General features: G+C 48.7%; 21 protein-coding genes and 3 long non-coding RNA genes across 55 annotated transcripts in view; 11 read left to right on the top strand and 13 right to left on the bottom strand.

Moving 5' to 3' along the window:
- Window positions 1-52,822, top strand: part of LOC125706193 (transcription factor 12-like) — a 66,021-nt gene extending 13,199 nt beyond the window's left edge. For 2 of the 4 annotated variants that reach the window (XM_048972770.1, XM_048972768.1), the window contains 18 exons: window positions 6,090-6,160; window positions 10,262-10,364; window positions 22,290-22,351; window positions 26,431-26,557; window positions 26,904-26,956; window positions 38,139-38,238; window positions 39,332-39,471; window positions 39,708-39,855; window positions 40,063-40,130; window positions 42,707-42,794; window positions 45,184-45,257; window positions 45,816-45,887; window positions 46,285-46,476; window positions 49,057-49,162; window positions 49,404-49,551; window positions 49,770-50,002; window positions 50,099-50,258; window positions 50,432-52,822. In XM_048972770.1, the coding sequence (XP_048828727.1) occupies window positions 6,090-6,160; window positions 10,262-10,364; window positions 22,290-22,351; window positions 26,431-26,557; window positions 26,904-26,956; window positions 38,139-38,238; window positions 39,332-39,471; window positions 39,708-39,855; window positions 40,063-40,130; window positions 42,707-42,794; window positions 45,184-45,257; window positions 45,816-45,887; window positions 46,285-46,476; window positions 49,057-49,162; window positions 49,404-49,551; window positions 49,770-50,002; window positions 50,099-50,250 (1,937 nt within the window). In that variant the 3' untranslated portion in view covers window positions 50,251-50,258; window positions 50,432-52,822. Of the gene's footprint in view, window positions 1-6,089; window positions 6,161-10,261; window positions 10,365-22,289; window positions 22,352-26,430; window positions 26,558-26,903; window positions 26,957-33,390; window positions 33,608-38,138; window positions 38,239-39,331; window positions 39,472-39,707; window positions 39,856-40,062; window positions 40,131-42,706; window positions 42,795-45,183; window positions 45,258-45,815; window positions 45,888-46,284; window positions 46,477-49,056; window positions 49,163-49,403; window positions 49,552-49,769; window positions 50,003-50,098; window positions 50,259-50,431 lie in introns of those variants that run through there. The other 2 variants (XM_048972769.1, XM_048972771.1) reach the window with 2 other exon arrangements.
- Window positions 40,142-41,651, top strand: LOC125706194 (uncharacterized). Its single transcript, XR_007381924.1, has 3 exons — window positions 40,142-40,266; window positions 40,313-40,496; window positions 40,543-41,651. It is a non-coding gene; the product is annotated as an uncharacterized LOC125706194 (long non-coding RNA).
- A 2,630-nt stretch (window positions 52,823-55,452) lies between the features above and the next one.
- On the bottom strand, window positions 55,453-57,228 carry trmt2b (tRNA methyltransferase 2 homolog B). Its single transcript, XM_048973696.1, has one exon. It carries the CDS (start codon window positions 57,003-57,005, stop codon window positions 55,572-55,574), a length of 1,434 nt encoding a protein of 477 aa, XP_048829653.1. The 5' UTR covers window positions 57,006-57,228; the 3' UTR covers window positions 55,453-55,571.
- Window positions 57,229-64,487: 7,259 nt separating this feature from the next.
- LOC125706503 (cingulin-like protein 1) lies at window positions 64,488-86,735 on the top strand. The gene is made up of 19 exons (XM_048973226.1): window positions 64,488-64,605; window positions 68,421-69,889; window positions 70,098-70,192; window positions 70,880-70,985; window positions 71,468-71,569; window positions 71,843-71,991; window positions 72,512-72,653; window positions 72,878-73,090; window positions 78,099-78,305; window positions 78,710-78,814; window positions 78,994-79,146; window positions 79,885-80,055; window positions 81,255-81,416; window positions 82,189-82,278; window positions 84,492-84,575; window positions 84,687-84,811; window positions 85,069-85,177; window positions 85,561-85,724; window positions 86,011-86,735. The coding sequence occupies exons 2-19, from the start codon at window positions 68,480-68,482 to the stop codon at window positions 86,144-86,146; spliced, it is 3,723 nt and encodes a 1,240-aa protein (XP_048829183.1). The 5' UTR covers window positions 64,488-64,605; window positions 68,421-68,479; the 3' UTR covers window positions 86,147-86,735.
- A 3,695-nt stretch (window positions 86,736-90,430) lies between these two features.
- LOC125706314 (myocardial zonula adherens protein-like) lies at window positions 90,431-101,433 on the top strand. The gene is made up of 13 exons (XM_048972961.1): window positions 90,431-90,872; window positions 92,695-92,778; window positions 94,454-94,540; window positions 95,416-95,580; window positions 96,772-96,864; window positions 97,021-97,062; window positions 97,382-97,534; window positions 98,068-98,193; window positions 98,559-98,687; window positions 98,829-98,923; window positions 99,357-99,462; window positions 99,908-99,991; window positions 100,560-101,433. Exons 1-13 carry the CDS (start codon window positions 90,801-90,803, stop codon window positions 100,755-100,757), a joined length of 1,434 nt encoding a protein of 477 aa, XP_048828918.1. The 5' UTR covers window positions 90,431-90,800; the 3' UTR covers window positions 100,758-101,433.
- An 11,321-nt stretch (window positions 101,434-112,754) lies between these two features.
- lipca (lipase, hepatic a) lies at window positions 112,755-160,437 on the top strand. 5 transcript variants are annotated; one of them, XM_048972953.1, is made up of 11 exons: window positions 152,097-152,244; window positions 152,498-152,617; window positions 152,722-152,956; window positions 153,414-153,601; window positions 153,834-154,013; window positions 154,169-154,286; window positions 155,056-155,289; window positions 157,516-157,761; window positions 157,866-157,980; window positions 158,445-158,663; window positions 160,013-160,437. In XM_048972953.1, the coding sequence occupies exons 4-11, from the start codon at window positions 153,479-153,481 to the stop codon at window positions 160,128-160,130; spliced, it is 1,353 nt and encodes a 450-aa protein (XP_048828910.1). In that variant the 5' UTR covers window positions 152,097-152,244; window positions 152,498-152,617; window positions 152,722-152,956; window positions 153,414-153,478; the 3' UTR covers window positions 160,131-160,437. The 5 variants fall into 5 exon arrangements, with proteins under 5 accessions (XP_048828907.1, XP_048828906.1, XP_048828910.1 ...); XM_048972950.1 differs by lacking the exons at window positions 152,498-152,617; window positions 152,722-152,956 and adding an exon at window positions 112,755-112,850 and having other exon boundaries at window positions 152,128-152,244; XM_048972949.1 differs by lacking the exons at window positions 152,498-152,617; window positions 152,722-152,956 and adding an exon at window positions 151,492-151,648 and having other exon boundaries at window positions 152,128-152,244.
- Window positions 122,626-141,638, bottom strand: LOC125706311 (retinal dehydrogenase 2-like). Of its 4 annotated transcripts, none has more exons than XM_048972956.1 (14): window positions 141,595-141,638; window positions 140,771-140,876; window positions 132,559-132,663; window positions 132,157-132,297; window positions 131,049-131,178; window positions 129,804-129,865; window positions 127,995-128,123; window positions 127,723-127,836; window positions 125,607-125,709; window positions 124,885-125,069; window positions 124,513-124,677; window positions 123,991-124,148; window positions 123,623-123,697; window positions 122,626-123,287 (listed from the first exon to the last, which is right to left on the bottom strand). In XM_048972956.1, the coding sequence occupies exons 2-14, from the start codon at window positions 140,828-140,830 to the stop codon at window positions 123,215-123,217; spliced, it is 1,500 nt and encodes a 499-aa protein (XP_048828913.1). In that variant the 5' UTR covers window positions 140,831-140,876; window positions 141,595-141,638; the 3' UTR covers window positions 122,626-123,214. The 4 variants fall into 4 exon arrangements, with proteins under 4 accessions (XP_048828913.1, XP_048828912.1, XP_048828911.1 ...); XM_048972955.1 differs by lacking the exon at window positions 141,595-141,638 and adding an exon at window positions 141,202-141,322; XM_048972954.1 differs by lacking the exon at window positions 141,595-141,638 and having other exon boundaries at window positions 140,771-141,081.
- Window positions 160,438-162,256: 1,819 nt separating the features above from the next.
- On the bottom strand, window positions 162,257-201,755 carry LOC125706307 (disintegrin and metalloproteinase domain-containing protein 10-like). The gene is made up of 16 exons (XM_048972945.1): window positions 201,569-201,755; window positions 193,791-193,941; window positions 179,784-179,902; window positions 174,247-174,405; window positions 170,380-170,480; window positions 169,379-169,540; window positions 168,270-168,362; window positions 167,654-167,837; window positions 167,025-167,188; window positions 166,495-166,678; window positions 166,223-166,373; window positions 165,828-166,011; window positions 165,511-165,619; window positions 165,054-165,274; window positions 164,780-164,906; window positions 162,257-164,697 (listed from the first exon to the last, which is right to left on the bottom strand). The coding sequence occupies exons 1-16, from the start codon at window positions 201,633-201,635 to the stop codon at window positions 164,591-164,593; spliced, it is 2,283 nt and encodes a 760-aa protein (XP_048828902.1). The 5' UTR covers window positions 201,636-201,755; the 3' UTR covers window positions 162,257-164,590.
- A 14,569-nt stretch (window positions 201,756-216,324) lies between these two features.
- On the top strand, window positions 216,325-236,411 carry LOC125706306 (E3 ubiquitin-protein ligase Arkadia-like). Its single transcript, XM_048972944.1, is given in 17 exon segments — window positions 216,325-216,552; window positions 216,659-216,750; window positions 222,780-223,534; window positions 223,536-223,755; window positions 226,619-226,745; window positions 230,380-230,537; window positions 230,643-230,843; window positions 230,949-231,283; window positions 232,536-232,655; window positions 232,657-232,786; window positions 233,270-233,552; window positions 234,072-234,197; window positions 234,350-234,467; window positions 234,587-234,667; window positions 234,754-234,849; window positions 235,140-235,243; window positions 235,724-236,411. Coding segments are annotated over 15 exon segments (2,859 nt in total). The 5' UTR covers window positions 216,325-216,552; window positions 216,659-216,750; window positions 222,780-222,892; the 3' UTR covers window positions 235,842-236,411.
- Window positions 236,412-237,305: 894 nt separating this feature from the next.
- LOC125706316 (G2/mitotic-specific cyclin-B2-like) lies at window positions 237,306-239,940 on the top strand. The gene is made up of 8 exons (XM_048972963.1): window positions 237,306-237,652; window positions 238,140-238,250; window positions 238,321-238,581; window positions 238,722-238,880; window positions 238,952-239,188; window positions 239,263-239,403; window positions 239,517-239,627; window positions 239,703-239,940. Exons 1-8 carry the CDS (start codon window positions 237,629-237,631, stop codon window positions 239,811-239,813), a joined length of 1,155 nt encoding a protein of 384 aa, XP_048828920.1. The 5' UTR covers window positions 237,306-237,628; the 3' UTR covers window positions 239,814-239,940.
- A 1,161-nt stretch (window positions 239,941-241,101) lies between these two features.
- On the bottom strand, window positions 241,102-276,432 carry LOC125706305 (unconventional myosin-Ie-like). 2 transcript variants are annotated; one of them, XM_048972943.1, is made up of 28 exons: window positions 275,702-276,415; window positions 267,179-267,322; window positions 266,790-266,879; window positions 265,950-266,044; window positions 264,641-264,728; window positions 263,935-264,024; window positions 263,522-263,653; window positions 263,192-263,326; window positions 262,046-262,178; window positions 261,041-261,237; window positions 260,826-260,906; window positions 259,946-260,032; window positions 259,770-259,856; window positions 257,782-257,949; window positions 257,584-257,669; window positions 256,693-256,774; window positions 256,425-256,531; window positions 256,082-256,180; window positions 255,822-255,966; window positions 254,949-255,063; window positions 253,810-253,979; window positions 253,350-253,495; window positions 252,787-252,933; window positions 252,550-252,707; window positions 245,484-245,573; window positions 245,053-245,266; window positions 243,153-243,322; window positions 241,102-241,499 (listed from the first exon to the last, which is right to left on the bottom strand). In XM_048972943.1, the coding sequence occupies exons 1-28, from the start codon at window positions 275,702-275,704 to the stop codon at window positions 241,423-241,425; spliced, it is 3,336 nt and encodes a 1,111-aa protein (XP_048828900.1). In that variant the 5' UTR covers window positions 275,705-276,415; the 3' UTR covers window positions 241,102-241,422. The 2 variants fall into 2 exon arrangements, 1 of the variants encoding a protein (XP_048828900.1); XR_007381974.1 differs by lacking the exons at window positions 241,102-241,499; window positions 243,153-243,322 and having other exon boundaries at window positions 245,133-245,266; window positions 252,584-252,707; window positions 275,702-276,432.
- A 4,061-nt stretch (window positions 276,433-280,493) lies between these two features.
- Window positions 280,494-294,051, bottom strand: LOC125706312 (CTD small phosphatase-like protein 2-A). 3 transcript variants are annotated; one of them, XM_048972960.1, is made up of 13 exons: window positions 293,843-294,051; window positions 287,382-287,590; window positions 286,419-286,557; window positions 286,029-286,178; window positions 285,453-285,686; window positions 285,112-285,205; window positions 284,864-284,975; window positions 283,153-283,239; window positions 282,877-282,939; window positions 282,648-282,727; window positions 282,322-282,448; window positions 282,109-282,204; window positions 280,494-281,672 (listed from the first exon to the last, which is right to left on the bottom strand). In XM_048972960.1, the coding sequence occupies exons 2-13, from the start codon at window positions 287,565-287,567 to the stop codon at window positions 281,607-281,609; spliced, it is 1,434 nt and encodes a 477-aa protein (XP_048828917.1). In that variant the 5' UTR covers window positions 287,568-287,590; window positions 293,843-294,051; the 3' UTR covers window positions 280,494-281,606. The 3 variants fall into 3 exon arrangements, with proteins under 3 accessions (XP_048828917.1, XP_048828915.1, XP_048828916.1); XM_048972958.1 differs by having other exon boundaries at window positions 293,854-294,051; XM_048972959.1 differs by having other exon boundaries at window positions 293,858-294,051.
- A 2,788-nt stretch (window positions 294,052-296,839) lies between these two features.
- On the bottom strand, window positions 296,840-304,874 carry LOC125706315 (protein GOLM2-like). The gene is made up of 10 exons (XM_048972962.1): window positions 303,731-304,874; window positions 302,309-302,363; window positions 301,447-301,549; window positions 301,230-301,320; window positions 300,484-300,598; window positions 300,240-300,320; window positions 299,917-300,153; window positions 299,044-299,178; window positions 298,270-298,351; window positions 296,840-297,964 (listed from the first exon to the last, which is right to left on the bottom strand). The coding sequence occupies exons 1-9, from the start codon at window positions 304,055-304,057 to the stop codon at window positions 298,296-298,298; spliced, it is 1,200 nt and encodes a 399-aa protein (XP_048828919.1). The 5' UTR covers window positions 304,058-304,874; the 3' UTR covers window positions 296,840-297,964; window positions 298,270-298,295.
- Window positions 304,875-306,784: 1,910 nt separating this feature from the next.
- On the bottom strand, window positions 306,785-381,672 carry LOC125706308 (protein FAM189A1-like). Of its 3 annotated transcripts, none has more exons than XM_048972946.1 (12): window positions 380,488-381,672; window positions 346,291-346,347; window positions 323,759-323,869; window positions 319,569-319,700; window positions 316,176-316,283; window positions 312,757-312,914; window positions 311,592-311,727; window positions 310,288-310,366; window positions 308,311-308,967; window positions 307,978-308,049; window positions 307,533-307,864; window positions 306,785-307,450 (listed from the first exon to the last, which is right to left on the bottom strand). In XM_048972946.1, exons 1-12 carry the CDS (start codon window positions 380,710-380,712, stop codon window positions 307,244-307,246), a joined length of 2,274 nt encoding a protein of 757 aa, XP_048828903.1. In that variant the 5' UTR covers window positions 380,713-381,672; the 3' UTR covers window positions 306,785-307,243. The 3 variants fall into 3 exon arrangements, with proteins under 3 accessions (XP_048828903.1, XP_048828904.1, XP_048828905.1); XM_048972947.1 differs by having other exon boundaries at window positions 307,533-307,861; XM_048972948.1 differs by lacking the exons at window positions 346,291-346,347; window positions 380,488-381,672 and adding an exon at window positions 319,857-320,438 and having other exon boundaries at window positions 323,759-323,866.
- Window positions 381,673-385,953: 4,281 nt separating this feature from the next.
- Window positions 385,954-462,839, bottom strand: LOC125706359 (tight junction protein ZO-1-like). 6 transcript variants are annotated; one of them, XM_048973031.1, is made up of 29 exons: window positions 462,490-462,839; window positions 456,819-456,957; window positions 410,806-410,862; window positions 409,312-409,436; window positions 409,047-409,149; window positions 407,891-408,206; window positions 407,616-407,719; window positions 407,023-407,191; window positions 406,225-406,369; window positions 402,084-402,223; window positions 400,996-401,101; window positions 400,626-400,776; window positions 399,767-399,875; window positions 399,358-399,577; window positions 398,516-398,700; window positions 398,312-398,407; window positions 397,903-397,985; window positions 397,476-397,686; window positions 394,773-394,873; window positions 393,899-394,225; window positions 393,025-393,246; window positions 391,312-392,118; window positions 391,026-391,120; window positions 390,209-390,415; window positions 389,949-390,085; window positions 389,350-389,800; window positions 388,051-388,268; window positions 387,278-387,382; window positions 385,954-386,084 (listed from the first exon to the last, which is right to left on the bottom strand). In XM_048973031.1, the coding sequence occupies exons 1-29, from the start codon at window positions 462,582-462,584 to the stop codon at window positions 385,990-385,992; spliced, it is 5,319 nt and encodes a 1,772-aa protein (XP_048828988.1). In that variant the 5' UTR covers window positions 462,585-462,839; the 3' UTR covers window positions 385,954-385,989. The 6 variants fall into 6 exon arrangements, with proteins under 6 accessions (XP_048828988.1, XP_048828987.1, XP_048828983.1 ...); XM_048973026.1 differs by having other exon boundaries at window positions 385,960-386,084; window positions 387,239-387,382; window positions 407,879-408,206; XM_048973027.1 differs by having other exon boundaries at window positions 385,960-386,084; window positions 387,239-387,382; window positions 407,616-407,722.
- A 12,223-nt stretch (window positions 462,840-475,062) lies between these two features.
- On the bottom strand, window positions 475,063-484,071 carry LOC125706872 (uncharacterized). Of its 2 annotated transcripts, XR_007382087.1 has the most exons (7): window positions 484,012-484,071; window positions 482,623-482,718; window positions 480,969-481,144; window positions 480,636-480,693; window positions 480,066-480,286; window positions 477,761-477,893; window positions 475,063-477,397 (listed from the first exon to the last, which is right to left on the bottom strand). It is a non-coding gene; the product is annotated as an uncharacterized LOC125706872 (long non-coding RNA). The 2 variants fall into 2 exon arrangements; XR_007382086.1 differs by having other exon boundaries at window positions 475,063-477,893.
- Window positions 484,072-487,047: 2,976 nt separating this feature from the next.
- Window positions 487,048-490,721, top strand: LOC125706871 (dual oxidase maturation factor 2-like). Its single transcript, XM_048973720.1, has 9 exons — window positions 487,048-487,078; window positions 487,366-487,502; window positions 487,709-487,766; window positions 488,399-488,533; window positions 488,921-489,128; window positions 489,407-489,621; window positions 489,879-490,069; window positions 490,400-490,454; window positions 490,555-490,721. Exons 2-8 carry the CDS (start codon window positions 487,371-487,373, stop codon window positions 490,439-490,441), a joined length of 981 nt encoding a protein of 326 aa, XP_048829677.1. The 5' UTR covers window positions 487,048-487,078; window positions 487,366-487,370; the 3' UTR covers window positions 490,442-490,454; window positions 490,555-490,721.
- A 37-nt stretch (window positions 490,722-490,758) lies between these two features.
- Window positions 490,759-528,795, bottom strand: LOC125706567 (amyloid-beta A4 precursor protein-binding family A member 2-like). Of its 2 annotated transcripts, none has more exons than XM_048973302.1 (12): window positions 528,661-528,795; window positions 508,072-509,147; window positions 501,328-501,414; window positions 500,338-500,377; window positions 499,093-499,238; window positions 496,120-496,209; window positions 495,474-495,647; window positions 494,848-495,027; window positions 494,090-494,302; window positions 493,543-493,662; window positions 492,905-493,045; window positions 490,759-492,474 (listed from the first exon to the last, which is right to left on the bottom strand). In XM_048973302.1, the coding sequence occupies exons 2-12, from the start codon at window positions 509,101-509,103 to the stop codon at window positions 492,403-492,405; spliced, it is 2,295 nt and encodes a 764-aa protein (XP_048829259.1). In that variant the 5' UTR covers window positions 509,104-509,147; window positions 528,661-528,795; the 3' UTR covers window positions 490,759-492,402. The 2 variants fall into 2 exon arrangements, with proteins under 2 accessions (XP_048829259.1, XP_048829258.1); XM_048973301.1 differs by lacking the exon at window positions 528,661-528,795 and adding an exon at window positions 528,066-528,244.
- A 3,293-nt stretch (window positions 528,796-532,088) lies between these two features.
- On the bottom strand, window positions 532,089-534,531 carry mcee (methylmalonyl CoA epimerase). Its single transcript, XM_048973037.1, has 3 exons — window positions 534,394-534,531; window positions 533,602-533,948; window positions 532,089-533,183 (listed from the first exon to the last, which is right to left on the bottom strand). Exons 1-3 carry the CDS (start codon window positions 534,419-534,421, stop codon window positions 533,031-533,033), a joined length of 528 nt encoding a protein of 175 aa, XP_048828994.1. The 5' UTR covers window positions 534,422-534,531; the 3' UTR covers window positions 532,089-533,030.
- Window positions 534,532-534,670: 139 nt separating this feature from the next.
- On the top strand, window positions 534,671-539,213 carry mphosph10 (M-phase phosphoprotein 10 (U3 small nucleolar ribonucleoprotein)). 2 transcript variants are annotated; one of them, XM_048973035.1, is made up of 12 exons: window positions 534,671-534,689; window positions 534,793-534,930; window positions 535,201-535,879; window positions 536,059-536,234; window positions 536,460-536,634; window positions 536,923-537,064; window positions 537,218-537,285; window positions 537,476-537,613; window positions 537,727-537,837; window positions 538,007-538,114; window positions 538,191-538,421; window positions 538,829-539,213. In XM_048973035.1, the coding sequence occupies exons 2-12, from the start codon at window positions 534,842-534,844 to the stop codon at window positions 538,976-538,978; spliced, it is 2,067 nt and encodes a 688-aa protein (XP_048828992.1). In that variant the 5' UTR covers window positions 534,671-534,689; window positions 534,793-534,841; the 3' UTR covers window positions 538,979-539,213. The 2 variants fall into 2 exon arrangements, with proteins under 2 accessions (XP_048828992.1, XP_048828993.1); XM_048973036.1 differs by lacking the exon at window positions 534,671-534,689 and having other exon boundaries at window positions 534,710-534,930; window positions 537,730-537,837.
- An 899-nt stretch (window positions 539,214-540,112) lies between these two features.
- fan1 (FANCD2 and FANCI associated nuclease 1) lies at window positions 540,113-547,260 on the top strand. The gene is made up of 13 exons (XM_048972864.1): window positions 540,113-541,738; window positions 542,125-542,265; window positions 542,620-542,830; window positions 542,998-543,231; window positions 544,078-544,209; window positions 544,302-544,410; window positions 544,569-544,688; window positions 545,108-545,272; window positions 545,527-545,704; window positions 545,904-546,007; window positions 546,100-546,294; window positions 546,547-546,675; window positions 546,850-547,260. The coding sequence occupies exons 1-13, from the start codon at window positions 540,541-540,543 to the stop codon at window positions 546,985-546,987; spliced, it is 3,054 nt and encodes a 1,017-aa protein (XP_048828821.1). The 5' UTR covers window positions 540,113-540,540; the 3' UTR covers window positions 546,988-547,260.
- Window positions 547,248-562,575, bottom strand: LOC125706268 (myotubularin-related protein 10-like). Its single transcript, XM_048972865.1, is given in 17 exon segments — window positions 547,248-549,180; window positions 549,272-549,403; window positions 549,405-549,452; window positions 549,553-549,723; window positions 549,868-550,040; window positions 550,144-550,214; window positions 550,484-550,553; window positions 550,943-551,073; window positions 551,164-551,252; window positions 551,366-551,453; window positions 551,544-551,673; window positions 551,878-551,971; window positions 554,788-554,930; window positions 555,515-555,587; window positions 556,813-556,949; window positions 561,330-561,390; window positions 561,729-562,575. Coding segments are annotated over 17 exon segments (2,274 nt in total). The 5' UTR covers window positions 561,786-562,575; the 3' UTR covers window positions 547,248-548,574.
- An 861-nt stretch (window positions 562,576-563,436) lies between these two features.
- Window positions 563,437-566,474, top strand: LOC125706141 (uncharacterized). Its single transcript, XR_007381909.1, has 3 exons — window positions 563,437-563,620; window positions 565,224-565,278; window positions 565,545-566,474. It is a non-coding gene; the product is annotated as an uncharacterized LOC125706141 (long non-coding RNA).
- The window catches only part of LOC125706137 (cartilage intermediate layer protein, nucleotide pyrophosphohydrolase), a 20,499-nt gene continuing 14,059 nt past the window's right edge, over window positions 566,381-572,820 (bottom strand). For 8 of the 9 annotated variants that reach the window (XM_048972687.1, XM_048972694.1, XM_048972688.1 and 5 more), the window contains 6 exons: window positions 571,690-571,959; window positions 571,235-571,423; window positions 570,745-571,071; window positions 569,463-569,571; window positions 569,133-569,290; window positions 566,381-569,016 (listed from right to left, as the gene is read on the bottom strand). In XM_048972687.1, the coding sequence (XP_048828644.1) occupies window positions 566,657-569,016; window positions 569,133-569,290; window positions 569,463-569,571; window positions 570,745-571,071; window positions 571,235-571,423; window positions 571,690-571,959 (3,413 nt within the window). In that variant the 3' untranslated portion in view covers window positions 566,381-566,656. Of the gene's footprint in view, window positions 569,017-569,132; window positions 569,291-569,462; window positions 569,572-570,744; window positions 571,072-571,234; window positions 571,424-571,689 lie in introns of all 9 variants that reach the window. The other variant, XM_048972686.1, reaches the window with a different exon arrangement.

The raw sequence follows: 572,820 nt of genomic DNA, 5'->3' as shown, positions 1-572,820 counted from the left end.
GCTGTCAAACAACTTGCCAGCTTATTTGCAGAATAAGGTTACGTTTTTTTTTTTTTTTTTTTTTTTTATTCTGTGAAAAATGAAAGATTGATCTGTTGGCCAGATTTAATAATAAAGTATAAATATTTTACAGGTTCAAGAAATAAAAAGTTGTGGTGTTTGAGTGGCGAAGAGATGATGAGGCGGACAGTGAAGTTCGGTTTTTAGCAGTTTTTAACGTTACTGCACAATCCTTAAAGAGAGAGTTTATTATTACTTGCAGCATTACCGCTAGCACACAGACGGGGGAGTGTATACGGACATAAAAAGTCATAAAATAGCTTAAAATATTATGGATTGTATTTGCTGAAAGATCGCTCTGCTGGCCAGATTTAATAATAAATCCAAAAAAACAAAATACAGATTAACCTTTACCTTACTTTCACTTCCAACTATGTAACATCTGTTCCGTTCTTATTTGAAACTGGTGGAAACGCAGGCTGGTTCTCAGAAAGCACCAAGTCGGAACTAACCCAGCATCGGCACCAGCACCAGCTCCATGTTGGTGGAAACGAGGCAAAAGTCATCTAATTTCAGAATCGGTTTAGAGATCAATTTTCATGTTCCGGGCACATTGCAAGGGTTCTGGTGCTCTAGTGACTGAGTTTGGGATGTGGCCTAAACAGGGAGCCCACACTTTTCTTCAGTTTTAAGCTGTGGCTTTTGTTTCCTACAGTGGAAGTGTGTCATGCAGTCATGGGTTTTCATTCAGGGGTGTTTGGTACATGGTTTTTGGCGTGCTGTTATCCAGTGGGAAAAGGGACTTGTGGATGGGTTCCCATGTATATTGGCCTGCTGTGTTAGCATGTGTCCTTAAGACATGTGCAGTTCGAGGTGGTCTGTTCACCTCCCCAGAGCTCAGCTGTTGTACCTTAGCTGAGGGCAAACAAACTGGCCCTGCTTTGGGGTGAATCCTTCTGGCAGGTGTTTGATCCTTCGTAATTTACTAGTGTCTTGACTGGCACTACCTGAACCCTAACCTCGATGATATTGTTATTCGCACGTCCCTATGTTACGGGTTCCGCTGTTTCCGGTACCTATAGTGGCCTATTCTGTGACTGGCATGTTGGTGTCCTATGGTATCCATGCTGCCAGAATCCCCAGTGGTGACTGCCTTGCCCTGATCTATAGGACTGTTTGAGTGGATGGAGCAGGCTCAGTGCCTCTTCTCTCCTTTCCTTATGACACACCTCCTTTTTAATGTTGTACCGGCCCAGGTGTCGCGTACTGGTCACTGTCCCGCACACCATCTTTCTGCCTTCTCTGACCCCGCCCCCGCATGCCACTCTGCTCGGCTGTGGTTGGTGGTTTTTTTTCTTTTTTCCCCTGTTCCTTTTTTGCAAACCAAGGGACCCTTAAAATATCCAGCATATGGTATGGGAGATGCGTTTCAGTTTCAGGGCTGCATTCCGGGTTGGGACTGTCTGTGTTGATCCTCTCTCTGCCCTTCCTTTTTATTTATACCTCTAAGGTGTTGCTTTCGCCTTCCTGGTGTTCACCAATTGTCCCGTAATGGCAGATTCTTTTTCTCCTTTCTTCTCCCCCTCTCTAAATAATTACACTGATGGAAGCTCCGATTTCCATGACGGCTGTAGTGTGTGGGGAACGCAGGCTGCCGTACCTGGGGTCAGTTGTGGAGCTTTATGTGGGGGCTGCTGGGCTCCTGGGGGGTGGCTGTCGGCCTCCTGCCAGCACAGGGCCCATTTCTTAGCAGTTTTGCATAGTGGAGGAGAAAAGAAATGCATTGAGTGACTTTGAACTTACTCCATGATGTCATGTCTGGAGCACTGTTTTCTCTGCCTCGACTGCAGTGGCTGTTAAATTGCATTAATTACTCAATTTTTTTCATTTGTTTTTGTTCCAAGCTGTCCACAGGAGAAATTTGAACTATTTTTATTTCTCGATGGCAATGAGGAAGCTGGCTGGGCATCTACTCCAGAATTAGACCCACTTGTTCAGCCAGGGAAAACGCTTGCCCTGTGGTATGCCCAGGTTCTGTCCATGTGCACTCCATCTATGGGCCGCAGGACATTACCTGCTTCTGTTCCACACGGGCCAGGTTGCCGACGAGGCATGTTGGAGGGGAGGTCTTCCTCGCTGGCCAGGCGCCTGCCGGCTTGTTCTGCCCATAGGCCTGTGGGCGTGGCCTCTCTGCAGACCCCGCCCCCATCTGTGTCCCCCTTTTCCTTTAGGAGCAATCTGCAGTCGTGATATGTGCCTTGTCTATGTCCAGATGTGTTCTGACACTGTTTTTTCCGTCCTGTTTTCCGTGTCCGTTCCTCTTTCCTTTCTGCTTAAGCGTTCATTCCAAATGCATTAACTAAGACCTTATGTCAACACGTTTTATAGGTGCAGAGCTTTAAGGAGTGCTGAGGTCACCCCTCCTGTTTGCGCCTTCCTGAGAGCTCTAAATCCTCTGCTTCCTTCATCTAACAGGGACTTTTTACGAGAGTTTAACTACCTATTTCATTTGGATAGATACTTCTGTGCTGCTCTCTTCACCCATATATTGAATAAGCTGGTTTGTGCTTGTATGGCAGACCACTGATGATCTCAAAACTGTTCCTTGTTTTGAAAGACTGGCCTCACCACCTTTCTCTCCTGGGGTTTTCCCACCCTATTTGTGAGCGAAACCACACCCTACCCCCCCCTCCCCTGATAGATGGCTGTTCCTAGTGTTACTATTGGATCTCTCACCCCCCACCCAACTATAAAATAAATATTGGTAATTTTTTTTTCTCTGAAATTACATTCGTGGTATATAAAATTTACACGATAAGAAAACGAGTAACTTTGATAAACTGATATGGAACATTGCTTAGAAGTGCACATCAGCATCGCCGAAATGCACGCAGTTCCTACCAGTCATACGATCTGGACAACCGACGCCCAGCAAGGCTGATTGAGTTAGTGAAGCCTGCCACATGCTATTGTTTGGGTGATATCAACGAAGAGAAGGGCTGCCTCAGAGAAGTATCGCTGGAAAAAAGGAACCACTCAACAGCCACAACATCTTTTAAAAAGTAGATGTTGTAGATAAACAAGGTAAAAAAAACACTGGTATGGCGGCTACCTTTTGTGGCTTAAAGTCTGACATGCAACAAACCGTGTACTGCAAACTCTGCTGAAAACCTGTACCAACTAAAACTGGAAATACTGTGACCTTATTTCATCACCTGAAGCATGGCCATCCAGCAGATCATACAGAATGCAGAGAGCACTTACAGTCACAGACACCAGCAATCAGGGTTTCCACTTTCAGTCTGAGGAAATGTGGGAGAAATCACATCCCGTATTGGACACGGCATTTTAATTACGAGATGTGTGGTGACTCCTCCATGTCGAACCCGTTCCCTGGAACAAGTTTGCAGGCCATTCAATTTGTCACATATTTCATGTTCTGAATCTGTTTAATGGCATTTCTAAATGTATTTTGAGCAAAAATGGAGCCTTGAAGTAAAGAAATAATGACTTTTATTATTATATTGAATTATATTGTGATTAATAATTGTTATGATAAAATATTTTGCCATACCGTTCAGCCCTAGTCTTATGTTTTCAAAAGCCAGTTCTGCCTTTTCATCCTGAGCTGCTGTGCCTGAGTGTGGGGGCGCGCCAACTCTTTTAATATGCTTTACGGCCAGTCTGTTTTGGTGAACATGATAGCACAGATGCAGTGACATAGACTGTCTGTCATTTGGTGAAATTGCACATTGGTGTTCTTTGTGATGGCTCTGTGCTTGCATATGTAGAGGATATGGCTGTATCTATATGTCCTGGGCCAATCGGTGCAGATCAGCTCTAGATAGGTCAGCAGCTCCATACTAGAGGGCCAAACGGCCATGAGCAAAAACAAGCACATGGCTCGCCACAGACATCTTGTGGATCTGCCGGAACCAGGAACAGAAATACTCGTGGTGGTTCCGATCGCTGCCATTGCTGCACTGGATTTGCTTTCCCTTGTCAGCTGCCACATGTTCACAACTCTGCAGTTCACACACTTAGAATTCATTTACCATCAAGTAAATAAAACACAAATGAAATGATTTTGGACTTCTGACATGTTAATTTCATGGTGAAACTAACAGATAATGAAACCTGAAGTGCTAAGTGTTGATGCGTAAGCGTAGAAAGGGGAAAGAACTGTGAGGGAGGAAAAGCAGTCGGCTAAACATCTGTCATGGCTGGTAGATGTGAAAACAGGAGAGAAGGAGGGGCTCGCAGAACAGGGCGCACGCCAAACGGAATCTGTTTTAAACCTGGCGCTCAAAAGCACTGCATATCAATGAGGCAGCTCCAGGTCTGTGAGTGTGATGTACTGATGATCATACTGTACTCTGTGAGACGATTGAATGATATATGGGATGTTTTATTGCACATTCACACACACACACACACGCATGTACACAAACGCACACACGGCCAGAGGTGAGCTGTAGTAATGTTAAGTTAAAGGCATGAGTGTGTGCCTGTTAGCCAGTCCCTCGTCCCCACTTTGACTGCCTCCGCTTGTGTTCCTGACTTCTTTTTTTTTTTTTTAAAGCAGACTTGGTTTGTGATTGTGATTTCCCCCCCCCCCCCCCCCGTTAAGGGAAATGAATGATTTAATAGCAAAGCTATGCTACACGCTAACTACTGTGTCCCCTGGCCTCGTCTGATTGGTGTGGTATGATCTCATTTCCCCACTCGAGTGAGGCCCACACGATGCCCTGACACGTTGCAGCTATGTTAATAACAGACCTGCATTTGGTCACCAAGCGGCGAGCCAGTTGCCGCAAGATATGATGCGTATGGCTGGTGGTGGGGTAAAACCCTTTGTACGTTTTCACTTTGGCTCACTGTGTCCGTGACGATATGGATGGTGACCTTTTAATGACAAGCGGCCTTGGCGTGATGATGGACTGCTGATGGCCATGCTGCTTTGACACTCGAGTGTGTCTGTTCTCAAGCTCATGACGCTGTGGAAGGACTTTGCTCTGCTCACAGTTTGCCCAAAGGGTTAGGGTGTCATTCCACTAAGAGGTATTAGTCCTTAGACCCCACTGGGGGGCACCGGAGGCCCGGATAACCGGGCTCGGATCCGCCCCAGGTGAAGCGTTTCTCCTCAAGCGGAGCAGAGCACCGCGGCCATTTATTTTTCTCTCTGCTTTCTGAAAAGATGCAAATGTGTGAGTGGTGCAGGTCGGCATGCGCTCAGCCATGCAGTCAAGCATAACTGTTTACGCTGTTTCCCAGAACCAGTGACACTTTTTTTTTAAATCACCAAAACAATTTGAAAGATGAAAAAGTTTTTGTTTTTCACTTGTATTTATGGGTGAATGGTGTTGTGGTTCAGAAGGTGGAGAAGAAGGTGGTCCATAATTTGTAGGCTGATCACAGTTGTAGTCCCACCCCCAATTATACGGAGTGCATGGAGGATGGGGGTGGAATGTCGTTACATGTGAGGTCGTATCGTCTGGAACAGCATGAGGGGCTGCAGCTCATATTTCTGTTCCACACAGTCTATAGAAATGCAATTTATGAGCCCTTGATATCATATTTGGTCACCGGCTAGCAGATGTTGAATCTATACAATAACGTCGGCCTATTAATATATTTATTTTCTGCACCCCCCCCCCTCCCCCCCAAGCACTCCCGACTTTCTGAAATATGAGTTTTATTTAGTTTGGGTGCTCAGCTGTTTTTGGAGGAGGCTACAGATGTATCACTGCCAGCCGGCTGTGTTCCACTTTGGTTTGGGCCCACTTAGGCGTGTGCATGTTTGTGTGTTAGCATGGGAGTGAGAGATGGGGCTGTGTATGCGTGTGGGTGCGTGAAACGGAGAGGGATTTATGTGGGTCAGAATAACTGACAAGCCTGAAACGGCCCTAAGTGATCGCCTCATAACAAATGGATTAGTGACTTGTCCCTTCATTAAGCAAGCCTGTCCCCCTGGCCCCATACTCACCCAAAAGATCAGACTCTGGATGGACTTCCCCACAGCATCAGCTCTGCTTCCCCCAGCTGCTCCAAGGCCTTCTAATGGAGCCGTGTCCTTTATTTTTTGGCAGGTATGGATGAGAGGACGGGTCAGGCATCCTGGGCTGCTGGTGGCCAGTCCAGTCCATCCTACGAGTCCAGGGTAAGGTCCACTCCATCGACCACGCGTAGATGGCGGACGTGTGTGTGTACGCATGTGGTCATGTTTCATAAAAATTTGTGACTGCAATAACACAAAATGTTAAGTCTTATATTTTGTTTGGTTACTTATGGTGAAGGTTAATACTGGGTAGTGGTTAAGATAGTCATTGTTGGGATTAGGGATTTTCCCATATAAATGAATGCATGATTGCCGTATAGACGTGAATAGAAATGCACGTGCATGTGTGCTCTCCGAAACCATGCTTAATCATGTCGGCTCGAGTGCAGCCTTCACCCTACAAATGAGATGATGCGAGTTGCCCATATCCTTCTCTGGGCCGTGATGCGGCTGTGACACTCTGCTTCTGCGACAAGCTTCCATTATTTTAAGTTCTGCGTTGCGAGCTGCAGGACTTGCTTCATTTGCTTTCCAGAACAAAACACAAGAGAGAGGAACTGATAGTAAATGTACAACCAACATGTGGCTTGAGTTTCCCCTGTAACAGAACCCAGTGCTATTTTTATTATTATTTTTTCCGTCCTTCTTGACGTACGCTGAACTGAAAGCGGGATGGGAGTTTTGTAGATGATTGATCGTCATGGGTTTGGTGCCCCCGACGGGCAGCTACTTCTGCCGCATGCCCCTGGTAATTGAAGCACACACCCCTCTTGGTCGCAATTTCCCTCATTTCCTTTCCTTGGGGCAGACATCCATGCTGAGCGTTCTTTGCCGTCAGTCTGCCGTCAGCCGCGGTTGGAGTTCAGCACAGAGGCGATCGTCGCCTTGTTTACACTCTGGCGCCCTTCCCCAAGCACCGTGCCACGCCGCAGGCCACGGCTCCAGCAGTGCGCCCGTTCTGCGCGTGCCTTGCAGGCAGACAGTATCCCAGCTCTAGGTGCATTAACAGGAGCCTCTCTGCAGCGAGGCGGACAGATGTTTCCCCAGCGCTACGGGGATGGTCATGCTGGGTAGCCTGCCACAGTCACTCTGCTCCGGGCAGGAGTGTTGATGAAAGAATCAACGTGTGATCTCTGGGTTTTAATTAAATCTGCTCTTGCATCAATTACAAAATTTCATTTTATTTATTTATTTTACAGCCTTCGTTTTTTTTCCCCCCCAAGTATCTTTTCATCTAACTTTTAAGCACGGTGCAGGGTGTTAAAATAAAATCCGGTTGCTAAGGTATCGTCTGTCTGACCTCCCCTACACACACACACACACACACACGTTTGTGTTCATGTCTTTGTGAGGACTCTCCATTCTTTCTGTGCAAAAAACCCTAATCCCAACAAAGACAACCTTAACTCCTACCTCGTTCTAACCTTAACCATAAGTAACCAAGCAGAAAGACTTTTGGCATTTTAGTTTTTTGATTGCAGTGACAGATTTTTATAAAATTGAGTTTCCCTCTGTGGGGACCAGAAAAATGGTCCCCACAACGTCAAAATAACAGGTTTTTGTCACACTGTGGGGAACAAATATCCCTGCGATGTAATACAACAATAACACACAAAAAGTAGAGTGACACAAATCTACGTCACACGCCACCAGTGTATCTGGCACCTCCATCTATTTCCTGTCAAATTACAATTTAACCAAACAAACGTTGACTGGTGACTTTGTGTCACGGTGTTTTCACTGTGACCACTTTTTGTAGCATAGCCACATGAAGGCCTGTCCTAAATCAGGCTGGAGTAGCAGCCCCCATATGCGTCATTTATTACCGTGCTGAGTCACAGGGGAGTTTTATGGCTTTTCAGTGAAGGTGTGCAGTTTTGCTCCCAGAGGTCCTTAAGGCCGCCCTGGGGTTTAAGCTGACCAGAATCTGCCCCGTTGGTGGGTTTGGGACCTTTGGCACCCCTGGCTTGTGCTGGCCTCTCTCTTCTTGCTGGTTGAGTCTCTGTTCCCTCTTATTCTGCTGCACCATTGTGGATTTTGGGTTTAGGCTTGAAGCCTGGGCCCCCGTGCAGGACCTAGCGGTTTCTGCAAAGGTCCAGCTGAATAAACAGGTGAATGTGGAGAGCGCATAAGCAGCATGAATTCACCTTCTTCACAAATAAATATTGCTGGAGTATGCTGGCCTGCATGCAGCTGTTCATTTCAGTTTTTTTTTTCCTTTTCTAAAAATGCCCCAGAGTAGGTAAAAGGCAGAGCTTTGTCAGGGTAACACAAATTTTCCTTCACATCAGAACATTCTTGATTTTTTTTTTTTTTTCCACCTGCGGCCATCACGCGGCTTGGTGGAATAGCATCCGCCCGCCACTGCCACTGCGATTTGAAACCTGGCCAGCGGATGGCGATGCTGCGCAGCATGCTGCGCCTGCTTCAGGGAGCCCATCTGCGGCTCGCATGGCGGCCCATGGTAGACGTGCTGTGTGGATGTGGGGGAAAGGGGGTCACATGCAGGTGTGTGACATACAGGTTGGGGGCTAAGGGTGTGGTCAAGGGCCCATAATGAGACCTGGGCTGCTAACCTTTCAGTTAAAATAGGTCGGGAGGCCGTGCCCCTCCAGCACCCCCCACCCAGCTGATGTGTGTGTGTTTATGCTATCATGTCTTTGCTTCACCTTGTAGCCAGTAAAACCATAAAGAAATGATCTCCATCACTCTGATTTAGCAGATGTTTCTGACCAAAGGAGGGTGAGCGAGTCTCTGGAGAGATTGGCCTTGTTCAGGGGCCCAACTGTGAAGGCACTCTGCCAACCCCGGGATTTGAACTGATGACCTTCTTATTGCCAGCGTAGCCCCCTAAACCGCTGAGCCGCACACTGCCATGCGCTGTTGCTCGTAAGTTTGCTCTGTGAGCGGTGGCTCATTAAGGAGCTGCGTCGCACCGGCCTCCACCGGGGGCCGTATCCATGCGTCCTGCTTGGCTGTGGCTGGCCACCCTCCCTCGTCCATCACTGGGCTGACCATCGATCGCCGCGTAGGTTCATCTGGGAAGCGGCGCGACGCGCCGGAGCGCTCAGGCGAGGCCACCGTTCACACTGCATGGCTCAGCAGCCGGCTGACAGCCACTTAGGCGGAGTGACGGTGCGCGGGCGACACCACGGCCGCTGGCTGGCGGGGGGCAGGCACCCCGTGATTGATGATCAGGCTGGGCCCGGGGGAGCATGCTGGAGCATTACTCCAGCGCCCGCCGCCTCCTGACATGTGTCTCTCTGTAGTAACTGGCGCCTGGAGAGGGGATGCCGGTGGCGGGCGCATCTCCCTTAGCTGTAGGTGTTTTGCAGTTGGTAGCAGACGCACGCCACTCACCATATGTAGGGGTCCAGCGGGGGTCTTTCTGGCAGTAACTGGATGCTTTGTCTTCTGCTTTTGAAAGTAAAAAGTCACGTAAATAATGTAAGAAAAAGAATTAAATCACATTTTTTAAATGGCCACAGGGTTGGTGTCCAATGGGGAATTCAGAACAAGAGGGGTTTGTGGTTGGAAAGCTTTATTTTTAAATGCATACTTCACTGTGAAGAGGGGAGCTGTTTGTTTGCATTGACGGGCCTGTGCATGATACCTGGTGGTTAATGTGTCCCGTTTGCCTGTGAAACTGAATGAGGGTTTTTCTTCACATTGCTACTTTGCCCCCTGGTGGTGAGCGCTGCGGTCACATGGGAAGGCATTGGGCTTTCTCTGTACAGCGAGGTGTGCTAGTGTTAACTGGAGCACTGACTCACTGGCGGGACTCTGACGCGCACTGACTCACCAGTCTGCCCTTGACTCGCTGCCTCCTACGCCTGAACTGAGTCAGACCGCCAGTGCTTGTCAAGGGCACTCTGAAATTATCAGTGCATTAAGGAGACATTTATGCTATCAATGAAGGAAGCTCACTGTCAGACTGCACCTTCCTTTCGGGCTGTTTCCGCTTTGCTGGCATTTGCCCTGGACCAGAAGGTGCATGTTTGTGTGCAGGCAGGAAGAATGATGAGATGCCCTTTCCCCTTAGCCGCATAATAAGCAGAGCTTCTCCGCGTAGGTTAGTGTGTAAGAGGTGCGGATATGAGGTTCAGCTCTCTCTCTGAGGAGGCTTGACCCTCAGCCACGTCCCCGGAGATCGGGGGGGCTGCTCTGTAGCACGTCTAACACTCAGATCTATCTCCCCTCCAGGCCTTCACAGGCAGTCCTCATTACGGTGACCATTTGAGTGACAGTCGATTAGGATCCCAGGAAGGATTGTCCTCGTCACCTTTTATGAACTCCGGCATGATGGGTAAGTAGGCGTTCCATTCTCTCAAAGAAACTTTTTTATAAATGGCTCCGTGTTGAAAGCCGTGTTGAATTGAGAGAGAGTTGTCACCCAGTTTTGTGCTGGGGGATTAAGCCCCCCCCCCCCCCCGTTTTTTTTCCAACATCCCCTCAATTTCTTAACCCCCCCCCCCCCCCCATCCCCGTAAGTTGTTTTTTTTTTTTTTTTTTTCCCTTCTCTTTCTTTCCTGTGGCAACACTGTGCAGAGGCTGTCCCTCCCCCAGGGAGGAAGTCGCACCATCACTACAGTTTTCCATCACAAAAGCCTGGCTCTCAGCCATCAGCGAAGCCATCAGCAATCAGTGAGCATTTACTGCAGAGACAGTGTGGGGGTGCGCTGGGGGCTGAACTGGAGCAGGCTGAGTTCATTTAAACCACCTTTGATAAACAGAGATCCGCAAGGTGGGGGGGGGCAGCTCCTATGATTTACATGCCCCTTTACGCACCCCGGCCACCGCATATCCAGACGGCACATCGGTGGCCGAGTCGTCCAGAGCCATCGCCGTCCTTCCCAAGAGACCGATTGCCATGCAAGGTGGCATGGATGCGAATGGATGCCGGTGCGGAGAGGAGACTGGGAGAGGACGTGTCGTCATGGAGCGCGTGCGCATTGCGCTGTCGCATCACGGTTGCTGGCAGTTGGCTCCCAACCAGGATCCCTCTGTAATTATGCCTACAGGTTGTGAAATGAGAGCCGGTGGAGCACAATGGAGAAGCGTGCAGTGGAGCGGCCCGATTGTGCGCCTGAATTGCCTGTGCTTATCTGGGCACGGGGTTGGGAAGCTTGCAGCCTTGCTTTCCGCCGCTCTGGGTTCCTAGCTGTAATATCTAGGATTTACATTATTATTACATGAATTATGCCTTTCTGCACAAACGTATTACATCAAGTCTGTGAGGTTATTACTAACCGATGGGAGGGGACTGGAGAGTGGGGGGTGTGCCCTGACGTTTTTGGGGGTGGGGGGGGCATCTAGTTCTTGCACCTGACCTATTTTTGCAGCCATTTTCACTGTACTGTCTTAATTAAGATGGCACCCGGTTAACTGACTGGATTACCCTGGCACAAATCGCATTCACATATGTATACCGGTGTTCCGTACGGATGCTGTAAACCTGTCTCCCATGTGACATTTATGTTCTGTATCACGGTGTGCAACATCAGCCGGCCAATAGACGTCACCTGGCGCTCGCATCCTGACCCGTCCGGTTCCTGAACTGCAGCTCACTGTGACCCTAGTCTCACTCTGGTCTCCTGTCCTCCTATGATCATTCCTGATGTCATAGCTCAGTGCTGCCCGGAGGCCCGGCTGTTGAGGACGCGTGTGGGGGGTCGCTTTTTGGTCCAGCCTCCCCCAGCCCGCGATCGCCGCTCTCGATCTGTCCTGCTGAGACTCGCTGTGCTTTCAGAGAGCTGGCCAGTGGGTCGTGACCCCAGCTTCTCCAGCTGGCCGACCCCTGATTAGGGCTCTGAATTGGGACGCTCAGGGTGGGTTTCAGGCTGCTTCTACCAGCTGAATGTTTGGTGCCTAGCGATGCTTCTTTACCAGTGTTGTCTGTGGTGGTTGGAATGTAATCCATTCCATGTGTGAGGACAGAGGAATGTCTTCCTGGTAGTCTACTCCTGGTCTTGACAACAGATGCCAGAGTTTCAAAAAAGAGCTTTAGTGCAGCTGTAGATTAATGATGAGTGTGCAGCTTGGTAAGGGTCCTGCTCTTCTCAGTGCCTGTTACTAACCGCTCAGTAAGTCTGTCAGAACGAGACCCCCCCTGCCCCTTTGGTTATTTGGATTTGAATGGGAAGCCCTCCCAATATTGGTGAGTCTTTCTCAGTGCACCCAGAGCTGTCAAAAAGCCCCCTTTTCCCCCTTATCTCAACTGCACTCTCACTCTGCTGTTAGCATCTGTCCTGTTGCTCTTGGCCTGTCCTGTTTTGGGTTGGTGACACGTAACGTCTGTGTCAGTTACAGTGCAATGTGGCTGTTTGGCTTTTGTGCGTACTCCTAATTTCCCAGAAAACATTGCATCCGGGGCACAATATCAGTCGTGATAGAGGGTCGACCTTTGTTTAAAATGCACAGTGCTTGTGTTTCAACTGGGATGAGTCGTGTTCCAGTCCACGTTCTCGTTTTTTTTCCCTCCAGCTACAAGCCGGATCCTACTAATCAGAAAGCGTTTGATTTCTTGGCTCAGGAATGCTGGTATTGGCTTGAACAGAAAGGGAGCCTGAGGATGGGGTGGAGACCCACTGCCTTAATTTAAACACCCCCCCCCCCCCACACACACACACACACACGTCGTTGGCCGCTAATGACGTTCCATGCTGTTACTTAATATGTTGGCTCACGTAACTGAAGTATAATGGCAGTGAGTGGCAGCCACATTGGGAAGGAAATCGCTGTGAGTTGTCGTTATCTGACCCAGCAGCACTTCTGCAGGTGTGAGGATGGGAGCGAGCGAGTGAGGTGAGTGAGTGAGTGAGTGAGCGAGTGCAGTTCAGAAGGGCTGTCCCACACTCCCTCCACTGCCTCTCTGTAACGGGCACCGTCGGGGGATAACGATCCCCGTATAATTCAAACAATTACTGCTGCAGATAAGCTAAGAATAGCAGCCCAGTGATGACTGCGGCGGCTGTCTGCTCAGATTTACACAAGTACCACGTCCCAAAGCCTTTGTCTGGGGCTGGCCAGGCTGCCGTGAGTGTCCCGAGGGGTGGGGGTTGTGTGGGAGGGAGGGAGTCTTAAGCCCCTTTCAGACATGCACTGTCCCCCTGAACTTGTCTAGACATTACCCGAAGGGGCCGTATGTATGAACGCAAATGTCCGAATGAGTCGTACCGGACATTAAACGGACTAACCTGCTAGCTCACTAGTACAAAGTCCGGGTAATTTCCGATTGACCCCCATGTGTGCATGGGGCAGGAAGTTGTCTGGAGAATTCACTGCGAGCGAGTAGTTGTGTTGATGACATGTCTATCGTGTGACTGGCGTAGAAATGAAAGAGTACAGATAACCAGAAAACTCTGTCAGAAAGGGCTGATGGCAAAATCATCCACCACATTCAAGGAATGATGAGAGACTCAGCTGTGTATGACGAATGACAGACCGGCTACATGACCGCGGTGTAATCCCACCTGAGGTGCGACTGAACAGCTAACACCTTCCCAGCCTTCTGTTTGCACCATGTCCAGCCTCCTGCATGCTCTACCCAAGCGACGTCCCTTATCTAAACCAACCGGAGTATTTCTGTTGGGTGTGAACGTGACTGATGGTCTCCAGGTATGTGTCACATGTCTGAAAAGGAAACTCAGGAAAATATCCAAACCTGATTCCCTGGACGATATCTGCAGTTCATATGTGAAAACGGCTTGCAACTTGCTATTAGCTTATCCTGTGACTTGCATGTTTATTGAGACCCTGTGACCATTATAGGAGTAATACACCCCCCCTCCCATCTGCATGTTCCCACCCCATGCCCACCCTCTACTGAGTGTGGGACAGGGCAGCAGCAGGTGGTAGGAGGAGGAAGGGGTTCTGTTCAGTGGGATCTTTCCTCCTTGTCTGCTGGTGCTGATCTCCTTACAAGTTGCTGCTATGTACGTTTGTGTGTCTGGGGGCTCCCGTATTCTTATGAAACCAGCCCGGTTCCTGGTGATGAACTTGCATGTCTGGATCTGTACTTTTATCTCTGCTGAGTTGCCCCCCACCCCCCACTCTCGTGTTCTCCAGTCCCCGCTTTACCTCGTCTTGGTGACTCATGCCACACCTGTCTGGGATCTTTTTTGATGAGTTCATGCCTCCCCAGAAGTGCCCCACACCCCTGTGAGCTGCACCCACTGGGGGCACCTCGTTCAGGCCCGGGGTGTGTTTTTTACAGTGTTGTTTTGCTGATTAGCCGCCTTTTAACTACAGCCGCAGCTGGAGGTTTGGGTTAAACACTCGAAGGCCTTCCCACTGCCCCCAGAGAGCTCGCAGGTCCCTCAGTCTGTGCCGGAGCCCCAGATGGAGAGGGTGGGGGTGGGCCTCAAAAGCAGCCCCAGGTGGGCAGAATCTTTTAACGCACTGTTAATGAGGCAGAGTCTGATCCCCAGTGCCACTGGTCCTGGCTCCTTGACACTCCATCACTGCTCCCCCTCCCCCCGCTGGCCTGTGTGACGTTGAGATTTCTATATCTAAGCTGGGACACCATAGCCTAGAATTATACACTGTGCCCCCCCACTCCCCTAGCTCCTGATTCTTCATGTGTGCCCTCCATCTTGGTTTGCTCTTGGTTCCTTAACCCTATAACTGCAGAGCCGGACTACTTTCCTGCTTGGTCATCCAGCATAGAAGCGCTCATATCTCTGAGGCTGGAGTAGGATGGAATGGAAGGAGTGGGTCTTCTGACCCTGCTGCACTCACTCGCTGACCGTGCTCGCTGTGTTCTCTGACTCCCTGGGCGAGGTGAATTGCGGATCCTGCTGACTCGCTGTGTGCTCTGACTGGCTGCCTGCACTGACCTGCTATGTACTCTGGATTGCTGGGTGCACTGCCACATTCGCCATTGTGACACTCGGGGTCCACTGACTCGGTATGTGCTCCGACTCGCTGGAGGCGCTTTATTGCAGGGCCCGCTGACTCTCTGTGCGCTGTGACTCAGTGGGCATTCCAACTGCCAAGTTGTGCTGACTGCCAGGGCCTGCTGACTCACTGGGTGCTCTGACTCGTGGGATCTGCTAACACGCTATGTACTCTGATGCGCCGGGTGTGCTGACTCACTGTGTTCTGACTCGCTGGAGCTGTTTATCTGATTCCCCCTCTTCCCTGGTCTCGCTCTGACATGGTGGCGTTTTGAATGTGCTGCCAGTGTGACTGACCCTGCGTCTCTCTGAAGGGGCTGGTCTGCTTTTTTCTTTCATGGCCGGCATCCTGGTAGATCTGCAGAGACGAGGGGGGCTGGGGGACCGTAAATTGCTGAGTGCTTTGCTTCTGCTCTCCTAAGCTGAGGTAAGGCTTCATGCTGTTCATGTCCCCAAAGCGACCTTGGCCGCCTCTGCTCTGACAGTTGTCATTATTATGGAGCTGTAGTTTGAGCGTAAGCATTTTAATGATGTAAACTGTTAGCAGCGCCGTGCTGTGTTGCTGTTGGCAGAGTCACCAGCGGCGCCCCTGCTGGCCGGCAGTCAGAACGCCCTTCCTGTAGAACATGCCTGTAATGCATCAACATGAGCTCCGAAGAAACCCCTCTTAGGTATCTGAGGCCGTGGTGGCTGCAGGGTGGCAAGGGGCAAATGGAGTCTTTGCCCACATCTACAGAGGCAAGGGGGGAGTGAGGAAGGGGCGTGTTGTGGTTGGGGGGGGGCAAAGGGATGGGTGTGTTGCGGCAAGGGGAGGGGTGAGGGAGTAGCATGTTGTGATCAGGGGCAAGGGGAGAGGCGTGCCGCGGCAAGGGGACGGGCGACGGAGTGGCGTGTCGTCGTTGGTTTCCCATATGTATTTCATCTCCTTCCGGTCAGCCGGGGTTGAGTGTACTGAGCCCCACAGCCTCAGGCTTCACACCGCCATAGCAGCACTGTCTCTCTCTCCGGCACACCCTAAGCCCCTCCCTCCCTCTGTCTCTCATGCCGATCGCTGATCCCTCCCTCTCTCTCTCCCCCACTTGCCGATCGCTGATCCCTCCCTCCCTCTCTCTCTCCCCCATGCCGATCGCTGATCCCTCCCTCCCTCCTGCTCTTTCTCCCACATGCCGATCGCTGATCCCTCCCTCCCTCTCTCTCTCTCCCCCATGCCGATCGCTGATCCCTCCCTCCCTCCTGCTCTTTCTCCCACATGCCGATCGCTGATCCCTCCCTCCCTCTCTCTCTCTCCCCCATGCCGATCGCTGATCCCTCCCTCCCTCTCTCTCTCTCCCCCATGCCGATCGCTGATCCCTCCCTCCCTCCTGCTCTTTCTCCCACATGCCGATCGCTGATCCCTCCCTCCCTCTCTCTCTCTCTCTCTCTCTCTCCCTCTCCCATTCCGATCGCTGATCCCTCCCCGAGGCATGTCGCACAGCTCTGGATTTCCCCATGTGGTACCCCCAACGGCAGCGCAGTAACGCCCGCCCCCTCCCCCCCCCCCCCCCCCGTGCATATTCAGCAGTGCAGTTGTCTGCTTACAGGCACTTTCATCTTCCTCAGCTTGCGCTCTCTGGAGAGGCGCATGCCAAGGCAGCTGCTCTGTCCGTGCTCTGCCCAGGTGTGTGTGCTGTTGGTCCGCCCTGACCACGGGGGTAGTGTTAGTCTGGGGGGGCCTGGCACCCAAGCACACTTGCCTCGGTGGAGCATGAAAAGCTGGAGATAAGCTAAGAGGGCACAGGTCCCTGATCCGCCCCCGAACCCCCCCCCCCCTTCCTGGCCCCCACTCCCAGGCTCGCTTCCGGCCCATGCAGCTCAGATTCTGCCGCACGCGAGCCCTCAGAGCCTCAGCTTGGAGAGCATCCTCAGGGCGCAGGCCGAGTGTGAGCCAGTATAGCACTGGCCTGAGTTTGCGGTGTGCCTGAGCGTGTCCTCCACACTGCCTCTGCCCCAGTTTCGGGGCAGCAGAAGGGCTTTGGACATCAACTGTTCTGTTCAGGGATTGAAACTGCCTTTGTGTTCATGGCTTTCATCACCCCTGTTTGCATGTGCTCTCGGGTTCCTCCAGAGGACTGAGACTCGCTGTGCGTCCAACCTGTGTCCGTGCTGGGCTGGCCTGCCCAGCCAGCATCCAGGGACCGGGCCTGCGAAGCTGCTAGCCTGGGCTGGGGGGTCGCCTCCTAGTCCGGGGAATGGCGTTAATATGGCTCTCCTGAGACCTGCGTCCCGTGGTGCATTTCAGTCCTGCTGCCCACCGAATGCAGAGTGTCGCCCTGTGTGAGAGCTGACAGCACTCTGGGTTCGATGTGAATATCGGGAGCAGGAGCTGGGGATGTCTGCAGTGCCGCGTGATTTATGGCGAGGGAGCGTCAGTGGTGTGTGAATTCCCTCCGCAGGAACTGCCGCCTGGACTGGAGAGTGTCAGTGGTCAAAATGATCACAGTGTGGGGTCCAAAGGTTCTCAGAGCCAGGACTATGGTTATGGCCATAGAAGAAATAAATGGAGAGTTCCCACAAAGATATGAATGTGTGTGTGCGTGTGCCCCCTCACCCTCTCACGACTTGCTGCTTTCCGGTGCCTGGGGCCCAGATGCTGTCATTGAGCTTCAGTCCTATCTTTTAGAAGCTGCTGTTTATGCATGTTACACTCGCGCCCCCCATCATCTGTGGCCATTCTGCCCCCCGCCTTCTACCCCCCGCCTTCTACCCCCCTTTCATCTGTGACTGTCCTGTCTCCCACCTCCCCTCGTCTGTGGCCATCCTGCCCCCTGCCTCTCGCCCCCCCCCACCCCCACCATCCGTGGCTGTCCTCCTCCCCCCTGCCATTGTTTGGGCCCCTCGCCGTGGGGGTCGAGCTGCCGGGCTCCTTTGAAAGGCAGTATGTCCAGAGAGCCTGGCCGCCGTGGGCTGGATCGGGAGCCTCGGCCGTCCTGCCTTCACCGCTCCCCATATGGACTCTCTGACGTCTTGCCGTTTCATGCCTATTGTTCAGCTTTTTGTAGGACACCAGACCCATACACAAACTTTGATGTTGCACAATGGATGCTATTGTTACCGGTCTGACTAATATGGTGTAATATCCTTCCTCAGATGAAAAGGAATGCCCTTTTTTGCCCTCTCTGCCTGGGTCGTTGTTTTGTTTTTTGGCCAATGGGTAACCCCTACCATCAGCGGCCCTGGGGCTCAACGGACTCGCGTGTGGCGCTCGTGCATGGGCTGGGGCCTTTCGGATAGCCGCTCCCAAACCCTCTGGTGAGGAGGATGATGTGTGATTATGAAGTCATCAGCCGTGGGCCGCTGGCCCCCGAGGGAACCCCACCCTCTCGCGGGGCCTCGGGTGCCATTGATTGGTGGCCGTGTGTTTGAGCCCGATAGACTGTGAAATGGTCCGCTGCTGCACGGCTGCGTGGCACCTGCGGCTCGCCGGGGTGATTGATTGGTTTGGTCATGTGGAATGTTCCCATCTGCTCCACATTCACCCCCCCCCCCCCCCCCCACATGTCCCTGAATAGCGGGCGCCGGCTGGGGATAGTCAGACTCGGAAGCTGTGAAGGCCAGATCTGATCGTCCCTAAAACAAATAATGTCCTGCCTCTATCGCTGCTGTTATATCTGATTGCAGGGATCGGCTGTCACAGTGATCGTCCGTGACACGACTCTACTGAACATGCTCACCTCCCAGCCTGCAGTCGGATATAGGGATCCATTTCCTTTTGTTTCCCGGCTGTTTTTAATCTGTCCGTCCCAATAAGAATACCCACCGACCCCGTGCCTGATAGCCTGTGATGGTGCCATCTCCGTGTAATTGATCGGTTTGTTTCACCTAATGCCTAATTACACGTTGCAGTTCATAATCGCAGGACGTGATAACCGGTGACGTTTCAACAATGGGTTGGCGGGGGGGGTAAATATGCAGATGAGGCCTCTAACATTTGCATGAGTCGTTTAAATGAGCGCACTGTTGACAGAGCCATTATTAACAGAAATGGATGCCGAGCTGGGAGGGTGAGCGGGAGTGAGCTAAACTTGGGTTTTGGCCTGAACACACGCGATTGGGGGGGGGGGGGGGATGTTTCCTCAGGCTCTGTGTGGCTCCCCCCTCAGCCCCCGAGACCTTCGTCACCCTCTCCTGCAAAACAGCTTTTATTTACTGCCAGGAAAAAACCTGTCACAACATCAAAAGGCTCCGGCGTGACCGGGAAGGGGGAGCAAACAAAAGGGGCTGGTTCAGAGCCCAGACACTGGCAGAGCCCCCCCCAAAACACACGCCAGAGACGCACCACTGGCCGCCCCCAGCCTTTGTTTCTCACATGTCACTGTTACTCTGCTCTCACTAGAGCTTTCCACACGCACATGCACAGTAACCCCCCCCCCCCCCCCCCCCCCAAATTTGTTGTCCGTTTCCTGCCGCCTTTCCTGTTTTTCATCTTGCATGTGAAGAGAACATGGTGCTGGGCCTGAGTTCGGCGAGCAGCAAGGGGATGGGCTTTGCTCTGCACTGCACGGTGCTCCAATGGTGGTAATGGGTGGCACTGGAGGGCCAGCGCTGTGAGCTGCTGGGAGGGGTGCAGGGGCCAGTCTGGGGCCAAGGGGGGCCACAAGAAGCTCCTTTGTGCAGCCCCTTAGGCTGGGGCCGCTGGGCTGCAGTAGGAAAGAAGGGCTTTCAGCGGCGGCTGACTGGGGGTGACGCGCGTCTGCCAGCCAGCACTGCAAGCAAACTAACTGCCTGTTTCTGTGCCTGTTTTATGTCGTCTTACTTAGTTACGCGACCTGCAGGCTCCCGTTATCGGCAGCCATTTTAACCCGCTGCTGCTTTTTCCTCTTTTAAAAGTAAAACCACAAAGCTTGTAAGCTCATGAGTCTTGAGATGATGCCAAGTGCCCCCAGCCAGCTGATCCCGGAAGGGGCAGGGCCACACCCATGCCCGTGCCAGGTGCCACGCGTATGCCTCTGCCACCCCACAGTCCCATTAAAACAGGCAGCATGATTGAAGCGTGCCATCTTGCTGGGCCGCAGTTTGGGTTGCCGAGAGACGCAGCGCCGATGGTGGGGCGCCAACCATGCATGAGTGCACCAGTGTGACTACTCAGGAGATGTGGCCAGTGGGGAGCGTTCGCCCCCTCCTCCTGTGTCCCGTGTCTCCCCACGAACATGGGGGACACAGGTGCTTGCACACATACACACGCACTGCCTATATGCCCCTTTAGTGATGGAGACCCTTCAGGCAGCCGGACTATGGGGGGGGGGGGTGAGGACGGGACGCCGCTAATCGAGGGACTGTGGATGGCGTGCCGGGGGCTAGGCCAAGAGCATGATGGGATTGAGAGGCACCATCTGAGGTCGCGGTGGCCGTGGCAGTTACAGAGCCTGTTAGTCAGTCATCTCTTTATGGGACCTGAGTGTCCGTCCCTCTGTGCTGACGACCCCCCCCCCCCCCCAGAACCACGGCATAAGTGAATGATTAATTGGGTGCCTGACATGTGTGTATGTGTGTGCGTGTGCATGTGCGGTGGGTGGGGGTTGGCGGAGGTTTCACAGCTGTGCTCGCTGGCACTGGCTTGCCCAACGGCGGCACGTTAGCCAGCAGCGGGCTTGGCACAGCCGCTTGCCAGTAACACTTAAACAAATTGCGGGAGCAATGGACGAGCGGGCGCTCTCTCTCTCTCCCCCTCTCGCGTTCTCGGTGCTGATTTCGGGCATTCTTCAGGACCTTCCCCTCACGGCTTCGTTCCTTATGCAGATCAGCCTCCTGTGAGCATTTCTGCTTCCTGTCATCATGCCTCTTCTTTCCCTGTCTGTCTCATTGAGTCGTGGCCCTTCCACAAATTACTTATTTCATTCTTTTTTTTTTTGTTTTTCCTTATTCTCTTTTGTGGCTTCCAGTTGTACAATGCAGCTAAGTGACACACACACTGAGGTGTTATTTCATTCAGACGTGTGTTGCGCGGTCAGGCCAGAGCTGCTGACACTCCGCACGTTGAAGCTCCACGCATGCCCATCAGTGTGTAGACGACAGAACGGTGGCGATGTGGGAACCGGAGCGGGCATCTTCTCTGGGACTCGATGCTTTTCTGCATGTGCATGGCCATGCGGGATGCATGTCTTTAGTCCAACATCGAGGAAGGGAGGGAGACAAAGTGAAGGAGAGTGGGATAAGGAAGCCGGATGTCCCTCCGCCTTTACCTGGATAGAAACAAACACTTCCCACTTGAATGTAGCTCCTGGCACGATGCGGTTTGAGAAGGGGGCCCATCCAAAAGCACAGCGATGACAATGGCTAAAATAAGCAGCGCCTTGCCTGTCCCGTGGTGAAAGGCAGGTGCCTTCGCTCTGCTTGTATACCCATAACGCTGCCCCCCTCTCCAAGGCAGGGAGGTCATGCCGGAATGTGACTGTAGACGCTCTGTCCCAGGGAGACGAGGGAAGCCGTCTTATTCTGGCCCCTTCCACTTTGTTTCAGCGTGTCTGAGCTGAGGGTGACCGACTGCACAAACCATTGTCAGATTTATTTTGGGCTGATTTGGACAGACGTAGAACTAAAATGTTCCACATTTTCTTACGGCTGCATTTTCATTTTTTTTCATGAACCATTTTTTCTTGGTTTTCGAAAACGGGAAAAAATCTGGATGCGACAAAATCCTGCCTTGCAAATCCACACTTCCAAAAATATTTCTTTCCTCTGAGTAAACAGTTTGTTCCTGTAATGTTTGAAAGTCAGACAGAAAATTGTGGCTGGTAGTTTCATCTGCCCGTCCGTCGTCTTAAGGGCGGATGGGAACTCTGCTGATTTTGTGGGATTGTCGTAACCAGCATGGCACCTGCCATCGTCATTCTCACCTCACCCAGGATGCACTCTGGCCATCTCCATGACGATCCTAAGAAGTGAACCATCGCACAGAGCTTTAACGAGATTGAAACCCTATTAGAACAAGATGTTTGAGAGTGCACAGATGGGGGAAGAGAACGTGAATGTTACCGCAAGCGATGCTGCGTGTCTCCATGGCGATTCAGCGTTCTCTCCCGGGACTCAGTCTGTCAAGTCTTCTCTGAGATGTGTGTGCACACGTGTGTGTGTGTGTGTGTGTGTGTGCGCGCGCACGCGTGTGTGTTTAAATCCTGGCACAGAGAGAGGTGTTTTAAAATGCGAAGCATTTCATGCATTTGTCATTCATGCTAATCTCCTCTGTTGTGAATATTTTCACATGCTTCTGGAAGCTTCTGTCTGGGTTGGGCTTTGTGGCGTGCATGCCACCGTGACAGACAGCACCTAAGCAGAATCTCCTCCCTCCTCCCCTACAGGTAAATCAGAGAGGCCTCCATTCTCTGTCTACGGCAGAGATCTGGGCGTGTCTGGGTGCCAGGTGAGTCATGGGCTCTACCCCCTGTTCTCCCTGCCTTCCGCCTCACCTCCCCTTCTCTCCCCTTCCTGCTTTTCTCCTACCCCCCCCAGCTGGTTGCATCTCTCTCTCTCACAGGAACTTTGCTATGTATTCCTTTTTCGTCTCTCTTGATCACTTGTTTTCCTTCTGCTGCCAGTTCAGCTTTTGCCGGAGTTTCTCAGGCTTTTTGCCGAAGTGTATTTAAAGGAGCCGTGAAAGCGGCTCGGTGTGTGTTTGCGTGCGCGTGTGTGTGCGTGGATTTCTTTTTGTGTGTGTCTATATGTACATGTGCACGTGTTTTTGTGTGCATGCATGTTTTCATATGTCTCTGTGCACAAGCATGCGTGTATCACCTGTGTGGATGCGGCGGTACTGGTGGCACTTGGAGTGGGGAAGTGGCACGCAATGCGAGTGAGCTTTGGTGTGGAGGAGTGCAGTATTCTTTTATCCAGTAGGGGCAGCATTGTCTATAAACGTGACTTGCAACCTGTCCGTCTTTTCGGAGCAGCCTGTCCAGCCCCCCCATCCCCATGCTTCTGCACAGATGGGAAGCACAAAGGCAGGATTGAATGACTCTGTCATTCCTCCCCAGCCCCCCATCCACACCCTAAATGTAATGTCAGCAAGTCACAGTGGACCCCCCCCCTTTGCCGCCCTGATCTTGTGCAGCAGACACCAACTTAGTGTCTGCATCAGGGTGGGTTGCGGCCCGTCTCAGGAACCCACAGCACCAAGGGCCCGGTTCAGGAAGCTGCCTCATCCTCATTAATGAATGCAGAGTCTCACTCACGCAGTCTGAGCACATGAGTCATTAACTTGAATACGGAGGCAGCTCGAATGTGTAACATGTTACTATTTTTCATTATAAGTAATATTTTTAAAGGCCACAAGAAAGTGAAAGGCAGACCTGCTGTTTTGCGTGGGAACAATGAAGTGTCACTGGTTCCCGGCGAGGACTCGCCGCCCCAAGCTTTAGGCTGCCTGGCTGTGATGTCATTCGGTTGCTGTTGGTGCTCCTGCATCCCACGGCAGCTGTGTCACTGTCTGCCCGTGATGGAAGTGGGGGCGTATCCAGCACATTTAACTGTCTCGAAACGGGGAGGCGTAAGTTGGGAAGCCTGCCGTAGCTGTGACCTTCCCCTGTTACCGTGGGCTGCTGGTCGGGCCACCATGCACCTCACCCACTGCATATCACCCGCACACATATGATGTAAGTGCGTTGGCTCACATGAACGCACATGTGAGGGGCCCCCTTCCCCCCGCTCCTCTGGCGAGCGGACGCAAGGACGGCCTGGGTCCCGCTGGCAGCACGCTACCCGGGCGCCCGGCGTGCCTCTTGTTTCTGCTTCCATCTCTGCACAGATGGAGCGCGTTTGGCTGCCGTGAGGCTGCCTTAGATCGGCTGCCAGTGGCTGGCAGGCGCCAAGTTCCCGTTCGGCAGGTAGCCCTCGTACCCTGTGAGACAGATTAGCCTGATTAGTGTGCAGGGATGCCATTAATAAAGAAGTGTCCCCTCGCTTTCCCTGTCCACTATGTTCAGACGCGAGGCCAATGTCGAGACCCTGTGTCGCAGGCCACACGCCGCATTATAAATCCGCATGTCCCGTCCCAGCATACACCAGGGCACTGGCATGTATGGCGGCAGCTTTCCCACTTTACTCTGCTCGTTTTGTGCAGGCTCAGTTCGCTGTAATATTTAAATAGGATCTCCAGATTAAAAGGAAAAAAAAAAAAAATCTCAACAGCAGGAAACCCAGCTCTATCTAAATCTGAGCTCCGTAATGCTGCACATTGAGGCTCTAATTATTCTCTAATGAGTCCTTCAAGTGACCCCGTCCTTTATTTTATTTAGGATATAATATTTGTAGGCGTTGGGCCCCACAGCTGCCTTCAGTGATTCCTGAGCAAGCGCCTACAGCATGAGCGGCCTGCCACCCTGGCCCCGCCCCCTGTGGCTGCCGCCCTAGTCTCTCGTTGGTCTCACTTTCCTGGTCTCTGTCCTGTGGGTGAAAGCCGCCAGGCCCCTCTTTGTGTGAGCTGACGCCATTCGCCACAGCCTGTTTAAATGAGCGTGAGCGTGCAGCCCGTGGCAGCTTTAGCTGATCCCTGACACTGATGCTTCCCTTTATTGTAGATAAACTGCTTTCTGGAAGGCGGTTGTTTGGCTTTCCTCAGCCGCCTTCCCAGGAGGTCTCTCGCTGGCAGTGGCTTTTAAATAGCCTGTGGCTCCCAGCGTGACCATGATGTGGTCAAAAAGGTCACAGTAGCAGCAGCGGCCACTGCCTCACTCACACTTATAACCAGCACAGAATACGCTAATTGGGACGGACCTTTTGCTGGCCTCCTAACCCAGTTTGCAGAGGGCAGGCAGGCGGGGTGCACTTGGGTCGAGCGTGCAGAGACTCCGTGGCCAGTGTGCTTCCTCACGTGGCTGCTTCGGTGGCGATCACACTCACTCTCTGGGAGCTTACAGTGCTGGGGTCTTCAGCTGCTGCGTGGCCTGCTTTTATTGTGTGGGGGGTTGTCGTTGACCATGGGGGTGGGGCAGGAGTGAGATCAGTAGGCCAGGTGAGCTGTGTCGCCGTTTTCTTGCAATTCCCTGTCCCCATCCCTGGCTCTGTCTCTGCCCTCATCCTACCCAGTTGCTAGGAGTAAATTTGAGGGAAAATCACCTGCATATGTATTTCTATTTGAGCTAAGAAGACCCCCTGTTTCTGGGGCCCCATGCACAGGCATGGAGATGCCCACAGAACGAGTGTGAATGTTAATCAGGGGAAGCTTCCGGGTTACAGAAAGCAGAGTCAGTGAGTCAGTTTTACTGCTGCCAGCTTCCTCTATGCGTATTGATGCACTTGGAGCTGAAAAAGGCAAGTAATACATGTGCAAATGAAATGATCCCGGAGAATGGTCGCTGTTCCTCTCCGGCTGTCCGTTCGGCCATACAGCTAACCCCTCTACGTGTTGATTAACCTTTGGTTCCAGAGAGGATTGAATGAATGGCCGATATTGTGCGTGCATGCGTGCCCGTGCGTGTGCTTACAATCCCTATTGTACCAGGAATGAGATTATTAATAATGGACTATGTAGCCAAACAGGCAGCCTACAAGTTTTCAGGGTGTTATATCAACACTTTGAGTGTGAATGACTATTGCTATTTAAAGCGTACTGTTGCCTAACTATGAATAGTTACGTCAATTCTTTGATGTCATTTTAGTGTTGACTTATTGGTCGATTAGAAATGTAATTTCTACCAACCTTGTTTTCTCGTTAGAGAACACAAACATTCTCCATGATTATTTTGTTTCACTGTCTGGATTCTCTGGTATATGAGCTGCTTTAAAGGTTTAAATGTGACATGAGGGGGAGGGGATGCTGAGACCTGATGGCAGATTTCTGCAGAAAAGGCTTTACTGACTGCTGATTTGATTGATTAACAGCATTGTGGTGAAGCGAGTCCTAATGAATCATTAGGGAGGCAGAGAGAGCGAGAGAGAGAGAGAGAGAGACAGTGAGCTGTAACGATGTAACAGCACTCCTGGTGTTTCTGATCGCGCATGCTGAATGAGACCCCCTAATTCACTACCGGGGGGCCCTCCCTTCCCTTCACAGATGAGGTGTGTGCAGTCTTTATTGCACGGCCGTGACCGTGTAAATATTTCAGGCTGTTGTATTGACCGGCTCAACGAGTAGTGAGCTGTAAACCGTGCACAAAAGAGGCTGGTTTTGGTTCTCTGTTACCCTTCTTTGTTCCTGCGTCTTTCCTGCATCTTGTCCTCCTGTATCCACAGAGTCTCCTGTTTATCGAGCCCTCAAGAATGTTCTTGTTTAAAGTCACGCAAGAGACTATCTATCTATCCATCCATCCATTATCCATCCATCCATCCATCCATTCCAGTGTTCATTTCAAACACTGTGATTCCTCAAGGCGTAATTACTTCAGTAGTAGCTACCTGTCTGCCCATGTATGTTTGTGCTCTGTGCCCGTCACCCTGTATTAATGTATACCCTGTGGAGTGCACCTTTTTGCCGCTGACCCCGTTCTCCTTGCTCCTGTCTTTTAGGTACTCCGCCCGGACCTCGGCCTGGCTGGCCCCGGACCAGCGACCACGCCTGGCAAGACGGCCAGCCCCCTGTTTGCCTTTTCCCCAAACCCGAGACGGCGGCCTCTGCCGGACTCCGCTCCTCTGGGTCAGTATTGCACCCGTGTGCCCCAGTTGGAGGCCGCCGCTTGATGCTTGGCCAGCTCCAACAAGCCCGAGCACAGCACGACCATCCCACCCCCCCACCCCCCAATCTCAGCACCCTCACATTTTCGCTTGTTTTTGTCTCGAATTTGAAACTTAAAGCTTGCTACTTAAACAGACATGTAAATGTGTAATGTAGCAGGCATACTGTGATATGTAGAGAGGTCAACCTGCTGTCTCTTGGTGGGTATTCTTACTGTTAGTGCTGCATAAATACCCTTGACGGATTGAGGGTTGTGCTGTAAGTTGGGTCGTCTGCCTGCATTGAATGCTGCTCCCTCTGTCCTCAGATTCCATACAGACGAAGAAGGTCCGCAAAGTACCACCCGGGCTGCCGTCCTCGGTGAGTGGGAGGCCTCCTGTGCTCGGTACCCATGCCTTGCTGGGTCCTGCTGTCTCTTCTGGCTTTAGTGAAGACGGTGCTGCTATTGGGGGGTGGGGCTGGCTTTATATGCGCATGTGCGTGTGCATGCATGTGTTTGGGGGGAAGTGATTTACAGACGTGGTCTCGCAGCGGGGCCCGAGCAGAGCGAGTGTGGCCCCAATGCTGGCCTTTTGATGTTTAATTAGTCGTCATGTGGCCGAACAGGAGGACGGCCAGGGACGGATGGCTGAGAGTGGCTGAAATTTCCATTTGTGATGATCCCTGTGGGGGATTCGGGGGGGGGTGGGTATGGGGCTGGGCTTCGCTTTCCAGGCCTTGGGCTTCGCTTTCCAGGCCCTGGGCTTAGGCCCTACACACCGCTAACTGGTGCCAAGGCCCGCGGTTCAGCCCTCTGCGCTTCTGGAAATGGCCGCCTGGCCCCCTGGCGGAGCTGCAGAAACCGAAGGGTTTGAGGCTAGAGCAGCGGTGGAATCTTCTAGAATACAGAAGGGAATTTCATTCATGGGTTTTATGGATTTATGGGATTTCATCTCAGTTTGGCCGCTTGTTTATAACTGCCGGGTCCCAGGGGCGGCTGTGGAAGTCGGCAGCGGAGAGATGACATTTGTTATGGAACAAGGACACAGCAGACGAGGAGGGCGGGGATGCAGACTGGCTGCGCAGGTCGGTTGCCTTGCAGGGCACAGCAGATGAGGAGGGCGGGGATGCAGACTGGCTGCGCAGGTCGGTTGCCTTGCAGGGCACAGCAGACGAGGAAGGCGGGGATGCAGACTGGCTGCGCAGGTCGGTTGCCTTGCAGGGCACAGCAGACGAGGAAGGCGGGGATGCAGACTGGCTGCGCAGTTTGGCTGTGTTGCGGGACACAGCAGATGAGGAGGGCGGGGATGCAGACTGGCTGCGCAGTTTGGCTGTGTTGCGGGACACAGCAGACGAGGAGGGCGGGGATGCAGACTGGCTGCGCAGTTTGGCTGTCTTGCGAAGCACTCCCCTTTTACCCCATGTAAGTAGAGGGATTTTGTTAGCTGGGCCTTTGCACGTGAAGCATGTCACCTCCACCAGAAAGGTGTCATTTCTCCCTTTCAGCTTGGGTAGCCCCCAAAGCCCCCCCCCCCCCGCCATCATTTCCCCCACATGTATCCAGAGAGCACAAACCACGCAAAGGGAGAGTAAAGCAGGCCAGGTGACATCCTATTTGGCTGCTTCTAACTTTCTCTTCACACGCAAACGTAGACCCGTGAAGCAGCGTTGTGGCGAATGTCAGTTTGTTACATAAATGGCACGGGAAGCCGACGTGCCCTTGGAGGGGGGTGTTGAGAGAGCAATAACTAGTACTTCTGTGGTTACACCTGCACCAGCATAGCAAGTAAGTGTGTGTGGGGGGGGAGTTGCAGAGCACTGCCTCTGGGATACCAGTGTGTAGAAGTTCCTCTTCTCTGCTTTTAATTAAAGGTGTTTTGCTCCTGGTTGATGGCAGGTTGGCTTGATGTAACATTTTGCTTTGTTACTGGCAGTTAGCAGACGAGCAGAATAAGAGAGACTGAGGGAAAGTCCCTCTATAGGGGCTCCGGCAGGCGGGCAAGAGCCCCGACTGAGACGGCAAGCCGACCTGCATCTGCTTCTCCCACCCACCCGCGCTCTCCATTCTGCGAGGGTTTCGCTTAGCGGAGAAACGGACAAGCGATAGGGGAAGTGGGCCTGTAGGAGAGGCTGATGGTGACCTTGATTCAGGCTCGAAACGGGGTTTCAAGTTTGACATCAGAAAGAAAAGGCCCGTAAGATGGTGTCTGACTGGTGTATGCCAGCCGGAATGGATTTCACTTCTGCCTGCAGCATCTTTGCCCCTTTTCATTCAGCCGGCTGTTGCTTAGAGTGCCCTCTACAGGTCATGTGTGCATCTGCAGAGAGGGGGAACTGAAACAGTTTAGTTTGTCTTTGAACTTCAGCATCTGAGGAGGGGTCAGTGGCTGGCTGGGGCTGAGTGAGGAGGCATGTCACCACGGAGCACATCCAATAGCGGCCCCGCGTCAGGCACATCGTTTGATGTGGCTCTTTCATGTATCGTATGCAAGTAGTGCCTACTATATAAATACCGGACATAGTGTAAATTAATTTGTGTTGGACTCATTTTAAAAATTAAGTTGCAATAAACAAAAAAATTACAAAAATATGAAGCGAGTTTATAAGTAACAAAAATGGACCCTCGGCAGTGGCAGTATAATGCTTTTCTTTTTTCTGCAACGCTGAGATTCTGTTTTTGGTTTTGGCATTTGATATTTTTAATTTTTGAGACATTTTAAATTTTGCAGCATGGACAGTTGAAACTATATGTCCACCAGAGGTCAGTGTATTGGGATTTGCTCAGACGTGTGTTTGGAGACTGGTCCAACTGGCCTCGAGAACATGCGAAGGCTAAGGAGAGAGATGCCCAGTGTCCCGGGCTGAAATTGATTTGACAGAAGTACATATATATTTATAATAATAATACTTTTTATTTATATCGCTTTTCAAGATCTCAAAGACACTAATATAGAATAAAGTAAACAGATAAGAAAACAACAAAACGTATTATGGATAGAGAAGTTTATGCAATTGAGCAAACAGGATTTTACCTTGATTTTGAAATGGGAGAGCAAGGTTGACTGATGAATGGCAGTAAGGAGGGGGTTCCAAAGCTAGGCAGCTAAACAAGAAAATGCAAGGGATCGATTGAAGAGGGTAGTAAGGAGGGAATCCAGCACCGGGTTAGAGGTGTAGTAAGAGGGTCAAGTGAGCAAGTGGCAGAATTAGCGGCAGTGATTATGTCACAATCCGCAGAAATTTTGAACGTTCAGTAGTGTATGAACTTTTAGAGGGTGGACAGCAGAGCAAACTGTGTGCTGGACAGGCTGATGTGAGAGTGCTTCAGGCATCGTCTCCTTTATGTATTTATATTGTTGCAAAGCAGCTCTGGGATGTGAACCAGAGCTTGAGTTTTTTGGGCTGCTGGGCTGCATGAAAGAGATGGAGCTGTCTGTGAGAATCCAGCAGGTTGGTCCATCCTGAGTCAGACCCAGGAGGTGCTTGCCCCCTCCCCGCCATGGGCACAGCAAACAGCTCTTCAGTCAGTGCTGCTGTTCACAAAAGCCGTCAAACATCCCCCGGGCTCCGGCGTGAGTCACGCGTCTATGGTTGTTTGTCGATCGTTAAAACAGACACGCTATTTTGGGCGAGACGGGGACCGGATATGTTTTGCGAGGTGAATTCCAGGATGCTTTATTGTGTTTGAACAAATCACTGACAGCTTTGCGAAGGGGTGGGGGTGGTGCAGAAAGCAAAGGGAGAAGCAGGCTGCCATGACACCTCATGTGGTGTGGCTCTGAAACAGGATTAAGTCTGGCAGGATCAACCGCGTGACGCGCGTGTTCACTGGACCAAGCACCCAGACTGGCCACTATATGAACGAGGTCCTCACGCCACTGGGGAGAACTTCCTGCAGAACATGTGCCGGGTCCTACAAACACCTCAGTGTGGAGAAAACGGACGGTGGGATCATGCTACAAAACATGTCCCGCCAAAGGTGACCCCCGACCCCATTATGCTCGGTGTTTGGGGTGATGTTGCCCAGGTCTGTGAAGGGTTAAGGTGCTGTGCTTAACACATGTCGGTATTTGGGGTACCGTCGCCCAAGGCTGCGGAGGGTTAAGGTACCATGCTTAACATGTTTCGGTGTTAAGGGTGCTGTCGCCCAGGCCCAGGATGGGTTGAGGCACTGCTTTTAACGCATGTCGGTGTTAGGGGTGCTACCGCCCAGGGCCGTGATGGGTTAAGGCCCTGCGCTTGCCGCGTTTAACTGTTTGACAGTTAGTCACCGGTGATTCACGCGCAGACTGTGAGGAGTTTAGACACGGAATGTGTCCGCCTTGCTGCACTCGAAACCTAGCCCGTGGGCCTCAATGATCGCCAGTATGCAAGTCTGCTGCTGAGGCATGCTATCAAAATTACAATTCATCAGAAGGTCTGTGTGTGTGTGTGTGTGTGTGTGTGTGTGTGTGTGTGTGTGTGTGTGTGTGTGTGTGTGTGTGTGTGTGTGTGTGTGTGTGTGTGTGTGTGTGTGTGTGTGTGTGTGTGTGTGTGTGTGTGTGTGTGTGTGTGTGTGTGTGTGTGTGTGTGTGTGTGTGTCATTTCCATAGCTCAGCTCAGCTCTGCTCCGGGTCAGATGATGAACAAGATGAACCCTTGTGTTAAGACTTTCAGCCGTCTTTGGGGAACTGGGAGGAAGTTATGGACAGAAACCAAATCAAATCACACAAATGAGACAGACTCCTGTTTGTGGGAGGAGAACAGTAGCAGACAGGCAGTGTGTCTGAAGCCCTGGGGTAACGAGGGACATGAAGGGATTGAATGCTGGGCCAGTCTCGCTGTGTGTCTATGTGTGTGTGTGCATACCCACATGCATACGTGTGTGTGTGTGTGTGTGTGTGTGTGTGTGTGTGTGTGCGCGCGCATGCGCATGTATCTGGATGCATGGAGACTTAAACAGGGTCAGTGTCAGGGAAGTCGGGGCCTGTAATGTGATTAGAGAACGTGCCAGATCGACAGGTGGGCGGCAGGGTAGAGCCGGGCGGCTTGGCATGCCCGCTGCCCGTCACGCGATGGGTCAGGCCCGGCTTCAGGCCGAGTGAGACACAGGCCTCTGATGAATCGTCTGCCCTTGGCGGATAAAACAGAGGGAGTGCTTACCCTCCTCGCGTGCCGGATATCTGATGCGTGTGGAGGCGGAGCAGAGAACGTACCACTGCTTGAGAGTGGAGAGGGGGTTCGGTCGCCACACCTGTGATAAGCCCCAGTCTTTGTAAAGATGATGATGATTAATAGCAGCTTTTTTTCTGGGAGAGGGAAATATTTCATTTGTGCCTTCGTGATTATAGCTGCGGGGCCTGGCAGTATGATAAACGTTAACCTGCTTTCCACACTGAAGTTGTGATTTAAGCTTTATTCACTTTAAATACCTCATTGCGTTTGTGGTTTGTTTCCACCCTGCTGCTTTCATACTCACCCCTTTTGTTGTTTTTTGTGTTTGTGTGTCTCTTATCAGTGCGACATTCTGTATTTGTACTCAGACTCTTCAAACAGGTTTTTTTTTTTTTTTTATCAGGCAATTGGGTCCAGATTTAAAAAGGTACCAGCACGCACACCAATGGTTTGGAAGACTTTAAAAGAGCCTTTGAGAACAGAAAGAAATAAATAATGTTAGCTGTGAAGGAAAGGCCTTAAAAAGTGTGCATTTTGCTGCTGAGGAGCTTTCATCTTCTGACGGGGTAGCGGGTGCCGTCTCTGAGAATGCCGGGCCGCACTCCATCCAGGAAACTCCCATTTTGAGCCATGAAAGGCGGCCGCCGAGCAGAGCGGCGTTTTACGGCCACCGCCGGCAGATCAAACGCAGCCCTGCCCAGCCGCACTGCCGGGGCCTTGGGATGAGCTCCCTGTCTGTGTGTCTGTGGCTCCAGTGCTGTCCCTGCTTGGGTTACACAGCTGTGTGTGTGTGTGTGTGTGTGTGTGTGTGTGTGTGTGTGTGTGTGTGTGTGTGTGTGTGTGTGTGTGTGTGTGTGTGTGTGTGTGTGTGTGTGTGTGTGTGTGTGTGTGTGTGTGTGTGTGTGTGTGTGTGTGTCTCTCTCTCCACCTCTGCCTCTTGCACCCAGCTGGGGAACTGGCAGAGTAAGCATGCAGAAATACTGTTTACCGTCACACGCAGTACTCAAACCAGTCAGACTGGCAAAATGTCAGCCGCTGAAAACCATATGACTTCATAAGAAAAACGTATATGCATAAATATATACACCCCCGTTCCGTAGCGTTTGATGTCCAGTGGCTAATTGGGAAAATATACTGAGCTCGAAAGCCTAACTCAGACACAGATGGCTTTTGTCACAAAAATGTAGCTCAGCTAAACACTGCCTGCATCCCCGACTCTAGCCAGCAGTCTAATTTAATTAAAACAAAAATAAGTTTCTCCAGCGCATTATTAAACCCTCTGTGCGGGAATCCGTTAAACAGTTGAAAGTATTTATTTTTTATATGTTAGTGTTAGTGTACTGCTTATTCATTGGTGGCTTTTATTTCAGAATTGGGGGTGCTCTGTGCAGAAAATGCCCAGTTTAACATTAGATTTGTGTTTGTCCTTCTCAAGCATAATGCATTCGCCTGTAACAGAGAACACTAACTGCCCCCCCCCTTACTGTTGCTTGCTTTTTTGTAATTCTTTCCATCAGCACATATGAAGCTTCTGAGGGGTGGGCAGGAAGCCCAGCAGATGAACCCCCCCCCCCCCACGCCCTTCCTCCTTCGGCCTCCCCTATCAGTGCTGCCTTGAATGGTTCAGTCCTCATTTGCATAAGTTCCCTCTGAGTAAGGCCATGTGTAGAGGCCAGGACTGGAGGAATTAGTCGCTTTTCAGCAGGGTGGATGCATGTCGTGTGAGAGAGCTTGTGGATCGTCACTGTGCCCTGAGACCTTAGACCAGTTCAAGACGCCACTGTCATAAATATCGCCTGCGAAGCTGCCATGTATTGCGCTTACCCTGTGCCGGGAATGGGCAATAATTCTTTGATGTATTACTGCAATGGGAAATCGGTAGGTGTGCCGCCTTCTGCGTGGAGTGTGTGTGTGTGTGTGTGTGTGTGTGTTGGTGTCTGCCCGCCCGCCTGCGCTGGGTTGGCCCCGGTTGGTGCTTTTGGAGTTGCCGGGCCAGTGTGGGGCTTTGCGGTTGGAACTCTCCGAGCCCCAGATGGAGCTCGCTGTTTTGTATCCCTCCCCAGGTTTGGGGTGCCTGTACATCTGCTGTGTCAGAACATTCAGTGCCCCGGCACGGCGCTCCGGCCAGCCTTCTGCCTTCTTTACAAACTTCTTAAAAGGAAGTGCCCTGTCCATCGCCTTGTGGGGGTAACTGAAAGGTGTGAATATAGCTGTTCTATATCAGTACCGCATTATCACCTAAAATATATGTAATCTGATCATATTCAAGATGTCTAACCTCAAGCCATTTATCCTTGTATAAGATATAGAAGGAATCTTAGCATTTTTACAAATTTTTGTTGATCAGCCCCAGCTTGTAGAAAAGCCACATTTTAAATTTTTGTGACTTTTCTTTTAAATATAATTTTATTACCCTGTTACCCCAACACTGAGACTGAGATGAAAATGTTTTTTTCCCCCCTTTCTGCGCGGCGTGGAAATAATAACAAGTCTGGGAGTGATTATGGGGAGAGGGGGCCGTTAAGGTTTGCGTTTCCTATGTGCACCATCGGTGTGGCTCCATCTGGATCCAATCACTCGGGCCTTTGTGTATCTCCAGGGAGCCTGACTCAGAAATGGCCTCTATTAAACACTGCTCCTCCACAAGCTTTTAACTGAGCTGTTCTGGTGCGTGCTTGCGTGTGTACGTGGGTGTGCGCAGCCCCGCCTGCCCGCTTGCATGTGAGACGCCAGGCGTGCTTCTTGTTGCACCTGCGGAGTGACTGACTGCAGCGGCCGGCTGGTTCCGACTGATCCAGAGCGGCGTTAATGACCCTGCCTAACTGTGGACCCCCACTAAATCGCTTGCGTACGGCAGCGAGAGCTCACAGATAATCAGAGCAGATCCACTCCCATTTTCGGAAAAATTCTTGTCATACTCTTTATATTTTGTTTAGAAAACCTTTTCCATGTGTTTTCAAGTCTTCATTGCCGATGTTGAAGTTGGTAGTCAGGCGGTTTACAATCCAATCGCCTGCGTGAGTCTTCCTCAGAACTAGCCTCTGTGATCTGAGCCGCAGTCGGAATGTTCCGGTGCGGGGCTGTCGCTCAGTAACAAGGCTCTGTTTCGGCCTGACGGGTGTCCTTGGTGCCCCATTCTCATTCCCCTTTGTTGCTGCACCACAGAAAGAATCACTTTGATCTTTTTAATATTAAGTATTTCCAGGCTTGTGTTGCAGATGAGAATGAGAGGGAAATTGATAGCATGTGCCTAGAGCAAGTCTACGTTTATGCTGTTATGATCCAGAGCCGCCGGTGAATACCCCATAAATTATCAACTATATGCTCTTACTTTTTCTTTTTTAGTGAACAGCTGAATAGAATTCAGATCAGATGGCTCCAGTAAAACCTGACGCTGGCTTGTTTGAATGTTTCGGCATGCAGATGTTTCATGTAGGCTCTAGTAAAGATTCCTGATTCCTGTTTGCCTTTCTGAAGCTGGTGATGTGTAAAGGACCTTGCCCACCATTGAGTTTTCCCATGCAGGTCGAAGAAATACAGTGAGCTGTGGGATATTTTCACATTTTCTGGAGGGATTTTGGAAGGGACGTGGTTTACTTAAGGTGTTGGCCTTCCTGTTTAATATCCCGCAAGTTAATTGAGGATTTGATGACTAAAGCCCTAAGAAATTAAAATGGCAGAAAGACAAATAATCAGAAAGAAAAGTGGAATAATGGAGCGACTGACTGCCAGCAGTCACAGAATTTAAGATTTCGGAAGCCTGATCTTTCTTTTAAGGGTTTTAAATGCCCTTTTCTTTCCATGTGATGTTGGAAGGCTCACGTTTGCTGCTGTAAAATATTGTTTCTTTTAAGACCTAAGCCTGTGGCTGTGGGGCATGGAACTCCGTGCTGCAGACTTTAGATTCCAGGAGTTGGGGTGGGGATCCAGGCCTCAGCATCTGACGCATCTTATCAGGAGGAGCAGAAGTGCAGCAGGAGGGGCTGTTGTTGGCGTTCTTGCGGTTACCTTTGGAAGTGCACGTGGCGGGAAGCCCTCCAGCGCTCAAGGTGGGGACTGGCCGACGGAGAGACGAGCTGTCTGCGGGGCTTGCTTTTTGGCTGAAACCCCCCCCAGGTTTCCAGACCTGTGTTTGGACCCCACTCGTAATGGGTGTGGAGCTGCACAATGAGAGGGGGGCATTGTGCCTTAAAGGGATGTTTGGTTGAAGCTGCCAAATGGGTTTAAGTTTACGGTGTCATTGTGCAATTCTCGGGCTGACCATGTACTGACACCTCGGTGCCTTTCAGACATCGATTGTTAGTCCTTTGTGTGACATTTGGGGGGGGGGGCATTTGAAGGGCCAGCAGCAAGAGGCTTCCGATTGGCGCTCCAGGGCACTGTGAGTGACAGCTCTTTAATCAAGGTTCTGGTTAGAGGAAGTTACACTGGCGGCCCCCAGTGCCGTGGAGGCTTTACAAATAGGTCTGCTGGTTAGCCTGGGGTAAGGGGGGCAATTATCTCTGTGCGGAGCCATATGCTGCCCACCGAGGCCCAGACGGGGGGACAAAACCCAGCCCAATATCCCTGGCTGGCCCGGATCGCCCCGGGAGCCTGGCCACCAGGGTCATCTGCAAGCCGAGCCAGCGTGACCGAGGACGGCCCCCGAGGCCTCGACTGGTTAAGCCCAGCGTGGCGGGGGGGGGGGGGGCATGTTCATCTCCACATCAAAGCAGCGTCTGGGGGAGCAGGTGCAGGCCAGGTGTGGTCACTGCACGTGTGTGAGCTCCAAGTGTGTGTTTGTCTGCTTGTTTATGGACGGGCTATTTTTAGTAAGAAATGGCAGAAAGCGGGAGTGCTGTAATGTCGAGTTGAAAGTGCCGTGTGCCGTGATTTCATGAATGAAGGCAACGAATGAGGCTGCTGATGTATACATTTTGGAAGGGCGAGGTTGGGGTCTCACCTTGCAGTCCTCAATTTGGTCATTAGCAAGGCACAGCTGAACTGCGGCCAGTCATGTGACAGCCAACGCCTGCATCTGATCTGTGCCAGTTAAACAATAGCGGGCCCCCTTCACTCTCAGCCTGGAGTGGGTCCGCCATTTTAGGTGGAACCCTTCATGGAGGAGATTAAAAATCAGTTAAGCGGCCAGTTTGTTGACCAACAGGAGAGAATCGGGATGTTGCTGGCTGATGCTTCCCTGTGCAAACAATGAATTTAGCAGCAAGGAAGTGCCCTGCACAATAGTGAATGGGCCACGCTTCTCAGCACGTTCTTATTGTTGAGAATAGTCGCTTCCCTCTTTTCTCCCATCGCTAAAGTTGCAGATCCACTACACGCAAAATAACTGGAAGTATTCTACATACATTTTACAGCAAGAGAGCAGCTGTGTGACCCTTGGTCATTAGTGAATATCATTTTTAATACTTATTTTTTCAGAATTATTATTTGTATGTATGTTTAAGGAGAAGATTATGTTCAGTGGTTATGTACTTGCCTGGGCACTTTTATTTATTGCAGACACCTAGTTTTTAATTTATCAGGCTTTTTTTCAGTCCCACTGGGAAGAAAATAAAGGGCAAACATTTGTCAGCCTTGCTACGCACATCCACACCTCTGTGCTGAACGGATTGCAGGTAGAACTCATTAAGAATTGTAGTATATGTCAAGTAGGGACAAGAGAGTTACTGCGGCTATGTAGAGAAGATGTGTGCGTTCTCCATGGCTTTGGGGCTGTCTGGTTGAAGAGAGGCACGTTCTCCATGGTGTTTCATATGATCTGGTTGAAGAGGGGCACGTTCTCTGTGGTGTTTCAGATGATCTGGTTGAATAGGGACACGTTCTCCATGGCTTTGCTGCTGTGTGGATATAGCTGGCAGCTGTCCTGGAATCCCTAATTGCCCCTAATGAGTGGAAAACCAGCTTACAGTCTGGAATATCCATGGCTCCAAATCACACCTTTTGTTCTTCGCACCTTTTGGGGTATGAAAATGTACAACCTGTGTAATACTGCAGCATGAACGGCTTTCAACAAATGTGTCAGTTTAGCAACTGAACAAGGCTGTGATCTTGCTGCACCCCCCCTCCTGCCCCCCCATGGCCTGGCACTGTTTGTTTTGACTGCTTGCCATAACAAGGCTTGTTGATTGCAAGCCAGTGCTGAATTCCACACACGCAGACTTTGTCTGGGCCGATCTGAGCCCGCAGGTCAGTGACACTGGCACTGCTGTGGTCCGAATGCTGCTGAAGATTTATTATTAGTGTTCAGTGCTAATAATACCCTTATAGCAACGTGGTGATTGTGTGGAACACAGTTATTTAAAAATTCTGTGCGGAGACCCTGCTTTCACACCATTGCTGACTGTATGTGTGAGACGTGCTTTTTATTTCTGCTGGCTTAATTGTGTCTCTGTTCATTGTCTTTTACCAGGTTTACGCTCCCTCTCCGAACTCAGACGACTTCAACAGAGATTCGCCCTCGTTTCCATCTCCGAAGCCTCCCAGCAGTATGTTCGCAAGTACTTTCTTCGGTGAGTCGGGCTCTCTAATGTGGGCCGAGCCGGTCGCCGGTGAGCATCGCGGGGGTGATTCTCCAGGGCTGTTTTCTCCAGTTTTTCTCTAGCATCCTGCGTTCATCGCATGGGTTGATTATCTTCTGTGAGCGTTGGGATCTCGCCATGTTCCTTAGCAGGCCCCAGGCTTTCTGAAGGTCTCATGGTCAATGTGGGGAGGCTGTCTCTGTGTGATAGAGCTCACTACATTCTGTCTGTAGACAGCCCAGTCTGTAAGGCTGCAGACGTTATGGAGCTCTGCTGTTGGAACTACAGTGTTCTTCATCAGAACCTGTTGTATCCTGCAAGAAATAAAAGGACTATTAAGAAGTGTTAGCTGGCAAAGTGTAGCAGTAGAAATGATCCCAGCCATGTTCTGTTTACATGTGGGTTGAAGGAGCACTTGCCCCCGCTCTCCTCCTCCTGCCCTGGTCCTCCCTTCCTTCCCCCGATCATTCTCCTGCTCCCCCCCCGACCCAGGTCCTTACACTCCTGCTTTCCCGTCTGACCCATCTCTTCCTCCTGTCCCGGTCCTCCCCTCCTGGCCCCAGTCTCCTCCTCCTGCCCCGGTCCTCACCTCCTGGCCCCAGTCTCCTCCTCCTGTCCCGGTCCTCCCCTCTTGGCCCCAGGCTCCTCCTCCTGTCCCGGTCCTCCCCTCCTGGCCCCAGTCTCCTCCTCCTGCCTCGGTCCTCCCCTCCTGGCCCCAGTCTTCTCCTCCTGTTCCGGTCCTCCCCTCCTGCTCCCAGTCTCCTACTAGCGGGGATGCTCAAGTATCTGGGTGTTATCATGGAACTGAAGTCGTCATGCCCGTCATGAAGCGGCCCGCCCTGCTGGCTGGGGGCAGAGCGGTGTTTTCTCAGCTGTTCCTGGGAAGGGGCTCATGTTTCACAGCAATAAAGGCTGGTTTTTAGCAGCTCCGAATGGGTGGGGGCGCTGCCTGGGGTGCAGGGTTCTTTGTCATTAATGCCACTGCAGTCAGTTTTACTTGGATCAAATGCTCTAAGGGACATTAAACAGGTGGCTTTAAACAGTTTGTTTGATTCGTGTTCCTTGATTTCTAATTGCCTTACAGATGGGACCCACAATTCCACCGACCCCTGGAATTCTACCAATGGGATCAGTCAGCCTGGCTACGGAGGGATGCTGGGCGGTCCTTCATCTCACATGTCACCGTCAGGAAACTATGGCAACCTGCACTCACATGAGCGCCTGGTAAGGCCATTGAGATGAGCCCACACTGCTAAGCCGACTGTTTTTACCTGACGCTGACCCAATTTGACGGGCTCTCTCTCCTATGCTGTATTAACCCGCCCCTTTTTCCATCAGGCTGCTGTCTCAGTCCCCGTCTGATTCCCCATCCAGTACAAGTGTCATTTTGTCAAATATAGGCAATCCTGGTTTCCCTGGTCTGCTGATCTAATGTCCTCCTGCTGCTGTCCCCCATGCAGAACTACCCTCCCCACTCGGTGTCGCCGACAGACATGACCGCCAGTCTTCCTCCCATGTCCAGCTTCCACCGGCCCACCGCCAGCAGTGGCACAGCCTTCGTCACCGCGTCCAACACCCCACCGGGCAACCCCTCGGAGAGCGTCATGGGTACCTGTCATCCTCTGTTCCTCCTGAGAGCTCACTGCTAGCTCAGCATTTTCCACTAAGCATTCGAGTGTACAGTTGCCTAAGAGACGGCTGTTTGAAGTCCTGAGGAATGACCTGGAGGTTGAACATCATTTTGACTCGCACCCACTGCTCCTCAGGGCTAGCTGTGTCTCATCTGATAAATACGTTTCTTTTTGTTCCTGGCAGCCGGGGGCCGGGCCAATGGGGGTGGGAGCTCGCAGACCGGAGACGCACTAGGGAAGGCCTTGGCTTCCGTGAGTATCGGCCCGGGGGGGTTGGGGGACCTGGCTGTGCTAGACAGTGTCGGCCGTTGGTACAGTGTGGTTGACTGAGAATGAGGAGGTGCAGCTTGCACAGGGGTTCTTAGGGGTTCTCGTTGGTTTTGGTGAGGTAGCCCATTATGAGACAGACAGGGCTCTTCATTGGTTTTGGTGAGGTAGCCCATTATGAGACAGACAGGGCTCTTCATTGGCTTTGGTGAAGTAGCCCATTATGAGACAGACAGGGCTCTTCATTGGCTTTGGTGAGGTAGCCCATTATGAGGCAGACAGGGCTCTTCATTGGCTTTGGTGAGGTAGCCCATTATGAGACAGACAGGGCTCTTCATTGGCTTTGGTGAAGTAGCCCATTATGAGACAGACAGGGCTCTTCATTGGCTTTGGTGAGGTAGCCCATTATGAGACAGACAGGGCTCTTCATTGGCTTTGGTGAAGTAGCCCATTATGAGACAGACAGGGCTCTTCATTGGCTTTGGTGAGGTAGCCCATTATGAGGCAGACAGGGCTCTTCATTGGCTTTGGTGAGGTAGCCCATTATGAGACAGATATATATTTGCCAGTCACGGCAATTCTGTCTTCTGCAGTATGACCCCTGACTGACCAAAGTGTTTATGTGCTGCCCCACTCCCCCCCCAGAGGGATAGTCCCAGACAAAACATCTGCAGGGGTTGATTTTCTCTAGGTTAATTCCGTGCTCAGGAAGGAGGGCTCACCTGAGACCTTGCAGGAAATGACCTTTGTTTTAGCTGCCGGCACAGACTCCTGCTGGTGATTAGACGCGTGCAGCCCAGGGGATGTGTCTGCAGACCTTTCTGGGGCTAAGCCTGGATCATTGTGGCTCTAATCTGGGAAGTACACAAGAGTAAGTGCTACACAAAAATGTTCCCCAAGCCCAGGGATTATGCATTAGTTTGGATAATCAACCCGTCAGAAACAGGACAGAAAGGGAGGGAAATCTGGGTATTTGTGTCCTTTTTCTAATAAATAACCTTTTTCCCCTGAATGTTTGCCAGACAATCACCCTGCAGATGCCCCTATAGGAGGTGGGGAAGGGCCATTGATTTGGGGCAAACGGCCAGAAGCTCCCGATTGGTGTAACAGCGGCTGGCTGTTTGGTGATGCACTCCTGCTGGATTAAATGCTTCTGTGGGGAAGTTGCCCTGCCCTACCCAGCCTTGCTCTGTCCTGCCATGCCCAGCCTAACCCGGCCCAGCCTTGCCCAGCCCTGACCTACCCTGACCTGTCCAGCCCAGCCCAGCCCTGCCCGTAGTCATCACGTCTGCTGGGCCCTAAAGCCGCAAGTTAACATTTTTTAAGAAAAGTAGAGGAAGGGCAGAGCGGCTAAGGGCAGAGCCCAGGCACACACCATCGCTAAGGGGGGCCTGGCTGGGCTGGGCTGGGCCGGGCCGGGGGCTTTTCAAGGGGCATAATAATCACAAATTAAGTCTTTTTGTATTCGTAGACTCAATTCCATTAGCATGACAAAGCTGCTGTGTAATGGACACAGTTGGGTGGGGTTGGGGGGTTCTAGGGGGGTGCAGGGTCCCAGGAGTGACAGTTCGGCTTGGTACGCCGCTCATTGTGTGCTCTTTGTGCTCTTATTGGCCCCCCGTTGCCTTGGAAGCGTGACCGATAGGGGGCGGGGCTTGTTACTGCCAGGAGGCCACGTATGGAGAGGGAGGGAGAGGGTGAGGGTGCGGGAGCCAAAAGGCAGGTCCTGCGCAGCTCCTGACACCTCCCCAGAATATCACGCTCATTAAGATGGTCTTTGGGCTTATAAAATCCTGGTGGGTGTTTTCGTTTTTTTGTTAACGAGAGCTCTTTAGATGGATTGAATCTTAATGCTCCTGGTTTACATAAAATATTTTCTTACTGGGTGACAAAATGTCTCTTTATGGAAGTATGAAACTAAGGAGATTAGCTTGTTCTAATCCAATTTATTTTGGAGCAGCGGCGGCTGTTTGCATGTGGAATTTTTAAAAACATCATCTGCAGGCTTCAAAAATCTGGCAGTCCCTCGCTTTACAGACAGCTGTCTGACAAACACACACAGCACATCTCCCGCTCTCATCCGCACATTCTTTCTACTGTCCTCCTGAAAAGTGTCCCTTTCAGAAGCACCTCGCCCCACTGTGATGGAGCGCCCCCTGCTGGCCCGTCTGTGTAGTGATGGGGGGTCTGTTAGATGTCATCACGCTCCTCTTGACTCCACTGGGGGGAGCAGCGCTGGCATCTGAAGCTACAGCCGGATTACAAATAATCTGTAAAATAAAAAGCTATAGTGAGGTGAGCCTGCTGGCTCGTGTTGCCGTGGGAGCGGCTCCGTTGCCCTGCACAGTTCTGATCTGGGCTGCAGTATGCAGCATGTGCCTGGGTGCAGCATGGCCCCAGACTGGGAGAGGTGTGAGCCCTGTGGACTTATCCTAGACAGTGAGTCTCTCTCACAGCAAAGGTGTGAGGCACCTTCTGCTACATCATTCTCTCTGTGCCAGTTGCTGTTTTTGTGTTGTGTTACTGATGAGCCTCTCTCTCTTTCTCTCTCTCTCTCTCAGATTTACTCACCTGACCATACCAGCAGTAGTTTTCCATCAAATTCCTCCACACCGGCGGGCTCTCCTTCACCACTCGCAGGCACAGCAGGTACGGTGGTGAACATCAGCGCGCCCTTGGGCTGAGGTGCTCCTTGAGTGACATGCTAGCCTTCTGCTTAAAAAAAGTAAAAAAAAAAAAATATATATATATATATAAAAACCAGCAAATAAATTTTACTATGCAACCATTGGAACATTTTGACTTTTCGCAGTATTTTTCCTCTAGTGATTCCCATTTTATGACATGTTATTTGTGTTTGTTGTTCTGGGTCACATACTTTATAAAGATGCTGTTTATTGGTTTCTGTTGGTCGTCAGTTACACACACAGACATGCATGGACACGGGGATACACAGGGAGGCACAGACACAGGGAGGCACAGACTCAGGGAGGCACAGACACAGCCCTCGTGTTGGCTTTGGCAGGTGAGCGTGGCCTGCCAGCTCGTGATGTAGTGCCGACAGCTGTTGGCCCCACGTCGTCCCCCAGCCCTGCCCTGCCCCCCACTCTCTCCTCTCTTCCCTTACTCCCCTCAGCTGTTGTCCCCACTTGCTCACAGCTGCTCCCCCCATGGATGGGTCTGCAAAGGCTCTCATTTATTTGGCTGGCCCTGAGGGGTGGGGGCCCCGTGAGGTGATGATACTGACGGGGGGGTCGGTGACTGAGCAGCGTCCCGCCTGCACACCATTTTCCGTTGAGGCCTCCACGATAGATGAGCACAGAATCTGTTTAATTATGTTTGCTAATTATAACCTTATATACTGCACTTACACATACTGTGCTTCCCTCGTGGTATCTGTGGTGCATTTAGGCTGATTTTTGCCCTGTTCTGTACTGCTCAGAAGAAGCAACTTAAAATGGTTTTACCCTCAGGAGTGACATCAGCCGGAATGGTTGAGTGCTACATGTTTACTCAGGGAATCGTGAATTGCTCTCCAGTGGAGACTGAGGTGTTACCTTTAACGTATTCCCAACATTGTTAGATGTGTGAATAGTTAATGTTTTTACTCTTACGCCTCATTTTATTTGTGCATTGAGTTTTAAATTAAATCAAATTGCAGGTCACGGTCAGCTGTATTTAATATTAGCACTGTGATTCAGAAGCATGGTTGTTGGTGCTTGTGTTTTATGTTCACTCTGCTCACACGGGTCTGGTCACATATCAGTGTGAGCACCTGAGCTCACCAAAGTACTGAGTCTCCTTAGAAAGCACATAGACTCGTAGGCATTTATTCCAGAAAATTTTCATGCTGATCATCACTGTTCCCACCAGGAGCCAATCACTGCCACTTTTATTCTTCCTCCCTGAAATTAAAGCAGTGTGTCAGGCTGTCATTGGTCGGGCCGATGTGAAGGACTACTGCCACCCAGTTTAGACAAACTAAATAAAAGGCAGAATATATAGTCAGTCCCCTTGTAGCTCCGTCCAGCCCTGTGATGAGGTGCAGTCCTTGCGGTGTGTCTTCCAGCCAGACCTGTGACTTTACATAAATAACCCAGGACGTTTATTTACTGTCAGACTGCATCAGCGACTGATGAGCTGCTTTGATACATACAGTACAGTGTGCCGTGGGTCCTGCCCGATTTCCTGTTGCACTATGCCTGCCAGTTGGAGGGCCGCAGCTATATTAGGGTAAAAGCAGGCATCGGTTTCATCACAGGAAGAATTCCACGCAGGAACGGCTGTGCGGCTTTCCTTTGTTTGGACCTGTTTTCCCTGGTGAGTCAGGGGGCACGGTCGCCTTGGCGCAGGGGCTGCCTGTGGCAGACCAGCGGGGCTGACAGCACGCTCCCGCAGGATGACGCATTATTCTTAACAACACTCTTTTTGTTATTTGAGGTTGGGTTCAGTTGATGTGTTTTGTCGGAGCTACCTATTTTATTCATATTTCATTGACTTGGGAGACTGCAGTGTTTGCACTGCTTTGGGGGTGTGTGTGTGTGTGTGTGCGTTTTTGTGCGTGTGCACACATTCTCTGCCCAGTTATGTTGGGTCCCCATCCACCGTTTCAATGGGCTTGGGGGAGGGGAGCAAGCGTCGCATGTCTCTCTCAGGCTCCCATGCAGGAGGGGGGTCGAGGAAGTCTGTGCCCTCCTTTGGGACTATTTTGGGAGCAGACCCTAAACAAGCGGCCACATTGTTCCGCGGGGCTTTGGCCCAGATTAGTTCATTAACGGCCGGATGCAGCACGCATCCTAACCGCCGAGCCTGCACTGCTGCTGGCCGGTCACAGGAAATGATTCAACCCGGCCGGGGAGATGAGGCCCAGGGGAAAGTAAGAGGCCGCACAGGATGCGGCGGCACGGGGCCCGAGGAAGCCAGTGATGTCCAGCACTGACCCCCATCGCGCTCTCTCTCTCTCTCTCTCTCTCTCTCTCTCTCTCTCTCTCTCTCTCTCTCTCTCTCTCTCTCTCTCTCTCTCGCTATCTGTCCGCAGGTGCTGGGCAGTGGCCCCGAGCTGCCACACAGACCCCTTCCTCCCCCAGCTATGAAAATTCCCTGCACTCCCTGGTAAGGCCCCGCCCCTCCATCTCTCTCTCTCTCTCTCTCTCTCTCCTACACACACACACACACGCACAAACACACACACACACAGAGCTACCCCTGAGCTTGGTTTTAAGGAAGGAGCTGATTGGTCATTGCCTGAGGCATGCTGGGAAACGAGGCAAGGATGGCGTTACAGCAACATTCCTGGCTGACAAATGTGGGGGATTTTGCACAAAGCCGGTCCCCGGGGCGTGTCGCCAGCCATCTGCTGCGCTGGCATTCCTGAGCCGGCGGTCCAGCGATGGGCCCAGGAGCACCGCAGATTACCGCTCATTTACACCCACGCTGCACCTAGCCGTTGCTGTAAATATTTACACAGCGGCCATGCACCGGGGTGACGTCAACACCTGGGGTATGCGAATGCAAGCAGGTGTATCTGTGCAGACGGTCAGCGCCAGGTGGGGGGGATGCGACGCAGAGACAGGCTGTCTCGCCTTTCTGATCAGGCTCCCGGTCCCACTCTCCTGCCTCTTACTAACCCTCTACTCTGCTGCTGCTCTCTCCCCATCTCAACTTTACCAGAAAAATCGAGTTCACCAGCAGCTTCACGAACATCTGCAGGACGCAATGTCCTTCTTAAAGGATGTCTGTGAGGTACTGCGCCTTCCTCCATGAACCCCGGCCCCTACACACGTCACACTCATACTTGCATCCCTGTACACGCCTGGTCAGGGTCCGCCTTTCGTCCCATTTGTCCCTCGGTTGCTATTCCAGCCTGCGGCGTAATGCAGAGGCTCTGATCTCCATGGCAACCAAAGCTTCCGTTGATCCCGACTCCAAGGCCAGCCGTAATGCGGCGGTTCCCATGGTGTCCGTGTGGATGGCCCTGGCGTGCCGCAGGCTGGAATGGTTCAGGCCGCTGTGTCTGTGGGTTTCATCTGGGAATGCTCATTGGCCATGATTACAGCGGCATGTCTGTCCGGACCCGTTCCATCCCTGTCACGCTGCACACTCCTCTGCATGCATCGTTAACCTGCCCCTCCCTCTGCAGTCCCGCATGGAGGATCGCCTGGACCGGCTCGACGACGCCATTCACGTCCTGAGAAACCACGCGGTGGGATCCACCACCAGCCTGCCCAGCGACTTGCATAGTCTCCTGGGACAGGTACACAGCGGGCCAATCGGAAGCATGGGGGCCAGCTTCCCCGCCTCGGGCCTGCCCACCAGCCGGACCGCGTCCATGGTAACGACCTCTCCGAGGGTGTCGCCTCAAAATCGCCTCATTCATTCATTTTCATATTCATATGTATCATTATATATATATATATATATATATATATATATATATAATACACACACACACACACACATATACTGGTTCAAGGACAAGTGCGGGTTTGTGTGTATGTCTTTGTGTATCTGTGGGTTTGTATTTACCAAAAATTCCTATAATGTGATGATAACCTGTTGTTTTGTCATCATGGGCACCAAATTTTTGACCCCCACAAGGGGAAACTCAGTTATAAACATCTCTGGCTGCAATAAAAAAAACTAAAAATGCCAGAAGTCTTTGTGTTTTGTTTGGTTACTTATGGTTAAGGTCAGGGCTGGGTGGGTGTTAAGGTCGTCATGTTGGGATTAGGGTTTTCCTCATCGAAATGAATGGAGAGTCCCCACAAAGATTTGAATATAAACGTGTGCGTGTGTGTGTGTCTGGGGGGACGGGACGGTCGTGGCTGTGAACAGGAAGGGAGCCCCTTCCTCAGGGCGGTTCAGTTACGCTCGCATATTTTCCACATGTGTAAGAACTGGCGAGGGGCTTTCTCTCCTACAAACCGTGCGTGCGGAGACTGGAGAAGCGGGCGGGACTCGCCGCACTCGCATATTCTCTGCTTTGGAAAAAGTCAGAGGAGGGGGTGCATGCTGCCTCTGCTCGCCAGTAAGATCATCCTGCTTCTCGCCAGAAAGCAGGGGCCGCGGTGTGAGGAGCACCAGAGATATCGGTCTCCACACTGGTCCCTGGCTGCTGCGTGGGGTCCTTGTGTTGCAGGAAGTGGCGGACGGCGAGCTCCAGGATCCGTCTCCGGGCGGGCTCGTCAAAACCGGCTGAAAACGGGCTTCCGTTGTCCTGCGTGATTTTTTTGAAAACCGCATTTCTGTGAGGGTGGGGAATCCTCAATAACGAGGCCTGGCTCTGAGCAGAGTGCCTCACCTCTCGCAGCACAGCCAGCCCCCAGTAGGGGGCTCTGAAGATGCAGAGGCTCCCTAGCAGCTCAGTTTGACTGGGGCCCTCTGGCTGTTGGAGTTAATGGGACTTGGAGCTCACAGAAGCTCTGGTCTGGCCCTGCAGGATGGCAGGAGGGTTAAAGCGGGCAGCTCGCTGCCAGCAGAGCTCCTCAGTGAAACGCCCTCTGCATTCCGGGGGATTGATCAGTATACAGCGTTTCCTGTTAATGGTGATATTTTTCTTTTCTTTCTTTTTTGTGGCCTAGCTTTAACAAGTTCTCTTGCACAGATGTTCCTTGCTGAATCTTCTTCAAAGAAAGCACATGGCGTTCCCAGGGCCAAAGCAAAAGGGGGGGAAAAAACAACAAAAACACACATGAAAACGCTCCAGTATTATGACAGTGAACAGTCGGCGGTGACTTTGAGGCATTGCCTGGCTGCCTCTCTCTGTTTTATGAGTGAGCTTTTTTTATTTGTATTTTTTTTGCTTCCCACTGCTGAGCCTCAAAGCCCTCCCCCACACCAGACGTGGTGAGAAAGCCTTTCACGTCTCCCCTCTGCAGCTCATCCCCCCTCCCCCGTCAAATCAGCCATTAGATCTGTGATTTGTGAGGACATGGTCCCAGCGGGCAGCCCCTTCTGCACCTGCAGAAGCCCGTCAGGTGTCTTCTTTGACGCTGACAGGTTGGGGAGGTACTTGAGGCGCTGGGGGGGTGGTGATGGCGGTGGGGGCGGTTGGGGGGGGCAGCTTGGCCTGGCTATTGCTGCCATCTCCGGCTGCTGGCCGGTATGTTTCTCCCATGAATCTGCCTTGTTTGATTTCTTGCTTGTCTGAATATCAGACTGCAGACTCCCCCCATTTAATGGAGCAGGTCCTGTCCTTATCTGCTTGTCCTAGAGCTCCCTCATCTAGTGCCTGTGAAAGACCCCCCTCCCATCAGTCCCCAGGGCCTAGAAGGTCCACCCACAAGACAGAACAAGTCTGTTTGGACACCTGTTGAGGGCAGAGTGGAGATTAGCTCTGCGGGGGCTTGTTCATGTGCATGATGGTGATTTCAGAGCCGTGTGCAGATAAGAAAAGAGTACCGACATTACCCCCACCCTGCCGTCCGCCCTCTTGGGGGAAGCCCCCTCGGTCCACTTTGCCGTTGCCTCTTTCCTGCATAGCTCTTCCCTAGGTGGGAGCAGAAGACACCATTTCTGTACACTGGAATGGAGACGGAAAGAGAATGCAGCTGAGGAGGGCGTGTAGGGCGTCGAGGCCTTACTGACTGCGCCTGAGCCTCCACTAGTGCTCTTTTCATACATGGTATATGAATTGAGAGCCTTCAGAATGTCTAAACATTGATCAGCAGTGGCATTTTAAACAATCCTACAGGACTATAGCGCCCCCTAGAGCCTCAGCACTGCCTACGGGTTGCAGAAACATTGCTTAAATAAACTGTGCATAATAGGGATTATAGCGTTCTTCACGCTCTCAAAGCTATTGAGAGCTGTTTTTTCTTCATCCAAGTGACCCAGAAAGGATCTGATATTTGTCATTATTCCCCCAAAAAAACCAACTGCTTTTAACTGGTTGGTCTCCTTGCTGTCCCAGGTTGGGGGGCACCGTGAAGAGCCTGCAGTTCTGGGCAGTAACCATGGCACACTGCCAGGCACAATGCCCGCCGCCGACGTCTCCCACCAGGCTGATGGCTTCAGAGGTCAGTCGACTGCTGTCCGACCTCCAGAATAAGACAGAAAAATATAGCCACCCAACACAATCTGTAGAACACATGGTGCGCCTTCCTTTACAAGTGAAATCAGCTTGTTTTTGTAGCTTAATTAGCACCGAATGCAGACATGCGCTTTGTACGGCTTGCCATGTTTCCTGTGCGCGGCTGTTTGCTCCCCTTTGATCTGCTGCTCTGTCTTACACCTCTGACCCATATGACTCTGATCCAGGAGCCAACCAGGGTGCTACTAGCCTGAAGCTCAAGGTGGAGAGCCAAGAGAAGGAAGACCAAGACCACCATTCTTCTGATGATCTCAAGTCTGACGACGAGAGCGAAAAGCGGGACGTCAAGATTCCCCGGGGAGGCACCCGGACAAGGTGAGGCCGCCTGTTAGTAAAGGCCGACCTGTTCTGGAAATACTATCAGCACCCGGATCGGTTCATTACAACAGGCACATGCCGTGAAATCTGGCGACAGGAAACCGCATACTTGCCTGGCAGCTTGCTGTAGCGTTTCGTGAGAAGTTTAGTGCCCTCCATGCCTCAGAAGTTGCGGACATGTGTGAAGCCAGTGATTTTTTTCCCCCCCCCTACAGCAGCATCAACGAGGATGAGGACCTGAACCCCGAGCAGAAAGCGGAACGCGAGCGGGAACGCAGGATGGCCAACAATGCACGGGAGCGTCTGCGCGTGCGCGACATCAACGAGGCCTTCAAGGAGCTGGGCCGCATGTGCCAGCTGCACCTGAAGAGCGAGAAGCCGCAGACCAAGCTGCTGATCCTGCACCAGGCCGTAGCCGTCATCCTCAGCCTGGAGCAGCAGGTTCGAGGTCAGTGTGGGGCGAAAGCGACCTGTAGGGGGCACCTGTGCGGTGGGAGGGGGGGGGGATTGAGCTCAGCTCAACAGGTTTGTGTGGGGCCCACAGAGCGCAACCTGAACCCCAAAGCCGCCTGCCTGAAGCGGAGGGAGGAGGAGAAGGTGTCGGCCGCCTCTGTCGTCTCCACAGACCCCCAGCAGGTCCAAAGCGTGGCCCACCCCGGCCTGGCTGAAGGTGTTAATCCCATGGGCCACCTCTGAGCAGCCAGGTACCTGCAGCCCTCCCTGACCAAACAGAAGGCCAGAATGCATGTTTTTACCTGCAGAGCATGAAGATGATGTCAGATTAGCGCTGCGGCCTGGAAGAGACCCTGTGAAGGTTTTCCTGGCTCAGCCCGCATGCCACTCGCTGATTGTCACACATTCTTCCTCCCACCTGCAGATCTAAACGACGGGATCGCTTGCGAGTAACGGAGAGACGGTCACCTGGCGTCTCAAGGACAGGCGGGATTCACAATTTGTGATGCAAATTCGAAAAGGCGAAGCACTTGAAGAAAAAAATCTGGGAAAACAAAGCGATCCTGCGATTAAGGGTGGGGGGTGGGAATAATGAAATCAAATAAAATCAACCCCAGCGAGTGAACGGCTCATCGCGAAGACATCCAGTGCCGGCCAGCGACTTTCAGCCCGTGAGTGGGAACCACAGTGGCATCGTGATGCCAGCAGGTGGCGCACCCCAACAATCGGAGGCTGTAGCGGGCGTCTCCACGCCACATGCGGACGTTGACTTGTGCCTAAGCTGACAAATGCATTGTATCCACAATTGCTTTGCTTTTCTGGTTTTTTTATTATTATTATTATTATTATTATTTATTATGTTACTGAGCTATACCTAAGTCTATCTTAAAGGGAAAGTGATACAATTTCTTTTTGTAAAGCTTATGTTAGATCAGCAGAGTTGCTGTTTGCCCTCCCACGGCTGGCCTGGCGTAGCTGAGGATCGTCATAGAAAATCACTATTTACCTGTTTGTTGTTGAGTACCAAGCTCAGCCCAGAATGGCACGATTGCAGCTGAAGATTCCAGGCATCTCGGTGACATGAGCTGTCCACGTTTAACCCGCCGCACACAGGACGGCGAGCTGAGCCGGCCTGCCTGCCTGCTCATTCACCTGTCTGGTTAGGATCCACGGTCCTCAGGCTTTAGCGATAGCAGGAGTGGACGAGCAGCCCTGCCCTGTGGGGGGGGTGGGGGGTGGGCAGAGAGAGGAACCGCCCATCGCAGCTTTCCTGGTATATTAACCCCTCGACTGACCAGTTTCCCATCTGTGTGCTGTTCACATGCGGAGAACAAACCCTTGTTAAATAGTTGGCATTCCCTGTGTACTTGATAGTGTCTTAAGTGGGGCGGAGGCACTTTTGGACACTTTCATTCCTTTGCCAGATAGTGTTCAGTGTAAAAGAATCGTCACCCGTTGGTCTCCGGGTGTCTAAGCGGCTTCAGCAATCCTGCGTTCACTTCACGCTTTGGAGTCCTGCAGTGGCCTTCCATGGCCATTTCCATACAACTGTGGAACGACTGGTCACGTGTAAACAATGACCATAACGTCATCTGGCCAGAATTTGGTTTTTTTTTCCTTCCGTCTTAAAAAAAAAATAAAAAATTTGAAAAAAAATCTGAAAAAGTATGAAAGTATGTTACTCAAAGTAATCACAAGTTAATTGCTTTATTTGTAATTGTATACAAATCATTTCACTAGGCTTCATAGTTAAGCTTGTAACGTCGAGTGTGAGTTAGTGGAAAGTAATTCTAAGTTATTTAGAATGGCTTTTGTTTCTTGTTTCTTGCGAGTGGCAGAGGAGCAGCTGCAGTTATCGGCGAGTGTGAAGGCTAACAGCTCCACGGATCTCTCGGGCAGGTAGTGAGCGGCTCAGTGCAATGGCCACAGACCAGGCTGTATCTCTATTCTTTATTTCTTTGTCTCATTCTGTAAATCTCTCATTTTGCTTATTTCATAACTTTATTTTGTATTTTCAATGGCCATTCTGTGTTATTGACTCTAAAGACAAGGCTGCAGCTTCCTGACCTACAACTGGTTACATTCAAAATTTAAAAAACACGAGGTAAATGTCCATCTGAAGATGTCTGCCTGCGACCTTGTCGTCTTTCGGTATTTCTGAGTGCACCATCGTTGCTGGGGAATGTGAGCAGTCGTCTTACTACCTGTCCCTCCTTTTTCTTTATTCTTTCTGTTACGTTACGTCGCGTCTCTTTCGGCTTCCTTAGGCCTGGCCTATGCTCAATTACGTTCCTTCTTAAAATACTGAAAAATATTAAATAAAAAACATTTGGCTTATTTTTCACTGTAGTTAGTCTTTTATACGATAATCTTGTAAGAAAGTTTATTGAATTCTAAATATTACTCTTTCTAGATTTTTGAAATCAAAAAAACTTTTCAGTAAAAAGTTTCTTACTTTATTTTACTATATTAGGTAGTAAAAATTTAGGGTTATTTACCATAACCTGTCAATTTCTATTAGAAATGTACAAACAGCATCTTAAGAGCAGAGTAGGATTGTAGCACGCAGTCTAGTGTGGGGTCGTGTATGAGCTCAGTGTTCCAGAAGGTGTGCTCCCTCTTCTCGGTCTTCATTGTTGGTTGATTAAAGAGTTGTACCTGTGTTAAAATTCAAGGTATTGTTGATGCACATCCGAAACCAGCAACAAGTAAAAAAAAAAAAAATTATGAAAAAAAAAGAAATTTGTCTCTGTAACAGGAAACACAATATGTACATAACATTAATGTAGCAATAAATGTGCCATCATTTTCTAAAGAGCTCCACTGTGCGTTTATTTCTCTGCCTGACTCTTGAAAGTGTTTTAAAATGGTGTTTCCCAAATTGGCCCCCGGGGACCTCAAGACGGTCTACAATCTAGTTCAGGCTGGGAGGGTGCAAAAACGTGGACTGTCTGGGGGTCCCTGAGGACCGGAAGCCTTTAAAATACACCACTGCACCTATGTAAGTAATAACCTCCTCTTTTGTGTGTAGCACCTTCTTGTTTCGAACACAACGTACCAGCTCTCTGATTTTTATTTTTTTTTTCCATTCCATGTATCCAGGCCGATTTTTGTTGGGTTTGGGGCGAAATTAGGGACCCCCCCCCCCCCCCCCCCCCCGGCTGGCCAGATAGGCACTCGGGACACGGCACCCTACACTGGCTTCACATCGAACATTATGGCACTTCCTTACATGAAATCAATTACTTCAACGTTCCATATGCGTTGACGATAGGAATCTGGCAGATGTTCATGCAGCAGACGGATCCTTAATCAAGGAATGACACGGATCGTTGTGCATGGCATGAGACTGGAGCACACAGACTTCCTTAGCGATGAAACATGCACGTCACTTGATATTTGGAAAATGCAGGAGAGGAGAATTTCTGCTATGGCGCTGCTGTGGTTGCGTGTCTGTCATCAACTTCCAGGCTGCCAGTGGTATTTGTGGGTGGATGTCAAAGCCATGGGTAGGTGTTACTTTGTGACACAACAGTACGACACACATACAAAATGCTCAGATCAGAATCGCTGCATGCATATAAATGAGTGAATGTAGACAATCGCTGGGCAGGGAGTGTACAAATTTACGAGGTCATAGAAGTATGCAAAGGAGTACTGCCAAGCAAACAAATGTCAGATGGAGGCAGGTAGAATGGGAGGTGTCAGCTTTGGGTCCCTGTAGGATCTAGCGAGTGTGATTTGTTCACAGCGGCTACAGTTTGGGCAAGGTAGTAGTTTGCCGCTACGGAGCCAGTGCGGCCGGTATAGATCGGCACTGAGTCTGGGCGATGCCGAACTTCCTCAGCTGTGTGCCAGAGTATAAATGATGCTGAGCTTGTTTGTAACGGAGGTAATGTTCAGATCCCACATGAGGTCCTATGAGACGCGATTCTGAGAAATTCAATTTTTATTGCCATATGTTGTGCCTAAATTAAGGAGCCTTCTCAGGGACCAGTCATATTACGAAGCTGAGGTTGTGCCTGTCACACACACACACTAGGGGTGGGTCAAAGTTATGATGCTTAGATTTCTGTTTCTGCAAGCAGTTAATTATATATTTTTGTATAACAATTGCTCAAAGGCATCTTGCGTCACTTTCTTGACCGCTATTCATAATTATTTGAATAGTTTTAAATGGAGTGATTTTTTTTATAGTATTGAAATGGCAAAATGTCATTTGGTAAAACAGTCCTCCCTTAGTAAATGAAGACAATTGTTTGTAAAATAATAAAACATAATTCAAAAATCATGAACTATTCTATCATTTTTTTTAAGTCTCCTGATAAGCATTTTACGTTAAGATAAACAGGGAACACCTTTAAATTCCTAACTGAATATCTGAAATACTCAATTTTCATGAATGTCACTCAAGAAAAGAAATATTAGAGGCAATTTTGAACTACAGAGACATTGACTTTAGTCAGAGTGGTGAAAGGTATCCAAGCTGCAGTTAAGTTTACAATTTTGACCCTAAATTTGGGAGAATTTCACCTTTTCCATGTGTGGTACCATTTGTCACAGATTTGCGTCATTCACTCCAGTGTCAAAAGACTTCACAAAGTTGTTGTAGATTTTAGAAACATTAAGTTTATAAATTTTATAGCTAAAGGACACAAGACATAGTAAGACATTGTTGTGAATTGTATTTTTCCAACTGATATGAGAAATAGATTTGTCTGCTCACTTGATACCAGCTGAAAAAAACCAACAGGTTGTTACTGTTCTGTAACTGAGTGTAGTGATGAAAATTAAACTAATCAGATGCTTAAGATGTTACTTAAGAACACATAAGCTGACTATAATCTTTATGGTATTAAGAGAATGTAGAACAATGTTCTGAGACTATCGATGAAAAGTCTGTTTTTAATGTCAATAAAACAGTTATAGTTCAATTAGGGGTCTTTGACATATTTTTATTTAGCATTACACCCAGTTAGGATTTATGTGCTTTGTGGTTGCAGTATGTCATAGATTTGAAAATCTGAAATGTCACTGACCCAAGTGTGGCCAAGGAGCAGAAACCTGTAAGGTCCTGTGGCTGCCACAGCATTCAGGAACTTCACAGCAGTTTGTTACTAATCACATGACTCGCTAAGCCAGTGTTTCCCAGTCTGGCCCTTTGGGGACCCCCCCACAGTCCACATTTCTGCTCCCTCCCAGCTCCGCCTGAGGACCAGATTGGAAAACACTACCCTAAATCTTTCCAGAAATGCAAAGTAGAGGATGGCTTCATTTCAATAATAAGGTGTTATGCTGCATGTGTGTGTTGTGAATTAGGATGCATCCAGGAGCACCTCCGTCTTGTATGGAGAGCAGCTGAAGTTATAACTGATAGTATGAAATGCATTATCAGTAAACATGACAGTGCCACATATCTCATAGCTCAATATTCCGTCACATAGGTTATAGATCACTGGTTTATTTTATTACAAAGACTTAATTCTTATCAGTTCTGTTTACCAATTTGCCCTGTTCATTTGTAAGCACATTTCTAACATCTTTACAGCATTTCCTTCCATCAACTATCTTTCAAAAACAAGCACGAGTTCACAGTGTGCAGTGTGAGGGAACATGTCCACTGGAATGGCAAGAACTGGCCTGAAGGGCTGTCCGTCCAATGGACAGCACAACTCCTTGAAGTTCCTCATGCCTTCCCCTTCAGGTTTACAGGAGATGTAGACGAGCTTGCGGATGGCAGGGTTGCTCCGGAGAGCCCGTATCACACGGTGGTGCACACCAGCGCGGGATGGATTTACAACTGTGATGATGGATGACCCAGTCCCTAGTGATGGGATAAGTTCGGGGAGAAGCACTTCTGCCTTCCCAGCCAGGAAGTCACAGTTCAGCTTGCCGTTCAGGGAAGCGTTGTGCCTCGCATCCTTGACAGCTTGCTCAATTATTTCAATGCCAATTACTCTTTTGACTTTGGATGCCAAAGAGATGCCAATGACTCCGGTGCCACAGCAAACATCCAGTAAGGTGTCTCCCACAGAAGAAAGACACATCTCTCCCACTGCGTGGTACAAGACCTCTGAGGCTTTTGTGTTCACCTGGAAGAAGGCGTCGGCAGAGATTCGGAATCGGCATCCGAGCACCTCCTCGTAGATGTGCGGGCTACCATGCAACAGTTGATAGGGGGAGACCTCGTTACTGCACCGTGTCATCGATGACTCTTGGAAATACAAAGCATCGAGTTTGCAGTCTGCTCCAGGTCCATAAATGAAATAATCAACTAAACATGCTTTATGAGCACAGATCTCTTCTGGAGTTAAACTCTGAGGATGGAAGAATACTATCGCCATGGTTTCACCTACTGAATTAGTCCTCACTGTAATCTCTCGCCAGTGGCCTCCTTTGTGAAAGAGGAGACATGGGTCTAGTGGGGAGGTACGAATGAAGTCTTCATAATGTCTTGCGACCATCTTGTGCTTTGCTGGTGTGTTGAGCAGGTGATTGTCATTAATACAGACAATGTTCTTACGCTTACCAGAACCCACATAAAATCCTACTGTTTTTGGATTGCCATCCACACCCTTATTGACTGAAAATGTTGACTTATTGCGGTATCCATATATCACAGGTGAAGGCTTTATCGGCAAAAGAGGAAAACTCAGATTATCGTTGTTTAAAGGCAGTGAGACCTCGGGCACTGCTGCCTTCACAAGGTGTGACAGTTCATGAAGGATCTTCTTTTGCTGCATTTGTTTCAGACGGAGCTGCTCGTCATAACTCAGCCGCCACAGGGGAGTAACGACATCCGCTAATCTTTCCTCCCAAGAGGAAGATGGGGAGTTTCCATGTGTATATTTTTTCCTTTTTTTCTTTGGCAGAGTTTTTAATGTGTTCTCAATACCAGTGTTAGGCGACTCATTCTTAGCAACGGTGCACAAATTACCACGCAGTAGTACACGCGAAATGAAATATTTACCATTTGGAAATATTTTCTTTATTTGCATAGTTGCAAATACGATAAATGATATATCTACTTTTATTCTATCGCTTAAATATTTTATCGTTTTAATATGCCGAATGAACTAATTTGAATCTCGGTTCGAATTCATATAATCGCAAGGTATAATAAAGAAATAACTAAATAAAGTCGGTACTCTGAACACTACCTTGTTCTCTCGTTTGCACTGGAAAGGTGGCGGCGCGTTATTGCGTCATCACAACGAGCCTCAAGAAGCGCGAGCCATTCCGTCGGAGGCGGGGCTGCTTTGCCGACTTTTTTTCGACGTTTCAGACCCGTTATCTACTATTTTTAAAAAGCTTGGGACACATTTAGCGAATTACTGACACCAGGGGCGTCAGACGCATTTTGAATATGGGGGGGCACACTGGTATAAAAGTAATATTTTATGTTAAATGTGGGGGGTCCAAACGAATAATTCTGAAATGTGAGGCGGACACGTCCCCCTCAGATTTAATGGTGGCGACGCCCATCACTGCTAAGTCACTGTCCTGCGCTCGCTACGGACCTCTAGCTGCTGGTTATACGAGTTAAGAATAAGAAAACCCGGCGTTGCCCGCTGACTCAAATAGAGAGTGAAACGCGGCCCGCAGTGTGTAAGATATGAATGGCGGAGACTCGTGCGAGCTTGTGTATGCAACGGCCAGTCACTGATTGCAATTGTTAGTCCGACCTACGTATGAATTCGTATGCTGTCTTGGCTGTTTTTAAATTAAAGTTAAAAGCCAACCATGGATGAATAGATAGAATGTATATAAAAGACCCATAACTACACAGGCTACATACTAAATAAGCTACATACAAATCGTAAACACTGATTTGTTTTCCAAAATATATTCATAAAAGTGCAGCAAAGAATTGGATTTGAACGTAAATTCAGCAACAGCTTGAAGGCTTACATGAATAATGATTCATGGTCACTGTCTGTCGTGTAAAATAGACTTCGATGCCAAGTCGTGACTCAATCGCCATGAAAAAATCAAAACAATATATCTGCAAAGTAATCAGTGTTACATTTTTTTATTTAAAAAGATTCCCCCCCCCCCCCCCCCCCCAGCAGGTGCCAGTGGTAATTCCTGAGCGCTGCTTAATACTTACACATGAGCACACTGATGAAGCATGATGGCTATCTTTGCAGATCCTGTAGTAGCTACACAGTTTTATTTGCACTGCACTCAGTGCAACAAAAATGTGTTCCCTGCGTTTCTCGGCCTGACTCAGTAGAGGGTGGTGATGGAAGGTGAATGACAAGAGCAGTTCTGGATTTCTATGACAGATGTGCCCTCAAGAAGGAAAATCTGTTTGACCTTGGCAGAGATAATGCATCTGTTATGACACGGGTGACAGTGGTATGTATGAAATCCTAAGGGAGGATTGTGGCTTAAACAGTCTAGCTCTTGTATTATGTGTGTCACTGTCAACATCTAGCAGTGGGTTCTGCCTGCAAAGATACAATTCAGCATGTACCAACAACCTGATCTCTATCTTTCCAAAGCACAGAGAGGCACCCAAGCCTTTCTGAGAAAATGAAATGTAGGGAGATGTTCTGCAGTCCATGTACTGTGAACCCCACATCTCAAAGTTCATATTAGTGAGATGTAGTGTTCCTTAGATGGGGAGAACCTCTCTCAAGCTGCTTGACAATTTAATTAATCTAACAAGGTCAGTCTGCAGCAGAATGATAAACCCAGTGGCTAAAATTGATGTGCTCAAAGAGCCTGTTGATGGACACATCAGAGCAAAGCTTAAACTTGTCTTCATGTTTGACACTGAATTAGCAAAGCTGAGCTTCTCCCCTGAGGAGGAGAGTGAGGTATGATGGAGACGTGCCAGCAGCACTGGCAGCATGCAAATACTTCAGCGTGTCTTTAGTTAGTGCACAAGAGACGTTGAAATACAACTAGAGTCTTGCAGAAATTTTACCAGAACTTACCAGACTTGTAAGACACTCCTGCCACGAAACTGTCGGAAAAAAGAGTGCCAGGTCGTACTTTTTATTGTCACTGAGTCTGCACCCTCAAGGGTAAATGGAGTTTTTAAGATAAAGAAATGGACTGAGGAGCATTTTTGTACCATTGGGGTACATTATTGTTGTTTGTACCTTGGAGATGTTCCTCGAAGTCCATTCCTGTACCTTAAATCAGTCTGAAAGGTACCTACAGCTAAGGGTACAACCTGACAAGTAAAGGTACAAATTGATACTTTTTTTCTGATAGTATGCTGACATAATTATTCAACAGAGGAGGACAGTCCATTACTTGGAATTGGAGGAAACACTGCCGCCATGGTATTGTAGTGTGAGGGAAGGCGACCCCTGAATGTGCTTAACTTAAACCCACTGACTGCTGCTGCAGTCTCTCAGCTGTCTTTGCCACATTCAAATACTAGAGAGAATTTTCAGTCTGATGTGTTTGGTGAAAATCAAGCTATGGAAGTAAATGTCCAGAGACTCTCAGGTTTGAAGCTGACATTTAAAGCATATCCCTCAATCCTAACCCAGCCACTGCACCCAAAGCCATGATTCCAGAAAGGATGCAATCACGTTACAGATCTTGAGGAAAATTATGATTTCTCTGAGCAAGAACTTTAGAACATCCATCCATCCATTTTCCAAACCGCTTATCCTTCTGGGTCGCGGGGGGTCCGGAACCTATCCCGGAGGCAATGAGCACGAGGCAGGGAACAACCCAGGATGGGGGCCAGCCCATCAACTTTAGAACATATACCCTGCAAATAGGCTCATACACACTGCCCATTAATACTGTCTGATGTTCTTGCAGTACGCCTTGTAAATAAACCACCCAAATAGTTTGACTTTCTCTTCCTCTATCTCTAAAATCTATCTGGTACATTAGTAAGTAGTTTCACTATTTTGTAAATATATGACTACTGTTAGTTTTAGTGATTAATCTAGGAATAGTGACTTGTATCTTTTATGAGCTGTATAAGATGCGGTACACATTAAACTCTGTGAATAGGCTGAAACTGAATTACACATATATACTGTACTATACTGATATTTAAGTAGCGATAACTGAGAGAACGTTACATAGGATTACACTGCATTACACTGCACTACACTGATCTTGACCACACAAAAAGCCTTCTAAAAATAACAGGCGCAATGATATATCCTAAAATACTCTCTCTTTCTCTCATTTAAATGTTGTATAGTTTTTATATTTTATATTATTTCTATATTATTATTATTGTAAATATAAAATAAATTAAAAAATACAGGTTATGCAAATTCGGCTGTGACGACACGTAGCGATTTTTTTGAGTATGCGTTTGCTGCTTCGCGTTGAATGGAGCTGAATACAGTGAGCGAGGCCGTCGCCTGAAATCAGTTTGAATTTACGACACTGTTAACACTTTGTTCCGTCATATTACCGCGGTTTATAATAAAATCTGTAAATTTTGTGCCCTGTACCAACCCTAATTGTAATCGTAGATCAATTACTTTCAGATTAAAGGCTAACATGTAAAATATATAACCTATGCAAACTTTAAATAATCAATCGTATTTGTAAGTTAAAAGTCAGTAAAATGCATCCAGTTCGTCACGGTTTATTATTAATCGCAGTCTGATGAATGGGTATTTGCTGTGCTTTTATACCCTGTATAATAGGATAATAAGTGATGCGTTATACAATGATGATAACAAACCTAGTCATATGTGATATAACGTTCCCATGAAGATAACAAAGCCTTATAGTTTAATATTATTTTTATTTCTAGAATAACTTGTGGTTTTGAGGAGGTTATTTAAACAGTAGCTTTGGTCTGCTTTCAAATATTTCTCTGTCTATCTATCTATCTATCTATCTATCTATCTATCTATGAATCAACATTTGATTTTTTTCATGTTATATAGCGTCCTTTTGTATATGTGTTTGTATTTTTTACCATGATGTTTCCTGCATTTTACAGTTGAATAGATTACATACATTACAAGCTTTACCCTGCAACAGTTTCTGAGAATTGTACAAAATGGCCGCTTTATAGATGAAATATTTTTGCGTGATAATTTTGTTTGTGTATTTGTTGGGATATGAACAAAACGATTATGAATTCTTTTCGTTTTCCATAATTTCAGGTTTTATTATAAAAAAATGGCATTGATAGAGATAGGCCTATTATAATGCAGCATTATATAAGTTTTAAAGCATATTTGTTCTAAAAGTGTGAGTATGTTCATGGTGTTTTATTCAGTGTAAGCTCCTTAATGCTGGGTTTTAGGCTTCTTTGTACACTTATACAGCCACCATATTAGTGGAGATAAATAGCTCACTGCAGATGTTTCTAATGCTGCGTAACACATATTTGAGTGAAAACACATATTGCTTTGAACAAACACTCCATTATGAAGGGCCTTAGGATAACAAATCTGCTCTACGTTGATTCCCTCTACAATGATTCCCATTTGGGAGGACAATTTAGGCGACCCGCCACTGTGAGTAACCACACTGCCCCTAGGGGTAAAATTGTGCATATATTTTCAGTGCATCAGTCGCACGAATAAATGTATTCATTTAACGGTATTTGCAATATGATCGACAAACATTTATACTCTCTAAATGGCCATAAAATCCACAGGGATATATTACTATTATTGGTTATATGATTTTGAATTAACTAAAATCTCATTTGCTGTTTTGTAATTAACGTTTGTTGGAATACACCGATGGGCCAAACCGATTCTTGAGAATTGTTTATTGGAACGAGATGCCGCTGCATTTATGCAATTTGTTATTTAAAATGAAGATGCGAAGCGATCATTGATGTGAATCATACCGTTCCCTTAGAGTGTTGTTAGTTTGTCATAAAGGGATGCTGCAGCTACATTGTAATTGTGCTGCTGCAAAAAACAATTTGAACGTATAACTACAATAAATTCTGGGGCTGTTTCACTTTGGTATAGCATAAGAAAAAAAGGATTTTTATGAATACGGCCCTGTCGTAAATGGCGCCGCTGAGGGACCACATTGGCGCTAGGTGGTGCTCTCTGTTCAAGACTTTCTAAACTTGGAAGCGTAGGCATGTGGGCTTGTCATTCACCCCGAGAGCGCCGGAGCTGCGCGGTATCATACGTTTTGCTCTGTATTGTTCAGTCTACTAAAATGTGATAGAAAGTGGCTTTGGGATATGTCATTTTAATTTTTGCTTGCATTTTTATGTACAGACATCACAGGTGTCAAGTCTCACGTATTACCCATGAGACTCACGTTTTTTTGTTGCTAACTCAAATCTAAATCTACATGTGTTGTTATCCGCTTAAACCAAACGAAAGGAAGCTGAATAGAGCAGCAAAAATGACCTGCTGCGAGTCCTTAACTGGGTACACATAAAAAATATGCCCCCCCTCCTTTAGCCTCCCTGAATTAATTTCCGGGTTATAAATGATTGAACCCGCCTACGGTCCGCCTCCAGTGTGAGATAGTGTGATGATGGAGTGTATAGAGCACGAAAATGTGATTAAGTGTTTAAATGAGTGCCCTTCTAGTGGAGAAAACATGACGCATGTTCTATCAGGTGCAATGGAAAATGGCGCAGTTATAAAGTGCCCTCCTTCCCACCCCTACATGTTTAAAGGTCCCAGAGGATGCAGTGCGATAAAAGGTACTCCTAAGTGGTGTGAAAACATGATGAAGTGCTCAAATTGGTGCCCCTCCAGTGGATAAAATGGGATTCAGTGCTGTATAGGTTGTCCGTCCATGTCTGAGAATGAGGGTAATTGTCCTAAAAGATGTCCATCCAGTGGAGAAAATGTGATGCCGTATCAGGTGTTTTTACAATTGAGTAAACTTGAGGGGTCCTGTGGGTGCCTTTGTGGTGGGAAGATGTCATGAAGTGCCATTGGTGTGCCCTTCAAAGTAAGGAAACATAATTAAGTTCCATTGGTGTGCCCTTCTAAGTAAGGAAACATAATTAAGTTCCATTGGTGTGCCCTTATAAGTAAGGAAACATAATTAAGTGCCATTGGTGTGCCCTTCAAAGTAAGGAAACATAATTAAGTGCCATTGGTGTGCCCTTCAAAGTAAGGAAACATAATTAAGTGCCATTGGTGTGCCCTTCTAAGTAAGGAAACATAATTAAGTGCCATTGGTGTGCCCTTCAAAGTAAGGAAACATAATTAAGTGCCATTGGTGTGCCCTTCAAAGTAAGGAAACATAATTAAGTGCCATTGGTGTGCCCTTCTAAGTAAGGAAACATAATTAAGTGCCATTGGTGTGCCCTTCTAAGTAAGGAAACATAATTAAGTGCCATTGGTGTGCCCTTCAAAGTAAGGAAACATAATTAAGTGCCATTGGTGTGCCCTTCAAAGTAAGGAAACATAATTAAGTGCCATTGGTGTGCCCTTCAAAGTAAGGAAACATAATTAAGTGCCATTGGTGTGCCCTTCTAAGTAAGGAAACATAATTAAGTGCCATTGGTGTGCCCTTCAAAGTAAGGAAACATAATTAAGTGCCATTGGTGTGCCCTTCAAAGTAAGGAAACATAATTAAGTGCCATTGGTGTGCCCTTCAAAGTAAGGAAACATAATTAAGTGCCATTGGTGTGCCCTTCTAAGTAAGGAAACATAATTAAGTGCCATTGGTGTGCCCTTCTAAGTAAGGAAACATAATTAAGTGCCATTGGTGTGCCCTTCAAAGTAAGGAAACATAATTAAGTGCCATTGGTGTGCCCTTCAAAGTAAGGAAACATAATTAAGTGCCATTGGTGTGCCCTTCAAAGTAAGGAAACATAATTAAGTGCCATTGATGTGCCCTTCTAAGTAAGGAAACATGATGAAGTGCCATTGATGTGCCCTTCTAAGTAAGGAAACATGATGAAGTGCCATTGGTGTGCCCTTCTAAGTAAGGAAACATAATTAAGTGCCATTGGTGTGCCCTTCTAAGTAAGGAAACATAATTAAGTGCCATTGGTGTGCCCTTCAAAGTAAGGAAACATAATTAAGTGCCATTGGTGTGCCCTTCAAAGTAAGGAAACATAATTAAGTGCCATTGGTGTGCCCTTCAAAGTAAGGAAACATAATTAAGTGCCATTGGTGTGCCCTTCAAAGTAAGGAAACATAATTAAGTGCCATTGGTGTGCCCTTCAAAGTAAGGAAACATAATTAAGTGCCATTGATGTGCCCTTATAAGTAAGGAAACATAATTAAGTGCCATTGATGTGCCCTTCAAAGTAAGGAAACGCGATGAAGTGCCATTGATGTGCCCTTCTAAGTAATAAAACATGACGAAGTCCCTTTTGTTGTGTCCTTCAAAGTAAGAAAACACGATCATCCAAAAATAGGTTACTTTTACATAAAGTAAGTTCGCGAACTTGTATGTGCCTTGTGCAGTTTGTTGCATTAGAGATCTACCTGTCCTGTTACATTGCGCTGAAAATGGGCGGTTAACGTTCAACGAGGGGCGGAGCGCCATGGCGCAACCAGCTCCAGCTGAACTGATCTGGCACAGCGAGTCTGCAACAAGTGATCTCAGTACTTTGGTGTGGGAGAGAATGGATGTTTGCGTGCACCCTCCAACTCTGAGATAACTCTGTCCAAGTTGTGCGCATGTGCCCGGAGTAAATCACCGGTGAGTGTGGCGCCGTTCCTCTGTAGTTAAACGTGCAGTGTCGGGCTGCGGGAATATCATTTTATTATAATCGTCCTCGCCTTTCCAGACTGTCAGTCTGCCATATCTCCGATCTGCTCCACTTTCCCGGGAAGCTGATACTATGACAACCTGTCGAATTAAGTTCGTTCTTTTAAAAATGTTTTGCCTCTATTTTAGCAAAACTCCGGTGGCTTTTTATATTTATTTTAAAATACAAATCATGTTATTTAAAAACATTTTTCCGTTTACCTATGTACCTATACCCATACAGAAAATATGTGTTTAAGAAATACACCACGACACAGGCCTCATCGTGTAGGTTAAGATAAGAAGTCGGTTCTGAGTATGCTGTTGCAAATTTAAAAAAATAAATAAATTATATTTTATATTTTTTATATTATTTAGATGTTAAAATAATAATGTGATATTATAATTAATATATATGTTGTAATTAATCCATCTATCCTTTTATACCTCAAGACTTTATTAAACCCGACATTTGACAGACTTTGAATTTTGTATCCGCGTTTCCAGGCTTTGAAGTTTTTACTTTTTTGCACGAGGTATATGCATTGTGAGTATTTTACTTATGTGTAAAATAAGTTACTGTCAGACTTCGGGATGATGTCATATTTCTATAGATAAAGCGGTGCATTCCGCGCCGGGTGCCCGTGCTGGTTAATGAAAGTTCGTCCCCAGACCAGTCTTGTAGGTATGATTTTGTCACCTGACTCGTTAGACCAGAAATCCTAAACCAGAATATGTGAAGTGTCGTTTCTAAGGCGCGCATGAGAAAGGGGGACTGTTAAAAAAACAACAAAACAGAAGGTGGCTTTAGTGTGAAGTGAGAGCGGTAGGAGTGGGATTGAGTAAACAGTGGGGGTGGGGGGCAATAGCGCTCTTTAAGATCTTCTCTATACTGAATACATGTGATACTTTAACTCAATGCGACCATTGTGCGATTTCTTTTTTTTCCCTTGAACTGAAACACTATTCCTCTGCAAGCAGGACTACGCATTTAACCAAGCGCATTGTCCCCCCCTGCGCTGCACGGTTATCTGTAACGTTAGAGGCTCCGTCCGGTACCTTCAGCGCCGGGATCGCGCGTCAGGCTCGCCGGAGAAGCTGGTCGCCGCGGCTGCAGCGCAGCTCACTCCGGCTGGCCTGGCGCCTGTTGCCTGCATTGGCGGCTTCTGTCGGTCTAGGAAAAAATGTTTGTCCGTGCAGCACATGTTACGGCGCTATACCCCTTAGCGGACTCTCAGTTTACACTGACGGCGCCTCAAACAATACGCTTTTACTCCCTGTGTCGGCGTATTCAAAGGAAAATTAGCGATTAAGTGAACGATCATGTTCCATGTGTTCCTCAGGAATCCTCCAGGGCTGTACTGGAATTAAAAATTGGTTCCCCACTGTGAATTTTGCCAACCTGGGGGTGGGGAGCTGGATCCCATATGAAAACTTTCTTCGACTGGAGGGGGTCCCCCGCGATAAATTTTGCCGGCCCATACATATCGGCCCGCCAGAAAAACGCATCGTTTGCCAGATGGCTAGTCCAGTCCTGCATCCATCTATCGACCACTTATCCTGTACAGGGTAGTGCCCATCCATCCATTTTCCAAACCGCTTATCCTACTGGGTCACGGGGGCTCCGGAGCGTATCCCAGAAGCAATGAGCACGAGGCAGGGAACAACCCAGGATGGGGGGCCAGCTCATCGCAGGGCACACTCACACACCAATTAGCCTCAGCATGTTTTTGGACTGTGGGGGGAAACTGGAGTACCCGGAGGAAACCCCACGATGACATGGGGAGAACATGCAAACTCCACACACATGTAACCCAGGCAGAGGTGTGAGGCAACAGTGCTAACCACTGCACCACCATGCCGCCCCTACAGGGTAGTGGAGGGTGAATAATCAATTTTACATGTTTTTTTTATGTTATTTGTGTTGTATGTAGTCTTATTATATAAAAATAGCTTTGCTGACATTTATAACTTACTGTCAGTAATAATGGGTGCCTGTGAGTGGAAGGTTGCCTGTTCAGGCCCCACATTGTCATGTACACGGGCCCCTGAGCTGGGACCTTATCCCTGAGCTCCATGTGATCCTTTACTGCTGCTGCGCTTGCTGTCACCTGCATCTGTGTCATGGGAAAGGAAATTAGAGAAGTTCCTCATGGGGATCCACAATGTGTTGTTATTTATTTATTTGTATTGTAAGTGCCTTGATATGACTGAATATTTGTTGACTGTAAGAAAACAGGGTGATACAGTAAGGCAGCTTTGGGACTCGAACCCCTGACCTTCTGGCCCTTGTCTTTAAGAGCTACATTAAAAACATTAATTGTTCTCTATTGTCGGAGATCGCAGTGGCCTTTTGGCGCTGTTGTCGCGGTTTCCCTTATCTCATCCAAACAGCAAGCAGGTATAAAGGGGTGAATCACTGGCGTGGTCTGCGGAGGATGCCTGCGCTCTGAGAGGTGACGTGTGACAAAGAGGTACCAGCAAGAGGAGCTGATAAAGACCTTTTGTCTCCACGCAGAACCTGGTTGTCTGTGTGGTCGGGCAGTAGGCCTGAACTTCTCAAGTACAGTGACGCCGTTGGCCATTGTTTAGAGGCCAGATTGGTGCTAATGAGACGGCTCTGAGCAGTCTGAGAGCACAGTCACGTTCTTTGGAATCTTTCAAAGAATTTTTGTACATGCATTTCACATCGATGAGCAGTCACTCATTTTTCCTTTCCCTTTGTGCATAACTGTGATGCTTTCAGCCTTTGGCAGTTATCTCCTCTTTTTTTGTTTCGTTCCAAGCAAACAAACCAGAATGCCTGGTTTTCACATAACCAGGTCAGCTTTTGAAAGAGTGTGGATGTGATTGTTTTAGACAGAATTTTGTCAGCAAAGACGTCTCAGTGTTATCAGCGGTGCCAAGCGACAGGGCGTTATCGAGGGCCTCTTCAGAAGGCTTATTGTGTTTGTGAGGCGGTGGTATGTCTCGCTCAGCGTGACATGTGTCGCGTGAAGGTGGGAGGTGTGACTGGTGTACGCAGGCATTGTCCTGCTTTTATTTGCTCCCCCCGACACCTTTTGAGCACCCAGATCACTGCCAGTGAGGCCGGTCGGGACGAATGCCTCTGATGATCGTGGCTTGTGTTGTTTCTGGATGCTTTCCAGTGGTGCACTGTAACAGCCGAGGGTCAGAAGTTATGGTCATTCTCTGGTCATTCTTTCATGGTCATTCTTGCATGAGGATAAATTTATGCATCCCTTAGTCTTGTAAATTGTCACTCGCTGTATTGTTGCTGCCTGCTGGACCTGTTGTTCATTTTTTTTCAAATGCCTACGAGTTTTTCCTCTTTGTGTGGCCTTTAGGAAATCCTGAGCAGTAACAACTGACCCACCGAGTTGTTATTAGTCTACAGGGGCGTGTCGTGTGCTGGAGGTGTGACTAAAGGGACATGCACAGCATAGCTGCACCAAAACATAACGTTCATTCATGTAAACTCGTATTTCAGATGAACTGTCTTTCGATGGCTCGATGTTGGCACTGCGAGCTGTTTTACGGGAATAACATCTTGTTGTGTGCTGCTATCTTCCTTTCCGTTCGCCTGGACTGATTTGTCCCTTGAATCTGCTGTAAGGAATGTGAATGGTTTGACAAGCAAACAAATCATTCAAAAACCGGAGTGGATAGCAGCACAAAAGTTTAACTCTGCGAAATCGCAGAACTGTTACAAAAAAGAATCTTTCCATCTTATTTCAGAATAATAATGAGACTCTCATTGTTTGCAGCTGGGAACCGTGTCCAAGAAGAGGAGTCTTGTGTAATTTTTTTCCCCCCCCGTTGCTCAATGGCGTCCCACAAAGTTGGCAGCATCCCAGGTCAGCGGCTGCAGTGTAGATACAGAGGAAACGGCCAATCTGACAGGGTTCAGGGCAACGGGAACAGCGTGTATGGGCTCAGTGTCCGAGTCCAGGGCATCGATGGACACCCCTTTGTCATACTGAATAAGCAAGACACGGAGTCCCAGGATCACAGGGCGACTGATAGAAATGGGGACACGGACGGCTCCTTCCTTGATAACTACCATGAATATGACTTCACTGGCAGGAATGCCGTGTCTCGCTCGCATGACCCGTTTGTGGAGTACCGCTCCCAAAAGCAGAAAGCCCTGCTGAACTTCCAGAGGCATCCAGAGCTGCTTAAGCCTTATGACCCAGAGAGCAATGCACTGGGGCTGGGGGATTATCAGAGCCGTTCATCCCGACCAGCCTCACTGGCGGAGCCCAGTGCCTCATGTTTGGTTGCCCTTCCCAGGGCCATCTCCCCTGTACCTTCGCACTCCCGGAATGTTAGCCCAAATCAGCGTAGCATACCTGAATCCGTTCTGTGTCCAGAGATCGGTTGGCCGCAGCCTCTGCCCCCTAATGACACCAGCGCACCTCAGCAGCCTACCAAGTCCTGGAGGTCCTCCAGCACAACCAGCAGTAGCGCCAGCTCCAGCCTGGAGCGAGGCCGACCCAGTCCCGACGTGCTTCCCCTACGCAGGCATGGCTCTAGCGGTCCAGTACTGGAACCATCTACCTCCAGCAGCACACACAGACCTCCCTCAAACGACCAGCTGGACACACTCTATGCCGATTCTATCAACCGGCATGAGAACCGGCGCTACATTCCCTTTCTGCCTGGAACGGGCCGTGACATCGACACTGGTTCCATCCCCGGTGTCGACGAGCTCATTAACAAGTTCGATGGGAAGGATGCCGTGCAGCGTAGAGGCCGAGCTGGGCATCGGAACCGCATTGGCCTAGAGGAGCGGAAGCGGTCCCGCAGTGTGGACAGTGCCTTGGCTTTCCGTCTAAGCCAAGATGGGAAACAGTCCCACAAGGACAGGTCCGTCGAGCACCAGCTACGACCCTCGCAGCTACAGCCTCAAGGGTGGACACATCACCGGGACCCCCAAGAGACAGAGTCCCCCTCTAGCCTTTCCTCTGTCCAAGGCAAACCCAACCTTGGAGGTTACCCACAAGACAGTAGTGGTTCTAGTTCCCCACAAGGCACTGTCCCAATAGCAACAACCTCTGTCCTGGGCTATAAAAGGGTGGTGAGCAGATCCTCCACAAAGCTAGCAGAGAGCCCTGGAGATGAAGCAGAGAAATCGCTAAGGTCTGTGAAAGTTCTGACAGGCCCGGCGATGACATCTTCATCCAAGCCTTCTGGTGAACCCAGCAAAAGAAGCAGTACAGAAAGCCGTGCTCAGGTAAACAGTTTATTTCCTCCAGTAGATGTCGTAGATACCCCGAGCCTTATTCCGGAAGTAACGCAGCTATGACATGAGAAGAACTGCTGGACATTCATCCAGTGAACAAACAGTTTAACAGACAGCAGATTTAAATATGCAAAGCGGAAAGATATAACTGTAAATATTTGCAATCTGATTGAATTTTTATCATTTATCTATCATCCAGGTAACTCCTGATCTTTTGAAAGGTCAGCAAGAGCTTTCACAACAAACACACGAAGAGACGGCTAAACAAATACTGTTTAATTACCTAAAGGACGGGCAAGTACATCTTCATTTATGTAGAAAGTGAACAGAGTCGGATAAAGGACTGCTTTGTGCTCCAGAGAATAGCAGCCAGATCAGTTTCATTATCATCATTTTAAGAAAGATAAAGGTTTCACTTGGTCAACATAAACATAGCTAATCATGGAGTGCCCATGTGCCATGTCATTTCCGTGACATCATCAGCCAGCACCCAGGTGGAACATATCGCATGTCGTGCAGTGTTTTTGGGAATCTGGCTACATGACATGGTCACATTTCCCTCTCAGTAAACAGTGTCACTGTCTGAGGCACTGCTAAGGAAGTATAAACATTTGTAAGTAGCTAATTAATAAGCTTTTGATATAAGTTGCTCCAGTTTTATCTGGGTTTGGCTGGTGATAGCAAAGGCTTCCAGTCAGCTCAGGGCTCTTCTTGGACAGCTGGATGCTTCAGCTTTCAGGCCTCTCTCCTTCTCAGTGACACAGCAGAATGTGTGAATTAAGCATAGCTTCTCTGCTGAAATGTGTCACCTAAGGACCGTAACTCTACTGTGTAGGAAACTAAACATATAATCTCACTGACCTCTGAATGTTTCTTCATCAGGGCTTTTGGTTTTGTGCTGAGTAAACATCAAAATCTGTGACAACCCTTGGACGTCTCAGGCTGCCTAACTTTGTGAGTTTGTGTCTGAAATCTTCATAGGAGCAGTGATAACGATGACGCCACCAAAAGAAAGGTGAACCTTGTCTTTGAGAAGATCCAGACCTTGAAATCCAGAGCTGCTGGGAACGTGCAGGACAGAAGCCAGGTGAGGCTCTACTGCGTCCATATTGGCTGGTCTGGCAAGCATATAGAGAGTGGCATTTTCAGTAAAAATAGATGAAGGTTAGGTCGGTGTGCTGTCACGTTACACTTCCCTGTTGTGGGTTAGAATCTCACCTGCCTCTGTGGATTCTGCAGTTTTATGACATATGTGGTACCCTGGTTTTGATTCATAGTGTGGAGAAAGATGAGTTGGTGACCGTTATTTGCTCTGTGTGTCAGATTTCCTGGAATGAACAAATGGATGAATAAATGGTGAAAACTCACATGCAGTTCTGCTTGTTTTGTTTGTGTTTATGGTTATGATGATCACCATCTTCTTAGAATTGCCTAGATACAAAGGGCAACATGGACAACCCAAACAGTGGGGCTTCAGACCTTTTATGTTAGATGTTGAGTTTGTGGCCCACTTAAGTGCATGAGACCTGGACGGTGATGAGTGAGAGTGCTGTGTTATGCCCGTCACAGTCTTCTGAAGTGGCCAGAGAGCTGAAGGAGCTGCAGACTCAGAAGGAGGAGCTGGAGAAGAACATTTCCGAGCAGAAGAAGCTGCTCAAGGAGAAGGCTGAGGTAACTTTGCTGTCCACAGGCAAGCTTCTGCCACATTCTCCTCGGTTTGTCACCAGGACACGATATGAGAGCTGTGGAGTGTAGATTTTGAGTATGGACAGTCATTTTTGGAAATTATGTGAATACAAAAATATCTGCTGCTGGAGAAGGTACTGGGATCAGTGAACTGGGAATTAGACTGGCAGTCGGAGCTGGTTAGTCTGGCTTTGATTGATCTGATGGTTTCGCATATACAGACCTATGCTTGACTGCTGGTTATGATGTTCTTTGCAGAGGCTCAACAGTCTGGCAGCTGTATTTGACAAGGAAGTGGCAGAACGGGAGAAGATGAAGGAGGAACTATCCAAGAAGCATCAAGAGAGCACGGTGCTTCAGGAGAAATTGTCTGAAGCTGTGACTGACCTTCGGAATACCACAGAAGAGTAAGGAGATCCATGATGCTTCACCCGGCATCATCCACTGAGGAGACTCTTAGGGGTGCAATGAGATGGAAATTTCTACAGCTCAATGAGCTCACTGTCTGCAGATGCTTTTATTTTACTTGTAACCTGGTATAGCTTCCAGAAGACAAAGTGTGTTTCTCAATACCAAGTACATAAAAATCGTACTTGTGGTCTTGGCAAGACCGATCTTGCTAACTTGCTTTCCAAGAATGAATTTGGGGTGCAATGAATCATGGGATTGGTCTCGTTTGGTGAGGATGCAACTGATGTGTCAGTGATATTTGGGGAGGAAAGAATGGCATCCGGGGATTTTTACCGTCTTCTGTACTTCTGTTCTTGAGTATTGGAACTGGTCTTTGGCAATGGAAGATGACGTAAAACGGGTACACAAGAACACAAGTATGGTCAAGTACACATATTGAGAAAGACCCAAAGAGTGATCTACTTTTTGGGTAGACTGGCTGTGTCATAAGTGATGGACTGGCCTGTGTTTCTTTAGGCTCCTCCAGGTGAAGCTGGAGAGGGAGCAGTGCCAGAAGGAGGTGAGGGACCTGCAGGAGGAGCTGTCAGAGATGCACGACGAGCTGGACGGTGCCAAGAGGGCCGTGATTGACCTTGGGGAAAAGGACGCCATCATTGAAGTAAATCAGTTCCCTGTTACTCTAAGAAAAGAAATTGACTGAATTGTGGGGACTTTGTTGTTGGTGATGGCTCAGGCTAAAAGAGTCATCTTTTTGCATGTTTGAAAATCGCCTGATCTGCTCAGCAAATAACCATATGATGTCAGCAACGGCTTCAGGAGGCATTTTGCATTATTATAGTGCAAAGCCAAAGTAACACCCAGCCCACCCTAATGATCCTATAGGACATGATGCAGATGAAACTGGACTTCCAGGACGTGCTGTTCCTGAAAGAAGAGCAGGAGGAGCTGCTACGGAGGCGAGAGCGGGAGCTCACAGCCCTCAAGGGGGCGCTGAAGGAGGAGGTGGCTACGCACGACAAAGAGGTGGACGCGATGAGGGCACAGTACGAGCAGGAAATCTGCAAGCTGCAGACTGTGCTTCAGGAGGCCAGACAGGTCAGAACAAAGTGACATTGAGTTGGTGGTGCAAGATCACAGCATTTGAGGTTAACATTATTCAAAGCAGACAAGTACTTACAAGAATGTTTGCTGATAAAGGGCCTCTGTCCTTATGGGTGATACGGTTATATTGTACTGACCTTCAGAGATCATCTTAACCTTCTTTGTTTTTCCAACATGTTCTGCCGTAAATGCTATAAGCTGTCCGCTTATTTTCAAGAACCACCTGGTAGAAGATAAATACATGTCACCTTGAACAACTGATAATTAGGAATGAAATTTGGCAGATTCTACAAAGCCTCCGGGGGAAGCAGGGGATGTCTTGTCAGGGGTTTAGCAAATGTAACAGCTTACACTTACTGAAACAATTTAGGATAACTGTCTTTCTCAAGGGTGTGACCCCGGTCCTGCCCAGACCCCTCATGCTGTGTGAATTTGGTCCAGTTTCATCCCACCAGACTACCAGCTGGGAATGTGAAATTCATACAAAGCACAGAGCAGATGACAGGCTGTGAACGTCAGCTGAGGGCTGTACGCAGCAAGCTGCTAAATGGCCACGATGCTGGTGAGATTTTTCTCGACCAGTTAAGACGACACTAGCAAGATGAGGTCTCTGACCTGGATCATTCTTCGTTACATCGCCTTAGAATTTATAATGACACCATTTTTTGACACAACCATTTGAAGCCATTTATTTCAAACATTCATACAACTCTTATAGAGCATGCTGAGTTTTGTCTGAGGGGAGACTTGGGCTTGGCAGGGGTGCAGTAATTTTGAGTGAGGGGCTGCTTGTAAGAATGAATGAATTCTGTTCTGCTTCTTTTACAGTAATTTCAAAATTATAATAACAATTTCTGCATATTATAAATCCAACCTCATACAAATAACATCCAGCAACAGCTGAGAACCAGAAAGGTGAGGCCTACCCTGTATTTTCAAACCAAATTTACAATTTAATCCTTCATTTTAAACACCAGTTCAAAGTACAATAGTCAAAATATAAAACAAGTACAAATACAAAGCGAAATGCAAAACCTAATTATAATATACGCAAAAAAACAATAAAAAAACCCCCATTCTCTAATCTCACACAAAACGCGTTCATATAATGTATTTGATACACAAATCCTAACCCTAACCCTTTCTTAAATTGTGCAAATGTTTTAGTCATTTTTAGATCATCTTCTAAATTGTTTCAAATTTTGACTCCTGTAACTAAAATGCATCAGAGCCTTTGAGGATTTCACCCGTAGCGGTGTCCTCCGCTGTGTCCTCCGCTGTGTCCGCTGGTCTTCCTCCCCCACTTAAGTTGGAAAATAAGTGCCCCTCCCCTTGCATGTGTAGTGCCTTTTGTTCTTAGCTCGTTGGCTTTGGATCAAGGCACCAAATCAGCAATGGTGTCACTTACATCATCCACCGCGTGTTCCTCCCATTTACGTGGAAAATGCATGTGAGAATGTTTCCATTACTGCTCCGTCTGGGGTAGACTCGTACCGAGACTGGTGACCTGCTGGACATGCATGGATATCATCTACAGACAGCAACAGGGGCCATGAGGCAGGTGTGTGTGTGTATTGTGAAAATATTCCATTTTATTTGTTGTTCATTTCTCCGAGCACAATGGCCTCTGTTTGTGCGCGTGAATGCCCATTGTTCGGACCTCGTGAGAGCTGTGTCTGCGCAGTACTGGCCTGAATACCCCTCTCTCCATTGTTCTCCCGGACTGTGACTTGGCAGCACTGGGAAACCAAGGTGCCAAGTTGCCCGCAAGCCCTTCTGGGGCACACAGTTACCCTCTTCTGGGCGGTGGTGCTCGGTGCTGGGGAGGGCGGCCTTCGCCTTTGTGTGTCTCGGACTATTTCTCACTGCAAGGTGAAAGCTGGGGGTTTACACAGCCTTTTCCGGGTATTAGCGAGGAGCCTGGATTTGTCAAGACGATTCACTACTGGCGACAGGAGCATTGTGGGAACGCTGGTCCCAGAGAGGCGGGGAGAGGATCAGCACCTCCGATAACTCCATCTGCCATCTGAGGCACTCGTGCCGAAATACTCTGCAGCCTGGCAAGACCCTGAGCCCTGGCCTACTTGTTAATTTGTCCAGGCATTTTGCAGGTGGCTCTGGGCTGTTGACTCGGTCGCATCCTGCCTCCTCCGCAGGAGAGTCTCAGGGTACTTCGGGGTCGGCTCTGCACCTTATCTCGCTATCTCGGCTTACTCTAGCATCAAGGGTCGAGATCTCCACTCATATTTTTAAACAACCAATGCTTCCTCTGGGCTTTTGAAGTGGCCCTCCTGTCTTCCGAACATCTGTGCAGAAGCAAACATCTGAGTCCGGTCAGAGCCCTGAGGATCTGAGGATCTCGACCGTGTGCTGTGTATTTCCGTGATCGGCATGCCTTTGGTCTCAGCGGTCAGGAAATCCATACGCCGCCTCCATTGTGATCCTCGAACAAAGTGAAATGCCCCGTGCTGTGGCAGAGACAGCAGGGACCGAGGGCTGCGAGTCATCTGCATTTTTCCCAACAAACACATCTTAAGCCTGTCTTAAGGGCTTGAATCCTCTGTTTTGTGGGCACCTTAAAATGAGAGTTCATTCATTTGCATCTCAGTAATAGAGCTCACTTGTATCTTGAATGAATGACCTAATTAGCGTTTATTAATAGTTGTATTGTTCTTTTAAAATGTCTCTCTCTCTTGGATAGCACCCTCATGAAGTATGCTTGGCACGCCTAAGACTCACCGCTGTCTGTGTCAGATTTCGGTAACTGTCAAAGGGTGCGCAGGGAAGACGTCCATCAGCAGAGCTGACGTGTGCTGTCGTTATGCTCTCTGACAGCTTTCTGTCTGCGTGACAGCCGTGACAAATGGAGAAGGCTTCGTTTGAGCTCCCGCTCTGCGAGTCACGCGGAACGGAGTGAGATCAGTCCGCAGTCATTTCAGAGAGGCTTGAATACCCGCGTGCCGTTTATGCTCTGTCCTGCTTAGCACAGCTCTTCTCGGTATTTGATATTGTAAGAGCTATAGCAATTAAAATAAAATGTTTGAATTTGATTTAATTGTACCATAATTCATGCATACAAATAATTTTAACTAGGTTATCGCCGTGACCATCGGCTCCCACCGTAACCAGTTAAGCACACGGCCTTGACTTTGACTTTGTGAGCAGGTTCACGGTCATTTTCGGCGAATGCGTGATGCAGTGGGAATGAGGTCACTGCATTGTGAGCGACGACACACAGGCGAAGGGACACAGCCTGACACGCGGGGGTGGGTGATGTGGGGCCTTGGGGGTCCCCACCACGGGCCCCCTTCAGCTCCACCCCCTTTGGAGTAGAAGTGATTAATGTTAAACTATAAATAAACAGTAAGAAAACACAAGTGGCCCTTGGACCTGACGACCAGGCAGGGTGGGGTCTGTGAAACTGTGATACATAGGACAGTCTTTCTTGTAATGCTGTAGCGGCTACGGAGGCTTCTGAGAGCATTGTGGTGGGGGGGGGTTCCACTGCTTCCTTGTCCCAGGCCCGGTGAGTCCCTGTACGGCTCCTGGGCTTGAGTTCTTGGGGGTGTGCCATCTATATAGACATTTCACGCTAATTAAGCCTAACGAAGGCCTGGGGTGAGGTGAAGAAGGCGGGTCAATGGCATTTAGGCCTAATGACAGATTGCGCTCGGAGCGGGCCGGCGTGTAGGATAACCTAGCAGCGTCATGTAACATCTGCACGTAACTTCAGGGTAGAACAGGGGAGTTCATCAGCTGGGAATGTCCTCATTAGGAAATCATCTGCATCTTCAGGTTAATTGAGTGCTTTATTGTTTGAGTTTGTATTCAGTCACCATCACAGAACACGACCTGACCATACGTTTCCTCCCAAACTATTCCAAGTTCCAGAAACCTCGCTGGCCAGGAATCAGGGGAGTCTCACTGTGGTTAATAATCTGTCTGCGGGTTGATAAATGACCTGACACTGTGTCCGGCTTGAACTGTGAGAGCTGAAGAGGCCTCGTGAAGGACTACCGGGCCTTACTACCGGCTGGTGGAGGTTCAAGCCTGGTCTGGACTATGGTCTCTCCAGAGATCAGAGAGCAGCCCATCTCCGAAAGGGCTAATGAGCAGCCAAGATGCTCAGTGCAGCTGTATGTCGGTACGCATCAGTGGTGTGCATAATGGCTGTAATTTTAGCACACGCATAATCGCCTACAAATAAGGCCAATCCTTTGACCTTTGGTAGCTCAGGCGTCATGGAAACTTACTGTTACAGCAGTGTCAGAATTCAGGACCAGTCACGCAGAATGTTTACTGTGAATTGCCACTTTTGTAAAAGTGAAGCACTGTGAGATTGGACTCGTATCCCTGCGTGGATTTTTAGCATCGATGTGGCTCTCTGGTCTGAACGACTCATTTGAAGTTTTTTAAACGCTGTAGACTTTATAAACAACTTTTTCCACATACATTTAATTTGTGTTTGTTGAGCAAGAAACTCTACAAAAGGAACTATACCGAAGAATTTATAAGCACATATAAAGATGACATAAAGGAATCTCTTCCAACCTCTTCCAGCAGATGGCTGGGGAATGTAGCCCTTTCATATATCTGAGCAGGGAAACATGCCAACATCAAACTGTATGATGTCAAATGGTTCATCATCAAAGCCAGTCACATGGTAGGTCACATGGTTGGTCACATGGTTGGTCACATGCGCTTCAGAGACATATGTTGGGGGTCTCTTGGGAGGCTCTGGCAGCAATGGTGCTCTTCCCTTAATATAAACGGTGATTTGAATCAGCAGTAGCTCTTCTGTGTGAAGCTAGTGTGTAGGTGTGTGGTCTCCTGTAATCTATAATATAAAGAATGTTGTTCGTTTGTCAGGGAAATTCCGCCTTGGGTCACGCAGATGGTTTAAATGTAGCCATCTTATGCCTCGCTGTGCACTTCCTTCCATACAAGCAGTATCAGTTGCCGTGTCCTGATATGAGACCTCATCTACCCCCACGCCCCCCAGGGCAGTGCTGCAGCGTGCCAGGAAAAGGCAGACCTGGAGGCAGCGCGGGGGGAGGCTGCGGACCGGGCGGAGCGCCTGGCACAGGACCTTGAGCGGCTGCGCAGGCGAGAGCACGAGCTGGAGAACACGGTGGCCGAACTCAACTACGTCATCGACGAGGCCAAGCTGAAGGAGAGCCTGCTGAGTGACCGTGTGGCCCGACTGGAGGTGAGCCAGGGTCAGCTCGGGAATCTGGGGCGGGTATTCCCAACCCATTAGGGCCCAAATAGACATCCTGCCTACAAGCCTTCAAGGAGGTCATCTACTGGGAGCAAAATGGCCACAATAGGCTGTGCTGTTCCGATCCTGCTTACTGTAAGCTAGGCCGTCCCGAGTGCAAACAGGCAGATTCCCTTTAAACAGTCTATAAATTAATGTGAATCGATTGTCCTAAACCGGATAGCTGGCTAACAACTTTGAGAGGTTTACCATATCAAGCACTGAAATCCATGCACTCTGATTAACCGGAGGAGTTCCTCTTTGTTCTCCATGCAGCTACGTTGTTTGCGCTTTAGTAGACTGGCACCAACATCACCGGCTTTGGCTGGTGTCCATGTCTTGTCTGTGTGCAGAGGGAGAAGGAGCAGCTGGACGAGTCCCTAAGGGAGATGAAAGCGAAGGAGGAGGAGATGTCTCAAGCCAACAGGGCTTTGGTCTCACGTCTGGAGGACAAGCAGGTTGGCTAGTTTTGCTGAGAGATTTGTTGGGGAAATGCTGTGGTAGATAGAAAGTGATTCATTATGTATATTTTTAATCTCAATTAGTTCTAAGTTCAAATTTTTGTCATTTCAAAATTTATGGCTTGTTCCAACATTGTGATGGGTCATTCAGGCTGATCTTTCAAAAATCACTGCAGAGGGACTTCACAAAACTGAGCCAGGACCACACGGAGCTCAGCAGCAGGCTGAAGGAAGAGCAGCTTCACAAGGAGCAGCTGAGGAAGTCCTCGAGTAAGGTCGAGGATGAGCGTAATCAGCTGGGAAGAGCCATGGACAAGCTGCAGAAGGAGGTTAGCCCCAGTTAGCCTCTGTCAGCTTGCTCACTCGGCAACGGGCTGCTTGGCGATGCTGTGAAATGCTCCCAGTGTATGTCGTCCTGCAGCAGTGACTGATGCCACATTCCATTTAGTTTGGAGGAGTTGGGAATGACCTCACACCTAAGTTAACCGCATTCTAGTACCACAAGCTGAAAAACCATTTAGCAATACCAGGGTCATGTTTGAAAAAGCAAGATTTATTGCTAAGGATTTATTGCTTTTATTGGATTTATTGCTTAGCCGGATAACTTGTTGGATTTCAGGTATCTTCGTCACTTACATTTAGCCCAGACTACCTTCAATCCAACAAGTTATCCTGCTAAGCAAGAAATCTGGCTTTCTGAAACAGACCCCAGTTCTAGCCTGGTTCATTGTTACCAATACCAGTTGATAATAACATATTATGCGGTATTTTACGCATAAAAGTCCACAGATTACGCTTGGACAATACTGTGTGTACGACCCATTTAATGAGCCACAAATAAGACGTAAGTGCTAATAAACAGGATATAATTACAGCTTTCACTTCTGTTGATAAAGGGCGCAGCCATCTTGAATTCTGAGGTTGATGTTATAGTGGCTCCTCTGACTTTCCGAGTCAGAATTCCAAATTCAGGGGGCGTTCCAGTTGAAATTTCCAACTTAGAACTCAGAAATTAAGTTTTGCCAGTACACACCCCAGAGTGACCTTCCTCATTGCCCCTCCCACAGCTAAGTGACAGAGTGAAGGCATCTCAGACGTCTGCCAAGGAGCTACAGGGACAGCTGGAGGAGATGAAGGAGAGGAGCCGCCGGGATCAGGCAGACCTACACAAGCAGCTCCGAGAGAAGGTCTCAGAGCTGGAGCAATCCCAGCAGGCCACCAGGAGGCTGCAGGAGAAGGTGCGGCCTCTGGGGGGCGCTGGTCTCACAGTATCGTGATGATGTCAGGTGTCCGTTCCATGGGAGAGGGCTGTGGAAGCTGTGGGTGAAAGGTGAAAGTCCAGAGTATCACGAAGAATGAAGACCCTAGAGCTAATGCCACTCATTAAGAAACTTGTATACTCATACCTAATTCTAACATGTAGGTCACTAACACGAAGTGATGTGGTTCAGAAAAGAGGCGGATCTTGAACTCAAACCACTCCCTCTGTGCCGAGAGCTGCCTCTCTGTGTTCTGATACGAGCATTGGGGCTGTCACAGAATGACCCGTAACCTGCTGATGTGAAGGCCTGCATTAATGTGTCAGGCCACTGCTGATGTGAAGGCCTGCATTAATGTGTCAGGTCACTGCTGAGGTGAAAGCCTGCATTAATGTGTCAGGCCACTGCTGATGTGAAGGCCTGCATTAATGTGTCAGGCCACTGCTGATGTGAAGGCCTGCATTAATGTGTCAGGTCACTGCTGAGGTGAAGGCCTGCATTAATGTGTCAGGCCACTGCTGATGTGAAGGCCTGCATTAATGTGTCAGGCCACTGCTGGGGTCCTAATGACAGTTCTGTCTTGCTTGGGTACAATTTTGCTTTTTGCATTAATTCCTTCACTTTCTGGCTTGGCTGTGAAGCTCCAGCAGCTGATGATATCGAGAATCCGTCTGGCTAAGGCCATGACATGGGTGTCCGAAGCCTTCCGGACACCAGACGCCCCCCTAATTTCCCCTGGCTGGGAGACCAGTAAGGACACATGCTGTTTATGTGTCACCTCAGGTCTTGCCCTGGTGAAATCATGTTCTTATTTTTGTCGCTTGTGTTGCCGGCCTTGAGTCATCGCAGATTCCCTCCCTGTGATAATCTCATCACAGCTCTGAAATGATAAATTATGAATAATAATCAATTATAAATTCTTAATATAAATAACTAAAAACAGGAAACAATGTTCCCACAAACATGCAGAATTACTTATTTATAACATTTCATAGTGATTAGCCACTGCGGCCAAACGTGAAACAGCAGCAGACCCAGTGATGTCACTCTCCCTGTAAATGGAAACATAAGTGTTTGCATAAATACAAGTTTGGTGATGAGAACAGAGGTAAGTGCCGCAGTGCACACGGCCTAATTTCGGCACTCAGAGTAGTTTCGGTGTGTTTGTTTGTGTGCAGCTGTCCAGCCTGGAGGAAGAGCTCAGGCTGAGCAGGGAGGAGCTGGAGGGGGCGGAGCAGAAGGGCCGGAGTCTGGGGCAGCGGGTGCAGGAGCTGGAGCTGGAGGTGGAGGCCAAAGCGCGCGCCAAAGATGAACGCTGGCGGCAGATTAAACTGCTAGAGGTACGCAGCCAGAAACATTAAGAACACGGCTGGCGGCTCCATCCTTCAGTCTGCTTATAAGCTGCCCGTTCAGCGTGAATCCAAGCGACTCATCTTGAGTTCTGTCCTTCACTGTTATTTTCCCTGTGTTCTTCAGTGTGAGTCCGTCTGTCCCATTTGTTTTTTTTACCCCCCCAGTCCAGACACGTGGCTCTTCGCGTCTGATGTCTTGCATGTATCCCCTTGGGCCCGTGTCCTTGAGGGAGCCTCTCTTCACCCTTTAGCATACAGGAAGTCCGTCGGACTTAAATGAGTTTCACGGAAGCTTTGACCATGGCAAACTGCACTCGTTGTCGGTTGGACGTCCCGCTGATGGCAAAACACTACAAATGGAAACCAAACATTTCCACAAACAGTACAGAGCGCTTTGATAGCCTGAAAGGTCAAAGCAGGAGCACAGCAGGCCAGGGGCTGGACAGCCCCCCTTCGCTTTCCCGGTGCGCTGGGTGGTGTCGAATGAGCAGAGCTCCCCGCTGACTCAGATTGGCAGGTGACAGGACGCATGCGGGAGGGTTTGTGTGCTCTCCGGCTCCCCCATGCTGGTGTGGAACCAGCCATCCTTCGTTGGGATAAAGGAAAAAGGTCAAAAAGGAAGGAATTCCTGCAGAGGGAAGCCGCACGGTTGCTTCCCTTCACAGTGAATCACCGAAGCATCTGCCTCAGGGGCGTGTGTTTGAGATACAAATGGTACTACTGGCCTCCTTGAACGACGTGGCTTCTCTGTCCCACCCAGGAGAAGATCTCACAGCTGGAGGTGGACCTGGAGGAGGAGCGTGGCAGCGGAGACCTGCTCATGGAAAGGCTTGAGCGAGGGAAGGAGCAGGTGAGTCCTACACAGTCACACACTGCCCCCTGCTGGTCAGGGTGGGAGCTGAGTGAATCACCCACCAGTCCTGGTCACTCCTCAGCCATGAGGTTCACTTAGCAGCCACGCTATGCTGAAGATTGGACACAGTGTCGCCCAGCTCCCATCCACACCAGCTCGCCGGCCGCTCTGACACACAACAGACCAGCTGCTATTGACCACCCAAAATATCCAGTCAAGCCGGAGCTGATCCTGAACCTGAGTTCCCAGTCAGCTGTGTTTCTTCATTAGGCACCGGCTCTGATGACCACAATAGCTCACCAAACCAGCATTACTCAGTACGACGTACTTACTTATTCCTATGCGGGACAGTATAAAAGGTTGTATCTGTTTACAATATACAGTCCAGCAAGTGCAAGCAGCTGTGTGTGGTGTGGGTCCCACCCTGTTCCCTAAGAAAACCTCTGAGGTTTCCCTTCAGCAAACCTGAGGCTGTACTAATAGGAAGCACGTTAACGCAATACGTGAGGGTCATCCCAGATGACAGGCGTCTGCTCGGCAAATAAGATACTCAACTTAGACAATGCGGGAGAGGGAGACTGCAGGATATAGGAAGGTCAATCAATCAATCAATCAACTAGACTTTTATTGTAAATTCCGTACATGTTCATAACATACAGGGGAATGGAAATGTTGTTCCTCTCTCGCCTTCGTAAGGTCCTGTTCACGAGGCCTTAATGCTTTGAACGTCCTTCTGTAGACGCTGCACTGGCCCAGTTTCAAAGACGTTGTCCCGTAGTCTAAATTCAAGAATAAAAATGATTCCTGGGAAAATGGGAGCCGGTCAGCAGAATGTGGCTGAATTCTGCCGAATCGGCTGGTTCTAACCGCATGGCGATGTTGATGCAGGCAGAGGGGCAGATGCAAGAGGTCAGGAACACACAGCTATCTGGAGGGAACTGCAGGTTTCCTGAGCTAATTAACCAGATAAAGTATCAGTGAGGCTCTTATAACCTGCATCCTGAGCCTTCGTCAGCCAGCCTGCCTGGGGGGGCGGGATGGGGGTCTCCGCACAGTCTCCCCCATCACTCTGAATCACGTGCATGAACTGAAAACGTGAAACGGGTCCCTTTAAAATTGGCCTGAGATCAGGTGAAACAAAATACCAGAGTTGGGGGGGGGGGCAGGGGGCAGGGTTGGGGGGCAGTCAGAAAAGGCCCAAGTGTGTAATCCCAGGGTGTGAAGGAAGGAATCCAGTTCCACAGAGCTGTGATTGGGGAGAGGGGTGCCAGGGTGAGTTACCACGGAAACAGCAAAGTGCAGCTTTCTGGGGGAGTCGAGCGATGGTGGGGAGGGTAGGGGGGCTCAGCAGCGCGATGAACACCTGCGTCTCCTTCTTGGTGCCAGGTGCTCACATCCCGTACAAATGAACCCCCCCCCCCGTCACTCGCCAGTGCTCCCAAAGCTGATTATTTTTACCGCGTGTTCCTGTCTGCCGTGTCTGCTGACTCAGATCCCCGACGCGCTGAGTTGTGTGTGCCCCTAATGGAGGCCATCGCTCTTCAGATGGGGCTGTGGCCGGCCCTTAATTGGCATAAAATATCGCCCATTCAGGTCCGGGTTGTGGGAAAAAAGCCATCTATTCTGTATGGGTAAGAGGCTCATTAAATAAAGGGCGCTTTCACATCATACGTGGCGGTTTCCAGGTCTAGCTTTTAGCTTCGATCGTGGAAGTTGTTTTTCAAACATCGTGTTATTACTAGTTAATCAGGATGTGATTAAACTTTGAACAGCCTGGGTTCTGTTTCCATGTCAAGGTCATGGTGCTCCGTCGTACTCGCAGCCTAAAATGATCTCGCTGTGTGTGTCACCCTCGCTTTGGAAAGGGCTGCTGCGAGAAGCCAGGCCCCGTCGCTAACGTTTAAATGCTAATTTCGCTCCGACCTTCAGTGGCTCCCAGGGAGCGCAGAGATGCCAGCACATTCCCGCTCAGGTGTTTAAAAAGCATTTCTTGGTACTGCAGATTCATTAACCTTAGAGCTGCACGCCATGGATGTGGAATGCAGCTGGCTTGGGTTTCTCCATAAGCACCCAGGTAACAGTGCTTCCCTGCCGCTGAGTGACGTCCCCTGAGCTCCTGGTCATTCCTGGTCACACTGCGCCCCTCCGTTCTCTTGAGCTCTCTTGTGTGGTTTTTTGCTTCTTTGACGCCTTTCATGCACTTTTGGCAGCTGGATCAGATCAGGAACGACCTCCTGCAAGAGAGAGCAGCCAAGCAGGACTTGGAGTGTGACAAGATCGCTCTGGAGAGGCAGGTGGGTGCCCCGCCATGTGGCACGACAGCAGCACGCTGCCGGGTGCCTGTAAACTCTGCTGTCATAGCGCTCAAATGATCTAAGTTCTACTTCACCTCCAAACCGATACAGAACAAGGACTTGAGGAGCAGAGTGGCTCATCTGGAAGCGTCTCAGAAATCCAGCAAGGGGGGCATGGTGCCTCAGCTGGAAGAGCGGATCCAGGAGCTGGAGCAAAGACTGGAGGTGGAGGAGCGGTAGGTGGCCGGGGTCCCATCCCAGCAGACACTCGGGCACCAGGGAGGGCACAGGATCAGCGCTTATATTAGCCCCCTGCCTCATCTACGCTTCCCTCTTCATAAATTAAGAGCTGATGATGGGTAGGGGCCCTGTAGACGGAATCAGGGCAGCCGCTTCTCTGTGAAATGACCCCTAGAGGCTGTGTGCCATTAAAATCTGGGCAGTTGGGCTCACTGGCAGGAGAGGGCTCACCCGGGGTGCCATCTGTTGCCAGGGACCGTGCCAACCTGCAACTGGCAAACCGTCGCCTGGAGAGGAAGGTGAAGGAGATGATGATGCAGGTGGATGACGAGCACCACTCTCTGCAGGACCAGAAGGATCAGGTGAGTGCAGAGGTCGCCATGGAAATCGTGCAGGAACAGACACGCCGAAGGTGGCCATCAACACCCCATAAACTCACCTTTCTGAGGGCGTTTGATTGGCTGGTTGGCACCTGAGCCAGAACATCAGCTCCTTAAATAAGACTCATTTGTCTAGACTTGTCGATGAGACACTATTCACGGACTGCTGGCTTTCAATTTCCTTCCTCACTAATTGGTTAATTACAGTCATTATTTGGGCAAAGTCACCTCACCTGGTGTTCCAAGGCTAAATGAGTCCCTTCCTCAAGTCGGTTTGAAAGCCACGCGGATGCCGTGCTGCCCCCGGTGGACAGAGTCCGGTCCGCTGCCTGCTGTGCCTTAACCCCTCGTAACCCGCGCCGCAGCTCAACCTGCGCCTGAAGACGCTGAAGAGGCAAATGGACGAGGCGGAGGAAGAGATCGAGCGGCTGGAGCATGGAAAGAAGAAGCTACAGCGGGAACTGGAGGAGCAGCTGGAAACCAATGAGGAGCTGCAGGCACAGATTAAGGCCCTGCGCAGCGAGATGAGGTAAGGGCTGGCCGGGGAGCAGAGGCTGACCAAGGACCAGAGGCTGACTGGGGAGCAGAGGCTGACCGGGGACCAGAGGCTGGCCATGCCCCCTGGCATGAGGGGCGGGCTCACACATCCTGGGCAATCCCACCTACATATGGGTGTGGGTATGGCCAGGTGACAGTGTGCAGCACTGCGTGTGTGTGTGTGTGTGTGTGTATGTGTGTTAAATCTGTGCTATAGAGCTGATGACCTTTAACACCCTAGCATCCATGTGGTAATTCTCACGCTGTTGTCCCTTAAGGCGCAAGAGCACCTCCGCCCCCATCCTGAATGATCTGGAGGATGATGAGGACGAGGATGACATCAGCACCGATGGGGAGACGTACTACTCTTCGGGTTCCGGTAGCAAGCGGTCCGTGTCGGCAGCCATCGTGTGACGGGAAGATGCCGAGCGTCATGGAGAAGATCGTTACGGAGAACGGGAAGTGTGACTACTGAGGCTCCCTTCGAACTCAGCGTACGCTTATGTTCCAGATACTTCCAGGAACACACGGCACCTCTGCAGAAACACCTTCTCAAATTCCGTCATCTCATTCTCATCTTGTCATTCCTTTTACGGCAAAATGGAGGAAAAAGCTTTATTAATAGTTTTTGAAGCTTTGTCAATTGAAGTCTGTGCATTTTTTATTTTAGAAGCTCAATTTTTTTTTCTCTGCTAAAATTGAAAATAAGATAAAACTTAAATCTTTTTCCTTATTTATTATTGAAAGATGAAGTGTAAATTTTTTAAGGGAACATGTTAGAAGGGAAAAACATCATTTTTTACGTATCAGACCCAAAATGCATATAAGAAATGTATTAAAATGTATTTTCTTGATGTACTTTTCAGTTTTCAGGTATATAAATCAAGGCTAAACATGTTACATACGTTTGCTGTGTATCAAAGAAAACAAAAAAAGATCAAATATTTATAACACATATTCTCATACTGTATTAGTAAACAATGATCAATGATGGAAATTTTCATTCTTCAGCTGTTGTGCTTTTTGTACGTCTGTTGCTTGTCGTAGATGTGAAATACATTATTTTAACTGTGATCCTTACAGACAGAGCTGTAAGGTAATCATTAACAGAATCTCAGCATGAGACTGGCTGCCAGCGGTATTCGAGTCAGTCTGAGGAGGTGGTCACTTCCCTCTGTGACATCACTGACATGCATTAACGATGACTGGCCGGTTGATCCACGATTGATCAGATGATCATGATCAGGCGATCTTCAATTTGACAGTTTTGGAATCTTCTGTCTGTTCCGGTCTCTTCTGTCTCTCTGTCATCTGAATGTCATCTTCCAGCTTTTTCTGGATGGGGGGAGTTCATACGCATGCAAATAAGGCAGTGAGCGCTCTGGGGGTGCGTGAGCCCCGCTTTACTCACAGAGCCCATCTATTTACGGGGAGGGAAGTCGAGACAACAGTGACACTGCCTGAGTATGCACACACATCCCATAATGTCCAGTTGTTACCCACAGAGACAGTGCTCCAAATGTTGTGAAGAAACTCCCACCCGTTACCCATAGTCCTTTTAGGGGCATCTCTGGTGACCCTCCACCCACCCCGGACACATGGGTGTTGGTTCCTCTTTTGTCTGAAGTCCCTGCTATGTTTCAGGCACTGGCCAGTGAAGGTGAGGGGGCAGCTGTGCACACTGCCCTCACATTGCTCTCATACTGTCCCCATACTGCTCACATACTGCCCTCATACTCCCTTCATACTGCCCTCAAACTGTCCTCATACTGCCCTCAAACTGTCCTTATTCTGCCCTCATACTGCCCTCACATTGCTCTCATACTGTCCCCATACTGCCCTCACACTGCCCTCACATTGCTCTCATACTGTCCCCATACTGCTCACATACTGCCTTCATACTCCCTTCATACTGCCCTCAAACTGTTTTAATACTGCCCTCAAACTGTCCTCATACTGCCCTCAAACTGCCCTCAAACTGTCCTCATACTGCCATCATATTCATATTTACTGACACACCAGATGCAAAGGTAATGCTTGTATCTTGGTGTGGTGGAAACTAAGGGACACTGCCGTTATGACCTTGAAAAAGATATTTAACATCGGTACTTGGACAAATGGAAACTGCCTAGCAAAGAAAACTTTTTACTGTATTTCGTTTTTGTCTCTTAAACAAGGAGAAACGGCTTGATACAAAAACAAAGGCGTCTATATACGCCTCGTTACTCATCGGAATGGTGCAGTTGTGTGTCGCTGAAAACGGAGCGTGCAAACTGGATCTGCACACAGCGCTCTGGGCGCTTCAGAGGGAAAGCTGTGTGTCCCGCATTTCCCATGTGTGCCGCAAACACGCCGGCTCGAGCAGCAGAAACAGGCAGGTCGGCCAAAGCATTGTACAATGTAGCTATTGTTCTATAATTTGTTTGCCTTTGATATTTTGGGGTCTTTCATAAATATTGTATGCCATATTCAATTACACTATTTCATTGAACTCTTGGTATTCTGCTGCCCTCTAGCGATAATCTGTCAAAATACGCGTAAATTATAGAAGGTTCCAGTTTCGCCGACAGCTTGCGTGCTGAACGCGGACGGTCGGTTTCCCGCAGTACATTAAAGCAGAGGTGCCGGGGCTGACCCTTCTGGTTTCTGCGACCTTTTTTAACGGTCATCGGCACTGCCACAGATATTCTGGTTTGAGATTCTGCTTCTGCACTAAAGCTGTGATTCATAAAAGCGGCAGGCAGATAAGGCGACTCTACTCTATTTTACCGTCAGGTGGTGGTAGCGCGTAACTAATGTACGTATTTCTGATTATGAGTATTTTTTCTTAAGCTGTGAATGCGTAGGAAAGACTCTTTGGGCCTTTTAGTAGGCAGGTGCCCCTTGTAGGTCCATGGGCGGAAAGGCAAGCAGCTTGTTCCCAGTCGCTTGTTACACACAGCGGCCCCGTCCCGCCCCGCCCCCCATTGAAGCGCAGGGCGGCATAGCGGAGCCGTGACTGTGTTTGTAAACAGGCTCACATTGTTGTTTCCGAAGCAGACGCGAGACGCCACGCCGTTGTTGGCGCAGTTTGGCAGACGTGCGTCCGCTGCTGGATTCATTATCACCGCGGGCTGTTTGTCTAGCTGGGCTGGGCCTCGGTGCTGCTGCGGGGAAGCTGAGCACCTTCTCTCACATTAGACTGCCTGGAAAGTCAAGGGATTGGCCGACTGATAACGACAGATTCCTTTTAGCCCTAGTAAAATGTCCGTAAAAATACTTTGTATGGGTGGCTCAGTGGGTTGGGTGGCTCGGTCTGTCTTCGAAAGGTCGCCAGTTCAAAGCGCGGGACTGACAGAGTGATGTACCAGGTGGACCTTTGAGCAAATCTCTTAACTCCAATTTCTCATGGGACTGGCTGCAAACCTTTATTATGGTCTCATGGTGGTCTTTGTTGGACCTTCTGTAATTTTGGTGTAGACATATAAATGTCCCCATCATTGAAGCAGTCATAATATTTACTGCCTATTAATGAATATTCTGCATGAGCAAAAATGTAAAAAAAAATCAACTAAGTGATACACTGATGCTGTACCAATGTTCCATGACAGACCTGCTCATACGTTCCGCTTTAGTCTAACATTGAGTTTGATATTGAGCAGATTTTGGGATGATAGTTGGTATACTATTTGTACTGCATCATATGTATGTCTGCCTGGCAGTATATCACAATGGTTCCTGCTGTCCTTACAGCAGGCTCACTTTCTGTCTTCCCACCTTCCTGCAGCCCTGTGTAGTGAAGCATGAACGCCTGGCAGACATGTGACCTTCAGTCCCTCTTGTCGTTGTGCGTTTGCATCTTGATGTTCTCTGGTAACATGGGCCTGTGTGTTTTGATGGCGGTTAATGACAAACGGCCCCTGCGGGTTCATGGTCCGTGTCGCTCGGTTCTGACTTGTTCAACCTGGGAGTTCTGGTAAGATTGACAGGTAAAGATGATTGTATGCAGTTCAGTAACATCCGTCCGATCAAAAGCAGCAGGTTGATGTTAGAATCTCATTTTATGATGGTCTCTTGGTGGTCGTTTGTTGGACCTAAGTTGGACCGCAGAACAATCTGGAAAATGTGCATGTCAGTCTGTGTACCCTGATAGTTTGCTGTCACCTTGGGCTGAGCTTCTCTCAGTCCCTTCAGCATTATCTCCATGCTCCACCGCCAGTGGTGAGGAATCGTGTCGTAAGAGAGACCGTGTCACGCCAGGAATTCTCTCACTCACCCTGTCTAATACGCTCCTCATTCACAGCTGCCTCCGGTCAAGCCTGCTCCCACCGACCGGCACAGTGAGGGCGCACCAAACGGGGCAGTCTGACTGGCTCATTAACCAGCTCACACATTCCCACCATCTCCACAAATAGCCCGACACCCTTTGGCTGTTTGGGGGTGGGGGGCTGACAAGCCTTATTAAGACATGCATTCTTGACAGCTCAGAACATGCCATAAGGTCGCCTTTGGGTTACCTGGTGACAGGCTGGCTATATCACTGCGGCACATCTGTATGCCTGAAGTTCTGCCAGAGGATTGGAGGCAGATACAGGTGAAGGTTCAGCAGAACCTTTCACTTGACAGATCATCCCCCCCCGGCTACCAGGGCCACCCAGAGAGCCCGGCACGACTGTACCCTTAGGCCCTCTGAGTGCTGGATACTTGCGTGCTGACAGCCAAAATGCAGCCCGACCTGTCTGGCGAGGCGACCCCGCCCGGTAATGCGTTGTGGTTGCTTGGCGACGGACGTCCCCTTTGGCCGGGTGTGGCCACCTGCGGCAGAGGTTGCGCTCGGCAGCACACAGAGCTGGGACTCAGACTCATACTCGGACTCGGACTAGGACTCGCAGCTGCGGGGTGCCAGAGGCTTATCAGGTGGGGGGGGAGTTCTACCGCTTAGCCGTTAGCGTGGAAAGTTCTGCCTGTCCCTCTCCCTATCTCTCTCTCCCTGCCGATCCCCCCACCCAGGGTGCCTGGGACAGGGTGAGGGCAGCTATCCTCTCAGGACCTGTGAGCAAGTAGGACAGTGACACATCTCGGAGACGACATGCTAAGCTACAGCTCCCAAGTGAGCACTGTCACCTCCACCGCGGCAGAAGCCCCGGAGCAACCAAACGAGGTAAGACCGAGGGGCGTGGAGAGAGCGACACCCCAGGCACTGTCCCACACGCCCCCACGGGCCCCCACACTCTCCCGCACCCTCATCTGTGACTCGCCGTCTCTTGCATCCAAATTGCAGTGTTTGCTCGCTGCTTCCTTCTGCCTGCCTCCCTACTGTCCCCCTTCCCATTTTCACATTTTGTGGCTCCTGGCTGGACTTTCCCAGCCTGTCCACCTCACTGCTAATCGTACATCTGCTTCCGTACCGCTGGGCTTCTTGCTTTCAGAGGTGCTCTCTACTAGCTTCACTCCGATAGGACCTTCTTGTCCTATCCATTGATGTGCCAGTTGTTCCTCGAGCCGCTTGGCTGACCTGCTATTTTAAGGTGCATACTCACCTCCTCGGCCCTGGCAATCCTGCGTCTGTGTGGCTTTGCTGTGTCCCTGCACTCTAATGTAGAGCCCTTTGCATTTGTGACACTCGACGTAACGAATTATTGCTTCTAAAACCCAGAGCTACACACTGCATTAGCAGACAACTCTGTGATTTAGAATTTAAGCAGACAAATTGTTCATTGAAATTTATCACTGAAACTCCCAAACCAGAAACATGAAGAAATTCCTCTGCTCTGTTTGTGTGTGTGTGTGTGTGTGTGTGTGTGTGGGGGGGGGGGGGCGGGGGGGAGTGATACTGTTTGGGCAGTAGCCAGCTGGAAGCGATGCCTACGAGATGAGTCCCCAGCCTCCAAAATCTGCATGTTCCCATCCATAAAAAAACCTTGGAGGGTATTACTGACACTATTCATATTTACTGAGATAAGTTTTCAGTAAATAACCAGCCATTCAAACACAATTCGTTTTTCCTTTCTAATAACTTGAGTAGGTTTTGTCCTGCAGCAACAGGCATTTGGTTTCTCTATATAAATATTTAAAGGTATATTTAATGACAAGATTAGATGAAGAAGATTCTTCAGTTGTACTTATTATGGCCTTTTAGTAAAATGGCTTTGATATTCAGATTTTGAAAGAGTGGAATGATATCTGCCATAGCTCTGGTCAACGCCTTGTAGTCAAACATACTTCTCATTCTGCATGTGCCGGTCAGTGTAATTTCAGGGTTTGTGTAAATTCACTTCACATGTGCGCATTAGACACAGGAAACAATGAGGCTTGACAGCAAGGACAAATGTCTTGGCATCTTAGAAATAACGAAACACAGTTGCCTAACTTCCTCTGAAAGGACTCTTGGGGTGGGATGTGAAGTTAAACATGGGGTGTTAGCTGTTTCAGGAATGTTTTCGTGCAGTGGGGCACATTGCATTCAGGATTTCAGCTGTGAATGTGTAAGTATTTAAACCAGGAGTCCCAGGTGTTAAGGTCTTTTTTGCCAAGTGGGTTCAATGGGGAAAATCCAGTGTAAATAAGGGTGAAGATGATTGTTGCACTGGGAGCAGTGTTCTCTCTCACTGCACGTCATCACTGGTGTGGCCCCATCATCTGCGGCCTACGAAGAAAGCTGCTCATTGTCAGATTTTCTAACTGCCTTGCCCCCCCGCCTGAGAAAGTGGGGGTTAAGCAAGATGATATGTGACCTCGGTAGTTCTACTGGATGACGGTCAAATCGGTAATGATATTTTTAGTATATCGAAATCTTTGGTTGCCAGGTTTCTCCTTGATGACATGGCAACCTGTTCAGCCACTAAGCTGATTCTGGAATCCATGGGGGGAATCCATTGTGTCCCCCCCATGAAAAAGCTTTTTCCTAGAAGAAGTGGGCCTGACACTGGGTACCATGTTGCAAAGCTTTGCCTGAGTCCGCCTGTCTCTCTGTTTGTGTCCAGAGGACCATCCGCCGGCTGCGACTCACCCTCCATCCCAGCGAAATCCACCGACCGGAGGAGGAATGCCGAGCTGCCGGCGATCCCGTGAGTCTGGGCACATGCGAAAAGCATCCTCCTCATGCTTGGACAACACCATCTCTCATTGTCTGTCACCATCTTATACACACACATACACACACACACACACACACACACACACACGGCCAGCATCTGTCTCCGTACCTCTATCTGTATCTGATCTCCTTTCCCGCGGTTTCGGCTGACGATGTTTTTCCAAGCGTTTCCCTCATTTCCGGCAGCATTCCAGAGACACTCGGTACAGAGGTCATGTGCCCATTAAACAACATAGCATCGCTGTGTATATACAGGTACCTCTTTACTGTGTGCAAGATGGATGATTAGTTAATAGATGAACCCAACCAGATTGTCCAGAAAGAAAGAATGCGACATGTACTTTGGCCTGAAAATATTTACCCCGTTTACCATCCCGTTTGACATCATAGGCTTAGAGTATATCATTTTCAGTGTCTTTAAACAGGGTGGTGTTGTACTGGGAGGTGTAGCAAACCAGCAGGAGGCCATAAGGGATGGCAGTGTGGGTTGGCTCCAGATCGCGGGTTTAGTGTGCTAGGAGACCCAGCTCTGTCAAGTGCAATGTGCCTGTATGTGTAACATCTCATCGTAAGCAGAAGTCCTGTACCCAGGGCTACTGCTGTGGTCTGGAATATGTGTCAGTAAATCTGGGGGGTGATCAGGGACATTTTCCCGAGGCCTCGACAAAGGTATCCTCGGTGCGGGTGTGGAAATGTTCATCGCGCCTTGAGTGCTCGGGTTTAGTGCAGCACGCTATTACGAGCCATTTCTCACAAAGCACTTTGCTAGGTTTTTCCCAGAGGGAATAAAAAAAAATTTAACTGGCAGTCAGTAAAAGCGGAGAATCATGCATCAAGCCCTTTTTGGAGAAGCTTCTAACAGAGGGGGCTTTCTTATCAGGGGGGCGCCTTTCAGCTACAGTGTGTGGGCGCTGCACCCCGGACAGTGTAGGGGGAGATGACTGAGATGAGGAGAGAGGGAGGGGGGCATGCAGGGGAGTCATGTGATGAAAATGACAGATCCTCTCCTGACAGTGACTGTATCTGCGGGCGTGTTGTCCCAGCCGGAAGGGCATACCTACGTACAACCGCATGACGCCAGCCGCCTGCCGGAATGTGGTGATGGAGAAATCTTCAGTTTACCTAATTCAGGAATGTGCACATGCCTCCTGCATCTCACCCGTCGAGGAATACGTGCTTTACAGACATGGCTAAGCCGTCGCCTTCAGGCACCAGAGCGAATGGCCGTGGAGGAGGGGCGCGACACTCCGACAGGCGACGATCGTGGGCGGTCGATGCGCGGTAAACACACGACAACGGCAGCATGACGCTGATGCACCCCCCGGCTGGGCTCGTTAATAATGCAGGCTGCCCCACACAGGAGGGCCTCATGACACACACCTTCGCCACTCCTGTTGCACTATGCTTGCTGCTATGCTGCTGTGTTGACCTTCTGTTAAGCGCTGGGGCGTTTTTTGGAAATTCTGACCTCAGGTGTATCACTCTGACCACTCTGCCGGCCAGACCATACACACAAAGGAAGGGGATTGCTGTGTTTGATCTTTGGGATCAAACACCTTTCTGTCTTTGAGAGCACTAGCCCAACCCCCCCCACCCCCACACACAATGAGCTCTAAGCGTGTTCCTGTGCATGTGTGCCTCTGCAGGCGGCGACAGAGGGCAGCCTCTCCAAGAGGAAGAGGAGTGGCTATGCACGGCGAGAGAGGCCAGTGGGCGCGGAGCTGCCTCTGAAGGTGGGGAACGTGCCTCGGAGTTCGAGGCTGCTTGCATAGAATCACACTCAGAACCGTTACCCTCTGTGTGGACAGTCAGTCGGGGCGGCTCTGATCTTTGCTCTGCAAAAACTCCGATTGCGCTGCAGAAGGAGATAAGTGCCAGAAATAAGGCTCTGTTGTGATCTGTCTTCAGGGCTTAAGCAATGAAAAAACAAAAGCTGTATTTCTGTGATCGAGTGTTTATTGTACCTTTCACACAGGAGAGCGGGGGGGGGGGGGGGGCAAGATAGCAACAGTTCAGATACAGTTCATGTCACACACCTGAGTAAGAACGATCAGCAGAGGATAAACGTCAAGACAACAGCACTGGCAGGAGGGCTGCAGGGCATGTGAGAAAAGATCTCAGAGGACAGGATGCATCGCACATGCCAGCGTTGCGAATAAGATCTAAATGGGTGTATTTTATCAGATAAGGACAAGAGGTTTTTCACGGGCATGTGGGAAAAAATCGTCGCAGTTCCTTTCAGGACTTTAGCCGTGCCCGAACTCAGGGGCTGCATCCTTCAAAGATTTTCGAAGGTCAAACGGTGAGCGGCGTATTCCCACCCTAACCATTCAGTCACTAAGCATTGCTCCTGTTGTCTAGCTGGGACACGCCCACTGCACGGTGCATCCTTTGCAAGAAGGATGCATTTCTAGGCGGCATGAAGGAGCCTTTGGAATGGGACGGTCTTGTGACAGTCTCGTCGCACCACTGTGATGCATTAGGTCTTCTGAATCACAGAAGTCGGCCATTGACATTTAGTGCTAGCTGCTAACGTCAGACACACACCTGCATAGATTCCTGCCCGTGTGACTCTGAGGCTTGACTCAGGTGACCCTCTGTCCCCCAGAGTCAGCCCAGGGTAGCCAATGGCGCAGAGCATCTCTCTCCACCGCCGGACAGGCCCAAGATCTACGCGGTGGTACAGAGGACTGGAGCTGATAGCAGCCAGGAAGTAAAGGCCTGCGAGTGGCCAGTCGATCAATTGAGAAATGAGGTGAACTACATCCGGGAGGTGAGCCTGTGGAGGGGGGGGCTTCACCACGCTGTGCTGGGGAACATATTGATTTTTTCCAAATTCAAGGTTTCCCTGGGTCAGCAAGGGAGGGGCTTGTGTTGCATTTCTTTAATCAATTGCAGTCTTTATTGTATGACATCACTTCATTGGTTCATCTTCAAACTCAAGGCTCCCAGCCATTTGGCCTGGGCTGGTGTGCGACCCAGTATGCCATGTCTCTGTGCTCATGATCAGAAGGTCACTGGTTTGAGACCTGCTCGGAATGTCGACGCGTCTGTGGGCCCTTTAGCATGGTCATTCGGCTTGTTGTTATTGTCATCGGTGTTATTTTACACACACACACACACACACAGTACTGTGAAAAAGTCTTAAACAGTCATAAGAAATGTTTAAATCATTTATTTGGGTAGTAAGGGTGTATTTTCTCCCAATGGAAAAACACCATTTAATAATAGAACATATACAAATTATAAGTAAAACAATAAACCCTAACAGGCTTCTTGTTCTCCAAAAGCTTTCTGATACTTAGGTGGACGGCTAGATGATCACCGCTTTGGTTCCCTCCTCAGGGGCACCTCAGCCAATCCACGTATTCACATCCAGCTCAATTAGCTCATAAATTTAATTTGCTTATGAAGTCAGTGAAGTATTGATTAACCATATGTTGTCTGCTAGTGGTCAGGTCAAAAAATTTGTGGATATATTGGGTAGTTGCTGCAAATGCTGGGGGGGGGGTCATATCATAGTTTTACATCTACATGATCATTTACTATTTTTTACGACTTTTGCACAGTACTGTGTGTAAGTAAATGTGTATACAATTATTATTTTTAGATCTATCATTAAATTGCCGTTACAGGTAGGAATATTCCTTTGTTTTGTATCTACGACATGTCCCTTAACAAAAACCATACCCAATAAAACAGATGATGTCACACAATGAAGGCTGTGATTGGTCAAAGAAGTGTAACACAAGCCCCTCCCTTGTTAACCCAGGGAAACGTTGAATCAGGATGTGCGTGTGCAGGGAGCTGACCAATCAGCCGTCAGGAGGTTCAGGAAGAACATGGAGAAGGAAATGTTTGTCAGTATATGGATGATAGAGAAGGTTCTGTTCAGATCAAAATATAGACAAATATAGTGCTATAATATCAAGCATTTACATGTTTCATTGCCAACATTGCACAGGTGCGGAAGTCCCTGGAAAAGGTGAAGGAGAGGATGTCTGGGCAGTTTAGCGGAACGCAGCAGATGATGCAGAAACTGTCGCAGGAAATGCGGGTAAGTCGAAACAAGCAGCAGGTGGCCGTAGATGTTTGTGTCACGATAAGATTCCAAAAACCAGGGGGAAGGATCGCACCCTCAGAAGAATGTGTGAGCTGAAAGGTATTTTCTCAGGAATGTAACTTCTTCACCTCTGTCTGCTCACATCCCTAGTCACAGATTGCCAGCAGCAACAAGAGGAACCAAAAGGCAGATGTAAGGATGAAGAATTCGGTGATCGATTGCTTTGACCTGATGAGCATCTCCTATCTGTAAACATTGATCTGCAAGTAGATTTTGATGCCAACATTGAAATGCCAAGAAACTGTGCCCCTGCCTCAGTCTGGCTGCCCCAGGAGGCCAATAAGACTGTAGTAGTGTCACCCAAACTGCTGTGGGTTCAGCAGAATGGCCCAGGGCACTTCTGTTGATGTACTTAAGCTTGAGCATTATGCACACTGTCATGCTTTGAAGGTGGCTGCTTCACAGGGTGTCTGGCCGTCTGACTAACCTCTCTGCGACTCGCGCAATGCAGAAACCTCTGCTGGATAGATGCGTCGGCTGCACAGAGGCACGCAGCGAGATGGGGGTCCTGCGCAGCTCCTGGGATCAGGCAGAGGAGAGGCTGCGGGAGATGGACAGGAAGCTGAGTGCAGCCCAGACCGAGAACCACACACTCAGGCTACAGGTACAGCTCGGGTCTCAGGGGATAGGCAGGTGCCTGCCACTGGCCGGTCATGTGACAGGAAGCTGCAGCATATCAAAATAAAACAGGGAAGGACCAGTGGGGTGTGAGCCAGTCAGTGCTGCAGGGCAACTGGGAGTTCATGTGTAATTTAGGAATAATGAAAGTTATGCAATTAATCCACTTGTAAATCTATAAATAAAACAGGGTGGAACCACTAATACATAGAGAACTATTCCTCGCCTTTTAACACAGAGAGAGCATACACTTTGACACCATCAGGCCATCGTTTGGTCCTGATTTAACGTCTGTTTTGCATCCATCTTCCACTTTCTTGTACTCAGCCATATATGAAACAGCATTTAGAATGTTGTACAAGTCTAATTTATTGATGCTTTAAATAAAGTTTTACATGTTTGTATGAGCTCAAATGCTTTTGTTGACCAGCATGGCAGCTGCATGCACACAGGGCAGGCCGACCCAAGGCCACACATGTTCACTTCTTACACGCTTTGTCACTGTTTCACTGTCGCTAGGTGGAATCCGCACAGGACGCAAACTCGCAAGCTCTCCTCGACTTGACCCAGAGACTGCAGAGCCAGTATGAGGTTCAGCTCCAGGAGCAGGAAGCAAAGTACAGGAAGGAGATCACAGCTCTCAAGGTAAATTGGCCTGGCTGGTGTCTCCGGGTCACGTCAACCATTGGGAGGCAACAGGTGGAATTTGTGACTTATCAAAAAAGTACATATCCGAGCAAAAAAAAAAAAAGCTTCTCTGGTCAGTGACCTGGACCAATCAGGTATAGGTGCAAGTGTCAATTTGGAAACCAGTATTGTATTAGTGTTTTTGTTGTTGGGTATGTGGCATGCTCAGCATGTAGAGTTCAGTCAGCACCATCTAGTGGTGACTTGTGGCATTGCAATTACAAAAGGTTTAATGGGAGCGAAGAGGTCAGATCCAGCATGGAGGAAGACCTACTTCAGTTGTCAGCTGTAGTTTGACGCTGTTGATTTTCTCTTCTTCCCAGACGCACTTGGATGAGTGCATTAGACGGGCCGAGGAAGCGGAGAGGAAGGTCAAGTTGGCAGAGGCTGAGATAGCAGAAAAGGACAGGAGGGTCCATGAAGTGGAGCGTCTCATGGGCTGCATGGGCCAGGTGAGGCAGCGGGGGAGTCACGCCGCTCCATGGGATCTCAGCATCGTGTCACATCGGCAGCGTTGGCCAGACTGTTGGGTGCCACGTCGGGAGGCTGTAATCGCGAAAGGATTCTTACCGTCTCGCCCGTCGTCCATGCAGGAGAGGAAGCAGCTGGAGGGAAAGCTGCGGGAATGTGAGGAGCGGCTTCAACGGCTGCAACAGGTGCAGCATGCGGACGCAGCGACCATCAGGAGGTAACGGGCGGAGACTCGGCCTCATCTCCACACTGTTTTACTTGATATCATTTTGATCTCTTCATCCAAAACATGGCTGGGTGTTTGGCTGAAGCAATTAGAGGCAAAAATCTTGCTCATGCAGGGGCGCCGCTAGCAATTTTGGGCCCTATGACAAAATATGAGGTTGGGCCCCCCTACCACACCCATTCAGATCTCTGGGGGCCCCTAAAGGGCGTGGGCCCTTAGAATTGTCCCAACTTTCCCCCCCTTAGCGGCGCCCCTGTGCTCATGTCACGGGAAATAGGACTCCTGCTCTCCAGTGTGACGTTTCAATGTGTCGCCTTTGGAGGCTGACTGTAATGACCTCACGCTGGCCCCTGACGATGAGCACCAGGGCCTCGTAGCTCCTTATTGGCAGCAGTGCTGCCCACTGATCACGGCTACCTTGCAGGTCCCGACAGCTGGAAGAGGAGGCGGCTGGGCTGAAGGAGAGGATCAAGCACTTGAATGACATGGTGTTCAGTCAGCAGAAGAAGGTGAAGAGCCTGATTCAGCAGGTGAGGAACACAAGTCCATGTGCAAACATGGGCCAGTGGTGATCAGCAGAGATGGATAGTTCAGGTTGAGAAAGTAAAAATCACATACTCAGCAGGCTGGACATCATGGTACTTTTCCAGTCAAGGTCTCATGAAACCCAGAGTCAGTGTGCAGTATCTGTCCATCTCTGTTCACTATCAGCCAATCCAGGAACAAGTTCAGTGATACCAAGCATACAAGAATACGAGACTGTAGTAATATCTGAAATATGAACTTCTATCGCTGCTGGCCAGGCAGCCTTAGGTATGACAGGTTACTTTGATCAGATGAGGATTTTCTGAAGAGATAAATGTTGACTGACATAGTGGCATTTCTTCTGTGATCTACAACCCTCGGTCCCCTGTCATCCATCTTCTACAGCTCTGCTCCATGCTGAGTTATGCTGTTTTATGTCTGAATTTTTAGATTGAGGCTCTGAAAGCTAAGGTGGAACAGAAGGAGCAATATATTACAGAGCTGCTGGACAGAATAGCCATTGTGGAGTGTGAGGTAAGGCTTCTTGGGGGACATTTACCAATCCAAAGGGCAGCTGCGTGCAGCGCATATATCGGACCGCAGCACAGCGCACCTTGGAGAATCCAAAGCTGGGTACCAAGTAGACGGCAAAACACAAGTGCCAACCAAAGCCAATGAATGATTGGCTCCCGTCGCCTTCTGTCCCTCCAGTCGGTTGTGACAGGCAACATACAGCCCAATCAGAGAGCTCAGTTTCACCAACTGGCTTGGATGGTGTTTCAACATGCTCGATCAGTGAACAGCCGTGTCCGGCCGTGTCACACACAGCTGCACGACAGTCACTGACTCTCACTGACAAACTGTTGGCTTTCAATGGCCGAAAATCAGTTCTGTGTGTTCCAGGCTTAAGTGACATAGTATCATTCATTACATTTCCACTACTAAAGCATTTTGAGCTATGCGTCAGCCTGTACATTACCAGTGGTGTCCAGGTAGTTAACACTAACCATTTACTCAGCATCAGACAAGCAGCACAGTTAATTTCAGTGCCAGGCGTCATCGTGTTTGCTGACAGTCCAGTTTGGTCTTTTTCCCTCCACAGAATAACGAGTTAGAAGACAAACTGAAATATTACACCTCGCTGGAATCTGAGAGGCAAAATCAAGCCGCAGTCTCACATGCAGACCAGTCTAACCCTCCCTCCTCACATCCAAGGTCCGTCCCATCGAGAATATACACGCCTTACATGAGGCTGATGGAAATCACAGCTGCAATTAAGATCAATAAAGAAGATGGATAAGATTAAAACTAATGTGCAGCTTTTTACTGTGAAGATCACCGGAACGTGCCGACGTTGCTCTTAAAAAGACACTTTTTGTTTGTGTCCCTCTTCATGTGTCTGGGGTGGGAGTTATTTTTCACTTTCCTCATGTGGTTCTGAGCAATCAAACTGATTTTCCTCATAAATAAGGTTTGGTGCTGCACTTTTGTGTTGTTTGTTTTAAGACCAGATGTATTTTATTTTGCAGATATTTAATATATATACACACACACACACAAATGTGTATTGTTGAATGCTTATATAGAATTTTTAATTTAACTCCATTGTTAATCTGTCCTGATGGGTGGTTTTTGATTGTTTCACACTTGCTCTGTAGAAGTTGTGTAAGTGTGTTTTATTTGGCTCCCTGTTATTTGCCTTATGCGTCCAGGCAGCACAGGGCACTTTTGCTTCCCACCTCCAGCACTGGGTGTTTAAATCCCACCCTCTCTAGACCCTGGACTTCATGGTTATATGTGCCTTCATAGTCTTTAAGTTATATTCTGTTTTCACCTTCCTGCAGAAATGTATATGCAACTGGACTGCAAGGCCTGTATTTTTCCATTGATTTTTAAAAAGCTCAAATAAATGTGCAATATTGTGCCAACAATATGTAATAAGTATGATAATAAAGCCCATGTTGCTTATTACCCCATTTCAGTGCTGAGAAATGAGTACAATGTGATTGGTTTTATTACTGTAATATGTTGAACTAAACTTGCAGAGAACATATAGCTTCAGTAGCCTTCCATCCCCCAACCACTTATCCAGTACAACATATACCAAGATCTCATTCAGGGGGTAGCTCTGCATTACAAGGCACATACCCAATATGGGCAATTTATGGCGCTTTTCTGCTGCAGGGTTATCCCATTATATTCCATTGGCATAGTATTTACAAGGCAATTTAACAATTTATACATGTAAATGTGTGTGCAGACTTCTCTCCAATTGAAAATCTCACGCCAGTCAGCTGACCAAAGTTGGCAAACCTGCCACTGCCACCGAGAACCAATAGAACCGAACTAGGAACTGACGGTTTTTCGTCGTAAATTATGCAAGCCGTGTCGGTACTGACATGCCCCCCCCCCCCCCCCCCGCTCGAGTACAGCCTGCGTAATTTACGTTGGAAAACCGTCAGCTCGCGGTCATGGCAGTGGAAAAACGCCAGAAAAGAAAGCTGGTTACGTCACCATTACCTGATTTGCCAGAATACCGGTGATCTGTGCCGATATGTACGGATTACGTGAACGGAAAAGGGGCATATTTTATATATTATTATCAGTAGTATCGCATATAATGGTGTATTGATGTATTCCCGATAGTTCCAAACCTCCTACTTAGTGAAGTACTGAAGAACATGTGAACGGAATGGATTCGTAATGCAAATTTTGGCAAGCTGGCGTCTGATGCTAATATAACAGCAGAAGTGCTAGCGGTTATTAGCGCGGGGTTATGATGTACCATGTGAACAGTAAATAAGCTTCTTTTCGGTTTTATGTCACTGTCGCTCTCCAAACCCCCTCTGTACTGACCCTTCTGCGAAAAAAGCGAAGCGAGCTGGAACCGCACCGTGACCATGCAGACTCTCTTCGGGGTACGGCTGAGGTACGGCTGGGTTCCGGTATGCCGGCGGAAAAGCGCCACAGGTCAGCACTGTCTAAAGTACTGGAGCCAGCAGTTTGTTTCCTAGTTAATCGAGGGTTCGGGACTTTTTGAAGCGCCCAGGAAGAGAATGAAACAGCAGATACTCAAATATAAGAAAGAAATTGAAATCAAATAAGACACTACTGGGCCCCTGCATTCGCACAGAACAGGAGTGACTCCTAACCAGCGAAAGGTGAGAGCCAAGCCCCCGTAGACCCCCTCACCTTGAGCCCGGTCCCCGTCCTCTGCACTGGGGGGTTCCCAACCATCCCGTTTCCGCCGTACAAAAATGCACTGACTGGTAAAGCGGTCGGGGGCGGACCGGACCAAAAATACAGAATTATTTTTGGAAATTAACTAACCCATCCGTAATCCCCCCTCTGAGTCATTCTAAGATGCGTAAACAAAAACGGCCCGGTGGAACACTGGGCAGGAAACGGGGGTTTGGGAACCCCTATTCTACAGATAGCGTTTATTAAATACTGTTTTGTACTTCTCCAGAAATGCAAAAATAATTAACACTCAGCCAGTACATTAATTGAATGAAGGGGGGTCAAGTTGACACCGTCAAATACACCATTTGGTTACCAATTATTTCTACTTGGAGCAGCAGCGTATTGCATAGATATTGTAGAGATATTGTGATGCATTGCCCGCTTGGACAAAATAGCTATATATTGCAAAATTAATGTTAGATATATTCTGTGAAATGTTTTATTAATCTTATCACGGCATGCTGTTAAAGTTCCAAATTAAGTTAATCATTACCATGTTAGATTTCCAAAAGTTTTTGTGAAAATTTTGGAAATTGCAGCGAATTTATACTCCTGCTCCGGCAGCCCTGACCGCATGAATTCAGCCGCGGCAATTTGCGCATCTGGAGCGGATTTTGATTCGGTTTCTCCTCTGGGCCGCTGTGCGCAATGTCATGGAGTCGGCGGAGATAAGAGGTTGTGAAAAGGGCGGTTAACTCTGCCTTCTGGGTAAGGGGAGCCAACGTCAACATTATATAAGCAAGTTTTCTTTCTCTCAGCTTATTTGAAGACAATTCTTTTATTACACGTCTGGAATTTTAATGATGAGAACTAGAGGGGAGAACTTCAAAGGAACATGGCTGGAGGATGTGCGGAGTCTGTGTTACTCAGCTGCTTGATGCTCTCTGATAACCCTAGTAATTGGTATTGGAGCATAGACGTTAGGGGGGGTTTAAACAAACACCGGGAGGACGCGCTCAGACTGACGGCCTGAGGAATTCCAGACAGCGCTGCTGAGCCCCCAATAATAAATATGTCATCATGAAGATCGTCTCTGTGCTGGTATTAATTAAGCCCACCTCACCTACATAACTATGGAAACCGTTACCAACTCAGCAGAGCATTTTTAACATCCCCTTGCCTACCGTGTCCAGCCTCGTGCTTGCAATCGCTGGAAAATATACTGACTTTGCTGGGCTGGAACCAAGTTAGCTTAATACGATTGTTTATACTAAGTGTGAATCCCACAATATACATTTCATATTAATAAATTACCCTTGAAGCCTGTAAGTTATTGTTTTAAATAGACTAGTGGTCCCTGCACAGCTCTGATCCCATGGGAACTGGAGCAGTTTTGGGAAAAGGGAGGGAAATAAAATATGATGAAAAATACATTTCATATGCTTGAGTGCAGTCTGGCGGTTCACGTGATACGGATATGTATATTTGGGTTCTTCTGCAGTGTGAATGTGTTGTTTGCCAGTTTGCGAGCTCACCTCCTTTGTTCACTTTCTTATTTTTTTCCCCTCAGTGCAGAGGATATTAATTTCCTTTTGTTAGACTTTTGACAAGCCTGAATTGGTAAAATTTATTTTTTGCGCAATGTTATATTTAGAGTTTGCTGCATAGTGTACTTTCCTTGCCTAACGATGTCAGCTAGATATTTGCAGTCATAATGCGGTCGGCTGTTTCTAACACTTTGCATTTTTGATGGTGGACTTTCTGTCTGAATTAGTAATTCAGCGTTTTGATAGGTATTGCATAATTAGTGGGCAGTGGTGGCTTAATGGTTAGGAAAGTGCACTCCTAATTGAAAGGTTGCAGGTTCGAATCCCCGACCAGCAAGGCACCTCTGAGCACTGCTTCCCGGGCGCTGAATTAGCTCCCCCCTGTTGTGTTACATTGTCACATATGGGTTAAATGCGTGTTTTTTCTTTTATTTAATATGTGTTATTTAGTATGTATTGCTAATATGATAAAAAAAACAGATATGCCAGTAATGTAAGATGTCTTGAATGGTATTAGGGAGTGGCGTAAATTCCACTTAGGTCAAATTTGGTTTAAGTAACGGTTTGCGGCGGATGTGCCAGTGCGGAACTTTGTGCAATGGCTATGACGAGACGCTAGATGGCAGCCTTGTGTGCGCTTTTTCATGCACGATGCACGTTTTCAACGCCTGAAACGTATCAAAAGTAACTGATGGAGGAAGTGGAATTTAGGAGCAACGAAATGTGCACCTGGAAATGTCAAAAGGCCAGTTCTGTAAGGGCGCTGTCCACGAGAACACGGTCAGCAGTGTGCCAGGACACTTCTGTGAACTGGTGGGAACAGCTTCCCTTTGGCGTTGTGCGGCATAACCTCAGCAGTCAAGGAGAAACACTGATTTAGAGATCGATAAACAGGAATGCAGATGCCGATGGTACATTTCTGACCTGCCCTCTGAATATGTTTCAGACGTGGGGTTTGTATGTTTTGTTCCCTGGTTTGTTACCAATTTCTGACTGAAATTTCTATTTAGAATCCTACTTTTTTATTCTTGCTCTACTGTCCATATATGTTTTTCTATCTTGGTTGAAAATTCACACTTTCTCTGCCAACAGTTAAAAGCTGTTCAGATGTATGTCTGGAAATACACCTTCAGTCACATTTCACGCAACGTTTCTTAATATTACTGCACTGCTCTTACCCACAAGACCCTGGTTCTGTGTTTTGCAGTGTAATAGCGGGTAAATACCCCCAACCATGCACTGGACAAGCAGCTGGAGGGATATCATCAGCAATTACCCAGAAGTCCCTGTTAATTCCGCACGCTTGTAAATTAGCCCTTTGTGTGTCTCCAACAAACAAATAAACAAGCAAACAGAGGCATTAAGAGAACCTGCCAGCAGGGGGCACACTGTGGTGGAGAACTTTAAAGCATCATCACCAGGTGGCTGGCTAGTTTGGAATCACTTCGTGCGTTCGTGTGAGCAGATGGTTTTTGTCAGTTTTTTTTTTTTTTTTTTTTTTTTAAGAATTGGCTTTGTGCTTTCTGCTTATATTTTATTTGAACTATCAGCTTAAGAAGTTGCTGCAGCGATTAAAAATCAATTAAAATATTGAACAAAAACTCACATTAAAGTTTGATAGAGTTTATAAACAATCCAACTTTATAAAATAATATTACGTTACTATTTACTGCTTTATAGAGGTTGGGTGATGAGTTTCCATGTATATTTTGAAACACTTTGTCCTAATAGGCTATCTGAGATGTTTAATATACTTTAAGATATCAGTTTTTGCTTTATTAATGCCGAACAGTGTGTATATACAGACCTTAGAGGATTAGGACATATTTCATTCATGTAATAAAGTTTTCAGAGATGTTTCCTACTGAAATACACAGGAGAATTAGTCCAAAACAGTTTGCCTTACCAACACTTTATGTCTTACTACTCTGTATGTGCAGATGTTTTGCTGTTAAGCCACAAAATTGCATTATAATTCCTAAGATGCATCGTGCATGAAGCTTGCTGTCGAACAAGTTTGTGACAAATCTTCGGTGGGCATAATGCAATGTTGGCTATGTGGTGCGTTTAACCATACATTCATGTAACTCTTCTCATTGTAGATTGTTTTCCCCATAAATTACCCAAACTGACGACAGTTGCTTAGCCGTGCCTAACAAATCAAATGCAGAGAGATCCTTTGTTTCGAACAGCATGCGATCTTCCCTCCAGAATCGTGGTTTTCTGTGCGGTGGCTAAGACTGCCTTTGTGTGGTTAGTCTGAGTTTCAGGCAGCAGCTAGTGTCCCACTTAGCGGCACACCGAGGAAGCCCACCGCTACAGTATTTACGCTGATTTTTTTCCCTCGAATGTGGACACCAAAGGTGCTTTGAAGACTCTGAGCCACGCGTGGGAAAAGCCATGCTGGCTGCCTGTAATAACGAAAGTGAAAGCTGGCTTTACAAGGTCCTCACATCTCTTTCCTGTTATTTTTCTATCACTTTTCTTTTTCAAAACATGAGAAATCTGTCAGCGTTGACAGTTACTGAAATACCTTCGGTACATAACCTGATATTGAGACCCTCTTAGATTAACAGTCCTACTGGGGGCAGTTCGTCCCAAACCTTCATCTGTTGGTGGCATAAATCTTGCAAATGAAAACCATGAGCTGGTTTTGTCCACCTCTGGGGGGGGGGTCTTCACATAGCAGCCTCTCTGAGGGCTGCTTAAGCTTTGGGGCAGGGATTTCACAAACTGCCCCTTTTCATTACAGAGACAGGCATGTCTTTAGTCCGCTATGGCAAACATCTAAAGGCGTGTGGTGTCAGATTCCTTGATAGTTTTGTACTTTTTGTAATAGTACAAAATTAATTTTTTTAAAAGTGCTTGGCATCTTGTGTTCTCAGTGCGTTTACTTGCTGCTTATTTTGTCTCAGACTAAAACTGCCATGGAATTGCAGCACTTATGCATGGTGTCCGGTGATACCGTGGCCTTTAGTGTGGGAAGATGGATTAGGCAGCCCTTACAATTGCTGAATGTTAAATGGATGCATTTAGAGTCCTTTATTTTTAATTGCACTTCAGCTCTTTCAACTTCCAGAGCTGAGTAAAAACAGGTGACTGAGTGAATTCAGTGTTTGAATTAAAAAGTCATTTAGGCTGTTGTGATTGTAACCTTGCCGATGTCAAATGTACAGCATGAAATGCTAAATGTCTTAATTTTTTTTCTCTGTGCATGTTGTGACTCAGGTCATATGTATGGCTAAAATGAAGAGATTGCGGTTTTTATAACATTGTAAGCATTATAAGAGAAGCACTAGCTGTTTGCCGTATGTACAGTCTTAGCAGTGCAGGTACAGTTGATAATGCTGCAGGAGCTGTTTAGCTCTGATCAGCTTACTGGAATGTGGAGTTATTCAGTTATTCAGACGGTCTTAGCTTGTAGGTTTGCCCCTTCGTACACACCTCTGCTCTATGGGTTAGCGTTGGCATCGGCCTGGGCATGAGCCAGCTCCGCTGCGCGTACAAGTTGACATCCTGGTGCCCCTGATGCTAACTTCAGACCGCTACAGCAGCCAAGGACGTGTGCGATCTGTGCTGTGGAGGTCACAGAGACTCCAAACGCTTGGAGTGTGGCACTGAGACCTGCTGACTCTCTCCTCTTCACACTCGGGCCCGGTCCTGGCCTAGTTCCTGCGCTGTTACTCTTAGAGAATTAAAAACAACAATAGCAACTGGAAACTAGGGGGGGGGGGAGGGGGGCCCAGCTGGAGCCGGGGCTTGGTGTCCTCTCTGAATATGTTTCCCTTTTTTTTAATTCTGACACCTGCAAGCTATTTCAACAAGATTTACAACACAGAGGATGCGGGCAGAGCAGAGAGGGGTTGGGGTGTCAAGGGCTTTAAGGCTGTTTTGTGGTGGCAGTTGCTTGGGTTGGGGGGGGGGTCACTATTTTCTTAACAAATCACAAGGAAAATACATTGGTCGAATGCTGCCTGACCGTTTTGATGTTGCGTGCTCCCTAACCCAGTGGACCCGCCATCGTTCATCAAGTTAGACACGGTGTGGGGGCAGGGGGAGGGAATGCTTTTTAACAAGGCTGGCTCTCTCAGAGAAGGCATAATTCCGCGATTTGGAGACAGGAAATGGAGTCCACACGGACAGTCATTAGCGGGATCTGAAAGAGCAGATCGCCGCAGCTCGGTTGCCGAGCACCACTCCGCCGATCAGCTCGCATGCATTGCTGCGGGGTTTCTCGCCTTACAGCCGGCAATGTCTTCCTGTTTTTCAGTTTGATATACATTGTCTCAGTTAAAGATTTTTGTCTTTAGCTGTTTGGTCTACGAGTGAGTCCTTCATTATTGCCCTAAGGAGGCTCCATCTCCGCTGTTCGTACGAACTCTCAGAAAAGCCTAATTAAAGAAATAGGTGGAAGAGTTTTTTATGGATTAAATTCTTGGGGCTCCCTCCCCCCGCGCCATGACCCCCCAACCCCGTTTCATTTTACAAATGGTCTCTTTCGCTCAACAGTTTAGTGATTCAGTGGGTAAATGTCTCTCATGAAATGTTTTCTGTTTGTAACAGGCAGGAAATGCCGTCTGTCGTGGTGAAGTCGCTCTGCTCTCAGTCTCGGTACTCCCGTGAGTGTGCTCGCGCAGTGTTCCAGACATTCACTTTCCCCTTCATTTCCACCATATGAACTGGGAGTCCTGACCAACACTGGACAGCGTCTAAAATGGTGATGGTGTACTAGGGCAGTTAACTCCGTACCCGCCGTGTATGCGGAGTGTATTTCTTTCTGCTGCGGCTGTGCTGGAGTTTCGCTGGGCTCACGATTCCACGAGAGAAGCTTGTGCTTCCTGGGAGGTGTCCTGGAAGATGTTCTCTTTCACTGACTGCAGTCAGAACCAATTTGTGACCGACAGCTTGTAATCTTATGTGATTTATTCAGAAGCTTTTACTAAACTCATTATCCTTGTGTGAATAGGTGACTGCCCATAGCTACTCGATAACTGGTCACACCATCAGTCCATCAATGACGGAATTAGAATGTGTGGCAGACATTCTGTACCAGCTGGCTTCAAAAACGCAAAGGTTTACAGACCCACTGGTCCGGACGTGGTGGGATGATGCATGCAGCAGCTGGCCAGCTCCTACACACCATAATGTCCGTCCTGAGAGCATCACGTCCTGAGGTCACAAACATATCCGTTTATTAGACTGGTGCCTGAAATGGATTATTCAAACATTTCATATTCATTGTCACCAAGTTGTCTACCAGTAAAAGTATATCAAGAGTTAAGGAGCGTTTCGGAGAGCCAGTGTCCGCAGTCATGAATGCTAACCCTAGCTGAGATGAATTCATGTATGATGCAGAATTTTGCTCTTTCTTTATGCAGTACGGAGCTGACTCTAGATTGGTGGATCCCCGTCGCCCTGGGGCTGCGTTTGTAACTGTTTGCTGATGGCCAACAACCTTTGTTTTCCTGATGGCCTTAGAGGTTTAGTTTTGATTTTGGCATTTGCTGCAGGAATGCATGTCCTGATGGCTTCATTTTTATGGATCTCTTGGTAGATGGTCATTCCTGATCGTTTAGCAAAGTTGTGAACCCTGGAAAAACTCATGTGTACCATGCATGACATACGAATGAAAGGCATCACAGAGCTTCATAGTTCTGTGAAAAATGCTGATAATCACAAAGGGCAGTAATGCATTCTCTACCAAACAGGCTGCCTGTGTAGCTCTGGAACATCATCCTGTGCGCCTGCAGTAACTGCACTTCCTGCAGGGGAGCTCCGAGGTGAGCTCAGGACTGCCTCACCTTGCAGTGCGCTCAGCTTTCTCCTGTCTTATAATTTGAAGCAGAACTTGCCATAGGAGTTGCTTCTCATCGCCCTTGGCTGAGTCTTGCTTTCCGCTCGGCCTTGGTGAGTCCTGCGTGTTACTGGAAGGGCAGGGCTTTGCGGTTCCCTGGTTTTTGGTGTGTGTCGACTTTGCGGTCGAGCTGAGAGGTCGGGACTGTTGATGGCCTCTTAACTGGATGCCAGGTCATAGAGCCTAGACATCCAAGGACATTTTAAGTGCCGACTGTGTGTCGCTGGTGCCTGAGTCTGCACAGGCACGCGGGTTACAGATACGCTTTGGGCACCTCTCTAATCCAGTTGTGCAGGTGACATAGGTTACAGATGCCATTATGTTTGTTAATGTGCTAAATATCCAGAAACAACGATGCAGTTTTCTGGTGGCAAGAGATTGCATGAGGCCACAGATGTCTGGTCACTGAGTTAACAGATAGTGTTTTATCTATGCTTTTTTGTCTTGTTCTGGCACTTAGTTGGGCCATATCACATGTCGGATTTTCTTCCTTTCTCTTTTTGGCTTTATTTTTCATCCTCCCCTTTGCTGTGGAGATGCATTTACCTGTGTTGGCATTCAGAGAGCTGTCCGCAGCGCCACATGTCTCTGAGAGATCGCCCTCACTCTCGGTCACCTGCCGCTGACGCTTTGCAAATCCTGGGCCGGAAGGTACCGGTCGCCTTCTGCCTTAGAGTTTTGTGACTGGCGTGGCAGCTATCTCGCGGGGTCGGCAGCGTTTATCGTGCAGGGGTTATATATTAATTGCTGTCAGCTGTGTTGGCCTTGCTTGCACAAAACACCTCGGGGCCACTGCAGCCTCTGCATGTGTACCGGAAAAGTCCTCTTTAATCCCGAAAGCCACAAATAAAACTGATTATGGGGCAGAAATCGGTGGTATTTTAACATTAGTTCTAGCGAAGCCGTGACCATCCTTCCCCCATCCTTCAGGCTGGTTTCCAGACTCATTATAACTTCAGATACTCTTCTTCAGTATTTTCTAGTTAAATCGTATAATCTGACTGTCTACAAGCCTATGAGACTAATTTTATAGCTATTTAATACAAACAATAAACCTGAGGGAATCGTCACAAGGCTTACATGTTCATTTTTAATTAGTGAAGCATAAGGAATAGCAAAACTCTAGGCTAATGGTTTCTTTAAATAATCCGATGCCATCACAACAATATCTGTCTTACTGGATACACCTTCGACCGTCTCTGGGCCATATTGTTCTATATTTTCCTGCATTTTCCACTAGAGGGAGTTAAAGAATAAGTTACAAAGATAGGTGTTTTGACGTGTGCGAATGAGCCTAATAACATTACTTTAAATGTATATACATCATTCGCTGCTATTTTATGACAAGTTTCCTTACAGCGAAGTACAGAGCCGTTTGCTGCAAGCAGCTGCGCATAAAGATTCGTGTGTAATTTGTGTGCAATCTCAGTAGATTGAGAGAAGTTTAAGTAACTAATTTCAAAGGTCATTAATACCTAGGGATTCAGGAAGTAGTTAGTCTTTAATGGATTCTCTGTGCTATTGGGAATGTGTTCATTATCAAGCAATTTCCTGAACATCGAAACAACAATTTGCATACTCTTTAAGCAGTTCCTTCTTCTTATACGAATTTAATTTCAGAGGTGTACAAAGTGACGATATTTCAAGATTTCTGTTTTTTCTGAACATGACCCCAAAAAAAAATAAAAAATCGACACCCAGCAATTTATGTATTTGTAGGTGCACTCCGTCAGTCTGTGTATTTGGATATTTAAGACCCGCCTAATAAGGCGGTGTTTACATGAGGACTGACCCTTAGTGTTTAAGAATCCTTCATTCTTTGTGTATTGAGGGGTTGAGCCGTCTACATGTCAAAACAGTCCTCTGTGAGTAATGTGACGCTACCTGTAACTGGGCAGGTTCACATGCCAGGAGGCCAAATATTAAATTGTATTACTTACAGAAATAGTGTTATTTGTGTCGATTCTCATGTCAGTAGATGGTGTAAGCATTGAATGTGCAGGATTAATAGGGTTTTGGTAGATTTTTATTTTCAGGAATTTGACCTCTGACCAGCTGCGAGTTTCGGTAATGATATCCTGCACTGTAAGTCCCGGATCTCAGCTTGCCTCTGTAAATCTTCTGCCTGTCGCTTGGTGTAAGAGTGTGAACTGCGATGTTGTTCTGTGTCCGGGTGTTTGCTGTTCCAGCTGTCCTCTGTCGCCGCCCCTGTGGTCGCCGTCCTGTTTCATCTCTCAGCCTTGCAACTCCCTTCTCCAATGTCCCAGTGTTTTCTTTCCCTACTCTAGAAATGACAGCATCAGATTGTGAACCCCGCCCTCCCGCCTCCCCTCCCTTTGTTTTGCTTTGTTGTGATACCCCTGCCTCCCCATTACCCCTCTGCGCGGAGAGGCCACACGGACAGGTGACGTGCGAGAGCTCGGCTCCTCTGGGTGGCCCTATTGGGGGGGGCACCTTTCCTCAGCACTCATGTGGCAGAGCAAAAGCAGCCCCTTCTCTTCAGGAACGACAGCTTGGGGTTGGGGGGGGGACCCTGGCAAAAATGAAGTGGAATTAGGGGGGGGAAGAAAAACAGGGATACCTTGGCATTCTGCTTAAATAAGTGTTCGCACACTAGGCCTCAAAGCCCAACCCCCAATGCACTGACACGCATCAGGCAGGGCCAGGGTTAAGATAAGTAAATATTTAAACTGCCTTTTTCTTATGAAATCTGCCCAGAGGGAGATTGTGGCGATATAATTGGTGGTTTCAGGACGCTGGTATAAGATGGAAAATGACCTGTTCTTGTAAATCAGGAAGAAGTTGTGAAGTAAGTGAAGTTTTGGAGACCTCTTTCTGAGTTATTGTGCTGAAAGTTTTATAGAGTGCTGTGCAATCTCAAGGACGTTTGGACCGCTTGTCCAAGGGAAGAAGTGTATGGTAGTGTATGTATGCAGTGCTAAAAGATGTCTGTTAGAGCGTAAGAAATCCAGTAATACTGCAAAGTGCACTGTATTCATATCTCTCATTTAGTTTGTATATGCATAATTACCCCCTTGGGTTGAAGTCTGTCTACCTGTCTGCCTGCCTACCTGCTTGTCTGTCTGCCTGTCTGTTTGCCTGTCTGTCTGTCTCTGCCTGCCTGCCTGTCTCTGCCTGCCTGCCTGTCTGTCTGCCTGCCTGTTTGTCTGCCTATCTGTTTGCCTGTCTGCCTGTTTGCCTGTCTGTCTGTCTCTGCCTGCTTTTCTGTTTGCCTGCGTTCCTGTCTGCCTGCCTGCCTGTCTGTCTTCTATTCCTGTGTTTCTGTATTTCTATTCACAATGCTGGAGTGTGCATGAAGATCATTACTTTCTGTTTTTTGATGATAATCGCATTATGCATGTGAGCAGGCCCTCGAATGTGGTGTGAATGTTTATGCCTGCTCTGTGGTTCCTCATACCCCTCTCATGCCTCAGTAATAATCTGGGAGCATCACTTCAGCAGGGGGACCGCTGAGCCCTGGGCATCGTGCCATTCACACACCCCCCCCGCCCCCCGCCCCGTGCACTCACACACCTGACTACGGACACACCACGGCCCCTTTCCTGTTTAGCTGTTTTTTTTACATGACCCCTCCTTCCGTGCCAAATATCCGTCTGGGTCTTTGTCTTCCTCCCCTCTTACCAGCTGCTAAACTGGGAGATGATGTTCGTTAGAGAACCGAAGAATGAGAATCGTTCCCAGCTCGACGTGGCTCCTGTGTTTTACGCTTCCCTAACAGCTTATAACTAGAAGCTACGAAGTTGTAAATCAGCAGGGCTGAAGACATAAACTCTGAGGTCACAAAAAAAGGATCCATAAAGTTGGTGAAATTTTAGCTATAAAATTCATATCACGTCAGGTTGCCTGCAGTTCCTTCTGGAACCTTCTCTGTTTCATAAGCTTGAGGCCCATCTCTTGTAATCGGTCATGATTAGATATGGAACAGGAGGCATATATTTATCCATCTGAATTATATTTCTATCTGTTGTAATAAATACACAGACATGTGCAGGAAATTGTCACTGGGAAGCCAAAATCATATCTTTTGGTTTTATGTATTATTACCAGATATATACAACTGTGCATTAAAGAGGGGCTATCCTTCATCCTACTTTAGAAGTGCAGCTGAAAATAAACCAGATGTACAGAGATATCATCACTTCAGGGCAGTCTTTGCAGCCATGAGTGGCTTCTGGGTAGACAGCAGACGACCAGGTGGTCTGTCACATCCAATCAAAGGCCACGGTGGTGTGCCCAGCTATTGGGCACTGAGTGCCTGCACAGTAAAGTTTGTTGAGGAATGGGCTGTTGATTGGAAAGACATGAGCTTCCCGTCCTGCGGACAGGGCAGGAAATGAGCTTAATCTTTTGTGTGTGTGGCTCTTTATTCACAGCCTGACTGTAGGACAAAGAACAACGAAAAAACAGCCAAGCGCTGGACGTATTTATGGGTAGAAAAATAATCTCTTTCGGTGGGAAAATTGATTCCTGCAAACTTCTGTTTGGGGAGAGTTTTTCAAAAACGTAATACCTTCCAATCCAAAACTGGTCAGTCACTGAGCAGATGTGTGTGTACCTATCTGTTCCTGACAGGTGCGTTTCAGGGCTCTGTCTCCACACACAAACACGCTACGGCCGCATTTGATCGAAAGCCATCAAAGCAGCTTTCAGCTTCCGGGGAGGAGGGGGGACGCCACGGCTCACTCCCCGCAGACGGTCCCTGTGCATTAGCACCCTAGAGAGCCCCACAAATGGCTGTCCGTGCATCTCCGGCGACAAGGCAGCCCAATTTGGCCTTTTGTCTGGGGCTCCTGTCTTCCCTTCTGAGAGGACCTGTTTGACACCTACATGTTTGGGGCCATCACCTGACCAACCCCCCCCCCCGGCACCCTGCGGAGGGAGAATGGGGAGCCCTGCTGGTGGACAGCTGGGTAATCTTGCAGCTTAATGCCTTCGTCAGCGTCTGAGCGAGAGCCGGAGCTGAGACCCCTCAGTGAGCGTCAGCTCTGTGGGCTGGAGGGTACAGACCACCAAATGGGAGCCAGAGTGAGGCTTACTGGGGGTGAGACTGGGAGCCATTTTACTCTGTATACCGTCAGAAATGTATGTTTCACCGAGCTTTGTGATCACAGGTTGTTACTAAGAAGTCTGGATTTAGTCATAAGTCTGGATTTAGTGATAAGACAGCGGTCCCCCTAACCTTTATTTCCGTATCCATGAACTCAGCTTCACAAACACAGACACAAAGCAGGGATGGCACATGTCTCCGTGTCAAGCCCTCTGTTGGGTCCCAGCTGGTTGACGTAACGCTCGTCCACATTGTTTTGTAAGTGGCCCCCCCACCAGAGGAGAATGCATCGACACAGACGCGGCAATCCTCTGCTCAACACTAACGCATGACAAAAAAAAAAAAGGTTTTTGGTTTGTTTTGCGTGGGAATGACCCAGAGCTCAAAACCTGGCCATTTGGTCCACAAGATTTACACAAAACTCGGAGCTGCAGCAGCTCAGGGCTCCTTTGAGGAGTTTTCATCATTGGGGGGGGGATATATTTATGACCCCAACAGAAAGATGAGAATCAGTTCAAGCTGTTGTCTGTCTGGGTGTGGTGCTATCAGAATGCTACCATCACCTGTTTCCGTGGCCCTTGCTCACATCTGGCTTACGTTACGTTATACACACACAAGGTACATGTCTTCTGAGGGCCTTAGCTTTCAGCTCATATTTCCAATATAGGCTGCAACAACAAATTAGGACTTGGAGAATAGCACTGGTTTCTTAGGGCAGTTTTGCTTTTCAAAACAAACTAGCAGACATTTTTTGTTAAAGGCTAATATCTGGACTGGAATTTTAATTCAGCTAGCTTTACTATTTTTTTTTTCCAGTTCTCTCCCCCCCCACCCCTCCCGTGCTAATTTTATAGCCCTGAGTCAAACATAATCACGGCCGTAATGATCTGTCCTTGTTAGTGTCATAACTGCACTTTCACGTCCTCGGTTGGTTTTACTTAATGACAGCATTCATTAAATCTGTTGAATAGCACTTTCACGAGAAAAAAAAACGTGTGATGCCATTTTGGTGGAAGCAAAAGCACTGCAACCAGCCAGGCAGGGCGCTGTGGAAGCAGTGCATGTCGCACACTGGCACCTCATTCCAGTGGAAATGTTTTTGCATTTAGCTGAGGGCTCTGCGATGGCTGGGGGTCCCTCTCTCCTTCCCTCCCGTGAGTAGAGCAGCTGTAAGGCTCATGCCGGCTGCCTCTAGTTGTGAGTGACCTCTCCCCAGAGCATTCATGGAAGCTATAATGTCATGCAATTGTGACTATATTATTTTTGTATGAATCCCTGAAAGTGATGTAACAGGAAAGAGGAAAGCGGCTCCCTCCCAGCTGAGGAACAGGGGTCAGATTCCAGCTGGCAGATTCCCAGACTGACTTAAGCTTTTCTCCACTGCTCTCTTCCCCTCTGCGCTCCTTTGGCGGTGAGTCACACCCGGCGCGGAAAAGGGCCGTGTTTCCCGCTTGCGTATCTCCCAGGTACTGACGTATCGGGGCAGAGCGTGTCCACGTGCTGCCTCATCTGCAGGGGTGTCCCGTGGAAATCTCTGTTGCTGACGGCTTCAAAGACGGGCGTGACCCCCTGGCTCATTTCTTTCTCATGTTTTGCTCTTTATATTTCTCGTACCCGAGACTGCAGTCCTTAATGGTCTGCCCATTTTGTTTTATACATGAGAAATGTCCGCAGTAGGAATGACCCCCCCCCCCTTTTCCGAGCAGCTTGCATGGTTAATTTTTTTTTATCAGTTTTAACAGCTGGATAAATGGCTCTAGGGAAGAGCCCAGTTTTGTCATGGATACGAGCACATGCTCCTTTTTAGGATCAGGGCCTGCAGAAATACCTTGGTAAAGATATGGGCTGAGAACGCTGTTCTTTTTAAATGTACAGATCATAAATTCACCCCATCCAGCCTGTAAAGGGACCTCACTCATGGATGATTTCCCCACCAGGCACTGTGGTGCCAGGTCAGACCAGGTGATCCAGGAGCATTAGCCAGCCTCTTGTACAGGCAACGTGCGGCTGAGCTTCACGGGATCAGCTTCAGACCACCTCACGTGCCTGTCCCGACCCCCTTCCTGTCCTGATCCCCCTGCCTGTCCTGATCCCCCTGCCTGCCCTGATCCCCCTGCCTGCCCTGATCCCCCTGCCTGTCCTGATCCCGCTGCCTGTCCTGATCCCCCTGCCTGTCCTGATCCCCCTGCCTGTCCTGATCCCCCTGCCTGTCCTGATCCCCCTTCCTGTCCTGATCCCCCTGCCTGTCCTGATCCCGCTGCCTGTCCTGATCCCCCTGCCTGTCCTGATCCCCCTGCCTGCCCTGATCCCCCTTCCTGTCCTGATCCCCCTGCCTGTCCTGATCCCGCTGCCTGTCCTGATCCCCCTGCCTGTCCTGATCCCCCTGCCTGCCCTGATCCCCCTTCCTGTCCTGATCCCCCTGCCTGCCCTGATCCCCCTTCCTGTCCTGATCCCCCTGCCTGTCCTGATCCCCCTGCCTGCCCTGATCCCCCTGCCTGCCCTGATCCCCCTGCCTGTCCTGACCCTCTTCCTGTCCTGATCCCCCTGCCTGTCCTGATCCCCCTGCCTGTCCTGACCGCCTGCCCTGATCCCCCTGCCTGCCCTGATCCCCCTGCCTGCCCTGATCCCCCTGCCTGTCCTGATCCCCCTTCCTGCCCTGATCCCCCTGCCTGTCCTGACCCTCTTCCTGTCCTGATCCCCCTGCCTGTCCTGATCCCCCTGCCTGTCCTGACCGCCTGCCCTGATCCCCCTGCCTGTCCTGATCCCCCTTCCTGTCCTGATCCCCCTGCCTGTCCTGATCCCCCTGCCTGCCCTGATCCCCCTGCCTGCCCTGATCCCCCTTCCTGCCCTGATTCCCCTGCATGTCCTGATCCCACTGCCTGTCCTGATTCCCCTGCCTGCCCTGATCCCCCTGCCTGTCCTGATCCCCCTTCCTGTTCTGACCCCCTGCCTGTCCTGATCCCCCTGCCTGTCCTGGCCCCCTGCCTGTCCTGACCCCCTGCCTGTCCTGACCCTCTTCCTATCCTGACCGCCTGCCTGTCCTGATCCCCTTCCTGTCCTGATCCCCTTCCTGTCCTGATCCCACTGCCTGTCCTGATCCCCTGCCTGTCCTGATCCCCTGCCTGTCCTGATCCCACTGCCTGTCCTGGCCCCCTGCCTGTCCTGACTCTCTTCCTGTCCTGACTCTCTTCCTGTCCTGGCCCCCTGCCTGTCCTGACCGCCTGCCTGTCCTGACCCTCTTCCTGTCCTGATCCCCCTGCCTGTCCTGATCCCCCTTCCTGTCCTGATCCCGCTGCCTGTCCTGATCCTCCTGCCTGTCCTGATCCCGCTGCCTGTCCTGGCCCCCTGCCTGTCCTGACCGCCTGCCTGTCCTGATCCCCTTCCTGTCCTTATCCCCCTGCCTGTCCTGATCCCACTGCCTGTCCTGACCCCCTGCCTGTCCTGATCCCCCTGCCTGTCCTGATCCCCCTTCCTATCCTGATCCCGCTGCCTGTCCTGATCCCCCTGCCTGTCCTGACCCCCTGCCTGTCCTGATCCCCCTGCCTGTCCTGATCCCCCTTCCTATCCTGATCCCCCTGCCTGCCCTGATCCCCCTTCCTGTCCTGATCCCCCTGCCTGCCCTGATCCCCCTGCCTGTCCTGATCCCCCTGCCTGTCCTGATCCCCCTTCCTGTCCTGATCCCCCTTCCTATCCTGATCCCGCTGCCTGTCCTGATCCCCCTTCCTGTCCTGATCCCCCTGCCTGTCCTGATCCCCCTGCCTGCCCTAATCCCCCTGCCTGTCCTGACCCCCTGCCTGTCCTGACCCCCTGCCTTATCCTGAAGCCCCTGCCTGAACGTCTATATTGATCACTATCAATGCCCCTTAAATATATCCATCAGGCGCTTCTCTGTGGTTTTATCCAAAAATACAGCAGGCTCCGGAGTTTCTGCTATAACACCAGGCACGACACGCATCTCCAACTCGCATCAGTCGATGTCTTATCTGACACGACGTAATAAAAAAAAGAATAAATTCCCCCCCACATGCGGTGAGACTCCTGTTTCCTGTCTTCGAGAGAAATCCCACTGGGCAGTTTGGGGCCCAACTTTGGGCAGAAGTGGGAGACGTAACATTGAAAGAATGAAGGGGACTCAGTTTACCATGTGACTGTCTTTGTTACATTGTTGTGCTCCTCCATCTGTCTTTTTTTCTGAGTATCTGAGTATTTTGTGTGTGTGTTTGTTGGGCGGTGTCATGTTTCCCGTTCTGTGTACACCCTCCTGTGTGATCCTGTGAAATCCATTTTATTCTCCATTTTTGCATTCACTTTTTCTTACCAGTCACCTTGATTTTACATTTGTAGTTTTAGGACTTATAATATGTGGTTGTGTAACCTGGTAACTGTCCAGGTATTGTTTGTTTGTACTACAGTGGTTCTGGCTGAGTGAGGGTTGATATAACCAAGTGCTGGCCGCTATTTCTCACTGTGTGCTGTCAGCAGGGTTTGGGAGGGGCAGATTCACAGGGCCCCAAAAATGTCTCGTCAGGGGCCCCCGCTTGGCAAAGGCTACCAAGGGGGCCATCTCTCCCACCAACTTGCCAAAATCTATTGAGAGGGACTCCTGCTAACCCACTTCCCCACTTGGCAAAATCTTCTACCGGGACCCAAAATCGGTAGCTACCCCCCGGCTGTCGATATTAAGCTTACTGTCAGTTTAGCCCAGCTGTCGGTATTAAGCTAGCTCTCAGTTTAGCCCAGCTGTCGGTATTAAGCTAGCTGTCAGTTTAGCCCGGCTGTCGGTATTAAGCTAACTGTCAGCTTAGCCCGGCTGTCGATATTAAGCTTACTGTCAGTTTAGCCCAGCTGTCGGTATTAAGCTAGCTCTCAGTTTAGCCCAGCTGTCGGTATTAAGCTAGCTGTCAGTTTAGCCCGGCTGTCGGTATTAAGCTAACTGTCAGCTTAGCCCGGCTGTCGGTATTAAGCTAACTGTCAGCTTAGCCCGGCTGTCGGTATTAAGCTAATTGTCAGCTTAGCCCGGCTGTCGGTATTAAGCTAACTGTCAGTTTAGCCTGGTTGTCGGTATTAAGATACTGTCAGTTTAGCCCGGCCGTCAGTATTAAGCTAACTGTCAGTTTAGCCCGGCTGTCGATATTAAGCTAGCTGTCAGTTTAGCCCGGCTGTCAGTATTAAGCTAACTGCCAGTTTAGCTGTGTGTGTGAGATTTGTCGTGCAGATGATGGATGGCAGCGGGAGGTGGGCACGCTTCCCAGGAGCGTGTCCTTCGCTTTAGCTAAGGTTCTGTGCTGTTTGCAGACATGTGACTTTAGTAATGAAAGTGATTCTTTCACGCTAAGTGAGTCTCTGGTTCATTCTCTTACTGAGCTCACTGACAAGGACTCTGTTTCAGACTCATATATAATTGTTTGTCTGCTCTTGTAGTTCTGGTTGTGTCCGTTGATGGCTGGGAGTCCCTCAGCACTGGAACATAGTTGGCCTCCTTCCACTGCAGGAAGGAAGTGGTAAGTCAGCCAGGCTGTCTGAGCCAGCCGCTGCAGCAGCTCCTCCTACAGGTCTGTCAGGCACCTGCGGGCTGATGATAGCCAGTGGTATGGAAGATACCACTCTACTATGGTGGTGGGGGGGATTGTATTGGCAGAGGCCACATGAATCTGGGCAGGTGTGTGTGGAGGTGAGGAGGTTTCAGCCTAATGCAGAATTCTAGACTGTTCTTTATTCCTTTGTTTGTTTTTCTTAATAACTGCCTGTAGCAAACATTTACTTGCATGGTTTTTATACAAAAAAGCGTAAGTTACACGTAAATATGAATTCTGAATTGAAGGGAAAGTGTGTCAAACTTTTTAAATTTAACTCCTGACTCTGTGCCAGAATCTCTTTTGCAATTTCTCTTTAATTGCACTCGTCTGTCTGTGCTCATTGTAAATGTGCTAATCAGGACATAGCGTGTCTCCTCGGGGTTAATCTGTGGGGATCCATTTCCGTGGGTGAATTAATGCAATTTTCCAGCCATTCGGAATCCTCCAACTTATCCTGTAGATAAATGGTTATGGATGAATGCTTGTCATGAATCATCTAAAATGGCATGGGGTAATGGTTAGTGTCTGATACACATCAGAAACCTTAAGTGCTCTACCCAATAAATCCGAAACTGGAATTCAAATCTTGCTGGGTATAGAATCTTCACTTAACCTTGGATGGGATCCAAGGCTGTTTAAATCAACTTGCCCATCATACTTAATGTGTCCAGTAAAAGCTTGACCAATGATGTGAGAAGATTTATCAGTGTGGCGGATTGATTAAAACTGCTGGTGTGTGTTAATGTACAAAGTTTCATAAATCAGGTTTTATGCATTATGAAGCTTCCCTTTACCTTTGCCGTTCTGTAGAGCAGGGGCTGCTCCCCAGAGGCCCTGGCAGCTGGGTAACCATGTGCTCCGCCTGCTTTTTGTCTGGCAGAACGTACCACATGGTTCTGCTTTGGTTACTGGGAACCCGGCCGGCTCCGAGCCTCCGGATGCTCTTTCAGTGCCCAGGGCAGCCCGGGCAGCCATGCTTGGAGAGTGGGGAGCACACAGACTCAGACCGGAGCCCTGGATAGCTGGGTATCTCCCCAGCATATGGAGAACCCCCCCCCCCACACACACACACACACACACACACACACACACACAGACTGTGGTACGCTTCCAAGCCCGTGTCCTCGTCCAGAGGTTATTCCTGAACTCCGTGTTCCCCGAACCGCCGTTATGGAACGTTGGCCCCCCTCCCCATTCGGCCCGGGATTCTGATGGGCAGGGCAGCTGCTGGGGGAGTGAGTTTCAGTGTTTTTGTGAAGCGAGCACCAGGGGACTCCAGCGCAGGCCGCACACAGCTGTTCTTCTTCAAGAACTTCTCCGTGGACGTTCTCACTCAGGCGAACAATAGCACCTACGGTAAAGCTTTCTGGTAAAGCCCACAGACTGTCAGTGTCTGGGACTGTCAGTCCCACGAGACTGTCAGTGTTTGGAGGCCAGGGCTGATCATGTCAGTTGTATTTCCTTATTCGTTTGACTATTTAGATTACTGTTTCCTCGCAGGCATCTTCATGGCCTTGGATCTCCACTGGTTATATATCGCACCATCAAACGCTTTCAAAGAGCAATAAAGTGAGGAACATTAAAAAGGAGGAATCTGTCTCACAGGCTTATATTGCACTTGGTTACGCCATCTAGGTTTTACTGCTGCAACGACACTGATACTTATTGGACTGTAATAGTTATAGGGGACTTTGGTCACCATTGAGAAATTACCTGTGAGCCCCAGAATCGCTCTGGCTGTCTGAGAGAAGGCAGCGAGAATGTGCTCAGCTTAGGGACCTGGCCAAAAATTGCTTCTCAGATCCGTGTCCAAACGGAACCACTGTGCAGCCTTACGGGCGATAACATGTTAAACACAGAAGGCCAAGATGCAGATTCAGAATCGAGGACTTTAAACATGGGATGGTCTCCGGTTATGGTCTCAGAAAATATACACAGTCTTTTTGTTTTTTGTTTTTAATGGAAACGATACTCCAGTAGTTTTCTATATCTTAATTACTATCCTTTCATCATTCATAAATGTATAAACATAGCAGAATGGACATCAGTATAATGTTGTCTGTCTGCATGAAACCCAATAAAGTGTTGGAGGTTCTGCTTGGTTTTCCTTACAGTGGCATGAAACGTCCTTCTTAAATATCAATAGAAGATGATGCACAGTGTTAAGTGTTTGAGGAAAAACATACGCAGGATTAGACTGGATAGAGTGATTACATCAGTTTTCCTTCGGAGGTTAACAAGGACAGTAGACTAGGTGCAGCCTAAACGTGGATTATTAAGCATTAATGTTCAGATAAGGCAGTTAGAACATGGAAGACCTTCGATGGTGTGCGTGCTTTGAAATGTCCGCTTCCTCCTACACGCTTCCTCCCCAGTGTGGACAGAAAGTGGCGGGCTTCAGCAGAGAGGCCTCCGCTCGCGGGAGCCGTCGGCACGCAGGCATCGTCCTTCGCGTCCCAGAAGCTTTGCTACGGCTGGTGGACACTCGAGCACCTCTCCGCGAGCCGCCTCCACCTCCAAGCGTGCAGCTTAGGAGTTCTTCTCTAGCAGCTTTACCGTGACCGTCTTGACCTCTGAGTACTCTCGCAGACTGTGCTTCCCCCTGCAGACACACACCGCGCTCTCACTGTCTGTTTCCACTTGCGGCCTGCTGTCTGATGTACGGCTCGGAACAACGTAAACCCAGGAAGGACTGTGTCATCCTGGGGACATCCTTCTGTTAAGCTAAGCACGTTAGTGGGGACACTGAGTCTGTGTCAGATAATAATAATGAACGATAATGGAATGTAAATGTGTTAGAAACATCAGGCTGCTCTTTTCAATAATTTAACATAAACTCCTTCGCTGCTGAGGTAGCAGTTCTCAGTCACCTTTGTAGGACACTGCACCCTGCTAATGTGTTAGTATCCTTAAATCCTTAGTATTCTTATAACTTACAGTTCTCTTCCATTGCCAGACATCTTAAATCCACCAAACGGACACTGGGTGCCAAGAGCGTTATAACAGTTGATCCTGCAAAAAAGAAAAGACGACTGTACATTTATTTAGTTCATTAGTCATAATTCAAGTAATTTCCTATCTTTGATATAGTGCTCTGGTCTCAATGCCAAAATGCTTTTTTTACTTTTTAAAATTTGCTTATATTGTAGGAAATTATAATGACTGACGGCATTATCCCCTTGCACAAATCTGAAAGGGCTGTGAATCAAAATTGCATTATAATTTCTTTTCAGTTAAAGCGCCAGCTTTATCAAGCACTGTGGCCATTTGCCAGTGGTGATGATGCAGGGTCTCGAAGCTCCTACCAGACAGTTCCGGCCTGTATGGCCGAGGACAGTGTCATGGCTCTGCTGATGTCCTTCGTGAACACGCCCGCAGTCAGCCCGTAGTCCGAGTTGTTGGCTCTCTCTATCACCTCCTCCATGGTTTTGAACTTCATGATCTGCTGCACTGGACCAAAGATCTGTAGCATGGAGTATGAAGCGGTTACAGGATCAAAGTACTTGAGAGTTGCTTCAATAATCGAGTTGCAATGCACTGAAGATAGAATAAAGGGGTTAGATGGATCAGGCTATCCGGTGTGATAGCAGTATAGTGGGATTAAAGGAAATTTGATGGGGGCGTTTTTATTGTGTGGGAGCGGGATTTCATTTGAGGAGGGGTTGGGATGCTTCATTCATGTTCTACATGGTTATGAGGGTAAATATCACATTTTGTGCAGTCCAAGTACTTTTTGAATTTGTGTACGACTTAGTATCATCTCAACCTCTCCGGTGCTGCTGAGCTGAAGCTCACAGACAGCATAATCTCCTACCCCTAACCCTTACCTCCTCCTTGGCGAAGCGCATGTCGTCGCAGACGTTGGAGAACACGGTCGGCTCGATGTAGAAGCCTTTCACCCCCAGGGCTTTCCCTCCACACTCCAGCTTGGCTCCCTCGCTGATGCCGCTCTGGATGAGCTCCAGGACGCGGCTCTGGTGCTCCAGACTGATCTGGAGATGGCGGGTAGCACAGTCCATGTTTAGAGAGTTAATATACAAGTCACTGCATGCTTCTCACAGGGGAAAAAATGAAAAAGGAACAAACGCAAACCAAATGGAGCGAAAAGGCTGGCGTGTATGTGTGTTCATTAGCATAAGCTGTTTAAATCAGAGTCTCCACGGTCGTCCAAAGATTTCCCCCTCGGCCTTGGCCAGTACCTGGGGGCCCTGCTCTGTGCTGGGGTCAAACGGACTCCCCACCACCCTCCTCTTGGCCCGCTCCACGCTCCGGCGTACGAACTCCTCGTAGATGGGCTCCTCCACGTAGATGCGGGAGCCGGCAGTGCAGCACTGACCGTTGTTGAAGAAGACGCCCTGGTGGGCCTGCTCCACGGCCACGTCCACTGAGGAGAGTGAGAAGGTGCAAACTGTAGCTCCCAAAGTTTGCCTGTGTTCTTCAGCAACTGAACAACTGCTCCTCACGAGAATCCGCATATTACATAATCACAAAATTTTTTGATATCATAACACTTTATTGATTAAGGACTCAAAGTACATGACTGTGTGATGGTGGATAGCAGAGCATGTGGCAGCTCACTACATTATGAGCTGGGTTTGTCACACCATTTGTCAAGGTGTGGATCAATGATTCTTTAATCCTTCTTTTTTATGGCTTTCTGAACCTTTTCTTGTCAATTTTATATCTAACATGAGATGTGGGCCCCATTATCAGCATGCAGTAGGATAAATGACCAGAGTCATTTATGGAGCTCAGTGTTAGAAACCAGCAGAAGTTAGAGGCTAGACCAGTTTAGAGGGTTAGGAGGCACCTGGACTTTACGTACAGTTGATACTGCCAGTTGACATGTTTGCAGCAGTGTACTTCTTAGCATTTTCTAAACCATATTTCCTTTGTTTTGTGCACAAACACTGGCACTTACAGTCTGCATCAGCAAAAATGATGTTGGGGTTCTTCCCTCCCAGTTCCAGCGTCACTCTCTTCAGATTACTTCTCCCAGCTGCCTCCTGGATCAGCTTCCCAACCTGGGGAGGAAGTATGACTTGTTTGGCCTGGATACTCAGGATACTTGTTTGCCTGGCAGCTGAGGGGGGTAATTTGGGACTATTCTGGATGGAACAGCTCAGCGGAATGGGCAGACAGCTGGCAGCCTGAGCAAACACTTCCAAAGGCCAGAAAGGACCAGATGTGCAAATGTGGAACATCCATTACGTGTTTAAAGGAGTAAAGAGGAAGTCATACTCCACATCACTACATAGCCTACATGAAGAGATGTTTGGGCTAAATGAAGCATAGCATGTAACATGGATGAATGGAGGCATTTTGCTTTCTAAAAGTCTGAATTGAGGAAAGGTAGAGTGGAAAAGCTGGGTCTTCCTTGTCGTAATCTCTACCTTCAGTGCCTTGACGCCGGAATAGCTGTCCTTCGTGATAATGAGAAATGGCACTAATGTCTCTTTGGGGATGAAAAGGAGAATGTGTCTTGGGTGGTGTTTCTCCACCATCTCCATCCTCTAGTGTCCAATAACAGTGAGAACGCATATACTTGCCATGTAAACCATTCTCTTCTGATTGAACCAGGATTTTCTGTCTTGCTCCATAAACAACAGAGGGCTACATATGACTCACTGTCTATGTATTTGCATGCGCTTGCTGGGTAGACTGTTCTGCACATAATTGGCTCCATATTACAGGGTGGCAGAATTAATGGTCGGGGCGCTTTCTAACCTGCTGATGGTTACCTTCAGAGGAGCAGGGCCTGCTGTGTGTTTGCATAATTTGGAACCTGGAGATTGACATGGTGACTCTATTTTATATCGAGCGGCTCAGTAGATGGAAGTATCACCAGAACTTTGTTCCAACCTGTTCTAATTGCATCCCTTAACCAGGGATCTCCAGATTCTTACCAGAATTCTTTGCCCTTCCTAACTGGAGTTGCACACTGCAGTTGCACTGGAAAACGACCATCAATTGTGGTGTGTTTTGTTTTATGTTTTGTTCCAAAAAAGAAGACAAGTCTGGGGGAAAAAGGACCCATGGTTGCCCTAGAGTAAAGTGTGAATGTTGCACTTCGTAGGTTGCACCAAATTTGCTACTGAAAAGAATGCTTGACAATACTGTGGAAGAACTTTGGAAGTAAATTAAACCAAAAAGCTGTGACGATAGGTTTGTGTTTACAGTGTTGTAGCTGTTGCCATTAATCTGCAATCTGTTATGTCTACAAATTCTTAAGTGTTGTAGAAAGCACATTCAGTATCAGTGAGCCTGCAGAAACTCTGCTCCTTGTCTGCCCAACAATGAACGTAAACATGTCCTCAGTTGCTGGAGTAAAGTCAGGAATGCTAGCCGCCCCAGGTTCACTGTAAACACCAGGGCACAGACACACGCGTGAAGGATTTCACAAGATGTGGAAAACATGCGTGTTATATAAGTATATGAAGCTTGTTTTATTGCATGGAATCTCTGTGACTAACTGCAGGATTTTGCCAGCTAGCGTAAATGCTCTAGCTATGCTGACATTTAATGCTTACCAGCTTTTTGACCTCAAGGCTAATAACATGGTCTCCCCTTAATTATGAGATTAAAAAAGAAATGCAAAGAGGTTGCCATTTTCCGGCAGGTGGAGTGACCGCCAGTTGTACAGAGTGTACCAGCAGAGCAGAGAAGGGGGGGGGTTTCTCTAACATGAGGTACTGGGGTGGGCCTGAATCTGATGTGATGTCTCTATGCTTGGGGGGGCACAGCAGCTTTAGGAAGCCTCATATTCACTTCAAAAAGACTCCTACAGGGCTTTCGGTCTAATTCCACTCGCTCCATTTTTTTTGTACCCTTTATTTGAAACAGTTTATCAAGTAAAGACGAGTTTGGGAAAATGTTCCAGAACCTTCTGTGGATAGAGCCTGCAAACCAAACATGTCACAACGAGAAGTACCAGAGTTATTATGTATTTCACTTATTTTGTAAGTGATGTATACACGTTCCTTTGCTTTTTCACTATTAGAAGAGCACCATGAGATCTTTTTGAGGCAAAATGTTACCTTTGTGGATCCTGTAAATGCTACTTTGTCTATGCCCATGTGGGAGGCAATGGAGGCGCCGACTGTTGGCCCAAATCCTGGCAAAATATTGACGACTCCTGGTGGAAACCCAGCCTGTCAAAACAATATGAGAGGAAACAAGCTTCAGAGGAGATCACAGTGCCAAGCTAAACGGCAGACAGAGAGCGGTTTCGGGGCCCAGCCCTTCATCCTCAAGATGAGGAGAGAGGAAGGGGAGGAGTAGCGGAGGACCAGCGGGGGGGTGGTGTTACCTCATGGACGAGAGCTCCCAAGTAGAGGCAGCTGAGCGGGGTTTGCTCAGCAGGCTTGATGACCACAGTGTTCCCACAGCAGAGCGCGGGGGCCAGCTTCCAGGCACTCATCAGCAAGGGGAAGTTCCACTGTTGATGGGGGGGGGAGGGGCATTGGTCACTGGCACAGCTCTCACATGCTTCTTCATATACGCCTGACACCTCACTCTCGTGTGCTCACACGCTCCCCTGAAACTGGCCCTCTCTTCCTCGCTCATGCCGGATGCCTCACTCTCGTGTGTCGCACGTTGCCCTCAAACTGGCCCTCTCTTCCTCGCTCATGCCGGATGCCTCACTCTCGTGTGTCGCACGTTGCCCTCAAACTGGCCCTCTCTTCCTCGCTCATGCCGGATGCCTCGCTCTCGTGTGTCTCATGTTGCCCTCAAACTGGCCCTCTCGTCCTCGCTCATGCCGGATGCCTCGCTCTCGTGTGTCTCATGTTGCCCTCAAACTGGCCCTGTCTTCCTCACTCATGCCGGATGCCTCGCTCTCGTGTGCTCGCACGTTGCCCTGAAACTGGCCCTCTCTTCCTCGCTCATGCCCGATGCCTCGCTCTCGTGTCCTCGTACGTTGCCCTCAAACTGGCCCAGTCTTCCTCGCTCATGCCGGATGCCTCGCTCTCGTGTGCTTGCACGTTGTCCTCAAACTGGCCCTCTCTTCCTCGCTCATGCCGGATGCCTCGCTCTCGTGTGCTTGCACGTTGTCCTCAAACTGGCCCTGTCTTCCTCGCTCATGCCGGATGCCTCGCTCTCGTGTGCTGGCACGTTGCCCTCAAACTGGCCCTGTCTTCCTCGCTCATGCCGGATGCCTCGCTCTCGTGTCCTCGTACGTTGCCCTCAAACTGGCCCTGTCTTCCTCGCTCATGCCGGATGCCTCGCTCTCGTGTGCTTGCACGTTGTCCTCAAACTGGCCCTCTCTTCCTCGCTCATGCCGGATGCCTCGCTCTCGTGTGCTTGCACGTTGCCCTCAAACTGGCCCTCTCTTCCTCGCTCATGCCGGATGCCTCACTCTCGTGTGCTTGCACGTTGCCCTCAAACTGGCCCTCTCTTCCTCGCTCATGCCGGATGCCTCGCTCTCGTGTGCTTGCACGTTGCCCTCAAACTGGCCCTCTCTTCCTCGCTCATGCCGGATGCCTCACTCTCGTGTGCTTGCACGTTGTCCTCAAACTGGCCCTGTCTTCCTCGCTCATGCCCGATGCCTCGCTCTCCTGTGCTCGCACGTTCCCCTCCAATCCACCTTCATTCTTCACTCTCGGTCTGAGATTCTCTCTGCTGGCTTAGCACAGAGGCATGGCCTTGCTGGTAAGGCTGCTCCATAGTTACCTTTAATTCCAGAGCGTAGTTACAATGGCGAACCACCTGAGGAGCCCATATCACTTCTGCTCTTAAACAGATGCCCAGCCTCCAGAGTGGCTTTGCCACTGAACACTCATTTAGCAAGTCTACCTCACTCAGCACTCCTTTCCCTCATGGTCTCTGTCACACTTCCGATCATACTCGCAGAGGCTCAGTCTGAGTTACACACTTACAAAGCACATATCCCATAGCACTCAGTCATGTTTAAAGAACCATTCTGCTTGCATGTCTTAAAGAGTCTAGTAGAGAAGTTCTGGCTCCCACAGAGCAGACCGAGGGCATAGAGCAGACCGAGGGCATAGTATACCTAACTCTTACACCTGGAGGTCCAGGTCCGCTGAGGAAATCTGAAGCCCCTGGGTTTGTTCCTCATGTTAGCCTGTATTTTGTGTGTGTGGGATCGAAGTTGACTTACTGGGATAATCTGTCCACAAACACCGATGGGCTCATTTCTGGTGAATGAAAAATAATCTCCATCTGTGGATGAACAAAGAGGAACACCATTGTTTTTGGTGGTCCGGTTGGGCTTGGCACCACATGAAAAGGAAATGGGGAGAATCCAAGTTAACAGCGGAACAGTGGCCCCGCAACACCAGCTCTGGGGGGCGTCTAAGCTCCTCCATACTGTTTGCTCAGACTTACTCTTCTCCCTTCTCTGTCTGCAATGAAGAAACAACTATAAAAACAGCCCGGGCCTTTGAAAGCTAATCCTAAGTCAAAAATATGAAAAGCAAGAATTTGCATTGATGGAAAACAAACACAGGTGACTGAGGAATAATTCAGTAAAAAGAGAATAAAGCAGGAACAGTCCCCTCCAAGTGGGCTGCTGCCAGGCCCATTCCTTATGCATGACGAAAGTAGCGGGAGAGGCGGACAGCACAGGCCCCAGCTGATTTAACAAATACTCAGTAAGGTGGAGCTCCGAGGCTGGGTCACATTCAAGGGCAGCACCACTCTGCATCTCCTCTGGTGGTCAGACAGAAACCCTGCTGACGTTCTCCCGTCCTTACTAAGTAACGTCTTTCTTTGTGCTGGGACTGTCACGGTACGTGTAGGAGACAAATCAAGCAAACAATCACAAGATGTAACATAGATGGTGAATGGGGGGGGGGGGGGCTGCTCCGCTAGGCACAATGCTTTCTGTTCACCACCCACCTACAGCATTTCAGCTCATTTTATGGACACGGAAGAGGAATAAATGGTCCCATCCTATAATATTCAATACATTCAGCTAAACACCCGTCTGTTCCGCAAGCACCGATCAAAGGCCGTGTTGTGACATCACAGATTACATCACTTCCGACTTGCTGGGAATTCCTTTAAACTAGCCAAGCTGCTCAGGACCTCCCCACCCCCATCCTCTTTGTCTGCACTTCTTTGGTGGGGGCCCCCAACAGGAGGGTAGCCATTCGCACTCAGATTTATTACCAGTTTGGGAGCACGTCTGTTTACTTACTCATCACATCTTCTGCATTCTTCCCTAAGAATGACCCCAAATTTCCCCCCCCCCCCCATACCCCTTTCTGATCTTAAAGGGCATCTCTGCTCCACTCTCACCATAAAGTAAAAGCATGGACTAACCTCGGATGACACCGACCATTGTTAGTTACCACCTAAATAATCGACTGATCCCGCGATGAGTGAACCGCGTTAAACGTACCCATGGGAATGGTTTGGCCGTGGATCTTGTCCGCCCATCCAGCGAAGTATCGTAGAGTTTTAATTGTGCCCTGAAGGTCCACATAGAAAGTAGAGAGAAAAGGCTTCCCACTGTCCAGCGACTCCAGTGTCTGTTAGGGGTGGGGGGTGTAAATGAGCAGCGGTTGAGAAATATGCAAGCTGTAAAAAGACTTGAAGGTTCTTGGTTACGCAGGGAAAGACGGATGCTTTGGAGGTATCAGAAACATCTGGATCTCTGCAGACTCTCACAGGTCTAATTCAACATTGCTGGAACACCGGTGTGTTTATACCTTGTCAAGACGGAAATATAATCCTCTGACAATGCTGTGGTGGACTGTCCACCTCAGATCTTAATCTATTCTTCAGAACTTTTCCTTATTACACTGTTTATTGGTCGCCTTGTTGCAGGTAAATTCACAAATTCCGGGTCAAGAAATTCATATCTCTCTCATCGGTCAAGAATATTTTCAGTTGGCTCTAAAATGCATTAGTCATCCTGCTTTTGTTTTTAATTGTCTCTCCTTAGCCCCAGATTGTATTAAACGCATGTGCATGTGTCTTCAGGAACGGAATGAAAGGTTTTCATGCAACACCAACCTTGCTACAATCTCCTTTTATATTTCCCGTACACCAGCTGTCATTAGCACTGGGAGCATGTGTGTTAAACTCAGCCTTTCCCATTAAAAAACCATTTACACTACAAACTGAGCCCAGCCACCTGGGCACACCGGTGTTTAGCACGTGGGAGAGAGGCAGCTTTACTGAGGATAGTAGGGCAGAGAAGTGTCACTTTTAGCTGCTAAATGCTCTAAAGATAGACAAATAGCACTTCTCAGTCTTTGCAAGGAGCTAAAGTGTCCGTGAAAGAACATGAAGAGATTATTGCGAGCTTTTAAGGCACATTGTAGGGCTGTGGAAATAACATTTAATAGTTTTTACACATTGATGAGTAATTGTATCTAAATGAACACACTGTTAAATGACTTTGACAGGCTGAGTAACTAAACAGACTGTAACAATGACCTTCTACTGCATCTTGACGCGATTAAGCAGGAAATGAGGATTCGTGAGTGTGTGGCAATGCTTACGGCGAGATAAGTGCTGTCCCTCTCGACGAGGTCCGCTAGTTTGGACAGCAGCCTCCCACGCTCCGAAGCATCCATTTTTCGCCACACAGAGCCCAGTGAGAACGCCAGGCGGGCGGCCTGGACCGCCTTGTCCACGTCGGCCTGTGGAGAGTCTCTGTTACGTTTCTTAACTTTGCTTTACTGGAAATCAGATGAGCTTCCATGCCCCTGCAGCTGTAGAGTTTTGCCAGAACATTCTCTGTTTATATCACCCACATCAGTGTTCTTATCTGCTATCGGCATGCTGGACTGTGAAGGTGAGGTGAGTCATTTTTTTTCGTGACTGATTTTAGGGGAGAGGCTGCAGAAAGTCATACACAGGATGGGCAGGTTAAAGGATGCTCACAGACATGAAGATGTTACCTTATCGGCCTCTTGAACTTCACAGATCATCTCTCCATTAGCAGGGTTGTATACAGGAAACACCTTTCCGCTTTCTGAGGCTTGCCACTCGTTATTTATGAATATCTGCAGAAAGAGTTTAAATAAAATACTTGTGGTATCCCTGAAATATAGCGCACACCAGTCAGAATGTCATGCCATGCGCTCTTGCGCCGTAAACTGATCTAATCCAGAGCTCAGAACTTTACACGTAATGTGTTTACCAGCTGCATGCTTACTGAAGCGATTCAGGCTAATTTTCCGGCACCAGAGTCCGACAGCAGCATCTCCTCTACCGCTTACAAGTGCAGCTTTAAGAAAAATCAGGGTATTTTGTAAGATATATGAATGAAAATAAAATGTGCTGCTTGGTTCTTCTGTTTGGTCACATTTACTGCCTTTATTCTTTAGCTTTTAATTATGGAGAACTGGCACCTTTGAGGGGAATGGAAGTGGGTGGGGGGGGGGGAATTCAGGAGGGAGAATGGAATTTGCTGTAGTGTCTTTGATGTTTTTTTTTTTAATTGGAAATTTCCCTCCCTCATACAAATTAGGTCCAGGCTGAAACATACTAGACAATGAGGCAACTGTGGGCGCCTGTAACAGAAAAATATGCAAAACATAAAAGCATAAATTATTGGCCAACACAATATTGCCCCCCCACCCAAGATAAATGGTTCGAAGATAGATGGATGGAGGGATGGATATACCCTTGCCCCCCCCCAAGCCAGAGTACATTTATAGCCATGGTGCCCACAGCCATAGATACCTCCTTATAGCCTCTCCAAAGGGCTTCATTCCCTTGTTTTAAAGTGATGTCAGATCAGAGCTTCCATACATTCCTCTAATAATATGCAAAACCAATACACTGCATTTATGTTTGCGGCCATTGGCCCACAAACTCCGAGGGACCTGGGACAGATTTCTGCAGCTTTCATTACAGTCTAAAGCAGCGTGTTCAGGCCGACTGATGCTGGACCTCGTTTCCCAGATAAGGACAATTAGCTTGCTGAAATGGATGGAGGCTCAGAGGAATCCGCCGCGGTGAAGGGGCTCAGCCTAACCGAGGGTGACGGGAGACTGAGCTTTGGAGTCTTAGCTCAAGCGCCCCAGTAACATCCGGGTGAAGGAGAAATCGCAGGGTGATCACCCGCCCCCCTCCCCCCAGCCGCTCAAACACACGTTTGACAACATCACAACTCGCTTTATGAGACTGTAAAACACGTGATATATCTGATCTCTGCAGTCCATCAGAGGCAGCCAAGCGTTTAACAGCTATGGCGGATTCTTAGGTTTACGGTTTTTATGTTTGGTAACAATGACGAAAGAAAGGAGAGAAAGGCCATGTTTTGGTCTTTGTGCGTATACATCGGATATCTGCGTGAGAAAGTTATCGTGCGGCATGACTGAGCCAGTCGTCCCTGCAGTAACTTCTGCTCCACAGCCCCCGTGTCTCTAGCTGACGTATCAGCTGTTTAAAACACCTCCCTTCGCTTTAGCTCCTCGCTTCACGCATTTTGAAGGTGTAGTGAAATCAGAAGCGCTCACTGATAGGCCGATAACAGATCCTTGCTCGCTACTGGCTAGTTTGGATTATTACTCATCTTGGTTTATGTTCACAGGAAACTGTAAGTACCATTTAATTGGTAGTAAACCTGGGGTGTTTTATTTGAAGTGGGTGTAAATTACCAGTGGCTGGGCTGGGATTTGAGGCAGCTCCTTTCCAGCAGTTGCTCTCCCAGCCAGTCTGCTTTGTCCTGAGCTGGTCAGCAACATATGAGAAGGTTTAGGGATGCAGTATCAGCCGGTACCACTCTGTAACACATTCCTACCATATTCATAGCCTGGCTTAGATTTATGGCTGGCTAATCAATGCTAGACCTTCTGCTTTTGCACTGACAACAAACAGACTCCGATGTTCCTCGCGGATGATCCAGCCATCAGCCCCGCGCCGCCTTTAATCTCGTTCTCATTACGGGCACTTTGTAAAAGTCTCGGTGGCTCCGGTGACCCCAGAAACCCACTCAGGAGTCAGAAAGCCCCAGAGAGTATAGAATTAGTTTTTTAATTTATAGGGTGCGCTGTTGTGGACCACCTTAAATCAGGGGCAGTCCCCCGAAGAGCTGGCAGCCGGGGAAGACTGGGAGCATGGGGAGCCGTGAGCCCGACGTAACCCTGCTCACATGTCTCCCCAAACAAGGGGCACAGTGGATGAGACCGCCACCTAAATCACGGCTGATGAAATACAATCATCAGCCGCGGCTTTGTGCAGCCAATGTGAACTTGAAGCTTTTGTTTTCCCCTATTGAGGAACTTGATTAAGGGGACAAGCTTGTGTAGTAAATCAATTCTTGAGATTTCTTTTAATATGTTTTTTTCTTAATAAAAAAGGAATGGAGCTAAAAGTGCAAAATACCAGAGGTCAAATCCCCCCTTTACCACCCACCCCCTGAAACTGCTCTAGTTCCGTCATTTAAACAGACATAACAGGCCTTTGGCACCATACACAGTAAAAACGCTCCAGTCCCACAAGTGTTGCTTTGACCTGCCTCGTACTTGTACACATTCAGGGTCCTTCCCTTTACTCTGTCCCTGCGAGTAAAACTCTGCAGCCTTCCCATCTCACTGCGCCGGGGTTATCAGACAAAGCCATGAAGCGCAACAAAGAACACAAGATATGGTCAGTCTGCTTTTGTTTATGGTGTAAAAAGGCTTTGAGGAATTCAGGCGTAGAGATTGATAAACACGCTGCTCTTTGGGAATTGCAGATGTGCCAGTCGTGGTTTCATACCCTCCTCTGACACAGACCTTAGCAGCTGCTGGCAGCAGAAGGCCCTGCAGATAACGGATCCCTCACATGCTACAAACACATACACTGCTGGGAGCAAGTTTCAGGTTCCTGGTAAATAAACCCCCTTAGAACTGCCAGACATCTATTTTTCAATGGCAAGAAAAAGCCCGAAGAAATGGACAAACATCAGTGTGTAGTGGAAACCTGTCTATCTGCTTATAACACAGGCAGATTTTCCTGCAATTTCTAGACAGTTGTCTGGGCTGGTCGTTACTTGACTGTTTCTTCTGTGTGGAACCTGCCTAAATCCAGCCTCAGACATGCACAGAGAGCCACTGACAGGTCACTGGTGGAAGGAGTAGTGTAGCCTCTGATAGTTTGGAGCTACAGAACAATAGTGGACACAGTTGTTTCCAGGAACAAATAAAAACCGTACCTACTTTTTCTCTCTCGGCTACCTAACTCCCTTGACATTCATACACTATGATGCCTCTCGTTTCAGGGGTAGGAGATGCTCATACTACTACATTTAAAAACAAGCGTTTTCTGGAATAAAGGACTTTCAGAAGTCTTCTCTTTCACATAGATCTGTAATCTTGAAGTACAATGTTTTTTAGTGCGGCAAGCAAAACTGGACTAGAGCACTACAGCGCCGCAGAACGGACCAGGCCGTATAGTGCAGCTGGAGGCCCGGTAGCCAAGTGCCTGTCTTCGCGCTCATGTCGTTCTTCAAAAGAAAAGCCCACTTTCAAATGTAGGCCGCAAACAGCTGCAAAAAGTCTGACACGAAGAGAAGCCAATCAGGCAGAAGTTCTCATACCTTCCATTTGGAATCGCTAAGACGCAGGGCACAGGACAGAAGTCTTACTCCCAGGGCATCACGCTAAACACGGACGGGGCAGAGGCAGCCCGACGTCATTCACTGCCAGACGGAGTCATCAGAAATGCTTGTTTACTCTGTTCCCCAATAATAAAGGGCAGCAGTTCTCCACTTGCGAGGGAGACTGTCTGCTTGGCGTGGGGGGAAACGTTTCTGGGGAAGAAGTCTATCCCAGGATTTGTTTTTGTTTGTATGTCCAAAGTAAATAGTTTGTGCAGTAAGGCAGCGAGCAAGACATCTAAAATGATAGTAAGGCTGAGTAAAGCAGAGTAATGTGCATGTTCCTGAATGTACTTGAACATGCCCAGGCTTCATCAACCCTTTACTGCATCACAGTATAGGTTGCCACAGCCCCATACTATATGTACATAAGGACAGTTCATTGTTTATATGTTAATAAAGGCTTTGGATGTTTCATTCAGAACTACAGTACAGGAAGCAAAATGTATAATTCAATCTGGGGCATTTTCCAAACATAAGGGAGATTAATAGTGCCATTTGCATGCTGAGTTATTCTGCAGTCCCTGTTTGTCTTGGTTCTGGGTGGTGTCGTAGGTCAGTGGTGAAAGGGTCTTACCCTGCATGCTGTTTGACCTGTTGCTGGAGAACCCTAGTTTGTAGCTGGGAAACTCTGGATAGGATCAGCAGCTTGCAAACCAGAGCAGTCATACTGGTGAAACTGGTAACAATAGCTGGTCTGGAGCGCAACGTTTGAGACTCTCAGTCTGAAGATTTCCTTCTGAATTGATATTTAAAATTTTAGATTCTGCGGTCACCCCTAGAGGTGCTGTTAGTAATGGCTGTAACACTGACTGATGTTAAATGGGAGACAGGGGTTTAATGGTGCACTGTCTGTGCTCTCCAGTTCCTCCATAACTCTGTCCTGCTGTTCCAGGCCAATCCTGAAGTTGAAATCCTATTGAATTGTCAGCTGCTTTCCACTGCCTGTTTGGATAGCTGAATATACCAGTAGTAGGTAGGGTATTGGAAACCACTGGCAGCGATTGAACATTACAGCCCCAACAGATGGCACAGATGAGACGTATCTTCAGGATGCCAGAATGAGCTAAACGGTCCGGTTCTCCCTCACTGCTCTTAGGATTTCTAACAATAGAACATCGCAGAAAAAACATGCATGCATATTATTTTGTCCCAAAAAACACTTGCTTTCCAACCATCTTACACCACACAGCTATCATAAAGTAACTTGTCAGGGCAAACTTGATCGCAGTGTCTGGAACTCAAAAGCCTAGAAGCTGATGGTTACGCTGATGGACATAAAAGTTTTGCACCACGTGGACAGATGGCTGTGAAGATCTCGGGAACTGTACCCTACAAACTATCAGGGTTTACGAATCTTATTTTTCTCTAACCTTTCTCATGTTCCTCAAGTTGAAAATTAAACCAATTTTGAGTCACAGCCCAAATTCCTTCCAGAATCGCTGGTCTGGATGACTTCATTCTGCTGTCCAGGCCAGCTTATCAGTTAACTCGGCGGGATCTGGCCCACAGCGCTTGGGTTGAACATTTACCTCAGACTTACTTGCCAGGGCAGCGGGGCAGGGAGGAACCGTGGGCGTGTGATGCGACCCTGGCAGGATTTTCACATGAACACGTATCAGTGAAAAAATATTGATCTAACATCTTTTTTGAACTGAATAGCAAAGCGTCATTGGCATATATCACCACGTACCAGCCCTTACGCTCCCACTCTCAGCACCCTCAAATGTAGACCGGGACTTATTTTCTTAGGCGTTTGGTGGAATCACAAACTGTCACTGAAGACCTCTAAAGTCCAGCCTGGACGAGATAATGCCCACCAGCGGCCTGAGAAAGGCTTGTATTAATTACCTTAAACGCGTGGAACTCAGTGACCCATAGTCGCTCCTCTTCTGTTCCTCTTCTCCACAAAAAGTGAAAAACATCAATAAATAGCCATCAGGGGCGGCTGATTTACGGCTTCCGCGGCAGAGCGATCGGCCCAGACCAGGATCCCCTTTAGCTACGGCCACTCTCTCCTGAGGCCAGTCAAAGAGATTGTTTTTATTCCAGGTTCAGCATCCCAGCTCTTCGCCCTGAGTGCCGTTTAAGACAAACAGCTGTCCACTTGCTCAAGTGGCGAGGAGAGTAGTTTGGGGCGCCCTGTGCAAAAGGAGATCTGCCCCCCCCCCCCCCCCCATGCTAATGTAAGCACGGCTTCGACTACAGATTTTATGGCCAGACTGGTACAGGTGACACTAGACACAGATACTTGTATATTTGCCCATGCAAACAATGATATTCAGATAGCAGCTAACTGGGGAAATCAGATATCAGTCTCAAAGTCGTTATAGAAAGAGTGCGACCCACATTTGGCCAAAACAAAATCTGTGTTTCTTAAAATTCTTTAATAAAGTCTTTCTTAAAAGTCTTTAATATTGTGTTGATAGATAATCCTGCTTATACAAGCTACCTGGTGGATAGGGCAGTCGTAGGTAATAATTTAATCATTTACATTTTCTTTCCCAAAAACTTTCCTTAATTATCGGGGATAAATCACATGTTTATGGAATCCTCAGCTTAAGCAACAGTGAAACTGATTATGTGTTTTCTTTCACACATCTGCCCTCTATTATCCAGTTGGAGGTCTTGGTCTTGGTCTTTGGTGATTGGTCTTGGTCCTCCTTAATTGATTTACGGTGCCCTGTACCATTGTTCCTGTTTATTCTGCCAGGTGCTAAAGTGCTGACAGTGGGAGCTGGGTGTAAAAAAAAAAAGGTTTAAGGAATAGTTAAGCCATCCATAAATTGTCCTCCTCCTGCCATACAGACGTAAATGCAGGCCGAGACCCTGGATTAGCCAGATGCCTAAATTCCAGGGGATTCATTCACAAAGTCATCACTGGTGCTTACTCTTGTCGTTCATTCTTTTGGAAAAATACCTTGGGTGTGAAGAGGATAGAAGCACGGATGGGAGCAGGAGAGCTAGTCGACAGTGCATGCAGAGCGAGCCTTAGGAAAACTTTAATTTTTTCATGCTTCAGAAACAGGTGTCGCATGTCTGCCCTGCGCGGAAGTGAGGGAAACCCCACAGCGGTGCCCTGTCTGCAGTGGGACGAGCACTAAGGCCTGTGTCGGCCTCACAGCACAGCACTGACATTCCCAAATGCTTCACTGACATTCCCAAATGCTTCTGGTCCCAAAAGCAGCCTGTGGAATTTAAACTGGAGAAGCTGCGTGTGTTGAAGGTCTGCCTGTGGTATCCCACTAAACGCGAGTCCAGTGCAGCTCGAAAGGTTCCCTTTTTCACTCTTGGACACCAAACTTTGCACCTGTCTGTGCATTATTGTTGAATCCCAAGCTTCCTTTTAAGTTAATTTTGAAGTTTTAGGAATTTTGCAGCTGAGGCGTGAGATTGAAAACCGAGGCTCACATGCAGCAACGCGGTTTGTACAGCTAGATTTTTGTGGCCTGATGTTATACTGTTTATTTTTTATGACTTTATTTATTCTAACACACATTAAACTAGAATAAATTACTGTTTTTATGACTGATCTGTTCTTGTGTTTTAGTCAGTGTCAAAATCTTTATATATCCTAAATAATACCGGAAAATAAATCTGAGGAACGCTTGCGGAGACACAGTCTTAACTCCAACGGGAAATACTTGCTTCTAACAAAATATACTCGTGTATAGCAGTAGGCAATCGTCAGTAGTGGTTGTAGTATGATTTGCAACTTCAAAATACCTCATTACGGTACTGGCGACCACCTAATTGAAGTTTATAAGTATGCATCCGGTTCCGCGATTGCAGCCTATGAACAATATTTTGCGGTGCGTCTGCAATTCCAGGTTTTAACCTGTGCAGGAGGCACCTGCAGTGCACGAGCGCGGGGACGCGCCGGCCGCCCCGGCAGCAGCATCACTGCGGGGACGCGCCGGCCGTCCCGGTAGCAGCATCACCGCGGGGACGCGCCGCCCAACTACGCCGCTGGGACTCTGACGCCGATTTTCTTTGGTGAAAGTCTGACACTTCATACAAAACCCCTCAACTGTGCGACAGACAGGTACTTACATTTAAAACGGGAGAAAAATAAATATATTTAATAACTGTCAAAGACCAACGTGATACCGCTGGTAATTCACGCAGATTAATCTTAAACCCCAATAAAGAAGAACTGTGTGACACAAGCTTTCGGTGTAAACCGGCCATTTGAAAGACACCTGGCTGCAGAATTACGTTTACATTTGTGTTATTTCTTTCTATGTGTTGTTTCTGTTTAATTGATACTGTTGAATGTGCAAGAGTCAATTCAACTACACAGCGCTGGCAACTTTGCTTAATATGCATCCCGGCGATGGTTATACTTTTTATTGTTTTAAAGTACTCTTCGTTAAATCACAAAAGTACTAATTTGCGCGTCACAACATATAAGACAAGTAACAGAATTGAATAGCATAACGACAGTGGATAAAAAAAAAACCACATGGAAAAACAACAAAAATATGAATTAAAATAGCCGACTGTAAAGTTAGAGCACAAACCTTGGTGTGTTTGATCTCCGGGTTGGTCACCGGCGAAGGCATCAGCTGCAGCGACGCCATCAGCGCCGTCGCGTCCGTCTTCACTTCACCGGGCAGCTCAATCTCACTGGAAGTCATAGCAGATGCGTCTTAGGCTTTTTCAGCAGATTTCTGATTAGGATTTTGGGAACCTTCCCGTGTTTATATCCAGGTGTCGCCGTCGGTTCTTTTTTATTGGGCGGCGAGCAGGGCCGTCCTCCACATACAATTAAGATCCAACATCTACATAAAGCTCTCCTGCCGACCGTTAGGATTAAGAGCATCCCCCCCTCCGCCGAAAAAGAAAGAGTGAAAATAACAATTGAACACGCCTTGACTATAGTGCAATAAATATTCTTTATAAAGAGAATGCTTTACATGCATTACTGCCTGGTTATGATACTTATCTTTACCTGTTACTTCACTTGTTTTTCACTTTACACTTGCAAAGACATGCCTTGTGTTGACGCATGGTAACCCTGCACTGGAACTTAAAGTAAGGATAATTCGTTACAATCTGTCCTATGCTTCATAAAGAAGCAGAAATGCAAAATGAAGAAAGAACGAGCAAGAAAGCTTCCAAGTCACTGCTATAAATTGCCGTTATTGAAGCGTTAATCGTTTGTGTTTTATGTTCTTTCATTTCGCCACATTTATTATTACTCATAATAACACAGAGACCCTTTGCTTTGGGAGAGTACGCTATGTTTTAAAAGCATGACTAAATCTTTTTAAACTTATAAATACTATTTTATAGGCCTTAATAATTGCACTATGGTAATTTATGGTAATATCTGAAACATTACTTTAATCCACGTTTTTGTTCTTCCTTCAGAAGTTTGTCTTTTGTTCGCCTTTCACGCGCTCCGCGTTTTCGGCATCAGAATTTCCTACCTTACATGCGGAGGAAAAGACACCCACTGTGGTTTTTGAGAAATTATAATGTAGGCTGATTTAAAGAAACACTTCGCGTATATTAAACAACTCTAATATTCCGGCGGTGTAGCCGGAACCAGTTATAAATGCAGTTAAATAAGTCAGTGAGCATGAATCCTGTAGTTTAGTGAGCGTTTAAATACAATAGTCTACGTTGTAGGGACAGTGAGAGTATATTTACGTATACTCAGCTTCGGGTTTGTATTTTCACAAAGCTCCATGTGTTCAGTGGCACTCGTCTTATTACTAAACTTGTTTATCTTCACGCGTTTTCACATATTATTAAAAAAAATATGTTTCTGGTTAATTTTCACACCAATTTCTTTGTTAGTTAAGTTGCATTTATTAATATACCCCAGTGCACATTTACATTACTTTTTAAAAAGTGGTGTAGATATAAAAGTAGTTGTATTTATATCAGATGGGGGACTTTAAATATAAGGCAAATCTGGGTCTTAATTGACTTCTAAGTAATATTTGCGTTTCCAGACAATATGATAGAAGTATGTGATTTTCCCATGTCCCATCTCTGGGTTTTTACTGAGAGAACCTGTTTCAAACGCAAAGCATGCGACCTGACGCAGGCGATCGAAGCGTCGCTCTTTGTTTCTCCTCCGCGCTCCAGGCTTTATTTTCTGTTCTCGGAGCGCCCTCTGTGGGAAGAGAGATGCACTGCATCGTAAAACCCATAAATCCCTGCGAATGCTGTAATAGCATGGAAGGGAGGGGTGACGCGTCACTCAGTTTATTTATTCATTTATTGCTTATTTGGAAGTAACAAAAGAAAAAAAGTGCTGATATCAGAAAGTGTAATAATAGTTTTTACGATTCGTGATGTTTGCACCAAAGTTGTTTAATTCCCCTAAAATACTGAGTAGGCCTGTCTCTTTGAGTTGAGTCCTGTTCTGGAAGGAACGAGCCGAACTATTTTTGGTAAAGTGGTTTTTAGATTTAACATTATTTCAGACGATATATAAAACGAGGATGAGTGACGAGGATTCCCATTTGGTTTGTATGGAAATTATGTTAACGGGTCTTCTTCTTCAATTGTGTTAAAAAGTGGGAAAATAGATACATCAGTTTATTACGTTATTGCGTAATGAGAGAATAAAGAAAAATATACCTTAATTCAATGCTGCCTTTCGTGTGCAATTCACCCAAAGCGTTGCTTTCTACGCCTGCTTTTTATAGTACAGGAGCAAGAACTCATGCTCTCATCAGCATGATAGAAGAACTCAAGGGACACGTTTTCTGAAAAAGCACAAGTATAGTAATAAGAGGCCAGCAAGCAAACAGATTTAGTGTCACACTTACAAAAACAAAATATAATATGTTTCAAATTTGATATTTAAATATCTAAAGAATATAAGCAAATATCTAAAGAAATATGCAAATCCATTGATTTTTCAATGGCTTAAACTGGTGATGCACTACTCTACAACAATTTTGGAATTTACCAGATCATTATTATATTTTATAAAGTCATTAATATGTATTCTTATTTTTTTTTTACATCTAATCCTTCTGTAAATGAATAATCTTCCTGTGAATTTCGGCTGTGCAGGTTAGGGCTGTGCCTGTCATCATGAGGCTGCCAGTCGACCCAGGATCCTTGAGCGAGGCCATAACAGGACGCTGCTCGATCCTGCTACCTGATCCTCATTTGTACATCACTGTCTGCTGCGTAAAAGTAAAACAAACGCGGAATAGTTCCATTATTTTCACATTAACATTACTAAGAAAATAAATACACTATCGCACCTCATTGTTATTTAAATGAAGGGCCCTGTGACACCCGCTCCGTCCGCTCCTCGTGTGTGCCACGCCCCCTAATTACCCACGTGTGATTTCCTGATCGTGCCCAGTCGTGTCTTGTTTCCTGCTGCCTTGTTCCATGTATTTAAGTTCCTGTTTTGTACTAACCCGTTGTCTGTCATTGATGTTAGTCGGCGTCTTCTGTTCCCTGTCCCGGATCCCCTGAATAAACCCCTGTTTGCCCTGATTACGCCCTGTCTGCCCGTTTCTGCCTGCTCGCCCGCACGATCGCCGCTCTGCCCGCGATCCAGTGTGACAGAATGACAGACCACAACAAGGCTGCTTACATCTCCGAGGAGGAGTACTTCCGCCTCGGAGAACAGGTAGCGTACTGGAGATCCCAACCCGGTATCACTGAGGATCGTCCAGCGTGGAGCCTTGTCCGCTGGTGTGAGAGGACCCTCGGGGAGCTAGCCCTCGACCTGGAAGCCCGCTTGGCCGAGGGGCTGCGCAAGGGTCTCCAGCGGATAGCTCAGCTCCGGACCCAGCGCTCAGTCGCTCCCTGCGAGCGGGGACCCGTCCTTCCGCCGTCCGCATTGGCGGACGTAGCTCCACCTCCCGCCGCTACCAAAAGCCGGAGGAGGAGACGGAAGGAACCGGCGATCGCCCCGACGATCGCCTTGAGGGCATGTGCCCTCATCCCGGCGGCCCTCCCGGAGGAGGATCGGGAGGTCTCCCCAATCGCCCGGAAGGTCCCTAGCTCTGCTAAGCTGTCTCCCCAGGCAGGTTTTCCTGTCCGGAGAGCACCGGTCCCGGCTACGCCGTCTGAACGGCCACCGTTGCCGGCGGACCCCGCTCCCGTGCAGCCGCCATTGCCGGCGGACCCCGCTCCCGTGCAGCCGCCATTGCCGGCGGACCCCGCTCCCGTGCAGCCGCCATTGCCGGCGGACCCCGCTCCCGTGCAGCCGCCATTGCCGGCGGACCCCGCTCCCGTGCAGCCGCCTGCGCAGCCGCCTTCGCTGCCTGCACAGCCCCCTTCGCCTGCTGCAGCTCCCGGGCAGGCGCCCCCTCTGCAGCCGCCTGCTGCAGCTCCCGGGCAGGCGCCCCCTCTGCAGCCGCCTGCTGCAGCTCCCGGGCAGGCGCCCCCTCTGCAGCCGCCTGCTGCAGCTCCCGGGCAGGCGCCCCCTCTGCAGCCACCAGCAGCTCCAGTCCCTGACCGCGCTCCAGTCCCTGACCGCGCTCCAGTTCCTGCAGAGGCGCCCCCTCTGCAGCCGCCTGCTGCAGCTCCCGGGCAGGCGCCCCCACTGCAGCAAGCTCCTGTTCCTGACCGCGCTCCTGTTCCTGTCCCGGCGCCCCCTTCGCCTGCTGCAGCTCCCGGGCAGGCGCCCCCACTGCAGCAACCTGCAGCTCCCGGGCAGGCGCCCCCACTGCAGCAAGCTCCTGTTCCTGACCGTGCTCCTGTTCCTGACCGTGCTCCTGTTCCTGACCGTGCTCCTGTTCCTGCAGAGGCGCCCCCTCTGCAGCCGCCTGCTGCAGCTCCCGGGCAGGCGCCCCCACTGCAGCAACCTGCAGCTCCCGGGCAGGCGCCCCCACTGCAGCAAGCTCCTGTTCCTGACCGCGCTCCTGTTCCTGACCGCGCTCCTGTTCCTGACCGCGCTCCTGTTCCTGTCCCGGCGCCCCCTTCGCCTGCTGCAGCTCCCGGGCAGGCGCCCCCACTGCAGCAACCTGCAGCTCCCGGGCAGGCGCCCCCACTGCAGCAAGCTCCTGTTCCTGACCGTGCTCCTGTTCCTGACCGTGCTCCTGTTCCTGCAGAGGCGCCCCCTCTGCAGCCGCCTGCTGCAGCTCCCGGGCAGGCGCCCCCACTGCAGCAACCTGCAGCTCCCGGGCAGGCGCCCCCACTGCAGCAAGCTCCTGTTCCTGACTGCGCTCCTGTTCCTGACTGCGCTCCTGTTCCTGACTGCGCTCCTGTTCCTGACTGCGCTCCTGTTCCTGACTGCGCTCCTGTTCCTGACTGCGCTCCTGTTCCTGACCGCGCTCCTGTTCCTGTCCCGGCGCCCCCTTCGCCTGCTGCAGCTCCCGGGCAGGCGCCCCCTCTGCAGCCGCCTGCTGCAGCTCCCGGGCAGGCGCCCCCTCTGCAGCCGCCTGCTGCAGCTCCCGGGCAGGCGCCCCCTCTGCAGCCGCCTGCTGCAGCTCCCGGGCAGGCGCCCCCTCTGCAGCCACCAGCAGCTCCAGTCCCTGACCGCGCTCCAGTCCCTGACCGCGCTCCAGTTCCTGCAGAGGCGCCCCCTCTGCAGCCGCCTGCTGCAGCTCCCGGGCAGGCGCCCCCACTGCAGCAAGCTCCTGTTCCTGACCGCGCTCCTGTTCCTGTCCCGGCGCCCCCTTCGCCTGCTGCAGCTCCCGGGCAGGCGCCCCCACTGCAGCAACCTGCAGCTCCCGGGCAGGCGCCCCCACTGCAGCAAGCTCCTGTTCCTGACCGTGCTCCTGTTCCTGACCGTGCTCCTGTTCCTGACCGTGCTCCTGTTCCTGCAGAGGCGCCCCCTCTGCAGCCGCCTGCTGCAGCTCCCGGGCAGGCGCCCCCACTGCAGCAACCTGCAGCTCCCGGGCAGGCGCCCCCACTGCAGCAAGCTCCTGTTCCTGACCGCGCTCCTGTTCCTGACCGCGCTCCTGTTCCTGTCCCGGCGCCCCCTTCGCCTGCTGCAGCTCCCGGGCAGGCGCCCCCACTGCAGCAACCTGCAGCTCCCGGGCAGGCGCCCCCACTGCAGCAACCTGCAGCTCCCGGGCAGGCGCCCCCACTGCAGCAAGCTCCTGTTCCTGACCGCGCTCCTGTTCCTGACCGCGCTCCTGTTCCTGCAGAGGCGCCCCCTCTGCAGCCGCCTGCTGCAGCTCCCGGGCAGGCGCCCCCACTGCAGCCGCCTGCTGCAGCTCCCGGGCAGGCGCCCCCACTGCAGCCGCCTGCTGCAGCTCCGGTCCCTGGCCCAGCTCCGGTCCCTGGCCCAGCTCCGGTCCCTGGCCCAGCTCCTGTCCCTGGCCCAGCTCCTGTCCCTGGCCCAGCTCCTGTGACCCCTGGTCCCTCGCCCCGGCAGCGTCGACCCCGACCTAGGGTCGGCCTGTCTGTGTCCCGCAGGGGAAGGGGACACAGACGTAGGGCTGGGGTCCCGCCCGCCCTGCCCCCTGGCTCGCCCTGCCTCGCCTGCGCTGGGGCTCGGTTGGCGCCTGCGGGTCCTGGCCCTCCGGGTCGGCTGTCGCCTGCAGGTCCCCCTCCGATGCCTCGTCGCCCTGCCTCGCTCCCCCCTCCGGTGCCTGGTCGGTCGCCTGGGGGTTCCCCGACGGCGGCTCCTCGGTCGCCTGCGGGGCCCCTACCTCCGGCCCTCCACCGGACGTCGCCGCCTGCTGCGGCTCCCCCCTCCTCCGGGCCTTCGCCCTGGCCCCTTCCAACTCCCTCGTCCCCTTCCCTGGTGCTCCCTCCTGCTCCCTCCCTGGCCCCTCCGCGGGTCCCTCGCCCTGTCTCCTCGGCCCCTCTGAGGTCCGCTCCGGCCTCCCGGCCGTCTGCGGCCCCTCCGGCTGCCGCCCGTCGCCCGCTGGGGCTCCCACGGGCTCCCTTTTGTTCCCCCGCCTTCTCTCCCTTCTCTCCTGCCCTGGTCCCTCCTTCGTTTGCTTCCCCTTTCTTTGTCCCGCCTGTCTCTGCTCCCCCTCGATTTGTTCCTCCCGTCTCTGCTCCTCGTCCTCCTCTGTTCCCTTCGTTCACTCCTGGTCCTTTTGTTCCTCCTGTTCCCGCTGTTTCTCCCTTCCTGGTCTGTCTGTCGGCCTTTCCTGTCTTGTGTAGTGTCCTGTCCTGGCTCCTGCCTCTGTGTCAGTTTTGCCTGTCTGTCTTGTTCCCGGTTCCCCATTGATTTTTGCTCTTGTCTTTCAGGTCCTGTTCTCCCTCGTCCCGTCCGTCGCCCCCTTCCTGGGCGCGCCCGGTGTAGCGCGCCTTTGGGGGGGGGTTCTGTGACACCCGCTCCGTCCGCTCCTCGTGTGTGCCACGCCCCCTAATTACCCACGTGTGATTTCCTGATCGTGCCCAGTCGTGTCTTGTTTCCTGCTGCCTTGTTCCATGTATTTAAGTTCCTGTTTTGTACTAACCCGTTGTCTGTCATTGATGTTAGTCGGCGTCTTCTGTTCCCTGTCCCGGATCCCCTGAATAAACCCCTGTTTGCCCTGATTACGCCCTGTCTGCCCGTTTCTGCCTGCTCGCCCGCACGATCGCCGCTCTGCCCGCGATCCAGTGTGACAGGCCCGGTAGCTGCATGGAATTTTGAATCACCATGGAGCATAAAAGGATGCGTAAAGAAATGCATCCAGGTATTAGAGGCGACCGGGATGGTTAAAATGCCACCACTTGGAGGGACAGTGTGGGTTTTTTTTGGCTTCCCTCCAGTAATAAGCAATACATCAGGAAACTTGCGCTTCAGGGCCACAGTCATTGCAGATGCATAATGCTGAGACACATTAGTCAATGTGGATCTATGAAAACCAAAAGTTGCAGTTAAATATGTTCTCCAAGTTGTGTTCCAACTGTTCGCAATCTGCCTTTTGAGGAAAAAAACCTGAGAATTTGTTACAGATCAAGTGAAATTACTATTACATTTAAATAAAAATGACTACACCGCCAGAGAGAATAATTCATTTCAGGTGCCTTTCCTTCAGCGCCTCCTTCTGGCGACTGTACAGCCGCGGTTCCGCAGAACATTCTGTCTCCTCTCTGTGCCTTTACACTTCCCACATACATGCTCTTTGTTGTGATGACTGGCCACATCCATCTCGTTGCTGATCACCTTCTTCCTCTTCTACCTTCAGCTTTTCCAGAGCACTGGGATGTATCATAATGTGCCCAAAGTCACGCAACTACCAGAGAGGAGACTGCCGGAGCTCCACAGCTGACTATACATGGAAAATGTATATATAGAATTTCTGATGAACTGCAAACGTCACTACATTTGAAACCGTTATCGAAAGTGGATTTTTTTTGTTTGTCTAAACCAGCAGCACTAGAGAACCTCTGTGCTCAGAAATGTTTCACCGCAAGGTGAATGTGTGTGATCTAACCTACTTTGCATTTCACTGTATTCGCCTTGTGTGCTAAGGAGTTCAACTTGCAATGTTGCGCACTGAGGAGCTTAAATGTAATGCACATCATTTCAATATACATGAGCCTAAGCGTGACACCAAAACTAATTGGTTAATAATTTAGTTCCAGGTTTAGTTTCCAACCAGTCAAATACTAACTTACAACATGGCCCTTACATGCCCCACTAGCTCTCACTGGCCATAGTGGAGGAGGGAAGCACCTTTTCTCAGGACAAGCGGAAGAAAGAAAAGAATCAATCTTTGCAGGGGAGTGAAAGGGACTCGTACCCCACGAACGAATCGTTTATGAAGGTCACACCATTAGAACAGGAGAGACAGCAAGGGATGCTGGGTAACCTGGGAACTCCTAGAGACAGAGGCAGAGCCATTGGCACAGCAAAGAGTTAAGAGACTTAGTATTATATTAGGTTTTATGTGCTACCAAGAGCACAGGAACAAGAGTGCTGGTAGGAATGATCATTATAGAACAAAAAACTACTGATTCGAGCCCAAGTACGAGGAAAATCTCATCTGTCTTCTGGAAATTCTGTAGGTTTCATTTTATAGCCTGACAAGCAGAAGCATCTGCGTTCCCCGAGGGAGATCATCATTATTTAACAAGCTTCCAAAGAGCATAACTCTACATTTCAGTTCTTTTAGCTGCTGTGGTGCTAAGATTTGTTTTTCTTTGTTTTTTATTACTTCTCCAGATTGTAAACCATTGTGCATACGTGTTAATTTTAGGACTGTCCTGTCCTTTTGTGCCAGCCATTGGTGATGCTTCACTCCTGTTACATTTTTCAACATAAGACAAGCTCATGTCGCTCACAGACAGACATATTCTACTCTGCAGTGCGACAGGGAAGAAGTGACTGCGACAGACAGGAGCCCAAGCTCATCAGGTATTTAATAAGGTGTTTAACTGCAAGCCCCTCCCATTTAGAAGGCTATTACAGATGAGAGGCGCCATTGGAGTGTGCAACATGCAATACCAAAGAGTACAGCGGACGAGGTACCAAGGCACCTTCCTCACCCTAAAGTTTAATTGTTACCCTTAGAGTTTAGGATTTTGAGCAGCTAAATAATCCTCAATCCAGCCAAGTTTAAATCGCAAAAGGAGTATTTTAAGATATCGGAACTGAGTGTAGTAGATTATGCTACATACCGCAGTGTCTATACATGAACTCATGCATCCGAGGGTTTGAGAAGTGCACAGCTAGTTGGACGTATGTAAGTAGGTGCTGAATTTGGATGGGCTCTGATGTTTGATTGGCTTGTACCTACATCCCGCCATACTGCAAACAAGGGCTGTTTTGTTTGAAGAGCCAAAGGTACATTATTCTGTTTGCTCTTTGCCGTTTGCCCTCAGCTCCGAGGTCATAAAAAGGGCCTCATTAAGTGCCTTTCCTCTCGTTGGTTTTGTGCACCGGCAGAATAATGTATCTCCTTCCTATGAAATTTGTGTTGCTGAACTATCTGACAAAAGTCTGTCAGCCGGAGTGTTTATAGTGTATGAAACGAACCAAAATATCATTCCCCTGAGAGAGCGAAATGTGAGTAAACTCTCTGAAAAACCCTGAAGTAACAGAGGATATAGAGATTTGTGTCTGCGAAGAGGATTTTATTCGGTACAGTGAAATATAGCATGTTTTGTATTTAGGAGATTCTTTCCTGCATTGTTTACCCGTTTCATCATCACAGTTAAACTGCTAATTTACATTTGTTTCTATGTTATTATCCATCCGTATCCCAGCTGTGTATCCAGGGTTGTTGGGGGGTGGGTGGGGGTGGGTGGTGGCATTTCCCATGGGACTGTGCGGATAATTTAAAATTTGCTTTCCTCACTAATCATTTTCCGTAGAATTATAGGAAGGCGTATTAATGCTTATTTAAAGTTTCACTTTTTAACACACTCACACACACAAATCCTGGGCATTCCAGAGCTGCTAGGACATTTCATCTGTTTGGACTGTGGTCGGAAATCACAGAGGAAAACCAAGCGCCTTATTCATCAGTTAGATGAATAACTAAAAGTTGTATTTGAATGGTATGGGAAATAAAAAATATATATTTACAATCTTACAGTGTTAAAATCAGACATTATTCTTTTCACAGAAACATCCCACACTGTGTCTTCAGGGCTGAAAATTTTTGTTGAATACTTTTTTTAGTGCATAATTCCATATGTGTTATTTTACAGGTCGAATGTCTTTATAAATATCCTAAAACGTAGAGAATAGAAAATAAACCTTCATATGGATAAGTGAGTCCAACCTGTTCACTGGCATTGCACATATTTTCAGTTTAAGAAGCACATATGGATGCTTATGCCAGATGTGGACGTGCCTCTCTGGGGGCACAGAGAACAGGGACACCCCCTTTCAGGGCCATTCAAAGACATGAACCATCTCTCGCTGTCACGGACAGAAGGCAGTCAGCAAAACTGTACATTTCATTATATGCTGCACAATTAGATTGTTAAAACTGAAGCTAAAATGTTAGAAAGTAATCACTATAGAGCCAGACAGTATTTCAAGTGATTAATATCTAGCTATTTATTGTATAGTGATCTTAATATAATATTTTAAATAATTTTAACCAGCTGTTGGCTTCATCGAAAGCCAGAGAATAAATTATACTATTTACGGATGTTTTTGAACTTGCATATTAAGGGTGTGTCTACTGAAGGAACGCTGACTTAGGATGGTTTATTTCTCAAAGATGTCACAATAAAATGCGTTTTTGATTTTCTGTTGCTTTTTGACATTTGCAGTGTGTTTTGTGACACTGGAATCCCAGCCCAGTGGACAGTACTGTTGTCTCACATGTCCCTGTTGGACGTTTGAATTGCACCTCCTTGAGTGTGGAGTTTGCATGTTCTTCCTGAGTTGTTGGCGTTTCATTGACCTGCAGTTAGGCTGATGGGTGACTCTGACTGCCCTGCAAAGGAAGGGCATTTCGTCCCAGGTGCCGGGCAGAGGGTGCACCTGACCCCCCAGCCAGGAAAAACAGTTTGGAGACGGAGAAGTTCTGCTTTGGTTGGGTGTTGGAGTATTGGCTCAGGTATAACTGTGAACTGTAAAACAGATGCTTCTCCGAAAACTGAGACAATTTCAAATTTAATGAACTCCATACGCAAAGGAAATAACGCAGCAAAAACGCTGACCTGATTTCCCAGTATACGGAGCACTGGGAATCCACTGATTGTTTTTTCTCAGGACTAAACACACTAAGTTTTGAAGGTCATTAGCCCAGAAACAAACATAAATATTGTCCGACTTTGCTGCCTCTTTTTTCCTATAATTCTTTCGCAAGGTGACCCAACAAGGGCTGTGGCCAATCAGGATGAGCTGCCCGGTGGCCAATCAGGATGAGCTGCCCGGTGGCCAATCAGGATTAGCTGCCCGTCCCAGTGGCCACCTCTGGGCAGCTCGCAGCCTTTCCCAGGGCGAGTTCAGCTTCAGCCAAACTAGCCTCCCCTGGGGGGTTATCAGCTCAGTAACAGCTCTCTGACATTTTCCCTCGGCTCCTTTCACTCCCAGAGGAATCTCAGGAGGGCGTCTTGGGAGGCGTCATGGCTGCTGTGAAAGTTTTGATCTTCCTCCTTATTCTCTTATATCACCTGTGTGACGCGAAGAGGACAAGGGGAGTAAAAAATGGTGAGTTATCCTGTTTAATTTTATTTTTCTTGGACTGGCAATTTTATTTTTCTTGGAGTTTGAATCTCTTCATAAATTTAACCACCCCCCCACCATAGATCTTGCTAAAGTGCTTAAAAAAATAATACTAATATTATGATGTGTATTATGTGGTGTCTTAGGGCCCGGTGTAATTCATAAAGGAAAGATAAAAAGATCATTTATTTATGTTAATTTATTTATATTTTCCTTGTGTGTGTGTGTGTGTGTGGAGAGTTTGTACGTTCTCCCCATGTGATGTGTGTGTGTGTGTGTGTCTGGGTATTTGCGGACCTTCCCTCAATGCAAAGACATTCACTCAGACTGCCGGGCATCTGTGAACATCCCTTGGAATGTGAGTCCTGTGATGGACTGGCATCTCATCCAGGCTGTACCCCTGCCTTGTGCCCTGTGCCCTGTGATGGACTGGCATCTCATCCAGGCTGTACCCCTGCCCAGTGCCCTGTGACGGACTGGCATCCCATCCAGGCTGTACCCCTGCCCTGTGCCCTGTGATGGACTGACATCCCAACCAGGCTGTACCCCAACCCAGTGCCCTGTGATGCACTGGCATCCCATCATGGCTGTACCCCAGCCCAGTGCCCTGTGATGGACTGGCATCCCATCCAGGCTGTACCCCAAGGCCTGCAAGGACAACATCAGTGACAGAGGGATACAGATCTGGAACTACGTGGTGCGCAGGAGAGCGAGACAGAAGAGTGAGACAGGAGAGTGGCACCCTGTGAGACAGGAGAGTGGCACCCTGTGAGACAGGAGAGTGAGACAGGAGAGTGGCACCCTGTGAGACAGGAGAGTGAGACAGGAGAGTGGCACCCTGTGAGATAGGAGAGTGAGACAGGAGAGTGGCACCCTGTGAGACAGGAGAGTGAGACAGGAGAGTGGCACCCTGTGAGACAGGAGAGTGAGACAGGAGAGTGGCACCCTGTGAGATAGGAGAGTGAGACAGGAGAGTGGCACCCTGTGAGACAGGAGAGTGGCACCCTATGAGATAGGAGAGTGAGACAGGAGAGTGGCACATCATCTCCTTTGCTTTGCGCTGTATGGCCAAATCTGAGCACCATTGTGTTTAGTGTTTTGTTATTTTTTATCCTTGATATTTTATTTTGCATGACTGTGGGTTTGTTCGGCAGAGTTCCCCGGGACCCACAGACCTGTCAAACCGCAAACCCCCTATGAGCCCGTGTCCAGGTTCTGGATGTTCCACGTAGGGGCCTCATTGGAAGATTTGTGCGCCATCCAGGCACTGCAGCCTCAAACTCTGGACTCCTGTGGTTTCAACTCCAGTCACCCACTGGTCATCATCATCCACGGGTGGTCGGTACGACTGCTTCCCAATTTCCTTTGGGCCTCTGTGCTATCAAAAGATGCCACTTTAATGGAAAGAACAAACTAACTTAATGAACCATAATCAACAACAGATGTAACTGCATGTATGTAAGGCTGTAGATTTTTTCTCTAGTATTAATGTAAACAAGCCCCTGGTGCTATACTTGCATGGCGCACGTCGGCCTTGGGTGGTCGGGGGCTGAATGTGACGATTCTTATTCCAGCTGGATGGGAAGTTAGAGAAATGGATGGCAAACCTGGCGACAGCCCTGAAGACCACACTGAGGGACGTGAACGTGATGATCGGGGACTGGCTCCCTCTGGCCCAGCAGCACTACCCGATCGCCGCCATGAACACGCGACAAGTGGGTCAGGAGATGGCGTACCTGCTGGAATGGCTGGAGGTAGTGGGCCGACCCGAGGAGAGCCACCCGTACCTCATCAGCAGTAATTAAAAAGTCAAACGACGTCGTGGTGATGACGTCACCCTGGAAGATCCATAACTGTGTCTCTCGTACAGAATTATACTGCAGCTCATGTGTCTGTCTTCGGTTTTAAGGAAAGTTCCAACTTCACCACGGATAAGGTGCACATGATCGGGTACAGCCTGGGGGCTCACGTTGCAGGATTCACAGGGAATTACTTAACGGGATTCAGAAAAGTCGGGCGGATTACAGGTGAGGGAGCTCTCATCCAGCCGAATCTATCAGAGTTTTTTGTGCAGACTGGTGTTTTAAACGTGCTGTTTTGAACTTTTTTGAAGAATGAATATGAAATGCGCGTCTTTTGTTTTCAAACTGTCCCTTAGAATGAATTTCCATGATTATAATAGATTTATCTTCCGTGCAAATCTTAAAAGTGAGCTCACTTTTGCCCCTCCCCCTCCTCGTGGTCATATTATCTGATGATGTATCCTAACCAATCAAACGCGAGGGGCAGGTCCAGCAGAAGCCTCAGGATTAAAAGCAGAGCATGTTCTTTGATCTTTTTGTGCAAGATAGCAGAGTGTGTTTTCCAGAAGATTATTTGTACAAAAGACAAAAAAAAAAAAAAAGTTGCAAGAAGCAGTAGTACAGCTGCCAAATAACATCTGATTGTTTCACCTTTCTGAGCATTTTAAAGTTCTGTTAAATGATATTTCCCATTTTAATTGTTTTATTGTGCAGCGGTTTTTGATCCCATAACTAAACTTTCAGACAATAAGTATATAAAATATTAGTGCCATCGTACAAGACGCAGACTATCATCTAGGTACCTGTCAATTTGTGGCATTTAGCTCGATAAAATTGTCTTGTATTCCCTTGACATTCCACATGTAGAAGCCAGCTCTGATTTTCAAAGCTATTCACTTGCGTCAGTATTTGCCCACCGTGCCCTGCCTTGCAGATGCCGTACTGATGTTGCAGGGCTGACTCATGCTCTCTCCGTTTCTCGCTGACCCCCCAGGCCTGGACCCCGCTGGTCCGCTCTTCGAGGGCATGTCCTACACAGACAGGCTGTCACCGGATGATGCCAACTTTGTGGACGCCATCCACACCTTCACCCAGGAGCACATGGGGCTCAGTGTGGGCATCAAGCAGCCTGTGGCTCACTTTGATTTCTACCCCAACGGTGGCACCTTCCAACCTGGCTGCCACATCCAGAACCTCTACGAGCATCTGACCCAGTACGGGCTGCTGGGTACGTACAGTGACGGCGGCCGGCTCACTGCATGTTCATTATCTGCTCCCTTTCCCATTCATTGTGAGATGTTCAGCGTTACTTTCTCAGCCTGTGTCTGCTTTCTTTGTAAACCACGCTAAGGAAGTTACACGCTAATATATTTAATGTGCCTGTGCTTGGAAGGTTGCTGGTTTGAGCCCGGCCTCGGTACATCTGCGGGCCCTTGAGCAAGGCCCTTAATCCCCAGCTCCCTGGTCGCTGCTGTGGCTGCCTTTCACGGCCAGCTTGCTCTCACCTACAGAATTTCCCCACAGGGATCACTAAAGCACCTCTTATTACATTTACTTGGTAGACACTTGTGTCCAAAGGGACATTCAGGTCAGACAGATTGTCAGACACCTTGTTGCTCATTGTCCTTCCACAGTGTCCAATCTTCTCCTAGTATGTCGAAAAATAATGTTTGATCTAGTCGGCCTCAGTCTAGTCGCTGGTGCTTCCAATGAAAGTTCAGGCTTGATTTGCAGAAGAATCCGTTTGTTTTTCCTGGGGGCCTCAGCATTCCCTGACGCCATCCACAGGCCTCCTCCTGCTCCGCGTCTTCGTTTTCGGCATCGCCCTGGTACACGTGTGCTGCAGATACAAGGACGAATAGTTGCCTGTGAAATGAGGCTGTGAGTAAGACTGTCAGTCAGATCTGGGGCTCTGGCAGTCAGGCAGAAGCACATTAATGCAGCTGTCATATGGCCATGCTAATTATCTGGATGTCTCAACTCTGCATTGTTGTGATCGTACCTCGGGGTACGGCCACATCTCAGTGAGACACAGCCCTGCGTCAACTGAGGCGTAGTGCAGGAAAAGAAAATGAAAAGCGTAGCTGAATGCAAACACATTATACCCCTGCTTGTATTACTCTCTGTCCCCTAAAGGGCGGCGCAGGCTGGTTTTGACGTTCCCGAATATCGTTATCAGCATTAAACACTGTCAGTTCGGTGCCCTGTTAAAGCAGCTACAGGCTGTCTGGCTACATGTCCAGTTTCAGAACAAGAATATTCGCCAAGTCCAAAGAATTTGTTTGGTGAAGGTGGTGGCATGACATAAACAATTAAACATACAATTAAACATAAAATGGAAACCAAAGTATAAAAATTAATAAATAGAATAAAAGTAATATACAGTTAGTAAAACACTAATAAAGATGTGCAAATAATAAACTCACATGTAGACAGATAAATGAAGTGTAGCGTCCACAGGTGTGGAGCTGACAGCTTCGGCAGTGTGCAGATGAGATCCTGAAGGCAATAAGAGTGTGAAACGTGTACAGATGCTGATTAGATGTGAACCACTGTGCTTGTCATGGCTCCTTATTTATCATTTATTATGCTCTCACTGCCACTATTTCAGTGTCACCTTTGCAGTGTTACCTTCGCAGTCAGTGTCACCTGCAGTGTCACCTTTGCAGTGACTGTTACTTTCACAGTGTCACCTTCGCAGTCAGTGTCACCTTTGCAGTCAGTCTCGCCTTTGCAGTGTCACCTTCGAAGTCAGTCTCACCTTCACAGTGTCACCTTTGCAGTTAGTGTCATCTTTGCAGTCAGTCTCGCCTTCACAGTGTCACCTTTGCAGTGTCACCTTTGCAGTCAGTGTCACCTTCGCAGTGTCACTATATTTATATTTGTACAACTTTGTATAAAAAATAATAATTCACCTCAAGTCATTTATATGCAATGGACTCTTGTTTTGAGTCATTTATGAATCTTGAAGTTTTTTAAACATACTTTTGAAGTACATGTCTACAGATTTATACAAAGTGTACACTGTGTATCAGGTCACATTTAAGTCTCGCCATTAATAGCTCACATTAGCCAGGGCTCTGGCTTTCTGAAGCCCCGAGTGTCCCCCAGGTCGAGAGTATTTGCTGCGAGTCACGCGCAGTGAGGCAGCACCGCTCCTTGGATCTGCGCATGGTACAGTGTGACAGACAGCTTGACTATTAGTCATTAGCAAACAGCGTATATTGGAGCAGAATATGTGATTAATGCTCGCTGACATTTACCAAGGGCACGGCAGCTAGTTAAGTGTAGCGGACAGTTAAAAAGAACTAAAATCCAGAATAAAATAGGCAAAGATGACGTTTCTAAAAGAGTCACTTCAGGCATCCGTTTCTGTAGCAATTTCTTTCCTGAGAACGACGTATTTCAGCTCGGAGGTGGATTTTGCGCCCCCATCTTTCCCTTTTCCGGATAGGTTTTCAGCAGACCATGAAGTGCGCCCACGAGCGGGCCGTCCATCTCTTTATCGACTCCCTGCTGAACGAGGACATGCAGAGCACAGCCTACCGCTGCCCTGACGACAGCTCCTTCAACAAGGGCATGTGCCTGGACTGCCGCAAGAACCGCTGCAACACGCTGGGCTACAACATCCGGAAGATGCGCACGGGCCGCGGCAGCCGGCGCCTCTATTTGAAGACGCGCTCGCGCATGCCCTACAAAGGTCAGCGCGCCCATGGAAGTGGCCTAGATCCTCAGCCGCACACTAACATATCTTACCGTGCTCGGATGGGTAGCGTAACTCAAATATCCTCTACCTTCCTGCAGTTTATCACTATCAATTCAAGATCCAATTCATCAACCAGATCGAGCGCATCGAGCCATCCCTCACCATCTCCCTCACTGGGACCAAGGAAGCGAGCGAGAATCTGCCCATCACGTTGTGAGCACTTGGCGGCTGTTTCGTAGCACTGGGCCGCTCTCAGCTGAGGAATGCGACGGAGGTCACTAATGCACAGTGCGCTCCCAAGGCCCAACTCCCATCCATTAATAACCAGACGATCGGAGCCTGTGGCGCAGAGGCGTGTTTTATCTCACGCAGAATACGTTATTCCCGCTCTGTACAGTTTCGGAATCCCTAATTCGCTGTGAATGGGCAGTATCGGGACACCAGTGTCCGTTTGTGTTATGTGCTAAGCGGGATCATTGCAAGTACTGAGCTTGTTAAAGTATAGCAAAGGGAGCAGGTGCTGTGCCTGGTCACAAACCGAGCACAGATCTCCACAGATCAAGGATCCTGCCCTTTTAAAACCTCGTACTAATTTAGGATATGGGGGGTCTTACCCTTCACACATGGCTAACAACTGTCAAGATGCTGAACTGGTCTGTGTCTCCCATGTCTCCCAGTATCGAGGAGATCTCAGGAAACAAGACGTACACATTCCTGATCACACTGGACAAGGACATCGGCGAGTTGATGATGCTCGGGTTCCGCTGGGAGGGCAGTGCCGTGTGGGCGAACATGTGGAACAAAATGCAGGCCATCATCCCTTGGCACCTGCGGCGCAAGGGGCCGGAGCTGACCGTGGGCAAGATCCGCGTCAAGGCGGGGGAGACGCAGACGAAGTAGGCAGCCACGCCGTACGCTTTAATCATAGCTGGCATGCTAGTGCAGGACTTCCGTTATGCTCAACATTTCATTCTTTTAGCTGTTTAAAGATACAGGTAGTACCGTGCTTAGTGGACTGAATGTCAGCCTGTTAGTCCGGGTTACTCCTTCAGTCATTTCCTTTGGGCTGAGCGATGCAGTGATTTAGACTGGGAGGCAGGCAGCCAAGCGTCTCAGGGACAAAAGCACACAGTTACACCATGTTCGGAACACGGCCTTCGGTCATTTGACGACGGTGACCCAGAATTCTGAAGCCCCAGGACCAGTCAGCTGAGTGATTACAAACTGCTTGGTCAGAAAACCGCAGTAAGAAAGGAAGCCAGGTGGCATTTAATGACAAAGGTCAGACGTCGGGGTCTGTCAGCCTGTGCTTTGGCACTGGGGGTTCTCACTCAACAAACACAACACGGCGATACGGGGGCCGGGCATACTGGGATCTATGGAGGCTCCTTCCGGACACAAGCATTGGCATTAGCTACACAACACAGTTAAATTATTATTAAAACAACACACTCCAGCACGTCATGCTTGGCACAAAATTCTTACTTGAAGTCTTTACATTTGTTTAGCTAATATTCTGTGCATTCCTACTGAAGTGTAATATCTCATAAATACCGTTAATGTGTCTTCATTTCTGATCCCAGTGTGGGATTACTATTGTCCTCTGCTTCTCTTTTTTCCGAGAGAATATCGCGAAGTGCAGGAGTGCACCTGTAACGTGTTCATTCATCGCCCCCTAGTGTTCACACCGACGAATATCAATGCGGAATTGCGGTGACAATGTTCAAAGAGCGATATAGTCAGAATAGCAGTTCGACTCCGCAAACCATGCGGAATTCAGATTGGCATCTCCCTGAAAACGTGTGTGTTCTGTAGGTAATTCTCCTGACAATCACGTCATGCAGGGAGATTACATCATGAAGATTATAGAAATTAACCTTGCAGTCATCCCCCACGTTCGACTCATGTGTGTATATAGGAGCCGTACGAATTACATAGGGATCATAAAGAATATTGAGTAATACTTTCAAAAATGGCTATGAAATTGTTTCGTTGAAGTTATACTGTGTTATGTTAGTAGATCGAACATACAATATTAAAATTTAGTATCTAAATGTACCCAGAATTCTACCACATAAGTTTGAGTACTTTGGGGAAAGTAATGTATGGTACATAAAAAGATAAAATGTAAAATCACATTTAAAAAATAATGATTGCAAAGTTACCCTTAATTGAATATCACGTTAAATGTTAGCCGCAATAAACTGCAAAAGCTGTCTGGCGCTGTTTAAAATCATTTTTTCAGGACATCATTCTGCGCTGAGACGAACGATGTGATTCACATCCCCCCGTCCCAGGAGAAAGTATTTGTGCGCTGTGAGCAAAGGGGGCAGAAGGCGCGCGCCAAGCGAACGCCCAGCTGACCGCAGCGGAGCCGCACGCGGAAGCAGCACGCGGGCCCAGCTGACCGCAGCGGAGCCGCACGCGGGACCAGCACGTGGGCCCAGCTGCTCCGCACTCTGACTCACGTACCAATGCAAAATTGCGGATGCAAAACGCACAAAACACCGGTAATGACAAGACGAGCCCTTGGGTGCGACGTCCTCGCAAAATCTGTGAGATCCTGTGCCTAAATTTAAGTCTTCTGGCGCCTATCCATGTTTTCAAATGCCACGTAACATGCCAGTGTTATAAATTAATAAATGTGCTTCTGGGATTTTGCATTTTAAACAGACTTGAATTATATATTACGCTTTGCAGAATTTGCCTAGGAAGGCTAAGAACCCACGGCTGAGAAACTTACAGGAGCTTCCATTTGTCCTGCAAAGCAGCTGCTGAATACTAACAGCCAAACTCCCCTTCCATCAAATTAATCTAGGGCCTCGTATTTGTATGAATTTAGTTTCGAGATTCAGACTAAGGATGCATGGCGTGTACTTTGACTCGAAGCATTCAGCATGCCGAGGAAGACAAAGGCACGGAACTTGCTGGATGGTTATCGCAAGCTGCGCGGCGTCGGCCGTCCTGCAGCGCAGCCTTCACTTAAGTTTCTCGGTTCATCACGTAACCTGTTACATAATTCAGGCTTAATACATATTAACCAGAAAGTTCCTGTTATATAGATATAGAGACAGACCATAAATTATTTAAAGGTGATTTGTCAAAAAATAAAAACTCAAGTTCTTGAATGTTTTGTCTAAAATCCCATCATAAGTAGGTTTCATATCTTATTTTCATTACGCTTTAGTTCACGCAGTACAAAGCCGCTGTTGCCCTGTGCCCTGTGACTCACGGGTACATGCCGGTGTTAACACCGGCTCTTTGCCGCGACCCCATTCCATTAAGGACGATATTAACCGCGTCCATCGTTACCCAACAGCCACGCCTGGATAAATGTTGCGTAGTTAGCGTCGGATATACTAACACCTAATTCCAGCTACACCAACTAGTCAGATTTATACCTCTGAAACGCCGATTGCCAGCGGCTGCACCCACACAGGGTTTACGTGACACTGCGGAGTGCATTTGGGAATAAATCATGGTTAAAATGACGTAGCAGAATCTGCATGTAGTATTGAAACAGCAACACAACTCTTAAGTGTAAAGAGTGTTGTTTTGTGTAGTAAACCGAGGTAAATGTCAGGACTCAGGACCATCTACAGCCGGCATGAAGACGCACCTGAACCGGGACGCGGAGCGGCTGCGTCAGGGAGGCGTGCAAATGCTATAAAACTAAATGGCCAAATAAAGGTAGGATCTTTACTGTTTTAAGACATTCATATCAGGAGTAGGAAAATCTCAGTGAAATATTTGTAATCCCAGATTCTAAAGGGCTGCATTTCTTTGAGGTGGACGCGTAGGATTGTGTTGGCCGGTTAACCCAAACCAGGTTTAATAGACTTTTGAAAATACTGCGATTTGAGGAACTTTAAGAATTTTCCAGTGTAAAATTGGGGGGAAAAAATACAGAAAATGCTGTTTGTGGTTAAAAGCGATGTGTTCAAACAATGAGTGGTCAGTGGGAGTTAAAAAACGGACAGCTTCCGTCTACGAAGAAGGTACAATGAAAACTAATGTTTGGCTTGGTACGCATCCGGAGAAATGTGGGATTCTAAGGATGTTTGTTGAAAATGTTACCCGGCTTACTTAGAAACAACGCATTAAGACAAACATTTAATACATGTTTTACATTCTCCAAAGAAAGATGTAATGATGTTGATTGTCGCGAATTGTTTAATATACAATCAATGCAAGCTATTCTACCTCCTATTCGTCGGGTAAATGGGAACTAATGAGATGGGGAATGCATGTCCTTTAATTTTGTGGTGTTATTCAGCGATTTTCAGTTTGTAGTGTATTTGTATGACGTACACAATGCCGGGCCAGTTCTTGTTAAAATACTGACAATTATTTATCAAGAGTTCAGATGAAAACCAGCCAATTCCTTTTTACCAGACTGAGGACACCTAATTCCAGCTATATCTCGTCCGCCAGAGGGCGCTGTAGACGGCAAACGCCTTCACATTGAATTAACGCCATTTCAGGGCAATTTAAGTTTGTCGGAATTCTTTGTCCATTTCTATTTTTATTAATGCATTTCAAGTACTTCAAAAAAATTACATCTTTGCACAATACCTTTTGCAATTTTTAGTAAAAATTTTCCAAGTGAACAAAACAGAAAATTACAGATACTGTATAAAACACAGCGGACATTAAAATCAGACAGTAGTACTGGACCTTGTCTTAATGTCATTTTCAGCTTAGCAGATACCATACTTCAGCTAACATGGGACATTTCAGTGCACTTTTTTCCAAAGACTTACTGAGACTTGGGAGAAAACAGGTCATTTCCACTGGCCCAGATCATACCACAGATTAACAAATACATTAATGAGGAAAAAAAAATTTGAAGGCTATCACATCTCGATAAAGGTGAAGAGGAAAAAATATATATTTTCCAGCAACAAACCACCATGCCAACTTGCACAATAAAATAATTCCATTTTGAACTATGGGAGCATGTGTTACATTATCTTTGTTGACCACAGAAGGATGTAATGAAGTTCTCTCTGGAATATTCCAGTAAGCCCCGAGTGTATGACCTGTGTGTTAGAACACGTGTCTGAATGTCATCGAGAGAAAGGTACATTCTCCAGCTATCATACATGAATACAGTGAAGCTGATTGGGTGGTTCAGGCAGGAGGGATGCTGGCTATAGGCGCACCACCCTTCTCACGGACTCCGCAGCCAATCACAGCTGAGTCCGGTACCGCCTACCTGCTCTATCTCCATATGGAGAGGGGAATTAAAAGCTCAAAAAGGAAGTGTTAGAAATGTCTCTGGTTTTTTGCTCTTTATGTATGTCTTTAAAAAAAAAAAAAAACCTAAATACTCTGTTTGTTCTCGGTAACTAAGCAGCAAGCTGTGTGACACACAGCATGGGGGGGGGGGGGGGGTCACAGAGATTAAACTGTGTCCAGTTTTCATTTGAAGCAGGAAATTGGTCAGTCTTGGTTTGTACAGAGGGAAGACAATACTGACATTTTCTGACTCTCAGCGAAATGTTTGCCCATCATCGCTGATGCAACACCCCCTGGCCCCCCCTCCCCCCGCTATCCTTCTTGCATTCACCCATTAGCAACATACTTAGTCAGGTCCCAGAAGATTACTTCACATGATCTGAATCCTCCCCCCCCCCAACCCCCAATGCAGTCAGACTGATTAAGAGATGATGTCATCATCACGCAGCTGTATATAGTGGCTATTTATTTACTGACAAGACTTTCGTGTTGTGTTAAGAGTAAAAGTAATATTCAAGGTGCAAAACAAACACATCAATTATGGTAAAAACCACTGTCTGCCAGAGAACGGCTGGCTTACAATGAGCTTCTCCAGAAACCACATCAATCTACACGCAAAGTTATACGTTTTAAAGGTGAAAGTCGCAAAAAACCTTCAAAACTGAACCTTTCCACTTGGCCAAAGAAAGGCTCCTATCTGTTACTAACATTTTACCTTTATTTCAAAATGAAAGGGATTCAGAGCCCAGCGACTGCAGGATGCTGACATGTGACATACAACAGGACGTTCTCCCTCCGATTCTGCACCCATGGACTCCCAGGAGACCCTGGTTCTGGTTCCTCAAACGCCCCATTTCGCATCCTTTTTTCGAATCCTGAGAGTGACATTTAAAACAGTTAATCATCTCCAAACAGCAGAGAAAGCCTGTTTTTTCTTCTTATGATACAACGAGGGAAAAAAAGTCCATATTGCCAATCTGTACAATTGCACACAGAAGATCGGTGAGCATCCGTGTTAGAAAGAAGCCTGGATTTCATGTGGTCGTTGGTCTCTAACAAACGTTAATTACATTGGCTATCCAGTCACGTCCAGCTGCAGGTCCCCTCCAATCCCAGGCCTCGGTTGGCAGCAAAAAAAAAATACACCCTCGTTGCCTGCATTCTGCGCTGTCTGGGACGTTACGCCATTAACAAAAAATAGAAGTAAAACCGTGACCCGGATTCGGGGGAATTCCGTAAAAAAATAAATTACAGGGAGGAGAAATTAAACGTAAGTGGGGAAAATCAAATCATACACGAGTTTAGGTTCTCATCCATCTCGCTGTTTGGAAGAGAGCGGTTAAAAAAAGGTCTGCCCCCCCCCCCCCCCCCCCCCGGTGTCCAGGAACCACTCTGATTCCGAATCCTTCATTGTTTAGGTGGAAATGGGACGTAGGGGTTGAGTTGTGGGCTTTGCTTAGAGAGTGAGGGTGCAGTGGGGTCCAGGCGCGGGGGGACGATGACTGGCTGGAACTGGTGACTCTTTGGAGTGACGTTTTCCTGCTGTAGGCACTAGGTAGAACCAAGGCACAGGGCGGCCGCCTCAGCGCCTCATCTGACCCATCTGGTAGTTCTCTCTGGGCTGCCGATGGTGGCGCTGGGGCTGAGGCTGGGGCTGTGTGTGCTGCGGTCGCCTCCTCTTCAGCGTGCCTGCAGGGGGCAGCAGAGAGGTCATCAGCACAGCACCACCAAGCACACAGCCACTGGCTCGCATGTGTGCGCGCAGACGTACCTGGCAGGGGTTTGGGTGGCGGCAGCTTGGGGTTGCTGCTTGGCGTGTGGACGCTGCAGATCTTAATGAAGCCGGCCATCAGCATGATGAGAGCGATGCCCATCAACAACACCGCCCACCAGTGTGCCTATATCACACACACACACACACAGTGATCACACAGCAAATCGACTTCCGACGGCACCAAAAGTATCCTAGAACAGTTTCTATATCCAGTTAGGCTACTGTGCCGTTACTGGGTCCGGTTCTGGAGCCCGAGTCCAGGTGTACTCACCACAATCCACTCGGCGATGTTCTCGTAGAGCTCCGGGTTGAAGATGGCCTTCTTGAGCCTGGCCAGCGGCCCGTCGGCGTCCACCAGGCGGCATTTCATGAAGACGTCGCAGTAGCCGCGGAAGTCGTTACACGGCGAGCCCGGCTGCAGAGTGGTGACCTTCTTGTTGAAGAAGCGGTTCCAGAGTTCGGACCCAGTGCTGCTGCAAGTGTTAGGCTTCACTGTGAGGGGGAATGGAGAGAGACTGGACCGTCATGGCGTGGTGGGACCAACAGGCGCAGAGTAATTTTATCGGCATTTTGTCATTGGGTTGGTTCAAGTGTTTACAATCATAAAAAGACATTCCTTGTGTTGAAGATGTATATAGTGAAGGTGTAAACCGGCAGGTTATTTGTGCCGGGGGGGCTCATCTTGTGTGAGGGTGTGAGCTGTAATGTGGGGGGAGGCCATGGCTCACTTCTCTCCATGCAGCAGACGTGGCACAGCTCCGTCTCGTCCTTGCCGTCCACGCTGGCGCAGGTGCACACCTCCAGGCCGTACTTCTCGCAGATGGAGCCTGAGCAGCCCTGTGCGGGGGGGGGGGGGGGGGATTTGGGGGCGGGGGGAGCAGCTTCAGCTTATCCCACAACTTGTGCATTTTATCTTTTTCTCTCCCAGACTCCCTCACTCACCCACCCCCAGGAAACAAAACACACTAAGGGAGAGCAGCCAGCATATCATTATCGCAGTCTGCCCATAGAGGGAGCCCCCCCACTCCCCAGCCTGGGGCCTCACCCCGTTGAGGCAGACTTGTGTGTCCCCGTGGCAGGCGGTGAAGTTGGCTTTGGGCTCGGAGGCGGGGCAGTTGGCGGAGCCCCCGCTGCACATGCCCTGGTGGGCGCATTCCGACTCCTCACGGCACTTATCGTTGCGGGTTTTGTAGGTACACTCGGGGGTACAGCAGGGGCCCTGGCTGGTGCTGCGAGCAGAAAGAACCCCACAGGAGGTTATAGGTCTACCGACTTCTCACACACACACACACACGTTGGTGTACCTATCTAAATGGGGACCATCCTTTCATTTCTATAGGAAAAACCCTAATGCCAATCACGACACCTTTAACCTCTACTCATGCCTAACGTTAACCATAAGTAACCAACCCAAATACAAGACCTTTGGCACTGAATTACCTGCAGACTTTCCCTGGCTTCAGCTTGCACTTCAGGTTGTCCGGCTGGTTGGCGTCGTAGCAACACTGCTCCTTGCACTGGTCACTGTAGCCGCAGTCGCACTGCTCGCCCGCCTCCACCAGGCCGTTCCCGCAGATGGGCTGGCCCGACTCTGGGGGCCCGCAAGAGAGAGGCTGAGCCCGCTGGTCGCACCCATCACTTATACGCCAGCACACGCCCTCCCCCATCACAGGCCATATCAAGTGCCTTTGCTACACCCCCTGGACGCTCACCCACGAAGCAGCTGGCTCGCTTCTTCTCCAGAACCTGGCTGATGTTGCGCACACTGCAGATGGAGAACTTGTTGTTGTGAAGCTTGTCCCCAGACGTGGCTCTGGCGTACATGATATAGTTCCCTTTCTCCTTCAGGTCTTGGCTCTTGGATTCCCCTGGTGTACACTCTGTACCAGAGTCGTGCTGTGGGGGGCAAGGGGGGGGGGGGGGGAGAGAGCGGGGTTTGAAACGACTCGAATGCTTCCAAGAGATCTGGACATCTCTTCTTCAGCATGTCTGGTCCTTCAAGCCGAGTGCTTAGATACTGCATTCCAAATTGAGGCTTATCTTTTAATGTCTCTCAGACCTCGAAGTGACGCATAGTCTAAATTGCTGTCTAAAGCTCTCTAACCCACATCAAGTGAAAAGCTGTGTAGGTTTTTGCTAAGAACAGTTAGGACTTAAATTAGAAAAGCAGTTTGCTTTGGAGGTCATCTGTAAGTCTGAGGGAGCACCTCCGGGGAACCAGCGAAACACATCCTCTGCTCACCGGGGAACCGAAGTTGTGCCCGACCTCATGGGCAAAGGTGATGTGAGAGACCTTAGGCGGCACGTGGGAGGCGTAATTCTGCACGGTGATGATGCCGGTGTTCAGCGACTTCTTCTTGCCGTCTGAGTACAGCTTGCTCTTCTCACAAATGCCCCCCGAGCTGCCTGTGAGCACATGAATGAGGCAACAGATGGCGCTGTTGAGAAGGAGCTGGATTTGTCATGACCTGCGGTCTTCAGGGTGACTGAAGTACTACCCTTACTCATCCCATACTCTTCCACGATCTATCCATCGCCACTTGTTGCTAACTCACCATGTTAGTTTCTCCTCCGGTGACCCACACGGTCCTCACTCTCTGCCAACTGCTTTCTTCTCTTACTAAGCTGATGCCTCCCTGTAAACCAGTGTTACACTCCTGGCATTTAATCATGGCTGCCTTCCAGACTTCCCTGCACTAGTAGCTTGAGGTGAGCAGCCTTCCAGGTCTGCGTGGAGGCCGAGGTCTGAGACCCTGGCACTGTGTGGGCAGCTGGTCTCTGAGCCATGTAAGGTGGGCGGGTACTTGCTACACCACAGCTTCTAGCAGTTGTTAGGTAGGCGCTCGATGTGAGTGTCTATGAAGCACACACCTGCAGGGGCCCCCACCCAGGCCAGACCAAGCACCCCGTCGTCAAAGTCGCGGTCCGTGAAGACGTAGGCCAGGCAGTAGTCATCGTGGTTTTGCTCCGAGTTCAGCTCCAGGAACTTCTCCACCCCAATGTTGGCAAAGCGGAAGGGATTGGTCCGGTCCCGTTCATCAACCGTGGTGTTGACCTGGAGTGTGTGGTTTAGTCAGTGAAAGAGGAGGTTGGTGAGCTGCGTGAGGCCAGGGCACGAGGGCCAACCCGCGGCATGGAGGTGAGCCTTCTCCAGCAAATAGCCAGGAGACGGCTGCTTTCACAGTGAGCTGTTTTCAGCCAAAGAAGAACTAGTGCAGAATGAACAGCGAGCCGCCCAGTTTACATTAGATTTACAGTGTAAGAGCAAATGTCCAAAGAGACTTACCCAAGTAAAAAAAATAACACGTTCAGCACATCAACAACCGACATGGAAGAGCAGTATTTATATTACCCAGCATAAGTAGTACCTGCATCATAGTCTTGAACACTGTGATATTTAAGAGTTGTTTCCAAAATTGTCATCCGCTAGGTTAACTGAATCTGAGGGGCTCAGGAGCGCACAGGCCTCCTCAGGCTCAGGACTCACCCGGATCCTCTTCACCATGAAGCTGATGTTCCGAATACCTTGGAAGTCAGTGCTTTGGTAAATGGAGTCGATGGCCTTAACGTGGCTGGAGATCTGAGGTGAAGATCACAGAAACGGTACGTCGTGTTCAATCAAAGCGGCAAGTGAACACAGGCAACATACATGTCTGAGTCCATTATTATATTTTAAAGATCCTTCACTATCCTTCCTGCAAAACATTACTGTATGAAACCTCTTTAATGTGAATATATCTTCAATACATATTTTTTTTCCAAAAAAGTCAGGTGGTGTAACTGCTCGAACAAATGAGTAGGAGGTTAAAACTGGTAGTTCATTGGTTAGGTATCATTCTATGTTCTAAACATTTTAAATGAGAAAACGCACAGAATCCATTATCTTAAATCCATTAAGATAATTGAAAAACATTTGTCCATAAAATTACATTATCTCAAATGTCAGACGGCAAAACTGGGAAAAAGTGGTCATTAATTTAATAGTCATTTTGGAAAACAGTGTAGTGGATGTTACGGTGCAGGAAAAAGGTCAGTAGATCCATCTGAAATACTGAATTGCCCAATTTTTTGTCAATTTTAAGTTCATGGTCAGGTTTGCACAGTTTCCGTGGCAGAGGACGCAACACGTGGAAAACCATGAAAATATTATAATATGATAAAAATATTTTCTTCATTGTGTATATAAACTTCATATCTAGGACAAAAGTTTCTGCAGGTGACTTTAATTTGAAATGAGTTTGAAATATCAGGTAGTATAATCATGATTAATATTACTACCAAATGACAGACAAATAGGAATAAATAGTGTCTGATGTACTGTAGACACGCAGTTACTTTATGAAGGCCTGACGCTCTGTAAGCGTGGTTATTTTATCAAGGTATGATGTATTGTAGTCACTTACATGGTTACTTTATGAAGGTTTCCATGTGGAAAAAATAACTGTAAAATAAGATTTTCTTTTGGTTGTACCACCATACATTTTTCAGCTGGTGAAATCCGTACTTATTCACCCATAAGCCACCTCATGCCAAACAGCTCTATGGCTGCCATGGTAACGGACGAGCAGCCCCGCCCCCACACCTGCCATGCCCTACCTGTGCAATCACGGCCTCCCTGGTACCGTAGTACTTGTAGAAGAGGTGGTCGGTCTGGATGAAGAGCTGACAGGTGTTCTTCTCCACCTGCGCGGCTCGCCGTTTCCTGAGCAGCTCGGTCCCCGCAGCCTGACCCCCCTCCTCTCTCGCTTTGTCGTCCTCCTGCAGGGGGCAGTCTCGTCTTTCATTTGGGCTGTAGTGTCACCTCAGCGGATACCAGTCAGTCATGAAAATATGGCGAGAGTGTGAGCGGCTGCAGCGATGCGTGTGAAGTTCGGGGTCCCTGCTGCTGTGTGCCGGTGCTCGGTACTCAGGATTAAAATGTAAATAAAATGTTAAAATCCATCTCTACAGCCTTACAGGACGGAGGCTCAGGAAGGCAAATAACCTCTGAAATCCCAGGGCTTTATGAGCTGAATTCCACATAAACACATTTTTGCTACCAGCACAGAACACAGTCATTTGTGTAGGTGAGGATCTTTATGGACGATGGGTCCCGGGCGGCAGTCAGGTGCGGAACGGCAACCTTGCTTCCAGGAGAAGCCACCAAGCTTGGCCCTTCCACCCTTTGTTTTTGGGCAAAGGTTTCTGAAATTGCGAGTTCCTCGCCCAGCCTTTGTACAAGGCCTGAGAACAAAGACGACTCCCTGCATCTGTAACTGCCATAATACCGAGCATAATGTCAGTGACACTGCAGGCCAGGGTCCCGGGTGTGGTCTGAGACATACAGCACGTCAGGGCACCAGAAGGAACAGTGTGATTGACGTTATAGACGCATGTTAAGCGCGGAGCAGCTCAGGGCTGCCTTGCTCAAATTTCCCCCCTAAGTAATATCCTGACCCCTTAACATTGCAGGTTTTCATTATGATTTTTTACCGCTCGTCAAGCAACCCAGGTGATAGGGGACTCGCGCTGTGGTGAGAGATGTGTATTTCTCCTGTGGGGGGAGGGGGGTCGCTATGGTTAATGTGTGTCAGTGAAAGTCGTTTGTAGGTCGGTACCTTTGCTGGCTCCTCCATAGCAGAACCCTGGTACTTCCGCATCCTCTCGAACACGGAGTGGTCCGCACACCCCCCCTGCGGCCCGTACTTGTGTGGGTAATCTGTAGGGGGCGATAGCACACAGTTTGAACCTGCGGAAACTTCGATAATGGGGCGACTTCACTGGCCACTGCCCTGTGTGGTTATGGGAGGGGGGGGGGCAATGGGAAATGGTGTGTGTGTGTGTGTGTGTGTGTGTGTGTGTGTGTGTGTGTGTGTGTGTGTGTGTGTGTGTGTGTGTGTGTGTGTGTGTGTGTGTGTGTGTGGATCTGCTCGAATGGCCATCAGCAGCCACACTAATATACTTAATCCTCCAGTACTTAGCTTTTGCACAGTGTACTGGAAAAAACTGGAAACCATAGAATCTCGTGAACAGCACTGTACAAAGCGTGCTTCTGCACCACAACGCCAAGTGTATGATGTCATAGTATTTTCCCAAATCGTGTAGCGTGGCTGTTTAGCCAATCAGCAAGCGGGGGCAGCCTCTGATCCTGGTTCCATTTGTGCAGCAGGGCTGAAAGGTCAGGCTGCCTTGCAGAGAGCTTGGCATGGCTCAGTAGGGCTGTCACATGAGGATACCAGCGTACTGCAGGTTGTAGAACCATCGCTTGGATGTGGAGACAGGCTACGGGGACATGAGATACACAGGAGCAGCAGAAAAGACATCTGAGGGAGAGTGTCTGGCTGTAAGGCTGTAATGTGGAAGGCAGGCTGGCGGGTGGACAGTGTACCGGGAGTCTGAGTCAGGAAAGCAGGGATAGCCACAGGGAGATGCACTGCGCAGCCGCGCAGCCAGGCAGTCGCGCAGCCAGGCAGCCGCGCAGCCAGGGAGAGTCCCAGGAGGGGCACAGACACCCAGGTTGGTTCAGGGGGCTGGCACCTTACGTAAAATAAAATGATTTAGGGGGCCCAAGGGGACATTTCGTCAGGGGGGCCCCGAGTTTCTGACTGTCAGCTACTCCCCCGATGGGCCGATGGTATAGCTTTGCTGCTCCGCGCTCGCAGATTCGTGTGAGATCACGGCTAACCTGAGGAGGCCGTTTTGGATTCGGGTGCCGAGTGACGGAAAACAGGTGGGTGTGAGGCAGGCTGGGGCCACCTTCTGTCCGTCCCGTGGGCGTGAGTCAGCTGCCCGTCAGCGTGAGCAGAGCCGCCTTTCCTTATCCGCCCTGCACAGCGGTCTCTCTCTCCTCGTCCTGCGGTAAACAGGCTGGCACACGGCCACAGGCCGGCAGGGCCCCGAGCTCGCCGGCTTTTCGGGAATCTCTTTGCCCAGATGGCCGTCTTGCTTTTTGTTCCTCTTCACTGCTTCCGTTACACGAGTTTCCACTCTCGTCCAAAAATAAAAATGCCCCCCCCCATCACCCATCCCCATGTGACGTCGCCGTGATCTCCATACTTCCCGCAGCCAGTCTTAGTCAGACTGTTTTTTTTTTTTTTTTTGTGTTGTTGGATGCAACAGGAAACAGGACACGGGCGGAGAGGCAGGCTGCCCCCTGCTGGGGCCAGGCGTGTATGACGTGCAGCTGCCCAGCAGGCACACACACACACAGATGAAGCTATCCTGCCATTACGCTTCATCTGTGCAGTTCCTCGGGGGAGAGGCCACTCTGAGTAGGCCTATGCTCATTTTGGTACTGGCTCGACTGGCAGTCTGCTCCTCTGATTGGCTGCCTCTCATCGGTGTTCCGCAGCGAATGGCCGGGATCTAAGCATAGCTCCACAGGGGCTCCCGGGTCTGCACCTAACAAGCTCGGCAGAACCGGCACCGGCACACTGGCTACCAACCCGCCTTTCACCGAGAGGAGCCACCTCTACTACTCACTGACAGACTGAAGTGCTCTAATTGGTCGATGGGACCAAAAGGAAGACACCTGAACAATGGCGATCTAACAGGCGCGCCTGGACTCCAACACGCTAGCCATATAATCACAGGTAACTGACCTCTTTCCCTCTGAAGCCGGGGGTTCTGGTTCACATCCGAAGTACAATTAAGCATCAGTAATTTTCCCTGCCCCCACGTTACGCTGTAATCGGTGGCGTCTGATGTGCTCTCGACCCTCAGGAAGCTTTGCTTGGCCTTTGGAAGATGATTCCTGCAGGGCTGTCACCTGGTCAGCGGCGCGCGGGCGGAAAGCCAGTGGACTCTCAGCTGACTTTATCGGGCCTCCAGTGAGCAGTACAGCCCTGCCCTTTAGAACCGAACTCTGGGAATTGTTCTGAAGGTCACGCCTTCTTCCTCGGGGACTTCATGCGGGAGAAAAGCCAGTCTAACGCGATCTGTGATACGACTGCAACAACTGCGTGCAGCCCCGCTGTTTGTCAAAGTGGAAATGGCAGCCCAAGGGTAAAAAGAGAGGGAAAGCAAATGATTCCATCTTGGCCCCCAGTCCCCTCATCAGTCTTGTGTGGGCCGGGTCCTAGGAACAGAGGGGGAGGGTGCTGACGACCAGCCAGGATTGGGGTATGTTATCAGTCTTCCCCGACGTAGCGTCGTTCATTCCGACATTCAGCTCCCATCGTACCCGTGCTGGTTTCTGGCGTGCATCGACATGCTAATTGTGGACAGTCACAGATAAAGCAGGAGAAGGTCTAGGCTCCCATGCAAAGCCCAGAGCTCCCCACAAGGCGCCATTCCTGTCCGCGCTTCAAGCCTAAGGCTTGGAAGACACGAAGCTTAAACGCTACAGGGGCTGCACCCAGCTTTTAAACCTCCCCTTAGATCACAAGGAAAGCAGCTAATTACGTTACACGCCACAATACAATTACAGAGCTGAGGTTTTGCAAGTGATATTGAGACCCAATGTTATTATAAGAAATATCCATCACCGTAAGTATGGTAATAGCAGGGCCATGTTCTTCTGTTCTCTTTTGGAATTTGTTAGTTTGGTGTTACTCATGTTCACTGCAGAAAGTATTAAAGAAATTGGGGAGGACGGTTTTAAGTAAAACAGAAATATGGCGAAGTGGTAATCAGGTCAGTTTGAACGTGATTTATAGAACAAAGTTCAGTGAATGAGGCAACTGGATGTGGGCTTCTAACACTAGGGGGCAGTAAAGAGGGCAGTGGACATTGGGTCCTAAGGCAGTGACACACATTTCAGGAATAGGCAAATGCCATTTCTGCACTATATCTGTCGTATTACTTTACTTACTTACTGTACTTACTAAACAAGTAAACAGTAAGTAAACAGAGAGACCCTCTGTGTGTGCCATGGGGCTGAACCTTAGCATGCTGGAGAGACCCTCTGTGAGTGTGCCATGGGGCTGAACCTTAGCGTGCTGGAGAGACCCTCTGAGTGTGCCATGGGGCTGAACCTTAGCGTGCTGGAGAGACCCTCTGTGAGTGTGCCGTGGGGCTGAGCCTTAGCGTGCTGGAGAGACCCACTGTGAGTGTCCCGGGCAGGGGAACACCTGCAGCTATCAGTCTGCTTTTCTGCTTTAACTAGGAGGTAAACAGATCATGATTTATGTGCAAAATAATTTGTTCCCATAGCAATGACAGAGACCCCAGGGATCAGGACAGACGCATCCTGGAAACAGCAACTAACACTTCAGATCAATGCAGAAATGCAGCCCATAGTGATGCTTCGTTGTGGTATTGTTTCAGCATGATGTGCAAAGACCAGAAAGTATTTTCAAAGTGTAAGGGCAGTGCAGTGGCAGAATGTAGAGAGGCCTCGGGTCAGCTGGGAATCAGTGGGACAGAACACCCCCTCACTCTCATGCATCACCTACGGGTTCCTGTGCTCTGAGGCTGACATCACCTGATTTACTTAGATGTGGCAAAGATGGGCAGCAGTTCACTATGTGAGGGGATATACTTACCTATGTCGTTTTCGTGGTAGATGATGGAGTGGAAGGGCACGTCGCGGTCCTTCAGGTACCTCTCGGCGGGCTCCACATAGTATGTGCCGTGGAAAGTTTTGATGAAGCCCTCGAACTTTCCATCCACAATGGAGCCATGACTCAGGGTGCCGGGTTCCCCTGCAAAGACGGTGAGGTGGGGGCTTGAGGTCCATTACAGCAGAAATCGCCGCTTTAGTGATCTTATTACCCATCATGCTTTTAGGCTATTCTTTTGTTTTTGGAGCTACATTTATATCTGGTTCTGAAGCAGAATATGTATACAGGAAGTCTTTTCTTGGTCAGCATATTAATAAGTAATTTTTTAAAATCTTTCTATTGCAGTGGAAGACGTCTCATACAGGCATTCAGTGAGGTAACTGATGGTGTATAGCCAACGATTCAGTTTCAGGGATTGTACTAGAGATTCTTTTTTTGGATGGTGCATTTTTTTTTTAAGCAAGCACTTTTAATACAAACATTTATGGCAAGATTTAAAAAGGGCCTGTTGGTGATTCGGAAGGCTGAGCACGAGGGTGTCCTGCCAAGACACCCTGTAACGGGGACTTCGGTGTGCAGCCGGCGCCACTCCGATTCTGCAAGATCAGCCAAAAACAGGAAAACAGGGGAACTGAGGAATCGGGCCGCTTTCTCCGTGCCGGTTCACCTAGCAAAGCCGAGTCCTGCTTCTGAAAACTGAACCAGAGCCGCAGAATATCAGTCGGGAAGCCTGGCCCTGCACCTGACTGTACCGTGGTCGCTGGCTGCGGCCACCACACCCATGCAGGGGCAGGCGGAGACACAGGGAGCCTTGTTGTGGTGGGGGCGGGGTCTGCGTCTGATCGGGGGGGGGGTGTCTCAGAGCCAGCAGGCTTCAGTTGTGCTGATGTGAACTGACAGACAGACGCCTCCACAGGCCGGCAGACCTACCCCTGCCCTCCCAGCCCAAACACAACGGCCACTTGTTTCAGGTCCACGTGAGAGCAGCGCACCGGCCTGCAGTATTCTCTGGGTTTCGCTTTCCTAGCTAGAAGCTAGGTGGGGTTACAGCCGGGATTTCTGTGCTGGAACAGAAAGATAAGCTCATCGCAGGAATTTTCCTCTCTGTGGAGAGAGCCAAGCATGACTACATGACTTGGTAATGGGTAATTTTCCCCCCCCACAGTCAAAAAAGGCTAATCGTGTGTGTGTGTGTGTGTGTGTGTGTGTGTGTGCGTGTGTGTGCGTGTGTGTGCGCGCATCCATCCTGCGACCCATAGGCTCTAGACCCATCCTGGGTTGTTCCCTGCACCCTCCCTGCCTTGCACCCTCCACAATCCTGAATGGTTTCAGAAAATGGATGGATGGACAATTGCTCATAATTTAAAATCCACTTTTACAAGAACTTATTCCACTCAATCTTACCAATAAATTGTAGCATCAAATTATTACTACAGTCAATAAATTCAAATGCTGATACATTGAGTGCAGCGTGAATTTCTTCGTAAAGTCTAACAGCGTGTTTTCCAGTCAATTTTGGTTTTTGACCAATTGCTGTAATATTCGCCACAATAATCCAAGCATTATTTCCCTTTCTCCTGTATTACTTTCACCTTACCCTCATAGTATAAGGCCTTTTAATGCAGTTGTATTAGAAAATCCTTATATACTTACAACAGTAATAATTGATCATGTTTAAGCATGAATTACAAAACTCAAAATCGTCCCAACCACACCCCGGTCTTTTGCAACACCGGCCACACATGGACCCTGTGTGACGTTTCCCTCGGTCTGGTGCCCGTTGGCATACGGATTGGTAACCTGGCTGTCTGTGTCGCCGTCAAATGGCATCGTCTCGGCTGAGAAAGCATCAGACTCGGGGCCCAGACTGGATGGATCCATAGGAACCGCGTGTCCTAATTAGGCCGGGCACCTCGTTGGCTGCCTAAAATGAGCCGTTGCCTTGACACAGCCGTTGTTATGGGGTGTGGAGGGCCTAACTCTGACCGACTGCCATGCTGAGGTCTGGTGATGGTAAAGCATCAGGCTCCAACATGGGACAGAGCACATCGTCTCTGCCAGTTTCACAGAGCTGCTACTGTTCAGCTAAGGTAGCAAAACAGTGGAAGAAACTAGTCTGTCTAGTTTTGTCTTTAAAAAGAGCAAGGAAAGCAAACAATACCAAGGAGTCACACGACGAGTTAATCAGAGTCTGCTGTTGAGATGAGTGATTACAGCAGCCTACAGGCATGAGAACGGCCCCGGCTGTGAAAGGGAGGCTTCTACTCCCAGGCCAAACCCAGTCCCTTGTGACAAACACCCTCTCCGCAAGTACAGGCTGCATTTTCTTCTGTATATCTGCTCTACTTTCGGCTCAGAATAAAGGGCTGCATTTGTAGTGTGTATTTCTCTTCCGCACACTTGTTTCTAAGCTTACAGTAAACCCCGAATCCCTGTACTGAGCTGCCGCAAACACGCTTCGGATGAGCCTCTCACTGCCTCAGAACAGTTAAGTTTCATTGCTGCCAACTTATCGCTAATATGATTATGAAGCTTTTCAATTGCTTTTGCAGTAATTAAGATACTCCAAAGAGAAGCAGGCAAGTCAGGAACATCCTGGAGAAACAAACCGTGTGCTAAGTGGCTGTTATTTAATGAAACTCAGTACTTATAAAAGCTTAGTTTACATTATATCACAGAAATGCTCCACAGCTGCACTTAACTCTCTGATTCAAGAGCCTTTCAATGTTTAATCAGAAAATGAGGAACCACATACCTGTTCTGGTTCACTTGAGCCGTTAGGTTTACCAAACATCACACGTGTGGTTCAGTTAGACTTCAGCTGACTTGGACCATTACCATCTGCTAGATGCTTATGCCTGTTCATTTCTGCTGTTGCAAACCGGGCCTGCAGGCAGGCTGTAACACGCCCCCCCGAGGACAAAATTAACATCCACCTGCACGCTCTGCCTTAAGGGGGGGGGGGGGGGAGAACCAGAACCATCTTTCAAGGAGTCGAAGGAGGCCCAGAGCAGAGGCTGCGGGGTGGGGTGACCTTGTCACGTGTTCAGCGCAAACAGCGACAATGTGCGTGGACAGCCTCCCCTTAGGCAAGGCATTCTGGGAGGCCGGGCCGCACATAACACAGAACAGAACGCCATGGCTACCCCGTATTCACACATGCTCAGGACCCTGGGAGGAATCACAGGAGCACTGGGATAGGGAAGCAAGTGATTACATTCAGGTAGGCGAGGCTGCACGCTCCAGAGCAGGGCGGGTTGAGTCAGCGGCTGGACCGGGCGGCTTGTGCCGCTCCCTACCTGGGCGTAGCCACCGGCACGCCCCAGACGAGACCATGTGACAGTGTGTGACATTAAATAGTGAGTATAAGCAGTACAGCCTCCAATCAGATATTCACACATCTTACAGGAGGTTCTGGCAGGTATGTTTCCGGAGTACAAAGAACGTAGGAGGGACAGAAGTGGGGTAAATAAAGGTCTATTTGCACACACTGTATGTGTGTGTATATATACACACATGTATGCAATACTGTGCAGAAACCTTAGGTATTCAAATAAAATGATGATTAAATGATCTTGTAAATGTAATATGTCTAAGTGTGTCAGCTCAGCAATTTCAAAACCTCTCCTACAGTCACCTCAGGGTTGGCAGCAATCATCTAATATACACCTTGTTTGGTTAATCCATACTTGATTGTCATTTAACCAATTAAATTAGTTAATTAAGTAGGCCAGTGGTCAGATTTAACAAATACGTGCAATGGCTGAGGTGCCATTGCAGAGAGGTTTGGGAACCAAAGCGGTGATCTAGCCGTCCAACTAGATGTCAAAAACTTTTTTGCAGAAGATAAATTCTTTATTTTTTTTACCATGCTACTGTTGATTTGCATGTGTTCTCATTTTAAATTGTGTAAACATATGCACTGTCCAGATAAATAGCTTTAAACATTTTCTTTGACTGCGTAAGACTTTTGCACATTGCTGTATAACACACAACCAGTTATATCAGGAAATTATATTTTGCACAATAAAACAAAGTCTGTCTCATAAATGGAAGTTAGGGTTTGAGTTCTGGAAAGCACAGGCTAAAATGATGTTTTTCAGATTGCTGGCTGTGATGTATTTTTGGTACTACAGTTAAATCCTGGTATAGCGGACTCGCTTGTAACGGAATTTCGCTTATAACGGACAAACAATTTCCAGTGCAGATACGTAGTCGGGATTATTAATAGTCACGCATCTGGTCAGGTAAAGTTGGATTACTACATGTACAATACAATAATCTATAGCACAAGTGTGTCTGCTGGGGTGTGGAATGGTGTCCTGTAGTTGTGTTCTGGGCATACAGCAACTCTGAATATAACGGTCTGTTTTGCCAGGTCCCTTGAAGTCCGTTATAATGGGATTTATTTACATTTTTACCGATTTTACCTGCATTCTTGTTTTTCCCGATACCAAGTAGTATGTCGTCATTGAAATGCCAAGCGTCTATCATCATGTGGGAAACAAACAGCTGAGAGACGCCGCCTCTCTCCCAGAAGCCAGCATCAGCAGACTCACCGCGTGTCCTTTTATCTCACGCTGATCTATTCCTGATTAAACATTTGAAACGACCTTGGTACGCCTATAGACTCTCTGAACCAAGGTTCAGTATCTTGTGAAATTTCACCATACAAGTACCTTAATAATCACCTATTTTACTCACCTTGATTAAGCCAGGATGAGCAAAGGAGAGTCCGAGGACTGTAATAGGAATGCCACAACCTAGCTGTGCCCATCCAAGCATCAAAGCACTTGCTCGACAAAATCACAATTACTTAAGCGGCAAATCTTTTCTGTCAAACTAAAATTAAACCTGATTACCAGGTGCCCAAGCTAGCTGGGGAGTCACGTCGCTTTTCCAGTGGTGTCGGAAGACATAGTGGGGTCCAAATTGCCGGAATTTGCGTCCCCCAACCCCCCTGCCCTTTTCACCTTGCTGGCACCAAAACAAAATGCAGACATAATGAGTTCTCCTGCGGCACACAGCGAGCTTACAGCTGGAACACGCAGCTTCCTCTGACGCTCGAGCCAGTGATGCGAAGCACTGGCACTGGCTGTGATGGGCCAGGAGAAGCTGCACGTTCTCCCTCACGGCCAGCAGTCCTGCAGGTTCCTTCACTGTGTACATCTCATATTCCATTAGGTTTGCTGTATCACCGGGCTTATTCTCCACTGCATTTATTGCGTCGGCCATCGCCTCCATCTTATCTTGAGAATTACAGCCATGCTTTGGAGCATGCATGGAGTGACGCGTTTGCCTGTGATCTATTCCAGGAGTGTATGCGTAAGGTCTAGAACAGGCATTAAGTGGGCGGGCAGGTAGATTTTTTGCAGTTTGGCACTAATCCATTAATACCGTTACAAAAATTTTTTTATTATAGACATACAATGTTATGAGTGGCAATTATTTTTCAGTCCTTGGTAGCACCAAGATTCAGTCAGTGCCTTTAAAATGTTGGTATCAGTTACTTAGCTTACCATACACCTCCCCCGAGTAGATGTGGGACGTGTCGTAGTTCGGATCTTCTCCCAGCATCTCCAGTTTGAAGTCCGGGGCAAAGAGCTTGACATCCCTCTTCATTCGGAGATTGAAATGCCTGTGAAGCAACAGAGAAGTGAAGCGGACTGCCGGTTTTGGTCCTTTAATACAGTGACATGTCAGTGAATAGCAGTGTATTCATTATTCATCCATTCACTGCAAAAAAGATGTTTCATGATCAGGAAAGGAGACAAAAGAGAGAGGACCGACGGGGGTCTGAATATGGGGAGAGGAGCAGCCACACGAAAAAAATTAACTTCCAAAAATAAAGTTCTGACAAAGTTAAAATTTTAGAATGGAAAATAAAAAAAATGAACGTCTAAAGGCACGGCGGAGAGTGTGGTCTGCGGAGAACAAACTCCCTGGGTACATCGAAGACAAAGCTGACAATTATAGACAGATAATTAAACTTAACAGCCAGCAAGTCAGCACAAAAAATAAATGCAGTTATCGGCAAGAAATCAGGCCAGATTCTCTTTCCACTGGTGAGCATCTCCATTCAGACAGTCACCACGGACACCAAGACGTCACCCAAGCAGAAGACGGCACCGGGCTGATCAGGGGGCGCTCTCTGCGGGTACTCGCTCCACAGATCGCCGTGTTGTCCCCACACTCCAGTCACACGCCCCTCACACACATCCAGGTGACCCTCCACAGATGAAGTTTGCACTGCACAAGCAGAATTTGGACGTCACAGTTACCTGCATAAGCTCTTTCCAGGCTGCGCTGTCCCGGATAATGCCGGCGTGGCTCAGCAGCACATTCCATTTCAGTGACCCCCCCATTTTAATCAAGCATCACTATGGCTGACCAGCATCAAGCTCCAGGTCCAGTGACCCGGGCTTCCATCACTGTAAGCGATGGCTGCCTTCTCGCCTCCGTCCCTCTTCCAGTAGCTTAGGATTTCACTGGGTTCCTCTCCCTATATCCCACTGCAGGACCCAGTCTAAATCCAGGAGCTGCCCCAGGAGACCGAAAGCATCACAGATTGGGAACAGAGCGTTTATTTTCTGGGGTTCTGCTTCCACTCTGCAGTTCATTACTCTGTCCTCAACTCGCCACTTTTTTCCCAGCCAAACTAGCTGTGTGTGAAATGTGGAAGTGTGCTGGAGCAGAGCAGAGTGCCTTTGGGGTCACCAAGGGCCACGGGGTCTCCAAAGGCAGCCGACAGGGGCAGCCAGCGAGGAGCACCTAGACAACACAATTAGACTCTGACACACACACGCACACAAAGAGGCACACATGCACAGCACACACACACACACACACCCAAGGCTGTCATGACTGTGACATTTGTCTTTGTTCTTTGAATTGCAGTGGAACTTCTTAATGTCTGTAGGTTTGACTCCCTGGCTGGTTCAGACTCAACACCACTAAGCATGCAAGTCACACAGAAAGTTTAATCAAATCAGCTTTCAGAAGAAGATGGGGAATCCAGCTGCAGAACTGGCTACTAAATTTATCTGCACAGGTGTCCCCCCCCCCCCCCCCAAACGACAGCCCTGCATGACAGCCGTAGCATGGATGGTAACGCCTGTGCTGGCTTCCATCAGCTAAACACTGACCAAATGTCTTTAAATATTTGCAATTAGAGTACAAAGTTGCAGGAATAATACCTGGCGTGTGGTTTATGTTTGCTCAGATGCGAGATGTAAATCTGTTAGTGATTAATAGATAGAGAGAAAGCTCTCTGGCAGACAGCGCACAGGGGACGACCTCGCAATTTAGTCTCCAGGTTTCGCCTTCCAACTCGGAAAACTGCCACCATGGTAAAAGAGTAACACACTCTGGCCTGAAGGCAGAGACCAGCCTCAGCAAGAGACAGAGAAGCCCAGAGCGTCAAAGAGAAGCTTCAGCCGGGTGGCGGCAAGGGGCACGTTCACTGGGACAGGAACCTCGTTGTGGAAGCTGACACCCACCCCCCACCCCACCCCACACACACCTGAGGAGCAGAAGTAACCCTGAGCTGCCCAGCTACCGCCAAGAAGGAAGCCACACGAGGCTGCGCCTGACATAGGAGAAGAGGGAGGGGGCGGGAGGTGGGGGTGCAAGATTTAGAGAGGAGAAGCATTTGTTTGGCTGCGAAGGCCGAGAGGGCGGCCTGCCGTTCCCGCTACTCTGCTGAGAGCAGCGCTAATTATAGCTTCCTGTAAAGCAGGGACACGATGCAGATTCCCCCAAAGCTCATCACCACTGAGCTATATATGCTGCAGTCAATTCTGCATCATCACATTCCGTCTGCTAGATAATTCCGACACGGACATCCTAACTCGTGTTTATTCGCTACAGGACAACTCATTACGTCCGAAGGGACTCCATCGATCGCTGCATATCTATACGCCCATCTGGGCTGCACCTGAGATTGTGTGGCTGTGAATCCAGCTCCTCATGGTCAGCAGCGCCTACCTCTGCAGATACACGCCATCCACAGCGCGCACACCAAACATCTGACAGGGCACTCTCGCCGGCAGGGGGGCATCCTGCATGGGGCAAGGAAGGAACAGCAGCCACTCTTGCAGGCTGTACTATGGACTTTAAATGAATGCAAAAGGTTCAGTCGGGGCTTTTCGAAATCGAACAAGGACGCGAACACACACAGGCTCGAGATCTGCACGCACAGGCCTCTCGTCCTGATTCTGCAGAGTTTGATGTGTCCCTGAGTTAACAAGGGAGGGGCTTGCATTTCGCTTCTTTAACCAATCAAAGTCTTCATTGTGCGACATCACATTCATTAAAGGTAGCGTTTTATGTTAAGCGGCAAGGTGCACAAATTTCAAAGTACCCGTTTTATTGTGTTTGCCTTTTGTTAAAGGACTTCATAGATATAATACCTGCAAAGGCTGTAGAGAGCAACATATGGGTGCATCATTATTTCATGATCATGATGATGACAACAACAACAACAACAACAATAAGACCTGAACCAACAACCTTCCAATCACAGGGCTTTGCCCGTTCAGCCACACGCTGTCCCCCCCAGCTCTGATGGCTGGAAGCTCTGAGTTTGAAAATGTGAGAGAGAAAAAAAATTGACCTGTGTGGTGATGTCATGCAATGAAGACTGTGATTGGTTAAAGAAGTGAAACACAGCCCCCTCCCTTGTAGAGCCAGGGACACAACGGACTCTGCAACATCAGGAAGTCCGTGAATGGCCATGATGGCTGCCGGCAGCAGATTGGGTCCTCCTCGGGTTTGGTGGCTGTAAAAGCTCTCCCCAACACCGGCCCCAACATCACGGCTGTCAAACTCCCACGTCGGATGGGATTCGGCAGAGTGATGACGACAAGTATGCACCACAAGCAGAACATGGTCTCAGCCCCCCCAAGACGTCGGCAGATCTGCAGTCCTGTCCAGCCCTCCTGATGGAGGACATCCGAGCAGACAAAACTGCATCTGGCAGGCTGACCTGAGACCTTTGCCAAGCTGCCAGCCAGATGGTTCAGCATCGGAACCGCCAGGCCACAGAGGGCCGGCTGGCATCCAGCAGAACCCGGAATTCCTTTATCTGGGAGGCAGAGGGTCAACAGTAACGCGCTGGCCACAGTCTGTGGACAGTAAGTGTGCAAGGCAGACCCCAGGACGACCATGTCACTAATTAAAGAGAAGCAGTGGCCTCATACACAGGCCATCACTGCGAAACAGAAATTCCCAGCTGAAAGGACTCTGACCGGGTAACAGTGCTGACACAGCGGAGACAGCCAACTGCAGAAAGAGAGGGAAAAAAAACGAGTGCAGAAGCGCTACCCATCACACGGGCCGGATCCCCATGGACGGAATCTTCACCAGGACCCCCCCCCCTTTATAGGAGGGGCAGAAAATCTCAGACAATGGAAATAGGATCGGCGCCAGTTGGCCAGAAAAGCGATTCGATCAGGCGGCGGTTTTGAAGAGAGAGGGATGCAGTGGACAGACCGCATCTGCTGGGGGCACCGATCCGCAGTCTGCAGCGCATCAGACAGGACACCCAGTGGGAGACGTGCGAGTAACACGGATTACGCACACAGATACGATTGCTCACGCTGCATCACGTCACTGGCTCCCACTGGCTGCTCGCAGTAATGCAGTATCCCCAGAGAATGGTGGAGAGTAGCCAGAGAGCAGTACAAGGGCCTGCTTTCAAGCCACGTAGTTCAGCTGCACACGGTGTAAAGAGCGCAGAAAGGGGGCTACAGGCCACGAGCCAAGCGGCCACACGCGTGGAGTCCAGTTCAGCCACAGCCAAAACCCGGCACGGACACATCCAGTCTCACGACTTGGGCTTTCAGCACATGAGAAGCTGCCAATCATCCTCCCTGACGGTGTCATTGAGGAGATCTGTCCACGAGGAAGCGGGAGCCAATTGAATTAAACCAGTGTGACTTGTGCTCTCTGAAGCAGGTGCCGGTGTGAAGGTGACACCGGGTATTAGTGTTAAACCTGCTTCACGATAATGACGCCGTGAAAGCTGGATTCCCCGCACGCCAGGGGGAGGTCGGGCACCAGCGAGTCACATGCATACGTACACCATCGCCCTGGTGCACATCTGGCGCAGTGCTGACCACGCCGCGGAGCAGGGCCACCTCCAGTCAGCTGCAGTGGCTTCCGGGAACACTTTATACATTTTCCCCAGGCTGCCATGATGTGGAACAGACTGCGAATTGCCCACCCGAGTGAACGGAAAGACACCAGCACAACGTCTTCATCATTCTGGAGCTGAAGGAATCCATCGGTATGGATCGATCCTTTTAAATACCCGGCCCCATTCCCATAAACAGCCTTTCCCCTAGTTTAACATAAAATGTTAACTAAATCCATTTCGGGGGATGGCCGGGTGGGTGGGGGGATTATTGACCCAAACTGCCGACGCACAGCTCCTTACGTCCCGCAGTGGCACCTCGAGCCTCCATTTCACCTCCCTCTAGAGCAGTGTTTCCAATTCTGGTGCTCAGGGACCCGCACAAATGAGAAGAAGCAAAAACATGAACCATCTGCAGGTCCACGAGGACCGGACTGGGAAATACTGCTCTGGAGGATCCAACAGGCAAATGATGATGGACGCCTAATACACCCCGAGGCCCCCTCACTGTAATGCATGACCGTAGATGATCACACTAACAGTGGGCAGCCGTACAGTACCCATCACACCGGTCCTGTAGCTGTGAAGGGCCGACATCCATCCTCTCACACCAACTCTTTGGTCACTTGGTGCAGCGTCCTTGATCGGTGCCCAAAGGTGTAGCACCTTATTCATGCAAGTAACAAGGGTGAAATGTCACTGCGTAGTTTTCCCTTCTCTGAAACTGAAGCTGGTAAATATGTTTTGCTACTTATAAGCCGGTTGTATGTAGTTCTGCACACAGGGTGGGGGAGGGGTTAGTTGGCAGAGATGCTTCAGTAATTAAAGTTTAACTTATTCCAACCAGATGCGGAGCCGACGTTAGCCTTCTAACGTTTTGCCTGGGAGCTGGGAGATAATGTCCTTTTTGTATGTGAAATGACGCGCAGAGTAGGCTCTGTCTCTGCCATAAAGCAGCATCTCGCCAAACAGACATGCTCAGCGGGTCCTGGTGACAGTCCCATCAGCCCTGAGAACATCCGCGGATCAGCCTGGCCTGCAGTCAGTGGCGAGCGTCACACCGACCCCCTGCCCCGCAGGGTGTGTTCGTCACGCCACACAGCGTACGGCGCTCTGGGTAAGAGACTTATCACATTCTCATATCTTCATTAATGTGTTTTAAAAATAAAACGAGCTGTTACCAGAATGAAGCTATAAACGATGCTGTCAGAACGACAATGTATTCCTTAGAGAGCACCCCCCCCCTCCATCTAATCCCTACTCTTCACACACCCCCCAACCTCTACAATTTCTAGAATTACTGGGTGGATCAACTGGGAATGTGAAAGCCAAAGAATGTGATTTTACCGGAAAGTCTCGGACATAGTACATCTCTCTGAATCTACCCCAATTCCTTTACTGCACATTCCATTTGCACATTAATTTGCACAAATCTCTCTCTGACCAGTTAGGTGCTTAACTACCTTTTTGTCCACGTTACCTCTTTATATCTCTAAACATTTGCATTCTACTTCTCTTTTGCAATATAACCAATATTTTCTGCGACGTAACAGTATCCGAGACACACCAGTGCCATAAAGTTAAGTGACTACCATGTGGTGTCATACAGACACATACAGACCTCACTGCGATTTCCTTCTGCTAGCTAGACACACACAAGCTCCAGTTAACTGGTAGTTACCCACAGGCACAGTGCCGTTTACAAAAAATCTGTATAACGTAGCAGATCCCGAACTTGTGGGAAAAATGAACACTAGCAAACAAAAAAATGTTATATTAGCATACTAACTCCAGAAATAACGATATTGCAGCAAGCTAGTGGGACGTGTTTAGAAATGGACAACGGCACTTTAGAATCAGAAGTGGCACCGGCAAAGGAGTCAACAATTTAAGAGGCATTCGTGCTTGGGATTAGATGGGAGTGAACACACATACTCCACAACAAAACAGGTAGAGCACTCACTGTTTACACCACAGAGAGACACACATCTATTTAGAGGACCGGCTTGCGCACAGCGCTATGCATGGCAGGGGGGGCGCAAAACATTTCCCAGCCGGCTCTACGGCCCCCCGCATACAGGAGGCTTCAGCAGTATCTGATCTTTTTAAACTTTCCACACTTTGCGTGACTTCTCTCACACATTAACTTCATATGCACCTATACTTTCATGGTCCGCAGTTGACTAGGGCTGCATTCACACCCGCAAGCTGAAGTGACTCGGATCCCAGTTTATGCCTGAACGTGACTCAGATCCGATGTTTTTACGGCTGTGCGGACCCACAAATCCGATCTTTTCAAATCAGATCCGAGTCACTTATGTCGCGTATGTGGTCCTAGATCAGATACGCATCTTATTTGTGGTCATGTGACGTGAATGAGAATGATCAGATTGGAATTCCAGTTGACAGGACAGGGACAGGACAGACTGATGGTTCAACCATGATAAATTTCACTGAAAGAAAACGGCACAGTACAGTCATGCAGGGATACGGTTTGAGGAATGTGTCATCAGGCAATTTCATGTTGTGCGAACATCACAGAATGTACTTACACCAACCCAGATGGTATAGCATACTACACACCCAAGCTACATGGTATAGCCTACTACACACTCGAGCAGCATGGTATAGCCTACTACACATTCGAGCAGCATGGTATAGTCTACTACACACTCGAGCTGTATGGTATAGCCTACTACACACACGAGCTACATGGTATAGCCTACATAAAGATAAAAAATACAGTGCAGTAAACACAGACACCAGTATCAGCTTTTTATTATCATCATAATCAAGATGATGCACATAACTGCATGGGCTATACTTTTAAATGAGGGGCAACAAAATAGGTTTGTTTACACCAGCATCACCACAAACACATGAGAAATTACGCTAGTACATCACGCTATGACATCACGCTATGACATCACATTACACGCTAGGCGATAGGAATTTGAGCTCCATTAAGGGACCATCGTTGTTTATGTGGTCCTTCGTTGACCAAAACATCATTATTTCATGACAAATGAAAATTTCCAAAATACTACCCAAACTTACACGATACTTCATTTTGCTGACTGGCTACTAGACTGTTAGGACTCACGAGGGGAAAAAAAAAAAGATAATTTTATGAATATTTTAAAGTTTAACCCGCTTCCCCCCCAGTCTGAAAATGACCTGTACAACATTCCTGGGAATTTTGCAAAAACATCCATGGAATGTCTTTGGCTCAATATGGAGGCTGCACCTTCTGTTTCTGCTACGGATTCAATTTTGGAGCAGTTCTCAGTCAGATTTTCATCCATATGTTGTTTTTGTGAAGTAGCAATAAGATCCATCAAAGCTCAGCGTAAACATTATAATAAAATTAAATAGCGTTACCTTACCCTCTCTTTTCAGAATGAAACTATTCTGATTGATGGTACCAAACATAGCATTTACTGACGTTTACGTGTCCCAAGTGTACAATTGGATCAGATCTTCTGCGCATGCACACGTCCACATCCAGCATCGCTGCACAAGCAGTCTCAGACATCCCACCGCCCGCAGTAGTTCCGGGAATCTCCCACAGCAGCTCCCTGGCACCCAAAAATGATGTACGGTGTCCCAACAATCTGTCATTCTGCTATTCATACAGGCAGTTGCGTATTAAAAGAAAATTCTCCTGCAGAAAAGTACCGAGTGCAGAAATCAATCTGATGGAGCGTTTATATGGATAATATTTTTTCATCTAACAGGATTATCAAGTCTACACAACCTCTTTCAATCCGACTGAAAATTCATTTATTCCAAATAAGGTGTTTACATCAGGTAATTTCATTCTGATTATTAATAAGATGCCATGTAAATGTGGCTACCATATCTGCAAAGTGTAGATTCTTTGAGTTATCGCAGTAACAAGATTCTGAGGCTTCCCTTGTCTTTGCTACAACCCTGCGGTGCTGCTTTAATTTTGGTGCAATTTGCCTCAAAATTTGTTCAGGTTCAAATACAATGTGTCCACAAAGTTTTAAAAAGATCCATCAAATACTCTTAGAGTTATTGTGTTCACAAGAACAAATGGGGGGTGTGGTACTCCAGCTCTCTTCCTGCCAAAAGGAGTATGTCTCTTAAAAGCAGAGGTCTCAATGTTGCAGGCACATATACATGTGGAAGTTGATGGGTGGGAGCACTAAGAATGTGATCCAGAACAACCGTCATGGTGCTGATTAAATTCAGTCGTGATTTCGGCTTTTTTAACTCGTCACTAGAACATGGAAATCCTCCAAAAGAACATTGCTTTTACAGTTAAAAAAAAAACAGCTGTGGTGGACAGATAAGCATGCTTTGAGAAAGGTGTATTTTGAATTTACCTTTAAATGAAGACCATAACCCATTTTCAGGGAACAGAACTGCTGCCATTCAGTAATTATGGCTACCAGACACAAACTCCTTTGATATTTTTTTTGGGCTGATTTTAGGAACTACAGTGCAGCAAGCTGGGGCAGGCGCCTTATCTTCAACGCGAGGCCTCTCTGCATGCAATTTGCTTAATTAAAAGGGAATCATTACAGTTCTGTTAGATGATTAGTGTCTGCTAGCCCAGTGAATATCAGCAATTTTCGAAACAAACCAAATCACGCCGACCAACTCGTTCCTGCAAGAACAGAATGTTATTGTCTTGTAAGCAATAAAAGCAAAAACGTATTTAGCAGGATGCTAGCTGATGCTCATCTATTGCTGACAAATATGAGGATGCAGTTTGGCAGATACTATGCTTGTTCATGTGGATAGTTGCAGGTTCTCTCTCTCTCTGGTAAACATGAAACCTTTTGCTCACTGTAGACAATTTCATATCATAATAATAGAGACAAAACATTCATGTTATTGCTGATGTGTTTGTTATCAACAACATCTACTTATATATGAAATCAGCAAAACTAGCTTTGACCCCACCTCATTCATCAACACCCAGGATGTGGAACCCTGTGCTACAGGTATCGCTCCGCTTGCGAGCCTAATCTGTTCCCGGAAATCAGCTCGTAAGGTGAAATCTCATAAAAGTCGCAGACATAATTACCTTTAACTAATTTGCATTAATTTCAAGGGGAAGCATTTACAGTAGAAAGCACTAAATTTGGATGAGATCACAAGATTGCAGTGATAACCACCAGGCAGAAGCTAAAGCGGCATGCGACCGCTGCCACTAGCGAGCCGACTGTGGCTTGCAGAGGGAAATTAAACGACCCCCCAGACATAAAAATAATAACATCTGTTATTTGTGAACAGCTCAGTAAAGGGTATTAAGTAAATTTCACTTATATGCAGAAACTCACAAGCCAAACACTCATTTCAGAGGATACCTGCATTTCTTACCGCTCCCAAAAGCAGCACCTGTGTCTACTGAACATTTTGCTGGTGCCATGCGCTGAACTTCACGGGTAGCTCAGCCAGCGCCACCTGAGGGCTCGGGAAGGTCCTGCACACCCCTGAACTGCCGTCCACTCCCTTGTACCAGCGGGGGCCCTGAGGTGCTTTTCTACCAGCGTCAGAGCTGCCCTGCCTTTCCTTTCTAAGTGAGTAACTGGATAAGCGTGGGATGATTGCATAGCTACTGCATTGTGTGGCTTTTTCTATCAATTGGGCCACTGTCATAAACAGGCTCCGAGACTTTTCTGGGTTGGATAAGAAAGATTTGAATGTGCTACTCCTCTAAAAAGAAGAATCCTTTTGTTGAAGCCAAACATGGCTGGTTTAGTAAAGTCCTGGTTATTGAACAGAACTGGGACAGGATTCCCAAGCTGCTCCAGCTAAAAGGGGGGGGGGGGGGGTCGAGGAGCCCATCCTCCAGGGCTTCGTGCTCTGAGGGAGCCATCAGACAGTCACTGGCCCTTCCTAAATCATCCCAGATACCTTACAGCCACTGAACGGCGATTTCATTACATCACTCGAGAGGAGCCTTTTCATCATAACTGCTGTCAGGTCCCTCCATGGACGAATAAGGAATAAATGCAGTGAAATCACTGCTTCAGACAGGAAGTAGTAACCAGGAGAGCAGCGTGGTCAGCCAAGAGGCACTGCGACCGCCGTCCTTTCTACCACTTCCTGCCTTGCAGAACATCGGTGTCTCCATCCTCCCCCACCGCCAGCAGGCATACCGCACTTCTCACTAACCCCCCCGTGCCGCTGTCACGCTGAAACTTTCACAAGCGTAATGATTAGCCAAGCAGGCTGAAGAGAGCTCGGCGTTCGTGAGGCCCTTAACGCCGGCCCCAACGCCGTTCCCGGGGGGAGGCAGCCCAGGCAGCCCAGATGCCACGCGGCAAGCGAAACTGCCGGCCGCCACTCAGCCGCCTACACTGCGGCAGCGGAGGCTGCACCCTGTGGAGGTAGATTAAGGCTAACCAAAGCTACTGCTGGGATGGAGCTGGACAGGTCTCGTTTGCTCAGGGTGGCCAATCAAATGCTTGACCCAGCATCTTCAGTCCTCCAGGACAGACTGGGGTACATTTTCTAAAATTACACCCCTTGACTTCAGCTAATCAGCATCTGGAGCCAGGCGGGGGGGGCAGGAAGGACAGCTAATTCTCCCTGAGCTTGAGGCCCAGCTCACTAATAACTCCTACACAAGCCTGAGCCAGAGAGCGGCCAAGACGATCCGGCTGTTGCCGTTCCGGGAGGCTCCATGGCAGCGCAGCCCCTGTGCTCGCAAACCAGCTCACCCCCCCCCCCCACCAAGGCCGCCTGCTATTCAGCCCTGGCCCCCAAATCAATATCACTCCTTCAGGGTTCCGCTTCAGTCCAACCCTGTCCACCTGATAAGAAAGCCGGCCTTGGCCGGCATTAGCGGGGGGGGACCCTCGGGGCCGGCATTAGCGGGGGGGGACCCTCGGGGCCGGCATTAGCGGGGGGGGGACCCTCGGGGCCCCACCAGAGTCAATTAAGGAGCAGAGGCACAAAAGCAGAGCCTGTGACGGCAAGACCAATGACAAAGGCCCTGATTGGAGGCCGTCCCCTCTGTTTAATCCGCCTGCAGTTCCTGGGATGCCCTGTGAATGATGGACACCTCCTCGCACACTGGGAAGGGTGATCAGTCCGCACCTCCCCTGAAAAGGCACCCGACATCACCAGTCAGGGTGAAGGACAGGCAAAACGGCTAATTCTTCTTGAGCTACAGCAGTATGCGAGTATGCAAATTATTTTATTTCATAAGGAATCCATCTGTGTCTTTTAAATCAAAGGAAAGGTGCACCCCTCCCCCGCAAACACAAATCCGCTTACTGGGTAAACCTGACAGCTCTGCGAGTCCATGGACGGACAGCCACAAAGGGGGTGGGGGGGGGGGGGGGGGGGAGTTCAAGCCAGCAGGAACGCTGCTGAAAGGCAAAAGGTGCATTCTGAAAAGCTGGGAGGCGGAGACTAGCCAGGACGCTCCAATCACAGCAAAGCACACGGCAAGGAGCCATGACAGCCACACCAGGGGCCGTGTTCACCCCCACCATCAGGAAACACCAATGCAGCAAGATACCAAGAGGAAAAGGCAGAGAGAGAGAGACCCGCATGGGAGACAGGACTGCAAGATGATTGATACAGCCGGCATCTGGAAAAGCAAGATATACATCACATGCAGCAAGCCGGAGAAAGCTCTACTTTCCCTGCTTGGAGCAGATCTTATCTGGGCCAAATCAGCCACCAGGCTGGTCCTGGCACCTTGATTTATTAAAGAGGAAAGCAGCAGTTATAGAAGCTGTTTGATGCTCCAGCCCCAGCTGACCACTTTTGCGTCTATTCTCCTTGATGCACTCTGATGGACCCCTAGAATTACCCGCTACTATAACCTACCATAGCTAGTTATCGGCACGTGATCAAAGAGTATTGTAGGAAGCCTCCTGACAGCCTGAAATCACAAAAACAGCTTACAGCAGCGGGACGGCATGCAGGATTGGCACGGAGCCGCTGCCTGGCACCTGCAGGGGGTTCGAATCCCGCCTCCACACTGTGTGTGAGGAGTGGGCATGATCTCCCAATGTCATGCTTGGTTTCACCCAGAATCCAAAGACACGAGGTTGGACTGACTATCCGTGGGGTGCGGCCACGTGCTCTGCTATGGACGGGACTTGTGTCTAGGGGAACCGCAGGCTCGTGCCTGGGACAGGCTCCAAGTGAAGCCGACCGAAGGAAGCAGTCAGAAGGTGGACCAGCCTCTGCTGCCTGCGTCATGAGGAACAGGCAGCAACACCCTCAGATACGCACCACAAACGCAGAGCGCCGCAGCCACTTCTCAGAGAACGCATGGCTTTCCACACCCTCCAGCCTCCACTCCCTGAGGTCAGGTGTCCGTTTCAGTCATATAAGCAGATGACACACCCCATCCCTAAAGACTAACACGATGTACTGGGGTCAGATATCATTTGGCAGGCTGATGAAAGAGCCCATCTTCTGGGAGAACCATGGAGACGGCAAACAAAAGCGGAACGGTACACTAATGGGAACAGGAATGATGGCGGTAGGAAGGTCTGTGCTGCGTTACAGCTGCTTTCCCACACGGCGGCCCGGAAAGGACGACTCTGCGCTCGGTCACGTGGAAGTGCAGCGTGGCCCGGAGACTGAACTCAGCCGGGGCACACGTCACGTCACAGAGCTACAAAGCTGGGGAGTGGGAAACTGGGGGGTGGGGACTATTTATGGGGCACTTAATGGGTAAGTGGGCCAGACAGAGGGAAAGGGCATAGAATATGATGAAATGGAGCATATGGATAATCATACGGCAGGGGGGGGATTTAAATTAGGCAGCCATGTTCCCCTTTGTGTAAAATACATGCATAGGATCAAACTCCGACTCGGATCTCTGAAATATGTATGTACATACCGACTGATTTAGAGAAGTACATCCACTATGCGAGAAGACAGTGTCTCAAAGTGCTGGGCAGTGCCTTGTACGCGGTTATGAGAAGCTGCACTGTAACGGGCTGCAGTCGATGACATCACAGATGCAGGCTGGCCATGTGACCTCCTCCCGGTCGTTCCACTAAACTCTCATTATTCCACCGTGGGGTGGAAGAGCAATGAAGAACCTGGCAAAGCTCTGCTCCAGGCCCACAGACACCCCAATACGAAATCCTGACCCCCCCCCCCCCCTAAGCAATTTCTCCTTCAATCAAAACCTTAAATATGAAATTAGTTCACACTACATGGAAGAAGTCGGCAACCTCCCAGAAAGCACGAGTCCAAACTCCTCATAAATCTCATCACAAACCTCTCAAACACAGTCTCAAGAGAGAGGATCTTTATCTGTCATTTATCTGACAGAGAATGTCCAATAGTTTGGAAGGGAGGGAAAAAAAGTCAGTCATTAAATTACCACAGAGTGTCAAAGAAAACGCTGCTGTGAAGCACCGTGCCACGGACTCACCTCCCATGCGCGTGGAACTCGAGGTGCAGGAAGCTGTCCTCCTGGCATAGAGCTCGCTTGGCCCGCTGGTGCTTGCCGTGCAGGACGTCCGTGTCATAGGACAGGCCCTCGTAGTGACGGATGTACTTACTTAGGGGGTTCCCGTAATGGCCTGCGCAGAGAGAGGGGAGCAGCAGTGCGAATGCAGGTAGGGTGAACCAGGAGTGCAGCAACTCCTAGGCTTTTAACCACACAGAACGAAATTTACACCTCTGCCTCGAATGCTACTGTTCACAAATGGCAGCCAATGTCTTGTTAAAATACCGAGGCAAGATGGATGCAGCACAGCTAGTGGAAAGTCAGCCATTTTAAATTTATTTTACACACACAGTTATTGATGATAACGATAATCCATCTCCCAACCGCTTATCCTGCCGTCAGAATCTAAAAGGAAGTGGCTACATGTTTCCAGACGGCTTTAAATATGTTAAACAAAACGCGGAAAAAGGGGGGTGATTTTTGGATAATTAGCAATCTTATTGCACCGGATTCTGATTGTTATGGTTATGCGATGGTTATGTTTCTTCCTAGCCTAAAGTAACATCTCAGATGATGTTCTACCTCAGAGCAGCCTAAGCTCAGATCACTCCTCCACACATGCCGACTCCTGCACGAGGTTCAGCTGTGACTAACGCCAAGGCAGCCACCAGCGCGCCATCGCTAATCAAAATGGACGATTTGCCAGCATCCGATTTCTGAATTCAGACACACTACCATTAACGTCCATCGCAGCAGGAAATGTAAGATCTACACAAAGCTGTAAACCAAGGCAGAGGCACCCAGCTCATCGTTATTATAACTGTAATGAGAAGGTGAACATTAAATGGTAACGAGTCAGGCACTAAATTGGCAAACGAAGCACCACGAGGCACTTTCCACTGCTGGAATTTCTAAAACTAGAACGTTTTTCTGGAACCAGGGACTTTGTCGTGGATCTCTGGACCTGATTGTAGTTCCTAGGTTCCAGAACCCTTTTTTAGTACCAAACTCCAGTCTAGGTACCTTTCGTTGAAACCCAAACTACTGGGCATAACATTATTGTTTTTTTATTCTTTAGAAAATGAAAGATCGATTTGCTAGCCGGATTAAATAAGAATGTTGTGGGTCAAATAAGTAAACTATAAATTAAAGGCTGTGTCTCGTTTTGATATCGATCAATCCCCCCCAGTAACCAGCAAATAACAAAACCGCTTATTTATCCTCCGTTGTTTTGGTGTAGCTTCGTATTAAGTTATTTGTGAATTTTAACCTACGTACTTTTTGTGTCTCTCATTCTTACTTAGCATAAAGGTTCCTGTTGTATGGTGTGAAAGCGACGCACAAAAGTGGCCAGAAGCTACAAAAGTTCCAGGTCGAAACGGTCCAGGGATTTGGGACCAGGTTCCAGAACTTCGGTGTGAAAGCAGCTATAGACCGACTGGAGAGTGAAAGGCAAGTTTGCAGCCCAATCAACAAAGTCCTGTTAGTCCTTATTGTGAGGGACACTATCTTTACCTCCACCATTTGATGAGCTTTTGCAAGTGGGGCAAATTTTTTTACTGCAGAGTGTAACCGCTTTTTTTTCCTGAGCGCGAGCATTAAGCATCTTGCAGTGAACCACTTCTCACAGCAGTCAAAGTGCCCTTTGTTAATGCAATCCAGCATAATCCAGCCCTGCCCCCACACGACCTGCAAACCTGCCCCTTAATCCCCCCCCCCCCCCCCCCATCAGCCTTAGATGGGGCCTGAACACATTTACAGCATCTTATCTGCTTTAGCAGGGAAAGTGCTCGAAATATCACAAGTCGATGACCTTTTCACCGCAGCCGCGTCATTCAAAGATACAAAATACGGCAAGTTTAGCCAGTTTTTTCGTGGGTGGTGCCCCTGCACCTTCACCCACGCTTCCATTTTCTGACATCCGAAACGCTCTGGTAGCTTGAATGAACCTTATTCACAGCCCCAAGGCAGAGAGACAGCAGGGAGATCATGGTGGCAGAAGAGGGCGGGGAGTGAGCCGCCTGACGTCCAGCAAGCCCTGGTTTTGGCGTGTGACGGAACTGAGCCTCTGGGCCCGAGTGACAAGGGATCCGCCACAGAGAAGCCGGGACACAAAGTACAGCTCAGCTAAAGAGCTACATCCCAATGAAATGCGAACCAGGGAAGAGGTCTGCCAGTCATTATTAAATCGATCTACTCATTTCCCCAACAGGTATAAAACTGAAAGGACTCAGATCATTTATATACAGCTGCTGTGCCTGAGCGGTACACAGGCTTCCTGTTATGATGAACATAATAATCAGGCGGAGCTCCCATGATGCCTTGCTTCCAGCAAGACAGAGATCTGAATGATCCATCATTCGAAAGATTCCCATCTAATCTCTCGGCCTCGTTTCATGGCGGCGCAAGAGAAAATGCGGCCTACAGGGGCCACGAATGACTCTGGCAGGGCCTGCTGCACACTTACAATCTCAGCGCTTCCAAATACTGCCTTACGGAGCAGATGCTCACTGCGTGAGGCGCCACGGTATCGCGGCGAGGGCCGGGCACCGTCAAGGAGACGCGCTGTGTCCTTTGTTTGGAGAGAGGAGCTAGCAGGCACCTCGAGCTTGGAGGATGATCTTCTTTGAGTAAACATCGCACGTTTCACAAGGAGTGGAGCCATACTCGAAAAGCATCACGGAGCCAACTGCAGAGATTCCAGCAGCTTCGCCGAGCCAACCGTACAGGATAACCCTGGGGGAAGAAGGCTGCTCGGTCCAGGAAGGGATCAAATCAAACCAGGCAGGGAACAAGCGGAGATTTAAGAAATCACAAAACCCAAGTCGGACAACAAAGGGGTCCCTATGTAGACAGAGCAGGCCTTTAGCACAACGCACCATTGTGTCCGAACAGCAGCCCCTGCATGTGGGAATAAGCTTCCTGTCCGGGGACCTGCCATGCTCAACCCAGTTGCTGCATGTTCAAGTAAGAAACACGAACGTACTCAAACAGTGGGTACCACTGGCCTCCTCACACAGAGCAGACACGGTGAGGAATTGGCGAGATAGACACCCCATCGGGGGCACCTGAAAAAGTTAAGAGCGTGAACTTTGTGACAGAGCAAAATTCTTATATTAATCAGTATTAGACTTTGCATGTTTATTTTGCAGTTTCCTCAAAAAAACAAAAAAAAAACTAATGAAACACAAGCACCTCAATCCCCAGAGGGCCTGACCTTTGCACATCTGCGACACATCGATTGGTGTTAGTGCAAAGGTCCCTGCGAGCCCTCTGCCCTTGTGAGAGCCGCCCGGCTCACTGTCGGGAAACCCTCGGCGCACGGCCAAACTGTCAAACTGCACCGCCTCACTGGACGCCCCAGTGTAATGACTGACGTTCGCGCTGCTCCTGTTTAGTAAGAGCTGGTGGCAAAGAGGGAGTGATACTCAAACGTGGAGAAACGGTGAAGAGCCAGACAGCATCCAGGAAGGGCCGTCCAAGGTCTCTGGCTCACTGCCCTAAGACCAGAAACAGGAACATGAACTCCAGCTGTCCTTCATCAGAAGATTACACAGCTAGGTGTGTGGTGAAATACACGCTCGTGATCAATTTTGCACAATATTAACCCCCTAAACACTCCTAGGCATGGGCAGTGAGAGGAGGATGGGACACTCCGTCGCCAGCTGGAGTTTAGTATTCATACCTGCAGGCACATGTCCTCCATTACATCGGAGCTGCCCGTGAGGTTTAAGCACATCGTCACATGACTACGGGAATCCTAAGCCGCTTTCCTCTCCAAGCACCCATGCGGAAAACGGGCAAGACCACCTCATATATTCGGGAGAGTCCTCAGTGCAGTGGGCACCCCCACCCAGCAGACGGCGCAAACCAGAGAACTTGTGGCCACCCTGAGCGCAGGGGAGTCCGGAGCCCATGGGGCCCACAGCATGGGCTCCGTACATCTGGGACGCTCCCCCTGGCCACATAGACCAGCCTTTGTGTGACCATATGGAACCGTATTGTGTAGACGACTGTTCGAGAGCCACGTTCTGACTGCTGGGGGGGGGTGTTAACTGGCTCCGGAATGCGACACTCCATCCCAAAGCACATCAGCGTTTCTTTTGTGAGAATGCAGCACAGAAATGGGACAGGAGAAAGGGGAGTGTCACCGTTTGAGCTGCCGGTCCGATACACGGGCTTCCACACTAGGTTTGCTTTACAGCGCGAGGTCAGGGGGGTCGCACTGGATGCCAGGCACGGCTCCAGGTGCTCCAGCACCCTCTTTGCAATAGTCACACGAACATCAGCGCCCCGTGATGCTGGACACTGGCCCCACAGCGACTGGCCACCTGTCATACAATCACAACTCCTCTGAGCTGTGCAGACATGCAAGGTAACCAAAAATCGTCTCTAACATCTGCGACAGTCATGTGATAATGCAGGGAAGAGGAACTTCACGATGATGGTGATGTACACCAGACGTGTGTGGCAACCATCTCGTCTGCATTTCCTGGAAGACTCGGCAAACCCAAACGAAGTGCTTTTAGTGATTCCCTCTGGGATCTGTAGGTCCCAACTCAGTCCAAACAAAAGCTCTTTCCTCTTAACAATAAACCAAAGGGAACCGCATTTAAGGGTCTCAAAATGTCAGATGACGCTCCTGGTTTACTGCAAACAATAATGTTTTACCGAAGACACTAAACAAAAAATACTACCGTCGGTTTACCAACGCACTATTTTGCATTAAATTTCCCATATTTACCTTGAAGACCACGTGCTTCACTGCCGAAAAGCACCAGCCAGTCAAGCCTGCAACATTTTTTAAAATGGTAAAATGTAATCTAAATGCATGAACGTCATCGTCATCATCGCCCCAAATCGATCAAGGGTTATGCCTCACCGGTGCGTGTCACAGGCTGTAAATCACTTTCAGAATAAAAGTTCAGTTCATTTTCCTGTAACCTTTATTGCAGTTTCTTTCCCAGGCCAAAATATTTTGCTGGCACTAAAAATATCATTGCCATTTATTACCATGCAGTAGTGCCTCAGGAGGCTAAAATTATATTACGAAAAAAAGGGGATTGAGAGTTTGCACCTGATGATGGGTATTGTCGCGGCCAACCCTGCCGCATGATGCAAACCAGTAAATGACCTTGTGCATCCTTCTCCATACGAGCCAAAGCACTGTACAGGGGCACCTGAACCGCCACCCGAGGGGCCCGCTTCCCTGGAGGGGAACCGCTGAGTGATGGGTGTGTGAAAGGAATCGATATGCTGCACCTTAAGAGCTTTGTCTGCACGCCCAGTGCGGCCTGCGCTTCAAAACGGACACCTTTCAGCTGGGCTGCTAGTAATTCCTTACAGTGCCTGCCTTCTTATGCAATTTGTCTTCAAAGTGAGCTCACTTGAGGAATCCTTAGGAAAGTCTTAGATGCTCAAGAACTCCCCCCACCCCAGTGCCTTTCTTTCAGGGCAGAAAGTTGGATGCCCAAGTCATGCAGTGGATGTCTGCTCTGGACCGAAGTCAGCACACGACCCGGCCGCCGTGCCCAGGAAACGGGCACACACTGTCCAGTCATGCAGAAGTGCCAGCTAGCTCACTGCATCTCACTGATGCTGAACAGACCCTGAAACCCAATACAAGCACAGTCCAGAATAGTCGCCAACTCAGAAAACAATGATAAACAAGGTAAAAATAATAATGAAGTGACCTGAGCTGGTCGTTAGAAGCAGAGATCAGGAGAGCATACAAAGGAATAAAGTATTTTGTATAATACACTAGGACAGCAGGGTTATAGGAAATGTTCTAAGTATTGTAATGTGATTTTGCTGCAATAAATATGGGGGTATTTATAAAACAAAAAAAGAGCCCAACCTAAATTTCTCAGACACCCGTCTAGCAGTGATTTAAACAGCAAGACTTCAGCCCTCCGCAGCCACCATACATAACCATGTATATAAGTCTCAAACAGGACATTTGTAGCAGTGACTGACCATTATACATGTTCCCATATCAGACTCAACAGAAAAACACATAGAACCCATTTGGTCCAGTCCTGATGCTCAGCCAAATTCTGTAGGTCTTAGATGTGACTGTATCTTTTTACGTAAAGTAATAGTAATATGGAAAGAATAGTAGTTTACGTCAGACCCGTCATGAGCCGCTGCCTCGTGGCTCAGTTTAGAAGGAAAAAAACATCTGGCAAGACATATGTGAATTTTGCTAGTACAGCAAGTGACCATCTACAGATTTACACGCAGATTAAATTAGGAGTCACTGTCATGCTTATACCATCAAAAACGCAGGCTCCCGTTAATAGTCAAAGTCGAAAGGTTCAGGCTTTTTCGGATTATTTGTAAACAATAACATTATTAAATTTCGTTGAAAATTAAGGTATTTGGATATCTGAAAGCAGACCATTTTATTGACGCACAAGACGCTGCACGGCCGTAACTGCTCTCAACACACAAACATCTGCTGCAATTAATTAAATGCAGGCCGATTGTTGTCTTGTTGATTTAATTAAACTGCGACGGCGCAGCGCGGCCTCGTGCCTATAAAGAGTCCGGCGGTTATTATAGGGGTTATTATAGGAGCGACAGCGGCTTAAACGCCAAGGAATTTGCGGTCTGGCCTAATAATCAAACGCTTGTAAGTTCAGACATATGTAACATGCTTAAACTGATTAATTAAGTATGTTCCGTAGTCACAATACCTACTTGGGGGGGAGGGATTTGTAAGGAACTAACAGGGAGCATTTTCCTCAGTTATAGCCGTTTCTGAAACCCGTCAATTGGCCAGTTAATGCATGTAAATTAAGAAACTAGAATCATTGCCAAACTATATAACTGAAACAAAGGGCCGAAGCTGATGTTGTGATTATCGGACACCGAGTCGCTATGTTTCCAGACAAGCATGTACTGAGCAAAGTGAATGATGTTTATTTAAAATGTTTCAGTGACTGGGACTCCGGTATCGGGGTATATGCTCAGTCTGTTCCCATCGGTTACAGGTGCAGGGGAAATAAGGGCATTAAGAGACGGCAGCGTCCGTCCGTGCCTCACGCTGAACTGGACCGGCACAAATGCAGCCTCAATCTAGCTAAAAGCTGGATGCAAATGCCAGGATTCCACTGGGCCAAGCAGATTGCAGGACCGATGCATTAAACGGGATTTTCATCCTATATAACAAATGCAAATGTGCGCCATTCATAAGACAAAAAAAAACGAAATGTGCAAGCTGCCGTTTCTTGTGCATGGGTTATGCGGGCTGGCGCACTGCCATCTCGGATTCTCAGGTTTAATATAATCGGGTCTTCGGTTCTGGCTGTAACCGGTTCGACTCGGGAGCTTCGCCAGCCGGACTCGCTCTGACAACACGGGCCCGTTTAGCCGCGACAGGCGGGCGATCTGTGGGCCGATCCGGAGCAGCTCGGCGGTCTGCGGCGCGGATCCCGTCACAGGGACTGGAGATCACCATCGGCCCCCCTCCATCTTAATACCACGGGAGAGGGCGAGCGAACCCTGACGGCCAGCGAGAAGCGGCCCGCAGTCCGCTATTTCCACACAACAACGTCAGCCGGTAATTTAAGGCAACAGAGACCCCGATGGCCGCGCGCCCGTCCAGTTTTGCACCCGAACCGCACTGGGCTCCGACTCCGCTAACCAGTTAGCTAGCGCTCGCAGATCACGGTAGGCAGGCGCTTCCCCTATTCTGCTGCAACACATCGCCAAAAGGCGTTTTTGTCCTCAAACCCCATACAGTAGCTCTAACTTACCTCCGGCGTATCCTACGCAGCAGAGCCAAAATGCGAGTTTTAGCGAAAGGGCACCGTTGAGCTCCATTGTTAGGGCATTGACACGGCGAGCCGCTTATTGTTCCGCTGGGCGCTTCTTAAAGGCGCACTCGCCCTCCGCTTATGGCAGCGCCCCCTCGGCGCTTGTCTCCAGCCGCCTGACGTCAGGGGCTGGCAAAGGGCTGGCGCCTCCCCCGCTTCCCAGTAATAAAAGCCCCAGCGCTGGCTGTACACCTGAGCTCTGCCTGATGTCGGGGGTCCTCTCTGCTCCACCTAGCTTTTTGGGAGACCCCCATACAGAACCGTAGCCCGCCCCTGGCGTCAGTGTTATTCCTACATGACATCCTTCCTAAGTAATTTTATAATGCGATATATTTGGCTGTTAACTGTGCCCGGGCTCCCGGTAAAGAGTACTTGCTCACCAGTTAACTGAAAAGTATAAATCAGTTTATCAGTCATGGAAATCGAGCTTAAATCGTGATTAAGTCGCATTAAAGTGCCATAAGGTTATTACTATTTGCCATTAATTTTTTATGCGTGAGAACTAATCAAGCATCTTCCTTATTGCTAGAATAAGAGATTCTACACAGTGGATGTGTTTACCACCATTCAAACCACAGCTCTTCATGGGCCCCCTGAGGTTGGGTGGAGCCTATTGGCTGCAGTCACTGAAGCAGATATTAAACATGGTCGTTAGATGCTGAAGCTGCTTGTTCTGCTAACCTGCCAGCTAACTAGCTACCCCCTTCTCACACTACTCACTACTGGGGGCAGATCATTAGGTGGGCTCGCCCATTCAGATTAGTGAAAATAACTCGCGCATATAATTCTGTGAGTTTTGTGCCGCTTAAGAAAGGATGCCGTAATGAGCTTCTCTAAAGCCCGACTGATTTAATCCAGGCTCACCTCTCAGTCACAGGTCGTATCTGCTGCTCCTCAGTATCCAGCTATTTAGTCTTGAAACATGCAAGTCGTCATCCTGATTATTTTTTTCATTGGGGCCCCAGAAATGACAAACCCCTCCCTGGGTGCCAATGCCATTTTCGGCGACGAAGCTTGAATCATTTGGAACTGAAATGGTTCCTGTTCATATCCAGTTGTCTAAACCTAATTATAACCTGTATCATGGATACACTTTACAACTGGGTCCCTTCTGCTCATGCTTGCTGGCCACATGGCAGTGCATGTGACACCCACACACCCCCCAGCTCTCATCCTGGGGGTGACAAGCACAGAAGAGGGCTTCATGTAGCCTTTCCCGCTTGGGTGGCTCCCAGTAATTCGATTCCCCATCGTAACCCTGTTGTAATTTGTCTGGATTTTCTCCACAGACTTGTTCACCAAGTGAGTCCCAACCAGGAGATCAATCTCCAGGCAATAAGGCTCTGGATCATTAAATACTGTAAATTCCTTCACCACATTCATGCTCCTCAGAGGAGACTGAACAATTAGTGTATGTGGTGCCACAACACCCTGTGCTAAGGTCAGCCATCACCTTTACATTGGCATCATATGACTTGAACATTAGGCTGTGAGGCACAGAGCTATTAACTGTTTGCCGCTTGGTGGTGAGTTGGATTTGGCGTATGGGGCAGAGACCAGATGGATCGAGATGATCCAAGTGAGCAGTTGGGGTTCACTGGGAACATCTGGCTGAAGCTTCTCTGCAAGATGAATTCAGCTCACACTTGTGGAAAAACTTCTCTCGTGTGTCGAGTGAGGTCAGAGTCTGGCTGGGCTATGGTCAAGGGCTCAATGCCTGCAGCAGCTCCATGAAGTGGCAGCCAAACGGCAGTTAGTGCCTGTCATGGTGGTGACCCTAGGTGTCCACCAGTGGGTCCTGGAGTGAGGGAAGATGTGAAGTTGAAGGTCTTCAAGGTAATGCTGTGTGAAGATTTGTGATGCTTTGCAGCCGCCCTCAAATGAACTACTATCACCCCAGAAACTGTGCGAAGGTCAGATATACAAATGGGGGGGGGTCATTTGAGTGTACGTTGCCTGCCTCCCAGTGGTAACACAGGGTACTGCATGTGAACCATGATACATTTTTACATTTCTGTTATATAAATGAGGGATGACAAATAATTTACCAAATCTGAAATGGCTCTATTTTCAGATTTTCTTGAGTTTATGAAATATGATCCTGTGTGTGTATAATATATGTTTCACGTTGGTATTTCATTACAAGGGCTGTCGAGGTGTTTTCCGAGGAACTACATGGCTACTCTGCAGACCTGTCATCCAGTGTCCCCTCGTGTAAAAGTGGAAACAGTCTCTCTTCTTTCCTAAATGTCCGTCCAGTGCACGAGAAACTGTGAGCGTGGACCGTATCCTAGGGAGCACTGGACATCAAGGCTAGGGACCTTAATGGAGGCTGCGCCAGTCCATTAATCGGAAAATAGAGTATAATAGACATTTTTTAAAATAGTACAATGGTCCTAAGTCTGTGGTTCATGTTAACACAGGAAAATAATCCATTATGGGATCTATAGTGTGATCTGGTGATTGCTGTAGGATCAGTACTTTGTATATATATTGCAATATTTATTTTTTTAAATGTGTCTTCACACAGACACAGGTGTTATTTAAAATGCCGCAGGTCGGGGGGGACAAAAACAAGCCGAAAAGTCGGTAAAAAGGAACCCAATTCTGGGAAACCATCACTCAGTCTGAACAGCATCCAAAGATCCAAAGCCATTGAAATGAGCGTGAACTGTGGGGAGCTCCTGTGCTTTTCGACTCGCCAAACCTGGACTGCAGTTTGGTGGCGAAACGCAGGGCAGCGGCTTTGAACTGGCCGAGGGTGACTGATGTGTGCACTGAGGCCAGAGACGGCGGCCAGCGTTTGCCATGTAATGCTAAGGAGAAAGAAAGCATGCAGGTCTGCGCCAAGCTCGGGGCGGGGGGGGCGGGGGGGGGGGGCAGGTTCGTTACTGACAATTATAAATGTGCTTCTGCTGGTGCTGCCAGTTGGACGGAATGGAGGTGACGGCGACAAATGGCGGCGTGTATAACACCAAATTCAACAGGAATGAAATGGAGTCGGCCATGTTTTTAAAATGTACACACTACAAATTTTGAGACCATAACCTTAATATGTGCCCCCTCTCCCCTCCCCCATTATGACATCGTCAACGATCTAGTTTATGGCATGTATACAGGCGTGAGTGAGAAGTTTAAAGCTTATAAAATATTAGATGCATGAGAGTATTCAGTGGCCGGTCATGTTCACAGGACTGGTGTATGGGGAATTTTATGAGGAAGATCTTAATTGTATCAAAGGGGCGAGTTTGTATCCTGTGTGCAGTTTCCTGGGTCTTGTCTTTTAGTGTTTGAAAGCTCACCAGCACTGCATTCAGTGCAAGAGGCTGTGCGTGTTCCTCTGCCGTGGTCTGTACCCTTCAGCTTGGGCTCTCCCTTGCTACCCAGTTTATTACATGCTGCCTGTGGTCTGCACCGTGGTCACACTGCATCCCTGGGAATGTGTGCTCAGTCTTCTGATCATTGTAAATCTGCACCCATTAAGATTTGTGGTGCCTCCCAGTGCTTTGTACTGGAGTCATGGTGATAGAGGTAGAGAATGTGACTCAAACTAACAGCTTGCCAGGTCTTAATGCTTAATGCTCACTTCATTTGCAGTGGCATCACTCCGCATGTCACGCCCCCAGGGACCCTCTGCGTGTCACCTCTGTGTGTCATGTTAATTAGCTGGCGGCCACATGCAGACCTTGGTGGGGTTCTGTCCAGGTTTGTGTGATAGACCTCTTGTTTTCTGGGAACCGAGTCTCAGTTACAAAACCAGCAGAATGCTTTGAAAATAGATGCACGCTGAGTCAGATCTGACTAACCTTCTGGGGATATATGGCATCCAGACCAGAAGAGTGACGATCCGCGTTTAGGTGTAACTCAAAGGGGATGTGCGTTTGGACTTCATCATGACGCCCTCTTCCTTCCACGTTAATCTCTTCTCCGCTTCTAAGCTGAAGGAGGCTCCTGTCTCCTGGAGTCGGAACATGGAGGCTGTCAGTCAAGCATCTACAGAAATATCTTGATCGGCTGCATCTAGTTTCACACCGTCCGTGATGTTACACAGCCCACATTCGGAGCTGTACGCGAACGCTTCCCGGTATGCCATGATGGAGAATGGCTGGCTTGGCTGTCGTTCTGTATCCAGGCAACTTGCAGTACATAGTCATGCATTTTTCAGCTGCCTGCTTACACAATAAATCTGGGTCACATGGGCAATATGGTCAAATTCATAACAAGGCACAGTCCCATGTCACACGTTACTGGGGAGGGTAAATTTTGATCAATACTTCAGTGGTTATATTGGGAGCTGGTTTTCCTAAGCATCCTCTACTGCAAGAGAGGGAAGAATCGTAACGAAGCTAATTCCTGCTTCAGTGCTCATTAGTAGCTTTGTAGTAATTTATAATTTGGACAAGTCTATGCGTTAGAACTCTCCTGTGAACAGGTGCTTGCTGATGATAAGCCAGATGACCTCATTCACATGTAGAATGAATTTTGGATTGTAGAGGGTGTGTTTTGTGGTACAATGATCTTCCTTTGGTTGATGCGGCAGGTAATGCTTCACCAGAAGGATTTGGTGACCTGAATAAATGTACAGAAGCAGTATCTCTTAGACAGGAGCTGCGTGAGGAAGAACATGCCAACATGTAATCACAGCTATGGGCCACCTGACCAAGCTCTGCTGTGAAGCTGCGCTTGCCAGTTCTTTGATACCTGACAGTGCCGCTTTAAAAATAGATGCTGTGAATTCAGAGTGAGAGAATAGTTAATTAATACCTCGGCTTGAATCTTAATGATATCATCTGAATTGACGGTGGAAGTTGCAGATTTCCGTGACAGGTGGAGAGCAGGATGGCTTTGGGGTCCGTGTGGCTCTGTCCTCCAGGGGAGAGTCATGGCACTGACCAGACACCATCCTGACTCACTGCAGTTCTGTAATCATGCGTGGAAAAGGGACTCTCAGACTCGGTGTTCTGTATTACAGGGCTGCCGACTCTCACGCATCTGGCGTGACTCTCGCGCTTTCAGACTCTCACGCAAGCAGTCTTACAGCAAATCTATATTATTCCTCTATAAATCTAAAATTAGCTACATCAAAAAGCGTTGTGGAAGTTTGCACACCTTACGTACTATTTACAAAGTAAGAAAACATACATACATGTAAATGTGTGTGCAGACTTATCTCGGATTGAAAATCTCACTGCAGCCAGCTGACCACAGTTTGCAGCCCTGGTATTACGCAATGTGGATTTTGGCCTTACTGGCCCTTGCTTCAGGTTGCCGTCACTGCAGGTCCCCCGTCTGCCACTTTGTTCTCATCGCTGTTCTCCAAATTGCGGAGGCAACTGTACAGGGTTTGGCTGTAAGATTACACTGCGTCCAGTGCTGCGTGTCTGAGGTGGACCTGGACCCGCCAGGCCCGAGGTGCTATATATGTGCCTGTACTGGAGTTGGTGTCGATGGGGCCGCCAAGCTCGTGCAACGCCGTCAGTGCTCACTGCCCTATGCATGAACTCGGCTGGTCGTTTTTAGTTCAGCACTGGGGGAAAAACAAAGCCAACGGTCCATGAAACGCCGTTAAGGATTGATATTGCTTATCATGTCAAGCCAACAGGGGGCGCTGTGTCATTGTGTAGAAATGGACAGCCTCTTAAAGGATGAATCATAATGATGACCGTGGGGGGGGCATAAGAAAAGCGGGACACAGTGCGGGCACACAGGGAAACTGCACTGCACTGTGTTTGCCAGCCAGGCAGGTGCAGCACAACTGAAGGCTTATACTGACACAGTCGTGAGTTTAGAATAAATTAAAATTCCTCAGTCATACACATATTCTACTAAATAACAAACAAAAAATAAATGAATCCTCCAGCAGCCGCGTGCTGGTGGATGAACGCCGGGCGCAGTCATCCAGGGAGATGCCAACGCCAGCTTGTGCTGCACACCGACTGCTATTCCGCCTCCCGTATTATTCTACTGTAGCTTTTTGGAACAAACTGCACAAAGCTTGCCAGGGATCAGGATCTGGAATTGCAGTTATCTGTAGCTGTGGTCACCATTCAGGTGTCTTTAAATGGGAAAAGGGCATGGAATCGGCATGATCGGTTAAAAGCAGCTGTGGAGTCACTGTGACGTAACCCCCCCAGGAAATGGCACTGTTCCTCTCGAGTGTCTCCAAGTGAGGGGAGGTCAGAGTGGACCCCTCGGTGATGACCCCAGCCCAGGTCACTCTACACTACTGCTCTGGCAGTAGCTGCCCAACAGGACAAGCAGGAATCGGAACCCATCAACTCAAGCGTGATGTCAATGATTACCTTTCCCGACCCCGTGCTGTGGATCATATATATACGTTTGTATGCATGTATGCATATATGTGCATGCGTGTTTGTGTGTGGGTGTTGTGTCCTTGCTGCCGCATGCCCATGCGTGCTGCTTGGAACCGTTGACAGTGACAGAGTGGGCTGAGGATTTGTAGGAAGCGGCTGGCCATCTCTTCTCCTATTCTGAAAGGGGGGGGGGGGCTGTCTGTCGTTTGAAGGGTGGGAGTAATATATCCTCTGTTTTTCATTCAGTTTACATAAGCAGAGTGCTTGTCAGATGAAGCAGGAAGTCACCCCCCCCCACCCCCCAGGTCTGAGCGCAGCGCTGTGGATGCACCAGTAAGTATATGGCTTAATCTTGCCTGAATCAATACATCAACAGATAAGTGTAAACATCACCTAAATGGGTTCTGTTTAAAATGCAAATGAGTCCATCACATTCCTAATAAGGAGTCTGTCCAGAAGAAAAATGCCTGTCGTCCTGTGTGTTGGTTTCTCATTGCTGTAAGGAATACACATTCTTCTCCCCAAATCTAAATAGATCGTAATAAAGGCTCATCAACACTTGAACTACGAGCTGGTAGAGGAAGTTTTCAAATCCTCAGTCAGCAGGGATGAAGTCTATTCAAGGCGATTTCTATCATCTAAAAATGCTGTTATTCAGATGACAGTGGCTGATAAACTGTTGATAAAAATGAGTCTGGCTTTCATGACAAACGATGCACAAAACTGTTTGTTATGCTGGGTCCAAGGCACAATGGCGTATGACATATGTGGAAGATGCCAGGGTGGCATTGCTGAGATGCAGGGCTCATCAGGCCCTGATTTCTGCATTTCTGGAGTAGTTTGCTATGTGAATATTGCCTTCACACCAGTAACATAGGAGCTGAGATGATTACTAATGGAAGCAGATGGTGTAGGAGCTGGACTCCTCCAAAGGTTGGTTCATATCCCAGAAGGTAATTCCTGTGTCACATTCATGGATTGTGCTTTTTTGAAAATCTGCTTGCACTATATGGGTTTACCGATTTTCCCAGCTATGTGAATACGCATGTAATGATGTCTGCTAAATATTCCATGCATGCATCTTCATAAAGCTTACCCAGCCCAGAGTGACAGAAACCCTGGAGCCAGTCTCGGGAAGCACAGGACACATGGCAGGGGCGCACCCTAGTGGTGATGTCAGAACATTGCAGGGACTCGCAGCTATATGCTACGGGCAACGGGGAAACTCCACCCCACCTAGCTGCGTGAGACGCAGAGCCGAAGACAGATGAGGCCGTTCTATAGAAGACCGGTTCAGAAATACGGAAAATTTGACGTTGAACTGGTAACACTGACAACACCAGACTAAGCAGAGCCCAGCCATGAGACAGCTGTAGTTAGGACCTGGAGAGGAATGGAGGAAGACGGGCAGCCAAGACGCCAGACTCACGTGTGGCGATAGTGAAATGCATATGGAACCAAAAAATAGAGTACTGCTGACGTACATGCGGAGTGGTCCGTGAGCATAGAGTACTGCTGACGTACATGCGGAGTGGTCCGTGAGCATAGAGTACTGCTGACGTACATGCGGAGTGGTCCGTGAGCATAGAGTACTGCTGACGTACATGCGGAGTGGTCCGTGAGCTTTATTCCTCCTCTTAACATTTTCTTTAGCTTAAACATACAGGGAAAACTTAAAAAAACATAATCACCAAAACATCACTATAATATTGCAAATTATCACAAAACAAAAAGTGCTTTTAAACTGTGAAGTTTCAGCACCCGAACAGGAAACGCACAGGAACTATTCTGTATGATACTGTCAAAAAAGGCAAAACCACCTTAAATGCTGTTTATTTCTGTTTATTAAATTAAACCATTAATATGGTTGGCTTTTTAATATCCTGTGTCTTTATAGCTGCTAGATTCACTCTCCATTAAAGCCATACAATGTCCATGAACGAAGTGTTTGCAAAAATGTTTAGGCTAAAATCTGGGCTTTTTCTACGTTGATTGACGATGCCAGTGTGTATGTTCATGCGCGTTGGGCTTATTGAGACCACTATTGTTATCACAAACTGAAACGAAAATAATTTTGTGAAATGAAATAAAAATGAAAACTATATTTACCAAAAATCATGTTGGACTTCAGACTGCAAAATGCCCCCGGGGCCAGGGTACCAGGCTGGCAAAAACAGATACTTCATCTCAGAAGAGGAAAAAGCTAATTCAACATGCAGAATAATACCAGACAGACATATCTGTCAACTGTAGGCTCTTGGTAAATATTTCACTCATTTTTATAAACTTCTCAAAAATGTAAAAACAGTGGAAAGTCTCCTGAACCCAAGTCCTACTCAAAATCAACAGCGGCTATCGGCTTGGCTTCCATTTCCCTCAACATTCACACTGGGTTCTTGTCACGCCCACACGGGTGGGCATCCCCAGCTGCAGCTCATTACGAGTAAGAGGGCTAGGGATAAAACCTGCTAGAGATCACCAGTCCGATGCGAAGTATTGCGCTGATGATTTGAAGCCTTACTAAGCACTCTCTTGTCCATTGTCTTCCCCAGCTTCCGAGCCCTGCCTGTTTACCTCGTGTCTTCCATTTACCTCTCTATCTCTCCCGTTCCAGACCCGTTCCCGTACCTGACCCAACTTCCCTGCCTGCCCCAACTCGTCTCGTCCCCATAACCCCGTGTGTTCCTGTCTCGTCTCTCCTCGTAGGACTGACCCCCTGGCTAACGACCCCCTCGCTTGTTTTTCGACCCTGCCTCTCGCCTGTCCCTTCTGTGCTTCTGTCTGGTTTTCCAGAACAAAGCGCTGTTCGGCTTGCATACCTGGATCCTGGTCTTTCTGTCCCGTTTACCCTGACACTTCTTGTTTAAAAACTGGATTATCTGATTTTCTGTAAATGTTTTAAACAAAAGTAGGACTAAGGACAGCTGATTTAAAAGTGACGCCGCTTCAGAATCATGCTGATGATTCGTGTGGAGTATGGACCACTGCAAACAGTTTGTAGTTACCCACAAGTTTGCCAATTGGACACGATTTGGAAGTTTTTCTTAAACGGTCCCCACAACATGAAAATAACAGGTTTTTATCACATCGTGGGGACATTTGGTCACAGAAACAGTCAGCACCACGCACCCCAAAAATCCCTTCACTTTAAAGCAGCCTTTCCCAGGAGCTGGAAGGGAGCAAAAACATAGACTGTGGGTCCTCGAGGCCCAGATTGAGAGAAACTGCTGTCACGTAACCATGTGAGCTTTATGACAGCACACTGTATAAAGATAGTGGCTCCGAAAAAGAAACATTCAGCTCCCATGCCTGCGTTATGGCCTGGATACAGTGGAGCATCTCGGCAGTGTGTGATGCGTGTGGCGAGTCACAGCCTCCTCGCAGTGCGTACAAGCAGCGCTTAGAGGTGAACAAGCGCAGTGAAGCGTCCGTCATGCAGGCCAGTGGTTTTCATGTTTGGCTCACAGGTGACTGCAGAACTTCCTGGTGAAAACAAAGTCTGTCACATGTCCGAGGAGGGGATGAGGCGGTCTCTGTACGCTTCCAAACACAGCATTTCTCATTTTTTTGTGCAGAGCCTGCAGGGATGACATCCTGAGGAGTGGCGCTATCGTCCATATTTGCCCATGCATCTGGGAGACACCATCAAGATGGTGGGCACCAGTGGCTAGGACAAGCCAAATGATCAGGTAGCCTTTGCTGACATAAATACCTTTATCCTAAAATTCACGGGTCTTAGAGCATCACATTCTGGCCAGTCATAAATGTTGCTTCTTTCCTGTGGCTTCCTTTATGTATCTTTGCCATTCTGATTCTGAATATGTCCTTTAATGTCTTTCTCTTCCTATATTTCTGAGATCATCAGTTGTCTTTTTACACTTCAGTAAGTTTGTTGAAATGATCTTAATGGCACATAAAATATGTTATTTTATTATAAAACATAGTCCTAGTTTTTCCAGATATCACGAATAACATTTTCTATGTTTGAACATGACAAACAGTCAAGGTAATTGGTATAGATTTAGTAACTAGTGAAAATGTATTGGCAATATCAGCCAAACGCTTTCAGTAACTCCTCTTCAGACCTGTACAAAACTCTTTTAGTTCATGTACATTTGTGGGATTTCTTGCTTGATCGACTTGCCAGATATCACACCACAGCATTTCAATCAGACTGAGGTCAGGACTCCTTTGATTTAGATCACAGTCAGGCTCTCTGACATTCTACTGTAGAATTTCCCAATGCAGCTTAGAATGTATTGATCCGTCAATGACTGGAATCTGTCCAGGCCTTGAGGTAGCGGAGCAGCCCCAAAATATCACACTCCCTCCAACATACTTCACAGTTGGGGTGAGGTTTTAGAGCACTGATATGCAGTGTTTTGTTTTCTCCAAATATAACGATGTGTACATTTACAAAAACCATTCGCTTTTACCGTGAAAGACAAGCCTCCCTTACAGAGCCAATCCGCCACAGCAACAGCTATTCCCTGAGTATGGAAGCCATCAGAGCAACCAGACAAAAAGTAGGTGTGTCCACCTACAGAGATATGGCCACTCCCTGGTCTGCATACCTCAGAGTGCTTACGAAGCTCCGCTGACAGCAAAGGAAGATGGTCATCTTGCTGGAGAGACAAGACCTTCCACACACCTACCCGGATGGGCCGCCTCAAACTGGGACCCGAGTGTTGCCAGGCAGCAGGTGACTCCTCAGCCCCACATCAGTTCCAATCCCCAACAGGTCTGACCCTACTGGCTCTCTGGTGGTTTTGACTCCTCTGGGGATGAGGCTTTTGGGGGCTTCTCCCCCACCCCCTTCATGATGCCTGCAGCCTTCCTATGGGCAGCTGCAACAGAGCTGCTTCTTCGGAGAGCAGGAAAGAGTCCTGTCTGCCTGCCTGATGTTTTTACAGCAGCTGGAGTGCCAATCCCGACACCAACCCCCAAATTTTTCCTTGCAAGTTGCCGGACTGCTTGCAGGGCTGGATGCAGTTTAACGTCATACCCAGGACAGATAATAAACATATCCCATCCATCCATTATCACAACTGCTTAATTCCCACTGGGGTCGCGGGGGGGGGGGGATGACCTGAGAGCTGTTTGTTAAATGAATGAATTATATGAATATCAGAAATCCAGAAAAGCCAAAACGGTTCACAGAGCGTTTCTCCTTATTGCAGTATATGGTTGCCGCACGCTTTGTGACGGACCCCCATGTATCTCTCTGGGAGAGCAGCACAACTTATCTGAGCTGTCGTGCAGGGGGGTATAGTGAAGGTGGGATGGTGTCACGGTGGGGAGTTTTGTTATTCTGAATCATAGCTGCACTAAGACTAATTTCGAGATGACTGCCACATCCCTCACAGTGGTTGTTATATGTTTGCCATTTCATTCCATTTCAATCCCCATCGTCGTCAAAAATGTATAGAAGGCTTTTATTTTTGCTAGGAAGCACAATGATAGTTGAATTCCTCCATCTTTCCTCTGTACCAGTATCAGCCTACCCTCTGACACTTTCAGTACTGACTGTCTCTCCTCTATACCGGTACTGATCCATCCTCTGTCTCTTCCCCATGGCTGCACCTGGATGTTGGAACAGAGCCTCCTTTGTGAAGTCACCCTGCATGTGTATATATTTACCTGGTAGTTCTAACTGTACTTCGACACAGCTGAGCGGTGCACAGTGGGTATGTCACAACTTTAATGCGGATGTGTATCTGTAACCGCTCCCAGTGAGCACTGGTGACACTGCGCTGGCCGCAGACCTGCAGCAGGAGAAGCATTAACACCGTGTCACCCCAGGAGTGGGAAGGAGGTCCTGGCCAGCATGAGCTGCCTGCCCAGCTGAATGATTTAATGCTCTGATGTGACCTTGAAAAATGAACTGACAAAATATTGACAAATCTTTATCATTTTTCCAGTCCACAAATATAAAGAAAAACCTATATTGGTCATGTAATGCAACACTTCCACTCTCCTTTGTCAGCAGCTTGGTGTGTCAAAACTTTTGTCTAGGTATCCAGATTCTGTTGGCCAGGAAGTGTATATAAGTTTTTGTTCTCTACCTGAGGACTGCAGGTCAACTGCGAATCAGCAGGGGAAGTCAACAGGAGTGAAGTGCAGGAAGATGATGAGTCCACTGCCTCTTGAAGTAGGGAAACCTGTTGCTTTGAACCAGGGTGTATTTTTATAAGCACCCAGCAAACAAGCAGAAAGCCTGGAAGCTGAGGGCTATTTAAATGTCCTAAATCTTTGATTCTGGGTTTGTGATGCCATCCCCTCCATTTTAACTCATTATCGGTTACCCAGTTAATCGCATCATTATTCAGACTCTCAGAACACATCAGTTTTTTCCGCGTTTTTCTCGCTGTATGGGCTGCAGGTTTCATCGAGTAACATCACGTGCCCAGAGCACAGCACCCCTCGATCGTTCCCAGCCACAGACAGAGCAGATAACCATGGGACATCTGCAGGACACACCTACCTTTGAATGTCAGGAGTATTCCATCCCATTCTTTAAATAAATAAGGGAACAGAGGCCTCGCCCATCACTTAATCTGAAATATAATCAGTCTGATCTTGTCATATGTGTGCAGTGCATCTTCACAGTCACAAAAGACATTTTTCTTCCTTTTAATTTTAATAATGGGTGATGGAACGTGGAGTGTGGCAGGTGACAGATGCTCTGCAGCATCACTGGAGTTGACGGCTAATGTGCTGCTGGTTGATCTTGAGTAGAAATAGGACTGTGGTTGGGAATTCTCGGGATCAGGGATCGCTTCTGGGTAACAGCCCATGGCAGGATTGGGGCTGCCTTACAGCACAGGCTTATAGCGTTACTTTATACAGCAAATGCATACCAGTTATGTCAAACCCTGATTATACAAGACTTTAGACTTGAATGTTTGCTGTGCATTCATAGAAATAAAATGAATAGCTTGTACTTAAAAAAGAAAATGTGTAATAAGGTTCCTGATGTCTCTCACAGCTGCTTGGGGTGATTGGTAAACATACTACCACAAGAGGTTTGCACGTGTCTGATTCACCTCTTGTCCACTAGGGGGTACCATTTATGCTCTACAGTCTACTAATATTGCATGCAGACTGCCCGAGTTACTGGCACCCCCAGCCACAGACTAATCACCCTGCAGCAGGCTGGCAGGACGTTTTGCAGCATCAGAGTACTGACCACCAGATTGAAGAACATTGAAGAGCTTCATTTCACAAGCCATTTGCATTGCCCCAAACACATTTCTATTTCACATTTCTAAAACAGCTAAAATGCATGAACACATTAAATGGTAGGTATGGGTCTCTGCAGCCATAATTACATAGAGAAAGTACAAAGAAAACACAAATTATGGTCTAAGTAGATGGACAATTTCAACTTTTTTTGGAAGATGGAGAAAAAGCATTAAGAAAATTACTCTGAAATTTGAAAGTGTCAACTAAACGGAAGGGAAATATTAGTTTATGATGTCTGTTGTATTTATAAATGTATTTGGATATAGTTGCATGTCAGTAATAGTTTAACAGCATTTTTTCCTGTTTCCATGTTTTTAAAATGATTTGCTGTCTAGACCCTATAGGGTTATGGGTCCCCAACCTCTTGAAACATTGTGTAAAATATCATGGGCCTTTAAAACTTGGTGTTGGCAAATTATGAAAAGTGACATCACCAAAACGTCAAACTTCCACACCAGTAACCCACACGTTTTTGGGTCGCAAACCATCTTCAACCAGGAACTGCTTCACTAGATACAAGAATGAGAGCATGGGCACCATCATCATGAGAAGAAGGTGGCATAATTATTGTCCCACTTCCTATAATCCCTGCCCTTTGTCTTCCACTGTTTTATATTTTATTGTACTGCTGTTTTGTCTTTTATTGCACCATTGTTGGTACTATCGTCCCCACCATGCGTCTGTCCCCTCAGCGATAACTGTGACTTAAGAATTTCACTGAGTTGCACAAAACAGGGGGCCAAAAAACTTGAGATGGATCAAACACACCATTATCAGAGAACAAGAGTCCACCACAGCTATCCAGTGGACCCCAGAAAAGACACCAGGAACTGGCGGAACCACAGGTGCTGTGGAAATAGAACTGGAGCCACTGAACCAGGGCTGGGGCACCATACAGAAACATACCAAGATAGGAGGGGAAGTCCTTTGTTTCTGCAGGCATAATGTGCAACTGTAGTAGTAACTGTAGTACCAGTTGTAGTAGTAGTATTGTTCTCTTAACAATAGGGTACCTTCAGAAGTTAGAGCCCTTACCGATGTGCTAGTTAATTTCATCTCCACTAGTGGGCACACTGCGCCGTGTTATTGTACAAGCTGCCGTCAAGCGTATGGCAATGCCGTAAAGAGTCGTGAACAGTTTCTGTCGGCAAAAGGGGTCTGGGGATAAAAAAAAGGCAAACCGAGCGCAAAGAGAGAGAGGGAGGGAGGGCTGACCGAATAAATAACAGGCCGGAATGGGGATCTCAGCACAGGCCCGCATTTCTGCCTTGTGAATAAAAAGACGTCGAGACGCGCGACAGTCATTGTGTAGAAAGGGCAGTTTAAACGTCATATGAAATACACGGCCATGTGCTGTATGTGATGGTAAATACATTATATTTTTGATGTATATAAGTATAGCTCGGTTAAGTTCGATCTCCGGTTTTGTTATGTCGGCTTTAATTCCAGACTGGTGACATTTATTCTCCAGCCGTAACACTTCAGCATCTCGGGCAGCGATCGCTCGCCAATTAGCCAGGAGCCGCGGGGGAAGGTCTGCTCCTCTGAGGCCTCGTTATACAGGTAAGTTTTCGTGATTTTTGACTCTTGCGCCCGGCTGGTCTGGGGCGGCAGAGCCGGGAAAGCCGGAATGGCTCCTCTCACTTTGGGGAAGCGGAGGGGGAGGGTGGCTTGGTGATGGAAGCTGGGTCGGTGTGTAACCCGGGAATCGGCGTCGTGTCTGGCCCGCGCGGCTTCGGCTGCTCCCGCTGTAGCTGCCCAGCTAGCCGCGTCAGTGAGCCTGAGGTAACGTGAGCTGCTGGGCCCTTCGGCTAGGAGCCGTCAGACACCAGCCGGGAACTGGGTATAACTGGCTGGGGCTCAGCCAGCGGCGGAAACACCGATTTATCCATCATTTAGTCCGCCCTTCGTTTGCAGAGCCACCTTACAGGCCAAGTGGCCTTGGCAAGTGACCGTCGTCCCGGGTGTCGCCTTGCTATCGGCGAGCGGACGCCTTAGCGGGCTCCCGAGGCGCGTCACACACCGAATCGGGTTTACTGCTCCGCCTGGACACAGAGGGAGTACTGAAAGCGGCGCGTTTGGGACCTGCTGTCAGTGGAAAGTCGGGGCTTGGCCAGCTAACAAAGCTAAAGTGATTAGCTATTTGTCCGTGAAGCTACCGCCTGTCCTCTACCCTGCGTATAAACGCGGCCATTTCTTCCTGTATAATACCGGGGGCTGCTTCTTTTCTGCAAACCTTTGATTGTGTCTACGCCATTTTCCCCCCTCAGGAAGCGCCACTTCAGGCGGAGGCGGCCAGGCCCAGTGCCCTAGCCGCGTTCGGCGCGCCCTCCGCCGGCCACGCCTCTTTGGGCCCCGGCTGGCTCCCGCTTGACAGGCCGGAGTGGACCGGCCGTCATTCTCCCTCATTACAGGGAATTATGGTTGTTTTTGGAGCGAAGGCCGATGGCAGCGCATACAGGCCGTGCTGTAGGAAGGCAGCCCGCTGGTCAGCTGTTATTATGGGGTCTGGACGCGTTTTCGTGGGCTTCTCCGCCTCGTTTTTATTCCCCATTCATACACTAATAACTTGTTAATAATGATCATTAGGGGTTTGGAGGATGATTGTTAGTGGCCTGATCTCGCAAGGTTATAATTGCTAAATTGGTATTTTTCCATCTTTGAATTTTAATAGTCATTAAAGTGTGCTCATCTTTTTCATTTTGTGGAGTACTTGGGGTTACTGGTAATATTGCCAAAATAGTATTAAATGTATTAAAATCAGATGAACTAATATTTAGGTTATGTACATTAACAATATTAGAATACTTAGGACTACAGCACACTAAATCCAAACATGTGTAGTCTAAAACACAGATTACACGTTTTAATGTGTTACTTTAAGGTTTCACTCTCATTTTGAAGTACCTGTTCAAAGATGGCATTAAACATCTGCAAAACCCTTAACGTAGTCAGGATCACATGGATGCTAAAGGAAATCCTGGGTAGCATTGCGCAGGCTGGGTTTAGACCAGGAAACCGGCATGACACAGGGAGAGCATGCAAGCTCAACACACAGAGCAAGGGATGGGATTTGAACCCCTCACCCTGGAGGTGGTGGGGGAGGGGGTGTCAATGTGGCCCCTGAAATGAATCCGTAAAAAGGCAATATGGGCTTCAATTGTTATGTAGAGTAGCCTCTTAATTCAAGGTCTTTAGTTCAAACAAATATAACAGCACATCAAAACATCAACTTTATGTTAATGTAGACCTGTGATTTCCTGGGAGATTTTCGTGAAAAAATTGATTAATTTGAAGTAATTTGGCTCACAGGCCAATTAAAATATTACACCCAGTATCAGCTTTTAAAATAAATTATAACCGTACAGGAAGCATAAAAATGCTTTTATTTTGGATTAGCGGTGTTATAAATGGCTGGTTGGCACATAGCATGTGTTCTTGGTGTAAGTGATCTGAGAGCCATTAGTTATGACACAGCTGGGTCAATCAGAATGTGCGACTGCTAGGATGAACGATGGTGTGGAGGAGGTAAGGACTTCATCTCCTTGCATTGTTATTGCCCCTTTTATATATTCCCTCCCCAGGTGAGGATCACAGATGTGTGCTTGGTGGCTTGGTGTCATCCACACCTGCAAGGACTCGCGTGTCCCAGACAAGCTGCTCGGTTTTCAGTTGACTGTTTGACTGAAATGCTGTTGGTGGAGTATGTGGCTGTGAGGGGAAAGTCACACGTACTCCCCTGTGTGTGTGGCCCTGGTTGCCTCAAATGCTGCGTTTGCTCTGTGATCGCAGCTGCCTCGGTGAGATGGCTTTCTGGGTTACTTCTTGCCGGCTGATGTTGCGGTGTGCAGTCAGGTCCTCAGGCTTCCCCTTGGCCTACTTCTCAGTCAGCTTGTGCTTCCAGGAAGGGATGTGGCACTTTTCTCCCGACCTTATCGTAACACTGCTCCTTTGCTGATAAATCACTACAGCCATAGTACCTGCCTCAGTTTTCATTATTTATTCTTGATTTAATTAATGATTTGCCTTTGCATTATACCATTGATGGCCAAGACCTTATTATAGGACATGTTGGTGGTCCCCCTCCCCCAAGCCTTAGTCACAGGTGGGCTGCTGCCCAGGTGCTGTGGGCCTCCTTCCTTACCTTGTCTCCATTGTCGACAGCTCCTGACGCTCTGCGGCTCATCAGGCCTTGCAGGGGAGTCTCGCTAGAGGCTTGCCTGCGTCCCAGTCTCCGGTAGCGCTTAAAGCATGAGTATTTCTGCTCTCTCTCGCACTTTCCCACACGTTGTGGTGCACATAGCTTATGCTCCAGGCAGATATGTTGCTCTCACTGACATTGTCAAGCAGGAAGATATTTACATCCAGCCTTACCTGGTGGATGTGTTTCATGTAGCCCGTGGCTTATATATAGTCCCTCAGACATTGATGAATGTGTTTCTAGCATGTAGTAACATACTCTGATCACGTCTGAGCTACTCTTACCATAAATATGCATTCATAAAACCAGCCTGCAGCGTTTAGGGGCGTGGAGCCCTCCTCAGCTATTTCCTTATGGTTTCCATGGAACCGCTGTCAGTTTTACTGCAGCTTTCCGGGCCCTTGGATTGTTTCATCCCCCAAGTGCCCTACTAAGGATGAGCCCCCCTTCCCTGACACTGTGTCACCCAGTCGTATTTTTGTAGATGTTGGCCGGTCTATTGGTTGTAAAGATGCCAGTGTGTGTTCGCCATTATGGAGCTGAACTTGCGGTCGCAGGTCATGTGTTATTGGGCGTTGCCCGTGGAAACGCGCTTCCGTTGATAACGGCCCATCGGGTTGGATCCCCTTCGATGCAGCTATGTCCTTTCTGGTCTTGTTTTCCCACTGCATGCACTATTATTTAAAGCATTTTGTGGCCTCTGGTCATGGCTCGTTCATAAAGTCCCGTTGCCTGTCCTGATGTGTGGCTCTCGTTGGTCCTTGTCTTCTCTGTCAGAGGCCATGCGTACGCCATACCTGGCAGGCCTTCGGGTGACTAACGTGAGGGATCATCTGCTGTCATGATCGTGCCTGGCACCACAGTTGGGTTACACAGCCTTACTCCAGGATCATCAGTCTGCTGCAGCACAAACTGCAAAGAGCGGCGGGATGGGGGGGGGGGGGGGGGGGGGCTTATTGCCCTTGGGGTTCCATTCCAGCTGAACATGCATACTGGTCTCCTGAGGGCCGTTTCTCTGCAGTTTAACTTCCCCAGTCTCAGCTCAGGTGGTAGATTCCTACCCAGCTACCCCCCCACCCACCCACCCACCCCTGATGGGCTGAATTTGTTTACATTGTCAGAAGGTTCAGATGCTGAAACTGCAGGGTTTGTTCTAGTGGAAGGCATCGTGCTGGGGCAGGGGGGGACGGGTACGCACTGATGGCTGTCACGCATCCCCCCCCCCCACGCGGGACCTGCATCAGATGTCTTAATGCTGCTATGATCCGGGCATGCTCTGTCAGGCCCCCCATCCACTAGCGATGGTCACTGGAAAGATTCTGCCTCCCCCAGCAAAACTCATGTGGCTTCTGTGTGTACACAGTTTATTGCCGTGTGACACTCCACCCAGCACTCTTCTGGTTTGCTCCCTAACACACCCTCACTGGGCTCCAGCACTATGTCAAGATGCTGCTTCCAAAGTTACCCTGGTAAATATCTGCTCTAGGAGTGAGGTGTTCAAGGATGGTGGTGCGAGATTTAAATTATTTACTGTATAATTCAATTCTCAGCTAATAAATATGCCTTCTAAATGACTCACAGTAATTTGCAGGCTAGGAGCTATTTACAGTTAGTGTTCAAATATGAATAGTATTTCATTAACAGCAAAGAATTATTGTACTGCAGTAGTTATGCATTACCATATACATTAATATGTATTATAGTTAATATTACTAAAAGAACAGACGGAATAGGCTTAATTTTTTTGAAAGTAGCTTCTGCATCAAACAGCTAAATGAAAGTTAGCTGAATTTAAAACGATATCTTAGTCCATGTGAACCACTTTCACAGGGACTAATTTATAAGCCGTCTGGCTCAAACTCTGTGTGATGACAGAACTGGCCTTTGGTGCTCAGAGACAACATCCATTCTTTATAGGTTTTTTTTTTGTTTGCCTGCCAGTATTGTGAGGCGAACATGGACATTTAGAAGCTGTCCGGACTGGTGCAGAGTCGGTACTCAGTCCCTCGCCATTGGTAGCAGACAGTTTTCCTACCAGTATAATTATTGACTCATTACCAGCATTTAGGCGATTCACTACAGTAAAACAGTCAGGGCAGCACTGAATGCTAGCTAGATTTTTTTTTGTGTTACATTTATGTACTTTGGTGGTGTTATTCTGAAAGTGGCTGTCGGGACGACTTTCCCACAGATATGAGATTAGGCATGTCAGTTTAAGCCAAAATATGTAGAAACTGGGCTTCTATTGTTTGGGTTCCTGGGTCTCTCGAGTTTAGTGCCCCACCCTTCCAGTCGCCTCACAATGCCGAAGCCAGCGTGGACGTCTCAGACAGATGGCCGCCTTCATAATTCACGAGCTGGGAGATGGCGGGCCTTGAGGTGATTCCAGTGGAGCATAGTGCTCCCCCCGTTTCAGCACAGGGAGGGTGGGCCGGCTGTCTCTGGAGGGTGCGGGTGGATGTTTGTCATCTGACAGGCAGAGCTGTTGATCTTTCCTGTTCTTCCCACAGTCGGTCTGAGTCGAGTTTCTGAATGGGATCTTGGCCTGCTTCCTCACAGCTGGAGTGTTATTACTGCCCAGGTTGCCGTGGGCCTGTCTCCCACACTGCCACCTTACTTTCTTCACCGCCCTTCCCCTTCTCATGCCTTTTCTGTTTGGGGTATTATATCAGACGTGACCACGGTGCTCCGCTATCTGTGGCGCATCACTGTGCCCGAAGCGGCTGCGGCGGCTCATATTCATGCCTGTGAGGTAAATGCAGTTTTTCCAGCACTCCTGTTCCTCTTCCTGTCTGCCAGCAGAGTTGACTGATGGCTTCTGTTTGTGGCACGCGAAGAGCAGAAGCCGGTTTGCGTGCTGATTGGTAGGTGAGGTCTTGGCCCCGCCTTCCTGGTGCGTCTGAATAACTCTGTGGCTTGAAGGCATCAAAGTGGAGGTTTTGTTGCTTTGCAACAGGAGCAGTCTGGTTGATATGTTCGGCGTTGATGTAATGTCGCTTGTCGTGGATACAATGCTAACGGCCGAGTTGGAGACTATCATTGTGTTTTTCTTTAACAGAGTTCGCAAGCACTGCTTATAGACCAGGTAATTTGCATCCCTGCTTGTCTTAAGGGTTGTTACCATTGCATATGCCCCTGTGTGGATGACTTGGGGGCTGTTTGCTTGGCCTCTTGGTATGTTCCACCTGCACATGAACACAAATTAACTAGCAACACAAGCAAACTGAGAATAGTCTGTTTTCGGTGTGCACTACACATCTTGAGTTTATTTTACATCTTCAAAGAGAGGATGAGATGCCTGTAATTAAGTCCAGCTCCGATGCATCTGTTTGCTGTGGCCGATACTAAGCTGCTCAGTTTCTTACTTCCTTCTCCTTTTTGTTGCCTCCAGAAGGTGCGGGTGGAGTCGGACCCTCTGCCCCATCTTGGAACCCCCTCCTCCCCATGGAATGCTAGGAGTCGGTGCCAACGTCCCGCGTGTGGCATCTCCGGAGCCCCGCCAGGATGAAGAGCGACATACCGCCCAGCGCGATGCGCCAATGTGACCCTGTGAAGGGGGCGCTGGTCGGCCCGGAGCCTGTGGAGTCCAAAAATTTTGTGGGGGACGTGGAGCTTGTGGCCAAGGCAGGCAGCGAGCTGGCACCACTGTGTACTGACTCCCAGCAGGAAGCAGCCAAGGCAGACCCAGGCAGGGGCCTTGGCGGGCGTAAGAAGCGCAGGGGCCAGCAAGCGGGCCCTTCGGACTGCGTGCCCGTTGAGGGTCAGAGTGAGGAGGAGCGCCCCCTGGAGTCCTCCCTCAGCGACTGCGTGTCGTCCCCTTCGTCCAGCCCACGTTTCAGGGACTCGGACACGCTCAGCTCTGAGGATGAGGAGGGCCTCGGGGCGCCATGGGCAGGACCGAGGGCTGAGAATCGCCGTCAGCCGCAGCAGTCAAAGGCACCGTCAGCAGGGGGCACTGGCGGGCCGCGTGCCATTTTGGGACGGACACGGGGCAGCAGGAACCACCGATGGCCGCAGCCAGAGGCGGAGGCCGTGCTCCTGAAGCGGCCCTGCCTGACCCACCGAAAGCATGTGGCGAAGGGGGCAGTGGCCTCAGGGGTAGGCGGGGTCAGCCCACGGACTCCCCGACAAAAAGAGCGCCTGCTATTTACAGCGCAGGAAGCGGGAGGTGATCGCCCGCCGGAAGTATGCCCTACTGCACAGCAGCAGCAGCAGCAGCAGCAGCAGTAGCAGCTCGAGCGAGGAGCTGACTAGCGACGACTCTTCCTCATCCTCGCCGTCCTTCACCGGGCCGGAGGACGAGCTCTACGTGGATGTCAGCAGCAGCAGCAGCAGCAGCCAGGCTGATGGTGCCGTCTTGGCTGCAGGTGAGAATCCAGCCACACGGCGTCTTTGCTACCGCAGTGTGACCGTAATGTAACCGCTCATCATAAACACAGCCACGTTTGCCCCTTTTGTGGTCTCTCTCAAGCCGGCAGTGTTCCTCATCTTTCCCTGCTGGCTCCTGTTTGCCGTTCAGGGGGGATGGCTTCTGAATCAGGCTGCTAGCTGAGGATATGTCAGGAAGTGGGCTTGGAGGGAGGCACGTGTTTGAGGGTAGCTGACGGGTAGTCCGGCCTGCTCTGTCTGCTCAGCGGTGCTGCTGTGGCCTCTTTGATACTGCAGGACTCTGCCTAAGGACTGTGCTCCTGCACATCTTTAGAAGAGTCTCCTGCTTAACCAGGAGGGCACGTGCACAGTGATTCTGTTTAGCAGAAATTGGCATCATCGGGTACGCCGGCGTATCGCTGGCCTTGGCTGCACCTTCTTGGTCTCCGCGTCATGTTATCCCCGTCCTCCTTCCCATTCCCTCTCTCTGTTGGGAGAAGCGTCCTGCTGTGCTGAGTTTCAGAGCCAAGCTTGTTTGGATGTTTAAGGCATTTAGTGTGTACACACCCCATACCCTGCCGAACAATCGGACAAAGAGAGGGCTGTTTCCTGTGGCCCCCACCCCCTGCTGTTGAGCAGCTGTGCCTTGTGTATTTCTGAATATACAGTACCATTATTAATTAAGCTGCACCGCCCTGCCATCCGCGTTTGCTCTGTTATGGTTACAGAATGCCGCGTGCTTATCTGTGTCAATTTCCAGCACCCAAACGGGCATGTCTCTCGGTGTCAACACAATGAATGTTATATCACTCTGCCCGGCCCCCCCCCCCCCTGCAAGGACCGCTGGTCCATCTGCCTAGCGTGTCACAGCTGTAAGTACTGGTTGTGGCTCCCCCGCCCCCCGACACGGGTGCATTGTGGTGTCGCTTTGGAAAAGGCTGCTCACACAGCACCGCCTCATGGTATTTGCGGGTCGCCTTTTGCGATGTTAGAGCCTTGGAGACAAAGGGCACTGCTGTGTGAATAGCTGCCTCTTTCTGGCTCCACTACCCCCCCCCCCCAACTCCTTTAGCAGACAGTGCTCCCTACAGATAGAGGTTGTTTCCATGTTTGTTGGTTCTTCTGAGATTGGAAGGGGAGGGAGTCGGGTGATGATGGGGGAGGGTTTTCCCATGGGAAACAGGTGGGGAGGATGGAGAATTCCACAAAGGTCTTGGGGGGGGTCTCATCACTGTGCCATGTCTCACCCAGGTTTGTTTCCTTGGGAGGGGGGGTGTGTCTTCCTGCTCCTGTGATTACTCTGTCTCTTCTGAGTGCCACGAAGGGACTCCCGTGCAACACTTCCTCAGGGGACCAGCCAGAGGCGCCCTGCAGGGGCCCTCATCCTGCCCTGCCTTAGCACACAGCTGTAGGTTTGATTTCTGCTCTCTGAGAAGCGCACACTCCTTTAGGGTGGCTCTGTTCCAAGTTAGATTTGATTTAAGCCATTACGTCAGATGCTGGGCGTTTTTAAGGTTAGAGATTTTGCACAAACATCACGGCAAGATCATTTTCAAGGCAAACATGGGACCCCGAGTAAAAAAAAAAACTGCTGCTTTCATATTGCTCAAGCCTCTCTGGCCTTGGGGGGGCGCGGGGGATGGAATTTCCCCAGCGTTTCACACACTAACTTCGTTAGGTCGCCCCACAGTTTAGTGGTGTGGCATGGCCTGGCCTGGCCTGGCCTGCTTCCCCCTCAGCCTGTGGTGACGCAGCCTCCAATCCGGCTGGTGGCATGTGCCAGGCTCCTGCTCAGGGTTGTCGTACTCAGCTTTGGTCTGTGGTGTATGTTGGATGCTCAGATGGAGTCAAGATGGCACGTGCAGAGAACAGGAAAGGTCGCATTTTAAATGAGCCGCCCTGTACTGGCACTTCTATCACCAAGAACCAAGTCGTACTGGAAAGAGACCCTTTTCCATCGTAAATTATGTGAGCCGTACCCACACTGACGTGGCCCTGCTTACTAGCCTGGCCGAAAGTGACCAAAAAAAGCTGGTCAGCCATCTGATTGGTACTTCTTGCTTTTCGACCAATATTGTGAATTATCTGAAGGAAAAATCTTATTAGTAGTTTCACACATTGCGATATATTGATGCATTTGCGATAACTTTGAACTTGAAAGTTTCCTACCTCCCATTTAGAGTGGTGGACAACAGCTGAACGGAATGGATTCGTAATGCAAAGTTATGCAAGCAAATGGTAATTCCTCTAGCGTTTCATGCTAACATAACATGTACATGTAAGTAGTTAGTAGCACTTGGTAAATCATGATGTACACGATGCGAACAGTAAATAAGCTTCTCTTCAGTTTTACGCCACTGTTGCTCTACAAATCCCGCCTTTACCGACCCATTTGCAGTGGAAAACCAGAGCGAGCTGGAATCGCACTGTAAATGGCGTTTCTTCACGGTACGGCTCTGTTACGGCCCGGTTCCTGTATGCCAGTGGGAAAGTGCCGTAGGTTACCCTGGAAAAGGAAAGCGATTTGACAGAAAGGTCTGTTTGACGTTGGTGTGTCTTGTGGGTGGGTACGTCCTCTTGCTGTGTGGGACTGGAGGGTGACCTTTGTAGGCAGTGCTATACGATAGCAGGGGAAATTTCATTTTTACAGAGCTAGATGCCCGACCTTGACTTGGGAGCATCAAAGTGGGTTAAGGACAGAGGGGGATGTGACTTTATGGCAGTTCAGCCTCTGGGTTGCCATCAGAATGTTTAAGCAGCCGTATGTATGTTTGGCTTCCTGGTGAACACAGTCACCTGTTTGTGTGCAGGGTGCTGTAAATCGCACAAGATCTCACTCATTAAGCTTTATTTCAATCGCAGGCCCGCTGGACGAAGACGTGGTGGTGATCGAGGCCAATTCTACCCAACTGGTCCAGCCCAGCGAGGAGATCAACGTCACATCCACAGACAGCGAGGTGGAGATTGTCACCGTGGGAGACAGCTACAGGTGAGCTCTCTCGCCTGCCCCCGTGACTCTGCTGTTTTGTTTATCAGTAGTCGTTCACTAACTGAATCAGCCACAGTGCTTGCCCCCCCCCCCCCCCCATGGGCTGTAGTAATCACTATACCTACACACCAAGATTGCAGTGCTGTGTACCCCTGCAGTTACCATTCTCACTTGCATGTGATAAATTCTACTTATAGATCAAAATTACTCAAGAAATGAAATGCCACAATGAGGGCACCCCTTCTCTGTGCGTAGGCCATTCTGCTCGTAGGCCGTGTCTAGATGCTAAAGCAGGACCAGCCAGCAGCCGGTGGAATGTCTGTCTGTCCTAAGTTTAAAAATGCTGGTCCTCTGGCTTCCAAACCAGTCCGTAATCCGTGTTTATGTACTTTGGAGCCAATCAACATAGTATTTTATGGTGAGTGCTATTTTTTTATAATTTCATTGCGTCCATTGTAGAGGGCTGCTTTTGCTTTACTAGAAATTAGGTAAAAAGTCTGCTTCTCTATTCTCTAATGATTTTAAAATGTGCAGTTGTGATTCAGCTGACAATGGATTTTAAACATCATTGTGGAAGTGAACCTTCCACTCAGTTTTTGTTGATGTTCTCTCTTTGCCTATGAAAGCGGGGAATTTTGTTTCTACGGGTCTCAGAAGTGTGTTCAGGTTGTTGCTCACGTGGAAACAGTAACTTATTTTATTGAAATGTGAGAAACATGGAATTGCTTGAACTTTTGACCACAGTGTAAATGGTTTCATGTTTTTGTGTATGATTGTACAGAGCCCAATACAGATTTTATTGTACTGCAGTGTTCAGTTATCTTGTAACTGAGAGGGGGAAATTGTTCCCCGAATGCTAAAATGCCTGTTGTGCACATGCTTCTCACAAGGGTTGGCAAAAGGTCACACTCGTGTTCCTAGGAGAAGCCGGTGTGAAGTGGCCAGTGTGAAACGGTAGTGAAAGGTAGCTTTTGTTGATCTCTCAAGCCAAAACGCCATCTGCTGTAGAAAACGGAGGAGAACCGTCTGGGGGGTGCTGTGACCTCAAGCCAAATTAGATGGTGTGTATTCTGCTGGAAGGAATACAGAATCTCATCGCTGGGTGTGTGTGTGTTTTTACTTCCCATTGTATCAGCGCCGCACTTCCTCCACGTGATTGTTATTCAGGTGCCTTGGTGGATGACGCGTAAAATCATTTCCACCCGCTTGATTGCGTTATCCCGCTTGGTGTGTCCAGAAATAGCTCGGATGGTGAGCTTCTCTCCTGCTGCCAGCAGTGTCGTTCTTTCAGCCCCGATTAATTGCTCTCTGGATGATTGCTGTCGGCCTTTTCGTGTCAGCCCATCGGTATTCTGTTTGCATTGGCTTTCAGACATATGGCCTGAGAGAGCTGTGTTAACCCCAGACTATTTTAAGAGGCTGTTTTTGGGGTGTTTCTTACAAAGGCTCGGACCTCCTCACCTATGCATTTAGAGCACGTGTTGCCTGGGGGAGAGATTCTCTTTCGTTAGAGACCCAGCATAGAGCTAGATTGGGCAAAGAACTATTTCTGTCTGCGACTTTTATCCCAGTTGTGGATTCGAGTTTGAGATTCTCTTGTTGTGCCTGAAGCCTTGATATAAAGCTTATGGGTTGTTTCAGGCATGAGGTTTTGTCCTCATTTCCGTTACATAATGGATGGGACTCCAAGGATCCGTGTGGGTGCGTGTGTGTCTGCAGGTTTCTATTAAACACATCGTGGGGACACGGTAAAATCTGTTTTTAGCTTGTATGGACACTTTTCAGGTCCCCACAATATAAACTTCAGTTTTATTAAAATCTGGGAATCCAAAAAACTGCAATAGATTTTGCATTTTCTTTGGTTATTTCTGGTTGATGTCAGGGATGGGTAATGATCAAGGTTATCAGAATTGGGGTTATGACCGTGAATGGAGAGTCCCCTCAATGGTAGGAATGTATGAATTGTGTGTCTTTACACAGATTGCATGGTCAGGAGGCCACCCCAGCATGGCACACAGCATCTGTGGAGCCAAGGGTGAGCGGAGAACAGAACGGCTTTTAATTAGGAGACTCGGGTATTATCAGATAAGAGGGCTGATGGGAGTTGGTGTTTATCAAGGCCGGCCGGAGCCTTTGGGTCGGTCTGCTGAAGGGCGCGTTGGAGCCGGGCTGATGTCAGTCTATGGCCAGCTGTCAGGTTCTGTTTGCCCCCTGATCTGATCTCCCATAACCCCCACCACCCCATCCAGCTATCCCTCCAACCATTTTCCAACAGCTTCTCAAGTCCAGGGTCATGTTTCTTCTAGAGTCATTGTGGAGACTGGACCTTCTGCTCATTTGCGGGCTCATTAGCTTTGGTTAGCTCGTTAGCTTTGGTTAGCTCGTTAGCTTGGGTACGGAAGCAATTAATGGAATCTGATGTCTGCTGTGTTTTGGTTTTGTACTATTTTCTTTTTCACCTGGAAAAGAGTGATTCTTTTCAAGCATGAAATTTGTTTTGAAGTCTTTGAATACTGAAACCTAGAAATAATATAATAAAACATATACTACATAATAAGAGACAGAAAATGAAGAAAATTGGAAACTGGTTGCTTTAAAGCGGTGTTTCTCAGCCCGGCTCTCAGGGATTCCCAGATGGTCCAGGTTTTTGCTCCCTGTCCGCATTTGGACTGTCTGTGGGTCCCCGAGGACGGACATGAGGAACACCACTTTAAAGCAGACGATTTTCCCTGATATGGCATGGTGTTAGCAGATTGGGGTTCTGAGAAACACACCCTTGTCTGGAAGTGTCGCTTCTGCAGTTGGATGATATGGTGCCCCCCCTGCTGGCGTCTCTGAGTATGTCGATGTTCCCTCTGTCCTCTTGTCCCCAGCCTGTCAGGGGCCCCTTTCCCTGTGTGTGGTTCCCGCCAGCCTGTGCCATCACCACAACTTGCCCAGTATGTGTGTAATGGCCTCCAGGAGGCACATGGCACCTTGCTGCTTTGAGACCATTTGGCAGAGGGAGAGTGTGGGTGGGTGGGTGGGTGGGGCCTGCCGGCCAGCCAGCGCTCCATGAATGATGACCGTAAAGGACACATTCTGCAGTGTCACTGACACACACAGCACACACACTCATTTAATTTAATTGATCTGTTAATTAGCCACGCTGGGAAATGCAGCTGCAGGTAATTATTGTCCCTTGAGGACCTTGGCTCTTTACCCAGAAGTGATGTGGGGTATGAGCCCCCCTGAGTGTCTAATGCCCCCTCGGATGGCCTCATTTAGTGCCCTCAGTTGTGGATGTTCTCCCTTCTCCCTGGTGCTTATGTGCTCCCCCCTCCCGTGATCACTGGCTCCCTGTTTCCAGATAAGCAAACTGCAGCTTCTGTTGGTTCATTATTGATGACTTAATGATGCTCCCCCCATCTTTTTCCCTGACCTGGACCCCATCCTTCACGTGGGTCTCGTTTGCGGATTATTGCAGTTTTGAGTGTGGAAAGTGTTGTGCACTTTACCTTTCACCTTTGATCTAGGGCTTGCCCCGCTGTTGGATTCCCTAACCCTGCCTGTGTTTGTGTCTTGGAAAGAGCTTCTACGCTGCTCTGTGTCCGGCCTCTCGTCTGATTGGTCGTCCTGTTCTTTCTCCCGGCAGGCCCCGCCCCTCAGGTGGCCATGGCAGAATGCAGTGGGGCCCCAGCTGTTCACAGGGCCGCACACTGGAGCACCGCAGCCGGCACCGCAACTCCACCGTCATCCAGCCGCTGCGGCAGAGTGCCGGCGAGGTGGTGGACCTCACCGTGGATGAGGATGGTGAGTGGGGGGGGCGGAGCCCCGTGTTGGGCTTTCCGGGTTCACACTCTCGGCGGTACCTGGCCCAACCTCTCACTGACCATGTGCATCCTCTCTCGCCCGCAGACCCCTCCATGGCGGCGGCGTCCTCCGGCTCCAGCTCCCATCCTATGAGGTCGTCTTCCTCCTTTCTCAGTGCCTCTACCTCAGACCCCCCCCATGACGGCCCTGGGCCCTCGTGCCGCGTCGCTGGCTTCGCCGCTTTGCCCCAGAGCACTCTGGGAACACAAGGCCATGGCAGTGACATAGCTGTACCCTCCGCACTGGGTAAGGAGGTCCCATTGGCCGTGGTGGGAGCTGGGTATATGTGCTGGAGCCGCTTTCGCTGTGTACCTAATCGGCTTTCTTCTTCCTCTTTCGCTTCTCTGTCAGATGACGGCAGGCGAGGCTCATTGGCTGTACCTGGGGAGGCGGGTGGCTCAGCAATGCCCCGCCTCCCCTCCTGCTGCCCCCAGCACTCCCCTTGTGGAGGTGCTGCCCCAGGACACCTCCCCCTGGACCACGCCCACTCCAGCTGCCAGCAAGGACCGCCCCCTCCCCAGCATAGTCACTCCCACCACCCACATCACCACCACCATCACCATGTGGCGTCTCCCCCGCAGCCACCGATGGCCTTCCCCGAGCCCAGCTGCCCCCTGGAGCGGCCTGTGGGGGTGCTCGGGAGCTGTCCAGCAGCAGGTGGCGCCACCAGCCAGTGCCATGACCAGGTAGGCTGAGCCCTGCAAGGAGCTGGTATTCTGGATGGTACAGCAGCCAGGGGATGCTGGTGAGAGAGCCATATATGATGAGGCGTTCACACCGGGCTGTGTTCGAGCCCAGAGGCGCACTCTGGTCTGCCCGGTATTCATGGCCTGGTGGGCATTTGGTGTCTGTACCTTGTTCACTCATGCGAACACAACTGAAAAAGGGAATCGGCCTGTTCTCGGGTTACGTGTCTGCAATGTGTGAAAAGCTGATTTCTGAGATGCAGGAGTTGGAACCATGTGCAAAGGCTTTGTGAGTTATTAGGAGCAGGTTGAGGGCTGCGTTGTAACTCTGAATGAGGAAGAGTAACCGATAAGAGAGACTCAGTGAGGACCTGGGGGTGTCACCCGGCACAGGAGCCCCAGGACGGCTCTGGAAGGGGCTCATCCGAGGCACAGATCTGAACCCCTGACACAGGGTGTCGCTGTGCCGGCAGTACAGACCCCCCCCCCCCCACCGAATAATTAAGTCTGCCTGTTAGAGGAGATGTTCAGGTTTGCAGTCTCTACTCAGCCCGTGCCTGTGTGGCGCTGAAGTCCATGCATGCTTCTGGCCTTCACTTCCTGCGGTTTCCGCCCCGTGCCTCAGCCAGAATGCGACTCCTCCCTTTTGTATTGCACTGCATGCAATGCCTCTAAACTGCAGGCTGGAAATGTAGCTGCAGCTAACCAGCTGCTGTCCGCCATCTCTCAGCCTGATCTTATCTCTGCTAGAGGAGGCTTATCAGTTTCCTGCTGCGTCTGTTTAAAGCTGTCAGGACATCAGATTTTATTTCATTTTTACCCCCCCCCTCCCCCCCCCCCCCAAGAGCAGCAGAGATAAAATGTTTAGTCCTGAGACGCGTGAAATGGGTGGGTTTCTGCGGCCTCCGAGTACCTACAGCCCTGTGACTGCAGCACCGGCCAAATTCTCTGTTTGTGTTAGAAGCCACATCCCCCCTCCCACTGTCTCCATTGGAATCTGAAGTCCTCATTTGCTGAATGACTCATCTTCATGTTGAGCGCCCCCCCCCCCCCCCCCACACCACCACCACATCTCCCCCCATCTCAGCTTATGAGCACCGTTTGGCTAATCAGGACTGATCACCTAATAAAACGTGTGGGTGGCCATTATTCTAAAGAAGTTTGTGGCAGGAAGGAGGTGACTGATTATGGGGGGGGGGGTTCTTGAATATGCTTTGGAAGTGAATGGATACCTTCAACCCTCCCCCCACAGACCCTGCCTGTGGACCTGAGCAGTGGTGCACTGCGGGGATCAGTGGCCACTGGCCCCCCCGGCACCAGCTTCCACGCCGCCTCGGCCTTTGACCCCTGCTGTCCCGGCTCTTCCACGCGACCCCCCCCTCTACACCTCGCAGGCCGCTCCACCCGCTGGCGCCAGCCAGCCCAGCGCCATGGACACCTTCAGCTCCGGCATGGTGGCCCCCGCCCAGCTGTCGTCATGCCGGCAGTATGTCAACCCCCCCTGTGAGTGAGCGCCATCATTGATAATTTTGTTTTTGTTACATTTTACATACATTTATTTGGCAGGTTTCCGTTTCCAAAATAGCATATAGGCGAGACAAATAACAGCAAATACTCCATTTAATGGACTAATTGGGGGGGGGGGTGACTCGTATTGCTGAACGACCATAAAATAGCATTTATGAAAGCAGAAAATAACTAGTGATACAGGTGGGGTCAGAATTTTTCTCAAAAAAAAATTGGGGTCAGGGATTTAGTGTCGTGCTGTGCTGCGGAAATGGCGAGCAGATGATGCGACGTGACGGAGTGCATGCTCAGCGCTTAGCGGAAGGATCTGCATGCCGGCGCTCAGCCCTTGGCGGCCTGTCCTTTCGTCTTGGTTGTTCAGCTTCCTTCGCTAGTGTCCTGACATACGAACAGCAGAAGTGATGCTGCACTGTGCGGTAGGTAGATTTCATGGTGTCCTCTTCTTCCCCTGACATGCAGATGGCCCCCTGACTCGCCTGCTGCACCACCAAACCATGTCGTCCTGCCCCCACTCTCACAGCAACGCCCCTCCCGCAGCCCAGGTGGACTACGTCATCCCCCACCCCGTGCACCCCTTCCACGCACCCCTGCCCCCCCACTCCCACGGGCACACCATGCCCCCAGTGCCGCCGCCTTCTCTGCCCGCTGAGGCCCCGCTCGGCTCCTCCGTCCAGAGGCTGCACCAGCATGAAGTGTTCCAGCGCATGGAGGTCCAGAGGCGGAGGATGATGCAGCACCCCACGTAGGTCGCCCCCATGCCAGAACCTCATTCTCATCATCCATCCATAAATCCTTCAACCACTTATGTTTGTCTGAGTTGTGCGGGAGCCTAGAGGATAACAAACAAGCAATCATACAATTCAGAGGCTCCTACAACAATGATGATAAATTTAGTAACGATAAGCTCATTATCATGATGCCTCGCATTAGCAGCAGCAGCAGTAGTAGGTTTATATCTGTCGCTAATATCTGCCTTCTGAAAGTCACGCATGATCATTCTGGGCGGGGCCTCTCTCTGGGGTCGCGGTTGGTATTTGCACGCCTATGGTCCCAGTGCTTATGTGGGTACTGCTGTTCAGACATGGTTGAGGACTTAACCCAGGGGACCCATGGGTTGTGGTTCTCTGCTCAGCAGTACCAGCGGTGGCCACATGGCAGGCGCCCCCGTGGGTCTGATTGGGGGCCGTCGCGCTGGGCCTGGTGCGCACTGCGCTTTATAGGTTCTTTAGTCCCGCCCATTCAAAGCCGGTTGCTTTGGCAGGCGCGCCCACGAGCGACCCCCACCACATCCCCACAGGATGCACCCCAACTACGGGCATGGCCACCACATCCACGTGCCGCAGACCATGTCCTCACACCCGCGCCAGCCGGAGCAGAGGGCCGCCTGGTGAGTCCCCTCCCACGGGCCCCGGGGGGCCCGTTAGCTCGTGTGCCTGTTTGCTTTGCGTAGCCGGTTCTCTTGTAAATGTGTCGCTTCTGTTCTTTTCGATTTTTACATTGTGCGAGTCGCGTGTCTCAGGCCTGTGTCCGTCTTGGCAGGGACCTGGGGATTGATGCCAGTGTCACTGTGACCCCTTACCCTCCGGGGCACCTGCCCCCCCCTCTGCCCCATTACCACCCGCCCCCCCGGCTGCATCACTTCCCGCTGCCCTTCATGGTGAGGCTGCCGCTCTGCTCGCTCTGCGTTCCCATGATGGGACGCCATGCTGCTCATGCTGACTGGGGGCCGTAATGCCGTGTCTGTGATGCTCACCGCCCCCCCCCCCCCCCCCACAGCACGCCGGCATGCCTGACGTGAGCTACCCACACATCCGTTACATCTCGTCCAGGATGCCGGGCTTTGGACGGACATATGAGGTAGGCATGCCCTCCCCCACACCCATGTCCCTGGGGGCCTCCACTTTGTGCTTAATGGTCCTGGCTATTCACCCCCCCCCCCCCAGGATCTGCTGCACCTGGAGGAGCGACTGGGCACTGTGAACCGCGGTGCGTCTCAGGGAACCATAGAGAGATGCACTTACCCGCACAAGTACAAGAAGGTGAGTGGGGTATCTGTCTGTCTGTCTGCCTGCATGTGTCTGTCTGTCTGCCTGCATGTGTCTGTCTGTGTGAGGAAACTCAAAATGAAGTGGAAGATTTTCTGGGGAGTGCTTATTGTGGTGGGGGGGGGCATGGCATACTTCCCTGGCCTGTATTTAAGTGTGCCCCAATTGTGGACAACCCCCTACCCCCCTGCCCTGGACTTTTATGCCTGTGTGAATCTGCTCTTTGGTCTGTGTCGCCATCGGCCCAGACTGACTGACTCCTTCTGTTTCATTCGCCCGTGCAGAGAAAACTGCACAGCAAGCAGGATGATGATGAGGGGATGGAGGAAGATACGGAGGAGAAATGCACCATCTGTCTCTCCGTGCTGGAGGAGGGAGAAGACGTCAGGTATGGCCCAAGATCCACAAGCGCGGTGGCCCTTTGATTCGGCTCCTCCCCGGGGCACACGTCATCCGGGGCCCGGCTGCACGCCTGCTTGGTGCTCGCGTTACCTTCATATACAGGCGTAGTCTGTTTCAAAATGCTCTTTGCTTTATACAACACAACCAGCTGTGTAGTTCAGGAGTACAGTCATGGAAGCTGAACCTGTCACTGTCACCTTGTAATCAGGGACTGTGTGGAAAGCCCCCCCCTTCTGTGAAGTGTATGTCTTGAGTACTAAAGGATGAAAATGACGGGTATTTCTCCTGGGGGGGGGAAGCCGAAGTCTTTTCTGTTGGTGGGCTAAAGTTGAAATGATTACCCTGGACTTAGATTTCGTGTGATTCTCTGGCTTTGGGCTCTTCTGCCCTCTGGTGTCTCATCTTGGAAACAGCATGTTAAGCTGGATTGAGCATCCCCCCCTTTCTCTCTCCCTTGTTCTTGCAGACGCCTTCCCTGCATGCACCTGTTCCACCAGCTGTGCGTGGACCAGTGGCTGCTCACCAACAAGAAGTGCCCCATCTGCAGGGTGGACATCGAGGCCCAGCTGTCCGCGGAGAGCTGATGTCATCCCCCTTTCCTTTCCGCTTGACTTTAGTCGTCCGTTCATCCCTCGTTTTCTTGTCAGCACTGCAGTGAACCAAAGATGTCAGGAAGTACCCATGGCGTTCCGGAAACGGAGTCCGAATTATAGAGGATAAATGAGCATCGAACTTAGTGCCAACTGTCACATGACACCAGTACTGCTCGGAATGACGTCCTTAGTAAAGATTTGAAATCGAAATTGAAATGTATTTATAAGGTCTTGTTTTGTAGCGTTCCTTTCCCCCCCAGTGTCAATTTTGTGTGTGTGTGTGTTTTTTTTTTTTGCATGGCTATGTGTTACGCATTTCTTTGCACATGTGGTGAATTCGGCTCCTCCAGGCCTGAACTGGCAGGCAGGGGGCGCTGCTCTATGTAACGGTGCATTGCGATGCACATGGAGCGAATGACAGCTCAGCGTCTGTCTCAACACTGCAGGTATCATTGATCAGTGATTGTTATTTTGTTCGGTTTCTGTGTGTGTGTCATATACCATGTGAGTGCGGGGTGCAGGGCGGGGTTCAGAGGAAATAAACAAATTGACATTCCTTGATTGGTGGTGGGGGTGCAATAGGACCAGCGGCCCGAAGTGTGGCTACATCAGTGTTTCTGCACCCAGTCCAGTCTGCTGGCTGGTGCTTCATCACGTAAGAACAACATGGATACCATGAAACTGAATACAGCCGTTTCTACATGCTAACAACCGGAATTCAGTGTCCTCTGTTCTCCAGCGGTCATTTTTCTTAACCCCCCCCCCCCCCCCTTCCTTTTAGCTTATAGGGAGGTGGACGGCATGAGCTCCTGGGACTTTTTCCTCTGGTTTTCTCTCTATTGTGAGCTGCCTGTGGATCCACCAGCTCCCTGGGTGATCTCAGCCTGCAGCCGCTGTTTTCATGCCATCTCCGTTAATAAAGGACGAACTTCGAATGGATCCTCATCCATGGATCTGTCCTGCCGTTTGTCCCGATGTGCTCGTACAAAAAAGTTCGCAAACTGTCCGCGCCGCCTTCCTCTCTCTGCCGCGTCGGCAGGAGCTTCCTGCCGCTGAAACCAACTAAACACTATTATTCTCCAGTAGTTAACTTGCATATACTTGCACATCGAAAGATGCGACGTGACAGCGGCCCCGTGAATATGAAAGTGACGTGAAGATGTGAATCTTCTCCGATTCCTGAGAAACTAATCCTTCTGAATGGAAATACTGCTCTGTATGGCCGCAATCCATGTATTCGAAGGCCTGAAGATTTCTGAGGGATTTATATTAGTTTTAAAAATATATTAATAAACTTAGGAAACTATCTGTGTCTTGTCTGTTGTGCTTACTGTATACTAAAGTGCTGTGCATATTTATGAACTAAAACGGGGATATGCAAAGCGTACGCACGCAAACGGGTTGGGCTGCGCTCCAACACACACCCCCAAGCATGTGGCTGCGGCCGGCTTCTGGGTCACACCATATGGGCAATACTTCTGATGTATTAAGTTTATTCGTTTTTAATTCTTTCCTGTATGAAGACATTAATACGTAGTTTCCGGAAACGGAGTATCTTACTTCACAATTACAATGGTAACAGTCGCTTTGGCGCATGTTATTTGACAACCAATTATATAAAGACTGTGAAACAGTATCCAATTAAAGCTAGAGTGAAATGACGTTTAAGGGGCTTAATTGGCAAGCTTACGAATACCAGTCTAAGGTTGTTTGACGAACGGACTGCGGAGACCCGTGATCTTTGTGTCTTAACTTTATAATTTCAGACGACAAGTGGGATGCCTCTGGCAATCGGCGCGATAGTAAGTAGCCGTGCTTGTGTTTGTAGCATTGTTTCTAGTAGAAAAGCATGCAAATGAGCTGTTTGTGCATTCAAGGCATGTTTTGGATAGACCTGTGCAATGCCTGCACCGGAGAAAACGCTTAACCCCGTATAACACTCGACTGAAAAAAATTGGCTACTCTGAGGAATCATGGTAAACTCCTGTAACGGGACACAATGCTTTTTCTTTCAAGCACTTAAATATCTAACGCCAGGGGCGGACTGGTAACAAAAAGCACCACGGGAACTGATCGGGTCCCTCTTTGGCATATTTTCCCCGTCGCGATTTCATTGGCCACCAATGAAATAAAGCTTTATGCATTTAATCGTCAACCTGGTAAGACTCAAAGACCGACCGACGGCTTGGGTTCCCGTAGTATAAGCGGGAGACCGGCTACCGGGAAAAATGTCCCGAACTTCCCGATGGCCCCGGCGCTACTTTAACGCCGTATCTCCCCCCCGAACAGAGCCGGAATGGCGAAAACGCGGTGGCACTGGGCAAGATCGATGCCCCCGGCAGCAGGCGAGCGGCGCTTACGGAGCTGTCAAACTTCGCTAGGAAACCGGGCCCGGCCAAGGTAGGCTGCAGCTGGAACTATGCATTTTTCTTCCAGTAACGGCATATAAACCTCGGAGTTCTTCCCGTAGAAATCAGCGTCCTTCAAAGTCCAGGCTACAAAAAAGCCGAAGTCGGATTCCCAGTTGCCAGCTCCGCCAGCTGCTGCCTTACCTGTGTGTCACAAGGCGACACCAGAGGTCGCTGCTGTGGTGTGTGCCGACGTGTCCACGAACGAAGCCTTCTCAAGCACCCGTTTTGCTGTTGAAGACATCGATGAAGGGGACTCTGGCATGCCTCAGCTGTGTTCTGATTACGTAAAGGATATTTATAAGTACCTCAAGGATCTGGAGGTATTGTGTGCTTTTATAGCTGTTTTGCAATAGAATGTAGAAGTTGTCAGCAAAGACCCTATGATCTGCATCAGCTGCTCTTGTTTCAAAGTGATGGTATGCTGCCAGTTAGCCCCTCTCTGCATCCCGTTTTCTCATAGGCCCAGCACATTATCTGGCCGCAGTACATGCGGGGCTATGAGATAAATGAGCACATGCGAGCTCTCCTGGTGAACTGGCTGATCCAGGTGCATGCGAGGTTCCAGCTCTTGCAGGAGACGCTGTACTTGACTGTTGCCATCCTTGACCGCTTCCTCCAGGCAAGTGACCCTCCCGATCTGAGCATGCGGCCACCTTGGACATTGGTCAGTAGATACCCATGTGCTCACAGGTGCAGCCTGTGCCCAAGGGGAAGCTGCAGCTGGCTGGTGTGGCGGCCATGCTGATTGCGAGCAAGTACGAGGAGATGTATGCCCCAGAGATCGCCGACTTTGTCTACCTCGCAGACGACTCCTTCTCGAGGGCACAGGTCTGTGAGATGGAGATACTGATGCTGGAGAACCTGAACTTTGAGCTTGGTTATCCTCTCCCTCTGCATTTCCTTAGGAGGGTGTCGAAGGCTGGCAAGGTATGGCTTGTTGCCAGGGGGTGGGATCTGATCCTGCTTCTGGACTCGATGTGCCCCATTCTGCTTGATCTCAGGCCGATGCAGTGAAGTACACACTAGCCAAGTACCTGATGGAGCTGACCCTGACTGACTACGACATGCTGCACTACCGGCCCTCAGAAATTGCTGCTGCCGCACTGTGTCTCTCCCAGCTTGTTATTGATGGACAGCAGTGGGTAAGGTCAATGCCTGCCCCCCCCCCCCCCGAGGGATATTGAGAAGCAGGCTGATCACTGGCATGAGGGCAATGTAATATTTTCCCCCCATGTTTCCGGGTGCCTGTTTCCAGTCTGTGACCCAGCAGCATTATACCGGCTACGATGAAGTCCACCTCAGGCCCATCATGCAACACATGGCCAAGAATGTCGTCAGGGTCAACGAAGGGCTCACCAAACATGCTGTGAGCCGGCGTCTAATTCCTGTCACCTCATTGGTTAAAGGCCTGTCAGTCATATCATCTTGGTCCATTTTGCAGGCTGTCAAGAAGAAGTATGCCAGCAGTAAGCTACTGAGGATTAGTCTGCTCTCCCAGCTGCAATCCTTGGACATGAAGAATCTGGCTGCACCACTGCTGAATGAATTCTGAGGACCATTGTTTTTATGTCTTATTTTTAATCCAACTTTTATGTTCTTATTATGGAGTTAATATTCCATTTTTAAATGTGCTAGTTTTGTAACTTTTGTTTGTTCAATAAACAAATTTACTTTTTAAAGGCCTTCGGTTTAAAATATTTGCCAAGCATATTTCTAAAATTATGATTAATCATTTATATTAAAATGCATTTTTTTTTTGCCAAGAAATGAGCTGTTTTTACAATAGACACTTAAGTTAACTTTTAGAATTTTTCAAGAACGAATTGCTTAGTTTATGCAATTAAATGTGAACCTTAATTTACCGTAAATGTTTCCCCACAAGCTAATGGATTATGACCTGTTTGTGTTACCGGTGTTTTAATGGGTGTCCATAATAAGAATCAACGTTGACACACCACAGTGCACAACAACGAAATGTATCCTCTGCATTTAACCCATATGTGACGTCCTGACATAGCAGCGGGCCGCTAATTCAGCGCTCGGGGAGCAGTGCTTGGGGGTGGTACGTTACTCAGGGTGCTTCAGAGGTGCCTTGCTGGTCAGGGACTCGAACCTGCAATCTTTCAAGTACAAGTGTGCTTCCCTAACTATTAAGCCACCACTGCGCATTACACATTATATAACACACTGTAGTGACTCGCAGAATGTCATTTCATTTTGGGGAAACCGGGTTTTCAAATTCCTGAGTGAAATGTATTTCCACTAAAAAGGTGTTTCCAATGATGGAAGCGAGTAGCTTTTTAAAGGATTGTTTAATATAATCCTGGGTCCCGGGGTGGCATGGTGGTGCAGTGGTTAGCACTGTTGCCTCACACCTCTGGGACCCGGGTTCGAGTCTCCGCCTGGGTCACGTGTGTGGAGTTTGCATGTTCTCCCCATGTCATCGTGGGGTTTTCTCCAGGTACTCCGGTTTCCCCCCACAGTCCAAAGACATGCTGAGGCTAATCGGAGTTGTTAAATTGCCCGTAGGTGTGCATGTGTGAAAGCATGGTGTGTGAGTGTGCCCTGCGATGGGCTGGCCCCCCATCCTGGGTTGTTCCCGGCCTCGTGCCCATTGCTTCCGGGATAGGCTCCGGACCCAGTAGGATAAGCGGTTTGGAAAATGGATGGATCTTGGGTCCCTGTACATACAACATAATCACTGACAGTTAAAACTAATGTTTTCAAAAAGGGAAGAATGTAGTCAATGGAAAACTGTAAACAAGTTCAGTGTGGCTGTAGAGTGTTACTCTGTCCAAACATTTCCATTGCTTTCATAGTGACTTTAAGTAAAATGCATCTCAGGACTGTTGCTTTTTATTGAATGCCAGCAAATCCCCATTTTAGTGACAATTGTGTCCATAGAAGATGAGGAGTGAGGCACAATGGTAGCCTGTGCTTCATTTTCCTTCCTTAGTCATTTACATCCTTGGCTTAGAAGGACTGTGTTGCATTCATCAGACTGAGAGACACCTTTGGGCTCCAGCTGCCAACCGCTCCAGCACCGCCGGAATAATACCGTGCAACACGGGGAGGATCGCATTCTCTGCCTTTCCATTTGATTGGAGGTTCTGGATCTGTTCTGGTTCCCTCTTTAGGGTGTTCCACGGGATACAGCAGATCTAGATCTTGCTGACGTGGTTGTTAGGAAACAGGCCCCGCTTCCCTCGCAGTCTCCCTGTCCACCATCCAGAAACATCTAAACAACAGAGACAAAGATGGGATTGGCAAGGACATGTTCCCTTCCCTCAGTCTAAGGAGGAAATGAAAATGCACGAGTGCATTCCTCTGGCCATTTCTCCCTATAATGTGTTATTATCAAAGTCCCAAAAACACTACAGATTTCTTTCAGTAGTTAAATCTTGTAATACCTGTATTGTCCAGTCACTGCCATGACTTGAATGCAATAATAAAGCAACTGAGGAAGTGTCTGCAGAATGGGAGGACACGAACCGGCCGGCCTTGTTCTAGAACAGGGCTTCGAGGCGTCTGCAGAATGGCAGGACACGAACCGGCCGGCCTTGTTCTAGAACAGGGCGTCGAGGCGTCTGCAGAATGGCAGGACACGAACCGGCCGGCCTTGTTCTAGAACAGGGTGTCGAGGCGTCTGCAGAATGGCAGGACACGAACCGGCCGGCCTTGTTCTAGAACAGGGCGTCGAGGCGTCTGCAGAATGGCAGGACAGGAACCGGCCGACCTTGTTCTAGAACAGGGCTTCGAGGCGTCTGCAGAATGGCAGGACACGAACCGGCCGGCCTTGTTCTAGAACAGGGCGTCGAGGCGTCTGCAGAATGGCAGGACACGGACCGGCCGGCCTTGTTCTAGAACAGGGCGTCGAGGCGTCTGCAGAATGGCAGGACAGGAACCGGCCGGCCTTGTTCTAGAACAGGGCGTCGAGGCGTCTGCAGAATGGCAGGACAGGAACCGGCCGGCCTTGTTCTAGAACAGGGCGTCGAGGCGTCTGCAGAATGGCAGGACAGGAACCGGCCGGCCTTGTTCTAGAACAGGGCGTCGAGGCGTCTGCAGAATGGCAGGACAGGAACCGGCCGGCCTTGTTCTAGAACAGGGCGTCGAGGCGTCTGCAGAATGGCAGGACACGAACCGGCCGGCCTTGTTCTAGAACAGGGCGTCGAGGCGTCTGCAGAATGGCAGGACACGAACCGGCCGGCCTTGTTCTAGAACAGGGCGTCGAGGCGTCTGCAGAATGGCAGGACAGGAACCGGCCGGCCTTGTTCTAGAACAGGGCGTCGAGGCGTCTGCAGAATGGCAGGACAGGAACCGGCCGGCCTTGTTCTAGAACAGGGCTTCGAGGCGTCTGCAGAATGGCAGGACATGAACCGGCCGGCCTTCTTCTAGAACAGGGCTTCGAGGCGTCTGCAGAATGGCAGGACAGGAACCGGCCGACCATGTTCTAGAACAGGGCGTCGAGGCGTCTGCAGAATGGCAGGACACGAACCGGCCGGCCTTGTTCTAGAACAGGGCGTCGAGGCGTCTGCAGAATGGCAGGACACGAACCGGCCGGCCTTGTTCTAGAACAGGGCTTCGAGGCGTCTGCAGACTTTGCTTAGAGGCCCTGAAAAGACAGAGTGGGCCCTGCCGGTCATCGTTGGATATTTTTTCCTCCAAGGAATTGAGGATGATGCCAAGGGGTATTATCACACCTTAGAGTGTATGAGATTATCAATAATGCATTTCGTCAAGTTTTAGTTGAAGCTGAACACCAGCTGAAAAAACCTGTTCTAAAACATCCCTGAATCATTCTGCCAGTACTGGCGGTGTATGCTTGCACTGGACTCACAGTGCATACTTGCACTGGATGTCTCTGTTGTCTGATGTCAGAGAGGTTCCTGACCTTCTTCCATGATCTCGATGATGTCGTCTGCATTGAAGCTGAGCTCATCCGTGTCCTGAGCATCGTAGGCATATAGTGCCTTGCAACGTGGCAGCTGTAACTTGGGCTTGGGGGTGGGTTTGGGTCGGCCAGCCCCTGGCGTGGGCCGGCTTAGCATCTCCCTTTGAGCGCTGGAATGCAGTGAGTGTGTCAGTGCAGAGCGTTAACAACTTATAGACCAAACCCATATTAGAATGGCAGTAAGTGTACCACTGTCCAGTATATTCTCAGTGCTCAGAAGATCCAGACGTCATCAGTAGTGTTCCCTCATTAACGGTATTCCTAAAAATTAATTTTGGTTCTTTACAAGAAATTCAGTTTCAGATAATCTTAAGAACCCTTTAGCCCTGACCAGGAGAAGTGCTTGGAAGACAGATGGATTGTTTTAAGAATTGGCTCCCTTCTGCAAATTCACCAGTCTGCCACTCTAGATGATTCTTTTAATGGATGTCTTGTGTGCCAGGGTGTACGCCTGCCCTGCGCGTTTCTCACTGGCATCCCACGTGGGGTGTACGCCTGCCCTGCGCGTTTCTCACTGGCATCCCACGTGGGGTGTACTCCTGCCTTGCGCGTTTCTCACTGGCATCCCACGTGGGGTGTACTCCTGCCTTGCGCGTTTCTCACTGGCATCCCACGTGGGGTGTACTCCTGCCCTGCGCGTTTCTCACTGGCATCCCACGCGGGGTGTACTCCTGCCTTGCGCGTTTCTGACTGGCATCCCACACGGGGTGTACGCCTGCCCTGCGCGTTTCTCGCTGGCATCCCACGCGGGGTGTACTCCTGCCCTGCGCGTTTCTCGCTGGCATCCCACGCGGGGTGTACTCCTGCCTTGCGCGTTTCTCACTGGCATCCCACACGGGGTGTACGCCTGCCCTGCGCGTTTCTCACTGGCATCCCACGCGGGGTGTACTCCTGCCTTGCGCGTTTCTCACTGGCATCCCACGTGGGGTGTACACCTGCCCTGCACGTTTCTCACTGGCATCCCACGCGGGGTGTACGCCTGCCCTACGCGTTTCTCACTGGCATCCCACGTGGGGTGTACACCTGCCCTGCACGTTTCTCACTGGCATCCCACGCGGGGTGTACGCCTGCCCTGCGCGTTTCTCACTGGCATCCCACGTGGGGTGTACACCTGCCCTGCACGTTTCTCACTGGCATCCCACGCGGGGTGTACGCCTGCCCTACGCGTTTCTCACTGGCATCCCACATGGGGTGTACGCCTGCCCTACGTGTTTCTCACTGGCATCCCACGTGGGGTGTACACCTGCCCTGCACGTTTCTCACTGGCATCCCACGTGGGGTGTACGCCTACCCTGCGCGTTTCTCACTGGCATCCCACGTGGGGTGTACGCCTGCCCTGCACGTTTCTCACTGGCATCCCACGCGGGGTGTACGCCTGCCCTGCACGTTTCTTACTGGCATCCCACGTGGGGTGTACTCCTGCCCTGCGCGTTTCTCACTGGCATCCCACGTGGGGTGTATGCCTACCCTACGCGTTTCTCACTGGCATCCCACGTGGGGTGTACGCCTACCCTGCGCGTTTCTCACTGGCATCCCACGTGGGGTGTAAGCCTGCCCTGCACGTTTCTCACTGGCATCCCACGCGGGGTGTACACCTGCCCTGTGCGTTTTTGTCACTGACTGAGAAGCCCCACAGCCTGCAGGGATCCTGAGCTGAAGAAGCAGTTGAAAGACTGATGGATGTTTGTTTCTAGATTTTATTAATATCCAAAATCCCACATAAATGTGACATCCACTCATACATTATGCCTATGGAGGAGGTCTGTTTAGAGAGAGAGAGAGAGAGAGAGAGAGAGAGAGAGAGAGAGAGAGACGTGTGTTACTGTGCACTGATACTCACCCTGCAGCACCCTGCTCAGGCACCCTCAGACAGTCTAAATTGAGCTGTACTTCATTTCCTCTGTCCTTCAGCTGCATAATATTGAAGGTCGGAGGCAGGAAGGGGAGGGTCATGTTGCTTGACATTAGCCCCTGATTGGTTGACTGGTGCAGGAAGCTGTAATTCTGATTGGTGGGCTGTCTGGTGGCGTTGGATCCTCCATTTTGTTGGGACACTGCTCGAAAAACCAATTACGCAATTCTTGTCAATACTGCAAACTAAGCAGACTGCCATCAAAACCACACACAGTTATGTAAAAATGTACCAGAAGAGTCTAATACTTCAAACAAAACGAGCGGAACCCTGGTTGAGAGTTTGCCACATGTTTTTGCAGCTAAGTGCGTAGCAGTTTAGTTCTGAAAACACAGTATCCCAGGCAATGCTGCGTGTACCTGGGGGCGGGGGCGCCGGCCGCGTGGGGTAGTTCTGGGGGACCCTTGGTGGGCTGCTTTGGTGTGTTAGGCTGTTCTTCTTGGTCGGCACTGAAACAGCACCATGGAGGTCATGTTATGTTTTCGGTCATTTGACAGCCCAGAGATGTTACCTGGTACCTTGGGCGGAGCTTAATTTGGCTCTGCTTCTGATGTCATAAGCAGGGGGCGCATCCCTTATTCTTATTGCTCGGGGGGGTTATGTCCATATATGGTATCATACATGCTTATGCCACGTGTTGCCGATAGGGGGCCATATGGTTTGGGAGATAAGGGTTACCGTTAAACTTTAATAGAATAAAAACACATTACATGTATTTATTTATGTGTTACTTTTAATTTAATTTAATTTAACGTTAAGGAATAATGAAACATATAGCGGGATGAATGCAAGCTAGCGCATAAACGTCCAGCGGGGGCCCGTCCGGCCATAGCCACGGGTTGTTAGGAGTAGGCACAAGCACCACGGCGTATTTTAAAAGAAGAAAGCACCAAAATGTTTTAAAGAAGAAAAACTTTAGCGTTATTTTTATAAAAAAGAAGGAAAAGCAGGGGGAATTTAAACAAGTACAAACATGCCAGAACGAAACACTGTTAGAGGAGCAATCCTGAGTTTAAACAAGCACAGACGAAACCAATTAACATACAGCATGTCGTTTTAAAAGAAGAAAGCACTTAAACTCATTACATTTAACCAACATGTTAAAAGAAGAGAACCTTTAGCAGTATTTACCAGTGTTTTATTTCGTTGTTAGGTTGAAGAAAGCATTTAACCAGCAAGCTTTTAGGAGGAATAACCTTTAAGTCCGACGGTACCTAAAAGGTGAAATGAGCGAGTCCCGCAACTCTGGTATATGTGACCGACCTATTTGAACAAGTTAATAAAACATGATCACATGATCACTGGTTCAAGCCTTGGCAGAGTAGTATCGCTGGCTCAATACGGAGTAATACCTCTGGCGTAAGACACTGAGTGACCGTGCCTGCGATCAAGAAGGTCCCCGGTTCAAGCTTCAGGCAGGGTAGTATCTATTTTTGCGTCACGTCACTCAGCAGATCATCATCATGAACCCTCAAGGATAATTAACCGGAAGATGGATGGTGGCGTGATGCGCTGAGTGACAATGCTTGTGATCAAGGAGGTCCCTGGTTCAAACCTCTGGCAGGGCACTGTCTGTTATTGCTTCACGTCACTCGGCAGATCATTATTTTGAACCCTTAACAGTGGTTGTTCAGAAGATGGATGGTGGCGCGATGCGCTGCGTGACTGTGCCTGCGATGAAGATCCCTGGTTCAAGCCTCAGGTAGGGCAATATCAGTTTTTGCGTCACGTCACTCAGCAGATCATCATCATCAACCCTCAAGGGTGATCAACCGAAGGATGGATGGTGGCGCGATGCGCTAAGTGACAATGCTTGTGATCAAGGAGGTCCCTGGTTCAAGCCTCGGGCAGGGCAATATCAGTTTTTGCGTCACGTCACTCAGCAGATCATCATCATGAACCCTCAAGGGTGATCAACCAAAGCATGTTTGGTAGCGCGATGAGCTGAGTGACCATGCCTGCGATGGAGAAGGTCCCCTGTTCAAGCCTCATGACATGCCAGTATCTTTTTTTGCATCACGTCACACGGCAGATCAGATTCAACTCTACTGCGAAGGCTGTTCACAAGGATTAGGAGTCTGCTTATGGGAAGTTTTCGCCAGTCTACTAGGAGAGCATTTGTGAGGTCAGGCACTGATATTGGATGAGAAGGTCTGGCTTGCAGTCTCCACACTGATTCATCCCAAAGGTCACAGGCCCCGCCCCCTAGGGTGGCGAGTGGCGCTGCCGGCTAAGCCTCTGTATCTGTGATCAGAAAGTCGCAGGTTCAAGCCCAGCCTTGGCCGAATAATCACAGGGCAGCCCCTAGAGCAAGGGCCTTAACTCTAACACACAGAGACAGGTGCCACATGTGTGTGAATCCTTTATTTGGCAAGATAGGGGAAAAAAGGACATATATACGAAATACAGGCCACGCCCCCTGGGGTGGCGAGTGGCGCTGCAGGCTAAGCCCCTGTATCTGTGATCAGAAAGTCGCTAGTTCAAGACCAGCCTTTGCACAAGAATCACAGAGCAAGGGCCTTAACTCTAACACATAGAGACAGATGCTACATGTGTGTGAATCCCTTTATTTGGCAAGCTAGGGGAAAAAAAAGACATATATACGAAAAACAGAATACATCTCCAGAGATGGTGAGTGGCGCTGCAGGCTAAGCCTCTGTATCTGTGATCAGAAGGTTGCTGGTTCAAGCCCAGCCTTGGCCCGATATTCACAGGGCATTTTTTTTTTTTTTGTCAAAAAAAATTTTTGAAAAATGGACTGGTGGGTGGCTAATCCTCTGTGCTTGTGATCAAGTCAGTGTGCTCGAGCCTGCCCTCAGCAGAATAGTTACAGGGCAGGCCCTCGAGCACACTGACTGATCCTGCAGTGTGATCTCTCTCTCTCTCTCTCTCTCTCTCTCACACACACACTCCACACTCCACCACACACCACAGGGCCAGTCAGTGCTTTCAAGGGTCTGCCCAGCAACCACCCTGCTGAGGGCGGGCTTGAACCACCAACCTCAACTTTCCAATCACAAGCACAGCGACTTAGCCCAGTGAGCCACTCACCAGTCCCATTTGGCCCTGGTCTGAATTTAACTTTTGACTCTCATACATGTACGGGTCAGAGCAGATCCAGTGTACGGATCTGCGGCGATTTCTGAACAACTATTTATCCAGATCCGGTTCAGACTCAACTTCCTATGTGGCCCCTCAGAATTGGGACACCTGCTTTTACACACACATGAACTTTAACGAGCCATCCCCAACACACGACGGGGCCATCCCCAACACATGAAGGGGCCATCCTCAACACATGAAGGGGCCATCCCCAAGCCGTTCTCACAATGTTGGGAGTATGAAATTGTCCAGAATGGCTTTGCGGCATAAACAGTTCCCATCACTGGAACTAAGGGGCCAAGCCCAACCTCTGAGAAACAACCACGTAGCAGCGTGTTTTCCATCACTGCATCCGAAGCTTTGCATTGCACTTGGTGATGTAAGGCTTGGATGCAGCTGCTTGGCCATGGACATCCATTCCATGAAGTTCTCCAGGCACTGTTCTCGAGCTAATCTGAAGGCCACATGAAGTTTGGAGGTCCGCAGCTACTGACTCTGCAGTCAGTTGGCGACTTCTGCACACTGTGTGCCTCAGCATGTGTTGTCCCGCTCTGTGATGTTAGTGGCCTACCACTTTGTGGCTGAGTTGCTGTTATTCTTATATACCATGCCCCCCCCCCCTTACTGGCTAGGCACCTCATCCTTTTAAAATGGATACACGCCAGCCCCTCCAACACGTGACGGGTGTATACAAGAAGTTTTACGATCTATACATCTTGAAATGCTACGAATTTCATTGCAGGGGTGAGCCCATCTAGTACTTAAACAGCACCGGTCTCCCCTAGTGTGAGAACCTGGTCTTTGATAAACCTCAGGACAGGGCCCCCAAGTCTTATGAAAGGTCTTTAAGGACCATCCAATGCTGGTGGCCTTTAGGGAAATGAGGAAACAACTTTTGCACAAAGTGTCTGCTTTGAAATAAATTAAACAGATGTTTCTTTGGCATGTTATGCTTGACTGATTGTGACTGTTGCAAACACCCCATCCTCATATAAACTATTAACAGTGTTGAGCCAATTTTTTTCTGGCCATTTAAAAAAGGCAGCTAAAGTTTGTTATACCTTTAAACATTAACAAAAGCCGTTAATGTCTTTTCTTTAAAATTTGCAAGTCTATTTTGTTTGGTTTTTTCGCAATAAGGTGAACGACTGAGTTAGTACGTTTTGTGGTCTGACTACACATCACGGTCCTATACTTTCACTGACCTAAAGTTAAACTCTAAAGCCCCTGACCACCGGTGTGTGTGCGTTTGTGCACATGAACATGAACAACCATTTACTGAAAAAAAATGTATTTATTAAAACAACTAAGGCTTTATTCTGTTAAAATTACGCCAGCGGTTAAACGGGTCGTTATAGTCAATCTGTAGTCTCGCTGCATAGTGTATAACCACTGACACTGTTGAATTTGGACAATGTTTCATTAACTATCAAACAGGCTGCAGCTCAGTTACCATTGTCAACTTAACATGCTACTCCAGCTAGCATCTCAAATCATATAAGCTGGGGCCGTGGGGCACCTTGTAGGATGTCTTTATTAAAATAACTTAGGCATTATTCTTCAAAGTTTTTAATGTGTATTTGCTGCATGGTGCTAAATGCAGCTTACTAGTTCCTACTAAATGTAATTAAATAATGATGTACAACCTCTTTAAAATAACAAAAATGTATCCTAAATTCTTGCACCCTTGCCTGATTCCACAGTTCCTAGCCTACGCTTATGTGTCCCCCCATCCCACCCTTCCATGGCTTGTGAGATAAGAAAAGCAGACTTTTGTCTGCCTGGTCGATCATTTCTAGCTGCTATTTAGGGTCTTCCTCAATTCTTATTGCATAAATGATTTATATCACACTCATGCTAATTTATAATTTCGCTATAGCAAAACAATCCTTATACATTTTAATACAAAACGTAAACTATATATGTCTGGTGTTTTTTGACTGAGTTTGATTATAAAACTCTAAAGGCCAACCCTTGGTTGTGCGCTTGTGCGCATGTCCGATACATCTAACGTTTGTATACCTTTAAAGTTTACCAAAAGCCGTTAATGTCTTTTCTTTAAAATTTAAAAGGCTATTTCTGTCTGTTTTTTCGCGATAAGTTAGTGAACGACTAAGTTAGGGTGCTTTGAGGTTTGGTCACACATCGCGATCACCAACCTAAAGTTAAACTCTAAAGCCCCCCGACCTCCGGGGTGTGTGTTTCTGCGCATGAGTGTGAATAAACATTTACTGAAAAAAAGGCTTTATTCTGTCAAAGTTTTTAAAAATGTGTTTTTGATGCTTGTCACTAAATGCTGTTTAATAGTTCCTATCCGGGGCTGCTCCCCCAGAGACAGTTGCTAGTCCATATAATGCTAGACCGTATAATTTCGCACCTAAAACATGATGACAGGGCTTTTGCTGTTAGAAAACAACGCATTTACTTAAAATAACACATTGACAAACACGAATAATGTTTTTTTTATCCCTTAAATTATTAAAATAACTAAGGTATTTGTCAAGCCCACACAGGCGGGACCTACACGGTGTGGGAGGTTAGGGCTAATAACTGGAGGGATAAAGGCAACCCGATCACAGCTGGCCAACGCGAAGTATTGCGCCGATGTACTCGAGCCTTACCAAGCACTCTCTAGTCTATCGTCTTACCCTTGCTCCTGACCTAATCTGTTTGCCCAGTGTATGTTCCTTACCTGTTTCTCCTTCCCTCTCCAGACCCGTTCCCGTACCTGACCTGCCCTTCCTGCCGAGCCCGGCACGTCTCGTCCCCACCTCCCCGTGTGGTCGTGTCCCGTGCCTACGTGTAGAACTGACCTTCCGGCTTTCGACCATTCCGCCTGTCCCTCGACCTTGCTTTCTGCCTGTCCCTTTCGGTGCTGTAGTTCAGTGATTCCCAACCGGGGGTACGCGTACCCCTAGTGGTACGCGAGCACATTACAGGGGGTACGTGGAAAAAAATTTTATATTTAATTTCCCTGATGATGGGTAAATATTATCAGCCATTCCATTAGCTGTGCCCTGGTATAGAAAGAAAATCTATCTGGGATGTGTTGCTTAATGAATTAAATGTTCAAGTTATGGAGATTTAATAAAATGTTTTAAATTTGATAATCAGTTGTACGTTCTACTTTTATTGAATCATCAACACATTTGACAAAGGGGGTACTTGTGGTATGAGAAAATCTCTCAGGGGGTACACAATTCAAAAAAGGTTGGGAAACACTGCTGTAGTTGGGCGAGTACCAATAAACCTTTTGTGGGGTTGCAATCCAGGATCCGAGCCTCTCTGTTCTGTTTCGCGCGACAGTATTAGTCTAACAACATTTTTTAAATGTTTTTGAAGTACGTAGCTAAATACCGCTCACTATAGTTCCTATCCAGGACTACGTACGGCGCCTTCTCCTAATCGAACGCTCTCCTTGCGGTGCCTTGTTTTATGAAATCTGCTTGAAAACTTTGTCGGTTACCTTCCATATTGGAATGTTGAAGATGTTTTTGATGCATGTTGCTAAATACCGCTCACTAGTTCCTACAGCTATTAAATTAATAATAAACTGGGAGCATCTTATTTAAAATATAACTAATAAAATACAGCTAAATTGCTTTATTACTTAAATCTTATTGATTTTAAATTTTATACTAATTTGTCATACAACCGTTTAAGTTACGGCACTTTATCCCGCTGATTAAACAATTGTAGTTAGACACTTCATCCAACCCCCAGGCCCGCAGCGGGACGTCCGGGCCCATGCCAGAGCCCCAGAGCTGTGTTAGAAATCAACTTTAAATTAGAAATATATTATTTTATACTATTTACAAATAAGACAGATTAACAAATCGAGGTAATGTGCTTACTGCAGCTAAGTGCTTTTCTACAGCAGGAATCACCCCCCCATAATGGAGCCCAGTTTCATAGCCATTAAACTTGTCTTTCTCTACCACGGTTCTAGCTGCAGTTTTAGTGGCATCTCCAGCCCTCTTTGTATTCCAAAAAGCCCATTGCTGATCCAGAAGGTCGAGTTTAATAAATAAAGTTACGATCAAATAGCCATGCTGACTGAATACTGCCCCCCCCCCCAAATCTGCAGCTAAGAACCAGTATATCTGATTAAATTTGATTAAATTCAGCCTTTTTTTATCATTGCGCAAAGCTAGCATTCAAATGCAGCTTGGCATCTCTTCCGGGCAAAATAGTGCAGTGGGTACAAGCTGTACAATACATAGATATGTGAAGAACAAAGAGAAGAATGTCTGTCTATACAGCAGCATTCGTCTCCCTAGCGGGTGGCAGAGGGGCAGCGGTTTCCTGCTGCCCGACACTCACGTGCGGTGTTAGGCAGCCCGGGCCCGATGCTGACCTGCAGTCTCTTGCTGGAAGCCTGCAGCACGGCCTGCTCACCCTGACCCTGGACAAAATGCACCTGGCGGGAGCCGCCCGCACTCCAGGGTCCCCAGCTCTCCTTCTTCAGCTTCAGGTTCAGCCTGGGGAGGGAAAGGGGTCAGAGGGACACGCGTGGGGCACGGAGTTTTGGGGTCAGGGGGGTGAAGCCGCCTGGCTGACCTGTTGCTGAACTTGAGCGGGAGCTTCTTCTGGGTCCTCTCCTGGAAATGGCGTGAGAGCAGGCCCACAAACTCGGTCTTGAAAGTGCACTCCAACAGGCTGTCATACTGCTGCTCATGCAGGATCAGGAAATCGTCCTGCATGGTGCTGAAGGCGGAGGGAAGGCAGTCAGCGAGCGGCCATCGCTGTCACCATCACACAGGGCAGGTGGCTCGCTCTCCAATTCACATGTGGCCAATTCACAGGTGACCCTGGAGAGCAAGGCTGAGATCTCTGGCTCCGTGTTAGTGAGTACTGAGTAGTGAGTATATATGAGTACTGTATAAAGTTTCTTCCACTTTCTAACAAGTCTTCATGAGTCTTTTTAGTGAGTCTTTTATGAGGCTGCTGATTGTGGCCGCACCCTTGTTACAGCTTAACCCTCAGCCTGTCCACACGAAGTCTCCTCTCCCTTCCTCTCCTCTCCCCTCCTCTCTTCTCCTCCCCTCTCCTCTCCCCTCCTCTCCTCCCCTCTCCCCTCCTCTCCTCCCCTCTCCTCTCCTCCCCTCTCCTCTCCTCCTCACCTGAGAGACAGAGCAAGGATCTTCTCCAAGTCAATCTTCCGCTTTAACACCATCACTGTGCACCCCCTTTCGGGTCCTTGCTTTACCATCTCCCGACCAATCAGGTACACATATTTCGGGGTTAAGATTAAGTCCCTCTTTATGCCCTGTAAGAACAGACAGACAGAGAGAGAAAGCATGTCAGAGATGACATCTCAGTGCTGACCCTAGAAGGCTTTCAGACTGACATTGTTTTACTTTAATCCCATTATAACAGTGGTTTACTTTGACTATCCATTCAAGAAAATCAAGCAGGAAACACAAAAGCTGATAGTTTCATCATACAGGGTGACTCCGCTCTGTAACACCTTCCAGCCTTTCAGTATCGTATGTGCACAGTAACGTCAAAGTTCACTTCAGTAGGTTCAGAATCTCCGACAACAAAGAAGACCTGGAAGAGAACATGTACTAGGATCAAAACCTTGAAGCGACGGTCGTATTTGGTGACTTTGTCTGCAAAGTCGATCCTCTCCCCCTTGCCCAGGAGCAGTTGGAGCTCAGGCTGATGGTCTGTGCCGAGGTAATCGCCCAGGAAATTCCGGTTGACACTGTGCTTGCGTCTCTCCTTACGGTTCAGGAACAGCTCAGAGGCTGGCGATACAAAAACCGAATGAGGGAAGCTGGCTAAGGTAACAGAGGAAGTGGTCCTGGCTGAGGGGAAAAGGACGCATCCCCAGAGCTGAGGGGAAAAGGACGCATCCCCAGAGCTGAGGGAGCCAGTCGAAATCACACAGGCATCACGGCTGCCACAAGCACTCCGAGACATGGGCGTAAATTACGGGCGAGATGGGAGGTTGTAACCCCGCCAATGATCACCCCAGAGATATGCATTTGCTTAGAGAGGATCTTTACTTCAGCAAACACACACCTCCTTTGGCCAAAACAAAGCACTTCAACAGAATGAGACAGATTCACAGGCAGAAACTGAAAATGGAGACATTTGCAAAATGGAGGTAGGAATGTGTAAGTACAGTGAAAGCTCTGGTATCTGGCATTTGAGTAACCAGCTGAAATACCAGCAAGAAATGTAATAAATCATTATAAGTAACAACACTATTCTATTAAAGAATACAGTGAACTAACTAAAAATATAAAAGCAGAGTGCAATACAAATGTCAGCTCCCGCACGACGCCTATGGAGAGACATGCTACAGTCTTTCCATAGTTTACCTCAAAATCACCCCAGAAATGGCCGTCTATCTGCTGCAGCCAGGTGTTACGTGGGCATCCCCTCGACCTGGTCCGGCCGCTTGGGTCCTCAGCAATGAGGACCCAAGCAGCTGATAGATAAATTTTCTCCCTTCGAGTTGGTGGGCCGCTTGCAGGGCCAGATGCAGATTAATCATTGGCATGTGCATAAAAGGATTAAAGTGTGTGTATGAAATGTATTTCAATTCAGTGTTTTCAAGAAATTACATTCAACTACTCGGCTGAGCAAAAGTCCCGGTGTTGCAGGAAATGAGAACTGCTACTGTACACATTATTCTGATGCAAACAGTTTGGCGACATACTGAACAGGCATGCAGCCAGCAGTCATATGGGGGTGGGGTGGTGGCAAACCTTCTTCTCTCATCTGGCCACAGGTCTGGTGGGCCTTGTGCTTTCTCCAGGCTTTCTGGATGGCCCTGGCGTAGCCATCAAACTTCCTGTCCCGTGTCTCTTCAAGCAGGAAGATCTGCAGGACAGACGAGGCCCGGACTCAACATTGACACGGTCTGCCTGGCCTGCTGCTCCCCGACACGACCCCAGGGGATTCTGGGTAGGCAGAGCAGAGAGCGACCCCTTGTGTTCCACACTTCGTGGGTTGTATTTATATTGTCGAACCGAAGTTTGTGTGGCAGACAATTTGCTGTGAGAAACAGTCAATGAAGCATATTAAATGTCACAGCATAGCTTGTCTACACCGAAACTGGATTATTAAAAATGTCGAGCCAGCAACGGAAAATCAAAATAGCACTATTGTATCCAAAAAGGTCATTCATTAATAAATGTCATGAGTTAATGAAATGGCCGTTGAGTGAGGTTTTGGCTGAAATACACCAACAAAGCCTCAGCTTGCAGCTGGTTTGCTACCTCAGGACGAACCTTTCCTTACGTTAATCTGCCCTTCTGGGCTCTGAAGGCCCGGATTCCTCCACAGAAATTCATGTCTTGCACCTGACCTGCTCTCTGAATCTAAACAATCTGTTTGCCTGCCTGACGAACATCATCCCTGAAGGAGACCCAACGTAGAGCCCGTGCTGCATTTTACAAAAAGTTTGAAAACAGAGGGTCAGATATATACGATGCCCCCCCCTGCCTTGATCAGCTACCTCTTGAAACATGTCAGTGACATCAGAGATCAGTGAACAGGCCTGGTCATTTGACCTGCGACCGGTGACGCCACCGTCACTTTGAGCGTCAGAGGGCTGGTGTCAGTCTGAGGGACCTCACCGATTCGGGGGCCTTGATGAAGACCTTGGTGCATCCCAGCTGGAACTGATCCTGGTCCATGTTTGTGGAGGTCAGCAGGTGCAGCACGCCCTGCCTCTCATCGCCTTTCCAAGACGGCCAGGTCTCCTTGGTCAGGATAGCATACCTGAGCCGGGCAGCAGGGGTTCATAACGTTAATGCTGCAAGCTGAGGAAATGCATACAGGGTTAGGGTTAGAAAAGATGACAGAGCGTGAAAAGGGCATCACGTCTGGCGCAAACCTGCGCAGGAACTTCTGGAAGGGCCTCCTGTAGGCATAGCCTGCCCTCCGCACACGGATGTTCTCTTTCAGTCCCAGATACTCCACCTGGTGCTTCACCCTAGGAAAAGGGAGATCAGCAGGTGATGTAGGGTGAGGGGGAAGGATTTATCCCAAAGTATAACATTTAAACTTATTCATTTGCCCTGCATTTTGGTTTAACGACCCAAACCGCACATCAAACCGCAAAGAGCATTGGCAGAAGATGGCGCCGTAAGTCTCTTCAGCACCTACTGCGGTGTCGGGTGAAATTTAAAGGCTATGAGTCACGAGTGACAGGAGCGAGTCGCTTTCAGTTGGCGAACCTGGCTGCCTCCCAGTCCCTGGCCTTCTTGGTCTCGTTGGGCTTTATGCAGCGAATGTAGTGTGGTGTACATTTCATCAGCGTGCTCACCAAGTCATTGGCTTGTTTCTGAAAGGAAAAGGGGGAGGAGAGCAGGACCAAGGAGCAGACATATGGAATTATTATATACTATCTCTTAGAATCAGTTTGTTCGCCAGTGTTGCACAGTGTTGCAGGCTGAAGCTGTACAAGGATGATATTGCATCCGTCGGCTTGCAGCTCCTCCACACCTTGATTTTACTGCCTGCAGTAGTCGGTCGGCCTTTCTTCTCCGCACTCAGATTCTCTGGAAACAAGGCCTGGATGAAAGAGCTATTGAAGGGAGCCAAACGACAGGAGGAGGTTATTACAGCAGCATGAGAACAGCAGCCCGGGAGAGTGACGCGTCTGAGCCTCAGGCCAATCTGTCCTACCCTGTTTCATTTAAGTGAATTTTGCTCTACGGAGCCAGTATGGAGAAAACAGTATCATAACTACAGTCAGCATAACGGTGGTTTTCATCTGCTGCTCTGCCTGGGGTTTGCATACTTCACAATGTACCCTTGAGAAACAATGTTGAACAATGTCGTTCAGCTTTATTGAACTGAAACTAGAAAATCAAAATTACCTAGTTTTTAGGCAGCTAAGTCAGTAGTTGTATGATTACATCATGCTGCTCCGAGCTCTTGGCCACATGACCCGTAATTACAATTTTTTCCTTTCTTTGCTTATACTCCCAGTATTATTTGTCGTTCTGGAACAGCATTCCCAAAAGCACAAAACCACAGAAACCTTGGAAATGGTCAAAAGTAAGGAAATAAAACCGACATTTCTACGGCCGATATCTCCAAAACTACGCAGCTCCCAGCAGAACAACACAGTCCCCCTAAAACGCAAACTTTCCGGTTTTGGGGTGCTGTCCCTTTAAAGCAAGGCCCAATCAAACTGGAGGAAGCATGGGGTTGTTTGTCCAGCTGGAGGACAGATCACAACCGAAGGCCGGGAACGAACAAGACAAGCAGGGTGGAGCACGCAGAGGGAGCTTTGGGCGTGTGAGGTTTCCCTCCATGTAGGGGAAGAACAGGAAAGACATGCAGCCCTTCCAGATACGTGCCACATGTAGGCGACGGTGAGACACCCACATGTCACTGCTCTGCATCAGCTCGATGAGGTCGGCGAAGAGGACGTCCCGATTCCTCTCGCAGAAACCCCCTGCCTCGTAGACCACCTCGAAGGAAAAGGAAAACATAGCTCGACCCAAGGAAGCTGATTGGGCAGCCCCACAACAGGAAGGCCTTCCGGAGCCCTGGTTGGTCCTGAGCGGCAGACGGCCCGCCTACCTTGCCGGCGTAGTGGTGGACGATGAATCCCTGCCTCCAGGTGTTGAAGTGCTCGTGGGCGCCGATCTGCGCGCGCAGCTTCTGCAGCAGGGTGCTGTCCGCCCCCTCGCCCACCGCATGCATGGTGGCGCACACGTCGTCCAGAATGCTCATGATGCCTGGGGGATTCTGGGGGAAAAACGTCAAATGTGTCAACGGATCATCTACCTGGATGGGTGCGCATCTAAAGAACTAGGAGCAAGTTTCATTATATCATCACTAATACCATAGGAGTGCAAATGGATAAATGGCTGAGCTCTTTGCTTCTCTGACCTGATACAGCCTCTGCCCAGGTTATGAAGGGGTAACGTTCTGATAAACCCATCGTAAGGCGAAAACATCATAAGGCCAAAATGCATTTTAATACAGCACACCTAACCTAACAAACATCATAGCCTAGCCTAGCCTACCTTAAACATCCTTAGAACACTTACATTAGCCTACAGTTGGGCAAAATCATTAACACAAAGCCTATTTTATAATTAAGTGTTGAATAGCTTATCGAATAATATACTGAAGGTGAAAAACATTTACCCATCATATCCTGGGGAGCGTCTGTGCTTACAGTTAACAGCGGCTCTTTCTTACTAGAACGGATTCAGCTCCCCCAGAATAAAGTACAGCACAGAAAACATACTTTCGTTTTCTTGTGACTCTGATTTCTTCAGGCCTTGAGTCTCTTCTAGCAGTAGCTGTATTTTTTAAGTGATACACAAAATCTGACTGAATCAAGGGTTTTACTTTTCCCATAATCTAGCTGCTTCATGACTGTATGAGATATTTATAACCGCATAACTGTACTGCTGATTGGATTATTACATTTCCAATATGCTAACTGCACACTGAATGGCGTTCTGTGAAATTCAAAACAGATGCTCGTAGCTGCCTTCCTGGCAACAGAAGAACCTTCCGGCAAAATAGGCCTGGCGCATGGCACCGGGGGGCGGGGGGGGATCCCGAGTGCCCAGACATCCTGTCTGCACGCCTGTCCTGCTGTTTGCGCTCGAATTCCCACACAAGCACCATTCTCAGCGCGCCACACGCGGAACCCTGACCATTCTTAAGGTTACATTTAAATGAATTTGCTACCCCACTTCACAAAATCATTTTTACCAAAGTTGGAAACATTTGCCTTTGGAATGATTTTGTCAAAGGTTTTGTCAAATATTTAAAAACAAAGGATTGTACGCTGTAATGTTTTATTGGACTAGTTTTGTTAAATAGAAAGCAAAATACAAAAACACGCAGTGCTCCTGTATGCAAAGGAGGTCCGTGAGCTCCTCCACATCCAGAGATCTGATCACAAAGTATGCAGATACTTTCCAGATCACCTTCATCCTCTAAACGGCTGAGATGGAACGGGGGGGGGGGGGGGGGGAGGGGGGCGCAGACTCGGCTAGTAATTGGGTCACAAATCTGTGTGTGCTTGCCGTTCTTGACGCCTAGATGTGGCCTGGGATGTGGCACCACATCCCCACACTTTTCTTATAAGTGCACTTTTTCGAAGACCAGGCATTTCATCTTGCTCCGTAAACATCTACCCAAGTCAGAAGGAGTCATCCTGGTTCTTATTTCTTTAAGATGGGTCACCACACAATAATTGATTATGACATCACCCACAGCTGTTCCCTCTGCAGCGCCCCAGTTATAATGCAGCTATTTATCCGCTCAGTCAGGAAGTACCGCCGTCTCTGGGCTGCCTCTCTTTAAATAAACACAAGAGCAGCTCTGCTCTCTTTCAGCCCTGCTAACCACCACACACACAAAACACCTGAAGACATTCACTCATTCAGGTGTGGTGTTCCTCCCTGTGACAGGTGTAGCCTGCTAGGGCCCTGCGTGACCCACAGTGCCCTGGAGTCAAATGGATTACCAGGACTTTGGTACCTATTAGCCGGAGAGGGGGGGGGCAGGATGGATGTGGCCAGGGGAGGGGGGGCAGCACTCACCACTCTGTTCTCAATGAGATCACACACTGTCTTGTTGTTGAAGTACTCAATAGCCGTCCATCTGATGCCCTCCTGCATGTACTCGTCCTAAACAGAGGGGGTGGGAGGGGTCACAAAGTCCAGGGTGAGGTCTCAGTGCAGGCAGAAAGCCAGGAAGACTGTGAGTGGATCTTCACCTGCTCGGCCTTCAGCGTCAGCTCGATGAAAATCTGCTGCAGCTTCTCATTCACAAAGTTGATGCAGAACTGCTCAAAGCCATTTTTCTGCGAGCAGAGACACGTTAGGCACTGCGGAACCCCCACCCCCAGCCCACCTTGCCCCATCATCACCCGTTATTCAGTACTTATATGCAGCGGAAAAGCATGTTTGTTTTACACTTCAAAGCTGTATCTCTGATGTAAACAACAGCAGGAAAACTTACGCAAACGTCCTAAATGTATTTCAACATTGCCGGCATTAACTGGCCAGTTTTGAGTCTCTTTCTCATTTGTACCCCTGTATGCCTGCCTTCTTAATCGTGTTCTGAAGGAGGTTATCCGCACATCAGCAGAGAACTAAAGTAAAAACCAATTTTAGACAAAGTAATACACAAGACACAAGAAGCACCAAGACTGGGTGACGTTTTAAACGGGGTGTGCGCTGTGTCCTCACTTCAGCTAGTGCGTGATATTCAGTTCATATCTGCAGTCTGTGTTCTTGCTACATAGGACTAAACCACAGGATTTTATGTTGCGCGAGATTCATATCTTCATATCTGCATGGCATTTCAAACAGACACTGGTGAGAGATAGCTAAGAAATCATGAAATGGAAAGAACTGCTAGATCCAAATTGTTAATGAACTCCTTCAATCATCTAGTAGAAACTGACTTAGAGGTGTCAAGCAAATGGGGGGGTCCCATAAATTTTGCCAACTTAGGTGGGGGGGGGGTTCTGATATGCTTAGTACTTCATATAAACTCTTGTGGTCAAATACATGTATGTCCAGAGTTGCCTGATGATATAAAGCATTTCCCCAGCTTGCCAATCAGTCCAGCGTGGCTGTACTTTTGCTTACCTGGAAGATTTCAAATCCGTATATATCTAGCACCCCTATGTTGATCTCCTGCTGATCCTTCACCATGGCTTTGTTGATGGACTGGGAATGGAAAACATGGTACTGGTATATTGATCTCTTTAGTGGCCCAAACAGTAATATTCTCAATCTGCATTAATTAGTGTATAATTGTAGACCAACAGGCAGCATGAATGAAAGATGGCAGGCATTTGTACCTCCACCAGGAAGTCGAACAGGCGGGTATACAGGGCCTTAGCGAGTGCGTCACGCGTGTAACACGCCTGCTCCACGTTGAGGGTCACGTCGATGGACTCGGACTGCCCCCCCCACTTGCTGTCCATCTTCCGACTGGTGAGCTTCTCCTTCAGTCGCGTCTGATCGATGCCCAGCAGGAAGGCGGGAAATGCAAGCACTGAAGGACCAGAAGGACACGCGTATGAGGCAGCTACGCGGCACTGGGGGAGGGGGGATAGTGTCTGTCAGCGAGAGGTGCAGCTCAGGGACACTGTAAACCTTCTCAGGACCTCGCTGAAGGATGGAGCCACACTGAATCCTGACTCTGCCAAATGAGGCTATAAAACAATCCATAAACCTGACGGGATAATCGTAACTTTCTGTAACGTTTCCCGAATATGTTCACAGGAACACTTGTCATTTTTATTGTTCACGCAGAGTGATTTTGTGCTGCTTATACTGGACTGACGTTTCCCATCAAGAGCACAGGAAACCAGTCTAACTTACATGTGCCCAATGGTCTAGGTCCCTTTCCGCCCCCGACTGTACAGCTCATTTCCACAGTAATCTAGCGGATCACTAGGATCAATCTTCTCAAGAATGCGAGATCTCGTTCTTCTGGCCTGCACCGCCCACGCCTGACACCCTTAACGGCGAAACGGCAACTGAACAGAAGATCAATACGTGGCGACATTGTGCTTACTTCAGTACAGTGTGTTTGTGTAGCCTAAAAAACCTGAACATTTCCAAGCCATCTGCTGTACTTGAGGCAGAAGAAAGATCATTTGGTAAATGATCAACTGGATTGGGGGGGGCAAGAAATACAGGATATCAGTTTTGTGATGTAATATGCCTGGCTCTCAAAATTGTGTTTTGTTTTGTAGTGTGACGCGCCCAACCCCAACCCTAACTCTATGTCCCTGGTGAGCCTCTTTCCTCCAAGAGAGCAGCCTAGGGTTGCGGGCGGGGAAAGCGGCCACACCTACTCTCTTCTCTCTCCACGGTGGCGTAGTTGCTGGCCTCCCTGAAGCCAACGTTGCCAAGGTGCAGCACCCCAGCCACGATCTGCAGCACCAGGGCCTGCTCCTGCTCGGGAATGCCGATCACACTCATCGCATGCTGCCGGGGGAGAGCGGGCAGATTGACCATGGAGAACGGAGTGTGTGGAACCTGGCCTCTTTCCATCCCTCCTCCAAGTATCTACAAAAAGCTGCTTCATAATGCATTTCCAGTGACTAGCTAATTCCAAAGCAATTAAAGCAATTTTTCATGATTTTTTTACAACTCTAGACCTTAATTATACAAACGATTTAGATGTTCCAGATTCTCAGAAGTACAGTACTAGGATCTCACACTGCATGCCTTAATGCTAAATTCTGATTTTCTGCTCAGATCGGATTTACTGTTTGCCTGTTCACATTACTCTGGTTAATGTGGGTAACATCAGATTTGAATGTGAACGGTTCACTGTACTGAACTGGCCCACATGCGCAAAAACAAAGATGTTACTTTATGGATTCGAAAACTGCACAGTTACGATATGAGCCTTCCAGTTTTGCCTGAACAGATTTATCTCCCCAAATACTTATTAAATCCAGCACCTCACTGTCCCTCCACTGGCCAACTTCTGTGCTCTCCTCTATGCTTGGCACTCTGACGGAGACATATGGTGACTTCCGCCTGCGCAGAATTGTGACGAACGTCGATCAACGTAAAAGTCGCAGAAATTTCGATTTCGCTGTTCAGACTGATGTCGCATTGCAAAAAATCAGACCTGTATCCGATTTATGACCACAGATCTGAAGTGGGCCGAATCGGAACTGAAAAAATGGGATTCCATGTGACTTGTGCTGTTCACATTGTCTTGAACAAGTGCGATCTGAGTCACATATGAGCAAAATATCGGATTTGAGCCCCATTTGTGTGAACGTAGCCTAAGGTCTGAACTGCCCATCCCTCGTTTAAACAGAGAAAGGGTACTGTGTAGGAACAGACTGAGACTGAGCTACCGATGGAGCGGAAACAGTCTCCATCTGCGTTTGTGGTTGATCAAATGGTGCCATCAGTACTCTGATCTCGTGGCGGTTGGCTATTTTGGAGGAGGGAGGAAGCCATAGGAGAGAATCGGTCACCATTGTTTCATGGCAGTCCCTTTGGTCATTAATGTCGTCCACTTTGTAGGACCCAGACTGGTTGAGGTAACTGTAGTAATCGAGACCTGTGATTGCAAGACTCCTTCTTTGGTCGTCACTGGCTCCTTCTATTAACTGCAGAAAGACAGTTTTCTGTTTTAATGCACACGCTCCAAACACAAGCCCTCTACTGACAGTTTGATCTCATTTAAATGCTTTATAACAGGTGTGATTGTTCTCAGTAGCTAGTTGCTAAGTTCATAGTATGACAGGAATCTACTCCCCTTGTATCCCCCAGACTGCAAAAAGTTCCGGGTTCGAACTCCCCACCTGGTAAAATATATGGAAGCTTCTCTCGCCGGGGTTCCTTGTAACGACCCGTGATTTTTCAAGCAGAAAGTTGGAGATTCTCCCACCGTCTGGCTCACCCCCTGAACTGAACTGGATCTCGAAGTATTTCCCCTGGACGTTTGGAGACCACAGAAGAAAGAGATAAACACACACACCACTGTGCAGCACTTCCGAATTTGAGCTTAGCCCACCTACAGGCTGCTTCTCAGTACGGCACCAATGTCAATGGTGACCTGTGAGCACTGAGAGCCCCTCCCGGCCAACCAGAGAGAGGCTTCCATGGGCTTTACATTCAGATTGGCTGTGAGGTAGATGCCAAACGATGACATCATTCTGACTGATACTGGATTACACTGCCAGCCTTCCAAGAAGAGAAAGTCAGACGTCCTTACGAATCTGCTTGAATTGTTGTTCCTCACTGTCTTCGCATTGCCAAATGCCTCCAGTAGAGGGTTGGACTGCAGAATGATGTCTTTGATGTGCTGTGGGGGGGGGGGGACATGAGAGCAGCTGCACTTCCATAAGGTGTTTCTCTGCCCATTCAAATACATTTTATAACAGCACTCTGCATCACAAATATGTATACGGCTATAGATAAGACAATGATATGGCTAAAGCAAGATAGACAACAAACAGACATGGGCACGTCAACCCTCCTCTTCATTTATTTGCATGGGCCTAAATGTGGAAACAAACGAGCAGGTCTGATTTGGGTATTACTGAAAAACGCCACTGCCCACTGTGCTTGTGCAGGGCGCAGATGTTGCAGGCAGAAGTCTTTGGAATGCCATTCCGAAGTCAGCATGCAGAACAGCAGAGTGGAGTGGTGAGACCGGAGTCCTCTGTGGGGATCGGGTGGCCTGAGTGATGCCTGAGATGGGCTGGGGGGTGCGGTGGTGACACTGGGGGCCGTAAAGGCTGGCATGGTCCAGGGCGTAGCTAGAAATGTTACCATGGGTCCCCTATGAAATGCTGGCCCCCCTGATGCTGCTGTGGCATCCATGCCCCTCCAAGCCTTCTGGGTATGTAATAGCGTCCCCTCCCCACCCCCGAGTGCTCTGATCCAGTGTACAGACACACAAACACACACAGACGCACCTGTACCCTGGGACCACCACCCGACACTTTGGAGATGTAGCTCATGATGAACTTGGCCGCGACCGTTTTCCCAGCACCGCTTTCACCGCTAACGAGGGAGAGCACAGGGTCAGAGATGGACACGCCCTAAGGCCGCCTGTTCATTTTTACACTTTAAAGTTAGATCCCATACTTAGCGTTTGAATGAAGAATGTGAAGTGACAGTAGTAAGCAGGAAATGCAAGAGGATCAGTGAAACCAAGCAAGGAGGTTCTCCATCATGCCTAAAATCCACAGGGAGCCTCAGACGGTCCGTGTTTTTGCTCCCTTCCAGCTCCTGAGCAAAAATGTGGACTGTCTGGCGGGCAGCCGGGAGGGAGCAAAAACGTGGACCGGAAGACCTGACAGGGGAACGTCACAAAGATGCAGTTTTGTTACCCGTATTCATCTTGTGATGGGTGGGGGGTGGGGGGGGGTTTGACTGTGTAGGTTAGGGCTCTGTGCATGTGAGCGGAATTTGGCTGGTTGTCACCACTGGGCCCCGGAGCGAGACCCTTAACCCCAGTCTCTCCAGGGGCTGCTGAGCGTAACTTTCACAAAAGCATCGATTTGGATAAAAGTGGCTGCTAAACAAATACATGTAAATGTCATTAGTGAGAAATCATCAGGAAACAGCCGTAAATCAGCGCTGAAAAGAAATGTTGTGGACAGTGATGAGAATTTCATCTGATGGTGACTCTCTGCCAGATCAGTTAGAGAACCTTCGAAAAATCGGAGGGGGGAGCAGATGAATAAAACTCTGTGCATTTAACCCTTCAGAACTGCCGTCGATGACAACAGCCAAAGGAGAACATGATCAACCGCAGCTTTAGCTAATCCGGCCTGCCCACGTATGGGAAAAGCTACCAAAAGCGCAGGGCCTCAGAAGGCTAAATTACAGACGTTTCCACCTGGCACTCTGGTCCCAAGGAACTCTCCCAGAAAACCTTCTGGCAGAGAGAGCGCTCGCGTCGCCTTGCCATGCGTAACGTCTCCTGGTGGTTTTTTCTGAAGGGACAGAGTGAGGTTCTGTCTGTACTGAAGACCCATAAACCAGTGGGCTCCCAGTGACATGGACGACAGACAGAGTGTGGCCTGCACAGAAGGAAAGGCAGGAGCGGCTCGAAGCGAAAATGGCCACAGTAGCGTAACTTCCAGCACCTACAGTCGATCAAAATAAATAAGTCGTTTTCCGTTTTCAGGCATTAAGCTTATTACTGGCTTCTCGGCTAGAGACAGAAATTCTGCAGGAGTCACAGAAATCGAGGCACTGGCCAGAGCTGAGACTCACCTGATGATGACGCACTGCTTTTCGCCGTCTATCAACATGTTCCTGTACATGTTGTCCGCCACGGCGTAGATGTGTGGAGGATTCTCATACTGAGCCTGAAACAGAAAGCCAAGGGGCCACGGGTCTTATCCTTCCACGACTGACTGCACTTCGTCTTAGAGACATTTGGGTCCCGGTTCTCTGGACTGGGCCTTTGGTTATAAGGAGCACATTGGGTGCACTGCGCATCCAGGCCTGGTCACAGCAAATAAGGCTAGCTTCAGGTGAGGAGGCAAATGAAGCATTTAATGGCTGCGAGCGGAGGGCTGCGGCCTACTTCTTTAAACTAACAGGTTTTGTTCAGAACACAGTGATTCAGGAAGCTGCCTTTGAACAGCCCATGTCTGCAGCAGGAGGATTCCTTGCAGATCTGCTCATGGACATTTGGTCAGGTGCAGACTGGCACAGTCAGCTCCGCCGGGACATTTCAATGCCGAACCTTTATGTCTGGGGCCTTTTCACTGGTTTAAGCAACACCTGGCATCTTGAGACCATAAATATCTGTCACTGATCCCTCCATCCTTATCCAGCAGAGCCTTAGATCCTAACCCCACTGCTGAGAAATACCCAGGATGATGGGCACAGACACATGCAAATACTCGACATCCCCGTGCAGGGACCATGGTGCCCACTCACCAACCGTACTGCCCACGCAACGGCCACACTGGCCTCTCAGATACTGAGCTGGCCATTCAGAGACCATGCTGGCTTCAGCATCTGAACTCTTTCGACTATAAGAGAAAATGAGATATGGAGCAGGAGCGATCACACGTTGGCGTGTTTGGGAATCACACTACGTACCGCTCCCTGATACATCTCCACCTCCCTGTCCCCGAAGTAGGGCATCTGCTTGAAGGGGTTTACAGAGATGAGTACCGGTCCGATGTATGTCTGTATGCAAGAGAGTTAAGGCATTTTTCCTGAACTACTACCAGGACTCTGGCAGTGAAGATCATGCAGACCACAAAGCCCATGAAGACCATGAACACCATGCAGACCACGAAGACCATGATGACATTGTTGACCATGAAGACCTTGCAGACCATGAAGACCTTGCAGACCATGAAGACCATGCAAACCCTGAAGACCATGCAGACTTCCTCAAACCTACACAACAAACATCTAAAGGGACCTTAAGAAAACCACAGAAGTACAAAACCTTTGGTAGTGCTTCCCAACGTTAAGGATACAAAGATGTAGTCATCCATGTATCTCTTCCTGAGATTCTCCATGATGGCATCCTCATTGATCTTGGACAGCAGGACCATGTCATCTACACCACTCTGCTTTACGTTGTAGCTCTGCCAGCTCTGACTGTGTAGTGTCTTGCTTCCCTGGAAACCCACAAACACACACACACAAACACACACACACACACACGTGAAACTTTCATATATGCAAAGGTGTAGGAACCAGGGGGATGGGGGTGCCTGTATTCCATCCATCCATCCATTTTCTGTAACCGCTTATCCTATACAGGGTTGCTGGGTGTCCAGAGCCTATGGACGTAAGGCAGGGAACAAACCCGGACGGGGCGCCAACCCACCACAGGGCAACACTCACACGCCATACACTCACACGCCATTCACTCACACGCCATTCACTCACACGCCATACACTCACACGCCATTCACTCACACGCCATTCACTCACACGCCATACACTCACACGCCATTCACTCACACGCCATACACTCACACGCCATTCACTCACACGCCATTCACTCACACGCCATACACTCACACGCCATACACTCACACGCCATTCACTCACACGCCATTCACTCACACGCCATTCACTCACACGGCATTCACTCACACGCCATTCACTCACACGCCATACACTCACACGCCATACACTCACACGCCATTCACTCACACGCCATTCACTCACACGCCATACACTCACACGCCATACACTCACACACCATACACTCACACACACCATACACTCACACGCCATTCACTCACACGCCATTCACTCATACAGGCACACCTACGGGAAATTTGGCAGCTCCAGTTAACTTCAGCATGTTTTGGAGGGGGGGGGGGCACTGGAATACCTGATGGAAATCCCAAGAAGACACGAGGACAACATGCAAACTCCAGGGCCTGAACTCCCCAATATTTCATTTGGCTTCATTCATCCTCCATAAAATTATAACTTCACATTGAAATTATTGCGTTGCGTCTCTCCCCAACACCAAACTCCCTCCTACACTGTTGGACATATGCCTCAAAAATCAGGTGCATTAATGGGATATAAATCCATGAAAATATAGAGTAATAAAGTTGACTCTCCAAAAAATAATATATACAGTGGGGCAAAAAAGTATTTGGTCAGCCACCGATTGTGCAAGTTCTCCCACTGAAAATGATGGCAGAGGTCAGTAATTTTCATCATAGGTACACTTCAACTGTGAGAGACAGAATGTGAAAAAAAAATCCATGAATTCACATGGTAGGATTTTTAAAGAATTTATTTGTAAATTAGGGTGGAAAATAAGTATTTGGTCAATTCAAACAAGGAAAATCTCTGGCTCTCACAGACCTGTAACGTCTTCTTTAAGAAGCTTTTCTGTCCTCCACTCGTTACCTGTCTTAATGGCACCTGTTTGAACTCATTATCTGTATAAAAGACACCTGTCCACAGCCTCAAACAGTCAGACTCCAAACTCCACTATGGCCAAGACCAAAGAGCTTTCGAAGGACACCAGGAAAAGAATTGTAGACCTGCACCAGACTGGGAAGAGTGAATCTACAATAGGCAAGCAGCTTGGTGTGAAAAAATCAACTGTGGGAGCAATTATCAGAAAATGGAAGACATACAAGACCACTGATAATCTCCCTCGATCTGGGGCTCCACGCAAGATCTCATCCCGTGGGGTCAAAATGATCATGAGAACGGTGAGCAAAAATCCCAGAACCACACGGGGGGACCTGGTGAATGACCTGCAGAGAGCTGGGACCAAAGTAACAAAGGTCACCATCAGTAACACACTACAACGGCAGGGAATCAAATCCTGCAGTGCCAGACGTGTTCCGCTGCTGAAGCCAGTGCATGTCCAGGCCCGTCTGAAGTTTGCCAGAGAGCACATGGATGATACAGCAGAGGATTGGGAGAATGTCATGTGGTCAGATGAAACCAAAGTAGAACTTTTTGGTCTAAACTCAACTCGTCGTGTTTGGAGGAAGAAGAATACTGAGTTGCATCCCAAGAACACCATACCTACTGTGAAGCATGGGGGGGGAAACATCATGCTTTGGGGCTGTTTTTCTGCTAAGGGGACAGGACGACTGATCCGTGTTAAGGAAAGAATGAATGGGGCCATGTATCGTGAGATCTTGAGCCAAAACCTCCTTCCATCAGTGAGAGCTTTGAAGATGAAACGTGGCTGGGTCTTCCAACATGACAATGATCCCAAACACACTGCCCGGGCAACAAAGGAGTGGCTCCGTAAGAAGCATTTGAAAGTCCTGGAGTGGCCTAGCCAGTCTCCAGACCTCAACCCCATAGAAAATCTGTGGAGGGAGTTGAAAGTCCGTGTTGCTCGGCGACAGCCCCAAAACATCACTGCTCTCGAGAAGATCTGCATGGAGAAATGGGCCAAAATACCAGCTACTGTGTGTGCAAACCTGGTAAAGACCTATAGTAATCGTTTGACCTCTGTTATTGCCAACAAAGGTTATGTTACAAAGTATTGAGTTGAATTTTTGTTATTGACCAAATACTTATTTTCCACCCTAATTTACAAATAAATTCTTTAAAAATCCTACCATGTGAATTCATGGATTTTTTTTTCACATTCTGTCTCTCACAGTTGAAGTGTACCTATGATGAAAATTACTGACCTCTGCCATCATTTTCAGTGGGAGAACTTGCACAATCGGTGGCTGACCAAATACTTTTTTGCCCCACTGTACATCCATCATGTACCTAGCAGTTTTCTACTGGTTTTCCACCTGCAAAGCTGAATACGATAATAACCTGAATGAGAACCTCAGGTTAAATCTTAAATTAAAAACAACACGGATTCATTCAGCACTGCATGTCTGATCTCTGTGTCTGTGGAAGGTCAGCATTCCTAGGTCTGGTTTCTATGATTTTCTTGGTAATAGGCAGCAGAAAGTGCTGACTGAGCTTGTCTTCAGGATCAGAGAGTTAGCGTCTCCAGGTTACTGGAGGTCTCAGTGGCTGAGGGCCGTGCGGCAGCCATCAGTCAGCTGTGTACAGAGAGGGTCTCCCCAACACATAGTTCTGCCTCTTAACCTTGTAGCACAAGGGAATGTTTCTAGAATGGATGACACATGTCGGAAATCCGCAGAAAGAGGTCTGACTCCCCACTAAACTCCGAACATTTTGATTTAAAACACATTTTCCATACTCGGAGTGCTAGAAGGTAACCTGAACTTTCCTGTCATGCGATATGTGTCATTTTACTTTTCCTTGTTTTTGATCGGCTGTAACTGCAGCTGGACGGTTTATGGGAATCGATTCAGACATGGAGTAACACCAAAAACAGTAATAAATCAGCTGTGCAAACCATTACGTCCAGACATACATAAGTTACTCTGGTTGAGCAACACAATGAAAGCACTATGTTGGTAAATCTTATGGCAACTGTTAGCCCACTGCTGGGCAAAGCAGACAAGGGGCACCAAGAGTAGCACACAGACTGAGGCTGCATTTTGTAGATGAGGCGCCTTCGCAGCCTCACAACCAGAAAGGAGGGTTCCTCTCTCTACACCCTCTGACCCGGTGCACCGGCAGGAAGGTTAAACACCGGCTGTTTCCTCACTCCCTTACTGGGAGTACTATTAATTTCCAGCTGATTGTTTTTCCAGAAGGGATCATTACGTTATTTCATATCATGACTAACGAGCTGCGAGCAATGCTGCACTCAGGACAATTCGGGGAGGGGGATTTTCAATCAATGTGTTTAGTGAGTCTCTCTGATGCTCTTTTTCTTGAAGTCTGTGAACACGTCTCCAGATCAGCCATTTCACATTTTTTCCCATCCTTGGAGAAAAATACCATAAGGTTCACTTGAGCTTCCAGAGGGGTAAAAGAAATGGCAAAAAACGTTTTCTCTGGGCAGCCATGAACCATGAGAGGAAACCCTGCAGGTCGTCAGTGGATAGTGGCCCCAATGGGACCAACAACTAATGTCAAGGCTATAGCCTCTTACTATGTTTTTTTTTTTTTGGGGGGGGGGGGGGCAAAGTTGAGCACGTGGGAGCAAGAGGAAAACTCAGCCAGCATCTTCAAAGCACTCAGAGCTCTGTGTAATGTGTAGCAGTGCGACAGTGTGATAGTATGACAGTGTAACAATGTAACAGTATGACAATATGACAGTGTGACAATGAGACAGTGTGACAAAGAGACAGCGTGACAATGAGACAGTGTGACAAAGAAACAGCGTGACAATGAGACAGTGTGACAATGAGACAGTGTGACAATGAGACAGTGTGACAAAGAGACAGTGTGACAAAGAGACAGTGGGCTTCACAGGTTCACTCTGCAGAGCCTGGTCACCCTCCCATGGGTAACACAATAATAGGTTAAATAATGGGTCATTTCTGAAACTTAATCTGGTTTCTCGTTAACTGCTTAAACTAGTTCAGCTGAATTCTGGGTGCTTCACCCCAGAGCAACTGTTAAAGTCATCATCTTCAATGACTTTTTTACAGAGAGATCCCCCTACCCAAATGTAAAATCCATACACCATTAAACCAGGAAACCCCTTCTGTGTTCTCCAAACCCTGCTAACTGAAAACAAAGCCCACCAACGCCAGACAGAAACACCTAACAAGAGCAGAGCAGGTTGAGTCTTACCCTAATACTTTCGAATAGTTTAACCGCTGCTCGGAAAGCTCCCCAAATGTACCAACAAGTGCTTTTATCGCGATTTAAATGTAGATGATGGGAACTAAGTTGGTCTCACAGGCTGGAATGAGCCCCCCCATACACATATTTCTCCATGGACTTGTTGTGGTGTGATCGAGGACACAGCTCACTTACCACTGGGCTGTTAGTGGACAGAGACAAAGCCTTGTGAATAGACTTCAGCTTACTGAGTAAACGCTGCCATAGTCTATATAGGTGGGGGGCATTTTTGTATCTACCTGCCCAGGAGAGGGCGCCCTTAACCATCATATTGTGTATGTGAGTGTCTCACAATATGATTACTCTGTATAACGGCAGACGTCCCACCCTAAGCATACTGATTTCAGGGAGGAGGAGGAGGGACACCTGGGGAGGTGCTGGCTGTGAGAGTTGTAGACCTGGCGGGTGGTGATCTGTTGGGTAGGGAAACAATCAGTAGCCACCCCCGCTTGATGTCTGAGACACTGCACATCAATGGCAGGTGTCAGGGAGCCGGTGTCCGTTTGCGGGAGACTTCCTGGAGAAGTGGGATGCCGGTCATTTGGGACACGAGCTCGCTCCGAAAGCCTCGGGGCGTGACCGTGAGCTGCAATCGTCACACTCCCTGCGGTCACATGGAGCAGGCAGCACCGTGCCCAGGTCGACGTGCAGCACCCCGAAACGACAACGAGGCCTCTGCTCTCCGGAAGCTGAGGCCCACTCATGCTTTTCCGGTGCCCCTTAGCGTCAGCTCGCCGGAGACGGCGGAACTTTAAGAACTTCAAAGCCTGGTCGTGTTTTCTTTTTCACAAAGAATAACAGCTCAAGTGCGATATTGTTTTCCAAAGGATTATTACTGTTGGGTAAGACTGAAGATCGCCATGAGTGGAGCTGCTCAGAGCAGGCCTGCTGCTATGTAGCAATGTGTAGATAAATAAGAAGCTTTTGGAAACAGCGTTGCATTCAAACCCTCTTTTCGGAGCTGCTCTTCACCGCTACACTGGGCTTTAACCTTTAGTTACACACCTACTCCTCCCATGACTCCCTGACAGGAAGTGACCTCACACTAAACTCGCCTATCTGTGTGGCTTTGGAAAGTCACAGGTGGTCTTCGCTTGGTTTTAAGTATTCTGAGGCACTGATTCTATGGTGTGTGAGTTGAATCTGCAGCAGACTTGCTAATGCTAAAAATGGAATTGGGGGGGTGCTGTGACTGTTTGTCCGCTCTCCATCTCCCGTACTTTCCGTTCCAACAAGAAACCCCTTCTTGGAAACACACTCAGTGACTACCATGATGTCAGTCCTGTTGGGGAAAGTAAATGTGCTTGATAATGAAGAAACGATGCCGTTAAATTTAACCTCCACTGATCACACCCTCCATAAACTTCTTCAAAAAGCCAGACTAAATGATGTGCTTCCTCAGTTATATTAACCTTTTTCAAAGGGGCATATCATTTATATTAACCTTTTTCAAAGGGGCATATCATTTATCAATACGCATACAATTTTAACCTATTGTGTTGGTACTTTATTTAAGTGTTTACTTAAGTGTGCCTTGGTCGGGGTGAGTAATTAAAAGTTCAATTAAAAGGCTAAGTTCAGAGTACAGGTGTACTGTGAGTCTGAAGAGGAATTTCCAAAGATTTTCACTCCAGGCACAGGTGCTACACACAGACATCCTTTTAAAATGTTTAAAATCACAATTATGATTTAAAACCATTAAAACTCAGTTCGATGTCTAGTAATCCATTTGAAGTAATGTGTGCGCTAGGAAGTAATGCTGAGTGTGGATATTCCCCGAGTTTTAATATGAACGGTGCTTTGAGGTTTAATGTGAATTCAAGGAATGTGGTAGAAGAGGAAGTGAATCCTCAGGACTGAGTGTGATGTTTTTCCCAGAGCAGAAATGCAAATGAACATCTTCCGATAAGGCACACGTTGGCGAACAGGTGCTGTCGATGTCAATGTTCTCGATGTTTCCATGAAAAGAGCAGGAAAACGACATGTTTCCCCAGTTCTGTCATTAACGTCATATCGTGTCTGCCTGTTCCGTGTCTGCCTGTTCCGTGTTTGCCCAGAATTAAATCCTGTGCTTTCCCCAATTCCTTGAGTCCTGCCCTGCTTCCGCAGTCCGTGCCTTATATAATTCAGTGATATTACGACGTCAATAGACGATGTGCTTAGGTGTCTTTGACTCGCCCAAAACTGAATTAAGACGTTGTTGTATTAACATAATACAACTCAATCAATGCAAAAGGTCCAGTTAGCGCTATACTACTGTGGCGGGTTACATTATTAGCAGAGGTTCACAGAACAGCATGTGGCCAAAAATACAAGAGTGGCAGTTTAACTGGGGGTATCACGCTACACATCATTCCAGAGAGACGCCCACGATCTACAGCACAACTTATCAAACTCGCTCCGTATTCTGTGCATGACTGATAAAAATGCCTTTCTGCCCTGCAAAAGCAAAACACAATAACTGCAGATTTTATCAAATAAGTGACCGAAATCAGGCCTCTTTGGCCGTTTCCCTGTCCCTAAGCCTGCAGGAATGGACTAGCTTCTGCTCTCCCTAACAAGTCTGTGAGATTTATGTGCTCTTTGGCAAACCAAGAGGCTTATACCGACTGCAAATTGCCCAGAGAGTATGCAAACATCCTCTACTCTTTAGGTGGTACGCAAATTCAACATTAACCATCAGCACGCAATATCATATAATGGACAATTCCAATTTCAAATAATAGACATTTAACAATGAACGATTCTTAACTAAAGATGGGTAACTGCAAACTTAAGGTAAAACGGTCTGGTACAGATGTACAGGTTGACCATTTCACACTACTTCAATGAGAGAAGAAAAGCAATTGATTTAAGCGTCTAAAGGATTTGAATCTCTACGAATCTGGTCAGGACCCATTGCACCACTTGCTGACATGACTGATCCATTCCAACGGCTTCCACTTGCTGTCTATCAATTCGTACAGTTTGTAACGGAAGCTGTATTAGGGGGGACTGGTGGGATGTTACTTCTGAATGTTACTAAAGTTTTTTGATACTCGAAAGCATCTGATCATTCCTTCAGTGTGCAAATTACATCGGTATCGATTTTATGTTCTGTTTTTGTCCTTTGACTTAATGAACCAAAATGGCAGTAAAAGGTTTCCGAAAATCTGAAACGAAAAGGACGAGTTCGGCGCCATCAGAAGCAGAACATTAACTCACGGACTGTGCGGATCTAGCTGCAAATAAATTCGTCGAATGTATATTCAGCGAGGATTACAGCTTGTACTTAAAAATGCATCAAGGCAATTACTTTAATAGTCGTCCTGTTTTTAAATAGTGCTGCATGTATCTACAGTTTAAATTAAATTGATTTTAAACAGCTGATCTCATAGCATGCAAAACCAAAACGAACCTGAACACACCGCTGATTACGAACATTCGAATATGCATAGATTGCAATTCACATTTTCACATAGTGTAACATGCACTAAAATTACACAGGAAAAAAACAACTTCCTTAATTGGCTGAAAAGAATAACAGGGTTATCTGAATTATAATCTGAACTATTAAAGAACAAATGAACAAACAAGATACTATTGCTTTGTGTTATTGCATTATGTTCAGTTAATACCTTTCTTCATAGCCATAGTATTTCAATAGAAAAATTATATAACATTAACTTTTGCGAACTTAAATGGTGAAAGAGTAAAATATTTTACAAAATCGTTAACAAATATTACAACCTTAGCTTTCAACGATTGATATTAATATTTATAGTTACAAGATGAGACAAATTTATGACAAAGAAAATATTTGCTTGGGAAGAAAATTCGTCACTCACCATTTCCTTATCAAATGACACTATATGACTTATTTAGTAATATTTTAAAATATTAAAAACGTTTGAAAAGTCCTTTGGTAAAGGAAAACTGTACTATGAGCTAATTATGAATAATCGGCGATTAACATTCCTCCTCAGATTATCCTGCAGAAACTGGCTGGTCTGGGATCATTTGGAGCAGCGCAGAGCAGCGTGCGTCTATGCGGGACCTGGCGATGCGCTTTCGGTCTGCGGCGGAACTGGCAACCTCCCCCCTTCACGGGGAATTTTGCTCGCAGCCTGTGAAGCTGCGCCTCTACCAACTGCCATGCGTCCTGGGTATGGCCTACCCTGAGCAGATCGTGCGCTTCAACTTCTAATAACTGATCCAGTAAAACTTGTAAAATGTAGACATTTAAACAGGGCCGGTTAATCCTATAGACTGCCGCTTAGGGCGACAACTTCTGAGGCAGCGCCGAATTGCCAGCCAGCGGTGATGCTCACCTAGGGTGCCACATTGGATAAGACCGGTGCTGTTAAGGGATGTCATTTATATAACACATAGACAGTGGTGTGACAAACGAGCATAATTACAGATGCACGTCACTATCTTGTGTGTGCCCTGTGCTAAGTACACCGAACTTCTTAGTATTGCCAAATCACGCTGCATTACCAGGAGGGTTCCCAGTGACATTGGGCTGATGGTTTGTTGATGTAATCTGTTTATTACTGATCTGAAAGGACTGTTAGATCTGTTGATCTGTTAGAGCTGTCCAGCACTTCGCCATGATTCTATCGGCGAAGACATGAAGACGCTGTGAAGGAGCACTGAGGCTCCAGTGCTAGGCTGGAGTCCAGGATGAGGGGAGGTGTAGAGCAAAGGAACAGAATGGTATCGCTCACAGATAGTTAAACACTTAAGCAAGATAAAGACTTGTGAAACGGCAGCCGTATTTAACCAACCACTCTCTATTTACATATTATCAAGCAGGTTCGGTTTCCAGCAGTACTCTGATCCTTCGCGCTTTCGTTAAAACACTATCAGATTAGTTCTTGAACACAGTCACTCAGTGTATTTGATGAGCATAACTGAGATATGGAGAAGGCAAGATGGGGAAAATGCGTATGTGGCACCATCTAGTGGTAAATTATAGGCACGTCACCTGCAGAACAGCAAATATCCTAATTTTGATTAACCTAGCATTAGCAAGCCCGCCTGTACGCCGATGCTTTTAGCCGGCAGAGCGCAGCTTTATGTGTGGTTTGCTCAGAGGGTGACCACGAATGCCGGGCACCCACACACCCCGCAGTCGGCTGGCCGCCGGGCTACCATCACGTCTTCCTACTCGTCCTCTCCTTCCCATCTGTCCAACGCCGCCGCCGCCTTTTTGATCGGTGCATCCGGCTCGAAGTTGTCGGCGTCTGCGGAACCACAAAAGACGTTCAACCCCGTCCTGCAAGCGGCACAAGTTCGCGCGCAGCGTGGAAATAGGAAAGCGGCCTCGCTCCTCATCCCAGGAATCGGCGTCGGCCATCTTGGCTGTGGGCATGTTCAGTATATGCGCCGTTTCCAATCGCCCTTTTATACACCATTGGACAGTCTTAAAGTGTTATTAGTGCTTTCTCCTCCATTAAAACGGCCAGATTTCCCGCTTCTGTGGTTAAAATACAGTTGAACAGGGGCGAGCGGCGATGATAATAGGGCAACAGAAGATGCACAAGTTTTGTGATGGAGACTGGGATCGCTCAAGCAGGGCGTTACATTTTAAAAAGGTGTTCAATTGTGAGGACCGTAGAAAAAAACATGCTTCCTGTTGCACCAGTTTAATGCAGACTTTAAAACACAAGTGTTCCCAGCTCTGTCGTAGGAATTGTTTATCGGTGCGTATAGAGAAGAACGTAAAATAGAGAGGAGGGGGCTGTCTCCGATGGTCGCTGGCTTAACTGCCATGTTCCGCCACTTAAAACCAGCAGATTATGCTAGCAGTGACCTACAGTGATGCCAAGTGGTAAGGATTCACCCCAGTTAGAGATCGTTTTAACCACATTATTAACTCATTATCCGAACCAAAGGCACATAGCCGTAGGACATCCCTTCACTGTGAATACAAAGTGTCAGTTGTGTTGCAACCACACCTTTCTGCCAGCACTGTCAAAATACGACACACATCCTGTCAATGTACGACTCTGTGGGCACTAAGATGTCAGGAACGGGGCCGATAGGGATCATAAAATGGCTGGGGAAACTGCTTCAATAAATGTGACACTGGCTTAGAACAGAAATGTCCCCAATGATACATCAACAGCCAAGATGAGGGAAAAGGTGGCGGGAATAAGCCGCACAAATGATGTAGTGTAAACTAGTTTATTTTTAGCGATCTCCAGTATAGTGAAGGGCATTCAGCAGGACATGTGCAGTGTTCTGCTGCACTGGGACATGCTGGTCTAGGTAGTAAACTGGTTTCCAGTGAATGTTAAATATAAACACACTTCCAAAGAGAAGTTGCATATGCTTTGATGAATTACTATGGTCCGAAGCCATATACAGGTTCTCGTTTAAGCATTTCGTCTTTTTTTTTTTTTTTTGGGGGGGGGGGGGGGGGGGGGTGTGATATTCAGTACTTTAACCTTACTTCGTTTTGTACACAATAGGGAAAATGGACGATGTGTGAGGTGGGGGGGCAAAAAAGGCACACTGGCATGCAGGATGGTTTTCAAAGTTTCAAAACTTTACCTTTTGTTAAATTTTTCTCCATTGAAATTTTATGTACATTTTACAAGAATGACAGAATATCAACATAAGGATGCCCCAAGTACATCTAGAGGACAAAGAGGAAATCCTGCAAGCAAAATACCATTTTGTAAACTGGATTTAAAAAAATAAAATTGCTGAAATACACCGTCATGATTAAAATTTAATGAAGGATTTTCCCCACAAAAACAGGCGTCTTCTACATGCTAGGTCTTTTTTCCTTAAAACAGCTTGTTGACAGTGTGCTAAAGACATACATACATAAGACAGAAAGTCAACCTGATGTAAAGTTAAAATCTTCATTAATACACTTAAAAAGTAGACAAAACATGCCTCTTAAAAATCAAAAATACAAAAATTAAATGTATTTTAAAAAGATCTTCCTTACTTTAAGGATTTTTAAAAATGAAGCTGCATTTATTTTGTACCTCTGTACAATAAAATGGGTACTACAGATGAAAAAAAAAATTCTGGTTGTACTTCTGAAACACCCCCCCCAATCCCACAATCTTTCACCATAAAATCTCTGCTCTACTCTCTAACAATCATATAAAATGAGCTAGCTCTTCATAAGAAAAGTGCCAAGACCCAATGAAGCAAGGGAGCCCCCCCTGGCCACCGCTCCCCACAGGGACAGCGCTGGTAGCTCATTTTCACAGGGGGGTCACAGAGCTTGCATATTCCAAGTGTGTAACATAAATCAGGGTATGCAGGGACCTCAAAAAGCACACGTGTCTAAAGAAAGTCTGCACCCTTGGCAACAAGTCAAACGTATTACAAGACACTCAAACAAACCTTCTGAAGAAACACTGCTGGTATTCTGTAGGACCCCCTAACCACCCTACCCCCCCAGACTTAAAGATGCATGGACCATTTTCCCCCCAACCCCCCCCAACACACACACGGTTATTATAGATTTCTTCATTGTTGGATCATATTACAATCTCCAGTCTGAAGTAATATATTGCCTTTAAATGACATCATCCAAACCAAGGTCACGCCTACCCAGATTTAAAATTGACTGTACAAGTCTTACAAAGGCTGGTGTCCAGGTTCATTTCTCTCCAACAGAGTTTCCAGCGTGCCCAGTACAGAAGAGAAATGCATGATATCCCAAATCTCTAACAGGTTAAATTACGCAGACAGCCTTCAAGGACCCGAAGGTTACCCACCCACTAAGGCAGGGAGCGGAGGTCAGAGTGGCGGGCAGAGCTCCACGGCCAGCTCGCTGGCCCCCTTCCCATACACATGTACAGTGCCTTCAGAATAGCCTTACGGGCTCTCGATTGTCTCCTCAAAAGCAGAGTGGAAAGTATGTTGTGGGTGGGTGGTACACAGGGGCTCGGAACGCCACTCCAAACAACTGGGGAAAAGAGGGTGAGGGGCAAGAAGCTGTCAGCTGTCAGAAACCTTTCCACTACACAGGGATAAGGTGCAACAGAAGGAGAGCAAAATCCATATTACAACAGTCTAGGCCCCATCAACAGAATTACAAAATCTGACAACAGATCTACGCATCACCACCTTTTGTTTTTCAAATGACCCTGTCATCAATAGGATAAATACTGAATACTACACCAGAGAATGAGACAATCAGGTGGTCATCTCGCCTCAATAAGTGACCAGCGCATGACAGATATCATGTACTCAACTTTTAGATTAAGATGCAGTACAGGAAGGTTTAAACCACCCTGATGCTGCCCAACAGCACGCGGGTGCTGGAGAGAAAAGCGAAGCCTTCCGGAACACAAATGAAGTGGCTCGTTTGTTTCTGGGGGTGAAAGTCTCTTTTATGGGCTACATTTCAGCTCCTTTGTGGATCAGACAATATTGTAGTAGAATCCAAGGAGGTAAATTAGAAATACTGCAAGTCAGACTAGCATATGACAGCATATTCCAGAGTGACTCATACATAACCCAACATCACCCCGTCCACCGCACCTTTGATGAGGTCCGTGCTGCTTAGCACACTTATTATTAGTAAATGCCATGGAAACTTGGAACAGTTTTGCCAAAAATGGCTTAAGCTTAATACAAAGTTTAATAACCCCCCCCCCCCCCCCCAACCCCCACCTTCCACACGCACACACATGCAATCCAAACTAGCTCCCCTGCAAATCACCATGCGGCCCGCAGCGTGTCAAGTGAGCCATCTGCCTGGCGGGGGAGAGCTTTGCAGGGGATCCGGCAGGACTGCTCAGACACAGACTGAAACTTTGAACACATCAGACCAGCAAGTTCAGACTTGCCAAATGAAATCCATCACTGTGGTATAGAAAGCCAGTAATTCTCACCTATAAGGGATATTTTCCTTTCCTACAAAATTATGATTTCTTCCACACTGTGTTTTACAGAATACATTGACAATAACGCAATATCTTAATACAGAAACTACATAAATTCCATTTTTGATTAGACTCTCGGTTTGCCTCCCCTCCCCAATTAAAAAAACCTCTTGCAGGCAGACAAATGCAAGACAACTGCGACGAGGAGGGGAAACCCTAAATCTATTGCCAAAGTGTAATAAAACAAAGCATTTAAAACTAAAAAGGAATGCATGCTGACTCGTCAGCTACGTTAACAGGAGGGAGCTTCAGAAACCTGAATAGGGAAAAATGTGTATAGACACACACACACACACACACCCACACACACACACACACGCAAACACACACACATACACGTGTTTTAACTGGCCGTTTGTGGAGAAATGACTCTGCAGCCAATAAGTGTCAGTGATTCCACTCGAAGCACCAATCGTACGGAAAACAGGCCCCTTCTGCGCAGGGCAGGCCATTTATCGTGGGCAGACGCCTCCGGCACCAACCTTACACTCGTGTGAGACACTGTGGCTGCAGAGGGAAGTAAGAAAGGGCTCCGGGGAGGGGAGAGCCAGTCAAACCGCAGGGTCGCACTTAGGTTCGCCTACAGCTCCCAGGACATTTATACATATATTTATACATTTATCTGTATAAAAGAATTCTATAATTGGGAGGTTATTTCAAAAATGTTTTTGCCTTTTAAAGAAATGTTGGGATCTGAGAGGGAAAATAAAAGTTGTGATGGCAGTCTTGTAACCCGGAGAGTTCTGACATGGCCATGAGTTTGAGCTGAAATATTAGTTTCCATAGCTGTTCCTATGCTGGTCCTTGACGGCAGCCCAGTGCCCTGGGGTCAGTCGGGGGGCAGGAGGTCGTGCAGACGAAAGCGCTCGCGGATGTGTGGACGCACGTCTTCGTTCTGTGGGGCAGAGACACAGCACTCAACACCAGGCGCATGCGAGTCACGATGCTGCACTTTACTGTGGGGTTAACTATGTATGTGTGTGCATGTGTGTGCGTGTGTGTGTGTGTGTGTGTGTGTGTGTATGTACACATTACACTGTGGGGACCACATTTTCAGTTCCCACAAGAGGAAACTCAATTCAATCTGCGAAAAATGCCAGAAGTCTTGTATTATGTTAGGTTACCTATGGTTAAGGTTAGAGCTGAGTAGGGGTTAAGGCTATTATGTTGGGATCGGGGTTTTTCCCCACAGAAATGAAAGGCTGGTCGCTACAAAGATATGAATACAAACATGGCGTGTGTGTGTGTGTGTCATTATAGACAGACGGACACATCTCATCTAGTTCAATGACGTGATGACCACTGAATATCAGCTCAAAAAGAACACGTACCAGTTCAACTAGCTTTTCCAAGAACGGAACCAGTTTCAGGAGCTCATTGTCATTCTTGTCCATGAACCAGCTCTCTATCGGGATCCCGTTGGAAAGCTGACAGGACAGACAGACACGGAGCGCTACGTCATTCACTTCATTCTTAACAAGAGGGAAAAGATAGATGTAGCCGACTCAGGAAGTGTGGAAGGCGTCTAGGCCAGATCGACCTACCTGATAAGCAAAGGCCTGAGGTGAATTGTCGATTATTATGGTCTTTGACAGGTCCCTCCCAAGAATGTTCAGGTCCTTTATGTAATTCCCTTGCACACAGACGCAATGCTCACGAAATAACCGGTGCCTAGAGATCACAATGAAAAGAGTAAGTTACACACTTAAGGGAATTTGGATACATATGGGGAGCATGATCATTCGAATGAACCATCTAGGAAACAGTGCAGAGGCCCATTAACGAGCATCCAGCTGGAATACAATGCAGACCCATGTCCAGCTACAGGAGCCTGCAGCGCTGTGAAGGTCACGATAGTACCTCTACTGACCTGACTAACTGTTTCTTGGGATCCAGGATGTTGAGAAGCTTATCAGCATACACCTTCTTCGAGGCAGTGAAGAGAATGATCTTTGGAAAGAGGTGAACACAGTTCAGAATTATGCGCGCACGCACACACACACACACAACCAACAAACAAACAACAAACAAACAAACGCGTTAACAGAACAGAAAAGCTTGACATCATAAAGGCTGCAGTGCTGCAGCTGGGGGTTTACCTCATAGATCTGAGACATACGTTCAAGAAACTCTCTGAAGAACGGCCTTAACCGCACATACACCTGCACACAAGAAGGAACAAGTCAGGTCTTGCTGTGCCTTTGCCGATCTTGGGCTACTTTGGTTTACAACTGTTTATCTACAGACTGAAACGTGCACTGAAATACACCTGGACACCACATAATGCTACAAACACACAAACCCTAACAAGAACCGCAGCAAGTGAAGGGCCAGCCTGTGTGTCCAGTGCTGGTAAGAAACTGGGCCGCAGGTACCTGGTATATGACGTCTTGAAAGAGCACTGGAAAGGTAAGTGCCGAGTCTTCCAGCTCATTCAAGCTGCAGTGCACCAATGTTTCATCCTGGTAGAGGAGAGGAGAACCGCAATACACATTCATACTATTCTATCCACTACCATACAGTGCTACTTAACTGTCACAACATTTTTACTATGTAGCAATGTTTACTCATTACAGTCAAGAACATAAACATCAACACTGTTTAAGCAAGAAGATGGATGATGAAAATCTGTCTTTGTCACTTGCATCAAATCATAGCACTTACAACATTGCTACACTTTCTCCCAAGGTGACAGACAAATAGCAGGGAAAGTGAAGATTACTATTCTGTCATCTCAAAGAAAAAGAAACACGATCAAAATTGTGATTCTGCAGCTGAACATAACAGACAGACTGAAAGTGACGAGCACAGTCGCATTAACCTAATTAAATCAAGCTTTCACTAAACCGAGGGTGTCACTTCTGCAGCACTCGCACGCACCTCACTCATTTCTACAAACAGCAAAACATGCGGCTGCAACTGAATTCATACAACAGACAAGGTCAGGAGGTTCCGTTTCAGCTGAGAAACCTGATCCAAGCGATTTTAAACGTGGTGTGAATGTGGGTGCCAGACGTAGTGGCTCCTGCATCAGAGACAGACACCCGCTTGGGATTTTCTCACACTATAGTGTGCAGTGTTTACAGAAAGCGATTCAATAAACAGCTCAGTACACGGCGCGTGCAGAAAGGCACAACTAGCCAAAACTTGAAATGGTTCTGGGAGACAAAAGTTGATTATAACTGCTACTGTGTATGCATAGCTAATAGAGTCCACTGTGTATACACATGCAGGCACACGCACGGAAAGTTTAAAGTGGATGAATCAATATTTCCATCAACTAAGAAAAAGCAGAAGAAGCTCTTGTATTTCACTGAAACCAGCAGAGAAGATATTAGCCGATAATCAGCCTGGCGTTACCCCTTCTTCACAAAGAAGCTCTTCCTTCAGCGTCGGCCTAATCATGGCTGCTCACTGCAGGTCGCCTGAGCAGGTCGCCTGAGCAGGTCGCCTGAGCAGGTCGCCTGAGCAGGTCGCCTGAGCAGGTCGCCTGAGCAGGTCGCCTGAGCAGGTCGCCTGAGCAGGTCGCCTGAGCAGGTCGCCTGAGCAGGTCGCCTGAGCAGGTCGCCTGAGCAGGTCGCCTGAGCAGGTCGCCTGAGCAGGTCGCCTGAGCAGCAATGAGAGAACGAGGCTCCCGCCACAGCAAAATCGCTATTTTTAGACTGAGTCCCGGGGGCATTCAAAAGCACACCAAGACAGCTGCTGAAGGTGCCTTTGTTTTCATTTGGGAAGTTATCACCATCGTTGATTACTGACTGAAAAACAGAACTGAACCATCTATGATTCAGACAGTGGGTGTTTGAAATCAGAGGTGGAAATTCCAGGTCCAGAAAGTAAAAATCCAGTCCAAGATTTTGCTTCAACCAAGCAGCTGCATCCTCCGTGTCTGTGACTCTATACTCAAATGGTTGGTTGAAACAAAATCTTGGACTGGATTTTTACTTTCTGGACCTGGAATTTCCACCTCCGTTTGAAATAATGTGTTTGATATTTGCATCAATGGCGACTGAAGAAAAGCGACTGGCAGGAAACCCTGACCAAAGTGGAAAAAGCGCAAAGAATTAAAAAAAATTTTTGTCAACTGACCAGGTCGAGGACGAGGGAGAATTCCGGTGTGCTGCGGGTCTTCAAAGGGAGTGCCGGCTTGCGTGTGAGCTGCTCCTCCGTAAGGGGGGGAACGTGTTTGATGAAGAAATACCTGAAGAGTGCAAATCAGAGCAGGGCTGAGGAAGAGTCAGCAAAGGGAGGTAGTGGGGAAGAGCACCCTGCATACTGCTATGTTATAGCTGCCTGCTCTGAGGATGGATCCTAGACTGTAAGGGAGCTGCACTCACGGGTCAAAGACCTCCCAGTCCTCCTCGTATGTCCCCTCAGTTGGAACTGGGGGGGGGATTTCGGAGTAGCCACTGTCTGTGGTGGACCCAGGGGCTGGAAACAGGATGGAAGGAAGATGATGAAATATCAGAAACCCAAAGCCAAGGTGAACGCAACTGAAAATTTTCCATGGCTCCTACAGTGTTACTGAAAACCAACTATTTCCAGAAGTTAATTGAGTTTGGGCTGATAATACAAACAAGAATTAAAACCAACGAACGTCGCCACAAACACTAGTCACACAGAAAGATAAACTGGCAGGTGCCTGCCTGGATTTCACTCTTGCATCATCAGGACATACCAGTAAGGGGCGGCAGGTCGGAGCCAGTTACAATCTCCCCTTCCTCAACAGCGCCATCAGGAGGGGGTCGCAGGGCTAGGGGCAGGGGCTGGCTGGCGGGGTAGAGGGAGATGCCTGAGGCCTCCCTGGACGTAGCTGTGCTGGTGGGGGTCTCCTCTCCCTGCTCCATGTCCAGCTGCTTGACGATCTCCTCGGCTTCCACGGCTTGACCGGGGGAATCTGAGCCAGAGGTTCCTGAAGGAGGGGGTCACGCATTTATCTCACCACTGCGATCCTGCCAGCCAGGAAGTGAGCATGCCATTCACAGGGATCCTGTCTTGCACCAAGCATGAAGGACATGAGCAGGTCAGGTTTTTCTCCAGCAAACAGAAGGACAGAACTCCTTCCATTCCAAATCCTGAGCTTAACTACGCCTGCACATCCGTTAGCGCCTGCGTGGCGTGATCCGGGGCCTGTAGCACCCTGCCGGTTAGTCCGGGTGACCGCAGAAGCCAAGGGCTCCTAGAAACTTCCAGACCAAACTGTAAGGACGATGCACCTTCTGTACAACTCAAGGACCTTCAGGGCAAACTTTACCATTTTTATTGGCAGGAGAGAAGAAGTTGAAGACTGGGGAGAAGATGGTTCCCAGCAGAGTGGTTCGAGGGGGGCTGCTGACAGCCTCTGCAGCCTCCTGCAGCCGGCCGTTGGGCTTCATTGGCTTTCCTGTGCCATGGTTGATGGCATCTGAGGGTCAGAGCATGAAAACGAGTCCTTACTAATATTATATAAAGCAGAACATGCATAATATTCATTAGTCCTTAAACATGTGCATCTCCACCCTGCCCTCTCCCCATCATGAGAGGCTCCTCTTACAGAAATGTGAAAGTCTGAGCACTTACACATTCAACAGATAAAGCCATTTGTGCTCATGAGACTGGTCTGTATTTAATTGTATAAATAACTACGCCACGGATGGAAGCTCACCTCCGTTCACAGGGCCTCTACGGCGTACCCTGGGAGCGCCTCTGCTCAGGGGGTCTGGCGTCTGGGGCGTGGACGAGATCAGTCCGCCATCCAGGCTGCGGTCGATGCAGCTCCTCTTGGCTGGGTTCTCCAGCTCCACCTCGAGGGACAGCGCAGGGCCTGCAGTTAGTGCTCCGATGGCTCCCAGTATGTAGGAGCTCTAGGCAGCATTAGGTCATTTTTTCCATGGCTAAAATTCTCATGTGAGGCTATACACTGAAAAGGAGCATCATTTAAAAAGCACCAATACCTTCAAAGAACAGCATGTGACCAAGGCCCACCCAGGCCAAACATCCAGCGAGAAAAGTGACCTGCAGTCACTCTCACAGCATACAGTGTGATGTAAAATGAATTGCCATAGTGAATATAATTTGCCTCTACACACGTAAACTAAGAAAATTAGCATATTTTAGTGGGCACAGAAGGATTACGTATGTATGACTGAAAGAAAGATTTATTCTGCCTTAGGTTCTATGTGCAATGAAGCGGTTCTTGCACGGGCATACACACAAGCCTCTGGCTCTGCCCATTTGTACAGCTGGGTATTCAGGTCATGTATTTTTGGTCAAGGGTACATTATCAAGACTGGGTCTAACTTAACTGGAATCTTTCAGTCACAAATGCAGTTCTTTAACCATTAAGTTCGCTACTCTCTAAGATCTCAGTCTGACACGTTACTGCACATTGGTTCTATCTAATCGTGCACTTCATCACTACACGGCTATTCTAGAACCACAGCTATTCTTAGAAACTGGCTACAGTTCCCAGACATGCAGCTGCATGCCCAACAGAACACGAAACCCGGTTCTGAAACGCGGGCCTGGATCACAGCTTTGGAACATTGAAAGACTTGGACGCGACTTATTTCCAGAAATTCTAACTATGCTTAGGAGGCATGGCTGCTGCCATTACGGGTATATGTACCTTGACAGTGTTTCCTCGAATGAATTTCTTTATGGTGGAAAGGAGCCCTGCATCACTCTTCTGCACCACCCCCCCACCTGCTGGTGTGCACACGTCCACTTCCGAATGTCTCCGCTTGGTCCGGGATGGACGGGGCGTATGTACAGGGCTTGGCTGCTGAGAAGCCTTACGCATTCTCAGCCTCATTGTACTGACCGTCACATGTAAGACTGTAGAAGGGAGGAGAATGAGGAGACAGATCAAAGTTCAAGGTGTAGGCAGAACGGGTACGGAAAGCATGAGAATTCGTACAGATAACGGTGCGTTCACAAAAGCAACGACGGCAGCTAATTCTCCCAAATCTTCACAGATATCTTGCATAAGAAAAAAAAAAAAGTACAAAAGTTGTAAAAGCAAGTACTGACAGGTCTATTTTAAAATAGATAACTGGAAAAATAAAAATGAAGCATGCAGGCTTCAATAAAAGCAGTACAGAAAATCGAGTGGTGTAAAGAATTTAGGCTTTAAAGAACAGGCCTCCAAATATAAAAATGCACATAGGAATGTGTGGCGTACATCACTGTGCATGACTGATGAAGCGTTTTAATTAACTGAACACTTTCCAGGAAGGTGACAGCAATGTTGTGCCATGGCTGAAAACCCCCTCTGAAGCATTTTTCCTGAATCGTTGTTGCCATCTGTGTTGCAAATGTTTCTGCGATAGATTCTCTCATACATCAGTTTTTGCCAATGGTTTTTTTTTTCTAAGGCAAAAAAAATTCCTAAAAGAAGCCACAGGACATGCCCCGCCCCCACCGCTGTGGCTTACGCAACAGCACTGGCTGGGAGCGCTGAGACACATGCAGGACCTGTCAGGACAGCAGCCAGTGAGCACCGCACCAACTCTCCATACGCACTCAGCACGCGGTCCTCTCACCCAGCTCATGCATCTTTTACAGAGGCGCTCATCTGTTTCACATTTGCAACCTTACACGAAACGTCAACTGGTCCAGTTGTACCAAACAAACCCTTATTCAAGTGCAGCAAGCTTTAATAGCATATTTTGATAAAAGGCATTTACAATAACCATGCAAACGTCTGGCATACCTGTGTTCATCAAAACAAATAAAACATTTTTAAATCGCCTCACAGTGATGGCCTCCGTGATTTTCACAAGTGGCTCCCCAATTCAGGCGAGATTGAAAAGCTCTGCTTTACATCACATATATAAATGCAGATTTCTATTACAGGGAAACCTGATGAAAAGTTAAGCCCATTTCATGTTGGTTTTCTATCTGATATGGTTACTAGCCTAAAAACATTTCCATCACCTGTGTACACAGCGCTGGCTTAACCTCAGTGAAAACCTCTTTTACGTAATTTATCCAGAACACTGGGATTTCAGAAGCTGGTAACTAACACTAAGCGAGTTCTAGTGAGTTTTGTTCATGAACTGTTGTCTGCCTCGCACACTATAGCACAGAGAATGTTCCAAAGCTATAGGTCAAGCCGTGAGTCATACAAGGACTAAGCCTGCACTGGTTAGCTTGTTTTCTCATTCCAGTGTTGGGGATGGCCGTCTGCTCAAATGGGTAACAGATGTGGAGAAACGAGACAGGCCCATACAGCAGAGCATCAACGCAGTCGGCCGAGAGTCTGAACTGGCGCCCTTTACTGAAGCCAAGGAACTGGTGGGATACAGGGGGACAAAACACTAAAACGAATCCCGAAAGCTATAGCTTAAGAGGGCCATCGCAGGAGCCACCGATTTGGTGGTGTTGGAAAACAGTCCCAGCTCACAAACCTGTACGTTAACATTCACTTATTGTTTACAGCTAGTGGTTTTATCCATGTATTAAGCTCATAGCTTTCCATCCATCCAGCCATCTCCCAAACCACTTATCCTTCTGGGTCGCGGGGAGTCCAGAGCCTATCCTGGAAGCCAGCTCATAGCTTTCTGATAGTCCAATAACTTAAGCCATACACTGCCCTACGGGAGCAAGCGGGGGCGAAAGCAGAACATCTGAACCCACTGACAAAACTTAACCTTGCCCCCTCCCACTCACACCCAATTTTATGTATACATTTCACGTTTTCAAGGGCCCCTGTCAAGTAAAAAGGCCCCCAAAATCTGCCAGGGTATCCATGCCCCTCCAGTGCCCCTGGGTGCAAGTGAATGAGATTGCGAGTTAATGCACGTAAAGCATGCAACATGCAGCTTATCCCCTAGCTGATACTGCATTTTAGAGATGCTTCAACCAACAGAAATGTTAAAGCCAACCATACACTATAATTCTCTCCACTATATAAACAGCTGAGGCTGGCCCGTCATCAATTCCCATCTGCCAAACATGCCTATTAACAAAGGAAAATGCATTAGTTGTGAACTTGGGAAAGAGTGACATGGCTTGTTGAATTTCACTGTACAATGGGGGGGGGAAAACAAACCCCAGAGTACACATCAGTATTCACAACCAGCAGTCAGCTGCTACAACCTCAGTGTTTACTGCTTTGCGAGCGTCACTAGCACTGCAAGTCTGTATGGCTACAAACACACATACCACAGAGATCTGTCGTCCCAGAGTAACTTAAGGTCATTTTTCTTAAAGTTCGAGGAAGAAATTCCCCACATATCTCAGAATGCATTCGGCAAAACCTTTTGTTCACCTTGCCACTTTAAAAGTATAGTCTTGAATATAAAGATATGGTTTAAAAGTTTACCACACATTTACAAATGTATGCAGCCAGCACACCTGCTAAACACTGCCAACAATTAACATGCATCACAAATACAGAGAGACAGGCTACATGCAAAGGATAATCCAAAGCAATGCCAAGACCCAAACGAAAATATCTCCAGTAGGGAGAAGTCTGAGAATACTGCATGCTGGACCTATGGGACAGTGCTGTGAGTCTGAGTGAGAGAGAAAAAAAACGCAGCTTCCTGAACTGAGGACAAGGTGACCAACACGCCAGGATTCAGATAGACAATCTATTCCAAAGACAAGCAGGGAAATAGGAATAATCACCTGGGTATAACAAAGCCTAAATCGGCCATCTCAGATTCTCAACCAATACACTGCAAATTGGGTAAATATTTCACATTACATTTGCAGAATTAATGCACAACATACACATTCTATCACCACCTCCACTGTTAATCACAACCCACATGGTTTATCCATTATCATCTCAAACACGCATCAACACAAATTTGGCCAAACTGAACACCCATGAGGGAACAGGAAAGCAGTTTACAGTAACTCTGGCCAAGCGAGGCGATGGTAGCCCACCCTCAAAATACCGCATGCAGGACAAGGCAATCATGGGTAACAGGGAGGGGAAACCAAGCACAGAAGCAGGCAGCAGCTTTGTTGCCTTCCGAGTCTCTTCCCCTGTCTATTTTTACCGACAAGAGGTATGACTCATACACAGCTCCCAACATACACTGCCACGCACAACCATGCCTAGCTCTCCTCAAACTCCCAACTCGTTATTGTGATGAAACAAAAAAAACATGTTTAAGTTCACAGAAGAGACCTCAGATGGTTCTCTCTTCCTCCGGTTACACCACCAGATCTGTTTTTCTTAAATTACAACCAGCTGTTGCATATGCACAGTAGAAAGAGGACACTCTCTCTCCCTCAGTCACTCGGTCATGCTTTCTCTCCCTCTCTCTCTCATTCCCCCCTCAGACACACTCCTCTTATATGGTATTTGGTGGACAAAGAGTAGCAATACTTTCCCCTAGGCCTTTCCCCTGCCGACTAATTACAGTTAAAGCAGAGATTCAACAGTATCCTGAAATCACTTGTAGGCTAACCAGATAATGGCGAAATGTACCCAGAAAGCTTGCAGCCATATGGATTCATTCATGTGGGGGAATTAATTTTCATTTTAATAGAAAATATGTATGTAAAAACCTGGCATAAAATTAGGTTCTTTCCCTAAGGTTTGGATTATTATAGATACTTTATTACTCAAATGCTTTTAAAAATTTTTAAAGGCGACAGTCGCTACACAAGATCCCAACTGTTGAATTCTGACAGCTACCCAAAAAACTGTAGAGAATCCCTTTATTATTAACCCGTGTGACAAGGATAATGCACTAAACCCAACAACCTATACAAGTTTTGGGGTATAATGTATATTGCACACATACAAGTAAGTTATGGACAAAATATAATCACAAGCGTCATGAGCGAAATCTCATATCCATTGTTGGGAACTGAAATAAAATTAAATGTTATGCAAGGGTTTTCGAACTGTTATTACTACATTAACTAAAAAGTAACGGCTATTAATTTTTAGGCTGATACACACAACTTAAAGGTACAGGCAGCCCAGGAGCAAAGAAAAACATCAAATGAAATCATACTGCGAATTCACTGCAAATCCAATCGATTAACTAACCCCCAACTTTCACCAGAAGGGAAGGAGACACACCTTTATCATTTCCAAGGAGAACTAGCTCATCTAACTGCTAACAGAGTGACACCCACCTGTCAGAGAGGAGTCACTGCACTGCGAGGGAAATCAGAAAATAGTGTAAGCTGAGGTGGCATTTAAGATTCAAAACCATAAATATTCAAACTGCATCAAAAGGTGGTTACCCTTAAACAAGAGCTATATGCTGCATGCAAGTAATAAAAGGACATCTATAAAATAATGTTTGCAGGGTACATGCAAACTAGCATTCTTAAATGCAATTTTGGAGAATAGTTTCATTTTAGGAGAGTTATACCAAATTGGTGGCAATACAGGAAATCATCATTTAGAGCAGATTGCCAAAGGACCAAGCTCTAAAATTTATTATTATTTTTTTTTTTAAATACTGCAGTTAACTTAACACACACTGTAAATTACATCCTAACACTCACATTTCACCTAAGCCTCGGGGACACATGTATTCAGTTCTAAAATAGTTGTTCTATACTTCATCAATTCAGCACAGGGAAAAAGCAGGTTCACACCAGATACTGCTCTTGCAACACTGGCGTGGCCAAAAGTTCAGAAAACATTGATCTGTCCATTTTTACCAAAGGGGTGCTCTGCACTGACCTTTGAAAAATTAAGAATCCCAAAGTTCTCATGCTGAATTAAGTCTCCTCACTCAATATCCAGCATAACATAACACAAAGTTCTTGTCAGCTGAACAAAATTCTACAACTGAAGTGGGTAAAATAGACATCTCTCCACCACGAAGTTTTTAACAATTTGAAGCGTCAGTAAAGGTGACTTTTCTCCCCATCTGTGCCGACACAAAGGTCTAGCTTAATAAAACTGATCCCTAACCATCTGACAGCAGCTTGCCCGCGAAGAGGCCGCTGTGTATCTTGAAGTTTTAAATCATGCATCGTGACCTAAACTGCTGTTAAGATTATTTACGGAGCGGCCACGCTGCCCCCGCATAGCTGTCTGCGTTTTACCGGTGCGGATAGGTACAAGCTGGCCGACAGCTGTCACATTTATGCGCTGCACACAAAATCACAGGGATATAATCGGCAAAGTTTCAGGAAAAATAAGACTTCCAAGATAAACACTCCTTTATATGGTGATTTCAGTGGAAGTGCGAGCAAGCTGAGACAAAGAGCAACGCCCCCTGTATAATAAAACGGCACGAAGGCTGGAACCCCACGAAGCATTTCGCGCAGGACAACGGATTGCGGTGACAAATATCAAGCTCGGGGATAAATCAGACTTCACCGAAAGGCACACGATCTCCCGGCGTGAGAGCGCCCACACCCCCGTCTGGACACACATCCCGGCCCTAAGGGCGCTGTAATCCCCGTGAGTCGGCGCGCTAGCCTTAGCCTGCTTCCGCAGAATTAGCTACAAGCCCGAGAGGTGAAAGGGGCGGGGAGGGGGGGGGGGGTAGGGGAATCCGGCGTGACTGTACTCAAGCCCGGGGCGGGAGGTGGAAAACAAGGCCACGGCCTAAGAAGGCTGTGTTTTTACCTACTCATGGTGGTCCTTGGGGTTAAGGCGAGCGCTCACATCGAGGTTTCGGGTTCACACAGCTGACATTGGCGATCACAGCCGGCCGACAGTCAAGTTTTCAGATTCTCAGAAAACGGCAGAACAGAAGTTCCCAATCACCTTACTACCCAGCCAACCATCATCCGTTAACTAGTTCGTGGGACCGAGTATTATTAACGGCGCATCACATTTTTATTAATTACCTTTCTGTTAAAATGGGAGCGGTATTATGATCAGTGGAGGACCGACAGATTTGGACCGCGAGCTAGTGGCAAACACCACTGACACTGGTGTCTGTGTGTATACGGATTAAAAACACTGCCAAGAACCCTTCCCTGATTCGGACGGCATGTGTCGGGAGTCCCGGAGTCACTCCGAACTATGCCGACATTTGTGAGGCGCGCGCCAGCCGATTTCCAACCCACCGCCAGCGCCGTTACGCTGGTAAATATTTATTTCTACGACAGCCGCATTCCCTCACACCGAGAGCGGCGCTAATCTACCTCGGACGTACTTGCCGAAAGAAGCGATGTTTTCTTGCCGGGGCGACTGTGCTTGCCGGGGCGGCGAGGACCACAGCGGAGTCGGCCGCCGTCTCTTAGCGTCTCTGGTGGGTTATATTCGAGGAGTGTGCACCCAGCTCTCCGCGGCACCTCCGGACGCCATTTCCCGCCTCCTTACTGCCTGTGGACGGCAGAGACCCGGATGAAGAGGGAACGCGCACTCGCGCGCGCGCCCCCGCGGACCCCTACCGCGCGCCCCCTGCCTATACAAACAAAACAACATGGAGCATGTGACGTAGCTCGGTGGGACGTAGTGTTGATCTTAATGTCATTGATTAGAACAAATTTAAATCCTGTAAATGCGAAAATCGGAAGTGGGTTGGTTTGCTTGGACGTTAAAGCGCGACACGGTTATGTGAGGGTTATTCTTCACACCAGCCTTTCATTGATTTATATAGTGGAGCATAACAGAACTGTAGGACTGTCCGCAGGTACCACGGCCACCTACAAGCAAGCACCGTAAAATATGGCAATATTTAAAAAGACACACATTCCCATGCGAGATACGTATATGGTAATATATTCAAGTATACGCATAATATGCAAACTCCTACATGCCTTGTCTTTTTGTACAAATATGTTCATCGGGCAGTGCTTCATTATATTGTTTTGTATTAAAAACAACCTAATGACAAGGATCCAGGTAATGTTCGCATAAAGGAGGATTTCACCAGTACAGTCAAGGCACAATGGAAATGAATGGGGGGAAACGGTGGTCGCCATGGCGATGTGTTCTGAAAGCTCCAGACGGTATAGTATGAGTGCTGCAGAACCGAGATACATTTTTAAATTTCACATCTATTTTTATGATTTTTTAAGTGTACCCCGACACATATGATTCATGAAACGTGGTTCTATCCATTATTTTTGTTCATAAATCAAACGGTTACCCTCGTGTAAAATCCATTTTAACAGTACCCAAGTCCAATTTAACAGTTAAAATGAAAATAAGACATCCACAATAGTGTAAAAGTAAAAATCGGTATATTCGTAACGAGGAAAACAGGGTCCTAAGTGTGCAGTAGAAGAGAGCGCTCCGGATCTTGGTTTATGATATTTCAAATCCCCTGACAGCGTGGGACTGGTGTGAAACCAGACCATATGCGCACTGAGCAAATTTGGCTTACATTTGTGTGATTTGCATGGCAAATTATTGCGCAATTGAGTAATGACGATTGGTTATTAATGCTCACATGGCATTTGTGAAATCCGGCATTCAATAAGTCAGAATAGCTCAGACGCCCCTGCGATTCAACGGACGCATTTCACGGCTCAATGCAGAATAGTTACTAATTTTCTCTACCAGATAATACAAAAAAAATCAAAACAACAATCACTGCCAAACCTCCGGTTAAAACTGGAAGATCCTCGTTTCAAACCTACTTTGTAAAGGCTGAGTAATTCACCTGCACGTTTGCTCTTGCAAATTGGTGCCGACTGTAATATTTCTGCATTCGAAGTAAGCAAAGTGCTGACTCTAGCTAAAGCCGAAGTATACATTTCTAATAGCGTCATAGCGGAATTTCCAGTAGGTGTTAAGCGTTTCGCATAATTTATATAATGTACCACTCTAAATATGAAATAGTAGCTATACTGTAGCAATCTCCAACGCTAGTTAAAACTTTGAGGACACCTGGCTTGAAATCATTATCTTTACTATGGACTTTATACACTATGGTGACAGGCCATGAAGTTAGTTGCAGACTGAAGCAAGATTTGAAATAGGACCAACCTTCGTGTCACACCAAGAGGGAGTGTGCAGATATGGGCGTAAACTCTAACCATCCCCACCTTAGTGTCTCTGAGCAATCAGGACACTTTCACTATAAAGCGGATAAACATCAAAAGTGCCCATGCTTATTTTCAACAAGATGCACATCTTAATTGTACTACGAAGTTGCACGTCTGCAGTTTCGCCTGGAGCACCAGACGCAAACAGCGTGAACATCTACGGCCATCGCTATCGACTGTGGCCCTTCAGAGGGGAATCAGATGCAGCATTGGACAGATTCGATTGCTCACCAGGCAGTATCTCATGTACAGAAAGCAAATTGTACTACATGTACTTTAAACAGACAGCTGGTATTTGGTTTTCAAAAAGTCACTTGGGAGTGACCATGAAATATCGACTGAGAAATCTCATTAAGGCAGCCGCACCCCAAATCATTCCCCTTTCTATTTGAACACATTATACATCTTGATATTCATCTTTAACAGAAGCCCCACGACATCTTCCGGCTCTTCCTCTATAATTTCCCATAAATCTTTCGTGCTGTAACAGGACAGCCACCTGGAGAACATATGACACTGTCACCAGCTGACCATATTGTGCTAGAAATGATCAGTTCATCACAGGGAGCACAAAGGAGTGTCTGGTGTCAGATTATGCTACATGTAAACATAAGAGATGTATAACATTCATGAATTTTGGTGGACTCTCCCTTACTGGAAAGTCTGCTTTTCCCAGGAGACTAGATAACATTAACAGAGTGCCATCTCATATAACCCCCCAAATAGATTGCTAGTTTGTTTTGCATGAAAATGAATTAAATGGTTTACTTGTGAATATGGTAAATGGCAGCTTACTTCATCAAGGACATGATACACGACTGATGACATCTGCAATCCTGTAAAGCAGCACGTCACATTCTCATAAAAAAAATAAAAAATAAAAAAAAATATTCAGGTGTTTAGCTTGTCATACAAACAGTGCAGTTGTAATGCATTAATTGCTCTATCTGCTACATCAAAAGTAGTGGAAGTGTACCAATCATCCAGTGGGAAACATTCCTCGGTAACGCAAAATAAGTCAGATTTGCCTACAGGAGTGCTTGAGATGATGTCTTACCTATAGTTTCCACAATCAACAGTTATAATTTTTTAAAGTATGTGAATGCACACTGGATGATTTGCACTGCAAAGACAGACGACCCACAATCACTGGATTCTTCCTTTAATGAACAAGCATAAGACATTCAGGGTGTTTAGCGCCATATACAGCCATACAGCAGCCCCCAGCCCAAGGTCAACGGCCCTCAGGCCAAGGTGAAAGTAACGGCTATATGTCAGAGCCTGAAGATGCTTAGGATGACCTGGCTTCATCTTCCCCAAGCAAGCCTTCCCAAACACTTTAGAATTCTCCGGGGCAACCTACTGATTTGTTACACAATTTCCGAAGTGCTCTTCCTATTCAACGAGCGCAACTGAATTACATCTAAAAATAGCACTCAGAAAGGAGACCTTTAACAAGTCCCACACAAGAAAGTGTCTGATCAGATGCTGAACCAAAAGCTAACAGCAAAATAATTTGGAGTTTTGAGTGAAAATATTTGTCATTCAAAAGGTTTTTGTCCTATAACAAAGAGTAGCATGAGAATTTGGTTCAAAACAGCAGCAGTGAGGTCTTCTGGACAGGTCTGTACAGAATAGACCAGAGAAACACATGGATTTTCTCTTATACCAGTTTAATCATTATTAATTAGTCATTATTATACTAGTGTCCATGTTCTCTTATGCATTCAAAATATCCAATAACATAACAAAAAAAACCTTTCCCTAAACCAGTGTTTCCCAGTCCAGTCCTTGGGAACCCACAGTCCACGTTTTTGCTCCCTGCTGGCTTACTGCCAGAAAGTACACATTTCTGCACCCTTCCAGCTTCCTACCAGGGGATGGAACAAAAATGCGGACTGTGTGGATTACGGAGGACCGGATTTGGAAACACTGCCCTAAACCTAGTCCTAGTTGGACTGTAGGTGGTATGATACCCACCTCCCTGGAATTTCTCCGCGAGCTTTGCCCCTTCCGCTGACATCGAGCTGTGGTTGATAGTGCGTGCACGAACAGCAGAGGAGTCAACAGCTAGAGTCCTTTATCAGAAAACACGTTTTGGGAAGAAGTCCATTCATAAAAAAAATAATTAAAAGGACCCATCTGTTTCATCTTCATTATCTGTTGCTAAGGAGGGTTTCTGAGAGTCACTGGAGACCATGAATTGGCACAGAATCTTAACTGCTTGGAATTCCGGGTCCTGCAACCAAGTAAGTGAGCTTACTTCATGTCCTGGAAAAGATGGGTTACCAAGATAAAATGTTAATATGACAGATGACACACTTCAAGGTTTTGAAAAGTAATACATCTAAGCATGTGTACATGGTAGTACAATAGTGTTTGAATAAAATAATGTGGCACATCTAATTTTTCCAGTACAAGCCAAAAGGTTTTTCTGAAAGCAGTTTTCATAGAACAGGATAGTCTAGCTAGCGTCCTCAAAATGTACAGATGAAAGATGTCATTCTTTAATTCAAAGGACCTACTCAAAAATGATTCATTAAAGCTATATTTGAATGATATTCCACGGTTCTCACCGAAGAGTTTGGCTTTCGGCTGCAGTTCACAGCATGTCCACAGCTTGGTGTCGTCTGCCTTCTGCAACATGCTGGCCTTCATCTAATGTGGAGGGGGGGGTGAAAAGATGGATCACGAGCGCATCCTGACTCTCATGCAAGTCCACCTACCGATGCCGCACTACAAACTATGGAGGAGTGTCTCTCAGAAAGAAGAACTGAAATGCAGACAGTTTGACAACCCAAGAAACTGAACGTGGGACACAGTGAAACTTACAGTGCAGGAAATATCAGCCATGCATCCACTGGAGTTGTACCAATCAAAGCTCATGTTTGAAAAAAACTTAGCAAACTGAGCAGCAGAGCTAAAAGTTTCCCGAAGCGGGCAATGCCACTACAGTCAGGTCCTACATAAATGCAAGTCTATAGGACCTAGTGTCCTGTCCTTCAAAGAGCTCTACATGAGACACAGTCTGAGCAAAATCTATAACTTCACAATGAGAGCCAAGTACATTATAGAAAAGCCTTCAAGAGCTGGCTCCTCATGAAGGTTTGAAAAATGTTCATTCCAGCTTCACTCGATCATTTTACTAAGGATGCACAGAGACCAACCTGAATAAGTTGTGAATTACAAAATGTGCATCACTTAACAGCACTATACTGTCAACATCCAAGCTAAATATACCACCCAGGAGATGAGAACATTTGCATGTGGAGAAGATGACCGCTGTGAGCCTGTGAGTGATAAAATGAAACATGCAAGCAGCACCAGGACCATGTGAAGGTCACACTCACTCTGGATCTGCGCAGGATGAGGGTTCCAGGCTGGCTCATTCTCCATAGGCTTGGCCAGAACTTGGGCCGGGTTGGGGGCCACCTGGAGACCCTCTCTCTTCTCATCAACAGCGGCAACTTTCACTCTATCTGGAACTGAGGTGAAGACAGGGGGCACAGCTACAAGTGACTACTGGCAGGACGCGGCCTGCAGCGAGGCACGGGGAAACAGTCAGCTTTACAAACAAGCTCCGGAAGTTATTTTGGATGGAAGCACAAGGACTGAGAGTCTGAAGAAGGGTGTGGAAGACAGGGACGTTTCCGGAGAGGAGGGCTAGGCGCAGACAGACAGCCAGAGGGCTGCTGAATCAGCAGGGGGGTGCAGGTAGGCATGGCCTTATTCTCAGGCCTGGCTGGATCACCTCCAGTTACTTTTGAACCACCGTTCCCTTCACATCAGTGTGCTGTTCTAGGCTATTCTGCACCCACCGTAAGACAGAGTGCTGCATACTCTGGTGCCTGTCAGTGGGTGCTCAGCTGGGGATTCCTAGCAAACTCACCTAGATGAATATGCAACTGGTAAATTAACAGGGCGACACTGTACATGGAAATTTATATTGACACGGCTGTTAATATGTTCAGTGGGTTAGTTCTTCCTACATATATAACCCACTTCACTGCCTTTTACAGGTATATACTGCAGTATAATCAGGAGGGAATAACAGAAAAGCTTGCTAGCTTACTTACAATGGGGGACCCGCTATTTAAGTGCACAGTAAAGTGCATATTATTCACTGGGTGAGACACCCAGATCAGCCATAGCAGACACTATCAGGCATTAAGCCTGGTGAAAAGGTGAAAACACCATACAAGCTGGTTTGGGCATCTTCTCACCAGGCAGCTGTCCCTGCTGTCCGGCACGGCCGTCTGCATGCCCACCCTCCATGGCTCCCTGGTCTTGGGGCACATCTCTGACTCCGTCGCCGGCCCCCGCAGCCAGTCTCTCCACCTTCGTGTCAAGCTTCAGGGGTAACACCTCGCTCCCCAAAGGACCAGCATGGTCCTGTGCCTTTGCTGGCCCGTCGACCGCATGCTGCACCTGCTTCCGCGTAATGGCCGGCTTCCTCAGTGCTGCAGAGGACAAGTCCACCGCTGTCGTCTTCAGCCAGCCGAGACACAGGACCGACAATCTCAGCTGCTGATGAGCAGCGGCTTACCGAATGCGGCCTCTTTCACTTTCTCCAAGTCGCCGTCCCTCAAGCCCGGCACGTCAGCGCCAGCAGCGAGCTTGCCGAGCTCTTTGGGGTACAAGGAGAGTGAGACTCAGATCTGTGTCTGTAGGAGGGCCCACCTCACACTGAAGGGGCCAACAGGTCATCGAAAGAGTACATCAACGGCTCAGCGGTATCCGTGTCAAAGAACGATTCAGATAATGTAGTAAAACTTAGAAATGAAAATTACCTTTAGTGTCAGTGACGTCTGGGTGGTGCACAGTCAGCCTGGGGACGTCTGGGTGGTGCACAGTCAGCCTGGGGACGTCTCTGTCTGTCTTATGTGCAGTTTCCATGGCTCGGTTCTGCAGCAAGTAAATATTATCCGGTCAAAAGCAGCGGAGTCTGCCTGACATCATGCAAGAAGTACAGCAAGTTCACCATGGACGTCTGCCACATTATTCCTGGGAGCGCTAGATGATATTTTGCTCCGCAAATGGCAAAAACGCGATTTATCTCATTTAAGAGGGTGGTTAAAGGAGGTGATGGTGTCTCAACTGAAAACATAAGGTAAGAGATAAACCATTTCACTGAACTTTTCAGGTGGAAAACAGAGAAACAGATGAATGGAGCAGGGAGGAGGGGGGAGATCCTTTCAAACACAGACATGTTAATCAAAGGGCTCTATCACCACAAAGGGCCCATGACACTTTGCGCCTTAAACCAAACTCATAAGAATACGCAGTGATCACTGTCAGCCACTAGAGGGCAAAAATTCCCCATAAATCATTTTTAAGAGGGTGCAGGACTGTCCTACGTCGCAGACACCAAATTTGGGGAACACAAGAAGTTTAAGGGTCACTTCCACGCATTTCCATTTTATTAGACAAAAGTGCAGTGGATTAAAACTAAGAGTCTATTAATTTCTTTTGAAAGGTAGACGGACTCAGCAGAAAGGTTCCCGAGGACATCAATCTCGCCAGGTCCCACACTCACCTTTCTCAACTGAAAGACCTCCTCCTCCAGGATCCTCTGCTTCTCCAAATGCTCGCCATTCAGCTGGTTGATTTTCTGCTTGCACTGCAAACTGCCACGTGGAAAAGCACACATGGGCAGAGCAGATAAGTGCTGGTGAACAATGCCGCGCCACAGACAGTGCTGTCCATTTCCCCAACAGAGTGACATGCGCAGTGGATATACGCTTCCCACCAACCTCTCAAACTCCAGCTTCTTGTCCATGGAGGTCCTATTCTTCTTCAGCTCCTGCAGCAGACCCTCCTGCTTCATATATTCCTGCTTCAGCTCCTTGAGCTGCTCTATTGATGAAAATCACACATTCGAAGAAGAAGAAAAAAAAAATCCATTATCAAGGCGATACTGAAACGCACGTCCTCCAAGACTCGCAGCATGATATTGTGACAGAACCGGTTGTGCGCTGATGGTCGGATGTCTATTAGCATTCAGAACACTCCTTATTGCCAAGGTTACCACATTCATTCCTGGGAATCCTCCACCCAGTCATCTTATAAGCTAGATAACGACAAACAACTATCTGCCTTGTGAAGGACAGTATTTACTTTACATTCCAAGAAGCACAATCATTGGCTTATTTAGCACAAAGAAAATTATGTGGCTCTTTCACAAACACGTCACTCGCTGTCCTCCACGTTTTCCTTACACACTTATCTGAGCAACATTCAAAGGGTGTGATATTACAAATGGGGGCCCCTCCCTACTTTCCTCTCACTTTGGGAATAGTGCAGGGTAGTTAAGATCTTAAGAAAACGTTTGCGGGAAACTGACGAGAAAAATTAGGGATAATGAACCACATGGCACAGAAATGCCACATGACTTAAGCAAGCCAAATATGCCCTTACACCTTGGTTCGACAACAGAAACAACCACACAAAACTAATTCCCTTAACAGAAGAGAGAATTGCAATCAGGGGGTACGATGGCCGAATTTAATGTGGGTACAGCAGAGAGAGATGATGGAGCTATACTCTTGAGCCAGGAAGGAAACTCAAGTGTTACATTTTGTCTAAATAAAAGCCGGCTTTTTACGATGCTCTTACCTTTAAGCCGCTGGATCTCTGATACTTGTGAGAAAGAGTCGCTCTGAATTTTCATCTGAGGGAGAAAAAGGAAGAGATACGCTGACAGGCAGACACCATGCAGACAAATTCCCTGTCCACCTGGCTGAAGATCCTCTGCGCCCAGGACTGCCCCACTTTCAGGGCCTGTTTCGCTCTGCCAGGGAACCGGCTCACACTCTTCAACTATAAAGATCACACTAATGCTTCGATTTAAAGGGAATAGAGAATGAAGAGGCTTCAATGAAATCCAGATCACCTTAAAACTGCTGATAGCACAATGTGTTTAATTAAAATGCATAAACATTCTGCTGTGAAAACCTGCCCGAACTGGGCTCGAAGAGGGAAAATGAGCCACAACAAAAATTAAAGTGGACGGAGTCATGCAGGAAATGAGACGTTTCATACAAGAAACCTTACTAAGAGTCCCATCGAATGCTTTGCTGCTTTCATACTGAGTGCTGTTTATCGGAATACCAGTTCTGACATTTTCACAACTGTGTCGCTTGGTTTCCAGAATCTATCGCTAATCGAGGCCATATAATTATCCGGGAAGCCGTGGAGGGTGAAGAGGGACAGCGTCAGAGTGTCAGGGGCATTGTAACTCGCCGCTGCCAGAGAGGGCCGTGTGAATAACAGCCCCCCCCCCCCCGCCTCCGTGATAAAAGCTGATGGCCAAGATGTAATGTAGGAGAGCAGAAGCCGGCAGAGTTACAGCCAAAGGCTGCAAGCTGGTACCAGGGAACAACCTCAGTCTGGGCTGCAACTTCAGGAGGACTATTGATTCACTAGGATACCAGGGAAGAAAGGGATAATCCCCCCCCCCCCCCCAACTGAAAACTCTGGGTGGTCTGGAATAACAGAGGACACTGCTTATGCTACTGCATGCCCCTATGGGTGCCAGGTAAAAATCACATATGTAAATGCTGGATGTGAACCTTTTTTAGGTTAGGATGGTAGGCTGCAGTCTGCCTGACGCAATACAGCTGGCCACATTCCTGGTGTAGATACACACTGCCATAAATGTTCAAATGAAGCTTATGCATTTTTTTAAACGAAATGATTTGGCATGATTGTCGAGCTTTTAATAGGGAGCCATTTAAAGGGGGGGGGGCTGTCCATCGTCACTGGACATGTCTCCAGAGATGCACTGTAGGCGTCCTGACAACGGAGACGCGGCCTTCCGCTGATGACGTGGGCTGCACCCCGCATCCACGAGACACCTTTGTCAACTTTGCCCAACCCATACTTCAAACACGCGGCTTTCAATGTAAACATCATTGGGCGACGCAGCTCCCGGCACGATTCCAGTACATGAAGCTTTCACTGCATTTAAATAAACCGACCCGAAGTTCTCATGTTGGATTATGGAGATTTAGGGCAGCAGCACATGACAGATCTCACCTTCTCGTCATTACACCTTTTGAACTGCACCTCCACAGCCTGTAGGCTGTTGCGCAGGGTGTTGCGCTCGCCCTCCTTCTGGTCCACCTCCTTTCGGTGCCCATCCACCTGCACCATCAGCTCCGAGTTGCGCTTCTCCAGCCGGCTGCGCGCCGCATCCGTGCGCTTCACCTGCGCCTGGGCCTCCGCCAGTTCATCCAGCAGGCGGCCGCGCTGTCTGGACACGTCCCAGTAGTTGAACGAAATGAAGAGGACGAGGATGACCAGCGCGATCATGACGAAGGACGGGAGGCGACCCCCCCTGCGGTTGGCACCGAAGCCCATCATTTTACAGCGCGCCCAAGAGCCAAATCGCACCTGAAAACAGCAGATTTCCCCGCGATCTCCCTACACACTTGACGATCCAACAAGTTGAAACTATGAAATACTACCTGCCGTCTCCCATCTTAACATCTACACGCCGGCTGGCTGCTGACGGGACGCCGCCGCGTTTCCTCTTCCGCAGAGGTGGCGAATGGCGCTCCCGCTATTGTCTACTCTCAAAATAACTAAATAAAAAGAGCCCTGTCAGCTGCAGCTTTCTGGATAGTATGTAAACTATATCAGGCACACTTTATGTTCCGTTAACCATTAAATGACATTTGAGGCACGGCAGGCGCGCAAAGGAAGAACTTAAACAAAAGTACACAAACGACTCCAGAAATCAGTGTAACTTAACTAGAAGCGAAAGTCGTTGAATCCACCTACTGGCGCTCAAGGCATCAATATAAAAATCCGCATTTCGTCATGCAAACAGGAGTGAATTTCCCCAGGAAGCAGAGCACGCGAATCACCTGCAAACACGCTGCTAGTAAACATATAACTAAAGACGGGTCTCGATCAACTTCCCGAACTACACGCTGAATTTCTGCTCTCCACTCGCTCCCTTATACTCTAATTCTCCCTGGATATTTCTCACTACAGTAATCCCTTACATATATTAACACTATATATTGGACGAAAACTAAAAGCAGACGCAACTTCCAATTTTACTTGGTAGGTTTTCCCTTGAAATATGCTACCCTAAGCCCGTAATTTGGGCTCAACATCGGTCTCCGTGTTACATTCGATTCGGGGTAACGAGCCCCGGACAAAGCCAATCAATAGAAACGTCCTCGAAGCGCAAGCTTATGCGATTGGCCCGAGACGGAAGTCACGCCCATGAGAGAAAGCGGATTGGAGCAACGTCCTCGTGGGCGGGACATTTCGGGTTTTCGAGCGAAGGGCATTTTAAGTTCCGTGTTCGTAGGCAAGCCGGTGTCCGCCACATCCCCCTACTTCAGGATGTTACTTCCGTGACCTTTCATGAAAAGGCGACCAGCGTGGTGCACATCACTGTCTGAAAGGAATTAGGTGTAACCGGTTAGGCTGAAAACCATTTGACTGTCGAATTACAACCTTTTCAATGACTGGAAATCATTTGTCATGATCACAAATATGTGTGTGTGTGTGTGTGTGTGTGATATATATATATATATATATATATATATATTAATCGAAGTTTATATATTGCTAGCAGTATATCACTGCTGTAAGTAGCACGTAAGCATACGCTAACATTTAACATTGACACGTCACAGAAATAGTTTTCAGAATACTACCCACTTATTATAACTCTTACCTACTGAATCTTTTGTTCTAAAGTTACTGGAATCTAGCTGCCATACTGGTTGGTTCTGAAAAACTTACCAATTCAGTTTTCCACCATATATCTGTGAGGCTGTGTATTAATGAGATTTTCGATTTGATGTGGTAATTAGGGTGATCAGGTCCTTCTGAACCCTGAACATTAAGGACATCTCTACACACAGAGAGCACTGCTAGGAACCCCCCCCCCCAAGCCCCGGAGGTGTAAAATAATAAGGCTATCCACTGTCCTCTTTGTGAGAACTGAAATGAGATCAACTTTGCAATGTGGCGTACAAAAGTTCAGAAAACCAGCTGAGCTTGACTAATACAATCATTGAAAAAGTTGTGATTAATTGTATCACCTTCATTCCTTGACCTGTATGATTGCAAATCAGGTTCAACTACATAAAGAACTGTACAACAATATGGAAACATTTAAAAAATGGCCACAAATCATGACATACAACCTTGAACTTGCATTTGGTGAGTTTTCAAGACTGCTTCATTAATCTGTGTCTTTGCTGGCAGAGTGTTTGATCTCGGCATCACACCCTGGATATTGTAAAAAGCACAACAGTGTATTCTCCAGCTGCCCCCCACCCCCCATCTAACCCCTATTCCTCCCATACAAATACCGGGGAATCTACATCAGGTCTGAACTAACATGGGCCAGACATACCGATACCGTGGTGAGGACGGCTAAGCTGTTCCTCCATCACCTCTGGACCACTGAAGATATTCAGAGTTTCACTAAGTGTCCTTAAGCCCTTTTACCACATGGCTGTCCAAAGCATACTAGAAGGTAACAACACTGCCTGGTTTGGAATCAGCTGCAAAGAAGACCACACAGAGAGTTACCCGCACAGCTGAGCACTCGTGGGAATATCCTTGGCCCTTCAGTAGGGCCGTTTCACAAAAAGGTGCACTGCCAGGATCGTGAAAGGCTTCTCTCCTCTGAGGTCTGGAAGATGTCTTTGATGCCTCAAATCAAGAATGGAAAGACTTACGAAGAGCTTAGGAAAAGTTCACTGACAGCAATACCAAGATGACTCTTCCTCGTCCAAAGATCCATCAAATACTTTTAGAGTTACTGTTTGCACAAGTTTCTTCTGCAGCCACATATTCTTTCCTTTTCTGCTGCACAACACGCAATACCTCATTCCTGCCCCGCAGTTTGCCAGTGTCAGCTCTGGATGTCACTGCTGTGATCCTTTCACTGGACTCCAGGCCCTCGAGTAAGTGGAACAAAAGAACAATGATGTATCTTATTTCAAAAATACCTGAAATGTGCTTATTTACAAAACTCCAATAAAATGTATTTTCTAATTGCAACATGCCATTTTTTGTGCAGAGAAATATAGATTAGAGCCACACGAAGAGGTAAAAACATCTTTTATTGTAACACTGATTAAGAACTGCAACACACTGTGGTTAAAATAAATAACACGTTTGGTGGCACCAGTCTGCAAACTGGACTTTTACATCGCAGAAGGAACTGGGCCACATCCCTTTTGTTAAGGATCATCACATTCACAGATGAGTAAAAAATGATTTTTTTTTTCTTTTTTAAATTATTTTTTATATATAAAATTCTACGGCTTCCCTGTTAGGTTAGCTTAAAAAGTTCCTTGATCTTGTTATTTTCTGTGTACTTAGTTAGAGTAGTAATGGCACCGTGCCCCTTGTGTTTATGGCCGGTAGATTATCTGTTGTTCGCCACTCGCTTGTCTCCATCTCCGGAGAGCAGTCGTCTGCGCAGCCGAGGAGGGGGCCGGTCGTCGCACACCGTCAGATTGTATGTTTGTTTTTTTTTGCTGGGGGGGTTGATCTGTGACTGGCGGCGGGTCAGAGGATGGTCTCTCGACACACGCTGACAGGCCGCTGAGAGCGGTCAGATGGTGGTGTGGCAGTAGGGGTCCGGGCCTGGGCCCGGGGGCCTGGACGGTACCGCAGCAGGGATGGCGAGCTCAATGCGCCACAGCTGTGCAGGTGCAGATCGTCGCAGTGCCGCTTCCGGGGCCCCCGAGAGCCTCTGTGCGTTTGTCTCATCGCCTGGGGAGATAATGAACAGGCTGTCAGTTGGTCTTCTGCTCCGCAGCCAGACGTGCAGTGTGGCACTCGCCTGCTGCCTCACCCGGCCGATGACGTCGGCGTTGATCATGGCTTCTTCCATGTGCCTCTCCTCAGACCTGATGACGAACTTGATGCTGTCGACCACCTGCTGCACTTCTGGTGGGAGGCTGCAGCTGGAATGCTCCAGAAACCTGGCCACCAGCATCTTGGTGTCCCTGTAGGTCTGGAAGTCGGCCAGCGAGTGCGGCCGGTCCTTGGGAGGGGCCCCCGTGGTCAGGGGTCGAAGCCGGATGTCCACCCTGCCGGCCTCCCGTCGCCTCCAGTGGCCCAGGGGGCCGTGCCTGGCTGCGTCCTGGTAGGAGACCACCACTGCTGTGTGCTCAGAGCAGGCTGCTGGAAGCAGACATACGCGTTCATTTCATTTCTCAGATAAGGGATGTTGCCCTTTGTGAGACCCTGGGTTCGGGAAGTCACCCGTGCCAAAGGGAGGAGCATCTGAGTGTTACCTGGCTCAGGTGAGGTCTGTGGAGAGCTGTCAATGGGCTGGAAACTAGCGGGAGCAGAATTACAGCTGCTGCCTTTGGAGAGATAACAGGAGCAAACAATGAGGCCATATATTAAAAAGCTGAGACAGATACTGGCACAAGCTTAACAGAAAAATATGTAGCTGTAAACTCTTAGCCTATGAACTGAATACAGTCTGCACCAGTAACAAGCGCAAAGAGTTGCTGTTAAAAATAGAGGCTCTGAGTGTCCGTCTTGCAAACTATGACCTTCTACTTTAAAGGAGGAGGTGGCTGGCTCATCCCAGACACACATTCAGCACAGGGCACACTCACTTCCTGTGGTGGACGTACAGGAGATGGGGTCGCTGGTGGAGCGCACGATGCAGGGCAGCCTCTGGTAGTGCCTGGCTGAGCGACGGGGGCGGGGTCGATCAGAGGGGGAGGAGCTTCTGGGGACGGAGCCTGAGGGGGGCTGCATGGGTGACCATACACCAAAGCAGAGCTTATGGCCACAGGGCTGGGTGATCGGGGAGGGACAGGCAGAGGGACTTGGGGCAGAGCTGGCAGCAACCGGGGCAGCAGAAGCAGAGGCAGAGGTGGGGGGTGGGGGCAGAGACAGAGCTAGCACCCTACTGGCTTTGCCTTGGGGCCGAGTGGGTGTGGTTCCCAGCAGCTCCTCCCGTCCTAGCATGCTGACATTCTCGGGCGACCAGTCGTGTGAGCGCTCATGGGCACAGCCAGCAGCAGAGTCCTGGGGGTGGGAGGACTCGCCTCGGCCACTGTCGGAGGGGGCGGGGGCAGGGTGGCGCAGTGCACAGCGCGCGCTGTGCTCGAGGCTCGTGCAGCTGCCGTCGGTGGGCACGATGCGTGTGGCACTGTAGGGGGAGGAGTCGGAGGCAGAGCGCAGGGAGCCCAGGTCCTCCGAGGAGCAGCTGCGATATGGCATGTCCGCCACCTCTGACACTAGGAGGGAGGCGCTGTCCACTGAGGCTGCAGGTCAGGGCGCAGTGGTCAGGGAACATAAAGGTCAGGACACAGCGGTCAGGGTATCATGATCAGGACACAGCATTCAAAGCACAGCGGTCAGGGTATCATGGTCAGGACACAGCGGTCAAGGCGCAGTGGTCAGAAAACATAAAGGCCAGGACACAGCGGTCATGGTATTATGGTCAGGACACAGAATTCAAAGCACAGCGGTCAGGGTATCATGGTCAGGGCACAGCGGTCAGGGCACACAAAGGTCAGGGCACACAGAGGTCAGGGCACACAGAGGTCAGGGCACACAGTGGTCAGGATACGGCGGTCAGGACACTGCAGTCAGGGCACAGCGGTCAGGGGAGAGCAGTCAGGGCACATAGCGGTCAGGGGAGAGCAGACAGGGCACATAGCGGTCAGGGGAGAGCAGTCAGGGCACATAGCGGTCAGGGGAGAGCAGTCAGGGCACATAGCGGTCAGGGGAGAGCAGACAGGGCACATAGCGGTCAGGGGAGAGCAGTCAGGGCACACAGCGGTCAGGGCACAGTATTGGCACACATACATATTATTTTAAGGCAGAGGTGGTATTGTGCTTAAGTTTAAACTCCCATTTTTTTCCGGGTCACTGGAGTTTTAAGGATGAGTCAGAACAAATTCGGGTGAAACTGAGCTCTGCTTGCGGTACAACTGGGCCTCTGGTCCTCAGGGCTCTCCTGGCCAGGCTGATAAGGGCCTCATGCAGGTGATGCTGGTGAGCATGGAGGCTATGAGGGCATCCTGCCAGGACACCCTCACCCTTCGCGCTGGGGGGAGGGGCTTATAGGGACTGTGCCGTGGAGACACACTCACCCTGCATGCTGGGGGGAGGGGCTTATAGGGACTGTGCCGGGGAGACACACTCACCCTGCGTGCTGGGGGGAGGGGCTTATGGGGACTGTGCCGTGGAGACACACTCACCCTGCGTGCTGGGGGGAGGGGCTTATGGGGACTGTGCCGTGGAGACACACTCACCCTGCATGCTGGGGGGAGGGGCTTATAGGGACTGTGCCATGGAGACACACTCACCCTGCGTGCTGGGGGGAGGGGCTTATGGGGACTGTGCCGTGGAGACACACTCACCCTGCATGCTGGGGGGAGGGGCTTATAGGGACTGTGCCATGGAGACACACTCACCCTGCGTGCTGGGGGGAGGGGCTTATGGGGACTGTGCCGTGGAGACACACTCACCCTGCATGCTGGGGGGAGGGGCTTATAGGGACTGTGCCGTGGAGACACACTCACCCTGCATGCTGGGGGGAGGGGCTTATAGGGACTGTGCCATGGAGACACACTCACCCTGCGTGCTGAAGCCAGCCGTTGTGTTTCTCTCACAGAGGCTTGACTCAGTGGCCTGCTGCTCTAGGCTGGTGGTGACCTGCACACACATACACACAGGCACAGACACACACAGTACACAGACAGACAGACAGACACACAGACAGACACGGACACATACACAGACACATGAAGTTACCCCCTGCTACTCACACTTTTGTCACTGGATTGTGTCCTTGCATACACATTACATGTGACAAACTGGTTGAGTCTTATGTAAAGTTTCCTATGACATTTGTTTTTCTAAAATAAACATGCCAAGCTCATTTTTGTAATAAATCGGACAGCCCAAATTTCCCTGGAACACCCAGGATTCTCCTGGGAATCAAGTTACACAAATTTTCCTGGAAATTCGGTAAGATTAATATAAGTTTCACGGCAGTGATCTCGCCTGTGCGGCGCTGCTGGTTTATCAGTGTAGCGATGCGTATCTGTGTCTGAGAGGGGTAAGAGCTTGGAGATCGTTAGCAAGCAGGCTCTGTCAGCACAAGCAGTGTGAAGGGCGGCCCTCTGTGAGGTCAGATAGCCAGCTCACAGAAACACACTGCCTACATCAGCCAATTATAACCACCCTGCTGACCAGCGAAAAAAACAGACGTAATTCTCTAGTAATGTCCGGTATTCAACCTCATGACTAGGAAATCTAGCAGCAAGGTGCCCCTGTTTGACAACAGTGCTGTTTTACCGTGATTTCACAGTGCTAGTTATTACACGAGTCACACTGAAGCCACTTCCTGCACATACATTGTGGACCTTGGGGGTTATAGCCTGAAAAAAGAGTTTTTATTAATATTTATAGATCTTGCAGCGTGTGAGGAAGGCACAGCACACTACCCCGCGTCAGACACATTATCCATGGGTTTTTATTGTGGCAGAAAACAGCAGAGGTCCTCAATAAGGACAGTTTCTCATTTACTGTTTTAAAGGCCACTGAGCGAATCAGAACAGCCAAACAGAAGGTGATTTTGTTTTAATGCACATGGTTAAAAAACACAGGTGTAGGTGGATCTGGAAAGAATAGGAGAAATGAGTTTGCAGTGAAGGTAATTTCAGCAACGGCAGTGTAGCGGGAAATCTGCCTCCCTCAAATCTCAGACCTCCTTGGAATTTGTAAACTACACATACAGACACTTTGGAAACTTGGGCTGTCTGCTAAACAGGATTCCTTCCTCGTTTTTTAAGCGATTGGGGCCACCTGTAGGTTTCCAAACAGACTGAAAAACAGATAAACATGTAAGGAGCATTTGGGCAGCATGCAGGCTCACCTGGCTGGCAGGGGTCTGGCCCACCACAGCCTCATAGGGTGGGGGCAACTCGCAAGGATACAGCATCCCAGGGCTATTGATGGGCATCCCGTAGATGGTGCTGAAGGGTGAGTGAGGGAAGTCCAGGTGCAGCCCCCTGTCACACACATGCAGTCAAGGCAATGAAGCTGTCGGCTTGCATTACGGACAGCAGGTGGCATAGCGGTTAAGGAACAACAGCTCGCAATTCCCAGGACTGCTGCGGTGGATCTCCTGCCCTCAGCCCTTTGGAAATGCCTCAGCTATACAAGCGAGTAAACTGAAAAAGTTTACTAAAAAGTGCAAATAAAATAAAATAAAATAAAAGTTCTAAATCAATTTGTAGCAATAATAATAATTTGAATGAATTTAAAAGAAGGATGATTGTTTTTGGGGCACTTTTAATATTTCCGAGATAAATCACAAGGGAGGCAGCTCATAAGTAAAGGTCTCAGCCAGGATGAACAGGCCTCTGACATTCCAATGCTAATTCAAGCAGAATGATGAGGAGACCTGTGCCGGTCTCTCGTTAAGACCCCAGGTGTGTGCTGGCACCAGGCTGAAACTTCGCCAACCTGCGGTATTTCTACTCCTCCAGCCAAGTCTGGTGACGGCGGATGACTGAAAAATCCTTTTATTATAAACCCCCAGCTCTAAGCCTTATAAAATGGGGATTGCTCCCATATGTCATCAGGAAGTCTGTAAACCAGAGCCTGCGGCACAACAGGTTTTCAAAACGGTCACACAACGGTTGTACTGTAACACTGTGTTCTCTGTGACAAAACCCTTTTTCTGTTCTGTATGTCAGAACCAAAACAATTGTTCTCCGCCTGTCTGTTACGCTGCCATCGCTAGCTGGGGTGCCCCACCTCTCAGCTGCTGTGCAGACTTCAATCAGACTCTTCTGCGCGTAAATCACGGTGTGCGGCAAGATGGGCACACATAATCAGGTGTGTGACTGCGGCGAGTGACCCGCGGAGCGGCAGGGGGGGGGTCACACGTGCCAAACCCGACTCGCCGCAGAGAACGACACTTCACAGCCTGAAGGCAGGAGAACTCATTACTTTTTAACAAAGTGTTCCCAAATATAGAACGGTAAGGTACTGGGCAAGAGAGTGTGGGAGAGGGAGAGTGTGTGGCACCATACCTCTGCGTGTCCATGCCAGGGGTGCAGGTGTACTCAGGGGGGTAGTAGGGTGGCGGAGGGATGGGTGGGATGAACTCATCAAAGTCGAGCGCCTGGTGCAGCAGAGAGCTGTGTGGGGGCAGGCAGTCGGTGCTCATGGCTCGTCTGTGTGGCATGAACTGAAACAGGGGGAGGATGGGGGTGCAGGTGTTACCACGGAGACACTCTAATCATGTCTAATCGCAGAAATCAGCTTAATTACAGTGATCCCCTAACCTGGCAGCTCTGAACCGCGGCAGCGCCGGAGAAGCGATAATTTCTGCAAACTCACAACAAAACCACAGTGGTGTTTCCCCGGGGCTCAAGAATAATGTCAAGATCACCCACCACTGACCGTCTACACACACACACACACACACACACACACACACACACACACACACACACACACGTCGGGTATACCTATCCTTATGGGGCCTGCTCATTCACTTTGTGGAAGTAAAATTGGACATTGGTAGGCCCGGGAGGTTGGCATATTGGGTCTGTTATGTCTTAGGCCCTAGGCAAGAAGAGATTGTTTTAAATACTGTGTAACCTCGCTTCGCGATAGCTGCCTGCAGTAAGTTCCGCAGACCCTGAGGAAAGCTCGGACCTTGGAGAGGCAGACAGTGGAACAAAGGGGGGAGGGAGAAACCACTTGCAGGAAGAGAATCGAAGCTGCCCCAACTGGTGCACAGCGAGTTATAGCTTTTTAAAATAGTTGTGGCAGACAATTTATAGTAAGTTATGTGGTAGTGCAAATGTATAAGTAATTATGTTAATCATACTAATCATATGTTAATCATGTATTTGCAGTGATTCAATGACAAGGACGTCAATATCCATCCATCCATCCATTTCCCAAACCGCTTATCCTATTGGGTCGCGGGGGGTCCGGAGCCTATCCCGGAAGCAATGGGCACGAGGCAGGGAACAACCCAGGATGGGGGGCCAGCCCATCGCAGGGCACACTCACACACCATCCACTCACACATTCACACCTATGGGCAATTTAGCGACTCCAATTAGCCTCAGCATGTTTTTGGACTGTGGGGGGAAACCGGAGTACCCGGAGGAAACCCCACGGCGACATGGGGAGAACATGCAAACTCCGCACACATGTGACCCAGGCGGAGACTCGAACCCGGGTCCCAGAGATGTGAGGCAACAGTGCTAACCACTGCACCACCATGCCGCCCCAGGACGTCAATATGTTAATCATTAATCAATAGAACACCCAAACATTAATAGTGATTCAATGTCATATGGTCAATATCTATATACATATCTCAAGTAGAGTCTAGAAGCCGAGACAGATTCCGGTAAACTGAGCTAGATGGGTGGATTTTACCTTGCCACCAAGGTAAACCAATAGAGCAGGAGAATGGTGTTTGTTATACGTTTGAGCTCGGTTTGTTGGTGTTTCGTGACCAATCAGGATTTAAAAGTCCTTATTGGGAATTGGGAGTTATGGTTTATCAGCTGGTTGCTCTGTCTGCTCCGGGTGACTTGGTACCAAGTGCCAGAGTGTGACGGGAGAACTTTGCTGGATTGCTAGAATAAAAGAGATTTACCTCATCAAACTGAGAGGTTCAACTTTTATTCTAGTTTTCTTTTATTCTAGTTTTATTATTATAGTTATATTAAAAATTTTTCTACCACAACTTCTATGGGGAAAAATGCTAACGCTAACTATGACAACCTTAACCCCCACCCTGCCCTAACCATAACAATAAGTAACCAAGCAAAATACAAGAGTTTGTGCATTTTTAGTTTTTTCATAGCAGTCACTGATTTTTATAAAATAGAGTTTTCCCTTATGGGGACCAGGAAACCGGTCCCCATAAGGATAGTTACTGTATACCCGCTCGCGAACACACACAAACACACACACACGTACACACACACACATACACAAACACTCATGTACACACATGCACACATACACACACCCACACAAACATACACTCACGCACATACACACACACACATACATCCATGCACGCACTTACACACACACATGCACGCACAGACACACACACGCCCACATACACGCACACACATATATACATGCACACACTTACACACACATCCACATACACACACAAACATGCACACATATACACACACACACACACACACACACACAGATACACACACACAGATACACACACAGGCACATGTGTCAAAAAGGTTTTAAAAGGAGGTCTTTGAAGATTGAGGGGAAAGAGGATCAAAACAAACACAAGAAACCAGCATGATCTGTGGATTACATGCGAAAGGAAGACAGTTACAGGAAACAGCAGAATGGGACGTCAGTGACAATGGCAGAACAAAATATGTTTATGCTGGAAGGTGCAGGGGAGGGCAATGCTACACACCACAGCTTTGAACCTGCAATGTCACATTTCTCACTTTTCTCTGTTCATCAGGAGTCAAAGTGCTTGATGTTCAGACCACATAGAAAGAGATGAATAGATCTCACACCAACAGAAACCTGCATCTCTAGACAGTCTAAAGTACTAGAGCTTGCGAAACATTTAGTGTTTAACATATACCAGAGGTATATTGTTAATTCACAGCCTCCAGGCATATATGATGCCATTTACAGAGCCGCTGCTACTCGTAAACTCTATTAAAACTTTACACTCACGGAACGTTATTACCTTCTAATCAAAAGCTCTCTCTGGCAAAATTTGGTAGATGTATTAAGTAGGTGTTTCTTAATAAGAGTTCCTCTTTATTTGATACAGAATAATATTCTCTTATTTATTTGATATGGCGAGTGTGGAGTAGTTAATGTGTCACTAGGCTGGACATACGAGTGCATGACATAAAGCTCTAAAACCTAGACAAGGACACAGAGTGACCAGCCTTCCGCTCAGGAGTGTATGCTCTTTCTGTGATGTGGAGGAACAGGTTGAAAGGTTGGTTCAAGGATAAACTCTCTTCCGAGATGAACAAACCATTCTGGATGAAAAAAAAAACTATTTTAGGATCCTCTCTAGTTTCTGGAAAAGGAGTAGAGAGTCCTAATTAGCTAACCAGACCCATCCGTCCATCCACTCAGACAGTGTGGCACGTTTATAAACAATTCAAGAAAAATGAGCGAGGAGGAGAAAAATCTAACAATAAGTGGTCATTTGTGGGCATTGCTTTGTGTCTGTTGGCATAACTCTCAGCAACAGAACAAGCTTATATGACAGATTTTATTGGTAGATACTAACTAGGTCTCTTTGGAGTTTATTTTGGGTAAATTTTCAACTCTCTTTTTGTTTTATAAATATTGAAATATTGCTAGCAAAAATACCGCAACGTGAATTTTTCCCGTATCAAACCGAATGGGACTGAGATGGCCAGGAGGGGCTCCTGCAGGCTTCTCCTGTGGGGAGCGAACTCACCATCTGCAGAACATCAGCAGACACCATCTGCATGCAGCACATGGCCGTGGCCAGGGCGCAGACGATGGTGGAGATGACGTTCAGGGCACACACGCTGAAGAGCAGCTCCTGCGCGACAGGGAAGGGAGGAAAACGGGGGTGAGAAATGGAGGGTGGGATTGAAGGAGGAAGCGACACCGGGAGCATGTTGCAGAAAGGTCGATTACCACCCACAAAGTGAAGTTTTGGGAGGTGATGATAAGATGGATGGAGAAGGAATGTGCGCGTTTACACCTAGAGATCTTCCTCACACTGAGCCGTGTGGAAATGAGAACAAATCCCACATTCCTACTGGGCACAGCGATGCGGGTGAAAAATAGAAATAATTGAATAAAATATAGAAAAAGACAAAAGGACTAGGTGGACTTAATATGCTGACATATTGCATATCCCCCCAAAGTCATCAGAAAATATGGGTGTAAAATATTAAAGCTGATGCAAAAGAAATGAGCTTTGAAGGACATTTTCAAAGGGCTCCAGGTGAATTCGTGCGGGCTGACATGTACTGATCAGCTGGTACGCTGAAATATATTCCAGTATTCACAGAATTCCGAAAACCATTTAGTGGAGCATAGGCTCTAAAACTACAACCTAGATGCTGTCAAAATGACAACAATGTATTCCCTGGATGGCCCTGTCACTCCTCTCCCATCTAATCCTTACTCCTTCCACACCATACTTTCTGAGCTATTGCACTGATGGGATAAGTGTCTGAGGCTGCACTACTTTCTGCAGCCCTGCTTCAACTTTTATGTGATCTGTCTCAAAATTTGACACTTCCAGATCATCACCCAGACAGTATGTTTGTAAAGTTTGAGATTTGTTAAATACTTTTTGAGTTATCTCAGTGGAGGCAGACCAGTCCTAAAACCATATGTATTCTCATCTGGGAAATACAATGAGCATTACACAGTAAATAACTAATAAAGGGTCCTAATGAATTTCTGTGCGATGTGGTACATCTTTTCCTCCCAATAACAGGCATTTTAAGATGTGTCACATGGCTGCCTTAAAGAACTCGCTTTTCTTCTTCTAGTAGCTTGAAGAGCTAGGCCCTTCTCTGTGTCTAAGGGAAGGTTCACATATAAGGCACACAGGCACTCTCATTAAATGCATCCGGTGGTTCGGCGTCTTCACATCGCCACGCTTACTGCCAAACAGCGAGCAGCCCTCTGAGGAGAGATCCGGGACATCATCCTTTGCTCAGTTCTCAAAATAAAGGGGTGACTTTGATGCCTCAGAGGCAGAAGGAAACCCCCTGGTTTTTAAAAACACCGTGATGTGCGGTGTGGGTCACTCCAATAAATGTCTCTGTGTGGAAGGTCTGGCGTGAGGCCTGTCTGCCGTGATTGTTATCTCTTTGATGACTGTGCTTTGTCCGTTTTTATTCCCTGTGAGGGACATCTCTGTGAAGATTGTACACAACGCAGGGTCTGCAGCCTCAGACAAAGGCAGCCCACTATTCACAGCAGTCTGAGACACAGGGGCTCAGAGAACAGCCACAGCAGCATCACATAGCTGTTCTCAGCGTCCCGACTGCCTTTGATACGGCTCTCTGACTCCCCATAAATAAGCCATTAATGATTGATTTTCTGACTCTCATTTAATGCTACTACACAATAAAGGGAACTGGCAGCTGCATAACCATTCTCCATACAGACTGAGAAAGAAAAGGTACTATTGCATCAGTCTCAAAACATCTGGCTTCCAGATGGGAGGGAATACATAACTGTTCTCCAATATGAACATATTCAACTAATGTCAGGGCTGTAACTCTAATGAGAAGGTGACTGACTGTTGGATGGTCGTCTTACGAGAGGAAGCTCATCTGGGCATCGGCCCGCTGACAGTCCGGCAAGGGTTTCTGAGCCAGGGGGACTCCTGGGGGGGCCCAGGGATGCTCTTTCCAATATGTGTGAAAGAACAACCCTAACCACCAACACTAACGGGGGCAGCATGTGGTTGAGTGGGCTAAGCCTCTGTGCCGGTGATTGGAAAGTCACTGCTTCAAGCCCGGCTTCAGTACAACAGTCAGGGGTGCATGGACCCTTGTGCAAGGCCCTTAACCCCAAGTTCCATGGGCACCGCTGCAGGTGGCTGCCCCTCACTGCCAAGCGCACTGTCTCCTATATGTGTGCCATGGAGAGCAAGATGGGGCAGTCAAAGAGAGACTTTACCCACAAGCAGTCAACAAGATATCATCATTATTATTATTATTATTATTATTATTAGTATGATTATTAATGTTCTCGTGAAGCTATGTGCTTTCGAAAAACATTTTTCAAATTTTGGCTTTTTTAAATGAGTTATTATCTTTATCTATAAATTGTGTTAATAGCAGGATGCTTGTACAATGTGACTGAATGTCTTTGTGTGTAAAAATGCATTTCATGTAAATGGCACACAGTGCGAGCAGAACTGGCAGGACAAAGACAGGAAGGGGGTAGCAGAGATCCATGAGTCTCACAGCCAAGGCCGCTCTTCATTATACTGGCAAATTTGTGCTACATGTTTAGAGCTGTTTTCCAGGCACTGAATCACACGTACGTCAAGATCAATGAACAGAGAGAGTGAGAAATACCAGCTTCAGACAAATGGGCAAAGGAGAGAATCAGTTTTCAATTTCATACTCCACAAATGAGTACATAAAACACGGGACATTTGAGTTATTTCAAATTATTTAACTAACAAAACAAGAGCACATCCAGCCCCAAGCAATATGCTAACAGTAACAGAAATACCAATTCACCACAACAAATGAGTTTCCTTACTGCTGTGAGGGATCCATGTTCCTCATTCTTGGCTGGTTGTACAGTGAATGACATAAACCGGCATGAATACAGTATGACTGGCAGCCACTGGACAGGACAGATCAGGATCTCATCACATAACTGCACTAGCCATCACATGACTGGACTAGCCGTCACATGACTGGAGTAGCCGTCACATGACTGCACTTGGCTACAGCCTGACCGCTCTTATGCTAAGAGAAGACCTCCGCTACTGTGGATATGGTGGGAATAGGCTGCAGCGGCCAGACATGCTTTGGTGAGGTGTGAGGCACGAAAAGCCTCCCAGTGTAAATTCCAGTTGAGGTTAATAGAGTTTAGCGATTGATCTTGCCTGATATAAACTGCTCTGAAATACTCAGCGGCCGCCATGCCACACGGACAGGGTCAAAACTGTACAGGGTATCCATCTGGAAATCCATTTTGGAATTTCCGGCGTTTTGACACAGATGGATGGATTTCCCCTCCGTTCAGTCTCACGGACACGAGCCAGACTGCCAGCACCAATGCAGACACACACACGCAGATAGCGAAGGGGCGTGGGGGAGCAGCGGAGGGTGCCCACCTTGAGCCGCAGCCGGATGGTGTTGCAGTCTCGCAGGGGGTTCAGCTTCAGCGTTTCCCCCAGGTTGGTGCAGCCTGAGCTCCTCTGCTGGAACTCACAGCACAGACACACCCCGTCGCTGTCGAACTTGATCTGGGGAGGGTGGGACACAGCGAGGGAGTCTAACCAGGCAAACACAGGGACACCCCTAGCCTGAAAGGTCCCCTGAAATTCACTTCTCTTGTGGTTTTTGTGTGGAGTTCACAAGCATAAATAACACACCAAAAGACAGCCATCTGTAAGACTCACCTGCTTTTCTTCGCTTCCACCCTGAAACATGGCAGCACTGACCACCATGGACTTGTGGCCACTGGAGCCGTTCGCACGCTTCTCGCCGGTGTTATCAGACACCATCGTTTACGACCGTCATTAAGGATACTTCTCCGACAGAATAAAAACCCCGAGGACACTTAAGATGACCCCATGGCCCATTATCTCTTAAGCAAGTAACTAGACACTAGTGTAACATTGACAGTACAAACGGTTTTCCTTAGCGCTTTTCGTGTCGTGAGAGCTTGTTACACAATAAAGACGGCCGCAGCCGTATGTTATGCATCAATTTTACTCCCAGGGACTGAAGCAAGACAGAACATTCAGGCTCCTAAAGAAGTACAAGCGGATCCTTTGGGGGGCTTTAAAGCCACGGCCTTATATAACCAGCGCGTTTGGCCGAGTCTGGCCCGGAAGATCCTCCTCTTTGATGGAATGGCTGTCTTTACTCCGCCAGTGTGGCATACGTCACTCAGCCCCCGATGACTGTGCTTTGCCTCGGAGCTTTCCTGGTGTGGTGAGGTCACCGCTCGGGTCAGGGAGGGGGGACATGAGCTCAGCCTAAACAAAACCCAGAATGCACCAGATTCATAAGAAATCCAAAACACTTCTCCATGATCACTGCCTCCCACGACACTCGGTCTCCAGGCAGGTTCCGGTGGCAGCGATGGTGACATGAGAAGGTCCCCCTGGCACAGCCCAGGCATCAAAACCCTCTGCCAGTCCTCCCACTTATGCCCCAGTGGAGCACGTGACCTACATGCTCTCCCACCACAGGGCTGGCTGGGCTGGCGGAGAGAACACCGTCTGTATGCCACCAGCGTCAGTCAGGCTTTGGTGGAGGCCACTGTGTGTTCGTGTGTGTGTGTGTGTGTGTGTGTCTGTGTGTGGGCCTATAAGGTAGAAAGCAGATGATTTGGATAAGGTCTGTCCAGAATGTTATCTATTGTGTTTATTCATACCTGATGGTCTAATGAGACAGATTAAGGCACTATTAAGAAACCCAGCAGCTCATCGTGCAGCTTGAAAGCCAGCGGAAGCTGTTTTCACATGACACAGACTGAAAGCAGATCCGTCAGTGGTCAGAAACTGCCAGTAGATAGGTGGGTGATGAAGGCCTCAGACGGAGCCCACCTAGAATGTGCTGGACCCTTCATTAATATGTACTTAAATAAATCGACAAAACTGTTACATTTTATGAATACAATCCTCCACTTAACATCTATTTAAGATTTAAGATACAATGAATATGCTAGTGTAATTATGTATTTCACAATACTATATATATACGCAATGCATCCATGTGACATGGAGAATCTGGGGTCTGATCCAGGAGGAACGGGGCAGGGATGCAGGTCCATCACAAGGGACAGATAAACACACTCATTATGGTCAATTTAGAGACACCAATTAGCACAAGCACTGCTTTTTGGCATGTTGGGCGGATCCCAGCCTACCCAGAGGGAACATGCAAATTGCCGTCACGCAGAAGAAGGGGCGAGATTTGAACTTTTGAACTAATGTTGATGTGAATACATTTTCATGCACCCCGGTCACCCCTTCCGAGTCTAGGTTCCTCTCAAGGTTTCTTCCTGCTAGAGGGAGTTTTTCCTTGCCACTGTCGCCTCAGGCTTGCTTGGTGGGGGTTCGAGCCGGTTATATGTAAAGTGCTTTGTAACAATGACTGTTCTTAAAATTGCTATATAAATAAAATTGAGCTGAATAGAGCTGGGGAATCAGGAAACCACTCGAAGGCCTGTCTCAGGACACACCACGTACGGGAACGGGAACGGGAACAGGAAGAGGTCCCCCAACAGCACACACCACGCACAGAAACTACGGGAATGGGAACAGGTCCCCCACGGGATACACCACTTACGAGAACAGGAATAGGTTCCCCAGCGGGACAAACTGTGCGCGAATGGGAACAGGTCCCCCATCTGCACACACTGCACACGTACAGGAACGGGAACAGGTCTCTCCCTCCCCCACGGGACACACCGGGAGCGTACGGGAACAGGTCCCCCCACGGGGCACACTGGGAGCGTACGGGAACAGGTCCCCCCACGGGACACACTGGGAGCGTACGGGAACAGGTCCCCCCACGGGACACACCGGGAGTGTACGGGAACAGGTCCCCCCACGGGACACACCGGGAGCGTACGGGAACAGGTCCCCCCACGGGACACACCGGGAGCATACGGGAACAGGTCCCCCCACGGGACACACCGGGAGCGTACGGGAACAGGTCCCCCCACGGGACACACTGGGAGCGTACGGGAACAGGTCCCCCCACGGGACACACCGGGAGCGTACGGGAACAGGTCCCCCCACGGGACACACCGGAAGCGTACGGGAACAGGTCCCCCCACGGGACACACCGGGAGTGTACGGGAACAGGTCACCCCACGGGACACACTGGGAGCGTACGGGAACAGGTCCCCCCACGGGGCACAGGACACACCAGGAGCGTACGGGAACAGGTCCCCCCACGGGACACACCGGGAGCGAACGGGAACAGGTTCCCCCACGGGGCACAGGACACACCAGGAGCGTACGGGAACAGGTCCCCCCACGGGACACACCGGGAGCGTACGGGAACAGGTCCCCCCACGGGACACACCGGGAGCGCACGGGAACAGGTCCCCCCACGGGGCACAGGACACACCAGGAGCGTACGGGAACAGGTCCCCCCACGGGACACACCGGGAGCCAGCCTGCTAACCCTCACTCGCACACCACAGCTGCTCTGACACAGGCAAGACCTGGGCTCCAATCATTTCAAACACCACTTCTTTCACATGATCTCAATGCCAGCCTAAAAATAGGTGTATAACTGTTATTGCAAAGAAAAATGAACTAAAAATTGCACACGAGTAATGTGGCTACAGCAACACTCAATTAATGATAATTGCAGGCAGGCAACTAAAAAAAAGCGAGATTTAAATGTCAATTACTGCTGTTCTGTAATAGATGTTTAAGAGATGATCTACTAATCAGAATGAAAATAATTAAAATTCTCTTACCAGAGGTGAGGGGGGGGGAGTTGCCCTCAGCCCTCACTCTGCGAAGTGAATGCCCCCCATTTAAATGGCACTCCTTTTAATTTCGAGACTAATTTAACGAAGCTGAGGTTGGCGGAGTACAGTGGCAGGTGGGAGACATGAGCAGAGACTCCTTCAGGGGGGACGTTTGCCACCCTTTTGACTGCAGGCTTGTGTGAGCTCGACGGAACAGTCAGAACAGTGGAGAGCAAAGCGGCTGGAACCAGATCAGCGCCCCCATCAGGCCCCCATTACGCGGCCTGTTCTGGGTCGCTTCTCTATTAAAACAAATGGACACCGATCTCCTGCTGCATATGCTATCCGGGGCATTCTGGGAGTTTGACATCTGAAGTCTGCAAACCCGTCTACCAGGACACAATAGGTGCTCATTTAGATATAGGGCATGGTTAACAATAACGTAAGATGCGCTGACTGACTGCTGGGCCAGATGAATTGCAAAGCCTCCCCCAGATACTGACAGCTTTCTTGATAATTACACCGCGAGCTTCACGGTGAGAGGGCCGCACTTAATCATAACATTGGTGAAGCATTACATTGACAGGCATTCATTGCCATCTGCAGGTTATACGACTTCGTGGGCTGTGTAGATGCATATGACAGCCCACATGGTGCCCAGCGTAAGCTCTCTGCTAACCCACAATAAACATTTCCGGAACAGGATAAAGGACCCACTGTTAATCAGAGGTGCCATCCGAAGGAATCCATCCAGTGAATGTTTGTTTCTGCCTAAGGACACGTTACAAAGGGACTATTCTGAAACGTAGCCAGAGGACGTAGCATATGGGTCAGCTGAAAAACATGCTAGGAAGCTCTTACCAGTTGACAGTCCTCCAGGGAGCTGACCAGCTGGGCGTTCTGACAGGACAGGATGGATCCGGCCAGGTTAAGCATCACGCACACGGCTGAGAGCAGCATGAAGAAGGTGATCTGCCAGAGAGGGTGACAGAGCAAGGAAATCCCCATCACAGCATAACGATGAAACCCCACAATGACAGACAGTCCATTGACATAAGGAGAGGTGCCATCGTTGGTCCGGTTGTGGTTCCTACTCATTGCTTTTTCCCACAATGCTTTGAGCACCCTTGCAGCAATGATCAGGAGATTTCAGCACTCTTACGCTGACCCCTCCCAAAAACCCCTACTTTACTATGGTTGTCTTGGAAACATATGGAGATCTCCATCCAGACAGACACACTTGCTGTCCTCCGCGCCGGTCTGCTTGACCTCAGAGCCCGACGTCCGCGTCCCTGGGCCCACGGCATATGGAAATCCATCTCGTTAAGCAGGTGCAGCACCCGGGACCCTTAAATCACAGCCCAAGTGTTATGGATTAGCATTAAAGCCGTCAAAGCCCAGCCCTGGTAGGTTAGAGGCTCACTAAGTGCGCAGTATATCTGCCACAGATCCCATACAGGTGGATGATTTACCACACAGCCTACCCCTTCCCCCTCTAGTATATAAGGATGTGGAGGCAGCAAGGCAGGGGTTACAGGGCGGGAAGAGGATGAGGAAGATATCAGCAAGAAAGAGAGGAGGGCATATGTAACTCGGCAACCTCACCTGTGGATTATCATTATTATTATGGAGTAGGAAACTGGATTTGTGCATCCACAAAGTCAACAGAAGGCAGAGGTGGAAGAGAAGCAATTTGAACCAGGTGCTGAGTGGCTGAGGTCCAGCTTAGATCTGTCTATTATTTCAGGAGTGCTGAAGCCTTGAGGACAAAGTGCCATAGCATGAAAGTGGAGGCGGGCAGAATCGTACAGCGGTGTGAAACGTGTGCTGCGAAAACGGAAGTGAAAATGGCTCGAATACATACACGCAAGTAAAAATGTTAAAGAAGTCTCGATAACCTGATTAGGAGAGATAAGTCTGGTCTTCGCCATAATGTGAGATGCTGTCCTCAGGCTACGCCAGTCTGAGTTACAGCGCTCTGACCGGTTTCCGCCGGTTTCGGAATGGGGCTCCCAGCTGATGATTTTAATTCACTGTTCATTTCCGAATTCGGCACGGCATTCCGCCTCGCGGGTGAAAAGGCGAATCGGGTCTTTGATTGGCTCAGATCTCCCAGAAGACACAAAGAAAACCTATCCAAATAAAGCCAAGGAGGTGAAAACACTGAGAGTACTCAAGCACAGGCTGCGTCCATGTTGGATCGCCTAAAACCACGCTCGACATTTGCAGCAGGCAGTGTGGTGGCTGCCCTTGACCGTGATGGCGGGAAAGTGGACTGAGAAAAGGACCTCCAGTCAGGCTCACACCTCAAGAGGAACATTTATTGCCGGTGTGAGAATGCGATGAGCTCAATATCACACTGCCACCTGCACGCTCACCAACGGAGTGACAATAAGGTAAAAACGAATAATACAGACTCTCAATGTGGAAACTGGAGAGACGTCGTTTTATATAAAAATCAACTGCAAAAAATCAGGTCAATGCTCAGTGTGCGTTTGGCTGGGCCAACCAGTTTGTATAGTCAGGTCTTTCCGAGGGTCTCCGTAGAAACTAGGCCCAGTCCCAGTCCATCTCGGCCTCACTAATTAAACTCTCTGACTTCTAATTGGCATGTGGATAATGCCAGACTGTGTGACGCCATTGGATAGTGACAGGCAAGAGGGCAGAGCCGTACTGGCAAGATGAGCAGACCCTTATGATCCTTATGGTCATTTTACGCATCACAATTAATACCGTTTAATACATCGGAATTAAGAGGCAGGTCTGGCCCATATGCGGTTCAACCGCTCAGTGTGCGGAGGCTGAGTGGAGGCAGAGCGAGCTGGTGGCGTGCAGGGCTTCAGGCCCCGGGGACCCAGGAGGTGCTGGATTTGGGGGGGATGCCGCAGCAGAGCCAGGATGTTTGAACACTGCAATGCAGGGGCAGCAGTCACACGTGCAGGCGAATGCTGATCAGCAGCAAGCACCTGCGCATGTGCTCACAGACACACACAGACACTAAATAACAGGTCAGAGACATATGGTCCCCACAATGTAATATATACATAACCCACATGTGCTCACAGACACACACAGACACTAAATAACAGGTCAGAGACACATGGTCCCCACAATGTAATATATACATAACCCACATGTGCTCACAGACACACACAGACACTAAATAACAGGTCAGAGACATATGGTCCCCACAATGTAATATATACATAACCCACGTGTGCACACACACACACACACACACACACACACACACACACACACATACACACTCTCTCTCTCACACACACACACGTTGGTGTACCTATCTAAATGGAGACTGTCCATTCATTTCTATGGGAAAAACCCTAATCCCAGTCACGACACCCTTAACCTCTACTCATCCCTAACCTTAACCAAAAGTAACCAACCCAAATACAAGACTTTTGGCATTTTTACTTTTTTATTACATTCATAGATTTTTATTAAACTGAGGTTATCCAAATGGGGACCTCGAAAGATGTCCCCGAAAGCAGGGAAATTTCAGGTTTTACTGCACTTTAGGGACAATTTGGTCCTCAAATGTGATCTAAGCAAACCCACACACACATACACACACACGCACACACACACACATACACACACAAACCTGTCTCTGATTCTCACCCAGTATGTGATTCCTACATCCACTCCCACAAATATCGCAATGAACAAAAAAGTTTGCCTGCTTTCAGTTTTAAAAAGACCTTACCATTTTTGTTTAACTCCCAAGCCATTCTTTTTTTTTTGCGTGAGGGTGGGGGCTCTCGTCCCTCTGGGGTCTCTCACACCCCCACACCACACAGAAGTCAGTCAGCCCACTCACGCGGATCTTACTACTGCGGAGGCAGAACTGAAGCTGCAGCCGGCATCACATTGTCTGTGCAGTAGAATCTCTGCGACCTGTAACAGTCTTTGCATGGCCGAGACGGATTTATTTATCGGTGTGGATTTTGTGGCCTTGACTTAACATATGGAGTTGGCACATTGCTTACATGTGACTCACTGTATACAGGAGACTGTGGGTTCTCTCTCAGGTCAATTTGTTGTATACTTGCAATCATAACATCAGAATTAGTCCTTACCTTACTGAAACAAACCAGCCAGCTTTAAGCACACAGTGGTATAATGTCACTGACTGGCTACAGCCCTTGGTGACCCCAGCAGCGTGGAGTGTAGGCCCTGAGAGAATGAGCGTTAGGACACTCAGAGCGGTACGGGCACGGCTAGCCGCGCGTTACGACACTCAGAGCGGTACGGGCACGACTAGCCGCGCGTGAGCACACTCAGAGCGGTACGGGCACGACTAGTCGCGCGTGAGGACACTCAGAGCGGTACGGGCACGACTAGCCGCGCGTGAGGACACTCAGAGCGGTACGGGCACGGCTAGCCGCGCGTGAGGACACTCAGCGGTACGGGCACGGCTAGCCGCGCGTGAGGACACTCAGAGCGGTACGGGCACGGCTAGCCGAGCGTGAGGACACTCAGAGCGGTACGGGCACGATTAGTCGCGCGTGAGGACACTCAGAGCGGTACGGGCACGGCTAGCCGCGCGTGAGGACACTCAGAGCGGTACGGGCACGACTAGCCGCGCGTGAGGACACTCAGAGCGGTACGGGCACGGCTAGTCGCGCGTGAGGACACTCAGAGCAGTACGGGCACGGCTAGCCGAGCGTGAGGACAGTCAGAGCGGTACGGGCACGGCTAGCCGAGCGTGAGGACACTCAGAGCAGTACGGGCACGGCTAGCCGAGCGTGAGGACAGTCAGAGCGGTACGGGCACGGCTAGTCGCGTGTGAGGACACTCAGAGCGGTACGGGCACGGCTAGTCGCGCGTGAGGACACTCAGAGCAGTACGGGCACGGCTAGCCGAGCGTGAGGACAGTCAGAGCGGTACGGGCACGGCTAGTCGCGCGTGAGGACACTCAGAGCAGTACGGGCACGGCTAGCCGAGCGTGAGGACAGTCAGAGCGGTACGGGCACGGCTAGCCGCGCGTGAGGACACTCAGAGCGGTACGGGCACGGCTAGTGTATGTGTGTATGTATTCGCAGCACCCAGTACTTCTGGGCATAGAGTTAATTTCATCAGACTGAAGCAGATAATCCCAAAATAAGCAGCTAATCCAATAAAAAGCACATGATGACTACAGAACATCTGTGACTAGTTTTTTTTCTTAAAACTAACTGAATAATAAAAAAAAAACTCTGTTTCTTAATCTTAAGTAATTTTAAATAAGAATATTCCTTAAACTGGGGTGCCATTAGACAGAACCTCAGCCCCCCCCCCCCCCCCCCCCCTTTGACATAGGTGTCTTCTTTATTAAAGCCCCAGCTACCATTGCTGAAGCCTTCAAGAGAAAATGGCCAAGGTTTTACCTGGGGGGGGGGGGGCAGTTCCCACCCAGTTCATTATGAATATTACTCACCACGGCACATGCAAGCCCCCCCCAGGTGATTAATAGCCATAATAATAGGGTTCCTCCTTCCCAGAGCAGCCTCATGCTGGTGCCATTTTGACTCTTTCTTCATCTCATTTGTGAGCGAAATGAATCATATCAGTAGCAGTACTGAGCGACGCCCTGGTACCAACAGAAACGGGTCCGCAGCCAATCCCAAAAGGGAGGGAGGGGGGGGGGGTTTACCCCAGCCCAGGTTTGCACAACTGGAAAGGGCGCTTCCCCTGGCACTATGCTCTCAGTATCAGATCAGTGAGACAAGGTGGCTAAATGCCCATCTGACTCAGCATCTGAGTACCGTCTCAGCAAAACCTCCAGTGATACATAATAAAAGTGCCATGTGATTACAATTACAGACGATTTCATTTGTGCTACAGAAGAGTAAGTAAATCTGAGTGAATCAGGGAGGCAGGTTTCAGACTGCCTCTCTATAACCAAGGCAAACTTATTTGCACACAGGTTTTACGTTAAAGTATAAAAAAACCAGACAAAGTCTATGTTTATCTCCCGAAAGCATCCCACCTCTACTCCAGTTTCTGATGTACTAACTGACAGTTCAATAATCCTGCCTCGACAGCCAAGTCCAATCCCCATGCCAGAAGCAGAGCCAATGAGGATCTATTGCTGTCTCTGGCCCAGCCGCACTCCCGTGTCCCGGGTGTAAGACCTCCGTCTGCTGCATGAACATGGCCCCTGCCTCACTTCTCATGGGTTTAGCACTTCGCTGCTCCAAAGCATGGCCTTAAGAATCTTCCAGCCTCCCTTCAGTGGACCTCTGGTCAAACTAATACGAGATGGGAGTCGGCTTGGCCGGTATTAAGGTAAGGTGGTATACCGCCGCATTTCTGTTACGGCGCCTTATTTTGCAATCTTGGCGAGAAGATTTCCCATGTGAGGGCTGTGGGGGAGATTTCAGAATTCCGAAATAGCCTCGCTTTTGAAAATACATTAAAATAACATATACCACGGTATAATGTCTGGAGAGTATAGTGGTACGAAAAATTAGATCCTGCCAAGTGACACTGTTCAAAGGGCTTTAGCATCTGACTGTTAGCCTCCCGCTCGCCACTGTGAGGCACACTAGCTGCCCCACTTTTTATGGATTACTACGCTGAGCGTTCAGAAAACAGCGTCTCAATGAATGGGAGCGGTAAGCCATCCCGCCCCAACTCCAAGACTTGGTATTTGTCCCCCAAACCTTTCACCCCACACTTTCTGGACCACTTCACACAACAATCGCCTGAACTGATTTCAATTCTATAACCCTAATTTCTTATGCAGTGCTCATATAGATGAGGTTTTGCAGGACAGTATGACTTTGATGCAATGAATCACTTTAGGACACACGGTGACATTTGTATACGCTGCAGTGATGCCTCGGCTTGGATAAAAATTGATTCTGATAAATATCATCAAAATGCCTCTTCTGAGGCAAGGCAGCAAAGAGGAAGTGAAATGAAATGATGTTTCAAAAGATAATGAATGATGAGAGAACAGCAGTCAGCAGGGGACACACACAAGGCTCAGACATTATCAAAGGCAATTACTCATTTTCACCTAACAGGGGCGGGAATGAGGAGTCATTAATACAGTCTATAAAAACCTGCCATCTTTAGGTTGCAAATTGACTGCAGAGGATTTCAGTCAGCCCTGTCCTGAAGACTTACCAGCTTCATTCAGTCCTGAAGGCTCGAACCAGCTTCATTCAGCCCTGTCCTGCAGATCCAAACCAACTTCACTTAGTCCCAAAAATTCAAATCAGCTTCATTCAGCCCTGTCCTAAAGACTGAAACCAGCTACATTCAATCCTAAAGACTCAAACCAATTCATTCAGTCCTGGACACTCAAACCTGCTCCATTTAGCCCTGGACACTTCAACCAGCTTCATTAAGCCTTATCCAGAAAACTCAAACCAACATCATTGATTTCTGTCCCCAAGACTCAAACCAGCCCCATTCAGTACTTAAGACTCAAACCAGCTTCATTCAGCCCTGTCCTCACCCGAAGCAGCTGAATTGCCCTTTTCCATTTTCTCTTCAAATCGAAATTACTATCATGGAACCTGAGACAAAACAGTAATTATTTCATATTTTAATTTGTAAATGAGACAGCAGTCATTCCATGAATTCTGAGACTGTTAATGACTAATGCAAATGCATACATCATAGACTGCAGATATATCCATTACCTCAGCACCATTTAAGCTTTTTTTTTAAAAAAAATAAGTTTTAATTAGCAATATTAGGTGATAGATGCCTGACACCTCTACTGGGTAACATCTCTTGCTGTGGTGTCTGAAAGCATGACGGCTCCCTATTAATTTCCACTTGGCTTATAGTTTTAGCACTGCTGGTCACATGTTCAGCAACACCGGCTCATGCGCCCATGCTTGAATGCTGTGCCGAGGTGCAGACAGGCAGCGCGAACTGCATCGCGGCAGGTTTGGCGGCGCGTTGACACATGAGTGGGCCGACTGCGACGGGACCCCGTGGGAGGCCGGCCGGGAAAAGCACACGGCTCTTCGCTCCCCGGCACCCACATCAGCATTTGGTGCACAGCGCCACTGCGACAGGACGTCATTCCTCTTCAGTTAGATAAGCTTGTAGAGTCCTCGCCGATGGGTTTGTTTGTTGTGGGGGGGGGGGAAGGGTTTATTTGCGGCTAGCTCATCCATCCTCTGCCAGAGCCAGGATGCGGAGCACTCCCTCCGCCCCCCTGCAGAGACAGTAGAACAAGCCCGGCCCTCCAACCACTTATCCTCCAGGCTACCCAGAGCATCTGGAATGAAGCGTGCTGAACTACTGAAGATGGAGGGAGGAAGCCTCTCTGCTCCACGCAAGCAGGAAAAGAAAACAGCTTTGTGATGGTGTTTGTGCGGCCCCCGCCTTCATGTGACACCAGGTAGATGTGACCGATAAAGGCTGTCTGTGTCGCTGGATGTAAGGAGGTGAGAAAAGGTAGGAATCACTGCAGGTTGGGAGCCTCCCTCTAGGAGTGGCAGATGGACTGGGAGGGCACCATTAACCCTTTGTGTCTTAATGGTAGGTATGGATCCATATGGAATATCAAAACAGAAACAATGGCTACTGGTGTTCGTAACATTTGGTTTCATGCCAGAAAGTGGGGGGGGGGGGTCAGTTAGAGGTCTGCTACCTTCAAAATAGTCGATGCACAGAGGGACAAAAGACCCTCTAGCATGACAGGAAGTAACCTGATAATCTTCCAGGCAGCAGCGACTGCAGATAGATTCATTATATCTGACAGAGCTTCACTGACTTGGTTATGAGACTGGGAAGTACTTAAATATGGCTTATAATAATTTTTTTTTAAAAGAAAATCACCCCATCAACTTTTTTTGTGCAGAATTCTGGGGTGTATGTTTCGGAGTATCTTTCTATAAGCAGGAAGTAAGTGCAGGACCTGCCTCATGGGTGAGAGATGCCACTGCATTGTTATAAATAGCGGAGAATCCCTTCAACTTTGCAATTAAGCGGGAAAACCCAGAAAATGAGACACTTGGCCAATCAGAAATCGGCAGAGATACTGGGGGCTGTCTCATCAGCAGAGAAATAAAGAGATGGTGGATGGTGGCAGTGCAGTTTGTCCTTCACAGAGAAACCAAATGAAGAGATGGTGGATGGTGGCAGTGTGCATTGTCCTTCATAGAGAAACCAAATAAAGAGATGGTGGATGGTGGCAGTGTGCATTGTCCTTCATAGAGAAACCAAATAAAGAGATGGATGTATGGTGGCAGTGTGCATTGTCCTTCACAGAGACACCGAATATAGAGATGGTGGCAGTGTACCTTGTCCTTCACAGAGAAACCAAATAAAGAGATGGTGGATGGTAGCAGTGCAGTTTGTCCTTCACAGAGAAACCAAATAAAGAGATGGTGGACGGTGGCAGTGTGCTTTGTCCTTCACGGAGAAGCCCAAAGAAACTATATAATTAAAATGAATTTAGAGGATGATACACAGTTTTTTGTACATTCACCAGAGATAAGGAGTGATTGTTTCCCACTTCCTGGACTGGGGTGTACCAGCGAGGTCACAAAATTCCGGTGATTTTACACAAAAGACTTATAAGCCACCTCACTGGCCTGATTCATGGTAATTATGCTCTTATCACTTGTCAGTATCATTTTCCTTTCCACTAGGATTCTCATAGAGTATTTCTTAAGAATCAGTAGTTAAGTCTATAGTAATATGATGATACGCACGGTATGAATGGTCTGCGGTTATGAATCTGTATTTCGTGAGGATGAAACACCAGCAGAAAAAGAAAAGATGTGGGACAACAAAAGGCCAAATGAGACGCCCAGACAATAGAGATACAGACAAAGGCAGACGGGGATGGAGATTAATACAGCAGGATAGAGATGTGAGGGGACAGGGATACGGGGGGGGGGGGGGGGGGAGAGGCTCTGTGCAGGGACCCCAAGGACACACTGATTAAATCAAACAGCGGACCAGCGAAGACCCCGCGGGGGGGAGGGTCATGCCATGATTAACCTGCACTGCTCAACTTTTTAATCGGTTCCTGACCTTTGCCAGATAAGACAATGAGGTCTGGATGGACGCCTCACTCAGGAGGCCGTAATGAGGATGGAACGTAAAAGCTGCCTTCCCCCGCAGTGCCAGTGAGGAAAAGGTGATTCCAGACCAAAAAGCTGATGGAAAACATGGTGTACAGGCTCAGAGAAAAATGGGATAGGGTGGGGGGTAGACAGCGAACACAGCAAGTGAGAGAGGGGCAAAAGAGACAAAAGGGAAAGAGAGACAGTGAACATGGTCTGAAGATGAGAGAAGAGAGAGAGACGACAAATGTGGTCGCAGAGAAATAGCAAAACAGAGAAAGAGAGACAGGGAGAGAATCAGTGATGGTAGTCAAAGAAAGAGAGAGAGACAGGGAGAGAGAGAACATGGTTAGAGAGAGAGACAGAGAAAGAGAGAACACAGTGAGAGGGAGAGAGAAACAGTGAACATTGATAGAGGGAGACAGGGAGAGAAACGGTGATTGTAGTCAGAGAGGGGGAGAGACAGATAGAGCAAACAGAGAGAGGGAAACCAGACAGCAAAAGAAATGGAGTGAACACACAGACAGTAAACATGAGAACAAATCCCAGAGATCCAAAGATGAGGACAAAGGAAGGACTCAGGCACTGGTGGGAATTTCACCAAAAAGCTCAGTCAGCAGAAGGGCAGCCATGGTACTCAGTGACACGTATATGGATTAGCGATGCTCGCCTGACAGGTGTTCGAACCCGCGTCTCCTCGAACTGCGCGACTCGACAGGCAGAATGATTAGCCTGCCAAATTAAAGACCATTTCCACAGCTGGGGGAACTAATCAATTTTTTGCCGTAACTCCAGGGGGTGACGTCAGCGTTAACGCTGATCCACTTATGCTAAACAAGCCCTGCTAGTCAGCAGTAAAGGAGCCAGTTGTCCTGGCAACTCAGCCTGACATAACCAGTTGTCCTGGCCTCAGCTGGACACGGTGTAAGTCATCAGTAGCTTAAAGCACTCGAGAACTCGCACGGCCGCGTCTTAAATGCTGAACACATCACCCATTCAGACTGTTCCGTTTCGAAAAACCAAACCCTGGTGGAGTTCTGTCATGATAAATCCACCAGGCAGAACAATGTGACAAATCTCCATCCCAGACAAGATGCTGACAAGCTCCAAGGTGTGAATGTGGCCCAAGTCTGATGACAATGTCGAAGGGGGAAAAATCACAGAGTAACAGTACATAGAAGTGCAGCCCAAACACAGCCTGGAGTGGCAGCCGGCCCCGTCAGGGCTGGTCATCATGCTCAGAACACTGTGACACAGTGACTCTCAGCAGGAAGAAGCCTGTTACTCCAAAGCAGAATGGAGTGGAGTTGTCACTGTGTATGAGGATGTTTGGGACCAAAATCATTACCTGGATGCTTCGACAAGATTGTGGAGATAAGGTGGCAGTTAGATGTAGGACTGTAGGTTGTGTAGGGCTGGTCTTTACAGGGAGTGTCTAGTCCAGGCAGCGATCAGGTTTCACCGGGCAGATTTATGCTTCTTATTATGCATTTAAAATTCTTTTTATAGATAAGCAGCTTTTCAGATAACTAATGGAAGAAAGAACAAACGCACACCGAGATGGTCTCTCTCCACACCTGAGTGGGCTTTTTCGGCATCAGCTGGCTGAGGTGTGGCTCCCTGGAGAGAGAGACCGGAGCTTGTTCATCACCGCGAAAACGGGTGAGACTTTCTCTCCTGCACACGAAAGCAGAACGACGAAATAGACACGGGCGGCTGGAGAGGCGTTAAAAAACGGGAAACGAGAGAGGGAGAGAAGCCAGAAACAGCAGCCATCTTTGGTTCATAACTAATCCTTTGGATACGAATCCATCTAACATCAGTCAAACATTTAACAGCCCAGGGGATTCTAGGGGAGAGGAATTAAAGGCAGGAAACCCTCCCCCCAGCCAGCCCACAGCTGTATCACCCCCAATCCTGTGCAAACTCCAGAAGGGGAGAAGGAGTGCTGTTCCTGAGCCAGGGAAAAGGCAGGAAGTAATCCCATCTCGATGGAAGCCATGCAGAATGGGATGCGGTGACGCATATTCCCGCGCTGATCCATCTGAGCCAGCAGCCAATTAGAAAGCCCGCTTTGGAAAGATTCCTAATCACAGCTGGCTCAATGTGTTCTGTGGCACTGTTGGTTTGGAGATCAACAGGGGCTTCTGCTTTTGCATAGAAATTACTAAATTATTTGTCTTAGAGAATGAGAACAGTAACTGGTTCCTAAGAAGAAGGAGAAAAGCTTTCTGAGGCACGGAAACTTGAGAAATGCTCAAGGCTCCCTCATTAGGTAAGTGCACTGCAGGGGTGCTGGATCAGAGATGTGCGGGGAGCCTGTCATTAGCGTTTTGTGTAATCCTCAGTGTGCATTACAGAATGTGTACTGGGCTGCATCGGGAGCGTTCTGCACGCACTCCGGACAGCATAGTGCGTCAGCGGGAGGCGCTGTGGTCTCGTGCGTCAGCGGGAGGCGCTGTGGTCTCGCACGTCAGCGGGTGGCGCTGTGGTCTCGCACGTCAGCGGGTGGCGCTGTGGTCTCGCACTTCTGCGGTTGTGGGATTGAGCCCCAGCCCTATATCTATGCTCTTGTTCTATTCCACCCACACTCCAAAGATGTGTCATTTATTAATATTAATAATAATAATACTTCATTGATCCCCATGGGGAAATTCTCTTTGACTGCCCCATCTTGCTCTCCATGGAACACAAACACACATATAGGTGAGAGTGAGTTTGGCAGGGAAGGGCAGCCACCTGCGCGGCGTCCATGGAGTTGGGGGCTATGGGTCTGGCTCAAGGCCTCACAGACATGTGGCTACTCTGCAAAACCCAGGCTCGAACCCACGACCTTCCGATCACAGGTGCAGAGGCTGAGCCTACTGACCCCTGGATTGGTGTGAACAGGAACTGAGTGGTACAGCCAGGTCGCAACCTCCTGGGACAGCTTTCAGGATGCTGAAGATGCAGTGCAGCGTCAGGCGTTATGGGTGCATGCGTGCATGCATTCCGCATTAAGAAAGTGTTTATGCCGGGGGAGGGGGGAGGGTATGAGTGCAGCACAGGCATTATAACATAGTGCAAAGTTCACAAGCTAGTCGATGCCCAAGCACATTGCTGGGAATGTAACTGCAGTTAAAATTTCAATGCAAACTGGATACAGCACTACTGCTCTAGCCCCTTTGATTCTGAATTCACAGATCCTCAGCACAAAGGAAATCTCATTAAATCAACACCTAGGCTAATGTAATGTCACTTAATTGAACAATGTTATTTTCAATGTGATCGATAGACGAGGGACATTCAGCGTGGCTGACGTGAGAGCCGTGATTGGCACGGAGACCATTCAGGGCTCACAAAGAGAGAGCAAAAACTCTCCTTATTGGTTGGCTTCAAAGAGGCTGACTGAGATTGGAGTGCTGGGCACAAGGAGTAAAGTGAGATGCCGCGTGGCATGAAGTAATTTGATGCCCAAGGTTGGGATGAGCTAATCCATCAGCCTCTCACGCTAACCATCATATCAGGTCACCACGTCCCAGTCAATGCTCAAACCAGCGGGGGCTTCCAGTCTGAATGAGGAATGCCGTACAGTTTTGTTTCCTGCTCCCAAGAGGGATCTGGAACTGGGGGGAAACCCAAAGTCTATCCCAGCAAACAGCACAAGGCAGGGAACACCCAGGACACCCTTTAAAAACAGCCCCATACCATTATCCCTCCCCCACCAAACTTTACAGCTGGCACAATGCAGTCAGGCAGGTAACGTTCTCCTGGCATCCGCCAAACCCAGACACATGCATCAGACTGCCAGACAGAGACGTGTGATTCGTCACTCCACAGACCGCGTTCCCACTGCTCCAGAGTCCAGTGGCAGTGTGCTTTACACCACTCCATCTGACGCTTGGCATTGTGCTTGGTGATGTGAGGCGTGCATGCAGCTGCTGAGCCATGGCAGCCCATTCCATGATGCTCCCAGTACAGTTTTTGTGCTGGGGTTAATGCCAGAGGAAGTTCGGAACGCTGCAATTATTGAGTGAACATCGTGTTGGCGACTTCTACGTGTTATGTGGCTCGGCACTCGGCGACCCCCCACTGCCGCTTTGCGTGGTCTGCCACCTCATGGCCGAGTTCCCGTCCTTCCCAAACACTTCCACTTCTCAGTAATACCACTTACAGTTGACCATGGAATATCTCGCAGGGAAGAAATTTCACAAACTGACTTATTGCAAAGGTGGCATCCTATGACAGCACTATGCTTGAATTCATTGAGCTTTTCAGAATGACTTGTTCTTTCACCAATGTTTGTAAACTTGAGTGACAACGTGCTTGATTTTATACACCTGTGGCAATGTCTCCGAATGAAACACCTTAATTCACCTTAATTTGGGTCATTATACACTTTGTCCATAAAGTGTATAATGTTGATTATAAATAATCTCCTGATTTGTACTCACTGATTAATAACTGTGCTATAAACGGCTTATTCTGATTGCATATTTCAATGTAAATCTAAATTCAACAGCCCACGCCAACTTTTTAATGCTTCTTTTTCAATTTCATCATAAAGTTGACTGACAATTCAGTAGCGTTTCTTGGTAGCTGTCCATGGTGCTGAAATACTCACACTCAGCACCTGAATTAAACGCGTCACAGCTTGAGGTTTTAAGATGCGTGTCGCATACACAGTAAACACCGCCTCAACTTCATGTGCCCAAAACAGCCTCACAAAGTCAGACTCACAACATTAGCGATTCCCCGTCTGCAAGAGTAACGACAAAATGAGATTGTAGCAACAGCAACCCCTGCGAAGGGGGAACCGAGGAAGGGAGCAGTCAGGAGTTACAGAAAGATGTCACAACTTGCACATCAGAGGAATAATAGAAGGAGTTATCCAGACTCCTCATACATGGGGGACGACCATACTTACTAGGCACTGTTCTCCTGAAGTCTTAATTTATCGGTGAGGGGGGACAGCCCCCCCCCCCCACAACCTGTCATTGCAGGCAGATGTGTAGCTGTCACAGTAAACACCAGTTTGTATGTTTTACTGGCTGCATAGTAGTATCATAACACAAACGCTCCAGTACCCCCACCTCCATGCATCCACAAAGTGTGTTTGTGCTTCCTGACCAAAGCAGTGTGTGTTTAAATGAATCAGCGGAGATCCACCTGCCCCCGCAGTGCTTCAGCACTGCATGTTATGCTCCATAAATGCGTGGGGGGGTCGGATGTAGAGACCGCGGGGGGCCACTTGCCACGGCGTTCCTTATCAGAGGCTGAAGAGCTGGTTCAGCACGTGAGGGAGGCTCCGGTTAGACCACAGAGCACCAGAGCCTTTCAGATAGGCAGTAGTATGATTAACGGCCCCCCACCCCCCGCCGCCGCGACTCTGGCCCGCTCACTCCTCACCGGCATCTTTCTATCACGCGCCTGAGAGATAATCGTTTTCTCTCTCCACTTCTCTCATCCCTGGCACCAGCACCCAAGTCAGCACCCTGCAAAGCAAACATGTCAGCACCACAGCTGACCGCAGATACTGCATCCTGCTTTGGCATATGGGGCTGCCCCCTCGCCGCATTTACTGCACTTTCTGCCTCTGAATAACACGCTGCCGGAACAGCTGACGGCATAAGCAGGAGCGGATCCTGTGGACAGACACTAAACAGACATAGTAGGAATAAGGTGGCACCTACAAACCAAAAGGGACCAAACCTTTAAGGGGGAACATTCCTGTAATCTCTCTGATTCGCAGTATGAAGCACACCGATGAAGCAGATAATTCAGTAAGGTTTCTGACACATACCTTTGTGTAGAGATCACCATTTATGGCCCAAATTACTGTAATGTAATGTACAACAAAACCGTGAATGGGACAGACAGGCCGCATAAATGCAATACCTCAGGGCGTGTGACCTGTCACATGCACGCCATTGTCTAAGAACAAGCCGTTTTTATGGTAGTGATGGACCAATTATGGGACAGACTGACACCCGAAGCCCATGGAGGATAAGCAGCATAAGAGATGGATGACGAGCAGCTCCGCCGTCCTCTCCCGGCAGTGACCTTCCCCAAGGCCGCCTAATCCTCCTGGTACGGAGAGTTAGGGTAAAAGTGACAGGCTGATAATGACGGCAGGCACAAAAGCCAGGGTGAAGGAGGGGGGCAGGGGGAGCCTGCAAGAGTCGTGACGAACACAAACAAAGACGGTGAGATGGCCAGAGATAGGATAGCGATGGTAATAGTCTGAGACAGAGGCGGACTCGGAATGGACTGAGACACTAAGGAAGAGAAAGGCAGGGATACAGCGAGTAGGAGGGAGACAGAGGGATGAACAGACTGTGATGGACAGAGACGGGGAAGTGGACAGACTGACACAGGCAGAGACAGGGAGGTGGAAGGACTGAGATGGACAGAGACAGGGAGGTGGACAGACTGACACAGACTGAGACAGGGAGGTGGACAGACTGACACGGACAGAGACAGGGAGGTGGACAGACTGACACGGACAGAGACAGGGAGGTGGGCATACTGACATGGACAGAGACAGGGAGGTGAATAGACTGAGTTGGACAGAGACAGGGAGGTGGACAGACTGACACAGACAGAGACAGGGAGGTGGACAGACTGACACGGACAGAGACAGGGAGGTGGGCATACTGACATGGACAGAGACAGGGAGGTGAATAGACTGAGTTGGACAGAGACAGGGAGGTGGACAGACTGACACAGACAGAGACAGGGAGGTGGACAGACTGACATGGACAGAGACAGGGATGTGGAAGGACTGAGATGGACAGAGACAGGGAGGTGGACAGACTGACATGGACAGAGACAGGGATGTGGAAGGACTGAGATGGACAGAGACAGGGAGGTGGGCATACTGACATGGACAGAGACAGGGATGTGGAAGGACTGAGATGGACAGAGACAGGGAGGTGGACAGACTGACATGGACAGAGACAGGGATGTGGAAGGACTGAGATGGACAGAGACAGGGAGGTGGGCATACTGACATGGACAGAGACAGGGAGGTGAATAGACTGAGTTGGACAGAGACAGGGAGGTGGACAGACTGACACAGACAGAGACAGGGAGGTGGACAGACTGACATGGACAGAGACAGGGATGTGGAAGGACTGAGATGGACAGAGACAGGGAGGTGGACAGACTGACATGGACAGAGACAGGGATGTGGAAGGACTGAGATGGACAGAGACAGGGAGGTGGGCATACTGACATGGACAGAGACAGGGATGTGGAAGGACTGAGATGGACAGAGACAGGGAGGTGGACAGACTGACATGGACAGAGACAGGGATGTGGAAGGACTGAGATGGACAGAGACAGGGAGGTGGGCATACTGACATGGACAGAGACAGGGAGGTAGACAGACTGAGTTGGACAAAGACAGGGAGGGGGGCAGACAGTGAAGCGTACAGAAACAGAGATCACTGCTGCCGCTAACCCTTATTCCGTTGTGACACTCAACAAATTGCTCATCATATAAGGCTGTACAGAATGACAGAGGAATCATTACAGTTTTTAGGACTGTTCGTCTCACAGAAAAAACCTGTGCTACCTTACAAAAAAATATTCACAGGCCTGAAGTAAACACCAGTGGGACTGAGCATACCAGAAACCAATTGGAGCGATGTAACAGTTATTGACATACCCAGTGCAAACAGCATGTGGTCTGTCTGTTGGTGGATGAACATAACATCTCCAGGGCCAGATCAAGTCTAACCCTCATAATCACTCTTCCTCTCTGATAAACTCCTCCCCAATAAATACTTCCATATGCTTTTATTTCTCAGGCCACTTAAGGGACCAACAGACTAAATGAATTGAATCAAATCTCATCCTTCATTCTCTGAGATAATACATAAACCTGCCAGTACAGCGGAATGTGAAATAAAGCATAATTTTCATATAAATTCATGCCCGTTCCCACTATGCTTTCCCAGATAGCTACAGTGGCCTTCAGAAGGTCGCTCAGGGATGCTTTGATGATGTTCTGCACTTCCTTTAGGGCCCGCTTAACTGATGACCATGCCTGAGGACCACGTCCTTGCCTAAGTGTCCACTTCTCTGTTGGTGGCAGCCTCGTTTACTGCAGTGACTACTCTGCTCTGGTACCCCAACTTAATGCAAAACACATCAGCTGGCCATCCAGCCAATCAGCCGATTAGCCATCGAGCCGACCGGCCATTCAGCCAATCAGCCAACCGGCTATCCAGCCAACCGACCAACCAGCCAGCCCCACCCCCAGACCACGATTGTTCCCTCACTTCCTTCCCAATTTGTTTCATCAGTTACATCATGGCCAGACTAGTGACAGACCAGGGACCGGATGTCGCTCCTGAGCCTTGCACCCATTTATTAGCATAATGAATGAATGCAGCATACAATATAGACAAACCCGGAGACTTACTGGGCATGCCCAGAACCAGGCCAAACATTCATCAAGCAATCAGGATCTCCTTAAAGTTCTGTTGTCAACCTGAACATTAGAAATTGCTACTCTGAGTAAAACCTCCCAGGTCTGTCCAAAAGTCCAGTTTGGCCACAGAATGTCAGCCAGCCCCAGTGCCTGGCGTCCGTCTCCGTCGTCAGCCTCACTTTCACTTTATTTCATTTAAACCCTACATGAGTTGAACCCTATTCATTCATTCAGGAAACAAATACTTGGCCAACGAGGAAGGCAGACATAAATACCACCATCCAGTCTCACATGATCCAATTGCTAATTAATTAAAATGCAATTAAAATTTAAATGTGGGATGGGGGCACTCAGGGGCGTGGGCAATATGGCTCTGGGCAGGCAGACTTCAAAACAACCCTCCCCCTCATTATCCACATGGGGCTAGCCCAGCCCAGTCACCTGTTTATCTCACATCACACAGAATGTTTTCCATGGTCAACCTCATGTGCGCAGTGTTATAATCTTTAATGTCATCGGCAGTGCAGAAGCAGGGACGGTTAATCTCCATTAGCTGCACACCCCATAGGGTTCATCCCTCAAATGCCCCAAAACTAATCCTGCTGTTTAAAAGCGAAGTCCTCAGGGGAATGAAAAAAAAAAAGATATTGTGAAAGTATGGCAGTTGGTATCATTTTAACTAAAATATAAAAGAGAATTTTAATCATGTCATAAGATAGAAGTAAACACTCATCTTGAATTTTCACTGCCAGTTGTATAACTGTAAGCTGCAGTGCACACCTTAGATAGGAACCCTGTTTGTTACTGCTTAAGAGTGTCAGTGGGGTAATCAGGGTCGCACTGATTGATCAGCTAACATTCTCATAGCCATTTAGCGCAGGGCTCGTCCTTCACACAAAGACAGGTCCCAGAATACACATCTTACACGTGAAAGCTGGGGTAGGGAACTATCCGCATCCCCATCTGTCTCATTGACAGCAGACGTGAAGGCGAAAGCTCACGGACGACAGCAGCATCATTTGTCACGACCGGGTGAGGCTCACATCCATCCAGGGGAGGAATATTCCAACAAATCAGAGAAGGGTCAGTACATCCCGCATCCTCCTTACGTTCAGTGGGAGCCCTGTATGCAGGATCGTGGGTAACCCCTCACAGCCGGGTGGAGGGTGGGGGGCACTGGTGTTCGAGCGCCATGACAGATGTCCTTTTTGTGCCTCGCATGATTTGTGAAGCGGAAAGGCAGAAACAAGAGCGGGAGGAAAACGGCTTTTGTTTTCATCAGAAAAAAATGTAACGAACAAAGCTTCTGGAAGGTGCTGCAGCGAAATGACCATATAAATAACTCATCTCCCTCCATCACTCCGAAATAGATGGAGTGACTGTGATATTCCTCATTCTTCTGGCATGATAAACGCGGGTGCGCAGTATGGATCGCAAACGGCCATGGATTGCAAAGCTCTCTGTCCATTTACCCTATTCATTCATTCAGGAAACAAACACTTGGGCAACGAGGAAGGCAGACATAAATACCACCATCCAGTCTCATATGATCCAATTGCTAATTAATTAAAATGCAAGAATACCGTTATTCACAAACAAGAAAAGAAGGAAAGTATGCAAGAGTCAGGCCCAGATGGTCACGGAGAAAGTTTTGCGTGTGGGTGTCTGGCAGACTGACTGCGAGTTTCTGTTTTTTTCTGCCTGTTCACCTGGAGACTAAGATAATTTTCCTCCCTGCAGTGACACGCATCACCCGCGGCACGCGGCATTCTGCATGTCCACGGACAGACAGAGAGACAGATGGACCAGGCTGAGCTGCCACTATCACGACATCATTGACGACGTCATCGATCCTACGTATCTTAGCGGCTGAGCGCGTGTCACTCACAAGATGTGCTGTGGGACGTGTCTTACAGCACACGTCTGCTGCCGGGCTCCATGCCATCACACGGGCACCGTCACGTCCACGCACCGCGTGGTTATTCCGGGAACTCTGCGGGATTTTACATCAAACATCTCCCACGCGGCGGGCGTGTCCCACTTGTCAGGAACAAGAGCGGATGTGACAGAGACACTGGTGGATGTGAAACAAAGCCAATCTGCTGTCAAAGCTCAGGATCGCCCTTCGGCCCGCTGTGGGAGGGGGGCGCTCAGGGGAGTGGGCAATATGGCTCCGGGCAGGCAGACTCCAAAACAACCCTCCCCTTCATTATCCACATGGGTTAGCCCAGCCCAATCACCTGTTTACCTCACATCACACAAGACCCCCTCCCCCATGAATAGTGGCACTGACCTTGTGAACCCTATGAGTGCCACAACAGAAACTGCTCTTCTAATGTCATCAATTACATTTTCACAGAATGAATTAATTTCGTTATTATTATTTCAAGATCTTTCCTGGTAATGTTTTCCTGTGTTTGTTTAGCCATTTTAAAAGGTTATAGTGCTAGAGGGTTGAGATCAAGTTGAGCTGGGGAAAAAAAACAGCTCCCCAATTTGATGGGGAATATTACGGGTCTGTAGCGTTTGAGTTTTGTGGTTAGGTGGGCTTGAACTAATTGGTTTTATGTGAACACAGGCTGAAAGCGCATGGATACAGGCTGAAAGTGCATGGACACAGGCTGAAAGTGCATGGATACAGGCTGAAAGTGCACTCGATGGGGTGCCTGAGTACCGCTTCCCAAAGAAGAGGGGTGACCCGGTGAGTACTGCTTCCCAAAGGAGAGGGGTGGTCCCAAAGGGGTCCAGAGGGGGGTGTGTCCACTACCTCAGCATTACAAAGACACACCTGGAAGGACAGGCAGCTTGGGAAAAACGAACAGGAACTTCTTTCAGGCAGGTGACCGTGCTGATGAGATTTATTTCTGTCTGTGAAAAGGTTAATACATGCAAGTATTGCCAAGCATAGCTTGGGGGGGGAGGCGGGGGTGAACAGACCGGAACCCACTAAACCGAAGACAGAAATCTGGCGGACTCATATGGACCTGCCGTGAGTCTGGGTAGGTCTGTGGTCCCCATTGTGCAGTAGGTGACAGGTGCCACACAGCAGCAGGTCTGCTGAGTGTAAGAAACACTCCATTATTATGGATCAAAGGCCATATTAGTACCTTCCTGTCTGGCACATCGTCAGACCCAGACTCAATCCCATAATGCACTTCTGTCCATTCCATTTCCTGCTTAATTTAAGGGCCTCAGAGCTCTCTGGGAAAACCAGAATACTGGGAAGTAAGATGACAAAAAGACGCATACTGTAGGTATGCGGGCAGACAGCGATGGAAACTACAGAAGCTGCCTTCCAGCAGATCTCTTAGGCTGAAGGTTAGTCCTGACAATTGGCTTGATCACGGGCTCCGGCTCATTATGCAGTTTCATCACTGGAATTCACGTGCTTGTCGGTGATTAGAGCACATTAAATGTGTCGCAAAAATCAGCGTCCCCCTTTCTGCCACCGTTGATGAGTGAAATCAACGGGACAGAGTTTGGTGTCGAGTCCGTTCGAGCGTCTCTCAAGATGTGGAGAAGCACAGGCGGTCTGTGCACGGCGGGCGGAGCGTCTGGTCACCACGGAGAGGACCCTCCCCTCATGGAGAGTAGAGTAACAATGAAGAGGCCCTCTTACTGCCCTATTTCAACAATGCCCGAGTAATTAACCCAGGTTGCATGGGTCTGATGGCACTACACTGTGTACTTACAATAGGAGTATTTACACAAACCTGCTCAGTGCACTCAATCCCCAGGGTTTTTTAACATGCAGACTGAGAGCCCCTCCTCCCCCTGAATCCTGGTTGACATCGCTGCGTGATGCTAGGCCACAGATGTCTCCCATCTCCCGACAGGTCACAGCCCTGGCACGTGACAGCCTCGCCGGCTATTGTCCTAACCCCTGTCTGCTCCCTCCCTCTCCCACCTGGGCAGAAGATCGTGAACTTGGTATTCACCGTGTGTCACTCTCTCCTGGGGGGATCAGAGCTTGCGATTGGGGGCCCTCAGAGCGACGCAACGCGGGTTGAGGAAGATGGAGCTGGTGATTTTCTCCCTGAGTCATCGCTGAAAGGATGCTCCCCACCAGCCTCATCGGCACCCCAACACCCTCAGGGGGTGCCCAACTGCCTGTGGGCGATCCAAGTCTGAAGCAGAGATGCACAGGCTGGCAGCATGTGGAGCTGTCGGCGTGGGGGTGTGTGAGAAGGAGAGCCATCCTCATCAGATGATGTTTACGGAATATTAACCAGGCAGCTGCTCCTCCCCCATTTCCTCCCGTCGAGGTGTAAGATTACTGAATGCTTGTTGCCCCCCCGACTCCAGCCTGTCTGCTCCAGCTTTGCACACCTTTCTATCCATGTGGGTCACCGAAGGTCATCGAGGTGAGGGACACACCTCCCTTGAGGCTTGAAGCCAGAAGATCATTCTGCTCCTACAAGAGCATGGACTGGATCACGCCCTGGCACATTTCGATGCGGTGATGAAACATCAGTCACACGCCCTTGGGACAGCCGCTTCCCAGGAGGTCTCAGGAATCTCGGGGCCTCAGAGTCCCCCGTCAGGCCCAAAGAGGCACAGAACCTTCATGCTTTTAGCCTCATGGTCTGAAGTACTGTGTCAGTTGGGCAGGTCAAAAGTGGAGAAGCCAGTACCTCGGTGACAGGCATAGGACGTGCGCTTTAGCAGGGCAGGATATACATGCATGGCAACCTGAGCCAGGGAACAGAATGATTTTTCAAAGGATTTATTTATTTATCTAAGGACGTCCATTTCCAGGCCTAAGGCTCACGTCTCCCTCATCGGGGGCAGGAGAGCCATGATAGGCTTTAACAGCACAGGAGAACCTGCAAGTTTCTGTTCTGACGCTATGAACAAACTTTTGTACATCAGGCAGGATGCCAAAATGCAGAGAGGGCCATGCGTGTGTTGGGGTGGGGGTCACTTACCACCAAGGACAGGGGCCTCTTCCAGGACACCACCCCAATCAGCCCGGACAGCAGCACCTGAAACATAAAATCGATGGTAATGACATCACAGGGGGCCAGGAAAAAAGACAAGGAGCACCGAGAGAGAAACGGGAGCTAAATGGGCAGAGCCACTGGAGTTTGAGGATAGTCTAGCTGGTCAGAACATTCCAACATTCCACCTAACCTCGGTATGAAAGTGAATTTTTCTGCCTGTAGCAGTTGAGGTTAAGCACTGTGTGTGACCCGGTCACAGTGCACCACTGCGCAATCAGAATTAAAGTCTCAGCTCGAGGGGAGGAGGAGGTCAGCCAAAGACCTGCTGGTCCACATACAGCTACCCAGCTATCTGAGGCGCCATGCTGTGGGCCAGCAGTGAGGAGCTGACTGGACTGACTTTACACCAAGTCTCCTGCTTCACTGGTACCACTAATATCTCACTGATATCTCAGTTCAAACATGTGATTTCTTACCGATTCAGTAACATGAACATTATCTTGTACTCATTGGTTTCGGGTGTTCACAGTTTTTACTTTGAAGCTTTTATAAATTGTGTTAGTTTGTGTTTAACTCCTGCCATTACACATGTCTAATACTTGCCTGTTAATAGGGTTAACACTATTAATTAATGACTTGAGAACAAAGTCTTCTTACATTTATCATCAGAACCTAAATTATAACAACCTGATGAGACTGATCCATCACCAGTAACTGCTTACCTAGCCTCATTATTTCTTATTGCAATAAATGATATATTTTTCATATACTAAACTGCAATGTAGGCTGCTCAGCATTGTGATCATGGTTAGGATGTGTCATTAGGTATGACATAAATCTGCCAAAGCTTTTAACTATGGCTATACTGCTGGTGTAGCATGTATTCCAGTGTCATATACTGCAGTGATTCCCAACCGGGGGTACGCGTACCCCTAGTGGTACGCGAGCACATTACAGGGGGTACGTGGAAAAAAATTTTATATTTAATTTCCCTGATGATGGGTAAATATTATCAGCCATTCCATTAGCTGTGCCCTGGTATAGAAAGAAAATCTATCTGGGATGTGTTGCTTAATGAATTAAATGTTCAAGTTATGGAGATTTAATAAAATGTTTTAAATTTGATAATCAGTTGTACGTTCTACTTTTATTGAATCATCAACACATTTGACAAAGGGGGTACTTGTGGTATGAGAAAATCTCTCAGGGGGTACACAATTCAAAAAAGGTTGGGAAACACTGATATACTGTCAGTGTGGCATGTATTCCAGTGTCATATACTGTCGGTGGAGAGTGTATTCCAGTGTCATATACTGTCAGTGTGGCACATATTCCAAGGTCATATCCTGTCAGTGTGGCATGAATTCCAGAGTCATATCCTGTCAGTGCAATGAGTATACCAGTGTCATATACTTTCGATGCAGCGTGTAATCCAGTGTGATATCCTGTCAATGCAATGAGTATTCCAATGTCATATCCTCTCAGTGTGGCATGTATTCCAGTGTCATATACTGTCAGTGCAATGAGTATACCAGTGTCATATACTGTCGATGCAACGTGTAGTCCAGTGTGATATCCTGTCAATGCAATGAGTATTCCAATGTCATATCCTCTCAGTGTGGCATGTATTCCAGTGTCATATACTGTCAGTGCAATGAGTATTCCAGTGTCATATACTGTCGATGCAGCGTGTATTCCAATGTCATATCCTGTCAATGCAATGAGTATTCCAGTGTCATATCCTCTCAGTGTGGGATGTATTCCAGTGTCATATACTGTCAGTGTTCTCAGTACATGTATCCCAGTGTCATATACTCTGGATGCAGTGTGTATTTCCAGTGTCTTACACTGTGGCTTGTATTCCAATACCACAGTCTCAATGCAGCATGTATTACAGTGTCATATTGCTTTTATCAATTGATCCCACTTTGAAATTTGAACCCCAATGACATTCTGAAAATTAAAAAAAAAAAACCTTATTAAGGAAATTAAGTGCAATACACCAACATTCCAACTGACAGCGAATTTGAACGTCCCGATTGGTTGAACATTCTGGAAAGCTCTTATTAGCCAGGTAGGGATAGCTTCAATCACAGCGAGTCCATGCTGTCAGTGTCTTTCATCAGACTGCAGTACAAGCCCACTGCTGGCTTATGAGTGACAGTGTAGACCAGCACTTCGGCCCACCTTTTCCTCCTGACACCAGCCATAGATGTTCCTCAAAGCCCAATTTGTCCATGTCTTGTTGATTGTTTTGATCTTTTAGCCAGATCTGCTATAGGCCCACTGCATTCTGGGAAAGCAGCCTCTCAGTCAGTCAGCATTTAGGACCAGGACTGTCTGTTTAATATTACACTCATTTATCATTTTTACATGATTCAGTTGCCTTTGTACAATAAGTGTTTATTTATTTATGTTCCTTTCTTATTTTCACAAAGCTGGGGTAGAAAGGCACAAGGTTTTGATTGTCAATGGTCTCTCTGGAGTGACTGATCTCCCCCCTGCTGGGAGGCACAGAGAGAGACAGACAGGTCGACACGGCACTCGCTCAGTCGTCACCGGACAGAGAATGAGGCGGGATTAGCAAGTCCACCACGTGGTGCCCCCCCCCCCCCCCCCACCGCCACAATGCCCTCTGGTGGCTGCCAGGCTCCAAGTGGTTCCTTCTCCTCCATGTTCCATTTGTTGTTTTTTAAACTGGCCTGTAGCTCCCCCTCCCAGGAGAGAATTCCATCTCCTCAGCACTACAGGAGACACCAATGGGGACATGAATAAATCTCCATTTTGAATGTAAGTTAGCCAGCCCTCCATCGCATATCCTTTAGGAATGTGCCTTTCATACCCGCCATTTCGCTTTCCCCTCAGTTCCCTGGGTAACAGCACAGCCCCACCCCGCCATTCTGAGGGGGGTGGGGAGGGGTTATCTGCAGGTTGTGAGGGGCAGACTCTTCAGATGCGGGGGGCAGGTTGGTAGGAAGATACCACGCTGGGGAAAATGTACGAGCAGCGACCAGCAGGGCTGCCATTGTGGATCGGCACCTCTCCGTCTCAGCCTGGAGTTTCTGCAGTCAGCTTTAAGCTGACCGTTCAGTTGGATGGAGGTTCTTAGCTCTTAGCAACACGAGTTACTGGGGCCTGGGTCCTCAGCTCTGAGGTCAGATGCTTTACATGAACTGAATCTCTCTCTCTCTCTCTGTTACACACACACACACACACACTGACACATAACTGCACATGAGTGAATGGATGAAAGAATGAATCTGTTATTGGATCGAAAAATAAGTCCTTCCTCCAAAGGGATGCAGAGGAGGCATTTATTTGGCCCCAGGGAATGATCACATTACAGGGGGGGCAGAATAGGAACTGTCTGCAGCGAGCAGGCAGAGGAATGCATCTTCTCCACAGAGGAAAGCATCTTTGGCCTGGTGCCAGAGCAGGCAAATGAGGCGAAGCTCTCGATCTCACACACACACAGAAGTGCACACACCCTGACACTAAAGGCATGCCTTCCCATGGCACGGTAGTGCCCCCAGTCTGCCAATGCTTATGCTGCAATGTGATGGTAAGCTCTGCTACATACATCCAGTTGTCGGACAATCGAGTGGGGTCTGGAGGGGCTGTCATCCGCTGTGGACCATGGCTTTCCTTGTCCACACACGTCCCACCCTTTCAACAAACATCTACTGCAAATATCAGCTGCCATAATTTACCGCACGTGTCCTGTTGCCATGCAACAACATTTTCAGAATGTGTACTCCCAGCCTAGATGTCTACTCCCAGCCTGCATGTGTACTCCCAGTTTGCAAGCGTACTCCCAGCCTGGATGTGTACTGCCAGCTTGCAAGCATACTCCCAGCTCGCAAGTCTACCCCCAGCCTGCATGTGTACTCCCAGTTTGCAAGCATACTCCCAGCCTGCGTGGGTGCTGTAGCCTGTAAGTATTCTCTGTCCTTCAGGGTGTTCCCTGTCCTTCCTGAGATCCAGCAGCACTATGACCCAGTACTGAATAACTAGTAAAGGAAAATGGATAAATGGAACAAATGGTACAAACAACAAAAAAATAAACACAGGCATCTCTTATGCTGATCTCCCACAGGAGCAGGAGCTGTGCTGGATTTGAATGAATTTCTCAAATAGGCATGAGCTGTATGAAGTATCAGGAGTATGAAGTATCAGGAGTTTGACACATCAGGAGTATGAAGCAGAAGGAGTATGAAGTATTATACTCAATGCTGACACTTATATTTAGCCAGATCTGCTATAAGCCCACTGCATTCTGGGAAAGCAGCATCTCAGTCAAGTGGCCACAGATTACGTTGCGAAGCTAAATATTACAGAAGTGTATTTACAGCAATTTTGTGCGCACCGCTCACACTACTAATGTTCTCACACACACACACACACACAGATGCACACACACACACACACACACACAGATACACCTCCAAATCATTTGATGAATAATCATTTCTGACCAATATATTCATAAAAAAAAACCCTAAAGACATCCAACATCTTGAATGTTTCTTTATGGTGAATTATGATCAGATGCCAGACACCAAATTAAAGGTGTAAAAGATTTACTCTGGCACTCAGTCTCGTCCATTTACACCTTTTCCTGTATGACTTTCCATCAAAATGTTCTGGGATAGTTCGACTCTCTGCTGGTCGGGATTCTTAAATTAAGACCTCGGCAAAAAATGCTATAATTTCTAAAAAGAGTTGTGCACCTTTTATTAAGGCCTAACTTTCTCCATCAAAATGGGGGCTGGCTTTTGTAAATATCATATTATATATTTTCCTTATTTATAAGGAAGTGGAAGGCCTTCATATGTGAGCCATTAAGTCTCCTTAGTGAGGTGTTTCGCACTACAACATGCTAAACGGTTATATTTTTAGTATTTTTTTTTAAACCCTGCCATGTCTCTACAATTCTCACTAACCTGTTTACCTCAGAGGCCTTGCACGCGACCCTCCCCCCTCCCTCCCTCTCTCCCCCCTTCTCGCTTGCCCATCACGGCAGGCCCCGCACCTCACCTTTATTGCCATGGAAACAGGAGAACAAGAGCTGCTTCCCTGTAGCTCCTGGGGGGAGGGGCTTCTCCGTCACTCTACCTGTTAGTTCTACACTCTGCGGCATAATCTTTCGCGACGCTTTTCATTAAAATTCATCCCAAACTGACATTCCTCTTGCCCCCCCCTCAATTTTTTTTTAAAAACCTATTAATCGAGCTTAATCCATAATCTTCAGCGATGAAGCTGGCACAATAACTGAACAGAACAGTGATTGCGCTCATAAATATGGTAATTAATATTCATTAATTTTAATTATTATTCATTAAGCAGCCTAATTGTAACATGCATTTGTCTCACTTCGACGCCAGTAGACCTACTGAAGGTCATGTCAGGGATTTAATTTTTTTAAAGAACTCAGAGCTACACAATGAATCACTGTTATCCTTTATAAAGCTGAGGTTAAGTACAGTACAGGTATTTAGGAAACAGAGAAACTACACAATTATATAGTAACTCCAGTATGAATGTAACAGGCCTGAGATTTCTGCTAGCTCCCCTCCCCCATCCCCCATCCCCTACCTCTACCCCCCACCCTCAGCCTAACGATCTCTTCCCAAGCCCAGAATGAGATACTTTCGTTCAAAGTCACGCATTTTAAAAGCCCGACATCAGTGTCTCGCTGCTGGGATTAAGTCACCATCTCACATCCATGACCTCTTCTTGAGTTCTGGCACAAGCGTGAACCCTCAGAGATTCATGGGGGCACCGTGAAACCCAACGAGGAGTGCGGCGCCGGGCAGGTCGGTGTCTTTGTTGCCCCCAGGAGACTCGCACGGGGCAGGGCAGTGTGTCTCTACGCATATGCGTGAGTGCGGCAGAGTGTCACTTTCTCATGAATGAACCGGGCCAGCTCATCAAAGGGCTAACGTGCGGTTCACCGCCCACACCAGCTGAAGCAAAGAGAGTCTGAAAAACACACAGTATGGCATCGCAATTAGGCTTGGAAGGTATCTGATTGTTCATACTGTCTAGGCATTATATTGCAGTTTACGGTATTTTGACGGTATTTTCAAAGGCAACCTCCCTCCTGTTGTCATAAAGTTTTCAAAATACCACGGTATACATCATAACCCTAAGACTGGCCACGCCCACTCAGGAAGTGGGTTAACACAGGAAGCGCATAAACTGAACAATAAAAAATGAGACGTCACTGCACCATTAACATAGATCATAACACAAATTATTGTCAGATGCCCAATGAGGTATTTAACAGCTGTTTTATTCCCTAATCTGACAGTGTCCATATCCCAGACGAAAACAGTGCCACTAATTGTCCGCAGTAAAGGGAAGCTGTCAGTCTCGCTTTTGCCGGCTTAGCTGCAGGAGCACCATGTCCCGGACGGCTCCCAGCACACCTCGAGTGAAGAGCCTCAAACTATACTGTGCTTGATTAAAATGATGGGTTTGCAGAGCTCCATACAACCCCACCCCCCCCTCCCCACTCACCATGAAACACACGCTCCCCAAAATAAAGAAATCAATCCCATAATGCAAGAAGAGGCACGGAGCCATTATCTGCCTGCTTAAAACGTCGGGATCTCGGCTGCCGCCTGCTCATTATGGGATTGCGACCAAGCCCAGGGAAAAATATAAAGAGAATAAAAGATAAACTAGCCTCCTTCTCCAAAGTTAATTTAACAAGGCACTTAAGATAAGGAAACCACTGCCGATTCCTACAAAACCTGTCCCAGATGGTCAGCTCAACATAACCCAGCAGTGAGGGAACGGCAGTCTTGGCATTCCAGCCAAGAAGCCACGTTAGCCTATAGCCATCTGCTCCTCACAGCCAGCTGGGCACCAGTCACCTAGATGAACGGGAAGTAATGGGAAGTAATGCAGAGTGTAGGGCATGCAGGACACATCAGCCACATCCTGCCAGCCCTCCTACTTAGGAGGGGAGTAGCAGTGACTGACAGACATGTTCATATCTGAGAGACTTCCAAGAAGTGTCCCGGCTAACCCCAAAGAAGCGTCCCGGCTAACCGCAAAGAAGCGTCCCGGCTAACCCCAAAGAAGCGTCCCGGCTAACCGCAAAGAAGCGCCCCGGCTAACCGCAAAGAAGCGTCTCGGCTAACCGCAAAGAAGCGTCCCGGCTAACCGCAAAGAAGCGCCCCGGCTAACCGCAAAGAAGCGTCTCGGCTAACCGCAAAGAAGCGTCCCGGCTAACCTCAAAGAAGCGTCCCGGCTAACCGCAAAGAAGCGTCCCGGCTAACCCCAAAGAAGCGTCCCGTCTAACCGCAAAGAAGCGTCCCGGCTAACCGCAAAGAAGCGTCCCGGCTAACCCCAAAGAAGCGTCCCGTCTAACCGCAAAGAAGCGTCTCGGCTAACCGCAAAGAAGCGTCCCGGCTAACCCCAAAGAAGCGTCCCGTCTAACCGCAAAGAAGCGTCTTGGCTAACCGCAAAGAAGCGTCCCGGCTAACCCCAAAGAAGCGTCCCGTCTAACCGCAAAGAAGCGTCTCGGCTAACCACAAAGAAGCGTCCCGGCTAACCCCAAAGAAGCGTCCCGTCTAACCGCAAAGAAGCGTCCCGGCTAACCGCAAAGAAGCGTCCCGGCTAACCGCAAAGAACCGCCCCGGCTAACCGCAAAGAAGCGTCCCGGCTAACCGCAAAGAAGCGTCCCGGCTAACCGCAAAGAAGCGTCCCGGCTAACCCCAAAGAAGCGTCCCGGCTAACCGCAAAGAAGCGCCCCGGCTAACCTCAAAGAAGCGTCCCGGCTAACCTCAAAGAAGCGCCCCGGCTAACCCCAAAGAAGCGCCCCGGCTAACCTCAAAGAAGCGTCCCGGCTAACCCCAAAGAAGCGTCCCGGCTAACCGCAAAGAAGCGTCTCGGCTAACCGCAAAGAAGCGTCTCGGCTAACCCCAAAGAAGCGCCCCGGCTAACCGCAAAGAAGCGTCCCGGCTAACCGCAAAGAAGCGTCCCGGCTAACCGCAAAGAAGCGTCCCGGCTAACCGCAAAGAAGCGCCCCAGGTAACCGCAAAGAAGCGCCCCGGCTAACCCCAAAGAAGCGCCCCAGGTAACCCCAAACAAGCGTCCCGGCTAACCGCAAAGAAGCGTCCCGTCTAACCGCAAAGAAGCGTCTTGGCTAACCCCAAACAAGCGTCCCGGCTAACCGCAAAGAAGCGTCCCGTCTAACCGCAAAGAAGCGTCTTGGCTAACCCCAAAGAAGCGCCCCGGCTAACCGCAAAGAAGCGTCTCGGCTAACCGCAAAGAAGCGTCCCGGCTAACCCCAAAGAAGCGTCCCGTCTAACCGCAAAGAAGCGTCTTGGCTAACCGCAAAGAAGCGCCCCGGCTAACCGCAAAGAAGCGTCCCGGCTAACCGCAAAGAAGCGTCCCGGCTAACCCCAAACAAGCGTCCCGGCTAACCGCAAAGAAGCGTCCCAGGTAACCGCAAAGAAGCGTCCCGGCTAACCCCAAACAAGCGTCCCGGCTAACCGCAAAGAAGCGTCTCGGCTAACCGCAAAGAAGCGTCCCAGGTAACCGCAAAGAAGCGTCCCGGCTAACCCCAAAGAAGCGCCCCGGCTAACCGCAAAGAAGCGTCCCGGCTAACCGCAAAGAAGCGTCCCGGCTAACCGCAAAGAAGCGTCCCGGCTAACCGCAAAGAAGCGTCCCGGCTAACCGCAAAGAAGCGCCCCGGCTAACCGCAAAGAAGCGTCCCGGCTAACCGCAAAGAAGCGTCCCGGCTAACCTCAAAGAAGCGTCCCGGCTAACCGCAAAGAAGCGTCCCGGCTAACCGCAAAGAATCGTCCCGGCTAACCTCAAAGAAGCGTCCCGGCTAACCTCAAAGAAGCGTCCCGGCTAACCGCAAAGAAGCGTCCCGGCTAACCGCAAAGAAGCGTCCCGGCTAACCGCAAAGAAGCGTCCCGGCTAACCTCAAAGAAGCGTCCCGGCTAACCGCAAAGAAGCGTCCCGGCTAACCGCAAAGAAGCGTCCCGGCTAACCTCAAAGAAGCGTCCCGGCTAACCGCAAAGAAGCGTCCCGGCTAACCGCAAAGAAGCGTCCCGGCTAACCTCAAAGAAGCGTCCCGGCTAACCGCAAAGAAGCGTCCCGGCTAACCGCAAAGAAGCGTCTCGGCTAACCCCAAAGAAGCGCCCCAGGTAACCGCAAAGAAGCGTCCCGGCTAACCCCAAACAAGCGTCCCGGCTAACCTCAAAGAAGCGTCCCGGCTAACCGCAAAGAAGTGTCCCGGCTAACCCCAAAGAAGCGTCCCGTCTAACCGCAAAGAAGCGTCCCGGCTAACCGCAAAGAAGCGTCCCGGCTAACCCCAAAGAAGCGTCCCGGCTAACCCCAAAGAAGCGTCCCGGCTAACCGCAAAGAAGCGTCCCGGCTAACCCCAAAGAAGCGCCCCGGCTAACCGCAAAGAAGCGTCTCGGCTAACCGCAAAGAAGCGTCCCGGCTAACCCCAAAGAAGCGTCCCGTCTAACCGCAAAGAAGCGTCTTGGCTAACCGCAAAGAAGCGCCCCGGCTAACCGCAAAGAAGCGTCCCGGCTAACCGCAAAGAAGCGTCCCGGCTAACCCCAAACAAGCGTCCCGGCTAACCGCAAAGAAGCGTCCCAGGTAACCGCAAAGAAGCGTCCCGGCTAACCCCAAACAAGCGTCCCGGCTAACCGCAAAGAAGCGTCTCGGCTAACCGCAAAGAAGCGTCCCAGGTAACCGCAAAGAAGCGTCCCGGCTAACCCCAAAGAAGCGCCCCGGCTAACCGCAAAGAAGCGTCCCGGCTAACCGCAAAGAAGCGTCCCGGCTAACCGCAAAGAAGCGTCCCGGCTAACCGCAAAGAAGCGCCCCGGCTAACCGCAAAGAAGCGTCCCGGCTAACCGCAAAGAAGCGTCCCGGCTAACCTCAAAGAAGCGTCCCGGCTAACCGCAAAGAAGCGTCCCGGCTAACCGCAAAGAATCGTCCCGGCTAACCTCAAAGAAGCGTCCCGGCTAACCTCAAAGAAGCGTCCCGGCTAACCGCAAAGAAGCGTCCCGGCTAACCGCAAAGAAGCGTCCCGGCTAACCGCAAAGAAGCGTCCCGGCTAACCTCAAAGAAGCGTCCCGGCTAACCGCAAAGAAGCGTCCCGGCTAACCGCAAAGAAGCGTCCCGGCTAACCTCAAAGAAGCGTCCCGGCTAACCGCAAAGAAGCGTCCCGGCTAACCGCAAAGAAGCGTCCCGGCTAACCTCAAAGAAGCGTCCCGGCTAACCGCAAAGAAGCGTCCCGGCTAACCGCAAAGAAGCGTCTCGGCTAACCCCAAAGAAGCGCCCCAGGTAACCGCAAAGAAGCGTCCCGGCTAACCCCAAACAAGCGTCCCGGCTAACCTCAAAGAAGCGTCCCGGCTAACCGCAAAGAAGTGTCCCGGCTAACCCCAAAGAAGCGTCCCGTCTAACCGCAAAGAAGCGTCCCGGCTAACCGCAAAGAAGCGTCCCGGCTAACCCCAAAGAAGCGTCCCGGCTAACCCCAAAGAAGCGTCCCGGCTAACCGCAAAGAAGCGTCCCGGCTAACCCCAAAGAAGCGTCCCGGCTAACCCCAAAGAAGCGTCCCGGCTAACCGCAAAGAAGCGTCCCGGCTAACCCCAAAGAAGCGTCCCGGCTAACCGCAAAGAAGCGTCCCGGCTAACCGCAAAGAAGCGTCCCGGCTAACCCCAAAGAAGCGCCCCGGCTAACCCCAAAGAAGCGCCCCGGCTAACCGCAAAGAAGCGCCCCGGCTAACCGCAAAGAAGCGTCCCGGCTAACCGCAAAGAAGCGTCCCGGCTAACCGCAAAGAAGCGTCCCGGCTAACCGCAAAGAAGCATCCCGGCTAACCACAAAGAAGCATCTTGGCTAACCGCAAAGAAGCGTCCCGGCTAACCACAAAGAAGCATCTTGGCTAACCGCAAAGCATCTGGCCTAACCCCAAAGAAGCACCCAAGCTAACCCCAAAGAAGCATCTCTGCTAACGCCAAAGTAACTGTCAATGGAATAACTTATATCAAGGGAGGGCAGTCATATCTGCAGGTTTTTCGGATAACCATTAGGTGAGGACTCCTCAGCCAATCACTCATCTAATTAAGGAGTTGCAGCGAAAACCTGTATACACAATGGCCCTTTCTGGATAAGATCACCTTCCCCTGACTTATATGAACCTCACAAGCGGTGACAGACCCATCCATGTGCCATGGTCACTCTGTTCCGTCTTGCTTGCAACAAATAAACACCCCACAGATGCCGAATCCAAGCAGTGAGAAACACCATGTGTAAACCTTCCTAGGGGCCATGGAGTCGTGGTCGGCTGAAAGCTGATTTTGCATTTTTTCATTCTACTGTAGAATGAGATAAACTCAGACTCTGATCACCTGAAGTTCCATAGCTATAACGTGTCAGATGTGGTCTTGGTCAAACGCTTAAGGACACCAGGTTTCTTCCTCCCACTTGACCTATTTAGACAGTCCTGTTCAGATAGTACTTCTCTGACAGGCCCAGTCTGGTCCAGGAATTTATCCCTACAATCAATCTACAATCGAGACACATGGCTGGGTAATCCTGAATCACACGATGGAAATAAATATGTGTAGCTAAACAAGAGCAATTCCATTTAAAACTCCAATGCATTCTAGTAGTAAATATACAAAAACCGACAACATTCCATCCGAATGACACACTCGACTAGCTTTAAAAAAACAACCAGGACAGAATAGGTGCAGACAGAATTCAGTCTGTTCCTCTGTTCAGGTGGATCCGGGCTGCTGCTGTGTCAAACAACGCAACCCTCTTCACAAATCATGCACATAAGAGTTACATGAGCAACAGATACAACCTGCTGTATTAAACGCATGCTAAGCGTTTTTGCCTTTTCTCCTACAGACAGACAAGTTCGGTAAAAATGACCCAGTGAATGAGACCTTTAATTTAGACATAAGTGGCGTGCTTATAATGACACTAATTACTGCTCTCTTGTAATTATATATCTGTATGTTACATGTCTAGTCTTAAAAGCAAAGGATTCACGGCATGAATTTAATTAGGCTCAAAGTTTTAAGCAGGAAAAAAAACTTATAAATGAAAAAATTGTGCGCTAGAAAAGATTGGTGATCTTAAATGACAGCCATTTAGAAATGTTTCTCTCGCTCTGCAGTTTCTAAACAGAGGACGGAGGCCATTAACGTGGATGTGGCCCCAGGGAGGGAATCGTGAAACACGTATCACATGTGCTTGCATGTGCCAGGGAGCACAAATGAAATCCTGGGCTTGTTCTGCTAAACCTGCGGGTCTTTAGAGTAACACAGTTAGGCTGAATCACACAGGTCTTCCATTCCATGGTACTGACATGCCATACAGTCTCATTACAGTTTCACCCTTCACCATCCATTCCTACAGCTCATTAAAAAGCTGATATTAGTATCCTGGTAAGCATACACACACACGGGCTCTTTGCAAGGTATTCATGTTTCACTGCCCGGCTTTTCCGTCACTGATTTCTGGTGGGGTTTGGTTCCCCGTTACACACACTGTTACCTTCAACCTTTCCACAGCCCCAAGGGTTCATGGGAGGCAGACGGGGGCGGAGGGGGGCCGAGCTTTAATATAAACATCACGAGCTGGGAAGGCTGCTTTCAGCGAACGCGCAGATCGATAGGAGATTAGCGGCAAGCTCAGCGGGTACAGATACACAGGAAAGTAAAAATCATTCGCAGGCTGTTTCAGGATCTGGTCCAGAAATTCCACAGTGATGTCAGACAAGCCACTCTGGAAAACAGGGGACCAGTGCTCGGGTGGTGGGACACACCCAGGAGCTCAGCCGGGGGTGGGAGGCCACGCTCAGGTGGCAGGAGGAGAAATGCACATGAGATTTTGGGCAAAGTATGATTTGAAGGAAACGCAAACTGCTTGTGGCCGAGCCACTCATACTGCAGTCTGGCGCTTTTTATTGTCTCACGAGGCCCATTCTCACGGAAACACAGCACTTTATTCATTTAGGGGGAAAAAAAAAAAATCGATCAAGCTTTCAAAATTCAAGATTTGGATTTTATTATCAAGCTTATATAAAATTCATGAATATACCATCTAAACTGAGCGAAACATGGAAAGAACAAACTACATTGTATGAATAAAAATAGTGAATTGCCATTTCCTCCAATGAAAATATGCATTATTTTCTCATACGGTCCGCAATAGCAAGAACATGCGTTCAATCACAGTAATCAGGGCTCATCTCCTGCTGGCTGACTCCACTTCCTGTCACACGTGTGGGGGGGGGGGGCTCTCTGTCAAATAGCAATTTCTCAGAAATGGCCAATCGTCCACTAGATAGCAACAGCGTCCCGTACAACTACCTCGGCACCGGCACCACTGTAAAAAGGGGGATTTTCAGTCTCACATCTTGGGTACCGTTTATGAGAAAGCTGAACTGCAGACCCCAGTGGCTGTGATTGGGGGCTTTATCAGAGGGATAGAGAGAGGTTACTGCCATTCTGCAGCATCCAAATTGCCGCAATCACACCAATGCTGTATACAGAATAATCCTCTGAAGCAGGATGAAGCAGCAGAACGTATATACTGGGGCAATGAGGAGCAGGAAGCTCAGATATAAACAGCTTCAAAGTACAAATTAACTTAACGAATGGAGACCCAGCAACCTGAATCACATTTAAACCAGTCGGAAGTGTCCGCACCCTCAGCCGAGTGACACTTCCTGCTTGGTGTCAGTCGCAATGGGACGGTCCATCGCATCACAGCACAGCACAAGTGTTAGCTGGACAAGGAGATGGAGTTTGTGTTCAGGGGGGCAGCTTGTTTGGGCCCTTTAAAATGTCCCAGGACGCCACGCTGCATCCCTGCCAGAGTCACATCCCCCATCTCAGGAGAAGCAGGAATGCCTCCAGCAGGGGGAGAGAAGCTTTGCAGATGCTGGATGCATCCGGGGAGCCCAGGATCTACTGGACTCCATCCACCTGAGAGGCTCTGCCCCCATTTGACTGCTGCTGTGTCCACAGAGTAAGCATCCGCATTTAACAGCCAATTAAACTGCCTCTTCATGCCACATCAAGCAGAAGCCATGTCAAAATCATTTATCATCATTTTTCATTCTCTAATCTACAGTATCATACGTCCGCCATTACACTGCATTAATATGGATTACGGTTATTCTGGATATGCCGCTGATTTATGAAAATGATATGAGCAGCACCCTGAGTGAAAAAAAAATCAGATGGATCCTTTGTCTGGGTACAGTGGAATATCAAAAGAGCTTTGAAAGGGCGTTGAGATGTGAGTTGTGAGCTGAGAGCATCAGACGACATAAAAAAATAATTTCACATATTTGCGTCATGCGTGTCACTCGACATGAAGTTCCAGGGGTGACAGGATTCTCACTTGTAGTTTTCAAATAGGAAAAATTCTAACTTACAGGATGGACATCGGTCTTGTGAGAGTCCAGGCACTTGTAGCTAATCTGAGGTAAGATGAGCACACGAATAAAATGAAAAGTGTGTCCCTGTGCTTCCCTATTAAATGTCACCTGGAGGTGACGATGACAGGCCCTGTGAGAGTGCCCCGCCCCCCTCACTGGGATGCTACTATATGTTGTCATGACAGACACGCCCCCCTGCCATCCTCACAGAGACTAATTATGATATCAACCAGTCTCACTCCCCACCATGGTGAATAAAAAGCCTTTTCCTCGTACCTTGCATGACTGGCTTTTTCGCACCTCTCAACTAGTCCATTCCCCACTCATGGTGTGTCAACCCACCCCCCACTCACGTGCCGGCCCCCCCGTGCCCGCCAAGCCACATCCCACACACCATGTCCTCCTGCGGGATCCACGCGTGTCAGCTGGCAGAGTCACGCCCTCTCACATCCTCACATCACTCTAGCCACTCTCCCCTTTGCTGCTTCACCTCCACTGTTTCCAGTAACTCGTACATTTGGTTACCTGTTGTTCTTATCTGTGCACGTTTGTCTTTATGCAGATACCTACACACGTGGGTCTGTGTCACACGCCCTGCCAAACCCTGGCCTTCCTACACACGCCACCACACAGACGCACCATCAGTCAATGTCCACCATCTGGCTCTAATCGAACTGGGTGATGCAAAAAAGCCTAAAGATCCGGCTTCTTCTAAAGATCCGGCTGACTGGATAAATGTGAGGTGCGTGCAGTCAGCAGACCCTGAGCGACCTCGTTACAACAGCCACATTTTCCTGAAATGGAGACTTAAGCAAACATTTGCTTTTGTATGGACAGAGATGCACCCAAGACGACATGGGGCTGAGAAGGAGCCCAGACTGAAGGCGATGCGAGGCTAGAGGGACCCACGGGTGTCAGATAACAGGAAAGTTACAGGAAAAGCAGAGCTGTCATAACAGCATTTAGGTCTTCACCTTGTAATGGCAGTGCAGAGCACTCCAAGCAGCTGCAAACAGCCGTATAACTGTCATACACTGTCCTTGTGCCATGACATTCCATGTGACACTGCACATGGCACACGTGACACTGCACATCGGCTCCACCTCCCAATCCTAACGCTCCCCTGATGATACCCCATGGACTCCCGCATGAACACTTCCTGCAGACTGACGTCCGGTTAGGCAGTCATAAAAGCCTCTCCATTATCAGAGCCTCAGCCTGTGCAGATGGGGAAAGACCGGTTTCCTTTTAGAACCAGGAGAACATCCCAAGGAGAATGGCTATCTGTTTACGCAGGTCAAAAGCAGCAGACATCATTCCTGAGAAGTTAATAGGATTCCTGGATGTTCTGTGTCATTGGGCTTCACAGCACACCCGAGGGGCACCGAGCGCCACTGCACCATGGGCTCAGCCTCCAGCATCACTGTCGCTAGAAACAGCGGGGTTAATCTCCTAGATGCCATGGAGCTGCGGGACCAGCCACAATTCAGGTAGAATGGAGGGGCAGCAGCAGAAAGGAAGTGCAGACCAACTGCTAGACTGACTCAGACCTTAGTTTGGGTTACTATGCCTGGTAGACTGACTCAGACCTTAGTTAGGTTTACTATGCCTGGTAGACTGACTCAGACCTTAGTTAAGCTTACTATACCTGGTAGACTGACTTAGACCTTAGTCTGGGTTACTATGCCTGGTAGACTGACCTAGACCTTAGTTAGATATACTATACCTGGTAGACTGACTTAGACCTTAGTTAGGCTTACTATACTTGGTAGACTGACTCAGACCTTAGTTAGGTTTACTATACCTGGTAGACTGACTTAGACCTTAGGCTTACTATACCTGGTAGACTGTCTCAGACCTTAGTTAGGTTTACTATACCTGGTAGACTGACTCAGACTTTAGTTAGGTTTACTATACCTGGTAGACTGACTTAGACCTTAGTTAGGTTTACAATACCTGGTAGACTGACTCAGACTTTAGTTAGGTTTACTATACCTGGTAGACTGACTTAGACCTTAGTTAGGCTTACTATACCTGGTAGACTGACACAGGACAGAGGGGAGAAAACACGCGCGTGTCCCGAGCAGATCAGACGGCCTGCAGTAACGGCCGGCCGTGACTTGAAGGCCTGCAGGGTATGACGGCTGAAGTGATTGTGCAGCTCTGAGCAGCAGCACGGTGTCATGGGTAATTACAGTGGGAGACTGCAGCCTTACAGGAACTGACATCTTCTCACATCATGAAATGGAATGACACCCTTTGGCAGCCTTTCCCTCTAAGTCACGGGCTGGCGAGCTGCTCCAGGCGGTGGATGGCAAACAGCAGCCAGGGCCTCTGGGATCCGCCAGTGTCTCTCCCTCACCTCCATTAACACATTTCTACCATTTGTTTTCTGTCAAATTCCATTCAATCTTGGTCCTACTACGTAATAAATAACGGTTCAAACTACATAAATCCACTGTTCACTCAGATGCATCAGCAGTTTCATGCACATAAGGTCAAAGTCAAATGCCACAGACTTTTCCAGAAAGATCCAACACACCGTCATCAGTGCCAGTCGACCCCAAGCCGATGCTGGGGCCGATTCCTTCCAAACACACGTGCATCTCTGACTACATGCCCCTGCACAAACTCATATACTAATTGGCTTCTTATTGATCCATCCCTACAAACAACCGCTATGATCAATTATCCCTCTCCCATTGGTAAATACTTTAATGGACCGGCTGCACTAGGCATGCAGATGGGGTGAACGTCCTTTGGGAAAGTGAGACGAGTAACAAGTCCAGGGATGAAATCGCAAGGGGGATACGAGCTGCTGGAAGCGGGGGGCGTGGGTGGGGCACATGGCAATGTGGCCTGTGGGTACCGACAAGCTCACAGAGAGTGGAAGGGGGAAGGTGGCCCCCAACCCATCTGTGATGCCAGGCCGGCGGCCATATTTACCGCACATTCAGGCAGTGTGAGAGTTTCATCGGGCTTTCTTGGAAAAAGTCACGAAATTGGCAGCGAATCGTGTTTACGAAAAAAAGACGGCCTACTGGGTCTGAATGGAAAACTGTTTTTACTAAATGGCCCTTGACTTGGTGGGGGGCAGGGGCAGTCTTTATTCAATGGAGTTTCCCGTCACTATAAGTGTGTCTAAGAGTGTCCCCCTAAAGTCAACATGAGATGACGGGCGACACCAGAAGACAGACTTAAAGGTCAGCGATTGTCTCACACCTCAGCACAGGAACCAGCTCGTAATTAATCCTCCTTAAAAGCCGACAGATTAATTGACCTGGCAAAACACTAGCGGGTCCTGCCAAGGCAGAGAGCAGAAACATGGATATGCTGGCTTGCCGACTGTCTCCGTGGCGCGATCCTGTGTGAAGCAGACGCCCTTTGTCACGTCCCTCTCCAACACCACGGTCCCCCCCCCCCCCAGCACAACCCCCAGTCTCACCTACCCTTCCAAGCAAGACCTGGCATGATACAGAGATGCGATAGAAATGGATGTAAAACTCACAGGCGCTAAAAGCGGGGGATCACAGCCCATGTTTAGCAATGCTGCTCTCTTTTCCTGAGAAGACGAGGCCAGTCCAGAGAGCAGCCAAGATAATCAGCGCCTGCTCATCTTGATGTAAATGGCTCTTGACTTGAAGGTGAGAAATGCATTGTGAAGCCAAAAAACATATTAAAACTGCAAATTTGAGAAATGACCCACATCCTTGCTATTTGCTGCGAGGCAGAATGAACCTCTTCTGCTGTGGAGACAGGAAAGCTCGTTTACATGTTTTTTAATTACAGTAGATTAGATGTATCATGGCAGAAGGACCCCTATCATTCCCATAAACCCACTTTTCACATTTAAAGGATGAGAACGTGTCCCGCCGAATCCTGTAGTAAAGGATGCATTCAGCAGGGTTTAAAACAACACACCGCAACAAACCCCCCATGGACACCAACCACACAACAGCGGGAGCTCTTAAGGCAATGAGATTCATTTCTGACGTTTGTCCTGAAGAAAAGCAGCAGTCTCCTTCTCATTAAGCTGTCAGAGAGTGAACTGTGGTGATGTTACTCCTCAAGGTTAACATGGGGAAACAAGGGAAGACGTCTAAGCACGTCAGGTGTCCAGAGATACCTGGAACAATGGCCGCAAGGAGAGGAGATAATGAAAAAGAGGCATGGCTCAGATTCCTTGAAAACTCCCCGAAAAACTGTAAGTGATTAGCAGGGAGTTTGCCTGTTCATATAAATACCCTAATTTAGTTAATTCTGTCACAAAATTTTTATGCTTCTTGAAAACAGTCTGGTACACAAAATTATTTTTTATTTAAATTTGTATTTTTGTACAGGTATATGTAAAACAAATACATCTGGACAAAAATCGTACTGTTCTAGCTAGGTTTGAAACAGGTATAGACTATGATAAATAACTGATTTTCCTATTTGCATTAGTACTGTGCAAAGTTAGCAGTAACACTATTGATAGATTTCCCCACTCAACCCTACACACGGCTTCCAGTCAGGCGAGCTGAGAACCCAGTTCTGCCCCCCTCCCCATCTCGTACATCTGAGTGGTAGCCTGCCGAGCGTCAGGGCACCCATCCTGATAAGGCTCATTGACCCACACAGCGACATGACATCATCGACACAACATGCAAATGAGTTGGTAGAAATAAAAAAACTGATTACGCAAATGTCACAAATATTTTTTTTTTGCGGGCGCCCCGTGTCGCCTCGGGAAAGAAAACTCCCTGTGAGGCCACCCATGTCACCCACACGTCAATGACATGACTTTATGTTTACTGAGGCAATGAGACCAAGACCCTTCTGGGACACAACAGGAGAGACCTTAAAGAATAAACATGCAGTGGAGTATGGGCAGAGAGGAAGGGAGGAAGGGCCCTTACCCTCAAAGTCGTATGCGTATACTGTATAGAGAGCAAACACGCCCTGAGATCCCCTCCAGGTCATCTATCACGAATATCAACCCATCTATTTGAAGGTCACCTTGACTCGTGACCACACACATGCTGTTTAAGGGCAAAGCCACATCCCACCTGCTCCCTGCAGACCCTGGCCACTGGACTCCCCACCTGTCCCCATCTCCTCCCTTTAACAGCACCTCCTTCATGCTCCTTCAGACTACCCACATTTCCTCCTCAGCCACGTGTCGGCTTCTCTCCTACTTGACATTCCTCCCCTGCTCTCTACCACAAATTCCACAACCTGTCCTCCGATCATCCCACTCTCCGCCACGCGCTCCCACAGTGCACACCTGCCACCTCACCCTAATACGTACAGGAACTGCCTGGGTGGACCCCCCACATCAGCACAGCGCAGCAGTGAGGTGACCCGCTGACAGCTCACGCAAAGCGCTGGGTTTTTCAAGAGCTGTTGGGCTTGCAAGCAGCGGAATTATACGGCCCAGCGGAGATGGGAACGAGCTGCTGGCAGCAATGTGGACAGGGAATCACAATTTGCTGTCCACTGCTTTGCTGATTTGCGCCGGCTACCCAGCTTCTGGGGGATGAGAGAAGACAAAGCGAATGTGCCCCCTTACCTCACTGGAGTACCACCTTAAACTGAATCCCGAATCCATCTTTTAGTAAAGCCAAAATATACTACCACCAAAAATAAAGGCCTAGCAGGGGAGGGGAGGAAGACTTGGCTGCCAAAGGCAATCATTGAATTAACTGACTCATCAAACTATCAAATGAATGATGAATGGTCACTGTATGAGAAGATACAAGATACTGATCATGAGGAGATCAATGTGACAGCGGTTCATATAGGCCCGGCCTCACAAAGGCAGGTGGAGAGGGGCCCGGCCTCAGACAGACAGCCGGATAGGGGCCCGGCCTCAGACAGACAGCCGGATAGGGGCCCGGCCTCAGAAAGGCAGCCGGATAGGGGCCCGGCCTCAGAAAGGCAGCCGGATAGGGGCCCGGCCTCAGAAAGGCAGCCGGATAGGGGCCCGGCCTCAGAAAGGCAGCCGGATAGGGGCCCGGCCTCAGAAAGGCAGCCGGATAGGGGCCCGGCCTCAGAAAGGCAGGCGGAGAGGGGCCCGGCCTCAGAAAGGCAGCCGGATAGGGGCCCGGCCTCAGAAAGGCAGCCGGATAGGGGCCCAGCCTCCGAATGTCAGCCAGAAGTCAGCCAGAGCAGCTGACAGTCGTAACTTGTTTTCTCAAAGATGGTCTTGATGGCGGTTTCCGTACTCTGGGCCTCATCAGCGTCAAGGGAGAGCGCCCCCCACATGCTGGCACGGAAGCCGCTTCTTCCTCCCACTCATCAGCAGGGCTTTTGTTCTCCGTTTTAAGTGGCCTGGCAACAGAGCAGGCCTGGACACGGGTGCCTGGGTGTCATGCTCATCGGCATGCGATTCCAGAGAGGAGCCGCTACTTGGTCAGTAAAGTGTCTCTCGGGGCTCCCCTGTCCGTCCCCTCACGCCATCCTTTTGACTGGAATAGTTATGTGATCAGCAGAATTTTTTTAGGAGTACCTCTGCTTTCTGGTCTGGCCCCGGGGCAAAATCAGGCCCAGGGATTCATGGTGATGACTACATCACAATATGGGTTTCTTTCATCCTTTTCAGTCATCTCTGAAGCTTCCACTGTATGTCACTCTCTTGGGGAGGTGGGCAGAGAAAAATAAGCAGCTTAAAAATCTGAAAATGGGTGAGTATTACTAATGTATTTTCTCAATAAGAATAATTTGAAGAGTCACTTATTGGTAAGTGACAAATGTCTCATAGTTAATATAAGACAAAGATCACCATTGATGACAAAACTTTCCACCATTGATGACTTTCATTGTTAAGATGAAGCAAAATTAACTGAATACAGTTTTTTGGTTGGGACTAATGTGCTCATAGGAGAAAGAGCCCAGCTGAGCAGAAGACAGCCACGTCATTGGTCTCTGGTTCCAGGCAAGACCTCCGTTTGCCGTCTGTCCGTCTCACCTTGCCAATTTCAATTTATGCCCTGTGTTTCTGAGAATACAGATCTGAATCTAAGCAAACTTAATGAGAATGAGTGGAAATGCATTCGTATACCAGTGATAATCAGCCCCTGTACATGTTCTCTCCACATCAGGCAAGTTTCCATCCAAAGACATGGTTTAATGTCTCTAAAACTGCTTACAGAAGTGTGATTGCATGTGTACATAATATCCCATCCAGTCTGTACCCCAGCCCAAGGCCCTGCGATACCCCATTCAGCCTGTACCCCAGCCAAGGGCCCTGCGATATGCCATCCAGCCTGTACCCCAGCCCAAGGCCCTGCGATATGCCATCCAGCCTGTACCCCAGCCCAAGGCCCTGCGATATGCCATCCAGCCTGTACCCCAGCCCAAGGCCCTGCGATATCCCATCCAGTCTGTACCCCAGCCCAGGGCCCTGCGATACCCCATCCAGCCTGTACCCCAGCTCAGGGCCCTGCGATATGCCATCCAGTCTTTACCCCAGCCCAGGGCCCTGCAATACCCCATCCAGTGTGTACGCCAGCCCAAGGCCCTGCGATATGCCATCCAGTCTGTACCCCAGCCCAGGGCCCTGCGATACCCCATCCAGTCTGTATCCCAGCCCAAGGCCCTGCGATACCCCATCCAGTGTGTACGCCAGCCCAGTGCCCTGCGATATCCCATCCAGTCTGTACCCCAGCCCAGTGCCCTGCGATACCCCATCCAGTCTGTACCCCAGCCCAAGGCCCTGCGATACCCCGTCCAGCATGTACCCCAGATCAGCACCCTGTGATACCCCATCCAGTCTGTACCCCAGCCCAAGGCCCTGCGATACCCCATCCAGCATGTACCCCAGATCAGCACCCTGCGATACCCCATCCAGTCTGTACCCCAGCCCAAGGCCCTGCGATATCCCATCCAGTCTGTACCCCAGCCCAGTGCTCTGCGATACCCCGTCCAGTCTGTACCCCAGCCCAAGGCCCTGCGATACCCCATCCAGCATGTACCCCAGATCAGCACCCTGCGATACCCCATCTAGTCTGTACCCCAGCCCAAGGCCCTGCGATACCCCATCCAGCATGTACCCCAGATCAGCACCCTGCGATACCCCATCCAGTCTGTACCCCAGCCCAAGGCCCTGCGATACCCCATCCAGCATGTACCCCAGATCAGCACCCTGCGATACCCCATCCAGTCTGTACCCCAGCCCAAGGCCCTGCGATACCCCATCCAGTCTGTACCCCAGCCCAAGGCCCTGCGATACCCCATCCAGCATGTACCCCAGCCCAGTGCCCTGCGATATCCCATCCAGCCTGTACCCCAGCCCAGTGCCCTGCGATACCCCATCCAGTCTGTACTCCAGCCCAGGGTCCTGCGATACCCCATCCAGTCTGTACCCCAGCCCAAGGCCCTGTGAAATCCCATCCAGCCTGTACCCCAGCCCAAGGCCCTGTGATACCCCATCCAGTCTGTACTCCAGCCCAGGGCCCTGCGATACCCCATCCAGTCTGTACTCCAGCCCAGGGCCCTGCGATACCTCATTCAGTCTGTATCCAAGCCCAGTGCCCTGCAATATCCCATCCAGTCTGTACTCCAGCCCATTGCCCTGCAATACCCCATCCAGTATGTACCCCAGCCCAGGGCCCTGCGATACATACCCCATCCATTCTGTATCTAAGCCCAGTGCCCTGCGATATCCCATCCATCCACTTCCTTGTCTTTCCTGGGAGGCTACAGGCTCCCTTCCCATCCTTGAATAGAATGAGCACTGGGAAGATGGATGGATTTTGTCAACAATATTAAATTATCCATAATTCTGTATCAGGCCCTAGGCTGAAAAATCTTGCACATCATCAGCACCACACAGCACAGTGTGTCTCTTGACACCTCATGTCTCAGACAGGACAGGAACCTCCCCACAGGAAGTGGAACTCCCCGCTTCACTCCTCCCACGTTTATCTTAGATACGAGCCTGGGCTTCAGCATGAGCCCTGTTGCTACGGCTGATAACACCATATCTAATCACGTTCAGTCAGCTTTGATGCAGTGCTTTGTGAGACAACATGATAATTCACCAGTTGTCAGTGACTATGACACTGCTGAAGGAAAGTCAAGCCTGGGTTTCAAGCTAAATTTTTAACCAATAGGTACAGGAGAATTAAAAGAATAGAAAATAATAAAAGCTACCACCAATAATGTGAAATCAGTTCGGTTTGACTCAAGCACAGCCTGTTTCTTCTTAAACCAACACTGTCTGCAAATGGCCTCACTGGCAAACAAGTACACACAAATTAACCCTTCCATACCAGGGCCGAAACACAGTACACGCGACTTAACCCTTCCATACCAGGGCCGAAACACAGTACACGCGACTTAACCCTTCCATACCAGGGCCGAATCACAGTACACGCGACTTAACCCTTCCATGCCAGGCGAGAATTTTAACTAAATTTTAACAGTTTAACTAAATTGTTTCCACAGCACAGCTTGGAAAGCTGAACGTTTCCAGATGAACGGGACAGTCTTTGATTCTGTCGTTTATAATCCTTTGTGCTGTTCTCTTTGTTATCTGTGGCATTTACTGCATTCTGGGACAGCTTAATGGCGGCCCGCAGTCCACACAAACAGACGTGTACTATTGGCCACTCGTTTAATTTGGGTAACTCCGCAGAGCAGAATAACAGATGTTTGTGCCGGAAGAGTGGGAGGGATTGATTCCGCATGGCCCTCCATAGTGCCCAGTCCCTCCTCCCTGGCGACACTCATTATTTGCATGACATAGCTCTCTGAGAGATGATGCGTGCACATGCACTCCGAGGGTCCCACATCCAGGGAGGCTAGACGTGTCGTTTCAGGTCTAAATGGTGGGGAACTGGCCCTAGAAAGGAAGGATCGAGCAGAGCACATTATCTAAAACTTACTAACAGCATTACAGAGTTGGGTGGTCACTCTAGCTTAGTTCTAATTATGTTTAAATCCCCTTTAAGACACATTATCTAGTCTCCACCATCAACTTTATTGTGAGCACCAACCCGGGTGGAATGGTGCACGGAATGTGGCCGTGCTCTGGGCTGACAGGAAAAAGCATGACTCGCTTCAGATGAGTGGAAGATCGTGAGAAGATCACGGCTGCTGTTAGTGATGATGAAATGCTAATCTGCACGGGCACAGAGAAAGAACAATCACTTAACTATAATATGAGAAAGTGCTTTGCTGTGTGTTTTTACTCCAAATCACTAGTGTGAACCTTTGGTTTGGGTGAAAATTCTCTTCTTTTGTTAGGCTACCTCACTTAGCCTTAAAACTGATATCTTAACAGATCCAGTCAAAAGTCTGGAGACACCTGCTTTTAATACATTTGTCTTTCAGCTGTTATTCACCTTATTTTAAAAGGCTTTGAGGTAATGAAGTAATACATGACATATTGCAACAACCAAGGGAAATGTTCAATATCCCAAAATTTTTGCAAATCTTAGACTCTTCAAAACAGTCCTCTTTTGCACTGATGACAGCATTGGAGACTCCTGGCATTTGTATAAGTGGCTTCCAGGTGTGATCACCTGGAATGCTTCTCCAGCAGTCCTGCGAGACTTTCCACAAAGTTCTGGGCACAACTTGGCCACTTTGCTCTTACTCTGATCGAAACCAGCTCTACGAGGTTGAAGCCATGGGATTGTGGGGGCCAGGTCATCTGTCACAGCACTCCATCTCTTTCCTCCTTACTTCCTGCAAAACCTAGCTTGAGGCGTGCTTTGGGTCATTATCTTGTTGAAAAACAAACTATTTTCAGTAGGCATGTCTAGACGCTTGACTGGTACTGTATGCTCCGATAGCAGAGCTTCCAGCTTCAGCACAGCCCAGCTTACGCCCTAACAGTAGCCAGGAGCCTCTACCTTAACAGAGTCCTGTTTGCACAGGACACATAGCTGGACCTGGAGGCTAAAGGATTTACTGAAATTAAACGTAAACGCGGGAAACCATGAGCAGAGCTTACAGATAGAGACACACAGCATCATACTCATACGATGATTCTAAGAGTGACGTGTATTAATAGTAATGAGCACTGTCAATACATGCAGGGAATGAAAGTCCTCTTATCAGCAAACCAGCTGAATTGTCACACACAGTCGAGTAATATATTACACTTCAGCAATATAATTTCATTTTTTCAAGACTTTCCCAGCATTTCTTTATCAAATGATGTTCCATTCGAAAATAAAGGCTTTGTGTGATTACTATTATTGAATTGTTATTAGGTTTAGTGATTCACATCACTAGCTCTGACTAGTGGGACACATTTCCATTCCAAGGGTTTAAAAAGAGAAAATAAAGATTGAGGTTCAAACATTCAGGAATATACCTCAATGAATAAAACTGGTTTAACTGAAAATTATTCGTGAACTCAGCATTATGTAAAACATGCCAGAATGTCATAATTAACTATGAAAGGGGAGCAGAACATTTTCCAGCCTCCCATGTACCCCCGCCCCCCACTACAGGGACAGGGAGCCCGGGTACAGAACATGGCTGCAAACATCCCCAGAAGGTCTAAGCTGTTCATGCAGGGTCATAACCTCCCCAGAATGCATCTCGTCCTGCCCCACGCCACGGTGTCAGTTACATCGGCACCCCTGACCCTGATGCCAACTGGCAAACCCACGGAGCGTGTCGAGATTACAGGGGGCACCGCGAGTGGGCAGCCTCTCCGGATCAGCGAGCTGGCAGACCTCTGTCCCAAGTATCCGAGCAGCCCGCTTTCCATGGCGCGGTGGCTTAATTGGGCTCAATATACCTTGACAACAGGTTATATTGGCAGAGTGGGACCACCGAAACAGAGCCGTACACTGCAGGTAGTTACATTTCCCCGGCTTAATTAAACTCCACATACAGAGTAAGCAGAGGGCACCTTTAATAAAATAAGCGTTCATTTCTAACCGGAAGTAGGCGCCAGTGTATTGGTTTCGTGTGCATTTCATAAGTCAAGCCCAGCCTCGTTACGTTTCATTAGTCACGCCCAGCCTCGTCAGGTTTTATTGGTCACGCCCAGCCCCGTCACATTTCATTGGTCACGCCCAGCCCCGTCACGTTTCATTGGTCAAGCCCAGCCTCGTCACGTTTCATTGGCCACGCCCAGCCCCGTCACGTTTCATTGGTCAAGCCCAGCCTCATCAGGTTCCATTGGTCACGCCCAGCCTCGTCACTTTTCATTTGTCAAGCCCAGCCTCATCAGGTTTCATTGGTCACGCCCAGCCCCGTCACGTTTCATTGGCCACGCCCAGCCCCGTCACGTTTCATTGGTCAAGCCCAGCCTCATCAGGTTCCATTGGTCACGCCCAGCCCCGTCACGTTTCATTGGTCAAGCCCAGCCTCGTCACGTTTCATTGGCCACGCCCAGCCCCGTCACGTTTCATTGGTCAAGCCCAGCCTCATCAGGTTCCATTGGTCACGCCCAGCCCCGTCACGTTTCATTGGTCAAGCCCAGCCTCGTCACGTTTCATTGGCCACGCCCAGCCTCGTCACATTTCATTAGTCACGCCCAGCCCCGTCACGTTTCATTGGTCAAGCCCAGCCTCGTCAGGTTTCATTGGTCACGCCCAGCCCCGTCACGTTTCATTGGTCAAGCTCAGCCTCGTCAGGTTTCATTGGTCACGCCCAGCCCCGTCACGTTTCATTGGTCAAGTCCAGCCCCGTCACGTTTCATTAATTGCGCAGCGTCATTATATTTCAGCCACATGTGACGCCTGATTGCCAGCTCAGACAAACGTCAGCATTTGATTCATGATTACCACCCCTACACGAATGATCGGGACCACAGTAGGGAACCTATCCTGCAGCAAGTCGGCCCACGGCTGTTGTAACTGGCCCTCGAGATCCTGCAGATTGGACACTGGGTCTGAGTTAACGTCCGAGCTGATCCCACACATGCTCGATTGGGGTAAGATTGGGGGACCTGGCTGGCCATGGGAGGACCTCAACATAACGCAGGCAGTGCATAGACACACATGACGGGCTTTGTCTTGATGAAAGATTGTACTATGGTGCTGTCTCAGGTAGGGTAAGACGCAGGATGTCACTGACATAGCGCTGTGCTATCAGGGTCACTACTAGAGATGACCTGAAGTCATACCCTATGGCTCCCCACACCATGATGTCATACCCTATGGCTCCCCACACCATGATGTCATACCCTATGGCTCCCTACACAATGATGTCATACTCTATGGCTCCCCACACCATGATGCCAGGAGTAACGCCGGTGTGTCTCTCCACAACATCAGCAGGACTGGTCCTCTCCCCTCAGTGTCGCCATACGCGCACATGATGGTCATCCATGGTAATGCAGAACTGAGATTCATCACTGAACATAGACCATTACTACTGGATGCTTAACTTTTTTTCGTCATTGAGTGCATATTCAACTACATTCGCAAATCTCTTTCCAGTTCTCTGGCACAAAGACTTCTTACAGAGGTTCTTCTTCAGAGAAAAGAAAGTATTGAGGGGAAAAAATTAATGAAAATAAAGGTTACAGAGTTCTTCCCATTTAGACATCAAATGGTTAATCTATTCCACCTTAACTTGCATGTGAGGAATTAAGCTCCTGGAAGACAACAATCAATCGAGTGCTAAAATTCCACACGGAGCTGAACAGGACAGAGTGGCAAGTGGAGGAAGGTCCCACGGACACAGTCACATCTACACCAGATTCAGAAATTACACAGCAAATCCTTTGCAGTGCTGGTTGTAAACCCCAGGCCACCCGGTGAGCATACATCCTCTTCCCTGTTTTCATAACAGCTTACACCTGTTGTTCTGGTGTCCAGTGAGAAGTGGGTGGAGATCACATCCGTTTCTTTGCTGACAGAAAAAGAGGCCACCTTATTCTTTTTTGGAACCATTCCTCTCCTTGGAAGGGAGCCGACGATGAGAAAAGACGCAGAAACTCCCCTCCGCCTCCTCGTTCTTCCCTTCCAGACCACGCATGGCGCCTCCATCCTAATTGCCAGTGTTTGCAAGAGGCATGTTTACTTCCTGTCTGGCAGGCATCAGGACGGAAACAGGTGTTGTTTTTCAAGGATAATGAGGAAGTGCAGATGCTCCTTAGACACGCTTCATACCTGCTCCAATTGCCAGAGAACGCCTGTCTGCTACCTGAGCACCTTCACTTTCAAGTCTCTTAGCTACCAATCATCTCACCTCATTTCCTCCGAGGAGTCAAGCAAGCATGTCGATTGGCTGCCACTCTGCTGACTGGATTCCAGCATCATCACTCTTTATTGATTTAACTGCATGACCCACATCGGGCATTTCACTCACATATTGTGTATATTATTCTACCCAGCAGTCAATCAGCTGCTATCCCTGATAATATTACACTAAATTTGCCCCAAAAATGAAAACACATGCTTTACAGTAGAGTATGCCATATACAGCCCAAACCTGAATACAGTACATTGAGCTTTACAGATAGTGTTAGATGTTCTTGATACAAAGCGATGTGACAAAAAGACAGTTTCCTGTGCATAACATGCCCATGAATGAAACTTTGTGAGCTGCAGGACAAAGCAAAAGTCACATACTATTTTGTGGAACTGGGTTCATGTTGGCTTGAGGTCAAAGCAAACGCCTGGCGTCAGTGTGCTTGCCTGTGGATGCCTGTGAACTCAAGCTACATTTGAAGACAGTGGTACTGCAAATTATGAGCGAAATTGAAATTTGGAGTGTAGCACAAGTAAAAGGAGGGTCAGGGTCCCTCCTTAGTCGATGTTGCACAGGGCTCGCTTCCCCCAGAGGAGACTGGCTTTGGGTCCCAGTGGGACAGGGGTTCACGTCCCCTAGCTTGAGGACTAGAGAGGGTGGTCTGGGTTCCTCCTAAGGTCGATGTCACACAGGGCTCGCTTCCCACTGAAGGAGACTGGCTTTGGGTCCCAGTGGGACAGGAGTTCACATCCCCTAGCATGAGGATTAGAGAGGGTGGTCTGGGTTCCTCCTTGGTCGATGTCACACAGGGCTCACTTCCCCCAGAGGAGACTGGGTTTGGGTCCCAGTGGGGCAGAGGTTCACCTCCCCTAGCATGAGGACCAAAGAGAGTGGTCTGGGTCCCTCCTTGATCAATGTCGAATAGGGTTTGCTTCCCCCATAGGAGACTGGGTTTGGGTCCCAGTGGAGCAGAGGTTCACGTCCCCTAGGATGAGGACCTGAGAGGGTGGTCTAAAGTCCCTTACAGAGAACATGGAAGGTTAAAGTCCCACGTTTTGCCATTATTATTATTAGTAGTATATGTTTATATTTTGTTTATATTTTTTTAAACTGATCAAATTTTTATTTTTTGTGTACATTTATTTTAATTCCTTTCTTTTCAAAGTCTGTAAAGCACTTAGTAAAACCTGTGGTTAAAACAGTGCTATATTTATACAGACTGATTGATTGATTGATTGATTGATTGATTGATTGATTGATTTGGACTCGATCTGCGTTTCTGAGATAATGATTTCATTTCAGACATGGAAGGAGAAAACTGAACTGAACAGCGCTGCTTCAATTTCGAGATGAGAGGATACACATGGCTCTCAACGGCCTCCTTCTGTAAGTAGGGTACGACAAAAACGAACGAGATGATGGAGAGTCTCTTCTCTGCTTTCAGAGAGGTCATCCCTACACAGGCCATATCCTGCGATTGCTTGATTTTAACCTGGATCTTTTAAGATACCCAGCACACTCAAACCCAAAGCTGCGATATACCGAAATACAGCACATTATCAACACAGCATTGCCACAATTCCTGAAGGTCTTCAATTCGAGGCAACAGTAATTCAGCAATTAGCGTGCAATGAAAAGCTAATTCAGAGAAACTATTTCCAGATTGCCGAGGTCGGCATAGATCACCTGAACACTCCCCGACTGGGGAGGCGATTCAGGTTAAATATATTCAGGAGAAAGACAAGCCCCCAAACGGCAATTTGAATTATTCAAAGCCCACCAACTCACCAAAAAAAAAAACCATTGTCCTCTCGCTGACTTCCCCCTCCCATACCTAAAATGGTTTCAGGGCATCAATTAACAATGATAGTTCAGTTTTCCCCTGAAACACACCAAAATATTTTCATTCACTAATTTTTCAACTATGTTGACTCTCAACCCCAGCAGAACACAATACAGTGATATCTCATTTATAATCCAGGAGTACCAAAGGATTTCAAGCAATAAGGAAGTTAACAGCACATCCGCGTTTAGCGCTTGGCAAAGATAAAACTACTTCACCCACCCTTAATGTTTATGGACTGGAGAGCTGCGAGGGGCCCAGTGGGGAGAACCTGCAACCAACAATGCAAATTATGTTGAGTGGATGTAGGGAGTTACTGGAATTAAACAGTCCCAACCCACACAGATCGTAGGCAAAACTGCCTCATGAAAAAGGCAGTAATAATTATTACTATTTATATTACTTTATTATGAAACATTGTTATTTATTGTGCTGCCATTTTGGTTCACACAACAGTCTTGATTGACTAAGTGGTTAGTGAATGGAGGGATTATCTTCGAGTCGCAGATACCCTTGCCCAATGCTGCTGACCATTATGCGGTATTTGCATTTAGCACTTGATCTTTTGTTTGTTATTATTATTTTATTTTTATTGGAGCAATTCAAGCGGAATTGTTTTCTACAGGGAGCAGCAGCAGCGTTCGGGCTGGGGTTTGCGTTCCCAGACCCTCCCAGTCACAGGCCTGATGAGGAGCAAATTCAGATGTTGTTATGTCTAGGAGGTCCATGGTTACTTTACGGGAGCTGAGAGTTACCTGGAACCGCACGCACTCCCCTCTCGCCTGCAGCACTCTTAAATCCCAGCTGTTTTCATCCTTGTCGCTGCCCTGTCATCGTCATATTATTGATAATGTTTTTTGATGAGAATTACAGTCCAATTACACCATTGCCTCCTTTAACTTTGCCATTTTGGAATGATTAATGTCAGTGGTACCAAAGAAGGCTCTGTGGAACCACACATCATAATGACAGCCCAGAATTGCAATGTCGTTTCTACATTCCGGTTAATCGCACGTTGGGCTGCTAACGCGCAGGACGGCTTTGGGCTCCTCGGAAAGCGTGTGCACACGTCCCAGGCCACATCCCCGTCTCGTTCTGGGGACACCCTCCCCAGTTCGCTTGGTGATTAACATTCTTCTGAACATTTCTCTTCCCCGTGATGTCGTTTCCCTCTGTGCCATTCCAGTGAGCAGCTTTACCGTCTGTTGTCATGGCAGTTAGAGACACACGGCGCATGAGAAGCTCACGGCACAGAGCCGAGGAGCAAACATCAGGCAAATAAATCCGAAGAACTGCAACCCAAACATGCATCTTTAGCAAAGCCTGGGGGCCAATGAAGACCACGTGGCGGGGTGGGGGGAGTAACTAACAGGGCGTGTAGCAAAACAGGCATATGTTACAGAAAATAAGGAGAACAGACGCCAGGGTGGTACAAAACCTGTTTGTGATGCAAGAAGTAGGGAACGGGGCAAAAACAACTTGCGTTCATTTCTGTTTTCTAACCTGGAAAATGGAGATTAATCTCTGCCATGGACTCTCCCACCCCCATAAGACGAGGGATGGGTGCTGACCTAGAAACCCCAATTTGCTCTGGGCAGGCAGACACCTGCGTCAAGCAGAGATACAAACATGCCAGAGAACAGAGAAACGTGCCGCTTTCAACAACACGGCTCCTGAAAGGAGAAGCCGGCTGCGTGTGCACCTGCTCACCTGACATTCAGGCGGGGAGGGGGGTGGGGGTGGGGAAGGTGCTACCCTCCCAGGCAGAGGCAACAGCAAAGGCACAACAAGCCTTCAGAAGGAGTCTGTCATGCAAGCACATCTCTCTCAGTCAGTCTTTGCCTCTACTAACCTCAACACCTGAAGAACCCAAGCTGGGGATCGTCTGACCATTCTACACCATTCACAGGCTGTTAGCTACACTTCACCTCCTGCGCTTCGCCTCCGTGGTATTCAGGCCCTGGTGTAGGCGGGGTCACATCTGCGTCCAGTCAGACGTCACATGGCTGAGTGCTCATGGAGCTGGGAACACGCAGTGACTCGCAAAAGCCGCCATCAAGGGTTCCACTTACCTTTTTGGCGCTCGACTTCAACATATAAGCTTTGGAAACTGCAGTCATTCACAGACAGACATAGCAGTGGTACAGTGTTTACTACATTCATACATTTTTTTTTTGACAAGTACTTTCTACAACAGTGGCTAACTGGTATTCTAGAAGACCCCAGAACGACAGCTGGTATACAGTCAGAGCAGACCAGTAACCTGTTGTCTTGGATTAGCCATTTAAGAACGTCAACGCCTCAGGATTGACAACCATGGAGATTCAGTCTGAGTCCCGCCCTTAATCATAGAACATTTTCACCAAACATATTTTGGCCATAATTTATTAATTAACGTGATTAGCAGATACTCCTCAGCAATGGGAAGTCAAGATAAACGTAGAGTCAGGGCAGAATCCCAAGAGTGGCAAACATGAGGACTATAGGCAGAATAATTATTAGAAAATTTATCCTAAAAGAACATATCAGATGTTAAAAATAGTAAGTGCAGATTCTTCAAACCTGACCCTGTGCTATTAATCTCTGCAGGCAGACTCTTACGAATGGTCTTGCATTATATACGATATGGGGCAGCTCTGATTACAAAGCATTAAGGGAAGGAAAGGCAAAAGTCCTTTAATACATTTCTTATTAAGTTGTAAATACACAGAGAGAGCAGTTTTAAGTAGCGACAAATACCGCAAAGTAAAATTAACAAAAAAAAATGCAGCAATAGGTCTAACCAGCTAAAATCTATATTCCCACTTTAACTGTTCGCTCCTTGAAATATTTTTACAGCACACATATTACTTAAAAAGGGGGAAGTAGACAATAGGATTCGGGATGTATTCTGTAAACAAACTGATTCCCCGTCGGCTTCTTTAATTAACAGTTAGGGGCTGAAATATTTACCCATTGCGCAGGAGTCCTATGTAATTTACTTTAAATGGTCTTGATGTTTTTCGGAGACGGAGGAGTCAGGAGACCTGGGTGCAGTGAGTAAGTGCGCGACGCCGCAAATCCTACAAATAGGGACCTTAAAGAAAAAAGTCTCCTCTACAAGGTTATATTAGTGTGTAATTCCGGGCGTGAAGGAGAATAAGCCAAAACCAACTGTTTTACGTAATAATGCAACAGTTCTTGTACAATTCACTCAACAGTATTACGCTACTATGCAAACATTCAGTATAGTGTTCATACAATAAAATAGTTTGTGTTCTATTACGATTTCAGAAACAGGCTGTACGAAATTCAAATCAAATTAATTAACGCATCATCGACACAGTAGTTTTAGGCAAAGGCGACGAACAACGTAAAGATGAAAAATGACAACACTTGGGCTATTTGGTGCAAAGTCAAACCTCGTAACTCAGTATTTTAAATTGAGATTTCGGGTGATGTGAGATCACGTGTCTTGGGAAATCGTTAAAATGAAATATTTCAAAAGCCTAATTTGTTTGGCACTGGTAATTGATGAAGGAGTCGGCAACCCCAGGAGTCATTTGACAATAACCTGATTTGGTCTTACGCCGTGACACCGGAATGCTGGTCTGCATTTTGTGCTTCTGGTGTAAAATGTATTTAAATGTGTGCTGGATGTAATACTGATTGCAGCATATGCGGACACGTGTAGCGCTCACTGACGTTCGGATGAGCATCGAAATCTGAATGTGAAAATGACATTTAACACGGCGCGAACAAACAGGATACTTACGGAAAAGCCAGCCCAAAACGGGCAGGAATGTCTGACCCTTGGGGAAGTGGTGAGAGCCAGTGCGGCGAAACTGACGGCCAGGATCAGGCTGCCCAGCACCATCTGAGCAACTCCGAGCGAAAGCATGATCCTCGTCCGAGTCCTGAAGTCCCTCAGCCTGGACAGGCTGCGCGACAGGGAGGTCGGGCTGAGCGTCCGGACCCTAGACACGGCACTGGGGGGCATGGTCGGGCCGAGGGTCGGCTGGATTGGATCCACTTCCAAAACCTATTCCAGCTCTATCGCAAGTGTCGTCCTAAACGGAAAGATCTAATCCGAGTATGAATATTCAAGAGCAACCAAACTGGATTGCTTGTTCGTTTGTTTAAAAAAAAACAAAAGAATTATGCGGTTTATGGCCAAAAATAATGGACAAGTGAAAAATAAATGACTAAAACAAGTCCGAAAAGACGTTTGAGCGGAGCGGGCTCTTAGTAATCCGCATTCAGATAAAACCACCAAATTTCCCCATCAAATACAAGAGGGGGGCAAGTTATCTTCCGGATTATAAAATCCAAATCCATGTCGCTCGGTTCCAGTTTGGAAAAAGTACTCCGTGACAGTGAATGCAAGCGGCTACAGGGAGAAGAAGAAGAAAGAAGAAGTAGAAGAAGAAGAAAAAGAAGAAAAAGGGAGCATCAGCATATCAGGCGGCGCGTCCGCTGCCTGCTAATGGATGCGACTGGAAGTAAGACGGCGCCGCTTCGCCTTACCGGCAAGCCGCCGCAAACTAGCTCATGGTCATCGGGCAGCATATAAAGTCATCGAGAAAAAAATACGTGGAATAGGTGTGAAAAAATATAACAGACGTGGAAGAGATTGGTCAGCGAGAAGAAAGGAGCAGCCCCCGAGTGTCGGGATTCATTTGCCGCAGCTGCCGCTCGCAGTACCTGCGCCTATTGCCCCCGCATGGATGCGCGGCGACCAGCAGAGGGGCCTCTAAAGCGGATATTTCCTCGGCGTGACGAGATGTCCCGGCCACCGAGGCGAAACTACACATTGTTACTAAATCCGAGTCTCTTTCGTGGTAACAGCCGGCCGACGCGTGTGCGGCTGGGGAGGGAGGAAGCGGTGATACCGGGAGAGGAGCTGCTGCACGCGGACCATGTGGCTGTGAGTCAGGAGCGCGCGCGCGCGTGAGAGCGAGTGAGCGAGAGCCGAAGGCTGATCGCGCGAAACAGCACGAAGCTGCTCCTTATGTTACTCACAAACACTGCTGATGATAAACTCGCTCCCTAAAGTATTATGTGCATTTAATACGATTGTCAGAGTCATTTTGTTCCGTTTATAAAAGTAAACTCAATATCGTCGTTAGCACTTAAAGTAATTAGTGTCACTTTGGTTCATTTGCTGGAAAGCGCACTTGTGACTCACAGTTCCATCTTTAAGTAAATATATTTTCTCTTGTGTACAAATTCAAAATCGTTCCTCCGCAGTTTGTCCTCCCCCATCGGCTAGCTTGTATAGTGTAACACAACCGAGATTCGTGGTTAAAATTAATGTATTATTTCTTGCAATGAGGTGACTTAGGCCTACACACGAATGGAGTTATCAAGCATTGGGCTAGAAATATTTAATGACATGATTTGAAGATTCACTGCAATCCATTCATGCCGGGTACAGTCGTGGTGTTATTTTATAATACATATAGTATATACACAAATCTCTTCCAGTGGTATGTACTTTTGTGTATTTGTGTATGATTATGATGATGTACATCATCATATAACATTTAAGTGACAGTTGTATATTTCAGTGTAAATCTTCATAGAACTGGCACAGTAGTAGAATATATTAGCACAGTATGTGAGGTTTCGGCTTGGCAGTAAATCCTATGAAGTGCCTGTATGTTACCTAAATCCACCACTGGCTGCCTGTTGGTTCAAGGTGTCGGGTGATTATAGGCAACAGTCGAGGGCTCCCAGCTTATTGTAATGCTCTGCCTGCCCACAGTACATTGTGCACTACGAGTGATCGACTGTTCTGGTTCTGTGCCACCTGAATCCCTTGCAGTTCTGCCAGCACTTACTCTCCCACAACTAATTTTACCGTCACTGAGGCAACCACCACAGACGAGCAAACGGGGCTCGTTATTCACCACCCCCGAGCACAGAGTATTTCAAGACATAAATGATGTGTACTATCCCTTCAATGAGACAAGTTTAAGCCAGTTCCAGTTCAGATTTATGTTCTCCAAGGTCTGGAACAGAATGAAGGTTCCTCAGTTCGCATTACTATGGAGACATGCTTGCAATGTGTGAGATCAGTCATGGAATATGATGCTAAAATGGATGCAAATGGCATTCTGGTACAGAAATTCTAACACATGTTTACCTGTAAATTCAAACTGACTTCCATCTAAGCTGCTTAAGATTCGTAGATGGGTGTCACCTTGGGGGACTGCTATAGAAAGACTAGTGAATGGCATCAGGACCTGTGACGTCAGCACAATGTTCCCCAGCGCTGGACGGGATGCAGAAAAGAAAGCCTACCTTGTTTGTGAGGACTGCGGTGGCCCCAGTCCGAGCAGCATCATGTTCACTGGGATCTTGAACACTCACTGCTTCCACTTCTCCTTTGCAAGAATTTGTTTGATGGTCTTAGCGACGGTGAAGTTTGGAAGAAGAATCCAATGTTTTAGTTAGAATGTTTGGAAACCACCCACATAACTGGAAGAAATCTCGCACATCGTGACCTGGCTATTAATAGGACAGTTCAACGTTTCATCTCTGTCAGTCATTCTGGGCTATGCCTCAGTAAGGAAACCGATGGTTTGCATTTGTATTGTCTGAACTGGGGAACAATTCAAATACTATGAAAACGACACACAATTGTGTGATGCCACATATCACCTCCGTCTAAAAAGCAGTCATTTCACTGCATGGTCCTTTAAGTACAAATTCAACAAAAACACAAAAGGCCTAATGTTTCAATTTGACTTTCATGATTTATATTTCTAGCCATTATTTTTTCACTGAGTAGTGCAAATCATGCAATCAACCCTTTGAAGTAGCATTAACACAAAGAAGATAATGTAATATTCTTTAAGGAGGTTGTTCAATCAAGGGAAACCAGAGAACACTCCATTGCTGAAATGGCATTATCGAAGAGCATGTAACAAAATCAAATTCCTTTAAAATTTCAAGTTGAAACGCATGCAAAACATCTGCAAGTGCTTGCGTTGCTTTGTTATTCAAACATGATATTTCGCAGCAAGAGCTACTCCCGACTTTCAAAGTTTCCACTGCCGAATTTTGAGGAAACGGAGAGCACGACATTGGCAGGCTCTGAGAAGGATCACACGCTTACCCAAGACACGAGGCTGGCACATCTTGCTTGCGACTGTTACAAAAGCGCCATCTCCTGATGGAAAGCTGAAATCGCAGCTTTAAAATGTTGCAACAGACTGAAATGTTCCACACGTGAATGGAGCGGCGCATCAGCCTCATAAGAGTGACATTTTCCTGACGCGATGCACCAGAGCCTGGCACGCTGCTGGAACCCAAGATTTATACGTGGCGCAAGACTGTTATGGTGTCACGTCACCCCATATTCAAATACATAAAAAAATCATATTTTGTATGGTTATGTCTCCGAGTTGGTGTGGAAGGATGTTCCCGAAAGAAAGCTGAACCCGTGCACCAGGTCACCAAGGTCCCTCAGTAAAATTAAAAGAAAAGGACAGAATGAGTTTACTTTCAAATGGTTTTATTAATCCAGTAGTATACTTAGAAATGTGTTGCAAAGAACATAAAAAATAAAATAATTTAAAAAAATGTCAGCCACAAGTGAAGAAACGTTAATAACGAAGCTGTGTTATTGTATCTAAAAGAAAACGGTACCATCGCACCTTAATTGTCTCTTGGTACAAAAATACATCTTGGGGCACACAATCCCGCAGCCAGTATCACAAACGGAGGGCTGTTCCACGTCGGGGGGGTCTTAAAGCGCCGGTGCCGTTTTGTAAATAAGCATAAAAAGGTCTGTGTGACGGTTAGAAATGTGTATGTGGCATGTACTGTATGCTGGTAGAAAAGCCAGACTCATTACCATCACAACACAAGTTCCCAGGCTTAAGAGCTATGACCAGAATTACAAACAACCAGTTTTGTTTTATTCCTTTCCTTAAGAAAACAGGTTTTTTTCAGTTGGTTTATACAAAATAACAAAGATGTACAAAAGTTTCAGTTACAAAGCAAGACCCAAGGCCATATGCAAGCAACATGTACAGCCATCATTTAAACATTGTACATACATGTACATACATATATATGCATATAATATATCTATACATATATATGCATATATATTATTGTTTTATTTTTCCTCTTTTGACATATGCATAGCAGGAGGCGAAAGCATTCCTTCAGTCAGTCTTCGTGACTCGTGTGCTAAGACTCATTCGGTTATTTTGTACAGCGGTTCTGCTTCAGGTCGACAGACACCCGCTTCCAATAACGCCTTGTATTTTCACACTTCGTCATAATAACTAAAAGACAACAAAAATATGTGGTGAGAGAGGGTGGGTAGTATTGGTATAAGGCATCACTGCTCGTGGTTGAGAATGGGCGCCGGACACGAGGATGGGCTGGCTTCTGCACCTGAGTCATAGAGCACATGCATAGATCGAGACAGCAGCAGAACTCCCATGTCACCATGAAATTATATTAATCGTAATAATGACAACGGTCGTATAAAAGTCTCTAGACTTACGGAAGGTAAATTATTATTATTAAAAGAGTAATTCTGCACAAAGTGAGCCTTGTCAGAGGTACAAGCCGGATTGTGAAATCCATTCAAAATGCGTCAGCGTCAGAGTTAGTTTTCGCGTTTATTTATTTCTTTTTTAAGTCTCAAAGAAGCACACTGTCACCTCCGCTTGTAAAATCCCCGCCCCGCGGTCCACAGCCTCCGCAGATCCGGCCAAATCGAGCATTGAAGCGGTCTTCACCTCCTTATCCCACTGCCCAATTGGTATCGATGCATTAAAGGAAAACGCTATTTTCGTTATAATCTCTAAATCTCCTGTCTTTTTTTTTTTATGCCCGCGTGTGTCTGCATACCACACATCCAGGTTTTCGGGTCCTACCGAATTTCGGGAAAGATTCTCGGAAGGGTCCCCATTCCTGTTGAGAACGGGAGAACTCGTGCTGTGACGACGGCTGTCAGTAGGTGGCGCTAGGCATGCATTCCAGCAGGGATTCCAAAGTCATTTTTCTTGTTTTGTCTCTCTTTTTTTTTTTTGCAAGCCTTCGAGCATTGACCTCCCCACCCCCAAACTCCCCCCCCCCCTCTTGAAAAAGGAGCACTTTGGAGAATGCCGGCCTCTGCCCCCTGGTGGCGTCGGTGGGCGCAGTAAACAGCGTCAGAGTGCAGAGGCCAGGAGCTTCAGCAGCAGGCCCCCCCACCCCCCCCCCCCACCCCCACCCCGCCCGTCCTGTAACAGACCAGCTGTTTCCTTCCTCAGAAGTGGTCGATGAGCACGGACACACAGTTGGCACCCACCAGATAGCTTGGGTCGCCGGGGATCGATTTGTTTTGCCAGCTTTTGGGGTCACCTGTTAGAAGGGATTGGAGGGGAGATGAATCAGAATCAGGAGCAGGTCGCCGCGGCAACCTTGCCCTTCCGCCGCCCGCGATACGTCCTTCACACAGAATAACAAAGTAATAATAACAGTCAATTAAAACAAGATAATAAAAATGACAGACTTTTAAAGTCTGACCACTGATGTTGACTTTGCCACCCTAATGACAAACGAGGTTATTAAACTAAAAGCTGTATGGCCAGATGATGCATATGCTGAAGCCAGCAACTGGGTCATGGTTTGGAAGAATGTGTACGGCCGTCACAAAGCCCCCCTAACCCCCCTACTGCATCTTTAATATAGATCCTAAGCCCTGTTATTACGGCCCCAGGACCCGAGTCAGAAGCGAGACTGACGTCAGGGTCAGCGCCGCTTCCTGCTCGTTCAGCCCCACCATTGTGAGACTGAACAATTTACTCTAGTTTCCAGTTCCTCAATCCGACTGGAAACCCTCCCGCCTTCTGAACTTTTTCCTAAGAGATTCCCAATGAACCCCCTAAATCTGCCTGCGTGTGAACCATGAGGTTCTGGGTACATTTCTTTGTTGTCACGGACACTCAAGATGGAGGGAAGAGTGTCTTCTGCATTTACTGTGAATATTAAAACCAAAGTGCGTGCACCAGCGCGGAGCCCGGCTAGGGCAATTCCCAGTCCGACGCATGGCCCTGGAACAGATACTAAAATTAGGCGACATCGTAGTTCAAAACCAAATTTGAAGAGAGACGTGTGGAGTCCAGAGAGAACAGAAAGAATGCTCTGCTTCACGCCGAGCGCTTTAAAGCAGAGCACAGTGGCTCCCAGTGGCTCCCAGTGCTAAGGTGGGGTCAGGCCTGCCCCTCCCCAGGTTGATAAACAGGGTCCGAGGCCCAATCAGCAGAGGCACCGTATAGCAGATGCATGTAAGCAATTCGGTGTTAGACTAAGCGACCAGTTAAAGGACATGACATTACTTAGGGTTATGAACATGATGTTACTTGTTGATATGGTTAAAAAATCAAGCGAGTTAAAAAGTTAACTACAGTACATTTAAAAATAATACAAAATAAACAATAGAGCAATGGGGAAAATCTCCTCCCACCCCCCCCCACCAGAGGTCCCACCAAAAAGGGAAAAAGGGGACAGCATACCCGAGGAGGAGTCAGAGGATTTTAGAGCGAAAGACCAACCGTCGGGGGTCATGGAGGCACAGTGGGGCAGGCGGAGCTCCACGGGCTTCAGGAACTTCAGGCCATGAGGGCCGCACATCACCAGTGGGCTCAGCAGGGTCTCGCCTGCAGGAGGCAGAAGAGGCCGGGCAGCTCGTAAGACAAAAGCAGCAGCACCCCCGCTATACAAACCTCAGGGGGACGTTAAAATCGACGTTAAATACAGTGGAAGGACTAGGTTCCTATCATCACTGTTATTCATGTATTACTAGAACTGAGTGACACTGAACTCAAACATAAATACATTTACTACTTGATACGTACAGAAATTTAACCAGGTCAGTTGGGAACCACTTGGACGTACAGGCACAGACACGGACCTACACACGCACAGACACGGACCTACACACGCACAGACACGGACGTACGAACATACACACGCACAGGCACGGACGTACGAACATACACACGCACAGACACGGACGTACGAACATACACACGCACAGACACGGACGTACGAACATACACACGCACAGACACGGACGTACACACGCACAGACACGGACGTACGGACCTACACTCGCACAGACACGGACGGGCACACACAGACACACAAACACGGACATACACACGCACAGACACGCTTGAGCCCCAAAGAAGCCCCAAAAAGAAAGCCACACTGCTAGGCTCAAACCCACAGCCTGGACCTTCAGAGCAGAGGCACTTCAGTAAGGCTGCCAGTTGTGAGTGTGTCTTATCCAAAGAAACATCATCCTTAACCCTCTAGCCCTAACCTTTCTCTTTGTCGAGCGGTGGCAGGATGCTGTTGTCCCGGCACACTTTGAAGTAGATCTCCTGCTCTACGCCTTCGGGAATGGCCCCCTGGGGAATGATGATGCTCACGCCCGTCTCGATGGAGCTCAGCACCCCGCCGTTGCTGTTGAAGATGCCGCGTGCCGTGGCCACCACTGTGTGTCCGTCATCATCGGCATCGTCCTCCAGTGCGCTGGGGCTGGGGACAGGGTCAGTGAGCCAGTCAGTCACGGTGTGGGGGCGGGGCCAGGCAGGAGGAGCCCCGAGTGACACATCCGCGTCATACTGCCCTAGGTTTACACATTCATCATCCCGGCTTCCCACGTCTTCAAATAAGTCCAAAGGCATCAAAGCCAGACGGACATTAGAGGAACCATGACCATGAATGGCAGCAGACATTACTGATTAATTCTTCTCAGCCTTTTCAGTGCTGCCAGATGTTCCTACCCTGCCAGAAAAGCTTCCTGTGGAATGAACCCAGTGTAGGATCTCCATACCAGCACCACTGCCACACGGGGACCAATGCTGCGTCCCATTTACCTCAGAGCTCGGAACTGGGAATGACGTCATGCACGCATTAAACACGTTCCAGTAAAACAAGTCGGAAAGCCATTTAACAATACCGAGATTTCTTGCGTAGCCTGACAACTTGTCACATATAAGATACCTCAGTTTAAATGGCCTTTATCTTTGTTCGCTTACATTTAGCCCAGAATACCTTAAATCTGACAAATAATCTGACTAAGCATAAAATCCTGTTCTAGCCCAGTTAATTGTTAGCCATTGTTAGAAATATCAGTTGATAGCAAACATTACATGTCATATTGCAAATAAAACTCCGTAGTAAACCATAGATAAGTTGGATAGTACTGTGTGTACGACCGATTTAATGAGCCACAAATAAGACATAATAAACAGTATAAAACTAGAAACTTCACTTCTGCTGATAAAGGGCGCTGCCATCTTGGATTCTGAGCTCGGGCTTGTGTCGAGTTCCGCCAATTTCACAAGTCAAAATTCCAACTTGAGGAGGTGTTCCAGTTGAAATTTCCAACTAGGACTTCGGAATATCCAAATTACGAGTTCAAATGGAACGCAGCATAAGATAGGGATTCTGCAACTGGCAGTTGTAGTCCTTCTTTAACTTTCTCAAATATATGGTACAAAGACATGACTTACATAAATGACACCATTAGTCCTGTATCATAATAATGGTCCAGGTCAACCGCCTCAGAAACCCAGATCACCCTCCCCATGGGCGCCCCATCTGCCCCCCCTACCTTACTGGGATGGCCTTGGGCACAGCATTGATGCTGTTGTGCTGGTACTTGGGCCTGTTGTCCACGGTGCCCCTGAAAGTGTCCACCCCACTGTCTAGGTCTCCACCCTGTGGAGAAAGTTTGCTGCTGCCGTTGGCTGGTCCTCCAGGCCTCAGGCTGCCTCGGGGGTTCGTATCATTGGGTAGCAGGTTGTGGTTGAACTTGGGGCTGTCAAACTTTCGCTCGAAGGGCCGCGCCGAGCTGGTGTAGGGCTTGGGGACGTAGCGGTTGTAGCTGGAGGTGGGTGGGGGCGCATAGGGCTTGGGAGGCTGCAGCTCCAAGCCGTTGACTGGCTTCTCTGGGAAGCCCTTCTGGGGAAGGTAGCTGCTCTGGAGAGCCTCATCACAGTTGTTGGGCTTCAGAGCTATTGGGTTGGGCTTCAGTATTTCATGAGATTCAGAGAAGGTGTTCACTGTGGAAACAGACAGGGAGATAGGTGGACAGAAGTCAGCAACGCAGGAAGAGGAGACTCGACGAGGAGCATGTTCTCGCAAGGGTCTGCCCACGGTTATGGAGCGGTCATGGAGTTAGCAGCAGCCAGAGCGCAGCTTGGCTCTTACCGTCTTGGCTGGGCTTGGGCAGGGTGGGCGGTGGGAGGGCGGCGGAGTGCAGGCCATACTGGGACGAGGACGGGGTCATCTGGGACTGGGGCTCGTACCTCTTCTCCACCGGGTTCCCCTTGTCCACAGAATCCATCCTGCACAGAAACCCAGGACAGAGCAGCTGGTGAGTCCCCCACTCAGGTCTCAGGGCTGACCTCAGGTTGGCAGCTTTGGGTGGCCGCTGGTACCCCAGAAGAGGTGCGATCCATCTCAGGTACCTGACAGGGCCGTAGGCCGTCTGTGACAGGGTCGGGGCTGCCCGAGGGGGCTCGGGCGGCACAGCCGTGGGTCTGCTGTCAAAAGGACGCCGGTCGAAATAGGACAGCTGCTTCCTGTACACGTCCTCGTCGTCATTGGGGCTGTAGTGGTTGGAGCGCACCCCCTCCTCCGGGGTCTTGGGATGCGGCTTCTGGGGCTCGGGGGCCCTGGGTGGTAGCAGGAGACCAGCACATTGGACAAGGTACCCACACTACTGAGATCCCACACTAACCCCATGACCCTCAATAAAACTCTTCTGTACTATAATGAGTCTGGCAAGATGGGAATGCAGCTCTACTGAGACTCACTACTATACTGCAGAGCCACTGTTATAAATGTAAGTGATATACTGTACTGCATCTCAACAGTAGGCAATCAGGGACCACCAAGCATAATTAATTATTAATCTTTCATTACCCTGAGCAATGCTCCTGGGATGTGCTACCACCTAGAAATTATGCCACACATCGGACAGAGATTAAGACAACACATACTCATGTATTCATAAACACCCTGCGTTCGATGAGCCCTGGAATCACACTGCGCCAGTGCGCCAGGCACACTGCGCCCACCAGAGGGAGCCCTGAGATTGCTAAGCAACTTCATGTGTGAAATTAAAAAGGCAGTAAAAACGTAATTGATTGATCAAACGAATGGAGCGGAGATGTTCTCATTAGAAGCCACCTGCTCCCCCAGCTGCCTTGGCCCTGCTGCCTCGGACCAGCTGCCTCGGGGCTGCTGCCTCGACCCTGCACCCTTTCCCGGCCCTCCCGTTACCTGTATGCAGCCTTCTCCGGGTCCAGGTGGCTCAGAGTGTTTGGTTTGGGGGCTGAAGCTGGAGCAGCAACGGGTTTGGGGGGCACATCTGCAGACTGGGGTATAACACAAAACTCTCCTCAGTAACATCAGCGAGGCAGCTATAGTTCACTGGCAGGACAGACAGTGATGCGGGCAGAGACCAGGTCTTCTCAAAGTGCTAATAAGTCTCTCGATAACAGCTCAGCCATTCTAAGCGGAAGTTCCGGCTGCATGACCCCATCGCCCTGCCTGGTGAGATACCCACCCTGGGTCCCATCAGCTCGCCTGGCTCCCTGTCCCGGTCCATTGACACGGAGTGCTTGTTTTCTAACATCTTGACCCGGGTCAGCACAGACAGGGGCTTCATGGCCGGGTCGTCCTCCAGCTCGTCCCTCGAAGCGGGTGACGTTACCTTGGATGCCATGTTCTGGGTGGACTCCCCGGGCGAGGGGAGGACGTCTGCTTTGGGAGGGGGTGGGGGGCCGTCCGTGTTGAGGGTGGGCTCATACTCGCCTGATTTGTACCCGCGGCTGTAGCTCGGCCTGGTCGAGTCCATATAGTACTGCCTGGGAGGTTCCGGTGAGCGAGGGGCCCCTGGCGGGAAGGCATGGGGCTCTGTGTTGTAGTGCCCATCATAGCCCCCTGGGGGTGCAGGGGGGAGTTCCTCGAAGCGCAGCGAGCCCGGCCTGCCGTAACGCGGCCGACCTGTGTAGTTCAGGGCGCCGTCGTCATACCGCGGTTGCAGGGGGCCGTAGTCACGGCCAGGCCCCTCCTCGAACAGGGGCCGCATTTCAGGCGGGGGCCCAAAGGGCTGCCGGGCAGGGTGATACGCCGGTGCGGGGGGCGCAGGCTGCTCCCGGTACGCAGCCCAGTGCTCGTCGTACGGAGGCATGCGGTTCTCGTAGTGTTTGTGGGGATCCAGGTATTCGCCTCCACAGCGGAATGACGGCTGCTCGTAATCCCGGTACGGCGGCTCGTCCCCGTAGGGTGGAGCTGGCCCCGTTGGGGGCTGCTTCGGGCCGTGGTTCGGTCTCACCGGCTCCTCGGGGCTGTACGGGTCTTTCTTGTACATCTGTGATAAAAACAAAAGTGCCGCTGAAGGTGGCCACGCCCCACAGCCCCCGGCGGGGAAGCATTCCGTGCGACGGGGCGTGTTAATGCGGCAAGAATCTAGCACTCAGTCGCAAACCTCAAAATGCAGGCAGAGCAGAACCCTAGGACCAAACGTTAGGAAGCAGCTGTCATTTTTGTGGTTAGATCACACAGCAATCCGGCTAACGACTGCAGGTGACGTACACCCACATCTCATTAATGATGCCATCGACTGGAACAGCACATTCGTTTGACCATTAAGAAATTTATGAAAGTTTGGTAATTTGCTTCAGTTTTCTGCTTCAGAAAACTACAGACATCACAGCAAGGGACACATGGAGTGGACCACTACCCAAAAGCAGTTTGGCAAATAGCCTCTTCGTCACCGCAGACGCATCGGACTGACAAACAGCCAACGGGCCAGCTCTGAATGGGGAAGAGCGCCACCTAGTGCTTCATTTGGCATCAGCGCCAAGGATGCGAAAGGCTACGTGTCAAACTGGGAGTGAAATATGAAGCGGTGCACGGACCGTAGAGGCGTGCAGGGGTTCCAGTCCTCTGCCGCTACTCCACAAGAGCTGATGTAAAATCAGCGGCATCGGGGTCATGCAAAGGAGGGAGAGGCAAGCGGGAGCCCTCTGCCGTGTGATTTTTTTCGGTAGTCATGGCAACAGGCAGACCCCTCCCACCAGCCCAGTGGTGCTTGAAAAGGTAGTCAGGCACCCTCCACCTCCCCCCCTCCTTTCCGTCTTGGTAGCAGCCGGAGCTGGACACACCGTGAGCATGCAGAAGTCCAGCGGGAAGGGCGGCGATAGACAGGCAAGGCAGCTAGTGATCTGGGCCGGGTCAGGCCACGCCCCACGACCGTGAGGGCAGCCGGTGGTACCTTCGCCTCTGAACCGGGCAGTCCGGACGGGTGAGGGTTGTGTGTCGGGGACTGGACTAGCTCAGAGGAGGGCCAGTGGTCCCTCTGTGGAACTGGAGGGGGCTCCTCGGGGCTTGCGGCAGCCACATGAACAGAGTGGCGGACAGTGGGGGGCGCTGTTTCAGCCACGGACTCTGGCGGCTGGGGGAGGAGGCAAGGGGTGGCGGGGGCAGCTTCTGCTTTCTGTGAAGTAGTGTTCAGAAACGCGTGAGACCACAGCCCACACGGGCAAATACTCACTACTGCAGCCCGAGTCTCGCGGTGCTACGGCGCAGTTACATCACTCTGGGGGGATCGATGGCAAGTGAGGATTCGCAAGAGGACGCCTTCCGTACGTCGCACACCCGAAATCCAGCGCTATGCTCGTGTTTTCTGTATGTCAGACATCCTCCCGGCCACAAAGGTCTTAGGTCACCTACGCAGCCGCATCGATATTCATGAACACGACCTGCCGCAGCATGTTTGCAACACGCTCGCGGGACGACGGCGAGGTGTGGCGGCCTTGCGGGCGGCTAGCGGGGAAGACGTGCTAATCACCATGGAAGTTGGCAGAAAATGCAAGAAAACAGCACGACACAAAATCACAGCCAGCACAAAGGTAATAATTAACGAAAACGAAGAAAAACAGGAAAAAAAATTTCCTTTTCTTCCTAAGGGGGGATGACCCCTCTTACGTGGTGACAGATCTGGGACTGATGGAGAGGCTACATCTTTCGGTTCTAACAAAGACTGTAATCACTGACCCCTTATTTAACCAAAGACCTACATCAGGGCTCCCGATGCATGCGACTTCTTCTGCAGAACAGTATAGTTGAAAAGCCCAGAAGAACATTACCTGTGGCGGGATGGGTGCCTTAAAGCCAGCTGGATCTGCGCGGGGGGGTGGGTACCCTGGGGGAGGGGCATTGGGCATGACAGGCGGGTCGTCGCGCACGGGCTCGGAGGAGCGCGTGATGGCGGGCTCGGGGGGTGGCCCCGCCTCATCGTTCAGGGTTTCATCGAGCTCCTGGTCCGTGTAGGCGCCCCCCTCCGTGTCCGTATCCTCGTAATCGGAGGTGTGCCGGCTGTCCGTGCTGTACATCGAGTACTCGCTGCCCGGCGCTGACAGGTAGGACAGCCGGTCGTCGTGGATGTCCAGGTCGTCCTCGGGGGCGCCGTCGGCCTGAGCCGGGGTTGGAATATCAGAGGCCAGGAAGAGGAGAAAAGAAAAGATAAACAGAAGATAAAGGCCGCAGTAATCGATACTCGACACAATTCTACTCTGTCATTATACTATACAGAGGTACACCTACAGCGAAAAGTGTGGTTATTGTGAAATCATCTAATTAGAATATGTGTAAAAAGTATCATAGCAGAACATTTATGGATATTGTGTGTACATTTATCCATAAAATTTCCATCTGATGTAAATACGAATGCAATAGGAATGTATCTCTCAAACAACCAGCAATGCTGTGATTAAACTTCATGGTCTAACATGACTTTAACATGTATACAGACCAATGCTCAGAAACTAAAGCTTATCCAAGACAAGAGTTATAGCCTTAAACGCCCAGATAAGGTTTACTGATGATTGTCACCAAGTGTAAACATTGATCCCTATGAAAGTGTTAATCACTTTCATCTAGGGTGTAACACAGTGGATGTAAGTAGCTGCATCCTGGCCAAACATGCATCTCTGGGGAACAGAGATGAGGTCGAGTGCTCACCTTGCCTTCAGAGACCCAAACTAGCTGGTTCTGTTGCTGCTGGATCGTCTCTTTGAGGGCTCCGTACCATCCATCATTCATGTGGTTCAGGTTGATGGTGGCTGAAGGGGAGAGGAGAACAGCACTAATGATCTGTACAGGTTAAGGAACGAGCTCTCTGTGTGACAGTGTCCATGTGACGGATGATTCTGACCGCCTGTAAACAGTAAGGACCCAAACTCTCTGTGTGACAGTGTCCATGTGACGGATGATTCTGACCGCCTGTACACAGTAAGGACCCAAACTCTCTGTGTGACAGTGTCCATGTGACGGATGATTCTTACCACCTGTACACAGTAAGGACCCAAACTCTCTGTGTGACAGTGTCCATGTGACGGATGATTCTGACCGCCTGTACACAGTAAGGACCCAAACTCTCTGTGTGACAGTGTCCATGTGACGGATGATTCTGACCGCCTGTACACAATAAGGACCCAAACTCTCTGTGTGACAGTGTCCATGTGACGGATGATTCTGACCGCCTGTACACAGTAAGGACCCAAACTCTCTGTGTGACAGTGTCCATGTGACGGATGATTCTGACCGCCTGTACACAGTAAGGACCCAAACTCTCTGTGTGACAGTGTCCATGTGACGGATGATTCTGACCGCCTGTACACAGTAAGGACCCAAACTCTCTGTGTGACAGTGTCCATGTGACGGATGATTCTGACCGCCTGTACACAGTAAGGACCCAAACTCTCTGTGTGACAGTGTCCATGTGACGGATGATTCTTACCGCCTGTACACAGTAAGGACCCAAACTCTCTGTGTGACAGTGTCCATGTGACGGATGATTCTGACCGCCTGTACACAGTAAGGACCCAAACTCTCTGTGTGACAGTGTCCATGTGACGGATGATTCTGACCGCCTGTACACAGTAAGGACCCAAACTCTCTGTGTGACAGTGTCCATGTGACGGATGATTCTTACCACCTGTACACAGTAAGGACCCAAACTCTCTGTGTGACAGTGTCCATGTGACGGATGATTCTGACCGCCTGTACACAGTAAGGACCCAAACTCTCTGTGTGACAGTGTCCATGTGACGGATGATTCTGACCGCCTGTACACAATAAGGACCCAAACTCTCTGTGTGACAGTGTCCATGTGACGGATGATTCTGACCGCCTGTACACAGTAAGGACCCAAACTCTCTGTGTGACAGTGTCCATGTGACGGATGATTCTGACCGCCTGTACACAGTAAGGACCCAAACTCTCTGTGTGACAGTGTCCATGTGACGGATGATTCTGACCGCCTGTACACAGTAAGGACCCAAACTCTCTGTGTGACAGTGTCCATGTGACGGATGATTCTGACCGCCTGTACACAGTAAGGACCCAAACTCTCTGTGTGACAGTGTCCATGTGACGGATGATTCTTACCGCCTGTACACAGTAAGGACCCAAACTCTCTGTGTGACAGTGTCCATGTGACGGATGATTCTGACCGCCTGTACACAGTAAGGACCCAAACTCTCTGTGTGACAGTGTCCATGTGACGGATGATTCTGACCGCCTGTACACAGTAAGGACCCAAACTCTCTGTGTGACAGTGTCCATGTGACGGATGATTCTTACCACCTGTACACAGTAAGGACCCAAACTCTCTGTGTGACAGTGTCCATGTGACGGATGATTCTGACCGCCTGTACACAGTAAGGACCCAAACTCTCTGTGTGACAGTGTCCATGTGACGGATGATTCTGACCGCCTGTACACAATAAGGACCCAAACTCTCTGTGTGACAGTGTCCATGTGACGGATGATTCTGACCGCCTGTACACAGTAAGGACCCAAACTCTCTGTGTGACAGTGTCCATGTGACGGATGATTCTGACCGCCTGTACACAGTAAGGACCCAAACTCTCTGTGTGACAGTGTCCATGTGACGGATGATTCTGACCGCCTGTACACAGTAAGGACCCAAACTCTCTGTGTGACAGTGTCCATGTGACCGATGATTCTGACCGCCTGTACACAGTAAGGACCCAAACTCTCTGTGTGACAGTGTCCATGTGATGGATGAGTCTGACCGCCTGTACACAGTAAGGACCCAAACTCTCTGTGTGACAGTGTCCATGTGACGGATGATTCTGACCGCCTGTACACAGTAAGGACCCAAACTCTCTGTGTGACAGTGTCCATGTGACGGATGATTCTGACCGCCTGTACACAGTAAGGACCCAAACTCTCTGTGTGACAGTGTCCATGTGACGGATGATTCTGACCGCCTGTACACAGTAAGGACCCAAACTCTCTGTGTGACAGTGTCCATGTGACGGATGATTCTGACCGCCTGTACACAGTAAGGACCCAAACTCTCTGTGTGACAGTGTCCATGTGACGGATGATTCTGACCGCCTGTACACAGTAAGGACCCAAACTCTCTGTGTGACAGTGTCCATGTGACGGATGATTCTGACCGCCTGTACACAGTAAGGACCCAAACTCTCTGTGTGACAGTGTCCATGTGACGGATGATTCTGACCGCCTGTACACAGTAAGGACCCAAACTCTCTGTGTGACAGTGTCCATGTGACGGATGATTCTGACCGCCTGTACACAGTAAGGACCCAAACTCTCTGTGTGACAGTGTCCATGTGACGGATGATTCTGACCACCTGTGTGGGTAAGGGGTCAAGGCCACCCTGCACTCACTGGTGAAGAGGTGCTGGTTGTTCTTCCTCAGCTTGAGGGCTCGCTCGTATAGCTTCCTGCCGCTCTTCCTGGACTCAGGACAGAGACGCGCCCTCATGTTCTTCACGCCCTGCTTGCTGTCGGGGTTCAGGAAGACCACCATGGGGTACCACTGCGCATAGTTCAGTCGGTCCACCGCGTTGGGTGTGATGTCCAGCACCGCGTGCTTGTCCTAAGGGCAGAACGCGAGTTACATGCACTGCACCCTCCCAACACACTGAGCTGAACACCACAGTGGTATCAAACCTAACCACCTCTCAAGAGTGCACTGACCTTAGTTTGAAATTAGTAATGCACAAATAAAAGACTAATTACACATTAATGAGGTCTGGGAGTCAGGTAGAGAACTACCGAGGAGCCGGGCCAGCTGGATGGGCGGGCCCCTTACCCGGTCGATGATCTGCTTGATGGTATGCAGCCGGATGATTCCAGAACTTCTCTGGTCTGTCCCAGCATCGCGGGGCTCACTCTCTGCAAAGGCACCATACCATTCCCGCATGTCTACATACACCACCCACTTTGTCAATGAGCTCATCGTGACACACAATAGGCAGCAGAAGTCATTCAGTGGGGACCTTGAGAAAACCAATTCTTATCACGGACTTCTAACAGAAGGCAGGAAAGCGAGAATGAACACAGAAGAACTATGTGCTGGAAAGACTAAAAATCACTACAAGGACGTCTTATAAAGGCTAAAACTTACTACAGCTGTGAAGGAGGGTGCACCTACTTATAGGAACGAGGTCTCCCTAAAGGCCGCATATGGCCGTGTGAAGCTGAGAGGGAATCTCACTTACTGGCCAGCTCAAACAGGTCCGGCTCCTCTCTGGCCAGCTTATCGCGTGCCACGTCGGCAATGGGCCCGAAGATCACCACAGGCCTCAGGAAGCCGGCTGGGAGAAACAGCACTCAGGGGTCACATCCTCGCAGCACCGTGACCCGACAGGATGTTTCAGCTCCAGTAAACAATCTCGACGGACATTCGGCATCAGAGGACCTACCCTCCCTTAGCACCACTCTCTCGTAGGCGGGGAATTTGGTTTGGACTGGCTGGGCCGAAAGGTCTTCCCTGCTCTTCCTGAGGTTCCTCTTGGAGCTACGGAGGCCGCGGAACCTCCAGAAGTCTGCGCGGTCGCCTCCAGGCGTTTTGGGAAGGGTGTACTGCACACTGGACAGCTGCTCTGCCCTGTGTGGATGAGGGGGAACCACCATCAGCCACAGCAGGAGGCTGGGGAATTGGCGCATCCATTACCTGACCACTGGGGACAGGGGCTTAAAAAAGAAAATAACGCTCCGTTTTTAGTCCTCTAACAAATCTCCAGCTGGATGCTCAGTTATTCTCTACGGAGAGCAGAGGAATTCAAGAACAAAAGACGAATGACCACAATAGCATCTCATTAGACTACAATGTGCCACCAAACATGCACAGTGCTGATTCAGAACTACACAGCACACCTTGAAACAAACCAAGAGGTCACAGGCATTGGCTTGACAGCTACTCTACTGTCATTCCTCTGTAGCCATCAAATCTCATTTGACCCGAGTTTCATCACTGTCTTCGCCATCCACCTGACAGCTCCACCTCAGTGAATACTGAAGCTATCTGGACAGGTTCAGGCAGCTTTGTCAGAGGAGATCTGATCTATTTATAACCACTACTCTCCTTACTACAGGCCTGAAGGACATTAAGCTTGGCACCAATCTAGCAGATTGGATTAATATATAATATCTTCAGAGAAAACCAGACCTTTCATCTGTCCCTCCTCAGTAGACACGTGAGGGTTGAATGAAAGATGAGTCTTCTAAACTTAAGGCCCCACTCTAGACCCTCGGTACCCAGCACCTGTTTTTGTTGGGGATGATGCCTCTCTCCACCTCCTGGTGGTTCTTGCCGATGCGGATGGCCAGCCAGGAGCCCAGCTTGCCGTTGTAAAGGGTGTCCACCACGCGGAAGACCTCGCCCTTGTTGAAGCTCAGCCCATAGGGGGACTCCTTCTCATACTCAAAGTGGGTGCGGATGTAGAACGAATCACCAACGTCCGACTCCACGATCCTGCGATACACTGGGGGGTGTGGAGAGGAAGGGGCACTGAAATAAGGCTGTGGTCTCAATGCCATTTATGAGTCCACTGTCCAGGAAGTAAGAGCTGCACATGGAGCCTAATGGTCTGCCATCACAACCCAAAGCTGCAGCACCCTGAACTAGAACTTCACCCCTGATCCCCAACCACAAGCTCATTCCTGATCCTCACCGTCCTTCTTCTTTTGCGCCAGAATGGTGACCTCTTCACCTTTGGGAAGATCAAGGAGGAAGAGCACTGCCTCTTCTCGGATGATATTTGCAAAGTCTACGTTGTTTACCTGGAGAAATGGAACAGGGCACGATGACTTGTATCCCGAGCACGCCCCGCGCTGAACGGCCATGAGGCCACATGACGCAGCTCGCAATGCCTTACTCCCTCCCTAAAGTGAGAGTCAGAGCACACAACTGCATATATTTTATAGACTCCAAGAAGAAAGAAGAAGATTACAGTGACCTCAAGGCAAAGGAGCACTTCAGGTTTCACAGAAGTTCTGTTCAGCATGTGGAAAAGTTTAGAGAGCGACATTAAAGTGAGTGGGGATCACCGAGAAACCCACAGCCAATGAGGGACAGAAACTCCCCTTTCCATTGTAGGAGACCTGTTACAAACAACACTCACTACAGTCATTTAATAAAAAGCTGGTTCACGTGCACGCAAGATACCAGCAGGCAGTTAGGAATGCTATTCAAATGCAATCAGACAGAGATTACATTCAAATCACCATTTTTACCCACTGCCACATGATATTTTACCTAGAATTACCTGGCAAATAACTCACCTCACTTTAATTTTAATTTACTGTAACAAAAAAACTGATTAAAATGAGCGAATTTTGAAATACACTTCCAAAATGCAACTCTTGCATGAATCCAGATACTTCTGTACTCAAGCATACACTACAAAAACGTCATCCGTTTTCTCTGCAGGTATGCTTTCAATCGGCACTCGCACATCTCAGAGCCCAGGAGAACCGCATGCTGCCCCCTGCTGGTACATATGAGGCCTGGGGGGGAATGGGCGCGCTCACCCTGAGAATCTGATCCCCTTCCTCCAGGCCCTCCTTAGCTGCCAGGCTGTCCTCCAGCACGCCGGCCACAAAGATGCCCACATCATTGCCCCCCGCCAGGCGCAGTCCCACGCTCTCACCCTTCTTGAACTTCACCAGCTTCATGCTCGGTCTGAGGGACATTTTGGGATGTAAGTTATAGAATAGTTAAAAATATTGATCTCTACAGGGCAAATAAGGGCACAGAGACACAAAGGGAATAACAGCATCATAGAACGCAATCGGAGGGAAGGCGCTAACTTAGCAATAAAGCACACGGATGGAAATGAGCAGCCCCCCAACTAGAGAGGGAGCACAAACGCCACGAGAAGCAGTGGGGGAGGGCAGGAACCTGAGAATGCTGTCGTCATGGGCGGCGCTGGGCACAGGGGCATCCGAGGGGCTCACGGGCAGGTCGACGTCAGGCTGGCCGGGCTGGGCGTACACGGGTTTGGGCTCTGAGGATAGCAGCACAGACAGGCCTGTCACATGTGGTCCACATGCACACGCACACGCACACGCACACGCACACGCACACGCACACACACACACACACACACACACACACACACACAGGCTCACCGCTGCACGCCTGTTATAATATCCACATTCCGATACTCATCCCTATTCAATGTCCCCCAAGCTCTCCCTTCCTTCCGCTCCATCTTTTAGTCCCCCCCCCCCGCCATGCTCACTGGCTGAAACAGCGGGGCCATGACATGTGAAAAGCAAAGTGAAGCGATGAGACAACTTGAGCCATATGCGAAGTGGTTAGTATACAATGAGCGTGGTGACCGAGGGGAATGTGGCGTTATCTTCAAAAAAAAAAAAATAATAATAAATCAAGCTGTGCAAACATGCTTTGCTTGGAAAAGAGTCAAATGCTTAAACGTCATTTAAAAATGAAGACCGCTAAGGCACACACGATGGAATATCGCTGTTTATCCCGTCTCTGGGGAAAATGTGATTTTTAAAAGGTGGAGGCGCAACACAGGGGAAGTCTGCCAAACTGGACTCTGGCCTGGGTCTCTCGGGGATACGGACATCTAGAAGGGAGACCCACGTGACGAGGAGAGTAGAGGTGAGACCACAAGCAGATTCGCGCTGTCCATGCCGTCTTCCATCTGCCCTGCTGCAGAACCCTCCTAAAGGCTCACCTTCTACTGTAACATGCCTCCATCCAGTTCTGCAAGGCTGGAGATCCGGTGGAGGTTGTGGGGGGAAGGGGGGGGGGGGGCTAATATGTCCCTCTTTCTGTGCGCGTTTGCACACGCGAAACAAAGAGCACCCGAACGCCAGGCCCTCGACAGAGCAGACGAGGGAACTGAGGAGGAGTGGGAGGAAGGGAAACGAAAAATAGGACGACATGGGTGTGGGGACTACTGGACAAGACACCAGACAGACGACAGGGTGTGGCAGGCCGCGGGGCCAAGCCCTGACCTGGCAGCGGGGGGCGCTGTTTCTCCTCTTTGGCCCCAGGCTGCTCGCTGACCTTGGAGGATAGCGCGTCTTCCGCTAACTTAACGGGGGTGGATACGGTGCCTGGCTTTGAACTTCGCTCCTCCTCGCGACTTCTGTGGCTAGAAACAGAGACACTTCATTCCACTTCGTTCTCGAGTTACTTCTTATCTATTTTACTTATTAAGCTAAATACAGCAGCAATGATGACAGACAGAAGACACCAGCATCGCACGACATCCAAGACCAATCGCAGAAAGGTCGAGTGGTTCCGATAGACGCACCCGACCCTACGAGTCGGAATTCAGAAAGAGGCAGATTAAAGCCTCTGATGTCGACGGGGGTTACTACGAATCGTGGCCCGCCCCAGCCAGTTCTCCCTCCCAGCACAAGGCAAGGCCATGAACAAAGAAAGGTGGCTTGGGGGGGCCCGCACCACCGTCTGCTCATTTTACCCATTCACATCATGGCCTGTGCTCACCAAGTGCAGCCAGCGGAGGAGTTGGCGCGTCAGATAAGGATTTAATAGCAAAAATCAGGTCAGAATAAGTGATGAGCAAAACAGAATGACAGTCGTCTAATGGCAGAGTGGCTTCCGAGCCGTCAGTCCTGCAGCAAAACGCTCTGCTCTCCGTGCCATCTAGGCTTGACATTTACAGATGCCTGTCTCAGGCCCTAACCCCAAAGACAAGAACCAGCAGCCTGCCCAAAACGGCCCGTTTTCATTATAATTTATCAGCACCGACGTTCTCCGATTTACTCAGCTGTCACACACACACACACACACACACACACACACACAGAGATGTGTAATTATATTTTTGTAGGGACTTTCCATTCACTTCTATGGGGAAAACTCTAATCCCTATCACGTCAACCGTAACTCCTACGCAGCCTGAACCTTAAACATAAGTAACCAAACAAAATACAAGACTTTAGGCATTTTTCATTTTTCGATGACCTGAAACATGGTCCCCATGCCATCAAAAAATAGGTTTTTTTAATCCACACACACACATACAGTACACATTGGACTCCAGTTTCTGCTTCTTCTTCTGTTACAATTTGGCTCATGAATCCATTCTACTGACCACAAGAACCTCCACACAGGAAGACTGGAGAGTCTCTGATGACCATGTGAACGTCCCCAATGGGACACAGGAGAGTCTATGATGACCATGTGAACGTCCCCAATGAGACACAGGAGAGTCTCTGATGACCATGTGAATGTCCCCAATGGGACACAGGAGAGTCTCTGATGACCATGTGAACGTCCCCAATGGGACACAGGAGAGTCTCTGATGACCATGTGAACGTCCCCAATGGGACACAAGAGAGTCTCTGATGACCATGTGAATGTCCCCAATGGGACACAGGAGAGTCTCTGATGACCATGTGAACGTCCCCAATGAGACACAGGAGAGTCTCTGATGACCATGTGAATGTCCCCAATGGGACACAGGAGAGTCTCTGATGACCATGTGAACGTCCCCAATGGGACACAGGAGAGTCTATGATGACCATGTGAACGTCCCCAATGGGACACAGGAGAGTCTCTGATGACCATGTGAACGTCCCCAATGGGACACAAGAGAGTCTCTGATGACCATGTGAACGTCCCCAATGGGACACAAGAGAGTCTCTGATGACCATGTGAACGTCCCCAATGGGACACAGGAGAGTCTCTGATGACCATGTGAACGTCCCCAATGGGACACAAGAGAGTCTCTGATGACCATGTGAACGTCCCCAATGGGACACAGGAGAGTCTCTGATGACCATGTGAACGTCCCCAATGGGACACAAGAGAGTCTCTGATGACCATGTGAACGTCCCCAATGGGACACAAGAGAGTCTCTGATGACCATGTGAACGTCCCCAATGGGACACGGGAGAGAAATCGTATACACACACTACCACCAAAACAAATTACATGGCAAATAACATGCTTCTGATTCTAAAGCCCAAACTCGGCGCACTGTGCCGGGAACAGCGGACGGACAGGGATCGTCCGCTCTGCCGTCCTCATACATGCTTGCTCTCCGACCCGCTATCGTGACGCCATGCTGCCCATCTCTCGACGCCTAAATTGCTACGCTTCCTTTAAGAAAAGCTGTCCTGGGCTGCTGACTTTGACGATATGAAGGTATGTTAATTTCCTTAGCAACACAGGCTGCCCTCCAAAACAAGCAGCACACAGCACTCACTGCTGCCCAGTGTTACTAGTCAGGTAGCTTTTGGCGAGCGCCGAGCACCTTCCCTACAGCCAGACGAACCTGAGGACGCCGACTGCCAGCTATTTCAAGCCCAAGGCATCATAAGGGGTCATTTCTTGGTAGGAATGGATTCCGATTTCTCTCTCTCTCTCGCTCTCTCTCACACACATGCATCTGAAAGCCCTTCTGCCCAGAAAATAATCCTAAAAATCTGAAACGGCACTTACAGATAAGTATAAGGGGAAAAATAACACTGAACATTAACAGGGCAGCACAGCGGAAATACATACTATCCAACACAAGCACCCGTGGACTACCATACACTAATTAGCATTTTGTGAGCACAGCATTCTGGGGGATTGAGAAACAGCTTCACAGACAAAGCTGTTTATTCCCTCAGGTCCCTCAGAGAGGGCTCTGGCCAACCAGCAGACATCCATGGCATCAGCCGCGTGACAGTTTCAGCTCATCCAGGGCTACGACAGGAAGACCTTTGTGACAGGTCACAGCAGCACTGCAGCGCCAAGCCGCCATTGGTGAGCAGTACCCATCATGCCAGTACTAAAGCTACGGTTCTCTGTAGAGAAAGAGATCGGCATGCAAGTTAACCTGCAGTCCTGCAGTCGACATGCTCTGTGATGCAGGCTGCGACAACGCAGCACAGTAGGCAGAACGTGAGCCGAGATTCAGAGGAACCGAGAATCACGGATGTCATCAGTCGGAGCGTCATAAACAAGAATCCGAGCGAAGCTGTCATTCCTGGTGATGTCTGACCGGAATGCAGTACCAAGGAGCGGTAAGTTGGAGAATGGGGCCAAAAGGTCCTTGTTCAATTTGTGATGACAGGTACAGTCTGTCTCGGACTTGGGTTCCATTCCAACGGACAGGTTGAAATGGCCGGGTGTCCGAACAGGATAATCTCACTGAAGCTGGGAGATACACGCAAGGCTGGGATGATCACGCCGCCATACAGAACAGTGCCCTCCCATGGCTGCTATCACTAACGTCAGTCGTATGTGCGCCTCGTCACAGTCTGCACAGGTCGTAAGTTGGGAACAGCTTAAATATGTAAAATATTCATAAAAAATAAGATTTCACATCTATGTAACTTGCACACCACGCACAAGTCATTGTCCACACACAAGTCACAAGTTATTATGTCAAACCCGGAATGCTTTTGTCGATTAAGATCTAGATAAATGATCAGACATCACGCCACTGGGGAGGCACCGCAGGAAACGCATCACACACGCACCCGCGACTCCAAGCCCCTCAGCCTACCCGGGCCGCCCAGCCGGGTGTACAGAAACCCCCCCAAAACTGGAGTATGGCTGCAGCAGCCCCTGTCCAGCCCACTCCGGTCCAGCCCGCCCCCGTCCAGCCCACAGACACGGCCCTCCCTCATGTATCAGGGCACTTGATGGAGTCATGTGCGATCCTGGATCCAACGACCTTCCGTATTTTTATCTTAGGAAGCCACATTGGTCTCAACACATCTGCCGGCTCCCACAGCTCTCCTGGGGGGTGGGAGTGGGGGGGTTGCCAGTTTAGAGAATTGTACGATTAAAATCTCACCCTCTGACAAATATGGACGCAGTGCACAGTGACTCGCCGACCAGTTCTGAGCCGTTTCTTATTTTAAACTGCGCGAAGAGTGGTGTACCGCACAGTCCCCTGCTGGAGACTCTGTTCCCGTGGGGCACGTCCGCCCCCACGCCAGTTTAAGGGTGGTACCACTGGAATCCCAGTGCCACACTGCAGTACAACCATCATCTGCACGTGGGCGAGATGGTCTCCACCGGGCACGGAATCGCATCGGGGGTGGCAGTGATCAGAGAAACATTACGGTCTGCTGGGGACGGAGTGCTTAGTGACAGGGGTGGGGTTACGGGGGCGGGGCGCCTTACCTGCCATTGCTGGTCTGCTGGGGGGAGTGGCCGGAGTGCTCAGAGGGCTCAGACTGTCTGTCGGGGGAACGCGAGCAACTGCCACGCTTCCTGTCATGTGATCGATTGGAATGGTCTGATGCCAGTGTGTGAATTTCAGAAATGTCTGTTAAAATAAAAGTGTTGTTTAATATGGCATTACAGCAAACCATGCAGGCTGACCTCCAGAGGAAATGGCTAAAAACACGATGACAATGCGCATCTCTGTGCTCTCCGAATCCTATTCTCGTTGTCATTTTTAAATTCCCCTTCTGTTCGCAGGGGTCTCCGTAAGAGCCCTCGCTATAGCAAAGCTTTAATGCCGGGAGGGGTAAATAAAAAGAAAGGAAATCCACGTGATGCTTGATGGCCTTTTTTAACGACAATGAAAACCGCAGGTTAATGAAGACATGCAAGAGCAAGCCCCCTGCTGGGCGGGCACAGTACTGCGCAAAAAAACTGGGATTAAAAGAATCAGAGCAATAAACAATAAACCAAATAAACGTCAGCAAAATTCATTATGAGAAGCTACTATAACATCAATTCATTCTGATCTTGAAAGCCCTACTGTAAAGAACTGTGTGTGTGTGTGTGTGTGTGTGAATGTGCATGTGTGTGTATTTTGTCTGTTTTTGTGAGTGTGTGATTGTGTGATTTCTTCAAATCACCCACAGCTTCTATTCGTCTCTGTTGGCCCATTTACATCTCGGCTCACTGCTACCCCGCCCTGCTGTCCCCACCCCCCCCTGCTCCGCAGGCTGGTCCCCCCAGACCCCTCACCGTCCCGGTCAGAGGCGTTGGCGGATGGGATGCTATCGTCCAGGTCAGGAATGTTCAACAGCGTCGCCCTCTCGTCTCTCTGCACCACCATCTTCAGCTTCCCCTTTGACCTCTCGATCAGCTTCTTGGCATCGACCAGGGACAGATTCTCTGTCACTGTGCCGTTGATCTGGAACGGGGGGGGGCAGACCATTTGGAGAAGGCTTTCTCTACGCATCCATGGCGATGCTGACGGGCACCACGGAGGCAGACTGGGTGGAGGCCAGCGGCAGAACGGGGCCACCCGGCTCGCATGCACCTTTAAAACATTCATGATTCGGAATTCCCACATTCCCGATGGCACACGTTTGGGAGGCTCCGGAATGAGCCACGTGCTGGAATTAGCTAGTAGCCTGGAATTAGCTAGTAGCAGCGGGACAGGCCTCGCCTTCGGTGCCCAGGCCTCGGACAATCAGTGGTGAAGCAACAGAGGACCGAATGTGACGGTTGCAGCTCCTAGTGAGGGAACCACACCCACAAAAGGTGGGACCTAATCAGCACCGGATGTATCCCGCCACATATAATCATGAGCTAGGTGGCTAAGGCCCACTTACCTTCAGAACCACATCCCCCTCCTGGATGTTGCCGTCTCGGGCAGCCAGACTCTCGGGGGAGATGTCCTTCACGAAGATGTGGCTGGCCAGTCGCAGACCATATTCTGCTTTGAAGAACAACGAAGCAAAATCTACCATAACCACTCACTTAGTGTAATTAGCATCAGTGCTAAGTAACGGCGCTACACTGCCTCCCCCCGATTGAATTGCACCCCTAACACCAGCAAGCAAGAGCTAAGCTGCAGTGGGATCTTCAGCGTCACCTTGCTGCCCACCTTCATTCTTGCGGGACTTCACCAGGGTGACCTTGGAGGGCCGTGGGGGCGGTGGGATGGAGACAGTGGAGTGGCGGTCCGAGCGAGGCGAGAGGCTCCTCTCCCGGGACGCACTGCGGTCCCGGCGCACAGTGCTCCGCTCGCCCCTGCGGCCTCCCTGGCGCCCCGCCCCGCCGTAGACGCTGGGACCACTGCGCGCACTCTGCCCGTCGTACATCTCCTCGTAACTGTCATCGTCGTCCTCCTGCTCGGACATGGCTCCCCTCTCGCCCAGACGGGCCACCGGCACCTGCACCTTCCGCTTCCGGCGGATCGTCTGTGGGGAGACATGGGCAGTGGCATTACCCAGCAGCCCCCATGGCATTCGGGTAACTACTCAAACACCCACAAAGGGACTGACTCGCATAGCTGCAAGAGGATTGAGTCACATAACCACAAAGAGACTGATTCTCACACACATAAAGGGACTGACTCACGCAGCCACAGGGGAACTGACTCGCATACCCGCAAAGGAACTGACTCATGCAGCCACAAGGGGACTGACTCACACAGCCCAAAAGGGACTGATTCTCACAGCCACTATGGGACAATACAACCGCAAAGGAACTGACTCACACAACCACAAAGGGACTGACTCACGCACCCGCAAAGGGACTGATTCACGCACCCGCAAAGGGACTGACTCTCACACTCGCAAAGGGAATGATTCACGCACCCACAAAGGGACTGACTCACGCACCCGCAAAGGGACTGACTCACGCACCCGCAAAGGGACTGACTCACGCACCCGCAAAGGGACTGACTCTCGCACCCGCAAAGGGACTGACTCACGCACCCGCAAAGGGACTGACTCTCGCACCCGCAAAGGGACTGACTCACGCACCCGCAAAGGGACTGACTCACGCACCCGCAAAAGGACTGACTCTCGCACCCGCAAAGGGACTGACTCACGCACCCGCAAAGGGACTGACTCACGCACCCACAAAGGGACTGACTCTGACATATGTCTAACTAAATCAGCAAAGACCACAGCATCTGCTTCTCTCCAGTCCTGCTTATTTCATTAGCTGCTTTAGGTACTAAATTGAGGAGAAGCTGCTGACCAACCAGCCTCAGGTTTGCGGCCTTCCACCACCCAATGTGAAGCAGTACTCACAATCTTGGCATTCTTTCCACTCTTCCGAAGCTGCTGCACGGCATACGCGTGCTCAACGTTGTCCATGGAGACGGAGTTGACCATCACCACTCTGTCATTTTCTCTGCAGGGGAGATAAACAGGGTTTGTGTGTGACCGAGGTGCCAGCCAGTTCATTTAGTAGATCATACCCAACCCATCAGCTATACTGACAGCATTAGTCATGCCAGTAAAGGGAAACATCAGATGTCACTGGTTAGGGTGACGTGATGGTGCAGCCACTTACTGTAAGAGCCCTTCAGCGGGGCCTCCTTTAAGCACGTCGGAGATGACAATGGAAGTCTCTCCGCTCTGAAAATGGGGGTTATCTCGACCTCCAGAGATGGCAATCCCAAATCCGAACCCCGGAGCCTGCAGACCACGCAGACAGACGGTTCTTTTTTCAGTGCTTTACTCGTTATTGCAAACGACCATGAAAAAAATTTAAATGACCTGGAAAAACAGCATAATGAAGAGATCTGCTATGTGTATGACTGCACACGCAAAGACACACACACACTTCTATCTAACGTCCTGCGATCGCTCACGTTGCTAAAACTGACAGCACTCCAACAAAAGTGTGTGAAAAGTGTCTGCTTACTGAACAAGACTTTGGAGGAATGCACGACGTCCTCATGACACACGGAGCCCTTCATCACCCTGACGATGAGGATCAGGCACTCTAGTGATTCAGGAGCTCGTGCATTCAGCTGACGGGACTCGCAACCGAAGGTTAGAGCGTTCCACACCCCAACCGCTTACCGCTGAAACCCCCCCCTTCCCCTCCTCTGCCCATCGGTGGCCAGATGCAGCATCGCAGCGGGTGGGGCCCACTGATTAGTGAGCTGTACACGCAAACCGACTCCACTGGAGCCGCAGGAAATGACACGTCTGCTCCGTGTGCAGCTCGACGGAGTGTAAACAAGGGCGAGATTTAATTACAGGTGTCGGGACACGGAGGCGAGGAGGAGGGCACTGCGGGCGGGGTCCGTGAGACCGAACAAGGCTAGGAACGCCAGGAAATCTCTCCAGCTCTCAAGGATGATCAGTGTTATATTAATATTTATATGTTAATGATATATCTCCTTCTAGTTTTTACATATTTTAGTTTCAATTCAAGCTTTAGCAATTTTATTTCTGGGGACAGACTAAAAGCTTTTCGTTACAGAATCCTACATGAATACGTAAGTGTACATTACGTACTAATGTCCTCAAAATGGGCAAAATATTATTAATGGTAATTAACGATCATTACTTTACCTAAACAGTATTTAAAAATGCTAATGGAAAGTATTTGATGAAAGTTTTTACTCAATTTCAGTTACTTTCAGAAGCAATATTCATAGTTGTACTTTTTTTTTTGTTTCGCATCTTATTTTATTTCAGTTTACAAAAATGCTTTCGTGTAGCTTTGCTTCGGTTAACGATAATAACCCTGACATGTGTTAAGACTCCCAGAACAAGCGGTTCCGCCCCCCCCCCCCCACGAGGAACTTGACATTTAATGGTAAACAGCAGCAAATACGAAGGTTATACTGCATCTGCTAATGGAGGAATGCATCTTAACGTCGATAAAGAGCCTAGTCTCCTGATCAATGATCCTCTCCTCCTGTATCAGAAGGGAAACAGACGCCTATGCGATGGACCCACTGGCTGATCTCACGCAGGCCAGGCGAGCCATCCCACACTGGGCAGGGCGTCTTAGAAAGGTGGATGGGAAGATGGAGATGGGCATACTCACCCTGTGCAGGGTAACTGTGTGCTGCTCCCATATGACGGTCTCCTCCATCGTGGCACTCTGTAAGACAGGACAAGAGACACGCCGTTTAATCCTCCTCCAAGCCCAGTACTCACTTGTCAGGCCCGGAACCGAAACATGTGAATGCACACTAAGCAGGGGTCCACCTGGGGGGGCTCTCGGCACCCCCTCAAAGATGCCACCCAACCGGCCCTCTCGCCTTTGCCAAACTCTGCCACTGCCCAGAGGCCCCACCGCACCCACCACCAGAGCCTGGGGCGAAGTACACAGGGGTAACAGATTCTCATTTCCTCACTATAATCCCAGTCAGACAGCCTGGGGGGGGGGGGGAAAGGGGGGGGGCAGGGGGCTTCACCAGGCATGACAACTGCACCACATCAGGCGTCGATGTTTCTCAAGTCTTCACAGTGGGCATCACATGATGCCGACGGTCAGAGGAATCATGCCCTGGCGCAGAGCGCTGCTGCCCCCACCGCATGATGAAACTCCTTGGGATCCCGGTCGCTTGGCGACCCCCCAGGCCGACACGTGGTCCAGTAACACACTCCAGGAATGACCATCTATCTACCCCAGCCAGGTGTTATGTCAGCGTCCCCTAGGCCTAGTAAGGCTTTTAATCCTCAGCAATGAGGATCCTGAGAGCCGGATCACCCTCAGGGAAACGCGCCACATGGCCGGAGTGCCATGTGACGCTCCCTCACAATGCAGGTAATGTGCTTCATGTGAGACACCACACCAGCGGTACCCGGGGATTCTCCAAGGAGAGACAGTACTGAAGGAGTCCAGTCTTCATCTCAGCCCATCGGAGAGCGTCCATGTCTCACAGCCATACAGCAAGACAGGGAGTCCCAGGACTCTTAAGACTTAGACCAATATCGGGAGCACCACACACCCCTTTCCAGCGACCTCATGACCCCCCCCCCCCATGTACTCTACATCTGCTGACTTCATACGTAGAGTCACCAGAGACATGAATGCCGGCGTAAGTGAACCTCTCAACGAGGCAGACAGACACACTGCTGATGGCTGTGCCTAACAGATTATTAAAAGCCTGGATCTTGGTTTTTAAACAGGACACCCGCAATCCCAGACACTTGGACTCCTCGCTCGGTCTCTCGAGAGCCCCAGTCAGAGCCTCCGCTTGACTCCGGTTCCATAGGGCGCATTACATCCTGGGCGGAGCCATGGTGCAGCCCAGGGTCCTCTGACAGGCACCTCCAGAACACAGCCGGTTGATTTAACCAGCAGGCAGGGGATTCTGTGGAAACCCCACCGATAGCATTCCTAGGCTGGTCTGGGACGCCATGCCCACCATGCCCCACTAAGCAGACCACGCCTGCCAGGATCCCAGTGCAGGAACGGCCATAGGACTAATGGCGATCCTTATGTCAGCGTACTCATATTGCTCCCTGGAGGAATCACGGCGCTTAGTTTTAACAGCATCGCTCAAAAACTCCAACAGGCACCATGGCCCACAAACTGGCCCCTCCCCCACTCCTCCCCAGCCTTGCCTCGCTGCCCACGGTCAAACGAGGATACATCAGGGCAGCAGAGAAATGCGGCAGCCCGCCCCCTACCACCCCCAGGTACTTCCATGGGAATTCCGTTTGGCACGTGGCTGCTGCCAGAACAGGCCGCTTGGCCAGAAGGTGTGGCTCAGAGGGGACAAGCTGAAAGGAGAAGGGGTCCCAAAAATATGTGTGGGGGGCGGGGATGTCCCGCCTGGAGGCAGGTGAAGATTGCCATGTGGATTTCCCATCTTCCATAGCATCCTCTCACCAACAGCCAGGAAAACGGGAGGGCGCTAAGTCCCACTCAGGGCTTGTCACGACATAGCAAGTCCCACTTACATCAGGGCTATTATTTCATCATTCACATTCCCAGGCTGCAGCGGGGCATCACTCCCAACGCAGCATCTATTGTACCAAAAGCTGACCCACAGACCCCCCCAGCACCCGTTTCTCAGCCTCGCCCCACAGCCGATCAATGCCGATCCCAGCCGGCCCCTGGGCGTCCGGGACGCCCGTCTTTGTGTTCGCGGGCCCTGACCCACTTCTTCTGAGTCTCACACTCCACACGCGCTGTGAGGGGGCCACTCTCGCGCACGCAAGGCTGCAGACCAAGCGATGGGAAGCTGCGGACAACAGAGAAGATGTGACCTGTGATCCAGAGCCGTGGGAAGCTCTCAGAGCTATGAACTCCGCCGGGGAGGACAAAATGGGACGAGTGAAGACTGAAGACTTTCAGAAGTCAAGTTCAAATGAGACAACCTCGCCCCCGAAGACGTCTTACTCTTACAGGGGTTCTGCCCTTCACAGAATACAGCCGTGGCCGGGGGACATATGGGGGCGAATGGTCACTTCACCGCCGTCTTTCGGCAGCCCTTCACTACACTATAGTGATACAGATGGTGGCAAAATGCTGCACGATTCCATTTTTTTGCCAATATGAAATCTCTCATCATTTCCTTGTTTACGTAATTCGGTAACAAATGGTGATTTTGTTCATTTCCTCTGTCAAAATAGTTTTGTGTTCTTGGAGGAATTCTTCACATGGCAGCGAAGGATGGGGGAAAATGCCTTTGGGGTGGGGGGGGGAATGTCTCACAGGTTCAGGCCTCTCCTTGGTGTTTGACCGTCTTCCTATAACCCACCGGCGTCTGCTCACCGCCACCGCTAAAGCCCCCAGGCCCGCCTCCCTCAGTGCAGCACCTCTAAAGCCCCCAGGCCCACCTCCCTCAGTGCAGCACCTCTAAAGCCCCCAGGCCCACCTCCCTCAGTGCAGCACCTCTAAAGCCCCCAGGCCCACCTCCCTCAGTGCAGCACCACTAAAGCCCCCAGGCCCACCTCCCTCAGTGCGGCACCTCTAAAGCCCCCAGGCCCGCCTCCCTCAGTGCGGCACCTCTAAAGCCCCCAGGCCCGCCTCCCTCAGTGCGGCACCTCTAAAGCCCCCAGGCCCACCTCCCTCAGTGCAGCACCTCTAAAGCCCCCAGGCCCACCTCCCTCAGTGCAGCACCACTAAAGCCCCCAGGCCCGCCTCCCTCAGTGCGGCACCTCTAAAGCCCCCAGGCCCGCCTCCCTCAGTGCGGCACCTCTAAAGCCCCCAGGCCCGCCTCCCTCAGTGCAGCACCTCTAAAGCCCCCAGGCCCACCTCCCTCAGTGCAGCACCTCTAAAGCCCCCAGGCCCACCTCCCTCAGTGCAGCACCGCGAGCAGGTGGCCATCACGTGATTGCTTTGGAAACAAGAGGGTTTCTCACTGCTCCAATGGCGACTGTGAGCGGCGTGAACAAGAGGCCCCTTCTGCCGTCCGGGTCGCCGGGTCGCCCATCTATTGACACACGGCCCCGGGGCCTCGCACTTCGACATTCTTTGTTTTGGGACGCGGACACAAAGTGGCACCCCGCCTGGGCTTCCCTCTGGAGCACAGCAAGCGTACCAGAGTGCCCACGTTCTCCGTCTCCCGGCCAGCTCCGTTTCTGGCTTCTGTATTGTAAGAAGACACACAGCTGGGACTGGACTGCAGTGTTTAAGATTCTGATTAGTAGTTAAAAGCCCTGAATATGGTTGGGGGGGGGGGTGATTCAGTTACGGCTGTGTAGCTCATTATTCCTGACACTGTGGGACACGCAGACACTAAACATAGCTCATGATACTCATGATTAATTTTTGTAATTTAACACAGTGACACAAAAAGACTTGACAGGCATTTGCAGGTGGGGGGAGGGGATGGGGGGGGGGGCATCTACAGGGTGGCAGAATCGCCACCCTGAAAAGCGTGGCCAATGTGACCCTGACACCCCTGTAGATCGAAGCCCCGACAGAAGTCACTGGACGTCACTGCGAGTTTGTCACCCCAAACAGCAGAGGCGATTCGAAGATCTGAAGAAATGCCGGACGGCGCCCTGCACTCCTCAGGACACTCTGCCCGGCAGGGCGTACGATGTGCACACAAAAATACAGAACAAACTGCTCAACGACTGCGGATGTTCCCCTAAACATGGCCTAGAACTACCCATGGTGCCCGGGGACATGCGGCAGGACGGCGGCTCCAGGCCAGCCGGGGCGCAGACCCACGCCCTTCGAAATGTGAGGTTCCGTCCTCTTCCGGTCATGGAAGCTCATCGTTTGGAGCAGAAGCAATGAACTGACTCGTGGCTCCTGAAGGATACCACTTTCTTCAACACTGACATTCAGCGGGATAAACACTCTAGGTTTATCTCAATTTGATAAAGCGCACGACTGACTCTGATAGAATCTTTGTGAGGGAAAACCGTAACCGCAACCCCCACCCAGCCCAAACCTTAAACATAAGTAGCCAAGACTTTTGGCATTTTTAGCTTTTTGATTGCAGTCATAGATTTTCACAAAATTGAGTTTTCCTTTGTGGAATCTGAAAAAAAGGTCCCCACAATATCAAAATAACAGGATGTACAGGACACACACACACACACACACAGCATCTCCATCTTTGGATATCATGTGTCACGGCACTACTAGTAACATTTTTACAACCAACCAATAAACAAAAAGTTACTAAATAAATATTAATAAACGAAAAGCCATTAATAAAGAATTCATTACTGAGGCAAGAGCAAGAGTCTTAAACAAGCCCTGCACCAGTATGGACGTCTCAGCACAGTGCTGAGTGTGTCTGTTTGGATGGGAGACGTTTCCGGAGCACAGCGGAGGTCACTGTCCAGATGCCAAACAGTCAGTCAAACAGGCTCTGCTATGCAGTGCCAGAGCGCGAGCAGCCCTGGGCTGGGACAATGACGTCACTCTGTGTCACCGTGGATATAGGCACATGGCACACTGCACAGCCGAGGGGACTGCAGGAAGCCGCTGGAATCTAAGGCCCAGAAAAGTTACGGAGCTGGCGAGCAGCCCCTCAGCCTCAAGGGCACCCCCAGAGGGGGCGAGAGGCCTGCTCGGTGCAGTTTGCACACTCTTCGCTGAGACCTAGGAGTTCAGCAGAGTTCAGCGTCTCCAGCGATTTTTTGATTCGATGCAACACTAAACCAACCAGCTTTAAAGTTGATTAATGAAAGAATCCACAGTAGTGAACTGAATCTTGATTTTTATTTTAAATATTCATGACAAGAACACCCAAGAAGATATGTGATGGGCACAACAACATTATCAAAATCATTCACATGTAATAGATTTGTAATTGATGAAGAAACCTCAGAAGAACATGAAGAGCTACAACAAACCACTGACAGCAGGCCTGACAGGCTGAAGGCCTGCAGTCTTCGCGGTACCAGTGCATATTTATCGATGACAGGCAGTCACAGCGATGACTGACACTCAGATCGTCACTCTATTCATCTGCTCCAGTCAGTCATACCTCAACACACACCATCGCACAGGATGGATTGCCACACGAAAACTCTGCCAAACTTCTTGCGCCTCCTGTGGGTTTCAACTTTCACTCCACAGGTTATTTCCAGGAGGGAATCAGAGAGGCAATTAGCAAGTGCGGCCAGTGCAGTGCGAGTCCAGCAGTGAGGAGTGACGCGTCGACCTGCAGGGTCTCAAAGCTTCAAATATGTTCCCCCTAAACAGCTGTCCTGCCTGGTCCTGCTTGGACCTTTGAAATGATGAGAATCCGATTACTCATTCTCTCAAGTACACGGTCTTGCAGGCAACTTAATCACTTTCACTTCTAAGAAGCACAGAGATCCTTATTTACATATTATATGGTACTGGAAGGTCCCCTCTAAGTAATGGACAACAGTGAGTGTTATGAAGGACTATGATAGAGTGCTGCTGACCATGAGACCTCAACACAGTCACTGAAACCACACCATCGCTTTTTCAATCTGGCCAATTATGAGATCAGGTGGAAAAGCCGAAGTTCTTAACCATAAATGACCAAAACCTACATGAGGACACAGGAGGCCGAGGCGACATTGAAATCAAAGCGAAGGTCAACAAATTACACTGCTGGACAAATACTTCATTCCTGTACTAAAGTAGGTTTTTTTTCTGGATTCATACTTGAGCATTTTAACTTGTTGGAACTTTTACTTTCACTTTGCTACATTTCTGAGCCAAAATAATGATTTTTTTACTCCAATTCATTCTGCACAACCATCATTAGTCACCTAATTAAAAAAATACAGTTGCATGCTGAGCGCCTGACTGCACAATTCTGGGTAAAATAAGATTAACTTTTTCCCACTCAGAATCCAGATCGTGATTTTCTCTCCCGCTTCTTGAACATTGTATTTCTTCCTTGATTATTACTATTATACAGAATTATGATACACAGTGTCTGCTATAAGCAAAATTCCGTTATATGCGAGTCCACTATATCCGATGCTTTTTCTGCATGTCCGTAAAGGGGACATGCAGCTGGGACCAGTGGACCTCGTCCATTATAGATGATATTCCGTTATCAGCGAGTCCACTATACCGGGATTTTACTGTATATCGATTGTACAGAATTAACATATAGCGATTAACATACCGAAACTGCGGTCGGACAGTTACTTTATCAATATTCAAAGGTAGCAGCGTTAGAGCCTCCACTGAAATAATGGTGACGGTATCCGACGATCAGCTATTTTTCATGGAGGACGACGAGGGTTTTCATCAGCGCATTCACTACATATAAGAGGTATAAAAGCACAGAACCGCAAGATCTTTGTAATCCGTTATTAAATATGGCCTGTAGATCAATCTTTCGTTTTCCCCAAACCTGTGTCAGCAAGCTTGGCAAGTTTCACTGTTAATTCTGAACACAAAGACAAAATGTGACTCAGTGTCCCTTATAGTGCTGTGCTATAAATTACAATGGAATATCCGCAACTGTCTTGAGTGAATTTAAAAGGAGGGGTTGTTTTCTGTAAGATCAATACAGTTGAACATGTGGTACTTTTACTTTTACTGGATGACTTTTACTCGAGTAACATTTTGGTGTGATATCTGAACTTTTAAGCATGAAAATTGAGTATTTTTTCCATGACTGCATTCCAAAGAGCAGGGCTACTCTGAATCAATGAATTCACACGGGAATGAGAATCAGTAGTCATGGCAACAGATGCCCGTGGTCTTCAGCTCTACGCTGCCGTCTCACACCTGAGCTGCGCTTGAAGCAACTAAGAATCGCACCCAGTCTAGCTCATCGCGTCAGGCCTTCAGGTGTGATCGTCAACGGAGGCTGGCCCTTTACCATACGGACCGGTCATACTGGCTAAGCGCCAACGTACATGGTTTACCGTAAATGCATGGCTACCTGTACTAGCTGATAAGCATGAGTGTCCTTCAAGTCACTGAATGTGTGTCGGATCATTAAGATGGAGCCCGGCATGATTAGTTTTCCTGTTTCAGTGAAGAGGGAGTAGACGGTAGTGAAGAGAAGTCCATATAGCGCCATCTAGAGGGCAAGAGCAGCGACATTTGTCCGCGAGTACGGATGGGGGCGGGGTTTCGTCCTTGGGGTCCAATCCAATAGCTTCTGCTCTTGCAGAGACACACCCAGGGATAGGTTACTCACACGTATGCATTGCACCGTCTCTGAGGGCGTGTGTAGATGTACTCACGTTTGCATGCGCGTGAGCACCAGCCCTGGCCCAACGACACGAGACGTACCCTTTCCGGTCAGAGAGCCGACCTCCCCGGCGGAAACCAGATCGCCAACCTGTCTGAGGGACCTTGAGCGCTGAAGAGGCACTAAAGCTCGCGGCAGACATGCGCTGATGTCAGGGAGCGCAGGCAGAGGGGGGCTGGAGGCTCGTTAGGGACAGCCATGGCTTAGGCGAACAATCGAGGTACACAAGGAAGGCATCACAGGACCTGGACCCAGGAACTGCATCCACTGTGGCCTTTTCTAAGGCCCAGAGGTTTAAAATTCACCTGGAAGAATAATGGGGTGGGGGGGGTGGAACATGTAATCCTGGCATTCGGATTAAACACTAAATCTCCACCATGTTCCTCCTAAATCCAGGGCATCTCATGGGAGCAGGTCAACCTGAAAACACAGACAAAGAGTTGCCGTTGCCAGGCCTCTATCCCACTTCCGAATAAACGCAGCTCATTCTTCTTGGGTCATTCTCCTCTAGGCAACACACGACCGCAGGTGGACGACTCGGGTCAGACGCAACAATGCCAAGGAAGCCACAGAAGAAACGAATTATCGCGAAGTGCAGGAGGTCCCAGGTTACGTGGAGTGGCACTCTCTTACCCCTGAAGACTTCCGTTTGCTTTGCTCACCAACCAACATGACAAATTGGTCGGTAAAGCAGAATGTTGGACATTATCCTTTCGGCGATGTCTTATTCTCCACCTGCCTGGCTGCTCGTCCACCGCTAGGCACAGTCCCGGCCGCCAGCCTGTGTCCTCAGTGTCTGCTGCTGCCCAGCAGATACTTACTCTCCTGAGCTCTGCTCCAAAGCACTGCTGTCCAGTGACTCAGAGAGACCGGAGCGCTCTCTGTCACCCTTCCAGCAATGTCATCTCTGTCCAGCCAAGGTTCTGACAGAGCTGTTCTCCTGCTGGAGCTCTGGGTCATGAGCCATGCATGAAGGTAGCCCACCTTTCCTTCTGGAGGATGCAAGCGGCTTTGGAAAGTCAGCGCGCTCTAATGGTGACCCCAAGGGCTTGGGACCTTTGAAACGCCCGTCTCTCCAGAATCTGCTCAGTTTCGACCCTGTCCCCCCGCTGTGGACATTAAAGCCGCCCTCGGGTTAAAAATAGCTCGAAAGTGCTGACGGGGCAGACCTCCCACTCACGCTGATGACCAGGACGGTTCAGAAAACTGCCACCACAGGACCGTTCGAATTTCTGCAGAGAAAGTAATAAAGTCATGCAATATTTGATACGGTATAACATCCAGAAGACATGGGACACGTCACTAAAGATAGACACCCCACCCCCACTCGTGCTGAGTGCAGTGATCGGCCAATCACCACACGGCACACAGGATCCCTGCCCTTCACATCCCACAAAAGCGTCACTCTCACACGGTCACTCAGAGAAACGACAATCACGCGAAAAAACTGGATGCACCGTCCTCAATAATCGCTCACTGCTTCTGCTGTGCTGCGTCTCAGTATGATTTCTGCTTTTCGGTGACAGGACTGTCCCCTGCTCTGGAACGGCAACCGGTATTGCTATGTCAGGAGCCCACCTAAGTGGGGGGGGCGCACACAGGGTCATGGCACGGGAAAGCCAGCCGCTCTTTGACTGGAACCGGAGCACGGGCTGCGCCTCATGGTGGGGACACAGCAACGTGACATTGCAGAGGGAAGCAGGATGCGACCATTAGGGGCTGACAGACCCAGAAGGGACCCGGGCCGGCTCCGAAACGCGGCTCTACACTCCCAGAATTATACGTGAATAAAAACAACAGAGCAGGTTTGCAGAAAAGATCAGCATCCGCCTCTCAGAAAAGCCCAACGTAAGGCTCGCACGGTCTTCACCCACTGAAAAGAAACGTTGGGAAATTGGGGAACGTTCCCAGAAGGGAGGGAGCCGATTTAGAGCAGGGAGATTAAAGGAAGCATGCGGGGGGGGGGGGGGGGGGGGTCTCTGGACTACCATCTGAATAAAACCCCTCCCCCTAAACTTCGAGTCAGCTCCATAATGCCCCACAGACGCACACACACACAAAGCCAGGCCCAGACATGTAAAACAAAGGAGCCTTTGAGTCCGGAGGTGGTACAGCCCATCGCGGCGGCATACTCAATGTGCGCCCCGCTGCTTCCCCACCAACAATGGCTGTCCATCCAAACACAGGTCATGTGACTGGCTGCAACAAGGAGCGGGGGCCCTCTAATAGGAATTCCACAACCTCAAGAGCCGCGCGTCCCCAAGGCATCAGCCAAGGAGCTCCACAGCATTTCCTCCAAAATGTTTACTGCTTTATACACGAGTGAAACAGTAAAAAAAACGCGAAAACGCTGAAGAGCTGGAAAGCAGGCCGTACATTTCCTGCCACTTAATGACCTAGACTGCATTCTGCCAAAGTCCCGGCAATTCAGGCACCCAGAGAACCATTCACCGGCACACAATCCATCCTTCACTGAGCCACAGAAACCAGAGTCACACGGTCACATGAGGGAGGCCAGGGAGACCTGCAGACACACAGAGATGGCTGGCAGAGGGGTCTCCTGGTCACTATGGGAGGGGCCTGCCTTTAAGCAGCCAGCCAGAGTTTGTGTGGGCCAGCTGGGCGATACTTGGCGATTACCAACCTGCAGACCAAAGCCTGAACTGAGAACTGTTACAAACCATCTAGACCATGGGTGTCCAAGCCAGATTTCACTGCAATAGCGAAAATCTTGCATTTTCCTAAATGACTGCAGTGTGGTAATATTTTCACTTCAAGGCTTAAATCCGAGGACAGGACATTAAGGTGTTTAGCCTACATTGCTTGAGAAGGCTCCCTCTGCAAAACTGGGTGACGATGCAAAGCGTGAACTCAGCAAGTTACCATGGATGCACGTGTAGTATTCCTGGTGAATTAATAACTGAAACAGCACCATGACAAGCGGCACGTGTGCATGGGTGACAGGAATCCCAGCCATGCCCCATATCTGCTGCGTTTGTTGCATAACATTGACTTCCTGTCGTATTCGAGATACTACATCAGTGAGCATTAACAGCAAGGATCCTGTTATCATCTTTATTTAAACTCACTTTCTTAAGCAAGCTGGTTGCAAAAAAATGACTTATTATACAAAATCACTTGTTTATGTGGCCAGACATTCTTCATGGTTAAATATGTCAGCTTTTCTCACAGAATCTGAACCCACACCCTTAACAGCTACACCACCTGCTGCCCAAACCCACCCAGCAGACAGTCACCACACCCACATCTTCTACCACTGGCACATGCAACCACAGAATGTTTTTTTAGACCTTTGAGAAATGGCAGGTAAGAGCAAGCCGGAGGTGCTGCAGCAACCAGAGGCACACAGGCGCTAAACGTGGAGGATGATGACCAGAGACACACAGGCCCTAAACGTGGAGGATGATGACCAGAGACACAGGCCCTAAACGTGGAGGATGAGGACCAGAGACACACAGGCCCTAAATGGTGAGGATGATGACCAGAGACACAGGCGCTAAACGTGGAGGATGATGACCAGAGACACACAGGCCCTAAACGTGGAGGATGATGACCAGAGACACACAGGCCCTAAACGTGGAGGATGAGGACCAGAGACACACAGGCCTTAAACGGTGAGGATGATGACCAGAGACACACAGGCCCTAAACGGTGAGGATGATGACCAGAGACACACAGGCCCTAAACGTGGAGGATGATGACCAGAGACACACAGGCCCTAAACGTGGAGGATGATGACCAGAGACACACAGGCCCTAAACGTGGAGGATGAGGACCAGAGACACACAGGCCCTAAATGGTGAGGATGATGACCAGAGACACAGGCCCTAAACGTGGAGGATGAGGACCAGAGACACAGGCCCTAAATGGTGAGGATGATGACCAGAGACACACAGGCCCTAAACGTGGAGGATGATGACCAGAGACACACAGGCCCTAAATGGTGAGGATGATGACCAGAGACACAGGCGCTAAACGTGGAGGATGATGACCAGAGACACACAGGCCCTAAACGTGGAGGATGAGGACCAGAGACACACAGGCCCTAAATGGTGAGGATGATGACCAGAGACACAGGCCCTAAACGTGGAGGATGAGGACCAGAGACACACAGGCCCTAAACGGTGAGGATGATGACCAGAGACACACAGGCCCTAAACGGTGAGGATGATGACCAGAGACACACAGGCCCTAAACGTGGAGGATGATGACCAGAGAGACACAGGCGCTAAACGGTGAGGATGATGACCAGAGACACACAGGCCATAAACGTGGAGGATGATGACCAGAGAGACACAGGCGCTAAACGGTGAGGATGATGACCAGAGACACACAGGCCATAAACGTGGAGGATGATGACCAGAGAGACACAGGCGCTAAACGGTGAGGATGATGACCAGAGACACAGGCCCTAAACGTGGAGGATGATGACCAGAGACACAGGCCCTAAACGTGGAGGATGATGACCAGAGAGACACAGGCCCTAAACGGTGAGGATGATGACCAGAGAGACACAGGCCCTAAACGTGGAGGATGATGACCAGAGACACAGGCCCTAAACGTGGAGGATGATGACCAGAGACACAGGCCCTAAACGTGGAGGATGATGACCAGAGACACAGGCCCTAAACGTGGAAGACGATGGTTTATGTTAGACTCGCTATCTTCATAACTAAGACCGACGCAGGCCACAGGCGAGCAGAGAAGCTGCCAGAACAACTGCCCCGGTATTTAGGTCAAGACGACATTCTATATGTATTCCTGTACCACTGTTGATAAACACACACTTGTCTTCCTTACACAGGATCTATGACCTATGATTACCATGGCAGCCTCATACCAGCAAATCACTAGGTCAAATCCCAGCTTTAGGTTTGCACGTCTTTTAACTGGGGTGTGAGAATCTGACCTAATGTGATGCTTTTATTCAAACCACTTACAATCTCCTTTACCTTTTATGAGACTTAATCCTTTCCTGTACGCCACATCTACCTCAGCTTCTCATTTGCAGAGACCCGATTTGAAGGTAGCCGGCCACCTCCCTCCATCCATGCCCTCATCCAATCAGAACACAGCGAGCCTCCAGGCCGGAAAGCTGACATGAGCACAGATGTGTTCTTCCACAGCACGTACACTCAGCTGTCCACGATTAGCAAGGCTAAGGGGGTCATCATCTTCCCGTCGATTCCCGAAATGCTCCCGCAGCCATCTGACCGTCAGACGATCTCCCTGGGTCGTGTCTCAAGGGCCAGACAGCAGAGGGTTGATATCAAATCAGGAGTTAAGCACTGACACAAGGGTCTGCTCATGTGGATACCGAAGTCCTAAACATTCTGCTCAACATCAAAACAGCGGCGAACAGAAAAGCCCGCAAGCCCTTCCTGTATGATGATTCACACTAAAAGCTACGGCTAAAAAGAAACACAAATTCATTGTGTTGTGTCGGGTACATCATTTTCGGTTTGGTATGTGAAATGAATATCTACTGATACAGGCGGAGCCTAAATTCACGAGGTGACGTTCAACATGGAAAACAGTTTGCTAATTGCGGCTGCGAGTCGACTACGGCTAATGCTGGTTACAGTCAGTCATAATTGGCAGTTTGGGAACATTTCAGTTTCCCAATAAATGACACCAACACCAGAGAGAGAGTCAGCTGATCTGACCTACACTGTCTGTCAGCTCTGAAGTCAGATATGTTGCTGGAATTACATCCAACATGCCAACTCGTTTGGGTTGATCATCAGAGTGTCTGTGTACGACCAGAGCGAGGCAGAAGCAGCTTCTTCAAGTTAGTCACCCCGGGGCATTTACGGCGCTTCTGCCAGGAAATTCAAACTGGACAAAAAAGTACTACAGCTATTGGGGTGTTTATCGCTACAAAGATGTGGATGCATAGTAGAGAACGGTAATAGGGAACATGGGATTTAGACAGGATTTAGTTCATTAGGATTGCTATCATTTTCTATTTTTAAATTTATTTTACATATTTATTCTTACAATAAGTAAATAACTATCTGTTACATTTTGTTATAGACGTTGACAGATACATTGACTTTGGTTTACGATTTTTGTCTTTGAAATTTCTAAACAAATTCTGTTCTCTCCCGAAATCGTATCAAACTGTGAACCCAATTCCACGATTCATACTGAACTATGAATTTTGTGTACCATTCCACTCGTACAAAATGTCTAAAAAAAAAAAAATTAACAATGACCTAAAGCAAAAATATTCCATCTATTCAGGGTAATGATAAACGGAAAGTAGGGCTGCACAAAACTGGAACAATTTCAAATATCGCAATGCAAATTTTTTTGCGCTAAATATTACGATACTGATAAAGCAAAAACGTAGAGATGGCATCAATCTGATATCCATTATCAGTATTGGGACGATACCTGCAAAAAATGCTGGACGGGGTATCAGGGGGCAGGTGGCAAGCAACCGATTATATTTTCCATTCCAGAGAGGTCTAGCCTGAAAAATCGCGAAAAAAGCTTGTAGCCTTATCTTTTTCGATGGTAAACAGTGATACTAGTTCTTTGTTTGTTTTTCTTGCAAAATGTATAGTAAAGCTTGGTCAACCTTTGTTCTTTGTTTCAATGCCATTTATGTCCCTCTATGTCACTTTCAATAGAGAGTCCCTGCACTGTGTAATGATTTTATTACAACTGTGAAAAAAAACGTCTTGATATTTGTTTTCAATAAAGCATTCTGTAAACCTGGTGTTTAATTAATTGATCACCAAATCACATGATTAATCAATTATCAAAATAATCATTTTTTTTGCAGTCCTAAGAACATCTGCGTATCACTTAGCTCTGAAATTTCACATGAAAGCACCCTGAGAGCCAAGCCTGCATCACAAATTCCCATAACCAAGGCCTAGAACACCAGGCAGCTAGAAACATATCAGGTGAAGTGAAACATTCAGATAACGAGCTGGCCTGTGGAAACCAGACGTGCATGTTCTTGGAAACCTGATTACTAGAAAGCATGGACCTCTGAAGGAACCGCTCAGTAGATCTCTAACCAGCACACCATTCAAAGTATCAGCCCTTAAACGACACAGCACACTTTACATCAGGAGGGTGTCCCTGGGCACCACGTCACCTCACATGTGCAGGGAGAAGTTCCCTTCCTCCAGCCCTCTTGGTGTCCTTCCCTTGAACCTCCTTTAACTTTCCTCTACAGACCGCAGCTTCATGGGGTAGGGGGCTGGTGTGAACCAGCTTCAGACAACAAGCGGCTGCGAAATTCCATTAATCTATCTAGATATGACCTGTCATGTCCCCATCCCTCCCAGAGAGGAGTGGACTTCAACTGCTCACACGGCTTTGATGAAGCGGCCTAGGAATTATGTTTTATCCCAATCACTCCATTGCTAAAAGAGCTAAAATGTGCTACAACCACAAACAAATAAGCTGTCGAACCCCTACCAGGAATGTGAGACCAGGCATAAAAGTCAAGGCAGAACCTCATTCCCTGTCCCAAGGAAGCATCTCTTCCCACCAAAGGAGAAACTAAACTAAGCTTGAACCACATTGAGAAGCACCATCTTATCATTTAGCTGCCGGGATGGGAGCATCATCCCAAACGCCTTACAATATTTACCCCTTAATACAGGTGGACATTTTTACTGGTCCAACTCAGATTAAGTAGCTAGTTTATGGGTGATGCAGTAACTGCCTTCATGAGCTAAGAATAGGCAACCGCCATATTGCCAGCCACTCCACCACAGTGTCACCAAGAATAACGCGCGTTCCTTCAGAGTCTGCTGTCACGCTTAACCTTATTAGGAGCCACTCCAGCCAGGACGGCGAGCAGAAGTACGCGACTCGGGTATTGGGAGCGACAGATTTATTGAGGATGGGCTTGTTGCTTCACGGGGCTTGGAAGGGAGAGCATCAACGCAGCATATAAAGTAAACACAAAACATAAAGGAGCCGTTCATGAATGCGAGAAAGCCAGGGTGGACATAATAAACCTGAAAAGGCAGCAGACTGCAGCAACAGCTAGAACTGGCCAAACGAAGCACAGCAATTTATAACAATTTGTTTAGACTGAGGAACAGACAGAACTCATCAGGAATCTCTGGACTGACCCACGTCTGCCCAGATGACCAGAGGCCACAAATCGCCAATCCTCACGGGGTTAACGATCACACACATGTAACTGCAGACAGCACCGGCTCGAGATTCATGAAAGGTGCGGCATGGACTCGGTCACAGTCAAGCTGGAGATTAGAGTTGTCACAATTACTTGATTAAAATCGATTATTTAAAATCATCTATTAAAATTTCCCATTCCAGGAAGGAATATGATGCATGACAGATGAGGGTCCGAATAAAGAGAGGAAACCTCAGTCGTGTGGACTCACGTCGCATTACGTGAATGAAAATGCAAGCGTACGTCAGTATTGCAAAGCAGAACGTCAGTATCGCCACATCACAACTGCAATGCAAATGCATCTTAATAGCAGAAATTCAAGTTTGACAGATTTACCCAATAAGTGAAATTAGCCACAGATATGCGTAATTTAGCCTCTCGGAGTAGCCTAGCTTGTCTTTGTTCGTCACTTTGACTTAAATAATTTTGCTTAACTTAGTTTCTACAGTTCTTTGTTTGTCAAAAATAATCGCTGCTAAAATGGTTAGCACCGTCGCTCAGCCACGTCGTCTTAGATAACACATAATAACCATAAACGTATTGTGTTTATAAATAACTGTGTAACTATACAGCCAAACAGAACTTATTATCTACCAACAGTCTGTCAGTAGGTGCTTCTGCCATGAGTTGTGCTAACAGACAGGAAGTAGCGCCAACAAATCACTTGCTTTGCTCAATACCCTTTGGAATACAAAATATTTTCATACAATGAAAAATGAGTCTTTTCTTGAGTGTCTCTTCGCTCATTTTTAATTCCTCACAAACACACAACACGTTCCATGAATGAGTCCAACAGCAAGAACAAGGATGACTGTTTGTGTTGCAGAGTGCATATAGAGCTCATGCAAAAACCAGTGGTGGCAAACATCAAGCCGATTTTATTTTTAACAGATAATACAAAATGTTGAAAAGAAATCATCATAAAAATTTGCAAAGTTTTGTTTTCAGGGACTGACTGAGTAAAAATTTTGTATTGATGGTTTGAACCAAGCATACTATTGAGGTCCTTGCGATGTGACAATTGTGTGTAAATACTATGTCGATATTGTCGATATGATCGCACATCTTGCGCGTCTACCAGACAGAGTGGGTAGCACTTTCACCGCACACCACCACTTTGTGCGAGTGGAGATCGCACGTTCACCCTGCGTGTGCATGATTTTTTCGGTGGATCCTCCAGTTTCCTTCCATTTTCCAAAAACATGCAACTTAAGTGCATTGGAGTGCCTGAACTTACCGTATGTGTGCAGCCTGCAATGGCTGGCTGGTTTCTATATTATATATAAACGATTACTCAATGACTGATCAGATTAAATGGTAGATTATTCGATTATTGATATAATGGACAGTGAAATCCTTACTGGAAACACCAACTTTAAGCTTGCTGGCTTGTGTCAGCTTCCAAATCAAGGCGAACGGCAGCAGTCTGAGACACAGAGCTTCAGGGCGAATCGCTGACAGGGGATAGAGCCTCTTAAACAAAACAATAAACTAAACGACAAGCCAAAAAGTCAATATATGCCCAACCCAGCAACCTCTTCACAAATAGATCAAGCACACCCACACTTTAATCAATCCACTACAGTAATGAGTAGGTAGCATGGTGACTCAAGCCTGCAAGCTTGAGGGTTCGAATCCCACCTCCACCCTGTGTGTGGAGTTTACATGATCTCCCAGTGCCTGGGTGGGAGTGTCCTCCCTCCAGAGCATGTTAGGGCCCCGTGATGCAGTACTCTGGCTTTGCGCCCTATGCGGGTGGTGATAGGCTCCAGCCCCCCATTGTCCTAACCAGAAAAAGTGGAAAAAATGTGGATGGACGGAATGACATAAAGGAATTATGGATAAAAAGGTAATTAAAAGGATTATGGGTAGCAAGCAGTCCCCTCAACCCCCGGCTGGGAGATGACTGAATGTGTTACATACTGGGGCACCTGAGTGACCTCAGAAAGCCTGAGTACAGTTATTCCAAAGAGGAAAGAGTAGCTGTGGTCAGGAAAGGATTCAGGGCTGGAGAGGAAAAACGTAAAGATGGGGGAGAGGAAGGTGACCTCCCTGCAGCAAAGTAAGCCTGACAGAGGAAGGAGGAATTACAAGCGGAATTGCCAGAAAGAGTGACCGAGTGTGAAAGCAGAGAGAGATATCTGGTAGGGTGTGTGTCCCTCTGCAGCACGCCGCCAGTCACATGCCATGGTAAACGGCAGCCACACATCAGACCACCTCCGGCTGCCGGTGTGACGAAAGCACAATGGAGACTATTGACTTTACTAATGAAATGAGACTGGGAAACAAAGTGGCAGAGCCACAGAGGTTTATTATAATTGAGGGATGATCTGACCCCAGCAGATTACCCACTTGCAGAAAAACAGACAACGAAATGCCCTCCCCCTCTCTACTAATGTAACCTGAAATTTGAGATTAGCTGTAGCATTGGGGGGAAAAAAAATCTATACATTTTTTCTCCTCATACCTCTGCATTAAGCAGAGAATGCTTGGGAAATGGCCATGGTATCTGAAGCATATATTGTATTCTTTGTTTCAGCCAGCATTAAATGGATGACACACATCTGTCGGAGGGCCGGACAGAAGTGTCGTCTTCTCACCAACATGGTTCATTCAAAGCAGCACGTTGAGGGAGATCCCAGCAGGACTGGAGATGAGCGTGACGCCGACATGGGAAGGTTTATCTCCTTCCACCCGGTCACACTCACACTGCACCCCTCCTGCTTGCTCCTCGAGGGGCGCACTTTGGAGACCTTACCATGTTAGGTTGCTGGGGGGACAATCATGCCCTCTGGCCAAACAAGGTGCTTTTAGCCCTTGATACTTTGTGTTCTGACTCTGACCTCTACGTACCTGTGCTGAGATGAGCTTCACACCCTATAGACTATGTAGCTTATCAAGAAAAGACACAAAACCCACCTTCCCACACTTCTGCATCAGCTCATCTTGACCACTATCACTGCATATACAGTGTTATCTTCTGCCATAAACACACAACATATAAGGGCAACACAGTGGTTCAGTGGGTCACATTGCTGCCTCACTGCTCCCTCACGCAGTTCGGAGTTCAAAGCCTGCTTCTGCTCGGTGTGTGCAGTTTGCATGTTCTCCCCGTGTCGCACTGGATTATGCAGCTATTAAGCTTATGGTGTCTTCCAGCAGTGCACATCCATGCAGTGGTCAGTCTTTCTAAACTGCCTGCTGTATGTGCCCTGCGATGGACTGGCCTGGTGTAGACCTGCCCAGTGGAACCTGGGATGGGCATCGGGGGCCACAAACCATCTCAGCAAGATGGCAGCAAAGTGGATGGACACTATGCATGAAGTACACAGGCATACACTATATGCTATGCATTCTGTGCTTGATAATTCAATAACTTACTTCTGTTAATCGAATTTGATGATCTGTGCACTTACTACTGTACTCTCACGGCACGACTTCCAAGATATTTCGAGTATGAGGTTGTCAAAAAAAGGAAAGGATTTAAATGCAATGCGACGTAGTCAAGCTCTCCTGTCGGATGCAATGCCACCTTATCGTGTACCTGTGACTCAAAAACCTGCTTAAACCTTAATTTTCCTCCTCCAGAACCACCGTCGACACAACGCTCATATTCAGCAATGAGCGCCACACCATTCTTCAGTTACGACCAGGCAGGTCACGGCCTGGACACAGAAAACAACAACAGATTCTGGCTCAGTCTGCATCCTTAAAACGTCTTCATTCAGACAGCTCACCCATCTCCCATCTAACATTGCAGCATATAATAATTCCCAATGCAACAGAAGGAGGGGTTCGTATCACGGTGAGTAAATTCCTTGGCATTTTTGTTAAGGTAAAACTATAGATTAAGATGAAGAGCGGGGACTTCCGCAGAGACAGAGGCTGAAATCAGAGATGTAGAGAACAAACACATACAGCATTTCATCTCAACAGTGACCAAATTATTTCAGCAACTGTTTTGTCTTCAGAGACACAAATATCTCTAAACCCTGCAATAATTGTACTTATAATGGACGGATATGAAGTGCTACAGAGAAAAATCTGGCAAAGTGCTGGATTTGATTAAGCTTATCATTAAAGAGAAATCTACAGTTATGAAACATTTACACCATTGTGCTTACACTAGATCCTGAAGGGCTGTCTGTTCTGATCACACTTAACATACTGTCAGTAATAAACTTTTTTTAAATACAGTGAAAACATGAAATTACTTAACAGTTATCTATAATAATCAGCATGAAAAAGGCCGCCTTAGGGCCTGAGCACCTATTACACCAGCAAGCCGGGAGGGGAGCCAGGAAATCATGTCAACGGCAGACTCACCCAACCAGAATGTCAACTTTCCAGCATCCACATCATGTCACACCCTCAGACGCATCAAACAGCTCAAAATCCGGGAGTGTAAATAATCCCAGTGGTATAAACAATGGAGCGAAACACGTCTCACATGACCTTGATTTGTAAGACAATAGTGCACAGCTCCTGGCGGACACTCCTGTCAGGTAAACCCCAAACCGTCTTCACCTGTCAGGGGCCCGAATGACAGCTCAGAAGCACCACAAAGTTGTACTTCATGGCAGAATTTTCCCAGTGATGCTGAGAGTAGATCGCTGACCTACTTGCCAGCTCCTCAGGTCCACTTTGCACATGACAAAGCTCCAATGCACATGTGCGCCGTCTGATGACTTTACATGGCGGGGAAACACTTTATTTTTACGAGAAGAATATGTTTTTTGACATATAGCTGTTTTAATCTCCCAGGAACAGCCTTTCGAACAGCATTTACTCCGTGCCTACATGAGGGGTTCTTACACTCAATCTTACACACATGAATATATGCATAGTCTGTTACTATCAGCAGAAGTACCCCTTCTGTCTTCTCCACGACAGTTCAGGACGTACTTCTCACAAACTCGGAAAAAAACAAAAGTTGGGCTTTCCAAACGCTCGACTACACGTAGTATTTTAGAAATATTGATCAACAAGTCCTGATGCAGAAGATCTGGCTCGCCGAGTGGAAAAGATTTTTTTTCCATCTAACGGTGCATAATTATAGTGCCGTACCGCCAGCCTGATCCGATCCCTACAGCAGGGAGCGCAACGACACGAAGACCGCCCGTAAAGCAGCATCAGCCCGTCTGGAGGCGGTGCATTTTCCGGCCCCTTCGCCATGCAATGTAACCGTGGCTAGTTTAGCAGCCTGGCGTGTTAGCCTACGATGCCCGACGATCGAGCAGCCCCCCTGCCGACCGTTGTGCCACACCGGAGCAGCACAGCCATGCAGCACGAGATCGACGTCCACGCTTCCTCACCCCCCCTCCCCCGAGCGCGATCGTGAGACAAACCCATGCACTGCCATCGGAGCGCCGCTGGGAATTAAAAAAAAAAAAAAAAAACGACTTTTTCTTTGAATACTTAGTTTCAAGTTATATCATACCTTCTTCGAAGCCGCCCTGGCAGACATTTTCTCCCCTTCCTTCCAGCTCAGCAAGTTTAGCTACAGAATGATCGCCGGAGCCGAGTCGGGAATCGCTCCCGCCGTGTGTCGCTCAGCTGACGCGGGGTTTATCGCCACAAGGCACCGAGCAGCATGTCACCGGGATGACATCCGCATGCGTCCAGCCCCCACCGCCTCCGAGCTCCGCCACCGATTCAGATGGACGGCCGCCCCGCAACTTTCATGCCCTCCCCCGCACAGCTGGGATGGCGGACTGTATTCCCCGGAGGAATGTCTGGATGTGCCGCTCTGATGTGCTATAGGTCGCCTTATTCGCTTCCTTAATTCCGTGGCTCATTCGGACGCCGCGAAACGCGTCGGCAGCAGCGAATCTGCAGCACGGGCTCGATGCGCTCCCCCCCTCCTCCTCCTCCTCCCTCCACGCCACCGCCGCGACATGTGACCGGGAGAGTCCATTCCGGGCCGAGGGGAGCGGTGATGGAAGTCAGGACGATACGGACAATCCTGCGAGCGCCTTCTCTGCTCGGTCGTCTCCATACCGTCCTTTAATAAGTATTACGTGTTTAGAGGGCATCTGGGTCGGCAGCTTTCTTCAGATCGTCATTCACATCCACGGTTTCTAATTGCATGGTTATTACCCCGCCGCGGGGCCACAGCGTCAATGATTTTTTTCCCTCCGTTCCAGTGGGTAAGGGGAGAGCGAAATCGGGATGCCGAGGGTCTGATTTCCTGCAGTGCATGCTCACCGTGTCGATCGGGATGAAAAGAAGGTTATCGGGATCTATGGGGTTGTTCCTCAGCCAAAACCCGTCGGGCTGCTGGTATATGATGGAATGATGCGCGAGCGGGTCACCGGAGCCCCGTCTTCTAAATAATATACGGGGTAGCAATGTGACGGAGGGAAATGAATAAGGTCAAAATGACAGAGGAATAGGAATATTATTTAAAAGGCAGAAGCATCAGAATATTACATATAAAGTAAACGAATGGCGACTAATTATGAGTAACAGCAGCAAGCATTTGCTTCAGAAAAATCCTACGTTTCAAAATCATTTTTAAATTCTTACCTTTGTCTAATTAAAATACTATAGAAATCTGACGAGTAGCATGTAAAAGGTTCTCCTTCCATCCATATCTTCATTTTCCAGCACAGCATCCTGGTGAGTCTGGAGCTCTTCCAAGGATGTCCAGGATGCACAGAGCGGGGACACCCTGTTCGGGATGCTTTAAGGAGATTCTAAATAAAACGGCTGTCAAGGTGCTGTATTTACGCTGTCTATTAAGAGGAGGATGCTTTATCTTCTCAGTGTCTATTTATTCATTTCTGTCCCAGGTAGGGAAAGTAGCGAGTTTCACCTTTCGCTTCCCGTGTTTGTTTACGGTTCAGATGGAGACATTCAGATGTCACAGCATTACAAGGGTACATGCTGCATGCAGCCGGGAAGATGGCAAGCGGCCTGCTGCTCGCCAACAGACAGGGGATAGGCGTCTGACCTCACACAGAAGGCCTGCTAGCCAGCAGGACTCTCGGCTTCTACTCTGAATAGAAACACAATAACGTTATCGGTCGGCCATGTTTCTGGCCCGGACAATTCCTCTGAAGTGTCTCTCGAACATTTTTTATAGTTTAATTTTTAAGGACCTAAAGCAAAATATTATTCTTCTCTGTTCCAATGGCGAGAAAAATGATGCATATTTTACACGGGCACTCGCAAAAGTACTAATTAGCGACCCTAATGTCATCTGGTGTTTATTTTGCATGTTACCGTCAAGGTCGAAGCTCTGCTACTTCAGTGTTCCATTGTCTGGTGTTACTGCTAAGGCCAAGACGCATTTGCAAAGTGGCTCTTCTTCCTGCCTCCAAAGCGACTTAGCACTGATGTCAGGAGAGCCGAACATGCTTCATCAAGACCAGAACCCCGTTCCTTTATTACTCGTCTGTGACGGAAGAATGAGGTTTTCGACTGGGGCACATTCGTCATTCGAAATATCTGACATCTTCTGAAAGGCAGGAGACCGACGTCTGGATGAGGGTCTACGTTGCTTTGGGAAGCGCTCCACTGGCAACTAGCTCCACCCACAGCCAAGTTACATATCACATGTTCATAACGACAGTGTCCATTCGCCGCCACCTAAGGACAGGCAGAGGATGAGGATGGACCATGAACTGTCAGCTCAGGATGGGAGGATGACGACAGGCCATTTTCCTGCAGTTCAGTCGAGCAGATTTTGCTGCTACCGGTGTCTGTGGCACTTTTGAAAAGGGAACAGAGGAGGGAGACGACATTTCAGGGTTCGCGTGGAGTGGCTGAGATGAGAATGTGAGGAGGGGATCATTTTCTCTGAATGGCTAATTGCTTCACCACGGCGAGCCCTTGGAAAAACTCCTCGGGGAAAATCCGAATGCAAACATGGATTCCTTCGCCCTCCACTCACTGCAATATCAGCTGAGGATTCATTATCTCTGCCCTCTTCCGGCACGACACGGGGGGGCACCTTTCTCACACCTTCCAGAGGAGCATCTTCTCGCCCAAGTTAGCCGACGTAATCTGGGCGCAATCATTTTCTGGTAGATTACACTGGGCACCCGACCTTCCTCTATCCCCCATTCCACATCTGAACCCACATTTATCAGTCAATTTATCGATATAAACCTTTTATTCACATTCACCTGTGTTTAGATTTAAATATAATTACTGCTAAATGATTCTCAGAAAGAGACTACAATATAGCAGATAATACGAAACGTATTTACATATGATGTAGCTTAGCTAATGTTCTAATAAAAAATAAACACTACTGGATTGCTTTAGTATTTTGGGTATAATTTTAAGTACTTTGCTTGAGGGTTTAAAAAACACACAGCCCCCAATATGTAGTGTAGCTGGCTTCTGTGGTGATTTTTAAGCCTTAGTAACTTAATCTTTAGCTTGATAACTATTAAACAGTAACATTAATATGCTTCAGTCATGGAGACTACACCTTTCATTAGTAGACAAGTTTGCTTTACAAGAAACTCCAAGTGACTCACTAGTGTTCTCTTCCAAAAAAAACCTCAAAACTAAAAAAAAGAAAATCTGGAGAAAATTAGTGCCCAGGAAAATGAGAGAAGTAAGGAGGCATGTTTTTGATATTCACGTCTTGTTGGGGTGTGTGAACAGCGTGGCACTGTGCCCCTCTTCTGGGCTCAGTCTGAACATTTCTGCTCCACTGCTGGCCTTGTGTTCCTGTAGAAGTTCTTGCCCCTTAACATGCAGGTTGTTTCTATTCTTGATAAGGAGCAGATCACGTTGGACGCAGGAGTCAGGTGCTCGATTTTTCTGGAACGGTCATCCAGAAACTGGGGTATTTGGACGGCCAGCAGGGACTGCGAGCCTTAACGTCAGAGGACTGAACAGCACTGTGTATCACGCGTTTGAACAAAACAGCCTTATTAAATTCACAAGGTTTCACACAGCGCCTCACGCTGACAGCAACAGGGAAAACATTAAGAATTTAAAAGCAAACACATTGAAATACACTAACGATACAGTGAAATAAAATAAGGAGTTCAAAAGATGGGTGTCTGGTTCTCTACACAGCTCATTTCAGTCACTGTCAAGATGGTGTAACATCTGTCTCCACCACCTTTGAAGTTTCTTATGTGTATTTATATCAGTAAGAGTTTAGATTTGACTCCAACTGTCTTTCTCTCAAACAACAACCTTCCACCTTCATCCTAGCTGTGTGCATTTTTAAACAATTATTTGACATAAACTGGAGAAGGGTAAACAGCCATTTTACGTGTGACCAGCCGGTTGCTAAAACCAGGATCAGTCCTGCATCTACAAAAGCACGTAACGCTATGTGACCGCAGCAGTGAATACCTCTGTAAATAACAGGTCATCACTTCACGCGGTGAGCTGGCTGATTCTCTCGGGACGAAAGCATGCCTTTTTACGTAATGAAGTCACAGCGCTTCAGCCTTCAGGAAAACATGGGCTGCATGCCGCCAGGATTCTGCAAACACCCATAAAATAATGCAGCAGAAAACCTGTCATCTAAAACAACATTGGAGATCAATTACCTTCGGAATTATCTGATGGAAATGCTCCTTTCACTTCACCATCGCAATGTGGCTTTATTGTCAGGTTAAAGAAGGTTTTTTTGGGTAAGAAACTACAACTTAAACTTCAAAAGACCAACCTTATTTTTAAATTCAAACTACATGTTACTGTGTCATCTTTTTTAACAGATGCATTTGCTAAGCACTGATGACATGCACACCAGAAGGTGTAAAAAGGTGTAATCACTGAATAAATATGAATAAAGACACATGCGTCTGATTGATGGCCGCTGTTGGTCATGGGAAGGGCAGATACTGCCGACAAAGACAGGGCATCTTCCCGAGGTCCCTGCTTTGGTCCTTCTGTTGACATAACAGCACAAAAATAACAAAACAAACAGGAGAGTCTATACAGAGTCACTCAGAGCCACACGCACTCGTCCTCAGCACTGAGCCCCACCTGGAAGGCAGCCACCGCTGTGAGGCTCCATAGCCAACCCACACACACACACACAATACAGGCCTCCGGAGGTACCCCCCCCCAATCACATTAGAGGCATGAGATCATCGACGGGCGCAGAAAGCAGGCCGCGAGAGACAGCAAGCACTCCCCGGTCATTTACAGGCTTTTTACAGCACGCTTTCGCGGGGCTGAAATGGTGAGGGATGGAAAGGGGGGGGTCCTACGGGCAGGCTGTGGGCAGAACAAGGACGAGCACGGGCCTGAACCAGACAAGCCACCAGCAATGACTTCCTCCAAATCCCTAAGTGTCACTTAAAGTAGCCCTGTTTTCCTTTAACAGTTTCAACTTCCCCCTAATTACCAAATGTTTATTATGTTTATTAGGGGGTGTGGCCAAACCAGGGGAGGGGTGAAGTGGGGTGACGGTCATAATCATTCAGCCCGCCCACATTCAGTATTTCCCAAAAAGGGCGGGGCCTAGGGTGTGGTCCCCCTCCCCAACCCCCCCACTCTGTCGGGTTACTGTGCAGCCCACAGCAAATTCTGCACTCGTTCCTGAACTCGTTTTTGAACTCGTTATCATTAAAGCGTCTCCAATCCCACCCCCGCTCCTACCCCCCTCGCATCTGCCCACCTCCCGGCTGAGTGAAACATGCTGAAAAGCCTTGTTTCCTTTGCGGCGGCTCGCACACGCGCTCGCAGCAATCCTTGATTTCCGTCTGCTGGTGATAAGAACGCGGCAGTGTGCTGGAGCACCTGCCATTTCTCTCTCGCTCCTACCTGCACAGCCGAGCACTAACTGTCAAACACCAAGATGGCTACCTTCTCCCTCTGCTACCACACAGCCTCCTCAGAGACACTCTCCACAGGACACTTCATCTCCGGAACGATTATTATTTCATCGCGAGAGGTGGTAGCCCTTTAATTTGGGTCATTTAGGAATAGTATCGATTTTTTTGAGTATTAAAAACAAACGCACACGTAATTTGATATGCTTCTGTAAACTGAAACTAATATGAACCACCATCACTGTTTTAATGTGATTTGCTACCTGCTAAACGAGGCTGACTTGCCGCATTAATATCCTGTTAATGTGGACGTGTGATGCGCTACGCTCTGCGACGTGGCTGGCCTTTGCGGCTGCCACATTCCTGCAGCCCCTGAGCAGGCCCTGGTGGGCGGGGGCTCTGGAGAGTGACGGGAGGTCACAGCGGGGCAGTGCTTGTATTCCTTGCTCCCCCGCGTCCCGCTCACACACCTCTGACCTGCGTCTCTGTGGCACAGATCGCAGTGAGCGTGCAGGACACAGTAGCTCACCCGCAGGTGCGGCCTGGGGAGAGTCGCATGCGCCAGGTGCAGTGAACGCATTACTCACCATTACTGCACTTATGAATCACGATCTTCATTCATCTGCTAGCAGCTGCTTTCCCTTCCACCCAATTTAGGGATATTTACTGTACGACTTAAAACATTTAGGTTAAGAAACTGTGCTCATTTTGAGGGTTCAGCAGCACCTCCGCACCTTCCCTCGCCCCACCGGGGTTTGATCCAGAAACCCGTAAGAGCAGGTTGCGAATCATAATGCTGACAGTCGCCTGGCAATGTCACTGCTCCTGTCCCGGTAATGAGCTCTCTGGCTCCCCCCTGTAATGTTGCACAGCTAGCACATGCGTGCCCCCCTTGGCAGCTCTGCTTCCTCTGCAGGATGCCCCCCCCCCCCCCCCCCAAGGTCTCCGCAGCAGCAAGGGCAAATGTGTGTTAAGGTTCCGCACACGCGTGAAGAGGTGCAAGGACACGTGAGCATGTGGCCATCTCCCATAGGTGTGTGATTTCTGCACAACACAGCAGGACGTTCCACGTATGAGGTGTGATCTTCCAACGGGAAACTGCAAAAAATGCGATGACCGATGAGCCTAGGCGGGAAGTCGAGCGCAGGAATGGAGACCAGGCTGACCCCTGCGATCCTTCTGCCCGATACACGCGGCGTCGCTCACCACGTCCTTGAACTCCGACGTGTGCAGGACAACAGACACAGAACATAGGAAATGGCTGACCGGAAAGCCTAAAGCTGCATTATTTGGTTTAGCCACATGGCCGACATCAGAAGACCGAGGTCGCGATGAGCTGGCGAAGCCGCTGGGCCCCTTTGCCGCACACCTCCACCTTCCCACCAGGGGGCGGTGTGTGCAGGGGGGAAGCGTCCAGTCAGCAGGTTAGAGTGCAGTTGCCGTGCTCCTTCCGCAGAGGGGTGCACACTGCAGACGCTACTCAAACAGAATTCTCCCGGCTGGGGGGCAGGCACTATAACCCCCAAGCAGAGAGAGAGGAGGTGCTACGGGCAGCTCCGTCAGGAACCAAGAAAGCCCTCATGGGCCGGGGGGCATTTATATAATATTTCTGTCTGTCTGACTCTCCCACTCCACCAAGCGCATTGGTTTGTCCCGTGTTGACGGCTGACGCAGAGCACTGCAGCATAATGAAGAGGCTAAACTGGTAATTAAATAAGTATTAGCAGAAGAGTCCCGGTGCTTTCCGGAACAAAGAAGTGGCCCCTAAAAGCTGCGAGAGTGCAAAGAGGGCGAGTCTCCCGCCGAGGCGCTCGGTGTCCTGATGGCACTGAGCAGGAAACGAACATGAGTCCATAAACCAAACAGGATTAGCGTCCAATTAAGGAACAGATGTGCGCAAAATGCAATTTACTGAAACAAACATGGGGGAAATAATATGGGACGTGGCAAAGGACAGCGACGGCCATATGTCAGACAAGGCTGCAGGTGTCATGTGGACTGGAGGGGTCATTGGGGGAATCAGGGTGACGGGGATCCCAGGCTGGATCACACAGACACACACACACACACACAATCACACACACATACAATCACACACACATACAATCACACACACATAGACCTGTACTCATATCTTTATTGTGACTGTCCATTCATTTCCAATGGAAAATCCCCAATCCCAACATAACAGCCTTAACCCCTACCCAGCCCTAACCTTAACCATAGGTAACCTAACATAATACAAGACTACTGGCATTTTCAGTTTTTTGACTGAAGTCATAGATTTTGATAAAATTCATTTCCCCTTCTGCAGACCGAAAAAATTGTCCCCACAATGTCAAAATAACAGGTTTTTAATCACATTGTGGGGACATCTGGTGTCACACACATACATCCACACTTAACAGATTCTGGAGACCCCTGGCCTGTAGCCCCTGTACCTGCCCTGTTTCATGGCCCCCAGCACCCAGTGCCCATGGCAGTGGCCTGCCTGGCCCTCTCCCCACCCCTGTGCTCCCAGTATGAGAACTCGCCAGTGGCCGTTCTGCTACATGGCGGCAGCCAGCCCTTGATGATAATGCCTTGCGCGGGGCCCTAATCCCCAGCGATAAGGTATTGCTGCTTTAGCAATCCTGATGCTCGCAGAGAGAGGGTTACTGCTGCAGGCCAGTCTGGCAGCTCCCCATTCGGGGGGAGAAGCTGATGACCTCAGCATAAAAAGACCCTCCCCAAAAAGCCCCTTTAAGCCAAATTACACAGAGGGGATGCAGAGAGAATGGTGCAGTGGCATCTGATGGGACTGATGAACCAATGGACTGTTTGTGCAGAAGCAGGCAGACACATATACCGAGGCTCATACAAGCACACAAACCGAGGCCCATACAGACACACAGACCGAGGCTCATACAGGCACACAGACCGAGGTTCATACAGACCGAGGATCATACAGGCACACAGACCGAGGCTCATACAGGCACACAGACCGAGGCTCATACAGGCTCACAGACCGAGGCTCATACAGACCGAGGCTCATACAGGCACACAGACCGAGGCTCATACAGGCACACAGACCAAGGCTCATACAGACCGAGGCTCATACAGACCGAGGCTCATGCAGGCACACAGACCGAGGCTCATACAGACACATAGACCGAGGCTCATACAGGCACACAGACCGAGGCCCATACAGACACACAGACCGAGGCTCATACAGGCACACAGACCGAGGTTCATACAGACCGAGGTTCATACAGGCACACAGACCGAGGCTCATACAGGCACACAGACCGAGGCTCATACAGGCACACAGACCGAGGCTCATACAGACCGAGGCTCATACAGGCACACAGACCGAGGCTCATACAGGCACACAGACCAAGGCTCATACAGACCGAGGCTCATACAGGCACACAGACCGAGGCTCATACAGGCACACAGACCGAGGCTCATACAGACCGAGGCTCATACAGGTACACAGACCGAGGCTCATACAGGCACACAGACCGAGGCTCATACAGTCACACAGACCGAGGCTCATACAGGCACACAGACCGAGACTCATACAGACCGAGGCTCAAACAGGCACACAGACCGAGGCTCATACAGACCGAGGCTCAAACAGGCACACAGACCGAGGCTCATACAGACCGAGGCTCATACAGGTACACAGACCGAGGCTCATAGAGGCACACAGACCGAGGCTCATACAGACCGAGGCTCATGCAGGCACACAGACCGAGGCTCATACAGACACACAGACCGAGGCTCATACAGACACACAGACCGAGGCTCATACAGGAACACAGACCGAGGTTCATACAGACCGAGGCTCATACAGGCACACAGACCGAGGCTCATACAGACACACAGACCGAGGCTCATACAGGCACACAGACCGAGGTTCATACAGACCGTGGCTCATACAGACACACAGACCGAGGCTCATACAGGCTCACAGACTGAGGCTCATACAGACCAAGGCTCATACAGACCGAGGCTCATACAGACACACAAACCGAGGCTCATACAGGCACACAGACCGAGGTTCATACAGACACACAGACCGAGGCTCATACAGACACACAGACCGAGGCTCATACAGACACACAGACCAAGGCTCATACAGGCACACAGACTGAGGCTGATACAGACACACAGACCGAGGCTCATAAAGGTACACAGACCGAGGCTCATACAGACACACAGACCGAGGCTCATACAGACACACAGACCGAGGCTCATACAGGCACACAGACCGAGGCTCATACAGACACACAGACCGAGACTCATACAGGCACACAGACCGAGGCTCATACAGGCACACAGACCGAGGCTCATACAGACCGAGGCTCATACAGACACACAGACCGAGGCTCATACAGGCACACAGACCGAGGCTCATACAGGCACATAGACCGAGGCTCATACAGACCGAGGCTCATACAGACACACAGACCGAGGCTCATACAGACACACAGACCGAGGCTCATACAGGAACACAGACCGAGGTTCATACAGACCGAGGCTCATACAGGCACACAGACCGAGGCTCATACAGACACACAGACCGAGGCTCATACAGGCACACAGACCGAGGTTCATACAGACCGTGGCTCATACAGACACACAGACCGAGGCTCATACAGGCTCACAGACTGAGGCTCATACAGACCAAGGCTCATACAGACCGAGGCTCATACAGACACACAGACCGAGGCTCATACAGACACACAAACCGAGGCTCATACAGGCACACAGACCGAGGTTCATACAGACACACAGACCGAGGCTCATACAGACACACAGACCGAGGCTCATACAGACACACAGACCGAGGCTCATACAGGCACACAGACTGAGGCTGATACAGACACACAGACCGAGGCTCATAAAGGTACACAGACCGAGGCTCATACAGACACACAGACCGAGGCTCATACAGACACACAGACCGAGGCTCATACAGGCACACAGACCGAGGCTCATACAGACACACAGACCGAGACTCATACAGGCACACAGACCGAGGCTCATACAGGCACACAGACCGAGGCTCATACAGACCGAGGCTCATACAGACACACAGACCGAGGCTCATACAGGCACACAGACCGAGGCTCATACAGGCACATAGACCGAGGCTCATACAGACCGAGGCTCATACAGACACACAGACCGAGGCTCATACAGGCACACAGACCGAGGCTCATACAGACACACAGACCGAGGCTCATACAGGCACACAGACCGAGGCTCATACAGGCACACAGACCGAGGCTCATACAGACCGAGGCTCATACAGACACACAGACCGAGGCTCATACAGGCACACAGACCGAGGCTCATACAGGCACACAGACCGAGGCTCATACAGACCGAGGCTCATACAGGCACACAGGCCGAGGCTCATACAGACCGAAGCTTATACAGACACACAGACCGAGGCTCATACAGACACACAGACCGAGGCTCATACAGACCGAAGCTTATACAGACACACAGACCGAGGCTCATACAGACCGAGGCTCATACAGACACACAGACCGAGGCTCATACAGACCGAGGCTCATACAGACACACAGACCGAGGCTCATACAGGCACACAGACTGAGGCTCATACAGACACACAGACCGAGGCTCATACAGACCGAGGCTCATACAGACACACAGACCGAGGCTCATACAGGCTCACAGACCGAGGCTCATACAGATACACAGACCAAGGCTCATACAGACACACAGATCGAGGCTCATAAAGGTACACAGACTGAGGCTCATACAGACCGAGGCTCATACAGACACACAGACCGAGGCTCATACAGGCACACAGACCGAGGCTCATACAGGCACACAGACCGAGGCTCATACAGGCACACAGACCGAGGCTCATACAGACCGAGGCTCATACAGACACACAGACCGAGGCTCATACAGGCACACAGACCGAGGCTCATACAGGCACACAGACCGAGGCTCATACAGACCGAGGCTCATACAGACACACAGACCGAGGCTCATACAGGCACACAGACCGAGGCTCATACAGGCACACAGACCGAGGCTCATACAGACCGAGGCTCATACAGGCACACAGGCCGAGGCTCATACAGACCGAAGCTTATACAGACACACAGACCGAGGCTCATACAGACCGAGGCTCATACAGACACACAGACCGAGGCTCATACAGGCTCACAGACCGAGGCTCATACAGACCGAGGCTCATACAGACACACAGACCGAGGCTCGTACAGACACACAGACCGAGGCTCATACAGACCGAGGCTCATACGGACACACAGACCGAGGCTCATACAAATACACAGACCAAGGCTCATACAGACCGAGGCTCATACAGACACACAGACCGAGGCTCATACAGACCGTGGCTCATACAGACACACAGACCGAGGCTCATACAGGCTCACAGACCGAGGCTCATACAGACACACAGATCGAGGCTCATAAAGGTACACAGACTGAGGCTCATACAGACTAAGGCTCATACAGACACACAGACCGAGGCTCATACAGGCTCACAGACCGAGGCTCATACAGATACACAGACCAAGGCTCATACAGACACACAGATCGAGGCTCATAAAGGTACACAGACTGAGGCTCATACAGACCGAGGCTCATACAGACACACAGACCGAGGCTCATACAGGCACACAGACCGAGGCTCATACAGGCACACAGACCGAGGCTCATACAGACACACAGACCGAGGCTCATACAGACCGAGGCTCATACAGACACACAGACCGAGGCTCATACAGGCACACAGACCGAGGCTCATACAGGCACACAGACCGAGGCTCATACAGACCGAGGCTCATACAGACACACAGACCGAGGCTCATACAGGCACACAGACCGAGGCTCATACAGGCACACAGACCGAGGCTCATACAGGCACACAGACCGAGGCTCATACAGACACACAGACCGAGGCTCATACAGACCGAGGCTCATACAGGCACACAGGCCGAGGCTCATACAGACCGAAGCTTATACAGACACACAGACCGAGGCTCATACAGACCGAGGCTCATACAGACACACAGACCGAGGCTCATACAGGCTCACAGACCGAGGCTCATACAGACCGAGGCTCATACAGACACACAGACCGAGGCTCGTACAGACACACAGACCGAGGCTCATACAGACCGAGGCTCATACGGACACACAGACCGAGGCTCATACAAATACACAGACCAAGGCTCATACAGACCGAGGCTCATACAGACACACATACCGAGGCTCATACAGACCGTGGCTCATACAGACACACAGACCGAGGCTCATACAGGCTCACAGACCGAGGTTCATACAGACACACAGATCGAGGCTCATAAAGGTACACAGACTGAGGCTCATACAGACTAAGGCTCATACAGACACACAGACCGAGGCTCATACAGGCTCACAGACCGAGGCTCATACAGATACACAGACCAAGGCTCATACAGACACACAGATCGAGGCTCATAAAGGTACACAGACTGAGGCTCATACAGACCGAGGCTCATACAGACACACAGACCGAGGCTCATACAGGCACACAGACCGAGGCTCATACAGGCACACAGACCGAGGCTCATACAGGCACACAGACCGAGGCTCATACAGACCGAGGCTCATACAGACACACAGACCGAGGCTCATACAGGCACACAGACCGAGGCTCATACAGGCACACAGACCGAGGCTCATACAGACCGAGGCTCATACAGACACACAGACCGAGGCTCATACAGGCACACAGACCGAGGCTCATACAGGCACACAGACCGAGGCTCATACAGACACACAGACCGAGGCTCATACAGACCGAGGCTCATACAGGCACACAGGCCGAGGCTCATACAGACCGAAGCTTATACAGACACACAGACCGAGGCTCATACAGACCGAGGCTCATACAGACACACAGACCGAGGCTCATACAGGCTCACAGACCGAGGCTCATACAGACCGAGGCTCATACAGACACACAGACCGAGGCTCGTACAGACACACAGACCGAGGCTCATACAGACCGAGGCTCATACGGACACACAGACCGAGGCTCATACAAATACACAGACCAAGGCTCATACAGACCGAGGCTCATACAGACACACATACCGAGGCTCATACAGACCGTGGCTCATACAGACACACAGACCGAGGCTCATACAGGCTCACAGACCGAGGCTCATACAGACACACAGATCGAGGCTCATAAAGGTACACAGACTGAGGCTCATACAGACTAAGGCTCATACAGACCGAGGCTCATACAGACACACAGACCGAGGCTCATACAGACACACAGACCGAGGCTCATACAGGCACACAGACCGAGGTTCATACAGACACACAGACCGAGGCTCATACAGACACACAGACCGAGGCTCATACAGACACACAGACCGAGGCTCATACAGGCACACAGACCGAGGCTGATACAGACACACAGACCGAGGCTCATAAAGGTACACAGACTGAGGCTCATACAGACCGAGGCTCATACAGACACACAGACCGAGGCTCATATAGGCACACAGACCGAGGCTCATACAGGCACACAGACCGAGGCTCATACAGACACACAGACCGAGGCTCATACAGACCGAGGCTCATACAGACACACAGACCGAGGCTCATACAGATACACAGACCAAGGCTCATACAGACACACAGACCGAGGCTCATACAGGCTCACAGACCGAGGCTCATACAGACCGAGGCTCATACAGACACACAGACCGAGGCTCGTACAGACACACAGACCGAGGCTCATACAGACCGAGGCTCATACGGACACACAGACCGAGGCTCATACAAATACACAGACCAAGGCTCATACAGACCGAGGCTCATACAGACACACATACCGAGGCTCATACAGACCGTGGCTCATACAGACACACAGACCGAGGCTCATACAGGCTCACAGACCGAGGCTCATACAGACACACAGATCGAGGCTCATAAAGGTACACAGACTGAGGCTCATACAGACTAAGGCTCATACAGACCGAGGCTCATACAGACACACAGACCGAGGCTCATACAGACACACAGACCGAGGCTCATACAGGCACACAGACCGAGGTTCATACAGACACACAGACCGAGGCTCATACAGACACACAGACCGAGGCTCATACAGACACACAGACCGAGGCTCATACAGGCACACAGACCGAGGCTGATACAGACACACAGACCGAGGCTCATAAAGGTACACAGACTGAGGCTCATACAGACCGAGGCTCATACAGACACACAGACCGAGGCTCATATAGGCACACAGACCGAGGCTCATACAGGCACACAGACCGAGGCTCATACAGACACACAGACCGAGGCTCATACAGACCGAGGCTCATACAGACACACAGACCGAGGCTCATACAGATACACAGACCAAGGCTCATACAGACACACAGATCGAGGCTCATAAAGGTACACAGACTGAGGCTGATACAGACCGAGGCTCATACAGACACACAGACCGAGGCTCATACAGGCACACAGACCGAGGCTCATACAGGCACACAGACCGAGGTTCATACAGACACACAGACCGAGGCTCATACAGGCACACAGACCGAGGCTCATACAGACACACAGACCGAGGCTCATAAAGGTACACAGACCGAGGCTCATACAGACACACAGACCGAGGCTCATACAGACACACAGACCGAGGCTCATACAGACCGAGGCTCATACAGGCACACAGACCGAGGCTCATACAGATACACCGACCGAGGCTCATACAGGCACACAGACCGAGGCTCATACAGACCGAGGCTCATACAGACCGAGGCTCATACAGACACACAGACCGAGGCTCCTACAGGCACACAGACCGAGGCTCATACAGGCACACAGACCGAGGCTCATACAGACACACAGACCGAGGCTCATACAGGCTCACAGACCGAGGCTCATACAGACACACAAACCGAGGCTCATACAGACACACAGACCGAGGCTCATACAGATGCTGGAACTCATTACACAAAAAGTTTTTAGTAATACTGTCATTGCATGTGAAAAACTACAAGGAAAGTTACTCATCTGATGTTCAGCATGTAAAACCTGATCTGCTTCCTATGGACCAGATAGGCATGTTTACATAGCTTCATAAGACAGTTAATAGGGAAGTCACTGCAGTGCAAGGGCAGAATGACAAACACATTAAACACATCCCTCCCTATTCAGATTCCTACCAGTTTTTTCACATTTCACACTCAAGCAGAACTTTTATTTCAATCCAAGGAAAACCACTCATTACTAGAAACAGGCTGCAGTTTGACATCGTAAAATAAACTGGTGTTGGAAATATAATTTACACTGAGAGCTGTAATCACACCTTTGCTCCTCAGGTCTGTATCTGACACACAAGAACCGGCATTTTGAACATGATGTGTTCGACAGACACGAACAAACTTGTCAGATAATGACTGTTTTTCACATGTCAGGAGAATTTTAAGCTGGGTATCAACAAAAGGAAAACAGCAATTAAACAAATGAGCATCCTAAAATCATGAAAGCATTAAGACTGTATTAAGGGACACACAGAAGGCAGAATGCACCCCCCCCCCCAGCAGGTCAGTCCTTCCTGCATTGTCATAGCACTATGCCAGACCTGTGGTTCTTGCTCCCCCTAAAGGTCACATCAGCACACTGCGGGGGCACTAGCGGGGTGGCTCCTCGCTGTCATGCCGTCATTCATTCATGCCACTCTCTCCAGCCACGAGCCCCGAGATGCGAGAACAGCATCGGGCTGCCGCTCCAATACCTGGGCCGACCTGCGGGCCGCCTGGGTCTCCTACGCTGACCAGAAACAGAAATGACCTTCGGCTCCGCAAATTTCCGGAAATAAATCCAGTGTTTTTCCACAAAGCAGTAATACAGTAATACTAACAGTAACAGTAATACTAAATTACATAACTTTCTCTTTTTTTTGTGATGTATGGAACACAGCCATTTGCTGTTCATACTAATTATGTCTATGTTTGCTGTTCAGAGGACAAGAATAAAAAGTCACAGCGTAATTCTTTAAATTGATCCGAAATGTAGAATGAGAGAATGTTTTCATAAAGTCGGCAAAGAATATGGATGTTGTCATTTATTTCTTTAATGTAACATGTTTTTCTGTTAGGAAACAACTGTACCTGCAAGGAGAATGCAAGAATCATTCGTGCTGTTAAGTCTAACTATTCCTAATGAAACGTGACAAGAAGGATATTCCCAAAACAGTCCTGTGCCTTGGTAATTTGACGCATTATGTTAGTGAGATTTTCTGTAGGTAACGTGTTAAAATTAATCTAAACATTTTCAGCCCTCACAAATGTTTCAGTGACAGAAATTTTCTCTGCTATAATTTTAAAGGCTCTGTAATGTAGAAGGTTCTATACTGAAGTAAGCCAAATCATCAGAGATATGCTTCACAGCTGGTTTGTGAGAATGACCTTTCTGCTAACCTGTGCCCACGGGATAGTGTGGTGCGAATGAAGTCACACCAAAAATGAAACAAAATGAAATCATTGCAAACACAAAATGCCACACTGAGTACATCAAGCAGTAATGACTAGCTATCAAAAGAACAGAATGAAGCATACACTCGAAGCAGTGTTTCAAGGAGTATTAAAGGCTGCCCATGTGAAATGCTCCATCCATCCATCCATCCATCTTCTAAAAGCTTATCTTAGTTAGGGTTCCCAAAATGTAAAATCTTCAGGGCATGAAATGTGCCGATTCATGATCAATGAAAGTGTGGCTTCCCTGTCAGCCACGCTCAGCTAGGACTGATTAATGAAATGCCTCCGTTAGCTGGACTGTTCTGATCCAAACTTGGACATCCAGTCCATAAGATCTGACACTGGGCATCCTCCACATGAGGTCCACAAGTACCCTGGCCACGCAACACCGGGGCTAAAGATCACCGGGGCCCACATCGCCATAGCGACACATCACTGGGGTCAAAGGTCACCGGGCCCGCATCGCCAAGGCCATGTATCACTGGGACCAAAAGTCAATCAGGCCCACATCACCAGAACAAAGGGCCTGCTTCACCAGGAATTACCGGGGCCAAAGGTCCCCAGGATCTGCTTCACCACGAATTACCGGGGCCAAAGGTCCCCAGGATCTGCATCGCCAGGGTCACGTATCACCAGACCAAAGGTCACTGGGGCCCACATTGCCAGGGCCATGAATCACTGGGGCCAAAGGTCACCAGGGCCCACAACACCGGAGCCAAACATCACTGGGGTCACACATCACTGGGGTCACACATCACTGGGGTCACACATTGCCATCCACAGCACACACTGTCACAACGCCCTCGCGCTTCTGCAGATGAGTCCGGCAAACTCCTACCAGGTTGAATTACCAGCCGTTGTTTGCACACGCACAAAAAAAATAATGAAAATCCATAAAACTCTGCAGTAGTCTGAAGAAAGGCAGCAGGAGCCGGTTCCACACCACGTCAGGCACGCTGCAGCGCTGCAAGGATCCGGCAGGAAATCTATCGCCTGATACCTATACCCTGATAGATCCTAGCAGCGATTAGTCAGAACTGGCCAGGGGGAGGCCAACGTGGGGAGCAGAGGACAAACCTGGGGCACATTTCGCTGCACAGCATGTGAGCTGACCCACACTCTTTACGTCAGTATCCTGCACCCCCACAGACAGAGATGATCACAAGCAGAGATACTGATGATAAAGGTCTGAGGACCGGACTGCGGGAGGATGAAAGGGGAGAGGTGACCCACTGAGTGAGAGAGAGAGACGCCAGAGGATGGGTGACAGAAGACAGAATCACACACAAGCCACTCACAGGGGGCAGCCACCTGACTTTGACCTTCAGAGGATTTTTTTCCTCTCCTGTGTCTTCTTCTGGATTTTATTATTGAGTTCAATGATTGTCCCCCTCATGTAATTCTCTGTTGGGCTCTTTGAAGAAGGCGCTATATAATAATAAGGGAAAGGCGCTATATAATAATAATAATAAGGGAAAGGCGCTATATAATAATAAGGGAAAGGCACTAAATAACAACAAACTCACTTGAATCCAGAATCAGACTGGAGGATGCAAATAGAGAATGTCGGCCAGTGGACGGAGCCAGGTCAGCACAGTCCCTGTCATTGGTTTATCAGTGTAAGGCATTTTGTTTACTTTTATGGGACATAGTTTTAATAAAGCATGAATCCCACAAGCCACTAAGTGTATATGCGAGTGATCACAAACTACAAAAGGAGGCTAATTAATTCTCTAATGCATTAACGGTAGATAAGACTCGGGAAGGGTCATTAGGCACAATCACGTGGAGTTCGGCTCAGCGTGTCAATGTCACTCGATCCTGCGTCATTTCCCCCCACTCAGCATCCTCAGGCCCGGACAGACTCCACCGGCTGAACACAGACCACTTCAGTTCAAGCAACTAAGGCCATGTTTGTGTGGCATCCACATCGAAGTTTGCAGGGAGAAGCTGGAAAAGCTTCAGGACTTTGGGAAAAGAGATCCTGCAGGTGGGGGAAAACGTGGCAGACGGCCATGTGGTGACGGCCGAACCAGGAAGTACGGTGAGAAGGACTGCAGTGTGCTGCCACAGTAAGTACAACGAGAAGAACTGCAGTGCACTGCCACAGGGAGTACAGTGAGAAAGACTGCAGTGCACTGCTACAGGAAGTACAGCTAAAAGATTGCAGTGCACTGCCACGGGAAGTACAGTGAGAAGGACTGCAGTGTGCTGCCACAGAAAGTACAGCGAGAAGAACTGCAGTGCACTGCCACAGGGAGTACAGTGAGAAAGACTGCAGTGCACTGCTACAGGAAGTACAGCTAAAAGATTGCAGTGCACTGCCACGGGAAGTACAATGAGAGGGACTGCCCTGCACTGCCACCGGAAGTATAGTGAGATGACTGCAGTGCACTGCCACAGAACTACACTGAGACGGATCGCAGTGCACTGCCATGGTAAGTACAATGAGAAGGATTGCAGCGCAGTGCCACAGGAAATACGGTGAAAAGATTGCAGTGCACTGCCACAGAAGTACAGTGAGAAGGACTGCATGGCACTGCCACATGAAGTACAGTCAGAAGGACTGCATTACAATGCCACGGTGCCGGCAGTTTGCAGCCATGTCACACCTCGTAAAGCAGCTGGGGGGCGCCAGCAATGCAACCGACCAAAGCCTCCTATCAGGCAGCGGCCATCTTGCCCACAGGCAGAGGTGGGGGGGGCAGCTGACAGGAAGGTTCCATCCATCAGTCAATGGCATTACTAAAGCCCCCTCAGGAACACGGGGAGATGGGGGACTCCATCCAGGACTCCGTGGGTACGGGGGAAAATAAGACTCTTGTGGGCAATTGAGATCCGCTAAACCTCAATGAGAGCTTGCATTATTTATTTACGAGGGAAATTAAAAGGTAGCATGAAGGTCAATAAAACTGTCAGAAGGAAACTGTAAATGCTAAAAGCATCCTTCCTACTGCCTGTCCGGAGCAGTGCACAGTGCTACTAAACACTGCAGCTCTGTTATTTACTGATAACCAGAAAAGCGATTCATGGGCACTTTATTTGTTTATTCATTTTAAGAATTAAAGTGCCTAAATCTTCGCCACACACTACAGTGTATGACACTTTCTATCATGGTGTCTATAATTCATCAGTTCCGGAGGGGAAATAATGGAGATGGTGAAATAAGATGAAGATGACGAAGATTCATTAAAGGCGGGTAGCATAACTGCTAGCAAACCTCATTAATCACCATATGGGGGCCCCCATGGGGGGGCGTGGGGAGCAGTGAGTGTGCTTACGTGCCCCCTCCTAATTGGGTCATCTGCCTTAGTCAGTGTACCTTGTGCTACTGAAATCACACCCCCTCTGCAGTGTACAGGCTCCCGCTCCAGTACCAGCCCCCACCGACAGATTCGTTCCATCGCTCATGTTCATCTCCATCTGCGAGCGACATGGCCCCCGAGGCCACGGGGAGGAAACGGCATTCACAGGAAATGAAATCGCCCGGAAGTTGCCCTGTCCTGAGCGGTTAGGGCAGAGGCCTGCAGGGGGCGCCGGTGGGCCTGGCGGGAGAGCGGACGGGCCTTGGACTCAGGGGCGGCAGTAAGCGGGACACATGTCAGGGCCAGATTTAACTGGCCGCGTTTGTAGCACGGTGAGATTTGACCAGAAATCATCCACACTGCGATAACAGACGCGATAAGGTAACTGCGCTTTCCCTGCGTGAATGATAGCGTATTCGCCGATGGCCGGTGCCCAAGCCACTCTGCCTTTGCGTTATAAAACCCTGCCCTCTACAGGACTGCAGGCACACATCATTCTCATCGTCCTTTACAGCAGAGCTCAGCCGCCAGGCTCCACATGAGCCCAGGGACCACGCGGTTCTGACCCACTAAAGGAAAAGAGCTCTCTCTCGCGCTCTCCCAGCTACGGAACTCCCCGTTCTGTATTTCAGGACTCTGACTTCCACGCAGAGACAGCAGTTTCCAGTGCATAAAGACAGGAAGTAACTTTGCTGCTGACGCGCCTGCTTTGCTGTCACCAGTCTGTGGGAAGCGGGGTTGTGCTGCGAGTGTCGGTCACCCACACAGGCACGGTCCGGGTGGCTTCCTGCGACCTCCAGGCAGCCCAGCTCGCATGGCCGCGATACAGCGCTCTACACACAGCGGTGATGACACACCCACAAACACACACAGACCCTATCCTACCCCATCACGTGCCGGCAGAGACAAAAAAAAAAAAAAACATTGTTGCCATGGAAACTGGTGGGAAAATCATAAATCCTTCCCTTACTGGGTTTTTTTCTGAATCTATTTATTCTGGACATCTCAAGGGCCCGTCCTGTTTAGAAGAAGATAAAGCCTTAAATAATGTAAAAAGTGATTAATTTTTACCAAAAGGCGTTAAAGAAAGAAAGAAAACCCCTAAAACCAGGGGAAGAAATTTGGGTTTTGTGCCAATTTGGACGCATATTAGAAAAATAAATGACACTTCCGCACAGATCAGTTGTAGCATCTCTCTTGCTTCTGAATTGCTTAACTGTACAAAATTATTTGGGCTCAACTATTGCCGAAAACGTGAAGGCAGGCATCAGTCCCAAGCCAGCATAAGATGCCAGAAAGGAACATAGAGACTGCGAGAGGTGAGACGAAGAAGGCGGTGCTTTCGTCTCGGAAGGACCGCTATCAGCTGCAGAACAAAGGGCCCCCAGTGCGGGCTGTGCAGAGCGCTGCTGCTGATCGATGGCCTGACCCCAGATCAGCCATTCTTCAGGCAAACGCCAACCACCCCCCCACCTCTGCTCAGGGAAATGCTGACCTGCACAGGGAGCACCATGACAGATCGATACCTGGATGAGAACCCCACAGTGAGACACTGCGGTGCACACAAACATGGGCCCGCCACGCGCGCGGGATCGATGGGCTCGCATTCGCATCGCTACATGGGGGGCGGCCCCGCTAATGAGAGTGCAGAAGGGTCTTCTCATTGAAAGCTCCCCGATTATACAGCAGCAAGGAAAGCCATTTACACAGAAGGACACAGTCAGAGCACTGGCGTCCAGAATTCACTGCCACTGATTCCAGGAACTGTCACACTCCTGCTGAGACCTTAAGATCTGCTATCAGGACACCAGCGATACGAAAGGAACGGAGCTGTAGCCCTCATAGCGCGGTCAGGCTCCGGCACACACAGCATGCACACATACGGGGGCTGTCGCTCCTTCAGCCGCTGCCCGCTGCACATATGCCCCACTGCCCCCCCCTCCCCCCGCCCCCGCCCCCGCTGAGGGTGCTGGGAATGGATCACCCTTTACGGCTTTCTAATCAGCTGCAGTCTCGCTCCTCTCCGCTAGCCCCGCCTCCTCAACAGAATACTAAGCACTGGGAAAATGCTTACTCTGGCGATATGCTGGGGGGGGGGGAGGGAGCACACCACTCTGGGGGGGAGGTTTTCACGCTCATGGTGGGGGCGGACCGAGCCGCACCTCCCGCTGTCCACGCCACTCTCCTGCGTCAGAGAGAAGCTCAGACCAATAGCATTCCTCAAGATGCGAGGCGGCAGAGTGAAGGTGCTGCTCCTGCATCACGTGGCCGATCAGCGCCGCACAGCGCCCCCTACCCACACGCTGACACTCCTCCTTCCCCAGCTCACTCTGCACCCGCTTCTGCAGTGGAGCATTTTCCTCAGCACTTAGGAGAATGGCTGAGGAGGCAGGAAATGTACCGCAAGAGGCTGCCTGCACCGACAGTGCTACAGAGCGCGGGAGTGGCGTGCCTGGTTTAACGTGCAAATGCATGTGGGGGAGGAGCTCTATGCATGTGAGTGACCGAGGACCAGAGCTGGGGTCCCTCTGCCTCACACCCAATATTATACCGCAGGAAAACCTGCGTCTGCATAAATATATACGTACATTAAATAAGAGCAGGAGGGGCTACTCCTCACCCCCACATACACAACCTGCTGTGCCTACACCCAGCCTCTGGCTGCTTCTCCAGCTGGTCCAGCCTCCATCGCTGCTCTGTAAGGGGGGGGGGGAGAGGTGCCCCCCCCCCAGAGAAACAATAACCGGAGAAAATAATGTCTTTGTACTGAGATTGCTTGCATGCATAAATGAGTACCCCCCCCCACCCCGACCCCGGCTGCTTGAGTGGATGTCAGCAACTAGGATACAGCATTCTAACATGCCACCCCCAGCGCGGGACATCCCCCGATCCCCCGAGGTTAAGGAAGCCGTTCAGGTATGCTCGATTTAACCGAGCGTCCAAACAAGCACATCTAAGGGCTTGTGCCGTGTTTTCTAACTCACTGGGTGAGGATCTCAGGTCCTGGGAAGCCCCGTCCAGCTGATTCCCTCAGCCTACTAAATGAATCAGTACTTCAATGCATTATAAATACTACAAATGTCTCAGCTTATGTGAACAACCTGATTCCAGCTCAGGCACAATCTGCTGCTTCTCATTTATTAGTTTGACGTTCCCAGTAACTGTGGGGGGTGGGGGCGGACACACCATAGGGTTACCATAACTGTGTGGTGCCACAGAGCTCATCACACTGCAGCACAGTCTGACACAGTGCCTCATGTGCGTCTCCTATCAGCGACCATGGGCTTCTCCCCCCGAGTGGCCTGGCCTCTCATTTCCTTCTCATTCACCCCCCATCCCCCCGCTTTCTAAAGCTTTCCTCAGGGCTGTCCCCAAATAACTGCTCAGTCCCATCGCTGTGCCTCTGTCAATCTGCTCGCCATCTGGCCCCAAGCCAGTCTGTCACGTGACAGTATCTGAACTGCATACTGTCTAAATTTAGTAAAACTCAAACTCTTAACTTCCCAAAAACCTTCAGTTTTCAGTCAATCTTCAGTTTGGGTTCTAAGGGCAGGGGCATAGGAACCAAGGAACCCAATATTTAATTTGGTTTCATTCATCCCCCCCATACACAGACCCCCAGTATCATAGACCCCTGTTCTATCCTTGAAAGGGGTTAAATAAAAACACTACTTTAGCCAGCTGATGCAAACAACTGAACTCGCATGCACACACACACAGATACACACATAGACACACACACACACACACAGACACACATATACACACAGACACACACACTGACCTGAAAAATTATCCCCACAATATCAAAATAACAGGTTTTTATCACATTGTGGGGGACATTCGGTCCCCACAATGAAATATAAACATAATCCACACACACACAGTCAGTCTTCACTTGCCAAGATGAAATAGGACTGAAGTACGAGGGAATGACACAGCTCTTGTGTACAATCCAGGACGTCACCCAAAGACAGAACACAGCACCATTTGCAGTGGCAGACCGCCGTGTTCACCTGCGAAACACCTCCCCCGTTAGCAACCCCCCCGAAGAATGTGTAATTTATAAATGGGCTGTAGATGGTCACTGGAAAATCTAGGTTCAAAGCTAATCCAATTAGCCAGCAAACTGAATCGGCTTGGGTCTCCACATTGATCTGGCTCAGCGGGGATCAGACCTCATCGCGAATCCAGAGGCAGGCCAATATCGACGGGGGATGGGGGTCTGTGAACTGTTCAATGGAGATGGGGATGCCGAATCAACCATCAATCAGTCGCGCTACCTTTGGCAAACTGGGCGGCCAACGGGCCGAGACGCTTTGTGACCGGGATCGATGTGAAGCTCAGCTGAGCGTTAAACATGCCAGATTCGGCGGGAGGGTCGACACGTGACTGCATGGCAGCCGAATATCACCGCTGAAGATCCCGGTAAACCACGGCGAAGCAGCTGACTCCTGTGGACAGTGACCCCCCCACACACAGACCAGCTCCACATCACCCAGAGGGACAGGTGTCCAAGACAAGCAGAGGATAAGTGGGGGGGGCAGGGGGGGACTGTCGTTCGTTCAGCGGTAGACGCGGGCACTCTTACAAGACTGACACTCACACACACACACCTACACACACAGAGTGACTCACATTGCAGTCCAGCAGGTCCATGCTATCCAGGCTCTTGCTCCGGTGAATCCTGCCTTTGATCCTGCGCAGTGAGGGCCTGCCCTGGCCACCACTCACCGAGGAGGCACCGGTGCTGGAGGTCTCCAAGTTGGGGGTCACCCTGGGCCGGGGAGGAGAAGCCAGGCTGAACAACCATCACACTGACAGAAATTAACTGCATCAAATGGTCGCCTTATCCTACCACTTCCTTCAAATGTCCTCCTACTTAGCAAAAAACCTCCAGTCCAAAGTCACCCAGAAACCTACGAGACACGTCCCTCTGCACGAGGGCTGAGGTGCTGCGTCTCAGAGATCCAAGTGGGATCATCACCACTGGCCTCCCGTGTTCCAGGCACCATGTTCCATGTTTGACTTGGCCCTCATGTTAAGCTCTAGGAATCTCCCCCATACAGCCTCTCACATAAAGGCTGCGAAGGTCACTCACTCCCACTCCCCGGAGGTGAGCATTGGCTCCATATCCCAGCATGTCGCATGGAACACCGTGTTAAACGTCAGGCTAGATTTGCCCCACGGGGTCAGTAAGGCAGCTCAGCCTGAGCACCTCCAGCAGTGATCTACTGTGGCAAACACAAATTCATCTCAACTCCAACAGAGCGTGACCAGGTCCTCAAGCACCAATGTGCAAATGGTGCCTGTCAAAGAGGCGAGCGGTGAGTGAGGCACACGTAAGGCGCATTGGAACACACAGATAATACATCGGTGCAAAGACAAACACTGGCAATGAATGAAAGAGGGAGGTCCATAGATCACCATCATGCCCCAAAGTAATTACATCATTACCTTATTACATCATTTTCATATTACATCATTCCCTTATGACATCATTTCCTTAAAAAGCAAAAATGAAGAATTACCAGGACACCTTGAGACACAGCGGCCTTTCCAGGCGAAGGAAATGAATCTAACAGGGTGAGAGGCTCTCCTTCACTGCAGAGGAGTAACGCGGTCAGCAGCTCTGAGCCCAAAAGATCCAACCTCCTGCCAGCCGGAGTTTTATCTCGATTTCTCAGGGCACGAGGGCCACTGCACACGAGGAAAGGTCCGCTTTCAGAGGCACCGCGTAACTGACTCACTTACAGCAGTAATAGCGATTGCAGTGTCAAGCACACTCTGCATATGAGAGTGCAACGCGGGGCAGTTGAGTACGCCACTTTAACATAGCGTCCAGAAGGAATGATGCATGAAACAATCTCTAGGCCAGAACGATAAAAGAACATGTCATTGGTCAAGGACAACTGATAGCAATAATACAAAGCAACATATAAAATATAAAACAATACCTACAATATATAAAGCAATATATCCCAATATTTATGAAATATAAAGCAAGTTATCTAAAATTATATATGAACTGCAGCAATACATCCCAGTATGTACGATGCATGCATCTCCAGATTAGACCAAGCTAAGCTAAGACCACTGCAGCAGGGCCAGTCCGCTGGGGGCTTTTTGCAAACACGCCAGGAGAAGCTTCACGTCACCCACTGCCACCCCTCTACAATGTCACACCTCATGACAGAACGTCCCTGGAGTCCGGACCTGCCTTGCTCCTGATTGGGCGAGGCCGGCAGGGGCAGTCCAGAGCACGCTGTGTTCATCGCTCCGTGATCTTCCTGCCCGGAGCAGCGGCCGGATGTGACAGCGGTGCTGCGTGCACTGCATGGGGGTCCGGGGGGAGGACAGGCCCCCACGGCCCCAAGGCTTCCCTGACCTGGGATGGCCCAGTTTAGGGCATTCCCAAAGAGCAGCCGCAGCTATCGGTACTGCCATGGATTCGATTACAGTGTTGTGGTGAATGAAACCGAATCCAAACGAAGCCATTAAGGTAGGATTCCCCGGAGAGACAGGGGTATTCCCACCCCCACAAAGAGAGGAGCTCATTAGGGCAGGTTAGACAGATCTGACAGACGGATCGAACAGACAGATTATCTGTGTAGACACGTATCGCATTACTGTCACTGCCCTCCAAACAAACCACAAAATCCGGTACCAAGCAGAGATGTTGTACACAAACACTGAAACACTTAACGGAAGGTTTTGGCCACAGTGGAACGGAGGGGGGTGCATTTTTACTATTAAACGGTTAAAGTTTATCAACCCAAAGAAACACCAGCCCCTTGCACCGACTAAGTCAAGCAGGATAGGATAGAAAGTTTCTGGATAGAAGCTGCAGGCATCAGAACATCTGCTCAGCATCTGGACAGGCGGTGGCCGTCCACGACAGGTGAGCTACGGCCAAGGGATGCTTCAATTAGCTCAGTAAATATGCTCATGTGTAAATGCCCGTAAGTGAACGACTGAAAGCTAAACAGGCCACGCTGGACAAACACATAGATCTGCTAAGCAACCGCGGTAAGCAGAAGTGCACGTCTTTATCCCAAATGATGATGTGGATACCAGCTCTTTCCAGAAAGCCTACAGGAGATGCGTAATGCGCTGCTCGTGCTCCCTTATGGGTGAAGAAGTCTCGCAGTAATTATTCTTGCAATGAGCTCCAACAAGGTGTTCTCTGGAGGGCTGAAGCGAGTGAATGATGAGCGCAATATCCACAGGATGAAAAATCAATTGGAATACAGGGCGGTGATGATTTTTGGTAGCTGTTGCATCCATCTCTCTCCGAGATGGCGATAGGGTGAATGCCGGAGAAGAATGGCTACATTTCACCACTGAAGCTCAACGTCCATTTGTCACAGTGATCAGAGGTATTACCCCAGCCTGGAATTCAGCTGGGAGTAGAAAAGGCAGAAAGACACCTCTGATATGAAGTGATAGGTACGCAACTCCATTGTGAAGCCATAGACAGTTAAGAACTTGCCTGAATCTGACGTCTGCTCAGCTCCTCAGCATACCGCAGCCTAATCTATATGGTCTGGCATCTGCCAATGTGTCCCACAGATGAATTCACACAGTAAGCTGAGGAAAGTCCTCTACGGATCCTTCATTCTGACCCTTGTGTCTTTGACGTCACCGATGTGGCCCTGGTAGATCTTGCCAGTAAGGAATCTCATCGTTTCCATGGATGCTGTTTGACGGAAACAGCGCCCGCTGTAGCATGGCGCTCCAGGATGAAGAACCGGAGGATTGGATATGTGCCTAAAGAACAGTGGAGTCTGTTCGATCCAGAAACTCACACCAACGGGATGCAACTCGACAGCCAGCAGAGTGAGACTATGCATATGTCTAAACTACGCCAATATACAGGCCTATATATATCGGTTTCTCTGAAAAGAGACCAGCTTTTGAGTTATGGACTAACCGTTGTCTGAAATGCATATAGACAGGCTTATTACTCGCCAATGACACTGACCTCAAGCGTGACAGCACAAGGATGGGCTGCCGTGACGAAGACCAGTAATCTAGGAATCAGATCGGGCCTGGTTATAAAAACAGCCAAAGAGGCATCATTTAAACTCACTGGCATCCCCTCAGGTTGCATTATGGGAAAATGCACCTACCCCACAACACTGTTAACACCATGAGCAGAACAGACAGCGCAGCAGCATTAGTGAACGTCACTCATATCTACCTTCCACACATAGCCTAAGCCAACACTGGAGGTGAGCCTGCCCCATTTCAGTGTCCCCCCCCCATGGATCAAACCTTTTGGCTGAGGTGATACCCAGCCCCGAATGAGCCAGCACCCCTCGACTGTGCTGAGGCAGCATTCTGTGGTCTATCCCAGGGCATCCCGCCCCCCCCTGATGTAAACAAGTTTAACTGGATTATCTGTCATAAATTATCGATGAGAACAAGATAAACATGCGCAACCTGAAACATGGGAGGAAGACGCCTCCCCACCACCGGCTTCACAGGCGTCTGCCCACTCCCATGACATCTGACACGACCACCATCCCACTCGCCCGCACCGTGTCCCCGGAGCCCACCCGTCTTTGCTGATCGCTTAGGTTACCACCAGGATGAGTCTCCGGAGGTCAAGAGCCTACCGGAACGGGGTTCAGCTCGCGCTCGTGCATCCTCTAGGCCACCAAGATTTAGCAGTGTGAACAAGTAAGACACCAAGAAACATGTGGACTGTGCGGACTACATGCAGCGATACGGCCCAAGCAGAAACATGAGAACCGAGTGGACTAAATGCAGTGATACGGCACATGCAGAAACATGAAGGACTGAGTGGACTAAATGCAGTGATACGGCACATGCAGAACCATGAAAACTAAGTGGAATAAATGCAGCGATACAGCGCATGCAGAAACATGTGGACTGTGTGGACTATATGCAGCAATATGCTGCATGCGGAAACATGTGGACTGTGTGGACTATATGCACTGCTGCGGCACATGCAGAAACATGTGGACTTTGTGGACTATATGCAGCGATATGCTGCATGCGAAAACATGAGGACTGCATGGACTATAGGCAGCAATACGGCGCATGCAGAAACATGAGGACTGTGCGGACTAAATGCAGTGAAACGGCGCATGCATAAACATGAGGACTGTGTGGACTATAGGCAGCGATACAGCACAGGCAGAAACATGTGGACTGTGTGGACTATATGCAGCAATATGCCGCATGCGGAAACATGAGGACTGCATGGACCATAGGCAGCGATACGGCGCATGCAGAAACATGAGGACTGTGCGGACTAAATGCAGTAAAACGGCGCATGTGGAAACATGAGGACGGTGTGAACTATAGGCAACGATACGGCGCATGCGGAAACATGAGGACTGTACGGATTATATGCAGTGAAACGGCGCATGTGGAAACATGAGGACTGTGTGGACTATATGCAGAGATACAACGCATGCAGAAACATGAGGACTGTGCGGACTATATGCAGAAATACAACGCATGCGGAAACATGTCTGTGCGGACTATGTGCAGGAGATGCACAACTGGAAGAGATAAAGAGCACTGTGTGAAGGCTCCCATCCTCCGGGGGCTGACTAATCTGCCACTGCAACAGTAACGGCTCCGTTATCATTCTCCATCCATATTACAGTCAGGGTGTATTAGCCACGATGGCCAGTCATCTTATGGCGTTTGGACACTGATACATATGTAAGAGAAACAGTTAAATAATACCAGAAGGTTAGGCTGCCCCTTAGCCTGGCAGCTAACAGTACCAACTTTTTCATACTCTGAATTTTGTGGCTTCACCCTAAGATCTTGTTAAAACTGCACTGGAGCGGATTCACAACTGTTATGGTGCGATATCGCCTCTTAAAACACAGTATCAGTTGCGGCTCAGAGTGGACACACACTGTTAGACCCCACAATACACCTCAAAACACACACACACATAAACACACACATACATACACATACATAAACACAGGCACCGTGACAGACCCGTACTGCGCCGCGTCCTCCTTGCCACCAGCCGAACGCAGACCGCAGCGCCGCGGAGCTCTAGCCGGCCCGGGGGCTCCATCTCTCCCAAGCCAAGCGTGTCACGAAGAGAGAGCCCCCCCCCCCCTTTCCCAAGCGGGGCAAAGCTAACAGGCTAGCTGCGGAGCGAGCCTAAGCATAATGGCCGAGCCACCCCCACCCCCTCCGCCCACTCGTCCGGAGGCACCGCTACGGCCGTCCCACCGCCGGCCGGCCGCCCGCACCCTCCGCTCCGTCACCGTTCGGCATCCGCATCCCCGCCGACGGTCCTACTCACCACATTTTCCTCCTAGGGGGAAGGCAGTGCTCCTTGTTGATCGCAGTCACTCCCAGGGCCAACTGCATGACAGTGATGTATTTCTGATATTTCATTTTGAGTCGTACCGCGAATCCGCGCACCACGAACCGGCATCGGCGATCGCGCAATGTCTACAGCCAGGCGTCCGCCCGCATCCCAACGCCATTTCCAGCGCCGAGGAGGCGACGGAGAAGGAGCTCCCCAAGGAGCTCAGCGCTGCCGCTGCCCATGTCTGCGGTGACCCTCCGATCCCATCAGCGCTCCGAATAGACGGCTAATCCGCTCGCTTTCGGTCAGGACCGGAGCATCGCTCGGTCTCTCCAGCTCCCCCCCCCCGGTCACGGCACTTTTGTAACCCCCCCCCCCCCAAAACAAGAAACTCTCACCGAACGCCGCAGCACCCAAACGTCCGTGTGTAAGGCAAGGGAGGGATAAAAAGAGAGGGAGAGAGAGAGAGGGAGAGGGGGAGACCAGAGAGAGGGAGGGAGCGAGGGAATTAGACAGAAGGAGGGTATAGCACTCAGTAGAAATCTTCTTAAAACTGTCAGATTTGGTGTTTTACATGAAAACATCAGCTGTTAGGAAGCCGCACACATTGATTCAATTCAATAAATGTTTTGCTATAAATGGTCCGAACCAGTGTACAGGTACTGGGAATGCATCAGAACCTATGCTTGCAACGAGTTAATGAGAGTGATTGTAAGATCCATAGCAGAGGACACAAAGTTTGGGTCGTCCAGCAGTATACGCCGTCAACAACCCTGCTGGCTACAGGAGCAACCCTACTGACAGCCAAGGCCCCCCAGCCAGACCTGACCACGATCAAATGAAATTCAGAGAGGGGCTTCTCAGTGGCGTTTGCCGGTGTTCCACTGCCCCGTCAGGCCATATACAGGTTTTCACACCCATTTTCTGCATCCATTTTCCATAATACGAAGTTCGAACGTTAATACTTGGGGTGACTCTATATGAGTCTTGAAGAATTGATATAATATGATATAGTGTCAAAAGTCAGACTCGTTGGAAGAAATAATGAATTGACTTGTGCAGTTTTGGAATCCTGGTAAAGACAGACACATAGGAAATATGTATATGTTCTTAAAAAGAGTTACAAAACAGCTACATGAATACTGCTGTTTTCCTGCAGTCTACAGCAGCCATGAAAAGTATGGAGCGAAATCCCACTGCAACGTTGAACCATGGGCAATGAAAACAGCCGTTCTGTAAAACAACCCAGTCTTGGTCCTACTTATCAGTGATCGATGTGGTTGCATCAGAGGAACAGTAAGCTGACTGAAACATGCAGGCATACCCAGAGACATGCGGGCTGCGTGTTTGCGTATTCGCTCACATAATGGACATGCAGCTCTTCGTACTTTTGCACTCCAGCCCCCATAATGCACGCTTGTTCTAAGAAGGAAGAAAGACTATTTAATATTGCACTTTTTAATAGTAAACTTATTATAATATTACTACATTCAGAAATTCAAACAGACCTGCATTTAACATCTTTCCTAAAGAATGTATGTCGAGTGGTTCAATAAACATAAGAAAACAGCAATTCGCACATGCAGAGAATGAGTGCCTGGAGAAAAGCACGATATTGTGCACTGGGTTAGGACCAGTGGCTGCACAGACACGAGATCTTCGTGCTGTAGGTGTTCAGCTGTAGGGAAACACATTTACGTCAATCACATCACGAGCATCGATCACGTCGTGAGCAAAGTCGCGTATCCGCATGCGGAAAAGTATGAACAGGCCTTACCACCCGCACACACAGACACACACACATCCACAGATTAGGCAGAATAAGACACAGACACACACACCCGTACACACACTCCAAATGGGTACAGACAGCCCAGGTGATAATCCGTAAACCCAAAATAATCCTTCCACTAAGCTGTTAAAAGTCAGTGAGATACCAGCCACAGCAGATATGCCTGATAGGCTTGAAGCATTAGAGTGCTGTTCCTCTAAATATATAGAAAATACATCTGCCAAGCTTCTTCCAGCCTGGGATAATAGATTCGCAAATGTAGGATTTGTTTAAATAAAGATTTCCATTGTTCCATCAGGAACAACACCCAGCTTAATGTGCAGATTATTTGGGCAATAAAGTGCCGCACATCATCAAAACATCACTCACACATCACCCAAACGTCACCAACTCGTCACCCACACATCTCCCGCACTTCACCCAAACGTCACCCACACTTCACCCACGCGTCACCCAAACGTCACCCACACGTCACCAAAACATCACCCACACGTCACCAACTCGTCACCCACACATCTCCCGCACTTCACCCACGCGTCATCCACTCGTCACCCACATGTCTCCTACACTTCACCCATGCGTCACACACACATCACCAAAACATCACTCACTCATCACCCACACATCACCAAAACATCACCCACACGTCACCCACACGTCACCCATGCGTTGCCCCTCTCCCCCCAGGTCAGTACCCTCCCGGTCTGCATGTCCCCCAAGTTAGCACCCCTCCGGTCAGCACTGCTCCCTGGTCAGTCCTCCCCCAGTCAGCACCGCCCTGGTCAGCACCCCTCACAGTTAGCGTCTCACCCCAGTAAACAACCCCGACAGACCTTGAGCTCCCGATACGCATACGGACATGGAATTACCCCAGAGTGACATAGTAGTGAGCATTAGCGTGGCGCTCGGGGGAAGCAGCAGCCCCGTGTCCATTCCCCATCCTGTGCCCGGGTTCTGCTCTATCGGCCTGTTCCGGGATCAGTATGAGGGCCCACGGCTGCAGCGCTGTGATTTATAGCTCCTCAGCGGGTAACCGGACAGGCAGCCGTGGCTGCCAGCTCAGGTTACGGTCGGTGGGCAGAGTTCACGGGTCGCTGGGCATGCCGCCGTCGTTTCACAGGGCTCCTGGGGGAGACGGCCACCCAGCCTTGGCACTCGTCTTTTTGTCACCTGGTCCAGAGTCACACAGTCGCTCCAGTCTGATCCAGGAGACGGCCCAAAAGGCCCGCTATCTTCTTTTCCCTTTTTTGGTATTGTTTTCCCTGAGTATCGATACTCTTGTTGTAAATATTCTGCCTTACATACTTGTACGCGGTAATGTCTTTGCTTATTTCTCTCTCGTTTTGTCTTTGTATAGCATCCTCGAGTATTAAAAAGGCACCAAAAAAATGAAACGTATTACTATTTTACAAATCGCAAAAAATCCCAAAGGAGCCTGTTTCTGTTTCTCAGACCCCTTGGGGTCTGACTGTTCCTCACCAATCCAGTCAGCAAAGCGGTTAAGCAAATGGACTCACAAAAGGTTTGCAGGTCTGAATCCCAGGGGGAGGAATCGGTACTGAGCCCTCAACACGTCATTAAGCTTTTATAGCATCAATCTGGCTGCTTAAAAACCCGGAAGCTGTTCCCTGCAAACATGACTGCAAGGCACCTGAGAGCAAGCGACATATCTAAGAGCTTTTCGTTGTTAGTTCAGTGACAATATACTTCTGTGTGACTTTTACGGCTGAAGTTGGAGTGCCACCATCCAGTGAGTGTTTCTGAAAGACAGCTGCCATCACAGAGCTAGAGGACACAGCCTGTTTTTATGTGAAGGCTTCTCACTGCATGTTAGACATCTAAGGTGTACAGTTGGACCCCAGGTTCCAACTGGAAGCGCAGGACATAGTAGCAGAGTCATTAGGGTCTGCAGAAGAGATAGCGGCAAATTACACCAGCAGAAAGTCGCAACGCAACAGCAACCCAGCAGAATCTATTAGCCGGCTCTCATTCTACACCCACACGGCGAATTCCCAGGAGACCTATGCTTCCTGACCTGTGAAAGGCAGTGGTGATGTGAAGGTTGCTGGGCGGCACCTCGGCCAGTTGCAGGAGAGCCTTTGATGGCATCACCTTCTTTTAGGGCTCAGCAAAACTCACATCCAGCAGGTTTACCTGCTCGATAACAGCTCTACTTCAGAATTCCTATGTGTTCATATCCCTCCCTTCAAAAAAACAAATAGAGACTAAAGGAGTGTTTTTATTTCAAGGTGAAAGCTTTAGAAAGTGGGAGATGACCTCATGAAGCATGTGCTAATGTGATTAATTGCATTTCGACACATACTGCATGGGGAAGCCAATCAGAGCAGACTGTTCCAGGTAAATCAAAAACCAACATCTTTTCTGCAATTTTTTCCTATGAATCTGTAGGCATTTGCTTGAATTACCAGTTCATAGATAGTGCCTTCAGTCAGCTGAAGGTGCATCAGTCAAGGGAGTGAAGGTGGGCCAACAGGGAGCAGAACGATGGGCAGACCTTTGAAGGACACGGGTAGGAAGGCGACTCGTTAACAGCAAGCACCCATATGAAGATATATTCAGACAGAGACACATACTGCAGTCAGCCAATCCGAATGTAGAGTAATTAGCAGATATATTCACATACATTGTATGTGCACAAGTGCTCTCCCACGCGTTTTTACATACGTAAATGCCCAGACGGAGAACCCCCCACTGGTCCAGCTCAATCCTCACACTGAAGAGTGAGGTCACAGTATGCCATTGAGCAAGAGCGTGCCGCAGTAACCATACACATGCATTTAGCATGCTGTCCTCCATGCCGCAGTGAATGTGCACATGCAGTTAGCATGCTGCCCCCCATGCCACAGTGAATGTGCACATGCATTTAGCATGCTACCCCCGTGCTGCAGTGAATGTGCACCTGCAGTAAGCACGCTGCCCCCTGTGCCACAGTGAATGTGCACATGCAGTTAGCACGCTGCCCCCGTGCCGCAGTGAATGTGCACATGCAGTTAGCATGCTGCCCCCGTGCCACAGTGAATGTGCATATGCAGTTAGCACGCTGCCCCCGTGCCACAGTGAATGTGCATATGCAGTTAGCATGCTGCCCCCCACGCTCCCTGAGTCGTCACAATGCAGCCACTTCCATTCGTCATGAAGAGCCTGCCCTGCACGTCCAGGCACTCTGCTCTTGCTACTCGTTTGTGCACATGTGTGCATGTTTTAGCCACTCTCCCGCCTCCACCCAAGAATCACCATCTACAGGATGACCTTGTTGCGACACAAATACTGCCCTTCTCCATTGGCCTGGAGAACAATCCATTGTTTGCACCTGTCAAGTTCTATCTCGTTATCCAGATACCCATACTGTAAGGGGGTTACAGTGCGCCATCCAGATACGTATTCTTTCCACATGTTCCCCTGCCTGGGGGTCAGTACCATCAGTGATGGCGCACTGTAACCCCCTTACAGTATGGCCCTACCTTCAGCATCATTAAATCAGCAGCATTCAGAACTGAAGACATTTCCTTCCACTAATTGATCACAGCAGCCGCCCTCTTGAATTTTTATATCTCTCTAACAAAAAAAATCTACAGGACTTTAACTCCTGAATCTAAACAGGAGAGATTCAGGAAGAAAGAGTTATTGGCTGTTTTTTTCCACCCCCACTGCTAACAGGCTAACATTGCTGCCATTATTTATGGCCGATTCTCACAGGGGAGGATGTACCATGGTCACATGTACATGCAGGGAAAGCCTCCAGGCTGCAGGAGGTAGTGGAGCACTCTGTCTTTAAATTCCATCCACCTAGCAGCAAACTAACAGGCAAAAAGAACACAAGAGAGAAGACAATAAAAAAACACAGTCCCCCATCCCATAAAATGAGAGTCACGTTGACATATTTGCAAGCAATTACCTGAGGAAAAATATCACGAAAAAGAAACAAGCACAATACAGTAAAGGGACATTTCTCAGACGTTGTCACAAGCTCACCTTGCTCCAATATGCCAAGTTTAAGTGAAGAGCTGGCAGCCTGTATAGAGCAGCTAATGGTAGACAGAAGCAGAATGACGGATATTATGCAAAAGTTATTCAAGAGGACAACCATGGCTTTAGGCAAGGTAATAGGAGAGCTGGGAGTGAGAGAGAGTGATATCAGAAAAGCCCCAGGAGCTGGGAGTGAGGCAGAGTGGTATCACAAAAACCTCAGGAGTTGGGGGCTTCAAAAATTCATATATTACCCATATGCAACGGAAACTATATTCTGTGCTTATGGGTAAACTGGGGGGCCCTTTTGATGTTCTAACACCTATATAATTTATTCATATTTATTGGATAAGTTTTCTTATCAGCCAGTTGTGGAGTGAGCAGCCAAACAGGGGCCTGCAGATAAAATAAGATCCTTTCATGAAATTTGCTTTGCACAAGTGAAGAGACGACTTTTAATTTACATTTGAAACATCCAGGGGAGGTGCACTAGTATAATTCTTTGAGTATAGGATTAACTTAAATCATCTGAGAGAGATAATGGTGAAGATGGATGGGAACCATCTGAATGGTAATGATCACAATTCAGGACAAGCACGTGTCACCTTCTGTTACATCTAACGCAGGGGGTCACAACTGTGCCCATGGCGCCTAATGTGGTCGCAGCAGAACAAGTGCTGTTCATCATCGCGGCGGTGAAAGGATGAAGATTACTGCAAAACAAGACGAGGGTGCATCGCTTTCCAAAGTTTAAAACATCCCCCTTCGCAATGGTACGTACTGGCTTCTCAGAGATGCTATTTTGCTTAACATGCGCACAATTGGATTACAACCCTAAAGTGCAACACTTTAGGTTACCAGCCTTGAGGGTTAGGAGTTAATTCTGGGATTTGAAACTATGACATTCTGGTGATAAGTTAGAATCTATAATCACTTAGTCAACATAGCACATTGCAGGCACAGCACAGATCTCCAATCTGTATTAGAGACACTGTCCAGAGGCGGACACTTACATCCCAGAATAAGCAGCACTAAGATTTGATGCATTTTTGTTGAATGATTACAGTCCATATAGCTATATTTAACTGAAATGAGTGTGACTAAAAGTATTTAAACTTACAACACCCCCCTACAGGACAATCCTAAAAATAATATTTTCCGAGGGCAGGCACTGAAATAGGACACGACGTGTGATGTTGCTTTTGCGACATAACTGTAAACACCGGCCGCTTGCTTCAGCGGGAAGCCAGACTTTGCATAAGGAATCTTGAGCGTGTTTCATAACTAAAGTCCCTGAGTGCGAACGCTGCCCTTGAACGTAGTGAATCTCTGCACATGTTCTGCTTCTTGGTTTTCTGCTGGGCTAAGCACATGTGGACAGGGGGGTGGATGGCGGCCAGGGGCTGTGCTGCTTATTCATATTGCCTTTCTTATGATTGAAGACCGTTGTCTGAGGATGCCGACAGCCTGCCTTCTTGGAGAAGTGCACAGAAGCCGTTCAGCTACCTGAGACTGTTTATAACAATGCAGCTACTGTAGGCAGTATGCTACTGTATTTCTCCAACTGGAGATAGAACAGCATAAAGATTGTTAGGCTTAGCTAAGAATCATAAAGGAGAATGTGAGAGCAGGACCAGGGATCTTAAAGCCCGCTGGGGCAGAGCCAGACTCTCATGTTCGTCGTCTGCGCTGGCCGACACGGCAAACCCACTGGGACGCGAACACAACCTGACCTGAGCCATTTCACCCCCATTTCTCTATTTTACAGCTTTACACTATGGCAGCGTTTCATATAAAAGTGCAATGAAAAACTTGACCTTTAAATATTAATCCTTTCCATATGTGAGGGGACAGGAGGGATGGGACACCCTGGATGGGGACAAGAGGCAGCGGACACCCTGGATGGTATGATGATGTACATCATACACACACACAAACACACACACACACACACACACACACACACACAAATTTGTAATTATATGTGCATGGGGACTCTCCATTCATTTCTATGGGGTAATCCCAACACGACGACCTTAACCCCTACCCAGCCCTAACCTTAAGTAACCAAACAAAATACAAGCCTTTGGACATTTTTAGTTTTTTCATTGCATTCACAGATCTCTGTGGGGACCGGAAAAATGGTCCCCACAAGGTCAAAATAACAGGTTTTTATCACATTGTGGGGACATTTGGCGATGGTGACGTCCCAGCCTTGGGATTCTCTGCATTTCAGAGGCACACTGTGGGGCAGGCCGCCGTGCACAGACGCAGAGCCCCAAGGAGAGCGAGACTCATCGATTGCACAGCCCAGGAGCTGCAAGGATGCATAATGTCATTAGTATTAAAAAAACGTATCGGGCTTTACAGACAGAATTACTGTGGCTTTCATCCGCGGATCTGGTTTGGATGCAGCTATCTTGCAGCCGGCATTGATTGGCAGAGTTTAGCGAGAAAAATCTCTTTTCAGGCTCCGTACTGTTTCGCTTTGCTGGTGTGTTTTCCTGCTTCAATCTCCTGCGCTACGCTACTGCAAACCCAAAGGTCAATCTGCTGCCGCTTTTAGAAGTTCTACGTTTGGTTTTTATGAGACAAATGCTCACGGGTACTGTGGAAGGTACTATAGAACTCCAGATAAGAACAGAGCAGCTGCAGCCCTACAGCAGAGATAACATTAATTAGGAAAACATGCGGCTTCAGGGGCTATCAGGCAAACTGCGGGTCCCTATTCCTGACCAGCTCTTCAGCTGAAATGGGGCAGTCAAGTCCAAATGCAAAACGACTGCGTGGATTCAATGACTCCAGCTGTGCGTGAGGCAGATGTGCTCATGTGCCTGTCCTTTACGCCACTTTGGTACAACTTTGGCTGATTTTAAGCAGGCTAAATAAATACATTTGACCTTGATCTTGACCTCTTTCCTGCGGTGCAAGCGAAGCACATTCAGTTCCGCATCAATTACACGCTAACTGATAATTGGCCAGAAATACTGAATGGTCAGTTTTACGGCTTAGTAGACATTCACGTTGCAGCATTGTGTCATCAAAAAGGACCCAGATGATGTGAGTAGAATAATTTCCTGGTGGGTACAGTACTGACAGCACATTCATCCATTTTCCAGAATCACTTAACCCAAAGCAAGGCGGTGGAACTGCGGCAGGAGGCTCAGAGCAGGAGGGGGGTAGACCCGTGCAGGCATGGCTGTCACGTGGGACAAGCACACATTTAGGAACAGCGAAGGGCCACCGACCTGTCTGGAATCTGGCGGGGACAGGAACCAAATCTACTAGCAGAGACAGGATGAGGCACAGAAAGGGCTTCTCAGAATTCAGCAGCCTCATGACGGCAGGTCAGTCAGAGGAGAGTGATGAAAAAACTGTTGTAGTTTGGTTTTACTTGAACTATATTTACTCTACCGTCTATAGATTTTACTTTATGTTCGCTTCACTTATATTTAATTTAAAACCCTCAATTCCCGTTCTTTGGACCTCCTTTATGCATGACTATCATAAAAAATAACGCCTACAGAAAGAGTGAATACAGTTCACCCCCGGCAGAAACTAGCTGCCGCTAGGGGTCCTCATTTGCTCAGTTTACACCGATACTTTCTCCCCGAGTGACGAAAGGAAATGATGCTGAATCGGTTATTAATATTTCCGAAATTACAGAGCGACGTTTCGGTTCTTGAACAGACTGAATATCAAATAATCAAACATATTGTAGTTGAGGTTGCCATTTCTGTTAGTCTATCATTAAAGCGCAGCCCTTCGGTTACGTTTTATCGCTGCGATGTCTCCCAAACGCTACTATACTTTATGAAATATCCGATCACCTAAACAATTCTGTATTATGACGGAATTCAATATGTAAACTTCTCCTAATAATGTACAGTAAATTCAATCATTTCCTGAAAATAATGAAATGATTATATAACACTTTTAATTTTAAAAAACGTTAAGAATAGCCTGTTCATTCTCGTTGTTGCAACGTGAAAACTATGCCAGTAAAAGCATAATAAATGACACGGATGCTCAGGCGGATGAACGATTTAACTGTTATGCTTTTTAAAACCCGTTTCTAAAATACTTATCAAGCATCGTGTTTAGGTTTTTTTGTTTGTTTGAGGTTTAAACTATCTATTTTGTAACAGCTTTGAATTTTATTCCTGCGCAGCAGCCTAAGATAATGGTGAAGTCAATCTGGTGTCTAACAAACCCGAAATCACCGTGAACCACACGATGTCATGATAGTCTTCCAAGACGTATTATTTTGTGGCTCAAAGAACTTAGCAAGAGTAAGTTACTTAGCGGTAAGAGACTCTGAACGTCCTAAGAAAGTAGCCGTTTGGAGCTGAGCATAAATGAATGAACGAAGGTCTCCGAACAAACGGGAAAATGCCGCGGCCTAAGAGCTGCGATGGGTCCCATGTTCTCACGCTGAGACTTAAGGCGAAACCCTCCGCCGCCTCACGGCGGCTTGTCATATTGTGTATTTATGGTCAGTGCGTGTTCATGCACGACTTGGATGACTTTCAGTGCATCTCTGTTGGGTAACGCAGTTACAGAGGAGGACTTGGCCACAAGCTGGGAAAACCTATCATTAGGTGATACAAGCCACACTGACAAGCCCAGCAGTGGCCTGGAATTTTTGAAAGTGAGCACTCTCTCTGCCTTTGTCAGTGCTGTCGTGGTTAACGCAATAGTACCCTGTGTGACCACAGTGAATGCTATAATTCCCAGCATTCAATGCAGCAGACATCACAGTGGGAGAACCTAATACCCATTTTTTAAGCTCACTGCCACACACACAGCTTTGACTTGGAGATTTCAGCATGTTGGCCTCTCGTCATAGATGGTCAGGGCCGTGAGTGTCCAGTCAGCGCGGTCAACAGGCTTATGGAAGGGTCCCTTGGCATGACCTTTGTTTCCCGCCAGTGTCCCCTGTGTCTTTCCACTGGAAGCTGAGTCATCGTCAACGTCACCATCGCAGTGCGGAAGCCTGAATCACTTTATCTGCAAACTGTCTTATCTTTCGCCATGGTCCAGCTGGACCGGGCTTCAGGGAGAATCTGCAAATCTAACCCAGCTTAGGTCAAGTAGAGAACTATCCTGCACTTCTATGACATTTGCACTAATTACATGCATCACATTAATTGACATGCATACTAATGACATTCACTCAATTTCCACTGTTGTTGCAACTGTATTGCATTTATCAGTATGTTTTTCTCCCTGCTAAATAAAGGCAAACCTGAAACCTGCCAGATATCCTTCTATGCAGAGTCACAACTGAGCTACATAAATTGACACTGAATTATGCCAGAATCAGCATGAATCTTAGGCACCCTGAGTTCTTCCTGGGTTTTACTAAGGAATGACGAAGAGCAAACATCTTAAAACGAGTGCAAGCAATCAAACGGCAGAGGAAGCACGTCAGATTAAAGTTATGCTTCAATGTGCATAAATATGTACTGGACAACTATGTTACCAAACCTTAAATGGAAATAGTTCTTCTTGAAAATGTCCTGGCATTCATTTTACAAATAAATAAATAAACAAACATTTGCGAGCTTCAGCATTTGTGATGAGTCAGAGCACTTTGCAATGCTTGGATTCTTACTCACAATCTTCAAGTCTCACAGATGATCTGGCTTTTCTGGAAGACAGAGTAAGTCCAGTTAACCTCTCTGTGAGATTCAGTTAAGCAACCAAAAAAATCCAAAAGCATTTTTGTGACACTTGAAAGGTTTCTCAATATGACCTTCTCTTCATCCCTATAAGGCAACACTCTGAACCCAGGCTTAGTAAGAATCAATTCTTGTTTTCATCTAAAAATAATGGCTTGGGTGGCAGTGTTCTGCAAATTACCTGCTGTCAATAAAGACAATCGTGATTCACACAGAAGATTATAATCGGGGGGGCTGGCCCCCCATCCTGGGTTGTTCCCTGCCTCGTGCCCATTGCTTCCGGGATAGGCTCTGGACCCCCCGCGACCCAGTAGGATAAGCGGTTTGGAAAATGGATGGATGGGATTATAATGGGCATGTAAGCATCATATGCTTGTTTTTACTGTGAATATCAGCACTAACATCACTCAAAATAAGGTATGCAGCCTGTAAACACTTCCTTAATAAACCTCTGCTAATCTTCCAGTTCACCGTATGACATAAGTAATTAGAAGGTACATAAAATGACAATATTCTTCTAGAAGAATCTCTTGTGTGAGAATAACACAGGGACACAGATATACAGCAGAGACAATCCTGCAGCGAGATGGCAAGCTGACAAAAACCGCTGAATCAATGATCAGGGTAAAGGCACAGCAACGCCAGCTCACATAAAGCAAACGCAATGGATGATTTCAACAAATATATTTTAGAATTATTTTATTCATAGGGAACTGGGGTAGTATTTGTACTGTGCATTCCGCAGTCTAGGTGAATTTTAATAGCTGCTAAAACTGGTGTTGTTTTTGGGAAGACGCCAGGTCTTCAGGACCCTATCCTGAGTAAGCACCTCGAGGAAGGAGAGACAGATACAAGCTGTACCAGAACATCAACATCGACGAAATCCTCAATGCTCAGCATGGATTTTACTACCGATCATCCTACATACGAGATGGAACCGAACTCTTGGTAGATTACAAGTTCTCCTCGTGGTGGATGAAGAGGTCCTGCTGGGACTGGATCCTTTGCTGACAGGCTTTCTCCACGTTCTTGGTGAGGCCCAGTGGGCCGCAGCTGAACACGCTGACTTTACCCACCTTGAGAAACGAAATGGAACTAGAACAAAGATGGGTGACGTCAGTCTGTAAGAACCACTTACGATACAATTTAGGCCGTCTGCTATCGTTCACCTGTTCGTAGGTAACCGTGGGGCGTAGACGGGAGAACTGGAACAGCTGCTGGCAGGTCGAAACCGAGCTTTAAAAGGGGTATTGGGGACGGACTGGGCCACAGCGAAGATAGACTTCTGCAGACAGCTGAAGAAGGACAGGACTGGGGGCGGCCAAAGTGGGTGATGGAGCGAAGGCCCCTGAAGTGACTCCTGTTCCACACCTTCTGGAAATGCCACTCGCACACATGCTGCGGAAGACAGGCATCCCAAACAAACACACCTTTTACATCCCGATATAGGGCAACTTCAGCTGTGCCACTTTTACAATATAATAAATGATGTCGTTGGTATACATGCTCATGCTCAATTTCATCCTTCGTGTCTCCTCACACCACTGACTATCCTCTCACTACTTGGTGTCTCCTCACACAAGTCACTATCCACTTACTACTTCCTCACCAGCATTTTAGTCTGAAGGTCGAACCTCTCGACAGCTGTGTGATGCAGATGTGGATTGAGACCAGGTCCTGTGTGTCCATCTCGTCCACGTCCCTGATGATGTCAGACGGCCACTCAAACAGCCGCTGGGTTAGGGTCACCCAGATGAAGTGCACCTTAGGGATAAGCTGTAACCCCCCCCCCAAGTTTGTCCTTCTAGGCCTCTTTGTTAGTTGGGGATTCACACCTAATTTCATTTCTCACCAATCAGACCATTACAGAATGCATTATTAATATTCATTACGAAAGCCCCTTCAATGACTTTATACATGCAAAGCAAAATGACATTTGTCCTGCTTCTCAGGCATTGTTGGCCATTCTGTTGGCTGCTTCACCAGTGAAGTTTTTAGTGAAGCCCCAAACCAACTAAAGGCAGCAATTGCAGAATTGCTATGTGAATGGTGTCAATGTGATGCAATGTTGACTGCATTCTGTACTTGCTACTGCTTGTCCTGTGTTTTTACTTGAGGGATGGGGTTTGTCTTGACTGATCTGTTACCATGGATTAAATCATATTGTGGCCGTAACAATCGATATGTCGATTTGATTCGACGAATTGTTACATCCTTAGCAGCTAAGCTATATCTTTCAGAAACTTTTGATAATACGGGTTGTTGATTTATAAGCTAGTATGCAAATGATAAGTAGCACAATACATTACAAATCAAAAGTTTGAGTTCTTGTTACATCAATGATTTTTCTGTAAACAATGAAACACTATAATATACAAAACAAGACGGCAGGAGCACGAAAGCAGTATTGAAGGAAATTGATTCCTCATAACAGGCTCTATTCGCCTCAATAACAGCTTCTTAGATACAAACCATTTAGTTAACAAGTTTCAACGGGAAACCAGCCCTCTTTACTTCCCGGGTCTTACACAGCAGTTCCCAGAGGTGTGTGGTGCTTGTGGCCGTATTTGACTCCTTTGTCCAGTTTGGCCCATAAAAGTTGAATGGGATTAAAGACCAGGCAGTCCAGGTCATGAGCTGTTCCTCATGTTCTGTTATCAACAGATAATTCTTCAGCAATAATGAGTCGTTATCTTACTGAAAGCTGAAGGACACTCCTGATGGAAGCAAGCTTTCAAATTATGCTGTGGCAGACATGCTAGTATCTTTCTCAAAATTTGCCTGTTTGCACCGTCTGGTGGCCGCCCCACACATATAATATATATCTTAATTGACTCAACTAACAACCATTATGTCATTAAACCATGACAATATGCCAAAACACTGGGGAAAAAAATCTGTGAAAAAAATCTGGCATAGCAGTCTAGAGACTCAGCTTACCAGAGAGTAATATATTACCGTGAATTTTATGGTTTTCAGAGAGTAAGCCATACATATCCAAAAATAGCTTTGCTGTTAAAGTACAAGATGACGTTTCTTGCGCAGATATTTCTTCCTTCTCAGACATATAGTTTTTCTATTCTGCCGTTAAAATGAAAAATAAAAGTGTATTGTCATTTTGAATTAAAATAAATTCCTCTATAATCTGCTTGTTTCACTGTTTTTAAAATGTTGATCATGTATTATTGAATGAAACTGAACCGTATCGTGCTGCAGTAACATTTTAAATATTGCCAGATAATAAGTCACTGCCTTGCGAAGCTGAAATGGAACAGTGTTGTGGCGAAGCTTGCGATTCGCACCCCGATCAGCCTGCAGAAGGGAGAAGCTCTGCTGTCAGCACAGGATCCTCCACTTTCTATCCGCTCAGGCTGATGAGCTCGTCCATCAGAGAGAGGATTCCTGGCCGAATCAGGTAGATATGAAAGCGACGATCCTGCATAAGCACATAGCTGTCAGGGATGACAGTCAGACAAAGTTTTCTGCTTGTTAGGAAACAGCTGGAGGCCTAGTTGTTTAAGGTTGTATGAACTTACATAAATTATAGCGAAGGTGAGACTACATCACTCAGCAGGACATTTGGTGTACAAAGAATCCCACATGCTTCTATTAAATATATTCTGACATGATGTATTGTTCTATTCATGTAATACTGATATTGAACAAGATTACAGTGCTTGTCTTCAGTGAAAGGAGAAACTATGCACTGTCAACAGACAGCCAATCAGAATGTGAGATTTGCCCTCTGGCCAACCAAGATCTGGCCCTGATCCAGGCTCACGGTTCTGCTGACACTCACTCATGGGAATGGGGATCAGCACGTGGAGACTGTGTGTGACCCCAGAGGCACCGGGAGCTGATGCAGCGAAAATGACGTGTGGTGAAGGCATACAGTACAGCCAGGATGGCAAGCAGCAAGATGTCAGTCAGGCCTGTCAAAGGCAAACGCAACACACACACACACACGGACACACACGCACGCAGGCATGTTATAATCTTTGTGGGGACTGTCCATGCATTTCTATGGGCAAAATCCTAATCCCAACATCGACAGCCTTAACCCCTACTCAGCTCTAACCTCAACCATAAAAACAACCTATCAAAATACAAGACTTTTGGCATTTTTAGTTTTTTGCAGTCACAGATTTTTATAAAATTGAGTTTGGTGACCAGAGCTGCAGATCGGTGTTGGTTTTTGGCACTAAAACCCAAAAGTATACATTTGAAAGGTAGCAGGATGTGTGCAATACAGGGGAACGTGCGATAGCATCTCTACAGGGGCACATCAACTGCGATGGCACAAAAGGGGAAACAGGCAATATGGCGGCGGAAGCTCTCCACGACGCGTTTGAACATCTGGATCTTCTGCTGGTATCTGCTTCTGCTGTATCTCTCTTCGGACTGTGAACACTCGCCTTAATCAGGACATTAAAACAAGCTGGGTGGGCCATTTCTGGTGAATTTCTGCTCAATTTTTAGTTTTGCCATTGAATACCGATAACCGGTGAGTTTTCTGTTACAGTTGAATTGCATCTCGATTTTATGCCGGTGAGGAAGAAGCCATTGATGTTGGATTCATTCCTGCCTCTGGGGAGAAGAGCGGGCAGCTCCTGCAGGAGATGCAGAGCAGCAGCTCTGTGGGGGGGCGAAGCTCATAATCACAGACCATGGAGGTGGGGGGTGATTGTCATGCATCTTTTTGGCACAGGCTGGGGCCCTCCAGTATACCAAATGATAAGTTATACACGTTATAGAATAAACAGGACATTTCACAGTGGGGGTATCCCCTCCTCTCATGGCGGGGGGGCATGAACATAGCAATCCGAACCTTAAGTGACATTTTCTCAAGGGGTCCAGAATTTCCCACCATACCCCTGAGTAGAGGAACTGGGTCAGATTTCTCAGGCTTATCTCATTGCTAACGATCAGTCACCTGCAGTAAGAGGTGAACAGCGAGACTTACAGCTTTCTTATTTAGCGACTTGGGCGCGCCGCAGCATTCAGATACGTATATCCAGTACCATAATATCGTAATGCATCGTATTTAAAACTCATATACAGGAATCTGGAAAAAAAAGCCACTTCATCTTTACTGGATTTTAAAACGTCTTGGAAATTCTCTTTAACATGCTGTGTTCATAGATTGATAAACACTACAAAAAAAACTGTGCTTTAGTTCTCAGGGACTATGATGTCATCATTTACATGTCGTTGCCATGCGACTCTCCCATATGACCTCATGGCGACATGCCCCAGCAGAATAGACTGAGAGTCACCATGTGATGTAAAGCCCGTAGGTGAAATACCACAAGGTAAAAGTTCTGTGTTGGCTGTTATTTTCTCTCATGTATGTCTTGCTGAGTCAGGGTTGCATTGGACCTGTCCACATCGTTAAGGACAGTGGGGGCAGGTGACCAGGAAAAAAAATGTGCAAAGATAGAAAACTAGTCTGTGAACCCAAGGTGAACATGCTTTAGCACATAACTACAGCACATTCATCAGGCTGACTTCCTCCATCCATCTGGTCTATCAGTCCCTCCCAGGTGACATATTGAAACGTAATTAGATTGGTCAGGGTTGGGGGCATCATATGACATCATATGCTTTCATGGGGATCCAAATCTCGTGCGGCACCCCTGCACCCAGCCCCACAGGCATGGATATTAACCCCGGACCAACACACTGACACACATTATCTCTCGCCTTTCACTTCGACATGCACTCGGTCCTTTCATGCATGAAGGACACACACTGGTTTCTGTTTGGTCTGTTCCCCCTGTGCATCCCTATCCCCACAAAATGGCCCGTGGATCACATCACCTCAGGCCAAACAAACGCACTTTAACATCTACTAGCAGGGAGATGTAACTATACTGCTGCTTAAGCCAAATCATTTCAACACAATTAACAAAGTAGATTAAACATTCATGAAATATGCATTTAAATCGATGGAAAGAAACTATTTGCACAATGTCTGCATCCCTTATTGGAAAGCGATATCAGTAAGAACCACAAGAACAGTATTGAGGCAGACCTGCAGGCTTCAGAGTATGCGGTAATTAGCACCTGATCAACCACGTGTGTTGCGTTTCTATTCAACTAACCAATTGGGTTGAATGCAGTACACCATTTAGCCTCCAGGGGGTGAGTCATGTTTCCTCCAGTACCAGTATGACAAGGGTTGGCCCATAGGAAACCGGCGGCCCCCACTATCACCGTGATGACCTCCTCGGCCAAGCTGAACCTGGCAGCTCACATCATCGCCGTAACGGCCTCCTCAGCCCGGCTCTGGGAGGGACAGCCACTAGACTTTTCAATGAAGGACCTGCAGAATCCATTAAATACAGAGGGACATGATGACACTGATGAACAGGAGTGAAAAGGAAAGCGAGAAGGATGAGGGCGAGAGGCGGGGCAGTGGTTTGATGTATGACCCATGCATTTTGATTTATTATTATGATTTAGCTGCCGTCAAGTAAATGTCAACATCCTGGAAGCCATATAGACATCACTCTTCCAGAACCTTCTGTCAACAGAGTAATTAGCCTAAAATGCTTCAGTACAAGTCATACAAAATGGTATGGGGGTGAAGCATTTGCTGGACAGACTAATGCTGCAATTCAGATGCATCACAAGGTACAAGGAGGGCAAAAATATCCTCTTTAGACACGAACCCATTTCCGCTAATGTCATGCATGAAGAGCATCATCTTTGACTTCTGCTCTGGAGACCCTGTCCCAGAAATAACAAAAAACTCAATTTATTTTTATATAGCGCCTTTCACAACAGAGTCACCCCAAGACCCTTTACATGGGTGTCTTGTTATACAACAATCATTAAGACAGAATAATACAGAAACAGGGAAAAGGAAAGAAAGAAAGAAAGAAAGAAAGAAAGAAAGAAAGAAAGTAAGAAAGAAAAAGAATCAGAGAACTCAAAGCTCACAACTTTTCTGAAAGCACCGCCTACCTGCAAATGAGTTTTTTCATCCTGGGACTGGAACTCACCTGTGCAAAGGCACGTCTGAGAAGGTTCCGGCACTTTGCTCTCGCTGTTCCCTGGTCACTGCTCCCCCGTGCTCCCTCATGGCTTTGACGTTCAGGTGCTGGCCCCCGCCGCCTATCGCAGAAACCAGGTGCAGCCTCATCTTTGAACGCATGTTCTCATCCTCAAAGAACAGCACCTGGAGCCAATCAGGGACCCCAGAGTTGGGACAAAGTGAGGCAGAAGAGAGAGGCCCACAGGAGGTGATATGGAAGGCAGTGAACCTGGGATGCAAAGTAAAAATAATCCAGCCAAACTGAAGGGAGAGATCCACACCCAATAGGGAACAAAGACGAAGGCTTCAGTACAGATCCACACTCACTGGATCGTACTCCTTGGGGACCTTGAGAAGCAGTGTGAGGCACTGACAGTCACTGGACAATAGAGCTGCTTGTCCAGGCACAATGACTAGAGGAAGGCGCCACTAATGTCTTGGATTCGCAGCCTTTTCTGGGGGCCCTGGGCCACGCTCACCTGCCTCAGTGGTTCTTTGGGGCCCTGCCACTCACAGGGTAAGAGGGGCCATGGTGGGAAAGCCAAGAAAGAGGAAACTCAAGGACTTGCGGGCCCTGAACGTCATGGAGATACACTGGAGGCCGACACACTGCAGGCCGACACACTGCAGGCCCATTCACTGCCTGACACTGCTGTGTGACTAAGCCGGTCATTTACTGCTACCTTCCCTTATTTGTCTGTAGGCCAGCGAGGACGTAAATTATGCTGGAAAAGGACATCTGTTAAACAAATAATGCTATTTCCAAGTTATATTAGGGAAATAATGACTTAAAGAGATTAAGACTGAGCAGGAAAGGCAAGACCTCACTTTAAAAGTAGCAAAGTGAAATTTTACGATGCCTTGTACCAGCACAATAAATCAGAGATGGCAGTGTGCTTTGTCCAGGTTTATGACATTTCAATGGGTGCATGTTGAAGTTTGTGTGTGTGTGTGTGTGTGTGTGTGTGTGTGAGAGAGAGAGAGAGAGAGAGAGAGAGAGAGAGAGAGAGAGACAATGTTGGGACCATTTTTTCAGACTCCACAAAGGAAAACTCAATTTTATGAAAATCAAAAAACTAAAAATGCCAAAAGTCTTGTATTTTGCTCGGTTGCTTACGGTTAAGGTCAGGGTAGGGTGGGGGTTACGGTCGTCATGGTTGGTTTTTCCCGTAGAAATGAATGGACGGTCCCCACAAAGACACGGATACAAACATGTGCGTGTGTCTTGTTCAGGCATAAATCACTGCATATTCATCAATTTTAAAAGTAACCTATTAAATCTGTTCTTTATTCTTCTGCTGTTCCTTTCATTAACTCCTACATTTAAAACAAGTGCAACCACAAGGTCGTCCGACAGGTTTACAATTTCCATGGCGATGTCAGACTTATGACATCATGCTCGTTCATTTTTTTCCTAGCCATCTGAAATCAGGAGAAACTACATCCTGTTTCGGGGCCATGCAGTGTGTGCACTGAGAATCGTCCACAGACTGCTGGGCCCACGATAACATCGGGCACAGCTCGGTGCTGAGGGGGGGCGCTGGGACAAGCAGCGGGGAGACGGGAGGCTCTGCCTGGGGGACGTGGGGGAGCGGCCCTTTGTTTGCCGCTAATGGACCAACCTCTGGGACCCTCGGCTGCAGCATCGGTGCCTCCAGAGACCCTGTGCTTCTTCTCACACCTGCTGAACTTTGCGGCGTGGAAGTAGGACACCAAGCCTGCCAGAAGAAAGCTCACTTTGAAGGAGGGAGAAGAGATGAAATTACAGCAGCGGCCTTCAGGCCCGAGACGGGCCTTTTGGAAGCAGAGTGATACCCAGCACTCGCATGCAGGTACCTCTGCTGGTTTTCACTCCATTCCAACTAGCAGGCAATGGAGTCTAACCCAAGGCCTTTCTCAGGAATAAATGGCAGCAATACCTTCAAACACAAACTATATCTGACTAACAAGTACATGTCCTTGTACTACAAGAGGAAATGAGGATGGAAAAAGGCAAACTGCGATGTGAGAAGAACACAGGATCTTTGCTCAGAAGGGCAGGATCTGAACTGCCTTTCCTGATGGTGAGAGGCGACAGCTTCCAAAAAAACCCCATATTTTTAGTCATTTAAATCTTTTACAGTCCCTCATATAAACATCAGGGGGAACCATGGAGGAGCCAAATCTCATGATGGCTGCCTGGAACTCAGGACACATCCAAGGGTCAGCATGTGCCTGGTGATGAGTAAGGAGAGCGAAACAGGCAGCAGGAAGGGGGGCTGATGAGAAATGTAGAGGATGTTCACAGCTAAACATATGAGAGTAACAGAAACAGATGGCTTGGGGGAATCGGATTGGCTGGCTGTGCAAAGTGGCTCACGGCACAAGCATGATATAGCATCAAAAAGAGCTCGCTCAGCGGTTACGCACAGTCAGCTAACGGTGAGGCGGAGCTCCGGCTCCCGCTGCATGCTGACATGCCGGGGTGGCTACACATGATAAGCAGACAGAACACACATGCGTGCAGCTACAGACACACATGTACAGCTACAGACACACACGCGCAGCTACAGACACACACATGCAGCTACAGGCACACCCATGCAGTACGCACACACGCGCAGCTACAAGCACACATGCGCAGCTACAAGCACACACGCGCAGCTACAGGCACACACGTGCAACTACAGGCACACCCGTGCAGTACGCACACACGCGCAGCTACAGGCACACACGCGCAGCTACAAGCACACGAGCGCAGCTACAAACACACACGCGCAGCTACAAGCACACACATGCGCAGCTACAGGCACACACATGCAGCTACAGGCACACACGTGCAGCTACAGGCACACACGCGCAGCTACAAGCACACCCGTGCAGTACGCACACACATGCAGCTACAGGCACACATGCGCAGCTACAGGCACACACGTGCAGCTACAGGCACACACGTGCAGCTACAAACACACACGTGCAGCTACAAACACACACATGCGTGTTCCAGACCGAGTGCTGGGATGGTGACGCACCCGGATAGACAGAGATGGATTTGCTTCCCATATAGACCGGTAGCCATTCATAAAACACAATATTCTGGGGGGGGGGGAGGCAAAGACAAAATAAAAATTCTCTAAATACATACTAATAATGAATTCTTAAACAGTATATATGTAGGCAAGAGCAGCACAGCAAGACTGTGTTTCACTACATCCATCCATCCATTTTCCAAACCGCTTATCCTACTGGGTCGCGGGGGGTTCGAAGCCTATTGACCAAAAGGCACTGGGTTCAAATGATCTGAGGCCAATGGCTTATTTTGGAATATTCATTTCAGTTCAGTTCCGTTCAATTCAATTCGTATAGCGCATTTTCGCACCAATTGTCTCAAAGAGCAATACATTGTCTAAAAGCGAGGAGCCCACCTCTAGGGGCTGGCAAAGTATCCATACAGGATGGGATGCCAGCCCATCACAAGGCACAAGGCTGGGCTACATGCAGGATGGGATGCCAGCCCATCACAGGGCACAAGGCTGGGGCACACGCAGGATGGGATGCCAATGCATCACTGGGGTCACACTGAGAATCACATTCTTTGTTCAATTTAGAGATGCCAATACATGTAACTACTCCCAACGCTGCAGATTACACTGTACCGTACACTACACCTTGTCAACATTATTGTTGTTAAACAATAATCTATTTTGCATAGATGTGCTGATTGACTGGATAGAATAATACATGTTATTAATGTTGGGCTCACCTGAAGCGTTCTGGAGCAGCTCTTTGTGTGACCATGAGGGCAGTTTCTGCCCCAGCTGGGAACCCAGGTGACCGTGGTAACTGAACCACATGACTCCCTCGTCCACCATGACACACTCTCCTTGGCTCTGGCATTTCCAAATACTGCAGGGGAGGAGAATGAGGAACGCCAAGCCCACACACGCTGGTTACTGAGGAGCTGGTTTGGTTATCAGAAAGAATGGCTAAGGTTGTTACCATAGAGATCCTCCCGGCCACGCTGCCCTGAGACTGGCTCAGCAGGAGAGCCTGCACAGAGAGCGTCCAATCACAGCTGTGCCCCGGCAATCCACCTACAGGTAAATCAGCCCTTCATTAAATGGGATAAACTGACTAGCATAAAAGACTAACATTAACTACAGCGATTATACGATGTATATTATTGCCATACCGAGCCTAAAAGCTCATCTTAACAACACAAAGTTTTATTAAATCATACTGTTAAATCACATTTAAATTTCTGGCACCTGCCACATTAACAGCATTACTCGGTGTAATTACATCCTCTTAGGTGCATCGTTCAAATAAAGCGCCATCTAGTGGACATATGTGCGCCATGCATTAAGGCGCCCAAAAGTAATGCGCCATTGCCTGCTACGAGACCTACGGCCGTGGTCTGCTTCAGTGCTAAGTAAAGGCAGAGTAATTTAAGTGTCCTTAAGTAACCACATGGGGATACAGCTGTGAAACGCGAAACCGGCCTATTCTTGAAAAAACATAAAGAAAAACAATTGCAGTAGGTCATTCACGCTGTTGGTGTTATACGCAGGTCTACAGTACATAACCAAATAGACCCATGCGAAATGGAACGTACTTATAAGTAATGTCACTTATATGTAATGTCATTAACTCGTTATAACAACTAGCTCTCTCCAAAATCCTACAGTATCTGTTTGCATACATTCATTCGTCCAGATAAGAAAACGCACTGTATGAAAACATTCAGTATTATGTCGATAGTTGTTCAGGTACTAAGTTCAAAACACTTAGTAGACTGAAAAAATATTATGGGGTGGACAACTTACGAAAATTATTCGGGAATCGTATACACTAATGCCTGGAAATACGCCCAATACAACAGCCTAGGCCTGTATACTGTACATCTAAACTGGCGTGCAGTCCCGGTCATCCCTGCCTTGCTTCGGGGACTGGAGAGTTATGGAAAACGGATGGATGGATGGAATACATCTGAACTGCAGAAGCACAAAACCCTGTTAAAAGTAGGGAACTCACCTACAGCTGTTGTATAAGCCGTCATAACGCCGCACCCCCCGTGTAATGATTGAAATGGTGGGGGGGGGTGTCTATAAAAACAACTAAATATTCGAATCTCCTTCAATTTGAACGCGTACATTTTAGGTACTTAATATTATCCGTCGTTTTGTCAAGAATGTCAACGCGGGAGTGCATTAGCTTGCGGGAAAAACTTCAGTGCACAAAAAGCGTGTAATATTAATAAACAAGAAATGCTTTTGATAAATGCTTTAGTCCATGCCAAGCGTACGTCGCACGGCTAAGAAAAAGACCACGGTTATACTTGTGAAATTTATATCATATTTCACTGATGCCAGTAGAGAAAGTTTAAGACGTGTTTTCTGCGTAAATCCAACCTTGCAGTATAAAACAGTCATTTCAGAACAACCCTTTGAGCCATTTTCACTCCACTTGTCCAGGGAAGACAATGAAAACACCCCAGACCTCAGATTTCTCAAACACTGCTTAGTCTCAACTGATGTTTCAATGTTTTCGAAAATTCAAAATAACCTGAAACGGAGGTCTAACACTTACTGCGTATTTTTTCTTTGTAAAAACAATTGTAAGTAAGGGGGGATTTGCCTAAACGGCTGAAGAATGCGGAGCACTTTGTCCGAAAGGCGACACTATAGCTACAGGTGGTAAGAATTGCACTGTTTGAATGGCAAGTTAAAAATCAACTTCTCCATGGCTTTTAAACGATTAAACATACAATGATTTAAATGTAAAAGCTCACATGAAACTGACGAATTTATAGCTGAGTGGCTGTATAAAGAGTGTTTACCTGCGATAGTGGTTCTGTATGTACAGAAATGAAGTTAAGCGAAGGTGCGCGTCTACACCCACATGCGATAATAAGGGGGGGGGGGGGAAGATGCTGTGTTCTGATTCACGTGTTTCTTTGCTCAGGATTTACAGTGGATTTTTTTTTAAGAATTTATCAGCATGTCGGTACGGTGTTATATAAGCCGTGCTTCTACACAGACGCCTCCTATCTCGGGGTGCAGACTTTATTCCCCGCACCTCGGCGAAGCACTGCGGCGGGTGAGCGCGATCATCATCATCACCACATTTTTTAAAATTCGGTTGTATACCGTAGGATTAAAAGGGCACAAAACATTTTTATCTAACATGAACTATGTCTTCTTCCAGATTGGAATGCATAGGGGTCGATACTGGGGTTATTTTACTGACACTGTATCTCATGTCATGCACGCGCTAAAGATTCTATTTTGTATACAAGTATTTCATGTTTTATCAGATTTAATTAGATGACTTTCGCTGAGCATGATTATAATGCATTAATGGTGCTGTCACCCGTCCGACTGCAGGCAGGATGTCAGAGCTCCATTCTGCACACGTTTTAAACAACCACGTCTTCGACCCAGATCTACTAACGGTGATCCTGGTCTTCTCAGTCCTGGCCACTGCTTTCCTTCTTATCGCACCTGGGATACGGGGAAAGTTGGTAAGTAATACGCTGTGATTCACATTGTCAGAAAGCGTTGTCGAATATTTAAGTACATACGGTGATGACTTGATTTTATAAATGAATATAGGCCTGTTGAAAATGTGTGGTTATCCTTACGACTTACAGGGCTTTATGAAGGTCGATCATTTGCATCGTTGACTGCATCTTGCTCGCTCTAATATCCCGTCCTATTTACGTTTCAGAGGCTTGTCTGGATGAGCAGAATAATTCTTAGTTTATTCATAGGCGCGGTGATAATTGGTAAGTTGCAACGAATTTAAAATGTTTTCCCCCTAAAATGTTAAATATCCAATGCATAGCCCGACTTGCGTTGTCTCTCTCTGAATAAAGCGACATAATCGGTTGACGTGACGCTGCAGACGGTCCCGGAGGCCGCGGAGGGGCGGGTCGCGCCCCGAGCCCGGACTTGTTATCAGCAAACTCAGAGAACATTAGAAAATGCCGTGAATAACATGAACATGCATTCCTCACCACCATTTAAAGTTAATAGTCTAGTTCATGGTATTGGTACACGGGATGTCCCATATTTTCGTACACATTGTTTCATACATACATTAGATCAGCAGTTCCCAACAGGCGGATCGAAATACAATTTAATCCGGACGGCGATCGATCCCCGCTCGGCAAATTTAATCGTGGATTCCCTTATTTCAGATTGAAAACAGTAACCATAATAGTCCTATCTGTTGAGTCCGATACGTCACAATTACTTTGGTTAATAACTTATCTCACACAGTTACAGTTTTAAGGCTCGTGATTATATTAATATAGGGCCAGTGGCATGTGAGTGTTGTACTAAGCAACGAATGAGAAAAGCCTTAATAATCGATCTTTGCCTCGCACCATCTATCTTGTTCTTTGCTTTTGTGCAGCGGTGCAGTTTTCCCGGGACTGGGCCTCCGCGGGGGTGGAAGCTGACGTCACCTACAAGTCATTCAGTAGCGCCTTAGTGCGCGCGGAGCTCGGGCTGCACGTGGGGCTGTCGGGGGTCAACGTCACCCTCAGAGGTGCGAGCTGCGTCCCACCTGTTTGCCAACAGAAATATTTTATAAGCGTTTTACATTGAATTAATAGAGCATATTTTAATACAATCATTTTAAGGCCCGTGCTGCAACATCAGATTTATGATTCGGTAATATGAGCGCAATTGTTTATTGTCAGGCAGTGGTGGTATTCTTATTAAGCCTGGTAATTATAATAATACAATGATCTAAAGATGAGATGAAGAAGCTGTAAACCGACCAAATAACTGCCAGTTCAATTAAATTACTAGCACTCTATAAGCTTACATCTTACTTATGGCTAAGGAAAAAAAATCAAAACAAATGATTTCCAATTAGCTATGAGAGCTTTCTGTGCAGACGTGTCTCATGGGCCCAGTGCCGTCAGTACAGGAAACCCAGTGGTGCAGCGGAACGAAACCATCAACTACAACGAGGCGTTTCACTGGACGGACAACTTAGAGCAGGACTACGCTGAGGCACTGGAAAGGGGCCTACCCAGTCCCATCCTCTATGTCGCTGACAAGTTCAGGCCCGGCAGTCCCTCTGGTCTTCACTACCAGCACCGATTCGCTGGCCGATATGCTTCTGCCACCATGTGGTAAGGCGTTGTTAAAACAATTATCCTGATAAGCACCCGTGTTGTTATTATTAAATATGCCGTCACATTAGTTATTAAAAATATCGACTGATGAAATACCTTAAATAAAAGCATAACTGCATCTCTTAAACCGGGAGTTTGAACAAAACGCAGATTCGAAAGCGTTCGCCTTGCTGTCATCTGGCTCCTGTAGTCGTGGAGGCCGCAGAGACTCGCTTGTCAGCCTCTCTTTCGCATGCAGTACGGAGACTCCGCATGGTCCTGTTATGCCTCCGCAGGACGGCCTTCTGCTGCTGGCTGCTGGCCAACATCCTGTTTTCCATGCCCGTGCTGCTCTACGCAGGCTGCGTGACGGTGACCGCGGGACTCTTCATGTTTCTGTCGCTGGCCTCGTTCGCTGCCACGCGGAGCCTGCCAGCGTGCCTTTTCGCCGTGGGCTCGGCCTCTTTCCAGACCCGCCTTGGCTGCTCCTTCTGGCTGGTCCTGGGCACAGGTACGATCCGCCTGTGACCACGTCAGACCGACAGGGGAGCAGGACATCTGAGGGCAACTGTGCGAAGAGTTTTGGTAGCACCCAAAGCCCAGATTTTTCACACTGCTCCAGCTGGGGTATCCTGTATGTTAGCTGGATTCCTGAGGTGTGTAGTTTGTGTCTGAGGTGCAAAACATCTGCAGGTCTCTTTATACACGGCTCATGTACTGATTAAATATGATGGCTTGTGAAGAGCAGGTGTCCTTGCACTTGGGCAGGTGTTCTGTGCACTGTTGTTGGAGTCCTGGTGGTGATTCTGGACTGCATGTTGCCCAAAAAAATGAGTAAGGTCTTCAGTGTGGCCGTGGATGACGGCGAGGAAGAGAGGGACGCAATCTCTGGGGCAGGCGGATACCTCAACAAGACCTTCCTCAGGTCCTCACCCCCGCTGGAGATCCTCTCCTTCACTGTAAGTTTAGCTAAATCCAGCAGAAAGTCCGAAATGAAACTGGTAAAATCAGACGGATTTGTTAGATAATTAAGGTGTGGTGTTAATGCTTACCTGACTGATCACTACTGAGAATAACACTACTGACGGAACAAAGCTTTCTGCCTCGGAGTCCTGGTAGAAGCCCATCTGGGCTGGGGCTCAGTACCATTTAGGAATGTCAGACTATTCCATCGCCGAGCAGGTCAGGGGGGGATATGAAGCCTCTGAGCCTGATACGGAAATATATGAAAGCAAAACAAGGAGAAAATGCCATCTGTGATGTAACAGATAGCGCTGTGTTTTACCCAGGGCAGCGAGAGAACGTGGGAGGCAGTCAAACCCTTCATCTAAGACTTCATGGAGAGTAAGTGAATGATTACTGCTGTTCCCTTTTGTATCTGTGCACGTCAAAAATGTCCATTAAACCACCCTATTTGAAAAATGTTATTTCCCCCTCCCCTCAGGTCAAAGGTTGTCAAAGCAAGTGTGTTTCAGAAACCAGAGGAGTGAACAAATAAGAAAGAAAATCTTCATTTGGGCTGGTTCAACAACTCAGGCTATATGAACATGAATGTAAATAAAGTGTATATATGTATTTCTGCTGTGTTATGGGGAAAAAACTAGCAGACATTAAAAAGATAGTAATGAATGAGTCACATACATGTGTATACACACTTACACATTTCCTCTGTCCATTTAATGAATCCTGTATACATAAAAACCAATACAGCACTGTAACATACACCGATACTTACAAAGTGAGTAGTTGACAGCCCCCACACATATACCCCTCAGCACACGGCATGTCTTTAGTCCAAATGCAGTTCCAGCAGTAACGCACACAGCGTGCAGCGCTCCCAGCACACGGCATGGAGATCAGCCACCTGGCACCTAGCTTAAAGATCCGCTGGGTTTTCCACCCAGCACCAAAACGCGGGAGATGGCAAGGAGGCGACCGGCTTCTCGGCTCGAAGGGAAGCATGTTTATTATGTCACTGTTCCAGGAGGACGTCGGCGGCATGCAAACGGATAAAGCGTCACGCTGGCCAGGTCCCGGTCTCCCTTTGGGGAGATCGTGATACATTTAGAAAGCAGGTCTGAGCAGTGAGGCTTCCAGCTTCACAGTGAAGCTTCAGTCAGTATCACCAGAGCCCTGCTGAGCAGGATGAAGACGTGAAGGAGACGGAGAGGACGGAGGCGGACTCCCCTGCGGGCGCGGTCCTAGACACGCTCTACGATCGGCTCACGTGGATGACACAGCTAGCTAGACTTTAATCACAGTACATACAGTCCACCCAAAACAAACCTACGATGAACAGTGCGGGGCTTGTGTCTCAGAAGAAAAAAAAAAAAACGATGTTCATATCGTCATACAAAGTTTAGATTTATCATTTATGATTCGATTTCAGTTTGGCCGTTGGACTTTTAAACCCGGAGTTGCAACTTGGAGAACAATCCAATCTCATAAGTTCTGCTTACATACAGTCATTAAAAAAGCCCTATTTTTTTCACTTTTGACTTGATATCCAGAAAAGCTCCCAGCTGTGGTCCAGAGCCCTGGGCGCCGTCACGGCACTTCCTGGCTTTGCCGTGTGGTCGTACGTCCCGCACCCAGACCCCAACCTTCAGTCCCCACTGCACTGAAGGCACGTGTCAGCCTTTCCTGCACATCACTGTCGTCATGACAACTTCAGTCACCTAACAGTAATTTCTCTCAATGTTTTCCTCAAACCATTGCAGTGATTTTGCGACTATCGGCCAATTCGTACCTTTGCCCGAAGGCACCATATTCATCAGGTCCCCAGACCAATCTGTCCCTCTTTCCTCTCACACTGGAGATAAAAAAAAATCTTAAAGACTTCAGACAGTACAAGTCATACATTTTGCCTTTCCCACAAAAAAATCCACTGGGTGAAAAAGGGGAATATCTGTATTTACAGAGGAAAAGAGGAGAAATAAACTATAATATATACAGTATATAACAAATACATACCCATGTGCATATAAAAAATAATGTGTTCAGTCACATTTCCCAAATGGTCTTATTGCACATGAATCCCACAAACCAACAGCACAATTAACAGATCACATCTATGTCAACTGGGGAAAATGTCGCCTGTTTCATGTTCCGCCACACGGAGTCGTCAGTGTAGGGTGTCACATTTTAAAGGGCATGAAATGGAAAAACAAACTAAATCGCCAGAGATGGGGGTGTTGGCGCCCCCTGGTGGTTATGTGTGCAGCATCAGCTTGCTTTACAGGAGGAGTAATCTGCAGGTGCTTGTGGCTCATATAGTGAAGGACATAAGGTCCTAGATGTACATGGGGGTGTCCTGGCCGGTGAGCAGGCGGAACATGGCAGCCGGCATGGTCTTCATGTGAATCTGGCGGGGAGACAGGGACAGATATCAGGCTTGAGGATTTCGCTCCTCGTATAATCAGCCAAACTGCCCTAGCTACACACAGTAGATGGAGGAACTCTAGGAGCATGTTGGTTGCTTGAACCCCTAAAAGAAATGGGGCTCCTATTCAGCGGTAGAACTTAAGAATTCTTACTACTAGCCAATGGGGCTGGTCTAGTAAAAAATGTAGTCTGACCTGCAATTCTTTAACTAGCCGACGGCCGAATGTACTTGCCCTCCGTCTAAAAGCCTGGCCTGGGTGAGCTTAATTCCCAGCCCTGCTCTTACACCTGAGAAATTTAAAAAAGTTACGCATCCGCCTATTGGCTGACTAAAGGAGGACTGTACTTTCCTAGCCTAACTGCAGTGGCCTGGTCACATGACTGCGATGACCCTCACATGTGACTCTCACCTCACCCACGGAGTTGGACAAGGCCTGGACGATCTTCTCATGGGCGGTGGCCACTGCGCTCTGCCCGTTGATCTCGATGATGCGGTGTCCAACGCGGACTCCACCCCGCTCTGCGATGCCACCTCTCATCAGACTGCAGATCTGTGGTGGAGATGGGGGGGGGGGGGGGGGTGGTGGTCAGTGTCCGTTTTATTCATTATGCTGTATTTTTTGGAGTTATTTTGGAGTAATAAACCTGAAAACTACATTCTTTGAAGCAGGGAGGGTCCAGCCTACAGTGCATACACCTATGTATACCCTAATGCTTCGGGTTAAATGTTAGAAATTAGATTTACAAAGAACACCAGTTGCACAAAGACAAACTTTAACTCATTTTACTTCAAAGGAAAAATAAGGTTACCACATGCTAAACGCTGAAAGCACTTAAAAGCTTTTATCTTTTACGTGAACAGAGGAAGATACAAATATATATTACAAGTCATTACACCGACGTTCCCTTTCCAAACACCAAATAGCATAAAGGAAAGATCTTTGAAATCTTGACTTGCATGTCTAGTTTTTATTACAGATCGACCACACGGGGGCGCTTAACATTGAAATTCTATCTTATGGGATGTGGGCTGCTTCTGCAAACTCACGATGCCGTTCTGCACACTGAAGCCGAGCTGGTACTTGAGGTCAGGCCTCTTGATGAGCACTGTGGTGACCGGCGGGCAGCTCACGATGTTCAGCTTCACCTGTGTCTGATTCTTTAAACCCTAATCCAGCAGAAGGTGTAAAAAAAAAAAAAAATATATGAACAGTAACGGGAAGTTGGGCCAAACATCTGACATGGTCTTAGGAACCAGTGACGACCTTCACAGGTCATTCAGTCCAGCCTCAATCAAGAATTGTAATCAGCTGACAGTGAATTATCAGGTTCCATCCACATTGCTATTTGGGTGCATAGGCAAAATTAATTAGCATTAGCATGAAGCTAATCAGGTGCACGGAGTCTGCTCAATTTCCTGCAGTCTCGATAGAAACCCATTGGTCTGTCTTGTGTGTCTGTGGGAATGGCAGTGCTTTTGTTAGGTGACGGCCATTTGAAAAGGTCCCAGGATCAAGAACTGGAAGACCAGGCTTTATGCCTGTGAAACATCAACATTAAGTAAGAACGCGATGGAGCACCAAGCAGCGCCGCACCTTGATGATGCTCTGGCAGGTGGCGAGCGGCAGGCCCACCAGACTGGTCTTGTTAACGGACATGATCTGGTCGCCGATGCTGAGCTTGCCGGAGCGGGCGGCCGGGCCGCCGTTCATCATGTTGGCCAGGATGACGGTGGGCAGGATCGAGCCCCAGCCTGATTCCACGATCACCACGCCCAGGATCTCACCCTTCTGCTTCTCCAACTCCAGCTGGGCGGGTGGGGGGATTAAAGAGGAGAGAGAGAGAGACTGGAGGTGATTGTCCCAGGGGGTACGGGGAGGACAGACTGGTAGAACATAAGACCAAGAGGAAGACTGAGCAAGAAGGAGAAGACAATGAGATGAGAGAAGGTTTGGGGGGCAGGATGAGGGAGAGGAAGGGTCCCCAGGGTAAGAACGAAGAAAGCCATGCTCTCCCTGCAACAGGACTGCAAAGGGGAGCTGCCCCCGGCCCCATCTACACCCTCAGCATCTCACACAGTCACCCAGGAGCTGCTGGAGCAGATAAACAATCCCACACCGCCCACCACACAGCTAATGACATCTGAGGACCACTGCCAATCAAACTGATCAGCCGAATGTCTGGGCAGGAGTTTCCATGAGACCTTGAGACTCTGGGGTTCACAGTCTGTTACAGCCGCACTGCTCAGATGGAGCTTTATTTCGGCACAGCACGGCCGACGCCAGCAGGCAGTCAGAAACAGAGTCCTGCCAATGCCGGGGAGTGAGCAGACGAGGAGGGGTGTGGGGCACACCTCTTTGCAGTTCTCAGAGTTGGAGAAGTGGATGAGGTCGTCGTTGTACATCTCCTGTGTGTTGATGATGTCGCTGTACTCCTTCTGGCTCAGGTCCTCAGGGTTGATGCCATTGGCCCGCAGGAACTCCTGGTAGGCCACACTGAACGCCTGTCCGATGGACTGCGCAATGAGCTGTGCCTGGGGGCGGGGAGAGATGAGTGGGAGGGGTTAGCGCTGAGCCCGGGAGACGGTGTGGTGCAGGGCTGCACAAGCCGGCGGAAACTGCACGCTACGGCCACGCGGATATACCGAAACACACCGAACGCACAGCCGCAGAAATATGTGTGTGGCAGGTGACACACAGATCAGACAGGCCAAGGCAACACTGAGGGCTCTAAGTCTCAACAAGTAGAGCATCACACTAACAATGACTTGTGGGTTCAAATCCCAGACAGTGTGCATAAATTACCCTGCACTGTAAGTCGCTTTTGATAAAAGCATCTGATAAATGAGTAAATCCAATGAAATGAACATAACCTCCATAACCCGGTAATTCAGACACCATTCACAGACAGTGATTCCCTCTTAATTAAAGTGCAGCCTGAGCCCAAGAGCATAACGTGAGAAAAGCGGGTTGTACTGACGTCCTCCGACTCAAAGACGTGGCAGACCATCTTGTACTGCTTCTTGGCATCGCCAGTGCCCGGCGCGGCCTCCGATCGGCTCTGTGAGGTGCGCCGCCGTGCCATGAGCACCACGATGCTGCCGATGTCAGCGATGTAGGAGATGGTGCGCAGTGCATTGTCCATCATGGTCTCCTGGGTGACGGAGGGCACAGGATCCGTCATCCAGCTCCCATAACGGTCTAGCTGTCGTAAAGTCTGCTTAGCTCTGTCCTTCATTATTTTTTATCTCTTTATACTCAACATATTACCTTGCAACGTCTGCATACTGAAATGGCATCCATCCACCCATACATGCATCTCTCCATCCATCCATCCACCCATCCATGCATCTCTCCATCCATCCATCCACCCATCCATGCATCTCTCCATCCATCCATCCACCCATCCATGCATCTCTCCATCCATCCATCCACCCACCCATCCATAGAGAGTGTGGGTCAAAGAAAAATAGCTCTGGGAAAAAAACATAATGCATTTGAACATCTTGCCCAAAATATTTCACGTTTGATCAGACCAAGAGAATCAAATCTCCATGATTTCCATAAGCAAGCCGCTGATAGGGACATACCACTGGGGATACCCCTCCCCCCCATGTCTCTCTCACCTGTGTGTCAGCATTGATCACTTTGATTCTCTGTGTGGAAATAAACAGATCCACTTCCGTCAGGGTGCTGTGCCCGTCTCCCTCCGGACTCTACAAGGAGAGAGACAGAATTATCTGACTATGCACAATACTTTTTTCATATAAAAATGGGCAAATTAAAACATGCTCTGAATATCGCAACAAAATGCAATAAAATGCAGTCAAATAAATCATTATTCTGTAAACCACACGAAATGTATCCATCCTTTACCATCCAGCCATTCCAAACGAAATCCCTCCCTGCTATGCAATACATAGCTGACAAACTGTAACGCCCTTAAAGGAGCAGCATCCTTTCACCAAAAATCAATGCAGACCAAACATACACACCTCAGGCTCCTATATAACAATACAGTTGTATTTATAATGAAGGTTCATCATCGCCAAAATCACACGTGTGGCATCGCAGCTGTCCTTTACTCTGCCATACTGGCCCACGCCACCCCCCGGGGTCTGATATCCAACCAAACTCCAGCCAAACAGTAAGAGAAATGACGTCCTCCTCCCTCTGCCTTTCGGGCTGCCCAGGTGAATCTGGCCTCTCCGCACTGCCTCCAGCAGCACTCTGTTGCAGCACCTGGATAACAGCCTGGCAGGAGCGGCGTTCACGGGCCCACAGGGCCTCGGCGTCACCTGTTGGTCCCCAGCAGCCCCTTTCACAGGAAGCGAGTGGGGCGGCTACATTAGGCTGATCGATGACTAAGTTACACTCCACTTCCTCTGACAGGCCTGCAGAGGTCTACTGGTTGAACCCATTAAATATTCCCTCCGTGAGTCAGTGATTCTGAGCTCTGCCGCGTAAAGACTGACATGCCAGCCTGTGGGCTTGGGGGCCACATGGCAAAGACTCCTGGGACTGCAGCACAAGCCACTTCCCCGGACAATATGGATTATATCTGAACCACCTGAATGCGAACCCATGAGAGCATTGAGGGCTAAACGGGGGGGGGGTTAGAGTTAGGGCAGGGGGCACACAGCGACAATGGGAATGACTGCTGTGACACGTATCCGTTATATACCCGGAACAGGAAGGTCGTCCCTTCCCAGCCGAGTGTTACCACGGTGACAGAAGTGGAACTCGGGGAGCCTGAGGAGGATATAACCCACACAGAAGGTGTGCGTCATACCCGGCCATACCCAGAATCCTTAGCCAAGAGTCCTTTCCCTGGAGACAGTACTAAATATCCACCAACAAGAAGCAACAGCTTCAGAATCGGCATATAGCAGAAATAATTCTCCATAAAAAGCTCTGATGTAACCCCAAGGAAAAGAGGGTACAAATATAGACCCTCCTAAACTTTTAGACGTGACAGAACTGTCCCTGCACAGCACCTATACCATACAGCCGGGGTTAAGGAAGTACATCCATATTGTATCAGAGCAGAACTCCACACGTAACAAGACTCTTGTGCAAGTGACTGCATCACCAACAAGGCCGTTTGTTTACTGGAATGACGCCGTTGCACGTTACAAGGATTTTATCACCACTGAAGCGGATCGTCAGACAGGAAGGGCGGTGAGGGCGGACACCACCCCGAGCAGTCCCGTCCAGCCCCTCCCCCAACTGAGCAGCCTCTTAACTGAATTTCTCAGCCACGCTCTGACTGATTACGGGCAGTGGAATGGCACAGCGGAGAGAGACACGTCACCGTAGCGTGCCTCCCAAAGAGGTCTCGTGGGCGCCCCCGTGTGGCCAGCTGCAGCTCTCACAGACACATGACGCGGACAGGCTGAATTCAAGGGCAAAAAACAAAAAGGAAAATGCTGAGAGGTGCTCCGAAATGCCAGGGAGGCAGCAAAGTAATTTTACTAATATGACAGACGGTTTTTTTCCCCATTTATTTCAATGTCCGTAAGAAGCCAACCAGCTGACAGTCGTCTTAAAAGAAGTCCATTTTTAATTGCCATTTAATTTGAATGGAATGAAACTTAGACACCAAAAAAAATTCATCCAGAAAAAAATGGTTGTTTACAAAAGGCATTGTAGTAACTGCCATGATCTGCTCAGCACTCAGGAGGAAAAAGTCATTATCTGCAAAGCACTAAGGCGTTTAGTACAGTCTAATGTGTTCTCAAAAATAAAGGTAAAAATTTTATGGTGTTCCCTGCACCTGTGACAGTGCGCGTCCCCAGTGAGTCTGACAGACATATGGGTGCCATATAATTAATCATTAATTATAATAAATCACCAGCAGATAAGTGACACATACCCAGACCTGCAGACCCGACGGCCTCCTGGGCCCGCCTTACCCCGACCCGGCTGACGGCCTCCTGGGCCCGCTTTACCCCGACCCGGCTGACGGCCTCCTGGGCCCGCCTTACCCCGACCCGGCTGACGGCCTCCTGGGCCCGCCTTACCTTAACTCAGCTGACGGCCTCCTGGGCCCGCCTTACCTTAACTCAGCTGACGGCCTCCTGGGCCCGCCTTACCTTAACTCGGCTGACGGCCTCCTGGGCCCGCCTTACCTTAACTCGGCTGACGGCCTCCTGGGCCCGCCTTACCTTAACTCGGCTGACGGCCTCCTGGGCCCGCCTTACCTTAACTCGGCTGACGGCCTCCTGGGCCCGCCTTACCTTAACTCGGCTGACGGCCTCCTGGGCCCGCCTTACCTTAACTCGGCTGACGGCCTCCTGGGCCCGCCTTACCTTAACTCGGCTGACGGCCTCCTGGGCCCGCCTTACCTAGACCCGGCTGATGGCCTCCTGGGCCTGCCTTACCTTAACTCGGCTGACGGCCTCCTGGGCCCGCCTTACCTAGACCCGGCTGATGGCCTCCTGGGCCTGCCTTACCTTAACTCGGCTGACGGCCTCCTGGGCCCGCCTTACCTAGACCCGGCTGATGGCCTCCTGGGCCTGCCTTACCTTAACTCGGCTGACAGCCTCCTGGGCCCGCCTTACCTAGACCCAGCTGACGGCCTCCTGGGCCTGCCTTACCTTAACTCGGCTGACAGCCTCCTGGGCCTGCATCATGCGAACGCTCTTCGGTGGGTTCCGCTCAGACAGAAGCTGTGTGGATCCCAGGTAGTTGGCAGCAAAGATGATACCATCAATGAGGTCCTCTGGCTCGCAGGGGCCCGGGACTGCGGGACAGGGAGAGCAATGCCACACTGTCACTGCCTCAGCCATCACCTTCAGCACAGTCTGGGTCACCTGCTCAATGGGAGGAGGAAGGAGAACCTGCCAGAAGACTGCAGCCCAGGCCTCCAGCTTCCTCCTGCATAATGCCGACATGTGTGGGCCGTCTGGCCATATCTGGGCAATAGGTGCGGCACACTGGGAATACCGAGTTTGGACCAGGAACCGCTACAGACCTACAAGAACCGCCCTGTTGCGCATCTGTCAGGTTTTTTTGAACATTAAATTTAGCAGAAGCTTTTATCCAAAGCGACATACATTTTCTACATTTTAGAGTCAGCAAATCCATGGAGTTACAGGGAGTCAGGGGCCCCGCTCAGGGGCCCAGTAGTGAAGCTACATTGCCCACCCTGTCCTAACCATTGAGCCAAAAACAGCGATGACCCCAACATGATTGAAACACGCAGCCTTCTGGATCCTCACATGATGCAATCTATGACTCTTGGTTTGCAGAAGACCGTCTAGTCTCATGCAGATTCATGCTCTTGGATATTTGGTGGGGGAGCTTGCCCCCTCCCTCTGCAAGCTGCACCTTTTTCTGCAGCCTCAGAACAAGCCCCTTCCTCTGGGAGAATGATTGAGCACATCTGACAGGCTCCGTATTACGACTGAAAGCACCCTTATTGCTCATTAGTGCTTGCAAGCTGCTGCTGTCATTCACTATCCTGCTGTGTGAATTCTCCCAGGGCCCGTCGAACATGGAGAGGAGCCATCCGGCGGCCCTGGCGTGTCAAACACCGATGGCAACTGTGATCTTATCACAAAATAAAAGGCACTCCGCACCCAAGCTGGAGTCTAACATTGAAATGGGAGTACCCCCCCAGTGTGGTTTACGGGGGTACAGCCAGACATTCTGGGCCCCTGATAGAAATGTCACCTTGGGCCCCCAGAAGAAATACAGGTCCCATAAGAACTTGGAGCCCCTGTGAAGTGCTGCCCCCCCCCCCGAATCTGCCAGGTTACCAGGTGCCTCTGCTGGTTTGTTGAAAAAGCCAAAGTCCTCACTAATTTCAGGCAGATGGAGGGAGAAGGACACCGACTCACCGTCCACGAAGCTGGGGAAAGCGGCGTTCTTTCTGGTTGGCTGAAAAGCAGAAGCGCAGGTTAAAGCAGCAGGCCGGCTATAATCACACATCCCAGCAGCCACACACGCCCTTGCCCGTGTATTTCGGGTAACCCTGCCGGGCTCGACCTCCCTGCTAAAAAAAGCACAACTCACACCTCTCTCACTTGAGAGATAAGTCTTTAAAAACACAACCGCCGCCATAAACGCTGAACCCAGATGGAGGGGTAATGCAGCACTTCTCAGGCAAAGCTAACACCCTTAATAAACATGCAGAATTACAGCATAATCACGAACGGAGATTTTAACACCACTTGCATAACATCACACCCGCTATGTGTCAGGCTTGTGAGCAAATCTAACGTGTTGAATTCCTGTCGGCCTTTATGGTAGGATTCGTACAGGAGAGAGTGAGGTGTAACTTCCTCTAAGAGGGGAACGTAACGGTGGTGAATAGTAAAGATATAAACTGAAGATGCTGCCTCCTAAAATACATAGTTTAAATGTTACAAATTTCAGCACATTAGTACATACATAAAACCTTACTGTAGTACTGTATGGGTATACTGAGAAATGTGCATGTCTAAAGTATTTTCACAATGCCCACAGACATCAGAAGTGTGTCAACAAATTCTCAACCAATTTTAAAAACATTTACAACAAAGACACGACCTGTATGACCCCCAGGTCAGGAGTCAGGTTGTACATCAGACCATGAAATGGTGAGAGGAAGCCCCGCCTCCTGGGGTGAGAAGCTCCATCCGTGAGTTAATAAACCCCACCCACCAAAACAGGAAGCTCCAGCCATGGGCCAATAAACCCCACCCAATGAAATTGGAAGCTCCGTCCATGGGTTAATAAACCCCACCCATCGAAATAGGAAGCTCCCCACCCACCGAAATAGGAAGCTCCGCCCATGTATTAATAAACCCCACCCACCGAAATAAGAAGCTCCGCCCAGAGATTCTCACCTCGGGGCCGGTGCTGTTCTCTGGGGGCCTGTTCAGATCGGATCGCTGCTGACGCTGCTTGCTGGGCTGCTCTGTGCCACTAGCCACCTGTGACGGAGCAAAGACAGGCGAGATGATCCGCTGAGCAGTGGGGATGGAGATGACCTCCATGGGGCTGGGTGAAGGTTGCAACACACAGCTGCTCCACGACAACAGCCATACTGGGAGATTTTATTTATATGGTGTTTTTCTAATACTATACATAAATCTACCGGAATATGTCAGGCATTGCATACGGCTATTTTCTTAATTTTATTACTGCAGTGAGTGCCGAGTATGGGGTTGGAGGTATGAATCTGGCCTCCGTACGTGTGGAGGAGTGCCCCATTATGCCCTGTCTTTTTAGGGCATGCTCTGTGACCCTGACTCGTTGGTGGATGGATGGATTTCCTACTTATATCTGATGAAGCTACACAATGGCAGTAATTCACTTTGATGGTCACTTAAGGGCTTCAGGTTTTGGCCAATCCAGGTCCTTAACCATGACCTGCTGATCTGAGATTAGCCGAGACAGCATCAAGGGAGGCGAGCACAACATCGGTCATTTTTCATGGAAGTCTTGTTCTTGTTTGATCAGCTACTGATCATTCAGGACTGACCAAGAACCACAGAAACATCCTATCACATGGAAAAATATGCATGGTGGGGGTGGGGCTGTGCGGATCCCCGTGTTCATGACCAATCAAATGGATGATCTTTGACAACAGGAACTGTGCTCTCACTTCACTATTCTGATCCACTGGATCAAAGGGTCAGTTCACTGCCATTGAAACTTTCAGGGGGGGGGGGGACTAATTGTGCAGGTGCTAGTGAGGCGCAGCCTCTAATGTGATATTACTGCATAGCACTCAGCAAACTTCACCGGAAAATACCAAATATCAGCACTTTGTAAAAACAACGAATACAGTCAGTCCCCGGGTTACGAACATCCAACTTACGGAAAACTTGTATTTGCAAACGGACTGCCATAACACGGCTCCGTAACGCTTGTGAAAATATTACGCAGCTTCAGTGGTTCATCAGCTCGAGGTCCACTGCAACTGCAGTGCCGCATTTAGTTACTTTTATCATTTCTGTATTATTGCACATTATCTCGCATTATTTTTATTATTATTTTCCAACTCACCTTCAAATTCGGCTTGAAGACAGACTTCGTGAACGGATCTTGTTCGTACCCTGGGGACGGCCCGTACTGTGGCATAATGTCTGGACAGCATGTCCAGTAAGGTATTCAAAATTAGATAGCGATTTGTCAAGCGGGTAGGTATGGGTAGCTTGCAGTGAAATTTGCTAACCAGGTAGGGGGGGGGGTTGTTCTGAACAGCAGATTTCCGGTGTCAGGGAGCTGCTGTCAGTTTGGGTAAAAATCCTGGCACGTCAGCGTGACAGATACGCATTTCTGTGATTATACAGCCTAGTAGTTATTTCCAAAGATGTGTAGCAGGCTGGACAACATGCACTGCTGACGTTGGTCAAATGACGGACCAGGGCCGCGGTTTGAGGAAGCCACCTATAAGCAGTTATATTCTACAGGGAATATCCTTGTATCGTTCCCATGCACATGTGCACAGCACACAAAAGCTGCTGACTGGCGGACAATGACTGCCACCACAAGGCCGGTGATTATCATTACGGGCGACTGCAATCACACCGGCCGAAACGCTGAGCTCACAAAACACTGGTAGCTGGTTAACCACATAACTAGTTGCAACGATCTCTTATCTTGCTAAGAGCCACACAGACACAGACAGGGCTAATACCTTTGTATCTCAGGCTACGTCCACACTAATTTGCTAAAAAAAATAATTTACGGGGGTTTCCGAAGAAAAAGATCTGCATCCGCACTACCGTTATCACTAGCACTGAAAAAAACTTTTGCATCCAAACTGCACCACGTAAAAGACAAATGCCAGAGCTTATGACGCATATTAGTCTATATTTGGCATATGCATCAAATTTATAGTTTGTTTGTTGTTGCTCAAGCAAAATGTGCCATTTCCCAGTTCTTTGTGCAACCAAATTCTTTTATTTTAATTCATTTATTTTGACTCTGACTTGTAATAAAGTTCAGTTTGACTGTTGATTACTTGCACACAACCATATGTTTAAATGCACATGCTATTTAACAAAAGCACAATATCACAGTACCATAGTATTACAAATAAGGTTGTGTATAAAAGGAACCCTGTAGGCAATGAAAATCACAGCAACACAGTTATCAGTAAAATACATCACGGATCCAGAAATTTAGTCACTACACGTCTCACTCTCTTCCCCAGTCTCACTGCATTCTTGTCTTTCTCTAATTTTTCTGCAATATGTAGCGATCGGTAAATTCTTAATTTTCTCTGTTTGTAAACAGTATAGAAAAAACACACTGTCCTCCATGTGAAAACTAACAAAAGACATTCTTCATTCCTGTGAAGAACAACTAATCAGGAAAAGGCCATGAGCCGACCAGGAACCGATTGGAGCTCACTGATGAAGGCATAATAGAATGTTTATGTTTATCCGCTGCCACACCGGTGCATTTACAGAAAGATTAGTTGTCAGAAAGCACTGAAAGTTTTCTCCGCTTCTGGGAAAAAAAAAAGATCCGCGGTGCGCATGGAAGGCTAAACTGGAAGCAAGTTTTTACGTCATTAAATTAAAACGTGTTAGTGCTCATAAAGATCAAGAAGATACCACAGACAATGTGAAGTAGTTCTGGGACTGCTTGCATTCATCACCTGATGGGAATAATTACTGGAGTAGTCACATCTGACATTAGTTTCTGAAAACAAGACAAAATTACCAGAAGAATCATGGTGACTGACCACAGCAAGGATGGTACACCAAGGGCACTGAAAGCCTACACAGTGATAGCAAACCGCGTACATTACAGGTGCAGGCACCAAGGAACCAGAATTCCCTCTGCCCAACAGCCGGGACAAGCAACCACCAGGAGCCTCGCAATCCCCTCCCTCCCAGCCCCCGCTGGCCAGCTGACAGCCGTGCAAACACAGCTTATGCCTCCCTCCTTAATGGACAGTGGGTGGCTTTGATGTGGTCTGCATCAAGACACTGTGCTAACCAGGCAGGCTCTGGACTGTCCCGACCTCTAATCAAATAAACCTGCCAGAAACACTGACTGCACATCCGTTACAAGGAAAGCATTTACATTTTATTGATTAAATTCCAGGGTGACCTGGTGGTACAGAGGCCAGCATATTGTCTTATGCCTCTCCATCCCGGCCTTGAATCTCTGCTATGGCCCCATGTGTGTGGAGTTTTCCCATTATCCCCATGTCGACACCAGGTATTTTCTGGGTTCTCTGGTCCCCCAGTCCAAAAATATGTGAATTAAGTCAAGCTGAATCTGGATAGTGTTTAGTTGTTACTGTGTCTATAACCACAAAAGGCCTCGGTGCTACAAACACACTCGGATTTTACGGGGCTCTTCTATTTAAGATGCATTTAGTCTTTATGAAACATATCCAAGGTCAGAAAAAATGTGAATAATCCAGAATAGGCAGTTTTCATTTCCTCCAAACTCCATACAGTAATGCTCTGCTGTCAGGATGCGCGGATGCAGCCCCGACAGACTTTACTGCTACTTAAGTGTGTAACACAGACCAGCACTCACCGCCTATGTAGTAGTCTATGCTGGCTACTACATCCAAAGCATAATATGAAATACTACCTGTGCTCACAAGGTGAGTACTGGCAACTGGTGCTGAATAAGAAGATGAGTACCGGCACCTGGTGCTGAATAACAAGGTGAGTACCGGCACCTGGTGCTGAATAACATGGGGAGTACCGGCACCTGGTGCTGAATAACAAGGTGAGTACCGGCACCTGGTGCTGAATAACATGGGGAGTACCGGCACCTGGTGCTGAATAACATGGGGAGTACCGGCACCTGGTGCTGAATAACAAGGTGAGTACCGGCACCTGGTGCTGAATAACATGGGGAGTACCGGCACCTGGTGCTGAATAACATGGGGAGTACCGGCACCTGGTGCTGAATAACAAGGTGAGTACCGGCACCTGGTGCTGAATAACAAGGTGAGTACCGGCACCTGGTGCTGAATAACAAGGTGAGTACCGGCACCTGGTGCTGAATAACATGGGGAGTACCGGCACCTGGTGCTGAATAACATGGGGAGTACTGGCACCTGGTGCTGAATAACATGGGGAGTACCGGCACCTGGTGCTGAATAACAAGGTTAGTACCGGCACCTGGTGCTGAATAACATGGGGAGTACCGGCACCTGGTGCTGAATAACATGGGGAGTACCGGCACCTGGTGCTGAATAACATGGGGAGTACCGGCACCTGGTGCTGAATAACATGGGGAGTACTGGCACCTGGTGCTGAATAACATGGGGAGTACCGGCACCTGGTGCTGAATAACAAGGTTAGTACCGGCACCGGGTGCTGAATAACATGGGGAGTACCAGCACCTGTTTTTACCCAGTACCAGCACTAATTAGACTAATTTTAGTCTAAAGCACTAATTCTAGTCACTTCCATATGACTCCCCTACTTACCAACAGGATACTTTGATCTTGTTACTTTTTAAATGCATTTTGGGCGACTGGATCACGAGTGGACATCTGAGGTACATCGCCGTTTAGACCTGGGCCTATCATGGGTCCTCAAGGTGCTCAGCTAACGACATGTGTTCATGTTGTTTTGGCCATCGAAAGCAGCTCTACCCTATCTGCCACGTTGGAATACTGTTTACTTCCATGTAGGGTGACATGGTGGCCAATCAGATGATGAGAGGGATGGGTCATGTGATGAGTAGGGACCAATTAGGGCGCCTGCAGAGTCTGCATTTTCAAAAGTCTCCGCTTTCACTCATCCATATTGCAACTGTCAAACAGAATTTTCTTAAGTATGCAGCTGTGACATGGTTTACAAAAGTTTCTGCAGTGGGACCAGTGGTGGAGTTAAAATCACCCCCTGCCTGCTCTGACAGCGAGCACAGACATACTAGGGTAGGAGGGCATTCGTAGGGGATTCCTGACAGTCATCACCAGCAGTCACGCCCCTCACCCCCATGCAAGCTGTGCTTCTCAGTGGGACCTAATGTCACTCTAATTATGCTAGCCGAAGTGTTGGTAGCTAGCAAGACAGAAGCCAAGTTGCACATAAAACATCTTGTGTGTTTCGTGATATTAGCTGAGATCTGTTGAAATGCTGAATTTGAAAGTACCTACCGCTTGAGAAAAACTAATTTCACACTTGCTCTCCTTCGGTAGCTAACTACTACCACAAAGTTGATCTGTACAAAGGAACCTGCTGAAGGGAAGGGATGAGATTGGGATAAGGATGCATGTTGAGTGTGGGGGCGGGGCTGTGGGGTGACTTTACTTTCTGATTGGTTGAGTATGTCGATGGCATCGGCTGTAAGGAACGCCAGGCTGCAGCACACAAAAAAAGAAACCCACTTGACATTATTATATATGAAACTGCTAATGAGATTTACTTATGTATTAAATGAAGGTGCCGGAATGCTGTCCCAGATCGTGTCCAGCCCACTTTAGCCCTTGCTTATTGGGGATGCATTACGTATTATCATTTACATTACAAAAGATATGTAGTCAAATGTATGCCAGACCACTTACACGAGCGCTTTGGATGAATAGATCACGATGCGTCTCGGTGGTCGTTTACATTTGTATTTAGCGCTCTCCACTTGATCCGATCACCAAAGCTGCATTTTAAAACCATCAGAGCCTTTTTCCCTCGTTTCCCCACTTTCGCCCCCGGCCGCCTGTTCAGGGCCACCTGCTTGAGTACTAACGGATCATCAGCTACACTCAGGCGTCCACTTTCCAGAGAAACAATCCCTGTTTTGGTCAGACTGAGGGTGGAGTCGTGTGCACCAGCTTTCTGTCGCTCTGTAGCCTTCAGCAAGGCTGCTCATCCTCGGGTCTGCTTTGCTTTTCCCTTTTACAGCTGCCCTTGTCATTTGTCCCTTTACAGACACGGTTTCTTAGGGGCACCAGCAGGTGCTCCTGGGAACAGACACATGTCCAGTGCACACGTGTCGGTGCCTACGTGCGGAAAAGTCTCACGTCACCTAAAAACGTCAGACTTACAGCCTGACTTTGAGCTGACATTGTCCGACTCTTTGTTCTTAAGTCGAGCCCTAATGACTATAATCAATCCATCATTTCATTTAGCCCTTAATCACTTAACCGATTTAAATGATTAATGCACTAGAAGAGGGCGCACAGTCACTCACAGCATGCTAGGAGAAACGACGGCTAGGAGACAGCGGCCATCTTTCACTATCGTTCAGCGACATCAAAGACCATGGTTTGGTCTTCTGTGAAGGTGGCCAGGCCACACTCTTGTAATCGGATGGGTGTCCACACCATTCCAAGATGGATGCTGTTGTACGCTCAAGCAAGCAAGACACCTGAATCACACCAGTTCCTGAACAGTAACATAAATGTAAAACTGTAACACAACATAGAAAGGGTCTGATTATGGTTATAGAACCGTGAATTATTTTTTTTTATATAATCTGATATCTGTGTATCCCTGTGAAATTTGTAAAGAGCAATATGTGTAAATACCTTTTTTTTTTTTTACCTTTTTTCAACCTGGGGGTTGTGACCATCTCGGGGTGCACTGAACATTTAATGAGGTCTGGAGAGACATTCCATCAATAGTTAAATTGGTGGTACACCCAGACCACCTCCTCACCTGTAGCTGCTCCTGCACCCACTGAAGCCTCTCCTCCGCTGTGCGCCCCTGCACTGTGAAGCCTTCCTGAGGGTCAGGGTGGTTCAACTGAGCAGAAGGGATATTCAGCGATCGGGGGCGGCCCTCGTGGCAGCGGGGCACGTAAGGGGCGGCCGGCTGCTCAGGAGCACTGCCGCTGTCACTGCCGCTCACGGTCATGCTCATCTTGATGTCAGCCACGATGCGGTCCAGGTGCTTGTCGGGCACCGCTGCCCCCTGGTGGCTGGAGGAATGGCCTGTATTCCGGTTCCCTTCTCGACCATGGGGGCTCCATGAGTCTGGCGCCTTCTGTTGGACTTCTTCCTCTTTGCTTGGACAGTACTCAGTCTCCGCCTCTTCCTCCTTGTCCTCCCCTGCATTCCCTGACATTGGATGGGCGTGGGCCACTGCACAATGGTCCCGCGTCACTTTGGGCTGGCTGTTACACCTCGAACCCACAGAATCACGTTCCACCACTGCAGACTTTCCTCGAGGCTCTGCTCTCTCCTCCACGGCCTCCTGGCCACGGCCCGCGTCAGGGGGGAGCCTCACATTGCCGCTGCCGTAGTCTTCCTCGACGCCGTCCACCCCCTCCAGGTACGCGTCATCCTCGGGACAGTAGCGGATATAGTATGTCACGCCCTCCTCATCTTCAGGTAGCCCTTCGTCATACTCCTCTTCCTCCGATGTGTTGTTCACATAGTCAGAACTGGAGTCCTCATCGGCGCTCTCGCCGGGGATATGGAAGTTTGTGTGACTGTGGCCACGGGGCGCAGCAGGGGCAGAAGGCTCCTCGTCAGCGCTGTCGGCCCGAGGTCGCTGAGCTGCATGCGTGTGGCTGGGCGCCGCTGCCTGGCTGCTCTTTGCATCAGGCCCCTTGGTGCCGCAGTAGCGCGAAGTTGGCCCCACCCCCCTGCTCTGGGGCCCCTCATCAGGCCCCTCTGCAGTGAAATGGGTCGGGCGGCTCCGAGCCCTGCTGCTGCCACTGGTCCCAGGCCTCTCCCTGTAAGCCATTGCTGGCTGCGCTCACACACGCTGCATCGCGGCTTCACCCAGTCCTGCAAAACAGCAGACGATTGGATGAAATTAGTCCACTGCAAACCCAATGAAAGTGGCCAGCACAGACGCACAGAGACTGGCTTCTGTTCTCTGCAGTCATTTCACGATCTTTGTGTCCGGAATTAAATACACCTCAGCTATGCCGATTCCAGAATCGTCCGGAGAACAAGGCTTTGGGTCTTTGGTCAAGACCCCCACAGCGAGTCTGTATTCTGCGACTCATAACCACTGTCACAAGACAAAATGCGAACACCTGAACAAAAAGGACCATTTTACTGAATCACCAGGGTAGCCAACTCTCGTATCTGGCGTGCCACTCACGCTTTCAGACATCAGAAATCTTATGGCAAATCTATATCATTGTATTTTAAACCTAAAATTATCTACATCAAAAGCGCTGGGGTAGCTGGCAAACGCTACGGAATACTTACAAGGCAATAAAACTGTTACATACATGTACCTGTGCGTGCATGCGTGTGCAGACTTGTCTCAAACTGAAAATCTCACTCCAGCTAGCTAACCAAAGTTGGCAGCCCTGAATCACTTCCTGGTTCAGTCTGAAAGCAGCAGAAGAATGACAGAATGTGGGAGACGCTGAAGACCGCTGTCATCAATGAGTGGGGGGGGGGGGCAGATAGAGAGAGTTTCTGATTACACAGGCAGGGCACATGGCGGCACTACAAATACTTGTGTGTCTGTTGCTGTTGTCTATTCTAATGCTTACGATGGCCTGGGGCTAAGCCGAGAAGCCTCTAACGGCACCCTTGGATTGCAAGTGAGTCAGCATTTGCCTTTGCTCCCTACACCAATCACAGCCCAGACACTGCCTGAGCTAATCATAGCCCTTGTATGTGGGCATCACCTTGAGCAGCAGTTCATAAATAAAACATCAGCATGAACCTTCCTTGAGAAACATGCAAAACATGAATAGTAAAAGTGATAAGCAGATAAAAACTTCATCTGATCGACAATTTCAACTTCATGCTCCTGTTAGAATTCTTACACCGCGTACAACTGTGACCAAAGGTCTGTTCTCAGTGTAGCTGCTCCTCCATTTGGAAACTGCTTCTGCAAAAGGAACTCCTAAGAGAACTGCTACACTGCATAAACACAGCACTGCTACACTGCGTAACCACAGCACTGCTCACCGAAGCCCCCTGTCCACTCACCATATCGGAAATTTACATTAATTGGAAGTATAAATCAACTGCATAATTAAACAAACATGGAGTTTTAATAGATCCTACTGGACACAATCAACCCAAACCAAAGTAAATCTAAGCTGATGTGTTTAATTCCTGTTTAAATTCATTGTCTGTTTATTCTCGCTGACAGTCCTGGAAGAGTCTGCCAACACCTTGTGCTCATCAGTCAGCTCAAAGCAAGGCTCAACCTGCTATGCTTGAACACCAGCATCCATGGTGTGAGTCTGCCACTCCAGCATTTAAGCTCTGAAATTATATTTACGGTGAATTCCCACGAAGAACTTGCCCAGGGGACAGTCACGGTCAGAGGCTGGTGGTGTCCGCAGGTGCCATGCCACCACTGCACCCCGCCATGAAAGGGGGGCCTCACCTGCACGTTCACCTTGTTCTGATGGCGAGAAATAGACAGCTAAGCTGTTTGCGGAAGATGTATGGCTTCGTCAGCCATGAGGGCGCCTGGCGGAGGGAAGGATGTCAGCAGCTGTCGACCTTGGAAGCTCACCACAGATCCAGTGAGGGGAACTCACCCCGCTGAGAGTGACGTGTCATGGCCCCGTGTTTCAGTGTCTGTGATGGGACACATACATCCAAAGTGGTCGAAAACAAAACCAAACCCAAACGAAACCGAAACCAAATCGAAACCAAAACCAAAACAATCCTCACCCTAAGAACTGTCCTCTAAAGAGGATCCCCAGGCCCAGGATGCCTCTGCCAGTGACTGAGGATTTAGTCCAGGGACTGAAACAGAGCTGAAGCTCAGATATCGCTATAGCGTTCGCTGGGTTTAAGAAGACACCCCAAGCCGCTGAGCTCTCAAGGCACGTTTGGTGTCTGGGGAACAGCAGCGGAATGAGATAACTGACTGACTTCAGAGCGTGGGGGGGCACTGCACCCTGAGAGAGAGGGAGTGCACCAAAGTAAAAGGCAGGAATACAACTAATAAATGAATATGCTGCCTAAAAGGCCTTTGGAAAACAGTAAGAATTCCCTTGGTGAGCAGATAGCGTTGTGATAGCAAATGATAACAGATAACACTGTGATGCATACAATAGCCCAGCCTTAGAGGATTCTTCACTTTGACTTGCGAGTCTAAAAATCAAGCAATGACTAACAAGGGACCCAACACAGCCAGCGACCAAAGCCAACTCACGAGGGAGCCCTAAGAGGGGACCCGACACAGCCTGCAACCAAAGCCGACTCACGAGGGAGACCTAAGAGGGGACCCCACACAGCCAGCGACCAAAGCCGACTCACTAGGGAGACCTAAGAGGGGACCCCACACAGCCAACGACCAAAGCCGACTCGCGAGGGAGACCTAAGAGGGGACCTGACACAGCCAACGACCAAAGCCGACTCACGAGGGGGACCTAAGAGGGGACCCGACACAGCCAACGACCAAAGCCGACTCACGAGGGGGACCTAAGAGCGGACCCGACACAGCCAACGACCAAAGCCGACTCACGAGGGAGACCTAAGAGGGGACCCGACACAGCCAACGACCAAAGCCGACTCACGAGGGGGACCTAAGAGGGGACCCGACACAGCCAACGACCAAAGCCGACTCACGAGGGGGACCTAAGAGGGGACCCGACACAGCCAACGACCAAAGCCGACTCACGAGGGGGACCTAAGAGCGGACCCGACACAGCCAACGACCAAAGCCGACTCACGAGGGGGACCTAAGAGGGGACCCGACACAGCCAACGACCAAAGCCGACTCACGAGGGAGACCTAAGAGGGGACCCCACACAGCCAACGACCAAAGCCGACTCACGAGGGAGACCTAAGAGGGGACCCGACACAGCCAACGACCAAAGCCGACTCACGAGGGAGACCTAAGAGGGGACCCGACACAGCCAGCGACCAAAGCCGACTCACGAGGGAGACCTAAGAGGGGACCCGACACAGCCAGCGACCAAAGCCGACTCACGAGGGAGACCTAAGAGGGGACCCGACACAGCCTGCGACCAAAGCCGACTCACGAGGGAGACCTAAGAGGGGACCCGACACAGCCTGCGACCAAAGCCGACTCACGAGGGAGACCTATTCCTGTCAGGACAGAAGCCCAGCAGGCCAGACAGCGATACAGCCTTGACTGACGTCACTCACAAAAAGTTCAAGTTAATAGGGGTTAAAAGGAGGGGTTAATAGGGGTCATGCCCGACAGATGGATCAGGCAAAGGCTAACAGCAGTGGAGGTACTCTAGGGAACCACTGGTTCAGAGACGGGAAGTTGGTTAATAAATCTGATTGTTCTGTGACAGAAAATATCAATGTAGTTTTTACTTTGGGTATTTGAAAGCAGAGCCACCCATAACAGACAGCTCCTGAGCTGAAACTGTTAATCAAAGCAAATGTCTAAGCAGTTATCAGGGGACTCTGCTTACAAAATGTTAACAATATGTGTGAAGTCAACAAAACAGCAACAGAATAGTAATTAAGTAGCAGGTAACTGTGGTGAGTCACTCCATATTATGAAAGTTCGGCTGGCATCTTCTAACGTCTGCTGCAGATCAGCTGCAAACGCAAACTTCCCAGTGCCTTTTAACCTGCAGTAATTAATGGATTAATTTACTGGGATTCAGAAAATGTTTAGTCTCAAAATGTTTTAATGTTTGGCTCATTTATTTTCATGAGATACATTCATGTATCTTCACTGATTCATGTTACCACTCCATGTGACTAATAAATAAAAACAGTTAATTGTTCAAATGTTTTCTGTGATTCTGAATTATAGTACAGTTTGAATAGTAGTTGTAGGTTATGGAGGTGGTCTGTCTCAATAGTTTGATGCAACAAAAAAAAAACAAAGAAAATGGAAAAAGACTAAATTTTGAAATGAATATGAGGAGCATGCAAGTGACCAGCAGCAGGTGAGCACAGCGCATGAGGAGTGTGAACCCCTCAGCCTGAAACCCTTTAAATCATTTCTAAAGGGGGAAGGTATGTTTGCACTTTGCTTAGGAGATGGACATCTACACACAACAGAATAATTACTTCTGAGTATTTTACCATTTTTACTATAATTACTCCAGTAACTCTCAAAATTGTTTTCAATTACATTAATTCGTTCTTCAGCAATTTAAATTTTTAAAACTTTATAAATATCCTGTATGTATTTTGATTGAAGAGCACTATTCTTCATCGTTAACGTGCTTTTCATTTTACCACTACAAGTATTCCGCGGCAAAGGTATGATTATGGAAAAGACAGAATCATTCAAATATACAGAAATCTATGGATTGTCGTCGTTAACGCTACAGTCAATGTGTCTTTGTTCCTTCCACCATTTTCCACCACTGTTACTCAAGGAATGCAAAGTTCCTGCAACACTAAATGAGAGCAATGAACTACTTTCCTTGGTGTTTAAGACGTGATCTGTATCAAGAGAAACATTCATTCATTCAGCAGCCCAGGTAATGATGTTGAAATGAAAGAGCATGCAGAAAACTGGCCAGTAGATAGAAATTAAATGCACAGCTCAAAACTGTACAGTTCAAACAATATGCAAGGTTATTTCAAACAAATTCTGAGGACTGGTTACTAATACAGGAATTCAAATAAGATTTCAGGCACACACACACACACACACACACACACATACACACACACACACACACACTTATGGTCAAGCTTTTAAAAACTCTGAAGGCACACATGGGTGCTCATGGCAGCGGAGATACATGCAGTGGTCACGTCAGCACGCTCTGTCGCCGTTTTGCTCTCTTGTACCGAACATACACACATACAGACTGACTGACAGACACACACGCACACTACACACACCTACACCTGCTTCATGCAGGCTGTGCACTAACAGGAGATCACCAGACAGCAGAAATCAGACTGCCTCTGTACAGAGCAGAAACTCCAGATGGCCTGAGATACACAGGCCCATCAAGAAAGAAAAGCAAATGGCTTCCTCCTCCGCAAATTCAGTTTATAGAGAGAAAGAATTATATTCGCTCTTTACAAATGGCTTCTTTCTCGATAACTGAGCACCCAAACGTCACACAAGTCAGAATATAGCGCCATCAACACAATGACCTGGGTTCCATTCAAAACCAACTGGACTGAGCATCATTCTGTAACACTCAGTGTGGGAGGGGGGGGTGGCGGGGAGGGGGGGGGAGGTGAATAGACTGACATGGAATGGGACGAGAGACAGAATGGAATTAACAGAGCGACTGGAAGGAGGAGCCTGAGCGAAAGATAGCGAGACGGAAGAAGACAAAACGACTGGATGGGTGAAGGCGGGCTGAAGGAAAGCAGGGTGCAGTCTGACATGCCAGTAGGCGGAGCCAATAAGCTTGGCATCATGGCCATCGTTAGCTCCAATAGCCCCGAGTATTTTGAACGTACCCCACTTTATCATCATGTACAGCAGAGAGCATTTGCCGAAGGGAGATGGGCGAGAGGAATCACCGGGAAAAACTGCACACATGCTAAAGCTCCAGAACAGATTCCATTGTAAAATCCACTCTCTGTCCTTTCAGACTCTAAGTTCTCCTCTGGCACGTGTCACGCATCACGGTCTCCCCATGCATCCCACTCACTGCAGTACCTGCAGGCCCACATACACAGCTGGAGTTCTGACCTTTATCTCAGCACTTCCTCACCTCATACCTTCTGGTCATCAGTACAATCAGTCAACCGACACACAGTATTTTGGGGCAGGATTCCCACCTGCAGGGAACACATTCCTCCAGTCTCTCACATCCCCCAAAAGCCCTCATTCGATGCATTTGGAGATGGCCTCTTAGCGGGCAGAGTGTGCCGGCCTCTGCACCTCAGGCTAGCCATGTATGAACCGATGGGAAGGATGACAAAAGAGATATACAAAGGTCTCAAATGCATTCTGAAAATTTTAGATTTCTAGTCAGACCAAAATGCCAAGAATATTGGGAATAATGGGAGATGCCCAGCGCCACAGTGACGGGAATAACGGGAGATGATAAGCGCCACAGTGACGGGAATAACGGGAGATGATAAGCGCCACAGTGACGGGAATAACGGGAGATGATAAGCGCCACAGTGACAGTTCCACACAGCTCTATTTTTCCCATTCAGCACGACAGACATCCGCATTAACGCCCCCGGATTAAAAAGCATTGCTCTTCCCCAGTTAATGACGCCACTCTTGGAGTCGGCAGCCGGGAAGACAGGCAGCCTGGAAGAGCAGCATATTTACATATTAAATACAGAATCGCGATGTTTGTTCACGGTGTTCCTCAGGAGGCTGATTCATTTGCTGTGATGATTTTGACAAAGCAGACGCAAAAACACACACACACAAACAAAACAAGTGATCAAAAAAAACCTAGTGGGAAACCTAAATGCCCTAATGCTTTCTGCAGCTTCGTCACATGCACCGGGATCCAATTCCTTAGACTGTTATTAATTGCGAGGATACATTTTTATCCAAAGCCACTTACAGAATGTTGGATTATCTTGCAATGTCTTGCTTGATGAGAAAATTCGAGGTGCATCATATGTCAATAAACTAGTCTGGCAGCATGCTGTACCATCAACGGCTGCTGGATCGGACGCACATGTGGGTGAATGACGTGTCATGCACATTTTTGTGCATGTCTATGCAGTCCCAACATTCAAGATCCAAAAGAAATCAGCTATTGCAACCATCGAAACAAATGAGCAAAGTAAAAAAAACATTAAAATGATGTTAAATGATTTTAAAAATTAGATTTGCATAATTCTATGACTGAATCCTTTAAACTCATAAAAAAAGCCAGTGAATTTAAAACCATTACGATAATTGAACATTTGCCCATAAATTAATGCTGTTATTAAAATTACAAAAATGTCAGATGGCACAACCAAGAAAAAGGGACCATTAATTTAAGTCATTTTAGAACACAGTGTAGTGGATGTTACTTCATAAAGACCTAAAATGATCTTTATGGCGCAGGAAAAAGGTCAGCAGATCTAACTGCAATACTGTCAAAATCTGGCACTTTAAGTTCATGGTCAGGTTTGGAGTTCCCACATCAGATGGTGCAACCCATGGAAAACCATGAAAATATTGCTAAAAAGAAATAATTTTCTCTTATTAAACTAAGTGTATAAATTTCATATCAAGAACAAAAGTTTGTGCAGGGGCCCAAGCAGATGTTATATGAAATATGAAACGAATTTAATATGTCAGGTGGCGCAACCACAATTAATATCACTACTAATCATAAAGGCAAAAGATAAATAGGAATTATATCAAAATATAATATTTTTTAATTGTGCCACCTTATATTTTTCATTTACGACTTTGTCATTCATCCATGTACAAATAAACAAACAGGCAGCTAGATGAATGAATGTGTGAATGACGGAATGAATGAATGAATGGATGATGGGATGGATGGATGAATGAATGAATGTGTGAATGACGGAATGAATGAATGCAGATTCTGTTTGTAACCTGGGTTTCATTCTGACTGTATTTGGGCCTGACCTGGTGATCATGTTGCTGTTAATAATGTCATTTTTGCCTTAAATCCCAGCAGAACATTTAAGCAAATGCACAAGTGTCTTTTCCCCGGATTGTACTGGACATGGAGCAAGATGGCCACCAGAAATTAGCAGCAGGCACTCACCCGAAACCCCCCCCCCCCATTCCACACTCACACCAAGGCTTGTGTGCGACAGCTGTGCCTTCCAGGCACTTGTTAGCACCTTCTCGGGGCCCATCTGCACAGCCAAACACAAACCCAGCTTAAAGCACACTAATTATTCTCATCAAGATTAGGGGTGGCCCACAACTCAGAATCACTGATTAAACATCATTAAATGGCACGGTGCTCAGGCCGGCAGAACACGCAGGACTGAGCACGGAACCCAGATCCACCCTCAGCATCATACGTTTTGAGAGGCTATGTTAAAATATAACTAATGGGAGCAGCTCTATAATTCATCAAGAAAGGCTTAAATATCAGAGCGCTGGAACAAATCAATTCAAGGGTAGAAACAGCCTCCGCTAGCGCTCCGCTCACTTACACAACACGGCACCGGGGGGGGGGCGCTGAATGCAGGAAGTCATTAAGGAGCGAGCATCCCACATTCAGCAAGCCCCCACACACACAGCCGCCCGGGCGTATCGGCATCAGTCACCTTTCCGGACGATTCTTCCAGGGTGCTTTCCACGTGGCCGTTTGGACAATGTATACCACATTTGAAAGCCTTTGAGAGCTAAGAAAAGCTGTCTACCCACAACAAACGGGGTTATCCAGCTCAGGCCGGAAGATACCAGAACACTCCCACCGGGACTTTAACTTATCATAACACGTAGAGCTGCCGTCTTCTCGGTTTTGCTCTGTCATTCTGTCTAAAAGGTACCTCTCAGCCATTGGCACCCACCGTCTATTCATACCAGGTCTCCCAGCCCTGTGTCTGTTCATAATGTGCAAGCACCACCCCCCACACCAGTAAGGGACCTGACCCGATTCCCACGTGCTCTTTATTGATTTCTCTAGGACTGGGTTTCCGGGACCCTTGTCACCAGGCTCCAGATTAACATAGGTTCAGTTCTACCAGCACCTCTTTAATCCACTGCGGAAGGTACCAAGCGGACTGCAGCCTCGGTTTACGGGGGTGTCAGTGGAAGTACAGCCTGAAAGGGCAAAGACGTGCACTCCGGCACCCTCACTGAGACCATCACGCTCGGCTCCCAAAAAATAAACTCTGGTGTCAAGTTCCAGGAAACAAATATGGGAGTCCTCACAGCTAAGTGAAAACGCGAGGGTACGACGGTGCTTTATGATTAAATCAGTTATTCCACTGGGCCTCTCTTCCTGTCTGCTGTCACTACGGATAAAGTGGCATGGAAGTGACAATAATATAGTGATGAAACTTGATTGGCAGGGAGCTCTTGGACACACCCACTTTCTGTAGCACACTTGCAGAGAACAATGGAAATGCTTTCCCTTGACATTTGCTTTCATGTGCATGTTTAACTCCTACTCCACCAGCTTGCTCTCTATTAAACAATCTGCCAGAACACAGGCTGAAAGACTAGGGGAGTGGCTGTTGAACCTTGCTGTAGCAGCCTGCCTGTATATTATGAGAAGCATCGAGTGAAGGAATGGATAAACGCTGCAAAATGAGAGACCTGCAAAATCGCTTTGGATATTACGTTCTGCTAAACGAATAAAGTCGTGAATGTTTTAAATGCCAGAAAGCCATTACATATCAATCCAAGGGCTGTGCAAGGAGCCAATCAAAAAAGGTCAAGGTGTGTGGAGGGAGTGAGCATGGGATCACGACCTCCCTCAGGGCCCACTGAGGTCAAGTGAGCCTGAACCTTAAGTCATACTTCAGAGTCACTGTGACATTCAGGCAGCTTGCACCTCTAGAAAGCTCCTTCAAAACCTCAATCTGTGAAGAGCGTTTCTCATTTTCACATAATACATGCCTGATGCTTATTGACAGGGAAGAACCCACACTGATCAGCTGCTTCAGTGGAGCTACCTAGTGAGGTTTCTACTCACCTCCTGAAAATTCTGAGAATTTCCTGATGTGAAAAATAAATGGACCAACATACACTTGACCGGCATATATGTCTCAATTAGCCGACAATGGACCTATGGAACGGTATACACCGAAACTGCGCTGGGCACCAAAGGAATCTTGCGCCTCCCTTGCTCAGTCACCGGGAGATAAACCGCCAAAGAGCACACATGCAATTACCTTCCCAGCAGCACCCAGCAGTCACAATTCATGTGCAAAATCCCGATAAACACCGATTGGGGCCCTCCTTCAGAGGACAGCTGTGAGTAGGTGGAAGAGCAGGCAACGCTGTGCTGGTATGAAATGTAGAGGCGGCTGGAAAAAGCCCACGATGGCCCCCCTGCCGACACTCCTGCGCCTTCCCAGTCTAAGCTGGAAGCTGAAGGATACTGAGCAAGAATCCATACAGAGGAAGAGGAAGTAAGCCATACCGCGTGCAACGGTAACAGCAAAACTGCAGTTCATGCACACGCGACTGTCATATCTCAAGGACTGCGATGGGCGGCTGGGTTGAGGTTAGGTTTAGGCAGGACCTCATTTTTCATACCATCATACTGCCCAGACATTATAGCGTGGTATACAGTATTTTCATACTTTATAATACTAATCCGATCTTCTCAAGTCCTGGCACCAAGCGATAACATTTCAGCACATTTTATAGTGGAGAACCGGCCCACCAATCATTCGAAACACTGTGATATATTGTATTACCGTAATACCATCCAAGCCTAGTTGAGTATTGAAATACTTTGGATTCCACAGGCAACATTAAGAAAAGTTAAGCACGGTTTTTCAGTTTTTTTGACACAATTCATGGCAACACCACCAATTTATTTGATAAACCCTGTTAGTAGATAAGTTCTATTTGACTAGAATTTATTTTCAGTAAAATTAAATTTTCATCTCCTATTTGCTTTAGAAATATCTCAAAATTTACTGCACAAAATTGACATTGCATAAAATTCCTACATCATGCCCAAAAGGGAACATCAAGACCTTTGGTTCTGAAACATCTCGTGACTCTAATTCCATACACAGGACTCCCATTCCCAGTCACGCCATTCTCAGCCAGTGACCTGAGAAATACGAGAAATCCCAGAATGCACCGGCATGAGGGGGAAGTAGGAAAGCACGCTCAGAGCTTACTGTAACGATCCAGCTTCTCCCTGGAGAAGTACAGTATTGAGCTCATTATATAAGAAGTGAACAGAACACTTGAACACTTTCAGTCATCAAATGGGACTCTTGGCCTGTCTGGCAAGGCTCAGCCTGAGGTAATGAGGAGCGTCACCACCAAGAGATACCCTCATTATGAACCTGCAGATTCTCCTTTTCATGGACTCCTCACGTTCGTTTCAGTGGCCTTTTCAAAAGTCCTGGAAACATCATCCGAACCTCTTAACATGCAGCTGCAGCTGGATTGGCTGGCAAATCTCCTGTGCTTGGAGACAGGTGTTAAAAGCTGCCTCAGCGATACTGTCGATAAGGACTCTGAGCTGCCCATGTCGAGAGGAAAGGGTATGAGCACACACTGGACAAACGGCGTCCTCCATACTCATCTCATCTCTATTGTGCCACAGAGCGGCAAGGAGGAATTCAATTAGATGTCTCTCACTCGAAATTAGCGTTACCACATTCCTCTGCCATCTATAATTAAAACTACATCGAGTGGCCGGTTTATTAGGGAAAAACTGCTCGTTAACACAAAAAGCCCGTCCCTACAAACCATGAATCGTGTGACTGCAAATACACAGGACATAATTAGACGTACATGTATTTGTTTAACATTATAATACCTAAGAGAATGTTCTGATGAACGAAAAACTTCCAGTCCGCAGCAGCTGTGTGGGTGAAGAGAACCTTCTTCATGACAGAGGTCGAAGAATGGCCAGACTTCTGAAAGCTAACTGGACACACGTGAAAAGTTAACAGCTTGTTACAATGTTACAATGCAGAAAAGTCTCACTGAATGTACAATTTATCAATCCCTGAATGAGTTCTGGGGGCAAAAGTGGGTCCTACCTGGTACTAGCTAGGTGTCCTTACTGAAGTAGGCTCTACATGGTACTAGCTAGATGTCCCCAGTAAAGTAGGTCCTACCCAGTACTAGCTATGTGTACCTAATAAAGTGGATCCTACATGCAAGGTTGCCTATGATGGTCAGCTGCCTGGAGTGAGATTTCCAATTTGAGACAAGTCTGCACACACATGCACACGCATTTATATGTGTGCAGCAGTTTTATTGCCATGTATAGTCCATAGGTTTTGCAACCCTACCTGTTACTAGCCAGATGGCCCTATTAAAGTGGGTTGTACATGGTATTAGCTGTGTGTCCCTAATAAAGTGGGCCCTACCTGGTAATAGCTAGGTGGCCCTTTTAAAGTGGGCTCTACATGGTATTAGCTTCGGGTCCCTAATAAAGTGGGCCGTACCTGGTAATAGCTAGGTGGCCCTTTTAAAGTGGGCTCTACATGGTGTTAGCTTTGTGTCCCTAATAAAGTGGGCCCTACCTGGTAATAGCTAGGTGGCCCTTTTAAAGTGGGCTCTACATCTTTTGGTCCCTACATGAGCAGCCACTGAGTGCACATTCTCAGGGCATCAGCACCTTTCACGGACAGCGAGCTGTGCAGTCTCCATTGCTCCTTGGTTACTGAGCAGCATAATTACTGAAGCATGCATGTTAAACACATTTTCCAGGGAGAAATAATTGCCTGTTTGGGGAATTTGCATCCAGTTACTGTGACACTTATTGCTAATTGCACTGATCATGCCAAGACCATTTCGGAACCAAGAGTCCAAAACCACGCCCCCACCACCACCTTTTTGCTCAGAGTCCAAACCTGAAGTAGACCTAAACACACATGGCCATTTAATGTGTAACCAGGGCATCTTAAGGTTAAAATTACTTTAGATCGATTCTCAGGATTTCAGCAGAGAAGATACTTACCCATATGTGGGTGGGGATTGTGATTTTTGTAGGAAATGCTTGGTGGGCATTTCTCACACCCTCACACACACTGACCTTCTTCAGGGCTTACTCACTATGCCTCAGACACTTACACTGGTGAAACCTTTTGCAACTTGACCCAAATGACTTTTTGTACTCTGCTAGCTTACAAGCAATCTTCACATCTTAGAAGAATATTTAATTTCATTGAGGAAGCAAATGTTACACCAAGGTGAACTGGAGGCAGCTCTTCAGTTATGGATCCGTGGAAATATAAGGTTCTCACAGAACAATCCGGGCTGTCCCGCCTGTTTCCTTTGGTCAGTTATCACATCCAATCAGATCCTCTGTAACAAGCATCACTCTATGCCCAATTATTTAGCAAAATGTTCCCCTCTAAAGTTATAATTTGCTTAACAATAGGCCTGTATTCTTCATGGGTTAAGGAGACAAAATCTTTGCCAACCACTAAATGAGATCATTCAAATAACACCGTATAAACCCCACTGTAATTATCACTCTTGGATTCTCCCTTGGGTCCCAAGAGCCACCAGTTAAATACCTTTCAGATTTTGATCCAGTTTCTTCAGTAACATTGGGTTTCATAGACAATGCTTCCCTTGGACCAGATGCCGTGAATGCTGCTGTGTGCCTTGATCTCAGTGGCAGACACACTCACTCCCTCCCTCCCTCAGAATGTGTCATGTCCTGCATGCGTCGGGAACACGGTCTGGAGCCTCGCTGTCTGAAATGTGAGGAGCCCCTAGTGTGAGCTGTCCACGGTGCTGAGCGCTGTGTACTCACCTCAGGGAGCCCTGGGCTATGATTCCTCCCAAAGGATTATGGAGATTCCATAGCCACACCAGTATAGAAGGTTAAAACCTCTACTTTTTGGGATGGGCAGTAACCAGGGCTGCCGCTGCCAGCCATTCAGCAGATTAGCATCCTGATGCTCTGTTAAACATCAAAGGGGTCTGACTACTGTGCAGTGTATAAACTACACTGATCCCTACGCCGATAAACTACACCCTTCACTGATGACCCCAGCACAACGTATAAACTACACTGATCCCTACACCGATAAACTACACCCTTCACCGATGACCAACACAACATATAAACTACACTGATCCCAACACCGACAAACTACACCCTTCACCAATGACGCCAACACAACGTATAAACTACACTGATCCCAACACCGACAAACTACACCCTTCACCAATGACGCCAACACAACGTATAAACTACACTGATCCCTACACCGATAAACTACACCCTTCACCAATGACCCCAACACAACATATAAACTACACTGATCCCTACACTGATAAACTACACCGATAAACCGATGACCACTGTACAATGTATAAACTGCGTTTGGTTCGGGAGGGCTCTTCATCTAAAAGTCTCCAGTCCAAAGAAAAACAACAGTGTCACAATTTGGAAACACACCAGGTGCACAGGAACAGCACTTCCAGGAATTTAAAGAACTACGAAAACCAGAAGATGTGATGGGGGAGTCACACACCTATACACTGCGTCATGCGTCAAAAAAGGGATGCAGGCTGCGAGGAGAGTGCTGCGCTTAAAGGGGTGGGAAAAGGTGACTGGGAAGAGCCCATGGGGAAGGGGCTTAACCTGATGTGCTGCAGTGTAAAAATCCTGCCGTACAACTGGGAAAAGCGAGCGGAGAAAACACAAGCATCCGGAAAACCGCTAAACCCGAAGATGAAGCTGCGTCCTCCGAGAACACAGGAAGGGCATGTGGCTTTGCGGGTTCGGGCGCTGTGCTCGTGATCGCAAGGTCGCCAGTTCAAGTCCCGTGGCTGGTGGAGTGATGTCACTGTTAGACCTTTGAACAGGTCAAGTGGGGCTCTTAACCCCACTTGCTCTAGGGACACTGTGCTCAGATCCTCACATGCATGTAGCACTGGACAAACTGCCCTAAATAAATGTACTATGGAGGGCTAATTCATATTCTGCTGCTGACCAAAGACTGATGTACAAGGCAGATAAAGGGTCTTGGTGAGCTGATCTTACACATGCAGAACCAATCACCATTAGCAGGTCCCTGTACATTTAAGCTATGATGTAAATTCATCATCCATGGTTGCATGTTTCCGTTTAATTAAGGGAAGAATATTACCCTTGCTTCTGTGAAGCCTAGAAAAATGCTATAACCCCCAGCACCATAAATCTGCTTCCCACCAGAATCACATCTTAAAGGTTTCTCGGAAGCTATTTTGTGCAAAACTCTTTGACACAAAAAAGGACTGAGCTTAGTGTCAAATACTTTGAGCTCGATTTAACAGTCTGGCTACCAAATAAATAAATAAATGAAACCGAGGGGATTATGAAAGATAACCTTACACAGCTGGAAGCAAAATTCATGAAGTAAATATGGCAGATAAGGATTTGCAAACATGTGGCATAACACTTTGACACTACAAAGATGACTTCGCCAACACAGACATTACAGAATGTCTTTGTATTTCATTTCAAAATGAAGGTCTTTCAATGGGTGACGTCACACGCAGGACGACATGGGCTCTGTTCCTGAAGGCACTTATTTAATAACATCACCTGAACACATTGGTCAAACCATGCAACTGCATAGGGAAGGTTATTGGCTCTTGGGATCCCATGATCAGGGATCCCAACCTGAATTGCTCTAATTAAATATACGGTTGCATTTAAATGGATAAAAACATAGACTGCTGTAGTTAAGCAAGGGAACGTTTTGGACATGAAGAGTCAGAGCTGCAACTTCCTTAAAAGGTTAAGCCATCTTCTGAGAAAGCAAGCAAAAATATTTATGGACAAGAACGCGTGGGTGATATGTCACATTAAATGGGTACATTTAAAGGAAAGTAAAAAATTGCTTTAAAAAAAAATTTTAGACTTCACCACCCCAAATCACTTTAGCTAATTTATGGTCAAGGTCGTAAAGTATGATCATATATCCCAGTCGGATCCATAGCACACAGATTAACCCTGATCCATACAGCAGTCCATTGCAGAGCACGCATGCACACACACACACGCACACACACGCGCACACACACAGACACTCATACACACAGACACACGCACACACACAGACACGCATACAGACACGCACACACGCAGACACGCATACACACACGCACACACACACACACACACACACACACACACACTAAAGGCAGTTTAGGTACATCACTAGATTGTGTCAAAAAAAAAAGAAAGAAAGAATATCAGATTTTCCCTAATGCTGCTTTTTAATATTACTTTGAAGTCATCATAAAGTGCCTTGAAACAAATTCTGTGTAAGCATTTAGAACACAACACAGCATGACAGGCAAACCTTCATTGGGTGAAAGCACATGCATGCATTCGGATCAGGCCTAAGCACAGCAGCCCGGGCATCCTGGGCAGCCATAGGAGCTGCTTAGCTAGCTGCCCAATGACACATCAGCAGTTTATCGTCACTTAAATAAGATCAGCCAATCAGCTTGAGAGCATGGCTGACCGTCGTTATGGGGCTCCTCCCATCCACTGCTGCTCAGTGTTGTCAACATAGGGCCACAAGGAGACACATGCCCCGACTCACCGGGAATTCCGGCCTCAGTGCCATGGACTGCGACAGTACATGACACAGTCCTTGAGAGGACGTCACAGGACAAACATGCCTGGACTACTGGTTAACGCCGAAGACAGGGCCATGTTAACGCCACATATGACACAAAGCTGTTCCGCAGGCACGCAAGAAAATAAATGAGACTGTGTCAGCAGCGGAATGAATGATGGGGGGTGGATTTAGACATTTCTGCCTGTTTTTCTTGTGAAGCTCATGGAGGTTTAGTAGGGGGGGGAGGGGGGCATTCTGATAAATACTCATCATGAAGGTGTCAGTGTTACAGAGCAGCAGAGAATCAAATCAGCCCCTCCACATCGGTTCCCTTGCCGCTACTAAGTGACCTTAATCTCACTCTCAACGAGCTTCTCTCAGTAGACCATCAGACATCAGAGATGTGTGCACTTGACCTCCATTTTTAGCAGTCCCATTTGACTCCACTGGGGGGGGGGGGGAACTCAAGGATGTAGGGTCATCTATTCTGTCCCCAACTAGCTATCCACATCCGACAGGCAGCAGAGGGATGCAGCAGTCCAGCCGGGACAGACACTGCGATGCCTCCTACATGCCCCATCTGGAGACCGAAGGCTGTCGCTCGGTCTGTCGGAAAGGACCGTTTGGGCCTTACAGCATTTAAAGGGCGATGATCCTATAATGAATCCCCCAGCGATGACCAGACACACAAGCAGATTTGGGTCATCTGGGTCATTCCTGCATCCTTATGGAGAAAAACAGGGACGTTCTTGAGGTGCCTTTTCCATACAAATAAAAATGGCAGAGTGACAACTGGGAAGAGCTGTGACTGAACTCATAAGAAGGCAGCCCTCCGTCAGCCACCCCCCGCAGTCACAAACCCCAGACCACACCTCTGCATACACACACAGAGGTTTAACATCTAGAATTATAACCCAACGGCCTACACAGAAGCAGCCTGTAGATATCTGACACGCCACATCATGAAAGGAAGATTAGCAACCCACATGCACCGCTAGGAATCCAAGCTGAATAACCGAAAAGCCATTCCAGATTTCAAACATCTATTAAGGGACTCAAATATTTATTTGCGGACTCAAACCTTCAAATTGTGGAAGGTTAACCCTGGAAACAACATGCCAGTATTAACTACTAATTGCTGAATTATAGATGGTTAACACCCCCTATAACTATGTAATAAATGCAGTGTCACTTTGCTTACCTATGTCGAATTCCTGTAGTGTCACGTACTATTTTCAAACACAAAACAGAACAGAACCTAACCCCCCCCACCCCGACAGATTGTCAGCTGAGTCAGTATAGCCATTAAACCTTTATTCAGCATCGCAGTGCTACACAGCTGTGTAGACGTGGTGCGTTATGCAACAGACCGGAGGAACTAGGTGGGCAAATAAGCCAAATGCGGGGGCTTGACAGCAGCCAGCTAGAAGCTGCGCGTGACAGACCCCTCCGTAACAGCGCGCGGCCGGCCCACAAAGGCATCCCACCTCACATTTAATGCACCATTAAGGGGGGGGGGGGGGTGTAGTCACCTCATCCCCGTGACCCTGACCAGGAAAAGCGACTGCAAGCCTAATGGCGGGAGTCACCCCTTGTTGACCAGGTGCTCTCACGCAGCCCTCCTTCATAAATCAGTTTCTAACGTAATTACGATGTCAGGCTATTCCATCGACGAAAGAAAGAGTTTATTTTCAAACATAACCAAAGTCACGTCTTCTTTCCATATGCAAAGAAATCCAACTTCTCTGTATTACCTTCAGCCACTTCAAGTCCCGCTAGTCTGGAATTGAATTAAAATGCAGATGCTGCGTATGTACAGTACCGTATACTTGCCCCTTTCTCCGCGTCCGTCCTTCATTATTAAAATTTCCGCCTTAAAAAGTCATCCTTGGCGTCTCAGAGTGCTGATGACACAAGGGGGTCCCTGGAGTATTAAGTACTGTACATCAAAACATTTCACGCCCACAAACACGGAGCCAAACGCAAACCTGTACTATTAAAGAGTTGCCCTATTAAAAACGCATTACCGTTCCGTCTTTTATAAAATTACATGAATTAAGCGCCCACACCAATTCCTACCTTGGGTTCCCTGTTACGTAAAATAACCAGGAAGGCGACCGAGCTCCACATTAAACAGATGCTCGACAAATGTAACCCAACTGTACAAGTATGACATTGCATGTTATGAATGTGTCGCATGTGATGGCCAATTACATTATAACCCCCTGCTGAAAAAGAAAAAGATGCATTCATTGTATTATGAGATACGGGGGAGACAAAAGAAAAAACTCTGGAGATATTTAAAGCGGCGTTGTTTTGAATGTCATTTTCACCCAAACTGTATTCTCTAACTCGGTAAATAGCAATAGAAAAGCATAACGTTTGGTACCCACGTCAACAAATGTAAGAAATATACGATATAAAACTTCAAAGTGCTTTTATGAACAAGCCTTTTTGTCAAAGCGAGATTCAGCGGTCATTTAAAGTCTTGCAATTTCAAAGGCTGCTTTGAGCAGTAAATCCACTTCTGAGCAGAGGTTAGTAAATATACCGCGTATGTGATTTCCGCTCCTTAACGCTGCTTCTTATAATTGTTTCTCAAACGTATAAACGCTTTAAAAATGATTCACTTACGGGTCAGTTGTGCACTATATTTGCTCATACGATGCAACCGGTCTAATTTTCTCGCACAAGCAAACGGCTACAGGCCAGCAGTCGGTATCATTCCCTCTTCGGTGGTGATAATTACCCTTTACTCTAGCGGCCAGTGGTTACCTGCTCAGATACGAGGTAACGGTCCTAATAAAGCAGACCGATAACTTCAGGCTGAAAGGAGCGACTAACGCGGTGCTAAGAGGGGGCCGGCGGCGGGGGCGGAGATCTATGCTACTTCACGCTGGGAATTACCGTTCAGTTCCTCCCAGGCGATCGAAATTCAACATCCCCCGAACCACATTTAAAATTTCAGAAAATTTTGCACACAGTCCTTGCAAGTGCTCGGTGTTTCTTTTGAAAACGAAGACTTTAGCTCCAACAAAGAAAGAATTAAGTCTCCGCCTATTGCTTCTCCATATCAATATGTGTCCACCTGAAAAGCACGTTGTTCTCCGGGATGAAAGACCATCAGATATATTCATCAATGTACAAATCACTCCAATCAATATGCATGCAAATGTTTCATATGGAAGTACTAAAAAAGCAGGAGGATATCTAAGGCAAAGGCGCGCACCTGAAAAGCGAAGGCACAGCTCTCCTGTCCGCATGAATAAAACCGTCTCCCAGCCGCGAGGGCAGTGGCCGCTACCGCACGCTCGCGCTTACCGACGGTCCGCTTTCCGATTCAGCCCCGGAAGCTGAATGCAGGCGTGCCGGCGCCCCGGAACGTGTGTAGGCGGATGCCGCGGCACTGCGGTTCCCTGGCAGATGATGGGAAAAATAGCAGCAAAGCCCCGAACCCCGCCCGGACCGCGACAGGCTGACACCGCAACGGCGGCCGCTGTCCCAGCAACACAGGCGACAACTCATACAGACCCCAAGCTCATCTGCACCCTCGAAGTGTTTCAGCAATAAGGGGAAAACAGTCGCTTTAATGAGACACGATACATGTCAATGCATCACCTCATTATCTACATCAAATTATGCTTTAGTTTTGCTTTGACGAATCTTTTTAAATTATTAGGGTGACTATAAAATAAATCATTGGAAGCTATTTCATCATCCTGCTACAAATAACAAGCGAGCCATTCCCTGCTATCAAGTATAACCATGCAGACACCATTCAAGCACCCCCCGCGCTAAAAGAATTGAAACTGCAAATCAGTCGCAATTCAAAGTGCTTATCTACGTATTTTAACTGAATCTAGACCAAGTTTATTTTTTCATTCTTACAGAAATTCCCTTCAATCGCTTCTCATGATTATACAACAGAACACGTACAATGGGCTTTGGGCGAAAACGTAATATAAAAGCAGTGATAAGCTATATTGATTTCCCCTCGGAATATATATCCTGTACACCATAGAACCACTTTGCAGAAATAAATTTTGTCTTCTCTTCGCAAACATGATTGAGGGCTGAACACTACGGATACGTTTTTGCTCTTAGAGAATAAAACAGCTCCCTCCACCTGAGTCACTGTACCAAGCCAGTCCCTTGTCTTATCATCCCACCAACATCACTGGAAATGGGGACTTAGGAACAGCCCTGTTGCTGGGCTGTTTGGCTTTGTGCCCTTGGAGCTCTTTGCCCTGCCATTATTGGTGGCCTTTCATCAATCTTTCCGTTGTTAAACCCATACAGCAAGTTCCCAAGTTCGTGGTGTCTTGGTGAACAAACTGACCCAAAGATCAGAAGTCTGCAGGCTTGCATAACAGTAGCAGCAAGACAATAGCTAATACAATTGGTTTTGCAGCCAGAAGATTTAATTAAGTAGCAGCTTTCACCCAGAAACAGTAGGATTTTTTTAAAATATGTATGAAATATTCATGCCAAAACTGGATGCTGAACACGTGATCCAGTTTCTCCTTTGGATCTCAATTTCTTCTTTAGTCCCTAAATAAATCTGAATTAAAAGTTGTAGTAGATTCAGATTAGCCTAAATAAAATAACGGCAGGCTGATACAGTGGTGCTGACCTCTGGGACCTGGGTCTCCGCCGGAGTTCCACGCATGTGGAGTTTGCATGGGTGAGCGACCAGTGTGAGAATATCCCCTGCTCCCCATCCTGGGTTGTTCTCTGCTCATAGGCTCCACCCCCACTGCAGCCCCAAACAGGATAAGCAGTTTCATAAAATAATTGAATACTTTTCAATAGATAATCATCTGAGGGGATGAATCTCTCGAGAGAAGTGTGAAATTGGTTACCCAGAAATGTTAGCACTGAGACACTGAGAACAAACAAGCCAGTGCGTTGCACCTTTAGATCCTCCCCTTGCATTTATGATTGAAAAATAAGGCTGTTGCAGGGAACGCTTTGTGTAACTGAATGATTGGGCTTCTGCTCACCAGTGTGTGAATTACCCAAACAAACAAAGAATGCACCTGCTAATTGGTATGCAGCACACTGCTGAACAATAAAAGGAAAAAATGCTGTGATATGGAGAGGCGTGGAGTGTGCTGACTCAGTGACTGGGTGCTGTTATTTCAGGCATCCAGAACTGGCCGTTGGAATCCCACTTCTGCTTTGCGTGAGAGTTTATATGTTCCCCAGGCCACATAGGTGTCTTCAGAATACTCATCTAATTTAACTTAATTAAATAGTATTAGTAATAGTAGAAGTACAATAACAGTACAACTTTAGTCACAGTATATCCTTTAATCTAATTTAATGACTGTCCCTAAATGGCCCATGGCATGCGAGTCTATGCCCTGAGATGAATCCCACACAGGACGCACAATTCCTTGGGCCCTTGGCTTCATGGAATAGACTTCAGACACCTCCTATGACGCAGCTCAGGACAAGCAGTTCAAAGGCAGATGGGATGGATACTGTGAAGCGATGGCAAGTTATGTACAGTTATGAGTTAGATACAGAGCTATAGAAAATGGGGGCCTGTGCAGGCTGTCGGGTCCAAGGCTGGACCCCCTCCTAGCAAATAGGACCCCTGGAATGACATCAAAGTCAACATTTTCTAAAATGCACACCCAAGGAGCCTCGCTGAATAAGACAAGGAACAAGTGATGATGAATTATTTAGTACCTTAGGAAAGTCACTCAACATACAGCACCAGTCAAAAGTTCGGACACGCAAAGCTGCCTACAAAGTCATAGTGTCGCATCACCTGACCTAAACGCGGTAGAAATGAGGAGTTTGACCAGAGAGTGAAGGAAAAGAGGCCAATGAAAGCTCAGCATATATGGGAGCACTGGAGAAACAGCCAAGGATGCCACCGGAGGAAACTGGCATAGAGGAGCAATTGGGGTTAAGGGCCTTGCTCAAGGGCCCAATAGAGGCATCACTCTGCCAACCTTGGGATTTGAACTGGCAACCTTCTGAGTCACAACTCACAGAGCTACCCCCCTGACAGGTTAATTTAGCTTTAATATTTTTTTGGTCAGTGTATATTTCCATATCTGATATTTTATAGTTTTGACATAATTTTTGTAAAGTGTAAAAAATAGTGCAATAAAACTACTATGTGCAAGTGTAACGGTACTAACTGTAAAGGTATAAATGGAAAAGGCAGCAGCAGATTCTTTCTGGAAGAGGCAGAAATTAACTGATACTCTCAATCACAGCTTTTAAGCAGATCCTAAGAGGTTAAGCGTTCTAAGACGATTCTCGCTATGATGCACTCAATTGGCCTGCTTTTTAATTAATCATTATATGCGCACTTGAAGCGCACTTGTAATTGAAAGATTGCAGGTTCGAATCCCTGACCAGCAAGGCACCTCTGAAGCACCCTGAGTAACGTACCACCCCCAAGCACTGTTCCCCAAGCGCTGAATTAGCTGCCCCCTGCTATGTCAGGACGTCACATATGGGTTAAATGCAGAGGACACATTTCGTTGTTGTGCACTGTGGTGTGTCAACACTGACCACTGATCTCTAAATAAAAATAAAATATCCAGGTAATTATCTAGTGAAGAGTTGCACAATATATCAGTTAACAGATCAACATCAACCAACATTCATTAAAAATGATGACATCGACATCGGTCAGAATCAGAAAACTTTTATCCCGAAGAAAATTCTTTTAAATAAACTATTATTTGCCGAAATTGGTCTGATGCATCCGTAGTGAAGTACTGAAATAATGGGCGATGTCGCTAAAGGTGGGCAGAACGTCGCTGGGGTCCCGCTGCCCGCAGGAAGCCCACATCGCACCCTAGGCAAGGTTCACTGCTGGCGCCCCAATACCCCCAACAAAAAACACTGCAACAAATTACAGATTAACGCCAACTTAAAGACACACGTTGTTAACATCTACTGGATAATGTTAATTTTGATTCTGACAAGACAACAGTAACAGCACTTCACTTGTGATGCTCTTTCCCCCCCACACCAAGTGTCTTTGGCAGCTCTCCCCTCCCCCACAATGCACATTGCTAGGTGCAAGCAAAACTGGCTGGTTTAATGGGTTAACCGGCCCTGACTGTCCTCATTACATGGTGTGGCTGCTACACATATTCAAGAGATCCGAAGGAGTAACATCACCGAAAGGTTTCACTATAAGGGTGCAACACTGATCAAGCGTATCTGATTTTTCTGACAGTGTAGTTAGAACAAAAAAAAAAATGCCGTCCCAGTGTTTCCACACTTTCTAGCTTAGTTAGTAAAATTAACAAATTATACACATTATAAAATTAACACATTATACACTTAAATCCACATAGCTATACAAGATATAATTTAGAACAATACAATTTATAACTTGCTTTTTACCTGAATTGTGTAACATTCTATGCCTTCAACTTTAATTCTATACCTTACACTTTTTTACATTTTCCCAAAAGAAATAATTCCTTTTCACCCGAGATTATTCCAACCATTAATTTCTAATATAATTTATTGTGTACCACAGCAAAGTGTTGTCTGATACACTCCAAAGTATTCCTGTCAGGAATGTGCTGACATATCTGTGTTGGGCCTGGGTAAAATCTAGGCTTGCTCCAGTTCCACCAGCACACCATCACAGTCCTTTGGGTGGAGGAACATAACGGGTTTGCCGTGAGCGCCGATCCTAGGCTGTTCTGACAGGGTTCTGATGTTCTTCCCCTTAAGGTCCACTATGGCAGCATCGATGTCATCCACCTGTGCCCAACATATCATTAAAAAGCACATCTTAAATTCAGTGGCCGCAGTCTCTATACATACATGCACACATAATAGCACCTGATTATCATTTGAATGAGGAAGGTCACTTATGGTTAGCATAAGCAGGACAACTAGAGATTGTGTCATGCCAAGTACTGCGCTACCACAAGCAACATTATACGCTTAAACCACCATCACAGTGGTAGTCATACTGATGTTCGTAGTGTGAAAAAAACACACTAATGCTTTTTCAAAACATCGCAAATTTTAGGCCTATATTTTGCACGTAAACATTCATAACCTACATTATTGACCCTGAATGATTTGGAGCGTTAAGTTAAGACTCTTTATCGACAGCAGAACCATTGCAGAAGGCAATATAAATCGTAGGGTCTTCTATCAACAAAAATCATACCTCGATACAAATATGGTGCATCCCTCCGGACTTGTTCTTCGCCAGAAAGCCTGCGATGGGACTCTTCTCCCCCAGCGGGTGCAGGAGCTCCAGTTTGGTGTTGCCGAGCTCCACGAACACCGTGCATACGCCGTGCTCCGGCAGGGGGACCACGGCGCTCACCTGGGCGCCCAGCACGTCGCGGTACAGGGACGCCGCCTTATCCAGGTCCGGCACGGCGATGGCCACATGGTTGAGCCTTCCGAGCCGCCACAAGGATCCGGGGACACCGGGAGACGGGGGTCCGGCGGCCGAATGGGCTCTCAGCGCCGGGCGCAGGCAGCGCACACCCCGCAAAAGGCCACGGGCTGGAAGGAAGCGCGTTACCGTCATTATGAGAAGGAAAAATATACGTGAATTCCTTTATTCATCTATGACTGATTCATTTCACAATGTAACACAAACTTTAAACCATCCATACTTACTATCTAGTTTACATTACACTGTCAGAGGGAAACACGGATTTTGCTTTTTAAAGTACACTTATCAGGCTTTTGCCAAATGCTGCAAGAAGGATTTTACCTGCAATTTACAAAACGCGATTTTCTTTCACTAGACTTAATACACCGTGTAACATTATTCAAATACCTTTACAGTGAAGCGATAAAATTTCGAGTTATTAGTCTATAAGACGTTTTATCCAAACAGCTGTATAACCAAAGTCCCGTAATTCTCCTCATCGTACAATTATGATTTTATTAGACAATTACATTTTTCCCAAAAGTCGTATGGTTACATTGCTTCGTACCTCACCTGCAACCTTCAACATGGGCGCCGCCATATTTTCACACAGTAACTTTATTTAACCGGTTTTCCGAACAAATTTGCGAAATGGCGCAACCGCTTAACCTGAACACCAGCCAAAACACGACAGTCGTTTTATTATGAGTTGTTTGATTTCCTGATTTAGAAACAGATTTTTGTTGTGTACTTATGTCAGAGCAATATCGTGGCATAATATCTTTCTCCGATATAAAATAATATCCGCATCTTCTGAGATATTCTTCACATATCGATCAAACAGGAGTGCGGTGTTTTAATCAAATTAAGTAAATATTTTGTTGTAGTTTTAAGTTACAATAATGTGGAAATGTGTATTTGAACGCTAGTTTCTAACCGGACTTTCTATTGCTATCGGACATTTGTTTCCAGGGGAAATATTTTCCTGTGACTCCATGTGCGGCTCCATGTGAGTGCAGCGATGGCAGATCAGCGGAGTATAGAAGACACGCTGGAACGATGTCTAAAGCTTTTAAATACTAACACTGCACATCCCGAGATGTTTCTTAGGTAAGCTTAATATGAAGAGAAAATGCTGTGTTTGTGTGGTTGACGATTATCTGAAGGTTTTGATTTTAAAATGTTCAGTGAATATTGTTGCTTTGCCGACTATTCAACGATGCCTGACTTGTGTAGCAAATGAAGATGTTCAGGTCTATTCGAGTTATTTTGCACAGATTTTTATTGAAATACATCTCGAAGTAGTACTGATAATGTGACTCAATCAAGCCTGACTGTAACTGAAATATTTCTTTGTATTTTTCTGATCCTTTATACAAGTGTTCAGGATGGATTGGCATCGGAATTCACTTCCCTCACAAAGACTCTGTATGATGTGCACAAGGCACATGAACCTGTGGAAACCAAGGGAAGCCCCCTGGAGCAGCTGGTGATCGAGAACTTTGATGAGGAGCAGATTTGGCAAGAGTTGGAGCTTCAGAATTTGCCCATTCTGAGGCATTTTGAGCTCACTGTTAAGAAGGCAACCAGTAATATGGAAATTATGATCATTGAGGAAGACGAGGACAACAGTGAGGATGAAGTAGCCGAGGATAACATCAGTGATGTAGAGGAGGAATTGAGTGAGGAAGAGGAAGGGGAGGAAGATGATGAGCAAGTAGAGGAACAGAGACCAAAAGCCAATAAGTCTTCATCAAGGGTTGTAGAAAAGTTCTCAGATGAGGATTCCGACTTGGACTTTGATGTGGATGCATTGGAGAAACAGGCCAAGCAGCGGCAACAGATAAAACGGAATACCAGAAGGGAAACAGGATTTGGTTCTGAAGTAGATGACAGGTTCTTCAAGCTTTCAGAAATGGAGGCTTTCCTGGAGGATGTGGAGAAGAAAGAAATGGATGGAGATGATGGTGATAGTGAGATAGATTACTTCCAGGACATTCCATCAGGTGAAGAGGATGAATTGGACCTGGAAGAAGGTGTGATGGCTAAAAGGAAGAAGGTAACTTTCAAGCCCCCCTACCCACATCCATTAATCATTTCAGTTCTGAATATTAACTGTGGACTACAAATCTCTACATGAATATTTTCCCCATTTCTGTTTGAGGAGTAATGATTGGGGGGGGGGAATTGTAATGTGTACAACTCACATGTATTGTTACACACCTTGTGTTTATTCAGCAAAAGAAAAGTTCGAGAAACCTGAAATACAAGGACTTCTTCGACCCCATTGAAGAGGGGTTGACCAAGGCAAGCCCAGCAGAAGATGATGGTTTGGAGTTTGAAGATGATGAAGAGGGAGAAACAACTATGCAGGAGGAGGAAGATGATGATGATCAGGAGGAGTTTTATGAAGAGTCCGTGCTTAAATGTTGACATTTTTACATGGCATTTTTACATAAGCTAAGCCAAGCATCTTTATGCTAATAAATAAAACAGTTGTTTTGTTGGTTACCAGTGCTCTGCATGTAATCATACTTAATTTACCACCGACATTTGTTTGACACAGGAGCTTGCAGTCATAATATTTATATGAAATCAATATCCAGGCTAACTGGCAATGCAAACTGTCTTCCATGTAGGGAAGACATGAGTGAAAATGAGGAGAGCCGGGAAGCCAGAGAGCCCTTGAAGAAGGTGACTTTTGATCTACCGGATGAAAGCGAGGGGGAGGAAATGGAAGAAATCTTTGGAGGAAAGAAACGGAAAGCAGAAGAGGAGGAGGGCAAGTCACCGTTTGAGAAACGACAAGCAAAGGTATTCACAAAGAGAGCCTTTGGTTTATTCTGTCGTAAACTAACACTGTAATGGTGCTTTCATGATCTGTTTGTTTTTGAATAAAAGGAAGATGAAGTGCAGCTAAGACAAATGTGTATAGAAAACAAACAGGTTTTTACTTGTCATTGCTTAGAAAGTTGTAGTAACCATTTAGTAAAATAATTCCAGCCTTATCAGTGACCATACTGCACAGAAATATGGAGAGAGGCCCTGTGCCTCTCCGGAGCCGAGAAGCGCGAAAGCATCTCACCCGGTCGTTCTCCACAGATGGCAGAGAAGATCCAAGAGTTGGAGAAGGCTGCGCTGCAAGAGAAGCCTTGGCAGCTCACCGGCGAGGCAACTGGGCAACTGCGACCGGAGAACAGCTTGCTGCAGGAGGACTTGGAGTTCGACCAGACTGCCAGAGTCGGTGCGTCTCCAACTCGCCTTAGTGCTGCTCCGGAGGGCACCGCCTGCAGTCAGGCAGCGCTGCTCTGAAGGCATTTCCTGGCTTATTTACCCACAATCCCTGGCGAAAAACAGGGTAAGAATTGTCTGGTAATCTGTCTCACCTGTTCTCCAGCCCCTGCAATTACCGAGGAGACAACTTTAAAACTGGAGGACATTATCAAACAGAGAATAAAGGACCAGGTTGGTGCATTGAGATCCTCACCTTGTCTAGCCCCATCCACTCAACCCTCTTAGAGCCCAGAGTGTCAGTAGTGAAAGGAAAATAACTAATACAACGAATTGGTCTATTAACCATGGCTGAAACAAAGAATTGAGCGTTTCCGATTGAGGTCTTGCAGAGTGGCTACTTCTGACTTCTGCTTCCGGCCAGGTGTGGGATGATGTGGTCCGCAAAGAAAAACCTAAGGAGGACGTGTTTGAGTACAAGAAGAGGCTGACCTTGGACCATGAGAAGAGCAAGCAGAGCCTGGCTGAGGTCTACGAGCAGGAGTACCTCAAACAGGCAAAGGTAACATCCCGGTATCACTCTAGTACACTGAAGAACTTGCTCATGTCTCGCTTTTTCATTCTGCCAATACCCACCATGATTGTCATTCTCACCACATGGTGTAAATGATCTAGCAGAAGGTGGAGGAGGAAGAGAACCCAGCCCACGTGGAAATCCAGAAGCTTATGGACACTCTGTTGCTGAAGCTGGACGCTCTTTCCAACTTCCACTTCACGCCCAAGCCTGTGAGTAGCTTTAAGTCCCTGCGCTGCTTAAGGTTTGGTCCAGTGTGATTAAATAGGAAGACCTTTTGGGCCAGACAGCAACAGAGGTTTGTTATGAGAGTTGGGTAATACATTAGTCTGTCGGACAAGAGTGCTTCGTAGACCAACCTTGTCATCGCATTCGTTGTAGCCGGTACCTGAGGTGAAGGTGGTCTCCAACCTACCGTCCATCACCATGGAAGAGGTCGCTCCCGTCAGTGCCAGCAGCACAACCCTCCTGGCTCCTGAGGAGATCAAGGTGAGTCTGCACTCCGGACACGGGTGTGTCGAGAAGGGCCTCCTGCTTCCATTACCTCATATTCCTCCTTTCCCAGGAGAAGAACAAGGCCGGCAACTTGCTTGGCGACTCGGAGAAGTCGGGCACAGATAAGAAGCGGGAGCGGCGGAAGAAGAGGAGGATGAAGCGAATCCGGCTGCAGGAGAAGGAGAAGAAGCGAAAACTGCGGGAAGCCAGTAAATCCGGGGAGAACAAGAAGCAGACGAAGGCGGAGGTGGCAGAGAGCCTGAAGAAGCTCGCGAAAGGAGGAGGAGCGACTCTGGTCAAGGTGAGCGGCCCGTTTCCCTCTGAAAACGGATCATGGTGAAAGCTGTCCTATACAGCATTTAAGTGACGGCACAATTCTGAAAAATTCATAAGTAGTAACACTATTAGAAAGTTGCACTAAACTAACAAAAAACAAGCATTGTGGAGCAGAACACTTGTAGTTTAAACCATTGTTTACCTCGCCATCTCTTGTGTTGTATTGAATATCCGACTTCATTTGAAGCATGTGTATGAAAGGATTGAAGAGTAACGTTCAGCAGTCCGGCAGAGATGCACATTGCCATTAGGTGATAAGTTTATTGATCACTTTCCACATCTGTGCCCCACTGTTATCCAGCAGTGAAATGCGGTCATTCGCCCTGCCGCTTCGTGTCAGCTGCTTTACGTCTTCGTGTTTTGCCCAAACAGGACGACGGGAAGGACAAGGCCCTTCGATCCTCTCAGGCATTCTTCTCTCAACTGCAAGACCAAGTGAAGACGCAGATCAAAGGAGCGAAAGACCAGGCGTCCAAGAAGAAGAAGCAGAAGCAGATTTCAGCCAGCAAACTGAAACTGTAATGGTGCTGTGCTTGGAACATGTTTTTTGTAAGCTCACTTTTTAATTTTTTTTTTTGTCTGTACATGTACAATCGAAGATAAACACAATAAATACAATTTGTGAAAGGACACTGTCCAAGTTATTAAAATTGTTATATACAGATTTGTCATTCATACATGAGACTTTGTGTTGGTTTATGAATTTGATTGTGCTTTTAACTAACGGCCTCAAGCCATTAAAATGCATTTTTGATAACATACGTTCTGGGCTTTCAATAGACCATATTATAGAAGTTACGTATATCATATCAGAAAATATTGTAGTTTTAGTGTAAAATCTGCCTATATGTAACACGTGCATTTTCTTAAGGGGGGGGGGGGGGGGCAGAGGGCCAGGGTGCGGGCCAGATGCGGTACCAGTCAATTGCAGGGCAATCACACATTATGGGCAATTCAGAGATGCAAAATAATCTAATTGTCTTTGGACCGTAGGAGGAAACCCACGGGACACGGGAAAAAAAGCAAGTTTCACACATACTACGCAGAACTGAAATTCGAACCACCCACAAAAAAATCAAAATGCATAAAAATTGTAATGTCAACACTACCCACTGTAAATATTTTTAGCGTTCAAAAGCAAATTAAACGTTCTTTCTGAACACTGTCGTCTTCATATACAAACATTTTCCTCCACTGACTAGTACCAAATGTATATTTAGGCTGCTTGCTTACGAAACCATACCGCATTATAAGGGATCGTCAGCCTGTCCGTTATATGCACAAACAGGTCCAATGTTTTGATTGAATTTCCATTAATTTTAAACAAAATATCCATCAGAATTCGACACAGCGTTGCCCATTATATCATCCTTATTATTACTAAATCCGTATATCAAACGTAATCTAGAAAAGATCATCGGGATAATTATTTAACCTTAAGTACTAAATAAAGCATTTAAAAACCTACTATACCGTATGAAATTACGTGATTTTAAACTGCTTATGTGGGCTGCATGAACATGTAAAAAAATAAATTGCTAAATTGCTATACATTGAAACGCTGGCTGTTCAAACTGATCGATTACACAGTCGATTGCTGTGGTCTAGACAGGATGCTGCGTTTGACTACTTCTGCCTTTTAGTCAGATAGCGGGATAGAATGTTTGCTTTTGCGCACGTTATGATCAGCCGGATAAACGGGAAGTTTCTGTACGTGAACATTGGGGTAACGTTATACATTTTCAAGAAATACGTGACTTTTTTCAAATCTTTTTACTATAGAAGAGCGAAAGCCAGTCTGTATGATACTGCATCACGTGCAAAAGAGGACATTAAAGCTGCTATTTCTTTTGTTCCAGGTTGTTTTATTTGCGTATTATTGTATTGTAGTATTGTAGTTCAATGAAATCACGTTTATCAGATTTTTCGTAGCAGCAAATACGTGTTTGAACTCGAACCCGTTAAAATTGTATATTAATACCGGAGCTGTATAGTAAGTGTTTGTTCTTTAGCGCGGTTTACTAAACGAATGGGACAGAAACTTACCTTAAAGCGAAGGCACTTTCTTGACGCGGTTAGGTTTTATGGCCGAGCGACGCTCGTCTTCGGCTGTCAAGAAGAAGAAACCCCAGGGGAGATTATCCCTGACGAAAAGGAGGCAGGGAAGCAGAGATGATGGCTGTGGTCCCCCAGCCTCTATCTCCTCGTTTTTCAAAAACGCACCGCCAGCCAAACTGGCCTGTCCTGTATGCGGCGAGATGGTGCCTCGATTCTCCATCAACGAGCACATCGATACGAGCTGTCAGCGCTTCCAGCGAGGATGTGAACAGCAGGCCATCGCTGTCACCTCTGGACATGAAACAGTCCTTCACTCCTCACCTCAGGACCCCAGTGCTGGCAGTGACCTGGCCGGGAGTCCACACGCCGAGGAGAAGAGCCAGTCCACCAGCCCTTATTTTAAGAAGCAGGAGACAGTCCAGTTACACGAAACCAAAGAGAATCCTGCAGATAAAGTCATTCAGACTGTTGGTTTAGGGAGTTTGTCCTCAAAACTGTCCAGAAAGCGTCTGAAGTTCTCTGTGAATGTGGAGAAATCTTGCACTGAGGCTGCCCCTCAAAACAGAAACACTTCTGAAGACACAAATAGGAGCGATAACATCGGTAATGTTGAGACACATTTGACTAGTGACAGAGACTTGGTTCCTAAAGGTGCTGTTCCTCAGGGCGAGGGGGAGGGACCCACTAAGAAAGAGGTGACACCCACATTTCTCCCTCCAGTGGAGGTCGTCTCAAAGCCCCTCGCTGCCTCTTCGCGGCTGAGTAAAAGGAAAGCGGGGGGACCAGGCAGGGGAAGCCGAGCCCAGAGCTCAGACAGAGCAGCAGCCCTTGATTCCAGCAAGAGGCCCAGGCACGATGGGGTGGGCATCTCTGCACCTATGGAGAACCCTCAGCTACCCCATCGAATCCACACTCCGGGCACTAATCCCAGCCCCAGCACAGCAAAGGGGCCTCTGGCCATAGAGGATGACAGTCCTCCAGTAGATGGCTCAGAGGCAACTCAAGCCACCAGTACAGTGCTGGGTGCAGCGCAAGCCCAGTCGGAGACGTCTAGCGCTGACCAGAGTGTGGAGGAAGCGGAAGGGAAAGGAGAGTCACCTCGTCTACCGTACTACCTACGCAACTTCCTGATGGTGCTGGAGACGGTGCTGGAGAATCCAGACGACAGGCTGCTCTTCAGCGAGGAGGACCATGGGGTAGTCCACACCTTCAGACAGCTGTCAGGTATCCCTGTAAATAACCCCTCTGTAAGATCCTGCAAATGCCACAAGCCTATTCTATAGTGCAGTATGTAGCAGTTCTCACACAGCCCAGATGACCTTGGACCCCCAGAGGTTTTTTCTCCCTACTTGGGACTTTTTGGTTCCTCTCCTCCATTGTCATCTGGCTTTCTTTCATTTCTTTGTCTTTCCTTTTCCCAGTTTTTGTGTTATTCTATCTTAACGATGTCGTATTACAGCACAGCCATGTAAAGCGCCTTGGGGTGGCCCTGTTGTGAAAGACGCTATATAAAAATGAATCGCATTGAATATAATATTGTTTACATTCCTGCTCCTGGTCATACATCCTGACGCGGTGCCTCCTTGTTTTTCCTGGGCCTCGAACCCCAGCCGTGGGCCAGATGCTGTACGTGCGTCTGTTCCAGAGGAAGCTCCATTGGCTGAGAGTGAGGAAGCTGGACTATGCCGAGATCGGACCGGAACCGAGCGCGGTGGTGCAGGAGATGGCGGGACGCGGCCTAGTGGAGACCGGTGGGCACAGGGCCGCTGAGCGCAGCGCTACACTAAATGCTAACTGCTCGTAGTTGGTGGCTTTGAGGTGCTTATTAGGAGAAGCACGTTATAATGACCGGAAGATAAACTATTAAATGGGCTAAGTGATAATAAGATTTTAAAGGCTGTAAATCTGCTAATGGACTTATTAAATAGACTAAGTAATACACCTGATTATTTATTTATTGCAGGTTAAAGTGGTCTTAGTATCAATCAGTGCTTATTTATCGTTCATGTAGAAACGATATGTATAACTGAGCAGTGCAACTGACAGCGTGACGCTGTTTTCCGTCGCCTGTGCTGAGCTGGTCACTGTGTGCCGTCACGCCGCAGAGAGCACCCTGGCCGACCTGGGGGAGGCGCTGGATCTGCTTCCCGCCCCAGAGCTGAGGAGCCTGGCTAAGACCTTCCACCTGGGGGGGCCCGGGGCCCAGAAGCAGCAGCTGATGGAGGGCCTTCTGCGGCTGGGCCGACAGCGCTCGCTATTCGCTGCGGCGGGGGCGGGAAAGGGTGCTGCGGGGGCTGCAGCTGTGATGCTCAAGAGGTGAGGGCTGGGGGGCAGGATCCATACAGGGCTATTTATAGCTGGGGTGGCCAATTTCCTTGCACTCCCCGGACACAGTTAAAGTCATTACCCCCTTCGCTGAAGCACACTCAGCCAGCAGGTCCCCCCCTCATCTGAGCTCACCCCCTCCCTTCTGCTTCCATCAGGGCAAAGGCACTGGTGGGGCCTTGCGTGCGCGTGTGCCGTGGCCCCCGCGCCATCTTCTCCCGCCTCCTGCTCCTCTTCTCACTCACCGACAGCCTGGAGGAGGAGGAGAGTGGCTCGGTGGGGCATGGGCAGCTGTACACCCTCTTGCTGGTGAACTCCGGACGCCTGGCCTTCCCCGCTTACACTGTCCAGCGGAAGGCCAGGATTTTCCAGGACAGAGATGATCTCATCAGGTTAGGCTGCTGGGGATGGCCTGGTGGGGGCGCTATTTTCTGTGTCATTACTGCTATGCTTCTTTTCATGATTATTTTATAGACAAATCATTAAAGGAACCACAGAAATGTGACCCCCTGCAATAATTACACATCCTCTGCCTATGATCAGAGCCATCTACCTGCACCAAGTCACTCATCCAGGCTTCTTAAGCATCCTGCAATATTGGCCTTTGAGCCAAGCAGTGTCTGCAGACAGGGTCTCAAATCCCCTGTCCGGCTGCAGGGGGCAGTGCTGAGCACAGCCTTCATTTTTACCTTGATTGTGGTGACAATCGAATGAATTGCAAATTACGGATCACATTAAACCAGCCAGTCAGATCAGCGTTAGCATATCGTGGGGACGCGATAAATGGAAATAGATTAATATTTTTGCTCATTACATCAAATGCAGTAATTAACGATTATTACTGTTTACTGAAAAGAACCTTCTAGTAGGCTATGAATGAGTGCCAAGTTATTCTTAAAATGAGACTGATCATATCTAAGGGAATAGGGATTGAAACGGATTAATTAAAAGATTTGGTGTAGCATCAATAAAAAATCATACAGAATCCTCAGCCAGCATGTGTGGTTTAACATTATATAAGCCCTGACATTCAGTCTGGTAACAGCTCAGTTAAAAAGAAGTTTAAGCTAAGACAAAATACTTACAGTGAAGATGTGTTCTTGGTTAGTGTCTGTCAAAGACCTTCGCTGGCTAGCTTAGAAGTAGCAGGAATGAGTGCAAGCAGAAAGCTGCATGTGGGACACCAAGCTCCGAGGGAAGCCTGGTAACAGAACCCGCTTGGCTTGTGCCGCTTTTAGGTACGAGGGCGCCGTACACAGCCTGCAGGAAGTGGGCGTGGCCATGCAGGGGGGCAGCTGGGACGACGCCCTGGGCCTTTACCTCACAGCCAAGGCCGCGTGGCAGGAACAGGGGGCCAGCTGCTGCCTCAGGTGAGCACTCAGCCGAGCGCTCAGTCAGCTGGCTGGACGGGACCAGCGGGAGGCGCTCTAACACGCCGCTCGGGAATCTTCTTTTCCCTAAGGCACCAGGAGGAGCTGCCTCTGTTTCTGCGCTGCTTCACAGCCGGCTGGGCATATACCCGCATCCTGTCCCGGGGGGTGGAGATCCTGCAGAGGCTGCGGCGATACGAGGCAGGTGGACGCCCACGCCTGCACACTCGCATGCCCCCGCACCAGGCTGCATGGCGCAACATGCGATTTAGGCCAGGTGGCTGCTGCACCCACACACAGGATTCTGGGTGATGCTGACAGTGTTCGCCGGCACTTGGTGGCGCTCTGTCTTTTTGTAGGAGGCTGTGGAGGAGCTGAGATCCCTGTTGTCCCAGTCACTGTACTGTACAGACAGCAGAGGGCGCTGGTGGGACCGATTGGCCCTTAACCTGCAACAGCACCTCAAACGACCTGAGCAGGTAATAGGGGTCCTTCAGTCAGACTTAAAATGCTAAAACGGTGTTTCTCAGTCCAGTCCTCAGGCACCTCTAGACAGTCCACGTTTTTGCTCCCACCCAACCTGAACCAGGTATTCTGTGTTCTTGATTGATTGATTGGTTTTAGTTCAGGTGTGCTGGGACTGTTGTGGAGTGTCTGGGAGCCCACCGAGAACTGGTCTGAGAAACACTGCTGTGAAATTCCACCGTTGAAATAGAGTTTGATATGCATGGGGCAAAAGTTCAGTCACAGATCAGTCAAACTATAATACTGTAATTCACTGCTGGAGCCCTTCAGCTGTATTGATTCACAGGGTCTTCTCTGTCTCCCTCCCCTTCTCTTTGCCTCTCTCTCTCTCTCTCTCTCTCTCACTTCCCCACCCCCCCCCCCCCCCTTGAAGGCTATCAGTGCCATCCGGGACGGCCTGGTGGACCCGCTTGTGCGGACGGGCCATCGACTCTCCCTGTACCAGCGTGCCATGCGCATGAGGGACTCTCCGGGCTGCAGGCGGTTCCGATTGTTGCTGCGTGACCTGCCCGCTGTGGTGGTGAAGGACGTAGTGCATGTATGAGGCTCGACCACACGGGGCAGTACAGGGCCACATGGGAGTGTTAATGAAGGCCCTGGGTTTTCTTTTTGATTGATTACATCTGCTTCACTTATCTGTATTCTCAGCTGGGGCAGCTTCTATACTTAGTACTTTGCTGCAGTCTCTGTGCTGTCAGGGCTGGTCTCAGTCTCTCAGTCTCAGTCTCCAAGCAGTCGGACTGCAGACCGTGTGTTTGAGCACACTGAATGAGCCCCCCTACATCCACTCAGGTGACCATCCGAGGGCAGTTATTTCCACATGCGGGAGGCGTGGGCAAGTCCGTCTTCTTAATGCCTGCGGACGAGGGGGATGAGGACAGCGGAACCGTGGAGAGCAGTCGTTCTACTGTCATGTGCTCCGTGGAGGAGCTGGCCCTCGCCCACTACCGGCGCCTCGGTTATGACCAAGGTGGGTCCCATCGGCTTGGTCAGCCGTGCATGATGCATAGGTCTACGTTTGTAAAAATTTTGTTGAAATTAGTCATTTACAGGTGATTCTGGGAAGAAAAAAAATCAGTTAGTCCTATATGCTGTACCAGATGGTCCATCGGATAGAATACAAAGAATGCAATTCAAAAAGACAAACATTTCAATGGGTCTTTTTTGAGGAATTCATGGAGAGGGTTCCACCTTCTCCACATTGTTTGGCCTGCTGTTATGGGACATCGTTTTCATGGAAGGCATTCCTGACGTCTTCCGGAATCCCTATCAGGTAACGAACGCTCACAGGATCGGCACGCTGCCTGCGATCCGGGACTGTGGTGTAACCCCCTGTGCCGTCGCCCCCCCCCCCCCCCTTCGCAGACCTGCCCGCTGGACCTTCATACCGACAGCTTCTACGAGAGTCGCATGGAGGCGGTAGAGGCACGGGTGCGGCTGCTGCGGGGGGCTTCCGTGGAGACGCTGCACGGCCTGCTGGAAGCGACGTGGAACGCCCAGCACGGGAAGATCTGCGTGCTGGTGAACTGGGAACGCTTCTCCTCCCTGCAGCAGGCGCAGGTACACGACCCGGACCCCGGCACCCAGACACCTCGCATTCTCCCAGCACCCTTACAGACAACGGCTACCCTTAACTACCTTTGAAGTAGAGCAGTCAATCAAACTCCTTATAAAGGCTTTGAGGTTCAGCTGCAGTCTGACCCACCAATGGCATAAGAACAGGCATAGACGGTGAAAAGCGTGCACGATCCTCGCCCTCAGCAGGGGGGCCCAGCCACCAAGGCTCATGTCTGCTCTGCGCTCCTTTGGTAGAGCCTGGTGACCTGCCTCAGGGGGCCCTTCCTGGCAGGGCTGGTGCAGCGGATGGCCCAGGATTACAGGCACTGTCGGGGCGGCCTGCCCGACCTGGTCGTGTGGAACACTTGCAACAGCACGTATAAGGTGAGATCACATGACCAGAAGCACGCCCTGCGATTGTTCAGATCAAGCAAATTAACCGTCCACCTGAGGTACGAGGGGGCCGTGCACAGTCTGCAGTAAGGACACACAAGGCGGGGCATCTCAGCCATGACGGCCAAGTGTGACCCCGGTGATCTCTGGTTTGTCTTCTTTCAGCTGGTGGAGGTCAAGGGTCCCAACGACCGGCTCTCCCAAAAGCAGCAGATCTGGCTGGACGAGCTCCGTAAGCTGGGCGCAGAGGTGGAGGTGTGCCACGTGACGGACGTGGGCGCCTTGGGGGAATGCCGGGACTGAGCCGCTGCGGGGCTGCCACCTGAACCGGCCCTGGGAGCGGCGATGCCCCCCAGCTGGACTGAAAATGAGGGCCAACAGAAACACTACGGAGGGGCGGGGCGAGCCGTCCGGGTCCCTGTCCGAAATACCTCAGCCGAATCCACTACGCAATGCGCAGATATATCCTCTGTACGCCTTCTGAATACTGCTACTGTTGCACAGAGTGGGTTCTGTGTGATGCAATAATAAAGTTTATCATGAGATAATAAAAGACATGCCAGTTAATGTTAAAAACGTTTTTATTTCACATCAGAGCATCGTATTAAATATTAGACGGGATCCATACATGGTGGCCACAGAAACAAACTGGAAAAACCGTCTCCATAACAACTTCAGACACCCCCCCCCCCCCCCCAGCACTGGCCCAGATAGGGTGGCCCCATCCACCAAGGGCCGGGGCCCTGAGCGAACAGACAGGATTATTTTGCAGTGCCGGTCACTGGACTGCTGCTTTCTGTCCAAAGCATCCATCTCACTGTCTTAGAACAGTCAGTGTCATCATCTAGAACACATCCAACAGATAGCTGGCTCAAATTATTCCACACAGAGGTTAGAAAGTTAAGGTAAAGTCATGATAAACTTGTCAATAAAAGCAGCAGAACCATTAGTTACTCAAAACAGTTTAAGACCAACACCACCAGTGAACCTTCAAAGATGAGAAGTGATGGACAAACGCCCTTGGGTTTAATACTAGTGAGGGTGTGGACAAGGGGAAAGACAACAAAACCCAATCCAAGGCTTCCAGGTGTGAACTACGGGCAAACCACCCCCGCAGCCTGGAAGGGGACCCCACGGGGGGGGCAGCCGACTGGCCACATCCTGGGCAGCGCGGCTTTCAGATAGGAAGTGGTCACGTTCAGGTTCAGCAGCAGCCTGGGCAGGTCTGCATGACATCTCAGCTCCGCCCAGGCCAACAGCCAAGGTCTCCTGTCATACAGGCGTAAGAGCTGGATAAATCTGGGCCTATGCGGAAAACTAAGGGTCTCCTAGGTAACACTAAGTACCAACGTAAGAGTTAGATTTACATCTTAATTACTCAGCAGATGCTTTTGCACAACGCGACACGTTTGAGAAAACAAGATCCCTGGAGCAACTGGGGGTTAAAAAGATCCTACTCAAGGACACGAAAGAGTAATGACAGTACAGGGATTCGAACCGGCAACCTTCTAGTCACAAGCCCAGTGTTGTGACCCACACAGCACACCCTCCGAGTTTTGCTACCCTGGGATTCAATTTCTTTCAAAATATGCTGCATTTCATGAGCCCAGAACTGACCCATCGATACAGGTCAAAAACAATATAAGAGAAAGTCTAATTACCAACAGAAACCTGGCAACTGTGAGGGGAAAGTGTGCAGTAAGTAAAAAAATGTGCGATTTCAGCTACTTGTGCAAACACCACCAGCAAAGAACAGCAGCACAGCTAGGAGAAACAATTCTGCCCTTCACCTTGACTCCTCCTCAGTCCTCCTTCGCCGCCAGAACCTGCAAGGTCTACAGGCGCACCATGAGCCAGTGCAGTGATTCAAGTTGTCCAGTTGATGGCGCTCTAGAGCCCAGCCCCGCTGAGAAGCTTGCTGAGTGGGGTTCCCAGCGCGCTGGGCCGGCTCAGGTTCCCCGCTGGGGAGAAGGGAAATGAGGAGCTTAGATATTCAGGCTGCTGGGGGGGACCGGCCAGGGGCCCTGTCTTGAAGTACATCTTGGTTTGCTCCGATGGCATCCTATGGGTGAGTCCCGGGTTGGGACTGCCAGGGGGGAGTCCGGGGGGAGTGGTGGCGCCCCCGTACTGCCGCAGCCTGGCCTGCAGAGTCTCGATCTCGTCGACCAATAGGGATAGTCTGTGGAGGGCTGTGATAGGGCCACCTCGGGCGATGCGGGCCTCGGGAACCCAGCGCAGGAAGTAGAACCTCCACAGCTGCAGGTGTGAGGGCAGCAGCTCAGGCAGCAGCAGTCCGTGGGGGTCGGCAGGCCGCGATAGCCAGTCCCGGATGAAGCACTGCAAGGGGCTATCCGGGCTGTCGGGCTGCGCGGGTGCCTCTGAGCCAGGGAGCAGCCTCAGCACCAGGGAGTTCCGCCGCGGGAGGGTGGCGTGCGCCCCTAGCGTGCCATTCTGCAGAGACGCTGTCCCCCGTACCGTGGAGCTGTAGATCTTCGGCTGGAGGCGGGATGTGACAGGAACAGTAAGCGGCCCCCATCGCAGTAAGACCGAGAGAGACTTGCCAACATGCTGTCGGGGCGGGTCTCACCTTGGCGCGTCTGAAAGTCCTCACCCCCCCATTCTGCACACGTGCAGCCACACCCTTGCCCACATACATGGGGCTGTTAAACAAAGTCTGGTCCCTCAGGCTGAACTGCTGTGACCAGTCCCACACTGGGGGGGAAGCGGACTGCCCTGTCCTCTCCCAGCTGCCCGCCCTGGGCGAAATCCTAGGAGGAGAAACATAAAAAAATCAGCCATACTGTGGAGTCAAGTCTGCCGTAGAACAAAGCCTGGTGAATTCGGGAGCTAGAGGGGGGCGAGGCTCACTTGGCTATACTCCGCCCACTGCCGGGGGCAGTTGAAGAGGAAGGTGCTGAAGATGGGAATCCACATGCTGTCACACAGCACAGCCAGGTAGATCTCCGTGAATTCGAAGGCGGCGGGGTGTTGGCGAATCAGCTGCCACACGCAGTCCAGGAAGAGGAGGAACATGGGAGACTGAGGAGAGACACGGAGGGTCAAAGCTGTTCCAGGGCATCTTGGCATGACGCTGCAGGTTGAATTCCTTACGAATTCTTTACATGCGCAGCTGCATGTTCAGCTAAGCGATTCAGGCCGACCGCCCCTGAGGTCCAGCCGCACCTCCTCTCCGTCGCTCCTCTTCAGGTGGTTGCATCGGTCCAGGAAGCGGTGGCCCCCCATCACCCACTCCTTCTGCACCAGGCTCTGGAAGCCCACCAAGCTGCGGAAGTGGGGGTCCAGCATCATCTGGACCAGGCAGGAGACCACGCAGCTCAGATCCCGATCCTCCTCCTCTGTTATAGAATTTTGGGGGGAGGGGCTGAGATAGTCACACAGAAGGTCTGGGAGGGGGGTAATGACTCCGCAACATGGCAGAGATGAAGAGCAGTGGTTCACCTTGCAGGATGACGGACATGTGTCTCCCCTCCAGCATGTACACCACCTCTACTGACTGTTGCAGGAAGGCACTGGGCACCAGGACAGGAAGTGATGTTGTAATATTAAGTAAGTAATTAAGTAATATTATATTATACTTAAGTATACCATAGATCTGACAAAAAGATTTACAAACACTGAAGCAGCAAACTGCGAAAATCAGTACTTGTGTCATTCTCAATACACTTTTGGCCCCGGCTGTACACCCCCCAAACAGCTCTCTCCTGGTAGTGCAGCATAAAAATTTCATGCCGTGTATCCCAGCTAAACTCAAGATAGAGACCGACGGCCCTGCGTCTACCTGATATTGTCCAACCATCCAGTGCTCTCTACAGACGACAGCCACTTGTCCTCAGACTCCTGGTAGGGCCCTGCTGACAGGAAACCTGTCTGAGTGAGCGGAGTGTGCAGTGACGGCTGAGGCATTGGTATTCAGGTTTGGGAAATGGGACACTCATGCCCTTAAGCACAACTGTAATGCTAATCCCAGTGGCGAGTGCGACACAGCTCTTCCCAAGGTGCAGGCACGCAAAGTGCCAGCAGGCTTAAACCTGCAAACCACAGGCAATAAATGCACGCACCACAGACTCTTCCTCCAGAGTCAAACTTCGACATTTCTCACTCAGAGACTTCAGTACTGCAAGTTGCACGAGAATCGTGTAATTGCACTGCTTTTCAGCTGAGCTCCTTAAACCCTCTTTGCCACACCTGGCGCACTGTGTCATTCCCGTCAAGCCTGGAGGCGGAGTCACATACTCACCGATTGCGCAGAGCTGCCTCAGTCTGACAAAGGAGGCCCGAACGTCCCGGATGCTGGGCAGGCTCCTGTCCAGGTGGACCTTGTGCGCACTGCTGCGTTTCGGGTGGCTCTTAGTGACAGCGTTGCAGACCCTGAGCAGAGAGGGCGGCTGCTGTTACCCAACTGCAGCATTTACATCCACCTTCGATTTGGTGCCGTTTGACCCTTCCGGCTTGCCGTACCTCTGCTCCAGCTTCCTCTGCTCTGCCACGTCCCTGATGCCGGCTGTGCGCACAAGGGCGCTGCCGTTCAGGTGGTTCCAGCACCACAGCTGGAGAGGCAAGAGGCAGCGACACATGTGAGTCAGGTCTCCATGGAAACACTGTTTGGAGTCAGGGGGGAAGGGGCGCTAGGGGAGTGACAGAGGGTACAGTGCAGACTCACTGGGAGACGCTGGCCCACGAAGGAGCAGGACAGCTGCTTAAGGTCCTGATCTGCCAGCGATGCGGGAACCACAAAGTGCTCTGGGAGGCTGTGGGGAGGAGCCGCGCAGGACGGCACGTTAGACATGCAGGACGGCACGTTAGTTAGGTGTCAGATACTCCGCGATGCATGCCCTGACCTGGGAGAGATGGCGTAGCCCTCGTTGACAGAGCACACCCTCCACTCGGTCGCTCCAGTGCGCTTGATCTCCCGGTCCCAGTCGGAGGGGCAGGCGAAGAGTGGGGTGTGCAGCCGCCCCCCGTGCTCACCTGCTTGCACGGGGAAGTATGTGAAGCCACATTCTCACACCACATGGTCTATTCACTTTATACATCAGGATTGGGGTCATTCTGCTATCATGCGACTAATGACTGATTGCATGAACACTGAAGAGGTCAGGTAGCAGCTTGGATCTCACTGGCTGTGGCGCACATTTCTTTAGTGGAACTGCGGGGGCTCAGTCGGTACTGTACCTGCAGGAGGGCGGTACAGCTTCCCCACGTACTCAAAGCCAAAGAGCAACCGGGCATCCGTGGGCTGGGCGTAGTGGGCGATGGCTAGGCACACCTGGGGAGGGATCGAGGAGGGATGAGCAAGAACTCCAAACATTAGCCAGGGAAGACAGACGTTAATAAAGAGCCGCGAGCGCTTGACCCACCTGGAACCCTCAGCTCAGCACTGAGCATCCCGAATTACCCGCCCTGCAGAAAATCAGTCTGTCCATCTTGCTGTTCTGCAGCGCTCTGTAGTTATAATACCGCAATAACGTCTCTGTACAGGAAGGTCAAAAGACTCACACGACCTCCGATGACTTTTGTTAGGTCAGATCCGTGACCCTGGAACCTGACCGCGCTGCCTCACTCAAGGCCTGCTTACTTACAACAGGAACGCCAAGGGCTCATTCAGTAAGTGTTTCAAGCTGGGCGTTTAGGAAGGCAGGCGGGATGATGGGGGGGGGGGGGAAGGCGGTGCCACTCTCAAACAAAATCCCACATTCACAAGATTTATTTCACTGAAGTATTGAAAGCAGACGCAGGGCTGGATCACGCGGCTCATCTCTCCATGCACTACATGACGACTTGATTCTGATCCTGCGGAAGATGGAGCAGAGATGGTCTGTAACCATAAAGACGGCGTTTATCCAGCTATGAAAGCAGCCACAAGTCCTCTGGGGAGTCGAATGCCTGCGGCATTTTGGCACTTACGCGTAGGTGCTTAACCTGCCTTAAATTACACGCATGAATGTAGGAGTTTATATAACACATATTACAGCAATTACATAAGACGCAGATATTCTGGCGCTTCTCCAAAGACGGGAAGCCGGAGGAAGTGCAGTGTGTTGACAGAGCTAATGTCACTGCGGCAGAGCCGGGACCAAATGCCAGTGAAAGGCCGAGCGGCATAGCGGCCCACTGGAGCCTCATCAGGGAGCAGCACAAAGCCTCCCATTCAGGGCCGGATGGTGCAACAAAGCGTAGTGGGGGAGAGAGAGCAGGGCTGGGGGCCGGGGGCCGGGGGGGGCGCTCCCAGCTCTGTCATTTACTGGTACATAATGGGACGTCATACATTTCTTTCATTCCATCCATCACCAAGAAAAACAAAGCAAAGCAATCTGGGTTTTCAGTTCATCACTACAGGGAGAAAAAAAAAATATTTTTTTTGGGTCAAGTGAGAACTTGCATTTCGGCCTGCTGCCCTGCCACCGGGGGGCAGTCTGGAGAGCTAAAGCAAAACAGCGAGCCACAGAGACCTGGCTGAATCTTACCGTCAATGACAACAACACAGTAATATGAAGGTCTACGGACCTACGCAGCTCCTGGCTTCCTCCACTGAGCAAGTATCGCACCCAAGACCCCTCAGCTCAGCACAGAGGCCCCCACTTGGAAAACAAACCGCCCGAATTCACCCCCTGCACACATTCGAGAATTTGGCACCCGTGGAAGAGACGTGCGAGTGACTTACTCTGAATGTTCAGGAAGGAATAACTGAATAGACTTTCTGTTCTGCTGTATTTCTCTGCCCCCCCTTTACAGGGCTTCACACATTCATAGAAACCAGCAAATTCCACTGGGGTGGGGCTCTGGCTCCATGACAGCTGGCACGAGCTCCTTCGGATTTTCCAATATGAGCTCAGCCTCCCTAAGCATGGGATTTCTGCAGGTGAGCCGTTTAAACAACATTCCCAAATGCCTGGACCATCCCCCAGTTACCTGTTTGTGAATCCTGCACAAAATAATCAAACAAGATAGAAGCTTTTTCAGATTTTAGCTTCTGGGCTGTAGCCATATTCTGAAAGCCTGAGTCATTATTTAAGACAAAGAACGTCCATTGCGAGCAGCTGGGATGCTGTTTGCCAGCTGAGCAGACTCTGCCGAGCTCATCGTGAGCAGGGCCTGCAAACAAGACGTCAGCTGAACAAGTGCACCGCTTTCACAATTAAGTGGCCAGATCACAGTTACTTTATCTGTTACTTTAACGAGCTCACTGGTGAGTATTCAATGCTGATGATGATGATGATGATATGGCTTTCTTCAAAGGCCTTGCAAGACTCAACTCCATCTGATCTTTACAAGAATACAAATCAAACATGGACCCAGATAAAAACTTGGTCTGGCCTAATGCAAAGTAAATCAACAACCACATCAACCAAGACAGAGGGAACATTATCACAGAGACAGACACAATCTGATGGGTAGGACTGCAGGGCTTCCAGTGAAGGACCATCCGCTTGGAATAAACATGTTTCAGGCTCTCCCATGTACGCAGTACAAGATCTAGCTACTCCAGCATATTGGCTGGCCAGACTGGGAACCAGATCAGAAGGGATGGACTCCCGCTGTCATTAGTGGGGTGGGAGCTGGGGCAGACTGAGCTCTCTTTGGGGGGGGGGGGGGTTTGGGGGAAAGAGGGTAATAAGATTTGGAAAAGCATTCTGGGATATTTAAGCAGATCCAGAATGAGGGAATGTCCAGCTAACAGAGGAAGTGCAAAATGATTATTCACATTATGTAGATCAGTGTTTGCCAATCCGGTCCTTGGGGGCCCACAGACAGTCCACATTTTTGTTCCCTCCCAGCTCCCAGAGCAAAAACATGGACTGTCTGGCAGGGAGCCGGGAGGGAGCAAAAATGTGAACCGACTGTGGGTCCCTGTGAACTGGACTGGGAAACAGTGATGTAAAATTACCAGTTACACAGTTCATAATGAGGGTGTGGTTTAGCGAGACAAGGATTGAGCCTGTACGACGTAACGCACAGATTGGCGTATTCGTTACTGGCACACCCCTTTACTCACGCGAGTTTCTAAAATTCACCCAGTATAAACACAGACAAGGACCCAGCAAGGAAGCCGTTGGCATTTGGACTCCGCCGGCGAAGGCCTACCTTCCTGCTGCTTTCGGGGCCGGCCTCATCGAAGCGGAACCGCAGGACACGCAGGTCCTTGCAGTAGAGGACCAGCTCGGTAGGGCTGAACTTCAGCTTCCGATTGGATAACAGGATCTTCTGCTTCCCCTTCGCTTCATTCACTGACGTGGGGAGAAGCCGACTGGTTAGGATGCAGATGACACTAGTAAACCTACATTATTAAGAGTTTAACACATCATCTTGATTTAAGCTACAGATGACCTCCTTGGTACCACAGAACTAATGACAGAACCAATGATTTGTAATTACAAGCAAGATTTCAGCTGTGGCATCAGCTCGCTGACCGCAGGCGCGAGAAAAACCCGTCGGCCGCTGAGGCTCATTTTCTTTTGGTCTCTTCCTCCCACACGTGTAATTGTGTAACTTGCCTGTGACATCATTAATAATGCTGGGGGAGAGTACATGCTGAACAAAGCTACAAGACAGTGAGATGGGGAGGGGCATGTCTCGCTCTGCAGGGCTCTGGCAGGACAGGTCCCGCTCGGCCTGATACCAGAGCAGCGGAGAGCAGCGGAGAGCAGCATGCAGTCACAAACAGGATTAATCCTGTCCCAGCTTCTCAGCCACAGACGGGCATCTGTGCCATGACATCACGCGCGGATCAGCAGTGCAGACATTCCTGGTGATGTCACCGGGAGATTTTGGCTTCCAGATGGGCGTTTCCACTAGAGTCGGAGCTTCCTACCTGTAACCAGCTGCTCCACACACGCCAGAGGCACGTCATGGTCACCCAGTAGGCGGTTCCGGTACTGAAACACCTGAAAAAGGGTGAAGTGGAAGGTTTCAAGCCAGACAGCAGCAAGAAGCGCAAACAGCAAGATCCATTCACACCAGGTACCAGCAAGAAAAAAGTGAAAAGTAGCTCAGGTTAGATTTCAGAAGTCAGAATATTTTATATCCAAATAAAACAGACACAAAAAATTAAGTCCTTAACCAATATGGCTGATGAGGGACCTCGTTTTCACGGAAGGTTTCCACCATTGTCTCCGTTTACAATTGCTGTGTGGTTTTTGAAAGAAATGACGGCAGAGCACAGGTTGCTTAAAAATTAAAAATCCTTTATTTTCTTGAAAAAAAAAAAATCACACAGCAGAAGACCCTGCGTGACCCAAACGGAGGAATGACGAAGCTTTCGATCCAGTTCTTGAATCCTGGACAGCCAGTCACAGCACTGCTACAACATCGTCTGTGAACTCGATGACAGAAACACCCCTCTCCGCTAGCCAACGTCGGCTGGCGCTCACGTGCCCCGGGTTCACGCGGCGGAGCATCCATGCTCTTACGTAACGCCACTGCCCTTCCGCAGGCTTCACCACGCAATGGAGCAAAATAAACGACCCGAGTGCCGAGGAGCAGCTCAGCACCCACATGAGTGAGGTCGACAGCGGTAGGATAAAAGGGCACCGTAAGTCTCTCTCAATCTTTTGTTTTGGTTTCCAGGCAGAGGGGGGCGGCAAAGAGGGGACCCATCAAAGGAAACCTTGGCCAGAAATGGGGAAGCGAAACACAGTGATATAAGATGGTGCCACCAAGGCAGGTCTTAGTCAACAGGAGCAGGCAAACCCAGGTGGTGTCCAGATGAGATATGGGGGAGCATCAAACAAGCAAAGGGTTTTGGAAAAACCGACATCAGGCCAATCAGGGAGGCAGAAATCCTCACCCCAACAGGGAAGAAAGGGATCCTACGGTTTAGTCGATATTTCCCTTTTTATGGCATGCAGTAAAGCAGAGACGTCAATAAAAACACACTGCCTGCCTGGCGATTAACCCAGATACCTGCTGGACACGTGCGTTTCCACTCAGATGGCCTTACACAAGCAGGCTTTCCTCACAAGTTAAGTTGGAAACTATCGCTCACAACTCACAGTAATGCATTTATGCTTTTAAAGATAAAACTACTTTTAACAAAATAAAAGGAGCTGCAGAGGAATGCGGCAATGGCGGCGTTCGGGTCGGAAAGCCGGACTCATGGGCGACACATACCTGCTGGTCCAGCGGCTCGTGGCTCACGAAGGAAACCTTGAAATTGGTGCATATCAGCTTCCCCCACAGGTCATCCCGGCTGCAGCCAGTCCCCATACACTTCCTTACGAAGTTCACCTCACTCACCACGATCTCGCCTGCGACAAAGAGGGACATTAGGGTCATAATGCAATAATCAGTTTTCTGTGTGGTATTTTTTGATGGACGGCACAGCAGCTAGACCCCAGTCCGCCGTGAGACCCAGCACAGGCCGCCCCCAGGTGACCCCAGTCCGCCGTGAGACCCAGCACAGGCCGCCCCCAGGTGACCCCAGTCCGCCGTGAGACCCAGCAAGGGCCGCCCCCAGGTGACCCAAGTCCGCCGTGAGACCCAGCACAGGCCGCCCCCAGGTGACCCCAGTCCGCCGTGAGACCCAGCGACGGTGCTCCTCTTCCTCCATGGGCTCAAGTGGGTGTTTCTGGCTGCTAGTCTAGCCTTACTGCCTGGAAGTTACAACAGCATAACAACCCAGGGTTTCTGGGATATTAACTGCCGTGCAGGAAAGAACCCTAAGAACTACTGCTGAAGGCAGCAGAAAAATGACAGACTGCCAGTCTGGATTCACACATGAAAAGCACATTAAACCTGCAGGTACCTCACTCTGGCTGATGTTTACTCACGCTGAAGCACTATGGAAGATAGAGTGCTCAGACCCCTAAAATTCATACCGTTTAGATTCCAGTAATGACCTTTAACCTTAATATTTTTAGCAAGCCTGAAAGCATCACCATATAAGGGAAGTTTGGGGGAGGCGGGGGACAGGTTACGCTCAATATATGAGCAGAATGACAGACACAGTCACACAGATGTGCCCACAGGTAAAGGGGATAGCGATCAGGGATGTTAAAACCTGTCAGTACTGAAATATGATGTATGCCAGCCTGTTTGCCACTTGGTCTATGCCAATAGTTACCTTTCCTGGCACATTCTTACACAGGAAGGACAAAGAGAGAGACACGTGAGGTACAGAAAAGCCGCGGTCGCTCCCAAGTCTGCCACCGGAGGCGATAGGATGAGATGATTTAGGAATGATGGAGAATAGGCAGAATTCCTGCCCCTATTCCATTCGGATAACCTTTCCTGGTCACGTCTCTCTAAACAAAAAACTGGTCAGGGCCAGCAGGGAATTCATGGAAGGGAAGCGTTTAGCACAGACCTAAGATTGTCCAGTAGGCAGCACTAAAGACAGCCTCTGGAAATAAGCAAGAAACCAGATATAATCTGACCTTTACTGGGCCCACCGTCTATTAAAAGGAATGGTTTATTGCTGTTCACACTTCCAATTGAAAACATAAGGTGGGGTTATTTCCGTGTAAAGAAATCCAAGAGGAAAGAGTGTCCTGGATACAGATGGGCCACCTCTCCGGAATGCGAGGAAGTGTTTGTCCTTCCCCCAGAGCCACCTGATTCACCTGGCTGCCCACACCGCTTGCTCGGCTGGGCACAGCCGCATGGCGAGCCGCGCCAACACCAACTCCTTCAAGGAGAGATCGGCTCCATCCAGCAGAGGAATGTTTACAAGAACAAACTTCCGGAACATAGAGGCCAGGAGCCAACAGTCAGAAGGGTGCACAGCCTCAGAAGACTCCCAGTGACCCTTAAATAGGCAGCCATACAGCACTTGTTGAGAAAGCAAAGTCCTTCAGTGAAGACGAGCGCGCATGGGGGCCGTGCAGAGCCAGTCCGGTCAAAATACAGAGGTGTGCCAGGCATGACAGCAGACACCCGTGACAAGCACCCGCCCCCACAGTCACCACGGCGACAAAAATACGCTCGTCAGCAACAAAAACTCATTAAAACCCATGATGAGTTTTGACAATCCCCTGAAATACTGCCATCCAGAATCTGCAAATATACAATATCTATATACACGCGTTTATGTATTATACACACATACACCCGCTCGCGCACCTTCAGAAGCGACCCAGTAACTGTAGAGCTGAATCACCTTTCCAGCTAGTGGTCCCACCCACACGGCCTCAGACAGAGGAGATGACTTTTTTTAACCTATAAGGACCTCCTCTCAGCTCTGAGAAGTAAAGAAAGAACATCCTTGAATAACCTGTGGCTAAATACTGTTGCCCAGTTGCAATGCAGAGTAACTCAGGACAACATGACTTAGATAGTAGCCCTTCCTGGGCCAGATTAGCCAAAGGGCTATATACCCCATAAATTATGTACCGAATACAACTGGAGACGTGCTGTTGGCTTGGCCAGGCTCCTTTTCATTTGAGCCCAAAGGAAAAGGCACTGGGATGGAGCAGAGAGTTACTGGGACCAACAATAGCCCTCGGGAGGGGGGTGGAGGCAGTGGGAGAGGACAGAAACAGAGGGGGCAGGATAGCCGACCTTCTTTGTCCACAGATGAAACACAGAGTTTGTTATGTATGACACAGCCCTGAATGGGAGCATTGAGCAAGGGGCAGCGCTGAAGGTGACTCATTCATGTCACGTCCCACGACTGAGTGTGGCTGCCCCCCCCCCCACAAAATGACACTCACTCCATTCAAGCCTGCAGTACAGACAGCCACCAACAAGGCTACGAATTCACACGAAGCCCAAAGTGGCATATACTACAAGAAAAGCCACCCGCATCACAGGCGTAACCACAGACTAACAGCCAAGAAATAACAGACTGCAAACATAACTGGAACGGGAACTTACTGACACGCAACAAGTCAGCTAAGGAGGCACCCTACAAGCACAGAATGAAGGTCGGGGGAGATGTAGCAGACATAACCTGTGATTATGTCAAGTCTGACGCGTTCCCCAGCTGACAGACGACACACCCTGCACTTTCCAGCCACTTCTGCCCTGTTAAAAACATCACACCACAAACTTAAATAGAAATTTAACACACGGCACTGAGTCAGGGCGTCCATCACACCGACTCTGCTGGCAGACAAGGAGCTATAAAACCAGAGATACAGACCATTTAGAAGTTGTGGGTTATTAAAACAAACTACCTCTCTGGTCATGGGAGCCGTCCCTAACACGACCCAAATATCCACCCAATCTTTACTGCAGATTTCATTTAAAAAAATGAAAATAAAAAAAAAAAAACACAAACAGTGGGTCTAAATTAAAAGGCAGACATTCTCTTCCAGGGACCGACACCCTCAGGACGACGGCAGACAGCTTCACAGAGAACAGGCCCCCGTTACCAGCCGTCTGTCACTCGCAGCAGACAGCTAACTTGCCTGAACACTCACGGACACCAAGACGTGTCATTTCTATTTCGGCAGCAAAATGTGAAAACACACGAGGCGTGCCTGTTTTGAAAACAGGGAAGGTCCATCTTAACTTGACTAAATTACAGGGGACGCTGCCTTAACTACAAACTGTTCCAAGGATCTACTTTTAGAGCTGGTGAATCTCCCAGCTGGTCCTGTTCAAGGACGGTCTCTGTGGAAACAAAAATATATATACCACCAAGTAACAAAAAGCCATATTAGAACAATTCTTCCAATGTGTTCCACATTAACGCAACACCCCTTAAAACACACCCAGGACAATGACAGCTCAATAAAGACCAGGGTGAGAGATGTGCAGTTACTTTCAGAACCAGTAAATCCCAGAGGGGAGGTCGAGTGGCTAGATATTGGGGGGACTTTCGACCCAAAGCCAACTGAGTGCCACCAAAAGTGGGAAACAATGTTGAACGGTACGACGTAAAAGCCAAACTTTTTTTCTGTAAAGACAGCAAAATACACTCGTACTTGGCCCACGAAAAAGGTCATTTGATTTAAAAACTATCAATCCAGGTTAAAACTTTCACATTACTAGAGTGAAACAAATTAAACTATAGAGCACAGCCAGCAGAAGAAGCTGAAATCGCTATAGCAGGTTTGTGAATTCTATTACAATTTAATTCAAACGAAAGTCACACATAAATGTCTCCCTTGGGGTGTGCACTTTCCCGGCTGGAAAGAAAACCCTACTGGGCAGACGAAAAAGGCTGAGAGTGATGAAAAGCTTTAACAACCATGGGCCAGCTCGATTATGCAGCTGCCGGTGCCAGTGGAAGGGGGGGGGGGGCCTGGGGGCCTAGACAGATAACCATGGCGACTGGCAGACACGCAGGACCCCAGATAATCCGCCGCGAGGCAATGCTTCCCAAAAGGGCCAACGCTGTGTGCTTTTAGGAGGGAAAATGAGTAGGATGTGAGGAAGGATGAGCCGAAACACAGACAATAAGAAGAACAATGTGTCTGCCAGGCAGACAGTCAGCCTAACAAGAACTGCTGAAGACCTCAAGGCAACTGAACTCTAAGGTTACCTTTCCAGAGGACAGCAGGCTTGATATGCAGATGCTTAAAAGGGGGCATTTGGTTCTGTGCATGCTGGAGTGATCACGTATGAAAATCTGCTGCTTTTCACTAATAACAATAATAAAATGTAATGCAAATACAATAAGGAGGATCTCCTCGGGCGGCGAGGAGCCAGCAGCACCTGTCCATCGCATCTCGGCAGTTTACCTGGGAGTAACTTGGCTTCCAGTTTCCTGATGGTCAGCTGCGGGGTTTTCTTCATCTCGGGCTGTGTACGGAGTTACATGCCATTACAAACACATCATGTCTCTGTCTGCACTAACCACAGAAAAGATACGTACAAACCCTTGGGGAAAACGGCGTGCACGCATAAAAATCAGCTTTGTAAAGGCATACCGCGTATACGTACGCTTGAGTTAAACCAACAAGCAATAAAGACGTGCATCCCAAAGAATTACTACTTAGTACATAGGATGATAAATTTAACTGTATAACGTGCAGTTTAAAGTAGGCAACCAGTTATTTTCAGGTGCGCAACTATTAGAAGCGATTACTAATCCGTTTGCAACGTTAACGCGGCGGTAGAGATGCCTGTTAAACGCTTACCTGTAAAGGGGGGGCGCATGACTTTAAGGTTGGTTTCAAAGGTCTGATAGAAAACATTGTACGCTGAAGACAAGTAGGGTCAAAAAGCCAACAAACCAGCCTCTTACAGCTTACTCATTTACTCCTCCCAAGTTAAAACAACTAGTTACCGACATAAAACCAATACACGAAATGCTTTAATATTCCGATCGCTGGAAAAAGCACGAGTCGGCGAAGCAAAGACGCAGAGTCACATTTTACTCGTCGCAGCTCCCGATGCCGCTTATCTCTCGCTACGGTAACTTTGTTTCCCTCTAAACTTCAGCCACACGCCTGGCTCGGCGATCCGCCTTCCTCCGGCAGACACACGAGCTCCCCATGGCCTCTGCCTCCAAACGTCACCATCTCAAGCCCGAAACGAGCTGCTCGGCTCGATCACACCGCACTCGTCCCTATACTGGTGCTCAGGTCGGGAAAACCTCCGTCGGTGCGTCCATATTTGCACTTGGAGGAGGAGACAACTACTGCAGAGCATTAAAGACAAATGTCCGTAAAAGTCCCGTAAGCCTCCAAATCCACAGCACTTTAGCAGGACATACGGCGGGTCAAAGGTACGGCAATGTGCCTTTTATGCTGTTATGCATATTGTGCTCAGTGGGTTATGTTAAATATTCCACTCGGGCTCCTTGAAAAATATGTTCAAAACAAAGCCGCTTTTAGTCTGAGGGACGGAATCACGCCCCATCTAGTGGTGCATGGAAGTGTAATTTAAAGGCGTTATCGGGGAAAGTTTATGGAAAATGACTGCAATCCTTTTGCTGGAACGGAATTCCGAAGTCACATGATTGGACGAGGCCGGAGGCATAAACTATTGCCTCTCTATCTCAGATGCTTTTAACCCCCAAGTTTGAGGTCAGGCTAAATGAGTATTAAAGGGGAAAAACAACTGATTTCCGCCACTCAGTAAGTTCGCTTACAAGAAAAACGAATGAATCATTGAATGTGCTTATCTAAAACATGTATATGTAGTCATAAATCAAATACTCGATTTTGCATTATGAAATTACAACATGGACACAACCGAAACAAGGACAATGATGTCAGATAGGGTTTTAATGCATCAGAAAAAGCTGCCACGCATATCCCTGAGACCAGATTACTTAGGAATCTTACAGCGTAATTTGCGTAGCTCTGGACTGATTCTTGATTCACTTCATCTTGTGTTCTCCTTCACCTTGCCGGACCAGAATCAGTCAGGATAAATATGCTTTATACATTATGCAGTGCAACAAAAATAATACATTGAAATGATTTATATAAGATGTTATGGTCCTCCGGATAGCTCAGTGGGTCGCACTGACACTGTACCAGCGGCCTGGAGGGTTTGAACCCCACCTGCTCTCTGCGTGAGAAATCTGCATCACGTGTGGTTTTCTTCCGGGGGTTCTGTTTTGCACCCACATTCTCTTAAAAATACAAAAGCAAATACAATAAAATAGAACAAAGGCTGGTAGCGTAGTGGGGATATACACACCTTAAATAATCCTAATAATGACATTATAACTGATTTAAAAAAAACTATATTTAAACTCCAGTGCAAGTTCCAGAAATAATCACATTACAACTAAGTTCCTTTGTAAACATTTCATTGGTCTAGAGTATCAAATGAAAATTAACTAATTAAATCTAACTAATGATTTTCAGACTGCTATGTAATGCAGTACTATTTGTTCATAGACATCGATCAGAACAACCCGCATGCTGGTGTTTCCCGCTGGGTTCGCTGCTGTCACGTGGCCCCGCGCATATTTCCACATTTATGCAAACTTAGCGCACAACGCTGACATCTGCTGGTAAGGAACCGGAGGAGCGTGCAGGTTCGCGTCCCAGAGTGTCATTCAGCCCCAGAACCGGTAACAGTGTTTATCCGTTAATTCGGGGCTCAGTCACAGCGTTTGTATTGGAACTGGAAACTTGAGACAGGTTTGCTAAAACTTGCTAACTGGTAAATATATTTATCTTACTAAATATTAAAAGGTAATACAAGTCATCCTGGCCAGGACAGTGTAGAAGACAGAGATACACCCTAGATGAGGTGTCAGTTAATCGCAGTGCACAGTCACAGGCAGCATGATTTGGCCCCTCAACCCTGAAGGAACAGTGGGAACCACTGAGCCACTGTAAAACTGTTTAACCTTCATCGTGACTGAGGTCTGCCGCTGGTCTCTTTGGCGCCTGGCCGGCAGGAAAGTTAGACTAGCACGGCTTACCCCAAGTCTCATAGTTATGGCTGCTAACTGGAGTTACTGCTCTAATTAGTTTTATTAAGATGGAGGATAGCGGGACTTGTTAGTCTAATAAGCCTTACAGCGGAGGGTCATTTCGCCGGCAGGGTGTCGGGTTGCCATTCGGCACCCGTGCGATTGCGCGCGGCGCGCCTGACGCGCACTGATGACGAATTAGTCGGATACAGAATGTCTGGTTTCTGATTATCGAAGGCAGGTAGATGTGCATTACAGTTAAGACTGTGCTAATGATAAATGCGCAGTGCAGTTATTAGCTATAAGCTCCTTGGAAGGTTTGCTATATTAGAAGTTAGCTAAAAGTCCCGATAAGACCCCGCCCGCAGCAGTACGTCAAACGTGTAGTTTTCAGTAAAAACGCCACATGTACCCAGCCGGATGAGGGCCGATGGCGGCCAGTATGTAGCCCGGCGCTGGCCGTGTCCCTCAGGCCCCCGCTGGCGTACTGTCCGCCTGTCGCTGAACTAAGCGTCTCCTCCCCTCCTAATGTCATTCATCACCTCTCACTGCACATGTCGGCTCGAGTCCTCTTGGTATTTTTCTTAACGCTAAAGCTGTTCAAACTGTGTTACAAATAAGGCGCTATTAATGCCATTATGCTTTTCATTCTATTGGCTACTGTACCTGAGCACATCTACGGCTTACGCTTATTCCGGTAGAGTGGTTGGAGATACATAGGCTTAAAGCTTTGCATTTGTGCTCTCTAGTAACAAAATGTACGTATTCTGACAATGTGTGCCACAGGAAAGCCTCGTCTGGGACACGGTACATTATCTAAGTTTGGATAAGCTGGAGGACTGTGATAGGTCCTGAAGGTCCTGATGTGCAGTGATAACACTGGTGCACAGTGTAGGCTGTGCTCCGCTTTGTATCCGCAGCCACCTCCAGTTTGTGTTATACTTTCCGAACGTGAACTAGCAGATGCTGCCCCCCAGCTTTTCATGGAGAAGCCTGAGCTATTCATTAGTATGTTCATTAGTATGTTCAGAAGTGGATTTAACTGCACTTTTAACTACTGGGATATCTTGGAGAATGTCTGTCATTGATTTCATGAAAGTAAAATGTCTAAGATAAGTATGGAAATATCAAATAGGAAAGTTTGAAATTTCCTTGTCTCTCATGTACTCATTTTTGGTCTACAAGCAGTGGATGTGAAATTTAGATGCGTCTTAGCGTCAGGTCAGTCTCATTGCCCCTAAAATGATCCCTGTAGGACAACTGGGATGATGATGAGGAGGAGGAGGAGACAGCTGAAGTAAAGAAAACAGGTGAGGAATGAGAACCGCTTGTACCACCCAGAGAGCCTCACACGGGCGTGCGCTCTATTTGTTAATAAATAATCACATGACTTCTTTTTCTCTCATTTTCAGTATTGTTTCTAGACTGAATTTGAAGTGAAAATAATGAAGTTTAATCTAGTTTAGTCTAATTCTTGACATTGTTTGGAGACGTGCTAAGTGAAGGATGTGGTGAATTAGCTGGCATGTGCGTCTCACTGTCGCCGTTCCGGTGGCCTCTGTGCTTCCCCCGTCAGTCAGAGTGGTCAAAGCAGCCTGGAGATCTCACTCCAGAGGAGCAGCTGGCTGAGAAGCTGCAAGTGAAGAAACTGCAGGAGGAGTCTGACCTGGAGCTGACCAAAGGAGGCCTTTGATGAGAGCAGAGAGGCTCGGAGCGTCCTGGGGCTCCATGTGGATTCAGCTTACGTGGCACGTGACAGCGTTCCATGGCTATATGCTAATCTCTATGCAGATACAGACCAGGATGTACAGATTTCGTGCATTATTTTCTTCTTTGCCAGTACTAAACTCTGTGTTTGGATGTTGAGATGGATGGATGGATGAATGGATGGATGAAAGAAAAGATACTGAAGAACACAGGTTTCTTAGTATAGCTCTTAAATGCTCACTCAGACTGAGCAAATGGACATGGATGGATTTATAACAAAAAAAAAAACCCAGAGGAGTGTGAGGACCTTCCAGAACACTCCCCTGACATTGTGATGCCTTGTAAGCATCATAAGTTTTGAGTATTATAGTGCTTATACAAATGGAGTTTGTTTTATTTTCTTTTGTTTAAAGCAGGGGTGGGGAACCTGACCCATGGAGGGCTGCAGTGGGTGGGGGGGTTTGGGATCACCTCTCAATCAGCCAATGACAGTGGGTCCCCAGGACTAGAGATAAGTACCACTGCTTTATTATTGGCTGATTGAGAGCTCATCCCAAAACCCCCCACCTCACACACCGGCGCTCCATGAATGAGGTTCACCCCCCCCCCCAATTTAAACCTACACTTATATTCCCATACACCTGCCTTGCCAAATGGCACACATCCACGAGGAAATGATCAAAAAAGGGGTATGCATGCCCAGTGTAATTATGTAAACGTGTCATTTTAGTAGGGATTTGTCCAGAATACAAACACTCGATTCCTGCTCAGTGTAATAAATATCCCATTATTTACAGTTTCAAGTAGTACATATTTATCACAGTATACCTGCTATTAAATATCTAACAGTTACATATTAAACAGGGAAAAAAACACCCCACGAGGAACTCTTAAAATGCGCACAACAAACCTGGCAGCAGGTTTTCCTAGGGGTGTTCATTGTGCCCGTGGTGTGACGAGCTGCTGCCCGCCCTGCAGAACTCAGCGGGCAGGCCTACCCCGTCTGGCGGGCGAGTTCTGGACACTACGTCGGCGGCTGCTACGCAGTGCGCCCGTACTGCCCCTCTGCCTCCTGTTCGGCCGGCCCTCCCCTGCGGCGCTCACCACTGATGGCCCTGGAACGTTCTGGAGAGCCTGGAAGACACTCTGTCGGGTTACTTCCTTGTCGGTGCAGGTGAAAGTGAGAGCGACGCCTTCGTCAGTTTTCATGACTCGGGAGGCGCCATCCGAGGTCCCGTCGAAGCAGCGGCCGAGCGCAATCTCCTTGGCCGTGCGCGGGTCCTGATCCGTCACGGTGTAGATGCCATAGTTGTGGCCCAGGGGGTCTAGGGGCGCCAGCATGGTGAACTCACTGGTGTCATTGTTTACAGCCAGCGGCAGGTGGTTGACCAGGTACTCTTGTAGCATGGGTGTTACGCTGTCACGTTTGCAGCTACCTTGGGCCATGATCTTCACCAGGGTCCGGTCCACACGGTCCTGGTCATACAGCATCCCGCTGCACTTGAACTCCACGCACACGGCGGAAACGGTAGTTTTGTCCATGTCCCGGATGCTGCGTGTATCTCGGATGCCATACAGTTGGCCCACGGTGCGAGGGTGGGTGCCACCCATGTTACGTGAGCGCACATTGATCTCATGGGGACCGTTTATCTTGACCTTGATGTAGCAGGCACGGTACTCCATTGGCTTAGGCCACCAGCTGAGGTAATCCTCTGTCCAGCTCATGGGATCGTCCTCGTTGAAAGGCACCGTGTTGTAGTCGTACCGATCCCCCTCCACCCTGTAGAAGCGGAAGTGTCCCGAGCTGAAGGGGGCTTCTTCACACTCTTTCAAGTTGTCGAAGGCATAAATTGGCCCATTGCCCTCATCAGCCACATTGGGACTTGGCTTGGCCACATTGATACTAAACGCCGTCTTCTTCACCCTTGGGTCATCATGGTCTGTTCTCTTGTAGTTGAGCTTGCCAAGATAAGGTTGGGGGACTCCAATGGTATTTGGGTTGAATTTAGGAGAGGATGCGACTGCCTCTAGCTCCTCCCCACCCATGTTAGCCAAGACATAGGCGGAGTAAGCGTCCGCCTTCTGATCGTCACAGAAAGCTGGCAGACATGCACCATTGGCCCCTGTAATGACGCTGTCAAATCGGCCCCAGGCCCGTGGGTTGGATGAATATCCTGCTGTGGGCTCCATATTGATTAGGGTCACCACCACACCCTCTACCTGCTCACTGGGCATGAAGCGTTCACTGCGGAAAGCTCGTACCTTCATGTAACACCTCCTGTTTTCTGCAACATCAAGGTTGAACAGCCTCCTCTCCCTGATCTCCATGTTACCGATGAGGAAAGTCCGCTCTTCTCGTTTTCCCCTCTGCTTCTTCTCAATGTGAAGGTCCCCCTCCTCCTCCCACAGGCTCGTTTCAGGATTCAGAGACCAAAGCTTCATAGAGTGCCGGTGTTCGGGTATCTTCACCTGGGCCGAGTCCAGGAGCACTTTCACCTCACCTGCATTCAGAGGGTTATCCTCATTCTCATCGCGGAAGTCCAGCGAAAACATCCCATAGGTTCTCAGAGGAAGCATATCGCCTTCTTCATCAATGAAGTTGAGGTCACTCTGTGCAGCAGTTGCCGTTGAGATATCTCTTGGGTCCAGGAATGTGACACTGGCTTTCACATTGCCTGTGTAGACCTCTCCATTTTCTCGGTAGAAAGAATTGGGTGGGATTTGGAGGTATGCAATGGGGTCCTGACCCTCCACCTCTCCCAGCTGAAGTGTGCTGGTCTTCGACGTACTCAGAGTCACTGGCTCCTTCTTCCTCAGCAACTTGACCTCATGGTACACAGCCCCACCTTTCTGGTTGAAGGGCAGAACCTTGGTGGTGTTCACAAACTTCTGCATGTGATCCACAAAGGTCAGCACGAGCCTCTGAGTGTCTGGAGGGACCGGGATGGAGAAGGTACCCTTGTAGCCCGTGCGACTGACTCTGACACCGTTCATGAAGATGTGTCCAAACCTCAGTGGCTCCCCATTGTCTGCCGCCACTGCCCTGCCACGCACCATGGCCTTGGTGTCCACACACTTGCGGCAGCCGCACTCCTTGGCCACCATGATGGGCAGCTGGTACCCCTGGCAGGATATCTGCTTCTCTTCCATCTTAGCGATCCCACAGCAGTACGGTACCGAGTCCTTACAACGGATGCCATTGTCCCGCTTCCCCACACACGTGGCCTCTGGACACTTCCCCACGTCATAGTAAAAAGAATCGCTCGCATTTTGGTAGCAGTCGTGGGGCAGACGGATCAAGTGGGACTTGGGTTTGGGGTGACATGGGGGTGCGTCAGTACCTGGTGAAAAGATTTCAAGTGGTTAGTTAGGGTTAGGGCTCGTTGCGGTTGGTTACCATGCCTACAAAATAACTCTGGAGCGCCTGCTTTGTGAAAGCAGCCGGTCAGTCCCACACCTATGACGGTAAGCGTGGCTGCCTTGGACTTGATGCCCCCCCCCTCATTGCTCGCTCTGCAGTAGTACTCCCCGGCCTGGTCCATCTGCAGGTTTCTTAGTACCAGGGTGCTGTCGTAATTCAGCTGCCTCTGGTCCAACAAGCTGCCGTTGTGGAACCTGTGAGACACGAGAAACACGCTGACCACCAGACTGCTAGAGCAGGTCACACCTGCTGGCATTTCACAAGAAATTCAACCGTCGTGCTCCTGCAGCCAAACGCCAGCACCCAGCACCCAGCGCCCAGTACCCAGCGCCCAGCACCCAGCACCCAGCGCCCAGCCTTCCGTACCACTGGTAACGCTGCACCTCCAGAGAGCCGGACACCTTGCAGCAGAATGCGGCCGTCTGGCCCAGACGGCGGGCTTTGTGCTCTGGGTGCTTCACCATGTACAGCTTCTCTGTGAGGGGGAGGGTGAGTGAGCAGGGCGACAGGGAAGCAAAGGCGTTATCATAAGAATATGATGCTAATCAAATGATATGCCACATCATAAAAATAAAGTACTAATCATATATACAGTCTTAGGCAATCAAAGAAAATGCTTAAAGCTTTTTATCTGCATATTAAGTGTATATTTGCTACATTAACATTAGAACTCATGCAAAAGAGTAGCACAAGAAAAACAAACAAGAAGTTCTTCTCTTTCCAAAAGGTGCCTGTGACCACTAATAAATCAGCAGCCCCCCAAATCCATCTATTGTTCTTTATACAAGTTCAAAATTAGGCAGAAACAGACAAGCAGGCTGAGAGACATATATGCAGAGGCAGGCAGGTAGGCTGACAGTCACATATGCAGAGACAGACATATATGCAGAGACAGACAGACAGACAGGCAAACTGAGAGACATATATGCAGGGACAGACAGGCAGGCTGACGGGCATATATGCAAAGACAAGCAGGCTGACAGACATATATGCAGAAACAGGCAGGCAGGCTGACAGACATATATGCAGAAACAGACAAGCAGGTTAACAGACATATATGCAGGGACAGACAGGCAGGCTGACAGACATATATGCAGGGACAGACAGGCAGGCTGACAGACATATATGCAGAGACAGACAAGCAGGTTGACAGACATATATGCAGAGACAGACAGACAGGCAAACTGACAGACATATATGCAGAAACAGGCAGGCAGGCTGACAGTCACATATGCAGAGACAGACATATATGCAGAGACAGACAGACAGACAGGCAAACAGAGACATATATGCAGGGACAGACAGGCAGGCTGACAGGCATATATGCAGAGACAAGCAGGCTGACAGACATATATGCAGAAACAGGCAGGCAGGCTGACAGACATATATGCAGAAACAGACAAGCAGGTTAACAGACATATATGCAGGGACAGACAGGCAAACTGACAGACATATATGCAGAGACAGACAAGCAGGTTGACAGACATATATGCAGAGACAGACAGACAGGCAAACTGACAGACATATATGCAGAAACAGGCAGGCAGGCTGACAGACATATATGCAGAGACAGACATATATGCAGAGACAGACAGACAGGCAAACTGACAGACATATATGCAGAGACAGACAGGCAGGCCACCATCACCTGCTCGCTCCAGCCTGACGTGCAGCACGGACGTGCGCTCTGTGCTGTGCGGCACCACAGCGGTGAGCGGCGAGTGCTTCTGTAGGCGCACCGTCAGAGTGCCGTTACCATCTGGGCACACGCCAGGGATGCGGAAGTGCCCGTTGTGGTCAGTGACGGTAAGCAGCTTGGGGTACCGCCCCCCCCTTAGGATGGCAGCCCCTGGAGCGGGGAGCCCGCCAGCACTGCGGACTGAGCCCAGTAGGAGGTGGTCCTCACACATGCAGGCATCGCATTCTGCATTCACACGTCCCATGATGCACTGCATGGTGCAGGCTGGAACATCGTCTACAAAGCGAAGCATGACCCTGTCAGCACGGATCTTCCTGACTCTGGGTATATTTAATTACACTTTTCATGTTTAGATTAATTCTAAATAATTTATAACCATTTCTGCTGTCATACTTATTAACTATAAGATGCCGCCTGCAGTCAAAGGCACCCTTATTACCTGGACATGCTGGTCCTTTACAGGCTCTGCCTTCCACTGCAGGCCCATTGCACTGCTGCTCCCAGTGTTGGGAGTGAGAATTGCAGCTCCTGGAGCGCACCTGTACGCCTGCCTGGCCACACTGGGCTGAACAGTCACTCCAGTCTGACCAAGGGCCCCAGGAGCTGAGGCCGACAGGTACAAACCCTCCTGTACAAAATACAGATCAGAGCCACGTTAATGAGAAACACGCTGCTTCCTATCAGTCTTACATAGAAAACCACAGGTTTGTTTTTTACAGCCTTTACCTTAAATATCGCAATATTGTGATGTGTCACACAAATGAACCTTACATGTTTACCTGCACAAAACTGTAGAAGAAAACAATCTGTCTGCTAAAAATGCTCGGGTCAGAATCACAATCGCATAAATGCCAGTGTTGAGTCAATCCCTATAATCTTCCACATTCCACCTACCCCGAGGGCACAGAAAGCGGACGGCATAGTTAGAGCAGTTGTGCCCAGTCGGCTGCTCGGAGTTGGTGCACCAGAAACCCAGCACTGGGTCGGTGTGGACTGTCTCCCCAGTACTGCTGGCAGGGACCCAGTCGGTAGTGCGGGCCTCGATGGCCACGGGGCGTTCACAGACCCGGTCGCGATAGTAGTAGCGGATGGCGTCCAGTTGCTCGTAGTCACCTCGGCCGCCGGGATGGTCTACGTTGAACCAGGTGCTCCATTCAGCGTTGTCTTCACAGGGGGGAAAGAAGGACATCACACTTCGCTTAAAAAAAATCAGGCACTCAGACGAACACGAGCTGGGCACACGCTGGAGTACTCTGTTAGCATGCCTGACAGTGCACCAAGATGGCGGCGCCAGGCGATTGTGCAATACTATTACAACCCTCTGATAGATGAGATAGAATGAAGTGGCACTTATATGACAGGAGGACCAATACAAGTAAAATTCAGAGCAAATACTTCCATAAGTCATAGGGAAAAGGCATAAATTAACTAAATAATCTTGGGATTTGGTGAATTGATATTGATTTGGCAAAACCAGGATGGTTTTTTATCATTAATCATAAAATCAACATTTTTTTTCCACTCCTAGAACAAAGCGAATGACCCAAATCAGGAGCATGTGACAGCTTCACATTCAGCTCTTCTCCATTAAAAGCATCCATGGAATCAGCCAACCTTCTAAACGCTATGAGGTGGGGCTGTTCCCCCCGCCTGCCTTCATCCCAGCTCACGCACACACACATGCACACACACACACACACACGAGCACACAAGCACACAACACACATGCATAAACACAACACACATGCACATACACAATGCACACACACACACACACATGAGCACACAACACACATGCACAAACACACATGCACAAACACACACACGAGCACACAACACACATGCACAAACACACACACATGCGCACACACAACACACATCCACAAACACACACACGAGCACACAACACACATGCACAAACACACACACGGGCACACAACACACATGCACAAACACACACACATGCACACACACACACATGCACACACACACACACACATGCACACACACAACACACATGCACAC

This window comes from Brienomyrus brachyistius, chromosome 13, assembly GCF_023856365.1.
Source record: "Brienomyrus brachyistius isolate T26 chromosome 13, BBRACH_0.4, whole genome shotgun sequence".
NCBI lineage: Eukaryota > Metazoa > Chordata > Actinopteri > Osteoglossiformes > Mormyridae > Brienomyrus > Brienomyrus brachyistius.
This window is presented reverse-complemented; position numbering and strand designations above follow the sequence as displayed.

Coding starts and splice junctions, on each gene's coding strand:
- LOC125706305 (XM_048972943.1), bottom strand. Junction 256,775..257,583: donor CTGATGCAGAGCAGTGACAT/GTGGGTGTCTCA, acceptor TCCCTTCAATAG/CTCTTTCATCCAGGCCTTGT. Junction 245,267..245,483: donor GCCGGCGCCCCCGCCCCCAG/GTACACGCAGCA, acceptor TTTTTCGAGCAG/TGTCCCAACAAAATGGAGGA.
- LOC125706308 (XM_048972946.1), bottom strand. CDS start 380,712: ATGCCCCCCAGTGCCGTGTCTAGGGTCCGGACGCTCAGCCCGACCTCC. Junction 319,701..323,758: donor CCCTGGAGGACTGTCAACTG/GTAAGAGCTTCC, acceptor CACCCTCCCCAG/ATCAAGTTCGACAGCGACGG. Junction 316,284..319,568: donor CCATCCGGCTGCGGCTCAAG/GTGGGCACCCTC, acceptor CCTGTCGCGCAG/GAGCTGCTCTTCAGCGTGTG.
- trmt2b (XM_048973696.1), bottom strand. CDS start 57,005: ATGCAAATAAAGAAAATATTTCCAAATGGTAAATATTTCATTTCGCGT.
- LOC125706871 (XM_048973720.1), top strand. CDS start 487,371: ATGTCAGAGCTCCATTCTGCACACGTTTTAAACAACCACGTCTTCGAC. Junction 487,767..488,398: donor CATAGGCGCGGTGATAATTG/GTAAGTTGCAAC, acceptor GCTTTTGTGCAG/CGGTGCAGTTTTCCCGGGAC. Junction 490,070..490,399: donor TGGAGATCCTCTCCTTCACT/GTAAGTTTAGCT, acceptor TGTTTTACCCAG/GGCAGCGAGAGAACGTGGGA.
- mcee (XM_048973037.1), bottom strand. CDS start 534,421: ATGGCGGCGCCCATGTTGAAGGTTGCAG. Junction 533,949..534,393: donor GCCCATGTTGAAGGTTGCAG/GTGAGGTACGAA, acceptor GCTTCCTTCCAG/CCCGTGGCCTTTTGCGGGGT. Junction 533,184..533,601: donor TGCACCATATTTGTATCGAG/GTATGATTTTTG, acceptor TGTTGGGCACAG/GTGGATGACATCGATGCTGC.
- LOC125706314 (XM_048972961.1), top strand. CDS start 90,801: ATGCTAAGCTACAGCTCCCAAGTGAGCACTGTCACCTCCACCGCGGCA. Junction 97,535..98,067: donor ACCACACACTCAGGCTACAG/GTACAGCTCGGG, acceptor CACTGTCGCTAG/GTGGAATCCGCACAGGACGC. Junction 99,463..99,907: donor TGAAGAGCCTGATTCAGCAG/GTGAGGAACACA, acceptor CTGAATTTTTAG/ATTGAGGCTCTGAAAGCTAA.
- LOC125706567 (XM_048973302.1), bottom strand. CDS start 509,103: ATGGCTTACAGGGAGAGGCCTGGGACCAGTGGCAGCAGCAGGGCTCGG. Junction 500,378..501,327: donor AGAACAGCACCGGCCCCGAG/GTGAGAATCTCT, acceptor TCTGCTTTTCAG/CCAACCAGAAAGAACGCCGC. Junction 493,046..493,542: donor TCAGTGTGCAGAACGGCATC/GTGAGTTTGCAG, acceptor TCTCCACCACAG/ATCTGCAGTCTGATGAGAGG.
- mphosph10 (XM_048973035.1), top strand. CDS start 534,842: ATGGCAGATCAGCGGAGTATAGAAGACACGCTGGAACGATGTCTAAAG. Junction 537,286..537,475: donor AACAGAGAATAAAGGACCAG/GTTGGTGCATTG, acceptor GCTTCCGGCCAG/GTGTGGGATGATGTGGTCCG. Junction 538,115..538,190: donor TGGCTCCTGAGGAGATCAAG/GTGAGTCTGCAC, acceptor CTCCTTTCCCAG/GAGAAGAACAAGGCCGGCAA.
- lipca (XM_048972949.1), top strand. CDS start 151,507: ATGGGTGACTCTGACTGCCCTGCAAAGGAAGGGCATTTCGTCCCAGGT. Junction 154,287..155,055: donor AAAAGTCGGGCGGATTACAG/GTGAGGGAGCTC, acceptor CTGACCCCCCAG/GCCTGGACCCCGCTGGTCCG. Junction 157,981..158,444: donor GAGAATCTGCCCATCACGTT/GTGAGCACTTGG, acceptor CATGTCTCCCAG/TATCGAGGAGATCTCAGGAA.
- LOC125706315 (XM_048972962.1), bottom strand. CDS start 304,057: ATGATGGGCTTCGGTGCCAACCGCAGGGGGGGTCGCCTCCCGTCCTTC. Junction 300,154..300,239: donor AGTGAAAGAGGCCGCATTCG/GTAAGCCGCTGC, acceptor TGTCCTCTGCAG/CACTGAGGAAGCCGGCCATT. Junction 298,352..299,043: donor TCATCCTGCGCAGATCCAGA/GTGAGTGTGACC, acceptor CCTCCACATTAG/ATGAAGGCCAGCATGTTGCA.
- fan1 (XM_048972864.1), top strand. CDS start 540,541: ATGGCCGAGCGACGCTCGTCTTCGGCTGTCAAGAAGAAGAAACCCCAG. Junction 544,689..545,107: donor ACCTCAAACGACCTGAGCAG/GTAATAGGGGTC, acceptor CCCCCCTTGAAG/GCTATCAGTGCCATCCGGGA. Junction 546,008..546,099: donor TCTTCCGGAATCCCTATCAG/GTAACGAACGCT, acceptor CCCCCTTCGCAG/ACCTGCCCGCTGGACCTTCA.
- LOC125706311 (XM_048972954.1), bottom strand. CDS start 140,887: ATGACTTCCAGTGAGATTGAGCTGCCCGGTGAAGTGAAGACGGACGCG. Junction 132,664..140,770: donor CGGAGATCAAACACACCAAG/GTTTGTGCTCTA, acceptor CTCTTTCTGCAG/ATATTCATAAATAACGAGTG. Junction 123,698..123,990: donor ATACAGGCCGGAACTGTCTG/GTAGGAGCTTCG, acceptor TCTTTTTTGCAG/GATCAACTGTTATAACGCTC.
- LOC125706312 (XM_048972960.1), bottom strand. CDS start 287,567: ATGAGGCTGAGAATGCGTAAGGCTTCTCAGCAGCCAAGCCCTGTACAT. Junction 286,558..287,381: donor TTCGAGGAAACACTGTCAAG/GTACATATACCC, acceptor CTGTCCCTCGAG/GTGGAGCTGGAGAACCCAGC. Junction 284,976..285,111: donor GACTGGGAGGTCTTTGACCC/GTGAGTGCAGCT, acceptor TGCACTCTTCAG/GTATTTCTTCATCAAACACG.
- LOC125706503 (XM_048973226.1), top strand. CDS start 68,480: ATGGCGTCCCACAAAGTTGGCAGCATCCCAGGTCAGCGGCTGCAGTGT. Junction 71,992..72,511: donor CTTCGGAATACCACAGAAGA/GTAAGGAGATCC, acceptor GTGTTTCTTTAG/GCTCCTCCAGGTGAAGCTGG. Junction 84,576..84,686: donor AGATCGCTCTGGAGAGGCAG/GTGGGTGCCCCG, acceptor AAACCGATACAG/AACAAGGACTTGAGGAGCAG.
- LOC125706359 (XM_048973026.1), bottom strand. CDS start 462,584: ATGAAATATCAGAAATACATCACTGTCATGCAGTTGGCCCTGGGAGTG. Junction 399,578..399,766: donor GGCGCAAAAGAAGAAGGACG/GTGAGGATCAGG, acceptor CACACCCCCCAG/TGTATCGCAGGATCGTGGAG. Junction 390,416..391,025: donor CCGGAGAAGGCTGCATACAG/GTAACGGGAGGG, acceptor GCTACCACCCAG/GGCCCCCGAGCCCCAGAAGC.
- LOC125706316 (XM_048972963.1), top strand. CDS start 237,629: ATGCCTCTGGCAATCGGCGCGATA. Junction 237,653..238,139: donor CTCTGGCAATCGGCGCGATA/GTAAGTAGCCGT, acceptor CCCCCCGAACAG/AGCCGGAATGGCGAAAACGC. Junction 239,189..239,262: donor GGGTGTCGAAGGCTGGCAAG/GTATGGCTTGTT, acceptor GCTTGATCTCAG/GCCGATGCAGTGAAGTACAC.
- LOC125706307 (XM_048972945.1), bottom strand. CDS start 201,635: ATGGAGCTCAACGGTGCCCTTTCGCTAAAACTCGCATTTTGGCTCTGC. Junction 166,374..166,494: donor GCGAGCCAGCTGCTTCGTGG/GTGAGCGTCCAG, acceptor GCGGGCCCCCAG/AGTCGGGCCAGCCCATCTGC. Junction 165,620..165,827: donor CACAAGTCTGCCTCAACGGG/GTGAGGCCCCAG, acceptor CCCCCCGCACAG/GGCTGCTCAGGCTCCATCTG.